Source organism: Zalophus californianus, chromosome 5, assembly GCF_009762305.2.
Source record: "Zalophus californianus isolate mZalCal1 chromosome 5, mZalCal1.pri.v2, whole genome shotgun sequence".
NCBI lineage: Eukaryota > Metazoa > Chordata > Mammalia > Carnivora > Otariidae > Zalophus > Zalophus californianus.
The window spans coordinates 48609748-49077694 of NC_045599.1; the positions used below are offsets into that span (position 1 = coordinate 48609748).

The 467947-nt window shown below is 38.3% G+C and overlaps 4 protein-coding genes across 5 annotated transcripts; 3 read left to right on the forward strand and 1 right to left on the reverse strand.

The window, feature by feature from the left end:
• Positions 1-29868: 29868 nt before the first annotated feature.
• LOC113928965 (regulator of G protein signaling 7 binding protein) lies at positions 29869-131064 on the forward strand. Of its 2 annotated transcripts, XM_027605373.2 has the most exons (6): positions 29879-30732; positions 31628-31794; positions 89143-89273; positions 106290-106437; positions 116366-116436; positions 127061-131064. In XM_027605373.2, the coding sequence occupies exons 1-6, from the start codon at positions 30568-30570 to the stop codon at positions 127150-127152; spliced, it is 774 nt and encodes a 257-aa protein (XP_027461174.1). In that variant the 5' UTR covers positions 29879-30567; the 3' UTR covers positions 127153-131064. The 2 variants fall into 2 exon arrangements, with proteins under 2 accessions (XP_035583543.1, XP_027461174.1); XM_035727650.1 differs by lacking the exon at positions 127061-131064 and having other exon boundaries at positions 29869-30732; positions 116368-116440.
• Positions 131065-189462: 58398 nt separating this feature from the next.
• SHISAL2B (shisa like 2B) lies at positions 189463-213214 on the forward strand. The gene is made up of 3 exons (XM_027605259.1): positions 189463-189888; positions 193778-193935; positions 212131-213214. The coding sequence occupies exons 1-3, from the start codon at positions 189698-189700 to the stop codon at positions 212265-212267; spliced, it is 486 nt and encodes a 161-aa protein (XP_027461060.1). The 5' UTR covers positions 189463-189697; the 3' UTR covers positions 212268-213214.
• SREK1IP1 (SREK1 interacting protein 1) lies at positions 213192-258340 on the reverse strand. The gene is made up of 5 exons (XM_027605260.2): positions 258175-258340; positions 249811-249858; positions 237265-237408; positions 220519-220591; positions 213192-218241 (listed from the first exon to the last, which is right to left on the reverse strand). The coding sequence occupies exons 1-5, from the start codon at positions 258185-258187 to the stop codon at positions 218052-218054; spliced, it is 468 nt and encodes a 155-aa protein (XP_027461061.1). The 5' UTR covers positions 258188-258340; the 3' UTR covers positions 213192-218051.
• A 238-nt stretch (positions 258341-258578) lies between these two features.
• CWC27 (CWC27 spliceosome associated cyclophilin) lies at positions 258579-454229 on the forward strand. Its single transcript, XM_027605258.1, has 14 exons — positions 258579-258850; positions 267832-267928; positions 273680-273792; positions 276569-276712; positions 278124-278222; positions 278860-278963; positions 280663-280732; positions 289076-289155; positions 290587-290620; positions 291202-291356; positions 361712-361815; positions 422003-422112; positions 426508-426611; positions 453802-454229. The coding sequence occupies exons 1-14, from the start codon at positions 258809-258811 to the stop codon at positions 453962-453964; spliced, it is 1419 nt and encodes a 472-aa protein (XP_027461059.1). The 5' UTR covers positions 258579-258808; the 3' UTR covers positions 453965-454229.
• Positions 454230-467947: the final 13718 nt, after the last annotated feature.

Consider the following 467947-nt stretch of genomic DNA (forward strand, 5'->3'; position numbering starts at 1 on the left):
CCTCAATCCAACATTTTCCACAAAAAACTACCCTTCATATTGTTAAAACAACTGGGGGGGTCATATCACACTTTTCTGATCATTCTCAAAAACCTGGACATGTTTTCCTACTGCCAGCCAGCATTCAAAGTTTTCTACCACTGCAAGTTTTATATCCCACTACTCCGCGACATGAACACCCACTGTATCTCCCCATTTCCTAGTATTTTCCATCTCTGAATCAGTGAGAGCAATGTCAGATGGTGTTCAACCTCCTAACTTTACAAAAAGGTAAATAAAGCTCAGAAGTTCAAACACCTTGCCCTGCTCCAACACCGGTGGCAAAAACAAATAAAGAGAAATCCAAACCTAGGTCCCATAAACACTAATCCTGAAATGTTTCCCATCCCTACTTCCACATCCTATTTTTAAGTTCCAGTCAAATGCCTTCCTTGATAATTTCAGGCGTACTAGTTTGTAACAGTCTTGGCAAAGGAGGAAGAAGAGATATGCTAAGAAAATTTAGTTGCTCACTATTAGTAGTTATAGATGTCTCACTCACTCCTGGCAATTTTATAATACGAAAAAAAATTAACTGACAGTAGGTACTCACACAAACTAGACACAGGGATCAATGCTTTATATAAATTTCCTCACTTAATCTTGCTGAGGAAAAAAGCAATTCTTTTCACAAATGATGGAAAAGGTCCAAGAGGTATAAGTCCTTGTCTAAGATCACACAAACCGTTGGTGGAAAAGCTGAATTTGAACCCAGGTTTGGATTAAACACATTAATGGCATTTCCCTTTGCTCACATTTCAACGAAAGGTTCTTATTCCCTTATTAACATATGCAGATGCCACTCCCTGTTTTTTTTCCCCTTGTTATGCTTGCCTCTACCAACCAGCCTGGAAAACCATGGTGATTTACTCGCCAGGACCATCACTACCAGGACTATGGGAGCTGACAGGGCGTCCCAAGGTCTGTGTGGGAGAATCCCTCACAGCTTCCAAGTCTTCTTCACCAGGTTTCCAGACTCACCATCCCCATTTCCCCTCTAGGACTGGGCAGGGCGGATGGCAGCCCACAATAGTGGTGCCTCCTACAGGCTCCTCCAGCTTTCAGGCCACATTGTGAAGGTCATTGAAAAGAAAGATGCTGGAGTTGTGAGACCTATATCTCCTGCACCATCCACCCAGATCATTGGAGAGGGCTCAGCCTCCAGCTCTGAGGACAAAGGCAGTGCCACTGTGCAACCTCCCCAGTGGCCTCCATTTCTCAGGAAAGGACCTCGCAGGGACCTTCAGGTCATGCTCAGCCTTGACAGCCCAGCTCACCGAGCAGGCCTCAGCCTCCAACCACCACTGGACCGACGCCGGTTTAGAGAGGCCTGGCCAAGGGGCTGTGGGGCCCTTGAGGGCTTAAGGGTAACATGGATGCCCCTAAGTCTTCTCTTCCTGTGACGTGTGAAACAGTGTTCAAACTAGCGAGCTCTGGGTTCACAGAGTGCTGTCAAAGCTCATTGCATTAAAATACTACTGGCACATCAAAAACTAATGATGTAATGTATGGTGATTAACATAACATAATAACAAAAAATAAATAAATAAAATATTATTAGCAAACATTTTTGTCTAAGAACCTCACACCTCTTCTCTGTATGGATTTTGCCCTCTTTACAGGAAAACAGCCCGTTAGTCAAGAACTTTCAGTAAAACATTTTTGGCATCCATTTCCCGGGTTATGCCTCTCTCTAAAGGGTCCTTCAATCTGTCAGTTAATTCAGCATAATTAAATACCATTATTTCATGCAAGTGTGGGGCTGAGGATAAAACTAGCATAATAAATACAGCTTCTGGGGCACCTGGGTGGTTCCGTCAATTGACTGTCTGCCTTTGGCTCAGGTCATGATCCTGGGGTCCTGGGATGGAGCCCTGAGTCTGGCTCCCTGCTCAACATAGAGCCTGCTTCTCCCTCCCCCTCTGCCTGCTGCTCTGGCTATTTGTGCTCTCTCTCTAGCTTTCTGTCAAATAATAAATAAAATCTTTAAAAAATAATAAAATAAAATAAAATAATAAAATAAAAACAATATAATATATACAGTTTCTGTCCTCAAGGAGACTACATTGGATGCCTTCACCTCCCCCAGGTCCCATTCTTTCCAGGCTTTACCACAATACTGGTGGCCCCTTTCTACTGTAATTCTAATGGGCCTTTCCTTTTTCTACTTTTACTTAAAATCTAGGCACTCCACAATTTGTTTTCTGATTTACCACATGATACTTCAGGAGTAGTTTTCAATCACATCTAATATTATAACTCAGAAATACTGTCTTCTCTTGTGGTGTGGCTCTGACATTCTCTGTGAGAACAGGCTAAAGGGAAAACTAATGCTTGTACTGAATTCTACTTTACAGATGGAATCCCAGTTAATCAGTAAGTACTCCCAGAGTACCACAAGGCCTTGGAATATTGCCAGTTGGTCATTTGTTCAATTGAATCTGGATTAAATGGATACATCTAGAAGAATACAAAGTGCCAAATTTGATAAAATAAGAAAAATAAAGCTTGAATAAATAAGTAAACAGTAAAGAAATTGAAGTGATGGCCAAAGATCTCTCCTTCCAAAAAGCCAAGAATGTTTAACAGATGAGTTGTACAAAGCTGCTCAGCTTCTTGCATGAGGCCAGTGTAATTATGATTCCAAATGAGATAACAACAGTAAAAGAAGAAAAATATATAAGTGCATTTTATTTATGAATGTGGTTATACAATTATTTCAAAAATAGCTAAATACCATAGTACTTTTCAAAAGTACATTTTTTAGAGTTCCTACATTCCCAAGAATGTAGGTATGATTTAGCATCAGAAAAATCTATCAATGTAACTCACCATATTAATATGTTGAAATATAAAACAAATCATTATGGCAAACAATGGGGGGAATTCTATTAAATAAAGTGGTATCCATCATGAAAAATTCATAAATATCTAAGCAATAAAGGGACATTTTTCAGCTTGGTGAACCAACAACAAAACGTTACATAGTAAACTAACTCTAAATATGTTCTTGATAAGATCAGAAATAAGACAAAGGTGATCCCATGACCAACACTGATTAACAGATTATTGAAGATCCTGTAAAACACTATAAATAAATAAATAAAAATATATATGTATATATATATAAAAAGGACAGGGACAGCAAAAGAAAAAAGAATGCAAGGGAGAAAATAATTAATGCAATATAGCAGATTATGAGAATGAGTGACACAACCTACATGATCCCCTCACTAGACACAAAGAAATCATGGGGCCAAATCCAGTGCCCATTTCTCAAAAACGAGAAACAGAAATGAACTTCCTTAACTTGATAAAGAGCCTCTCTGTAAAATCTAAAGATAGTATTGTACTTTATGTTAAGAGTCTGAATTTTCATCCCCTGAGATTAGGATATCCACTCCTAACACTTTGATTCAGCATTCAAATGGATGTTCTAGACAATATAATCAGGCAAGAAAAAGAAATAAAAGACAGTCAGATTGTAAAGAAAGAAGTAAAACTCTTTAATTGCATACAATGTGATCTTGTTTATAAAAAAAATCCTAATAAAGCCACATAAAAAATGGCTATATGAACTCATAAAGGTCAGCAAAAGCAAAGGACACAAGATCAGTTTACAAAAATCAATCTTATTTCTGTGTACTACAAATAATCAAACTATTAAGAAAGGAATTCCATTCATAATAGCATCAAAAATAACAAAATTCTGACAGTCATATGGCAGTTGGTAGAGTAGGAAGATCCTGAGCTCACCTCCTCCCAAGGATGGCCAGAGGCAACAACTACATGTAAGGCAACTCACTATGAAAACAACCTGCGACTGGCACCACAGATCTTTCACAGCTAAAGGCATAAAGAGAAAGCCCCATTGAGAAAGGCAGGAAGGAAAGAGGCAAGGTAGGGAAACAAACCCCCAGGAGAGTGGCAACCCACAAGCAGGAGGTATAACACAGGTACTGTACCTGTGTTATACCTGAGGTCCTGTACCTCAGGAGGCACAACCTGAGAAGCAAGGGGATCAACCCCAAGTAGGGTTGGCTCTGAGCACCTACAGTGAGAAGAGGAGCTCCCATGACATATGGCTTTGAAAATCAATATGGCTTAATCTAGGAGGACCAGAGGGCTATTGGAAACTGAGTCTCTGCTCTTAAAGGGCCAGCATGCTATATCACTTAGCCAGAGGCCCAGCACAGAAGCAGCAGTTTGAAAAGCACCTAGGGTATACATGAAGGAAATGTATTGACTAATTTTAGGACATATGCTGGAAGGGCAGGGATCTATAGGAGGATTCCCTGGGAAGAGAAGTGCTAGTGGGTGCCATTTTCTTGGTCTCCTTCAGCCTAACTAGCTGGACGCTTCTGGAACCAGCTCTGACACTCTCCATCTACCCTGCTGGCACTGCTTGCCCCACCATGCATTCCCCTTTGGGCCTACCCTACCCAAATGGCCTTTCTATCAGACACCCCTCCAAAGAAGCTCCAACCCCACCACATTCAGCTGGCAGCCCCAGCCACAGCAAGCACCTTCAAGAGCAATTCCTTTCTGGAGTTTGGGGAAACTAGTCCCATCTACCAGTGCCTCCATAGTAGATACAGCGAGGCTTCTCACTCATCTGTGCCAGGAGCTAACCCTGCCCACCAGTGAGCACATAGCAGTTGCACTGGTCTTTACAGACAACCAGGCTGAGGGCCAGCCTTGCCAAGTGGGCATCCTTAACAGTTGTGGTTGACTCACAATAGGAGGGTGCATGTAGCTCACAAAGGGTACACCACTAGAGCACCTGGTTCTGGTGACCAGGGGGAAGGGTGACAATGTTACTGGGCACCAGAGGTCATAAGGCCACTCACTACTTTCAAGACCAAGAGACACAGCTATCTACCTAATAGATACTAACAAACACAAATGGTCAAACAAAACGATGAGACAGAGGAATATAATTTGAATAAGAGAACAAGACAAAACCACAGAAAAAGATAAGCAAAGCACAGATAAGCAATCAATCTAACAAAGACTTCAAAGTAATGGTCATAAAGGTAGTCACCAGACTTGAAAGAACGATTAACTCAGTGAAAACTTCTACAGAGAGATAGAAAATGTAAAAAAGAGCTAGGCAGAACTGAAGGATACAATAACTTATATAAAAAATACACTAAAGGGAATCAACAGCAGATTAGAGAATGAAAAAAGAACACATCTGAGAGCTGGATGACACAGTAGTGAAAACCAAGCTGAAGAGAAAAAAAAAAAAAGAATTTTTTTTTAGGCACCTCTGCAACACCATCAAGTGTACTAACATTCACTTTATAGGGATCCCACAAGGAGAGAGAGAAATAGGGTAAAAAACTTACTTGAAGAATAATAGCTGAAAATTTCCCTAACCTGGAGAAGGAAAAAGACATCTATGGTGAGGAAGCACAGAAAGCCCCAAACAAGATGAACCCAAAGAAGTCCACAATACACATAATAAAAATGTGAAAGATTAAAGGTAAGGAGAGAATGTGGAAAACGGCAACTAGTTACATACGATGGAAATCCCCTACGTGTCTTAGCTGATTTTTCAGCAGAACTTGGCAGACCAGAAGAAAGTGGCATAATATATTCAAAGTGCTCAGGGGGAAAATTTACAACCAAGAATACTTAACTTGGTAGGATTATCATTCAGAATTGAAGAAAACATAAAGAATTTCCTGTACAAACAAAAATCAAAGGTGTTCATCACCACAACACTGGCCCTAAAAGAAATGTTTAAGGGACTTCCGTAAGCAGAAAAGAAAAGATCCTAACTATAACTCAGACAAGTATAAAAGGAAAAAACTTCACTGGTAAAATCAAACACACAGTAAAGGTAGTAGTAGATCAATCACTTATAAAGCTAGTATGAGGGTTAAAAGACAAAAGTGATAAAGTAAATTTTCTCTACAAAAATTAGTCAAGGGATATACCAAATAAAAAGATGTAGAATATGACATATATATAAAACATGGAGGAGAGAGTAAAAGTGTAGTGCTTTTAGAATATATTAAGTTGATGTTCATTTAGTACAAATATAGACTGCTATGTACACAGAATGTTATATATTAATTTTGTGGTAACCACAAACCAAAAATCTATGATAGTTACACAAAAAATAAAAAGAAAGGAATCCAAACATAACACTAAACAAAGTCATGAGATCACAAGGGAAGTGAACAAGAGAAGAACACAGAACCACAAAAACAACCAGAATACAATCACTAAAATGGCCGTAAGTACATACCTATCAATTATTTCAAATGTAAATGGATTAAATGCTCCAGTCAAAACACAGAGGGTGAATGAATGCACAGAAAAACAAAACCCACCTAAAGACACATACAGACTCAAAGTGAAAAAAATGGGAAAAAACAGTCTACAAAAATTAATGAAAAAATAACAAAACTGGGTCAGCAGTACTCCTATCAGACAAAGTAGACTTTTAAAAACAGCCCTAACAAGAGACAAGGGTGTGACATAATAGTAAAAACAAGCCAATCCAATAAGAAACTATAACAATTGTAAATATCTATGCATCCAACATAGGAATGCTTAAATATATAAGGTAAATATTAACAGACATAAAGAGAGAAAATGACAGCAATACAATAACAGTGGGGACTTTAACACATCACTTACATCAATGGATAGATAATCCAGACAAAAAATCAACAAGGAAACAGTAGCTTTGGAGGGCATATTAGACCATATGGCCCTAACAGATATATATAGAACATTCCATTCAAAAATAGCAGAAAACAGGGACACCTGGCTGGCTCAGAAGCATCTACTCTTGATCTCAGCATTGTGAGTTCAAGCCCCATCTTAGGGTGTAGAGATTACTTAAATGAATAAAACCTTAAAAGAAAGCAGAAACAATATTCTTTTTAAGTGCACATAGAACATTCTGCGGGATAGATCACAGGTTAAGCCACAAAACAAGTCTGAATAAATTTGAGAAGATTTAAATCTTATCAAGCATATTCTCTGACTGTAGTGTTATGAAATTAGAAATCAATTACAAGAAAAAAAAACTGGGAAAAAAATAAACATGAGAAGCCTAAACAACATGCTACTAAACAACCAATGGGTCAAAGAAGAAATTAAAGAGAAAATTTAAAAATTCCTGATGACAAATGAAAATGGAAACACAAGCGTTCAAAAAGTTTGGGACATAGGAAAATCAGTTTTAAGAAGGAACTGTTTAGCTATACAGGCTAACCTCAAGCAACAACAAAAATCCCAAATAAACAATCTAACTTTACACCTAAGGAAATAAAAAAAGAAGAACAAATAAAGGCCAAAGTTAGTAAAAAGAAGCAAACAACAAAGATCAAAGCAAGAATAAATGACAAAGAGACTAAAAAACAATAGAAAAGATCCATGAAACTAAGAGGTGGTTCTTTGAAAAAATAAACAAAACTGATAAATCTTCAGCCGCATTCATCAAACAAAAAAGAGATGACTCAAATAAAATCACAAATCAAAGAGAAGTTTCAAATGACACCACAGGAAAACAAAGAATTATGAGAGACTAGTATGAAAGATTATATGCCAACATATTGGGCAACCTAGAAGAAATGGATAAATTCCTAGAAACATACAATCTTCCAAACCCAAATCAGGAAGAAACAGAAAATCTAAACAGACTGATTCCTACTACTGAAATTCAGTGAATAACGAAAATTTTCCAACAAATAAAAGTCCAGGACTAAAAAGCTTCACAGGTGAATTTTATCAGACATTTAAGGAAGAGTTAATACCTATCCTCTCAAACTATTCCAAAAAATAGAAGAGGAAGGGATGCTTCCAGATTCATTCTTTAAGGCCATTTTCACCCTGATACTAAACCCACACAAAGATACTACCAAAAAAATTACACACCAATATACCTGATGAACATAGATGCAAAAATCCTCAACAAAGTATTAGCAAACCACATGCAATAATACATTAACAGGACCATTCAACAAGACCAAGTAGTATTCATTTGGTGATGCAAGGATAGTTCAGTATCTGTAAATCAATCAACATGATATACCACATTAACAAAATGGATAAAAACCATAGGATCATCTCAATAGATGCAAAGAAAAAAAAAACATTTGACAAAAATTCAACCTCTGTTTATGATAAAGCTCTCAACAAAGTCCATATATAGGGAACATACCTCAACATAATAAATGTCATATGTGAAAAATTCACAGCTAAAACCCTACTCAATGGTGAAACGCTGGCAGCTTTTGTTCTAAGATCCGCAACAAGACAAGGATGTCCCCCTCACCACTTTTATTCAACATATTACTGTAGGTCCTAACCACAACAATCAGAAAAGAAAAAAAAATCATCCAAATTTGTAAGAAAGAAGTAAAATTGTCACTACTTGCAGATGACATGACACTATATATAGAAAACTCTAAAGACTACACCAAAAACTATTAAAACTAATAAATGAATTCAGTCAAGATGCTGGCTACAATAACAATATACAGAAATCCTTCAGATTTTTATACACTAATAATTAACTAGGAGAAAGAGAAATTAAGAAAACAATCCCATTTAAATAACATCAAAAAGAATAAAATACCTAGAAATAAATTTAACCAAGGTAGTGAAAAACCTGTACTCAGAAAATTTTGAGACACCGATGAAAGAAATTCACGACACAATTGGAAAGATACACTATGCTCACTGATTGGAAGAATTAAAATGTCCATACTACCCAAAGCAATCTACAGATTCAATGCAATCCCTATCAAAATACCAATAGTATTTTTCATAAAACTAGAACAAATAATCCTAAAATTTGTATGGAACCACAAAAAATGCTGAAGAGCCAAAGCAATCTTGAAAAAAAAGAACAAAACAGGAGGTATCAAATCTCATATTTTAAATTAAGCTATAGTAATCAAAAAAGTATGGTACTGGCACAAAAACATATACATAGATCAACAGAACAGAATAGAGATTCCAGAAATCAATCCACACTTATATGATCAATTAATTTATGACAAAGGAGGCAAGAATATACAATAGGGGTAAAGATAGTCTCTTCATAAATGGTGCGTGGAAAACTCAACAACTACATGCAAAACTGTGAAACTGGACCACTTCCTTACACAAAAATAAACTCAAAATGGACTAAAGACCCAAATGTAAGATGTGAAACCATAAAACTTCTAAAAGAAAACATAAACAGTAATCTCCTGGGCATTAGCCATAGCAATATTTTTCTGGATCTGTCTCCTCAGGAAAGAGAAACAAAAGCAAAAATAAACAATTGGGACTATATCAAACTAAAAAGCTCTTGCACAGTAAAGGAAATTATCAACAAAATGAAAAAGCAATCTACTGAATGGGAGAAAATATTTGCAAATCATCTGTCTCATAAGGGATTAATATCCAAAATATTTCAAGAACTCACACATCTCAAAACCATAAAAACAAACAAAAAACCCCCAAATAATCTAATTAAAAATGAGATGATCTGAATAGACAGTTTTCCAAAGACAACATAGAGATGCCCAAAAGACACATGAACAGGTGCTCAACATCACTAATCATCAAGGAAATGCCAATCAAAACCACAATGAGATATGGCTTCATACCTGTTAGAATGGCTAGAATCAACAAGAGAAGAAAGAGTAAGTGTTGGCAAAAATGTAGAGAAAAATGAACCCACATGCGCTATTGGTGGGAATGTAAATTGGTGCAGCCAGTGTGGAAAATAGTGTAGAGTTTCCTCAAAAAATTAAAAATACAAATATCATAGAACCCAATAATTCACTTTGGGATATTTGCCCAAAGTAAATGAAAACTCTAGTTCAAAAATGTACATGCACCTCTGTGCTTATTGCAGCACTATTTATAAGAGCCAAGATATGGAAGCAACCTAAATGTCCATCAACAGATGATGGATAAAGAAGATGTGGTATATATACACAATGGAATGCTACTCAGCCATCAAAAAGAATGAAATCTTGCCATTTGTGACAGTCTTGGTAGACCTAGAGGTTATTAGGCTAGTGAAATAAGTCACACAGAGAAAGACAAATACCACATGATTTTACTTACATGTGGAATCTTAAAAAAAAAAAAAGGGAATAAACATCAACAACAACAAAGCCAGACTCATTCATACACAGAGAACAAATTTGTAGGTGCCAGAGAGAATGAGGTGGGGAGACAGGTGAAACAGTTTAAGGAGATTATGAGGTAAACTCGCAGTTATAAAACAATTAAATCACAGGAATAAAACATCAGCACAGGAAATATAATCAATAATATTGTAATAACTTTGTACAGTGATGGATAGTAACTTGACTTATTGTGGTAAGATTTCATAACATATATAATTGTTTAATCACTATGTTGCAAACCTGAAACCAATGTATGTCAACTATATTTCAACTAGACATACAAAAAATTGGGCACCTGGCTGGTTCAGTTGATAGAGCATCTGACTTGATCTCGGAGTTGTGAGTTCGAGCTCCTTGTTGGGTGTAGAAATTATTAAAATTAAATCAAATCCTCAAAATAAACATGCATTTTGGGGCACCTGGCTAGACCAGTCCACAGAGCATGTGACTCTTGATCTCAGGGTTCTGAGTTCAAGTCCCACATTGGGCATGGAGCTTACTTAAAAATAAATAAATACAAATTTTAAAAATAACTTTAAAAAAAGATACAATCTTTTTAAAGAATTGGAAATTCAAGAAAGAATAAAATACTTAGAAATAAATTTAACAAAAAAAATGGAAGCCTTGTGCATCAAAATTTACAAAACATTGAGGAAAATTGGAGATCAAAGTGGAGAAGGACATTTCAGGTTCATAGATTTGAAGACTCAATATTATTAAAATGTCATTTCTCTCCAAACAGATCTATAGATTCAGTATAAACTGTATCAAAATCCCTGCAGGCTCTTTTGCAGAAACTGACAAGCTGATTCTGAAATTTCTATGGAACAGGAAAGGATCTAAACTGCCAAAAAAAATTTTTGACAAACAAGAACATTTATTTTTAGTTCACTGAACACATTTTCCTTTAATTCTAAGAATATATTTATAATAGTTGCTTTGAAGTCTTGGTCTGCTAAGTCAACATCTGGACCCATTTGAAGTCATTTTCTACTGAATCCCATTTTTCTGAGTATGAGTCACACCTTCCTGTTTCTTTGCATGTCTAGTAATATTTGGTTGGAAACTAGACATTATATAATGATGTTGTAGTGATTTCGAATTGTGTTGTGTTCATCTGTAGATTGTTGCCTTTTTGTTCTACTGGGTAGTTCACTTGCCTGGATTGAAACTGGAAATTTAGTCTTTCCTGGGTTATGCTGCTGCTGATATATCTGTTCTAATCTTACAGTTTGTAGTAATTGCTCTGTTAGCCTGTGGTACACCCTGTGCCTCAATATTTTTGGAAGTTCTGGAAGTAATTTCACAGTCATCCAAAGATTTGGACAGACATTACACTCATATCTGAGAGATCACCCTAAAGTCTCCTTGCTTCTAGGCAACCCACCCTCCAACCAACTTCAAAATAATCTGCCATCCTCTGGCTCTGTCCTCCAGTTGGTTTTATCCTTAAATTTTCAAATTCATATTGCCCAAACTGCACACAATTGGAAAATGTACTTGCTTAAAAAAAAAAAAAAAAAGTGGCAGTAAATTCATGGCTGCCTTTTTAAGTTCTTTCAAGTCTCCTTTTTGCTGTCATGCCTGGAATCCCCACACATGGGTAATTTGGCTGTCAGCCAGGAATTTAGGCAGCATTGATACTCAGATTTTGATCTTACTCTTTATTACTGTCCCACACAGAATTTCTCCTTGTACTTCCACCTAGTTTTTCAGTGATGGAGTGTGATTTGGCACCTTGAGCCAGTTTACATCTGTGGTTTTCTAACTCTGTTAGCTGTGGGGTTTAGGAATAAGGCCAAACCCTTCTCAAGCCAAATCACAACCTTGAAATTCTTAACTCTTCCATTTATGGTTTTTTTAAGAGAAAACTGTCCTCTGGCTTCTATTTCAGATGCTCACAGTACTTTCCATCCATTGCATTTTAAAATATTTTATCCAGCTATTATTATAATCATTACCTGTACTTTGATTCCCATTATTACATGACTCAAAAGCCATTTACTAGAAGGTTCCCCTCCTCTCTTTTATTTTTAATTTCTCAATTTTTTTGGAAGTTCTTTTAAATGCTATCAGGCCTCATCTTTAAAGGCATTATTAAACTTAACACTGATTTCTGTTAAAGGCAATGCTACACAATATATTTACTTCTCCCTGTTTGAGACCATTGCATAGGAGAGGATGGTCGGTGGGGACAGGCTGAATGGACTCAGGAAATTTAAATGGTTAAGAGATTTGGAAACAAGAATAAAACCAAGTTAAAGTTGGTCTGCTTTTTATTATTGCCATGCACTAGTAATTCTAAACAATATAACTGATTAAATACAGCTCCCCTCTCTTTTGGTATGAAGTATGCCATTGTTGTGATAAGCACATTTTAACTCCCATCTTCCTCCCCTCTAATTCTCAGTTTTTCCTAACAAGGTCTGAGATTTGAGGTCTAGATTATTATTGTGTTACTCTATTTATACCATATAAGTTCTTCAAAATAAATTAATATCAAGATGTATCACAAATGCTTACAAACTGCTTTGTTTGAGCTAGTTTCACTGCTCACACCCCTTTTTTTTTTTTTGCTTGGGTATTTCTCAGCTTTGGTTAACAAAGTGTGTGAGGCTTGAGGTCTGTATTATTACCATTGTGTTATATTGACACCACACACTGCCTCTTTCAAGATTAGTTTTATAACTAGATCAATGGCAACTCATCATATTTAGCTTTGTTTTTTATACTTTCCCACTCTTGAGCTCTTCTGCTTTATCTATCAATAATTTTACCAAGAAAAATAGGTTATTACATACAATAAAATATCCTTATTTCACTCTCAAACGTAAAAACTAGTTGGGTATAAAATTTGGAAAATAGAATCTTTCCTCATTATTACTACAGACCTTATTCATTGTCTTCTGGTACATAATATTGCAAAAGAATTCTGAGGTCAGCCTGATTTTTGTTACTTTGAATTAAAGTTTTTTGTTTTTTTTTTTTTTTTACCTTTTACCTATGTGATTTTTTTAGTCTAATATTACAAATATTTTACAAGCATATGTTTTGGGGTAGAAAACATTTTTACTAGTACGCAATGAATTTTTTTCAATCTGTACACTTAGATGAGAGATTTAAGACTAGCTTAGGGAGCACTAAAGAAGCTACTAAAATTTCAGTGGCAGAGTAAAAACTAGAAGAGGGAATTTACTTAGAAGGGGAGTTTAAGTTTACCCAAGTGAATCTGATAATATAATAGGAGAAGAATTCATATTTCTAAATTTTAAACTTCAGGAAATTTATACTGCTAATTTTTTATTATTTGTACTATATTATTATCTGGTGACATCTGATGTGGGAATGTTGGGGTTCAGAGTGAACAGTCGAGAAAGAATTCTTGAGATGTCTTTGGTGCAAAAAGTTGGTTTTACTAAAGCACGGGGACAAGATCCACGGGCAGAAAAGGCTGCACTGGGGTCATGAGGAGTGGCTGATTATATACTTTCAAGTTGGGAGGGGGTCAGAGATAGGGTAAGTCTCTAAGGAAGCAAGGTTTCCAGGACCTTGAGGGGGCTAGCTGTTGTTAGGAAAAGGTCATTTATTGTCTAATAAAACCTTAATCATGACACCCTTCAGATGTATGTTGGTGGGCCATATGCTTGGAGGATGATTGCCAAAATACATCTTAGGGGGTAGTGGTAAAGGAAGTTTCTGAAGGAATTTTTATATGTTAAAGGAGACTTACAGGATCCTGGAAGTCAGGATAATGTTAAGATTGCCTTTTACCCTTAGCAAAGTATCAGCATCGAGGCAGTTGATTTCCTAGAGGAAGGTCACTTTGCCTGTCTCAAGGATTTGTCAATGGGCTGTAAGCTGTAAGGAAATTTAATTTTTTTCTTTGGCCTTTGTTTCCTACATCAATATCCTTGTTTTGTAAGCACAGTTAGACAATGTTACTGACCATAAGTTCAGATAGGAAATAGAACTAGAGGTGAATTCTTGGCCTAGAGTTTAAGGAAGCCACAAATTACTTATTAGTTTTGATCATTTTAGAAATTTCAGAGGACAACCTTAATAGGAAGGAATAGTGGCAAAAACTGAGGCAGAAACCATACAAAGTTATGGAAAAGAATTCTAATATATTCCTTTGATCTCTTTCTCTCAAAGGAAATAAACCATACCTTTGATAAACCAATGGTCAGATTTCAAGCCTATTGGTTAAGACTCTCAAAAAAAGGGTCTTACCATTGGCCAGATATAGGGACATTGCATTGGTCACTTCTACTTGCTGGTGATAAACAGAGATGTGGACACTTTTACCATCTTTCATACTACCACGTGCATTGAATATTTAAAAGGCCTGCGCTGGCTCAGCCAACCTTCACCTTTTCTCTTGCTCTGCCTTTTTTAGACTCTCTGCCTCCCAAGACTGTGAAGAGTTCACAACTGGCTGGTACTTAATCCTTTGCCAGCTCTCTTTTACTGCCATGGTCTTGTAAAGGTTAGATGATAGCATCTAGAAGTTTTCCTCTCCATATAATCACTGTTCTTCAGAGTGCCTACAATATGCACAAAGCTAGACATATGGTGAGCACTTTCTGATACGCTTTAAATAATATATGAATGAATAAGCCCATCATCACCTAGATTTTTATTTCAGACTCCTGAACCACTTGTGGCTTTTCCTTATCCTAAAACTACTTCCTTTTCTTTCTTCCAAGTCCTGTATTTTTTTATATGTCTATGTATGTTATTCTAATGTTTCCCAACTCCTCTGAAAGGAAATAATAATCCTGGGCATATATCAGTTTATTGTGCTATACAGATCTACGCTCTTACTGATTTTTTTAATGGATTGATCTATTAGTTACTGAGAAAGGTATGGTTACAATCACCCGTTATGATTGTGGGCTTGTCTCTTTCTCCTTTTAATTAAGTCAATCTTTGCTTTATATGTTTTGAGGTTGTTATCAGATAGATTCCTAGTAAAGTTTTTACTACCACAGAGTGATTATCGCACACTAATGCCTCTTTTTTTTTTTTAAATTTATTTATTGATTGCAGGGGAGGGGCAGAGAAAGTGGGAGAGAGAGAATCTCAAGCAGACTCCCTGTTGAGCAGGGAGCCTGACTCGGGGGGGCTTGATCTCAGGACTCTAAGATCATGCCTGAGCCCAAATCAAAAGTCAGACACCTAACCGACTGAACCACCCAAGCACCCCAGTGCCTCTTATTTTAAAGTATATTTTTTCTGATATTAATACATCTATTAACTTAAATTTGGTTATTACTTGCATGGAATGTATTTTCTCTTTAACTTTCTATCTTTCCCCATCTTTATATTTAAATGTGTCTCTTACAAACAGCAATTTTTAATGATATTTTAGAATAATTACAGATTTATAGGAAGTTGAAAAGATATTGTAGGAAGAATTACAGATTTGTAGGCAATTTAAAAGATAGTATCTTCATTCAGTTTCCCCCCATGATTACATCTTACATAACCATAGTACAGTATCAAAACCAGGAAGTCAACATTGGTACATGTATGTAGAGATCTAGGTCATTTTATCTAGTTTTGCACAACTACCACTGTAATCAAGATACAGAACTGTTCTGTCATCACAAAGACCTGAACAAGATAACTTAGCCAACTAATGTTAGGTAGCCTTTGTCAGGGTCCCTCCCACTTGCCATGTGGTATGGTGGCCTCTAAATGAAGTGGCGTATTGCAGACATGAGGTAAAACTATATTCAGCAATGTCTGGTTCTAAGGATTCCCAAATGATGTCATTAAGGCTCTGTCTCTGCCTCCCTCTGGGAGGACTGCCTTATCAGGTAGGTTCTCTTTATGTGATAGTAAAGAGGACTATAGGAAGCTTCTGTCTTCCATTATCTACACAGTGAGTGATTACAGAGAAAAGAGTTGGCCCTCTTTACCTTAGTCTCTAGGCTAAATCCTAAAAGGATAGAGAGTTTTGTCCCTACCTTTGGCCTAGTCATTACATCTAGGATACAGATGTTTGGATGGTCCAGATTCAGTTGTGACCCTCCCTTATGGTGGAGAAGTGGAACCCCATAACTGCATCCCCCCATCACCAAATCATACAAAGAGGGAGGCAGCTCCTAAAATGCAAAGAGGTCTTCTGTTAGCAGAAGAGAGGGGCTGACAGAAATGACAGCTGCCACTGTACCAGTGACTTTGAGAGATGGCCTGGGTGGACAGTTGCTCTTCTACGCTTTCTCTCAGATAATTATTTATTCTCAGGCCCTAAACTTTCACTTCTACCAGGGGAATTCTCAGACACCCATCCCAGGCCCTCATCTCTTTACTGAATTTCAGACGTGGCATTTATAATGATCGGCAAGGCTTCTTCCTGAAGAAGTCTTATTATCACCACAACATAACACATTTAGATGCAGTCTAATTATTTTCCCACCAAACTAGCTTCTCCTCTGCGTTTTCCTATTTTGGGCAATGGTTGCATCATCATTCGGCCTCCTAAACGTAAAACGCTGGAGACACTCCCCGCACTACCCTTCCCCATCTCTGTAGGTCCTCACGAGAGTTCCTAGGTAACATCCCTCACAAATTCCCTTTCCTTCCCCACCACTGCTTGTGAATTCCAGCTTTCATTATCTTCTGGCATTAGTCTTTCTCATTCTAACCTCTACCTTCTCTATTCTATATACTGAAAGCAGATTAAAAGTCACAAAGTATTGCTGGCCTTCAACTCCCAAAGTAAAAAAAAATAATAATAAAATCAATTTTCTCTAGTGTTTATAGGCTACAGTCCAAAACACTTGGCCTGATATTTCAATATCTGCTATAAACTGGCTCCAACCCACTTTTCCAATCTACTTGATTATCATTTGCTTATGCAGACTCTCTGATCCAGCCAAACAGATGTACTTATCATTCCCCACACCTACTACATACATCAGAACCTTCTTATTATGCTTTTGTTCATACTGAGTCCCCTGTCTTGAAAGCTTTCATCATCATTTTCTCCTCATCCCAGTCCTCTGTTAAGACCCACCTCCAATTTCATTTCTTCCTGAAACCTTTCTTTACAACTTAAGCAAAGTGCTGCCTCCCTCTTCCATGGCTAATCTGGCCCACTACTCATTCAGTAACAATATGTGAGGTCACATTCCTGAAGTCAGGTAAGTCACTCTGTGTGTCCCAAGCCGACTCAGCCTTTCACCCAGCTCCCCAGACACTCCAAAGACAGGTCATGCACCACAATCTTCAGATCTAAAGTCAGTCTTGTTGGCAAAGGCCAGGTGCCTGGTGTGGGTGAGTTTATCTACCAATGTGGTCACTGAATTGCAAAGTTTCTCTGTCCCCAAGAGTGTTGGCATGGCCTGTGGCACCAAACTTCTGTTTTAAATTTTTCTTCACCTCTCCAATTCCTTCTGGAAAACAGGACTCAGTTCTGTATTGCAGCCCATTCTCTGTGACCCTAAAATCTTTTTGAGCTCTTGTCAGCCTGCTTTCCTATTACCCTGTCTTCTGGAGATGCACTCCCACAGACTACTCTCACAGATGATACCCACCCTATAGACTGATCACCATTTCTACTCCTGTTACTCTAAGTTCCTCTTCAACAGGGATTTACCTTATGCCTTTGGATCACCAGCAACTAGCACCCAGTAGGTACATGAGTCATGCTTTTGAACCAAAAAAAAAATCCCCACTAACTGAGACCTCCATGAATTTTTGCGCTGATATGAATCACGCCAATCTTGTCCTTTCCCTTTGCACACGACATAACGGACCGTTAGTTCCCCACCAAGGATCAGTCGTCTTTGTTTCAGACCTGTCCAGACTCTCTTCTTCCCCTTCCTTATATGCCTATACTCCTAACTTCCCAGAATGCCTCAGTCAGGCATGACTTTTGGCAGTTAGCACTTGCCATCTTAGACTGGCATCTGTTTGGATGGCTCTGAGGATGGACACAGTGTCATCTAATTTCTTGGACTCCCGATCGCATAGCCCAGTGCCCTGAAAACACCAGACACTCCATAAAGTTTTGTTGATGATGACCTGAGTTTAGTATAGAAAACTGAAATGATCTGTTGTCTTTAATGTTGTAATGAAGAATTATCTATCCATGACTCAATACTGGTTTCTTATTCCTCAGTATATCCCTGGACTGTGCCAGATTCAGATACTTCCTCCTGATGTACAGTACTTCCCAGTCTCCTCGCCTAAGAATTTTAATAATCTGCATTGCAATTATGACTACAAAGTAACAAGAACATTTTTATTTATAAAAAGGAGGGAGCTGGTAGCTCAATTTAATGCACACAAAAACACTGACAAACAATAAAATTAAGCCCTTTCCTTCTGAAAGTTCTGAATAAATCTACTTTTATTTGTCTTATTTCTTTTTTCTCTTTTTAGGCCTGAGGTAAAAGCCTATTGGTATACCTTTGTTCTTAACTAATATTGTCATGTAAGGTGAGAATTACCTTGTATCTGTCATTTGGTTCATAAAGTCAACATAGATTACTAAAGGAGTCATTTAATTTTAAAAAGTAGTAGAGACTCAGTGTATTTGTGGGATATACCACAAAGGTCTAGTAAAGCTGCTTTTACTTTAATCAGGTTATCAGAGACCTTATTGCAGAGTTAGTTCCAATTATTTGGAAATAACAAAAATGAATGTGTGCTTCTTTTTTTAATATTATTTTTTTAAGATTTTATTTATTTATTTTACAGAGAGAGAGATAGTGAGAGCAGGAACACAAGCAGGGGGAGTGGGAGAGGGCGAAGCAGGCTTCCCGCCGAGCAGGGAGCCCGATGCAGGGCTCGATGCAGGGCTCGATGCGGGGCTCGATCCCAGGACCCTGGGATCATGACCTGAGCCGAAGGCAGACACCTAACAACTGAGCCGCCCAGGCGCCCCTGAATGTGTGCCTCTTTGAGGGAAAGGTGAAGCAACAGAATTATTTTTGTCTGAAAGGAAAAAACCTGAAAGGTGACTTGCTATCCTTCTTTAAGGATGTAAGAGTTCCTGTAAAGGGACCAGTGGCCTCATTTTACCTGTGTGACAACTCGGAGAGCTGGTGATGGACTGGACACCGGCAGTTTTGAAAAAGCCAGAGGTACTGCAGCTGCATTTACTGCCAAACTGGAAGTCAGACACACTGTCCTTCTGCCAGGCTGCCAGAACAGAGACATCAGATAAGTCCTTCCAACTTCCAGAGAAGTGGAGAGAGGACAGAATGAGCCAGACGGGAGGGGCTGGAATCCATCCTAGGCTGATGCGGAAACTTCCATCTCCCACTGCCCCAAAAGGGCCGTCTTACTCCCGGATTCCTTCGTGGAGAAAAAACCCCAAATCCTCCATGCCTACAAGTTAAGAGACACTCTCCCAGCCTCACTCCTGTCCCTATTTCTGTCAGGGTTTAAAAGACTTCACTACACTATCATTTTCAAAAGTCAGTTTTGATTTTAACTCATCCAGCTCACTTCCAGTCTGGCTCTTTATTTCCTGTATTCACTAAGAAAGTGGAATTAAATTGCGTCAGGGAGAAATTTAGAACGTACATAAAGAACGATGTCCCGACTGCAAAGTTTCCTTGGTCGAGAACAAGTTATTGAGAGATACCGTAGAATCTTCTCCCAGAACCAACCTTGGAGTGGAAACCCAAGCCCGGCTCTCAGCTGGCCTCTCTCTCTCTCTCTGGTGGGAGAGGAATGTCCCTCACCACCCTCTGATGCTTCCGAATTTCAGTCATCAGGTTGCAAATTCAAGAGTTTGAATGCCTGAATCCCTGAAGCCAGCCAATGGTGTTATTTTGTGGCCCTTTATTGATATAGTCGATCGTTTTATTAGCATTACCTAAGACCTAGATACTTTAAATCTGGATTTTATTTTCATTATTGAATGGAGATCAACGACACTGAATTCCGATTAAGAACTCTTGGAAATATTGTCCACACTCTTCTCATTTCCAAAAGCGTCAGTAGATTTCCATTCATTTGCATATTGGACCACATTCTTTCTTCTCTTCTCTAATGCCTTTTTTCTGTAATTATGTGTTTTTGTCAAAAACAACATGTAACTTTTGCTTATCTGCCGGTTCTTCCCTTCTTTTTCAAAAATGGGCTTTAAAGGCAAACATCAGAACCTACGATTCTGTATCAACTGTCCTGTCTCTGTCCTTACCCTCCTACTTACTGTCCCTGCCTCCTTCCCCTCTTTGCCCTAATTGCTCGCTTACCATTTGGATTTTGTTCCTTCCATTTATTAGATATACACAACTTTCCACAATGACCTCTCCTTGCCAAAAGGTATTTTTCTATGTCCCTTTCCTCCTTAATATCTCTAGGACAACTTACAGCTCACTCCTTGAAAGGGACTCTGCCTTGTGCTTTGTGAGACTGCACTGAGTGATTCTTCGGTTTTCCTGGCAGCCCCTTCTCCATCCCTCTGCTGGCTCCGTGCCTTGTCCCACCTCTTGTGTGCTGACATGCCTCGGGATGTCATCCCTCTGCCTGCTTTCCTTTCTACACTTACTCCTTCCTGGAAACAGAGCCGTTCTCAAGGCTTCGGTGACCACTTTTTGCTTCTGATTTCTAAACTTACATCTCCAGCCCTAACCTGCTACCGAGTCTAACATTTTCAGTTGCCCAATTCTATCAGGAAAAGCTCCATTTTCTAATCTCCAAGACTAGGTAATCTGAATTCATCTTTTACTCTTTTCTCTTATCCCCACCCTGCCTATTTTCCCTAATAGAGAGCCATCTGGAAGCCCAGTCTTTCAGAGATGGGCCGCACCCACTCAGGGCTACTCATGTGAGCAGGAGTCCTGGAGCCGGGATGAGTGGGAAAGCAGTGTGTGTTATGTGCACGCGCCTGTGTGTAGGGGATCATTACCAATCCAGACAGTCTACAAAGATTCTTTGCTAAGACGGCCTAAGTAAGTAGAACCCTAAGAAGAGAAACTAGAAGGCTGAGAGGTAAGAATATATGATCAATACAGAAAGTCAAATTGGCACAAATTTAAAAGTTTAATGATAGCAAACTGGTATGTGGGGAAACAGGCACTTTCGTAAGAAGCTTGTTATCTGATACAGCTGCTCGGGATACAAATTTCAGAGTGCCTCTTATAAAGGTAAATGCATGTACTCTATGGCCCAGCAATTCGACTTCTTTATATATTCTTATAAAATGTCTGCCTTCATATGAAGAAAAGGGCATGCTTCAGAATTTCCTTGCAACATTGTTAATATTAAAATATTGGAAATAATCTAAATGTCCCAACTAGGGGATGGTTTAGTACACTGTGATGTATCTCTTACTCTGGAATAGGATGTGTCAGTACAAGACTGAGGTAGATATGTACTGATACAGAACCTTCTCCAAAGATATGCTGTTGAGCAGAAGAAAGGTCCCAGAGTAACAGATACAAGGTATCATTTCTATGAAAATATACACATACATAAACAACACTAAAAGACCACCTTCTTTTCAGGAAGATGTGAAGTAAACAACTGTGTAACAGGAGACCTACACAGCAAACGGCTAGGAAGGATTATTTCTAGGGAAACAAGATAGGACCGAGGCTGGGATGGTACGTACTCAAAGGGGACTGTAGCCTTATCCGCACCATCAATTTCTTATGATAAGGAAAAGTTATGTTTCTATTAATTACTTAATTATTGGAGAGACAAGGACAGAGGGAAATGAAAAGGGAGAGGGAGAGGGAGGGAGAGCTAGAGGGAAAGAGAGAATGAGAGACAGCAAACAGGAACCAGGGAATGAAGCAAAGACAGGAAACGGAATAGCCAGAAATGAGCCAGGGCACAGGTGGATCAAAGGACAGTTAAGGAACTGGCTCTGCAGACACAGCCTGTCCACTGCAGTGTTCCTCTGACATGTGCTTCAGCACACTTGGCAGGCCCAGAAGAGTCCTCAAAGGAACCACGTTGTGCTGGAAGGAGGGGTCACCGCAGACAGGGTTGGTGGGGCCCGCAGAGTGGTGGCTGATGCACATCTTGATACGAGCTGGTGCAGATCAGGTTTAGACCAGAGCCATGGTTGGCTAAAAAGAGGTCTTGTCGATGGGCAGGAGGTTCCAGAAGAATCCATAGACAAGGCAGGCTGAACTTTGGCCAAAGGGTACATGTCCTCTGTGCACAGAAGGCAGAAAGAGCTCTACAGACTGAAAGTTAGATGTACATTTCAGGGATAACTGTCAATGCGTTTTGTTTTTTCTGTGGAAGACTGAAATACCTGTTGCTTTTTATCTTAGATAGTTCATACTATTTTCTCGTCAGTTCTGTTCTGAGGTAATGCTCTCACCCTTAAAAGGTCTTAAATTTCTCCCCAGGTCTTAGTGACACAGTCAGATTCCTGATCCACTTGGATTATTCTAATAGCCTAACAAGTGGCTTCACTCTCTCTTCATTACAATGCATCCTACCTACCACTACCAAATTAATGTTCTTAAAGCATCATTTGCCTCGTATCAATGCACATCATCAAGAAACAGCAGTCATTCTCTTTTGCCCATAGTCTATCCCAACACAGTGTCAGGATCAAACTCCTCTGTTTTGCTCTACAAGTTCTTAGGAATGTGAAACCTGCTACACTTAGCTACCATGAACTCCCTCTCTGCCCATAACCTGAATCTTCCTTAGATCACCGGAAGAGAGCCCCCAAGTCCACTCCTTCAAAAGTCTACAAAGTCACCGGGAGACCTCAGAGTAGTCCCTTAGTGTTTCTTCTTCCCAATGTGGCCTAAAATCATGCACATTATTGTCATTCAAAGAAAATCATTTCCTCTGCTTCTTACCTACTATTCTCCTTCCTTTCCTGAGCCAAAGGACCTGAGCCATTTATCCTGCCTCAGTGACCGGAACCCTATCACTCTCACACTAGGTAACATGGTGCCTTGTTCATGGTGAGTAACTACTATGATAGCATTAATTTGATGCATCATATACTTGAGCACACTTGTCCTTTATATATTATACTAATCAGAACTCTTTTGGCTGCATATTGTGGTAACTCCGATCAAAACAACTTAGTTTAAAAGGAATTTGGTTCACCTAACTGAAATTATAGGTGTAAATTAATTTAAGGCCAACTTAGATCAACCTGCTCATGTAATCTTAAAAATCAATCTTTCTATAATGACATCAAAAAGAATAAAATACCTAGGAATAAATTCAACCAAGGAGGCTAAAGACGTGTACACTGAAAACTTTAAGAAATTAAAGAAATTGAAGACACAACCAAATGGAAAGATACTGTGCTCAAAGATTAGAAGAATTAATACTGTTACAATGTCCATACTCTCCAAAGCAATCTACAGATTCAATGCAATCTCTATCAAAATTCCAAAAGCATTTTTCACAGAAAAAAAAAACAAAAAACAAAGATACTCCCAATAACCCAGGCAATCTGGGGAAAGAAGAACAAAGCTGGAAACATCACACACCCTGATTTCAAACCATATTATACAGATATCCTAATCAAAACAGGATGGTATTGGCATAGAAAAGGGGTTCATAGATCAATGGAACACAGCAGAGAACCCATAAATTAGCATACACATATCTGAACAATTTATTTGCAACAAAGGAGCCAAGAATATACAACGGGGAAGGGACAGTCTCTTCAATAAATAGTGTGAGGAAAAATGGACAGCCTCATGCAAAAGAATGAAACCAGACCCCTAACTTACACCATACTTAAAAATTAACTCAAAATGGATTAAAAATTTTAATGTAAGACCTAAAACCATAAAACTCCTTATAGAAAACATAGGCGACAAGCTCCTTGACATTGGTCTTAGCAATGATATTTTGGATTTGACACCAAAAGTAAAGGCAACAAAAGCGAAAACAAGTAGGACTACATCAAACTAAAAGGCTTCTGCATAGCAAAGGAAACCATCAACAAAATGAAAAGGCAACATAGTGAATGGGAGAAAATATTTGCTAATCATCTATGTGATAAGAGGTTATTATCCTATATATATATATATATATATATATATATATAAAGAACTCCTACAACTCAATAGCCAAAGACAAAAAAATTGTATTAAAAAATGGGTAGAGGATCTAAATAGACATTTTTTCCAAAGAAGAGAGACAGATGGCCAAAAGGTACATGAAAAGGTGCTCAATGTCACCAATCATCAGAGTAAATGCAAATCAAAACCACAAACAGATACAACCCTCACACCTGCTGGAATGGGTAGTTTTCAAAAGACAAGAAATAACAAGTGTTGGTGAGGAAGTGGAGAAAGGGAACCCTCATGCGCTATTGGTAGGAACGTAAATTGGTGCAGCCACTGTGGAAAACAGTGGGGAGACTCCTCAAAAAATTAAAAACAGAACTCCTATATAATCCAGCAATTCCCTTCCAAGGAATTTCATTTTCTGAAGAAAATGCAAACACTAACTCAAAAAGATATATGCACTGGGGCGCCTGGCTGGCTCAGTCGTAACGCATGTGACTCTTGACCTCAGGGTTTTGAGTTCAAGCTCCACACTGGGTGTAAAGCCTACTTTAAAAAAAATTTTTTTAATTAAATTTTTAAAAATAAATTAAAAAGATACAAAAACCCACATATTCACTACAGCATTCTTTACAATATCAAGATATACAAAGAACCTAAGTATCCATTGGTAGATGAATGAATAAAGAAAATGTGGTGTACATACACACACACACACACACACACACACACACAGTGGAATATTATTTAGCCATAAAAAAAGAAATCTTGCCTTTTGCCACAACATGGAACATGGATGGGCCAAAAGGGCATTATGCTAAGTGAAGTGAGACAGAGAGACAAATGTGTGATCTCACTTACGTGTGGAATCCAAAAAGAGGTAAAGAAAAAAAACCGAGCTCAAAGATACAGAGAACAGATTGGTGGTTGCCAGAGGCATGGGATGGGAGTGGACAAAATGGGTGATGGGAGTCAAAAGGTGCAAAATCCCAGTTATAAAATAGATAAGTCATGCTGACACCAGGTCCAGCCTGGCAAATACAGTTAAAACTGCATGTGTGAAAGTTGATGAAAGGAAATCTCAGAAGTTCTCATCACGAGAAAAAGAGCCACGTATGCTGACAATATCAACTCTTACTATGGTGATCATTTTGCAATACAGTTGACCCTTGAACAACTCGGGGATTAGCAGGGCCTACCCCCATGCAGTCAAACAACCATGTATAACTCTGACCCCCCCAAAACAACTACTAATAGCTACTATCGACCAGAAACCTTACTAATAACATGGTAGTCATTTATTTAATACATAGTGTGTAAGTTGTATTGTTTACCATATTCTTACAAAGCTAGAGAAAAGAAAATATTAAGAAAATCGTAAGAGAAAATACATTTGCAGTATTATAGTGCATTTACCCAAAAAATCCATGTGTAAGTGGACCCATGCAGTTCAAACTCGTCTTTTTCGATAGTCAATTGTTTATACAAATGGGGAATCAGTAAGCTGTATACCTGAACCTGATACAATGTTATATGTCAATTATCCCTCAAACAACCAAACAAACAAACAAACAAAAAAAACACTCTTTCTCCATCTCTCCATTTTGTTTTTTTCTGAGTTGGCTCTCAGGCAGTCGGTTGACCCTGAGTGACAAAGGCTGCCACCAGAAACTCCAGGCTTTCATCTTATCACCCTAGAAACCCAAAAGAAAGAAAAAATATTAGGTTGAAATACATGAAATTACCACTGATGTAGATCAAAAACGGCTGAGTAATGGCAATTTCATATGTTTCAACCTAAGAGTTCGGAGTCCCCAAGGCCTAAAGTTCATTGGCTCAGCTTCGATGTCATGCCCACTATTATCCAATCACTGTGGCCACTAGAATAGACCACTCTTTTTGACCGTGTCTAAGACATATGCCCATTCATGAGCCATGTCAGAAGAAATGAGGTAAGACTGATTCGTCAACAAAAACTTAAGGAGCTATTATCAGAAAAGGGGGAATAAAAACAGAGGAGGCCCATCAGATGCCCAGTGCATAAAATAGACATGAAATGTGTCCATTTACCATGAAGGTAATGAAGACTCGCTTTGGCAAACCTCACCTGCGCAGGCTTTTCCGATCTGCACGATGGTACAGCAACCGGTGCAAAATGTGTTTTATTTCATGTACAAAACAACGTGGCAGGACTCTTTTTCTTTAAAAGGGGGCCTCCAAATTATATAAGCTTTAGAACCAACAGAACATGGAAGTGCAACTAGTGAAAATACTCAAACATATTTTTGAAACTAGTATGTATTCCCAGTATATTGTACTTCCTTCTGCTTTTAGTGTAAATAAAGCATTTAGTAGGTAGTTTACTCACTAAATTCTTCTCAATAACTCAATCTCTTTTCACACTAACAGGAAATAACCTGATCATTCCCTTCAAATCTCCCCAACTTCTCAGAGCTCAGCATCTTCATGAATATTTCTTCACCTATGTCATAGACTTAACACAAATAAGGTCCTTTTTCATTTTTGCCCCACCTTGAACTTCACTCCCAGATGAAACTTGCCTCCCATTCATGAGAAGTCAGCCCCATTTGAAAGGTGCATCTCTGGGTCTCGCTGTGGTTCCTTATAGCACCAACTTGAAGAAACTTAACAGACACTCATATTCACTCCAAACTAACATTTATTTTTAAAAATTGCAAATCAAAATGAGTTCTCTGAAATAACAAAATAGAGAATGTGAAGTGTAAGGTGGATCTTATATTGGAGTGAATCTAGGATAGGAGATGGTGTCAAAGCAAATACACCTACAGAGGACCCATTATTAGGGCTGTGCCAAAATGGGTCTGGACAACCAGAAAATGTGCCTTTGTTATTGGGATTTCCAACTGTACTTTACCCTTCTATTGGACAGTCAGACAGCCCCAGGAATGTAAATTCATGCTGTTCTGGCTGTGGGGGAAGGTGAGGAAACTAAGCCTGCTTGCTGCTATTCTGATGGCAGCATTTGTCCCTGGGAGAGACAGCTCTGGCACTGATGTAACTCTTCTCCCCTCTCAGGAAAATGGCTTGGGCTGTGTATCGGGGAAGCCAACGGGCACCTACAGTTTCCGCTTAATCTCCCAGCAGATTTCCAAACCTGTAGTCCTTCAGATGTGGCATTGAGTTTGAACCCATTTTTCCCCTCCCCCCCACCTCCTCCAAGAAATATGGCTAGAAACCGGGCAGCACGATTATGTTGCCTTTTTTCTTTGAATTTGTTGAAATTGTCTCTAGGCAGAAGAAGGGGGGAGTCGAAACCAGATGGTTGTAGTTGGAGTAGAAGCCTACTACTGAGGAGCTTTGAGACGCTCAAATCTGGTGGCGGCCACTACTGCCCTGCAGGGAAAGGGATGAGATAACAGACTGGCGGCAAAAGATTTCCAGAAGACTGACCGTCAGTGTCCTGTTTTCTTTATCCTCTGACCACACACATGTAAAACGAGGTCTCCTTTCCTTTAATTCTCCAAAGGACTACCAACCTTGGGTTAAAGCAGACTTTAACTCTTACGGAGGTGGGGAGGGTTAGTTACTTGTTAAGAAAGGAGTTTATATCACCGGGACTTAAACAGTTTATAAATGAGTACTATCCATTCTTCTTAAGGCCCCTTAGCCTGCCTGTATCTTCTTCATCAGCATCCCTCTACCACTCATCAAATGCTAGCAAATCTCACTGAATCATCAGATGTGTTCCTCAACTTCTCCCTACACACAGGAAGCACAGGGAAAATTGAGACTGAGGAAAGAATAGTCAGAGAGTTGGGTAAGAGTGAACTTCTTTTATCTCCCAATATTTGGGGAGACTCTGCTAACAGAATAGCTCCCCACCCTGCTCTCCAAGTCATCCGAGAATCTGGAGGGAGGGGGAACACACCACGGTCAACCTGGGGGCTAATGCCTCCTCCTTCCCACTCTTGGGGAAAACTGATTCTCAATCTTTTGTCAAATACTAGGCAAATACAACTGAATATCCATTCAGATGTCCACCTGTTAGGGTTTGTTGTTCCCCCAACAGATGGTGTCTCCTTCACCACTACTTCAACTCTCCAGCACCAACTGGGTGTTCTACAATTCCTCTCCATCCTGCCACTAACTGCCCGGAGTTAGCATCAGACTCCATGGTTTAAGGGCTCTGTTCCACAAGAATGCCCACACTTCAGAGACCAGTCACAAGTATCAAGTCTCTGGATTGCATCTGACACCCGTTCAGGGGTTCCCACAAACCCCCCTCAGATTGTATCATTTGTCAGGGTGACTCAAAGAACTTGGGAAAGGGCTTTAGGTACCAGTTTACTATAAAGAATGTGATGAAGGAAGAGGGCAAGGTATGAGAGGGGGGATGTGGAGCTTGCCACCTTCCCAGCCCGTCCACACCTTCAACAACCCGGAAGCTCCCCGAATCCCACTATGTAGTGGTTTTTATGGAGGTTTCATGATGTAGATACGATTGATAAAGTTACTGGCTATTCATGATTCATCGATCTCTAGCCCTTCTCCTCTTCAGGGAAGTTGGAGGTGGGACTAAGAGTTCCAAACTTCTAACCAATTCTTACTCTTCCTGGTGACAAAAGACTTTTATCACCCTTATCACTCAGGAAATTCCAAGGGTTTTTAGGAGCTCTGTGACAGGAACTGGGCACAAAGACCAACCATCATTCTTATCCAGCTCCATTACGTTTACCTGTCTTGTTAAAAAAAAGAAAAAAAAATCCTAGAGACACCCTCCTTAAGGTGTTAGTCTTCCTATTTCTGACTATCCCTCTGTGTGTACTCTCCATATCCCCTTAAGAGAGTGACCAGAAATGTCTAATTTGCTCTTCATGAGGCTTCTGGACAGATAATTAGTTCCCCTGTGGTAGACCTCTTTATCGGTCCCCTCCAAATAAATCATTCATGAGAACAAACATTAGACCAGAATGCCAACTCCACCTCTTTTCTTCCCACAAGAATCTTAGGATGTCAGGGCTAAAAGTGGACTTAAAATGGCCCAGCAACTCACTCCCACCCCCAACCCCCCTTTATGCAGTCATCCCCTCCACTTCCCTGGGCCAGCTCCACCAGCTTCTGGCTCACTGGTGTTCCATAAAGGAGAACTGGTCATTCTGAACGTCCAAGGAAGGGAGGCCTGGTGGCTCTTACTTGTTACGTCTCTAACAGGAAAAAGTCACACTCTGGAACAGGAGACCGGGAACTTTACTGGTGAAAACGAAAGGAGGACCAATTTGACTGAAGCCTGCTGTGCGTTCTGCCCTACCGGCTGCTAGTCCCCCTCCCTGCATGCCCAACAAAGACAAAAACAAAACAAAACAAAACAAAAACACAAGTACAGCAACAACACACTCAGGGAAACAAAGCTTTCCTTTTAGGTCATCAAAACATTTTCCTTTTGAATCAAAAACCTCGCTTGCTCCTAGGTTTGGGCTTTGATCATCTGTGGCCCCCAGATGGTCTCAGATGGTGAGGGCCTTCAACGCACACAGGTTGATTTGAAATCCATGTTTAGGTCCCAGCATGTGGCAATGTGCTCCACTCTGATGACACTTTTCGTTTCTAAGAATAGCGCAGATGAAGTAATATTGCAACTGACGTTCCCGGAGATTTGATTGGGTAAGTGCATAAACTGTGGAGGGAGAAGGGCGGCGGGGGGGGGGGGGGCAGGGGTTCTCTGGACGGATCACATTAGTATTCCCGTCCTATCAATGTGCGGGGCAGCGCACCACGTCAGGCGGACCGATTGCCTGCGTCTGCCAGTCCCGCCACGGATTCATTTGGGATCCTCAAACAGATGAGCCCGTAGAGACGGGGGATCAAGGCAGCCTATTAGAGCCATTGCCTGCTTCGGGGACTGCCAGCCTTCCAGGCCCGGCGACGGGGGAGGGAGGGGAAAGACGAAGGAGCGCCGCTGCGGGAAGACACTGAGGCGAGAGCTACACTCATACCCGCCCCCCCCCCAACTCCCACCTTACAGCGCAGGCTTTGAAAGCTGCTCCCCCATCTGAATGGAAACTCAGAACCGCCTGGCGGCGCGTTCCTTCTCGCCCAGCGCTGCAATCCATGCCGAGGGGAAGGTAGTGCGAGCCCGCGCCAGCGCCCAGCTCCCGGGACAGGGCCGGCAATGCTGCTGAGCAGAACTTGACCGAGCCCCTTCCTCACTGCTCAGTGGAAGCGATGCTGCAGCGCACAGCCAGCGCTTCCCCGGCTCTCCTTCAAGCTGAAGGTTACCCACCCGCGCAGCCAGCCCCAACCCTGTGAGCGCCGCGCCTCGATTCCCGGCTCCGGCTGCTTGGCGGCGCGCAGGGCAACGACCGGGCCGCCCGCGCCGGGGCGCACTGCACCAGCGGCTTCGGCTTGGTGGATGTGTATGCATGAGTTCTGCACCGAATGGGCGCAAAAAGCGCCCCAGCCGGTCCACCCGCTCCTCGATCTTCCAGATCAGCAAGCCCCCGCTGCAGAGTGGGGATTGGGAGCGCAGGGGCAGCAACTCCGAGAGCGCCCACAAAACCCAACGAGCCCTGGACGACTGCAAGATGGTAGGTGAAAACTGCGCCTTTTTTTTTTTTTTTTCCTTTTTGGAGAAGAGGTGGGGGCATCTTGTATGTTAGTCGTTTGCTTGACTGCCAGCCACTCCCCCACCCTCAGCTCCTCCATGCCGATCACGTGCACATGCACTATTTTTAAATCTGCAGTCCCCAGATTCGGGGTGACACCCGGGTCGTAATGTCCCCGCAAAGAAGTGCCACGGCAAGGGTTTTAGGGTCAGCGGCTGTAAGTCATGCCTCTACCCCCTCAGAGAACGGTGGATGCAAAAGACACGGTGAAGTGGCTTGCTCACCAGGGAGGGAGGGGATGGGAAGGTGGGGGTGCTGCTTTGTGGGGAGACAGCAGCAAATAAACCCAAACAGAGCACACGGGGCGCTGCAGAGGGGACGAAGGTTCCAGCGCAGAGGCCGTGGCCGGTCTTCCCATCAGGCTCCTGAGCCAGTCTCTGGTTCAGTGGCCTGGCAGGAGGTGAACGGTTTCCCTCTCGCAACCTATCTTTGGCCTTTATCCCCACGCAACTTAAAATCCTTATCTTAGCTGTAGTACAGGAGAGCATTATATGTGAGAGTTCCCAACAGCAAGCTCTAGTGACCTGGGAGTGGCATATGCTCTTGCTCTTCAGAAACTGAGTCTAAGGGAAGAGGGGGGATGGTAGAGGGGGAGGGAGTAGGTCTGGAAATAGAGCTTCCACCACCGGACTTCCCGATGAAAATAAACACTTGCCTTGGACAAAGAGAAACTTACCATCTTTGTGCCCTGATCTTTAAGCAGTCTGTAGGCTCCTTAGCTGGAGACTTGTGGAGTTGGCTGAGGGGTCACTGAAAACCCATGTTTGTATACAACCAAATAGGAAACGTTGGTGAAGGAAATTCAATTCTTTTTCAGCTTGTCCAAGAGTTCAACACGCAAGTGGCCCTGTACCGAGAGTTGGTCATTTCTATCGGGGACGTCTCCGTCAGCTGCCCCTCACTCCGGGCGGAAATGCACAAGACAAGAACCAAAGGCTGTGAAATGGCTCGTCAGGCACACCAAAAACTTGCTGCCATCTCGGGGTAGGAGATTCTTGGCATTATTTGGTCATTCATATACATGATGCATGGATGCTGACAGTTATTTATGGTGTTCAAGACCTCAGAAGCGATCTCTGCAAATCTGGGATTTTAACCAATCACCCTGAGATCAGGATTCTTTTGAGAGCTATAGACAAACTAGGTGCTAAATTACAATCTGAAGGTTGTGAGATTCTTGAATATACATATATTCAAGACTTGGGTCATTAAGTGATTTAAAAAAAAAATTAACTTGCACTATGCTGTCCACATATCGGGACTCGGGGCTTGAGAATTTTTTTGCAGAATGTTTGGCTGTCAAAATGAAGTTAAGTCATCACACCTCGAGATTATTTGTCATCTGCTGCTAAACAGCTACTGCACGAAAGTCCAGTTCAGTAGAGAGAAAAATCTTTGCTAAATCCTAGATTTACTAAACTATTTATACCATGAGATAAATTCCTGTGATACCATTTAAAATAAAATCCCTAAAATAAAGTCTTGGATATAAATTACTCTCCTCAGTGTAGTGTATGAAAGGAAAGTTTTAACAGAAGAAAATTTTGGTGAAGACTGTGGAAATTCACAAATCCATCTAAATCTAGGCTCTTCATGTGCCCCTCCCCATTATTTTTATTTCCTTTTATCACCCTTATGGATTCCCAGTCCTACTTTAGGTGCTAATACAGTGAGCGAAAACTTCACTTTTGAGACCTCATCTACTTCCTGATCTCTCCATATCAGGAAAGAAGTTAGTCATGGATTTTGTCAAGTTACTATACTCAAATAAGAACATAGAGCAAGGAAACACAGGAATCCTTATAGAAATACATTAAGTGTTTGATTCCGTCTGGATAAAGCCTTTATCTGTTTATCTGTGTATGTCTGTATCATAATCGAAGTTCAAGTCTATTAGACTAACCTGATAATATTGCAGATTGATCATGTGTAGGAATTATATCTAATTTATTACTTGAAAGAATCACTCTTTGCCATCTTTAAGGCCAATAATATGTATAATGCCGGTAATACGTACAGTGACTATTGGTATACATAGATTAGAAAGCTCTATGTTGCCTTTCTCAGTAACTGCATTTAACAAGTGGCATTTTATACCATGAGAAAAGATGCACTATCTAATGTCCTTGAAATGAGACATAAAGTATATTACAAACCCATTTGGTAGAAATATTTAGAAACCTCATCCTTTTCTGTTTTCACTGTTACACTGTGCCTAACAGGATGTGAATCTGGAATTTCATCCAGAAGGTGGAAAGGGATTCAGTGTTTAAGGACTTTGGGGAAGAAATGCAGCTGTGATAAACCCCAGACAAGAAGGGAGGTAAAACAGCTAGAAACACAAAGGAGAATAGTGGTGGAATAAAAACTGGAGCGAAACCATGATTCAGAAGGGGAAACAGATCTATAACAGGAAATGTTATGCCCAGAGCAAAAGAGTAGCATCTTTGTCAACTTTGTGTCCAAGACTGTACGATGGGGTTATTATATTCAGGACTCCTCAAAGGTGAAACTCAAATTGATGACATGTTCTAATCACAGAAGATAGACTGGAGAAAGAAACAAGGAGTTCAATTTAGTCTGGGCTGCTACACACATGAAATTCAAGTCCTTCCAAAGTTTCAGGAAAGAAGGAGTCTGAAACTACTGGCTCAAAGTTGAGTTTTGAGGATCTGAGATGGATTTTATATACTCGGGGGTTGGTAAGCCCCCTGCTACTTACTTTTATATTACCTGAGAGTTGATTTTATTGGGAGCAATTTTGTAAGACTTAGTGGGAAAATATGTTGTTCTTAGAGCCTTGCAAAGGTAAGGCCAACTCTATACAATGTTCTAGGATAGGACCTGAAACATTTCCTCCTTAAAATAATGAATACAATTTAACCTTCTTTCTAAAGAAATGACAGCATTATAACTGAAGGAAATCCCTTTAGCTTCTTACCATCCAGGTTTCATTAATGAAGGATGTGATGATTTTCCTTGGTGGAATTCCGTTCCTGACATTGCTAGTTATGTTGGCTCTCATGTCAAGTTTGATGTGAAAGCTGGTAGGGAGACTGTAGCATTCGCCTTAAAATCTGAAGCCGGGTTAAGAAAAGCAAAGCCTCCTAGGAAATGTAGAGACAAAGACTGGATTTCTTGAGCACCCATCACTTGCCAGCACAATCCAGTTAATTCATAGAATAGTCCTCTGAGGGAAAGATGATTATTATCCTTATTTTTACAAATGAGTCTCAAAAAGGTTAAGGAACTTGCCCAAAGTTACACAACTAAGAAGTGGTATGACTGTGATTTGGCCCCATGTTGCATACTTCTGAAATCCATGATCTTTTCCCTACACAATTCTGCCATTTAAAGAAGTATTATGTAAAAAGGAATGAAATACGAAAACATGCTAACATATGGATGAATCACAAGAAGAGTAAGCTAAATCAAAGACACCAGTCACCAAATGCCACATATTGTACGATTCCTTTTACATGAAATGCTCAGAAAAAGCACATCTATTCACATCAGAAAGTAGATTAGTGGTTGCCTAGATCTGGGAGTGGGAACAGGGAGTCCCTGCAAATGAGCTTGAGGTAACTTTTTGGGGTGATGGAAGTGTTCCAAAATTGAACTGTGGTGATGATTGTACAACTCTATAGCTACTAAAAATCACTGAATTGCACATTCAAAATGAGTGAAGTTTATGATGTGTGAAATATAACTCAGTAAGTGTCTTGTAAAAAGGTATGATCACTATCACCATGAATAATAACACCTGGCCTTATTCTTTCCTACATACACAGCTTTTAGTGAAAGGGGTAGGAACTATAGGGATGGGGAAACAGAAAACTTGGCTCTCCATGCATTCATCAAGATGCCGGCCCAACAGCTATCACCTAAACTCCAAAGCTTTGCTCTGAGTAGAAACGTAGGTGAGGCAAAAACAAGACTTGAAGGAGTAAATGAAATGACTTATTTCTTAACCAGCACAGAGCACTCCTTTTCTGTTTATCACCTGGCTTTGGGGCCAGAGGAGGGAGACTGGGTTGAAGGTAGACACGGTAAAAAGAGGATGAAGCAAGATAAACAAAAAAGAGGAGAAAAGCCAATGAGCCAGGATTAAGCCACGGATGCTTAGACCCCCTTCATCCCCAAATGACTCCCTCAAGGAACGGTGACCATAGACTGTGGTTCTCACTAGCTGGCCCTGGGTAAGAAGGCCATCATCACAGACGTCATCATGACACCTTCTCAAACCGTGTCTAGACCAGCGAACGTTGCAGTACATCCTTTTCTTTCAAAGGCAACGGATGTCTTCTGGACAGAGCCAGCCAGGTGAATCCCCAGTCTCTTCTGCCTGGTTTGAGTGACCACAGTTGCTGTCCCTTTACAGTGCTGATCCTCGTTGGTATTAAAGCTAAGAGAGGCCTCAGGGATCACTTGCTAGAATGGTCCCCAACTTGTTTTAGCAGCAGAATCTTCCTTCCATCTTAATGTAGAAAGTCAGACTTAGAAGGCAGGTTGAAAGTGGCATTGCTGTGCCCTGCTTGGTGTGTGTGTGTGTGTGTGTGTGTGTGTGTGTGTGTGTGTGTGTGTGTGTGTGTGTGTGTGTGTGTGTGTACGCGCACATGCGGACGCACACACACACACACACATCAGGGGCAGGTGGCTACCAGGGCCGGTGACTTTGGACTTCCTTCCCAAAATGACTTCTGAGACACCTTTGAAGAATCCCTAGGGCTTCAGGGCAGAGTATACTGATATAGCACAATTTCCTTGTTTTGTATTTGAGGAGATTTAGAGGGTTTCAAGCGACTTTAGAGGCAACTTGGGCAAGTATACGTGAAGACTTAGCATTTAGGCAGACCTGGGTGGAGAACCATCTTCTGTGACCTTGACGGAACTACTTCACTGTCTGAATCTCAATTCCCTCCTCTGTCAACTCATTGTCATGGTCCCCATGGGGTAGTTGAGAGGATCTGTGGGGCCAAGTGCATGACTCCCAGCCTCTAGAGGATACTCTGCCAGTCCAAGGCTGCTCTAAGACCGGAACCCATGCCGATCATTCAGTGGTCTGGCACCAGTTCCATCGAACACACCATGCCCTGAGAACCAAGAGAAAAGAGCACAGCGCGCTGGCTAGGAACGACCCAGAGGAGACAGTACCCTCCAGCAGACACCGGAGATGATGCTGTGGCTGGTGGGCTGGGCGTTGGGATCCCTTTTCCTCCAGGGCTGCTGGGGTGCTTGTGCTGCCCTACATCTCCTTCACACCTCTGCCTCCTGGCGGTGGCTGCTGACAAAGTGAACGTGAGGTTTAAGTACGAAAATGTGAGAGGCAGTATCGAGTGATGGGAAAGAGCTCTGACTCTAAATCAGATTAGACTGGGATAAAAGCCTGGCTTTACCACTTGCTGGGAATCCATGTGTATTGAGATGCATACTGCTTCGCAGGGTGCTAAAGGTCAGACTTTGCCTGTGTTCAAATCTCAGCCCTGCCCTTTTTACAAATGGTGTAACCTCGGATGAAGGTAGATACTGTCCCTCCCTGCCACGGTTTTCTCATCAGAAAGTGGGGTTAATAGCTAATGACACTGAACCACACGGCATTATAAGGACTAAGTGAACATATATCAAGCACGCAGAAGACGGACTAGCACACGGTTACACTATTATGAAATTCAGATTAGTGTTCGTATAATTATTCATAAGACATGCAAAATTCAGGATATCATGATACACCTATATGAAAAATAAATTTATCCATCCAATATTTTTCAAATAAATACCTTGGCTGAAATAAATGTTTATCTTAGTTCCTTATATTATGTTTGGAAGAATTTTCTAGGTTGAGGCTTCCCAGATGGTTATCAAAGACTTTTTTTTTTGAGAGAGAGCCTGAGTAGGGGGAAGGGGCAGATGGAAAGAGAATCTCAAGCAGGCTTCATGCCCAGTGCAGAGTCCAACATGGGGCTCGATCTCATGACCCTGAGATCATGACCTGAGCCAAAACCAAGAGTAGGATGCCCAACTGACTGCACCCAGGTGCCCTAAGGCTTCTTCATCAATACCTTAAAAGCAATATGGATATGTGAGGGTTCAAAAGTAGTTTAGGAAGATTTTCTTTGTATAAATCAAACTCTATTCCTAATAAATTACATCATATTTATAAAATCTTTTGGCCTAGCTCTGGTACAGGCTGTGTGACATTGGACAAAAAGTCTGTTAAATTCTCTGTACACCTCAACGAAAGGGCTGAACTGAATGACCCGAGTCTTCTGGCTTCATCACTCCAGGGTTCCAGGTTAATTCAGGAGGAATCATACAGACTTTGGCTACAGAACTAAACTATAAAAAATAAAATAAGCATCATGCATGAAGTTTGATGATTGAATTCCAGAGATAATTTGTTGAGATGTGAACACACTATGATCACAAGAAGAACCTTAATTTCCTAATGGATTCTGGGAATAATATAATGAATATCGTAGAGATTCATACCCCGAGATTTCAGATTTTTTCCCCCCAGCAAGTGGTTTCCTGACCAATCATGCCTAGTTTTCTCTTCTTTTCTGCTTCTCTCTCTCTCCTCCTGGTTTTTCCTTTTTGTGTGTGTGGTCTGTTTTAGTTTTGTTTGACTCCTATTTCACTCTTCTGCCCAATTTTTCCCAGCCCCACTTTTAGCTGGTTCTTATTTGTTCCTTATTCTGTTTGCTAGGAAGTCAGGAGAGCAGGGAGAGGGAGAACTCAGATTCGCAGCTCACTCGGTAATGCTTTTAGTACAAGAGGCCTGGTTGGCAAGCCTGCCAAGCCACCCACTCTGTCCTGTATGTTCCCTTTCTATTACAGGTGTTTTTGCTTTAAAAATGTTAACTCTCACTGGTCAAATAATGAAAGGGGAGAGATATATGCTATCCATCAAAGGGAAGGACGGGAGAACAATTCTATGTTAGTGTGCTAAGGGCTGCAGTAACAAAGTACCACACAGTGGGTGGCTTAAACATCACAAAGTTCTTGTTTCACTGAAGGAGGCTACACATCCAAGATCAAGGTGTAGGGAGGGTTGGTTCCTTCTGAGGGTTGGGAGGAAGAATCTGCTCCTCTCTTCTAGCTTCTGGTGGGTTTGCTGACAATCCTGGTTGTTCCTTGACTTGTTGAAGCGTCTCTGTCTTCATCTTCATACATCCTTCTCCCTGTTCATGTGTGTGGGTCCAAATTTTGTCTTTTTATAAGGAAACCAGTCATATTGGATTAGGGGGCCTAACCTATTCCAGTATGGCCTCATACTAATGTAACTAATTACATCTACAACAATGTATTTCCAAATAAGATCTCATTCTGAGGTAATAAGAGTTAGGACTTCAACGTAAGAATTCGGGGCTGAGGAGACATAATTCAACCCAGAGCAAATTCCTCTGGCCCATCTGTAGGAGAATGAAACTTTGGGTTGTTGGGCCCAGTGGGAATGGAGGTAGAGCTCAGCCTAGCACTTTGTACATTCTCTCAACCCTTCCACACAAAGACTTCCCAGTGCCCAGTGCTTTATCATTTGCAAGACTTAATTTAACTCGGGGCGTCTGGGTGGCTCAGTTGGTTAAGTGACTGCCTTCGGCTCAGGTCATGATCCTGGAGTCCTGGGATCGAGTCCCACATCGGGCTCCCTGCTCAGCGGGGAGTCCGCTTCTCCCTCTGACCCTCCCCCCTCTCATGCTCTCTCTCTCTCAAATAAATAAATAAAATCTTTAAAAAAAAAAAAGACTTTATTTAACTCATATTAAGGGTGGAGTTTGTGACCAAGGACTAGATTGTTTTCTATATGAAATGAATGTGATCACAAAGGTACTGAATCCCCAATGTGGTCAGCCGCTGGCTCTAATCAATTTAACTACTAGTGTGTAAACATGGAACATAAAGGTGGAACAAAAATCCAGCTGTAGGAGAGAATATTTGGCTGGGGGGGTGCGGTTGGGGGGCACGTGACAGTCCACATACACGGTGCTCACTTTCTCTCGTCCGCACGGCTAGAACTGGGGTAGGTGCTAGTGGTCCTTCAGCAGTACTAATACTGCTGCTTAAGAACCATAAGCAACTGACACAGTACTGACTCAGACCAAATTAAAGAACAGTGCTATTATTAGCCACAAAATGACAGGTGGTATGGAATCTAGACAAGGGCTCTCCAGTTGCCTATTGAAGTTCGCCTTTTTATGCTTTGAACAGATCTAATGACCTTCACCCTGCTAGAGCCTTCTTAACAAATGCTCCAGTCAGAGAGAAAATTAAACTAAAATGAACTTTAGGAAAATTTATTGTCACTTTATTATTTAGATGGTGAAGTACAAGAGAGCAAGGCTGTGTTTCATTTATGCCTGCACCCTGAGTGGCAAGTCAGTGAGGATATGTCCATTTTGTTCGTTCATTAACCTTCTTGGGATTGTAAAACCTATTCTGACAAAGACTTCAGTAAGAACTGATTGGTTAGATGAGCTCAATTTTATGACTTATCTATTACTTTCGACCATTATTTCTTTCTGATTTGTAACTATAAAACCAGTATGTCGTTTTTAAACAATAGAAGACTTAAAAAGCACACCTAAGGAGTGCCTGGGTGGCTCAGTCAGTTAAGCATCTGCCTTGGGCTCAGGCCCTGATCTCAGGGTCCTGAGATGGAGCCTCACATCGGGCTCTCTGCTCAGCGGGGAGTCTGCTTCTCCCTCTGCCCCTCCCCGCCCCATACTCTCTCGTGTGCTCTCTCCTTCTCTCTCAAATAAATAAATAAAATCTTAAAAAAAAAAAAAAAAGGCACACCTAAGAGCGATTTCTGAGGCATAGGTGTTCATTATTACAGGGGATCAGTGGGCAGGGTGTATTTTAAGATTACTTAAATTATGTTTCAAGTTATTTGATAAAATATCACCCTAATATCTATCTGCTCAGTGGATATTGAATAAATAATGATTTTCCATTAGGATCACTTTTAAAAGGAATTTTTAAAGTTTTTAGCCCTTGAAAGTTTAATTGTGTCTCTTCTAAAAGGATATCTACATAAAGCACAGCTCGAGAGAAGTAACCATATTCATTTATTTCCTCTGCTCTACAAGACATGACTTTAAGAAAAGCAGTCCTGTCAGCAGTCCAAATTCCACATTCCAGGCTAGAGGAAAGGATGCGGGGGGAAAGGGCCACACTTCCGAGCTTGGTCAGCTCTTTTTAAGTAAGCCCAAACAAAACTTCTTCCAGAACTCCATCATGTGGTCACACCTAACTACAGCGGAGACTGGGAAGCGTATTCTTCTCTGATTGGCACCTTAAATAGAAAGGAAAGGGAGAGGATGGGTACTGGCCAACAACGAACTCTCTCAGCCACAGCACCCAACCTGTATTCCCGGGCTCTCCTCCTACCGTCTGACTTGTAACTCAAACTGACCAGCTGCTGCTTCTCTAAAAGTATATAAAGGATGGTCCCATCCCTATTAGTCTACATCTACACCTAGTTCTCTCTATAAAAGCCTGCCCTTTGGTCATGATTTTTTTAAAGACTTTACTTATTTATTTGACACAGAGAGTGATAGAGAGAGACAGCAAGCACAAGCAGGGGGAGTGCGAGAGGGAGAGGCAGGCTTCCCGCGGAGCGGGGAGCCCGATGCGGGGCTCGATCCCAGGACCCCGGGATCATGACCTGAGCCGAAGGCAGACGCTCAACCGACTGAGCCACCCAGGCGCCCCAACCCTTTAGCCATTAAAAGAGATCACTTACTCTTCTGAATGTCAAGGGCTTATGTGTAGTCTCCTCATAGCCCACCATACTCCTCACACGGAAATCCAAAAGAGAAGAGTCCCAAGGAGATTAACAAGCCTCTGCCACTTTTAAATGGACCTATGGAAAAGATAAGAGGTGCAGGAACCACTTGGGAGGGCAGGAAGTTAGGCAAGGTACCTTTGAAAGGGGTTGAGTATAATCTCCAGGCAGGAGGTGAAAGGGGATAGGGCCTGCAGGGAATATAAGCAGTGGCACTCGAGAAATCAGTTTGAAAATACCTACTTGAGATTCAGCGAGACTCTTCTGGGAATAATTTTAAAACTTCCTTTAATAAATCAAAGAATTTCATCAAGGAGTTAAAATCGGATGAGCTATTAAGAATAAAAGGTAGAGAGGCAGTGCTTTCTAGATATAAGGATAAGCTGCAAGACGACCTAAGATCAAGATTACAGTAAGGTCATTAAGAAAAATTGAACTGGAAACTCATCTAAATTATGTTAGATACAGCAGTTAGGTCCTAAAATGCACTTAACCCATTGTTTCCGAAGGTATAAACCTATGCAACATAGGACAGTGTATTCTATGGGGACAGATATGCTTTTTGCAACTCTGGAAGTTTCCTCCCTGTCTGGGAAACTATTTATAGAGCACCCACCATATGCCACGTGCTTTTCTAGGTGCTGGAGATATAGCAGCTCTGAACAGAATAGAGAAGGTTCCTGCATTCTTAGTGAGGATGATCAAGAAGCGCTATGGGTCTGAATGTTTACGTTCCTGCACAATTCCTATGTTGAAAACCTAACACCCAAAGTTACAGTATTGGTAGGTAGGGCCTTCAGGTAAAGCTCAAGCCATGAGGGGGAAGCCTTCATAAATAGGATTAGGGCACTTATAAAAGGGGCTCCAAAAAGATCCCTCATTCCTTCCACCATGTGAGGGCATAGCAAGAAAGCACCAGCTATGGACCACGAAGAAAGTCCTCACCAAACATGACCATGTGGTGCCTCGGTCTCGGACTGCGCAGCTTCCAGACCGATGAGCAATACATTTCTGTTTTTGCAAGCCATCCAGTCAGTCCATGGTGTTTTGTTATAGCAGCCTGAATGCACTGAGAGAAAACTAACAGGCAAAAGAGAGTGCAATTCAGAGAGTGATAAATGCAGTGAAGAAAACAGAGTGATATGATTTAAAGAATGATGGATGACTGTGGGTAGTTATTTTCAGATGGGGTCTTCAGAGAGCCCCCCCCCAGAAGGTGACATTCTAACCTAGTATCTGTCCTTAAGAAGGGGTCAGTCAGGTGATGATCTGTGAGAAAAGCACTTCGGCCAGAGGGAAAAGCAAACGTAAAAAGTCCAAACATAAAATGACATAGTCATGTCTAAGGAAAAAAAAAAAAAACTAGATTATCAGTTTGGAATTGTCTTCGGCTGCAAGTAACATAGATAGGATTTCAGTGACCCAAACACAGAAGAGTTTATTTTCTCACGTCATTAAAAACTCAAGGGTAGGGGATAGTAAGCACTGGTTCATGATTCAGAGATATCAGGTACGAGATGTGAGAGGTCCCAAGGTCCCAAGACTGCTGCTCCAGCTCTAGAAATTGTGTCTATGTTCCCAGCAGGGAGCAAGAGGCAAGGACATAAGATAAATTCATCCCTTTCTGAAGGACTTCCCAGAAGCCTCACACCGAACTTCTACGAACAGGTCACCGGCCAGGACCAAGTCATGTGGATCTCCTGATCACAAGTTTCATGATCTGACTCACATATATCTCTCACCATACTAACTGTCCAGTGAGGACCAAATCTCCCAAACTGTAAGCCAAAGCAATGCTTCCTAAGGCCCAGGATGGGATCTTTAGCAAGACTGGGGATGGGTAGGGAACTTGGACGTGAGACCTGGGGAAAGGGCTGCTATGGCGGGGAAAAAGAAGTGGGAGGCGATCCCTCAACATCTACCTGCTCCTTTCTGCCCATTTTCCTCTTGGTTTGTTTGTTCATTCATTTATCCACGAAATATTGAACACCTACTCTGGACCAGGCACAGTGCTAGATTCTGGAAATGTAAAGATAAAGGCAACACCACTCTGCTTTTGTGGAACTTGGGGGCTAGCATCTGTGTAGAGACACATTCACTGCAGAACGGGGTCACGGGGGATGCTATAGAAAGAAGCAAATGATACAGGACAGACATAAAGGAGGCAGCAATCAGCTCTGCTCGAGTGACTGTAGCCAGGAAACAAGACTTCAAAAAGGGGATGGTGGCACTTGGACCCAACTTTGAAGAACAAGTGGCAATGTCCTTTCTCTTTGTGTGGCCGCAGGCTTCCTGCGACGAGTGAACATTTCTGTCTTGAACCACGGGAAAGGAGAAATAGCAATCAGTGTGCTGAGAACCAGCTATGTGCTGGACCCTTTCATGAATACATGAGTTCATCTGAAATAGTATATGTACTTAGTCCAGTGAGAGGTTTTCAAGTCTGGTATTTTGGCTAAGAAATGCATGTACCACAAAGTAGCACAGATCAGACTACAGGGGTCCAATCACAGAGCCAACTATGTAGGTAGGTGGGAGCTGGGTTACCTCAGTAGTTGGATCACAGGAGGACTATGGTCTTTGGGATTCTTTGTTTTCATTTTTCAGATTTTTTAAAAGATTTATTTGAGAGAGAGAGAGTGTGTGTCAGCACGCATACAGGGGGGAGGGGCAGAGGGAGAGAGAGAGTCTCAAGCAGATTCCATGCTGAATGCAGAGCCCGATGTGGGGCTGGATCGCACGATCCTGAACGGAAACCAAGAGTCAGATGCTTAACCGACTGTGCCACCCAGGCAACCCCGGTCTTTGGGATTCTTTGCACTTTTCCCTCATGCCTCCACTATAGTGGTCCCATCCAGAGCCAGTGACGCTTCAGGACTCCCTCTTGAATCCAGATGAGGCATACCTGCAGGCTTTCCAGAGCACCCAGAATGATAGATATTTTTCTAATTTTCATTTTGTAGTAGTTTAGGTTGAGAAAGTTGAGATATTTGGTTAATTGGTGGGGCTGGGGTTTGAACACTGGTCTCTGTAGCAGCAGAGTCTTTATTCTTGACACTATGCCAGGATATTCCTCAGACAGCTCCTTTCTTTCTTGGAATGGCCCCAAAATTGGCCTACCTGCTTTCCTTCCCTTTCTTTGCCACTAAATACTATTTCCGCTCAAAGCCTCTCCCCACCCCTGGACACACTTCAGGACAAGGACCTCTTCAGCTGGTACAAAGCTGATTTGAAGGCATTTAAGGTGTACTCAGCTAGTAAGAAGAGAAAACAAGCAGGAAGGGAAAAAAAAAAAAACACAATTATGGTCTTTCTGAAGCTACCAGTAGAGAGTGAAGGGACCTCGGCTCAGCATTCTGGAAGCCTCAGCACTTCTCTCTGAGCCCCAACTATTTCAGACTTTCTTCCTCCACGTTAGGTCTACTCATTTCCTTCCATCCTTTGGCACCTTCTTTCCTGCTTGCCCATGCAAGTCCTAAAAATGAGCATGTGCCATCAGACTTTAGGCTGAATTAGGGGTTTCAGGAAGCAATGTGCTTCTTCCCAGCAAAGGACATGTGAGCAGGACTGGGACACCCTGTGACCACAGTGACACTGGCCATCTAAGGCGTCAGTGAGTACAGGGGTGAAGAGAGAAACGGAAGTGAATGCTACCAAGTGTGCAGGGTCTCAAAGGACAGAAAACTTCCCACTGAGGTGATGGGTACACCCACGAAAGTAACATTCAAGATGGAGAAAAATATGGGAAGAACTCATAGGAATACAAATGGGAAGAGATCGTCAGACCACTCTCACAACTCCACTTCTTAAGATAACCCAATCCTTGGTCAATGAACCCACAAGAGCCCCTGTTTGCCAAGAAAATGGAGTTTAAAATCACCATAGTTATGATCTACCTTGCCCCCCTCAACAGAGTTCCAGTTTTTAACTAGAATGACAGCTTGTTAGAGCTTCAGGCTCTGAATCTTGGACTCTTTTCTTCCCTTAGTGGGTCTAATTTGGAAGCATTTCAATTTGACTTGGAATTCCTATTTCCATTCTTGCCATCTACATACCGGGCTAAGGAATTAGGGGAAGCTGATTTTTTTTTCCTTTTTCAGATATTCATGATGCATCAACAGACCATTTCTGATTTTTCATTTTTCATCCTACCAATTTCATCACTGTGGAAATTCCTATTTATCTTAGATGAATAAACCACTCCCTCCTCACCCACATGGGCATATTTCTGATGCAGGTTTCTGATGGGTCGACTTATTAGGTAGAAGTAGAGTTCCTAAAATTGTTGCTGGTATATAGTAAGCACTTCATGCTTCTTGAATTCTGTACCTCAAACATTTTGGGTTTTATGTCATTATTTTTGTTCAAATATGTTTTTTTTTTCCCTACAGTATCCCATGTCTGTCTGTACTTATTCGACTATAACAAGCAGCAGGTGGAATAAGAAATGAATAATGGGAAAGCTAGTCAAGGATAAATCTTAAGATTATTGTTCTTACTAGCACTTCATTAACTTTCATAAAAATCTATTCATTTTGATTGCATAATAATCCTTATCTGGGTCCTACTTAAAAACAGTGGCTGGTATACAAAGACCTTCCCTATGAGGACCACTAAAGAATTTTTCACCCCCAAATGAACTAGATAAGCAAATATAAAGCATCAGAATCCTATGGTTGTGCTTTGAGCATGTGTGGTTTAAGTATAATTGTCCCCTCCACGGAACAGAGAAATAATCCTACTTGGAGGTGAGTGGAAGATACCTTCTAAAGTGGGTGTGTTAGCATTCTTCAGAGAAGGAGAACCAACAGGATATATGGGGTGTGTGTGTGTGTGTGTGTGTGTGTGTGTGTGTGTGTGTGTGTGTGCAAAATGGAGAAATGGCTCACCTAGTTTTGGATGCTGAGCAATCCCAGTTTGCTCTCTGCAAGCTGGAGACTCAAGAAAGGAGGTGGTATAGTTCAGTCAGAGTCTAGAGGCCTGAGAACCAGGGGAGTCAGTGGTTTAAGTCACAGTCCAAGGGCAGGAGAAGACTGATGTCCCAGCTCCATAGCCAGGCAGCGAGAACTCAATCTCCCTTAACTTTTTGTTCTATTCAGGCCTTCAGTGGATTGGACAAGGCCCACACATATTAGGGAGAGCCATGTGCTTTACTCAGTTTACCAATTCAAACACTAATCTCTTCCAGAAACACCCTCACAGACATACACAGAAATAATATTTAACCAAGTATCTGGGCATCCTGTGGCTCCATCAAATTGACACATAAAATGAACCATCACACTGGGTCCATTCCCTGATCCCCGCAGATGGCTAAAAGCCCCATAACCCAAAATTCTTAGAGCAGAGCTGTGGGGAGATCACCTGTGGACACTGGAGAGGCCTTCTCTATGTGCACAGTGGAGGAGAGACCGGAGAAAGCCCCTACCAGTCAGCATCCAGTCAGGAATGAGGACATCATTCATCCCTCACCAGGGAGTAACTACATGGCAAACAGTAGGTTCTGAAGGAGATGGCTGGATCTTCCCAACTGGGGGACTCCCATGAACATCTTTCACCAAGAAGTCATGTCTTCTTACTATTTGAGCTCAAATGGCTGCATCTGTTTTAGTACTGTACCATCACTGAATAATGAGGAAACTGCTCAGATTATTTTAGGCCACAGCATGCACCATAATGCAAAATCACTCGGCAAATGTTCTCTCCATAAAACAAGCCTTATCAACCGTTTTTATATTCATAGATTCAATCTTTTGTTTTCTGAGGATGAAATATGTTTTAAGTTACCAAGTCTGTTCAGACTCAGAGTGCCTTTAAATTATGCTCTGAATTTCAGTATTGGGTTATGGTACAGACTGTACCATAGGTCACTGTAGACCTGACGTGAAAAAGTGAAATGATTTCAGGTATCTATTTAGGTGTCATCTTTGCAAAAGAAAGGTCATCACGGTCATTCTGGGACTGTCTTTTCTTCCCACTTCAGCATTATAAAGGCATTCCCCATGTTCAGACAAGGAAATTCTGTGGATCAGGAAGGGGAAAGATACAGGAAAGGGGAACGATTTATCTGGAAAAGAGGAAAGAAAGAAAGTGGGGAAGGAAGAATGAATTTGTTCTTTGGGAAATGGGCTGGTTAAGGAGCTGGTGTGGCCAAGAGATAAAGGAATGAAGTGAAGAGAAAATCAAGGGAAATAGACAGTCATGGGTCAGAGGAAGTTCAAGCTTTCCAAACCCAGGCCCACCACAGGCCCAAAAGACAACGTGAAGAAGTGAAGTGGGCCAGGCACGGTGGTGTGGGAGAGAGCATGCGCCTGCGTGTCTGAAGGAGGCAGTTGCTACCCAGGTTTCATTGATTGCTGGTTCCCGTGTGGAGAGGTGGGCCAAATGTGCCATATTTGTGGCTTTTTTGTTTAAGAGAATCCGTGAATCCATGCTTGTGTGTCAAATAACCCGATTTTAAAATGTTGGCCAAGAGAAAAACGCTACAGACTACAAGTGGCCCTCAGCCATTAGTGTCTACCTCTGTTAATTATCACCAGCTTCTTGCTCGGAGTATTTGCAGACTGTCGGATGTGAACAATAAGAAACACCAGGAGGTCTTCTCATTTTGGTTGGCATTAGTAACTCTGACCTGTATTACCTTCTCATTTTTTTTTGCTGCTTTCAGAATGGCACCTTGGGGACTTAAAACTTGCAGTATCTGTCACCTCGTTAAAAAAATAACCAAATACAGAAATACATGTGCATATTTTTAGCCTTGAATTGTTAGGTAAGTAAGGCCAAATACTTAATTAGCCTTAGGAACATGTTAAACATTTCTGGAACTGAATCTAAGGAGAGAAAATAGAATATTTGTATATTTGCCCTGAAGTCAAATTCCTTGAAAGACCCTTTCTCCTTTGATAAGAGGACAATTATTTAAATTATCATACAGCTGACACATTACTTTCTCATATCAAACAGGAGCCATTGATCTTATTATGATCAAGATCAAGACAAATAGCCTGTCAGATATGTAACAGAGTCTGAGGTCCACGTGAATGCTGAATAGGGAGCAATTTTTCTAAATAAATGAAATGCTAAGGGGAGGGGCAAGAGTCAACCTGATTTCTTGTTATTTTTATCATTTGGCAGCTGATAGGATTTTACCAAAAGAAGGTACTCTATACAAAGTACTGACAAATGCCCATTCGCCCAAGAGTCATGACCATTTCTAAATAGCTATTTCTGAATTCCCAGCAAAAGGTATTCATTCCATGACCTGTTTTTTCTGCTTACAAGTGTGGAACCTACATCAAAGCTTTCCTTTCAGTCCTCAATGTGTCCCTATCTGAGATTCAAGACTTAGTGTAGCCCAGTGGATTATCCATTCATCTCTTGCCCTTCCCCCTGCTTATCACACCCCACTCCCTCAATAACCCACAGATCTTCCTCAGCCTACAATAGGGTTACGTCCTGATAAAGCCACTGTAAATTGAAAATATTCTAGGAAGAAAAGGCTTTTAATACACCTAAGCTACTGAACATCATAGCTTAGCCTGGCCTCCCTTCAAGGTGCTTGAAACACTCACATTGGGCCATAGGTGGGTAAGATCATCGAACACCAAGCCTGTTTTATAATCAAGTGGTGAATAGCTCATGTCATGTACTGACTACTAACCTGACAGTGAGACCCAGAGTGGTTACCAGTGTATGTCGTGTGTGCCCTCACGCACGCGTGGCCAACTGCGAGCCAAGGCTCCCTGTCAGTGCCCAGCATCCCGAGAACGCATCGTACTGTACTTTGCTAGTCTGGGAAAAGGGCAAAATTTAGAAGCGAAAATAGTTTCTACTCAATGTGTCTTGCTTTCTCACCATCGTCAAGTTTAAAAATCCTAAATCAAACCATCCTGAAACCAGGACCATCGGCACACAGGTAAAGGAAGGTGAAGGTACAGGGGATCGGGGCTTGAAAGGCACAGATGGCCCCAGCAGAGGGACGGAGGTTTGGAGGAGAAACTTAAGTATTTTGCAGAGAAGCTGGATCAAAGGGCTGACCTGTAAGTTCAAGAAAACGCTAAAAGGCTGGGATTCTATGGCAATTTAACTTTTTCTTAATAGTTTGTTCTAATTATAGATTCAGGGTCTGTATCTATGATTCAACATCAACATTTGAAACATCAATGTTTTATTACTGATACCATTATACCTTCGGGGATTTTGAGGTCAGTAAGGTCCCCAGTTTCTGAACTTTCAAAGTGCTTTAGAATTTTTTATTATTATTATACTAAGCCCCAGAGAGACAGCCCACAGGAGCCCACTAATGTGTCTGTCATCGCAGGCCCCATGCTCTTTCAGCCCTGCTCCCTCTGTCCTACTTCAGCCTCTGCCCTCTGCCCCCAAAGCCCCTTAACATCCTGAGGAATCGTGCCCCTCAACTCTCCCTAGCCCAGGCCCTGAGATGTAATCTGTGGTTTTGAACTGAAAGCTGAATCACTAAATGCTAGAGCTCTGCAGTCCAATTAACTTTACTTCCCGAAGCTTCTTCAGGTAAACGGACGACATGGCAGTCTTTCTAACTTGCAGCCTCTGCCCTCAAGGAGTGGTGGGTAAGCTCCACTTCACTCAGCCTTGGGGTACAATTTCCAGCTCCACTGTAGCCAGGAAGGGACAATGGCAGTGATGGACAGTTCTAGCGCAATTGGCACCTCTCTGGGAACAGTTGGGGCCTGAGGCTGCAGAGGAGCAGGCTAGCTAACTGTGGCAGTGAGCAACAAAAGACATTGTTTAGACGCCTACCAATATTTTACAGAAATCACCCCAGGGTTCTTGGAGATGCCTGGGGGAGGCTGGCTGCCGCCAAGCAGGTGGAGGCCTGTGGAGGCCTGAGGGCTAATGCGAAGGGGTCTTGTAGCTGTGGGGGCAGGTGGTGGCCGCCCTCAAGCTGCAGCTCCTCATTGCCCTGCTGCCCTTCCACTGTACCAGCTCTAAAGCAAACATTCAAAGCCCTCGAAAAACTTAGTTACAAGAATACGCATTCCTCTTCCCACTTTCAGGAGCAAAGACCCATGAAAATTAACTCTGAAGTCACCCAAGTAATATACTCAGGTGCTGGTAGCTCCAGAAAGAATAATTGTAAGATGTTTTTAGCTCCACTGTTAATTTGCACAAGTGAGTGCCAGGAGGACCACCTCTCTGTGAGCTCGTGGTTCCAGAAGCTGCGTGGCATAAGCAGTAGTCCTAACCCTGCTGCACATTCTAGTTCTTGGACGAGTTTTTTTAAGACATTCTTATCAGGGCTCCATCCCTAGATCCATTAAATCAGAATGCCCAGGCTGAGGCCCGGACACAGTATTTATTTAAAAAACAAAAAACAAACTTCTACAAGTATTTTGCAAACCTACAGCAGGGTCTGAAAACCACTGAGAAGTTGAAAGGAAAGAGGACAAGACTGATAACCAAAGGACCCTATTTCGAGTTACGGCCATACTTGCAACTGGGTTATTTCATTCAATCCCCTTGATTACACTGGGCTGTAGATACACATTTCCTTGAGCTGCACAAATGTGTGTGCACATTATAACATGCCTTTTAACAGAAAAAAAAAAGGGAAATGATTTAAATATCCAATGGAGGATTAATTAATATAGCCAGGTGCTAAGATACTGTGCAACTGTGCAAACATTTAAAATGACATTAAGTGGGGGCGCCTGGGTGGCTCAGTCGTTGAGCGTCTGCCTTCGGCTCAGGTCATGGTCCCAGGGTCCTGGGATCGAGCCCCGCGTCGGGCTCCCTGCTCCGCGGGAAGCCTGCTTCTCCCTCTCCCACTCCCCCTGCTTGTGTTCCCTCTCTCGCTGTCTCTCTCTCTCTGTCAAATAAATAAATAAAATCTTTAAAAAAATAAATAAAATAAAATGACATTAAGTGAAAAAAAGCATATTATAAAACAGTTTTACATAACGACATTTTTGAACCAAAATGAAAATTATATAACTAGATATAATTGCAAGGATATACACCCAGATTTTTACTTTCTAGATAAATGACTTCCATCTTCTTTTTACACATCTGTGTTTTCTAAATATTCTGTATTAAATGTTAAGGAGCAAAATCTACTCACACATGTCAAGCCTTGAATATCAGTTTTGAATATAAGTGGAGAAAATATGAAAAGTAATTATTTATTTATATAGGTAAAGTTCTAGTTCTTGTATTTATAACACAGGTAGATGCAAAAACCTGATGCTCTGCTTCTCCTCTAAGTTACTTATAAAAAAGGTACGAGCCTTAAACTTCTTCATCTTCCTTATTAGGAACTAAAGTTCCAGAGGCAAAAAAAAAAAAAGAGACAAATGAACTCTCCTACAGTATTTGTTCTGGGTACCGGTGGGTCTGCCCCCATTTGCTTAGAGAAAATAATTAGACAGGAAGCTAGAGTGAGAAAGTCAGGAGGCCAGAGAGCCAGGGGAGAAGGCTTTTGATCTCTTTTCTAGAACATTCTGTCACATTTTTTGCCTGGTATGTTGATGGTTATGACGATAAAATGAGAACATCAGTGAAAGGACTGAGCACACCTTTAGCACACCAATGCTCAACAAATTCCCATTCATTCATGCATGTTTCTGGGAAGGGAATAACTTAGCTACTTACCCAAGGTGTGATCTCAAAGTGTTCTCATCTCCTTCATGTCTGTTTCCATCCCTAAAAAAGAAAGGAAAATAATATCACCCATCCTCCCTGGTTGCTCTGAGACTCAAATGAGGTGATGTAGGTAAAGCACTAAGCAAAACATTGAACACATAATAAGCATTCAATACATACCAGTTACTATTAATATTACAACTTAGTCCAGTATTCCTTAACCAAAAACACCTTGCAGTATTGATAAGATTTTCACTGTAATCCAGAGAAAGAATTGTACAAGTGCATAGCTCTAACAGTTTGGGATGAGAGTGATAAAAATAGTTTGGAAGATTATATTTTGATTAGAAACACGTACTTTTTTTCACCATTTCAGTACTAAAAAAAGATTATTATTTCAAGTGCTCAAGAATAATCCCTCTGTGGTTTAGCACCAAGAATAGAATATTTCATTTCAGAAAGAATGCCTAAGAGAAATGATGAGCCACCGATAAAGGTTATTACACTACAAAATGACTTTGGGTTTAAGGCAAATATTTTTGTGTTATAAAAGTGATTAGGCCTTTAGAAATGTTTTCAAAACAACACAGTGTGTGCATATAATATAATGAATGTATAATGACTTTCATTGTTGGGCCTGAGGTTTCAAGAGGACCAGAACTTGGTAGAGGAACGGGGGGAAAAGAAACGTGGACATTGATGGTTTCAATTCACAAGCTTTATTGAAATATGTAGGGTGTGAGAACAGAGCAGCGGTGTGATGCCATGGAAGTCACCTGGGGAGCTTCAAAAAACTCTAGAGCCAGGGTCTCACCCTCAGAGATTCTGATTTACATGGTGTGGGGCATGACCTGGGCTCCAGAATTTATTAATTGTCTCCAGTGACTGTGATGCATGAACAAGTCTGAGAGCCAGAGACAAAGGATCTGTCCGAGCAAACGGCCCCGAGGTGCCTCCCTTCCTCTTTTCCTCAAGGGGGTGTTCCCAGGGCATGGCATGGAGGGCAGCACACACTGGGAACCCTCTTTGCTTTCCCCGTTTTGCCCTGCCCTGTGCTGGAAGAGTTACATCAACTGCCCAGAAACAATTTGGGTTGCATCATCCAAGTCCAATGATCAGATTTCAGACTGTAATTCATGCTGGGTCAGCATCACGTCACCTCCCTTTCTCTGCATCTCCATCTCAGCTCTGACACCCTTCCTTTAGCTGTGTCACAAAACCAGAACACTTCCATTTCTAGCCACCAAAGAGCCTCCATGGGCAGGACTTTAATTCTGTACTCAATGATATGAATAAAATGAGAAACCATGTTTCAACCATTCATTTTAGATGGAAGCCAAAGTTCAGATGGTAGCTTTGAAGGATCTGGGGAGCCACAGGCAAAAGCCCCGTGGTTTGGGCTCTGCGCTGTGTGCGTGTGTCTGTCTGTCTGGGATTGAGCTAAGTTGGGTCAAACATAAACTTAGCTTTTGAACTGAGAAAGAACCAAGTCATCTACTCACCTTTTTAACAGAGTTTAAGCTATACTGCCTACATGTGAAGTAATGATATAAGGTACTTTTAGAACTAAAATTTGAAGGCCCAAGTATTTTACCTCCCTGGCAATATCCAAAAAGGAAACTAGGAAATATGTAACAGATGTGGATTATGTACAAAATGAAATTATAGAGAAGAAATTTTGTTGGCCTGGAATGATTAAAATAGCTTGAAATTTTAAAAGTGCTTTCATGATAAAAATAATCTCATCTTGTCCTGAGAATATACCTGTGTTATATTTTTATTCTTGTGCTCCAGTTGAGGAAATGGAGGCTGACAAAGTGTCTTGCCCAAGGTCACATGGTCAATAAATAGGGTCAGTACTCAAACTCATGACCTCTTCATTCCAAGGCCACTAGACTTTCCACTGTGCCACAACAAGAATGCAAGTATGGCTGACTACGACTCAAATTTATTAGATAATTTCTAACTTTTTGCTTTTCCCTTCATGTTCTTTACAAATGCCAGGAATAGGCTTAGCTCTGTTACTGATCAGTAATTGAGGTGATATATTAGGATTTTTTTTGCAAGGAAGAGCAGGTTCCTCTGAATACCTTAAGTAGGAGGATTTATTGGGAGGTTATGTAGTTCTGCGGGGATCACACAATCAAAAGGGCAGCATGAGGGAGGGTTTGGAAAATGGACACGAACCAAAGAGATTGCACAGACTACGTAATGGAGACAGGCTGGCTAAAATGTTGTCCTAGCCAATGCCAATGCGCGACGCTGCTGCCTCAGATAAGTCGGAACCATCCCTTCCTCTTAGGTCACAAATTATAGATTGAAAGCCCTAGTTGGGATGCCTCGTTGGTCAGGCACCAGGAGAAAGGCCCTCTTGCTTTCAGCTTCCACAGTGGGGAGGAGGACACTGGACCCCTCCACACCACGGATAATAGGGAATCTCCCAACAGAATGAAGAGTTAGGTGTTGGGACAGCCAAAGAAATGACAATTATCTCCTGCAGAACGACACTGATTTAAAAGGACATATCTCTATTTTTCTATTTTCCTGCAGTATTAGACCCTTTTTTTTTTTAAAGATTTTATTTGAGAGAGAGCGAGAGAGCATGAGCATGAGCAGGGGCGAGGGGCAGAGGCAGAGGGAGAAGCAGACTCCCTGCTGAGCAAGGAGCCCGATGCGGGACTCGATCCCAGGACCCTGGGATCATGACCCGAGCCGAAGGCAGACACTTAACCACCTGAGCCACCCAGGCGCCCCAATATTAGAAGACCTTTAAGAAATGTTTCTAAGGAAAATTATAAGCTACTATAAAAAGTATCTTTATTCTTTTCATTATAAAAAAAAATCTGTGGTTAATAACTCAAAGTCACTGGCGCCATTAGCTTGCACACTGAGAAAACAAAACTCTGTCCCTGGGGAGTGTGCTAGGAGGCCTGTGGAGTTACCCTCTCATTAGCTTTCTTTTTTTTTTTTAAGATTTTATTTATTTATTTGAGAGAGAGAATGAGAGAGAGAGAGAGAGAGCACATGAGAGGTGGGAGGGTCAGAGGGAGAAGCAGACTCCCTGCTGAGCAGGGAGCCCGATGCGGGACTCGATCCTGGAACTCCAGGATCATGACCTGAGCCGAAGGCAGTCGCTTAACCAACTGAGCCACCCAGGCGCCTTCTCATTAGCTTTCTAACAACCCAGTTGCGGTCCATGAAAAAAATTGCCCCATACAACAGGGTCACATCTGCTATAAGCCAGTCTGCAAATACACTGCTTGCCCATTCATTCACTCAGCCTACATTTATTATGCACTCTTCTATGTGCTAGGCATTGAGGTTTTCAGTACCTGGTACCAGGAATACAAAGATAAAAATTCAGAGATCCTGGAAAAACATCTGTCTGTGCCTGTATGTGCTGAGCCTGTCTCTGCAGGTATGAATCTGAGTTTGTGTATGTTGCAATGCAAGAATTAGAGATAATCTAATTTTTCAAACCACATAGGGGATTTAGGTAATCTGCTACTAGAGTAACAGAGAGACTAAAATGTTTAGACCTTATCAAAATTTATCATCTTGGAAATTCACCTCCTGCTGGATCCTCTAGTCTCCTACCTGCCAGATTTCCCTTTTTTGGCTATGTGCATACATACTCAACTAAAAAATAAAAATTCCTTATTGCTAAGAGCTATTTTTAGAGAGAATCTGAGGTCTTGCAAGATTTTGCTCCATAAATCTGTTCAGCAGGCTGTCTTTCAGAAAAATAAAAAGGAGGGAGCTCACCAAAGACAGGTTTATACTTACAGTCAGGCTAATTTAAGGGATAAAAACGGAGCTGGAGCCCATATATGGGAAGAGCTCAACAAGCACTTCATGTTATCAGACTTTAAATCTCTTTCGAAACAGTGCAAGCTCCACCACAGTTTGGGTGATATCCTTTCTTTCCTGAAGCTGTACCTGGGCTGTATCAGCTCAGTGTCTGTTTTCATAAACCAAAACAGAAAGAGCTCCCTAGAACAATGAGGCTTAATCTGCAAAACACAGAGAGGCAGAATGGGCTTTCTAAAGAGCATTTACTCTTAGGAGAAATTGTGTAAATACCTTTTCAAGTGTCAAAATAATCACCTTTTATTTCTGGAAGTTGAATGTTAGAGCATCTGTGTTTGCTTTTCTAGGTATTTAGAAGGCCATTTCCATTTAAAAACATGAGGTAAAAAAAACTGAGGATGATCTCCTCTCCCGCTTCACAGAGAAAGTAAAAGCATCAGCTACTGGAATACCTCTATAAATAATAAAACAAAGCTTCTCCCCTTTGGACTACTCTTATCTTTAGTGGCCCTCCCACATCCTTCAGGGAGTCCAGTGCTCCCCACACTCCCAGGCAAGGCCATTCTGCTCCCATGCATTTGGGTAGCAGGGGGCCTGTCCTACACTCGCGGCGGAGTCAGCCCCCGCTGCAGCCTGAATCGCCCATATTACCAGACTAACCCCTTGGTATTGCTCTTGCCTCTTGAGTCTCTGGCTCTTTCCTCACAGCTTTAACCCATACACACACTGATGGGACTTTGGCTCACCACTCTTGTGCCATCATTTCCCAAGGAAACGCTAACATAAAGCTGCTGTTACCAATTAACCTCTCCCCCTGCACTAGCATCCCCTGGATGCCATCCCTGAGAATTCTTCCATGTCTTGATATGATCCAGGTGAGACCACTGAATCACACAGGCAGCCCCTTCACTTCTTTCCTCTTGAGTGAAACATCATTCCCGACCTGCATTCAATTCTCTTATCTTGGCTTCTGGAAAGTCTTAGCCTTTGTGTTGCCTTCCTGGCTTTCTTTAGAGGGACCGATGTGGTTGGTGATACCCAAACTCAGCCAGGAGAAGGAAGGCTTTTTCAGGCCAACCCTGGTCATAGTAAAAACCTCTAATACTAGGTTCTAAGACAAATGGCTCTACTCTCCATTTTATGGGCTTTGGAAAGTATATTTCATGAGATCCAAAAATATCCTCTAGGACAAGTGTTCTCAACTTTGGATGCATATAGAATCACCCAGAAAGATCTTACAACCCCTCATGGCCAGGCCACAACCCATATCAAATTACATCAGCATCTCTGGTGGTGAGACCCAAGCTACTTAGCTGATTCCAAAGGTCAACCAAAGTTGAGAACCATTGCCCTCAAAAGTGCCAGGTGGAGGAATTCAACATAAATATCATCACCCGATATTTTTTCTTCACAGACTAACTTGAATATCTACAAGACACCTGGATTTTAAGACCAATTTCACACCCTTCCAAAGCTTTATGTCTCTTTGTAATTATTTATACACACTGAAGTAAAAATGTGTTACAAGTAAAGTTTGAGGTTACTCCAACTTTTTTTTCCTCACGTCTGTTTCTGAGCTACATTACTCTTTCAGCAAAGATTGACTGAACACCTACTATTTACCAGGCACTGAGGGTGACCCAGGAAATAAAGCAGACATGATACACCCTCCTGGAATTTATATCTGATAGAGGACACACACAATAAATAAGAAAACAAATGAGATTATTACAAGTGTGGTACATGGATGAAGAGTCTAATATGAAAGCGTAATGTGGCAGCAAGTGTGTCACTTCCAGGGACAGGGAAAGGGCAGCTGGTTTAAGGGCCAGGTAGGTCCTCTCTGAGAGAGTGACATTTGAGATGAGACCTGAATGGTAAAGAACCAGCCAGGTGAAGATCGGGGGCACAGCATTCCAGGCAGAAGGAGAGGTGAGTGCCAAGACCCTGAGGCAGGAACAAACTTGGCCAGTTCCAGATTCTGACAAACTGGAATGTGGTGACAGGGTGGGAGAGAAGGACAAGACAAGGTCAAGGAAGGAGTCAGAAGCTACGCACACTTGTTAAGTCACAGGGAAGAGGGGATGGGGTTCAAAATGTGTGAAGCCACTGGAGGAGGAGATTCATGTTTTTTAAATGTGTGGGGAATGATGATTGAGGGCAAGAGAGAAATCAGTTGCTCTGGTGATAGTGGCTCATTGTATTGTTTTAGAGATAAGGCCAGAAGGACTTCCAGATGGATTGAGGGTTGGAGGGGGTGCCGTGGGGAGGGATGAGGGAAAGGGAAGACTCAAAAATGAGTCCTCTGCTTTTGGCCTGAGCAACTGGCTACACGGTACTGCCGTGTCATGAAACAGGGAGGTCTCGGTGAGGAGCATTTTGAGAGATGAGAGAGCAAAAATCAATGGCTTTCTTTGGACATAATAACTTGGAGATTCCTTTAGGCATTCATTAAGATCCATTAGAAGCCAGTGTCCATTAGGATAAGTCTGGAGCTCAGAGGAAAGGTCAGGGCTGTACATTTAAATTTGAAGGTCATTGACATGGAAGTGGTATTTAAAACCCTGGGACTGGAAGAGTTTGCTTAGAGAGAAAATGTAGACAGAAACCAGAAGAGAGCAAAGACCTGAGCACTGAGTTACTCTTAATGTTTATGAAGAAAAGTGAGATCCAGTTAAGGAGACTGAGGAGGGGCCAGGCCAGGGATTTCGAGTTATAGGGCCCTGGACGTCCAGAGAAAAAGTGTCTCAAGATGGAAGGTATAATGGTTGTGCCAAAGACTATGGAAATGTCAGAAATGTCTAATAAGAAGAGGACAGAGGGACTATGGATTCTGTGAGATGTTCTTGGCGACCTTGACATGAGCAGTGAGGCAATGGGGACAGAAGTCCAGACAGGAGGGGTGAAAAAACAGTGGCAGGTGAGGAAGGCCATGGGTGGTGGCCGCTGACACACGTACCAACAAATTTTGCTGTGCTGGAAGAATATGCTTCTCTGCATCCTGACTTACACTGTGAGCAGAAAGACACAGGACAAACGTGCACACTGCTCTTGTCAGGACCCAGGGGGATGCATTAGATGCCTGCCCCCAGTTTGCACGTCATATATTCAGTGTATCACCTGGTTGGAATAATGGCCACAAGAAACAAAAATGAATGTTTGGGGTAGGATTGATTCTGCCCTTACCCTGTGCATTTTCCCTCTGAAAATTTGCTCCCTGCAAGGCCCACCTCTCCAGCTAACCACCATGATCAAAGAGCAAAATATACGGTCAGCCTAAAAAGCTATAAATGGATTTGTTGATTGTCAAATGACACGAAAAGTTAATATAGCTTCAACCTTAAGTCGCATAAAATAACACTTCTTCACATTCCTGTATCTTTTCACATAAAACTTGAATAAATTCCTATGGCTTTTAGGTGCGCTGGATTTTCACTTTCTTCCACACTAGACGGGAAGCTGTATATCCTCCTTTACAGAGATTAAATGGTCCTGCCGACACCGTTTAGGTCTTGGCCTCAAGAAGTAGTTTCGTGTGTTTGGACAGTAACTGTCAGTGAAACAGCTTAATGTCAGTTTTTTGTCTTTTTGTTTTTTAAGGCAAAAATCTAGTTTTTTGGAAGAGAGACCTGAAAATCAAAATGGATATAACACAAAAAAGATTCAAAGAGACTTAGTTGTCTGGGTGTCCACACAGACGAACCCTTGGGGTATGGTCATGACTGACATAAATTACTATTAGAGGTGCCAATTTAAGTCTCTATTTTGCAGAGAAGGATAGTTTGCAACTTCACAAGTCAACATAGTCTTGCTCTGCATAACGGGCTTTCCGAGCTGGAGTCCGCAAGTCTCTTTGGATAGGTGATGTCTTCGGTAGACATCAAGGAACAGCTAAAAAAGTGGCCCATAATCTTGGAGCAGGGCCAAGTTCAAAGACAGAAGCCTGTAGCCATAGCAGTAAAAGGAAGTTCATTCTGATTTTCGTGGGCAAACCTCAAAAGGGAGCAAGAGGTGGGGATCATGGTGAAGAAATTAGAGAAATACAGAAAATTCTGAGAGAAACCATGTGAGGAATTCAGTGGGCATCAGGGAGAGCAAGGAGAAAAAGGAAATGTTTTATAACCAGGTGATTATGTTCCTTCTGGTGTTGATTGCTATGTACATTCACGTTAAAGAAATCCAGATGTGTTTATAAGTAGTAGTAGTAGTTGGAGGATGAAAATCTTGACCCTATTTGCACTTACTCCTGCAACTCATCTTTGTGCAGAGGGGGGTTGATTTCTAATCAAGGCAAGGAAGACATACCACACACTTTACTTTTCAAAACAAAATGTACATAAAGCATGCATGTAGCATGTCAGTCGACAACACAGAATGTCTACATTTCAAGTACGATAAGTACTATTTTACCTGACCTTCACTTACTTGAATCACTGGATTAAGGGAAGTTCCCCATTCCCTCTGTAAAACCAACTGATTGATACTCATGTTAGCAAGCATCTTCTAAACCTGCCTTAGACTTCTGCCCCACCAGCCAAGTCGTAAGCTTATCAAGAGTCAAGTTATATTGGTTTCCAAACCTGTTTATATTTATGCTCTAATTTTGATTTGGTAACATGACATAGGAGGGACAAAAAGAGAGCTGCTATGGGGCACCTGGTGGTGATCTCAGGGTCATGAAATTGAGCCCTGCATCAGGCTCCACCCTCAGCATGGAATCTGCTTGAGATTCTCTCCCTCTCCCTCTGCCCCTCCCGCTTATGTGCTCTCTCTCTCAAAGAAATAAATAAATCTTGAAAAAGAGAGAGAGAGATGCTAGTATAAAAACTAAGTAGTTGAGTAACTTTAGAAAGTAACCATAAAAGTGAGCTGATAAGAAAAAATATCAAATAATGATATCTAAACTTAATATCAAGATAATGATAAAAGGCTATGAACAATAATCATAAAATTCTAGGAAGATTCTACACTCAGTGTGCATCATGAGTGTCTTTAAGTTCTGGTACACTTAAAAAAAAAAAAAAACCGTAAAGGGAAATTGGAGATGACGTATTGTGAGTGTGGTTTTTGCCAGATGGAGAGCTCCACACTCAAAGAGAAGTCCTTAGCTTTTCACCAGAAGACTGCTGGAGGAGTATGTAATTGCATCTCAGCTTAAAATAGCAGTTTAAGATATAGAGTTATAGCCAACCTATTAACCACCAAAATGCCAGTCTAAGTGACACTGGGTGAGTTTCGACTGTACCTGTAGGGATATACACTTTGGAGCCTCTGAGCTTTCCTTCTCACTAGAAGCTTGGCTAAAATCATTTATACTCAAGAGAAATATCCTAGAAATATATCAGCCATGAGTTTCTCTAAGCTGTATCTCCGGATCAGGTCAGATCCCCCAAAAGTTATATTGCAAACCATCATGCTCTAGACAATGATGGAAATTCCTTCACAGAAATATGATTTTAGTGTTAGACTCTTGACTTTTATGAAGGACCCATAAAAGAAATGATCATGGGAAGAACATCTCTGCCTAGTTTGTCAAACTGATATTTAAGCTAATATACCATTGAAAGCCTGGTACGTACATGAAGAATTGCATTATAAACTTTACTCTGTTAAATGCCTGAATGCATCCATGTGGGAAGAGTGGGAAAGAAGAAAGAAATCGGAGAGAAATCATAGTCTTATGCATAACTGACCCAACCAATTAATTACAAAGCTCCTTTTTCCTTCTGCTTTAACATGTTTTCTTGTGGATTTATGAATTTTAAAAGTTGATAAACCTAATAACTATGCATTATTTTACCTACTTAACCTAAACCGTATGTATAGTTAATTCTTTTTCTCTGCTTTTTTTAAATTGAAGTATAGTTGACACACAATATTATATTAGTTTCAGGTGTACAACATAATGATTTGACAAATCTGTTATGCTATGCTCACCAGAAATATAGCTACCATCTGCCACCATATAACACCATGACAATACCACTGACTATATTCCATAGGCTGTACCTTTCATCCCCATGATTTATTGTTTCCATAAATGGAAGCCTAGATCTCTCACTGAACTTCACCCATTCTGCCCATCCCCCCATCCCCTCTCCTCTGGCAACCACCAGTTTGTTCTCTGTGTTTATGAGTCTGTTTCTGCTTTGTCTGTTCGTTTGTCTTGTCTTATAAATTCCACATAGTAAGTGAAATCATGTGGTATTTGTCTTTCTCTGTCTGACTTATTTCACTAGCATAATACCCTCTAGCCCCATCCATGTTGTCACAAATGGCAAGATCTTTCTTTTTTATGGGTGAATAATATCCTATTGTATATATCTTCTTTTTTTTTTTTAAAGATTTATTTATTTATTTGAGAGAGAGAGAATGAGAGCGATAGAGAGCACGAGAGGGAAGAGGGTCAGAGGGAGAGGCAGACTCCCTGCCGAGCAGGGAGCCTGATGTGGGACTCGATCCTGGGACTCCAGGATCATGACCTGAGCCGAAGGCAGTCGCTTAACCAACTGAGCCACCCAGGCGCCCTGTATATATCTTCTTTATCCATTCATTTATTGATGGACACATAGGTTGCTTCCATATCTTGATATTGTAACTAATGCTATAGTCAATATAGGGGTGCATATATATTTTCAAATTAGTGTTTTGGGGTTTTGGGGGGTAAATACCCAATAGTGGAATTACTGGATTGTATGCTATGTCTATTTTTCATTTTTTGAGGAACCTCCTTGCTGCTTTCCACAGTGGCTGCACCAATTCACATCCCCACCAAACAGTGCACAAGGGTTCCTTTTTTTCCACATCCTTTGCCAAAACTTATTATTTCTTTATCTTTTTGATACTGGCCATTCTGGCGGGTGTAAGTGATACGCCATTGTGGCCTTGGTTTGCATTTCCCTGATGATTAGTGGTGTTGCACATCCTTTCATGTGTCTGTTGGCCCTCTGGATGTCTTCTCTGGAAAAATGTATATTCAGTTTCTCTGCACATTTTTAATTGGATTGTTTTTTTAGTGTTGAGTTGTATAAGTTCTTTATATATTTTGGATATTAACCCCATATCAGATATATCATTTGCAAATATCTTCTCCTATTCAGTAGGTTCCCTTTTCATCTTGTTGATGGTTTCCTTGTCTGTGCGAAAGCTTTTTTATTTTGCTGTGTCCCAGTAGTTTAGTTTTGCTTTTGTTTCCCTTGCCTCAAGAGCTCTATCTAGAAAAATGTTGCTAAGGCCAATGCCAGAGATTGCTGCCTATGTTTTCTTCTAGAAGTGGTATGACTTCTAGAAGAAAGGTCTCACATTTAGGTCTTTACTCCATTTTGAGTTTATTTTCATGTATGGTATGAGAAAGTGGTCCAGTTCCACTCTTTTGCATGTATCTGTACATCCCTACACCATTTATTGAAAAGACTGTCTTTTCCCCATTGTATATTCTAGCCACCTTTGTCATAGATTAATTGACCATATAAGCATGGGTTCATTTCTGGGCTCTCTATTCTGTTCTTTTGATCTATGTGTCCATTTCTGTGCCAATACCATACTGTTTTGATTCCTGTAGCTTTGTAGTGTATTTTAAAATCTGGGGTTCTTATACCTCCAGCTTTATACTCCTTTCTCAAGATTGCTCTGATAATTTGGCATCTTTTGTGGTTCTACACAAATTTTAGCATTATTTGTTCTAATTCTGTGAACAATCCTATTGGTATTTTGACAGGGATTGCACTGAATCTGTAGATTGCTTTGGGTAGTATGGACATTTTAACAGTATTAATTCTTCCAATCCACGAGCATGAGCTATCTTTCCATTTCTTTGTGTCATCTTAAATTTCTTTCATCAATGTTTTATACTTTTTAGAGTACAGATCTTTCACCTGCTTCATTAAGTTTATTCCTGGGTATTTATTCATTTTGGCACAATTATAAATGGAATTGTTTTCTTAATTTCTCTTTCTACTACTCTGTTATTAGTGTACAGAAATTGCAATTTTTTATATTAACTTTGTATCCTTCAACTTCACTGAATTCATTTATTACTTCCAGTAGTTTTTTGGTGGAGTCTTAAAATTTTCTCTCTACAATATCATGCCATCTGCATATAGTGACAGTTTAACTTCTTCCTTACCTATTTGGATTCCTTTTATTTCTTTTTCTTGTCTGGCTGCTGTACCTAGGGGTTCCACTACTATGTTGAATAAAAGTGGGGAGAGGACACATCCTTGTCTTGTTCCTGGCCTTAGTGGAAGACCTCTCAGTTTGTCATCACTAAGTAAGATGTTAGCTGCAGGTTTGTTACATATGGCCTTTATTATGGTGAGATATGTTCCCTCTAAACCCACTTTGTTGGGAGATTTTATCATGAATGGATGTGGAACCATGTCAAATGCCTTTTCTGCATCTACTGAGATGATCATATGATTTTTATCCTTTGTTTTGTTCATGTGGTGTATCACATTGACTGATTTGCAGATACTGAAACATTCTTGCATCTCCAGAATAAAAATGATGTTTTTAATGTACTGTTGAATGCAGTTTGCTTATACTTGGCTGAGAATTTCTGCCTCTTTGTTCATCAGGGATTTGGCCTGTAGTTTTCTTTTCTTGTGTTATCTTTGTCTGATTTTGGCACCAGGGTAATGCTGGCCTCGTGGAGGCTTTCCATCTCTTCTGTTTTCTTTTAATAGATTGAGGAGAGTAAGTAATAACTCTTCTTTTAATGTTTGGTAGAATTTACCTGTGTATCCATCTGGTCCTGGATTTTGTTTTGTTGGGAGTTTTTTGATTACCAAATGAATTTTGTTACTAGTAATTGGTCTGTTCATATTTTCTATTTCTTCATGATTCAGATTTAGCAGACTGTATTTTTCTAGCAATTTTATCAATATCTTCTAGGTTGTCCGATTCGTTGGCATACAATTTTTGTAGTAGTCTCTTATAATCCTTTGTATTGCTAAGGTATCAATTATTTCCCTTTTTTTGTTTCTATTTATTTAAGTCCTCTTTATTTTTTTCTTGATGAACCTAGCTAGAGGTTTCTCAATTTTGTCTATCTTTTCAAAGAACCAGCTCTTGGTTTTATTGATCTCTACTGTATGTTGCCTAAAAGAGACCCATGTCAGACCTAAAAACACACACAGACTGAAGGTGAAGGGATGGAAAAAGATATTCCCTGCAAATAGAAGTTTAAAAAAAAAAAACTGCATGGCAATACTTATCAGACAAAATAGACTTTAAAACAAAGACTGTAACAGGAGACAAAGGACATTGCATAATGATAAAGAGATCAATCCAACAAGAGGATATAACAACTGTAAATACCTAGGCACCCAACATTGGAGCATCTAAGTACATAAGGCAAATATTAACAGATAGAAAGGTGAATATAGGTTTTTAGTTCTCTTGGGCAAATGCCTAGGAGTAAAATGCTGGATCATAGGATAGATATGTATTTAGCCTGAGTAAATATAGCCACAGTTTTTTTTAAAGGGGCAGTACCTATTACCCTCCGCAACTCAATCTATAGAAATTCTTCTCACCAAAGCTTGGTATTATTTTTCTTTTTCATTTTTGCTTTCCGGTAAGCAGACATTTTGAAAGTCAGGTTTTCTGAGATCATAAACCACAGCCTCTCAGTTGGCCCAAATACAAATTTCAAAGCTTTCTACCCTAAGCACTTCCCACCATTGGCAATTGCCCTTCAGTAATCTAAATCTAATATTAAAAGCATGTAAACAAATTCAAGATGTTCCATCATAGAGAGATAATTTAATTCTCCTTTAAAGTTAGCTAAATTTAACATAATGATCAGGAAAATCCTGTCAGAAAGAGTCTCACCATGAAATATGAAGATGTAGGAAGCATTCTCATCCAATGTACTAGTAAGAATCGAGTAACTTACATGGTGATGGGAATTCTTCATTGATATATCTATTCCAATTTGCATTCCATATAAGCAGTGAGTTTGGAGATAATGGTTCGGTTTCCTCTTCTCATTTTCGTTTTAATGAACTATATTTGAAATCATCATTCACTACGGTAAGAATTATAAACTACTATTTTGAAAAAAGCTAACGAGTCTTTTGGGGGAAAATAATGAAATAGAATAAACTACTCACTTACAATTAAGTACTGATTATTTTGTATTTGACTCACAGTTTCCCTCTCTTTGATGCAGTTTCTGTTTGATGCGATATCCGAAACTGGACAAAGAAAGCAAATATAGGACACTCAAATAATGTTATCTCTATAATTGACTGTTGCATTAAATATTTATTCATGTTAATATTACAAACAAAATTGGTTGTCAACACCATCAACTAATAATTTATTTAATTCTTACATCTATCATGGTAAACCTGTTACGAAATCAGTTTGCACATTCACCATAATAGGATGGGTAAGAGATTTAGTTTTAAAATCCAAAACAATAAAAGTACTGCAAATAATAGAGATATACACACATTTACATAATTAAGTTTGGGAAGGGCCTTTCTCAAAATGAACCCAAGGCGCCTGGGTGGCTCAGTCGTTAAGCCTCTGCCTTCCACTAAGGTCATGATCCCAGGGTCCTGGGATGGAGCCCCGCATCGGGCTCCCTGCTCTGCGGGAAACTGTTCTCCCTCTCCCACTCCCCCTGCTTGTGTTCCTGTTCTATCTCTTTCTCTCTGTCAAATAAATAAATAAAATCTTTAAAACAATAAAAATAAAAATGAACCCAAGCCAGTGATCATAAATAAAATGTTAGATATGTTTGAGTATGTAAAAATTTTAAATTTGCATATGCAAATAAAATAACACCACATAGAAACAGATAAATTCAGAATGCAAACCATTTTACTGGACAACTGACCCAGGCTCTTCAAAAAAAAAAAAAAAAAGCCAATGTCATGGGGGAAAAAAGGTAAGGTACTCTCATAGATTAAGAAGAGATGAAAGAGACTTCACACCTTGTGTGAGCCTTCATTGATTTGGGGTTTGAAAAATTTAAAAAGATATTTAGCAACTATTGAGAAAATTTGAAAACAGTATTAAACATGTTTTCTGTATTAAATGACTTCATATCTAATGTATTTATCAATTAATTTCTGTAGCTATTTATTTAGCAATTGAAGGGAAAACATACAAAGAAAGATATTTCAACAAGTGTTTCAGAAAGAAGTTAATAACTTACCTTTAAAACTTTTACACATTAGTAGAAGACAAACACTTCATGAGTAAAATAAGCCAAGGACATGAAATCCAAAATCATGAAAAAAGAAATACAAGGAGCAGAAAGCTTATGGAAATTTTTCCTAGTTTGCTGGTAAGCAAAGAAATGCAAATTAGATTGCTAAGGATTGAAAAAAGTTAGGAAATCTATATATTCTCAGAAATGGCTGGTACAGGACATAAATTATTCTACACTTGATGGGTGACTCCTCAGCAACATTTATCAAAAGCCTGAAACTGATTCCTCCCTTTCATGTACCTATTGGCTATTTGTACATCTCCTTTTGAGAAATGTCTCAACATCATTAGTCATCAGGGACATGCAAATCCAAATCACAATCAGATATTACCTCATACCTGCTAGGATGCCTATTAACAAAAAGACAAAAAGTAACAAGTGTTGATGAGGATATGGAGAAGAAAACCCTCTGCACTGTTGGTGTGAATGTAAATAGGTGCTTCGTTATGGAAAACAGTATGGAGGTTCCGCAAAAAACTAAAAATACAGCTACCGTATGATCCAGCAGCCCCACTTCTGGGTACATATCCAAAAGAAATGAAATCAGGATCTCAAAGAGATATCTGCAGTCCGTTCACTGCAGCATTACTCATAATAGCTGAGATAGGGAAACAAGTAAAGTATCTTTCGATGGGTGAATAGATAAAGAAAAGATGGTATACATATAAAATAGAATATTATTCAGCTTTAAAAAGAAGAAAATCATGTCATTTGCAACAACATGGATGAACCTAGAGGACATTATGCTAAGTAAAGTAAACCTCACACAGAAAGACCATACTCACATGATCTCATTTACATGTGGGATCTAAAAAAGTCAAATTCATGAAAGGAGAGAATAGAATGGTGGTTGCCAGGGGTTGAGGTTGGGGAAATGGGGAGATGTTGGTCAAAGGGTGTGAAGCTGCATGCAGGATGAATAAGTTCAGAAGAGCTCATGCACAGCGTGGTGACTACAGTTAATAATACTGTATTATATACTTGAAATTTGCCAAGAAAGTAGATCTTCCCATCACACACACACACACACACACACACACACACACACAAATGGTAACTATATGAGGTAATGGATATGTTAGTTAGCTTCATTTCACAAATATATACATATATCAAAACATCACATTGGACACCTTAAATATATACAATTTTTGTCAATTATACCTCAATAAAGCTTATTAAAAAGACTCCAACCTTGAATGAGAAATCCCAATTGTAGTAATTTATCCTAAGGAAACAATCCTGCATTTTGCAAGTATGCATGAATAAGTTTTCCATAAAATGGAGTTCTGTAGGTGTACTAACATGGAAAAATTCACAATGTAGCATTATTCTAAAAGCAGGTTACAAAATACTGTTTATGACATGATCCCACTCATTCTAAACTTGTGGGGTTTATATATTATACATTTACCTAAGAAAACACCTGAAAAACACATGAAAGTCAATTATTACTAGGGAATTATGGGTAACTTTTTTGCCTTCTTTATTCTAAAGTGACTTGCCAAAGATTTTATGATGAGCATGTATTCGTTCCTTATTAAGGGGGAGAAAATGTTACCTTTAAAACAAAGCAATCTCTTTGGAGATTTGCTGGTCTTTGGAGAAGATTTTTTTTCCACTTCCTTTTGCCACAAAGAAAAGTGTTCAGAACCAACTTGATTGGAGCCCCAGCTTTATTTTTGTCTGATTTAAATTGGTATCTGGAAATATGAAGTGCTTTCCCACATTTTACCCACACAAAACCCCAAGATGGCATTTGAACTAAGTCTGATCTCTTGCTTTTATAATTAAGCAAAGAGAAGGTCACAGTGATGAGGTGGATCTTTTCCCTCAGTCAGTGGGGAAAGGTAGTGAGTGGGGAGCCAGGTCTCCTAACTTTTTCCATAGACCCTCAGGAGTCATTTTTTAAACACCTGTCCCTGAAGACATCATGCTAACAAAGCCAACTGTACCTGATTTATTTTCTCGGGGATTGACACCATTTACTGAAAACCTCCCTGAATCAAACCTAAATATTGCTTTTTAAGTGAATCTCAAAATAAAATATTTTTTGTTAATTTTTTTCTTTAGAAATAATTTCAGACTTACAAAAAAGTTGCAGAAATAAAGATTGTGCCAGTATCTGCATACCTGTCATAAATATTTTAATCACTTATTATAAATATTTCACTCCATTTGCTTTATCATTTGCTATATATATGTATCACTAAATATATGACTATTTTCTGAATCATTAAAGGGTAAGCTGACTATTATCATGGCTCTTGACACCTAAATATTTCAGTGGATATTTCCTAAGAATAGGGATATTGTCTTCTATAACCCTAGTACAGTTAGCAACATCATAAATGTACATTGAAATAATAATGATGTAATCTACTGTCTACCTTCCATATTTGTCAGTTGACCTTAATAACTGTTGTTTTTTTCCCAAATTTCCAGTACAGGCTTTACTTTAGGCCAGGTATTGCATTTAGGTGTTATGACTCTTTAGCTTCTGTTAGTCTGGGGTATTTCTAAAGATTTATTTATTTTTTTAATCTTATCACATTTTTGAAAAAAAGAGCCCTCCCTTTTTAATAGAACTCTCAGTTCACATTGAGGTTTTGGTTTGGATTTCCCTGATGCCAAGTGATGTTGAGCACTTTTTCATGTGTCTGTTGACCATTTGGATGTCTTCTTTGGAAAAATGTCTGTTCATGTCTTCTGCCCATTTCTTCATTGGATTATTTGTTCTTTGGGTGTTGAGTTTGGTAAATTCTTTATAGATTTTGGATACTAGCCCTTTATCTGATATGTCCTCAAAAAGTTGAAAATAGAGCTACCCTATGTCCCAGCAATTGCAGTACTGGGTATTTACCCCAAAGATACAAATGTAGTGATCTGAAGGGATACATGCACCCCAATGTTTATAGCAGCAATGTCCACAATAGCCAAACTATGGAAAGAACCAAGATGTCCATCAACAGATGAATGGATAAAGAAGATGTGGTATACATATACATACAATGGAATATTATGCAGCCATCAAAAAAAAAAAAAAAAACCACCAAATCTTGCCATTTGCAACATAGTTCACTCTGGCTGCAGTAACAAGGTATCATAGACAGGGTGCGGAAACAAAAAATTGATCTTCTCACAGTTCTGGATTCTGGAAGTCCAAGATCAAAGTACCAGGATGGTCGGGTACTGGTGAGGGCTCCCTCCCTGGCCAGCGTATAGCTCCCTTCTCACTATGTCATTACATGGCAGAGAGAAAGAAAACAAGCTCTTTGCTGGCTTTTCATTTAAGGGCATTAATATCAGACCAAAGCACTGCCCTCGTGGCCTCATCTAATTTGACTCACTCCCCAAAGGCCACATCTTCAAACACCATCACACTGGGGCTTAAGGCTTCAACATACCAATTTTGAGGGGGATACATTCAGTCCACAATATAGAACATTTCTCATTTTGTAAAACAAATGCATCTTTAGATAGATTAGAAATGAAATGGTCTAAACCCATAAGATAGTATTTTCTAAAGCCACTAAGCCAGAATAAAATCATAGCAATTTCCCAAACTGAGTGCTCACGGAGCTGATATTTTATTGTGTTGAAACCCCAGTCATTACCAGCTAGTCTCTGTATTGGGCTTTCTATTTATGTGTCACCCTCGTTCAAGAATGTGCCCCCTTCTGCCAACACAGTATTAAAATAGAAAAAGATTACTCTCTACAGAAACACACTGTGTCTCAAGGATTTTTATGGAAGCCAGCCTATATCAGAACCATAGAATGTACTTCAATTCATTTTTAGACATGAAGTATTCAGAAAAAGTATATCAAATCAGCACTTGGTTAGTAAGAACAAAGGGAGTTTTTTCATGCAACTCCCGATCTTCTTTTTATTTATTTATTTGAAAGAGAGAGAGAGCATGTGCACGCAAGGCAGGGGAGGGGGTGGTAGCAGGGGAAGGACAGAGGGAGAGGGAGAGAGAAACCCAAGCAGACTCTACACTGAGCATGGAGCTGTCATGGGGCTCAGTCTCACAACCCTGAAATCAGACCTGCACCGAAACCAAGAGTCCGTTGCTTAACCGACCGAGCCACCCAGGAACCCCCCCTGATCTTTTTTTAGTCATTACAATACAGTACATTTTTCTGTACTTTGTTGAAATATTGCATCTTTATTTCCTTTCACTATGTGTTAAGCAGTTATTAATATTGAATCAATTGTCCATTACATGTTAGTATACTGTTTACTGTTCTTTACTGTTAATCTAAAATCCTTTACTTTTCAAATTTGAAGACAATTTTTCAATTGTTCCAATTAGGTATCACCTGGTTCAAATAGTTTCTTTTTATTTTTTTGTTTTGTTTTTAGAGAGACAGAGAGAGAGTGCACAAGTGGGGTGTGAGGGTGGAAGGGTAGGAGCTGGGGCAGAGGGAGAGGGAGAGAATCTTAATCAGCCTCCACATTCAGTGGGGAGACCCACTCAGGGCTTGATCTCACCATGCTGAGATTATGACCTGAGCTGAAATAAAGTCAGAAGCGTAACCAACTGAGCAACCCAAGCACCCCAAATGTAGTTTCTTTTTAAAATATATTTGTTAACCTGACATCCTTATATTAAGTTGACTAGTGGACAGTACCCAACTCCATGTTTGATACCTTACAAACTTGACCCGTCCTCATTAATTGGAATCTGGGTATGTGCCTTTTTCAAATATTTTTGAAAAATTAAAGCATCTCTTTATCTTTTATCTACAGAATTCAGTTTTCTTATTTTCAATATATGTTCTAAAACAAATTTCCCCAACATTCAATAAAATATGCCTCTTGGTGACCACAAAATGTTGATAATGTGGTCTAATTAAAGTCTAGAGAAGTTTACCCACTAAATAACAGTTTCTAAAATGATATTTTAAAATGTACACATTGGGCGCCTGGGTGGCTCAGTTGGTTAAGCAACTGCCTTCGGCTCAGGTCTTGATCCTGGAGTCCCGGGATCGAGTCCCACATCGGGCTCCCTGCTCAGCAGTGAGTCTGCTTCTCCCTCGGACCCTCCCCCTTCTCATGCTCTCTCTCTCTATCTCATTCTCTCTCTCGAATAAATAAATAAAAAATATTTTAAAAAATTAATAAAATAAAATATAATGTACATATTAAGAAAAATTCTTATTTTTTTCTTTTTAGGCTTTTTACTTTCTATTAATTCTGATTATTTCTTCTAAAGTCAGTAAGATTTTTTATGTACCTTTCCAAAATTGTCTAGTTTTTAGACTATATTTGCTACATCTCACATTTTCTTGATTATTTAGCCTTTCCAGGAGGATATGTTACTGCGTATCTTCCCCCCCCCCTTTTTTTTGGCACTGATTTCTCTACAAAGCAGAATTTTTTCTTTGTTTTTATAAAACAAAAGTTTTGGGAGAAAAATGATCCTATATACAACATAAATTCATTTTTAATTTCTTCTACATGTGAAGCAATTATTTGACCTGATTCAACATAATCTGGAAATAGAATTTCTTCTTTTTGCTCCCAACACCTGGTTCTGAATTTAAATCAGGGTTTTCTGGACTTTTCAATGTTCCTTTCTTCTTTCCGTGGAGTGTGTTGACCATTTCATCTATTTGGAGGCCTTTGATTCTGTTTTGAAACAACATGGTCATGGTACAGCTGTAAATGCTCAGATAATCTGAAATCAGGATTATTTACTTCATGGTCTTGTATGATCCAAAGGAAAATAAATGATCAAGATTTGCCTTTTTTCCTACGTTAATGATGGCTTCTGTGGAAGAAGCAATGCCAGATTCACACCTGCAAGCTGTAATACTTTAATGCTAGTCCTTTTATTAAACATCTCTGGTGTTCTTGTGTTTCAGCCTATTTATCTTGTCTTTTCTTTTTGGAGCTTCACAGTTAATTTCACAGCTGACCTCATATTGCTTGAATTTGCGAGGTTTCCTCCCTCCCTTCCTCTCTCGCTTCCTTTCTTCTTCTTTCTTTCTTTTTTTTTTCCCAAAATGGCAGGCACACAGCATGGCTGCATACCGTGTATAATGTATCATAAAGAGCCTGGACTCTGGAGGCGGTATTCGAGTCCCAGCTTACTCATTCTGTGCCCCAGGAGAAAGTAACCAATCATTAACATGTGTAAGGATATCTACATCAGAGAGTCTGTGTAAGACTGGGCAGGGTAATTTGTCTCTTTTCTTTCTGGTAGTACAGTTAGGTGACTCTGGGGCATACAACGAACACAACTACCTTGTATAAAATATGACAAGCAACACCCTTTTAAATGTATAACTGAGCTTGTAGGAAAGAGAAATCCCTAAGGTCAAAAATGAAGAGAGAATAAAAAGTGGGGTGGCAGACAGCATGGACTGGTCTGATGGCTTCCCTGAGGGCATCTCCTGGCTCCCTTACAGAGGAGTTGGCTGTAGGAAGGTCATGTGGGGACAGGAATCAGAAGTGAGATACCCACATAAAGTCAGGCACTGGCTGTCTGTTCTCTGCCCCTCCAGATCCACTTTTCGCCCATCTCCACCCTGTATCATGGGGCTCCCTTCTCCTCTGGCTTCCAGCTGGCCTTAGCCAATGAGGAAGAAGTTGGGAAAGAAGGAGAAGAGTAAGGTCAGGGTATTTATTCTCCTGTTCCCCTCCCTGTGCAGTCCCTTTGAAGTGGCTTTGTCCCCTAACCCCAGGCCCCATGGAGGCCTGCTTTATACAGCTCTCTCCCCTGCGGTCCCAGGAACCTCATTCGCCTCTAATTCCTCAGTGCCTCCCCAGTGGTGACAGCACCACATGGTCAGCTTCAAGTCGCTGGGACTCCCAGTTGCCCCCCGTACCCTTGTGATGGATCCATATGTGAAGAAATGCTCCTCAACCCTTTTCTGGTTGAGATTCTGATACAAACCAAGACTCTCAAAGGGCTACATGTTTACTGAAAAGGGAGTCCAGGGAAAATGCACAACCTGCACCAAGAGAGCACTTGCTTGACTCAGCCTCCTAAGAAATTATAACCCTGCTTTACACTGCCCTAGAGTCCAAAAGCAACCCATCTCAGGTATCTACAGAGGAAGTCCTGCTGAGTAGGGGATCACAAGCTTAAATGGTAAAACACACAAGGAAAGAATTCTTGCAACAGTTAGACCTGCCAAATAGACAAGAGGATTTAACTCTCCAATAACAGCATTACCTGATAAGGACTTAGAGGAAGTGTGTCTTCAATCATTAAAGACACAGAAGAAGACTTGAAAACATGAGACCAAAGAGCGTATGGAAAAATACCAAGCACACCTGGAGAAGAACTCAAAAAAATTCCAGAAAGGAAAAACATATAAATCATTAAAAATAAAACCAAACAGCTAGATTATACGCAGGCCAAAAGAGTAAACTGGAAGGTGGATATGAGGAAAATGCCAAGAATTCAACAGTGAAAGGTAAAGATGCAGGAAATAGAAGAAGGCGGTGAAGACATGAAAACTCGAAATGCAAAGGTCCAACATGTTTCTAATCAGAGTTTCTGAAAGAGAAAATAGAGAAAGGATACCACAGGACACTGGGAAGGAGGGAGGCTGAAGATCTTAAAAGCAACCAGAAAGGAAAGACATTACCTACAGAAGAACTGCAATTCAAGTGGAAGAAGTTTTCTCCACAACAGAATTTGAAGCCAGGTGGCCAATAGAATAAAATAGTAGGCGATAACAAGCCACGGAGTAAATGCGCAAGAACACTTGATACAACTCTCAGTCGACTGCTTCCTTTTGAACTGGATGAGCTCTCCGTACGTTACACAAACATATTTGTCTGTGCTCCTCAATGCAATCCAGTATGGCATATTCCTTTTTTTTTTTTTTAAGATTTTACTTATTTATTTGAGAGAGAGAATGAGAGACAGAGAGCACGAGAGGGAAGAGGGTCAGAGGGAGAAGCAGACCCCCCGCTGAGCAGGGAGAGCCCGATGTGGGACTCGATCCCGGGACTCCAGGACCATGACCTGAGCCAAAGGCAGTCGCTCAACCAACTGAGCCACCCAGGCGCCCCGGCTTATTTCTTTTAATAGTAGTTTAGGTTTAAAATCTTAGTTTAAAATCTTTTTTTTAAAGATTTTATTTATTTACTTGAGAGAGAGGGAAGGAGGGAGAGAGCACAAGCAGCGGGAGCAGCAGAGGGAGAGGGAGAAGCAGACTCCCCACTGAGCTGGGGGCTCGATCCCAGGACCCCAGGATCATGACCTGAGCCGAAAGAAGATGCTTAACCGATTGAACCATCCAGACACCCCAATAGTAGTTTAGTTTTTATCTAGTTAAACCGGCTAGTCTTAACTAAAGCTGTTTTGGGTGCCTGGGTGGCTCAGTTGGTTAAGCGACTGCCTTCGGCTCAGGTCATGATCCTGGAGTCCTGGGATCGAGTCCCGCATCGGGCTTCCTGCTCAGCAGGGAGTCCACTTCTCCCTCTGACCCTCTTCCCTCTCATGCTTTCTATCTCTCATTCTCTCTCTCTAATAAATAAATAAAATCTTTAAAAAAAATAAAAAATAAAAAAAAATAAAGCTGTTTTAACCTTCATACAAGAAGCTGGAAGTAAAAATGCAGAAATATTTTAATGCTTACTGAAAAATGCAATGAGAAAAATTGCGCTCAAGTTTTAGAGGATACAAACTGAAAAGAAATTAAAGAGTGTATAAAAGTGGTAGGAACCAGTGAAAGAAAAAAAAAAAGAAAAAGAAAATACTACCTAGGACTTCTTTGTTAGAAAATAAGTAAAGGGTATGGACAGAGAGCTGGAATAAGCAAACATGAGAGAAAATACTTAACTCTGTTAATAGTTGAAAAAAACATGTTAAAACAAAATATAGAGTTGCACATACTATAAATTAGCAAAATGTCAAAAAATTATTACGGCCAGCTCTGGTAATTCTGTGGTAATCCTGGTATACTTAGGTATTGCTAGAGGAGTAGAAATTTATACTTACATAATTAAAGTAAAAAATTCAGTTCTTTCGTCCCACTAGCTTATTTTGAATCCACATGAAATGAGTTCCTCTCAGACTGTTCAGCACAGAATATCTCTATTCTATTGAACTGGACAGAGGATAGGGGACAGACACTCCTCTTAAACACTTGGTACTTTCAGACTTATTTTTCTAATAGTTTTGAAATGATATTTCTCACTGATTTAAATTTGCATTTTCCTGATTACTAATTAGGTCAAGTATTTTTTCATTTATTTATTAGTCTTTCATATTTCCTCTTCAGGAAGTTTCTTGTTTGTTTTTTTTTTTCTCCACATTACCCTGTTGCAATTATTTAAAATGGGGAAACATTTATGATGTAGTAACAAATTTAAAAAAAGAAAGGACAAGTTCTTATTCTTTGTTTTTTAAGTCTTCCTCTTGGCTCCATGTAGACGGAGTGATTATTTTTCTTTATCCCTGCTATTATTTTTATTTCACATTATTCCTTTCTGGTAGAACACTGTGTGCTTGACCTAAAAAAAAAAAAAAAAAATCTGTGTCTCTGTGTGTGTGTGTGTGTGTGTGTGTGTGTGTCTATGTGTCTGTGTGTAATAGTGAGGATTGAGCAGTGAGAAAAAAACATTTCAAGATTTGTATCTTTAATTAGAGTACATGTTTAAATTGCAAAGGAAACTGCCTTTCATAATTCAAGTAGAAGGAAATGAATTCGTGTATATTGCTTGGAAATTTCACATATTCATGATGTGGAAATTAACTTAAGCACACACTTGTCTAAGTAGTCAACTTAGAAAAGAAATGACATTCTTTAAAGAAGTGGAACAGCACAGTTTAAAAACAAAAACAAGACGAAGAGAAATGGTAGTGTAAAAATTGAACAGAAATTAATTCCTGCCCAACCTAAATCCTTGGGAAAATGGGCCGTGTTCCCTAGCATGTTTCATGGTAACATTGGCTTCCAGCACGTGGGACCTTCCACGCTAGTGAAGTTCCCACACATACCCAAGCAGATCTGTCCCCTATTGGTCCTTTCCCTCTGTTTTATTGTCAACCAGGTCCTTTTCTATTATTCTTTCATTTCCTATCTAAGATCAACTTTTCCAGTTTCCCTGTTAACACTCTGCTGAATGGTGTTTCCCACCCCTGGTACAAGAGCTCCGTACAGCAGGTCGGGAGAAAACAAGCAGGATTTTTACCCCTAACAAAGACAAACAGGGGCTGTCTTACTACCTGCTCACAGAGACTGCAGGCCCTTAGGTGATGCTGCAGCCTCGCATTCTCCAAGCAGTTTTTGTCTGTTTATGTTAGGGAGCTCCGGCATTTTAGTAGTGTGAGCTGGAATGCGCCTTTGTACATTCTCTGCCTTTCCCACTTGCTTCCAAATGAGCACGCCTGTAAGTGGCTTGTTCAGAGCAGGGGGCAGAGAGCCTCTGAGCTTATTGTTTCTGCCCTTGCCTGGATCAGTGCCACCTTCCAGTGGCCTCACCACGTCGGGCTCTTTGTGAACTCATATACTAATTTGTAAAGTGGGTGTTGCCGCATTTCCCTTTGCTTTGCAGTCAGATGTCAGTTCATTCTAAGGGTGTTATGACATGAGTTATGGGACAGGAAATGAAAGAAGGCCACACTGAAGTAAAATTTATAAAACAAGATGTTTTTAAAATGAGGATAAAACCTGGCCCAGTAAAACCTGGAGCGTGAACGAAATAGGATTTGCAACTTGAATGCACACCCTTCAGGAGGCCTCTCAGAAGAACGTGCCAAGCAAGGCTTGACTTCCCAGGGGTGCTTGTGATGCAGGAGGCCATATCACTGTGGTTCTAGAACCTCCTATGGTCTTCCATCTGCTTAAGTTTGAGCTAAGGTGTGGGTTTGGATCTACTTACTAACATTTCCCTAATGTGGATCCTGAATGTTATCTGAAAACATTTTTCTCTCGTGGGCCTCAAATGTACCAGGATGTTTCCTGAAGCTACTCTTTTGTGTAACAGAGTTGGATTTGCAGCTGTGTGTCATGATTTGGGTCGTCTGCTTTAAATATCAGCCTTATCACTGGCATACTAACATTATTACTTCTTTCCTTTGGATGCTGGATGCCTTCCCTAAAGGGGATGGCTGTAATAAGCTACCCCATTTCTTCACAAAGTGTGGTTCCTAAATCACCTGGGAACTTATTAGAAATCAAATAATCAGGCCCCAGACCAGACCCACTGAACTGGAAACTCTAGGGACAGCACCCAGCGTTCTGTGGCTTAACAAGCCTTCCGGGAGGTTCTAATGCTCACTAAAGTTTGGGAGCCTCCTACTGAAGCCTGTGAGCTTCAAAGTGACACGTGCAAGACGATCTGAAAGAAGATACTGCAACTTCGAATTTCATAGTCTCCATTTCTAATTTCTATTTTTGTGCATTTTTAGATACAAAATATGTATTACTACATATGTATAATTTATCAACAAATACATATTGTATACTAGGAGTTCATGTTTAATTGTTATTGACAGGGATGCATGATATACAAAGTCCCAAGACTACTTGTATAACATTTAAAAACACTGATGCTTTAAATCCAACTGAGCTATCAGCCACCAATAATGTCTTACATTTGTGTTAATATTTTTCTCCTTAGTTCTAAAATGGTTTGCATGTAATTTATAGCGCTTATTTCTCCTGTTGTGCAGAGAACTCTCACATTCCCAGTAAAGTGAGAAAAAGAGGCCTCTGTGTTGTATCCTGGACTCTCTTTGCCTGTTCTTGAACTAAGGAGAGACCAGTGATGGCCCATGAACACCATCAGTGGCCCCTTCCCACGTCCCACTGGGTGCATTCGCCATATGTGCATGCAGGAAAGGGTACAAAGAGCTGCAAAGAGGGTTCTGTGCCCAGTCCTTGCCATGTCCTTTTCCCACTCCCATTGCTCTTCTTAGATGGAGGAACCCCTGGAGTCTGGGATTAAGCACTCTGTTCTCATTCCTTACTCCCCCACAAATACCGGCTTGCACTGGCCCAGCGGGCCTCACGTGTTACACACTTATGCTCCCTTTGTCTTATGTATTCCTGAGCTACCCAGAAAATACCACTGTGCACTTATAAATGGAAAAGTGGAGGAACTAGGAGTAGGGCTGACTTTTAAGCCACAATAATTTACGAGCTCAACAAAGAAAAAGAAAAAAGATGATGATTTCCTTCTTAGCATAATATGTGCATAAAGTATGGGCGCCTGGGTGGCTCAGTTGGTTAAGCGACTGCCTTCGGCTCAGGTCATGATCCTGGAGTCCCAGGATCGAGTCCCACATCGGGCTCCCTGCTCAGAGGGGAGTCTGCTTCTCCCTCTGACCCTCTTCCCTCTCGTGCTCTCTCTCTCTCATTCCCTCTCTCTCTCAAATAAATAAATAAAATCTTTAAAATAAAATAAAAATATGTGCATAAAGTATGCTCTCCAAAACAGTGTATGGCATGAACGAACAAACACATAAATAAGTTCGGTTTCTGAGCCCTGAGTTCTTGTACATACCAGAAAAGCATAAATCCAGGTTTGAGCCTTATCACTGTACTTACTATTTGTGTGACCTTGAGGAAGTCCCATAACCTCTCTTAAGCCTCATTTCCTTCACTCTGTAAATTAAGGATAAGGGTACTAAACACTCCATAGACTCACTGTGAGAATTAAATGAGATGTAAAAGCTTAGCATGGTATCCGGCTCATTATCAACCCCCAGGAAAGGTGAGCAATGTTTTATGTTGCGAACGCTGAATCAAACGCCAAAAAGAAGTAAATCGTATTCCTACCCTCTGGTCCCTTGTCAGTGAAGCTCACAAGCCCCCCCCCCCCTTTTTTTTTCCTAGCGCAGGCCAATGATCTTACATAATCTATGCTATTTTGAAAATCAAAAGTAATGCCTTTATTGGAGACATTGACCTAAACATTCGTTAATCGCTATCTCCTCCTGCCTGTATGTCTGTTTGCCCAGAAGAGCTATTTTTGCTCTTGAGCTGTAACTACTGGCTGAGGTGCAGAGTCCTTTCATTCCGTTTCACCTAATGGTACATTATACTTCATCATTAAGAGAGAAGGGGAAAATTATATGTAGATCTCCACGCGGGAGCCATTTAGTTGAAAATTTGATGGCAGTAAAATGATACCACCATCAAGGAAGGAATAAAAGACTGCAAGTTTTCTATCACTGTTTAGAAAAATTAATTTGTCTCAGAGGAGACTTTATAACTTGTTATCAAATAAAAACACCATAGGATAATAATGGAAGTTTCCACGAACTGTGAAAAAAAAGGACTCCAGGAAAAGTAACACCTTCCTCTTTTTCCCCCAGATTTGCCCTTTGTGAATAATGGGAAATCAATAAATATGATTTGAATTAATAAGGAAGAAGGCCTGCGACAAAGGTGTAAGGATGTCAAGGCATAAAGTGCAGAACTGCTTCCCTGAAACACTTCTGTTCATTTGTGCTTCTTATAATCACATAATTCCCATATATGGCTTGACTTAAATATTTTCAGTACTGTATGAAGTAGGTATTACCATCCTAACTCAGTATTTCAGGCAGCAAGAATTTGAGAAATTTGCCCAAGGTCACAGTTATAAGTCATGGAATTGAGATATAAACCCCAAACCACTTATGGCTTCATGTGGAGGATGGAAAGGGGCCTTTATGTTCATCTCTTTTCCTTCTTTGAGAACATGTGAATTACTGCAGTAAAGTGGACCCCTTGCTCCTGCACTCACGTTACCCCTGCTTTTCCTTCACTGACTGGAACACTCTGAAGTTACTAGCCTTGCCCCTCTGAGACCGCTAGATCGGTCACATGGACTCAGATTCAGGGTTAGCCGTGAACGTTCAGTTTGATCCATTTCACAAAAACAGGGATTGAGAGCCTTCAATGAACCAGGCACTATGCTAGGGGTTTGGGAACCAGAAATAATGGATAAAACTTCTTGCTCCTCAGGACATCAGTCTGGAAGGAAATAGACCAAAATGATAATAATGGATACCTCTGGCATTGGTTTAGGTCATCTTTTCCTCTTTTTTCTTACCTGCATAAAATGTCTACTAATACGTGTTACTTTTACAGAATAGCTTAAAGAAAAAAGGGGGGGAGCTGCAAGACAAGAAACTGTTAAGGAACTGATCTCTAAACCAGCAGTGTAACCCCAGGCTTCTGACTCCTTACACCCTAGAGGCACTATTGTTTAAAGCCACTTTGGGGAACTCTTTAATTGAGAACCTGCTATGTATCAGACAATCTGTCAAATGTTGGAAGTTCTAGAGATAAATAAGATAAACTTTCCAGTGGAAAAATGGTGGAAGATGATATTTTCCATGTATATAGATACTGGTTTGCCTGAAGCTTTTGCCTTTTTTTGCAGCAAGTAGCTGTTACATCCATCTAGAAATGCACACAGCCATACTGGCATGAAGTGTCATCTTTTGAGAGCTATGTAAAAAACACAAATTATTGTTACATGCCAACAGAAAGAATAACCCCACAGAATCTTATTAGATTTAATATTTAAAGAACCTCCAATGTTGGGTAGGAGTCTGAGGCTGAAAAAGTAAACTGCAAAATGCTAAAGAAGTTTTAACGCTTCTCAAAATCCTTCGCGTAAACGAAAGAATGAACCAGAGGGCTAAACTGAAGTTCTAGCACATAGCAGAAGCTCTGTGTATCTGCCGTTGTTATAATATGAAAAACAGGTGCCACAGATGCCAACTTTCTACCCTAGTCCTGAATCCTCCCCAAAGAGCCTAGTTTAATCCTTTTATGAAGCTAAAAAAAAATAATTTCAGGCCTGTGTGAGTCATATTTTAGACTCTTGTCGTCTTTTGTCACCCTTCAGACCATCAGCCTAAATAGCTTCTCCCATGTAGGAGGAGGCCTTTGGCACAATGGATGTGACCATTATTCTCTAACTATACAACTGACACATCATCATTACTTATTCAAGTATTGATCAAATATTGATCACTTTGTGTTGTTACAGTTAAATGAGATGAGTTATCAAAAACTCGCTTTTGGATAAACTGAATGAGTTAAATTTGGTCAGCCGAGTTACCTGAGGTTGTTTTAAAACTGTATTATCATTTTGGCTAGATCAATGAAGCCCTTAGTTTTAGCTAAAGGGAAATATGACATCCCCTAAATTAATGACATGATTAAGAATGAAGGGTTGAATGCCATTTAGATAAACCAACAGCTTAATATACTGAGCCCTAAAATTCCAGGGGATAAAAGCAGGAATTAACTGTAAGCTGCAATTAATGACCCAAACTTTGAATATAATGAAAAGTAATGAGCTGAATTCTTTCCAGTGCAACACATGATAATTGAATGATAATTGACCTTTGAAGATCATTGGTATCAGGTGAAAACAGTAAGCATTAGAGGATGAAAATCTTGATTTTCGATGCAAAAAATATTTTCCAATTATAATGTGGAAACATACATATGCTTATTTAATTTAAATATAAATATATATACATGTATGTACATATGTATATTTAAAATTAAACTGATCCTGGCTAAAGTCAGGGGGCTAGGGCTTTGTTGGAAGCACATAACCCCCTGCTGATTGCCACCCCAGCAGAGATTCAAGAATCCAGGACTCAGACTCTATCAGCCACACGCCTCTCTCTGCAAGCCCGTAAGAATCACAAGACCTGGGAGACCAGGACCTAAAGAGCTGTTTGCAGGCCCCATATGACTCTTAACCAGAGACCATCAAGAGAAAAACATTGAGAGACTCAGAGAGGAAAAATGGAAGTTCCAAGAAAGGATAAAGGGCAGGGAAGCAGGCCAAGACAGGATAAGAAAGGTATTTCATTTTGGAGACTGAAGAAACATTGCTTTGTAAATGTTAGCTTTCCCCTGATCGATAAACATGAGTCTCGAGTATCAAGCAAAGGAAGTCATAATGTGCAGCCCGTTAACTCCTTCAACATCTAATGCCCCAAGAAATACCCAGAAAGTCCCTTCACAGTCACCACAAAAGTCACCACCTCTTCCCAACCCTCCCCAGGAATGCCTTAAATGGTGACATTTAAAATAAATAAAAGATGATTTATAATTCAATAGTCATATTTTTAGTCTTCATTATAAGTATCATAATGTCAGGAAACTGATGGCTATTGATTTCTTTAAGTGTTTAAATACAGTTTTTACTCTTCAAATGGAAAAAAAAATGAATAAGGTGCTCAGTAATGCTACTCATTATTTATCCACTCTCCCTTCTGGCTCATGGGGAAATGTCAAAGTCCTGCCAGAGGGCAAACCAAAAGCCACAGGCAGATGAAGACCAGAACATGGCCCTAAATCAGAAAAGGTTCTCTCTGGCTCCTGAGGCTTTGCATAAAGGTACCTGAAGAAACCACCCACAGAAAATTTAGGTGCATTTCAGATTTCACTTGGCTGTTAAAAGTCAAGTTTCATTTCTGACTGAACCCAAACAGCTTCAGGGCAGAATTTGATCCCGGCTCTGGTTGAGTGGGGAGGAAATCCTGGAGCCCTGTGTTCCTATGGGATGACACATTGGCAAGGGAGGGGAGTTTCTGCAATGACTTCTTCAAAGGTTCCCAGAGGAACCAAACTTGCTAGGACTCTCTATGAAGATCATGGAAGAGACTGCCACCGAAAACACAAGTTTCATGAAAACTCACTGAAGAAAGTTTCTGAGAAAAATGGAGACAAGAGGAAAAGTCAACTGTAATATACATAGATACCCTGAAAAATGCCTTGTTTCTGTTCTTCTGATTAACTAGGCCCCTCTTTTTTTTTGAGGGAGAGAGAGAGAGATTTTATTTATCAGAGAGAGAAAGCATGAGTGGGGGCGGGTGGGAGGTGATGGGGGTGCGGGAGGAGGAGACAAGTAGATGCCCCGCTGAGCACAGAGCCTGACCCGGTGCTCAATCCCAGGACCCTGAGATCATGACCTAAGTCAAAGTCAGAGGCGGAACCGACTGAGCCACCCAGGCGCCCCTAACTGGGCTCCTTTTTTTATTGCAGTGCTTATTTTGGTGTAAAAGAGTGTAGTCATTTAGTAGGTTCTCAGCCCCTAATCTGTGTTTATGAACTTGGCTAGCTTTGTAATTATACTTAAGAATTTGAAACCTAAAGGGGCACCTGGGTGGCTCAGTCGTTAAGCGTCTGCCTTCGGCTCAGGTCATGATCCCAGGGTCCTGGGATCGAGCCCCACATCAGGCTCCCTGCTCCACGGGAAGCCTGCTTCTCCCTCTCCCACTCCCCCTGCTTGTGTTCCCTCTCTCGCTGTGTCTCTCTCTGTCAAATAAATAAAATCTTTAAAAGAAAAAAAAAAAAAGAATTTGAAACCTAAAATAATAACTGGGGCGTGCGTGCACGTGCACACACACACACACATTTGTGCCTTCTCTGTCCTCTAAGTATCCACTGATCACTTATGCTATGAAAGCCACTCTGAGAAGTCTCTTCCACAGAAAATATAGGAAGGCAGGCCTCTGCATCTGTCACTGCATGTGAACCCAGACCCAGGCTATACTGTTGTTAAGTGGAATCCATCTGAGAGGAAACTACTGGAGGTACTCAGAGACATCCTAGAGCTCACTATCCTAGGCTAAATCAGTTAATCCCCATCCTCCCTAGCGGTTTGCTCTGAAAAATAAAGCAAAGGGTATCATCCCCTTCCCTCATGCCGTTTGGCTCCCTGAGTCTTTCCTTGCCATTTCGCCTCATCGCTGGCAACAGAAGTGATTCTGAAAAGAGAAACTGGGATCTATCTGCTGCAAGCACGAGTTCTGGTTTCCGTCTCCAGGAGCTGACAAACCCCAAGTGTTCATCTGTCATCACCCAAGTCTGTGAAATGCTGAGGGGTTGTCAATGGGGTCACACCTTTTTTTCTCAGCCTAATGGCATGTTTATTTAAGCAAAGTCCATATTTGGGAACTGTGAGCAAATAAAGAATGTTATAGAATAACAGATAATTTTTAAAACCAAAGACTTCACTCCAGCATAAAGCTAAGTAAACACAACTTTGATGTGTTGAGATGGATGGCAGCCAACTTCGAACAATCCTTCACAGTTCTTACTTGTTTTCCCACACATGGTCTCATTTGATCCTTGCAAGCCCCTTGAGGTACATCAATCGTGAATAGCCGTTACCCCCATTTCACAGCTGAGGAAACTGAGTCTCAGGGAAGTTAACATGGTTTTCCTAGGATCACAGTTCTAAGTAGCAGTCTATATTTAGAGCTGAGTTTTCTGACTCCAGACCCACTCTCCTGTTTTTATGTCTTGCTGCCTTCAACTGAATATACAAACCATGACACTGGGCACAGACTTTCAAAACAACAAGCATTTTGCTGTTTTTTAAAATGCTGGTAGCAGCTGCACAGAACACCAAAATCTGGCAACCTCGACCAAAGACTGGACAGATGCAGGGCCAGAGCATTTCCTAACCAACATCCCTAGTGTGTCCTCTCCAGAACTTGACGTTACTAGTCGTAAAGCTTCTTGGTTGATTTGTTCAATTTATGACATGTAATTATTTGGGGAACTATAAATCCTTGGACATCAAGTAAATACCCATCACCTAGATTCTACAATTAACATTCTATTATACTTGCTTTACCGCATATCACCCTGTCTGTCCGTTCCTTTATCCAACCAGCAACCCATATTATTTTTCTGAAGTTGCAGATATCAGTAAAGTTTACCCCTAAGTACTTTGGCTTGCATATCATTAATTAGAATTCAGTATTTGCTGATGGTTCTTATTTTTTTAAGTAAAATTTGCATATAATCAAATATACAAATCTTAAGTGTACCATCCAATAAGTTTTGCCAAATGTATACACCCATGTAACTCAAACTTCTATCTATAGAATATTACCCCCACCCCAGAAATTTTCTTCTCCTCATGCCCCTTCCCAGATTCCCTCCTCACCACTATTTTAATCTTTATCACTGACAATCAGTTTCATCTCTTCTAGAACTATATAAATAGGGTCCTACAATATTTACTCTTTGGTATAAGAATTCTCTCACTCAAGGTCATGTGTTTGAGATTCGTTCATGTTGTTTTGTGTATCAAGAGTTTACTCCTTTTAAATGTTGAGCATTACTCTACTGTAAGAATATACTAGTTTCTTTATCCACTTTAATCGGACACCTGGGCTATTTGCAGTTTTTAGGTATTCCAAATAAAACTAAGAACAGTCTTACAGAGACCTTTCTGTGAGTATGTTTTCATTGCTCTTGTTAAATACCTAGAAATGGAATTGCCAGGTCATAAGTAGGTATATGTTTAGTGTCATAAGAAACTTCCCGAACCCTCTTCAAGGTAGTTGTACTGTTTTAACTCCCATCAACAATGTATGAGAGTCTCTGTTGCTCCATATCATCAGCAACATTTGGCGTTTTCAGGCTTTTTAATTTTAGCCATTCTGGTGGGCGTTTAGCATATTACTTTTTGAATTACCAAACAAGAATATCCACCAAGTATATCCAGACTTGCATTATCAAGGGACATCTTGGGCAATATTGTGATTTATATTGTGATTAAGACATTAAACCTTGATTCTCCTCCTTCAGAAGTTGATTGAAAGATTCATTATTTGACAGTTAATTTAAATGATTTTGGCTTCAACCTGAGCTCCAAGTCACTGAATATCATTGAAGTTAATCTTTAGGATGTTTTTCATTAATACTAAGACTTTCAAACGCATCAAAATGATCAGGTGAGCTCCTGACTTATGCTCAATAGAAAAATAAGTAACTAAGCACAACCCAGTCACTAACTTGTAAAATGCCTCTGACTGAATTAAATGGGCACCACCACAGCGATGACTCTCTTAGACCTAAACTTGTTATTAATAAGAGTGAATCCATTTAGACGAAGCTTAAGTAATACGTGGTAAAGTCATCTCCCTGTTCAATTGCTTCCAGGTGCTGGAGGAAGTCATAGGCCTAATTCTTTCTTAATGCAAATTCTTCCTCAGGCCTTCTAATTGATCCTTAGAAAGTTTTCAAGCTTTTACACTGCTGTTTTCTTGGCTTTTGCTGCATTCTCCCTGCTCTAACTTTATTGCTTATTCGTTATGAAAATAACCTACATGATCTTAATGCTTATCAAAAATGTATCTCAGTCCACTGCTTATAGCATTAGACATATTATAAGTCATCGGACATTCTGTCTTTTAAGGAACGTCTAGTGATCAGCAGCAGTAATGCAGCTTAGAGCTGGGAGAAACAAACTGTACAAGTCTTAAAGCTAATGGAACTTGGTCAAGGCAGCTCCTGAAACACTAACATGAATGATATGTTAACTTTTCCACTGCTCTTTAACTAACTTCTTTCTTCGTACTTCAATTTTCCAAGATATTAAAGGATACTCTGCAAGGATATGTAAGAATTTGTGAATCGGCAACTTTATAATGCAACCTTAGTATCGATTAATTTTTGTCGGGCAGATTATATTTCTGGTGGCACCTATTCAGTTCCTTCCCGTAACATCTAGGAAGGGCAAAATGCTTCCACAGTTTCGAGAATCCCCCTGGTTACAGAGGCGTTAGGGAGATGGCACCTGAGGGAATGTTATGAATTACACATTTTAATCTCTGTCCTGACTTGCCTTTTTCAGGAGCACTAAATACACAGCTTTATCGCTCACTGTCTAGCTGTAAGATAAAAAAAATACACTGGTTCTTATGATATGTTAATATGGTAATCATTTGTTGAAATTACATAAAATGTCACCTATATATGAGTTTGCATATTTTGGGAACTAACCACTAGGCACATATTTTGTACTTCTGAAAATAAGAACATTCCATGGCTTGAAATGATATTACAGTGACTAATTGTCCCACACATCAAATGTGCAGTATATACCACAGATTTATCATAGGTGTCTTTTTTTTTTAATGTGTCTATGTGCCACCAGGGCCAATGTTATACACAGGTGAGAAAAGGCAACTATTTTGGGATGATGTAGCAGCACAGGAAAAACCTGCCTGCCTTAAAATATTTTTCCTCTAGCCTGCCTTAGGGATGAGACACTTACCTTCAGATGTTCCTATCAAAATCAACATATTAGCAGGAAATATACGAACATCACTTTTTATTATATGAACCATTAATGTCCACTATCCCTCCAGAGCCTAGCAGAACCAGGAAGGGATGGAACACAGTCAGAGACATTAGAAAGGCTGAAGATGAGATGAAGTAATGAGACATTGAGTCTGTGCAGTGCAGGGGGGTGGGGAAGAACCCCAGGGAGCAGGAGGGCAGCTGGAGGGTGAAAGGCACCTATGGGAGGAAGCTCTGAAAGAAAATCTGGGACTTCTGTAAAAGAGACACTTGTTTCCAACATTCGCCTAGGGCTGGACCCATGAGACACAAATGAGAAACTAACGGAGAAAGCCAAATTTTGCATGTAAGCTTTTTTGAGGCACTTTGTTCTGACATAGGAAAGACAGTAACTTTGCAGGCATCGATAGTACTGAGGCAAAAAATGGTGCATTTTCCTGTTACATAAGCCAGATAGTTAGATAAATTCTGGTTCATCTACTAAATAAATATGGAAAATGAAGATTGATTATCATTGTAAAGTGCTGTGTAAATGTAAATTCTTTATACTGTGAGTCCAGAGCTTAAATAAAAATCAAGTCATCATTCTTTTCTGATAATTGCCCCTCACATTTTGCCAGCGACCACTTTATAAAGGAATCAAATCCAAATGCTGCATTATTTAATCAGATTTCATTGCATTCTAAATGAACGGGGATAGAAGTAAAGATAACACATTAGGACATGTGACAGAGCTCACTTATAGGCCACTTCCATTTCTAATGTATCTCCAAATTTTCTCCCTTTTATGTAGTTTGCTTTATTTAAGACGTGCTATTTTAATGGCATATGAAGAGTTTTAATGACAACTAACTATTCCCTTAATAAAAATAAAAATGATCACTCCATGTTTTATCATATTCCCATTTATACATTTTTTTAAAGATTTTATTTATTTATTTGAGAGAGACAGAAAGAGCATGAAGGTGGGGCAGGGGGAGGAGGAGGAGGTTGAAGACAGGGAGAAGCAGATTCCCCACTAAGAAGGGAGCCCAATGCAAGGCTCAATCCCAGGACCCCCAGATCATGACCTGAGCTGAAGGTGGATGCTTAACTGACTGAGCCACCCAGGCGCCCCCCATTTACACATTTTATCATAGTCAATACAGAAAGGCTCAAGGACTTCCGAATAAATTTTAGAGCATAAGTTCAGTAATTAATTAGCTTTAGATTGTTAAGCATACTTATTAGAATTATATTACTTTTCTTTTTCATAAAATTTTTATGTTTTCATTAAAATCTGTTGGCCTTTTATAAATTAACCATAGCAAACAATAAAGGAATATCCTTCAGACTGAGACAAAAGACCTTGATCAAAACAACTGATATCTTGGCTCTCTAATCATATTATTCCAGGGCCTTAATATTAAAAAGCTCTCATAATTGGTAATTGAATAGCTCTTCCTTAGATTCTCTAAAAATAAGTGTTTTTAATCTCTTCTTGTATGCTAGGAGAGTCTTATGACTTACATGTATTTTGGAAATTTGTTTCAACACTTAAAAGGAAAATGTCTGATACTTTCAATTACTTAAAACATTTATGATTTTAAGCTCCCAGCAGAAATCTGCTGCTGAAGGGAGAAAAAAAAATTAAGAGCTGTTAGTCAGAAAGACGCTTATGTAAGAACTGTGACATTGGTCATTGCTATGAAAGCAGGAAGTCCTATATTTTAGAGTCAAGGCTTAAAGGGATCTTTATCGAGCATTCCGCGCCCCCCACCCCCCCGCTCCCCCCGGAGCTGAGACAAATGGCTGAGGAGTGAAATCTTGAGAAATGCTCACGGCTTTTCGCCTTCATTCTGTTGCAGCCCGGAAGATGGTGAGATCCATCCAGAAATCTGTCGGCTTTATATCCAGCTGCAGTGCTGCTTGGAAATGTACACAACAGAGATGCTCAAATCCATATGTCTGCTGGGGTCTCTTCAGTTTCACCGAAAAGGTATCTGCCTTTAGCGTACCGCCATAAACACTGATGTTAAACAAAAGTTTACCTTTTCCAAAGGCCTCTAAGCACCCTACCTACACACAATTGGAATGGATGTAAATGTTCAGGAAATATTTGATACAAATTAATAAAAGAAGTCTATACCAGTAGTAAGTGCTGAAGAACACCGATCATCTTGAACAGAAACTGTGGGAGAAACTGTTCTCAAATGTATTATTTTACCACTTGTGAACATGGCTTTGGTTACAATCAGCACAGAGAGAAAAAAAAATATATATATATATATATATATATACATAAAACAATCTTACTAGGGGTAAATGCCATCCAAGACCGCTGCTCTTTCCCTAACTGAATTTGGCTGCAAGAAGACAAATTACATATTACATCTCAAAGATTTAAAAATAGGGGGAACTCAACCAACAATAGGGAGGCATAGGAGTAACATAAAAATCTCATTCCTTGACTCAAACTATAAAGGAACATATTGGCTCAAATGGCTGAACCGTCCAGAGATGGCAGGGAATTTAGCGTGGTTTTGTCAGTCTTTTAACTCACCCACTGAATGATACTCTGCCTTCTCCTGGGTGTTGGCTTTCCCCCACATTAGCAAACTGATTCTCACAGTTCCAGTCATCATATCTACATACTAAAAGGTCCATAAAGAGAAGTTCTCCCCACCGGAGATGAGAAAATGTCCTGACCTTCATTCTGATTGGACCACGTTGGATCTTGGGTCTATACTTGAACCAATCACTCTAGCCAGAGGGATGGAATTATACCGATTGATTTAGGCAATCAAAGTCCATTCCTGGAGCTGAGAGAGGAGTCCTCCCTACCCAACCAGTGCCCATTACATGATGGGAGCAGGTGGACTAGAACAGATGCTGGGGAGGAAACCAAAAGTTTCTGTTAGTGGAGGATTCAAGCTATATTTTCTTTACTCATTTATTGCAGAGTAATTTATTGGAAAGCTCCTGAATGCAAATACTTGTTGCTTGAGCTCAGAAGAATAAGATGATGTGGAGAAGGTAATCCTTGTCTGTGATTTAAATCCCGAGAGAGTAAGCCCTATAATATTCAGGGAAAATCTTATAGAAAGGGTGGAGCTAGGTTATGAAGATAAAGTTCAAATAGGGAAGGAAAAAGAAGGACCTTGCAAGGGAAGAAGCAGTAAAAGTAGAGATTTGAAATCATATGAGCATGGAATTTGGGGGGGAACTAAATGGCATGACAAAGTTCTTGTAAAAAATCAAATCTTGTGTATTCATGGATATATGCACAAGGCAGAACTAAAAATAGGATTATGCTACACTGCTCCAGAGTGAGGAGAATATTTTCTGGAAACATAAGTATTTCTTTTTCCTTTTTCCTTCTAATGGCAGAACTTTCAACAGTTTCCTTCTTTACTTCTGTTATTACTGCAAGTGAACATGTTTGGAGAGATGAGCTCCTAGACACTCCTGATGCCTGATCAGAAAATTGAATATTCACATACACTGATGCCATTCCAACAAGTTGTCCCTGGCCCAATGTCTTCACTTATCCTGTCTGCTCTCAATGTCTGTCTCGCGCGCACGCGCGCGCGCGCACACACACACACACACACACACACACACACACACACACACATTCTCACATAAACTCACATACAGAGTAGTATTTTCACTCTTTTTAATCATGGTTGAACAGAACAAAATAGTTTTTTTCTGAGGGCTGCACTGGCTACTCTTACAGTATTTTATTTCATGGCTGTGTTGCCACTGGAATCGCCCTCATTGATGACATGTCCGTAACACCCACTGTCTCCACCTCCACTCTCACTCTAACTCCTCGGGGTACCACCTGCTCTCCTGCCATCCACTCCTACTCTGTCTTTCCATGATTGGCTTTTGAAAGATGGCCTCTTTTCTGCTAGCTCTCTATTTAGAGTAAAATGTAGGGGCGCCGGAATGGCTCATATGGTTGAGCTTCTGACTTTATTTCAGCTCAGGTCATGATCTCAGGGTCATAAGCTCAGGATGCTGGGATCAAGCCCCTCAAGGAACCCCACTCAGCACAGAGTCTGCTTGTCCCCTCTCCGCCCCCCCTCTGTTCCTCCTCTCCCCCTACCCCCACACTCCCCCTGCCCAGGTTTATTCCTTATTGTATTTGGTCTTGAGCACACAAGTAAAAAAACAGCACCTCTTAACTGATCAGCTCATTTGGTCTTCACAGCCTCCTGTCCTCACTGTCAGTCTCTGATCTGCTTCCCTGCCTCTTCTTCCCTGCCTCTTCTTTTAAAAATAATTCCCCCCTTCTCTCTACTCTAGCACCCAGCCTTCTATGTACAACTCTAAAAAGAATCTGCCTGATAACGTCTTTGATTGCTCCCACATGTATGATTAAGCTCCGCTTGGACATCTATTTTATTCTTCTAAAATCAGTATTACTTAAAGTGCAAATCCTTAGAAAATCTGCTTCAAAATTACCCAGGATGCTGAATAAACATGCAGGCTCATGGATCCTGCCCAGGACCTACTGAATCAGAATCTCTGGGGGCACTCCAGGTGACTCTGAAATGCAGTGAAGATTGAAAGCTGTTGGTCTACCTTCGAAATGAAAGGAAATCTCCCCACCATATGAATACAAATTAAAAAGTCCAATTCCTCACCTTGCCATTCTCTAGTCACCTAAGTATATGCTTTCAACTTCGTTCTCAGGTTTTTCTTCTTTATCACCCAAGGTGATGAAAAGCAAACACCAAAGTAGTAGAGCTGTGTGTGATGGCTCACGCTTTCTCCGCCAGCCCTTCACATGACCTTGAAATCTAGCCGTGCTTCCCGAAAGCCGGTCTCTGGCCTCTAACAAGGGATGCTTGTTAGAAATGCAAATTACTGGCCCCACCCTAGACCTACTGAATCAGAAACTCCCCTCAATTTACTTTTTTGCTGCTTGACAAAACTTAAAAGAACAATTCATGGAGACATTTCTTCACCTGAATACATAACCTTCTCTAATCACCATCTATAATCAGCAAACCATACTCTTCTACTCTTTTCAAGTATGTATACACCATCTACCCCTGGCAAGCCTCCTGTGTTTCCAGAAAACCCCTCCAAGAGCTGACTGTCTTACGGATTGTTACCTCTGAGAACCCGTAGAGGCAAGGCAGTGAGGAGAAGGACATTTTCTTATTAGTGAGACATCTTCAAGCTAGATGTAAAGAAAATAGTCTTATTTAAAGTTTAAAAACAACATTGAAAATGGAAATAAGTCACTAAAAGTAGGCCCCAAGGAAAATGTCATTAAACCAGAGAAAATAAGGTACTAGAAAACATGTATGAAAATACACACTGGACAAATACCCTGAAAATTTCTGGAATGTCAAATAAAATACGAGCTCTTGGGAGAGGGGTGGTTCCATTAAAGAAATCATTTTTAATTTTTCTGGTCCCATTTTTGTATTACACTTCTCTATTTCTTTATTCTCTCCATTAATTTCCTCATTACACCTAAGAGATTAATGCTATAATTATTGATTCCAACTCCTGGCTTTGTTCTCTAGTTTATATTCCCACCATTAGGACAGCATAGAAAATGTCAGCTGATATCACTAGTTTCTGTTTTTTCTTTCTTTGGTATCATCGGAAACTGGAGAGTAACCTGTGTCCAGAAGGCTCTAGCTGATACACAATAAGTATATTACATCTGCTGCTAGCAATCTGGAAGGCCCTGACTAAAAAGAATGGAAACACTTGACTCCAATGACCATGGACTGCCAGAAATGACTGGAAAAAATATGTCCAGGGGAGCCTGGCTGGCTCGGTCGGTAGAGCATGTGAGTCTAGATCTCAGGGTTGTAAGTCCAAGCCCTACTTTAGATATAGAGATTACTTAAAAATAAAATCTTTATAAAAAAAAAAAAGGAGGAAATATATCCATAGACCACAGCACAAGAGTGTTTAAGAGTTGGGCAAATTAAGAGATATAACATGCATCTTGTCCTAGAAACGTACAGTCGCTATGCAGATTAGTAGACACAGGGGAATCAGCAAGCCTAAGCAGTCTTACTGCATGAGAACAAGAAATGGGGAAGGGGTGGAAAGAAGGCTCTGCCAGTGGGACTTACTAAGAAATGGAGTCAGGATGTGTGATTAAGGAAAAATATATAAAGCCTTTATTTTTTTTATTTAAGATTTTATTTAGAGAGAGAGGGCATGAGTGGGGAAGAGGGACAAAGGGAGAGGGAGAAGCAGACTCCCCACTGAACAAGGAGCCCGATGCAGGGCTTGATCCCAGGACCCCAAGATCATGACCTGAGCCGAAGGCAGACGCTTCACCAACTCAGCCCCCCGGGTGCCCCATAAAGCTTTTAAATGAGCAATGGAGTGGAACCTGAAGTTTAGGTGATTCCCAACTTCAGGCGAGGTGGTAGAGGTGGCAGCAGGAAGCAGTCCCCTTCTACCAGATATACACAAATCTGTTTACCAAGTTTTAAGATGCGGGATAACGTATTCTTTATCCAAACACAGTGGTATCTCTGGTGTGGCCTCCAGCTAGGGGAGTGGCCTGTCTAGAAGATCTCACTAAGTCCCTTTATTGAGGAAATCAATAGTCCTCAGAGTCTCAGGAATAGTGACTCCCTTTCTAGTCTGTGACACTCTCAGTATCTTTCTGCTTAGAATTTCTTTCTGGTATGGTTCTTCTAATGTACGATAAAAAATGGTGTTTGGATAACTTTTAGGTTAGCTAATTTCTTCTCACTCTGTGTGCGTGTTACAGGCTAGCCATTCCTCTCTACTTCACTATTGGTTTTCCATCAGGGAAAAAGGAAGGAATTGTAACACAGTCATCCAGTCTGGCCAATTTTGTTTTTGGTTGAGATTAGATACTGAAGCCAAAGTGTTTCACATTTATGTGGACTTCTAATTTATTTTCAGTTCTAGTTACCTCATGGCTAACACCAAAGTCCAGCAAGTACTATATATCACATTTAGTTTTACCATTGAGTAGGCATGAGCTTACCCTTTGGAGAAAAAGGGCACACACAGTCGCTGCAAGAGCAAGGAGTATGGTTTCTTTCTGGGAAAAATAAGGCTCAAATCATTTTAAAGCTCCTTCAGTGAGCTTGAATTTAGTACTGATGATTGCTTTCCCCTCCCAATTAAGCCAATTATAGGTATCCTTAGTCCTTAACAGTATCTTCAGTGGAGCTTCATGCTCTTTCTATGCACCATGCTTCAGCATTTTTGCTGTCTCATTAAGTCTCATTGGTACAGTCTACTTGGAAATCTTTTATAATTTACAAGATCATGCTACTGCCAAAAAGAAGGAAGAGGAGGAGGGAGTGGTGAAGGAGAAGAAGAGGAAAAACAGCAATAAAATGCTTTTCTTCTTTCATGGCCAACAAAATTAAAGTCAATTACAGTAATGTGAGGTAAAATCCAGATTTAATAAAGGCATTGGGTTGTACCACGTAGCATGTGGTTCTGAAGAATTGTTTGTTTCAAGAAGATGACAGATGGGAATAATTTTAGTCATTTTGCAGCTTCATATTCTAACACTTAAAGTTATAGATGGGACCACTGCTAGACAGAGTGTAATTTCTATGTTTATAGTGCAAAATAGTTGCTCTTCTTCACACTTAGGTAGGCAATCTTTTTCCATAAGTGAGTTCATGTATCGCATTGACCATCAGTGCCTGTTGCCTGCCTCCCGAGGAAATGAGATTGCAGGTCTCATTCCCTCTGTTGGCGGAAAGTGGAGCCAGATTTCTAAAGGAATCAAATGACCCTGCTATTTTGACCATGGCTTTCCTCTCTCTCATTCTCTCCCTACTCAATCCATTTTGGCAACATAGCCATTCTCAAAGGAGCAGAGACCATAGAACACTCCAACGCAGCTCCCCTTCACATGTGAACTTGAGCTTTCCATCTGGTTTTTGTCTCACCTTGCCCCGTCAGTGGCCCTCTCTGACTCTGCTCCACCTCTTGGCCCCAGCTTACAGCAAAACTGTCCCCAAGTCCTCGGAGGGTATTGTAATCACAAAGGGAAAGGGCAGAGGAATGTTAAAAGTTGAAAAATCTTAATTCAAACTCTAGTGGAAGCTGAGAGCTCAAGATGCTATAATGAGAAATTAATGAACTACTATCCAGCAAAATACAGGATGCACTCAAAGACAAAAAATAGAATATGAGCAATAAAGACTCCAAAGTATTCAAGCCTCCTATTAAGAAATATAAAGGAAATAACCCACACCAATAAAAGAAACAAGCAACATAAAAACAGAATACAGCCACAAATAAAGGCTTTATTTTCCAAAGTAATGAGGCAATTGATACTAAAATAGAACAGCAGGTTAGAAGAAATGAAGCAGAATGAATCTTAAAACAGACTATGATTCAAATTCTGAGTGGAAACATGTATTCATTCTCTGAACAAAAATTTAATGAGCAGCTATCATATCTAAGCTGCTGTTCTAGGTACTAGGGGACTTTAATGATCAAGGCTGAAGAGATATCCCTGTTATTTTGGAGTATATAATCTAATGCAGAGAAATAGAAAAGAAAGAAAGAAAAGAAAGAAAAGGAAGAAAAGGAAGAAAAGGAAGAAAGAAAGAAAGAAAGAAAAAGAAAGAAAGAAAGAAAGAAAGAAAGAAAGAAAGAAAGAAAGAAAGAAAGAAAGAAAAGAAAGAAAAGAAAGAAAAGAAAGAAAGAAAAGAAAGAAAGAAAAGAAAGAAAAGAAAGAAAAGAAAGAAAGAAAAGAAAGAAAGAAAGAAAGAAAGAAAAGGAAGAAAGAAAGAAAAGAAAGGAAAAAAAATCCAAATGCTCTAAAAATCCCAAATACTAGTAAGTGCAATGTCAGTAATGTCGCAATTAAAACAGAATGGGTGAAATCCTAGAAAGTGACTGGGTGGCTAACCCAAAAGGGATGGTCAAAGCTCTGTGAAGAGATACCATTTAATCTAAGATTTGAATGACAAGAAGGGAACCTCATAAACTCTGGTGTCTGATGCAAAGAATGCAAGACTAGAACAAACTTGGACTGTTTGAAGAATATAAACATAACCACCTTCTGGAATCTACAACTAGGGTCATCTAGTACCATCTATTACTCTCTCTGCGTGTCTTCATATGCCAAACAGTTGAGTAGGGCACCATATTGACCACATTTTGTCAAAGTAGATGTCAGCTGAGGACTTAGGATGACAGCAGTAACAATAGCTTCCACTCACTGTGTACTTTCTACAGCCAGGTGATTCATACCCGCTACCTCATTTTATCCTCAACTGTTATTTCCCCCAAAACTGAAAGAGAGAACTTGCCCAAGGTCACATAGCACATGAATCCCACAGCAGAGTTCTGACTCTCCCCCCACACCAGACCATTTCCCATTAAGCTACATTGGAAAAGGGCAAGAGAACATACAAAATGGAGAAAGAAAAAATAGTTGTGTGATTAGTTGAATTTTTTCCACAGATTTGACTTATTTAATCATTAGTGTACAATATTTCAAAATACCATGTTTAATGGCTAAAATCCATTATGTATTTAATTTCTTACCAAAATAACACTAAGTCAGAGAGTTAGTTCTAAGACGGGAGGGAAAGTTAACTCCATAGATCATTTAATGATTTATAAAATATTTTACTTGGGGTGAAGAATTCTGACAAAGAAATGATTATATTTAGTAAAATAAAATAAAATAAAATAAAACATAGCATTTGTGTGATCCAAAGGCAGCATGATTCAGCCATGATACCCATTATGGGAAAGTTGGAATTAATTAATTATACAGTAAATATATCTTGTACATTGTTTTGCTCTACTTTAGCGGGGGGCCGGATATTGAGCAGGAAAAGCCTCATAGAGACCTCCTCCAAATGCATCTCCTTATCTGCTCTTGTCCTGTGCTACAGGGTAGGAGGAGGGGGTGCCTTGTGCTTCTGCTTTCTCACATGGCTACGTGGAGCCACCAAGATGGCTGACACTCTGGGGGGCAGTGCTAGGACTACAGTACTGTAAGGAGCACAGAGAAGGACTGTGGGGGAAGGAGGAGAGTTCTGTATCTCTTCTGAATTGGAAAATGTTTATTTTCCAGTACATGGGTAAGAAAGGGGCTCTGCTGATGATAACATTTTTATTTTCCACTATGTGTTTTATGGCACTCTGAGTATCTTCCTACCATGGTGTAGAAAAGCCTTTGAAACTACTTTTTAATACAGGTAAGCAACTAGCTAAATTAATATAACTTATTTCTATGTAAATTGCACGCTTTTTAGAAGCACAGGAGTAAAGGTGGATTACCTCACAAACAGCCTCCATTTCCTCCATTTTTTTCACAGTGCATCTCCCAGTTATGGAAATGCTTGAAAGTGAGAAGAACTATCTAGATAAGGTTCCATACATGCATCTCATTTACACTGTGTTCATCTTGCTCACCATCGGGATGAAACTGTTGTGAAAGCCTTCCCTGAGCATAGCAGATACTCCATGTCAGGAGTACAAAGAACATGGGAAATTTGTCCCTATCATCAAGGAAATGATAGTGCAGTGGTATAATATTAGCTCAGAGAAGATTGGTTTGGTTTGTTTTGATTCCTGGGGAAATTTATGCAAATATTGACATTGCTAGACACCAGAGGTCAAACTCAGGGCCTCCAAAGAGACACTGTCTAGAACAGTGCTTCCCAGTGTCACTGGTGGACTGAAGATGGGCAGGAAAGCAAGAAGGAATGGAAGGGAGAAATGGAAAAGGAATTGAGGAAAATATGGACAGAGAAGAAAAAGGGTGGGAGAAATAAGAAATCAGGAGAATGAAAGTCAAAGTCGAGTGTGATCAAGAAATTCCCACTGTAAATAAAGGACCCCAGCCCCATCTGCCAGGGCCAGTGCCTAGGATTTTTGAGGTGGAGGGTGCTCTATGGAACTCTTGAGGCTGCCCCACAATCAGATGTGTTTTTATTTCTCCCAAACAACTGACCATTTCTCACGAATATAAGAATAACCAGCTTTCCAAACTGGTATGTGCTTCATGGGTGGTTTCCCTTAACTTTTCCTCAAACATGCCTATTATATTATCCATAAACAAGCTAAAAATACATGGAAATCCCAACGGAGCTGAAGGCAAAAAGCTTTGCAAGGCCCTGAGGAAAGTGGCCAACTTTTTGATGTCCTAGTTCTTAACAGTGATGAAGCCAGCTTAGTATGATTTCAAGGTACCCTACGGACTCTCTCCCCTACCTCCGTCCCCTCCTTGAGCAAATATTTGTTCACTGAGGCCTGAAATTGATCTTTCAGGGGCCAGCATTTTTCATTTCATAATCAGAAATTATTTTAAATGCATATTCACTCTCTTGGGTAAAGTAAAACATTGACTTGAAGTTACCATTTGCAAGCTGGTTGGTCCCTTTCCTGAGAGCAGGGCAGAGAGCCCACCTGATGTTAGAGAACTGGTACTCCACTCTGAGGACACCTGGTCAAAGCAGGGAAGCTACGGATAAAGAACTCCAGTTGGCCACTGTCCAGGGTTGTGGAGCACTCCTCTGCTGACTCGTTAATGTAGCGCAGAAGAATATGTATGAACTGACCCTAATTTTTCGAGCCTCCTCTTTCACTAGCAACCCCCACCTCACCAGCCCCCCCATACCTTACTGTGCCACTCTCCAGGCATTCTGAACTAGTTGTAGGTACCGGAACTTGCATCTTCTTTTCAGTTGCTCCTTTTACCTGGAACATATTACCCATTTCACATCCATCCCTTTCATCTGGCCTAGTTTCTGGGTCAGAACTGAGATGGGACATCCTACAGGTAGCTTTTTGTGGCCCTCCAATGCTGGGCTGATACACACTCAGTATGTCCCCCACACATCTCCATGGCACAGATTTTAACACCTTTTACATGGAGGGGTAGTTACCTGGTTTCTTGTCTGTTGTCCTCTCTAGATTTGATCTCCTTGAGTGTGTTTCACCTCTGTATCCTCAGAATTTAGCATAGTGCCTAGAGCAGAGTTTCAATTAATAACTACTGAACGAATGAATGAACAGCTTTCATTCTGCATCTGTCATCAAAAGAGGAGTGTAATTGGTGGAAAAGCTTGTCCAGAGATGTGAGACTGAACTCATTCCTATATTTCCCCTTGTACTGAAAATCCATTGAAATAACAGAAGAAGATATAATGAAAAAAAATCCATATTATTTCTTAGATTTGTCAGGGTAGAATAATTACTGCATGAAACAACACCAAATCTTGACAGATTAGAACAATAAGAGTTCATTATTTATCCACATCATAGTCCAATGCCAGAGCTGGGATGGCTGGGCAGTGTTGCTCTTTCCATTATCCACATCCATTCAAAGGTCAGAAGGAGAAAAGAAAGCAAGTGGAACCACATGGGAAGATTTTTAGGCGCCAATTTGGAAGAGGCATACATCACTCCTACTTACAATCCATTGGCCATAGCTCTGTCACGTGGTCCCTCCTAATTGTAGGAGGAAAAGAAAACAGAGATCGGCTGAAGAGTATAGTCTTCTATACCCCTGAAAAACAAGGAAGGATGCCCTCCACAAACCAGAAATTTTGGAGAATTTCGCAAAGCTCCAAAGCTATTGGGAATGGATTGGTGGATATAAATGAACAGGAGAAACCATAGCTGATAAAACACTCAAAAAGAAACAAAAGAAATTCAAGCAGGAGAAAATCACTGCAAAAATAAAATCAATTCCAGAAATACTTTGAAGTTGGAATCAACAAATGCAAATCACAGGAAGGATTTCTGGAACTGTTGTCAGGGAAATTAGGTTTGAAATTGCATTCAGAAAAAGCTGGGCCGCCCCACACTGAGCAATAGAGACCATCACTGCTCCTCGCCCCAGGAGGACATCTGGTGTGACTGTCAGGACGGGGCAGCAGAGCAGAGTGTGAAATAACTCTGCACCTCCATAAAGACAGCAGTAGAAGAAAAAGAAAGTGAGCACATTACTCCAGTGTTTTGCCCAGGCTAAATTGCTCAGTATATCTCACTGTGGTAAGAGTTTTAAACAGGAAACTCTGAGTAGACAGGGGGCCCCCAAACAGGCCAAGTGCCCAGGTAACTTATCACTGGAGATGAGAAACACCCAGAAGACAAGCTTGAAACACACATTTTGCAGCCACACATCCTGTCCCTTCTCCTCAATAACCAGAAGGAAGACACTATAATCAGAATGATAGGCAAACAGAGATCCTCATAAATAAATCTGGATGGACATCCAGGGATGTCAAATTTTAAAAAAATAATGAAAAAGCCAACACACCAGAAGGGGGATGCCAAATGCAACAAACAACTAATTCTTGAAGAACAAATTGTAAAGTGGGAACAGATGAAGAATTTAAAATATATGTAGTTGATATTCTCAGAGAGATTTATGAGTTTACCATACCCATAAAACAATAATAGTCTGTAACAAAAAGGAAGCAGCCAGATTTGTTGGGGATAAAAATGTTATCAATCAAATAAAAACTAAATAGATGGGTTAATTGGTATTGGGAGCCAACCCTCCAGTCTCTTGCATTTCTGTACATCTTGCACAGTGAGGCATTAACTGCCCTTTGTTTTATACTATCTTTTCAAGGATGTTTACTTAGTAAATGCCTTGGAAAATAGAGATAGTGTCTCTCTCCAGAGCAGGGCATACTGACTATTCAGTACAATGAAAATGTTTCCCTCTGGGGCAAAGGGCAGACAGGCTTATAGAAGACAGGATCCCTAAGCTCAGGGTTCCTCTCCTGTCACACGGCCCCTGTTCCACAGGTAGTGATCTGGCCCTTTCTGTGTCTCCCTGTGAGAATTAGGACTCAAGAAACCAACACAAATGCCTATAGTCTGGCCACTGCTAGTCTGTGAGTAATGAACTGTTTTTGTCTCTGACTTAGAAGTCTCAAGTCTTCTTCCATGACCCATGAGACTGTGGCAGGCTAACTCACAGGTAGAGTAAAATCTCAGACCCTTCACAGTTCTTAACAATTATTATAATGAATATGCTGAGACCCTAAAATAGTGAACTATAAAATCAAGTCAAGGTATTCTCCCAGAATTCAAACCCCAAAATAAATGTGGAGTGTGGGGAATAGTTAAGAAACATATACGATGGGGGACGCCTGGGTGGCTCAGTCATTGGGCGTCTGTCTTCGGCTAGGTCATGATCCTGGGGTCCTGGGATCGAGTCCCGCATCTGGCTCCTTGCTCAGCAGGGAGCTTACTTCTCCCTCTGCCTGCCACTCCCCCTGCTTGTGCTCTCTCTCTCTCTGGCAAATAAATAAATAATAAAATCTAAAAAAAAAAAGAAAGAAAGAAAAAGAAAAGAAACATATAGGATGGTTCCGAGACTCCAATAAGAAAGAGGAATTCTGAAAAGAATGGAGAGAACAGAGAGGTAGATAACCAAGAAAAATAGAAAAACTTTTCCCAAACCTAAAAGAAAGAAATACTTAAATTGAAAATGCCGTAACATCTCAATGAATCACTCCATAGAGTAGTTAGTAACCACTAAGGGAAAAGGGTACATCTATAATGGTGGATCCCTTTTTCCCATTGGAATGAAAGCTTTTGGCAGAAACCAAGCAATCAATAATATTTAACTAACAATAATGGGACAAAGTGACTTATGAGCTTTCTGATGCACTGCACTAAGAAAGATACAATATCACTTCTATAATATGCTTGCCGAAAAATGTTTACGCCGAACCTACGCACGCAGAAACAAGAAGACGGATCCAAACTGAAAGACTCTCTATAAAACAACTGGCCTGAACTCTTCATTCAAAAATATTAATGACGTGAAAGACAAAAAGACAAGGGTGCTGTTCTACATAAAAGGAGAATAAAGAAAAAGGACAACCAAATGCAGTGCAGTCCTTAACCGGAGCCTTCAATTAAAAAAAGGCTGGAAAAAACATTATTGAAACAATTGGGGAAATGTGAATATAATCTATATATTAAATAATAGTATTGTATCAAACTGTATTGAATCATATTTAATCCAAGTTAAATATTTTTTTTGGTGTGATCATTATTTTGAGCTTACAGAGGAAAACATACTTGTTCTTTAGGAGATACATGCTGGAGTATTTAGAATAAAGTGCCATTAATGACTGCAAATTACTCTTAAATGGGTCATTAAAATTATATTTAAATATATAGTTTTATATATAAAAATTATATAATACATATAATCTATATATATAAAACCTATATACATATACATACATATAGAGAGATACAGAGAGAGAAATAAAAGAAAATATAGCTAAATGTTAACAGTTGGTAAAACAAGAATATCTGGGTGTCCACTGTATTATTGCAAGTTTACAGTAGGTTTGCAAATTCTCAAAATAAAAAAAAGGGAGATGAGAGATTGCAAATGCCAACAAAGATTAACATAAAGAGAAGCTACACTTACACTATTTAGGAGCCATCTCAATAATTAAGAATTTAAAGGTAATACCCTAAAAATTTTTCAGACAGCCGTAAACAGGCTACATACAAATCACTCTGGATATGGGCATTAAGATAAGGACATAGTATCTTCCAAGTCTGAGAGAAACTTACTTTGAAGTTAGATTTCTACATCCAGCCAATTAAAATTTAAGCGTGAGCACAAAGAGAGAGAAAGAGAGAAGAAAAAAGTATTTTCGGTTACTTCAAGAGTAAAAAATTTTGCATTCCACAGATATGCTCTGAAATAATTAGTCGAGGATATGCTGCAACAAAATGAAAACTGAATCCAAGAAAGCTAAAGATGTGGAACTCAAGAGATGGTATACAAAGAAATCAGGAGCCATGAATACACAGCATTAGAGATATGAAAGAGTTACAAGAAAAAAGCATATTCAAATTTATATACTATTAAAAATATATTTAATTTGTTAACAAATACATAAGCAAGATAATTTCTAAGAGATGAGTACCATGAAGGCAAATAAACAGACTCTGTACTGGGAAGGGATGAGCCACATAAAGTCATTGCTCTGAGTTCATGAAAGCAATTATTATCTACGTGCAGAGAGAACTTGACCCCACAAATACTCTGGAATTGAAAACCCCTTAAATTCATACTGATCCCTTCTGTCTTTTTAAGATGTTTCAGCCAGAGAAGATACAATATGATCAAAATTCTGCAGAGATTGTGAGAGCTGATAGCACTACACTGCAAGCCCAGCATCCAAGGTTTTTATTTTTGTTCATCTATATTAGCAGAGTTAGAACTAGTCACTGAGAAATGAGGAGAAGGAGGAGATGACTTGGCATTACAAGCTCACAGGTGTGTTTCGGGAATATATGAACAGTTATTTTACTTTGAAAAGGTTATAGGATGATCTTTGTCTTATATAAGTATTATGGAAGTATTACGGGCAGTAAGTGTAAACACACTGACTGTGGATTGGATTTTATTTATGCCTTTTCGTGTAAAAAGCATATATATATATACACACACACACACACACACACACACACAAATATGAGGGAGGTAGAGAGAGGACTCCGAGAAACAGTGTGTCCTCCCCTGTCCTCATCTGAATGAAAGCTCTGACCACAGGACAGGGGCTACAATGGCCCCAAGCCAAGCAAAGCCCATAAGTGTATCTTCTTCCTTTCCCCTTTGCTGCCCAAACCATACTGTGTTCCCCAAGGCATTTCTACTCCACAGGAGGACCACGGGAACCATGTGTGCTTTCAGATGGCCCAATCCTTCAGAGTTCTGAGCAGCAGAGGACCGGGTTTAAGGAGCCCCCCACCCCCACCACCCCTGCCTTTTGCTTCTCTCTCAGATCTTAGCCACCCCTGTGGAACTGCATCCTAAGGCGACCCTGCTCAGTAGGGGTGGCAGATGGACTGTATTTGTTGCACTCTCCCAGGAAGCGTGATGCAATTGCTTTTAAGAGGTCAGTGCCCTCCAACTGTGAAATGGTAATATTATAAATTATGTACTTAATTAAATTTCACCCCAACAGTATACCATAAAATTGGAAAAGCAATTCCATCACTCAGGATCAATGAGCATAAAGTACACACAAAAGGATCAAAAGTTCTCATCAGTAAACTTATGTTTGTGCTTTGGGTGAAAATTCAGAGGTCCATTTCTACTATAGGTTGATGAATGGCGTACAGTTAATAACCACTTAATTGCTTGTCTCTTTTTCCTCGTGTTGCTGCCATATAGGTTAGAAATGACAGGGTGGAGATTTTTGCTAGTCTCCTTCAGTCAGGAATCCAAGGAAAAATCTTCCTATTAGACTTTACCATCCTGTTCACAAGTGTCTTTGTTTAATTTTTCTGTTTATATTGAGTTTTTTTCAAGATTTTATTAATTTATTTGAGAGAAGAGCGAGAGCACGAGTGGCTGGGAAGAGTAGAGGGAGAGGGAGAGGGAGCAGCCCATCTGCCACCGAGCGGGGAGCCCAATGCGGGGCTCGATCCCAGGACTCTGAGATCATGACCTGTGCCAAAGGCAGATGCTTGACCGGCTGAGACATGCAGCACCCCTATATTGTTTTTTTTTTTTAACCATGCAAAACACACATCAGGATTAGGGAAACTGAGCTAAGAGGTAACCTGGTGTAGCTGCTATCTCATGAATATTCAATGATAAGGGCTATCACAAATTCTTAACAACTCCTCTATAGCTGCAGCTACGTACTACAAATAACACTGAATAAAAGAGTAAAAGAAACAATCTAGCATCAAACCCAGTACCTGATAGTTGGCTAACACCCAGGAAATGTTTGTAAGTGAATAAATGAATCAAAGAGTGAATGAACAACTGATAAAACTCAGTTCTCCGGCTTCAGAAGCCATTCCCATGATACCAGGACACACCCTTGCAAATGACAATGTTCAAGGCCAAATAAAAGATTAAAAAAAAAAAAAGATTTTATTTATTTATTTGACAGAGAGAGACCCAGCAAGAGAGGGAACACAAGCAGGGGGAGTGGGAGAGGGAGAAGCAGGCTTCCTGCAGAGCAGGGAGCCTGATGTGGGGCTCAATCCCAGGACCCTGGGACCATGACCTGAGCCGAAGGCAGACGCTTAACGACTGAGCCACCCAGGTGCCCCCAAATCAAAGATGTTAACAGACGATACCTGGGCCATAGTCTATAACTCCCATTTAATTTCATATGAATTTATTACGGAACCAATTTGGAGATTTGTTTCTGGAAAGTACTGATTTATTCACTTGAGATTAGGCATGGTAAATGCAAGTTTTGGACTGGTAGTGCACTGCTGTGGATGGCTACCCAGTAAGTACATGGCACTTTAGTCGATGGCACTTTATGGTCCCAGCAGAGCCAGTCTGGATCTTGAGGCTGAACTATTTCCTCATAGAAGGATAAACGGAAGGAGGTTGGAAAACCAAGGAAATGGAAGGCAAGTCCACAATTTCTCCTATTTCCTACATTCTAAGATAATACTTCTTTCCACATACTGGGTCCCAAAACTTCTATTTGTTTAAGGGATATGAATCCAAGACAGTCAATGTCAGAGTCAGAGAGAAGGGCAGGAGCTCCCATTCTTCCTGCTGGGTGTCCCACCTGCTCCTGGCCGTCTTGGTTGTCTTTGAATCAAAGAGCCAAAAAGAAGCTCGATTTCACAGGCTGAAACTCCCCTCTCAAGCTGACCTGATCTACCTCACTAAGAATGGATTATAGAGACCTCGTACTCCATCAAAGACTGAGCCCTTACTTTTACCTTGATCTTGGATATCTACAAACTGGGATCTACAAACTATCTTTCCCAGAATGTTGTGAAACATGCTACACACACAAGTACATATATTTATATAGCTAGAGATAGAGATATCTATATTCATGTTATTCAGAAACAACTGAATTGGTATTGTATTTAGTATTCAGAAAGTAATTGGGGTTAATGGAGCCTCTAACTCAAAGCACAGACAATCCTTGCAATGATATCTTGGCTATAGAACTTGAATTTATGATTTCTTGTCTTTTTCTCTTTACCAACACCCCCACCACCACCCCCAACTTAGGAAAGGAGCCTGGTGGGGGAACCAAGAGTTTGGATTGCAAAATTGAGGAGAGTACTGAAACACCTGCTCTAGAGGACTCCTCATCATCCCCTGTAGATATTCAGCAACATTCCTGGCAGGTTTCCATAGACATCGAGAACACTGAAAGGTAAGTGGGAAATTACCCTAAATAGACTTCCAGTATTCCTCCAGCTAATACTCTTAAGGGCTATAAAAGTTGAGATTTTTCTCTTTCAGATTCAGCTTTTGTCTTTCAGATTCAGATTTTAGAAATCTCAGAAAATTGAGGCAACAGAAGGTAAGGAGTCCAAACCCTGCAGTAGAATGTTAGCAGAATTTCCAGTAGTCACAGGCTCCCAAGCCTCTTTTTATCCCACTCTACCACACTGTGTCTCCATGGAAATGAAAACTGTGTGCTTCCTTGGGAAGGGAGAAAGTTGAATCTATATACCATCACAGCTCACCCACTGGGCTAGGGACCAATATTTCCATTTGTTTAAAGGAGAAGAATCCAAAATCATGCAAAGATGTCAACAGTAGATTCTTGCATTTCAGGTGTATGGAATGGCCTGCTGAGCTGTCAGTCAGAGGCTAAGCATTCTGTCCAGTTGACAGCTTTTCATAGAGCTCCCTTCTCTTGCTTTCCCAGAATGTAGCTGATGGGCCCTTAGTGATCAAAGCAAGTTAATGCATTTATCTTAACAAGCAGTAAGCTCACTGATAGAGAGGGAGTTTCCTTCTTGAGAAGAAGTGATTCTACAGTGATTCAATTTCATTTGGGGAAAGGAAGCAATAATAATATAGTAATACATGCCATGGCTCATCTAGATGCTAAAAATGCCATTCTGTGAGGCAGGAAGATGAGGCCCTTGTTTATTGGCCTTCACAGTGATCTCATGTCCTTTGCTACTAATGTCCCTAGAGCTGACACAAAGCAGTTGAATGAATACTGGGCAATTCCACTGAGTGCTTTGTGTGGAGTTGAATCATTGACAAGATAATGAACATTTTATTTTTTTATTTTTAGAAATGTAACACACAATGGCATTTACAGCCATTGTGGTTCTACTTTCATATTGTAATATAATTCTAAAGCTAATTACTGAATTTCTGTGTTTATAGAAAATTGAAGCATGTGGTAATTATGTGCTATTAATAAAACTTGGATTTTGTATAAGCTTGGAAATCTAACAATTCAAACAATAAAGCTGTTTGGCACGGTCTGATACAGCTATAGACAAATGGTGAGGGAATGATTTATCTTAATTTATGAAATAGAAAATGCTTTGCTCTCTTCCCAGGAAGAAATATCTGCCAGAGTGCCATGATCAGGGCATAATCCATCAGCAAGGCCATTTTCCGTTTCAGGCACCTTGCACAGCAACTATATCTAAGCCTTTTGAGCTTGTAAGAAAGCAAGCTATGGCTGGCAATAAAAATAAGAGAGGGTGCAGTTAGGTTCAAGATAATGTCATAAGATGTGAACTCGCTCCCTCCCATGGGTCCAACAAATATACAGTAATAATTTCCTCTGAAAAAGACCAGCAGATTGGATGGCCAGGGCCTCCACAACAAAAGACAAAAAGGATGGCACTGAGATAGGTAGGAGAAGTAAGCACCCTGCCTTGCCAGAAAAGACTCCACCATAAGTGCCGGGATCCACAATTAGGAAGGGTCTCAAAAGTACAGAATTTTTTCCTAAGAAGTGAGGGGTCTGTGCTCCACATCAGGCTTCCAACCCTTAGACCCTGCATGAGAGATAGGAGACCCCCTACATGCCAGACTTTGAAAGCCAGTGAGGACTATATCCAGGATAACTAGGAAACTGAACGGAATGGAGAACCCACTCTTAAGGACTCATGCACGGATTTGCTTGCGCTGGAACCGAGCACAAAAACATGAATTTGAAAAGTTCCTAGATCGTATGTGAAGGAAACCAACTTACTAATCTTAAAGCACTTGCCAGAGAGGCAGGAAAATGTTGGGACCTTATATAGACACAGACAATGGCAGCCACTATATATGTGACCTCTTCCTACCTTGCTAAGTTTGGTGCTGGTGGACACCATTTGGGAACTATCCCTCTAACCTATTAGAGCTGGTGGGCATGCTCAGGTGAGAATCCCACACACCATCAGAGCAAAACTACATGTCACAGCCAGACCAAGGGCCAATCCCACCCACCCCCCATTCCACAGATACAATCCTGCCACAGCAGATGGGTGTGTGCAGCCCATATTGAGGATAATCCTTGAGCGCCTAGTTCTGGTGGTCAGGGGGCATTGCATATCTGGGTTCCACATGACCTCTCCTGCCCAAAGACATTCTTCCAATGTTGGAAGGGGTAGTGAATTTGACTAATACATACAAACAAACACAGAGAATAAGACAAAGTGTTTCAACAAAACATTATGTTTCAAACAAAAAAACAAGATAAAGTATCAGAGAAAAATATTAATGAAACAGACATAAGCAACCTATCTGATAAGGAGTTTAAAGTAATGATCATAAAGATGCTCAGTGAACTCAGGAGAAGAATGGATGAATATGGAAATCCTGAACAAAGAGACAGTAAATATAAGAAAGTTCTGAAGAGTAGTTACAGAGCCAAAGAATACAATAACTAAACTGAAAAGTATACTAACGGGGTCCAAGAGCAGACTGGATAAAGCCAAAAATCTGATCAGCAAGCTAGAAGAGAAAGCAACAGAAGTCACCTGAGCAGAAGAGCAAAAAGAAAAAAGAATTGTGGAGAATGAAGATAATTTAAGGGACCTCTGAGACATCAAGTGGAATAATGTTTGCCTTATAGAGATTCCAGAAAGGGAAGATTGAGAAAAAAGGCCAGACGACTTATTTGAAGAAATAATAGTTGAAAACTTTTCTAATCTGGGGAAGAAATCCAGGTTTAAGAAGCACAGAAAGTCCTGAACAAAACGAACCAAAGAGATCCACAAAAAGAGATGCTAGAATTAAAATGGTAATTTTAATAATAATTAAAATGATAAAAGTTAAAGAAAGAATCTTAAAAGCAGCAAGAGAAACCCCATAAGTATGCCAGCAGATTTTTCAACAGAAATCTTGCAATCCAAAAGAAGGTGGCATAATATATTCAAAGTGCTAAAAGGAAAAAAATTCACCAAGAATTCTCAGCAAGTTATCATTCAAAATTGAGGGAGTGGGGATCCTGGGTGGTTCAGCTGGTTGAGTGTCCGACTCTTGATCTAGGCTCAGGTCTTGACCTTGGGTTCATGGGTTCAGGCCCCACATTGGGCTCTGCACTCAGTGTGGAGCCTACTTAAAAAAAAAAAAAAAAATGAGGGCGAGATCAAGAGTTTTCCAGATAAGCCAAAGCTATATAGGAGCTTATCACCACTAACCCAGCATCACAATAAATGTTAAAGGGACTTCTCTAAACTGAAAGAAATGGCACTAATTAATAACAAGGAAATATATATGAAATCCTCCTGGAAAAGGTAAACATATAGTAAAAGTAGTGAATCAATCACTTATAAAGCAACTATGAAGGTTTAAAGACAAAAATAATACAGTTAACTCTGAAAAAGAAACTGAGGGTTCTAGAGGGGAGGAGGGTAGGGGGATGGGTTAGCCTGGTGATGGGTATTAAAGAGGGCACATTCTGCATGGAGCACTGGGTGTTATGCACAAACAATGAATCATGGAACACTACATCAAAAACTAATGATGTAATATATGGTGATTAACATAACAATAAAAAATTAAATAATAATAACACAGTTAACTGAAACTACAAGAATTAAAGAATGCATAAAATTAAGACACAAAATGTGACATCAAAAACCTAAAATAGCAGGGGTAGAAGAAATGTAAAGTTTTGGAATGTTACTATTAACTCAAAACAGACCATTATATACATAGGAACTTACATGTGAACTTTATGGCAAGCCACAAAGCAAAAACTTACCATAAAAACACAAAGAAGGGGTGCCTAGGTGGCTCAGTCAGTTAAGCATCTGCCTTAGGCTCAGGTCATAATCCCAGGGTCCTGGGATCGAGCCCCACATAGGGCTACCTGCTCAGTGGGGAGCCTGCTTCTCCCTCTCCCTCTCTCCCTGCTTGTGCTCTCTCTGTCTCCCTCTCTCTCAAATGAATAAATAAAATCTTTGGGAAAACACACACACACACACACACACACACACACACAAAAGAAAATGAGAAGAGAATCTAAACAAAACACTAAAGAGAGCCATCAAACCACAAGGTAAGACAGAAAAAAAGAGAGGAACAGAGAGGAATTACAAAAACAGCCAGAAAACAATCAACAAAATGGCAATAATTACTTACCTATAGTTACTTCAAATGTAAATGGACTAAATGTTCCAATCAAAAGACATAGAGTGGCTGAAGGGATACATAAAAATAAGACCCATCTGTATGCTACCTACAACAGACTCATTTCAGGACACACACAGACTGAACTCGAAGGGATTAACAAAGATATTTCATGCAAATGGAAATGAATAGAAAGCTGGTGTAGGAATATTCATAACAAAGTAGACTTTAAAACAAAGACTGTAATAATAGACAAAGAAGGGCATTACATAATGTAAAAGGGTCAATCCAACAAAAAGACATACCACTTTTAAATATCAAGTATCTTTTCCGACTACAGTGGTATGAAACCAGAAATCAATTACAAAAAGAAAGCTGGAAAAAAACACAAAAATGTGGAGATAAAACAACATGCTTCTAAACAACCAACGGGTCATCAAAGATGTCAATGAAGAAATTTAAAAAAAAAAAAAACCTAGAGACTAATGAAAACAGAATTATGACATACCAAAATCTGTGGGATGTAGCAAAAGTGATCTAAGAGGGAAAGTCATAGCAGACTTACCTCCATAAGCAAGAAAAATCTCAAATAATCACTCTAACTTTACACCTACAGGATCTAGGGGAAAAAAAAAAAAAAACAAAGCCCAAATTCAGTAGAAAGAAGGAAATAATAAATACAGAGTGGAAAGAAATGAAAAAGAGACCTAAAAATCAATAGAAAAGATCAATAAAACTAAGAGCTGGTTCTTTGAAAAGATAAAAGAAACTCAAAAACCTTTATCTAGACTAGAGAAGTCTAGACTAGACCAAGAAAAAAGAGAGAAGGTTCTAATAAATAAAATCAGAAATGAAAGAGCAGAATTTACAACTGACATCACAGAAATACAAAGGACCATAAAAACTATTACAAACAATTATATGCTAACAAAGTGGACAATCTGGAAGAAATGGATAAATTCGTAGAAACATACACTCTTCCAAGACTGATATCACGAAGAAATAGAGAATCTGAACACACTGATTACTGGTAAGGAGATTGAATCAGTAATCAAAAACTTCCCAACAAACACAAGTCCAGGAACAGACAGATTCACAAGTGAATTCTAGTAAACATTCAAAGACTTAAAACCTATCCTTCCCAAATCTTCCAAAAAATTAAAGAGAAGGAAACACTTCCAAAGTCATCTTATGAGGCTAGTATGACCCTGATACCAAAATCAGAGAAGAACATCACAAAAAAAGAAAATTGTAGGTCAATATCATTAATGAACATTAATGTAGAAATTCTCAACAAAATATTAGCAAACTGGATACAATAAAATAAAAGGACCATATACCATGATCAAGTGTGACTGATTCCAAGGATACAAAGATGGTTCAACATCTGCAAATCAATCAATGTGACACACCACATTAACAAAATGAATCATCTCAATAGCTGCAGAAAAAGCATTTGAGGGCGCCTGGGTGGCTCAGTTGGTTAAACGACTGCCTTCAGCTCAGGTCATGATCCTGGAGTCCCAGGATCGAGTCCCACATCGGGCTCCCTGCTCGGCAGGGAGTCTGCTTCTCCCTCTGACCCTCCCCCATCTCGTGTGCTCTCTCTCTCTCTCTCATTCTCTCTCTCTTTCAAATAAATAAATAAATAAATCTTAAAAAAAAAAAAGAAAAAGCATTTGACACAATCCAACACCATTTTTAATAAAAACTCAACCAAGTGGGCATAGAGGGAACATATCTCAACATAATAAAGGCCATACATGACAAACCCACAGCTAACATCACAGTCAATGGTGAGTAGCTGAAAGTTTTTCCTCTAAAATCAGGAATAAGACAAAAATGGCCACTTACCACTTTTATTCAATATAGTATTGAACATCCCAACCAAGATAATTAGGCAAGAAAAATAAATAAAAGACATCTAAATGATTAAGGAAGAAGCAAAACTGTCTCTACCTGCAGATGACATGATACTATACTTAGAAAACCTAAGACTCTCCAACAAAAAAAAATGGTTAGAACTAATAAATGAATTCAGTAAAGTACCAGGATACAAAAATCAACACACAGAAATCTGTGGCATTTGTATATACTAATGACAAATTATCAGAAAGAGAAATTAAGAAAATAATTCCATTTAAATTGCATCAAAAACCCAGGAATAAATTTAACCAAGGTGAAAGACCTACACACTGAAAACTCTAAGACACTGATGAAAGAAAATGAAGACATAAATAAATGGAAAAAAATATTTCATGATCATGGATTGGAAGAACAGGGTTAAAATGTCCATACTACCCAAAGCAATCTACAGATTCAGTGCGATCCTTATCAAAATTCCAGTTAATCTTCAAAAATTAACTCAAAATGGATTAAAAACCTGAATGTAAGATCTGAAACCATAAAATTCCTAAAAGAAAACATACGCAGTAAGCCCCTCAACATGAGTTTTAGTGGTATTTTTTTTTGTGCATCTGATTCCAAAGGCAAGGGAAACAGAAGCAAAAATAAACAAATGGGATTACATCAAACTGAAAATCTTTTGCATAACGAAAGAAAAGGTCATCAAAACAAAAATGTGATCTACTGAATGGGAGATTTTTGCAAATCATATATCCAACAAAGGATTAAGATTCAAAATATATAAAGAACTCATACAACAACAACAAAAAGAAACAGTCCAATTAAAAAATGGTCAGAGGATCTGAATAGACATTTTTTCACAAAAGACATATAGATGGCCCACAGGCGCATAGAAAGATGTTCAACATCACTAGTCATCAGGAAAATGCAAATCAAAACCACAATGAAGTTATCACCTCCCACCTGTTAGATGAGCTAGTACCAAAAAGACAAGAAATAACAAACACTGAGGAGGATGTGGGAAAAAATGGATCTCTCATATCCAATTGACGAGAATGTAAACTGGCACAACCACTATGGAAAACAGTATGGATATTTCTCAAAAAAATAAGAATAGGACTCCCATATGATCCAGCTATTCCACTTCTAGGTATTTATCCAAAGAAAACAAAAATGCTGATTCAAAACGATATATGCACCCCTCTGTTCATTGCTGTATTATTTACAATAACCAAGAAATTGAAACAACCTAAATGTTCATAAATGGACGAATGGAAAAAGAAGATGCAGTGTGTGTGTGTGTGTGTGTGTGTGTGTGCGCGCGCGCGCGCACGCGCGCGTCCGCAAACACGCTATAATGGCATCTACTCAGCTTGCTATTTGCAACGACATGGATAGACCGTGAAGTTATTATGCTAAGTGAAATAAGTCACACAGAGAAAAACAAATACCATATGATCCCACTCATATCTGGAATCTATAAAGGAAAACAAAACAAAAACAAACTTATAGATGCAAGAGAACAGATAGATGATTACAGAGGGGAAGGGTGGGGGGGATGGAGGTGGGTCAAATGGTTGAAGGGGGTCAGTTATAGCGTGATGCATCAGTAGTGGTGATCACTTTGTAGTACATACAGATGGAAACTTATAATGTTGCACACTTGAAGCTTAAATAATGTTATATACCAATTTTACCTCAATTAAAAAAAAAAGGGAGAGTATAGCCCACAGTTTTGAAGTTCAGCCTTAAAGTCCAGATTCAGGTCAAAGGAGGTGGGAATGACTGAGACAAGTCGGCACAAGAGACCTGGTCTGGTAAGGCAGCTTCCTAAGTTCTCCCTCTCTCTGCCCTAAAAGATCAGTGCGTCTCACACTGGACTGCACATTAAAATCACCAGAAGGGCTTTTTAAAAACACTGATTCCTGAGCCCCATCCCCAGAAACCAGCTGTATCAGGCTCTCATGGGGTGGGGTCTTGGAACATGGTGATTCTCCTGTGCAGCACCACACCTGGGAATTGGTGCTTTCTAGAGAGACCTTGCCTCAGTCTCACATGCTGCATTCCTGACCCGTTCCCACCGTGTGCCCGTCCACCTCCCATCCCATCCGCCCTTGAGAATTTTACAGGAAATCAGAATGTGTGTGCCCCTTGCACTTCTGGATGTAAGGGCACTGCCCTTCTTTTTCCCAATCCCCCACTTTTGCCTTTTCTCTCTAGAAATACCCTTTGGGGCTTGTCAGCATCGGTGCCCCACAGACATATCCTCATACTTATGGAAAAGAATTTCGATTGTTTTTATGGATTTATTTCTACACCTGATCCACAAGGCTGCTTTCTTCTCCTTTTCCAGTCAGCTATTCCTGGGAAAGAGTTCCTTTTTACATGTTAGCCAATACTTAAGGAGAGACCCTATGGGGTCTCTGGCCTCCCCCAGGACAAGTAGTCCTCAAACCATACTCAAGAGAACAGTTGTGTATCAAGAAATACACAGGGGCACCTGGTTGGCTCAGTTGGTACAGCATGCAACTCTTAATCTCAGGGTTGTGAGTTCAAGCCCCACATTGGGTGTGGAGCCTACTTAAAATAAAAAAAGAAAGGAACTGAGGGATTTCATACCTAAAATTAAATGGTGATTCTTCTTCATATAGCAAAAGAAAAATAAGTTAGTAGATAGAATTTCCTCAACTTTCAGATTATCCTCCCCCCAAAACTTTATTAAATCCTTAGTACCTGCTGCTATTGCTTGCCTATTCTAGAGCTAACTAAAAGATGTATCTGATTTTTGCTCTTATAAATGAAATCGACCACTACGTCCTGTGATTTCAAGAGTACTAAGTCCAGGGGATGACCACCAGAACATGTGGAGAACTACTGCCCCAAGGATTTGAAAAGTCCAACGGATCCCTATCCCAAACTAGAAGCCCCCTGTTATGGCTTCCTGCTCCACAGTTGGGTGGTTTTAGGATCACATATATTCCAAGATGAGAGAGCAGAGATGTTGGAGGGATGCAGTGGCTTACCTGCATGGGAGGGGCTAGAGGAAGGTCCATTTGTCCATCTGTCCCAGGTGCTTTACTCTCCCTCCTTCTCCCTCTCCACGCCCCCCTCCCCACCGTGAAGAGCTCTTCTCTGAAGATTTTAGAATTCGTCAGTTTCCCATTATTCTAAGTCACTTCAATCAATGCTGAATCTTGTGAATCCTTAACAGCTATGTTACACTGAATTTCAATCACAGTAATGAGACAATAGCCAGTGGACCACTACAACCACAACAGCCATCTGACCTTAAAGCCTGAGAGCAACATCACCCAGCCTCAGCTTTGCCCAAAGTACCCCTGTTACACTACTTGCATGTCCTTGACCTCCCTCTTAGAAATCTGCGATACTGGCCTTGTTATCAGAGACTCTTCTCTGATCTCAGCCAGGTCCAACCGAAGGCAGAGAAGAAGTCTCCTACAGCAGAATGCCCTGTGGAAATATTTGCCAGAGTAGTTCTCATTCCTTCCAAAACCATCAGTCTCAGATTTTTTTTCTTATAAAAGCAAAATAAATTCAACATTTGCCGGGGTACCTGGGTGGCTCAGTCGTTAAGCATCTGCCTTCGGCTCAGGTCATAATCCCAGGGTCCTGGGATCGAGCCCCGCATCAGGCTCCTGCTCGGCAGGAAACCTGCTTCTCCCTCTCCCACTCCCCCTGCTTGTGTCTCACTGTGTCTCTCTCTGTCAAATAAATAAATAAAATCTTAAAAAAAAAATTCAACATTTGCCTACTGGAAACTAAAACTAGTACAATTAAGCACAGACTCTCGTTTCTCAATTGTCTCATAGAAGAGACTGGGATTGCATTTCAAAAATTTACAGCTGATTTTTTTTTTCTTTTTATCACTTTTACAGAGACATGCGAGAAATGAAAAACCTTTTAAGCAAACTCAGGGAAACTATGCCTTTACCATTGAAAAATCAAGGTAAGTCTTGTCATTTTGAGGAAGAGGATGTTTTTAACATGATAACCTTGGGACTTGTTTCTTAAGAAATTACAAATTTGTTTTACACAAACAATAGAAGGCACTGAATATACATTCCTCTCTCTTCAAGAAGATACAATAATGAAAATGGAGCCCCGCAGGCAAACACAGTTGTGCTCTGAGGCGAGCTGAGGTACACTCTGACCCTCAGAGGCCTCTTCCACTGGCCCTGTCAGTCAAGAGCACATATTCATTAACAAGCAGTGGAAAGCACTAAACGAGGTGTGGCAAACACAAAACAACTGAAGACTTGGCCCTTGCCTTTAAGAAGTTGGACATTAAGGAGGGCACTTGATGTAATAAGCACTGGGTATTATTTAAGACTGAGGAATCACTAACCTCTACCTCTGAAACCAATAATACATTATATGTTAATTAGTTGAATTTAAATTAAAAAAAAAAACACGTTTACAGCCTAGAGGAGGACACTTAAGAAATTTCCAAAGGGAGGGCACCTAGGTGGCTCAGTCCATTACGGGATCGACTCTTGATTTCGGCTCAGGTCATGATTTCACAGTCCGTCAGACGGAGCCCTGCTCAGGCTCCGTGCTCAGGGTGGAGTCAGCTTGAAATTCTCTCTCCCTCTGCCCCTCACCCTCCCTGCAGGGCACTCTTTCTCTCAATAAATAAATAAAATCTTTAAAAAAAAAAAAATTTCCAAAGAAAGACTTCTGCCACCTTGATGTTTAGTTATCTAAAAGAAGTAATAATAATTAACACATATTGAGACCTTACAGTGGGCCGCTGTGATTCTGCACCCAATTCCAATGTGTGGGAGCGCTTTTCCACACCACCAAGCAATTCGTGGACACCAGCACGGTGTCCTGCAATTCATCTGCATTCTGAGATGACCTGGAGGGCAGCACCAGATCCCCTAACTTAAAGGCTACAAGACTGCCTTCCCCCACCGCTTGAGATGTACAGGTTGGAAGTTCCAAGGAGCCCCTCCATGGCTTCGGTTAATTTGCTAGAGCGGATCATAGAACTCAGAGAAATATTCTACTTACTAGATCACCAGTTATCACAAAAGGATATAACTTAGGAACAGCCAGATGTCAGATGCAAGCATAGCGTACGGGGAAGGGCAAGCCGACTCCATCCCTCCCCCAGCGCAGCCCGCTTCGCAGGTCTCTACTTGTTCACCAACCCGGAAGCTCTCCGAACCTGTCCTTTGTTGGTTTTTATGGAGGCTTCATTACACAGGTGCGACTGATTAAATCACAGGCCGTTGGTGATGAACTCAATCTTCAGTTCATCTCTCTTCCCCGGAGGTTGGGTTTGGGACTTAAAAGTTCCAACCCTCTAATCACACTTTTGGTTCTCCTAGCAACCAGCCCCCATCCTTAGGCGGTTTTTGAAACTAACCTCAGTAACATAACAAAAGACACCTTTCTTGCTATCATCCCTTAGGAAATTCCAAGGGTTTTAGGAGCTTTGAGCCAGGAATGAAGTGGAAAACCAAAGACATGCCTTATTATAAGTCACAATATCACAAACCACTCTCCTAAATACTTCTCATGTATTAACTCTGTTAACTTATTTAATTCTCGTAAGGTCTTTGAGGGAAATGCTATTAATGTTTCCCAATTGACAGGAAACTGAGGCAAAGAGAGTTAACTAACTCAGCCAAGGTCACACAGAACTGTTAAGTAGAAAGGTTGGGATGTGATCCCAGACAGTCTGTCTCCAGAGCTATCCCATGGGAATATACACCGTAACACAGAAATGGAGACGGTATTTTCACTAGATTGTAACTTCCACGAGGGAAGGGCCTCTACATGTTTCTGTTAACTATTATTGTATCTTCTGTACCTAGAGCAATGCCTAGAACATAGCAGAACGACACCGGGCATACACAATAAATGTTTGTTAGATCTGCGCCCAGCTTTGCAGCCCCGGGGGCTGATGATCTGTACGAAGGACCATCGTCGGCACTGTCACTGAGCATGCGTGGCCCGAGCGCCTGCCGGGAAGCGTCCGCTTCAGACAGTGCTACGTAGAGGGTGGGGAAAGGGTTTTTAGAGTAAGAAAGAAACTCCTCTGCTTTCCACTGAGCAAAGCAGAGGGAGGACAGGGTGCTGCCTGGCTCTGACAGGATTTGGCAGCAGAGCTGGAGAGCCTGTTGGCTCGGGGAGCGGCGTGGCAGAAGGTGGAGAGGTGGAAGTGAGAACGCCAGATGAAGAGGCCCAGTAGTGTGGCCTGAGCGGCATGGGATGGAGGCAGGGTGTCAGAAGATAAGACGCAGGGGTGTGGAGCATCAGTCAGCTACCTGGACGCACCCCTGCAGGGCCTGGGATCAGACTAATGGGCTTGCGCCCTGGGCGTAGTGCTGTGGAGACCTTGCAGTGGTTTCCGGAAGCAGATAGGGTGTAGTGAGGAGTGAGCCCTCCCGCCACAGCCTGGAAGATTGTTCCTAGAAATGCGCATGGTGGTGGGGACCCGGGCCTTTAGATGAAGGCCGATCCTTGAGTTCAAATGCTGGCTCTGCCGCTTAGCAACGTTGTGCCCTGGAATAATCTGTTTAACATCCAACGCTGTCAATTTCCCCATCCCTGAAAAGGAGATAAGAGCATTACTTACTCCAGGGGGCTGTTGGGGCTTAAATGAAGCACCGCAGGTCTTGTGTCTGCTCCCGACCTGGACAGATGCTTTGTTGTGATGACTGTTGCTGGTACTGGTATTCTTTACCAGCCAGCCCAGCCAGCCCAGCCTAGGAGAATGCCCCATCATCATCCAACAGAACAGCCCCAGCTTCCTCTCGTTGATCTGGAGCCCGCAGTACAGAACATTGGTCCCTGGGACTTTGGAGTTGGAATTCATGTCTGAAGCTGTTCTCAGTTTCTTTATATGTTTGGCAAGTCCCCCAGGGGCAGCATGGAGCCCCTCCCTGTACCTCACCATCAGCTGCCCAGGAGAACGCCTGCCAGGGCGCGCAGAGTGAATGGCATGTGTGCCCTGTGCTTTCTAGTGTAAAGCAAACCATCCAAAACGTCCCCTCCACATTTCATGAAAATACATCCAACGGCTCCTGAAGTATGCATTAATGGAAAAACAGAAATTTCTGCTTATTTACTTGGGACATTTTTATAATCATAAAGAGTAGAAATATTTTGTGTGACTTTGTATTCTTTTATAAACAGGAAAAAGTAGAATTTTAAATACATTTTCAAAATGTAATAATAATAATAAATGATTGATACTGTGAGTAAAAACATGAGTGAAAAGGGTGCTAAATCTGTGTAGAGCATGGAAAGGAAAAAGCTAGGAGATTCAAGGACCTGTTAGGAGGGAATGATGCAGTAGGATTTTGAATAAAAATAATAAAAAATTGAGGTGAAGACTTCGATTCAGGTAAATTCAGGTTTCTTCACTTAGGGGAAAAACGGGACCCTCAGCATGAGATGCCAGATCTCCGTTCTTTACGGGTTTCATGGGGATCATAGCATGATGTCACTAGAAGGTGACCAGTGGAGACAGGGGGTTGTGAGTCTGAACCAGAGGGTCTGATAAAGCCTGAGGGAAGGAGAGCAAGTCTCTTGGGTCCCTCTGGGAACATTTTTTAGCAGATGCATATAGCACCATTTTAATGAACAAATCAGCCAGATTCTTCTGTCTGACTCTGTATACCAAGCTAGACCATAGGAGCTTTCCCATGACCTTCCTGGAATTCTTTTGCAGCTGATCTGTTTATTCTATGGGTGTAGGTGAACATATCCAAGAAACAGTGTGGGGTGAAATGTGGAAAAATATATTTCAGTTCTTTTCTCTAGGACCTTATTGTCAAAACATCTTTGTAACTGGATGAAAACCATTATAGAAAGCCATCTGGTTTTTTTCTGGCTTATTTCTTTTCTCTTTTTATTCCATTTACATGTGTGTTTGAAGCAGAGAGAAAAAAAGGGGGAACAATACCACGCCTGATTTCCTTTGTTCCTACCTCAACCTGACCATATGAAGATCCTGCCAGGCAGACACTGGGGAACCTCCCCCGGAAGGGCTCAGATGCCTGTGTTCTCCTGGCTCCTCCCTAGTCCTCACCTCAGAAATTGCATGTTTATTTTCACATTTAAAGATTCAGTCGTATCTTCCCCCCTCTTCCATACCACAATCAAACCTTGACAACAGTTTGTTGTAAAGTGATTTTCAGTGACAAATAAAGGAAGGTAGCCAAGAGCAGGAATTTTAATGGTTAGTGATTATGGCCTCCTTTTAGACAGTGCCTTTTCTTTCCCACCCTTCCAGTTTAAGGCTGGAGACACAGAGAGGCACAGAAGAAAAGAGTTGTCCTCCTTCTATGGCAGCCCCACAGCAGGCTCCTGACCACGTCCAGGTCTCCTGGCTCTCAGCCCACTGTTCTTTCCACTGCTTCAGTGCCTCTCCTGTCCTACATTCTGGGTCACTGGCAGTGCTGTAGGGAACTTCATTAATTATGATAGTCTTGCTGTGTCAAATGGATTACAAATGGAACCACCTGTGGAGAGCCTGCAAGGTTACTGACAAAGGCTAAAAGGAGACTGGAAAGTGAAGGGCAAGCATCTTCTAAACGTATGTTGTAATCAAACAAAACAAGTTGCAGAAATAAATTAAGCCTGAAAGACAGTTTCACCTTTTCCAGAATTCTGACTTAATGAATGCCATGGGGTGTGTTTGTACGTTCACTCTTGCCTAGAATTTGAGACCAGGCATTAAAATCGGTCTGAGGTGGATCCGTTGGGAATCGAATCTGTTCTAGAATGGGTTCCCTCCTGGAGACAGTGTGACTCCAGATTAAATTAGATCTAGAAACAGCTCCCCCAGATTCATACTCTCCACCCACTCCAGTCTGGAGCCCCCATATCCACTGTAGCCATGTCATGGAGCAGGGTTTGATATCTGGCTGAAGAACACAAGGCAGTTATGTCACTCGATAGCCTAGAGATGATCTTTTAGGTCCTTTTGCCAGGGCCTCCTAGAAGGACTTTGTGTGCTTCAGTCTGGTGTTCTCTGAATGTTACTCTGGGTAGTTTTTACTCCTGCAGCTCTATATCTTTTGTAATCTCCGCAACTTTCCATCCAGGATTCAGTATGCCATATGTACTTCCTCTCTGTCCTCCAATTAATTCACACATCACTGATCACACATCACTTTCTTAATGCATTACTCTATGTTCAGCCCCTACTCACAAATGTTACATTCCTACTCATCCTCTTCTAGAGGAAGAACAGGCGTTTTACCCTAGCACCTGGTGTGCCTGCCATCATCTAACATGGGCTGTGAATATCTCTCTCTCTAGAGGTTATCTATCTCAACAGAACAGATTGGATGAGAATCACCTGGAAAGACTTCCCAAATGACAGGCGTCCCCTCATAGAGACTGGAATAATGTTTCTGGGGTAGGGCATGTGAATTCTGGAAACAACTCACATACACACACACACACACACACACACTATTGGACAGACAAAGAAACAGTACTTAGAATATAACAGTGCCATAATAGCTAGACAGAGGTCACTACAAGGGTATATGGGATTCTCACCTAGCCCGATGTGAGTTGTAAGGGGTTGGGGTGTGAGATGGGGGAGAGGGTTGCTGGTATTGAGAATTGCTTTTTGGAAAGTGAGCTATTTCTGAGGATGAATCAGAGTTAGCCAAAGAAAGAGATGAAAAAAAGAAAAAGAAAAAAGAGGTGGGGGAAAAAAGAGAGTCTAGGCAGAAGATTCTGGATATTGAAGGTATATGAGGAGATGAAAGAGCAAGACACTTTGATGAACTACAAGCACTTCATTTGTTGGGAAAGTGGTTAGAAAAGAGGCATGAAAGACTAGAGAAGTAGGTGGGCCTATATCATTAAGACCCCTATAATTCATGTTAAAAGGTTTGGACTTTATCCTGAAGCCATTGGAGGGATTCAATTAAGAGGCAGTTGCAATAATCCAGATGAGAAACGCTTAAGGTCTGACGGAAAGCCAGGGGGTCGGGGAAGAGAATATGAACAATTGGATAGGCTGCATAAGAGAAAAGGCAGAATCAAGGATGAAACCCAGGTTCCGACTTGGAAAGCAGGGTGAATGCTGCTGTCTATTCACTAAGTCAGAGAGAACAGAGGAGGAGCAGTAGAGATAGAAGATAGTTGAAGTTTTGGAGATGGAGGGACTCCAAGAGCGATGTTCAGTGGTGAATAGCAGGCGTACAAGTCTTATGCTGAGGTGAGATGTGTGAACTGGGAGGCTGGAAATACATATTTAAACATCATCGGCATAATGGTAATGGAAGCCTTAAGGATGGTTGACACCACTCAAGGAGTATGTGCATAGAGAAGAGCCCTGGAATACCACAGTTTAAGTTTTGAGGGGAAAGAACTACACTTTACAAAGGGGACTGAGAAGAAAATCAGAAGAACATTATGAAATAAGTCAAAGAGAGTTACAAGTTAATCTTGGAGGGATTGGCATTTGTTTAAGAAGGGAGGACTTTTCTGGAAAAAGGAATGGCATGTGTAAAGCTGGAGAGGCAAGAGAAGTCATATTTAGAGAATTCTATTTCTATTTTGTACTATTCCCTCCCTCATACACCTTTCAGTCCACCCTTCATTCCGGACTGGACTGTTTACTTGGATCCAAATTCAAGTTGCCTCTGAGCTCCTTGACTGTTCACACTCTTCTCTCCATCTAGAAAGCCCACCTCCCCCTTCATCAAATGTACAAGTTCTCCTCATCCCTTGTGGCCCAGCACAAATACCAAGACCTCCATGATTTTCCGTGGTTACCTTCTTCTTTCTCCACTTGGGAGTAATTCCCCTCTTTGGAATTCTCATAGCATTGTATCTGTATCTCTCTTATGGCATTTTAATGAAGCTTCATAGTTACTCAAGGAAACATCCTTGGGACCGAGAACTACCTTTGTATTAGGACCCATCAGGTATAATCCCCAGCATCCAACATGGAACCTGCCCTTAGAAGGCCTTTGATTAATGCAGGGCTTTCTCAGAGTGTGGCCTCAGGACCAGCAACATAAGCATTTCTGGGAACTTGTGAGAAATCTAAATTCTCCAGCCTCACCCCAGACCTATTGATTCAGAAACTCTGGAGGGAGGGCCAGCGATCTGTAGTTTAACACACCTTCAGATGATGCCTAATACAGCTAATGTTTGAGACCACTGGGTTAGCTGAAGGTCTCCTTTTTTTTCTGGAATAGAAATTTGCAACTACAGTTACATTATGAGCACTTCTCTTGATTCTATCTGAGAACATAGCTTGAAACTCAAATCTCAGTTGATTATTTGAAAACTTCTTATTTTTATGTCCTTCTGTTTCTTAACACATCATCCATATAAGAAATCTTGTATCAGCAAAAGAAATTTGAGCAACAGAGAAATGGTATCATTGTGCCTTAGGGGATTCTGGTGTCCCTGGCTTTAGTAGTATCCAGGAATTAAGCTTCAAATGACCAAGATTTGAACTTGCTGATGGCCAAATTGCATATTCTCCTTTTCTTTCACTTTCTACTCTGCTTTCTCCCCTCCCTTTCCCTTTCTCCACTTTTCATTTTCACATCTAAAACTGTCCTTGGTTACAGCTGTCTCAGAACATGCGCTTTGGGGAAAAGATGCTATAAAAGTCTCAAACATTCACAATAAAAATCGAAGGTTTCCCAGCAAGGTCAGGTGAATTAGCCCAGAAAGCTGAGAACGAGTGGGGGAAACATTCCATTTTGTTCATAGTCTTTTGGCAACCCGTAACTTCAGAGACAGGATTTCAATCAATGTGGAAAGACATCTTTCCCTGGAGTTGAATTCACTCCAAACCATTCCAGGCGTACTTACTGCTGGTGAATTTCAGCATTTACTGCTGGTGTCAGCTTCCTACGGTGTAGAAAGCTGCTCTGAATTTCTGCCAAGAATTTTTGAGCTTTTGTGTCACCTCAACCCTAGGTGATGAACAGATAAGCTAGGCAAATGTGTCACAAATGCTCAACAGAGATGCCCCAAACCAGCAGTCATCCTTAATAGGCAGCCCATCCTTTGCTTAACATCTGAGCACCTTCTCATCAATTCTAACACTTCCTATTCATGTGAATGCTGTGTGTGTGTGTGTGTGTGTGTGTGTGTGTGTGTAGCACTCACAAGTGAATGTATATGTGTATATCTATCTAGCTATATAGGGATAGGTAGAGATATGAAAAGAAGGCTGAGTGAGAATTTCAATAGCACAAAAGGTTTTTTGATTCACGGTAATGAATACACAGATACAAAAGTCAGTCGATATGAATCCCATAATACCTGTGTGCTCTTCATACATAAAAAAGAGAACATGGGAGCAAACATCCCATCACAGCATACGCATATACAGCTTCTTTGTAAATACAACATGTAATAGACATTTCCTCATGTAGTGGGAACAATACACATCAGCATTGCATTTTACAAGATATAAATACCCATTCGGTCACTCCCCAAATCTCTTAAATGTTTGGAGAAAGGGAAGGATATATGGGCATTCAGGAAATAGATCTTCCAAGTCTTAAATGGAAACAAGGAGATTTTTCTTCCCTATAAATATCTTCATAGTTTTGGTGATTCTCTTCAAGGAACCATTGAATTCCTGGGGAACTTGTGTTTCAGGAAGTATAGTCAGCATCCAAAGAGATACCAAAAGCTGAAATTCTTTACTCTTCAGGGTCTGCTGTACCTTTGCCATCTCCAGTTAGGTTAAGTTTGTTGGTCACTTGGTGATTAAAAAAGTAAGGGTCCTAAAACTGAGGAGACAGTGAGTTATCATTTCTTTCCATTCTAAATAGACCATGATTCATCTCTAAGAGATTCTCCTGAGAAATGAGGCTCACAGATAGTGTTTGACACTGCTTTCCAAGTCTTAACTATTTGGGGCAGGTTTAAGTATAAAAGAGAGATGTCCTATTTTTAGTCTCAGAATGTTGACATCCAGAGTATAGTGAAATGCTTTTCATCACAGAAAGGACAAAGAGCATCCTGTTTTTCTCCACATTTGTGGAATATGAATCTTAAGAGAGAATATTAATCTGTGGAGACCCGGAGAGTGCCCTGTGTTTGATTAATTTGATGTGCTCAGCTGGGGCACCTGCTTTCTTCCCTGACTCTGACTTGCTACTCTGATTCTATCTAAATGTATAGCAATGGGGACCATTCCAAGCAACACTGTCCACTTGGTGAGGGAGGCTAATTTACAAGTTAAGTATGACACATGGCAGCCTTTGGGGAAGGGGAGGAAAAGCCCAGACCACTCAGAGGACACAATTGATGTAAGAGGACTGGGAAGCCAGAACTTGTTTTTGTTCTTGAGAGTTTACTGAGTGTCCAGACTCAGTAATCAAGAAAACCCACCCCCATCTACAAACGAGTTTTCTTGAAGTGGGGCACATCTTTCACTTTATCCAGCCCTTCATCCAATTCCTGATTCTGGGCTCTTTCCCAAGGTCCTATATCCTCCAGGTTAGGATGGGGAAAGGAGGGAGCCCCTTAGCTCTGCTCTGGGCTGGCAAAAGCTTAGATGCACAACAGTTACCAGAGCCAACCAACCATTTTGTGGCGCCTCGCTCCATTCTGATCATATCCAAGTGTTGCCCTCACTGGCAATTTCCAGGGCATGTCCTTGTGGTCCTTCTCCAGCCTCTAGGACCAGACTGCCAGTTCTGCTGCAACAGGCTATTTCTACCCAACCTCTCTTTTGGGCTGCACTATTTCTTTAAAACCCAGCTCCCTAAACTGAATTTGGCTTACTGGTTTATTTCTTCCTCTCCTTGTCATCGTGCTAAAAATTTCAACTCAAAACTTATAAATTCAACAGCTGGAAATCTTCTCAGAATGCCCTGTGTACAGAAATCTGTAGAAATTGGTAGGCAAAGACTCAACAAAGAGTAGTTGAGAAACTTCTTCCCGTGGCATAAAGTAGGTGAGTGGAAGCAAGACAAGAGTCCTCTGTAAAGGAAAATAGTTAATAATAGCTATATTTACTGAGTGCTTCCTCTGTGCTAGGCACGTAGGATACCAGCCAAGCTTCATGTTTTTCATAGATTATTTCATATAATCTTCATCTAAGGTAAGTATTATTAACCCTGTTTTACAGACGGGAAAACAAGCTTAGCAAGCTTCCAGTTATATTTTCAAAGTCACAGAGCTAGGAAACAGCAGAGGTCGGTTTAGAAAAGAGGCCAACCTTACTCCAAAGCAGGGGCTCTTTCTAAAAAGCTACCCTTCCCCCAACTGAAAGAGCGCCTCCAAGCAGCTTACATTTAATTCTAAGCCGTGGTTCTCAACTGCAGGCTACGTGCCCTTCCCCCCAACAAAAAAAAAGAACATTTTGTCACTATCTGGGGACATTTTTGGTTGTCACAACTGGTAGAGCACTGTAGGACCAGGGATGCTGCTCAATATGCTACAGTGCTCAGGACAGCCCCAACAGCAAAGAATTATCTGGTCCGAAATGGCCAGTAGTGCTGAAGTCAAGAAACCTTGATTCAAAAGATGGTGGATTTTTAAAGCCAACTCATAAAACCCAGGTTATTTTGTCTGTAATTCATTCATATGTACATTCTGTCCCATCACAGATGACAGCAGCCTTCTAAATCTAACTCCCTACCCCTTGGTTAGAAGACGGAAGAGAAGGTTCTTTGGGCTGTGTTGTCTGGTCTCAAGCTAGGCAACTCCTCCTGGAAACCCACCATTGAGAAGACCTGAAAATATCACAGAACCTGAGGACCTCCAGACAGCTGAACTACAATTATTGGTTTTTGACTATGTTTTCTATGCTTCCTTATTACTTTTATTCGCCTCCCCCTACCCTTTTAAATGATTTTACATTTGAAAGCAGCTGCCATCAAGGGAAAAAAAAAAAAAAAAGATTCACAAAGCAGGCTGTTTTTAAAAGGATTTTTAAAGCTGACATTGTGCATGTCTGCTCCAAACCATACCATGACAGATGCAAGAATTATGGTTTTTAAATTATTTAAAAGTTTTTTTAAATGTATTATACAGAGAAAAATTATTTCATGTATAATAGTGTATCTTTAGCTCTTGCTGATCTCATGTGAACAATTTATCATATATAAGAGTCTTTAAACATAGAAATCTATCTAAAACTGCAAAACTGTGTTCAAAACTCCAATCTATCAATATTATTAGAAATAATATTATAATCAAACATATACCACCTCACCTATTGCTTTGTCTGCACTCATTTACATTTAGTCTTCCATTCTGTCAGAATCCAAGAGCTTCTACATAAAGATATCTTAATTTATAATGCAACAAAAACCATATATGAAACGTATTTAAATTTTGTAAATACACAATAATCCTAATACCTTCGTACAATGCATATGGGCAACTAATTGCCTTTTGATCCAATGGTGTCTTTTTCAGCTTCTTGGAGAATGAAGTAATCCAGTTAGAAAATGGTGTAGTAACATATACAATTACCCTCAAATGTAAAATTGAATATTATCATATTTTGTTCTAATTGAAATCTGAAGCATGATGTCTGCGCATCAGCATAGTGTTAAATCTTATAGGGCATGCTGGAATTAGCTCAGATCGTAAAAATATTTAACATTTTATGTTAATAAAATCTTTTTAGTTAAGCTAAGCTTGTCTCATTTTAGATGACTATGCAGATAAGACTTTTCCAATGTGTACTTGGTGTCTTGTCTTACGCTTAGAATCTTGAAAGCAGGACACATTAAGCAATACTATATTTTAGAAAGGAGGAAGCCACACGCTTTGTTTTTCTGCTCACAGCTCTGTTAGGAACTTCCTCACTAAACTTGTAACATGGTACAAATTTTGTTGTATTTTACCCTGTTCTTCCTCGGCCCATTACCCAAACAAAATTTCCCATGGGTTGAGAGATCAGGCCTTTGGACTTCCTTTCTTGCTTTCCAAAATCTGAGGAATCCTCAAGTCAGACAAGAGGCACCAGTGTCTAGTCCAATAAAAGGATGAGCTAGATGCCAAACAGTGGTTTAGCCAAGATGCATCTTTAATCCCAACCCTATACTTTCTCGGTACCTATGTGCATAGGCATTTATATGTCCAATATTTTGACCCAACAACTAAATATATTAAAGCTGTTAGCTTTAGTGAAGATGAAGATAGGTTATATGAACTACTGGAATAATTCTTGTATTAGATTGACCTATATGAGATTGCTGGTATTTGACGGTTTTGACCTACAAAAATGTCAATTTCATATGGTTCAACCTAATATCTGATGTTGTGAAAATTATACTTGGAATTATCTTCTAGCTTTTGTGATTGAAAGCAAAAGGATTAGAGGGTTGGAAGAGATCTCAAAAGGCTATGCAGGTCTCTAGATCATACCAGCTGGGTTTTGGCCTTATTCTTGGGAGTCCAGAGTTGTGTTCCAATGAACTGGTAATTAACACATGATTATAGGTATGCCCGACTTCATATAAAGAGGTATCCTTGAAAGTTATATGAGAAAATCACAACTTTCTAAATCAAATATTTGGAAAACGGTTGTTGGAATATGCTATTTAGAGACTCTTAGAATGAATACCCCCTTGCAAAGCAGGTAACCACTCCCAGATTTATCTGGTCTGCAAACCCTGATTTCACAAATCAGGTTTGACAAAACTTTAATATCTTCTTTGAATATGGTTCATTTCACCCCGTGTGGTTAATTCACTTAAGGTCCCTTGTTTTAGAGATTATAAAATAGCCCAGTTGGGCCTGCTCTCAGCTCCTGCCTTTGCCCTCACCCACCTTTCCACTATACTGAACCCTTAGCTTCAATCTAGTTCCTATTAATTCATGTGAAGTTATTAACCGATAAACCCAACCTTGGTGTTCAGCACGTTCCTCTAAATGCTTGATCTAAATCACTTCTGCTTGGTTTATTTGTGCTCACTCTCGCCTTAGTCCGGTATGAAAGGAACACTTACCTCCTGTGCCATTGTCCTTTGTACAAACTGAAGACTGTTAATAAATTCAGGTCTCACCTCCAGGTCTGGGAGGGACATAGTAGCTATTCGTGGGGATGGGAATTTGTCTAATTCCCCAGCTAGGCTTTTCCATTTCTAAGGTAAATAAATTCAGCCACCTTATCTTTTATTCACAGTGCCTGTTTCCCAGACTTTGATTGGTTTTGTAGTTCCTGTGGACACACTCCAAGATTTGTAGATCTTCTTTCACTAGTAGGTCCTAAAGTGAAATTTAGTGCTCCAAGTCGTGATGACCTACACTGGCTCATATTGGCAATAGATAACTCACCATCTCCCATTAGATATGCCAATGCATCTCTTTAGGAGCTGACCCCACTCTCCTCTCACCTACCAAAGGACTTTCTCAGGTGTAGTCCATGAGATAGAAGTCTACTGTCTCGGCCTCCTGCTGGTAATTCGCTTTCAGATTAGCAATAACACTGAGCTGATCCCCAGGGGTAAGGTGAGAACACTGAACCCATTCCGTTGCATGTACTCACATGCGGAAACTGGCAAAGGATGTCAACTTTTTCTGGCACACCTTCACCCATTTTACCACCATAAATTTGATATCCCATGTTCATTCATCCTTGTCTTTTTTTCAGATCACAGAGGCAATATATGTTCTTTGTGGGAAATCGGAAACATACCACCAAGTATAAAGAAAATAAAAATCAGCTGAATCTCACCACAATCATATTGTTTAAAACCACATTTCCAGGCTTTAAGTCAGTCAGTGGCTGGGCCCAAAGGCACTGTGGATAAGGTATGTGAGTGAATGCCCACAGGGCCGAGGTATCACTTTTAAAATATCTGTCTGCTGATGTTTTTGCACGCCTCTAGGAGCAGATCAGCTCAAACTTCTGGTTGAGCCATTGTTCAAGGGTACAAAGAAGACTTTAGAAGTAGCACAGCCCTGATGCCTCCTCTCATGAAAGCTCTTGGGAAATTCTAAAATCCTACCAGATGATTTTGTCCCTCGGTGAGCCTCTAACTGTTGGATATTTACTATATGGCAATACTGCCACCTACCGAATGCCGAGCTTCAGAACAAGAAGGGAAAATAAATGCACAGGCTATAAAAGCTTCTCATTTATTTTAGACAGCAAACAGTGGGCCAGATTAACAATATCCCATAGGGAATTCAGATTCTGGAAGTCTCAAAGTGGAGAGGATTAAGAGTATCATCCAGACTCACTTCCCATGCCACACGCATAAACCTAAGCGCTGTCTATCATTTCTTTGTGTTCTAGAACGTCACCAGATGCAAAATGCTCAGCTTTCAGATAACTATAGATAGGATGAGAAAAACTAGTGATGCTATAGACCCATAATAAATCATTATAATTAAATATAAAGATCAGAAATAAACCCAAGAACATAGAAGCATTGAGTGCAATATAAAGATGGTATTTCAAATCTGTGAAAAAAGGTTGGATTACTAAATAACTTGGGATGACTGGTTGGCCATTTATTGGGGGAAATACTAGATCTATACCTCATAACTTCCATCAAAAGAAATTCTAGGTGAAGTTAAGATTTAGATGTTAAAGCACATAAGCATATAAAAGGACTAGCAGACAATATTGACAAAATTCATGTGATTTTACCATTAAAAAAAAAAAGCCTTTCTAAGCAGGACAACAAAGGAAGAAACCAAAAAGAAAAAGATGGATATATTTGACCAATTAAAAACATGGAACTCTTATATGGTAAGAAATAACTAACCAAATTAAGAGAAAACAAAATTTGAAATATATGCAACAAAGAGTATGGATCTCTAATATATATCAAGAGCTTAAACTCCATTACCCTTGGGAAGTTTCTATGATCTACAACCTTCCCAACCAAGTGTTCCCATTTCATTGTTTCCTCATTGCACTTTTAAAATTATTGCTTGTTTTTCTGTTCATCTTCACTAAACTGGAAGTTCAAGAAAGCAGCAACCATGTCTATTTCGCTTACTGTTATATCCTCAATACTCAACACAGTGCTAGACACAAAGCAAATACTGAAAACATATTTATTGTGTGAGTGAATAATGAATGCATGAATAAATAACATTTTATGATCAAAAAGAATCAAACTTCCCAGTAGAAAATTGAGCCAAGGATACAAACTGGCAGTGTACCATAAATTAAAGTAATGAACTAATAATAAATATGAAAATACTTAACTAGTAATCAAAAATGCAAATTATTATAATATACTCCTTTTTATGTATCAGAAGGACAAAGGGTATAAAGAATTATAGTTCCCAGGGACAACAAGGAAGTATGGAAATCAACATTCTCTTACAGAGTCAACAAGGGTGTAAATTGATCCGATCTTTCTGGAAAATATTCTGGCAATATATTTTTTGTGTATGCCAAATACTTCCACTTTAGGGAAATTCTTCTCAAAAAAAGTCAAGAAATATGAACTAAGATACATTCATTCATTATTCAAAAAACATACGAAAAAAAGGATGTTTATAGGAGCATTATTTGGAGGAAGGGAAAAAATATAAGTAAGCCTACAATATAGGGTTGGTTGAACATGGTAGATCCTTTCAATGGAATACTGTGCACCAATTAAGAGTAAGCACTAGATGTATATTTATTGAAATAAACAGCTATATTGTTAAATGAAAAAGGAAGTTACAGAAGAATATGGTACGTTTTCATTTTAAAAGTATACATATATATATGTGCTTTACAGCGTCTGAAAGGATATTTGCTAAAATGTTACCAGCATCTATCTCTGGGAGGTGAGATTTGGAGCAACTATATTTTCTTTTTGCATATCTGTAATTTCTGGTTTTTCCACAATAAGCATGTAGTACCTGTATAATTTTTTCAGGGAATAAACAACAATGTTCACGATGTATCTTAAATGAAAAAAAAAAAACATTATAAAACAGTATGTATAGTATGACACAATATTTGTAAAAAAGAAAATTATATATAAATATATCTATGTATGTATATATATGCATAAGAAGCTAGAAGGACATACACTAAAATGTTAATAGTAGTTATTTATGGGTAGTGGGGTTATGGGTGATTATTTTTTCTTTTTGCTTTTCTGTGTTTTCTAATTTTTCTACAATGAATATGTATTCCTTGTGTAATAAAAACTAATAATAAACGTTTTAAAAAAAACGAAAAAGTGAGACATTGTGACCCCACCTGCTCTCATCCTCCCCACCAACCCCCTGGACTTGCTCCTCCTCGTCACCGTGTGGGGAATGGGGATATGGAGAGGAAACACCAGGGCACTGTAGCTTTGGGAAGACAGAATAGCGAGCCAGGCAAAGGGGGATGGGGAGGGGGGAGAGAATGAATTAAGTGAAAGTGAAGTCAATAGTGGAAGAGTTTTTTTTTTTAAGATTTTTTTAATTTTTTATTTGACAGAGAGAGAGAGCACAAGCAGGGGGAACGGCAGGCAGAGGGAGAGGGAGAAGCAGGCTCCCCGTTGAGCAGGGAGCCGATGCCGGGCTCGGATCCCAGGACCCTGGGATCGTGACCCGAGCCGAAGGCAGACGCTTAACCAACTGAGCCACCCAGGCGCCCAATAGTGGAAGGATTAAAGCAGGCTTTGGAAACATTTTCCTTGACAATAGCCGGGAGTCTCTAAATGTAACTCAGTTTTCCTGATAGCCATGACAAATGAAACAAAAATAAAAACAAAAACACTGAGTTAAACAAATTTGTTTTCTAATAAAAGGAATTCTATACATGTCTGGAGAGACATCCAGGAATTCAGTTCTGACAGGAAAGTATCCTGAAGTTTTTCAAGGAGGCAAACATTCACGGTCTGGCTGGTTGTCGAGGGCTGTACAGTGGAGCCTGGAGGTACACAGGCTTTTGTCTGAATCTCAGATGTGCCACAACCAAATATACAACCATGGCTAGCAGCTCCCATATCCATTCTCTCCTTCTTCCCTGTAGAAACAGAGACCCCAAATTCTGGCAAGAGGCTAAATTAAAGACTCCATTCTCCCAGGCTCTCTTGGTTTGGGATGTGGCTATGTAAGTGAACTTTGGCCACTAGGATATGAGTAGAATTGTGTAATTTCCAAGTAACATCCCTAAAATAAGGAGCATGCATCTCTATGCTCACCCTCTCCTCCCACTAAGCTGCAATGAGAACATGTGAATGAGAGCTGAAACAAGGTCTTGGACCCAGAAATGGACACCTAATGAAGACCTGAATCACCTAGCTCCATACTGCTATCTGGTTAATTAATTAGTTAATAACTTCTATTTCATTTAAGGCATGAATAATGAGAATTTTAGTTCAGGAGAACCTGCCCACTAAAGTAATGAACTTCTGTAAGCCTCAGTTTCCTTAGTAAAGTGGAGATGACAATGGTACTATCACAAAAGGGTCAACCAAATAACTGTTCACTGTTCAATTACTTGCCTAGAACCAAGGGTCAACCAGATAACTGTTCACTGTTCAATTACTTGCCTAGAACCAAAGCTCTTTCATGAGAAAAATCCAACAAATGAAACATTACATGATACTGAGTTGCAGAGCAGTAGACCAAGAGGAATCTTTTAAATAAATAGTCTTTTTAAATCAAATGGTCAACTGATATCCATACGGAAGACAATTACGCTTCACCTTTACCTCATTCCAAGTTGATTATTGATCTAAAGGTAAAAGGAAAGCAATAAAGCTTCCAGAAGATAATATAGAAAAATATCTTCATGCCCACAGAGTTGTGAAATAATTCCTAACAGGACACAAACCACTTCAGAAAACAGTTTGACATTATCTACTATTGTAGATCTTATGTGTCCCTTGTGACCCCATACTTTCATTCCTAGGTAGAAACACAACAGATATGTATGTGTACATTCAAAGACAGATAAAAGAATACCCATTATTCTGGCATTATTTGTAATAACCCAAAACCCACTAACCATTCAAAGATCCATCTACAGAAGAATAGAAAAGTCAATGGTGTTATATTGAGAACACCAAATACTACAGAACAGCAAAAAAGAAATGAACTCCATTACAGCTATATATAACCAGATGAAAGAACAAAACCATTGTAATGTTGAATGAATAAAAACTAGGTGTTAAAAAAAAAGTGCATACTGCCATTAGCAACCAACATTCACAGCAAGTGAGAGAGGGATGCCGTGGCTCAGTTAAACCCACCTGGGCAGGTACCACAGCACCTCCTACAGTTCACCCCTGGCACTGCTCAGATCCACTTGCTTCTCACACTGATTCACTCCGCCCAGGTATGGATTCTTCTGGATTCTGTTATCACAATTCACTCTACAAAAAGAGGGACAGTGGGACGAACCACAGTTTCTTCTTAACCCATGATAGATTCCCTTAATCCTAGTCAGGCACTTCTGAGCTGCCTGGTAAAATGATCCAGATCCTTACCCCCAAGCAGTCTGAGACCCTGGTTACCATGCCCTTTCGTACACTGCAGTTGCTATATTTGCCCATTTACAGTTAAACCTGGGTATACCAAGAGGTGACCCGGTGGGTCGTATGAGTGCCAAACTTACTCCTCTGTGCCCTCATCATGTTTCAGTAACTCTGACCGGCTGATGATGATCAGAGCCGATAACCTCTGTCAGTATGCTAACTCTTTTATTTGCCTCCTAGTTTTCTGGCCTTAGGAACCTAAAGTCACCACATAGCAGTGGTAGCTTAAAGCTTAGTACGACTCTTATTTTCTCCCTCTAGAACTCAGGACCTCTAGACACACAGATTCTAGACCCCCAGATAGCACAAATTCCTCAGTGGATCCTAGAGCCACTCTTACTCTCACCCCTTGATTTTTGGACCCATGACTTTAGAATTCTATAATGACCATTGATTGCCGTAAAGAGTGGAGTACATCCTGTAGGTTACACCATCCCAAGGTTATAAGTATCCTCTCCTTTAAGAGGCCAGATCACCTCTCCATCGGGATGACAGTTTCTGTTTGGGTGGAGTATGTGTAGGAACAGCAGATCCCACAGACATGTCTTCACTGATGCACTTGCTTGGCTAAAAAGTGGGGCCCTTGGTCTTAAGCAATGTTATATAGCATCCCATGTTGGTAAATCAGACAGTTTTTTTTTTTAAGATTTTATTTATTTGAGAGAGAGAACGAGCAGGGTGAAGGTCAGAGGGAAAAGCAGACTCCCCGCTGAGCAGGGAGCCCAATGCAGGACCCAATCCTGGGACTGCAGGATCATGACCTGAGCCGAAGGCAGATGCTTAACTGACTGAGCCACCCAGGTGCCTGATCAGACATTTTTTGAGTCAATGAATACCGGTGCTGACTGAAGCACTGCAGACAATAATGGCAAACTCCTATCTAGAAAGTAGGTAAATCCTAGTCAGGATGGATGTAGTCTCAACTTGTCACCAGCGGGCCGTTTGTTCTCCGAAGGAATGGTGTTATCTGGAGAGCACAGAGTCGGTCTCTATTGCCAAGAGGCTGGATATTCAACAGCAGCTATAAATAAATTTTGCTGAAAAAAGCTTGTATTAGTTTTTTACTGCTGCTGCTATAACAAATTAGCACAAACTTAGTGGCTTAAAATAACACAAATCTATCGCTTCCACTTCTGGAGGTCAAAACTCAGTTTCACTGGTTTAAAGTCAAGAGGTCAGCAAATCTGTGTTCTTTCTGGAGGCTGCCGGGGAGAATCTATTTCTTTTTCTTTTCCAGCTTCTAGAGGTTTCCTGTACTCCTGGGCTCATGGCCCCTTTCTCCATCTCCAAATCAACAATGAAGTAGCATAGCTTCAATTCCCTCTCTCTGTGACTCCTTCTTCAATCTTCACATGTCCTTCCTACTCTGACTCTTCTACCTTCCTCTGAGAGGGAACTTGTTGTTTTGTTGGGCTCACCCAGATAATCCAGGATAATTTTCCCATTTGAAGAGTCTTAACACAATCATATTTGCAAACTCCTTCTTGCTAATTAACATATTTACAGGTTTCGGGATTAGGCTGTGGACATCTCTGGGGGCCCATTATTCTGTCTACCACAAAGCCAGTGCTGTAGGACCCATTTACAGCTTCCATCTCTGCCAGGAGCTGCTTTTTGAATGGTCTATCTTTCTCTGCTGCAGATAACATGGCCTTGCTCTAGAATTCCAAGGGTCTGTGCTTTGTTAGGGCTCTTTTATTGGAGTTTGCCAGAGTGTCCATATCATCCTTTTATGCCCAGATACCCCTAGTATTATGGCCTCAGCCAAATCATATGGCCCAAATGACTACTTATGCTAAAGCCTAAACCTGCTGCAGAAGCTCTTCTTCTCTGGGACCAACTTGAAACTAGTACTCCTATTATTGCCCAAAGGTAAGTCAGAGCTCTAACCCACGTGTGAAATATGCTGCATCCCAAACCTAAAGAGGCTGTCCAAGCTTCATGTTGCTATCTTAGTGGTAGGAGATGCAAGGGACAAAAACTTGTCTTTGCTTTGGAGGACAAGCCGCAGCATTTTCCAGATCATTCAACTCCTAAAAACTGCACTGACATAGCAGGCCCCCTCATCTCTGCAAGGCTTATCTCCTGTCCTCTAGAATTTGTGTTTCTTACCAAGGCGTTCAGAGTACTCATCAGTTCACGCTTGCTATGTCAGGGTAGCACGACGTCATCAACTTGATGGGCAAATGTGATGTTCTCTAGAAAGAACTCTCAGATCAATAGGATTGGATCAATATGCTGCTGTGAGCCTTGGTGAGGTCATCTAGGGATACACAAGCCTGCTTCCAAAAGGTCATCTGAGAACATAGAGTCATGCTAAACCCTCTGTACAAAAATGCTGAATGATGAAAACAAATATTATACAATGAGGACATAACGTGCTACAGACATGTGAGATCTACTAGTGGTGGAGAAGTCTGGTTCCAAAAGGTCATCTGAGAGCATGGAATGGGGCTATACCCATGTACACAGCTGCTAAGTAATAATATTATACAATAAGTACACAGAGTTCCATTTTCTGTGTTCTCATTGTTAGATCAAAGCCCATAACAATTTGGCATAATTTCTAATAGTGTGTATGCATTTGCTGTTTGATAAAACTCAGCCAGGGCTTTTAGGGATCTCATCTCCACCTGCTCCCATAAAACCTCTGCTGGGAACACTTAAGGATAGTTAATGTGTTGCAGGGAAGATAAAAGTAGCAACTCCTCTGGGGGACCCACAGTGTCTCTAGAATCTTGATGCTCTTCAAAATTCTTATCTTGATTCTCTTTGAAATTCTTACAAGTTTTTCTGTCCATAAAGCACAGTCACTGGAGATCTTTGGAGCTGTGTTAAAGTCTCATGACATATTCTTGAGGCTGTATTATTCTGTTCTAGTAAAGATACCACAATAAGCACAGCAGCTATACGGGGGCTTCTTGGATAAGCCCGCAGCTGTGTTCTTCATCTGCCATGATCCATCCAGTGTTTGAAGAGGCCAAACTGTTGATTAAAATTGGGGATATGATAAGAACCACCACCTCTGAATCTCTTCCATCATCTTTGATTTGTGATAATGTTTTTGATTAAATACTTACAATAGCTCTTCTTCTGTATTTCAAGAAATCAATGTGATGGTATTGATAACCACTGAGTATGTCCATAAAATTGTATGTTTAGAAACTAGAGAAAAGATTGCTGGATGGGTCCATGGATACGGCTGACCCATGGTAAGGCAGATATGGACCACAACTCCACTTATGACCTTACCTCCAACCATTTTTCCCTGACAAGTGCTGGATCCCTGGGTAGCAGTGTCAGCTCAGACCCTTGAAAGATCTAGGTATTTATTTCCTCTTCCCATTGTTTGGTTATCTGGGTGAATGGATATAGGACCCTTTGCAGAATGACTAGAAGCATCACTACTGTATAAACTTGGCAAGTTTTGTAGGATTTGTCTTATATATATATAATATATATACATATATATGAGTTATACATATAACTTATATAATGTAGTTATATATAGTGTGTATATATATATATATATACACATAGTAATACCCTGTATTTTTTATATACACACACACATACATAAAGTAATACCCTGCCCACTTGTCTTACCCCCAGGAATACCATGATCACCATTACTGACTATCTCCAAAGATCCCTGCAGGGCAACCTCTCCTATGCTGTTCTGATCTTGTTGCCCATGACAGCAATTATGCTCACCTTGCTTATGACGGTCATGTGCTCTCACCTAGCCTTTTCCAATCCAGGATCCTATCCATTGCTACTAGCAGCCCTGTTCAAGAATAGCAGCTTACTATCAGCCTGGCCTATAAAGGAAAGACACTACTGAGCTCCAACAGATACCACTCGTAGTTTAACTGGTCATTCTTAACCACAAACAAGGTTCATCAGACAAGGTTCATAACTTGAAAGAGAAAGACAATCATCAAACAAACAAATCAAAAACATTGACACTGGGGGGTGCCTGGGTGGCTCAGTCCATCGAGCATCTGACTCTTGATTTCAGCTCAGGTCATAATCTCAGAGTCATGAGATTGAACCCTGCATTGGGCTCGCGCCAGGTGTGGAGCCTGCTTAAGACTCTCTCTCTCTAATTATACCCAAATGAATTTGAAAAGATATTCCAGCCCCATCAAACAAGCACAGGATATTCAGAAAAAGGAACAATAAAATAAGAGCTAGTAAAAATTCCAATCAACTGCTGACATAAAAATTCACAAGAATTATTGAACAAAACACTAGCAAAACACAATATATAAAAGAGATAATTTGGCTAGACCAAGTGGGAATTGTCCCAGGAATAGATGACTGGTTCGTTGTTTAAGAATCAGTCAATGTACTGGAGGGTATTATGCTGAGCGAAATAAGTCAATCAGAGAAAGACAAGTATCACATGATCTCACTGATATGAGGAATTCTTAATCTCAGGAAAGAAACTGAGGGTTGCTGGAGTGGTGGGGGGTGGGAGGGATGGGCTGGCTGGGTGATAGACATTGGGGAGGGTATGTGCTATGGTGAGCGCTGTGAATTGTGTAAGACTGTTGAATCACAGACCTGTACCTCTCAAACAAATAATACATTATATGTTAATAAAAAAAAAAAGAAGAAGAAGATAGCAGGAAGGGAAAAATGAAGGGGTGGAAATCGGAGGGGGGGACGAACCATGAGAGACTATGGATTCCGAGAAACAAGCTGAGGGTTCTAGAGGGGAGGGGGTGGGGGGATGGGTTAGCCTGGTGATGGGTATTAAAGAGGGCACGTATTGAATGGAGCACTGGGTGTTATACGCAAACAGTGAATCATGGAACACTACATCAAAAACTAATGATGTAATGTATGGTGATTAACATAACATAATAAAACAAAAAAATAAAAAAAAGAATCAATCAATGTTATTTCCCATATCAAGAAACCAAAGAAGGAAAACCATGTGAAAATCTCAGTAAATGGGGGGTGGGGGGAAGCATGTGATAAAATTCAACATCGACTCATGATTTTTTAAAAAAACTCTCAGCAAACTAGGCATTAAGCAACACTTCCACAAAAGAGACATAATGGACATCTACAAAAAGCCACAGCTAACATTATACTTAATGGTGAAAGTCTAAATGCTTTCCCCTGAAAAAGAGAAACAGGTAAGGACATCTACTCTTACCATTCCTATTCATATTGTACTGAAGTTACAATACAAAACAGAAGATAACAAATGTTGGCTGGCACGTGAAGAATCTGGAACACTAAGACATTGCTGGTGGGAATGTGAAATGGTGGGAACTGCTTTAGAAAACAGTCTGGCAGTTCTTCAGAAAGTTAAACAGAGTTACCATATGACCCAACAATTTCACTCCCAGGTCTATACCCGACAGAAATGGAAACATACATCCACACAAAAATCTGTATACCAACAGTCATAGCAGCAATATTCATAATAATTGCCAAAAAGTAGGGAAAAAACAGCATCAATCATCTGATAAATGGATAAACAAAATGTAGTATAGCCATTCAATGAAATAAGAGGTAGCAATGAAAAGGAATGAAGGACTGATGCATGCCACAACATAGATGAACCTCGAAAATACGCTAAGTGAAAGAACCCAGTCACAAAAGACCGTATTTTGTATGGTTTCGTTGATGTGAAACGTCCCGAACAGGCAAATCTATGAGAGACAGAGAATAGATTTCTGGCTGCCTAGAGTAAGGGGATTGGGAGGGAAACGGGGAGTGACTGCAAATGGGTATGGGGTTTCTTTTTGGTGGGGGGTGGAGGCATCCTTTCCCCAGGCATGGCTGGGCTCTGCTGACACTTGGCTTCTGTGACTCTAGTTCTCCTAAGCTTAGAAGGATGATTAAGCTCACTTATGACTGATACATCCTCCCTCATAAATGGTCATACCTTCAAGTGAGTCGTAATTGAGTCTGGCTGACCTGGGAACAATTGTGCTCTTTAAGGTGACACTGCATTTCTCTGCTATAATTTATTTGTGAGCTAATACCGTAGTTTAATTCTTAGAGGGCAAGTTTACTTCCAAGTCCTTAGGGGGCTTTTCCTTTTCACTTCCTTGTACCATTTACAAAGTGGCAATGGGGTAACATGCAATCATTAACTGAATTTTTTTTTTAAATAGAATACGGAAGATGAATTGTCATAAGCCACAGAAATGACCCCTAAGAGAGGCAGCATGTTATAGCAGAGAACCCTGGGCTCTAAGTCAAAAGTTCTGGGTTTCAACCTCAGCTCCACCTGCTGCACAGTTTGACACGTCACTGGCCTCTGTCCATCGCCCATCAGCCCTATAGAGATGATAATATCTGTCCTGGTGGTCTCCAGAACTATTATAAAAGGCCTGTAAGTTGTAAAATTCTACACAAATTTAGCAGACCACTGATAGGAGAATTTCCTCAAGCAGCTGGGAAAGTACTACCATTCTACAGGATATTTTGATAAGTTCACCACATACTCTGTGCATACCACCCCTGAGCACTGCCTGCTTTCAAGCAGCTCACCATGCAAGAGGCAGACAAGCCCTGAGAAGAATTACGTGTTGTTAGAACTAAGCAAGCAGTTATATAATTAGAGTCAACCTGCCTACTGGGGGGAAAGGAGCTACTTTGCAAATCTAAGCAGGAGTGTTGGATATTCTCCTTTTACCCCTCCAGATCTATCTCCAGTCTTCTCCAACCTGCTCTGTACCCCAGGAGGATGACCCACGTGCGTTCCATCAATGGCCTCCCTCGGCCTTTGGCTTCCAAATGTGTTTTGTCAAGGGGAAGCCCTGGCAGGAGTGGGGAGAGAAGAAAAAAGACAATAAAGTCAGACTTATGCATTGCCCTGAATCTGTCCCTTCAGAATCCCAGTGGGTTGGCTGAATGTCTCAACTCCTGACAGAGGGCTCCTCCCATACAGCTTCTCTCTCTGCAGGTTCTGCTCCATAGGGGTGGTAATCATATCCCTACCCGTTACTAGCCCTGGAGTCCCACACTATCTCTTCTGGTTTTCCTGCACCCTGTCCACACTTTATAAGCCCTTTTATTAAACTCTCCTCAAACCAACCATCTGTTTCCCACAGCTATACAGTCACCTTGTGTCTTATATCCTACAGTTGATACAGACACGCTGAGGCTCTCATACTCAAGGCAGCACAAAACGTTCACCCCTTCCAACAAATACTGAAAGACAGCTCTGCCAGGCCCTAGGAAATACAGCAGTGAACAACATGAACAAATCCTCTCCCTCTATCCTCAGATGGTTGATTAGGGAAGCCTTCCTTGAAGAGACGACATTGAGGCAGAATTCAGGACAACATGAAAAAACAGACAGGCAAAGATCTTTAGGAAGAAATTTCCAGGCAGAGAGACAAACAGGAATAATGATTCTTGGGCAGAAACGAGATTGACCTTTTGAGGGATGGCTAGAAATCCATGTGGATATAAATTCATGGATATAAATCCATAAAGATTCACTGGCTGCTATGCCAGAGCAGACGATACAGCAAAAGTGGTGGAGAGACAAATTACAAGAGTATAAAAATAGCTGAGGCAAGGGACAATGATGGCCTGGATCAGGCTGGTGACAATGAGAGCTGGGGAGAAGTAGTAATACTCCGACAGTATCTCAGTTTGCTTGTGACTTGGATACAGAGTGAGGGGAAAAGGAACAGAGGATGCTGTGAAAAATTTTGGTTTCCATAACTCGGGTGCCATTTACTGAGTTGTAAGAAGACTGGGTTTTTGTAGGTAAGAACAGCTGTGGAGAAATAAGAATCTGTGGGTCTACTCAATGGCCAAACTGAGATGTTTAGGAGGCAGCTGAGCATGAGCCCAGCTCTTACGAAGGTGATGAGAGTTCAAGACCTATATGTGTGAGCCATGCCCACAGGGGACTGGGTAGGATTACCCCGGAGAACAGGGAAACTGGAGAAGGTTAGGGACAGAGCCTGAGCCAAGAGCATCAGCTGGAGTGTAAACGAGGAAGAGCTAGCAAAGAAGAAAACGCACCAGCAAAAAAGAAGGAAGATTATGACGGGTGATGGGTGTTCAAGGACTCATGTAAGACTGAGGGCTAGGTCACCTAGTAAAAGCTTGTTCAAGAAAAATCAATTGTACTAGATGTTGCTGAAAGGGGAATAGGGCAAAGCCGAAAATTAAATCACTGAGTTTGCCAACATGGAGGATGTTGATGATTTCAACAGCGAATGATAGGAAAAAAGAAGGTTAATGAAAAAAATTGAAGGTTATGGAATGGAGGCAGCCAGCACAGATAACTATTTGAAGGAATTTTGCTGAGGGGGAGCAGCTGGAGGGGACGGCAGAGTCAAAGAGGGGCTAAGATAGAAGATATTAGAGCATGTTTGCATGCTGACAGGACTTATCTAGCACAGAGAGAAAAAATTGATCACGTAGGAAAAAGGGGAGGTGCATGAAGGAACAAGGCTTTGAGGAGAAGAGAGAAAGATCCATTCTGTAAGCAGAGGATTTGCACACTCATAGGACCTCAGACATTCTAAATTCTTTCTTCTGAATTCCGGTGTATATTAGAATCCCTTGACAATTAAGAAAAATGTCCTACATCAGATGAAATCATTCAGAATGTCTAGGAGTGGGATTTGGGCATCAGGATTTAAAAATTCTACGCAGAGGGGCGCCTGGGTGGCTCAGTCAGTTGAGCATCTGACTCTCAGTTTCAGGTGAAGGTCATGATCTCAGGGTCAGGAGATAGAGCTCCATGTCAGGCTCCTCACTCAGCACAGAGTCTGCTGGGGATTCTTTTCCTCTTCCTCTCCCTCTGCTCCTCCCTCCATCCACAGGTGCACGCCCCTCAAATAAACAAATAAAATCTTTAAAAAAATTCCACGTATAGCTCCTGTTGATAACCACTGAAGCACCAAAACAGCATAGATAGACCGAGTACAAATGCAGGTAGTTAAATCAACTTGGTGGTTGAAAGATGAGCCAATGCTCTGAGTTTCTGTTTTCTCAATGAAATATAAAACAAGGTCTGAGCAGAGAGGGTGTAGTTGGATTGAAGAGAGGGTTAAGGTATGAAATAATTTTAGGAAATAGGAAAGCAAATCCACTAAAAAATCTCTAATAGGATTGCGAGGATTTGCAGAAAGCCCACTTGAGATTTGTGGTGATAAATACAACGTGAGACTAAGTTAGCACAGCTGTGTTTCTTCTCTAGCCACAGCCATCCGGGTACAGGCAGGGTGTAGGTGGACATATTCTTCGGTGACATCAGAAGCAGCTGCCATCAGTTGACTCCTGATTAAAGTTACAAAGTGGAAGCGAGCTGTCTTTGGAAATGCCCTACCTCCATCCTGCCTCCCAAAATTAAGGTACCCCAGGCTGACCTAACCCCTACCATCCCCCCCCGAATGTTGTAAAAGAGGAACTAGTAAACCCAAATGGAATTCTGATTGGTGGAAAGGTGGAGGGAGAAGAAAAGAGACTTTAACAGTACCTTACTGAGGCACAATTTACATGAAGTAGAAATGTGTAAACCTTATGCATCCTGCTTGATAACTGTGCATATTTCATACACCACTCTGTGATCACCACTAGATCCCGACATAACAACCTTCCCGTCACCCCACAAAATTCCCCTCCTGCCAACACTCATATTCCCAGGATGAGAGGTTCTAAGGCTGATTCTCTGATTTCTAGCCTCAACCCAAACCGAGCCCAGAGTCACAAACGAAGAGGGCCTGACACATTCATTCATCTGTTCATTCCTTCTTCCGCTCGCATAGAGATAAAACAGGTGATACATACTCATGTGGCACCTGGTTGTCTGTTGTCTCTTCTTTATGCCAGAGATTGCCTATCTCCTCTTCCTGGGCACTTTCCAGAGCTGAAACCTACTCCTCTTCCTGTTGCTAAATCCCAAGTTGATCTCGGGGCAGCAAACAGGAAGCCATCTGCAAGGACTGGCTTCTAATGACCCTTCCAGGTTTAACAGCTACTCATTGCGGGGACCAGCCTCATCCATAGTGTAGCTGTGTGACAGGTGTTTGTCATTGTTGACTCAATTCCTTATGATTGATCTAATAACTAAAAGACCCTCAAGCTCTACACCAGTGATCATAATCACTGTTGTAGATACATTTAAAACCTAACTACATTTCTTTTGAAAAACATTTACAACTATGCAAGTGCAGTTCAAAATATGTCCCAAAGATGGCAGTACAATTATACTTTGTGATCCACTGTATCTTCAAATATTTTTAATTCTGCAAAATTAGAAAACATGCTGAGGGGAAAACATCATCAGAGACCGGAAAAACATGGAATTTTTGTTTTCTGTGATTCTATTACTGCTACAGGGACATGTCTGCAAATAAATAACATCACACTCTGCAAAGTACTTTGAAATATGCAAAACACCATCACATACCTGATTTCACTTACTTTTCACAACAAACCTGTATGATTATTATTTTAACTTTATATCATGAGAGTCAAAGATTAATTATGCCTAATTCAAGGTCACTCAGCTAGTAAAAGCAGCAGAACCAGTTTTCCAACGACCAGGACACTTACCCCGCACACCTCTGCTTAGCAAAAAGCAAATATCGACAGGTCCATAATTTTCTTTAAATATCAGGGGTTATCATGACCCAGCAGACACTTGGGGTTAAAGTCACAGAATTTGGAGATGAGGCTGTTTGATCAGTAGGGTGACCAACTCATCCTGGTTTGCTTGGGGCTTTACCAGTGTCAGCACTGAAAGTCCCATGTCTTGGGAATACCCTCACTCCCCAAGCAAAGCAGGGTAGTCAGTCATGAGCACCCGCATCATCTTGTGTGCCGGTTAACTGATGGGTGTCCAACAGGTCTCTGAAAGTTCTGCCAAGTGGTACTTAACTTGTACTTAACACTAGTCAATAAGTATTTATGAAGTTTTAATTCAAGTGTTGTGTTTGGGAAAAAATAGTTTCTGCTGTTTCCTAGATGGGACAAAATTTTGGAGTTACTCTTGTTGACTCCAGACTCATCAGCTCAGCGCATTTGGGTATCACTTTGGACCCTGGTTCCATCTAATCTCAGCTTAGTCCAGACTTCATTGAAGTTTTAATATTCTGTACTGAGGCAGGTGTTTGAGGGGGCAGCAAAGTACAGGTGCTGAAAGATGGCGTGAGTGGAAGAGAGGGACTTTCCTCTATTGGACTCCACACTAATACAACGTAAAGCAAAACCAAGTTGTTTTACATTTCAGATACTAAAGCACTTCCTCAACGTGGAATGCAGGATACACAAATGGCCAGTCTTTCGTTACTCTCAAAACTATGGATATGTGAAGCTGAACATGTCACTGAGAACATAAAAACAAAGTCAGTCTCTCGGGACTTGAAGTGTTCTTTCTTCTCCCTAGTAAATAAAGTTCTCAGGCAGGAAGTCATTCTGTCATTATAGCCCCAAAGAAGGGAGGAGGGGAGTGAGAACGCCCCCTCAGGAAGAAGGATGTGAGGAAGTGGTCATCTGGCCCCTGTCAGCATCCAAGAAATTACGGAGAGGAGGAAAGAAGTAGAGAAAGCAAGACTTGAGATGCTTCCTGTCTGACTTCAGATTTCTGGGCGGATGTTAGAGAGAAGACAGGATGAGAAGAAAACTGCAGACCTCCCAGAAATACCTCAGGAGCCCTGTGTCATACAATACCGGAGGCCACAATCACACGAGCAGCCCTTTAGCAACTCAAGGCAGATACTTCACAGTAAAATTGGAAGGGTTATGGGATTACATAGCCCTGGGGTGCTGCCCAGTCTTCCTCAGCTCCTGGGGGTAGAGAAATTTGCTAGTAGCTCCCATGTGGCCTGTGGTGGAGAACACAGGAGTTGGTGTTGCTGCCTGGTAAGCTTGCTGGGGTCATTCTATGCTGACAGCCATGTCTCCAGGCCCACAGCCCAGTGAGAGAACCCAACAGGATTCACAGCCAGCTCTTTGAGAGAATATGCAGAATCACCAGCAGCTGGGGTGGGTCTGAGTCAACATGCTAGACTCTTCTGAGCGAAATTAGACAAGTTCTCCAGCAACTTCAGTGGACCTCAGCAAGAGGAGCCAGCAGAGACATGAGGAACAAGGACAGGGAACATTCCCTCCACAGAAGCACAAGGGTCCACTTCGCAGAGCCCCCTCCACCCCCCCCCCCCCCCGGCCGTTGCCACAAGAACACAGTAAGGCCATAGCCCCAGGAGCCGTTTTTGTCAGGGATGGGCTGGAGGGTGAGGAACTGTGAAAGAATAAACATTTACTGAAAAGGAAGCAGTTGAAATCAGAACATAATGATAAATGCTTCATTTAAGATCCCCGGGCCCACACTACCCAGTAGGGTAGGAGAGAGGAGGGGAAGTGCTCATAAGGAAGATTGGATTAATTGTTGATGAATAACATTTTCTTTGCACTTTTGTGGCTAGGATGAGTAAATATGCCATTCTGTTGTAGTAGTTACTACAGTGAAGTCTTTAGCGTATTGATAATTTAACAAACAGCTCTTTTGTTGGATTAGTCAATCAGCTAATTGCTAGTCCAGAAATCACAATGTGTCAAACTGGTACATAGCAAATTGTGGTTTTTTTAGCAAAATTATCTTTTGATAAATTGCTGTTCAGTGAATTGATCTGTTTCAGCCTACTGGTAAGGAAATAAAGAGAAACCCCAGTCTTGTGATGTTTATTTTGACTCTGTATTGTCTTAGCAACCCAAAGTGTGCACTGGTTGGAAACACATTAAGACACTTAAACCGCTTGCATACCAGCCCCTGCACCCTCACCATTTTGGCATAAACGTGAAATCTAATGAACCACGCATGACCAGTCACAAATCTGGTGTGAGAGGCTCTCCAAATACAGCTCAAGCCTTTCCAGAATCGTTCCAGGCATAATCAGAATGCAAAAGAGGAAAGGAGGGAAATGGAATGGGGGAGAAGGAAGGGAAGGGGGCTTGATCCAGCTAACCCTGACGCCAACCACACTGGTGCTGTGAACATCCACAGGAAGAGTGCAACAGCTTCTCAGCCGGAGCTTGTGTGTCTTGTGCTCACTTTGAGATAATCTTCCCCTCCTCAAACCACTTTGTAACTCCACAGCACACAGAATTCTTTCCCATGGCTAAATGTTGTTGGTGCATGCTATGCCACAATTTTCCTAAGGTCCACTTTGCATAAGTTGAGACTTAGGTGTCCCCGGAAGCATCTGTAGTAAGACATCCTTACGATCAAAAGCTTCCCAACGTCGTATTCCACAGTGTGGATGGAGAGCTCTGCCTGCTTGATGGGCTCAATTCTAGCTCTCTCTGCTTGACTCAAGCCAGGCATCGGTGAACCTGGTGTTTTCAAGGTCTCCCAGACACCACATACCCCTCCCTTTGGCACTGTGTCCTGTTCTCCACTCTCCCACATTGCCCACTTCTGGCTCAACAGCTTTTTTTTTTTTTTCGAGGCTCTCTGATCGCATCAACTGCGTGACACCTTCCATCAGCTACCTCTGTCCGCGCTGATCTCTGCATTTTTTGGAGACCTACAAGCACTGCTTGCCTGTATCACTCATTTTGGTTCTCAAGTTCCATACAACTCGTATCTTCCTTACTTCATGCACCTGTCATTCCAAACGCCGTAAGCCTCTTGAACGGAGGTGTTGTGTCTCATATTGTCAGAACCTCACTGTGTGATGAGGACATCCGCATCCACTCTAATAAGGGTTTATGGAAGTGAAGGGAACTTTCAACTGCAACTTAAACTCTTTGCTCTGATTCAGAAACAATTTTGCTTGCTCGTATGCTCAAAATAGACACCATACCAAGTCATGTAGTAGAAAGAATGCTTTCAGAAAGATTGTTGTAATGATAGGGAAAGACGGCATTCAGAAATGGAACTGAATCCGTGCTTTGAAAAACAACTTTGGAACATATTATTCTTCTTACAAATTTGTTGAACAAAGCATACAGATCTAGTATATATAGATATTTCTGGGGGGAGGGAAACAAATGTGGGATCCAAATGAGATGATAGAGACAGGGACGGAGTAATTCACTCTTATTGATAGGGAAAGCCTTACAAAAATGCAAGACAAGAAAATAAATTATCTTCATATCTCAGTAGGTCATAATGGGAATATGAGGTATTTTTAGAGTGACTATAATACTGGGGTAGAATGAATGAGGCATATGTACTAATAAACCGGGGTCTGAAAACAAAATAATTTTTAACAAAGGGCTCATACACAGGTCTACTGTGTATGTATTTAAGTATTAAGTCTACTAAGCATTAAGTCTGCTAAAGTCTCCCTAAATAAACTTAAAATTAATTTGTTACTGTAGTTTATGTACATCTCAAGAATATATCTATTACTATAAATACAGAAGACAAACTGATGGTTTCTGGGGGGGTGGGGGGATGGGTAAAATGGCAGAGGGAAAGAGGGAGATACAGACCTCCAGGTATGGAATGAGTAAGCCATGGGAATAAAAGGCACAGCATAAGGAATACAGTCATTGACACCATAATAATGATGTAATGGGACAGACAGTTCTACACCGGTGGTGAGCACAGCATCACGTACAAACTTGTCAAATCACTAAGTTGTACCCCTGAAACTGATGTAACATGTTGTGTCAACTCTACGTAAATATATATACATACATATTTGCCGCCGGGCATTAAGGTACATTCTTTATGTCCTACTGCAATTGGTAGATCTTGGAGGTATTGAATTTTCATTTGGGAACATCATCCAAAAGTGAGGAGAAATTGCAGTTAAAAAGCAAATAAAGGGGCACCTGGGTAGCTCAGTCGTTAAGCATCTGCCTTCAGCTCAGGTCATGGTCCCAGGGTCCTGGGATGGAGCCCCGCATCAGGTTCCCTGCTCAGTAGGGAGACCTGCTTCTCCCTCTCCCGCTCCCCCTGCTTGTGTTCCCTCTCTCGCTGTGTCTCTCTCTATCAAATAAATAAATAAAATCTTTTTTAAAAATACAAGCAAATAAAATAAAGACTTAAAAAAACAAAGAAAGGTTAAAGATTTTGTAAGCATGCTTTGATCTGTAGAACTACTCTGAATATTTCTGGTGCATATGTAAGTCAAAATGTCACCATTTACATTTAGAAATACAGAGATAAATACCAGAAGAAAGAGCCAAAGAAGGTAGAAATAGTACCTCCGCCCAGAGGACAACGGAGAGGAACAGTATGGGACCAAGACTATTTGTTTCACTATAAGCTTTGTAATACAAATTGATTTTTAAAACTCTTTATGCATCACTTTGAAAAAATTAAAATTAAATTGCAACTCAAGTGCGAGATGCTGAGGAGCTGACTGGAGGTGCTTGCTGCAGACCTGGGTGGGACTTCCCAGCGGGGGGCCTTCACTCTGGGCCCTGGGGTGGGGGTGGGAGGGCAAAGTGGCTAGGGTGGTAGGGGGTCTGCGGCTGTTGTTAAGTAGAGCCTCTGGGGCTATTTTCCTGAAGTAAGATCACAGCGTCTACAGTGGACCAATCAAAATTTCAGTATAAGTGTATTTTTAAAGATACAGAGATTATCACCAGAATTAAACCGACTTTTCCTCTAAGAGGAACGACGGACGGTGAGGAAGACAGAAGCAAACCGTCACTTTCCACTACACACCTGTTTTCATCATGCACATATAATATTGGGAACATTAAAAAAAGAGCAAAAGCTTTTTTGCTATAATCCATTATGAATCATTTTCAAAATGTAAATGACCGTTTCCCATAGGGAATTGTGCCATTTTCCTATTTGTTTCCCTCACTTTACTGAATGCAGGGCTTTTCACGTACCAAGGTAATCAATAGCTGTTGAGTGAACGGACGTCTCTTGCTATGTGCGTCTGCTGCATATTCTCCATGTGCCCTTCCAGATTACTCTCCAACTTTAACTACTCTGTGGACTTCCAGTTAGCTCAGACAATGGGAGGCTCTTCCAGGAGGTCTGGTGATGGGAAGAGAAAGGGGGCCAGACATTTGCTCCATCGGCTCTTTCATTCCTCCTTTTTCTGTCTGCAAGGTCCCAGTTTGACAGTGGCCATGTTCCCCCCACCCAAGTCCACGGCTCTTGCTGGGCAGCGTTTTTCCACAGCCTCAGCTCTTGCCAGATTCTAGTAGCTACTCCCTCTCCTTGTCCCTTCACACTCAGGGGAGGTGACAGCTTCCTGCTCTTTTTAGCCCCTGTGTCTTCACCACCTGCCCTTAACCCACACCTTTGTAAATAGTCCTTTATCTCAGCTTTTCCATTTCTCTTTTGATTCTTCTACTTGATTCCTCTCCTGTTTCCAGCTCAAACTTGACAGATGCAACGTGTACCCAAAGTACTTAGTCAATCCAATTCAATGAATTTTTTTTCAAGATTTTATTTATTTATTTCACAGAGAGAGATAGAACAGGAACACAAGCAGGGGGAGCGGGAGAGGGAGAAGCAGGCTTCCTGCGGAGCAGGGAGCCCGATGCGGGGCTCGGTCCCAGGACCCTGGGATCGTGACCTGAGCCGAAGGCAGACGCTTAACGACTGAGCCACCCAGGCGCCCCTAATTCAATTAATCTTTATGGTACAAGGCATTGTACAAGGTAATGAGGGAGATACAAAGATTCAGTCTTGACCTTGAGGAGGGGGCATACAAGAAGACGTACAAATAATCATATATTCAACATATGGATCAACTTGATTCCTCATGGATGTAAAATATTAAAATAGAATAATTGGTAAACTCAGAGAGGGCAGACAACTTTCAAGTTTTCTCTTTTCCCACATTGTTGCTAAAGGAGCTCTTCAGGTGAGAGTGGGTATATATCTATATACTGGGTGGGTATATACAACTGCCCTATCCCTTGTCATAATTAAGTTAGAATAATTACCTTAATAAACATGTTTCTGGACCTAGGACTCATTCCAACACCTATCTGATATGCACTTAAGACCCTGGGAGTTTGATATGGGGCAACAGGATATATAGCAAAGACCCAACTCCTTTACTATTTATGAATGCATAATTTTTCTGCTAAAGGGCAGAGAATATCCAAGAATTTATAAAGTCAGAGAATTCCCAGGACAGAGGGAAAGAAAATACACTTTCTTGATCCTGTTGCCTTTTGTCTACCCTCCTCAGCTTTGTCTAATGAAGCCATAATATTGTTTTGTTGTGAGAAAAACTGAACTTGTAGACCAGGATTTCTAAAATTTACAACAGGCAGTAGAGCTTACTAGTTAAGGGCTGCTGGGGCATCTGGGTGGCTCACTTGGTCAAGCGTCCAACTCTTGGTTTTGGGCCCAGTCATGATCTCATGGGTCATGATCTCATGGGTCATAAGACCAAGCCCCACACTGGGCTCCATGCTCAGCAGGGAGTTTGCTTGAGATTCTCTCCTTCTGCCCCTCACCCAACTTGTGTTGCACTCTCTCTCTCAAATAAATAAATAAATCTTTAAAAAAAATAAGGGCAGATTATTGGGTTCCATCTTGGTGCTGTTACTCCCTTAGACAAGCTATTTAGCGTCTCTGTGCTTTAGTTAACTTATCTGGAAAATGAGTATACAAATAGTACCTACTTTATAGGATCATAATGAAAATGAAATGAGTTGACATGAGCAAAGAACTTGCACAAGGTGCATTCTATATAAGTATTAACTCTTCTTCTTGTATTTTTTGGAGTTTATAAAGTCATTATGAAATCCCTTGTCTGAATTAGACATGGCCTGGCACATGGATTGATTTTCTTGATGTGAAGAATTCCATATGCCCAGTAAAACTCTTGAAATTTTGCCAGTTAAATGTCTCTGTCTTAATTTATATTTCCCAAGATGAGTCTTGATTGGATATAACAGTATAAAAGAGAGCAAAATTTAACATTAACTTAAGAACTCTTCAAACTCTAAGATACAGAAGGTTCAAAAGGAAGAAGAAATCATTGCTGATTGGGAATAGGTCAGAAGACACTTTATGAAGGTGGGTATTTGAGATGGAACATGAAAAAATCAGTAGGACTTGGAGGTCGGGAAAAGAAAGGTACACGGCTTTCCTCTTAGGAAACCATTTTTAGTTACCAAATTGTGCCTGTCCTTTGTTAATTCCAGGGTACTCTCTCTAAAAGCACTTAATCTTCCTAAGGACAGCACTAATAGGCTCTGATATTGTCTATTCTGGAAAAAAAAAAAAGAGGGAGAGAGAGAGAAAAAAAGAAAGACAGCCAAATAAAGGTTATGTAACCATGTTTTGTGTTCCACTTTGCCAGAATTTCATTAAAGACTGAGTTCACAATGCTTAGGTACTGATTGGGGTGTGTGAGTGAGTGAGTGGGTGGGTGAGTGTGTGTGTGTGTGTGTGTGTGTGATCCAGATGCTAGCCCTTCTCTCCCTGCTTCTAAGTCATTTTCTTCTAGTTTATTTGGGGGAAAGGAGGATCTGTCTCATACCTGCCCTGAGTCAGGGCCAGGCCACAGCTGCTTCCCTCTGCCTGGGTGTCCCCATAGGCCAGCATTCACTCTTCTGCTAGTTGCCCTCAAGACACCTGGCCTATTGCCCCCTTGAAAAGGTGTTCCTCCCCACCGTAGGCATCAGCAAAGGGGACTGGATTTTCACTGCCCTGACTTTTTATTTGCCCCATTGCCAGTCTACAAGTTTGTTGTGGCAAATTAAATGTATACTGAAGATTGAGAGTTCTAGGAAGTTTACTTCACAACAACACACCTTCTAACTGAATATTAGATGTCCTGGGTCTTGAATGTCTTGCTTGGCTGCTCCAAATTTCCTTCCTTCCCCCGTTTTACTGCCGAGTCCCTCTCTCCTTCTCCTCCCTGGATCTCTCCCCTTCCAGAAGCACCCCAGTATAAAATCTTTGCTTATTCTTATGCAGATCAATGTATCTTTTTGTTTCATCACCCTCTTTGAATGCATGCCTTCAGGTTCTCTCCTTTCACCCTCAAACAGTTCATGGAGGCATTTTCCTAAACAAAGGCATTAAGAGGACTGGCATCATGTGCTAAATGGTCAACATTAGCTTGTAGAGAGATCTTAGTGATGGAGAGGAATTCTTACGGAGGAAAACTGTACTGGATCGGCCAGGATCGTTACTCCTCCACTGCTGTGCCAGCAAATCAACAGACAGTAGTAGCAAAATGGAAGGACCACTCAGATTAAATGTTAGATGAGTGTCTAAAGGTGGACTGCCTAGAAATAGAAGTGACATGGAGATAACCGTGCAAGGGTTTTATGGAGGGGTGCCCTCAGAGAACCCTGTAGGAGAATGAGGACGGCAGGATGGGGCGAGGGAAAAAGCCAAGGCACTATGGGAGTTCAGTCCAAATCTAGCCCTGGCCTGAGCCCTCAAGGGAACTCTGGAGCAAGAATAACACCACAGAGTTATCCTAATTTGAGACGGGAGGTCCAGGCTGTTGTACCCACATGTCGGTCAGACATTAACTGTGCGCCACCCTTGAGGGAAACGTGTAACCTCCCAAGCATCTCCCGATGCGGTGGCCCTTCTTGGCAGAAGCAGGTCTCAGAAGGGTGTACCTGTGAGCTGTTACCAGCTAACACGTAAAGCAGCTGGGGGATGGGTGCACCAGCCTGATTGGGGGAGGAGAGGAGAAACATCTACTACATGCATTACACAGTAATAGCATCTCCTGCAACATCCAACACCTCACCGCCCCATAGTGCCCAGGTCTGGAGCTGACTGAAGCAGCCGCTGGAGAGGGTCAGACTCTGGAGAAGATCAAACACATGAAACCGCATTCTGCCCGTCACTTTCTTTTGCATTTTTTCCCTTCCCTAACTCAGTTCAGAATGTCTACCCCCTCCATGTCCTCAGCATATTTCATATCTTAATTTTCTTATGACTCATCAAACATAAACATCCTTAACTTAGGAGTGTTGCCTGTTCCATAGTAGATGCTATAACAGTTGAGCTACCAAATTCTGATAGATAACATAACTAGAGGCATATGTGAGGCTTACACAGGATCAAGGCATTGCTGCGTTCTCATTGGTTGGATTGCTTGTAGATTGATCTATATCTTAACTAGAGAGGCACAGATTCACAAAAATTTTATCGTTCTTGGAAAAGTAGATGCTGTATTCATTTAATATTTTATATAGCAGCTTTTCTAAGCAAATATTTGGCAAAGTCCCATTCATTTGATAACCGTAGAAAAAGTAACCCAAAACACAATTCCCTGTTTTAAAAAAAGGGGAAAAAAAACATGTGCACAATTATATGGTGTAGCATTAGAGCCAAGATTTGTCAGTTACCAAGAACAATCAAACTAATTCTGCCAAAGAAAGAAGTTAATTTCAAGGACTCGGAAACTTCACAGACTCTAAGGACAGGCAGTGACAGGAAGCGCAGCAACGTCAGAAGCTCTCTATTTCTTGGCGATGGTGTGGTCTCCTTCATCCCTGTCTCTTTCTACAGTCTGGTCCACTTGCAGAGTCTCTCAGTCAATTTCTGTTGCCCCCTCACCTTATACAGGGCCGTTAGCTCAACTCACATTAGACCGCTAATAACTTGAAATGTCCCTCTAGGTCTCTGGGTTCAAATCCTTGAGAACAGGAATCCAGTTGGGTGAGGTCACTCTCTCTACACCAGCTGAACTCTGTACAGGATCAGATGAGCCCTGTCACCGACTGTCTATTCAGCATGGCTGCAGCAAGAAACTTTAAATTAAAAAATTTAATCGGGCTTAATAGATACATTGATATTTATGGCACACATAGAGTTTGCAGAAGCCACACACATTCACATCCAGTAATGCTATTCCATGCTCTCCAGTTAGTTGCTTTTCTTGCTTCTTGTGTATATGTATTTCCATTTTTTTATAACCTGCTTTGTTTTCAAATAAAAGTATTAAAAGCTATAAATTTCTTCTTAAGTATTTCTTTAGCCGTATCCTACAAGTATTGACATGTATAGTTTTCATTATTATTTAGTTCCAAACTAAATAATAATTTATTATTCATAATTATATCATTTATATTAATAAACAATAATTTATTAATAAAAATTTATTAATTTTTTCAAAGACTGTTTTTCAAGATGCTACAGTTTCCTAACTTATTTTTGAAACTATCTTTTTGTTTTATTTTTTTAAGATTTTATTTATTTGAGAGAGAGAGCATGCATGAGAGAGAGAGAGAGTGTGCACACAGGGGCAGGGAGAGAGGGAGAAGCAGATTCCCTGCTGAGCAGGAAGCCCCAGTGCGGGGCTCGAACCCAGAACTCTGGGATCATGACCTGAGCCAAAGACAGACACTTAACCAACTGAGCCACCCAGGCACCCCTATCCTTTTGTTTTAATTAGTATGTATAATATTAACCCCTAGGAATGAATTGAATTTTCTGACGTGGCCTATGTCATAAGAAAAAAGACAAGAGACTCAAACTTTGGAAATATTGCTCTTGTTATTTACTGAAGAACTGCATACGGAAAAAAATTTGAGAGTCACCATCAGCCATGAGCCAGAGACCATTACCCTTCAGTATTCACCATAGGAATTTTGAAGAGTTTCCTCTCTACAAGGGTAAAATGCAAAGGTCTCCCACATAAACCTTCCAGGAATTGCTTTGAGACCTCCCAAGAAAAGAAGACATTGTATCCGCAAGTAAAGCAAGATTTGAAAATGTAATTTTAAAATAATAGGAGGCACAGTAAACTGGGTTAAATAAACATTTGCAAAAGACAAAGTATTTACACAGTGGAAAAAGGGGGAATGTCACTGAAATCTTTTGAGGGCTATTGGTGATTGTTCAATAAGTAAAACTTTAAGAGTATCTTCATGAGTTACTTTTTTAAAGTTTTTATTTAAATTCTAGTTAGTTGACATACAGTGTAATATTAGTTTCAAGCATACAATATAGTGATTCAATAGTTCCATACGTCACGGGATGCTCATGCAAATGCACTCCTTAATGAGTTACATTTTAACTTTTAGAATACATGCTATTCATGTCTCTGCACTTAATATACAATCTATTTTTGTAAATATTCTGTGAGTTCTTAAAAAGGATGTGTATTCCCCGTAAGTACCAAGTTTTCTATCCATCTAATAGTTCTTGTGGCACTTAGTTTATCTGCTTGATCTTTCAGTTTCTAAGGGTGTATTAAAGTCTACATTCAGTTGTTGATTTACCTATTTTTTTTTCCCCCTACAGTTCTGGCAGTTGTTGCTGTATTTCAAGGCTAGATGCATATATTTTTAATGGTCATATTTTATGATCCTGTATTTTATTTTACCAGGATATAATAACTTTTTTGTCATTTATAATTGTTGCCCAAAATTCTGCTAAGTTATTGCCGTTGCTACTTAAGCTTCCTGTTGTTTAATACTTTCCTGGTATATGCCTTTTTTTCTTTAATATTTTGTTGACTTTCTGTCTTAAATATGGCTCTTACAGAGAAGATATTGTTGAATTTTTTTTAAAGTCCAATCCAAATCTGAACTTCAATTGATTTGTTTAAGCATTTGCATTATTTTAATTTGATATATTAGGGCTTGTTTCTGTCTGCTTATTTTATTCTACCATTAACTATCTTTTCTTTTTATTTCTTTTTTCTCCTTTGTTGCTTCCATTAGGGAGTTCGCATGATTTTTTCTTCTTTCTAATAGTTATATATTATTACATTTTTTTCTTTTGGTAGTTGTCCTTTAATACCCACACTCGAGTTTATTTATACTGTTGATTTTTAAATTTTATTAATATCTATAACTTAATCCTAACAAGAAAAAATTTTAAGGGGTGCCTGGGTGGCTCAGTCGTTAAGCGTCTGCCTTCAGCTCAGGTCATGATCTCAGGGTCCTGGGATCTAGCCCCACATGGGCTCCCTGCTCAGCGGGAAGCCTGCTTCTCCCTCTCCCTCTGCTGCTCCCTCTGCTTGTGCTCTCTCTCTCTCTCTCTCTCTGTCAAATAAATAAATAAAATCTTAAAAAATAAGTTTTAAAAAAAGAAAAGTTATTTAACACACTCTCGTGTCCCTGTAGGACTCCCTATCTAACCCCCCACTTACCATGTTGATAAAATCTAGAATTTTAATTTTTGTTTATTATGGATATAAGAGTTTTCATTTTCTTCAGTCCTGGCTTTTAAAAATAAAAACCACAGACCTTAATAAGTTACTCTACCACCCATACTTCTCTTATCTCTTACTGTAGCCTAGACTTTTCTTTTTCCACAGTGTTTTCAGTCAGAGTCTATGTGGTATGCCTTCCGAGGTATGTATGCATGAGAATATTTCTATTAAACTTTCAAATTTGATTGAAAATTTGGCTGGGTATAAATTTCTAGTTTTGAAATTTTTTTTCTTTCAGTTCTTCAAATGTATTACTTTATTGCCTTTTTGCATCTCATGTTGCTGATAAGAAATCTGATGTGAGTGTGACTTTTATTCCTTTTTGATGATCTCTTCTTTCTCTTAGAAAGCTTTTATAGACATTTTTTGTCTTTGATATTCTTTAAATCTCCTTATCATGTCTAGATATTTCCTTATTTCTCTTTTTTCATCTGAAATGTTTTATCATTTTTTTAATTTTTGGAAATTTATCCCAAATTATTTCTTTAAATATTTCCTCCTTTTTACTTTTACTTTTCTTTCCTTTGGGGTCTCCCATGTCCTAAATGTTGGCCCTGCCCTTCTAAATTTCTTAGTGTTTCCTTTTCTGCTTTATTTCTTTGTCACTTTTTGTTGCTATCTGGGAGAGTTCTGATTTTCCACTTCACTATCTCATTCCTTAGCTATGTATCTCTGCATCTAACCAACACTTATTTTAAATTCTCAGGGTTTCTATTCCAACATTTCTAACTCAGATGGTAAATATTGTCCAATTTTTGGTCATTCTCTTAGCAAGTTGAATTTTTCATCCATTAGTTATTTTTGCCTTTGAATTCATGTTCTCCTGGGCTGTCAGCTAATCTCTCTAATAATGTGCACCAGGGCACACCCAAAGTCAGGCTCTTGTTTGTGTCAGTCCAGGTGTAATGAGGGAACAGAAGAAAAGATGACTCAGGGATGGAGAGTCGCAGGCACAACAGAACCACTGATGGCCCAACACCAAGCCTTTATTGCAAAATTTCGGGAAGGGTAACATTGGGAATAGGCTAGGGTGAAGTCATAGCCCTACGGCTTTCGAAGAGCCATGCCAAAAGAAAGACACTGTGCTGCTTTCACTAACACCGTACCCCAGCAGGACTTAAAACATTGCCCTGATTTTGTTCCTAGCACACCAGTGTCTGAGGTGATTGTTCCAAGGTAACCCAAAAGAGAAGAAAGAGTAGAACTTAGAAGCTTTATTCAAACCCATCCTCCCTTTGTCACATGCAGCAGCCCTTCATGCCAGACTGAGCCACCCAATTCCTCCTACTCTTTTAGGACAGGCTGTAGTCTTCCCAGGGATTTTTCACTGTCATTGTGGGAGGTGATGTTCCTGGAATCCATACCCTCTTCTTCTACAGTTACTGCAGAATTGCTTTTGAGGGTAGCAGCCTGCAACAGACGCTAGTCTGCCATCTTGGCAGAAGGCAGAAATGGAGACATTTTACTAGCTCTTGATCTAGAGTGGATCCAGCATTTTGGACCGAACATAGGGTTGGGAAAATTCTGAAGCAGTTTGTACAACCACTAGAATGTACCATAGTGTCCACTATTTTTCATCCTCACCAGCAAAGTGTTTAATCATTATATACTTTTCTAATTCAGTAGAAAAAAGTACGTCTCACTGGTTGATGTGCATTTCTTTGTTCACTAATAAGGCTGAAAATTTTTCCAATAGGTTTCTTGAGTCCCTGGATTTCTTCTCATGAGAGTGACTATTTATGGCATTTGCTATTCTACCTTTTTAAAGCTTAGTGGTTTCATTTTATTTATTCAGTCTTCTATGATTTATTTTGATTTATGATTTATCATTATTTACTGATTTATTTTGACAGTCAGGATTTTTTAAAGTATATTATGAAAAGACTTTACAGCATGATAAGAGTGATAACAGATCTGCTAATACCACAGAAATGGCATTCTCAAAGAGCTGTCTATGAAACAAAGATTGTAACATTTTTGGTTTTCTATGTCCAAAGTTATTATTTGTATGCACTCAAGTCTGTCAATATTTTCCTTTATTATTTTATCTATTGTTTCTAAGCCTATGATTATAACTCTTCACAATCTTCATAGCTGTTAAATTATATTTTGTTCTGATTTCTAAGCTTTAGTATTTTATCAGTCAATCCTTTAACCCATCTGAAATGGATTTGGGGCATGAGGAAAAATAGTTTCAAATGCAAAAATTACAAATTGACTTTCTAAATGTACTCTCCTCTTCCTTTCATCCAGCTAAATTATTACTACAGTAGATGGCAGAAGACCATGAATACAGGCATTGCAAAGAAGATAAATACTCCGTTGTCAAAAAAAGATTGCTCAGCCAAAAGAGAATAATGACAGAGAGGAAACTCATAAAATGTTCTTATCGAGAGACTGTTTTGGCTTTATTTTGCTGTTCTGATAGATTGATTGTTGGGGGAAGGGCTGCAAAAGGAAATGGAAAGAGCCGGCTGACTTTAATTCTTTATCTTAGGCGAAATTGCCTGACTAACACAAGAGCAAGCTTGAACTGCACAGAGTTTCAGGGAAAAGCTAAACCATGCCTACACACTGCTAAGTTGATATCCTTTTATTTCCTGAATAAACTCAGTACCTATAAGATTCCGGTCTTTTTTTCTCTGTTTACCTTTGATTCCAATATTAATGAATGTTTAATACATACACTTATATTCTTTGACGACCGTGTCATTTACAGATTACACTCAGCTCTTTTCACCTTACGGAGAGGAGACCTGTCAGTCATACTGATCCTTGGTTTCCAGTCAGTCTCTAAAGGAAACCAAGGAAAAGTCCCTTTGTCACTTTCTACTAATTGTCCGGAAAAATAAGATATGCATGACAGAAATGCTCTCAGTACCCTTCCTGTGTGCTTTCTCCCTGAGGAAATAATTTGCTTTATTGAATTTATACAGTTCTTACCTTCAACCTAGTGGAAGGTATTTATCAAGCTGCTTGCAGAATTCACGCCTGGATAATTCTGTTGCTTGAGCACAATGATTGTCAAATTACTTGAACTAAATCAGTTTCCTTCTTTGTGCCTTAATGTTTTCATTTGCAATGGCATGTAGCTCCTATCTGTTTGAGGATTCAGTTATTCAAAATATATTTGTATGAATGTTTGAAGATCGTAGTTGAATGGGATTTCATAATTGCAAAGGAGAGTTTAGGAAAGGAACAATAGAAAAAGAAAACGTAGTTATTTTTAACCTATCCACTATAATGGCAGCAGTGGCTGCTAATTCTTAAAGTGATATTATCTGGGTTGCTTGACACGGAGTTTTTTTGCTGTTGGTTTTTGTTGTTGTTAATACCACAATGTCTAACATATGTAAGTATCCCTTAAATAAATGAATTAGTGAAATCCAGCAATTCAAATTCTATACTCCAAAACTAAAGACTACATGGCAGCCTAAAATCAACCGTCTTCAGTGACTAATTTGAAGAAAGGACATTAAATCGTTAGACAGGGCCATGCCTCATTGGAAAAAATTTAATACTATTTTATGACTTTAAAAGCTAATCCTATGAGGAAGTAATTAAGAACAGCTCTGTGGTGCTTTATTTTGGCCTGTTTTCTTATTCTATTAGAAACAGCTGATTAATATTCCTATTAGATGTGTATAATTCAGATTAAATGAAAAAAACCCCACACTTTCCTATTTCAAGTTCTTTCTATCATTTTATGAGATCTAGTTCCTACTGGCTTTTATTACTCAGTATCAGAATACTTCTCTTGAGTGGGTTTTACCCATTAGAAGCCCCCATATTAGGGGGTTAGGTTCCCAAATTGGAGTTCTCTTATTAGATTAGCTGTGCTGTTCCTACCCCACAGCCACCCTGGGGTAATAGCTTCCTTTTGGGCAAACTGTCAAGCAGGTGAGGGGCGGAGGGAGGATGGGAAGATCAAGGGCAGCCAGAGGGGAGCCGGACAACGGGCACCTGGCTGGGTGTTGTGGGGAGGGACGGAAGAATTAAAAAGGAAACAGGGGAAGCCCAAAAGGATAAGGACAAACTTAATTGCACCCTTAATGTTCAATCAACCAATCGGGCAGTCAACCAACATTTATTGAGTGCCTACTGTATGCGGGCATTCTGCCAGGTTCCACGCAGCTATGTCAGCGTCAAAGACCCAGTTTCTTCCTGTCTTTCAGGAGTTTATAATCCTGAAGAGGAGACAACAGGAAGATCTAACGGTGACAACAGAAGGTAGAAGGAGATAAAGGTCATGGGTTCGTTCATTCTTGAATTCCTCTGCTCCTGATTTCTCTTAAATCTCCTCTAAAAGGGCTCTCACCACTCCTTCAAAACTACTTTCATAAAGGTCACCAGTGACCAAATGCCAAATCTAATAGCCAGTTCTCAGCTTTATCTGACTTAACAGCACTATTTTTCAGAATTCATCATTCTCCCTGAAATATTCTCATCTCTTGGTTCCCAGGACAACACCCTTTCTCTGATCTCTGTTGATACCCTTTGTTGGTTCATCTTCTTCCCTTAGACTTCTTTATATTGGAGTCTCGCAGATTTGGCTGCCGATCCTCTTCTCCTCACTGTCTACACTCACCCCCTCAAGGATCTCATCTGGGCTTATGATTCTGCATGCAGCTTTCTTGCTGACAACTCCTAAGTATATATCTCCAACCTAGACCCCTTTTCTAAACTTGAGATTCATGTACCAAATGGGTCCTTGACCCTCCACTTGGATGTCTAATAAGCACCTAATATTCAACTTGTCCAAACTTGAACTCCTGATCTCCCCATGACCCCCAAAACCTACTTAACCCAAACTTTCCCCTTCTCGGGTGATGGCAACTCTAGCCTCCTGTTGGTTCAGGCTAAAACCTTGGAGTCATCTATGGCTCCCTTTGTTCTGTCATATCTGAAATCCTGTCGGCTACAGATTAAAAAAAAAAAATTCTTATGTCAGATCATGTTCAAAATCCTGCGATGACTTTCCTTTTCACTTGACATGAAAGCCAACATCCTTACAAATGGCCAGAAGAACTCCCAGTGATGTTAGTTAGCTCCTTTACTAGTCCTTGCTCACTCTGGTCTAGACACACTGCCTCCTGATCTTTCCCCAACACACCAGGAATTCTCAGGGTCTTTACACTGGCCATGCCTCGACCTGGAACACTTCTTGCCCTAGATGTCTGTATGACTAAAGCTCCATGCCACCATTGCAGTGGGACGTAACCTGACAACCTTATTTAATACCACAAATTGTGCATTCCCACTTTTTCGTACTTTTTCATTATTATATAATTTTTAAAATTTTCATTTTCATTTTTCCATAGCACTTATTACTTTCTAACATATTATATAATTTACATATTCATTATGTTTATTGTCTCTCTCTCCCTGCTAGAATCTGAGCTTATGAGGGAAGGGATCTTCATCTTCTTTATTCACTGATATACCTCAATCACCTAAAATGTTATCTAGCGTCTTGTATGTGCCAATAAAATTTGTTGAATTGAAATTGAAATCATTCAACATCCATTCGGCAAATATATACTATCGACTATGTGCCAAGCACTGTGCTAGAGGCTTGATACTCAGCCATGAATAAGGTAGATTTGTCCTTGTGTTCGTGGAACTCACAGAGCAGCAGGGATCATAGACTCTGAGCAAGTAATTGCAATGTGATGATTGATGCGACAGAGAAGAAGAGAGCATTACAGGAACACATACTGGAAATCTCACTGAGGCTTAGGAAGCAGAAAAGGCCTCCCTGAGGAAAAGACTCAAGTTCAAACCTGAATAAAATATGAGTGTGAACTAGTTAGCTAGTGGGAACCTGAGAAAACAGGTTGTGATGGTATCGATAAAGTCACATCCAGAAGGAACAGTTCGCTTGTGGGTGGGGTGGTGGGGGAAGGCAGCAGGATGGAGATCACATTTAAAAGTAAATTGAACGAACCAGACAAGATGGTAAGGATTAATAAGAGAATAGAAGTAAGTGTGTGCCAGATGGAAGGGCCAGTTGAAGCTTAAAATGAAGAGGCAGGAAAATGGAGCGTTTGTATGATTCAGTTTGCCTGGAGCATAGCGTTGGGTTCTTTTTTTTTTAAGATTTTATTTATTTATTTGGGAGAGAGAGAGAGAGCATGAGAAGGGGGGAGTAGCAGAGGGAGAGAGAGAAGCAGACTCCCCTGCTGAGCAGGGAGACTGATGTGGGACTTAATCCCAGGACTCGGATCATGACCTGAGCCAAAGGCAGGTGCTTAAGCAACTGAGCCACCCAGGCGCCCTAGAGTTGGGTTTTTAAGGAAAGCACTGAGAGAAGATAGAGTGGGACCAGAAGGCAATGGAGAGGTCCTGGAAGGCTTTATAGCAGAATTATAACATGACCAAAACTGCACTTTAGAGAGATTGAATTTAGTTGCAGCATGGAGACACTAGGAGAGGGTGAAAGTAGCAGGGTCTGTAGGGTCCATAGAACCTCACCTCTACTTAAAGGACCTCGTTTGCACTAAGGAATGAAAGACAAAATTATGATAATGAAAACTCACAGGGACCTAGGATGAAAATGGGGATCCCAAGTTATTTATTTACTGTGAGAAGTCCGACTGTTAGAACGATTGGAAATTCTCGTGTTAGTAAACTTGAGGCATTCTTTCCATGAATGGAATGGAAAATGGTGACAAGAAGTTCTTTTAGGACGTGCAAGAGAAACATCACAAGGACTCAAAGTCCAGTTTGCCTGATGAGTGGTGAGATCTTTCATCATCGAACCCTAGGCCATCACAGCGTTGCCCAGCCACCATGGAATCAGGATGAACTATTAGCTGGCCTGGGGTGAATGGCGGACATGAATCTAGAGCAGTCTGTTGAGCCTGTCTCACAACTGGAACTCAAGAGTTTACCAGAGGTTCTCAATCCTGGATCAGAATCTCCTAAAGAGAATTTAAAAGATACCAAGGCTGCCACACACACACACACACACACACACACACACACACACGCACACACACACACAGGTAATCATGTAGAGGTGGTGGATTTATTAATTAGCTCAACTGTGGTAATCTTATATATATATATCAAAACAGGAAGTTGTACATCTTAAATATACACAAATTTTATATGTCAAAGACATTTCATTAAAGCTTTAAAAAAAATACCAAGGCCAGGCACCACCCCGGGTGAATTGAAAAGAATTCCTGTGGGTGAAGCCAGGCATTGGTATGACAGAGGTAGTTTCTAAGAGCTCCCCAGAATTCTCATTTTGGATCTGTCCAGCCACAGGCCCTGGAAGGCCTTCTTCATTACAACTTCTTTAATGGCCTTTGGAACCTCCTTTTTGATGCCTCCAGAGATAATCAGCCACAGTCAGTTTGACTCAGTCTGGTTCCATAAACTCATTCTTTTTTTTTTTTTAACTTTTTTAAAAGTTTTATTTATTTTAGAGAGACAGAGTAATCGAGAGAGCATGGGCAGGGGGAGGGGCAGGAGAGGGAGAAGCAGACTCCTCACTGAGCAGGGACCCCAACATGGGACTTGATCCCAGGACCCTGGGATCATGACCTAAGCCGAAGGCAGACGCTTAACCGACGGAGCCACCCAGGTGCCCTTCCATATACTCATTCTAAGACGTTCCAGATGAGAGGTTTCCTGCGGGCCTTGGAGCATCCTGCTTTGAACTCATGTCTGTCTCTGCTCTTACTCGTGCATTGTTCACATGACTTTTCCTAATGGACAAAGTTTTCCTCATCCTCACGTTTTGGAGTGAGGGGTACCTCACCAGAGCATTTGATGAATTGAAGGGAAACCAGCCTGGAATAGGAAGGCTGGCTAGGGATCCATGCAGCGGTCCAGGCCCTAGGTTATACTAGGATGGTGCATTGGTCCAGGCCCTAGGTTATATACTAGGATGGTGCATTGGTCCAGGCCCTAGGTTATATACTAGGATGGTGCATTGGTCCAGGCCCTAGGTTATATACTAGGATGGTGCATTGGTCCAGGCCCTAGGTTATATACTAGGATGGTGCATTGGTCCAGGCCCTAGGTTATATACTAGGATGCTGACAGTGGGACAGACAGGGAATGGGAAGGACAGGGGTAGGTGTGGGGGGCAAAGAAAGGAATGGGAAATTAAATCAATTATATTTGATTCAAATCGTCCTCTTTGTACCAAAAATTTTTAACAGTTACAGAGGAATAATTGAAGTCAGTGGAGGAGGAGTGATTTGCAAAGCATCACAACATAGAAAATTATGTGGAAATTGCTCTGTTACATTGATTCATTGACAAGCTAACCACAAGTATACCATTTATATGTTTTTCTAATGTAACTTTGAATATTTTACTTTTTTTCTGTCCCTAAATCACATATTATATAACAATTAGACTATTAGGTCACAAAGCAGAAGGCTGAGCTATCAGTAAGTGCATTTTGGAAATGCTAGCAATCACTCCAGACATGTAGGTTCAGACCAGCGGCGCGCGTGTGCGCGCGCGCACACACACACACACACACACACACACACACACACACACACACACACACCATATACCCGAATAACCCAAATGCTGTATTCAAAATGAATTCTGATCCTGGTAGTATTAAATGATTTTACCATCCTGGGCTTTTCTTTGAATATGCAGGCAAGGGGTTAAAAAACAAATGAGACAAAATTTAAAAAACCAAAACACCTCTATAATGAGTGTCTCCTATGCAGTTCAACCTCTCCGTTTCAGACAAGGACTATGATTGCTTGACTTTCACCAGTGTTCCCAGAGATATTTGGAGGCAATGTGTCATGTACCAAATTCCCTTCCTGTTCCCCTCTGCATTCAGGGATATAGCACAACCAGGTAACTATCTAAACAGCAATCCTACCGAGTTAATAATAGTACACTTGCTTTTTCATTCTGGAAGTTTCCTCTTTCCCTATTTGGATTCAGTGGCACCTATCTCAATTACAAAGTAAACCAAATTGGGACGTTTTTGACAGAGAAATAGGATATCCAAAATTTTAGGAAACAGAACATTTGCCAAGTTTTAAACACAATGGCTTGAAGTCACTGGTTTAAAAGACATAGATACAGATCCTTTTGTGCTCAAAACTTTACTGAGGGCCCTGAAAACGTTTCCACAGTTATACAGCAGGCCCTGGGGACTGAACGCTCTTGAAACAGAGCATCCTCCAATACCTATGGGGACTGGGTTTCGCTCAGTCTCAGTGGGATTTGGAAACAGAATACTGACAGAAGCAGATGCTCTTTGGGATGTTCGCTCTATCCCTGCTGTCTCCATCAGTCAACTTGTGCTGTAGCAATAATACTCCCCCAAACTCTTGAGGTACAACAACAAACATCTCTTTCTCCCTCTCAGGTCTCATTCTGACTGACTGGGGCTCCACTGGCTAGGCCTGGTTCTGGTTGCGGTCTGTGTCATGTGTCTCTCATTCTCTGGGTTTCCTTCTGCCAGGAGGACAGGAGGTAAGTGGGAACACACATGCCTCTGGAAGCTTCTGCTCAGAACTGGCTCAGTGTTTCTTCCCCCCCACCCCAAGTTCCACTGGTCAGAGCCCAAAGTCAGGGACATGTCTTCCTCCCGCAGTGAAGCATGACAAGGCAAGGAAGGGAGGGCAAATTGTGGAGCACAGTACGATCCACCCTTCCATTTCTCTACAAGTCAACGTCCCATCTCCCCAGGGCTAGGGCTCTGGCAGAAATGTTTATCAGTGTGGTCGGAACATAAAACCCAATTTAAAAAATTGTTATCTGGAGGCGCCTGGGTGGCTCAGTCATCAAGCGTCTGCCTTTGGCTCAGGTCATGATCCCAGGGTCCTGGGATCGAGCCCTGCGTCGGGCTCCCTGCTCAGCAGGAAGCCTGCTTCTCCTTCTCCCACTCCCCCTGCTTGAGTTCCCTCTCTCGCTGTGTCTCTCTCTGTCAAATAAATAAATAAAATCTTAAAAAAAAGTAGCAATTGTTTAAAAAATTTTTTTTTATCACAACCATGATAATGGTGCCGTCTCACTCATGATTTGGAAACTTAAATAGGAAAGCCAGTCTACTTTGCCATGTGTGGTAGGCCGCCTGGAAAATGGCCCCAGGGGATCCCACCCTCCAGGCATTTTCCCCTGTATGATTCTCTCTCCTTGAGTGCGGCCTGGACCGCAGGGCTCCGTCCAGGAAAACTACCCCTGCGTTTTCCTTGACTCACACACCCACAGTACTTCTGACAGCCTGTGTGGATGTGTGGGGTTTCCACAAGTCAAACAATTCTCTGCAACACCAGCTGGGTGTCCTAGAGCTCAGTAAATCCCGACACTATCTACTCATAAGTTTCAAGCTCAATCCCTTAGGGCCCCGCTTCAGATGCCACCCTCAAGTCCCACTTGTCACCTATACTTCCGACCAATCAGCTCTAAAGTGGGGTTCCTACAACCCCTCCTTGGGTTCAATACTACAATGGCTTACAGAACTCAGGGAAACAATTCCTTATACTGGTTTATGATAAAGGATATAATGAAAGACACAGGTGGAGAATCAGATGAAGAGATACAGAGGGTGGAGTGTGTGGGAAGAAGTTCGGAGCTTCCATGCACCTCTCAGCACCCACCGCCCAGCACCTACATGGGTTTACCAACCTGGAAGCTCTTTGACTCCATACTTGAGGGATTTCAATGGAAGCTTCATCATCTAGACATAACTGATCATTAACTCAGGGCCAGTTTCTCTCCTCTTCCCAGAGGATGGAGGGTGGGGTGGAAAGTTCCAAGCTTCTAATCACGGCTTGGTCTTTCTGAGGACCAGTCACCATCCTGACTATCCATTAGTCCACCAAGAGTCAGCTCTTTAGAACAAAAGATACTCCCGTCCCTTGGGAAATTCCGTGGGATTTAGGAGCTCTGTGCCGGCAACTGGAGGCAGACACTTAATATACATATTTTCTATTATTTCACAGACTCTCTTGTAATAAATGAAAAAAGGCAAAAGGGATGGGTTGTCACTTCTGAGATTAGGTTATAAAAAGACTGTTACTTTTCTCTCTCTCTCTGTCTTTCTCAGAGTTCTCATTCTGGGAAAGCCAGTTGCCCTGTTGTAAGAAGCTGATGGGACAAAAAACTAAGATGTTCATCTAACAGCCTTGGTGAAGCCTGCCAACAAGAACATGGGTGAGCTTGGAAGCCCAGGAGAGCCTTGGGATGACTGTAGCCCTGACCAAGACCTTGAGGGTGAAGGTTCGTGAGTCCCGAGGCTGAGACGCCCAGCTAAGCCGCACCCAGAGTCTGACTGCAGAAACTGAGCTAATAAACATTTGTTGCCTTAAGGTGCCAAACTTTGAGATAATTTGTTATGCAGTAATAGATACCTAATACCACCATATGAAAATAGGAATAATTAAATTGGCTGGACTTCCTGCTAATGTTTTGCCTTACTGAGATAAATGCTATTATTAAGAAATGATACTTGAATCTAAAAAAAAAAAAGAACACTAAGTAAGTCATTACACCTAAATTAAATTACTACGAATGACAATATTCTACTGCTCAGTTGGACATACCTGTAATAAGTTTTGTTTTGTAATAACATAATGAGGTAACAGTAGCCATTTCGTAAGGGTAAGAGAGCGATGATTACATTTTTAAAGATTTTTTTTGAGAGAAAGTGAGAGAGAGTGAGTCCACACATAGCTTCAGATAAAAGTGTTTTCAAGGGTAAACAGTTCCAAATATATGGGAACAGGCATGAGAGGTTGCTTTAGTCAGGATGATCTCATACCAGAAACTTCTACAGCTTTAACCACACAGTTCAAGCATTGGCTCTAAAAAAATATCAGGGGGTATCTGGGTGGCTCAGTCGGTTAAGCATCCGACTCTTGATTTCGGCTCAGGTGGTGATCTCAGGGTCCTGGGATTGAGCCCGGCATTGGGCTCTGCACTCAGCATGGAGTCTACTTGTCCCTCTCCGTCTGCTCCTTCCCGCCCTGCACTCACACTCTCCCTCTCTCTCAAATTAATAAATAAATTAAATATTTAAAAATAATTAAATAAAAATTAAAATTAAAAAAGATGAGGCTCAGTGTAAAGAAGAGAACAGCGCAATCTGGCCAAAGACCAGATTTTCTATGGATCTCTATATTACTTCAAGTTCAGTCATTTGCATAACTAAAAGGTAAATCCTTTTCCACTTTTCTTTTTTATTCTCTTATTTTCCCCCTTCCTATCTTGGGCTGCAGGCTGTGCTGATACATTGTTAATGTTTGACAAATACTGGTTGAATGAATAAATGGAAGGAAGGAAGGAAGGAAGGAAGGAAGGAAGGAAGGAAGGAAGGAAGGAAGGAAGGAAGGAAGGAAGGAAGGAAGGACCTGAAATTCGGACACTGAGCACATAAACTGATGTGGCATCCTACACAGTATCGTTTTTGCTCTTTAGAAACAAAACCCTGAGGTTCCCTGAATCACGTAGACTGGAAAAATTGAACTATGAATATGAGACTTTTTTCTAAATAACATGCAACATTCCACCATGTACCTGAGAGGTCTTAGTGTGTTCACTTCGTGGGTGCACTATCAAGTTCATTTAACTGACCTCGGATCATTCCCTCCCTGGTTCATGCTACACTCATTCTTTTACTTATTGGCAATTTCTTGTAAAAGTCATTCCTGTAAGACACTTAGTTTTCTTTAAAAAAAAAAAAAGAAATAAATAATGTTCTCGGCAATGAGAAGACCGAGTAAAAGCAATGAAGGATGTAATTCCTATACCAGGTTTATAAGTTAAATATGCAACAATAGAGTCTTAAATCATATCTAGCATTGCTATCATCAACCAGCTTTTGCAAGAGCCAAAAAGAGTGGTAGGAGGGGGGCTGTCATGTTAGGTGATTTGTGAGGTCCTTATGACCTGCTCCCTTTTACAAAGTCACTTTCCATTTCCTGCCCGTACCAGTATCAGGGGGATTCCATGCCAGGGAAACAGTTCCCTTTCTCTTATCCACATTCACTTTGCAGACTCCTGCACCTTTTTCTAAGTCTAACCGATGGACTCAGCCTCTTTCAGCCACCTTCCACCTCCAGGGAGAGCTAGAAAACTCAACGCCCAACCCCCAGGGTGTATACATGTCTATCGGAGCGCTGCAGGTGTTTGCCGACGTGGCTTTCCCCTCACAAGATCAGGAACTTCTGAAGGATAAAAGCTCCATCTTACTCAACTTCGTGTTAGGTGTGATGCTCAACATGAGGATGTTAAATTAATGATCCAGAAACATTCTCGATAGTGTTATCGGTTCAAAATCTTCCACCAAATATCCTCACTGAGGGAGGATCCTTTTTAGATCAGTAGCCAAATAAGGGGAAAATGTCATCATCAAAGCATTTTTTTTTTAATGTTTAATGGCTGTATGGTGACAGAGAGTAACTATACTTATTGTAATGAGCACAAGGTAAGGTATGGAATTGTCAAATCACCGTGTTGTGCACCTGAAATTAATATAGCATCATATGTCGACCACACTTCAATAATAAAAAAAAATTGTTAATGTTTAATGGCTGGAAAGCCCCTTTTAACTTGCCACATTATTCTGGTAGAAGCAAAAGCAAAGTATGTGGCTTGGTAAAGGAGGCCTAAGGGAGGCCTGTCTTCCCCAATTCTGTCATCTTTGCTGTTTTATCCTCTCTCCTCACAAAGCCAGAGTTGGAATATCACCACAACTGTGAGAAGGAAAGTCATTTCGAGACACTCCCCAACATGCGCCCCTTCCCAGGCTCCCTGGTCTGTGAGTGGGGCCTCAGCTAGAGTAAGGATGCCGGGAGGAGGAGAGAACACAGAAAGAACAGCCAGGCTCCATCCCCACTTCTCACAGGGGACAAAGACCTTGACCCACTTATCTGCCAGGAGCATGGATCCAGAAAACAGAACACAAAGATTATGTGTCACTCCTACGCACCAATCTTTGATAGAAGGTGAACTTACCCACCAATAAAAAATGGCCCCAGTAAATGTCAAAATTGATCAATCAGGTTATGAAGTTTCTCCCACAGGCAAGCGTCAACAAGGAAAATAAGGGTTTAAAAAAAAAAAAAACGGCTGCCAGTGTTTATTCCCAAATCCCCCCTGATTGTATGTCAATGTCATCCTTCAGGAAGCACCGTGGGACAGAGTGAGGAATATAGCAAGCAAGCGGGTGGTGGAGGAACAGGGCAACACCCTGGAGAGATGAAGAAGAAGGAAGCAGGAATGGGCAGCAAAAGTTTTGGGACCACGATTCGGATCTGACACCTGTGAAAAGCAAAAGGAGAAGGAGTCAGGATCCTTAGGAATGCTCTCAGACTGCAGGGGGCATAGATCCAACAGTCTCAAGCAACCTAGCAAAGAGCTTTGAAGCAAAGATCAGTGTGATGATTAAGTGTCAATTTAGTAGAGCACAGCACCCAGATATTTGGCCAATCATTATTCTAAATATTCTGTGAAGTTGTTTCTTAGATGAGATTAACATTCAAATCAGCAGACTCTGAGTAAAACAAATTATCCTCTCTAATGTGGGTGGGCCTCATCCAATCAGCTGAAGGCCTTAATAAGAAAAAACTGATCTCCCCAAAAGAAGAAGGCAATCTTCAGCAAGATGCCTTTAGACTTGAAATTTATTTTGGTATACATATGTGAAATAATAGAAAATGTGTATATATTGGTTTCTGCCTGCAATTCCTGGCACAGAGCTCCTCGAATCCTTGTAATTTCCCAAGTGATAAGAACACTAGGTGCATCTTTTGTTCTAATATTTGGTCTGCAAGCACCTTGAACTGGGACTTCTAACTTATTCTAAAGAGAATACATTTCTGTGTGTTAAGATGCCCATTTCATGGTAATTTGTTACAGCAGCTACAAGAAACTGATACAGCTCTCCATTATTTCCTCCAAACTAAGAGAGCAGTGAGTACTTTGGTTGGGGAACCTGATCTGCCTTGCATCAAGATAATATGCTTAAGGCATTGTAAAAGGAGAAAGAGCCATTATTTCTTAAAGAGCAAAGAAAATGAGAGGTTTCTATCTGCCTATTCTTAAAATTGTAAGAGTAATCATTTCTATCCTCAGTACCTATAATTAGTCTTTAGCAGTAAGCAAGTCCTTTATGTAGAATATATGCATTGAGGTTATCATTTCACATGAAATCCTGTGGTTTTGTCCTTTAAAAATGTATGAGTTCCTCTTCTTTTAGTATCCTTTTGTCATTTATCTATTGTGATCCTTCTACTCTCCTAATTAATGTTTCAAGGGATTAAAAAAAAGTCCTTGTTGTTGATTTTCTGGTTTTATTTGTAGGATGAGATAGAAGGCTTTTCTAAACTCGATTTAATCATATATTTATAAGAGGTGAATTTTTTTCAAACCATGTTTTGCAGCTTGCATCCAAGATTTCATTTCTTATTACATTTTTATATGCATGGCTTCTTCTTACAATGCATTTTCTGTAGTTATTTAAAGCCACAGTTTATTAAATCAAGAATTTAAAAGTAGCAGACCCTTTTTCTGCAGTGTGTGTGTGCAACCAATAGCATTCATTATAGAAGTTACTTTTCATGTTTTTCTGTTTGTCGAGTCTTTTCTGTTTGCGTTGATCCTTAATTTCTTTGGAGATTATTTCTATGAGAGTAACTTCTATAAAAAATGGACCTTTTACAGAGAATGATTCTCATTGCTGTGTATGTTCATCTTATTTCTCAGATTTTTATACATTTTACATATTAATTATGAAGTTCAAATTAGTTTCTATTATCTACATTATTTTTTTAAAGATTTTATTTATTTATTTGACAGAGAGAGAGAGAGACAGTGAGAGAGGGAACACAAGCAGGGGGAGTGGGAGAGGTAGAAGTAAGCTTCCCGCTGAGCAGGGAGCCCGATGCAGGGCTCGATCCCAGGACCCTGGGATCATGACCTGAGCTGAAGGCAGACGCTTAACGACTGAGCCACCCAGGCGCCCCTATTATCTACATTATTTATTGCTACCAAGTTGACTGTTCTCTGTAGCCTCTTTACTGTTTTACTTTTCATCTCCAACATAAAAAGTGTATTAAAATTGTTTTAGACACATATATAGATCTTCCCAATTTATTTCATTAGGAAAACAGTGTTCCTACTGGGTGTTATATGCAACTAATGAATCGTTGAACACTACATCAAAAACTAATGATGTACTATATGCTGGCTAACTGAACATAATAACAGAGAAAGAAAAAAAACTAACAATTAAAAAAAGAAAAGAAAAACAATCTTCTCTGTTCTTCCACAGTTTCTTTTTTGATGTAAGGATCATTTTCTTTTTGCAGCTTTATTGAGATATACTCCATATACCATACAATTCACCCACGTAAAGTGTATATGTCAATGGCTTTTGATGGTGTTTTTCAATCATGATTAACTCCTCATATAGGACTCCCCATGACACAGAGTAATTTCTGTTGAAAGAGCATGGAGGGATGGAGAAGAAGCTGAAGAAGTTATATGCTAGGGACTGCACCCCGGTGACCAGCTAGAAGAGAGGGGGAAACTCTCCCTCAGGTCACACAACACTCACTGCAGCACAGTGACCTGGAAGCCTGGCACAGGCTGACGCGGGACCCCCGCCCCCCTCAGGGCCTGGAAGATAGGTAGGGTCTAAAACAGGATCACTAAGCGACAATTTGTGCACTGAATGGTGGTATATGTAGCCTCCCTCACCAACCCACTCCCTCAAATGCTAGCAGCCAGGATAACACACACACACACACACACACACACACACACACACACACACACACACAGGGAGGATAGCAGATTCTTTTCTGGAAAAAAAAAAAAAAAAGAACGCCCTGGAGAGCGGGGCGGGGGGGGGGGGGGGGGGGGGCGCGGCTTTCACAAATGACATTTAGTGGTTTCCAAATACAAATCTGGCATGCCCACACTTTGACTCCTATTGTTAGTTCTTAACATTTCAGTATGAATAGAGGCAAAGATCACCAGACATTTAAGGAATGTTCTTTATGAAAGAGAGAGATCACCACACACACGCGCACACAGACACACGCTCTTGGCACTTGGAGAAAAAGGGACACACCTACAAGGAGAGACAAAGGAATTTGAAGGAGAACAAAACATATACAAGAAAGGAAGCACAATCATACTAGATGATTTGCCTCAGTAGTGAATAATTATAACGATTATTTTAAATTGTAATGTAATTATATATAATATTATCATAACAATGTAAAGACAGACAAAATAAGGTGATATAACTATACTGGGAGGGGCAGGAGGAACAGAAGAATATATTTTTAAAAAGCTAAATCTGGGTCATCTGGGTGGTTCATTAGGTTAAACGTTTGCCTATGGCTTGGGTCTGGGTCGTGATCCCGGGGTCCAGGGATTGAGCCCCGCGTGGGGCTCCCCGCTGCTTCTCCCTCTGACCCTCCCCCCCGTGCTCTCTTTCTCACTCTCTCTCTCTCAAATAAATAAATCAATCTTTAAAAAAATAAAAAATAAAATTAAAATCTAAATCATCTACATTGTAAATCACAGAGGATATCTAAAATGGATAAATCAATAAGTTGCAAATGAATTATTTTAAAATATGGAGAAAAGCATCAAAAAGTATCAAACTTAACGGCTAAGCCATATGTATTATTTTAATAAAGAATACAAATTAATTAAAAGAAAAAATCCAGATGTAGTTCCTTCATGGGCAATTCTTGGTTTGTGGAGGGAGAAAAGCAGGGACTTTTGTGCTCTGCCTGCTGCATAAACTGACCAAGCCTTCTAATATTTTTAAGTCAGCTGGGTATACATCCTTACATGATCCCTCAGGGGGGGAAATTTTTAGTAATTTCCTGAGAAAATAAACCTTGAAATTTAAAAAAGAAAGCAGGCAATCATTTCCACTGCAAAGAAGAAATAAAAACTTCAAGATGCGGTAATGATATTTAATTTTCTCAGACCAATGTCTATGGCCTTGACCACCTAGAGGACGTGAGAGCTGACCCTGCCCCTCCTAGTCCTTCACCCCCTCCCACCTTTTTGGCCGTCCTTCCCTTCCCTCCCTTTCTCCCCTCCTGTTCCCTTTTCCCCTGCCGCAACTTTTACCAGAATTGACCAGAACATGAAAGATTTTTCTTTTTAGGTATACCTCATTGAATAATTAAGTGACAGGTGAAACGGAAAAAATCTCTCTGTTCAACCAAAAATGACTTTTAATTTTTCTTAATTTTTTTTAAAGATTTTACTTATTCATTTGAAAGAGAGAGAGAGAGAGAGAGAGAGGAGCGAGAGCAGGAGCGAGGGGGAGGGGGAGGGGCAGAGGGAGAGGAAGAAGTTCCATCCCAGGGCCCTGGGATCATGACCTGAGCCGAAGGTAGAGGCTTAACCGACTGCTCCACCCAGGTGCCCCCAAAATGATTTTTTTTAAAACTCACAACGACCAAAAGAACTGTATATATGCTTTTTTACTTGGGTGAGAATGTTGAGTTGGGTGGGAATGTCAGCGATACCTAATAATAAAAGAAGACTTGACATCCCTGATTTAAAAGAAGAAAAATGCACAGGCATATTTTCCAACAGGCTACAGCTGATGCATACATAGTTTAAGGGCTTCAGTGGACAGACAGGCACATGGACTCTGAATTCACTGTTCTCCTAAGCGCTGTGAATTCAGATTCGAATTTGATCACTGCAGATAGGATGTCTGCCCTCCAGTTATCATTCTGAAGGGAATAGAACCTTCAGATCTCTGCCCTTGGCTTTCCAAAACTGTCTGTGGCCTTATGTCATCAGATTGATGACTTGGTCTTTGTTCCACCTTGCTGAGAAAATGATTTTCCAACAACTTTAAATGTATTTCATTACAGCAATTCTTGAGAAATATCTATGACCATTTAATCTGGGATGGTTTAGGCTTTTTGAATGGCAAGCTACATGCTTTTCTTCATGTTTGACAGAATTAAATAATTTCCATACTAGAAAGAGAATGACTAACGGAGAAATGTTATATTAATATACATTTAAAACATACCTTCTTACATTTAAGATATCTCCAGCTGACATTTTCTTTTTGTTTTTTTTTCTCTCTCTCAATCTCTCTCTTTGATAATTCTGAGATCTACGGAATCCTTAGAATTTCCTTCTTCCCTTGCCCCTCTCTCTCCTGCTCCATATTTGGAGTCAGCATGAAATCAGTCTTGCTTCTGCCCTTATTCTGAGCCTGTGGTGACAAGGCACTCGCTTATACTTGCAAGTGAGCTTGTATGTCATGGAGCGACCAGGATCTGGCCTTCTTCCTTGTAGGGCCCATGCACCCAGTTTCAGAGCAGATAGCTACAGAAGAACTATTTCAACTCTGGTAATCAAGGAGGTGGCTGTTGCTAGGCAACAGGAGGCAAGCAGGATGCCTTGTGCTTGGGTCTTGGCAGCGTACTGAGGGAGACTTGCCAATCATTGCTTGTCCTCAGGAGACCACTTTAAGGTGCAGGTGGAGGGTGGGCCCAGACTGTGGAGATTCGGTGCTAGCATCTGGGCTTCTCTCAGAGGCCCTTTGTTTGCAGCACATCACCATTCCCTTCCCCACTGCCCCATTCTCACTCAAGGGAGTTCTTGTACTCAGTAAGCATCTCCTCCCTCCAGTACATTCTCCCTTCCCCTCCTGATACATTGTATTTCTAAGAACCAGGCTTCTCATGTTCTCAGTTGAAGATCTTGTATCATTCTCAAGATCTTGCTTAGAGTCCCCAGTCTTAACCCCACCCTGTGACAGATACCTCCATAATGACAACAGTACCTTCCATCTATAGTGCCTGCCCTAGCTTCACCACCCCCCGAGTCCCCCACCTGCTAGGGCTTCCTACATCCTCCCTGGCCTGTGACTGATGGTGATAATTTCCCAGCTCCTTCCTGGGCCCCACCCAGTTTCTGCCCTGCCTGACTAGAAGGTCCAATACTAGGCCCCAGCCCTCATTGCTCCTCCCCAGTGCAATCCTTTGCCCACAGAGACCCCAAGTTCCAATGTCCATGCCTCTTTGATAAATCCTAAGGCATGATGTTACTACCTATTTATGCCTGTTTTGATGCTCTTATTTTGAACCTTTATTCTGAACATGGAGGCCCACGCTGGCCCTTTGGGCATCGGCTAGACACATGATTCAGACTATGTATGAAGTACCAGAGGGTTTCTAACTTACAAATGGGTTTTGTTCCTCAGAAGAGTCTATTCCTAAGACAATTAGCTGAGTCCACAGGAACAAACACTTCAGAGTCAATGCTATAATTGTAGTTGGGCTCTTGTGTTAGCATACAAAAAGGCCATTTGATAGAGAATGCACCAAAGTTTCCATACTTGAGCATTATTTCAACTCTGGCAAAAACTGTTTCTGTGAAGAAACCGAATTTGGGCTCTAACTAGCAGTTCCCAGAATCAAGCCTGTGAGCCCCAGCAGTTGAAAAGGGAACTTCACTCCTTTCTCACAAGGACAGGTGGAATCAGAAAGGCATTGCAGGACTACAAAGAGTTAACTACACCTGGATTAGGAATGGAAAGGTGAAAAGCAAATTGAACTCAGTTATTGCTACAGAAGCTGAGGTACAGGGATCCTTCCCAGCAGAGAAGGGGAGGTAAAGAAGACGCCATCTGTTGAGAACCCTCATGCCTGAGCCATCAACACCATTGGTAGAGACACAGCAAACTAACATGACCCAGGATGACCAAACAGGGACTTGCTGTCTCAAATCTGGGACAAGACAAACTTGGGACAGGACCAAGATCATGAAGAAGAGAGATTTAAAAAAAACCCCAAAATCTATGGGACTTTCTGCCCAAACTCTCCTTTGCAAAAACTGTTCCCTACGCCTCACCAGTATCCACAGTCATGTCATTGCAGCCTGGGGCCACAGGGTAATTCAATGATTCTACCTGAACCGAAAAGATGAGACAACTGAAAGACTTTTCACCTTCCCAGGAATTTGATATTAAGATTGGCAGAATTGAGGTACTTTCAGTACACCTGGATATAACATATAAAAATTTGGGGACTATGTGTTGTCATCTTCTGCCACGTGGCCACGGAACAGAGAGAATTGATTGCAGCAGAGAAGAAATAATTCCTTTGTTCATTCATTCATTCAGCAAGAGGGATAAGGAAAGGCAGAAGAAGGGAACCAATGCTTCACAAGAGCTTCATATGTACTAAACAGATTACAGAGAGGCTGCCAAGAAAACCAGACAACATTTCAGGAATGGGTGGTGTAGTCAATAGGGACCGTTTGCTTGTGATGACTTATTAGGCACAACCTGGAGTCAGAGACCAAAGCCATACTTCTGCTGTTTGAAGTATCTACCCAGGGCTCCCAGTCCTACCATTAAAGGGATTTTTTTTTTTTCTTTTCTTGCTGAGTGCAGCAAACCTAAGAGAATCTCTATCGATAACTTCTCGGGATGAGTAACTTGTTTTCTCTATGCAATTAAGAAAAATTAACCACCTGGCTTGAATAACCATGATGTTCTAAAGGAAAACAGGCACTGTTGAGGAGAGAGCACCCTAAGACAGAATCACCAACAATGTGTAGAGTGAGTTAAGCACCTTGCATAAGAGTATGCACAATTGGGTACTTCATGGTTTAATTGATGAATATTGTCTTACAAAAGTGTGATCTTTTTGTCATCTTGAAAGAAGCACCATCACCCACATAATAGAAAATAACACTTTATCCTGACAAGGCTACAGAACAATAATATAATCAGTGATGAACACTGCCATATTCCACAAAAAATGAAGCCAAATTGTAATTAACAAACTCAGTGACACAAGTGGAATATAATACTTCTAAGCTTATGTGAGTTGAGTACTATAAATGCAATCGTTTTTACTTCTCTAAATTGATAGCACTCATAAGAATCCCTGCTTAAATACGATTCCGTGGTACTCTTGACTAATGTGGCAAGATAACCGAACAGAAAAATTAACTGTGTTTCATGTCTCCACAGTCTCAAGACAAATTGCAGGGCAGAACACGCATGCCCAGGAGCCACAGAAACTGTCCCAGGGACAGTGTGAGGCAGGCCTGTCACCTTCAAACAGACCCTAGAGCCAAGAACAGTGGCACCTATAATGGAATGAACACAGAACATGGGCATAGCGAACACATTGGACACCAGGAGCTCATCTTTTTTTTTTTTTTTTTTGACATCCTTACCTCCATAAGCCAAATTGTTTCAAGAATTAATCACATAATAATAACTATTTTCCTGATGATTCATTCCTTAGCTTCAAAACAAACCGTTAATTTAAAATACAAAATTTCAATTTGAAAGTTATTATGCAAATTCCATAGATAAAGAGGCTCTAACCAAAGGAAAATATTATGCATTGCAGCTTGCTCTCTCACTCCCTGTTTTAAATTGTAAACACAAATAAAAATTCCAAGTTGTCACATAGAATGGGAGAACTGGAGTAGCTGAAGCTCTATTTCTTCATCCGTCTAATCAGTGCGTTGTCTTTGCTTCTTCTGAATTGAATCTGTGGTTTAGGCACAGGAATGCGTAGCCTCATGGGGATTCACTCAAATGACTCTGAATCTTTAGCAATGGAGAACTAAACAAGTGTGTACGACGGATGTCCCACGGCAGGCGTGGGGGTGGGGAGCACGGATGGACTGAACACCTGAAGATTCTTTTAACTCAAATCCATGTAGAATGCAATATTTATGAAATGATAAGTAATAAAAAGTGTTAATAAATACTCAACAGTATTTTTATTTAAAAAAATTTTTTTTAAGATTTTATTTATTTGAGAGAGGAAGAGAGACAGTGCATGTGTGCATGAGCGGGGGAGAGGAAGGCAGAAGGAGAGGGAGAAGCGGACTCCCCCCTGAGCAGGGAGCCAGATGACGAGGCCAGGCTCGATCCCAAGACCCTGGGATCATGACCTGAGCCGAAGGCAGATGCTTAACCACTTAGCTGCTTAACTGACTGAGTCACCCAGGTGTCCCACTCAACAATATTTAAAGTGATGGTTTGGACTTTATACCCACAGAGATGTGTTTCATGAAGGAGTTCTATCACTGACTGTTTAAAATTGCCAGTGCGTGGTGATAATAAAAAGCAGAGCAACTTAATAATCAGCGTTATTATTATTCTTAATTACCTACAAAAAAGCACCCCTGATTGCCAGCAGCTGGGGCAGACTGTTCCCGCCAGCCCACTTGTCATACTCACAAACTGTCTGGAATCAATCGCCTCATCTCGCCAGGACATTCGCAATACTAGGGAAGAGGACAAGGCCTCCCCAAATATAACTGAGATTAAGTTTCCCACCACTTAGACTGGTGTTTGCATCAGATTTCATTTGGTTTTAAGAAATGATTCTTCACCTGACTGTTGTAAAGTAAATTTGTATCAGTTATGATAATATCATATCATATCATAAAACAATATTGCCACGATATAACTAACATAAGTGATATATTACAAAGGCTTAAGCCTTTGTTTTTTCTAAATAAAAAAAATCCAAACATTTCTATTTTTTTCTTCTGGTAAAATATAGGAGGAGGTGGTTAAATATTCAAAAATTTATAAAATATATCTATCCTAGAACTTAGTAATAGTTTTTTTTTTTTCTAGATAATTCTCCTCCCGGAAAGCCTTGTATAGATATGGCAAAAAAAAAAAAAAAAAAAAAATGTTCTCTTTTTCCCTCGCCAACTTGGCAGTCACCGAAAGTGTTTGAGGCTTGAAAATTACTCAGCCTGTGTTTGCCCAGGTCATACCATTACACGATGCCGCATAAATAGTAATTAAAAGCATTTCTTTACTTCAGCTCCGCTCACTATTTCAGCACTTCCAGTCATTTCCCATCTCCTCAATTACCTGCATTTATTTGTGGATGAATTCAGAGGGACAGCTAATTTCTGCAGACAAACAAGCCCTCGTAGCTTTCGTCAATTCAGAGATCTCTCCTGCCCCCAAGAGCCTTGAGGCCACCTAAGACCACCTCTGTTGCCACAATAGCCCTCTGCTTCCACTGCCACCCCACGTCACGTCCACAGAACTGCTGTTGTCATAGCTGTTGCCACAATACTGTGCAGTGGCTCAGCTGACCTACGAGACACCACAGACGTTTGCATCTTGGTAGCAGTACTTGAAATTACAACCAAAAGTTAAGAACATGGATACTTTATTCCAGGAGAAGAAAAGGAAAGAATGTTCCCCAGGAAGCATGAAGAATTTGAGAAGGCCAAGAGGCAGTCTCAGGGCCCACTATATAGAAAACACGGTTATTTCTCCCGGTAGGAACATCCCTCCCTGAGGCACCCCAACTTTCCAGCCAGCAGAGCCCATCCCCTGTCCTTGACTCCCGGACCTGCAAAATCTAGCAGGCAAAGGGGCAGAGTCTTTGAGTAAATACTGATTTAGACAAGTTTCTTCAACCATACATATCAGACAGAACCTCTGTAGATTGGCCATCAATTTTGTCCTTGGGAACCGCTGCTTCCCTGCATTAAATCTGAAGATTGTGATGGATTAGGCTACCCCACTTCTGCCACTCGCTAGGACCCACCTGCTCCGGACCACTCATTCACTCATGCTTAACAGCCTCCGTCTGAACAGTGCCTCTGCCGTCAGATGCCAAGAGCACAAACGGCCAGTTCCACTTTCCTCTGGGAGAAGGGGGAAGGACGAGTTCCTCTTTAGCACAACAACTGATTCATAGTAATTGTGACATGGGAGGAGGAGGCAAGATGGCGGACAAGTAGGGGACCCCGTTTCAACTGGTCCCCTGAATTTAGCTGGGTATCTACCAAACCATTTTGAACACCCACAAAATCAGCCTGAGATGTAAGAATATATATCTGGATCTCTACAAGCATAGTAAATGCAAAATGAGTGAGAGTCTTTTCCTTTTTCTTGGTAGCGGGAGAACAGCTTAAAAAGTGACTATTGAAAGTAGGTTAATAATTGTTAAACGTAGGGTACTGTAAGAGAAAACCCCTTAAAATTACAAAATACCATACTGACAAAGAAAACTAATCAAACTTCCTCCTTACATGAGGAAGAGTCTCTTTTTCCTCGCCCTACATCTGGAGAGTTTCAGGGAAAGGAGAGGCTCAGAAATTAGTCACTGAGCTCTTTGCTACAATAACCTTGCCTCATTTCTGCCCCACCCTGGGGACCAACAGAAGACCCAGGCCTTTTAGAAGCTGGGAAGGAGACTTCTCTCAGCTCAAGCCATGAGTGTTACATGGGGTGAATATTGGAGGATTTGTATCATCTGTTGGTGACAGCCACCGCTTCCTGACGAAGTGCCAGAGCTCCAGGCTGGGTTCCCTAACTCTGCGCTGTTTTAGTCGTATTCTTCACCTGAGGGCACAAAATCTTCAAATATCTTTACATGGTGATGCTCGTCCCAAAGGAGAAGAATGTAAATCAGCCATGTCCACTGGGCCATGAGCCACGAGCTTGTTTAGCTCATTCACGGGCCAGAATGTTCTACCATCAGGTTCAGGTCCTAGATGAAATCCGACAGTTCTTTCTAAATCAGATTGTGATTCTAAATTTGGCTTCTGCTTCTACCCTACGGCTTCTCCAGGAGGGGGGCCTACTCTTGGGCCAGGAAGCCCTCCTGCAGCAGTGTGGATCCCAGCAAGACTGTTCTCTTAGGTGAGGGCACACTCTGGGGACATTTTTTTTTTTACTTTATGAACAATAATATAAATATAAAAAGTAAATAACATGTAATTTTATGCATTTACAATACACAATGGCAGTATATGCACACATATAAAAAAATATACCTCAAAGTATAAAGAGGAATGTCCCTTCACAAATCACTGGAGGCATCTAGGAGCAGAAAAGGAGGTACGGCTCAGGAGTTAAGGCTCTTGTAGTGTAAGGGTTAAGAAACCACAACCACATAGCAGGGGTTAAATTCCTACTCTGCCTCTTGCTGGCCATTGGACCTTAACTCCTGTATGGTTCAGCGTCCTCATCTCCGAAGAGAAGCAAACCAGGAAGCTTAAGTGACACAATACACAAGAAGGGTTCATGACAGCTCCTGGCACGAGCAGAGTGGTCACCAAGTGGTAATGGTTAGGTTAGCATTCGCTTCGTCTGTCTGTCTGTGGTTGGGATCCTCCAGTGGGAGGCGGTGAGGGAGTATTGTGAGGCTGCACACGGGAGTAAGGACAGGAGGTGTTAGACAACTTCCTCACCTATGGTGCTCACCTCCCCCAGCACATCTGGGGTTCACAGGCATGCCCCATGGGCCCCGAGCACTGAGCTTTCGATCTAATGTGTGGTTTATTGAAGACACTGTTATTTGCTTTCATTCTGTGCACTGGAAGCATCACTGAAACTTACACTGTGAGACTTCCAGTTAAGGCTCCCAAACAGCTTCTGTCCTAGCGTTGCAAGCAAGAGCTTGAAACGCACTCTAATTCAGCATGCCGAGGTCAGACGCTGAACGCCTGAACCAGTGCTTACCGCTAAAGAGTCAGGGGCTAGCCCTGGTGAGTAAAAAGTCAGGGGCTATCCCTGGTGAGGGGGCCCAAGCTCAGGGCTGTGCCCAGAGACTAATGCATAGACAACCTGAGGAAGGAGGAGGGGAGGAACAAATACCCGCTCGAGTCAAGACATAATTTGAAAGCTCTAGAGGGATGTGCATCTTAAGGTTCTCTAACCTTTGCTATGTGTTCCCCCCAAATCAATAACAGCTGTAATGTGAAATCAGATAAAGAGGATTTCCATCCCAACCAGGGGGCACTCGCAGGAATCCAGACATCTCCAGCTCCCATGGAGACTGGTACCCAAGGGATGGAAGGACACACACTGCCCCAGCGACAGGGCTTGCTATGACCCCTATGGCAGCAAGAGCACATAGAAACCAGGCCGCCGTCGGCATCACACTCACTAACTCCCCTTCCTCTTCTAACCTCCTTTTATCGCCAACAAATAATTTTACTCCTTTTGGTTTTCCATATGCGTTTGCATACGTTCTGCTGCCCGGGAGCTTGTAAAACCATAAGTCCGCTTTGTCACGAACCCTGCTTCCTCGTGGCCTCAGCACATGTGTCTTCTCAAATTCTGTTCTATCTAGGAATTGCCCAATTCTAGCATTTTCAGGGAGCTGGGTGGTGAGAGGCTCCTGTAGCTGGACTTTGGACCAAGATTTCAAGAAAAAGAAGAAAGTCAAGGTATCTCTTAGATGGAAAAATACATGAAGACGTTTCTGAGGCAGGAAGGAGACTGATTTGCCAGAGCACGAGAGCACGTTCGAGATGGTCTGGAGAATAGTGAAGTGGGGAGAGAGGAGTGACCCTGGTTTACAGTGGGTTTGGAAATAAGGGCCTATTGAAGGCTTTTGAGCAAAGCACTCATCTGGCCTCTTCATTTTTCCTACAGCCAAGTCAGCTTCATTTGAACCCTTGATTTGCTTTTACCCAATAGCCAGCTAGCTGCTGTTCTCAATCTCTCTCTCCATTTGTTCCATCATGCCTATTCTGGGTGACTCGTGCTGGGCTGGAGATCAGAGGTCACCTCTGAGACATACCAGAAGCTGTTGTCCTACTGAGAGAGTTTACCAGTCGTGCTCAACCCTATCAGACTCAGTGTCCCCCGTGTTTTAAGATGGGTCTCTGTAATTCTCCCTTGGCTATTTTGAAACGAAATGTGTATATAGTATGATGGATCTACATAACCAATTGTATGGGATGAATCTTAGTATCCCGCCTAACTCATATGACCAAGTCCTAACCCCCAGTACCTCAGAATGTGACCCGATTTGGAGATAAGGTCTTTAAAGAGGTAATTAAGTTAAAATGAGGTCATTATAAGAGGAGGAAATTTGGACACAGACACATACAGAGAGAAGATAATGCAAAGACCCAAGAAGAAGATGGCCAGCAATAAGCCAAGGACAGAGGCCTGGGACAGATGGACAGATCCTTCCCTCACAGCCCTGGGAAGAAACAACCTTGCCAACACCTTGATCTCAGACTTCTAGCCTCCAGAACTGTGACAAAATAAAGCTCTATTGTTAAAGCCACCCAGTCTGTGATACTTGGTTATGGTGGCCCTAGTAAACAAATCCAGTATATGCAATGTCTTCATTGAGATATAAAGAAATAAATGGAATTTAAAATGGACTATGTATTTCCATATGGAAGTGCTCAAGCACAATGAAACCAAGAGACATAACATTGACACCAGCAGTGTGTACCCAACAGCTCTAAGTCACCGCAGAGCACAAATGCAGGCTGGCATAGGCGGTGTGCAGTGGTGGCAACTCAAATACGACATCGCAAGCAACATTACCATTGGCACCTGGTTTTCTCCAAGAGTGGAAAACTCTCGGTAAAATTCCAAACAAAACAAAGAACAATCTTCTCTCAAATTACATGGTAGTTACGTTCTTGGAAAATTCAACAAATACGTTGTATTTTATTTGTAACCCAGGAACAGATTCTAGATAAATACAGTTTGCATCTGAGTGAATGTCCTGTGGAACAGTTGAAAATCACAGGCAGTTCCTCATTTTTCTGTTGACATTGCAGGATGTCAGGATGTCTAGCACCCCTGGCCTACATCCCTCGTTGCCAAGAGGACATTTGGTCATCATGACAACCAAAACTGTCCCCTTATTTCCAAAATACTCCCCAAATATTCACAAAGTGGGGGTACCACTTTTGTTGAGAACCAGGGAGATACATGAAAATAAAAGGTGTAATTTATGGCAATCTCTTGGTGTTGGGCCAGCCCCACCCCCACTGGCAGCCAGAACCCCTCCTGCCTGGAGGCCGGGAGCTGGGGACCGGGTCGTATGGGACCGCGCAGCAAGCAAGTCAAGCAAGCAGTACACACCTTCTCAACTGGTATTGTTGAAAGCCTCAGTCTTGGCACTGCCCTTAAGCCTCCTGGGTTAAAAGGCTCTTTTGTTTATTTGAAATTCAGAGGCTTCGAGGTACTCCAAGCTGGAGGCCAGCAGCTGTGGGCATGCCTTTCTGTGTGTGTGTGTGTGTCTTCATGTGTGTGTGGTGTGTATCTAGGGCTAGGGAAGTGCCAAGGCGCTGTGGTGACTACAGAGGCATCAGGGTGCCAGAGAACAGCCCCAGAGATTCATCCTGGCAAGTGCTACTTCTCATTCCCCTGTTCCTGTTTCTCCATCATGGAACATTCATTGTTGGAGAAAATCACATGAGCCAGCAGTTTGGTTCCACCAGAAAGCTAGGGCTTCTAACCGCACCCGGGCCCTCAGCAAAGTGCCGGTCCTTGCTCCGCCTGTCACCCGTGGACATTTTCTAATGTTTGGTCTCAGTTTCCTCCATTCTCCCCACCACTCACGTTCCACCCTGGTGTCTCAGGCTCCAGAAAGACTTTGGTATGTTTTATTGACACAATCAATATCATCGTCCAAAAGAACTTTCATTCTTTTCAGACTCAAATTTCTTTTCCTCTCACACAACAGGAAGAAAAGTCCACTAGTGCTGCCTAACACACACACCTTGCAAGGGAACAAGCTTCACTGGTCAAAGAACCCGGGTTTCTGCCTTTCAATTGCCTTCTCTATCGCCTCTGCTGGAAGCTATGCTATAGGAGTTAGAACCCTTTGGGGGCAACTAGTAGAATCCAAGTTGAATGCACTTCAGCTGAAAGGGATTTTACTCTAAGGAGTCAGGGATGTCCCAAAAATCGCAGTGCTGGGAATACAGTCGTCTCAGGACAGGACCTGCACAGAACTGCAAAAACCATTAGCACTCCTTCCACCCTTCTTTGCAGCTCCTCCCTGCTTCTTTCTGTCCTTCCTATATACTTAGCTCCCTGTGAATTTCTGTCCCCAGGGCAAAATCCCAATCCCAGGACAGAGAGCCTAACTGGCCTCGTTTGGATCAGTTCCAATAGCCTGGCCAACTTCAGCTAAAATGGCTTAACAGAGACAAGATTAACCCTCCTGCCTGAAAAAAACTGAACACAGGAAATAGAGAAACAATGGGTTTTGAACATGGATATCAGGGAGCTCAGGACGATAATCCCTAAGAAGGGGGAAACAGAGAGGGGAGGGCTTATGATTGCCCTGGCTTGCTGCCTGGAGAGATTCAAGATGGCGACAGCACCAGGAGAGGACCCAGGGAGGGCCCAGTGGTTTCCCTCGGGTGAGAAGACCTAGTTGGGAGGACAAGAAGTCACGGTGGCTAGAAGGGGAGCAGAACAGGATACCAGAGAGTAGAGAGCTGGAGAGAGAGGAGAGAGAGAGAGAACTGGATCCCTGGAGGATCTCCTTGAGTCTTCAGCTGAGTACTGATCAGCACAGGCCTGGCAAGAAACTACCAGAAGCCAGGAAAAGAGCTACCTAAAAGGAGCAGAGGGAATGCTCCTGTGAGCTGTCAGGAGGCCTGGAATAGTTTGTTTCCACCAGTCAGAATGGTAAGTCTCAGAACCCACAAGGTGTCAAGTAAAGGACTCAGAAGAGCATCACCTCAGTGATAGGGAAAAGTTTAGTCCTCAAGCCCACTTTGGTTCTGCCAAGGAAGGTTAAAAGCAAACTCGAAAGACTCCAGCCGTGTCCAAGTGACTTAACCACATTCCAGAACAAGGCTCAAGAATACTTCTGGGAATACAGAAACACCCATTCGCAGTACCCAACAAGGTAAAATTCAGAACCACAACATCTAATCAACCCTCTGGCCAGAAGGAAAGATGCAGGAAAAAACAAAGAGGAAGGAACACCGTTCTATCTTACCAATTCTATGAAGGTCACAGTCACCTCCTGTGCCACCTTAAGGCTATTATTATCTTCTTCTTTACACACCCAAGATGTTGTTTGGTTTATTACAACGGCATCCATTACTACTGTTATTTTAAAAGACTTTGTGAACAAATGCGTCACTAAATGAGAGTACCAAACAAGAGAAATTTCCGCAGCGCTTCACAAGGGATGCAGGTCTCTTCCTCCGTATCTCCTTTGCGCTCTTCTCTTTCTACCCGTCCCTGCAGAAAGTCCTCACCTTCTTTCCCCAAATCCCTGGCCCGTCCTTCCCTTTGCAGGCCATTTCACGGAGTACGGAATGCATGGCTAGCTTTTTGGTGAAAAACCTTGTTCCTCTCTGATTTTTCTTTAACTGGCAGATTTTAATGTTTCACGTGTACTTCTCAAAGACGGAGTACGCCTCCCCGCCCACCCTCTCCCTGGTAGCTCAGGGTCTTTGGTTCTGCTCCCTATGCAGCTCCGTGCGTCGGTGGCCCACGGTGGGTAAAGGTTCCCCCGGCCCCGCTCTGTTTTGCCCCGACCCCACCTGCCCTGTCCTCGGGCAGGCAGACGGCAACTTTGGCAAACATACATGACACCTCCACTTTGCATTCGGATGAAATCGCTCTCTGGCGTGCAGTGTGTGCCTGCTGAGCTCCCCAGGCTGTCGATGAAGTGAGGGGAAGTGGAGGGGAGTCGAGGGAGCGTGAAGAAAGCCCACGAAGGGCGGGAGAGAAGAGATACAGGGTCGAAGACCGGCAGAAAAAAAGGGCCACTCACTAACGAGAGGGTGATGCGCGAGTAAAGCGACCAGACCCCATGTGGACAGGGGGAGGAGAGAGCGCAGAGGACGCGCGCGAAGGCTGAACGCCCAGGCTGTCCGACCGAAAGCCCGGGCCGTGGGGGTGCGCGGGCGCGGGCGGCGCCAGACACTTGCGGTCCGAGGGCAGGTCCGGGGGCAAGCGTGCCCCTGTCCGCAGCCACCCGCGATGAGCGAGGCGAGCCGGGTGTGCTCGGGCTACTACAGCCTCAACCACAGCTTCGTGGAGCCCTTCGAGTGCCCCCGGAGCGGGGAGGGGGCCACCCTGCTCTACTGCTGCGGCTTCGCCGACCTCAAGTACTGCTGCAGCGAGCCGGGCAGCTACTTCCCCTACAAGCACAGCTATATGTGGAGCCTCAGGTGGGCAGGGCGGCGGGCTCTAGGGAGGCGACGAGCGGTGCCAAGCCGGGAGTGGGAGGGTCGCCCGCTCGGGTCGGGTCCCTCAGGAAGGACATGGAGCCTCCGAGGGCGGGTGAGGGACCTGCAGACAAAGCGCGCGGGGCTCGGAGCTCCCCCACCCCCGACCCCGGGACCCGCTCGGTGCTGCCCCCGTCCGGCGAGGGTCAGGCGGTGGCGGCCAGAAGTGTGAGTGGGCCCTGGACCCCCGGCGAGGCTGGAGCGGGAGGAGCGCGGGAGGAGCGCGGGAGCAGCGCGGGCCGTGCGCCCAGGGCGCACGCAGTGCTGGCTCCGCTGGCTCCGCTGGCTCCGCTGGCCCCGCTCAGCCCCGCGCCGGGTCTCCACGCCCTCCAGGGACGAGTTCCAGGCAGGAGGCTCCGCCGGCGGAGAGGAGACACGCAGATAACTTGAGGAGGTTTTCATTCTCTTTTTTTTGTTTGTTTGGGCATTTGGTGCTTTGAATAGAAAGCGGGCGACTTCGGGACTCATTTTAAGGTATTAACCAAGCATCAGAGTATTTAAAGTCTCTCTGAGGGTGAGAAGAAATCAAAGAGGTGTGTGTGTGTGTGTACGCATACAGCGACAGGACTTTGTAATTTGCTCTTTTCAGATGATCCGAAACTGACACAGACCCGAACTGGAGACATACAGTAGGCAGGGAAAGTTTTATTTGCTATAATACACACTCCATAGAACCTTTTTCAGGACACCCCTTTCTTAACACCTGAGCCACTCGGCCATTACTGGAAAGACAAAAGACTTTCTAAGGTGGAGTCTTTCTTGCCTGTTTTTCCTATGATGGGAATTTTACTTATTCCACCTAGTATTTATGCAGATATTTTCACTGTGAAATGCTTTCTACACCACCCCGCCCAAGACTGTAACCTTTGAACTCCATTCTTTGATTTTGCCTGGAGAATGAATGTGAAAGAATTCCAAACCCACCTTCAGTTGTTTCTCACAAACCAATTAGCTTATGCCTGACAAGAGACAGACTCTGCTAGTAAGCCGAAGAGTGTTGTTTCTCTAATCCTCTAGCATGATCCAGAATTTGTCACACATGTCCAGTCCACAGCAAATGACTTTAAATGTTATTTCTTGAGGCAGTAAAATAATTTTTCCAAAATGTATTGCAAGCGTCAAAAAAATCTCAAAAGGAGTGCCACTTACCAATAAGTTCAGCTAACAACATTGTGTTGTGCCAGAGTGGGGCATAATCTCGCAAAATAATGGCAGCTTATCCCTCTCATTCAGAGAAGTAATCAGTATTGCACTGGCATATTATCCGGCCTTTTGGAAAATAGCATAGTAACCCAGCTCTGAGTCTTTGGAGGTGTTAATGATGGTGGCAGCACTTCTGACAGACTGGCAACTCTTAAGTCAAACTCAACTGAAAAAGTGCCTGGGATTCTCAGATCCTTGAATAATTCCACAGGCAGCAGAGGATAGGTTTATGAGGGCACAAAGAATGAATAGCTTGCCAGGGTCTTCATTCAGCACGTACACAGCGGACAGTATAGCTCAGTTCCTAGGACACACAAAAATCATTTCAACTGAGAGCATCTGTTGGCAATGTTAAACCTGGGGATCTTGTTAGTTATTGGGCACTGAGAACACATGGGGAGGCAAAAATTCAGCACTTCATCTCCCTCATATTCTTTGCTCTTCGCCCAAATTGAAAATAGTCCAGCTGTGAAAAATATTCCCGAAGTCGCTAGCAGTTGTTCTGAGATTCTGCAGCGGCTGGGAAAGGCACAGCACAGCTACTATGAGGCAAGCAAAGGTGCTCAGTAGAACTGCGGCATGAACGGCATGAACGAGGCAGCAACTTCAGAGCCCCCCTCGGGGACTGGAAAGCGGACTGCCATCACGGCGCTGGGAGGAAAGGATAATTCTCCCTTTCCTGTGTCTGGCCCACCACAATCTTTTCTCCTTCTCCAAATCCCTAACCTCTCAGGGCTTCCTTTGGTAACCTGCTTCAGGACCTAGGAAAATGATGCCTGTTGCACAGGGCAACAGGAGTTCAGTAAGCAGTTGTCAAAATGACTCTTTTAGGAGATTCCTAGAGTTTCATCTTTAGAGTTTTGTACGCATGAAGCAATGCTTCTATAAAATGAAACTGTGACACAAGCTATCTGTCAAGATTATCAAGGTGGTGCTAATAATGGTGGTAGCACCTCGGACTCCCCATTGCGTTCTCAGTGCTCAATAACTAACAAGATAAGGGATAAGCTGCCATTTATTTTCTTTAATTATAGTAGAAAGCAGAAAGAGCATGCTTTGTTTTTTCTACAAATCATGTGATGGGCTTTTAAATTGTGTACTTTAAAAGCTCACAATATGCATGTTGAATTTAATTAGGTTGACAATTTTACTTTTAAATTGACTAAATTACTTTTTACTTTGAGCATTTTTTTAATAACGGGTTCTCATTTCAAGAATCTTTCTAGATGTGTGGCAGCCTAGCTGTCTTGTGCAGCAGATAATGTTAATTAAGTGGATTATATTCCCCTGTGTCTGTGCATAGTCCTGACCCTCCCTGACATACATAATCTACAAAAGTCAGCTTTGGTGCCAACAAACATGAAAGAGGACTTGCCAGAGCCAGGGAGTCTCACCCTTGGAAGAGAGTGCACAAGTGAGGGCAAACTCCAATTTAAATATAAAACGTATATTGACTCTAGCCACAGAATATCCAGTCTTCACTGTGTGCAAGGCTAGGGGGATTGGGCTGACATTAATAAACCAAGCACGACTATCTTTGGAGGTCTCACTCCACTCCCTTGTGGCCAAGGAGGCAATCCCTAAATGGCAGGGGTGCTTTATCTCCTAAAATCAAGGATAAATGGGATGAGCTTAAGCAACTCCCTTTTAATTCTGTTCTCCTTTTTCCAGAGCCCTAACACGTCTAGCCTCCCTGGTCAAATTCCCCCCCGCCTTCTCTTTGGCACTTGTCAAACTTGTTGGGGCCCTGATCTCTATGAAATAGCAGAAGCCTGCAGGCAGGCCAGGACGAGGATGAAGAAAAAGGTCATTACTCATCAATGACCATTTCAATGATGATTACTCTTCAGTGATGATTATACCATGATTTACTTCCTTTCTTTTTTTTTTTAGAGTCGGGGGAGGGGGGAAGGGACGAAGGGAGAGAATCTCAAACAGGCTCCTCACCCAGCCTGAGCCTGTCTAGGGGCTTGATCTCACCACCCTGAGATCATAATCTGAGCTGAAATCAAGAGTCAGAGGCTTGGGGCGCCTGGGTGGCTCAGTAGTGCTTCACTACTTTTGCACTGGTCAGTATTTTTCTATTCATCTTTTGTGGGTGGACACGATTTTTCCTTCTAAAATATACTTTTTTTAAAGATTTTTTTTTTAAATTTATTTATTTGACAGAGAGCAAGCAGGGGGAACAGTAGAGGGAGAGGGAGAAGCAGGCTCCCCGCCGAGCAGGGAGCCCCATGTGGGACTCGATCCCAGGACCCTGGGATCATGACCTGAGCCGAAGCAGATGCTTAACCATCTGAGCCACCCAGGCGCCCCTAAAATATACTAATAGAGGTTTCTTCGATTGAAATATTTTTAAACTCGCCCAGGAGAATCACGTGAGCTTTCACCTGCCATATGAGTTCACATAGTTTTCTATACTAATGTTAACATATAAATGTGTAGAGAAAATAGAAGAATTTGATGAAAGCAAAAGGTGAGCTATAGATTTCAATCATATACTGTTTATACTAAAATATAGTTTGGCTAGGAATGACTGAAGCAAGGATGAACAATCTTCAGACCTTCTTTCTAGTATATGCGTAAACCATTTTGTGTGACAGTGAGAATGTTCTTCCTGTTTCTTCAGCATCGGTGCCCTGGTTGGACTGGGAACTGCTGCCCTTGTTCTGCTTGCCTTTGTCGTCAGCGTCTGTGTCCTCTGCTACTTATTTCTGTCTACAAAGCCTCGAAAGTTAGACACTGGCCTTAAACTTCAGCACCTCGAGGCTTCTTCCACTCATGAAGGTAATCTGCATCCATTATTTGCAGCCAACTTCCTGCACTCTATTCAAGAGAATCACCTCTCCCTGGGTGACACACCATCCTGTGAATCATGAATGCTTTTTAAAAATTCAACTCATTATGTGCCTTTATAGAAATTCATAGGAAATTAGGCATTAATGGTGAAATACCTTCAAGAATTTGGGCCAACAGGAAATTAGGCATTAATGGTGAAATACCTTCGAGAAATTGGGCCAAAGGACAGAAGAGGGGCAGGATGTAAATGTTCTCACGAAAAACAACCCATGGATCCACTAAATCGCTCTACTGTATTTAAGGCTCTCAGTTATAAAGGTTTTAGCTTTGTGGAGTTGTTAAATTTTGTTTGTGATAGAGCCAAAGATGTAGAATAAATGGAGGAGCAAAATATCTGGTAATTAATTCTCAGGGTTGCATTGCTCAAGATGGGTCAGTCAGTGGTCAGCTGAGCATTCACCTGGGTGCCTGAGAGCTGCAGAATTCAGAGGAGGCACTTAAAATACCTCAGAGGCATACAAAAGGAATAGAAAAACAGGAAAGGTAAATAGAAGACCGTCTTTGTTCTTGAATAGATTACAAACTTGTTAAGGTATACATGTGTGCAGGCGCGCATGGAAGAGTGACTATAAAGTAGAAAGAAATGTTTATGTATAGTTTGTGGAACTGGGGTTCATTATCTCAGTTACAAAGTGCCACACAAATGCTAATTGTTAGCATTATGAAATTCAATCAGAAAGAATTGTTATAATTTTTGTGAATATAAATTTCTGTTAGTGTATTTAAAAAGTAGTAGTCATAAATTTTGAGATATATAGAGTGTATTTTAATAAAAATTTAGAATATATAGGGTGCCTGGGTGGCTCAGTTGGTTGGGCGACTGCCTTTGGCTCAGGTCATGATCCTGGAGTCCCGGGATCGAGTCCCGCATCGGGCTCCCTGCTCAGCAGGGAGTCTGCTTCTTCCTCTGACCCTCTTCCCTCTTGTGCTCTCTATCTCTCATTCTCTCTCTCTCAAATAAATAAATAAAACCTTTAAAATAAAAGAAAGAGACATACTATTTTTAAAAAAATTTAGAATATATAAATAGAATCTATTTAGAATAAGATACAAGTGGTCAGTAACTTCTATTTAAAAAGAGAATGAAAAAGCTTACTTTAAAAAATTTTGGAAAGTCACCTGCTCAGATGCTCTCTTTCGGCTGAACCCTGAAACTTATATTTCTGGAGTACATGCTCTGTGACCTTATCAAATACACTGTCGCTGAATGATCGCATTAGCTCTACTTTCCTTTTCTGTAGAGGAGGTCTCTCCCAGAGGGCATCCTGTGTCACAGAGCAAGAGGCCAAGGTCCCTTAGCAGTTCCTTTTCTGAAGCACCGTTTGTAACTGTGTGGCCGAATTGACAGGTTGTTAGTTGAATTTAGTCCAATGGCTTAGATTCTGTTTCTTCACAGGCAAAATGAAGCAGTGGATTAGTGACTACCAAATCATTAGATCTTAAACTCAACTTTTTATATTATTTTTATTTTTTATTATATATGTATATGTGTATATATATATGTATATACATATAATGTATTATTTGTTTCAGGGGTACAGGTCTGTGATTCATCGGTCCTACACAATTCACAGTGCTCACCATAGCACATACCCTCCCCAATGCATAAAATGAATTTTTGTCTCAAGTGCTTAGATGATTTAACGTGGACGTTTTTGAATTTTACTATACCTAAGAATCATCTAGGCAGCTCATTAAGACCGCAAACTCCAGACTCTGCATTTTATAAACAAATAGCTTCCCTTCCCAGCTAAGTAAGTCCTCGCTCCCCTGCTGTCTACTCTCCACAAAGCAGCCAAAGTGAGCCTGTTACAAGATAAGTCAAGTCTTGTCATTCCTCTGCTAAAAAATCCTAATCGCTTCCCATCTCTCTTGTTAGATACAGAAGTCTTAACTGGGACCTACCAGGGCTTCTGTGGTCTGCCCTTCCCGCCCCCATTTCTCTCATCTCCTGTGCACAGACACATTGGCCTCTTTGTTGTTCCTTGAAACTCCTTTGCCTCAGGACCTTGCATGTGCTGTCACCGTTGTCCAGAAGGCTTTTCCCTCAGATACCCATATGACTTTCACTTTCTTTAAATCTTTACTAAAAGGCACCTTCCTAGGGAGTTCTTCCCTTGTCACCATATCTGGTGACTTAACTCCCCTTCAACATTTCATACCCCCTTCCTGTTTTATTTTTCTCCTAAGCATTTGGCACTAATATACTATATAATTTAGTTATCTATCGTCTAACCTTTCTCCACTCCAACTGGAAAGTTTGTTCCAGGAAAGTAATAATTTTCACTTGTTTCCTCACTACTGTATCCCTACTGCCTAGAACACGTAGCAATGTTTGTTGAATGAATTGAATGAGTAGTGCTACACCTTTATAGTAGGTGATCACAGGAGCACCTTTGTTGTCGCCTCTAGAGGTATCAGACAATCATCGAATGTCTCCTCTACGCCATGCATTGTGCTAAATAGAAGTTGGTTGTTTTTCCTGGTTGATCTCAGGGACTGCCCCCAAGTGTTATTTCATGTTGGCTCTGAGAACCTAGCAACAGAATTAGCTGGCTTGTTGATTCAAGTCTGGTAGTCTTAATGCTATTTAGCTAAGGAGATCCATTGATGCACTTCTGAGGTAGTTGGAAGAAGCTGCTTTCTTGCATCGAAATGTCTCCTCTCAAAAACATTGTTTATCAGGCCAGCAAATTAACTCCAGACACCTTTTCCTGAGTGCTTGCTATTGACAAGGCAGGATTTTATATGATCACTGCCTTCCTGCTGCTTTCCAATGAGGTGTTTTGGTCCTTTGGTTTGATTTTAACCAAATCAGACATGGTGCAGAGCCCAAAACAAAATAGGTGATCGAAATGTCACTGAAATAGGAAGAGAAAGACAGTTTATATTTGAAAGTGACCCTTTAGAGTGAAAACATCGTGGTGCTATTGTGAGGTGTGCACGCTCTGTTCCAGTGATTCTCCCACCTAGGAACAGGTTCCAGTGTTCTAGCTATTAAAAACAAAACGTCTTTATTCCACTTAAGGGATGCCTTCAAGGTCAAGGATACTAAAATGTTTGCAGAAGAACCAAGTAGGTAAACATTACATCAGATGAAACCGGTTTCATCTTCTTTCAAAATGATCTGTTCTTAAGAGTCGACCTCCCATTATTTTACATTAATTTTTATAATTGAGACTGTTTTCATTATAGGCAATTCAAATGGTCTAAAGGGAAAAATGTCTTTATGCACGTTCTAAAACTGACCTAGGGCACTGAACTTTTCTGTTTCTATAAATGACAACCATCTAAGTCTAAAATAGTCTAATCTTAGGCAGTTGTGCCAAGGTTTTTCCCTTGTGTATCTTTATTGTTTTTTTTTTAAAGATTTATTTGTTCATTTGAGAGAAAGAGCGAGAGCATGAGTGGGGGGAGGGGTAGAGGGAGAGGCCTGAGGGAGAAGCAGACATCCCGCTGAGCAGGGAGCCCGATGCGGGGCTCTATCCCAGGACCTCGGGATCATGACCTGAGCCGAAGGCAGACGCTCAACCGACTGAGCCACCCAGGCGTCCCCTCCTTTTTAATGTATACAGTTTAAGGCTTTATACATTTTGAATTGATCCTGAAAACAGCAGGCCGCTGGGAAGGACTGCAGAGGTTCACTGGGCTACCTCCTGGGCTCACTTTGTGCACAGGAGCTGTGGCTGGAAATTGATTGCCTTTAAATTGTACCCCATCATGGTTTTGTTCCCTTTTTTGTGTGTTTTGAGCTATGCGTGTTTCAAATGCCAGCGTTTAAAAGAACCCCATTGCTTGTCGGTTGTAGAGTTCTGAGAAGATGACTATGTGAAGGGCATCTTTCTGAGCAGACACTCCTGAGGGGGAGGACTCATTTCATACGTTGTGGAAGAATTAATGGCAAATAGAGAAGCAGTTAGCGGGCTGAATGTCCCAGATCCCTGCTTCTCAAACTTTTCTGCTGGAAAATCCTTAAAGGGGGATGAGAAAGGAACCTGTACCTCCAGAATTCCAGGGGCTATCCTGGAAAGGCTTGCGTGAGGCCTATGAACTTTAAATTATTTGAAGTTTCATTTTATTTTTATTTTTGTCCCATCTTATTTTTAAAATTTATGTCATTTTTCAATTTGGCTGAATGTAATGGCTTGTTTTACTCTAATAATAACATCTTCTCCTTCTCATATCTGAAGAAAACTGGTGCTCTGGGAAGATCAAGCACATCCACCCTGTGGTTTTGAGCATCCACTGACACTCGGGGTTGCGGAGGGTGGGTGGAGGCCTGAGGAGAGGGGCTGTTGGAAACAGAGTTCTGGATGGAAATTAAAAGGGCAGATATTAGTAGAACTGCTTGGCACAAATAAAATAATACAGTTGGATAGAGATAATAGAGAACTCCAAGCCCCTGTATCTGGTGGTCTCTTTTGTAAAGGCAAGTGATATAAATGAAAAAGGGTAAGCAAATCCTCAGCAAGGTGCAGCTGTCTAGGAGAAAAGCGTAAATTACATATGGAATACTGAGAAAGCACATTTGAAGATCACGTAATTGTTTCTTCTGCCCATGAGCAGAACATGACTCGGACTGGCTCAGAATGGTCTGCTCTATTTCTTCTTCTTAGAAGAGTCGCCTAGAAAGAAAAAACGTTTCTTTCAATTCGCTTTTATTTATGGAAAATTAGAAAATACAGAGAAACAAACAAACAGTGTCTTCCGTGATTCCACCATACAGAGATGAGGGTTATTAACACTATGTTCAATTCTTCCATGGATTTTTGGTATGCAACTCTTACATACATGACTGTAACAAAGTGCGGGGGATGAGTCTTGTGCTATTTTTTTTCACTGAACAATATTGACATCTTTGTTTGCCAATGAATGAATGCCTTTGCCAAAGAATATTTCCACTTTCATATCCTGACATAGTGCTATGATTTTTTATTGTTTTATTTCGATATAACTTCACACTTCCAGAAAAATTGCAAGAATACTACAAAGAAGGTTGTATACCCCTCCTCAGATTTACTTCATTGTTAATATTTTGCCTTATTTTCTTTATCATCGACTTTCTTTCAATGTATATTTTCTGAACCATTTGAAAATAATTTGCAGATATCATGCCTTTTTTTTTTTAAGATTTATTTATTTATTTGACAGAGAGACACAGCGAGAGAGGGAACACAAGCAGGGGGAGTGGGAGAGGGAGAAGCAGGCCTCCCGCAGAGGAGGGAGCCCAATGTGGGGCTCGATCCCAGAACCCTGGGATCATGACCTGAGCCGAAGGCACACATTTAATGACTGAGCCACCCAGGCGTCCCGGATATCATACCTTTTAACCATAAATATTTCAGTAAGTGTTTCCTAAGAACAGGATTTTTTTCTTACATAGTTATAGTATGTTTATCAAAGTCAGGACATGTCACACTGATAAAGTAATATTATCTAATCTGCAGTTCATATTTAAATTTTGCCAATATCCTTAATAGCGATGTTTTTCTCATCTAGGATCTAGTCTTATAATTCGTTGTCATATTTCTTTAGCCTCCTTTAATCCTCAGCCTTTCTTTGTCTTTCATGATCTTGACATTCTTGTAAAGCAGAAGCCAGTTATCCTGTAAAGGGTCTTTCAATTTGTCTGATATTTTCTCATGACTGGAGAGAGATAATACCTTTCGACAGGAATACCATAGAAATCATATTCTCAGGGCGTCCTATCAGGAAGCACATAATATTGGTTTGTCCCATTAGGGGTGATGTGAACTTTGATTCGTTGGTTAAGGTTGTATTTGCTGGATTAAGACATTGTAAAGTCACTATTTTCCCTATTAATTCCTAAGTAATTTGTAGGGAGGTACTTTGAGATTGAAAATACTCTGTCCCTCCTCAGACTTTCATCCACTCATTGATGGCTCTTGACTGAATTTTTTCATTCAAAATTTCAAAATAATTTTAAAACTATTATTACAATAGTTATAAAATGATGACTTTCCAAGCCTCACATTGTTTGTTATTCTAAGGAATAACAAACATAAGGAAGAGCTTTTCCTTCTCCCCTCTTTATTGACCTATTCATTTATTTTTTCAGATCAGTTTGGACTCAGATGCTTTGTTTTAAAATATTCTATGACTGTCATTATTTATTCTGATGCTTACATTGTCTCAGCTTTGTCCTGTGGGAGCCCCTTTCAACTGGGTCCTTTGTCCTTCTGAACTGTGTCCATAATTTTTTGAGCACTTTTTTGCTTTCTGTCACAAAATGTTCCAGGCAGCCTGTACTTCTCCTGTTCCAGCCCTGGAATCTGACATTTCTCTAAAAAACCTGGTTCATTTTAGTTGGGAATAGTATTTAGAAACCAAAATCTGAGTATACCATATTTTATCATTGACTTTGAGTTAGCTTCCATTTTCTTTTTCATTACAACATACATTGCACAAACTATCTAAGTATTTTCTTAGCATAAATCCCTGGGAGTGGACTTGTTGACCAAAGGATGGGCACATATTAAAGGCTGTGGATACAAGTTGCTAACTGCCCTCCAGGAAAGGACTAGTATTATTATTTCAAAAGATACACATTTTACTAATTTCTTGAAAAAAAATAATAGTGTTTTTATCTTAAATGAAGAGTGGGAGTGGGCATTTTAATGTCTGTCATTATTTCTTCTTTTTAAAAATATTTAAGTCATCTCTCCACCTAACGTGGGGCTTGAACTCACGACCCTGAGATCAAGAGTTGCACACTTTTCCAGTGGGGCCAGCCAGGTGCCCCTGTCATTATTTCTTTTGTGGCATACTGTTGTTCATATCTTATACACGTTTTTCTGTGGGGATGTACATTTTTCGCTGCTTTAAAAGAACTTTACACACAGCAACTAAACTCTTTTCCACATACATTGCAAATGCTTTCACAGTTGTTTCCCTTGTAATGTAGTATGTGACAATTTTTCATTTAGAGAAGTTTCTCCTTTTGCATTTTCTCCCTTTAGTTTCATACTTAGAAAGTTCTCACCTCTGGGGGTGCCTGACTGGCTCAGTTGGTATAGCACATGACTCTTAATCTTGGGGTTATGATTTCAAGCCCCACGGTGGGTGCAGAGATTACTTAAAAAATAATAAAAATTTTAAAAAATCTTAAAAAAAAGTTCTCAGCTCACTATAAGTTATAAAGATATTCACCTATATTCTTTTCTAATACATTTATTCATTGTTTTTATGTTTAAATTTTTAATAATGCTGGAATTTTAGTTTTGGTGTAAAGTATGAGGTAGGGATCTGCCTTTTTATTTTGCAAATGAGCTCACTGTCCAAATATCTATTGGATAATCCATCTTTCTCTTGCCAATTTAAAATGTCATAAACTGAATTCTTATATACACTGTGATCTGTTTTTAGACCTTCTGCTCTGTTAAATTTATCACTCTGTTTATTCTTAAGTTAATAATATACTTTAAAAATACTTTAAAAATTATTGTAGTGATATAATTTTAATATCTGACCAGGCAAGACTTTCTCCTCCCTCCCATTATGCTTCTTTATCAAAATTTCTTGGCTACTCTTATAATGTTCAGATTTCCAAATAAACTTCTGAGGCATGTTGTCAAACTTTTAAAAATTAAGTGGTATTGGGGCGCCTGGGTGGCTCAGTTGTTAAGCGTCTGCCTTCAGCTCAGGTCATGATCCCAGAGTCCTGGGATCGAGCCCCGCATTGGGCTCCCTGCTCCGCCGGAAGCCTGCTTCTCCCGCTCCCACTCCCCCTGCTTGTGTTCCCTCTCTTGCTGTGTCTCTCTCTGTCAAATAAATAAATAAAATCTTTAAAAAAATAAATAAATAAAAATTAAGTGGTATTTTGATGGGTTTTGCACTAAATTTATAGATAACTTTGGGATCTATTTTTCTTAGTAGCCTTAACACCCCTCCAACAAAACTCTGCTCAAAACTGTTATTAATTAGGCTGCCAAATTATTTTGTAATACCATTCTTTGTTTCAGAAAGGCTTTTTTTTTAAAGATTTTATTTATTTATTTGAAAGAGTGAGTAAGCAAGAGAGCAGGAGCAGGGGTATGAGCAGAGGGAGAGGGAGAAGCAGACTCCCGGCTGAGTAGGGAGCCCGATGCGGGGGCTCGATCCCAGGACGCTGGGATCATGACCTGAGCCGAAGGCAGGCGCTTAACCAAATGAGCCACTCAGGAGCCCTTTAAAAAATTTTTTTTGTTATCATTATTTTAATATTTTATTCATTTAAGAGAGAGAGAGAGCACAAGCAGGGGGAGGCGTAGAGGGACAGAGAGACTCCCAGCTGAGTGGGGAGCCAAACTCGGGGCTGGATCCCAGGACCTGGAGATCACAACCCAAGCCAAAGGCGGATGCTTAACCATCTGAACCACCCAGGCGACTCCAGAAAGGCCTTAAGAACACATTGAGATCTTAGTAGAAGATGGGGTTATTTGAACTCAATGACAGAAAAGGTTACTGTGCCTCTTTTTTTTTATTTTTTTTATTGTTATGTTAGTCACCATACATTACACACTAGTTTTTGATGTAGGGTTCCACGATTCATTCTTTGTGCATAACACCCAGTGCTCCACACAGAATGTGCCCTCTTTAATACCCATCACCAGGCTAACCCATCCCCCATCCCCCTCCCCTCTAGAACCCTCAGTTTGTTTTTCAGAGTCCATCGTCTCTCATGGTTGGTCTCCCCCTCTGACTTACTCCCCTTCATTCTTCCCCTCCTGCTACCTTGTTCATTTTCTTTTTTCTTAACATATATTGCATTATTGGTTTCGAAGTACAGATCTGTGATTCAACAGTCTTGCACAATTCACAGCGCTAACCATAGCACATACCCTCCCCAATGTCTATCACCCAGCCACCCCATCCCCACCCCCCCACCACTCCAGCAACACTCAGTTTGTTTCCTGAGATTAAGAATTCCTCATATCAGTGAGGTCATATGATACATGTCTTTCTCTGATTGGCTTATTTCACTCAGCATAACACCCTCCGGTTCTATCCACGTCGTTGCAAATGGCAAGATCTCATTCCTTTTGATGGCTGCATAATATTCCATTGTGTATATATACCACTTCTCCTTTATCCATTCATCTGTCGATGGACATCTTGGCTCCTTCCACAGTTTGGCTATTGTGGACATTGCTGCTATAAACATTGGGGTGCACGTACCCCTTCAGATCCCTACATTTGTATCTTTGTGGTAAATACCCAATAGTGCAATGGCTGGATCATATGGTAGCTCTATTTTCAACTGTTTGAGGAACCTCCATACTGTTTTCCAGACTGGTTGCACCAGCTTGCATTCCCACCAACAGTGTAAGAGGGTTCTCCACATCCTCGCCAACATCTGTCGTTTCCTGACTTGTTAATTTTAGCCATTCTGACTGGTGTGAGGTGGTATCTCATGGAGGTTTTGATTTGGATTTCCCTGATGCCGAGCGATGTTGAGCACTTTTTCATGTGTCTGTTGGCCATTTGGATGTCTTCTTTGGAAAAATGTCTGTTCATGTCTTCTGCCCATCTCTTGATTGGATTATTTGTTCTTTGGGTGTTGAGTTTGATAAGTTCTTTATAGATTTTGGGTACTAGCCCTTGATCTGATATGTCATTTGCAAATATCTTCTCCCATTCTGTCGGTTGTCTTTTGGTTTTGTGGACTGTTTCTTTTGCTGTGCAAAAGCTTTTTATCTTGGTGAAATCCCAATAGTTCATTTTTGCCCTTGCTTCCCTTGCCTTCGGCGATGTTTCTAGGAAGAAATTGCTGCGGCTGGGGTCGAAGAGGTTGCTACCTGTGTTCTCCTTTAGGATTTTGATGGACTCCTGTCTCACGTTTAGGTCTTTCAACCATTTGGAGTCTATTTTTATGTGTGGTGTAAGGAAATGGTCCAGTTTCATTCTTCTGCATGTGGCTGTCCAATTTTCCCAACACCATTTGTTGAAGAGACTGTCTTTTTTCCATTGGACATTCTTTCCTGCTTTGTCAAAGATGAGTTGACCATAGAGCTGAGGGTCCATTTCTGGGCTCTCGATTCTGTTCCGTTTATCTATGTGTCTGTTTTTTTGCCAGTACCATACTGTCTTGATGATGACAGCTTTGTAATAGAGCTGGAAGTCCGGAATTGTGATGCCGCCAGCTTTGCTTTTCTTTTTCAACATTCCTCTGGCTATTCAGGGTCTCTTCTGGTTCCATACAAATTTTAGGATTATTTGTTCCATTTCTTTGAAAGAAGTGGATGGTATTTTGATGGGGATTGCACTGAATGTGTAGATTGCTCTAGGTAGCATTGACATCTTCACAATGTTTGTTCTTCCAATCCATGAGCATGGAATGTTTTTCCATTTCTTTGTGTCTTCTTCAATTTCTTTCATGAGTATTTTATAGTTTTCTGAGTACAGATCCTTTGCCTCTTTGGTTAAATTTATTCCTAGGTATCTTATGGTTTTGGGTGCAATTGTAAATGGGATCGACTCCTTGATTTGTCTCTCTTCTGTCTTGTTGTTGGTGTATAGGAATGCCACTGATTTCTGTGCATTGATTTTATATCCTGCTACTTGACTGAATTCCTGTATGAGTTCTAGCAGTTTTGGGGTGGAGTCTTTTGGGTTTTCCACATACAGTATCATATCATCTGCAAAGAGTGAGAGTTTGACTTCCTCTTTGCCTATTTGGATGCCTTTGATTTCTTTTTGTTGTCTGATTGCTGTGGCTAGGACTTCTAATACTATGTTGAATAGCAGTGGTGAGAGTGGACATCCCTGCCGCGTTCCTGACCTTAGGGGAAAAGCTCTCAGCTTTTCCCCATTGAGAATGATATTTGCTGTACGTTTTTCATAGATGGCTTTTATGATATTGAGGTATGTACCCTCTATCCCTATACTCTGAAGAGTTTTGATCAAGAAAGGATGCTGTACTTTGTCAAATGCTTTTTCTGCATCTATTGAGAGGACCATATGATTCTTGTTCTTTCTTTTGTTAATGTATTGTATCACGTTGATTGATTTGCGGATGTTGAACCAACCTTGCAGCCCAGGGATAAATCCCACTTGGTCATGGTGAATAATCCTTTTAATGTACTGTTGGATCTTATTGGCTAGTATTTTGGTGAGAATTTTTGCATCCATGTTCATCAAGGATATTGGTCTGTAATTCTCCTTTTTGATGGGGTCTTTGTCTGGTTTTGGGATCAAGGTAATGGTGGCCTCATAAAATGAGTTTGCAAGTTTTCCTTCCATTTCTATTTTTTGGAACAGTTTCAGGAGAATAGGTATTAATTCTTCTTTAAATGTCTGATAGAATTCCCCTGGGAAGCCATCTGGCCCTGGGCTTTTGTTTCTTGGGAGATTTTTGATGACTGCTTCAATTTCCTTAGTGGTTGTAGGTCTGTTCAGGATTTCTGTTTCTTCCTGGTTCAATTTTGGTAGTTGATACATCTCTAGGAATGCACCCATTTCTTCCAGGTTATCTAATTTGCTGGCATAGAGTTGCTCATAATATGTTCTTATAATTGTTTGTATTTCTTTGGTGTTGGTTGTGATCTCTCCTCTTTCATTCATGATTTTGTTGATTTGGGTCATTTCTCTTTTCTTTTTGATAAGTCTGGCCAGGAGTTTATCAATCTTGTTAATTCTTTCAAAGAACCAGCTCCTAGTTTCGTTGATCTGTTCTACTGTTCTTTTGGTTTCTAGTTCATTGATTTCTGCTCTGATCTTTATTATTTCTCTTCTCCTGCTGGAGTTAGGCTTTCTTTGCTGTTCTTTCTCCAGCTCCTTTAGGTGTAGGGTTAGGCTGTGTATTTGAGACCTTTCTTGTTTCTTGAGAAAGGCTTGTATTGCTATAGACTTTCCTCTCAGGCCTGCCTTTGCTGTATCCCAAAGATTTTGAACCGTTGTGTTTTCATTTTCATTGGTTTCCATGAATTTTTTTAATTCTTCTTTAATTTCCTGGTTGACCCATTTATTCTTTAGTAGGATGCTCTTTAGCCTCCATGTATTTGAGTTATTTCCGACTTTCCTCTTGTGATTGAGTTCTAGTCTCAAAGCATTGTGGTCTGAAAATATGCAGGGAATGATCCCAATCTTTTGGTACAGGTTGAGACCTGATTTGTGACCTAGGATGTTATCAATTCTGAAGAATGTTCCATGGGCACTAGAGAAGAATGTGTATTCTGTTGCTTTGGGATGGAATGTTCTGAATATGTCTGTGAAGTCCATTTGGTCCAGTGTGTCATTTAAAGTCTTTATTTCCTTGTTGATCTTTTGCTTAGATGATCTGTCCATTTCAGTCAGGGGGGTGTAAAAGTCCCCCACTATTATTGTATTGCTGTCAATGTGTTTCTTTGCTTTTGTTATTAATTGCCTTATATAATTGGCTGCTCCCATGTTCGGGGCATAGATATTTACAATTGTTAGATCTTCTTGTTGGATAGACCCTTTAACTAGGATATAGTGTCCTTCTTCATCTCTTATTACAGTCTTTGGTTTAAAATCTAATTTGTCTGATATAAGGATTGCCACCCCAGCTTCCTTTTGGTGTCCATTAGTATGTTAAATGATTTTCTACCCCCTCACTTTCAATCTGGAGGTGTCTTTGGGTCTAAAATGAGTCTGTTGCAGACAGCATATTGATGGGTCTTGTTTTTTAATCCAATCTGATAGCCTGTGTCTTTTGATTGGGGCATTGAGCCCATTTACATTCAGGGTAACTATTGAAAGGTATGAATTTAGTGCCATTGTATTGCCTGTAAGGTGACTGTGACTGTATATTGTCTGTGTTCCTTTCTGATCTATGCTGCTTTTAGGCTCTCTCTTTTGCTTAGAGGACCCCTTTCAATATTTCTTGGAGGGCTGGTTTCGTGTTTGCAAATTCCTTTAGTTTTTGTTTGTCCTGGAAGCTTTTTATCTCTCCTTCTATTTTCAATGACAGCCTAGCTGGATATAGTATTCTTGGCTGCATATTTTTCTCGTTTAGTGCTCTGAAGATATCATGCCAGTCCTTTCTGGCCTGCCAGGTCTCTGTGGATAGGTCTGTTGCCAATCTAATATTTCTACCATTGTAGGTTACATATCTCTTCTCCCGAGCTGCTTTCAGGATTTTCTCTTTGTCTCTGAGACTCGTAAGTTTTACTATTAGATGTCGGGGTGTTGACCTATTTTTATTGATTTTGAGAGGGGTTCTCTGTGCCTCCTGGATTTTGATGCCTGTTTCCTTCCTCACATTAGGGAAGTTCTCTGCTATTATTTGCTCCAATATACCTTCTGCCCCTCTCTCGCTTTCTTCTTCTTCTGGGATCCCAATTATTCTAATGTTGTTTTGTCTTATTGTATCGCTTATCTCTCGAATTCTGCCCTCGTGATCCTGTAGTTGTTTCTCTCTCTTTTTCTCAGCCTCTTTATTTTCCATCATTTGGTCTTCTATATTGCTGATTCTCTCCTCTGCTTCATTTATCCTAGCAGTTAGTGCCCCCATTTTTGATTGCACCTCATCAATAGCCTTTTTGATTTCGACTTGGTTATATTTTAGTTCTTTTATTTCTCCAGAAAGGGTTTCTCTAATAACTTCCACGCTTTTTTCAAGCCCAGCTAGTATCTTTAAAGTCATGCTTCTGAACTCTAGGTCTGACATCGTACTAATGTCCTTATTGAGTAGGTCCCTGGCTGACGGTACTACCTCTTGTTCTTTTTGCTGAGGTGATTTTTTTTCATCTTGTCATTTTGTCCAGAGGAGAACAGATGAATGAGAGAACAAAATGCTAACAGATTAACAACGTCCCCAGCAAATATACTCTATACAAATCAGAAAAGACCTGAAACCAGGGGAAAAGAAAGGGAAAGAAAGAAAAAAGAAAGAGGAAAAAAAAGTAAAAGAAAAAGATAAAGATAAAAACAAAAACAGAACAATACAAAAAAAAACAGAATATGATCAAATGATCAGGCTAGTGCATCGATCAGTGCCACACACTAGGGTTACTGTGCCTCTTTAAGGGCCCTTTCTAACAAGCCTGTAATTTCCTACAACTGTTTTTGTCCCTAGATGTAGAAAACTAAATTACTCAGCAGAGCTACCAACACATTTAGTATTTGTGGGTCCTCCTCAGAGCTAAGGGTTAGGCAATCTTGGCTGGTGTTCGAACCAATAAACAAAATAGAAGCTCGTCTCTTGTGAAAATTCATTTAAAGGATTTTAAATATGAGCTAAGTTATTTGTGAGTTATATTAGTCATCAGTGGCTGGAAAATTTTAATAATGCAGAAAAGAAAAAGGAAAAAAAGGCCCATGATAGAAAAAAATAGGATAGGAAAAACATTCCTGGATCGAACTGCCTTCACTCACTGATGGACTGATAAAGCCAAAGGGCAAGTCTAAGACTGTAGCTTTACGGTGAATTTTTAACTGTATTTACTGGAGATACCTATATATTCTTAAGAAGGCAGGGCCCTGCACAGGGTAAAGCACAATAGATCAGCACGTCACTGGGTAAGTTTTGCCCACTTCGTCATTAACTTCAGATCCAGCCCTATGCTTCATATTAAATTCGAAGGGAAAACGTCCTCTGCAAATCAGAAACACAGGGTACAGATCTAACGTGGCTTGTTTTCACTAGGAGGAAGTGTGGGATGAGTGGGATGTGTGGATTTTCCACTCAGGAGTAAAGTGAGCTAGTTAATTAGCAATTAGAAGCTGCTGTAGGACTGAGAAGGTGACACAGAAGCTAGGGGGATGTAGGCAGATGATGGCAGAAAAGCTTAATTACAGTCCTGGCCAGATAGTCAAAGAGATGAAGACCTGCAGGGGTCTCCAGCATTCTTTTGATATTTTGAAATGGCAGGCAAGGGCAGAGTTCATAGAAAAGTTGTAAGATAAATGGATTCCTGAGGACTGGTTCTGAAAATGAATGCAAAATTTAACCATTATAGGAAAAAATATATTGGTGTAGTTCGTGATGAGGATATGTGCAAAGATTGTTTGATGAATTGGATCTGAATTTTGACAAAGGCCAAACCTTTAATTTAAATACCAGTCTGAGAGGTATAGGATTAAAGGAAGGTTGAGATTTCTCTTTGATGACCAGACACCCCAAAAAAAAAAAAAAAAGAAAGAAAATGAAAATGAAAATGGGACATGAGCAGCAGAAAGAACAACTAATATCAAACCCAGAAAAGAACAATAATGTTGGAGCTTCACAGTCTGCATTCAGTAAGGAAAAGGAGGAATTAAATAGGGAAAACCTTTTATGTGTAACAAATCCCTTGGGAGCTCAATGGAATTACAGATTTCTTCTTTAAAATCTAATCCATGTTGTAGTCCTGGGACAGAAAAAGAGGCTGCTGATTTTATTCCTACTTTGTTGGTTAAGAAATAACTTCTATTTATCAAAGCAAAACTAGTTAAAGGTGAGGTTGCTCAGACTTTTCTTGCTCTTTTAAAAAATGATTCCACAGAGATGCAGTTAGCTGGACTCTCTTATCATTATAGCTACTCACTACAGTTGTTTTTCCCCATGTCCCATTATTCTAACTTACCAGAAGGATATACATTGAAAGCACCTTTGGATTTTTTGTAAACTGTGAGAAGAGAGTCAACACTAGGGGTGTTAACTTGCTAATCAAAATTCCTGCTTCAAATGATATTGGTATGTTTATAACAAATCTTTTCTTGTTTGTGAAGTATATTGATTTCTGTTAGGGGAACTGCCTTGCTTTAAGAAGTCAATCTAAGAAACAAATTTGTACCTACACTGATTAGAAGGATCCAGTAGCCAAGGAAATGAGTCAGGGCTGGAGAATGGGCACCTTTGTTAAGTCCTTGAAGAAAGACCTGTGACACTGGGATATGTTTTTTGCAAGCCTTTAAATCTCAGAGGGCAGTAGACAGGTTAGATAAACTCTTTCAGTTGCTGCCAGAAAATACATAATGGAAACTAAAGCTGTCAGAAGGGAGATGACTTAGAGAGAACCCCTGAGTTGGGAAATAACCTCCTGAATTTATTTCCCATTAAAAAAAGACAAAAACAAAAACTGTATGTGGCAAGGTAGATAAAAACACATTGAAAGTCTTATTGAAATGTCTTATGATTCTAAGGATGTAAAAAGCTTAGGAAACATGAAGGACTGTAATTAACCAACATTCAGTTCAGTCTTCCAGGAGCTCCAACAAAATTTTAAGTTTTAGATGTTTAAAGAAATGCTTATGTAAGATGCAAAAGCCACCCAGGTAATATGCAACTAATTTACATCTTATATCCTTGATCTTTATCTTTACTTGCTAGAATACTGAAGAGGACAAACAATGCTACGCAAATGAAAAATAAACCTATAAAAATGTTTTTTCTAATGTTACATGAGGAAAACAGTTTCAGTGGCCCCCACAGAGAATAAGTTCCATTACTTAAGTGCTTAGTAGCTAAATTTTTATCTACTATTTTTTAAAACTCCACTTTGCAAGTAACAGTCAAGTCAAATGTTTTGGTTTATTAGATTTTCATGCCAGCCTTCCCTACTCCATTTAACAGAGAATGATTGCTGACTGGGCATAGCGCTACTTGCCAGGCTAGAAAATGTTGTGCCTACAACAAATTAACTTTTAAAAATCAGATTATATTGTTGAAAGATTATGATTGAATGTTGAGAAGGAGAACATTTATTTTACCACCACAAAGGTTCAGGGGTAATGAAAGCCATCTATTGAATGATTCTAGGCCCTATGCTTTAAACTTAGGATATTTTAAGATGAGCTCAGAGAACAATACCACCCACATTTCAGTTCTGTGGGCATGCTCTGGGAGCTGGAGTGAGACACCGTTCTTCACAACTTGTAAATAATATTGCCCTGTGAGTGTTGAATTCTGCAATCAACCCGCAGTGGGGGTATGCTGATGGGGCCTGGAAAGTAGTCTGAACAGTTACTCATAAATGGGCAAATGCAGGCAAGATGAACACACTGAAAGATGAGAATCGACTTATGCAAGTGGCCAAGGGTAGAGGAAAGATCTGTTTCTAATAGTGGAACCTCTTGGCCAGTGGTTTCCACTCTGTCAGAGGCAGGTTCAGAGCAGGTTTTTCTAAATGACTAATTAGGGAGGGAGATGGTGATAGGAACCAACAGGCCAAGCCCTGAGGCACTCCTAAATCTAAGAGGCCTAGAAAAAGAAGGGACCAACAAGAGACGGAGAAGGAGCAATGGAGACAGGAGGTGAGTCAAGAAAGGGTGATACCCTGGAGGCCAAGGAGAGAAAATGCTGCCAGTAGGTCAGACAGCATGCAGACCATGAACTGGGCTAGGGATTTATCTACTGCTTCTACATATTTATACAGTATTTAAATTTGTATATTTGTAAATTTGTATATATTGGCGAGCTATATGATACAATTACTTTTCTTTTTTTAAAGATTTATTTATTTAGTTAGTTAGTTAGAGCATCTCAAGCAGACTCCACGCTGAGTGCGGAGCCCGACGTGAGGGCTCGATGTCACGATCATGACTTGAGCTGAAATCAAGAGTCGGATGCTTAGCTGACTGAGCCACCCAGGCGCCCCCTTAACTTTTCTAACAATCATTCTTGAAGAATAATCCATTTCTTTGCTATAAGCTTTAGTTTTTGTGATGAGCAAAGGTTCATATTCCTCTATGCTTGTGCATTTTGGACTCATATTTCCGTGGAATGAGTGAATGAGATTGTGGCACAAATGTGTTCTTAAACATTACATCTAAACGGATTATGATCGCGAAGCCTTAAGAGTGTTGCAAATTATTAAGATAAGCTTTAGTGTAGTTTTGTTCATTTTTATGCACAGGGATAGTCACACTTTTAAGTAACCCAGAAATTGTTGCCTTCTTCTCAAATGTGTAATTTCCTCCATGGAAACATGGAAGAAAGAAGGGTAAGCATGGAAATGAAAATGAAATTCTTACTTCTCTGAGTATTTCCCTAATTTGACTTTCAGAAGGAAATGCTCAAAAACAACTTTGAAATGATTCAATTCTCACTCATCCACACAGCGTTTTCAAGACATATTTTCAATATTGCTCCAAAATGTATTTTTTAGGCACACATCTTAAAAAGCCAAATTTTATGTCATAATTACAAATAATTATTTCATTTTGTTTTGTGTTTTGCAGGCAACCCAAACAGGAAAACCAAAGCCCCCAATTCAAACGCAGCATCAAATTCAACAATTGAAACATCTGATGAAGCTGATGATATAATTCAAGATCCAAAAATGGATACAACACAAATCAAAACTGTATATTATTAAAAAACCTGTGTTGCAAAAGCTCACTGGAGAGATGGAGCAATACAAATAAAGAATGCATTTCAAATAGAGTTTGTAATTGTACTTTTCAAAAATTCACCATTCACAAAGCAAGACACAGCTGCATTTTTGATCATTCAATTAGTTTATTAAAAACCCACTAAGGTTTCTGATCATGCTGCAGAAGTTTACTTTTATTTGCTAATTAAGATGTTTCTGTATTACATGAAATTATGCTAATACGTCAGGAGAAATTAAAGAACTTATCAATAACACAGACAAGCGAACCTACACCAGTGCGGAACAATTAGAGATTTGTCACATTACCAACATTACACAATTCTTTTGATACTTAGAGGCAGTTCTTTTTACGAGATGGCACTGGATAGGTAAATCTCAGGGGGGATGGTCTTATAAAACAGAGGTGGCAAGTTAAGTCTCTTAGAGATCAACCCCTACCTTTTTTTCAGGGCTTGCTGGGTACAAAATGAATGTACTGTCTTTATAAAACCTAACATTCAATAACAAAATAGGTCACAATGCATAATCTGCATAATAAATATTTTCTGCATACCAAGGGATAACCATAACAAAAATCCTTCACTGATAAAGTTCCTACAGAACTTCTAAAATTAAAGTTATAAAAAAATAAGTTCTCTAGTCCCACCTAAGGCTATTATTGCATTAATACCACTTAAGACACCTAGAAATAAAACTACGGTTTCTGCACATTATAATTGTCTTAAAAGATTTTTATTCCTAAGTACGACTTCTATTACAAGAACACAGACCTTGTTTTCTAATGGAATTCACTAGGAAAAAAGGATTAATTTTAAAAGCTGGCTCTTCCCAAAACATCCACTGTGTTGTATAAAATTACTGTAGTTGAAAGACTAGCCTTTCAAAATGTGTCAAATACGGCTTCTCTGGTCTGAGAGAAAAAAAAAAAAGGAACGCCTTACTGCTCTCGGCATGCAAATCTCAGGTTTAGAAACTTTTGGCCATTAGGCTGTCAAAATTTTTACCAAGAACTGGGGATGTCTTCTGGACCAGCACTGCGCAGAAGTTTCTGTGACGGTGGAAATGTTCTTTCCCTATCTGCACTGTCCATGGTAGCCACTAGCCCCATGTGGCAACTGGGCACTTAAAATGTGGCTCGTGTAAGTGAAGAATACATTTATATTTTATTCATTTAATTAATCTAAATTTAAATAGCGACATGTGGCTATATTGAGAGCATAGCTCCAAGATCATTACTGCAACATCTACTGGCCATGATGGATTTCACACTGGCTGTCTTGATACACAGATATTCAAAATTACACTATTAATCAGATGTTGCCTCAGGTAAAAACCTAGGATGAGCAAGTTAAGGCACTGGTACAGTTCTACCTTTGCTGTTCAAGGGCAAGTGCTGATGCCATAAATGACACAGGAAGCAGGCAAACTGGTCAAGGCCAGCGAAATGCTCACGGTTCCCCAAACTCCTCCTAACCTGTGAGAGATACGGAGGCTGGGCATGGCTGGATGTGTCACAGAGTGCAGCTCCTGGGCTTCGCAAGTGGGATTACCATCAAGCTAGCTTAAGACATATACTCTCCTTGGAGGCCAACTGCCCAGGAAGGTGGAGTCCCAGCACTGGTACTAGCTATAGTCCCTGCCAAACCAGGTTACCTGAGGGAGAGCCACTGAGCTCAACCAGTGGACCAACTGGTATGTGTCTCTGTAACTTCTGTAACTGTGAAGCAGTTGTGCTTCACAGACTGAGACAAAATATTAAGAAAGCGAGAGGCCTCATCAAATTACAACCAAGTCTATACAATGAAAACTATTTTAAATGATTTTTTTGGGTGTAACAAATACTAACCTAGTGACAGAATTTAAGCCAGTCAAAAATAATCTAAAAAAATTTTTTTTAAATAATCCTAAAAATTTAAAACAAAGTACATTTCCAAGTATGCACATAGGCAGGTCATTCTGGGGATTGGTCTGATAAGGAATATAGTAGCTTTATGTGTTTTTAGAAGACAAATCAATGGAATTTTTGGTAATCATCAAATCTTAGAAAGAAGAGTGGGTCTAGAAGAAGAGGCCGTAACAGGAACATACACATAACAGGACATAAAAGATCCAAGTTATTTTCTATGTGGCCTTCTCATGAGAGCAATTTCATCCTTTAAAAACTGTTTAATTGGATTTTGAAATGGATGAAACCAAACCTCACTAAAAGTCATTTCTTTCCTTAAAACTCTCTCATGGTGTCTCATGAGATTCAAGTCCAAGCTTCCAAACATGGGACTTAAGACTGCTTTCTCGTGTTCCTGTGAACCTTCAGTAGTAGTCTCAATTCTTCCCACTTCCTGCCTCACCTATTGCTTGCAATCCTTGACACGCACACAACTCAGTTTTTTCTGTTGTGGTCTCTGTTTATAGTACGCACTCGTAACTGCCAGGACTTCCACCTTCATCCTCCATCAAAATCCAAATCAAACAATACTTTCTTTAGGTTGCCTCTTCTAACTTCTCCAGGCAAGCTAAGTAGCCTTCTGTGTTTCTATAAACACATGCTCAGGTCAATTACTGCACTTATCACGCAGTGATGTGTTCTGCTGTTTCTCCTAACAACTAAACTAAGAACCTCTTTAGGGAAGCAAAGGAGTCTTATGATTCTCTGTATCCCCAGTACTTAGCAGTGTTTGCCATGCCAGGTGCTCAGTCAATGTTTGTTGAAGAAAGGAATTGATGGCATTTTTATCAACATTATAATAACTCCACAACCTAGTTTAATTGCAGGTGACCTAGAGTTATATAATTTTAGACAGAGTGAATTGTAAATACAGACACATAAATTGTTTTACTCCTTATTTATTGATGTTTTGGCCTCCGAGAACCAAAGATGTAAACAGATACGTATGAAGGGTGAACAATTGGGGATACCTCGGAGAGATTTTAGCCAACAGATGATAATTGAGAAAAGAAAGAGGGAATTGTGTGGGGAGTAGATCCATTAGCTAAAAGCAACAGCCTCAGAGTATTCAGATAATCAGGTTACAGATACAAAGCTAAACATAAATTCCATATGCATCTAGTGAAAATGACACACATTGGTTGGTAAGAATGTAAACCAAATATCAATTAACTGCTTAAAGAAGTTGAATGTGTTTAATTAACAGTTATTTTAGTAAATTCAACCTTTACCATTACAGAATGCTACCTTCTTACCTATAATAATTTCTAAAATGAATATTACTTGAATTGTACTAAAATATTGATAAGCATATACATTAAGGAGGGGAAAAGGTCTCAGAGATAAATGGGTATAATATGTTATAGATGAAAGACACCAAGGCCCAGAGAAGCTAAATGATTTAGTTGAAAGTCAGACAGGTGGTTAGAAAGGCCAGGACTTTTTGGATTTTTCTGTTAGATTCAGTTTTCCTTCTGCTACACTCTGCCTCAGGGAAAATTTCACTAATCTTCTAAAATTTATGAGTGAGATCTGTATCCAACCCCAACAACAAAATTACTTTAGAAGAAAATTAGTGAAAAGAAATGAATTTTATTCAGATGAGAGATTTCATAAACTATTCTCATACTATGGGGAATTTACTTAAGAATAATTCCAAGAATATTATCTAGTGGAAAAAATTACTGAGCATTAAATTTTTTTAATTTGCACCCTGTATTAGTTAATGAGTGCTGAATTTTATATAATCCTTCTGGACCATTATTAATTGTGTCCCCATTCAGAAAACAAATCTAATGAGCCTATTTATAATCTCTACAATAAACAGAAATAAAAGTCACCAATACCTGAATTAACTTTGTTTCACTACAATTATTAGCATATTAAACCATGTTATACACTTAATAGGATGAGGTCATCCTTGTGCATGTAACATTTTTCAATCATTTTTAAAATTTTTCTTTATTTTTTCATCATAATAACCAAAGAACTGTATTTTCATAAAATGCAGTTTAAAAAATATGTAAAATACAGCAAAGGACAAACAATCCCTTAAAAACCTAATAACTCTGTTTCTCTTCCACAACTGATAGAACTACTTAAAAAAAAAAAAGGGTTTCTTTTTGAGGAGGCCATCGGACTAAATTAGATTATGGAAAAGCTAGAAGTGTGAAAACTTCCTCAGCTATAACGCTAGAGTAGGGATGTGGGCATAGCTTCCCTAGAATGGGAATAAGGTAAGCACAGGTATGAGGAGTTAGGAAGCTGCCCTCCACGCCCCCTTCTGACTGAGGTCATGCCAGCGAGGGGAGCTGGATGAACAAAGAATCAGTACAACTTTCCAGCTTGTGAGGTTACGTGTACTTACCTGATTTCACCAAAATGATTTCACCTGTAGCCAAGTCTGTAGGTCAGCAACTTGAAAATTTCTAACTGCACCACAGTGAGGTACATGCAGTCTTTGGTGCCAAGCCATGATAACTGAGTGATGTCTGATGCTGCTATAATAGTAAGTGTTTAACTCAGTGGGTGTCAGGGCTATCTAAAAACTAAGCAAAGTAAGTTTCACTGATTCACTGATCATTGTGAAATTAAAAATGTAAGAAACACTTCTATCTACTAATATATGTTTGAAAATGCTTACCAATATAAAATTTCCATTGTTATATAAAGGCTTTCATGATGCAACTCCCTGGCTCTTATATTTTAAAAAGTACAGAATAAAATTCTTAATCCTAAATTTTTGTGACTGCTCTTAAGGTCTATGACTGAAGTAAAAGAGAGAAACACCCCAAACTGGTCATTTTTGAAACCATAAATTCAGTGTGAAACCTGCTTCAAAACTACAAATTATTTTAGACAAATAAATATATATGTTCACATTTATAAAAATTTTCCACATTACTCATAGAAACAAGCTTCATAAAATTTACATACAGAATACAATAAAAATCAGCTCTAACGATGATTTAGCTGTCATTCTCCTAATTAAAAAGTTCTGTGTTTGAGGTATCACTTGAAGAGATGCCAATATGGCACATTTGTAAAACAACCCAGGAGTCTATCCTAAAAATTCTACCCAACACAGCATCATCTCTATGAGGTTGAGCTACTCTTGTCTTTTTAAACAAGGAAGAAAACTGTAATTGTTACAATAACAGGGGAGGCAGGTACTAGACACTCTGTGTTTCATGTAACAGTAAAAATTCCTTATAAGTATTTTCATTATCATCTTCCTGCCAACACCATTCATTTCATATGTCCTAGTTAAAACCAATAAAGCAGCTTCATCTCCTATGACTTCCAAAAAAGGTTTGAGATTTAAAAACAACAGTGAAAAATTTCACTACCTTTATATATTATCATAGGATATAAAGCTATTAATTTTTCAGAGTCAAGAGCAAAGCATTATCCCCTACCTCACTTTATCACTGGAAGGTGGACCCTTGATTCAGCAAACACTCATTAAGTGCTAGGTAGAATACCTGTGTTGACTGTAGTAAAGCCATTTACAATCAACTTATGAAGTAATAACACTAGTCAGACAAAGAGTCATGAATACCAAAAATAATGTGTTTTGTATGTACAAATAACTATACTTGGGGCATGGCTACCAAGTAATAAGACTGATTCAATACTTTATAGAGTCAGCACATTAAAAATGTATTGCCAGATGACAATGGTCCCATATATGAAAAAAAAGTCTATATGGAAAAGGCCGTGATTTATTGCAAAGCATAATTATATAGCAAATTCCAAGGAAGGTCAGATAACTTTCAAAACCAAATTTTAAAATTTAATGGCTTAGGCTGAAGATTCAGTTACTTTTTGGAGATCTCAGAAGAATTAGGGGTGGAAGAATGCTTTTCCTTTTTTCTCTTCTTTTTTTCCTTTTTGTGATGTTTCCCCCTTTTTGACTTATTCTTTTTTTCTTTTTTCTTTTCTTTCTTCTGATATTTTTGTTTCTTTTGTTTTGAAGTGTCCTCTTCAGTGGAACTGGATGAGTAAGACCTATGGGCAATACATACATACTGACTGATAACTGCATTTATGGCTGATAGGTAAATTTTAAATGAGATTTTAATTGCCTTAAATCATTTTTGGAGCAAGGTGGGACATAAACAAAGAAACTCAAAATGTGCTTTACATATTTGTATTCTCTTAAAATACTGACTTGGGAATTTTTGCTCCTTGGCCACAGAAATTGACAATAACTCTATTCTGCTCAACTCTAGTAATAAGTTTTAAACTCAGTAAGGATATAATGATTTTTCTGTGATTTTCAGTTTTTCATCCTGTCATACCCTTCAAAATATTCTAAGGTGAGCAAAGTGTCATTTACCAAGCCTTTATTATATATACAATTCATTCGCATATGCAATAAGTTGTTAGCAAAGTCTCTTAAAAGAGTTACAAAAAGATGCAATTGTACCTCGGTATCAATGGGTGAAAGCTGAAAATTAGCAAAATGAAAGCACTTTTGTTAATTCTTTTGATTTTTCAAGTCAGAATACTTCAATCTTCTAGATGCAGAGTGATACAGATGAGCACTTGCATTCCAAAGTAATTTTCACTAGTTACAAAAAAGATGCATTTGAATGAATATAAATAAATGAAGATGTTATAGCATTATTCTTTATTTTTCTAATATTACTCTAATAAAAAATTAGGGGGGAACTATATAATTCCTTCCTCTACTATGAAAAAAAAAAAGTAACAAAAAACAGAGAAGCCATCTCTTAAGATCTTATATAAACAGGTATACAATAATCTGCCCACACCCAAACTCTAAATGTGCAACAAGACAGAAACTGAGTCAAGGTAAAATCCTCAAGAGATAGTTGAGTGATCTAACCATTAGAAGTTAAAGCCCAAACTAAGAAAACCTGAAAGAGACATACAGGAGGGAAAACATAAATGCATGAGACTCTAAGGCCGGGTCTGTAGAGTGACTCAGGAGTCCTGTGTGGGAGCCCCGAGCTTTCCCCTGTTTCTGTGATGCTCTATTCCCTCCTCCATCTTGTCTACCTCACTTGGACTCTTGGCTGTTTCCTGGGCTTATTTTCTCATGGATTCTCTAGTTCCCTCTTCAACTCCATTATTGTCAACTCTTGTCTGTTTTCCTGTTTTAAAGACCCTGCTTGACCTGTGGATTCTGACTAGAGCTTCTTTGCCTGTACATTTTTCTTTGGCTTTTTGGTCCTGGATTCTCATTTTTAAGATACAGTGTTAGACTTGCACACAACAATTCTATTAGGTGGCAAAATCTCTGCTAAGTATGCCTAGAAAAGTTCATTTAATTTCGGGCCCTGCCTGAGATCTGTGAGACCCCAGTCTTGAATAAATAATCTGTTATGATAAAATAAGTATATTAGAATTTGGAAAATAGATAATTTCATTTTTCCTATAAGCAATCCATCTTGCTGTGCTATGCAAATGATTGAACAATACACGAGTCAGACTACAAAATACACTGAACTCTACCTTCCTATTAGTTTTTATGTTAAAGATTATTTAACTCCCAAGATTTGAGAGAAAACAAACTTTTCCAATTTATAAAGTAGCTGAGGTGTTAAAATGTACATATTAAATGCTCTATGAAGTAATGCATGACATGCAGAACCTACTCTGTTAGAGAACTAGGGTCCAAGCCAGACATTACTACTGTCAAGGGCCTTAAAAAATGTCTGTCTGTATGTTTATTCTAGTGTAAGTAAAACTGTACTGATTTACCATAAAAGAAACTGCTTCTTAATTCTTTTGATCAATTTCTTTAACCAGTCAGTTGTTAAAAGAGTTGATACTAAAAACTCATAGGTGGCTGATGAGGGTTGTGAAAGACCTGAAGGAATTTTCAGCATCATAAGTGAGTATATAAATCATATTAGTAACTTTATTTTGTAGCCATGGCAATGATATTTTGAGAATACAAATATTTAAGCTCCAAATTCATATATACGAAGACAAAATATATATGTAAAGAATTTAGAAATCATCCAATTAAAAGCCTGGCTGACGTTTTAAACTCAAAATTCTAGATAGAACACATAAAAGGGAGGGTGGCTATTATTTATTTATACCTTAATTTGCTCCAAAAAAAAAAAGATGGCTGAGTATCAACTTTATTTTTGATTCATGACTTCATTTTACTGAAACAACTGAGTATCTAATTCCCATTAAGAAAAAAATTAGTGTCATATTAATTGGACAACACACAAAAAATAAAATTTTATAATCCATCCTGGATTCATAGTCCCACTTTTAAAAAACAGTGATGTTAAAAAATACCTTTTCCTTTTTTTTTTCAACTTGATTTTCTCTTTGCTTTTTGCTTTTTTCTTCTCCTCTTCTTCATTTACTCCTGTGTGTAGAGGGAAAAGAATCAGGATACCATGAATCTACATACTAATATGGTATATATACATTTTTTTTATTTCAGTTGTTGGCGATGAATTTCATTGGTTAGGATATTGCGCTTTTCTTGTAACAATTTCTCCTTTCTTGATGGTTTTTTTAAATTGAGGTATCATTGACATATAACATTATATTACTTTCAGGCGTACAACATAATGGTTTGATATTTGTATACATTGCAAAATAATCACTTTAAGTATAGTTAACATCTATCACCATGTTACATAGTTACCCAAAATTTTTTTTCTTGTGATGAGAACTCTTAAGATCTACTCTCCTAGCAATTTTCAAATATACAATACGGTACAATTAATTATAGTCAACATACTGTACATTACATCCCCATGACTTAATTTATTTTATAACTGGAAGTTTATACCTTTTGACCACCCTTATCACCTGCCTCTAACAACCACAAATCTCTGTATCTATGAGCTTGGCTTTTTTGTTTATTTTTTAGGTCTCACATATAAGTCAAATCAGACAGTGTTTGTCTTTCTCTGACTTATTTCACTTAGCTTAATACCGTTACGGTCCATTGATTATTTTTATTTATTAAGAAGCTTATAAAAATATTATATGCTCTTTATAAAAATTTCAATCACTGCTAGGTACATTACGTAAAAAATTCATGTACTCCATGATTAATTCCTATAGTGAATCAATATCAACAATTTGGTGGGTAGCATTTCAGGTCTTAAAAAACAAAACAATACAATCAGATACAGTTTTTCTTTCCTTCTTTCTCTCCCTCTCTCTCTTTCTTTCTAAGTAGATGCCATGCCCAACATGGGCATGAACTCACAACCCTGAGATCAAGAGGGTTGATCTCGTGTGCTCTACTGACTCAGCCAGCCAGGTGCCCTTTGAATACAGCTTTTTAAAATTTTCTTTCTCAGACAAACTTAGTTAGCATCATGGGATTCTAGGTTCATGATGTCAGGATCCCAGGACAATAACAACAGATCTGATATTTATGTCATTGGTGTCCCTGAAGGAAAGAATATATACTATTCTCTAACTTGTTTCTAAAATATGCAATTTGGTGTGTTTTCTTCTAAGCTTGCTCTCTAATAACCAAATATACACATACAAGTACTTACGTAAAATGGTTATGTATAAGTCCCAAGTTTTTCCTCTCTTTTGAAAGATGGATATATGATATTTTATATGGTATACAAATACAGTGGCATATATAATATTTTGCAACTTATTTCACCTTTGTCAAAAATCAGTTGGACAGGAAAAAAAATCAATTAGACTTCTGCTTCTGGGATGATGAAGTAAGTGTACTTTTCCTATTCCTCCCGGTAAGTTCAACTAAAAATACCAGACATTATAAAAACAAACATAAAAAACTGAAAAGTAGAAATAAGACAAGCTAAAGATCTTGAAACCCAGAGAATGACACAGTAGTGAGTTCCTTGGAATTCTTGCTTCCTATAGCCCAGACCTGGAGCTGAAGAAGCAGGCAACCTGGCAATGTCAACAGGTACAGACAAAAATCCCCCAACAAAAGCCTGCTTTCTTTAGCCAAAGGACCAAAACAGGGACAGCCTAGGGACAGGTAGCTGGCAGATAATAACTGCCCTTACTGAAGTCAACCACCACAGAAAAACTGGCACCACCCCCGCCCATGTCAGCAGAGGGTAGGTGGGGAACCTAGACATTCCACCCTTGTAAAGCTGTGATAAGGCACCTCAATTCCCCAGCCTGAGAAGTCTAAGTAGGCGTCCAGGACTTTCATCTCTATTGGCCAGTAAAGAGATCTCCACTAATAGTGTCAATGGAGACCATTTAGGAAGCCTTGACTTCTGCTGCCACCCAGTATTAACGAGGAACCCCTCCCATCTAAAGTGAAGTGTTGTCAGAGGAGATCTAATGAAAGTCAGGGCCTTCATTATCACTCAGTAGTAACAAGACCACTCCCACCATGGGTTACCAGAATAGGGAGCTGGAACTCCCTACCATCATCCAGCAGTAACAAGAAGTCACCACCACTTTGAGTGTTTGTGGAACCTGAGTGGGGAAACAGAACTTCTGTCTCCACCTGGCAGTCACAAGGTAGCATCCCCACTTTTCCTTCTGCGGTGGGTACTAGAGAAAATGAAGTAAAGGAGAAGGTTTAAGAAAAGTCAGAGATTCATAATATAACATAACAAGTTTCAGTTGAAAAGAACTCAGCAAGTCAAGAACCAGGAAGATCTCAAACTGAATGAAAAATTGAAACAATGAATATGACAACACCATAATGAGAGATTATTAAAATAATCTGAAAAAGATTTTAAAGCAGCTGTTATAAAAATGTTTCTATGAAGAATAACGAGATGCTGAAAACAAATGAAAAAATATGAAAGCCCCAAAGAAACTGAAAATCCAAAGAAGAACAAAATAGAAATTTTAGAACTAAAAATACAATAAATGGAATTAAAATACTCAGTGGATGGGCTCAATAGCAGAATGTCAAGCACTGAAGAAAAATATCACTGAATGGGAGAACAGAACAACAGAAATCACCCAATCTGAGCAATGCAAAGGAAACAGATTTAAAGAGAAGAGACTCGGGAATCTGGGGGACAGTAACAAAAGATACAATATTTATGTCACTTCGAGTCCTGGAAGGAGAGTATAAAGAAGGAGGGGCTTTAAAAGTACTTAAAAAAATAATAGCTGAAAACTTCCCAAATTTGGCAAGGGACATAAACTTAAAGACTCAAGATGCTGAGTGGAATCCCAAACAGGATAAACCCAAAGAAATCCATATCAAGACATATGACAATTTAACCTGTGAAAACTAATGAAAAAAGATCTTGAAAGTAGCCAGAGAAAAATAATACATTACTTATGTGAGTGAAACAATTAGAATGGAAGCAGATTTCTTATTAGAAAGCATGGAAGCCAGAAGTAAGGGGCGCAGCATTTTTTAAGTGCTGAAAGAAATGTCAACCTGGAATCCTCTACCCAGTAAAAATATCCTTCAGGAATGAAGGAGAAATCAAGACATACTCAGACAAAGAAAAAGTAAAAGAATGTGTTACCAGCAGATAGACCCTAAAAGAATGGCTAAAGGAAGTTCTCTAAATGGAAAGGAAATGATAAAAGAAGGAACGCTGGAACATTGAGAAGAAAGAACATAGTAAGCAAAAACATGAGTACAATAAGCTTCCCTTTTCTTGAGTTCCTAAATTACGTTTGATGGTGGAAGCAAAAACTGTACCACTGTCTCATATGGTTCTAAATGTATGTAGAGAACATATTTAAGACAATGGTATTATAAAGGGGAGAAGTTAAAGGGAAATAAAGGGAGGCATGGTTTCTACTCTTCACTTGAATTGGTAAGATGACAACACCAGTAGACTGTGACTAATTATGTATATATAAAACCTAGAGCACCCACCAAAAATTGCTATACAAACACCATAGAAAAATTTAAAAACACTATGGACATAGTCAAAGACACTTACAGATAAATCAAAATGCACTTCTAAAGTGTTCACGGGACACTACGGCTAAGTCCAAGCACTGGAGGTAATCCTAAAAGATATCCAAGCAACCACAGAAAGGCAGGAAAAAAGAAACAAGAATGAAAAACAGAGAGAGTCAACAGAAAACAAATAATAAAATGGCAGGATTAGCCCTAACATTTAAATAATTAATGTAAAAAAAGATACCAATTAAAAGAAATTGGCAGAATGGATTGAAAAATATGATCCATCCATCCACAGTCTACAAGACTCCCACATCAGACTCCCTGCTCAGCGGGGAGTCTGCTTCTCCCTCTGACCCTCCCCCCTCTCATGCTCTCTCTCTCTCTCTCATTCTCTCTCTCAAATAAATAAAATCTTTATAAAAAAAAAGACTCCCACCTCAATTAAAATGACATAGACACACTGAAAATAAAAGGATAGAAATGATACATCAAACAAACATTATCAAAGAAAAGCCAGAGTAGCTGTATTAATAGCAGGTAAAACAGACATCAGAACAAAGAAAATTACCAGTGTGAGAAAGAGGCATAATATAATTTGCAACGACGTGGATGGAACTGGAGGGTGTTATGCTGAGTGAAATAAGTCAATCAGAGAAAGACATGTATCACATGACCTCACTGATATGAGGAATTCTTAATCTCAGGAAACAAACTGAGTGTTACTGGAGTGGTTGGGGGTGGGAGGGATGGGGTGGCTGGGTGATAGACAATGGGGAGGGTATGCGCTACGGTGAGCACTGTGAATTGTGCAAGACTCTTGAATCACAGATCTGTACTTCTGAAACAAATAACGCAACATATTTTAAGAAAAAAAAAAGAAGATAGCAGGAGAGGAAGAAAAGGGGAGTAAGTCAGAGGGGGAGATGAACCATGAGAGATGACGGACTCTGAAAAACAAACTGAGGGTTCTAGAGGGGAGGGGGTAGGGGATGGGTTAGCCTGGTGATGGGTATTGAGGAGGGCACGTTCTGCATGGAGCACTGGGTGTTATGAACAAACAATGAATCATGGAACACTGCACCAAAAAACTAATGATGTAATATATGGTGATTAACATAACAATAAAAAATTAAAAAAAAAAAAGAAAGAGGCATAATATAATAAAAGTTTCAACTCACCAACAAGACATATCCTAAATGTGTATGCACCAAATAACAACTAAAAATATATGAACCAAAAACTGATAGACCTGAAAGGAGAAGCAGACAAATCTACAATGGTAGAGACTTTAACCTCTCACTCTCAACAATTAATAGACACCATACACAAAGTCAGCAAGAATAGAGAAGAGCTCAACAATACCATCAATCAACAGAATCTAAACAATATTTAAAAAACACTCAGCCCAAGATAGAATATACCTTGGGTCATAAAGCGATTCTTAACAAACTTAAAAGAACTGAACATATACGAAGTTATGTCTCTGTTCATAATGGATTCAAATAAGAGATCAGTAAAAGAAAGAAAACAACACTTAAAAGTAATCCATGAGGCAAAGAAGTCTCAAGGAAAACAAAACACACTGAACTGAATGAAAGTGAAATACATAAAAATTTGTGGAACACAGTAAAGCAGTCCTGACAGGAAAATTTATAGCACTAAATGCTTACAAGAGAAATGAAGAGAAGTCTCAAATTAATAATACCTAAGCTTGAATCTTAAGGGGAGAAAGCTAAATAAACGCAAAGCAAGTAGAAGGAAGAAAACAATAAAAGAAAATAATAAAGCACAAGAATTAATGAAATTGAAAACAAAAAAAATTAGAGAAAAAGAATAAAACAAGGAGCTAGATCAATAAACCTGACAAATCTCTAGCAAAATGTGAAAGAAAAAAAGACACAAATTAATAGTGTCAGGAATGAAAAAAAGGTATATCAGCGTGGACCTTGTATACATCAAAAGGATAAGTGAAATAAATCTGACAACTTAGACAACATGGACCCCTTTCTCAAAAAACAAACTGCCACAACTCATCTCACATGAAATAGATTATTTCAATAACCCTTTAACTATTGAGGAAATCGAATTTGTAATTTTAAAACTCCCAAAAAGAAATCTTCAGGCCCAGATAACTTCACTGAAGAAGTCTACCAAACATTTAAAGAAAAATTAACACCACTCTAATACAAATCTTATGCAATCTTTCCAAAAAATAGAAGAGAATGAAATCTCAATATTCTATGTCACTGTTACTCTGATACCAAAATCAGACTAAAATAGTACAAAACAAGAAAACTACAGACCAACATGATTCATGAATATAGATGGAAAAATCCTTAACAAAATATTAGCAAATAGAACTCAGGGATGCAAGGCTGGTTCAGTTTTCAAAAATCAATAATATAATCTACCATATTAACAAGCTAAGGAAAAATCATAATATCATACTGATCAATGCAGAAAATACTTTTAGCAAAATCTGACAATGATTTCATAATAAATACTCTAAGCAAAAACAGGAATAGGGACACCTAGGTGGCTCAGTCGTTAAGCGTCTGCCTTCAGTTCAGGTCATGATCCCAGGACATCGGGCTCCCTGCTCGGCGGGAAGCCTGCTTCTCCCTCTCCCACTCCCCCTGCTTGTGTTCCTTTTCTCGCTGTGTCTCTCTCTGTCAAATAAATAAATAAATAAAAATCTTAAAAAAAAAAATCAGTCTACTCAATTTTAAGACTTATATAGCTATGTTAATCAAGACCGTGTGGCAGTGATGGAAGAAAAGACACATAGATCAATGAAACAGAAGACAATTTAGAAACAGACACAAATATGACCAACTGATATTTGGCAAAAACGCAAGAGCAATTCAATGGAGGAAAGATAGCTTTCCAACAAAGAGTGCTGGAACAATTGGTTATCTTTAAGCAAAAGACTAAAACTTGGCTTAAGTCTCTCATACAAAAATCAACTCAAAAAGGATCATAGACTTAAATACTATTTTACAATAAAAAGAAACAAACTATTGAAATATGCAGCAACCTGAGTGCATCTCCAGAGAATTACAGCTAGTGGAAAAAGCCATCTAAAAAGATTATATGCTATATGAATCCATTTATGAAACATTTTTGAAATTTTATTATAGAAATGGCAAATTTTTGGTTGCCAGAAATTAAGAACATAGTAAGGACAAGAGAGAAGTGGGTGTGGCTTTTAAAAAGGCGATATGAGTGACCCTTGTGGTGCCAGAAATATTCTTTATCTTGACTCTATCAATGTCAGAATCCTGGTTGTGATATTGTACAACAATTTTGGAAGATGTTACCATTGAGGGAAACTGCATAAAGGGTACAAAGTACTCTCTGTATTATCACTTACAGCTGCATGTAAATCTATAATTCTTTGAAAATAAAAGTTTAAAAAAATCAATTGGCCATAAATGTATGGGTCTGTTCTATTCCATGGATCTATCCTTACATCAATACAACACTGCCTTAATTACTTGTAGCTTTACACTAAGCCCTGAAATTAGGTTGTGCTAGTGCTCCAACTTTATTACTCTTTTTCAAAGTATTTTAGCTATTCTATGTTCTTTACATTTCCACAAGACCTTTAAAAGTGGCTCTAAAACAGTCTGCTAGAATTTTGATTGTGATCAGTTTGAATCTATAAATCAGGTTGGGGAGAACTCACATCTTTTTTTTTTTAATTCAATTAGCCAACATACAGTAGTACATCATTAGTTTTCAATGTACCGTTCAATGAGTGAACAGACATCTTAAAAAGACTGAATCTTTTATTCCAAGCATATGGTCTTTTGATTCATTCATTTCTTTAATTTCCCTCAGCAATGTTCTGTATGTTCCAGACTTGCACATTTTCTGTCAATTTATCCCTAAGTATTTCACATTTTTAATGCTGTTATAAAAGGTATTTTTAAAATTTCAGTTTTTGATTTATTGTCACAATACAGAAATACAGTTGATTTTTTGCCCATTGGTCAATCTTGTATTCTACAACTTTGATGAACTTAGTTCTTAGGTTATTAGTTTCTACAAGTTTTTTTGGTAGATTCTATGGGATTTCTATATAGAGGACAAAGTCATCAGTAAATAGTTTTTACTCCTTCCTTTCCAATCTGGATGCCTTTGATTTTTCTTGTCTTATTGTGTGGCTGGACTTTCCACTACAATGTTGAATAGAAGTGGTAGGAGTGGACATCTTTGCTTTGTTTCTTATGTTATAGAAACATTCAGTCTTTCATCATTAGGTATTATGTAATCTTCCAGCTTTTTATAGATGTCCTTTATCAAGTTGATAAAGTTCCCTTCTTTTCTTAGTTTGCTGAGTATTTTTATCAAAAATGGACAGTGAACTTCCTCATAAAATTTCTTAAAATACTGTAATTATCATATAGGTATTCTTTTTTAAAGAGCTATTAAAAATGGTGAATTACCTTGGCTGGGTTTGAACTGAAACAAATCTTATACTACTGGGATAAACACCAGTTGGTCATAACATCCTTTTCACATATTGTTGGATTTGGTTTGCTAAAATTCTTTTAATTGCTTAAACTTCTGTTTGTGCCTGTATCTGTAGGAGTCTCTACTTGTAGTGTTATTAGGGAAATGCTGGTCTTATAAACTGAATTGGAAAGTACTCCCTCCTCTTCAATTTTTAAGATTTTATGTAGAAATGGTTTTATTTCTCCTTCAACATCTGGTAGAAGTAAGATAGAAGCCATTCAGCTTTGGAGTTTTCTTTGTTGGAAGTTTTTAAACTAAACATTTAACTTCTTTAATAGATGTAAGCCATTCAGTTTATTTCTTCTTCAAAGAGTTTTTGGTAAATTGTATGTTTCAAGTAATTGTCCATTCCACCTAAGTTGTCCAATTTATTGGCATAGGTTTTTCACGATATTCCCCTTATTGTAATACCTGTATAATTTGTACTATCGTCACTTCTTTCACTTCTGATACTGGGGTTTTTTTGTTTGTTTGTTTTCATTTTTACCTGATCAGTTTGGAGAGCAACTTTTCAATTTTATAGATCTTCTCAAAGGACCAGCTTTTGGTTTTACTAATTTCCTCTTTTGTTTTCCTATTTTCCATTTCAGTGATTTCATCTCTGATCTTTTTTATTTTCTTTCTTCTTACTTTGGGTTTCATTACTCTTCTTTTTCTAGTGTTTAAGGCAGAGGTTAAGTTGTAAATATGAGACATTTCTTCTTTTCTAATACAGGAATTTAGTGCTGTAAATTTGCCTTTAAGTACTGCTTTAAGAGCATCCCATAAATATTACATTATGTTTTTGTTCATTCAGTTCACGACACTTTCTAATTTCCTTTTGCCTTTTTTCTTTGACCCAATGGGTTATTTAGAAGTATGTTAGATTACATATATTGGGGAATTTTTTAGGAAGGTGTTACTAAAGTCCTAATTTAATTCCCTTGTGGCTAGAGAACATATTTTGCATAATGTGAATCCTTGAAAATGTATTAAGATTTGTTTTATAGCATATAATAAGGTTATCTAGGTAAATGTTCTTTGCGCTCTTGAAAACAAATGTGTATTCTGCTCTTGTTGAGAGATGTGTTCTATAAATATTGAATGGGTCAAGTTGGTTGGCAGTGTTACTCAAGTCTTATATATCCTTTCTGATTTACTGTCTACTGGTTCCATCAATTACTGAGAGAGGAATGCTGAAATCTCCAACTATAATTGTGGATTTATTTATCCATAAGGATTTTCCCTGGTAATTCTAGCAGTTTGTCTCATACAGTTTGAATTTGTTATTAGGTGCATCACCACTTAGTATTCATAAACACTTACTTTTCATATGTCCTCTGCACTAACACTTTTATCATTATAAAGAAACCCTCTTTATCCCTAGTAATATTCTTTGTTTTGAAACAGACTTGATCTGACATTAAAATAGTCATTTTAGCTTTTTCTTGAGCAGATTTTTTTTGTATCTGTAAGTTCAGAATGACTACCGTAAACATGCCCTTCCCCCAAAGTTATAAGAAACTAAGCAAATAAGTAGCGATGGGAAAAATAACCACTTCCATTTAGGAATGATGGGTAAGGAGTCCAGTGACTCAGTTATATGGAGAAATTAGTTCTAATAAAACAAAATAATTCTAGAATTCAAGACATCTTTTTTCCTGGCTACTACCCTTAGGAACTAGCAGTATTGACAATAATAGTATATGAGAATACAAGCACTGAAGATAAAGTTTGATTTAGACGGTTGACTGTTTCTATACTACCACTCTTAAAATGATTCCACCTCTATTTACTGAAGTGTCTTCTGAGACAGGATGTTGAAATGTGATAGGCATAAGGAAAAGGATCTGAGTTTTTTCAAAACAGTATTTTTCTTGGAAAATAATACAATCAACCTTTGGAGTACAAAACTGAAGGCAAAAAAACCCTATGTACTTTACCACTTAAATTTTCTATGTTCAGCAAGAGTGGTAGTCTCTTGTGTAGCATACAGCAGTCAGAGGATATGATCCAGTGCTTAGAGATAACTTTGGGATATAACAAGAACCATCCTAGTAGTACCAGCAGAGTCAGCCAATAGATCTTTGCATATGTCACCAGGTTTGTAGCTACTCCAGTTGCTTTTAAATACCTGATTAAGTTGTTTCAAACCTAGATCCATTCATCGAAATTTCCATTCACTTGTGGGCCTTCTAATCAACTACTTAGCAAATATCTTTTGTAACTTTCTTATGAAAAGTACATTTTGAGCCAAATACAGGTTTTATTCCAATTATGCCATGGATTCATTTAAGCCACATCTTTATGAAGCTTGAAACCACCACTTGGAGTCATTCACTTGAATCTGATTCTAGCAGTTACTAAAGGGAACAAAAGACACAATTATGGTAACACGCAAATACCTGATTTTGGCATTTTCTCCTGGGCAGCATTCAGAATCAACCATCTTTAAATAATATCAAGTATGAATTTAACATAAAACTTTCTTAAACGAACAAAACCAAACCAAAACATCAAACTAAGCCCAAACCCCCAAATTTGTCAAAATACATTTCTTTTCTGGACTAAACTAAAAGAATATCATAAAATATTAAGGGATGAGATATGAGAAGAGGACTACCTCCTGGTTACAGGTAAATAGCTGATTAGTGTTTAATAACACTAGGTAAAATAGAATGAGAAAAAAAATCCATACTCTTGAATTTCTTGGGTACTTTGTAAAGAGTAAAATCCTTTTACGTTGGCTTTCTGCACACTATAATATAAATAGGACTTCAGATATTTGCTACTATCATGTACAATTCCAAAGGCAAGTTTCTTCAGCAAGTTCAAAACACACTATAAAACCTTAATAAGCTTCCTAAAGCATGGTAGTGCCACTAAACAGCAAGCATGTTCACACACGAACACACATAGTGAGTCAATAAGATCATATAATCCTCGTTATGTATGGACTAGTCAATCTTTCCCTGTTCACAACACTTGTAATACAATTTTATAAGGCTGCATGGGTCCCAGGTTGTTGTACTATAAGACAACAATGCTTGTTCCCAACCATGTCAAGTCCTGCTCTCACATTTTCTAATTCGTGTCAAAAATTCCTTAAATACACAGAAAAACATACCATATAATAGAAACAAATGTAGACAGAAGCAAAAAAGACCATAACTTGTACAAAAATAAGTTTTGAGTTTTATTTGGTGACATTTAGCTCTCTTCCCCTTCATGTCTCTATTTCATAAAAGCAGAACAACTAATTAACATAAATACACCAAAAATTCTTTGCTTTCTCCTGGTTCACTATTTTTATTGTCATTAAAAAAATCCCCCCAGTTGGTGGGAATGCAAGTTGGTGCAACCACTCTGGAAAACAGTATGGAGGGTCCTCAAACAGTTGAAAATAGAGCTACCATACAATCCAGCAATTGCACTACTGGGTATTTACCACAAAGATACAAATGTAGGGATCCGAAGGGGTACGTGCACCCCCAACGTTTATAGCAGCAATGTCCACAATAGCCAAACTGTGGAAAGAGCCAAGATGTCCATCAACAGATGAATGGATAAAGAAGATGTGGTATATATACACAATGGAATATTATGCAGCCATCAAAAGGAATGAGATCTTGCCATTTGCAACGACGTGGATGGAACTGGAGGGTGTTATGCTGAGTGAAATAAGTCAATCAGAGAAAGACATGTATCATATGACCTCACTGATATGAGGAATTCTTAATCTCAGGAAACAAACGGAGGGTTGCTGGAGTGGTGGGGGGGTGGGAGGGATGGGGTGGCTGGGTGATAAGACATTGGGGAGGGTATGTGCTATGGCGAGTGCTGTGAATTGTGCAAGACTGCTGAATCACAGATCTGTACCTCTGAAACAAATAATGCAATATATGTTAAGAAAAAAAAAAGAAGAAGAAGATAGCAGGAGGGGAAGAATGAAGGGGGGAAATCGGAGGGGGAGACCAACCATGAGAGACGATGGACTCTGTAAAACAAACTGAGGGTTCTGGAGGGGAGGGGGTGGGGGGATGGGTTAGCCTGGTAATGGGTATTAAAGAGGGCACGTTCTACGTGGAGCACTGGGTGTTATGCACAAACAATGAATCATGGAACACTACATCCAAAACTAATGATGTAATGTATGGTGATTAACATAACAATAAAACTTAAAAAAAAAAGATTTGTAGTACCATTCCAGCCTAAACAGGAAAAAAAAAAAAAGAAAAATCCCCCCAAACCATAACTTATTCAAGAGAGTTGATACAAGAGCTCCCCACCTCTAAGAATCAAGGAAGGATTCAGGAGCCCTCAGTACCACTAATGGCTATGGCATGAGAACTCACACTCAAGTCAGTGTTCTACCCTCACGCCATCAGAGATCCTAAGCAGTATCACAAAGTTATCAATGGAACTAAGAACTACAACGTCTATACTCCTTTCCTCCCTGTATTTAGGAACCAGTTTATTGTCTGAGTAGGCAGTCACTGGGCTTCCACTAGATGACCATGAAATAAATATGGATCCCTTTTATAACACTTTTTGTAATCTGCATGATATCCTGAAATAAGCACTCTCCTGAGTGGGAGACTTGGAAACAAGTTCTGAGCCTTTAAGTGACCGCAGGCAAGTGTATCTTTTTAAGGGGGGAAAAAAAAGTCTATATTGAGTCAGTCATTCTCAAGGTGTGGTTAAGGGAAAGCTGATTCTAACAAGGAAGTTTTACCAACTACTCCCTATCCTGGTGTATGGTATGTTAACTCCCTCCCTTTCCTGCCAGGGAAAGATCTGTCCCAGGTTTTCTTACTGAAAAATCACCTCTAGACTAAACCACTATTCATGATGAGAGTGTACTTTATCCTTCGAGATCGATGTGGTGAGGGGAAAAAAGATGAAGAACCAATAGACTGGGTGATCTCTAAGGTAGGAGAGCACCACACCGTAAACAGTATAAGACTAGTAGTTAAGAAACACGGACCACAGTGCTGGTTTCATGGTGGCAAGTTAGTGACCTGGGGAGTCATCTGTCTTCAGTTCCTTTTCTGTAAAACTAGGTTTAAATTATGCGTTCTTTAACAGCCTCACTAATACTAGAGTTTTTGTTTTGGTTTGGTTTGGGTTTTCTCGGTTTTCTTGTTTTTTTGTTTTTAGATAGGGCAGTGGAGATGGATGGGCTGGAAACTGTCCCTGTGGAATTGACAATCTTAGGCTTTCTCTCCTAGAATCTTCACTTTGCTCTTTCAGCCTAGTCTCTGTTACTGGTGTGGCTGTCTTCCTGAGATCTCCTCTACAAATGCCCTAGAGACTCCTTTCATATCTTCTCTACTTCCTAAAAGTCTTCCTTCTAAGGGTCTACTCCCTTACTTTGGTAGAAACCTCTGGAATCAGTGCTCTAAGAAAGAGTATGTGAGAGGTGATTTTTTTTTTTATTTTGAATGTCTGCCAAGATCTTTATCTCACACTTGGTTGATAATTTGGTTGGGTATATCATTCTAATTTGGATATAATTTTCCTTCAAAAATTTGAAAGCATTATCCACATCTACTAGATTCCAGTATTTTTTTACAGAACAAAGTTATTCTGACTCTTGATCTTTTGCCTATGATCTGTTTTATCCCTGACTCTGGAAGTTTGAATTATATTCTCCTTGTTTCCTATGATACAAAGTTTTATAACAATGTGCCTTTGTGTGGGTCTATTTCTAACACTGTGCTTAGTACTTATTGAACACTTTCATCTGGAAACTAATGTCCTTCAGTTCTTGGAAATTCCTTGTTTTCTCCTTCTAGGGCTCATCTGAATGAAGTGTTTCCTATACTGATTCTTTGTCTTACCTTTTTTTTCCTTCTCTTGTTTTGCTTGTTAGATTTCTTTAACTTTAGCTTCCAGCTCTATCAAGTTTTGAATGTCTACTTCTTTTTTAATTCCAAAAGTTCTTTTGTTTTGTTCTTTTTTATAGTATCTTATTCTTGTTTCATGGGTGCTGTAGCATATCTTTCTATAAAACTGGGCATTAATGATTTCTGTTTTCTTCTCCCTGCACAGAACTCTGTATCCTTCAAGTTGTTCCATCGGTTGGTTGGTTTTGGTATCTATATTTCACATGAGAGTCTTTCTTCAGAAATTTAGTGCTCCCTGATTGTCTAAAAAAGCTCACATGACGTTTTGAGCAAGTGAAAACTTCTAAATCTTAACTTTGCTGGTAATGTGGCTATGTTGTGTCCTTGAAGAATCCTTGAGGTTGGTATCTTTACTTCTGTCTTTCTTCTTAGACCAGTCAGATCTCCCAGAGATAAATCTTCAAATCTTCTGCCTGAGTGATATAAGTCTGGGAACCAAACAGATGAAGATGTCTGGAAGGTTCTCGCCATTCTCTGTACTTTAACTTACTGTTTTCATTTGTGTTTGGTATGTCCCAATTCAAAGACTCTTTGTTTTACCCTGTCTAGAAAACAGACGTAGTAGCCTGCTGAGGTGATGGATGGAAGCCACCTGGCTTCACAGAGTAGGCAAAGGGAATTGAAGGGGATTTACGTCAGATATTTAACCTCTGTTTTTAGCTTTACAGATGTCCTCACAGAGGTACCTAAGGATACTCATTACCAAGTCTTTGGTGAGTTTTAAAGTGTATACTCTCAGGTTACTCCTCAGACTTCCTACTATTAAAGGATTGAGCTTTCTCAAGTGTGCAATCCATTATCCCTAAACCCATCTGCTTTTTAAATTTTTGTTACTATTGCTTCCTATCTTGTTTTTCTTGTCTTTGTGGGTTTATGTTTTTTTTAAAAAATTCTTCCACTTGGGCGCCTGGGTGGCTCAGTTGGTTAAGCGACTGCCTTCGGCTCAGGTCATGATCCTGGAGTCCTGGGATCGAGTCCCACGTCGGGCTCCCTGCTCAGCGGGGAGTCTGCTTCTCTCTCTGACCCTCTTCCCTCTCGTGTTCTCTGTCTCTCATTCTCTCTCTCTCAAATAAATAAATAAAATATTTTTAAAAAAATTCTTCCACTATCATTTCAGTGGTGTTTCAGTAGCTAATAAAATCAAGTACGTACACCCAAGCAGCTATCTTTACTTGAAGCTGTATATACTCATATGTAATGTAAGTCTTGTTTGCCCTTTTTACGACTCTCTTCCGCTTGCCTTCTCAGCCTGTCCTACTACACTGGCATTTGACTTCATTTACCTTCACTAGATGGAATATGGAAAGCTTAAAAAGTTTTAAAGTGTATACGGTTTATTCTCTGATGAGCTAAAATAAGATTTAAACTTTTTTGTATCTCTCTCATTCCATGCCTAAACCCATACTCAAACAAGTTACATTTTTATTGTGTGTGACATCGACCATATGGCATTTTGAAGTTTACCAAGTATTTTCACATACAGCATTACATTTTATCCCTAAAAGCCCCATTGCAAGGATAGGCTATTTTATACACACGATGGGAAAAAAATAGTTAAACAATAGGTATGCAATCTTCTCTTTCTTTGAGGAGAGAGGAGGATGCCCCCAAGAGAGAAAAAAGGTAACTTAGTTAAATCTCTCTGTAAACATGCTAATGACAGACCTCCTGGAAACAAATGAGTGGTATTTGCTAACTAGAGAATTGGGGGGGGGGTGGTGGGGGGGAAGGTGTACTTAAGTAACAGAAATTTATTTTCTCACAGTTCTGAAAGCTAAAGATCCATGATCAAGTTGTTGGCAAGAGAATCCTTATTTGTAGACTGCTTACAGGATGTAGCTGGTTTGTCTAAGATTGTTTATGGTACATAATCCTGGGATCTATGGATGCATGAGGCATGGCTCCCTGGAAAATGTAACTATATGGATTTAAAATTGAGATATTTCATGATTAAATGACTTCTTTTGGGTAAGTAATGAAGAAACCTCATGTTAATCTTGGCCAGAGTGGGTTGTGAAGTAGAAAGAAAATATGTGGAGAGCCATACTGGTGGTCCTAGAACTCTTACAGCTTCCCCTATGCCTCACGATCATGTATATACTTGAAATTACTAGTAAACCTGGCTACTGGTTAGCATCTCTGATTTGAATGAGTGTAACTTGACAAACCTATTCTTTGTGATATCCCACAAAGAAATTAAGGCTCACAGTGGTTAAATGACTTGCTGAAAGTCACATGCTACAAAATGGCCAAACAGGTCTACAAACCAAGTCTTAAAATCAGACTCTTTGTACCATGTGACACATCTTAGTATGATGGAAAAACAACAACAACAAAACCTGCATTGTGCAATCAGAAATAGACCTGCCTCCTGGTTCTAACACTGATTAGCTGTTTGATCTGGGGCAAAGTACCTAGAAATTCAAAGCCTATTTCCTTACCTGTGCAGTACCTCTTACATAAAATACACAAGCTATCTAAACGATAAGTACAATAGAACAATAAACATGACATAAGCATAAGCAGAATGTTTAGAAACATTTTTTTTAAAGATTTTATTTATTTATTTGAGAGAGAGAGAATGAGAGATAGAGAGCACGAGAGAGAAGAGGGTCAGAGGGAGAAGCAGACTCCCTGCTGAGCAGGGAGCCCAATGCGGGACTCGATCCCGGGACTCCAGGATCATGACCTGAGCCGAAGTCAGTCGCTTAACCAACTGAGCCACCCAGGCGCCCTAGAAACATTTTTAAAGGATGGAGGGAAAGAAAAAGCATTACTTACTTTTTTCTTGTAATGCCTGCAATTTATTCAGTTCTTCATTCTCTTCATCACTCTCTTCACTGCTTGTGCTGCTCACATCCAAAACTATATCCCTTTTGGGGTCCACTCGGAGAAAATTACGGCATTCAAATGTCAGGTGACCAGCTAAGTAAAACAAACAAACAAAAATGTGAATGACAAAATAATATATACATTATATATTTTTAGTTTTTTGCCTCATGGTTAAGAAACAAATTATAATTTTAATAATATAATGTTTAAACTTTGATTATTTGATGGGTCATAGTTTGCTTTCCCTGAATGCACCACTCAAGAGAGAGAACTTTTTCCTTTATTCATCAGGGCTTCTAATTTAACAAGCATTTTTGGCTACATCATACTTCATGTATTTTCCCTTTCTATGTACTTAATTACATAGCAACTACATAGCTTTCATCTAATTAAAGGTGTCACTTGAGAGAGAGAGAGAGAGAGCAGAGGGAGGGGCAGAGGGAGAGGGAGAGAGAGAAACTCCAGCAGACTCCTTGCTGAGCCTGACGCAAGGCTCAATCTCATGATCCTGAGATCATAACCTAAACCTAAACCAAGAGTTGGAAGCTCAACCGACTGCGCCACCCAGGGGTGCTCTTCTAAAGAACACTTAAATAAAAATTTCATTCTGAAAAAATAAATTTCATTTTGACATCATTCACCCCTAAAGACTCTCCCCATAATAAAACTATAATAGTTACCTACTTAGTGCATGATACAGCTTTTTAAAAAATCATATAGTACAAATAACACAAAAGTACAGGAAATTATATAGCCAATATATATCCAAGTGCCTATCACCTACATGTTAACATTCTGTCATAGTCACTTAGTTTTTTTTTTTTTAAGGTAAATGTTTGCAGGCGTGTTGCATGCATGTGCGCACACATGCACACAAAGGGGGGGATCTTGCATAATTCCTTGGAACATTGTCATAATCCCATTCTATTCTGTCTTCAGAAGCTGGTATACTACAGTTGGTATTTATCTTTCCAAAACAGCATATTGGATTATTTTATAACATAAACTCAATTATACTTACCTATCAGTCTGCAACTAGTTTTCGCCACTCAGTATTATGTTTTGTACTCATATACACATTCAAATACAAATACACACTAACTCATCAACAATGAAACAAAAAGTTACCTGAAGCATTACATTTGATATTCAAAAACAAACAAAAATAAAAAACAACAATAAACAGTGCTGATTGTAACCACATAATTGATTCCATGACCCACTAATGATTCATCCTAACTCTGTGCTAGGGCTTATTTCTAGTTCTCTCTTACTTTGAGTGTGAAATCCTTTGTATGTTCTACATTTATACAAGAACACCTCTTATTAGAGTCCCAATCTTAGGCAGGACCCTGGGCCTTGATTTTATCTCCTGTACTCTGCCAACCCACGAAAACACAAGTTCATGAACACTGGGTTCAGGAAATATCTTCAAGTCTTACCTCTTTTTTTTTTTAAGATTTTTATTTATTTGACAGACCGAGAGAGAGAGAGAGAGAGAGAGAGACCACACAAGCAGGGGGAGCAGCAGAGGGAGAGGGAGAACCAGGCTCTCTTCTGAGCAGGGAGCCTGACGTGGGGCTTGATCCCAGGACCCTGGGACCATGACCCGAGCCAAAGGCAGACGCTTAACCAAGTGAGCCACCCAGGCGCCCCAAGTCTTACCTCTTTGAATTTCTGCTTTCCTTTGTTTGTTGTCCTCTAATTCCTTATTTCTTCCTAGAACATTACTATAACTAAAATATGTACTGTACATTTTATACAAGTTCCTTAATTGTTTGCAAGAGGATCCAGTCTGCCATACTGCTGGAAACAAGTTTCCTCTGTTGTGATTTCTTTCCAAATGAATCATTCAGAAGTATTCTTTTCAGTTTCCAAACATATGGAGTTTTCAAATTATGCTTTTGTTGATTTATAAATTTATTACACTGCTACCAGAAAGTAGCTCTGTATGAGATACCTCTGTATGAGATCAGTTATTTGCTATTTGCTGAGATTTCTTTTGTGGACTATCATTAGTAAATTTATGAAATGATTGGGTATGTAATAGAATACATATCACACTGTTGGATAGAGTGCTATGTCTATTTTGTTGTTAAAATCTTCTCCACCGTATTTTTGTCTAATAACTTCTGATAGTGTAATTTCTAAGTACATCTATCATCAAAGTTTTGCCAATTTCTCCTTGTAATACAGTTTTTACTATAAATAATTGGAGTTTATATTAGTAAGCACAATCAAGATCATTATCATTTTACCTTTTTCATTGTTCTTGAATCTCTATTCTTAATACTGCTCTTGCTTCAAAAGTCTGATATTGAAATTCCTCTACTATGCTCTTTTGGTTGTTATTAGTTTAATCATATGAAGTTGCCATTTTTGTAAGAAAAACCACTGAATATCAACAATATTTAACCTATCTCCTCTTTGCTCCTCAGTCCCTTTATTTTGAAAATTTTTATGCAATCTTTCGTTTTCTCTGTTGTTTTATTAATAATGACAAATAGCTGCACTTAAGTTTCTTTATCTAATTTGATACCAGACCAATTTTTTCCACATTTTTATTTAAATTCCAGTTAGTTAACATACATTGTAATATTAGTTTCAGGTTTAGAAGTTAGTGATTCATCACTTACATATAACACCAGGTACTCATCACAAGTGCCCGTCTTAATCCCTATCACCTATTAAACCCATCCCCCACCCACTTCCCTCATCAACCTTCAGTTTGTTCTCTATCGTTAAGAGTCTGTTTCTTGGTTTGTTGCTCTCTTTTTGTTTCCCATGTTCATTTGTTTTGCTTCTTAAATTCCACATGAGTGAAATCACATGCAGACCAATCTTTTTTTTTTTTTTTTAAAGTAAGCTCTTATACCCAACGTGGGGCTTGAACTCATGACCCTGAGATCAAGAGTTGCACACTTTACCCCTGAGCAGGCCAGGTGCCCCAATACCAGATCCATTTTCAATGTTAATTTCTTAACCTGGAAAAATAGTTCCTGCCTCACTGGAGGCAGTGTAAATTCACTCCTCATACTTACACATGGCATAAGCTTGGGTAAACAATTCTTGATTATTCCTTTTCTTCTAATTATTATCTTGTAGGAACTCATACAGTACAGTTTCTTGCCACTTTCTCTAGATAGTGAATGGGATTTTTCTAATCCCTGTTTCACAGCCTTTTGAACAGTAGGGCTTTATGTAAGAGTCCCCACTCCAGCCAAGCTGCCATCCCACACTGGTCTAAGGCTTCACTCCCTAGTCCATAAAAGTCTACCCAGTAGGCTTGTGGACCTCACTGTTTTCAGCTATCATTCCCTGTTCTGGCTTTGAGCACTTTTTCATTTCCAGCACTGGGGATTTCCCTTTCACTCATTTGAGCTGGGTTATTTTTCTTGTTGTTACTCTGTTTTTCTCAGCATTTCTGTATTCAAAGTACAAGGGAGGACTTTCTATCTTGGTTCAGTTTGCCATTTTGATCAGAACTCCTGATGATACACTTTTCCCTTTACTTAACCTAGCTTTGCACCCAAACACTTCATATTACAATGAATATTTAAAATAAATAAAATACTGAAATAACAACCACACTGGCAGCAAGCTCCATCTCACATGCATTTTAGCTTTACTTCAATGAAACTGACCCTAAACTAATCCTAAGATAAGTTACTCATGAAGCTACAAATAGAGTTTCCTATTTTTTTCTACTGGAGGAATAAGTGAAGAAACTTAGGAAATAATTGTATTCCAAATTACAGTTCTTATGACTTCTTTTCTATATAGACTCTGAGCAGACAATGAGCAGAAAATTCTTAGGTGACCAGAAACAAATTCTGGCCACAGATACACAGAGACATTTCAAATTACAACCTTTTAGTAGCTGATTATTAAAAAATGACAGGGCTTTTTCAGAAATGGTAAAGCCAATTCCCAAATCCAAGGTGCCCTGACTAGCCAAAATAATCTTGAGAGAGAATAAAAGTGGAAGACTCACACTTTCTGATTTCAAAAATTTCCACAAAGTTATAGTAATCCAAACAGGATGGTACTGTCACAAAAATAGACATATAGGCCAATAGAACAGAATTAAGAACCCAGAAATAAACCCATTATATACGGCCAACTGATTTTTGACAAGAGCATCAAGTCTACTCACTGGGGAAAGAACAGTCTCTTCAACAGATGGTGCAGAAACAACTTGATTTCCACATGCAAAATAATGAGGTTGAAAATCTTATTCATATCATGCAAACATTGACTCAAACTGGATCAAAGACTTTACAATATAAGAGTTAAGACCATAAAACTCTTAGGAGACAGCAAAGGGTAAGTCTTCATGACCCTGAATTTGGCAAAGGATTCTTAGATATAAAAAACCAATAGCACCAGGGGTGCCTACGTGGTGCAGTCGGTTAAGCATCTGATTCTTGGTTTCAGCTCAAGTGGTGATCTCAGGGTTGTGGGATCAAGCCCCATGTTGGGCTCTGCACCTAGCTCAGAGTCTGCTTGAGATTCTCTCTCCCTCTCCCCTGCCCCTCCTGTTCATTCTCTCTCTCTCTCAAATAATAAATAAATAAATCTAAAAAAAAAATACCAACAGCACCAGCAAAAGAAAAAATTGACGAACTGGACTTCATCAAAATTTAAAACCTTTTTGCAAAGAAATTATTATGAAAGTGAAAAGCTAACCTACAGAATGGGAGAAAATATTTGCAAATCATATATCTGATAGGGTTTAACATCCAGTATATATATAAGTGGTATAACTCAAGAACAAAAAAACCAACTCAATTAAAAAATGGGCAGAAGACTTGAATAGACATTAATCCAAAGAAGATATACAAATGGCCAATAAGACTATAAAAAGATGCTGAACATCATTAGTCATTAGGGAAATTCAAATCAAAACCACATGAGATATCACTTCCTATCTATGAGGATGGCTACACTTGTAAAAAGAAAAAAAAAGGAAAAGAAGAATAAATGTTGGCAAGAATGTAGAGAAATTGGAATTCTTGTACATTTCTAGTGGGAATGTAAAATTTCTAGTGGAAAACAGTTTAGCATCTCCTCAAAAAGCTGAACGCAGATGACCCAGCATTCCACTCCCAGGCATACACACAAAAGAACTGAAAAGAGGGATTCAAGCAGATACTTGTGCATCGATTTTCACTGCTCCATTAGTCACAATAACCAAAAAGTGGAAACAACCCAAGTGCCTACCAACAAATGAATGAATAATACAGTGTGGTATATCAGCCACACACACACACACACACACACACACACACACACAAAGAAAAGCTACAACATGATGAACTCTGAAATGTTATACTAAGGGAAATAAGCCAGACACAAAGTACAAATACTGTATGATTACACTTACATGATATATCCAGAACAGCCAAATTTATAGAACAAAAAGTGTATTAGAGGCTGGAGCCTGGGGGAAGGGAGGGCTGGAGAGATAGAGGTTATAGCATTTCTGTTTAGGGTGATGAAAAGTGTCAGAATAGATAGTGGAGACAGTTGTACAACACTGTGGATGTAATTAATGCCCTTGAATTGTATACTTAAAAATGCTTAAAATGGCAAATTTTATGTTATTCTTATAAATGGTGGGGGAAAGACCATGGCATAGTGTCAAGTCTTACAGATTACCAGATTACAAATTCCAGTTTTCCCACTTAATAATAAAGTAGTCCTCCTGAGCCTATTTTCTGATTTGTAACAGTAACAATAGTCAATAATAATTATTGAGGAATTCCTATGACAAACCACTGATCTCAACACTTGCATTAACTAATTTAATCTTTACAACTCTGTGGAATTAGGGGCTCTAATTACCTCATTTTATAGACAGGAAACTGAAGCAGAGTGGTTAAGCAACTTCCCTGATGTCACACAGCTAGGAAGTGCCAGCTGAGGTTTGCACCTAGGCAATCACTCTGGGGCCATTTTCTTTTTTTTTTTTTTTTTTGAATGTTCGTAAAAATGGAGACCATGAAACCTACTTCATAGGGTTGTTTTAAGAATGAAACGCAATTAATTGTATCTTTAAAGTACTTAGTACAGACTCTAGCACCAAGTAGGTATTTAATACATGGTGTCAGGTTATGACCATTTATTGTACCAATAAAAGGAAAGGTATATTCTCCCTTGTCTGCATTCAAGGAGTGGCTAGATAGGCAACTCGAAGTGCCAAGTAACAGCTTCATTTATACTGTGCTGATAAAAATCTGTCAATGAATGAAAAGAACTCCTGTTTTATAATTAGGGTGCTCATGTATTTACTTCTTGGCTATGGAGTATACAGACCATGTGAACAAGGGCTAAGTAAACCAGGTTTTGGCTTTACCTAAGGTCCTCAGTTCTGAGAGCATAAAGGCTACATTACAAACTTTTCAATTATTAAACACAGTTAATTCCACCAAGCTTCACATCCCTATCATTGTGATTCCTACCCAAAAATGTAGCCTTCTGTATCCATTTATCTTCCCTGAAATTTTATCTTCATATTGTTTCTGGTCCCCTGGCCTAACAGATAATTACCCTTTTCTCTCCCAATCTTTTTATGACAGCTTCTGAAACATGCAATCTTTAATGGACAAATTATGCTGTTTGCAGTTTGCTCCCTCTACCACTTCTTTTAAAGGACATTTGGCTCTTCCCTGGGAACTTTTCTATAGCTTACCTCTGTATTATTAGTATCCTCCAGGCTTTTCTTTTTTTTTTAAAGATTTTATTTATTTACTTGAGAGAGAGAAAGAGAGAGAGAGAGCAAGCACAAGTGGGGTGAGGGGCAGGGAGAGAAGCAGGCTCTCTGCTGAGCAGGAAGCCCTATGCAGGGCTCGATCCCAGGACTCTAGGATCATGACCTGAGCTGAAGGCAGATGCTTAACCAACTGAGCCACCCAGGAGCCCCTCCTCCAGGCTTCTTAATACTGTTTCCCAATATAGCAGTCCTCTACTCTCCCATGCAGTCCTGCTACTGTATAATAGCCTAGCCATTGAAGTCTTTGGAATGAGGCTCACACTCGAGTTCTTCACCTTAAGCCCTTTCACAAACCTCGATGGGACAGTCTAGGGTGTTGCATGGCTTTTCTCAGTTCCTTGATATTCTAGATGCCATGGCAACACCATGCTCCTTGTCATCACCTGAAGTGTTCCATCTCAGAAATTTTAAACTCTAATATCATACTCTGACTCTAAGCTTTTATCCTTCTACCTTTCTCACTCCCTTACACCCATCAATCTGTTTTGGAATCTTATTAAGACCTTAACTCATTCAATCCCTTCATTTTCTCCTAGTCTATCAAATTTCTCATTCCTGACTCTCTGAATACTCTTTTATAAGCCTCTCTGACTCATTCATATTCTTATTCTTTTATCATACCTCACTGTAAAACAAATACACTGGCTCAAAGCTAACCTTTGGATTGTGCCTATCCCTGAGCAGCCAAGCAATGCTTGAGCACAATCACATTCATGAATGCTAGCACAAACACAAAACATTTCATTTTTTTTTGTCTGTCCTATTTTCCTTGGTGACTTTTCCAAACTTATGCCTGATTTAAATTATTGTTCAACCAATTTCCCGTCTCACTCAATGCCCCCTTCCCAAACAGCCAGCTCTGCCTCCTGAGTTTACCAGACAGCATCTCCTTCTACCTTCTGTCTCCACACCTGAAAATATCTGTACTTATTCTCATCTAGCTTCCTCCAAAGTTAAGAGATACCCTTGTTATAACTTTTAGATGAAACTGCTTAATCTTCTCCTGTCTCCAGTACCTGAAACATCTCCTATAACCCCTCAGTCTATATAAGCACATTATATGTTAAATATAAAACCCTCTGTTTATCCCAAAGTCCCTTCCAGGAATTACAGCTGACCCTTGAACACAGGGGTTAGGAACACTAAACTCCAGGCAGTCAAAAATCCACATATAACTTCTGGCTCCCTTAAAACTGAACTACTGTGTTTTATGTGATAGAAAAGTAAGATAAAAGTCACCACATGATGCAAAACAAAGCAAAAGTGGAGCAAAGTTCCAGAGAAGGCTGTAACACCAGGGCTCTTGCCTGCTTCTGGCACTCTCCATCCTACTACCTATGGGAAACTCAGTTCACTGAGGTCTTGAACTGGGAGGTGCAAGAAACAGGCTCTTGGGGAAGGATTCTTGCTGAAGTAACCAAGGACCACATAATAACCCACCTCCCCCCAAACCCCCAACCAAGGAGTGCAGGAGGACACCAAGGGCAGGACAGCACCAGACAGAAGCCTGGGCCTCAGGAGGGCGGGGCGCTGTCCAAGGTGCTGAACATTTTCTGAAGGGGGTAGCTAATATTGCAGGGGAACTGGCAGCTTATCCCTTGACAGCATTTTCCATGAACAGAAACTGCATTAGAACCACATAAAGGGGATCAGGTGGAACAAGTGACCTAGAGAGAAGGGTAAAGGTACTTTGACTTCCCTGGTTATCTACCTTCCCTGGACTCCACGTGGAAGAAGGTTTTCCACATTCCCAGAAGAGGAGCAAGAAATGGGTATTACTCTAGGATTTACCTTGGCTGAGTGCAGGTGAGGAGGGGGAGACATGTGGTGGTTCCTGTTCTACTGCTGTACTGTATTAAAAAAAGAAAAGACTTAAAACTAAACCTGTGCAGTTCAAACCTATGTTGTTCAAGGGTTAATTGTATTCAATATGTTCCTGTTATGACCTGAATCTTTGTGTCCCCCCAAAATTCATATGCTGAAATTCTAACCCCCAAAGAAGATGGTATTAGTTGATGGGACCTTTGGGAGGTGATTAGGTTCTGAGGGTGGTACCTTCATGAATGGAATTAATGCCTTATAAAAAAGACTCCAGAGAGATCTCTAGTCCTTTCCACCATGTGAGTATAAAATAAAAAATCTATGACCTGGAAAACTTGCTGGCACCCTAAGCTTGGACTTACAGCCTCTGATGAGCAATAATTTCTATTTATAAGCTACTGGGCTTATGATATTTTATTATAGTAGTCCATAAGGACTACTAAAGACAGTTCCTTCCTTTTCTCACGCAAATTTCTTGAAATGGGAGACTATATAGGCTCTCCACTCTTATCTCTCCCCATACAGGCCTGAATCTGCATAGTTTGCTTCATGACCTATTTGTTATTGTTATATGTAAGTTTGCTTATATAAAATCATGTAAGTCCAAAAATATGAACGTGGGGCAAAAAAGAGTGGTTGTTTCTATAAAACAAAGTTGTACTTTTAGAAACACCTGATTTAAACGAATTATTTTTAAAAGCAGTTTTCAAATTAGGTACTGGAACACGACTGTACAAGATAGAGAAAAAAAATCTAAAACAATGAGAAAAAGTACCTATTTCTCAAAGGGGGTGCCACTGTCATTTTGAGGCAGGCAATTCTTCACTGTCCAATATTGCCCTATACATCACAGGACGTTTATAATCACTACAGCCTACATACTAAATGTCCTACTGTTGCACTCAACCCCATATGGACAACTTTAAAAAAAAAAAAAGTCCACAGATTTCCAGTGGGGCAGTATTACCACTAGTGAGAACAAATGATAAAACAATTTTGCACTCAGATTTATTATTCTCACTGCTTGCTTATCTTTGAAAAAACAAACTATAAAAAGTAGGAAATGCATTTCAGATATTTGCACTTAAAAGTCTATGAGAAACAATAATGAGCAGACCCACAGGCAAAGAAAAGGTCATGAATGTCTATCAATAGATTAGCATTTTAAGTTAAATAAAACATTAAAGGTACTTAGGTATGTTTTTATTTCCTGCTGCTATGATCAAATGCTCAACTACTGAGTATACTATACTGAACTTTTTAAAGGTATATTTTCTGAGAACTATCATAATTATTTGAGACATTTATTCCATGGAAAAAGGCTTAGTGTCCTTGTAGCTTTTAAATATTCAGAAGTTGCCAACTCCAAAAAAATTCAAAACTTATCATAGAAATAACAGTTCTTATTTTGTTGAGGAAACTGCCATGAAAAAGTGACATCCATGTTATTTAGTAACACATTCATCCTTAACTTGAAACTTTTAAAAAATAATATAAACACTATTGAAACATACTGACAATAAAATCTTTTTCAATCAAGTATTAAAAATTTTAAAATAGTACAACCTAAACCATTAGCTTCACAACACTAGAGAGACAATATTCTTTTGTAACTGAATGATGAATATGCACATTTTTAGGCATTAAAAACATTTCAAAGAGTTTTGTGGACTTTTCTCTTACATCTACTACTATCAATACAAAGATTCTGCCCTACAAATAACAGGTAATTTTTAAAATGTAGTCTCTATCAGAAAGACATGTAAATTCAAAAGACCTTCATCTTTAAAAGGTATAAGATGTAAGTTTAACCCAGAAGGGAAGTATTACTGAATGAGAAGTTATTTAATAACTTAACCACTAAAATAATAGATTAAAATAATAAAGCAGAAGGAACTAAACTTAGAAAGACTGCCAAACCTATCTGCTTACTTGGCTTCTCTAAAAAAAATTCTTATTACTACAGATACTTCCATCATTGTTTAAAATAAAATAGCAGTAAGGAGACTAGATCAACAAATACTCTATTTCCAAAAACTTATTTTTATTATTTTCCTACAAGTTTTTTTTTTTTTTAAGATTTTTATTTATTTATTTGACAGAGATAGAGAGGGAGAGAGAATAAGCAGAGGGAGCGGCAGGCAGAGGGAGAGGGGAAGCAGACTCCTCTGCTGAGCAACAAGCCTGATGCTGGGCTTGATCCCAGGACCCTGAGATCATGACCCAAGTGGAAGGCAGATGCTTAACTGACTGAGCTACCCAGGCACCCCTATTTTCTTACAAGTCTTAAGTTAAAAATTAAAAAGAAGTCCAAGTAGATAAACTGGTATTTATAGACAGATTGGAAAATCCGTTCTAGATTTTGAAGTAAATAAAACAGCATATATAGAGAGAGAGCATGAGTGAGTAGGTTCTTAAGTCCTAAATCAAGAAACAAAACATGGAAATTAGCAAAGATTCAAAGAAAGGAAACAAAGCAGAAATAAATACAAACAAGTTTAAAACAGAAAAGATTTCACTGCAGCCATTTCTTGCATGAAAGTATATTCTTCAGGAGTTTTAATTTAAGTGAAGGCTATGTATGCTTATTGCTCACTTCTGCTAACTGAGCAAGATTCCCCTGTGCCACATTTCAGCCTTTGCTTGGAGGAATGTGACTTGGTACTCTCAGCATGCTTTCATTATGAGCCCTTTTAATGAAGCCTTATGATAAGAGTGCTCTCTTATCACATGTTCTTGCGTGGCTATCTTTTTTTTTTTACATCACATTTATCTTTTTAAAAATAACTTTTCTGGAGGTGCCTGGGTGGCTCAGCCAGTTAAGTGTCTGCCTTCGGCTCAGGTCGTGATCCCAGGGTCCTGGGATTGAGCCCCACATTGGGCTCCCTGCTTGGCGGGAAGCCTGCTTCTCCCTCTCCCATTCCCCCTCCTTGTGTTCCTGCTCTTGCTGTGTCTCTCTCTGTCAAATAAATAAATAAAATCTTTAAAAAAATAAAAAATAAAAAAATAAAAATAACTTTTCTGTACAGCACTGGGAATACAGTCAATGGTATTGTAATAGCACTAATATGGTGACTGATGGTAACATTTGTGGTGAGCACAGCCTGAAGTATAAACTTAACAAATCATTAGGTTGTACATCTAAAGCTCATGTAACATTGTGCATCAAATGTAACTATACTTCTATGTAAATTAATTAATTAATTAATTTTATATGGAGTATTAACCATAATCCAGGCTCATGTGCATGGTCTCCAATTTATAAAACAACAAATGATACTGTTCTCGCTGTTATCAAAGCTTAAGGAATTGTTACATTTAACTAAAGAAATGATATTTGTTTGTGGTACATAATTACAAATTTAAGCTACATAATTGCACATGGTAAAGTTTATTTTTTATTCCATTTCATTGATCATAATAGAGATTAATGACTGTTTCATCAACTTTTGCCTGTGAGCAGAAATTCTAGGACCAATTTCATCCTTAAAAAGACTAAACTCATTCAACAGGAAAACCCTTCATAAATACTTTTCATTGCTTTCCCCTCTTCATCCAGTATCTAGAAAGACAAGGAGTAAAAGATTAAGTATATGTGTCCTTTTTTTTTTTTTTTTTTTTTGGAATATACTTTCTCCAGTCTCCTAAATCTACTCCACTTGTACTTGACATCTTTGCTAGTCACTAGATATATAGCCACCTGTCACTAAGTCTACAGCAGGGAAGAAAGGAACCATTTAGAGCTGACAGGGAAATTTCTGAATCATCTGCAAACCCGGGCTAAATAATGGGGTTACAGAACTATGCTGAAATCAGAGCACTAAAATCAGGATGCCAAATCACACTGCCCAAAGAGGCAATGATTCACTCTTTGAAATATTATTTTTTAATGTACTTACGATAGCCACATTTTTTACAGCCGGCTCGGACACTATCCTTGTTGCAACCTGAAATAAAATTGGATGACATTTTAGGAGACATATAAAAAGAAGAAACATAAGAATTTCATCACATGAAAAAGCTAAGAAACCTCTTATTGTAGAATTTCTTTCTTTAAAGAAAAATCATTCCTGACCCAAATTAGTAACACTATTCATTGAATTGTTATGAATGCTAGAAATCACTGGAAAAAAACAATTTATTCAAATTATTTTCTTTGACAATATTTCAAGAATTTCAGAATATATTTTTCTTTAACAGAAATGCAGTGTTATAGTCAAGAGCTTAAACATTCCAGGAATTCTAGAACACTGAGGAAGAAATTGCAGAGTATTTTAGCTTGTCCCTCAAATGTAAATAATTAGCTATATATGTATATGCATACACATATTCACTATATATGCTAGTTATTATATATACATATATATGAACATTAGAGATAACAAATGTTTTTCTGCTCTCCCTTAGAAGAAAAACAAACTGACTTTTTAAAAGTAATTGGTAAAAATCCAGAAAAACACTTTAATTGCCAGCTATTCTAAGAAACATCTGAATTCAGCAATCAGATTCTGACAAGAGAAAACAAACTGCTAGTCATATATTCAGTCTGATCAATGTTTAGAAATATTTATAGTATCTCTGTATCATTAATGCTACATGCAAGCAATGCTGGAATAGAATAACAGATGAAATAAATTAAAATTGATTTTGTAATTAAAATATACATAAAATTTATCACCTTAACAATTTTTAAGTGTGGAATTCAGTGGCATGAAGTACATTCACAAGGTTGTACAACCATCACCACTATTTCCAAAATCTTTCATCATCCCAAACACTAACTATACCCATTAAATGATAACTGCCCAGTCCCCCTTCCCTCGAGCCCATGGTACTCTCCATCCTACTTTCTGCCTCTATAAATGTACCTGTTCTAGGAATCTCATATAAGTGGAATCATACAATATTTATCCTTTCATGTCTGAATTATTTTACTTGGCATAATGTTTTCAAGATCACCCAAACTGTAGCACATTAATGCAAGGCATCTAACTCCTAAATTCTTCATATGGAGATATAACCCAAACTCACTAATAGAGTACATAGAACACAAATATAAAATAGTGTTAATTTTAAAACAAAAAGATCACTTTTAAACTATCTCTTCACTGTTATGAAGTCAAAACACTAGTCATTTTTCCATAATCCCAAATTTACTTTAAAATACACATTACTGTTATTCTAGTAAAAAATACAGTCAGGTGTGCTATAATGCTTGTTTTAAAAACATAAATTTGTTCCAATACAGTTGACATAAGAGAGAATGATTTGAACATAATGTGACTTTTGTCCATGAAAAACACTAGGTGAATGCAGAAAGTGCTATCCAGTTGCTCTGAGGCTCATAGGAATATACAGAACACATGCAAGAACACACCCCAAAATGTTTCTAGGGACCTCAGTTCAGCGTGTGTGCTGTGAACAGTGCCCATCCACATAAGGTGTTATAACTGATCTGATTTCACATCGTCCTCTTCCGCCACCATTACTTTGGAACAATTCACAAACTGCAATTCTTACGAAGTCTGCTTCCACAGCAAACTTCAGGTCTTTTACAAGGTATAGTACCCTATTTATTATATTATTTATGTACCTTTTAACCAATTAACATGTGCAAAACTGTGCTACTGCTACTAGGTTTCTATCATTTTTTATGTATCACTGATGAAGTTTTTGACTATTGTGCCCCAATCTCACTTTTTCTCATAAACCCTGTGGTTTGTATTGCATAGAGTAGGAATGCATATGCTGCACTGTAGCAGAATTGTGGTATAACACTGGATTCATAATAACATCTGAGGCTCTTTCATTATGAAATAATTGCCTGTTGGGAAAAAAGCTCAGAGCATCCAGGTCAGTGTTAAGTCTGTTTCCATAGAAACCATAGAGGCTGAATGAGACAGAACAAAACTGTTCTGAATGCAACATTACCATTCCTACAATAAACTAAAAATGTTGTAATGGACAAATCTGAAATGATCTCATCTCAGCACTTATGAGAAATTAACTTACTTATGACGAACTCTATCTCATATTTTTAGAATGAATGAAATATCAAACTTTTTCCAAGTAGGTCATCTTCTTTAACAAAGTTGTAACTTTTACATGATAGGACAATAAGATGAGAACTAAATAAATAACTCCGTATTTAACTATGTCCTCACTAGTTTTTGGTTGACTTAAAATTTCAAGCTTCATTTGTCCTAATTTTCATGACTGCTGGGCCAAATGAATGCTTCTACCTAGGACGTTGAATCTGATGCCTCTGATACAATAAATCTGAGACAAGTGACACAATGAAGTGGGGACATTTCATTCATTCTCCTGTCAAGATGCAGTGATGCCACTGCCACAGAGAGCAGACTCCTAACCAGGTCTGGGGCTGTGTACCATCTTGGCTATGGATGCCCTTGGTCTCATCTGTTTTCCAAGGCTGTTATCTAGCCTTTGCTTACATTCTGTGAGCATCCTGAGATCTTTCATTTTCTTCTTCAATTAACTAGGCAGTTTCTGTTGTTTGGAACAAGAACTCTGGTACCCAAGATCCATGTCAAACTGAATAGCAAGGCCATATTGAGAGGCCCCTATTACTTCAATTAGAAGTTATCCATTTCCCCATCTGAGGTTCTCACGCTGTTCTTCGTTCCATTCCTCTTTAAAGTTTGCTAACACTGTTCACAGTAATAGAGCCTGCCTCCCTCCAAATGTTCCTTTGTAATCATGACCTACAATCCTAAAACCATTGAATAAAAACTTATAAAATTGCCTACATTAAAAAAAATGGCAAAGACCAGATAAAACAAACTCAAAAGACACATGAAAATGTAGGAACCAATATTTGCAACTCATAGCACCAATAAAGGGCAATTATGCCTACCATATAAAACACAGAAAATCATTACGAAAAAAACCAACAACCAACAGGAAAAAAAAAATCAGCAAAGGAGCTAAACAGAAAGCTCACAGGAACAGAAACAAGTTTGAAACACGGAGATGCTCATCCTTACTCATAATAAGTGAAATGTACATTAAAATCTACACTGAGATTACATTTTCCCTTATCAGAATAGCAAAGAAAGGGTTGAAAAGAGTATGGGGCAGACACACTCCCATACAGTGAATAGTAGTGCAGATCAATATCACCCCTATGGAAAGCAAACTGACAAAACCTATCAGAACTATAAATGTACATACTACTTTGACCTAGCACTTCCCCATTTGGGAATGAATCTTCTCAATTTGCTTGCACAAATGCATAGTGACTTACATTGACTTATATACAAAGTTATTCACTACAGCATCATTTGTAATAGTAAAAGAGTGGAAATAATTTAGACATAAAGTATGGTTAGTCTTTACTTAATGATATCTGATGATCTCTAAGATATAAAGAAAAAAAGCAAGGTATAGAACAGTGCTTGTGGTATGTTGCCATTTGTATGAAAGAAGATTTGATATAGATAAAATACAAATTATATGTAGATTTTATTTATAGATAGATGGAGAGATACAAAAAAGATCTCTAAGAATATAAATTAGCTGAAAAAAGAAGTGCCTCCAGGGATAGAAAGGGTGAGAGATATGTCACTACACACCTTTTGGTAGCTTTTAAAATCTGAAGCATGTGAATGAATTCCCTTCTCAAAAACCAAACTAAAAACCTCCCTCAAACAACCCAACATAAAGAAGAGTTGCTGCTGTGCAAGATTCCTTAACAAAGGCAGTAACTGCATTTGTAAATTCTTCAGAGAAGCTACATTACAGATTTATAATAAAATTTTATTAGCTGATGGCTTTAGGAATAAATTGCAGAGGTCTTTATCTCTTTACTTGTTAAATATTAGCAAGGGCTTACTCTGGATCTAGAGCTCTGTTAAATAACTTGAGTGTCAGGTAAGGGCTCAGGTAAATGGCTGCCTTTTACCTCCCAGGAACTTAAAGGAGTAGAAAAAGCTAGTTTCTCTAGCTTCCAGAACATGCCATTCAATTCTGTATACAACTCACTGCTTAGCATGGTATAGCCCTGCTATATGTTTTCAACAAATGCTTGTTGCTCTGAGGTTAGAGACTTAAGAAAATACTTCCTCACTTGGGAATCAGTAACGTATGTAGCTCCCAGTTACTAGTTGTGAAACTAGAGTCTGCAGTGTCACTGGCCCATCTGAGAAATGACAGGCACTGGAATAACAGTTATAAAAGAAGGATAATTTTTTAAAAAAGGACAATTGAAATAAAAATAATGGTTATTTAGGCAAGGAAAGGGGGAAATGACAAAGGCGTAAGGGACCTTCCTACGGTGATGGAAATATTTAAAACCCTGATCTGGGTGATAGAGAAATATGAAATTCACAAATAGGGGCCAAGAACTAACTCCTTACCACCCACTCCCCCCTTCCCCAGGAATGACAGGATCAGATATATAGTTAAGGAAGATTATTTCAGCAGCAATGTGCAGCATAGACTAGAGAGAAAAGAAAATATGTACTGTTTAGGAGTGAAAAGCAATTGGATGCATTGTGATTTAGAATTCTTTTATTACTAAGATGTTAAAGTAATGTGTTTTAAAAATTTGACTCACTTTTATATGCCAGATGTAATGTTAATTTGGGTACAGAAAATTCCCTATCTTGGCTATATAGATTTTACTGAATGAGAGAAAAAGTTTTTGTGCCAGCAACATCAGTAACATACACTGCCACTGGGTGTCAGGTGGATTCTTCATGGGGAACGGTGAATCATCAACATGACTGTCAGAACTAATGTCAACAACTGTGAATGGGCAAAGTAGTTTCTAAAACAAAGTCAACTTCACTGAAACCTGTATTTAAATCTCATTTTTATTTTTTATTTTTTTAAAGATTTTATTTATTTTGAGAGAGAGAGAGGAAGAGAGCGAGCACAAACAGGGGGGAGCAACAGAGGGAGAGGGAAAAGCAGACTCCCCGCTGAGCAGGGAACCTAATGTGGGGCTCCATCCCAGGACCCTGGGGTCATGACCTGTGCCAAAGGTAGATGCTTAACTGTCTGAGCCACCCAGGCGCCCCTTAAATGTCATTTTTAAAATAACAACTAAGAGTCTACGATTTCCCTAAGAAAGTACACATTTCGTTGTGTTGCCTACGTAATGGTGTATGCTTACACATAATGCTGTGGAAAAACAGCTGAAGTAGGCGACCATAAAACAGAAGAGGCTGATTTTCACTTGTGGAAAGCATCCTCGTCACTTTATAGTCTTATCTCATAATAATCACTAGCAAGACCACCCGATAAATGCCACACTGAATCCATATGAGCATTATACCTAAAAATAAAAGAGCATAACTTAATACTTGGCCTTCTCAATAATTATCTCAAATGGTTTCTGATGGAGCCTTATTTTTCTTTAATCCACTACCTGGATCGATCACGCAAGAAATTATCTCAACATTTTCTGTATCTCTATTTCCTAATGGTACTTGCATTGTACTCTTACAGTGCTGTCATGTCTATTATCTCAATTTTTGCTGGGTTTAAACAGTCTTTCCATGTCTTGCCATCTAGCTTAATGGCACAATTTAAGATTATTACACTTTGGAGTATTATTTTGAATCAGAAGAAGGCTAACATATCTATAACACTTGTCTAAGTTTAAGGCAATTCCAATAAGGACTTTTTAAAAATCACTTTTTTTCTTCTTTCTTAAGCACCCCATTTTTATTATTAGACTTGAGTTTCATGAGAACACAAGATGTGATGTTGTGTCCCCTAGAGTGTCTATACCATGTAGGTGCTCAAAACGCTTGCTCAAGTAATAAAACCAACAGTGACAGCAACTCAACTCTAGATGTAGTGGTGCAATACAAGGATCACCAGGGCTGATGTGAAGGCTCAGGACGCCTAGGCAATCTACTGTGCAGACCGGCCTTCCTCTGCTAGCTCCTTACAGGTTGATAAGCTCCAGGCTGCAGCCACAGACCCTTCCTTCACACCCTACTCACTCCACCTGAGCACAGGCAGCCACTACAATGGTCTTAACTCCTATTACATCTGTGGATGACTCAAATTGTGGTCTTCGACTCTGGCTTCTTTCCTAAGCTACAAATTTTCTCTTACTACCTACTAGATATTTCCATTCATATGTCTGACTATACCTTAACACAAACCCCAAACTGAAATTCTCATCATCCCCCTAAAACCTGCTCCTTCTCAGGTATTGCCTATATTAGTAAATGGCCCCACCCAATCCAGTAACAGTGAAACCCCACTTCCTGTCTTACCCACCTACACTGGATCAATCACTGATTCCTAGTGAGTCTACCATCAAAAATCTATCTCCAATCCATGTACTTCTCTCCTTTCCTGATACCATACCTGAAGCATCACCATAACTTACCAGAATTTACTAATTGGTGACCTTGTCTCCAAACTAGCTTCCTTCCAATCTACTGTACAGCCAGAATGATCTTTCCAAAATATGAATGTCTTAAAACTCTTAAATGGCTTCCTATAGTCCTTGGGAAAATATCCAAACTGTCATGGCTTACAAGGTCCTTTAAGAGATGGAAACTATCTTGTAAAATATACTATAACATGGCAAGATGAGTAAGTGCATGGGGCCTAGAAGAGCCCCACTGACCTGTCACTTACTATCCCTTAATCAGCAAGTGATTTGATTTGTTTATCCCTCAGTATCCTCATATAAAATTGAAGTATTAATACTTATCTTACAGTGCGGACTGAGATTAAATGAGATAAAATACAATGCTTGACACACTGACACATCTGATACACAGTAAATGCTACTTACACATCTGATACATTAGTAAATATTAGCTACTGTTATTAACTCCCTAGTTAATTTCTCACTTCTCTCCCATTTGTATTCTGAGTTCCATTTATAGGGAGTATCTTTTACTTCTTTTATTTCCTCTTCTCATACATTTCCTCTTCCTTTACATATCCAGTCCCTCAGGGGGCAACTTCCTCTGTCACCACTCCAACCCTCCTGGAATTCTTCAAGATTCATCCTAAATGCCACATCCTCTAGGAAGTCCATCTTCCTAGCCCCTCCAGTCTTCTGTGAGGTGCCCTTACTATGTGCTCCTGAAGGCTTCAAATTTCCCCTGCCATACATGTCTGACTTTCTGGTCCTTCCTCTCTATTGCTAAATTCTAAGTTCTGTGTGAAGAGCAACTGTCTTGTTCACCTTTGTATTCCCACTGCCTAGCACATTGCCTAACACGTGGTAGGCACTTTCAGTAAAGATTGTTCTGTGTATGAATGAGTGTATCTTTCCTCTCTCTTAATTCCGCCTCCTCCCAAAACTGCAGTGGTTAGAAAAGCACAATATCCTTGTAACAGTGAACCGTAAAATATAGTTCAGAAAAGGTTGCCACGGTACAAACATGGTTAAACAATACTGGGAAGGGTAGGTTAAAACAAAGTTAGGGCTTCTGAACCACAGCACTTCTTAGTCTTTCATATACTAAAGAGCATAGTGAATCTCCAAGCTGTAGGTTTGGGGGTGGGGGGTAGGGATATAATTCTCAAAATAACTCCTGCAACCAGGGTTCTTCAGAAGACATCACAGCAAACCTGGTTTAAGCAGATGCCCTCCCCGACTAGAACTTCCAAGCAAGCTGGTAGTTGTGGACCAGAAATCTCTGAAGCACTTATTTCGTAGGGTTCACTGTTTTTAGGTCGGTACCCACTGGACACAGAACCTGAGAGCTGGAAGAAACCACAGACATAAAGGAGCAAATCTTCCTTTATAGATGCACAAAGAGAGGCCCAGAGGGGGAAAGCAACCGGTCCACTGCCACACAGGAACTCCGTACAATAGGAAGAGAGAGTAGAAGCCCAGACGTCAATTTCGTCCCTGCGACTTCCACCACAAACAATGCCTCCGGCTACTTGGGTCTGTCAAGTGTTGCCACCTGAATTTTATTTTCAAGCCATACCGAAGTTAAGTCCGTTTTTCTCGGCTCCTCGCCCCCTAGGCCTCCAGTTCCCGGCCCTCCTCCCCCCACGACACACTTTCCCGGTAATCCATCCAGCGCCGCGGGAGCTCGACTGGGGTGGGGGAGACCGTTTCTGTCGTTCGTTCTTCCCTTCAGAGATTATTTTTGGAGTGTAAACTTTTTCATGTAGACCAAACGAACCTGTTAATTTTAACGCCCCCGCCTCAATCCCCATGGGCGCTACTCCCGAGCCCAGCGCACCCCAACCTACCCTACCCGCTCCCTTCCTCGTCTAGACCTACGGGCCCTGGCGTCGGTCTTCACCTGGGACTGCCATGGCGCTGGTAAGAGGGGTCACAGGAGCCGTAGGCTTTCGAGAGGACGCCCGCCTCCCACCTGCAGCGAGGACAACAAACGGCGAGGGCGGCCTCTTTCTCCCACCGGCGCCGCGGGACCTCGGTGACAGTACAGGAAGGCACAGGAAGGCCTCCGGCGATAGCGGAACCAAGTCGCGTTGATTCAGTTTCCCGGAGAGTCGTAATACAGAACACACATGGTCCGAACCATTGCTGCATGCTTGGGGGGGGGTGAATGAGACCTGCACATACGTGTACTGAGGTAAACAACACCAGGATTTATAGACTGCATTTAAAAATTGTAACACAAATTAAGTTAATCTGTGGGTTCTTAATAATATTTTCTCCTTCCCTGAAGGTCATCGGAATCCCCCTTCTCAGGATTAGCGGTGCTCTGGTCCAGGAGCGACATGGAGGCGTCCGTGAGGAACTAGTTTGGTGGAGGGAGAGTGCTTGTTGTTGCAGTCTTGGCGACACTGACAAACTGGAGCTTTCTGCGACCACCCGATTGAAGGAAGGGTGCACTGATCGGTGGACAGCTTTAGTGATTGGCCCTCCGTTCTCATTCCCAATTAGAAGCAGAGTCCTGAGCACTGCCCAGCATGAGCAACATCTACATCCAGGAGCCTCCCACCAACGGGAAGGTGAGAGCCTCATCTAGGGTACCGGGGCTCCTCACCGACTAAGGGAGTTCTGGGGTCTTAGCGTTGGAAAAGATCACAAGAAGTCATGTCCCTTACTCTTGCTCTTAACAGGATTGCGTCGAAGACCATCTATTGACACCTCTCAGCAAATACTTTGAAAAAGTCCTCAAATGCTGATTTCTCCGTCTACCAGCCGTCTGGTCCTATTTCTTGCTTCAGCCTAACTCATGCAGGCGTTTTTTAGGGTCTTAGGTACAAACCTAAGTACATTTTAAATTTCGCCTTTTTTTTTTTCCTTTTTGCTCAACTTGGAAATTACTCTTTCTCCATTCGTTCAACAATCATTTATCGAACGCCTGGTAAGCACCAGGCACTGTACTAGGTGCTGGGGCTACAAAGACGGATGGATAAGGTCTAGTTGTTGCTCTGGAAGAACTTACGATTTTTGGGGGGAGGCAGGCAGGTAGAGAAAAGCCTTGTGATATGTCTGGTAGGCATGCTTAAGGAGAGCAGGAGGCTAGTGCTATGGTACCACTAAAAAGTGAGCAACTGGGAAAGGAGAGAAAAGCTTCATGGATGAGGTCTCTTTTGAGCTGGTCTTAAAACATGAGATGATTGTCAGAGAAAGTAGAGAATGGGAAATGTTCCCACATTAGAATGGGAGAATGATTCCCTGATTGATTTAATGGTCAAGGTATGTCAATTCCCATCTAAGATTTTTCTAGGCAGTATGAGGCAGAGGAGTCAGTAAGTATATAGTATCACCTGAATTCTTAAACTGAGAGCTAGTCTATATCACATATGAAAGATGATGAACCAGCATAATGGAGAAAATAGTGGGGCTGAAACTACATAGTTGAATTAGGATAAATTAAATTTATATCAGATACAATTCTGTTGCATGCTTGTATCATAATTTATGCAATTTTTTGTTGGTCGACATTTTATAATATAATGAAGGCAATTTGAAAAGAAAACCAATAATGCTGTAATTGATATCCCCAGCAAAAATTTCACTGGGTATTTTGAGCTGAGCAATTCTTTTAATTCGTTGTTTGAACTTCTCCTTACTCCTCACCCCTACCTCACATCATTGTGAAAACTCAGAATACCCCTCTTCATATTTCCAAATGTTTATTAAGGGTAATGTCACCCCCAGTTAATAAACACTGGTAGAGAATGGATACATTGCTCATCCTTCTAGGCTGGGCCTTCACTTACCGTTCCTTTCTCTAGTATACTCTTTGGCCTGTTCAAATGTCTCCTTATCAGAGAGGACTTTTCTTTTTAAATTTTTTTATTAATATATAATGTATTATTTATTTCAGGGGTACAGGTCTATGATTCATCAGTCTTACACAATTCACAGCGCTCACCTTAGTACCTACACTCCCCAGTGTCCATCACCCAGTCACCTCAACCCTCCCACCCCCCACCACTCCAGCAACCCTCAGTTTGTTTCCTGAGATTGAGTCTCTTATGGTTTGTCTTCCTCTCCAGTTTCATCTTGTTTCATTTTCCCCTCCCTTCCCCTATGATCCTCTGTCTTGTTTCTCAAATTCCTCATATAAGTGAGATTATATGATACTTGTCTTTCTCTGATTAACTTATTTCACTTAGCATAATACCCTCTAGTTCCATCCACATCGTTGCAAATGGCAAGATTTTATTTTTTTGATGGCTGAATAATATTCCAGTGTGTGTGTGTGTGTGTGTGTGTGTGTGTGTGTGTGTGTGTGTGTGTACACACACCACATCTTCTTTATCCACTCATCTGTTGATGGACATCTAGGCTCTTTCCATAGTTTGGCTATTGTGGACATTGCTTCTATAAACATCGGGGTACACGTACCCCTTCGGATCCCTACATTTGTATCGTTGAGGTAAATAGTAGTGCAGTTGCTGGATCGTAGGGTAGCTCTATTTTCAACTTTTTGAGGAACCTCCACACTGTTTTCCAGAGTGGCTGCACCAGCTTGCATTCCCACCAACAGTGTAGGAGGGTTCCCCTTTCAGAAAGGACTTTTCTGTTTACTCTGTAAAATAGCAAACCCCATTCATGTCCTGCCTCCCAACATTCTCTGCCCCTCTCCCTTTACCTCTTCAGTTTTTTCTAACTACTTACTAGTTACTGTTTATTGTGTCCTCTCCCTTCCCTTCTCCCCATAGAATGCAAGCACTATGATGGCAGGGACTGGCATCTAGAATGATGCTTGACCCGTGGTAGGAAGAGTTCAGATATGTACTGATTTAATGAATAAATGGATAAATTAATATTCTATTTCTCTTAAAGTATTAAGCATCAGTGAGTTTGAGGTTATACTGCTTCTAGTCAAGGGAAGATTTAGTTGCTTTACTCTGGAGGAAGATTTGACATGGTCATAAACAGGAAAAGCTTTAACATAGATACATGCCTGAACAGGAGATCTTTTATTCAACAAATGTTTATTGAGCAACTAGCACATGCCAACTTCTATGCTAGGTTTTAAGGATACAAGGGAAAGAAAAGCCAGCATTGTCCCTATTATCATGGAGTCAGTGGAATGAAATACACATTCACCAAATAGTCATGCAAATAAGTACAAGCTAACTGTGATAAACACCGTCCTTATGAAACAGAATTGGGCTTACAGAGAATATCAGGCCTAGTCAAAGTTTTCCTTCAAAAACAACTGGGGATTTTTTTCCAGCATAAGGCCAATTGCAGACATCGAAGCTTCAAAGCTGTATACCATAGAGAGCACATGGCAAAAATGTTGGCCTGGAAAGAATTTAAAGAGATATAATAACAAGTTTTCTCAGTCAATGTTTAGTCCCTATGCTGTCTAATGATACATTAGGTACTAAAAGGATAAAGAGATATTCGGAATAAACGGGACAAAGTTCCTCCCTTCAAAGAGCATAGAATCAACTGAGAAATCATTGACACGTTTTATCAGTGGTAGACCCCTGGCAATTGTCTATAAATGTGCTGTGTTTTGCTGTTACTCTGCCTCTGAAGATGAGGCACAGAAAGTACCATTGATAGAAATGTCCTTACACACTCGAGATGAAATTTCCACATATTATGATCTCTTAATTTAAATTGCATATTCATATATATTTATTCTTAAGAAACATTTTATTATCAAAGTATTATTTAGGAGCCTTAGGAAAAGGAGCCACTGAAACCTCACAAAGTAGAGTTGGCCAAGAGAAATGTATGGATTAAGAAGCCACGTGCCTTTTTTTTTTTAATTCTTTATTTAAATTCAATTTAGTTAACATATACTGTATTACTAGTTTCAGGGGTAGAATTAAGTGATTAATCAGTTGCATAGAACGCCCAGTGCTCATTACATCAAGTGCCCTCCCTAGTACCCATCACCCAATTATCCCTTCCCCCCACCCACCTCCCCTCCAGCAACCCTCAGAGTTGTTTCCTAGAGGTCAGTGTCTCTTATGGTTTTCCTCCCTCTCTATTTTCATCTTATTTTATTTTTCCTTCCCTTCCCCTATGTTCATCTGTTTTGTTTCTTAAATTCCACATATAAGTGAAATTAAATGGTGTTTATCTTTCTCTGACTGACTTATTTGACTTGGCATAATACCCTCTAGTTCCATCCACATCATTGCACATGGCAAGATCTCATTCTTTTTGATGGCTGAGTAATATTCCATTATACAAATACGCCACATCTTTTTTATCCATTTATCTGTCAAGGGACATCTAGGCTCTTTCCATAGTTTGGCTATTGTGGACATTGCTGCTAAACATTGGGATGCATGTGCCCCTTTGAATCGCTATGTGTGTATCCTTTGAATAAATACCTAGTAGTGCAATTGCTGGGTCATAGGATAACTCAATTTTTAACTTTTGAGGAACCTCCATACTGTTTTCCAGAGTAGCTGTATCAGTTTACATTCCCACCAACAGTGTAAGAGTGCTCCCCTTTCTTCACATCCTGGCCAACATCTGTTGTTTCCTGACTTATTTTAGCTATTCTGAACAGTGTGAGGTGGTATCTCATTGTGGTTTTGATTTGTATTTCTCTGATGCCGAGTGATGTTGAACCTTTTTTCCTGTGTCTGTTGGCCATTTCTATGTCTTCTTTGGAGAAGTGGCTGTTCATGTCTTCTGCCCATTTCAAGACTGAATTTTTTGTTTTTTGGGTGTTGAGTTTGATAAGTTCTTTATAGATTTTGGATACCAGCCCTTTATCTGTTAAGACATTTGCAAATATCTTCCCTCATTCCATAGGTTGCCTTTTAGTCTTGTTGACTGTTTCCATTGCTGTGTGAAAGCTTTTTATCTTGATGAGGTCCCAATAGTTCATTTTTGCCTTTGTCTCCCTTGCCTTTGGAGATGTGTCTTGAAAGAAGTTGCTGTGGCCGATGTCGAAGAGGTTACTGCGTATGTTCTCCTCTAGGATTTCCATGGATTCCTGTCTCACATTTAGATCTTTCATCCATTTTGAGTTGATTTTTGTGTGTGGTGTAAGAAAGTAGTCCAGTTTCATTCTTCTGCATGTTGCTGTCCAATTTTCCCACACCATTTGTTAAAGAGACTATCTTTTTTCCATTGGATATTCTTTCCTGCTTTATTGAAGATTAGTTGACCACACGTGCCTTCTTTTTTAATTCAGTATTTTATCAGTGGAAAGATTAAGAAAGTCTGGTAGGCAAGGGGGCCCAACCATGTATGCATTCTTTTTTTTTTTTTTTTAAGAGAGAGAGAGAGCAGGAGCAGTGGGGAGAGGGAGAAGCAGACTCCCCACTGAACAGGGAGCCTGATATGGGGCTCAATCCCAGGACCCTGAGATCATGACCTGAGTCAAAGGCAGATGCTGCTTAACTGAGCCACCCAGGTGCCTCCGTGTATGCATTCTTTTTACTAGGTATAAGTTGACTGTAGCCAAAAAAAAATTACGTAAGAATAATAATTACAACAATAATAGCTACCATTTTTTGAGCATTTACTATTTGTCAGGTACTGTTCAAAGCAGTCTGTGTAGAATAAATCATTTTGTCCTCACAACAAACATAAGAATATTATTGTCCCTATTTTTAGATAAGGAAGTTGAGTAACACATATATTAGATATCATGTCCAAAGTAACAAAGCTACCTTAAGTGGAAAGGTCAGTATTGGCATTTGAGCAACCTGACTCCACAGACTATGAAGGGAGGGATGATGTACATTGGCTTGTTCTTTAGAGCAGTGGTTTCTAAACCAGTGAGTGTACACTTTAGGGGCTATGTAAAACCATGCATGAGATGCAGGGAGAAAAATCTATGTTCTTCTGTTTGTATTTATTTTCTTCTTTCTTGTTTAAATGTAATATTTTATATATAAAAAGGAACATATAAATTCAGTTAGTCATTCAGTCGCTTTTTATATATCATGATGTAATTTTTCCTAATGCATTGCTAAATGGATTTACAGTTCATGGTATCTGGATTAACTAAACCAGTCCTTACAAATTTCATATTAAAAATAATATTAATAATGTAAACATAGGCAAACCATAAGAAAATGGTAGAGCTGATACCTCAGCATGGGAAGTATGTCAAAAATCAGAAATTATTATGAAAATTATTTGAAATGTAGATTTCTAATTATTGTTAATGGCGAACTTTGTCTTAAATGTATATTGTGCCTTGACATATTTATAAGTAAGAATATAAAGCCATTGTTATTTTCAGGACATTTAAAAGCTGAGTGTATAGAACAGGAAGATGGACCTATACAATTTGAAAACATTATACTAAATGAAAGAAGCCAGATAAAAAAAGCCACATACTGTATGATTCCACTTATATGAAAAGTTCAATAGGCAAACCCATAGATAGAAAAAGTAGATTAGTGGTTGCCAAGGGATAGGAGTAGGAGGAAATAGGGAGTGACTGCTAATGGAGACGCGGTTTCTTTTGGGGGTGATGAAATGTTCTGGAATTAGATAGTGGTCATGGTACTAAAAATCACTTTAAAAAGGTGAATTTTTTGGTATGTGAATTATATCTCAGTAATGCTGTTATTTAAAAAAAAGTTTCAATTTACCACTAGTAAAGAAGATTAAGAATTATTTAAAAATACTATTTTTATGTAATCCTTTGAAATGTTTATCTTCTGTGACCCTTAAAATACTAGAGAAAAAAAAAGTACATATTTGAGGACTCTGTGTGCCCAATTCCTTACCTCCCTTCCCACTTCCCTTTTCTTCTTTGCTAATGGGGATGCATACTTTGAAAAATTTGGAATCATTGTATTAGAGTTGCAAGGGAGAGAAGACGTGTAGGTTCCCTTTAACAGTAATATTTTATTTCAAGTATACAAGGGGATAATAGGTAAGACAGTACATTGTCTTTTTAGATATACTGTACTTTTAGGATTGGGATATACACCAGTTATCATGCAACATCTGAAGGTGTCACCCAGTGTTCTAGATACAATCTAGGGAGTTACTCAGCCACTCAGTTTACATCCCAGAAATATACCTCCCAAGAAAATGAGAATCCAGTTGGGTTGGTTTGTCATGGTAGAGTCTTTCTTTCTTCTTTCTTTTCTTTCTTTCTTTCTTTTTTTTTCTTTCTTTTGTTCTTTCTTTTTTTTTAAGATTTTATTTATTTATTTGAGAGAGCAAGAGCATGTGCATGTGCACCAGCTTGCGGGGAGAGAGAGGGAGAAGCAGACTCCCTGCTGACCGGGGAGCCTGATGCAGGGCTCGATCCCAGAACCCCAAGATCATGACCTGAGCTGAAGGCAGACGCCTAACCTACTGAGCCACCCAGGTGCTGCCCATGATAGAGTATTTCTTTTGGGTACTGTTTCATGCCAAGCCAAGTTAGAAGTCCTTACCTTCATGAGCTGGTAGAAAAGAGGCTATCAAAGGATTCCATTGACTATAGATGGTGATTTTGAGAATACATTTTAGTAATATACTAACCTAAAATTAGATTAAGAATGTTTCATTGTAAATTAGGAATGGCATGATTTTTTTTTTTTAAGAGAGAGAGTGGGGGCTGGGGGCAGAGGGAGAGAGAGAGAGAGAAAATCTCAAGTAGACTCCCCACTGAGCATGGAGCCTGGTGTGGGGCTCACTCTCATGACCTGATATCATGACCTGAGCCAAAATCAAGAGTCAGACACTTAACTGACTGAGCCATCCAGGTGCTCCAGGAATGGCATGATTTTGAATGAGAAAGTAGAGTGTTTATATGTAAAAAGATAATTGTAAAATTGTCTTATGGTGTCACAATTTCATGGGTTCATTGTTCTTTAATTTCTTAATTTGCTATGCCAATATTATTGGAAGAAAAGCTGCAAGAATCTTAATTAAAGCGAGTTTAAATGATTGATTTTTAAATGAGTAAGTTTTTCTGATTAAAAAAGGTAATGCTATTTTTTCTTAAGTCCTAAATGATTTCTAAAAATGGTATTTGAAAGATATAAATGTATAATGACTTATATTCAATGAATTTTTTTATCGAAGTATAATTAACATACAGTGTTATATTAGTTTGAGGTGAATGGTAGAATGAGTCAACAATTCTATACAGTATTCACTGCTCAAAATAAATGTATTCTTTAATCCTCTTTATCTATCTCACCACCCCCACTTCCCCTCTGACAGCCACCGTTTTGTTCTCAGTATTTAAGGGTCTGAGGTTTTTTTTTTCTTTTTTTCTGTTTGTTTTGTTTCTTAAATTCTACATATGTGTGAGAACATATGTATTTTTCTTATTGTGTTGGACTTACTTCATTTAGCATTGTTATACCATCTTTCTCCATCCATATTGCTTTAAATGGCAATATTTCATTCTTTTATATGACTAATATTCTACTACCACATATATATGTGTGTGTATCTTTGTATATATACATGTACATTTACATATATACATGTACACACACATACACACACACACATCTATACCGCTTCTTTTATCCATTCATCTATGGATGGACACTTGGGTTGCTTCCATATCTTAGCTATTATAATTACTGCTGCTATAAACATAGGGGTGCATATATCTTTTCAAATTAGTGTTTTTATTTTCTTAGGGTAAATACTCAGTAATGGAATCACTGGATCATATGGTAATTCTATTTTCAATTTTTTAAGTAACCTCTATACTGCTTTTCACAGTGGCTACAGCAGTTTGCATTCCTACCAACAGTGCATGAGTGTTCCTTTTTCTCTAAATCTTTGCCAACATTTGTTATTTCTTGTCTTTTTGATCCTAGCCATTCTCACAGGTGTGAGGTAACATCTCATTGTGGTTTTGGTTTACATTTCCTTGAGTATTTGCATTGCTCAACTGATTTGAGCACCATTTCATGTGTCTGTTGGCCATCTGTATGTCTTCTTTGGAACAATGTCTGTTTAGGTCCTCTACCCATTTTTAATCAGATTATTTGGTGTTTGTTTTGGTGTTGGGTTGTATAAATTCTTTATGTATTTTGGTTATTAACTCCTTATCAGATATATCATTTGCAAATATCTTCTCCCATTCATTAGGTTACCTTTTCGTATTGCTGATAGTTACCTTTGCTGTGCAGAAGCTTTTTATTTTGATGTAATCCCAATAGTTTATTTTTGCTTTTGTTGCCCTTGCCTGAAGAGACATTATCTACAAAAATGTTGCTAAATCCAGTGACAAATTACTGTCTTTTCCCTTAGGAGGTTTATGGTTTCAGGCCTCACATTTAAGTTTTTAATCCATCTTGAGCTTATTTTTATGTATGGTAAAAGAAAAATGGTCCAGTTTCATTCTTTTGCATCTAGCTGTCCAGTTTTTCCAATACCATTTGTTGAAGAGATTGTATTTTCCCTGTTGTACTTTTTGAGTATACCAAGAAAAGCCCAGCAAAGTTTTTAATTTTAATTTTAACTTTAAAATTGAAAACTCATTAATGAATGCTTCAAATTGAGCAGCCTTTCAACTAATTATCAAGCCAAAATGATAATTTAATATAATGATATTATATTCTTTCTACAGGTTTTATTGAAAACTACAGCTGGAGATATTGACATAGAGTTGTGGTCAAAAGAAGCTCCTAAAGCTTGCAGAAATTTCATTCAGCTTTGTTTGGAAGGTAATCATAACTCTTGAGTTTTATTCTGTAGGAGAAATTTTATTAATTTACAAATAAACTGAAGTGTGTCTTTCCACAACACTGAAGCCTGCTGTTAAATGGTGGTGATGAATGATAGGAGTTGATATGAGTGATACGGTGTTGAGCTACTCTGTCAGGAAATAGAGAGAGGAAATAAAGACTGTCTTTCAAATCTATGTATCTTTAGCAGAGAAATTTATCTCACCAGTAAAACTTTGATCCTTTTTTATCTTTTTGTCTATTCCCCACTTCTTTCTTTCATCCTCTAAAGGTACTCCCTAAGATTGCCTTGAGTTCTCCATTTTCTTTACCCTTCAGTTGTTACTTCTATCCAAGTAACTATCAAATTTAGAATTCCAGCCATTTCCTCTCTTCTTCACTTTAATTTACATATCCAAGTGCCTAGTGGACTTTACTCCTGTCTTCCTCTGCCAGCTATAACTAAACCAGATTGCCTTGACTTTCACCTGCATAATTGTGATTGCCTTTTACCTGGTCTTTCTCTCTGTCATCTTTAATGTTTACCCTCTTATTTATTCATCTGGCAGCTGAATCCTCAGACGGCTTGGCTTCCTAGCTTTCCAACCTTGTTTTTCATTGCACTAAATAACCATATGGTTTCTTTCACTTGACTATTATTTTTATTTCCTGAGCAGTCCCTTCCCATTTTCACTTTCACACATCCTCATATCTTCATTCATAACCTCAGTCTCCTTTTCGGAATACTTTTTCTTTCCTTCTTTACTGTTTAAGTCTACCCACTTTTAAATCTCTGTCGAGAATTCCATCTTCTCCATGAAGCCTTCCATCCAGCATTCAGTGATGTCATTATCAATGTTTCCAGTATGATTTTAGATTGAGACACAAAGTGACTATTTTTCATTCACTAAACTTTACAGAATTATACATCCACTTGAGTGTTTTCTTCTTCAGAATATTCCCTTATAGAACTAAACATTCTAAATATTTTTGTAACTTGTTGACTTTTAGAATACATTGAGTATGGTTTCGAATATCTCCAGTGATGGCAATCATTGTCTTTTTAAGTTATATCTGATTTGTAGGGACAGACAAGGTTAATCAGGTATCAGAAAACAGCATTTTGAGTCAAAAGCAAGGTGTGAAAGAGAACCTAATATAACCAGTAAGAGGGTACAGCAAGAGCTCTCCAAATAATAATTACACAAATAGATAATTACCAGGGGGAGATTTAAGATATAAAAATACACAGACCCCCCCCAAAAAAAAACTGCCAAAAAAAATAGAACTACATCTGCAAAGACCATTATTAATAATTGCTATGGCAGGCAGGAAGGAAATTGAGTCAGACAGATAGTACAGAGAAGCCTCAAATAACTATCAACAGAACCAAGAAACACAGTAGACACAGAGAAGTCAGACTTGTTTCTGGAAAGAAGTTTTGAAGACTCAAAAGCTCAGATTTTACAGGGGAAGAGTGAAAGTACAAAAACATTAGAAAGAGTGAATGGTAATTAATAATCCATGACCAGGTGAATGGAAGAAACAGAAAACATCTGGATATAATATGATAGCGAAGAAGAAATAAAGTTCTTAAGTTAGGTCATGGTGGAACTTAATTGGAACAACAAAAAATTATTCCCCTACTTATAAGAATACAAGGAGACAGAAAAAAGAATAGGAAAATCATAAGAAAAATAACTAGAGCAATTCTCTTAAATTGAACAGGTGAAAGACAGAATTATTACTGCAAAAGCTAACAAGAAGCCTGAGAAGACTAATTTAAATGAAGATACTCCCAAATTAAAGTCAGGGTTTTAAAAATACAATTTAGAGAACCCCATTTTAATTCACTAATTCTATGATTTAAACAAGTCATGATATTTCTAAATCTTAAAACATTCATATCAGTATTTACTTCAAAAAGGGTTGATTTCCAGAATTAAAAAGGAAATGAGTAAAAACCAGGAAGGTGGAACATGACATATATATGGCAGTTAAAGGGAAGTTTTTAGTTGTTTTTTTAGCTTTGCTGAGGTATTATAGACAAATAAAAATTGTATATATTTAGGATGTACATGATTTTTTTAAGTGTACAATGTGATGATTTAAGACACATATACACTGTGAAATGATTATCACAATCAAGTTAAGTAACATATCCATCACCTTACATAGTTACCTTGTGAGTGTATGTGTGGTGAGAACACTTGAGATCTACTCTCTTAGTGAATTTCAAGTATACAACACAGTACTGTTAATTATAACTTCCATGCTGTACATTGGATCCCCAGAAGTTATTCATTTTATAATTAAAAATTTATGGGGTGGCTGGATGGCTCAGTCAGTTAAGCATCTGCCTTCAGCTCAGGTCATGATCCCAGGGTCCTGGGTTGGAGCCCCGGGTCAGGTTGGGCTCTCTACTCCACAGGGGGTCAGTTTCTCCTTCTCCCTCACCCCCTCCCCCTTCTCATTCTCTCTCTCTCTCTCGCTCGCTCACTCTCAAATAAAGAAATAACATCTTTAAAAAATTAAAAAGAAATTTATACCTTTTGACCAACATCTCCCCATTTTTCTCACCCACCAGCACCTGGCAACTACTATTTTACTCTCCAGTTCTATGAGTTTGACATTTTTTTTTTAAAAGATGTTATTTATTTATTTGACAGAGAGAGACACAGCAAGAGAGAGAACACAAGCAAGGGGAGTGGGAGAGGGAGAAGCAGGCTTCCCGCAGAGCAGGGAGCCAGATGTGGGGCTCAATCCCAGGACCCTGGGATCATGACCTAAGCTGAAGGCAGACGCTTAACGACTGAGCCACCCAGGTGCCCCAAGTTTGACATTTTTAGATTCCACATACAAGTGATATCATACAGAATTCATCATTCTGTGTCTGGGGGAAGTTTTTAGTTTTTATGAAAATGAAAGATCTATAGTTACATAGACTTAATCTTGGATTTCAGGTTTTGGGGAATAGGTAAACATTTAAAAGTGAGTGAAAATTTAAAAAAATTTAAGTTTAAGAAAAGGTTTAAGAAGCTAGAAGGAAAGGGAAGCTTGTTGCTTTTGATAATTTTCTTGGTTCCTCTGAAGTTTGAGGAAGGAATAAAATTTTAGGTTAGCAAAACAAAGTGGGAAGCAGAAATATTTGTTTAAAAAAACAAAGAGGCTAAAATAAATAGGGCAGACAGATAACAAATGAGTTTTAAATAAAAAGTTATTCCTTAAAGTATTTATAAAATTAAACAGAAACACCAGATTCTGGAAGAAATACACATAAATCACTTAAAAATGCAGATGTAAATTCCTATATTATACTTGGCAGAAATACAATTAGACAAAGTATATTATGATATCCATATACTGTATAGCCAGAAATACAAATATAATGGAAAATACCAGAACCACAGCAGCCAAATAGGAAATTTAATATTTAAGATACATGAAAATTTCTTTCTTCAATAGTGGAGAAAAATCAGGAGACTATTATGAATACACATAATGAAGTTATAAAACCTCTTTCTTCAAAATACTTATGGGAATGATACATAAACATTTAAGAAGTCAAACATTGCGGGCAATATAATCTATTATGGTACATAGTAAGCTAGAAGGACAACCATAAATGCATAGTTCAGCAGTATTATTAATATGTTATATGGAAATAGAAATAGTGGAGATGAATTTTGTGGACATTTAAAATTTTAGCTGTAGTAGATTAAATACAAAATTATGGTGTAGAGAAATTATAGAAAGTCCCTACTCAATATATATAGTATTATAATAACTTCATTCATCTAACAAGAGTATAATTAGGAAAATTAAAAAAGTTTAAAGTAAAAAGCCAATTGAAGGGCTTAACAGGAAATAGGAAAAAGGAGTAAGATGGGTAATTTTAAAATCTGAAAGCACAAGTAATGAAGATCTCTTTCATGTCCCCCTTCCCTCACATCTAATAGATTACTGAGTCTTATAGACCCTGCTTCCTAGAGAATTCTTAAATATGTGCACCTCCGTATAAGTCACAGTCAGGTTTTACTCTTGGGACAATAGTTGCTTCTCACTCTAGCCTTTGTCGTTTCCATTCCATTCTTCTTACTGAGTTTGAGTGATCTTTTGAAAAAGCAGATCTGATCAAAATGTTGATTGACTGCATATTAGGGACCAAAGCTTTCTGATATAGACTGGGGTATGTTATATATTTAAATTTGTAGAATTTAAGTGAAAATATTAAAGTTTGACCTGGCATTTTTGTTGGACTTGAAAATTTATAGATTACCTCCATATTATCTTATTTAATCTTCAAAACAATACTGTGAGTTAATTTATAATATTTTATAATGAGAAAATTATATGTACATCATCGTGGGCAATAGTTAAAAATACTGTATTGCATATTTGGAAGTTGGTAAGAAAGTAGATCTTAAAAGTTCTCATGGCAAGAAAAAGGAATTTGTAACTGTGAGGTGCTGGATGTTAGACTTAACTGTGGTGAACACTGCACAGTATAAACATATATTGAATCATGTTGTACACGTGAAACCACTGTAATGTTAAATGTCAATTATATCTCCATTTTTAAGAAAAGGGTGGGAGAAGTATGTTTAAGGCTAGCCAGCCAACAAGATGCATGACTCAGAACTCCTGAATGCTGCATAGTTTTAACCTACTCTGAGTAAATGGTTACTTATAGGAGAGATACTTCTAGACTGTTTTTACAGTTTCTGTATGTAACCAAGGAGCACTTCTTTGCACTGGGGATCTCCTGCCAATATAGCTTTAAAGTATGGATTTTAGGTCCAGATAGATCTTGCAAATGTAAATAATTATATTTATTTACATTTATTTACATTATAATACAGTGGCTGTATTATAGTACTTTATGAATTATGATAAACCATAGTCTTGTTTTGACTCATAAAGTAGGCACTTGATTTGTCTTTGTCATTGAGTGAGTTAGGTTGTGTTTAGGTGCAAGAGAAGACTCAGCTCAATATTATTTACATAATAAAGACATTTATAATCCTGTATGACAAGAAATCTGGTGTCAGGCAGTTCTGCAGCTCAGTGAAGCTTTCAGGGAACTACGCTTTTTCTCCATCTTTCTGCTTTGCAATCCTTAAGCATGTGACTGAGCTAGGACTACACTCAGTAATCAACACCATCTCCCATCTACTCTGCTGCTACATGTTTTTTGTTTGTTTGTTTTTACAACAATAAGAATAGGTTTTGCTTATTCAGCACTTCCTTCAGGGCTACACATATATTCTACATATATTTTCCTTTTAATATAAGCTCTCTGATTCTGTCAAACCGTAAATATTGCCCTTCTGCCCCCACCAACTTCTTGGCTCAGGATTTACCTCACTGAGATGCCATACTTCTGCCACATACAACTTCTTCTTGGTGAAGTATCCTTAATGATTTCAGGTTCCAGATAATAAGTACTATTGGGAGATTGTATATGATCCCTCTTGTATATTTATAGCTTCCAAATAACATATTTATACATAAACTGTAATCTGGAGTTGGAGAGAATCCTGGAAATAATTACAACACAACAACAACCATGCTTTTTGTAGAAATTGTGCTGTTTGGGGTAGACATTTTATAGTAAGTAGGGAAGAAAGGGTTTGAATTACGAGCCTATTTAATAGTCTGAGAAAAAAATCCTGTGACTCTAATTATATTAACTCTGAAAGCTATACACTTTGTTTTAGACTTTGCTAAATTATTTTAAATTTCTTTCAGCATATTATGACAACACCATTTTTCATAGAGTTGTACCTGGTTTTATAGTCCAAGGGGGAGATCCTACTGGCACAGGGACTGGTGGAGAGTCTATCTATGGAGCCCCATTCAAGGTGAAACTGAATTTTTATTGTTATTTATTTGCAAATCAGTTTGGATTGCTTAATCGAAAATGACTGTGCCCCACGTGAAAAAAATGCATTTCACATTAGTGCACAAAATCTGGTACCTATCACATGTTTAGGATTATACAGGTATAAGAGCAGCACTTCCCCTATCAAGCATTCTAAGTTGTCTTATTGCTAACTTTTATGCTAGATTGAATTGAGGTGGAGCTGCAGGTGGTCATGAGGAAAATGTGAGTCAGAAAAAAACTATATAACATAATTCTTGATATCTGACAATATCTGATCTCTGGAACTCTGTAAATATAAAAGATTTTTAGAACATTTCATATGCCATCCTATTTTAAAATATTTTATTTCACACTATATGGAATTTATATTAATCTGTTTGGACCGTTATAATAAAATACCACTGATGGGTTGGCTTAAACAACAGAAATTTATTTCTCACAGTTCTGGAGGCTAAGACATACAGTACTGGCATTCAGTTTCCGGTGAATGGTCTCTTCCTGGCTTGCAGATGGCCACCTCCTTGCTGTGTCTTCACATGGTAGAGAGAGCGAGCTCTGGTGTCTCTTCCTCTTTTTATAAGGGCACTAGCACTCCTGGATTAGGGTTTCACACTTACGACATCATTTAACTCTTATCTCCTTACAGGCCCTATCTGCAATACAGTCACACTGGGGGTTAGAGCTTCATTGTATGAATTTTGGGGAGACGCAATTCAGTCCAAAGCAGAATTCATTCTTAATTATGCATGACAGACCTTTGTAGCCTAAAATGCATGCCATAACAGGAAATCACAATGGGACAGAAGAATTAGTATAAAAAAAGTTAGAAAAAAGTATATTAATCAAGAATAGGTCAGTGATTTGTTAACTGCCTACATAGATCTAAAAAGAAAAAAAGATTATCATAGTTAATAATAGTGGGTTCAAATAAAAACTACAAGGTAGGTTATTTATTAATCTGATGGTACCAATATCGTTCTTTGAATGAATAAACATCAGTAGCTCTTAAAATATGAGAATTTTTGAATACATCATGTTTATACTAATGAGCTAGAGGGTCTGGACTTTCTTTTAATTTTTTACTGGGTCACTGTGTGATTCTTGAGAAAAATACTTGAACTGTTTGCTTTAATTTTCAGATGATAATGGCCTTAGAAAATGAGGAATGGTTATAATAAAAAAGTCTCAAATATCACTAAAAAACTATTTTGTATTTTACCAAATTGAGATGTCTCATGATTTTAGATCTTCCACCTAGTAGGAAGCATTTGTTTATTCTATTGTTTGGTGTAACAGAATTGCGCTTTCTCATAATTCCTTTCTAAATTGAGATTTTTGCTTATTATGTAATATCGTTATCTTGTTAAGTTTTTCAATTAGGCAATTTTTGATACAGTATAAAGAGTTATGACTCTTTTTTGTTTGTTTTTTGTTTTTTTTAAGATTCTATTTATTTGTCACAGAGAGAGAAAGAGGGAGAGAGAGAGCACAATCAGGGGGAGCGGCAGGTAGAGGTAGAGGGAGAATCAGGCTCCCTGCTGAGCAAGGCACCTGATGTGGGTCTCAATCCCAAGACCCTGGGACCATGACCTAAGTAAGCCTAAGGCAGATGCTTAACCAACTGAGCCACCCAGGCATCCCAAGTTTATGACTCTCTGAGCTCAAAGCTTTGACAGTTATTTATTAAGGAAAAAATAACTTTTTTTCTGAAAAGCACTGATTACATCATATGGCTATATTATAAACGAGTCTAGTATCAGGTCTGGATAGAAATTCAGATGCTTACAGGCTAGTGAAGTCAAGTTTAACAGTACTGAAGGAAAGTAAGTATTGGATTTGATTATACTTGAAAATCAGTTAAATAAAACTTTAGCATTTTTTATTAGAAGTTGTATAGAACCTTGTTAACTAAGAGACTAATGTATGTTATGTAGCTCTACCATAGCAGGAAATCCACCTTAGAGAGGCTTGCTCTGGTTCTTTGGAAAACTGGCAAATGGGACCAGTGCCAGTTCAGAAAATATTCAACAAAGACCTTTAAAAAAACAGAGTAAAGCACATAGCACGATTATAGTAGATTCCTTGAATTAAAAAACAAGAAGAAAGGGGGGCCTGGTGGCTCAGTCGTTAAGCATCTGCCTTCGGCTCAGGTCATGATCTCAGGGTCCTGGGATCGAGCCCCACATTGGGCTCCCTGCTCCATGGGAAGCCCTGCTTCTCCCTCTCCCACTCCCCTTGTTTATGTTCCCTCTCTCGCTGTGTCTCTGTCTGTCAAATAAATAAATAAGATCTTCAAAGAAAAAAAAAGACAAGAAGAAAGCCATTTTTTCATGACCTTTAAAATGGAGTGTGGAGGGGCAGTCGTTGAAGACCCTGCAATGACTCAAAGGTAGTTTTTTTGGAGAAAAAAATAGAACATTCTAAAAAGTTAGATAACTTTGAGGGATGGGAATAGGGGAATGACTTAGAAATCTCTTCCCCTTTGAGTGCCCTTTTTCCATGTAAATAGGCAGCTTTCCCATAAAATAGGATAAATTTGTGGTTGAGGATGTTTAGAAGATGCTTACAGGCTAGTGAAGTCAAGTTTAACAGTACTGAAGGGAAGTAAGTATTGGATTTGATTATACTTGAAAATCAGTTAAATAAAACTTTAGCATTTTTTATTAGAAGTTGTATAGAACCTTGTTAACTGAATATGAAGACCCTTATAACTGAGATCATATACTAAACTTTTTTTTTTTTTAATGCTTCAGGATGAATTCCACTCACGGTTACGTTTTAATCGGAGAGGACTGGTTGCCATGGCAAATGCTGGTCCTCATGATAATGGCAGCCAGTTTTTCTTTACACTGGGTCGAGCAGATGAACTCAACAATAAGCATACCATTTTTGGAAAGGTTTGTGTCCAGTTATCTTCAGCTTCTGTGATACATATGACCAATTTATCTAGAAGCTGCCCTCATAAAAATATTTCCTGGGATTTTGTTTATTATTTCTAAAACTGATGGAATATATTCCTTTTACAATGAACTATGAGGGACCACCTTAATTTTTTATTTGTAAGTTTCAAATAAGTCATTGATTATGACTTTAAAAATTTTTTTCCAACATCATACTAATGATTTTAGCTACTGTGTCGCTCATCTGATATTGTTTTTATGTTTTCAGAAACCTAGGTATTATCTAGGTCACAACATTTAGTAGTTTAAAGTTTATTTTTGTCGATGATGAATTCCCTTAAAGTGGAAGTCATGTTAATATTAAAACTTTTTACCTGAAATATTACTTTGGGTTGTACCTATTTAATCGTGCTCACATTTAACATCTTTCTTTAAAAGGGGATTCTGGGGTTTTGTTTTTTCACTCTCCCTTCTAAAAAATATATTCCCACCTGTTTAAGTCTTGGGCATGTTAGACATCACTATGTATAGCTCCCTCTACTGGTTCAATAGGAATGGTTTCCCCACAGTCTAGGCAAAACTGGACTTTGTGAGGATGAAAGGGAAAAAAACAGCACAACTGGAAAACTGATATTATTTTAAAACTGCTGAGAAATGTTGAATGAAAGGACCCATGCTGAAAACATGCAATACAATATGGTTGCCTAAAACTTAAAAACATAGGTTAAGAAATAGGTACATTTGAACCACTACAACACAGGTTGTCTGATGTTCATAGATTTTCCTTCCTATTTTTAAAAAAAAATGAAAGCATATAATAAAGTGATATTTATATTGTCATTCTGCACCGCTTTTTACAATTGCTAATATATACCTTTCACATTAGAGACACAGTATAGCATAGTGATAAGAATTCAGAAAGCCTGTCACTGTTGGTTCCGTAACGTCTTTGAATTTCAGTTTTCTTATCTAGAGAAGGAGGATAATGACAGTACCTGCTTTTAGGATGTTTGTGAGACTATAAGAAGTTAATGTCTGCAAAGCACTTACGTATGATATTGTTATTTGCTTGTTCCACCCAATTCTAAAATCTGAATTTGTTTATTTTGTTTGAATGAAAAGTTGTCATTCAGTACGAGGTTACTTGGCATTATATTTTCACTTTTAATAAAACCTGATGTTAAATATATGTTGGAAGTTTTCTAAAAATGTTATTGAGGGATTGAACTCCCTTTCTGCTTTTTCCCCTGAAGATGAAGTTGCTTTATTTGCATTATTTAATGCATAGGCTCCTATATAAAAATAAGAGATTTCCTTTTAATTATCGGAAAATATTTTCAGAAGCCCTCCCTTATTTCCAAGAATGAATATAAGAGTTTACAGTTAAGTTTTCTTTTTTCTTTGATAGGTCACAGGGGATACAGTATATAACATGCTGCGGTTGACAGAAGTTGACGTAGATGAGGAAGAAAGACCACGTAATCCACACAGAATAAGAAGCTGTGAGGTAGGAACATGATGTCTAAGATATAGCAGTTAAACTATCATGTAAGAGAAGCAGGCTGTTAGTATTTTTAAACTACTGGATAAAGGCTTTATACTAAATTAACATCACAATTCAGATTTTATCTCTGTAATTTAGGCACAATTTCTGATTAAGAATTTTTTTTTTAATTGAAGGTTTTGATTTCAAAGATGAGACTTTAGCTGATAATCCAATGTATGAAAACCTTGACTTATAAGGGAAAGTTAGAAGAATTAGGCTTATTTAGTTCAATGAAGTGCCTTCCTAGGTAATTTCAGAGTGACCCTTCATTGAGGAAATAAGGTCCTTGGAAGCATTTGATTTGGGGTCAAAACTCTGAGTTTGTCTTGCTTACTAGGTATTATATTTTCTTGAATATTTTTCCCTTTTGTAAAATAAGGATAAAATACCTTTTACTTAATTGCACATAGGATTATCAGGAGAATCCAGTGAGGCCATGTAAGTGGAAGTACTTTATGTAGTAAATATATCACTAGACTTATAATAGTTATGTGAACAAATAATACAGATGTTAACATTAACGCAATTAAATACTGGTTTTAATTTCTTGTGAAATTTTTAAAAATGGAATAATGTTTTCAAAATATTTTTTCCATAGGTTTTGTTTAATCCTTTTGATGACATCATTCCAAGAGAAATAAAAAAGTCAAAAAAAGAGAAACCAGAGGAAGAAGTAAAGAAATTGAAGCCTAAAGGCACAAAGTAATCAGAAATAATAGAATAATAGAAATTCATTCATTTTGTTTCCTTTTGTAACAACTGTTTACTAGTGAGGGGGAGGCCAGTGTGGACCAGGAAGATATCTGAATTATGAGGGTTTTTTTTTTCTAAATATGCATTTCTTTTATTAAAATACTGTATGTAACTTAAGCTAAAGAAGTATTGTGTCACATGTTTATATGAAATCTGTATTAATAAATATTTATGATCACTGTAGCAATTATGTATGTGAATGTGCTGTTAAGAATTTTTGTTTGTTTTTTTTTTACTTGTTTTTCAATTAATATATGCTCCGTGTAAAAAACTTGGAAAGTCAAGTATGAAGGATATAATGACTGCATGGTTACATAATTTAACTTTTCACTCCTGTTTTGGAGTAAATAAGTTTCAGTATTTTGTGAACAATATTTTTCACATTATTAGTTTTGTCTATTTTATTAAAATAGATATTAGAGAGTTAGATTTCAACTTCTTTTAGTGAATTGTAGCATCCTTATTAGTAATTTTAGTGTATTCATAGTTAGATTCAGACAGTTCCAAATACAGTCCTGCCTGACTCCATTTATAAGAAGCAAAGTGTGTTCATATTTCTGAGCTTCAGTTTCCCCATCTTGTAAAATGGAGATTATAATTACAACATCTGGTTGTTAAGAAGAGAAAATGAGCAGGGGAATTTGAAAACACCCAGTGGCATAGGTATTCAATTACATTTGTTTCTTTCCGTGACATCCTACAGTATAAGGAAGTTAAGCTGCTTTTATAAACTGTCAAATGGGAACCATTTCAATAAGCAGTTGATGTCTTGTGGCAAAATAAATTCTTATATAGCGGAGTATTTGATATTCAAGTTTTTGATTCTTTTCTTTTGACTAATTTATCTCTGGGTTAAAGGTCGCAGTCACCATATTCAGATACAATATTTCATCACTATTATTTATCTTGACAACAGCCCAAAAGCTGGGTGTTTTTGTTTTTGTTTTTAATTCATAGCAAATATATTAGGGATGATGTAGTCATTGATTGCATCTAGGTTTTGAAATAAAAAATTCCTCTTGTTGCCAAATCTTTTATTTTTTCAGTATTTGAGAGAGTTTTAATAACTTATTATTTATCTTCCTTGGGATGTCTTTAGTTTGAAGGCTCATAGAAGACAAACAGTTTATTCTTCCCTATGGGCATTTTTTTTGTTAAGTTTATTGTTTATATTTTTTTTGACAATGTGTAACATCAATTTTAAAGTATTATGACATTTTTAAAGATTAGTTACTTCCTATTTGGAGTGCTCTCAGGGCTATATATTTACTAGGTTTTCAGAAAACTCCATTTTGCTAACCAGTTTTTATAAATATAAAAGGCTTAATTATTTCTGTCATGCTTGACTTAATATATTTAATGGTAGTGCTCAGGATGGATCTTTGGTCATTTGTTTCATCTAATATACTAAATATCTGTGGTCTGAGGCCAATGCCTTAACATTATACTGAAAATACAATCCTTAGTATATTTCTGCTGAATACTAAGTCATATTGTATATTCCTGAACATTTAAAATGTGTTCTTCTTGTAAATTCTATTTTACAGGAACAGCATTGTTCTTGACAATATAGCATTTATAAGTTTTGTTTAATTTTCTCAATTTTCTTTCATTCTTATTTCCTTTTTTCTTTCCTTTTTTTAATAAGAAATTTTAGTTTACTTTCATTTGGAGAGGAAGCTGAAGAAGAAGAGGAGGAAGTAAATCGAGTCAGTCAGGTAAAATTCTAATCCCTTTGTTCTGAATTCTAAAAGATATTAGGGTCTATATCTCACTCATTTTTGTATCTCCTGCTATATATACGGCACAGCATGTTTTTCATGGTACACAGTCAGGAAGTGTTCATTGAACTGATTTGTAAAATGATTTGTTGTCAGTAATAATTGCAACTCCTAAGATGATATGCTCTCTTCTCACTCATTTTTGTATCTCCTGCTATATATACGGCACAGCATGTTTTTCATGGTACACAGTCAGGAAGTGTTCATTGAACTGATTTGTAAAATGATTTGTTGTCAGTAATAATTGCAACTCCTAAGATGATATGCTCTCTTGAAATTAGAGTTTTGTGGGGTTTCTTAACCTGGCTTTTTTTTTTTATCAGTTAGAACTAGAGTTAAAAAATGACTTAACCTTGTAATTCAGATTTTAATTGCTATTTGTTTTAAGTGGTTTGCTAGATGATAATGATTATGATCATTATTATAATAAATAGTGACAGACCAAAGCTTTTATATTCATTTTAATATTATCTATCTATATTTATTAATGTCATTAATTCTCATCACAGCCCTTTAAGATAGGTATTATCATTATCCCAGTTTTACCCCAAAATAAATTAAGGTATAGATAAGTTGTAGTTTGCTCAGTCACACAACCAGTAAATAGCTAGAGCTAGGATTTGAACCACATAACATACATGTATTTGGATTATATCTTGCTTCCTGGTCTTCTACCCCACCAATGCTTCCCCTAGGCCTTTAAGTGTGGTTTTCCTGAATATCACTTTTGACACAATACTCATTGCTGAAACACCTATGCCTTGACAATATTAGAGCAGTGAATCTGTTAAATATACTCCAAGAAAATCTTCCTCAAGGGTTTTTACTCCCAAAGATTCTGGTGTCTTCCCTCAGATGATGAAGAAATGGAAATTTGTTTGGAGAGTGAAATGGGGGAAGGGGTGGAGGTTGGGGGTAGCCATTGATACAGGCTGTTTTAGTGGATTATAATAATAGTGGAGGGTCGAGGGACACCTGGATGGCTCAGTTGGTTAAGTGTCTGATTCTTGATTTTGGTTCAAGTCATGATCTCAGCATTGTGAGATCGAGTCCTACGTCGGAAGATTCTCTCTACCTCTCCCTCTGCCCCACACCTCCTCCCTCTCTAAAAAATAAAAGTGGACGGTTGAAATGTAGAATTTTTTAAAAAGTGGACAATTCCTGTTCTTACATCTGTTTATAAAGAAAATCATAATGCCTTTAAATCACTCTTCTGTAAATAGATTACCTTTTTGCAGTGTTTAAAAAAAAACAAAGAAAGAAAATTAGTGAACACAGAGACCTAAAGGGTTAGAAGTTTTGTTGTAGTAATTAAAACTCTATAACTTAGCCCTGTCTTATTTGCTTAATATAGTTACCTGTTTCTAACCAACACTAACAATAGCACTGACTTAAAAGCACATTATTTTTACCCTTGTTTTTAATTCTTTATCCATGTGCTTCCCTCATCATAGAGGATGATTTTGGTAGGCTAATGTTGGACATATAGTAAGCACACTACTTCTACCCATTGCATTAAGACTGAATTGAAATGGACATGTGTAAGAAACGTTCTGGTCATAATTTTTTCTTGCTGTCTTCAGTATTCCAGATATTTGATACCATGGATTCTCAACTTCCACCTGTATACTAATATTCTGAACTCTAGGACACAAAGATGAATATTATTTCTGGGCTTTTATCCCACATTCTTGATTTCCTTTAGGAAACATCTCTACTTTAGATGTCAAAATTAAATTCATCTTTATATGAAAACCGCCGTTCCCTAGGCCTCGTCAACATTATCAATCACTCTGGCACCTCGATATCTCAGAAGTTATCTTCTTTAGATGTCAGTGCACTAGTCTTGCCTTATTCATGATCCAAATTTGTGCCTTATTAAAATGAAAGATATACCATATGTCATGATCCTGTGGGTATATTTGTAAATGGACAAAACCACAAATGTTAGATCTGGAAATTGCCTGGAGTCCCTTTCATGATGTTTTCTAAAGACGTCCAGTTCCCTTACATACACGTGCCTTCCCCACAATCCCCCCACTCTTGTTTTTCCTTTTGCTTGGGGTAGGTTCTCCTTTATTTGGTTAATTTTTTTCCTTTAAGATTTAGCTCCACTATCAAGTCTGGACTCCCTCCACCTCCCTCCCCTACCCATCTCCCACGCAGGCTGAGTTTAACTTCTCTCCATGCTAATCTGTCTGTGGCTATCAAAGCATATGTTGTACTGTACTGTACTGTAATTATTTTCCTCTCTGCTACCTGTGCTAAATACTTATTTTATGTAACCTCTATAACAATCACGTGCTATAGATGTTATTATTCCTATTTAAGGGAAGAAATCAATACTCAGAAATGTTAAATCACTGGTGTAAGACCGTGTAATTAGGAGATGGTACAATCAGAATTTTGAACTTAGATTTCTATAGCCATTTAAGTCTCTAATATGATTTTGAATGCTGCAGAAGCTGCTTCCTTCAAGCCCAAGCCATTGAGAAGGCTGGCAGGAAATTACACTGGTAGCACAGCATTCTGGGGTATAAGGCAGCTCAGTGCACTTGGCCCCTTGCCCTTTCCTAACTCACACAGGGGCCTGGATATTAGGCTGAGCCACCCTGAGGAGAGAACAAGGGTAGGAGAAAGCAGTTTTTCTATTAGTCTTTTCGTTGGATTAAATTTCTGGTCTAAAAAAAAGAAAAATTTCTGGTCTAAAGTAAGTTTTATTCACCATTACTTTGAGATCGACTTTACTAGGAAATTAGTTTGAATTTTTTCTCTTTGTAACAACAACAGTATATATTAAATGTTTAAAGCATATCTTCCTCTGCTGCTTACTATTATACAAAGTAAGACAAACAAAATGTTTAACTTACACTGACTCTGGTGAACTTGATAATCCTAAAGCAATCAGTGTTTGCTACGAGGTTGAAATGTGCAAGGATACCACTGCAGATAGTGTTGGCTTGCCCTTTATGTTGCTCTCAAACCTGAAAAACACTTCAAACTGTGGAAAGACTAAGTAAATTCCTTCCTTTTTGCCAAGAAAATTGCAACCTACAGTCCATTATCATGTGAATAATATAAGCCTAGTATTGTGTCATCATATTTCTCTCATCTGACTCTTTGCTTTGTGATAAAATTATCAAATGTTTGTTTCTGACTCTCAAATCTGTATCTCTAGGCTGGCTTACTTTTCTTTTCTCCAGCTGCCTACTGGCCATCTCTCTATGTTTGAATATCTCACTAGTAACCCAAGTCCTGGCCAAGGCTTGATTCATTATCTTTGTTTCCCAGACTTTTCCCTGTTTTGTGACTTCTTTTTCTACTCCCTGGTATCAGTATCCTCTAGAGAAGAATTTTAGATTCTGACTTTTTTCTTCTTTCTCTGCAAAACCAATTTGTTGCACTGTTCTACCAATTTTCCATCCATGACATATCTCAAATGTTTTCCTTTTAATTTATTTTGCTACTGCTCTCTTTCAGGCCTTCATTTCTAGCCTGGGCTGCTGCCCTAGTCTACGGCTGGTCTCCCGTCTCCTTGCTCTTCCTTCCCTTCCACTCATTACCATCAGAACAGTCTTCCTGAAACCTCATTAAGATGTCACGGTTGCTCTCTGTTGACTATAGAAATAAGGCCGTGACCCCCTTTACCAACTCTGCCCTCTAGTTTACTTCTTAAACCACTTAAAAACCACTGAAAAATCAGGTCCAACATTGTTTTAAAAATTAAAAATTAAATCCCTACACCCTTCTCAGACCTACGGAATTAGAATCTCCAAGGGAGGGGCCTGGGAAGCTGTACTTTTAGTGAATTCTGTGGAATTCTTATCAGGGAAATGTAGGCAACACTGTATTAGCAGAGCTGAACTATTTGCTGTTCTACATACATGTTTTGTGTTTTCCTTTCTGTCTGTCTTTGTTCATGTTCTTTTCCCTGCCTGAAGTGTCCTGTCCCACTCTGGATGTCAAAGTCGTACTTATTTTCAACACCTACAATACCATCTTTTCTAAATGTCTTTTCTTAGTCGTTCCTTTTTCTTATCTAACCTTTGCCTGTCTTGTGATACTTACATTTTCCTTTTAAAAACATCCATTTTGTTTTATTACACAAGAAACATACAGCTGTGTTCTCAATGTATACTAAAACATTATACCCTTTTCCTTCTGCTTTATTAAGCCTGTAGAGTCCTAGGCTGTGAGCTCTCTGATGATAAACTGTGTCATCTTTGGGTGGCAGTGGGTTGGAACAGAAAGAGCATGAGTTTGGGATCAGACATACTCATATTGGCACTTCGCTTCCCACTGATACTCAGTGACTTTGGATAACAGTCTCTCTGAGCCTCAAGTTTCCTCTTTGTAACATGAAATAAGGATGTGGATAGTCATTACTTCGATACAATATGCAATCTCGGAAAATGTTTTTGAAAGTCAAATGTCTTAAGCAATATACTCTGTGTAATAATTTATATTTGATTCTCGGAAAGCTAAAGAATATCAAACAATCTCTGGTATGATTGTGATTATGATGCAGAAGCTGCTGCCCTCATGCTGAGGCAATCCAGAGGGTTGGCAAAAAACTTCACCAGCAGTTCAGCTTTCTGGGGTTAGAAGCCTTAACTCGGCCCAGTTGCCCGAGTGCTCTACCTGAGCACTCCCACTGGGTCCTGGATAGTAGCTTGAGCAGCCTTGGAGAGCATGGGGGTACACCTGTATATCATGACCCCCCAACAACCCATTCTCCACATGTGAATGTGTCTTGGCACATTGTGCAGAATCTTCAGCTTATAGAATTCAGCTCCTTTGTCTGTTTATATAATGAAGTCATGAATAAGTTTAGCTTGAGAAAATAGAACAATGATAAAGAAAATCATTGAAGTTTATTGGCTTAGAAGAAAGGAAATTTCTCTAGAGGGCATGAGACAAATTCTAGAGTGAATCAAAATGGAAGTTTATTTTATTTATTTTCCTTTTGTAATGTATTTCAGACTTTGAGAATCCCTCCAATACATTTTACCTTTGGGGTAAAATGAAACCTTGGTAAGAAAAAGGAACACTAGCCTGAACATTGGGAAAATATGACCAACAGATATATTTCTGAAAAGTTAGCCTCACTGTTTTTAAATGTGTGTAATAATTAGAACCAAAGTGAAGTAAGGGTCTTTTACAATGACTAAGAACAATTTTCAGTTTCAGTGCTTGCGTGAAATTAAATATTTCTAGAGGTCTTGAAAATAATTGTTTCATTATTCATTTGCTTATCAAGTTTCTTTTTTCAGTGACTCTATAGTGTGTTAAGCTTTATTCCAGAACCTGTCTAACATCACAAGTTAATAATTGGTAAAGTCTGAATTGGGGCTTTGCTTTATGTGAAAGGAGAAATAAGATAGAGTCCCCTCTGGTTTGTGGATTATCAGTGTGGGATTACAGACACTACTTCACCCCACTCATTTATTCATGACAAGCTACCTCTCCCACATGGGTTATCTTTCCTTCATTATTTATTTCAGTATCTTTCTACTACCTGATAAAATCTCTTTTAGAATAATAGAATTTTATAGCTCAAAGGGATATAGTCCAACTTCCTTTCTTTATAGATGAGGAAACTGAGACTCTGGTTAAGTGACTTGCCAGACTGACTTCATTTCCTTTTTGATAGGATTGCATGATAGGAGAATGCCATAATAACATATTTTGAGTTTCGGAAAGCACATTGTCAGAGTCTCTCATGATATTCTTGTGGACAACATGAGGAAATGGGATCTGGGAGATAGTATAGTCAGATGGATTTATATCTGATTGAATACTTCTGCCCAAAGAGTGCTTTGTTGTCAACCTGTGCATGATTATTTGAGCTAGTAAGTTAAAATGTAATGGGAGTACATGTAAATTCTATACTTGAATTTAATGCAATCAGCTGAATAGGTATAAGACTTAATAGGCTGTAAGCCCTAGTTGAATTATTAAGAGTAAAGTCTCTGGAATAAGAAACTTAAAATTCTTTGCATTTTGAGTGGTCACATTTTCAGCATTTTGTTCGGTTCAGAACACATTTAAGAAGGATACTGACAAAGAGAAAGAAAGAGAAAGAAAGAAAGGAAGGAAGGAAGGAAGGAAGGAAGGAAGGAAGGAAAGAAAAGAAAGAAAGAAAGAAAGAAAGAAGGAAAGAAAGAAAGAAAGAAAGAAAGAAAGAAAGAAAGAAAGAAAGAAAGAAAGAAGAAAGAAAAACTGACAAACTAGATGCATTCAGAGGAAGGGAGGATCATGAGGAGGGTGGTGATAAAGCCAAGAACCACTGCACATGGAGAATGCTTGAGGAACTGGATGTACTTTGGAGAAGTAAAAACTAAGTAAAAATATGATCCTAGGCTTCAGACATTTGAAAAATTTTTTATGGAAGATCCCTCCTTTCATTTTGCTTTCTTAAATGATAGTTGTATTCAAATGTCTGTACTGGTTTAAAGTTTACTCCTGAATCTTTGTGTATAATTTAAAAACAGATGTCAGAAAATATTTTTCAAGTGAAAGCTTACAATCAGACAAGTAGTTTCCATGAGGCAGGTTAAATGGTAGGTCCATTATAAAAGTATCACAATAGCTAGATTTAAAAATAGTGATTAAACTGTGCCACATTCACAGTGATACACACAGTATTTCACTGCAAGATATACCAACATTTTTACCTCAAATCCCAAGTTATAAAAAGGCTTTTTTCTCACGCAGAAAAAGTTATATTGATAGACAAATACACCACTTTTGAGAATAGAATAAGAATGTTTTGTCCTATCCTTGTTTAGTCCAAGGAATTAAACTTTCCCAAAAGGTTGGGATCTGTGGGGTGGACATGGCATGACGAGTGCCGCTAGGCCTTTTGCACAGAGGCTGTAAGAAGTGTTGAACAGTCTCATTTATAAACTGTTTTTGCCTCATGAAATGGTATTAAACTTGATCTTTCTAATTGTTTATATTTAAGTAATTTTAAAAAGATGTTAATATATTTATATTCATCTCATATTTCTGCTGTAACCAATTACCATAAATTTAGTGGCTTGAAGCAAAACAAATTTAATATGTTACAGTTCTGGAGGTCAGAAGTCCAAACCAGATTTCACTGGGCTACATAGTGGGGTATTGGCAGGGCTGCCTTCCTTCTGGAGGCTCTGGGGAGAATCTCTTCCCTTAACTCTTCCAACTTCTAGAGCCCATTTGCATTCCTTGGCTTGTGGACCCTTCCTCCATCTTCAAAGCTAACAGTAGCCCATGGTGTCTTCTGCTTTATCATTATGAAACGGACTCTCCTGCCTCCCTCTTTCACTTGTAAGGACTTCTGTGATTACATCGGATGTACCCTGACAGTCCAGGATAGTCTCCTCATCTCAGAATCCTTAATTGATCTGCAAAGTCCCTTTTGCCATGTAAGGTAACATGTTCACAGGTTCTGAGGACTAGCACGTGGACATCTGTAGGGGCCAGTGTGATACCTACCAGTCTCTTTGTATTTAAACTAAGCTCTGTGTAGTATACATCATAACAGAAATTGTTTGTAGTTCATTTTGAGTTCTAGAAGGTAGAGCTAGGATTGGTTGGATGGTTGGAAATTACACACAGACTTTTTTTCCCCAATTATAGAGAGAACTGTCCAACAATAGAAAACATTTGAAAAGGAGTGGTTTGTGTGTGTATCTAAGGAAAAGCTCCTTTCAGGTGTTGAAACACCGGCTGACTAGTCAGCAGTGATGTCAAGGAGATTCCTGCATTGGGTGGGAGACTGTATTAAGTGGCCTCTCAGATTTTTTTTAACTATTAAGTTTTTCTCTCTGTGCTAAAGGTCAAAGAATGTAATAGGGCTCTTCAGAGAAACAGAATACATGTATACATGTAATTCTGTGCAATATAGCCAGTATGTTTGAAAAACAATTGTGTGCATTTATTTCAAATTAGTCTGTGAACTATCTTCTAAGTTTTACTATCTGCATCAAAGAATTAATTTAGCTGTATGTAAATCATACTGAAGATTTAGTGTTTGGAAATAGTAATCAGTAAGCTTATTTTGAAGAATATATCACTTTTTGGAAGAAAAGGTATTTTTAAAAAGAGTATTTTCAATCAGTTGTGAGAGTTAGCTTCTTATTTATAAAGCTTTAATTTATATTGAAAATTTCAGGAACATGTATCTTTTGCTAGCCATATTTTACCAGTACTAGATTTTATGTAAATGTGTTAACTTGTCCTTTTAGAAAAATTATTTCTTCCTCACTTATGATTATATCCCATATTTTTTCCTAGAGCATGAAGGGAAAAAGCAAAAGTAGTCATGACTTGCTTAAGGATGATCCCCATCTCAGTTCTGTTCCAGCTGTTGGAAGGTTAGTATGCTACAAGTGTGATCCTAAATTATTTTCTGGCTCAGATATTTTCTTGCTGCCTTTGTGAGAAAATGGTCAGTTCTCTCTCTCTCTCTCTCTCTCTTTTTTTGTAAAGATTTATTTATTTGAGTGAGAGCACACAGTGAGGGGGTTGGGAGTGTTAGAGAGAGAGGGCAAGAGAACCTCAAGCAGACTCCCCACTGAGTGCAGAGCCCAGTGCGGGGCTCAGTCTCACATCCCTGAGATCACGATCTGAGCAGAAATCCAGAGTCAGACACTTAACTGCTTAAGCCACCCAGGCGCCCTGGTCAGTTCTCTTAAGTCCAATTTTTTTAACTCAGACAAATAACGAAAGCATTTTGGTGATGGACGTAGCAGAGCTTCTAGCGTAATGGAGGGAAGCACTCTGGCCCCTTTAATTTCATCTTGCTATCTATTTCTGTTGAACTAATTAAATTTAAATTTAATTGCTAAACTTAAATCTTGGGATAGTTTGAATAGGAAATGGTTTGCTTTAAAAGTTTAATGTTTAATTCAAAGTTACTTTGTTAGCTTTTTCCTTAAAGCCCATTTTTGTGCCAGTTGGTATGATGGGTAAACAAGGCAGAGTCGAAAGGTTTTGTGAAGTCACCACATTTTAGACCAATCCATTGAGTAGTTATTTCTTATATATTTTAGTAGTTAACAGAAAATGTCTATCTCTCTTGCTTCTCTTGGAGAAGGGAAGATGTCTTACTGTTAAATACAATTGCACATGATATATTGGGCCAGTGTCTCAAAGGGGAATTAAAATGCTATTGCACTGAGTTTAGCTTGTTTTCAAAAATTCTATTTAAAAAAAAAGTCTTTTCTTAATATCCTTGTATTTGAAGGATTTGTTTTTTTCAGCCAGAGTACATCAAGCCAATGGTAGAAATTGTTTACTGTAGTCCTTTGTTCATAAACAGCAACGTTGGTTGTTGTTTGCTTTTTTCTGTTAATTCTAGTGAATTCATATGTATGCTCATGGAGCATACTTCTTATTCTATTCGTAAAAATGACTCTTTTGTAGAATGTTTCTATTCTACAATTCCATTCTGAAATTCCTATGTTGAAATAGGTTTTTGAGGGCGCCTGGGTGGCTCAGTCATTAAGCGTCTGCCTTTGGCTCAGCTCATGGTCCCAGGGTCCTGGGATCGAGCCCCACATTGGGCTCCCTGCTCAGCGGGAAGCCTGCTCTCCCTCTCCCACTCCCCCTGCTTGTGTTCCTGCTCTCGCTGTCTCTCTCTCTCTCTCTCAAATAAATAAATAAAATCTTAAAAAAAAAAAAGAAATGTTTTTGAACTGTTAATCCTAGCAAAATATTCTAAATTTTGAATAATCCTAAAGTTTGCATAAGTTTCGTAGTTTCACTTTGAAGCTAAAATTTTCTTGTTTTCATTCTTTTTGTAGTGAAAAAGGTGATGCAGTAGGAGATTCAGCTAATGTAAGTATTAATTTTAATATATAGTTTGAACAACTAATAGAAAATGTTTATAAAAACTTAATTTTTTTCCTTAAAGGTAGTGTATGTTACTTTTATAATTATATATTTAAAATTTTGAAAAAAGGAGGATTCTGGGAAGTAATTGGTATGACTGAGATTATAGGAAGAAATCTCAGCTTCTCTACCTCCTCCTCATTCTACTTGAATTAATCTCTGGTTGAGGTCAGTATGCTCGCCAACTGCCTGCAGAAGCCACATTTCCCACTGGGAAAGAATAGGAATGTAGATAGACACAATATCCTGGGTGATACAGGAGTACAGCCCATGTTGCACAGAAGGGCTGTGGGTTAAGTGAGCAAACACCCCTTATTTGGGTATCCCATACTTACATAGTTGGCCTAGAGCAGACCCTCAGGAGTATTCCCACCTGGAACAGATTCTTCAAGCCCTTACTAATTCAAGACAAAACAAAACAAAAAACAAAACTGGCCTAGAATGCAATGAGGAGAGTCTGGAATGGATCTCTGGGAGTTTAAGGGGAAATGGGATGCCTGGCAAACACTCCACTTCAATTTCTACAGGATGGAGAATATGAAGGTGTAGAGCATGATGAATATATTGATGGTGATGAGAAGAATCTAATGAGAGAAAGAATTGCAAAAAAGTTAAAAAAGGACACAAGTGGAAATGTTAAGTCAGCTGGAGAGGGAGAAGTGAAGAAATCAGTTAGCCGCAGGTGAGTCAATTACTGTGCTTCTGGGTGTCAGTCTGTCTTTTTATACTTCACTTTAAATTAGTATTAAGTCCTCTATTCAACTTATTTTTTTTAAACACAATTTTCATGATATTTGATATGTATACCATTTGTTTGGAGGCCTAAAATAGACCAGTTTCAAAGTACTTACAGCAATGGTCCCGTGAGTCAAATTCTTCTTCATTTCTTTCTAATCTCTCCTTTAAAAGCCTCTAAATTTTTATATGTGGGGTAAACAACATATTAGTTAGATATGGAAGGCTGTGTTTGTTTAATATGAATACGAACAGTAGAGTATTGTATAGAATGAAAAGAGAAGTCCTCAGATTTAGATGAGTAAAATTTGTCAGAATTGGTTATGAAAGTATGTGGGCCTGAAGACGTTCTTTAATATCTTTTCAAGTCTGATTTATACTATATACCTCTCCTAATCTCAGTGGTATCAAAAAGAAATTTCAGGAAATGTCTGATGGTAAAGAGTTGTTGAGTTTTGTGACTCCTGAAATGCAATTTAATTGAAAAACTCTCCTTTGTGACTCTGATATCACAACTGTATGGTATATATTTTAAATAATATTGCTTTAAAGATTTTATTTTTATTATTTATTTGAGAGAGAGAGAGGGAGAGAGTGCGCCCACAGAGAGACAGTGAGAGCGAGGAGAAGGAGCTGGATGCAGGGCTTGGTCCCAGGACCGTGGGATCATGACTCTAGCCAAAGTGAGACGCTTAACTGACTGAGCCACCCAGGCACCCCTAAATAATATTGCTTTATAAATGTTTTCAGGGTGCCTGGATGGCTCAGTCAGTTAAGTGTCTCATTTTGGCTAGAGTCATGATCTCAGGGTCCTGGGATCGAGCCCTGAGTCAGGCTCCCCGCTCAGCAGGGAATCTGCTTCTCCTTATCCCTCTCCCTCTGCCCTTCCCACGACTCGTTCTTTATCTCAAATAAATAAATAAAATCTTTAAAAATGTTTCTTTGGATCACCTACATTTGGGAATAAGATAGATGTAACTACATATAAACTACATATAAACAATATTCTTTTTTTCTGCTATCTCTCAACTTTTCATATAGAAAAACTTTAAAAGAATGAAAAACATTTCCATGTTTCCATTGCTTCATTCCCTCAGTTTTTTCCTTTATGTAACCAGAAAAGTTCCCAGAAATTCCCACTGATGGTATGACTTTAATATTCGGAAATAGTATTTAACTGTAGTAGAATACCTTTGTGCCACTACTGACAATATTTTAGGGCTTATACATCACATCAGCTCAGTAAATTTAAGTCAGATTACATATACAATCAATATATTTTTTCTCCCTCTCTCATTCAAGACATGCATTTTCTGATTGTTAAGAGCTATGAATTTTTTAAAAATTAGGTTTATAATGTGACAAAAAATACATTTTCAGTTTTTTTAAAGATTTATTTATATTTAGAGAGAGAGAGAGAGAGCACATGCGTGAGCGGGGAGGGGTGGGGAGGAGCAGAGGGAGAGGGAGTGAGAGAATCTCAAACAGACTCTGCACTGAGCACAGAGCCTGACACAGGGCTCCATCTCAAAACCCTGAGATCGTGACCTGAGCCAAAACCAAGAGTCGGATGCTGAACCAACTGAGCCACACAGTGCCCCCATTTTTAGTTTTTAATAGATGAAACAAATAGTTGTTATGTTTAAGTGCATAATTCCTCAATTCTACTGTCTTACTGGCTTAAATACAATTTCCAATACTTATATACCCTGTAATTAGAATAATTTATAATTTAGCAGAGCTGAATTTTCTTTAAGAACTAAATAAAGCTTATTTGGCAAAATTTGCCTTAATAAATAGTGAAAACACCAAAACATCTAATTTTTTAAAAAAATTTTTATTTATTTTTTTTTAAAGATTTATTTATTTATTTGACAGAGAGAGACACACAGCGAGAGAGGGAACACAAGCGGGGGGAGTGGGGGAGGGAGAAGCAGGCTTCCCACAGAGCAGGGAGCCCGATGCGGGGCTCAATCCCAGGACCCTGGGATCATGACCTGAGTCTAAGGCCCACGCTTAACAACTGAGCCAGCCAGGCGCCCCTAATTTTTTTTTTAAAGATTTATTTATTTATTTGACAGAGAGAGACACAGCGAGAGGGGGAACACAAGCAGGGGGAGTGGGGGAGGGAGAAGCAGGCCTCCCACGGAGCAGGGAGCCCGATGCGGGGCTCGATCCCAGGACCCTGGGATCATGACCTGAGCCGAAGGCAGACGCTTAATGACTGAGCCACCCAGGCGCCCCTAAAACATCTAATTTTTTTAAAGATTTATTTATTTATTTGAGAGAGAGAGAGACCATGCAGACGAGTTGGGAGAGGGGCAGAGGGAGAAAGAGAGAATCCCAAGTAGACTCCCTGCCCAGCGCAAAGCCCAACCCAGAGCTCCATCACAGGACCCTGAGAGCATGACCTGAGCCAAAATCAAGAGTGGGATGCTTAACTGACTGAGACATTCAGGCACCCCCAAAACATCTATTTTTAACTGTTTCCCTCTTCCCCCAGATTTTTCAATATTCACATCCTTCTTCCTCCTTCTGTCCTACCTCTCCTGCCTACAAAGAGAAGTAAAAGAAAAATAAGGAGATCAGGATAGTGGTGAAAGTATAGAATTTCAAAGGGAAAATACAGTTTTTCACTTTTACCTAGAAATATCCATGTTTGTCTCATGACCCCTTGAGTGTAAAAACATTCCACAATTATTAGTGCTTTTGGTTAGTTATACCAGGTTCGTTATAGTTTGTCTCAAGTTAATTTTATGTTAAAAAAAAACCAGAAAAATCTCTAAGAGTCTTAAAAAATTGTAATGTGGTAAAAAAAAAAAGATAGTTAAATTTAAAGGAATATCACTACTCAGTCTAAGTTGAATTATAATGGGTATAGCTGCTAGCCAGATAGGATGTCCATGTGAAATCATTATCTATTCAAATATTCAGCCTTTTCATCTGCGTGTGCTAGAAGTAGTCCATTATCCTTCAGTCATTTTCTGATTCAAGCAATAAGATCAGGGAATAGACTAGCCTACCAGTGCTTTAGGCAAGGAGTATAATTTTACTGAAAATTTGTGGTATTGCTTTTGTTGGTTAAGAAACATCTGGACCCTGTTAAAGCTGTTTATCACTTCGGATGTTAAATCTACAAGCAGGTTTGTTGAGTACTTAATGTGTAAGCCGGGGGATGGTATTTAACAATATAGTTTTCAACAAATTTACACAGAGTAGAATCTTCTTAATAATGTATTCTCAGCAGTGTCTCCAGTTGTTAACACTGTTGAAAACTGGTTAGGAGTTGAAGAGAAAAAAAGTCCAAAGCACTTCCTACCTTCTCTCCTTTCTTTTCTCTCATTATATCTATTTTGACTTCATAGGATTTATGTCCCTTTCCTCCTCCTTTTCTAAATATGTCAGTCTCACTCTCTCACCCAGCCCATCTTCTTTGAGCCTATACCTTCACGCCTGGCTGCTGCTGAGCAGAATCACACCACCACGGACAAGTCCAGCCTTAGCTGTGCCCCCATTGCTCCTTCATTTCCCACCCCCCACCGTGCTTAGTTCAAACCTGGAGCTCACTGTCTCTAACAGATCACCTGGCTTCCTGCTCTGTGAAATAAGAGTAACTCCTTCCACTCATTCTTTTCTTTTCCCCTCCCTACCCTTTGAGACTAATTCTTAGTTCCTTCTCCTCTGCTGCAAAGGGAGAGGAATCTCTCTACCCAAAGTGATTCCATCTTCTTTTCCATCCTTAGTTTTCTCTCTTCACTGGTTTCTTTCCTTCAGTTCACGAATAGACCTAAATATCTCCCAGCATTCGAGAGTAAAAACAAACAAGACCACTCCATTTTATTTCCTGTCCCCACCTTATTACTTCCCATTTATTTCTAAATACCCATCAGTTAGCTTCTCCCTCATCATTCCACTGAAACTACTCTCACTAAGGCCTTCTAATTGGCAAATCTAATGGCTACTTTGCAATTTTTGTTTTTCTTGGTGTCTCTGCTGTGGAATTTTGGGCTTTTCTTTTTATCTCTTGTCTCTTGAAACCCATTTTGTTCGGGAACTTTGCTACTTAAATTGTGATCTGTAGACGAGTAGCATTAGTATCACTTGGGAAATAGTTAGAAATGCTGAGTTTCAGGCCCTGTTCCACACTTGAGGAATCAATCTGCATTCTACCAAGAACCCCAGCTGATCTGTATGCACGCAAACTTTTGAAAAGCACTGCTCTAGAATACTAATTTTTATTCCCCCTGTTACTGGACTAGTTCAAGTTTATATATCATCTTACCTCCAAGGTCAGCAACTTGGTAGTACCATCTCTGACTCCTCGGGGCATACATATTACACCTTTCTTACAAGTCTGTGATAGTATGACATTAGCTTACGCCTTTATTTCCTGCCTTGTGTACTCTTATACTGTAACCTTCTTGAAGTTAACTTTCTTGAAGGTAGAGATTATATCTATTTATGTTTGTATTGCTATGGTCAAACATCAGAGGTACGCAAATATTTGTATAAAAGAATGAACAACAACATCAAAATTATTGAATCTTTCTTTGACAAATCACTTTCACCTCTAGATCTTGTAAGTAACTTGCTTGTATTTATCACATGGGATTTATTGGTTTACCTATCTGTCCCTTGCCTAGACTAAATTCCTTCAGAGATTGTGTCCTCTTTATCTTTTCTTTTAAAAAAGATTTTATTTATTTGAGACAGAGAACAAGCAGGGGAGGGGCAGAGGGAGAGGGAGAAGCAAACTCCCCACTGAGCAGGGAACCAGATGCAGGGCTTGATCCCGATCATGACCTGAGCCAAAGGCAGATGCTTAACCAGCCAATTGAGCCACCCAGGTGCCCTGTGTCCTTTTTATGTTTACATCCTCCAGGTCTAGTATAATAAGTAGATGGTCCTTAAAGTTTGTATGAGTGGATTAATAAATGAATAAACATATTTGTGATGCATTAGAGAAATGGTTTTTCATTCCCAACTGCCTGTTAGATTCACTGGCGGAACATTCAAAGAAATACTGATCGCTAGGCCCTACTTCCACAGATTCTGAATCATTTGGTCAGAAGTGAAACCTGGACACATCCTCCTTTTTAACTTTCTAGTTTTTAATTGAAGTATGATATACATACAGAATATATTTGTCTTAGCTCTATTTCACAGTGCACATATCACAATTATACAGCTTGCTAAATTTTTACAAACCAAATATACCCGTATACCCATCATCCAGATCAAGAAACAGAAAATTCCATCACCCAGAAATCTCCCTCTTCCCACATTTTGGTTACTTCTCCCCTCACCCCCTCAGAGTAACTGCTTTTCTCACTTCTAAGAACAGATATTAGTTTAGGGCAACAATACTTTGTAAAATCTCCCCAGATATACTAATGTGCCTCCAGGGTTAAGAACTCTACTCCCCACCACACACATACTCCCTTGATTACTTCTGAGGTACAGAATAATGTAAAAGTAGATTTAAAAAATCGTACTGTCACCTCAGATAATTTTTGCAGTCTAACAGTGATAAGACATTTATATCAACTGAATTTAGTTTTAATCTTTGAAAAACATTGAACGGTCAGTATAGTGGGACTCAAATAATTTTATAAGAAATAAAATATGACCTTTGAGTGTTTCTGATGTTTTTAAAAGATAGGTGCTGCTAAAAACTTCAATCAGTGTCTTTCTACCTTTTCTGTACATTTAGATCACCTGAGAACAGGCTCCACCCCTGATTGAATAAGTCAATCAGAATTTGTGGTACAGGGAGCATAAGCTTAAGAAAGCACCCCAGGTTATTCTAATATGCATTCAAGGTTAATTGTAAATTTGGGATTATTTGGAGCTTGTCTTTTGGAAAATCCTATTTTAAAAGTTGATTGTAAAGAATTATTTTTTTGCCTGTAGATGGAGCCCAACTTCTGCAAGTTAATCCTGTAAACCAAATTGAGTTGTCTGCCCTACTATTTTTTAACATCTGTGTATTGATTTATAATAAAAGACTGAAGAGTAAAATCGGATGTAACAAGCAGACCAAATAGTTAGAAATCAATGGTTTGTTGTGGTAGTTATAATCATTATGGAAATTTGGTCTTTGTGTAACTTCTATCAAATGTAATTGTATTGTGATTACTCTTCTAAATTATTCTCATCAAATTGAAATATAAATAAAAAAATACACATACCCTCAAATTATAGTCATCAAACATTTGATAGAAATGTTTCAAGGTTAACTAGAATGGTATTAGTTTTGATGTTTGATCAGCTGTGTTCTGTTTATCCATCATATTTAGCTGACCTTCTTCATAAAACCACTGTCTTATTTGGTAAAATTCAGTGGAAATTTATTTTAGTTATGACCTGTGTTAGTTGACTGAATATGAAATATCATTATTATGATAGCACCAGGAATTTGGATATGGATATTGAAGTTGAAATTGAGATTAAAGATCTGATGAGTTGGATTGAACTTTAAATTATGAAGCAAGAGAAAATGTAGTCATAAATACCTCCTGAGTATACTCCCTGAGGCCTGGGTGAACACCCGAATTAGATATGCCGATTGCCATCTCTCAAGTGTCTCTTTGTTGGGTCTGACATGTTACTAGGATTTCTTACTTCCCAGGATTTCTAGCCTTCTCAAAAAAATTTGTAACTTTTCTCTCAGCCTTGGGGAATGTCTTAGTCTTAATATGATCCTCATAGGAAGTACAATTCAAAAAGATAATACAGTATTTAAATTTCAAAAATTTAGAAGATAGTGGGACACCTGGGTGTCTCAGTCGGTTAAGCGTCTGCCTTCAGCTCAGGTCATCATCCCAGGGTCCTGGGATCGAGTCCCGCATCGGGCTCCCTGCTCAGCGAGGAGCCTGCTTCTCCCTCTGCCTGCGGTCCCCCTTCTTATGCTCTCTCTCTGACAAATAAATAAAAAAATCTTTTAAAAAAATTTAAAAGATAGTATGCATTTTTAAATTATAGTACAAATTTTAAAAGATAACAAAGATTGAAATCCACAGGTATTCTAACGACTCTGTATGAACCATTAGAATCATCATCTATAAGATCCTCCTCTTCCTCTCATGCAAACATTTACAAGCAAGGAGTACCTTAACCATTTAGAGCATTTCTGCTTCCTTTTACCTTCCTTTGCTCCGAGATGTACTGAAGCAGATGGTAAAAAAGAGGAAGAGAAAGAAATGTGAGATCTATATAGTGGGTAACTGGTCTCTGAATAAAGAAAATTTGCAGTTACTATTTCTTTGGTATGGAGTAGTACTGGTCCAATTATTGTATTTTCAGGAGATACTCGGGTTTATCAGCAGATACTAAGCTTTGGAGCAGTCCTAATTTTAGTGCGGTTTGCATGGTAACTTGTCCTAGACCTTGATTTTTATTTTTTGTATGTTCTTTCCTGAGCAGTAATCCTATTCTCAAACACATGCTACTCCTCTTGCCAGACACTACAGGAACTGCTATGTGCCAGACAGTGCCAGACTCCCGGAACATGAAAATAAAGGATAAATGATTTCTGTCTGCAAACGTTCATCATATAGTGTAAAAGTGACATTATAAACAATTAATTACAATTCAGAGCACTTGACAAGTACTCTAAGAGACATGCATGCAAATTATTAAGGATGTTAAGTAGGAAGTATATATTTCTGGAAAAGATCAAAATACCAGGTCAAAAAAGAGTTGAATGTAAAATTGCCATTTTTGTAGATCAAGAACAGTTAAATATTAGCAATTTCATAAGTTATACCCTAATGCTAATAAGATAGACCATTATTTGGAGGCACTATTGGAAAGAAATAACATTTTAGCATGAAGTCCAGTCCTTTAAATTAGTGTTGTATAATCCCCCAATGTAGACTAGACGGTTTATTTTACTGCCTTTACCTATTACATTTAAAATATTGGAATAGTAAAAATTATAATATAAACCATAGTATCATTTGGCATTTTTGGCAAGCTTCCATTTTTCTTCTGTTTGGGTCTTTATAGCAAGGATTTTTGGATATTCTGAACAAAACTGTTTCTTGGGCTATTTGAAATAAAAAAACACTTTTAAAATGCCCAGGTAGTTCACTGAGATCCTTAATCCACATCCAAGGGATCACCTTCAAAATAAAAGAAAAAAAAAAACCCTTGAACTTCAGTTATATACTTCAGAAATACAACAACCCTACTGTTTTTACAGTTAGATTTCAAATGGCAGACAGGAAGCAGTGAAATGCACACGTGGGGGAGATTCTCCTGTCAAAATGGAGGAGAGGTATTTGCATCTCTTTAGAATTACCCTTGAGCGTTATATTCCATTGATCTGGTAGTAGAAGTTGTTTTTGGAGAATGCAATTGTACATTTGAAATGCAGTGTTGAGATTATATGCAAAAAACATTCTTTAAGTTATTCAAGGATTCGAGGAAATGTTCCCTACCCTGGAAATCTAGTCACATTGAAGAGTTTTGAAATTCATTGCTTTCCTACTTTCCTTATCTGCAGTTTGTGAATTTACCTATAAATTAAATTGGCAAGTATACGGGTACCTGGGTGGCTTGGTCGGTTAAGCGTCTGACTCTTGGTTTTGGCTCAGGTCATGATCTCAGGGTCCTGAGATCGAGCCCTGTGTCACTATTCCAAAATTCTTTCCCTCTTCCTCTCCTTACCCCTCTACCCCTCGCCCTACTCACATGTGCTCCCTCTCTCTCTCTCAAATAAATAAATAAAATCTTTAAAAAAAATAAATTGGCAGGTATAATTTGGATAAAATACACAACAAAGAGGCCGCTCAAGATGCAAAGATCTTCGTTTAACACAAAGTTAAAAGCACTTGAAGTTACATACGGGCCTGAGGGAGATTTATAATTAGTGATTCTATTTTTTCTTCCTCTAGTTTTCTCTCTGGATCCTTTCCCCCCTAACCATTCAGGGATTTTACCACCTTTCAGGTATGGCTTTGCTTATGCACAATGAGTTCCTCCTTTGTACCAGGCACTGTGCTAGGTCCTAGGATGCTGAGATTAGTAAGTCTGAGTTTCTTTACAAGTTGCTTAGTGTCTAGTAAAGGGACACAGTTGTATGAACAGATGAGGGCTGTGAGGTATTCCTAGATGCTTTAGGCAGACAGTTGTTGTTATTCCACAAGTATTTCTTGCTCTACAGTGTTACTGCTTTGCCAAGTCAATTTATTTTTTCTAATTTGACCTCCATAACAAAGCTACAAGGTATAGTCTATATTATGATTCTCATTTTAAAAGTAAAGAAAACTATACTTAAAGAGGTTAAGTGTTTTGTGTGTAGAAAGTGGCAAATCCGGTCCTTGAACCTGCTGTGGCCTGACCCCTCTCCAGAGCCCAGAGAAGGGTTGGCCAGGGCCAGCTCTCATGTGTCCAGCTGACATGTAACTCTCACAGGGGATGTTTCTAGCAAAGGTATGACATCATGTTAGAAATATTATTCTATATGAGTGTAGGGGATGGATTGGAGGAAGGAGACTGAAACAGAAAGACATTATTACATTCGTCCAAAGGAGAGGTAATAAGGGTCTAATTCACTAAAGTAGTATCTATGGGGATGGATTTAGAGATAATAAGGAGGTAACAGATTTGGATATAGGAGACCCAAAGGAAAAAGATATACTCCAGATGACTCCTATGTTTCTGGCTTAGATAACTTGGCTGAGTGGTGGCCATAAGTATTGGGATAGGAGCTCTAGATGTTCCTAACGCTCCCCTCAGACATTTTCGTCCTTTTAGTCCTTCCTGATATTCTTCAATGCCCTACATATAAACATACTGAATTGTTTCCTTTATTAGTCAGTTTAAGTTAGGTTATGCTATGGTAACAAACAATCCCCACATCCTATGGGTTAAACCTAATGTTTGTTCTCTTGTTCTGGCTACATCCTGGCAAGATTTGTAGATAGACTCCCCATCACTTACTTTCATGGGCCCAGAATGAAGGAGAAGCCTCTTGCTGAGAGGCACAGCAGAAGGAAAAGAGTGACAATGGAATCATATACTAGCTATTAAAGCTTCTGCTTAGACATGGCATTCATCACTTCACCATTTCATTGGTGAGAGCACGTGATGCGGCCAAACCTGGTATGGTGAAGTATAAACCTTTTCCAAGAAGGAGCACTGTATGCTTAGAAACAGTAATGTAATCTCCAGGCTTTGTGCTTTAACCAGGAATTACTGTAAATACCTGTGACTGTGTAATAAATTTAGTCATCATCTTCCTGGTGGACAGGACAAAAAAAGACATAATAAACATTACTTAACTGCCATTATCTGAATTTTAAAAAGAAGGATATCACTTCCTAATAATTATCACATACTTTTTAAAAGTTATAAAATTCTAAAAGAAATTCTGTCTAAAAGAAACTATCTTTCCACAAGGGGTGGAGAAGAGTACAATGACTGTCTTCCACAAGTTTCACAGAAGATGCAGAAACACTTCATATATACATAACGTTAAATCATAACTTTCTAATATATCTTAAGGATCCTTTCATTGTAGGGAATAGAAACCTGCTTAAAAAACTATTTTTCTATAAAGGGATTTTACATATAAACTGAAGGAATTTCTGCATAAAGGAATAGAGGGAGTTGCACAGAATCCAGATAAAAGAATTGCATACAAGCCTAACAGGAACAGAAGATGTCAGAAACTTACATTTTCTCTCCTTCTGCAGCCTCAGCTCTCCTTTTCTTTGTTCATTTGTTCTGTTACTTCATTTGTTCTGTTACAATCTTGTGTTTTCTTTGTAGGGCTCTAGCCTACAAAGTCTCTTGCAGTTCAGCCCTTCAGAAGTAAATTGACTTTATTTCTGTGTCCCAAAGCCTGACTCTCCAGAGAGAAAATCTTACTGGCTTGGCTTGGGTTAGCAATCCATTTATGTCATCGAAGAGGGCAGCGATGGTGGAGGGGCTCTTAGAAAGCCATGAGATATGTAGGTGTGACAGAGATGGCTTGTCCCTCCATCATCCACTTCCCTTCGTATTTAGTAATGAGAACCCAGGTACTTAGCTGGACTCATGACTGCCTCATTAAAACACATTCACCACACTCCTTTGTAGCAAGGCAAGGCCTTGTGACCAAATTCTGGCTAATGAGATGAAACAGATAGTATCAGACTTTCAGGCAATCTTTTCTAAAGGGAAGAGGGGAGGGGCTAGCCTTGGTGGAATAGAGAGGTTGAAAGAGCCTGGGTCCTTGAAGACCTCATGGAGCCACGATTCTAGCTTGGACTGCCTATCTGGAGTTGTTGGATGTGGGATAAAATAACATTCAAGTTATTTAAAGCCACATTATTTGGAGTTTCTATTAAGTGTAACAGAGCCTAAACCTAACTGATACAGTAAGGCTGTTTCTTCCAGGGTTATGAGTAGGGTAGGTTCTCTAAGATGGGAATGTGGGCAGAGAGGAAATGAGTAGCTGTTTCATTATTTTTAATAGCCTTCTTAGTTGGTTTTTGTCTTGTTCCTGGAAGAGAATCTTATTAATTAATAACACCCAACGTCTTCACTGCTCTTCTCACTTTTGGCTGATCACCTTGCTCCTTATTTTATTATGAAAACAGAAGTAGTGAGAGAAATTCCTCATTTTCCCACCAACAATGTACCCATCTGCATCTGAAATTGTCGTAATGCTTCTGGCAAAGGCAACCGCTTTACTCTGTGCTCTGGTCCTCACACCCTTCAGTTCTTTTACACACTTTGGCCAAGCTGTTATCCACCTTACTCTTGTGGCTCACTTCAAATGCGGCATATTGTCCTTCTTGCTGTTTCATGGACACACAAAGCTCATTCTTTTTTCAGGCCTTTTTCAGTTACCTTCAGGTAACTTTGGGTTACCTCAGCTTGAAAGTTTCTTCTCTAAGATAATCTTAGTAACCATTCCTTCTCTTCATGCAGTTCCTTGCACAAACATCGTTTTTTCAGACCACACTATTTAAAATAACTCCCTCCATGCCTATCAGGGGTACATATCCAAATAACCAAGACAAACTTTTAAAATTTGTTTGGCTTTTAAAAAATGCATCTGCTAGGATCCACACCCTTCAAAAAACAAAAACACCAAACAAACAAAAAATTCATCAGTAGTGCTAGGGTGTGATTGGCTCATAGTTTTTGCAGCCAAATAATTAGTGATGGAAATACACACGTTACTTAGCCTTTTCCTATATGCTGGGAGCATAGGTGAATACAGGTAAATGAGGTTTAGAATAAAGTTTGAATGCAGATATCCGTCTTTTTCAAAACTAGGCTCAGATGTTTGCAGAAGGCAAGGTCATTCTATTCTAGGGAGACAACGTAAGAGGGTCTCTTCTCCCAACCATCATCAGTTTTCTACAAGTTCTATAACTTTTTTAAGAACAATTACCATAATATTTCATCAACATTAATCTAAAAGAGTGGATTTTGTTCAATTTTGTTCACCTTATCGAATCTTTGCCTTTATTTGAGCTTGTCTTTTTAAAAGTAGACACAATATGAACTATTTAGTAATGACCTACTTTGAAGAGGGATCTCACAGATTTCATTACAGTTCTTTCCTACCTTTTTGCCAACTTTGATACATTAATAATATTTGATCTCTCTTCTCTCCTTGGTCTTTCTTGTTTAGATATTGCTACACCATGTGTATTCGTTCATTCAGTGTATTTGTGTATTCATGTTGATTTCAATGTGTTTACTATTTAAATGCACCTATGTGAGTGTTAAACCTTAAATAGGATTTCCATTATTATTTTGAAGTATATCAGAGGCTTACTGCATTTTTCATGTAATTTTGTATTTATTATTCTTCTACTCACTTAAGTTTCTCTTTCATTTTATAAGATCCTTAATACATTTTCCTGGTATTGCTCATTGCTAATTTTGTCATGTCAAGTAGTCTGCTTTCTGTTTTAAAATTTATAGTGTTGATTTAGTGACTTCTTTAAAGAATTATTTTGTTTAAACAGTCTTAAATTTGTAATATGAGAATGGGTAGGTTTCTGTTCCTACTGAAAAGTACTTTTCTTATGGTCAAAGGCAGATATTAACTGGCATATGAGCTTATGTACAAAATCCTTTCTCTATAATTTGTATTTTCAATTTACACACACGCACATGTATACACAAACACACAGTCAACAGACAGGAAGCTAGAGTTGTCCTTTGCTGTATATCTGATTTTCTGGATTCTGTGAAAAAGAATGTTTTCTTAATTATGAAAATTGTATAATGACTTCCTGCCAGTTTTTCTTCCTTTTAGATAAGCATTTACTTTTTTGGACTTCCTAATCATTACAAATCAATAGAAAATGTCTGGATATGCTTATTTGTTCACAATATTGACTGTAACTTGAAATAATCTTAAAGACAGTCTTTGTTAAAGGGAATTAAAAAGAAAACCCCTTCGTTTGGCTTCAGAGAGTTTAGAAAGATACCATGTAGGCCTTATACAAAAACTAGAGTGTTAGAGTCCTTGCATCTTATATCCTGCTGCTATACGATAAGACTCAGTTTTAGTTGTAGGGTATATAGGGTATATGTACTTGCCCAGTCACCTAGATATATAGCTGATCTGTGGAAGTACATTTAGTGTGATGGAAGGTGAGAATGTCTAATCCTGATGCTGCTGGAGAGTGGCCCAGAAATTGAAAGCCAAGATAACATTGCAAAGTTGTTCACCAGCCTTAACTGTTTGGCTTTATGCTCATCATTCTATTCTTAGGTAGGATTTATCAGTAGTCCAGTGAAGTTTTAAAAATTATCTTTTCTTCGTTTTATTGTTTTAGCCTATGCTGTGTAGTATGGAAAGAATTTTGGAACAAAATGTGTTTACATTTTAGTAGATATTTAAAGGTTTTTCTCATAGTTTTTGTAGTAAATGAATTAGTGAGGAAAATACATATATTACTTAACCTTCTCCTGTATGTTCGGAACATAGGTAAATAAAGGTAAACAGGTTAAAAAGCAAGTCTGGATCTAGATTATCTGTCTTTTCCAATGCTAAGCTCAGATGTTTACAGAAGACAAGGTTACTCTATTCTAGATAGACAAAGTGAGAGAGAGTCCTTTCTCCTAACTAAACTACCTTTGCTTCTAAGCTGTGCCAGTGAATAGCAACAATTTTAAGGAGCAATAAAGGAACATAACACCTGTTATAGTATGTAAACACGGCCTACAACAATAATTAAACACCTAAGAGCCTGGCCTCCAGAGGACGGTTACAACCTAAAGATGGTGGGCCTATAGCATCACCACTTTAGGTCTTTGATGCTATGGCCATAAGATGGAAGGATATCTGCATTGGCTTAATTCATGGACTCTAAAGATAATAGAGTGCCTTTTACAATTATAAACTCTTTTATTAACTCAAAATAATTTTCATAAAACACTGATGAAATGCTGTTTATTCCAACAAAAAAAGCATAAAAGGAATGTATGAGAAGATTAATATCAGTTTGTTCTTGCTAAAAGTTATTCAAGTACCATTTGAAGAATGTTTATAAATTCATACTGTATATATCTTTGTTTTTTTTATTTTTTATTGTTATGTTAATCACCATACATCATTAGTTCTTGATGTAGTGTTCCATGATTCATTGTTTGTGCATAACACCCAGTGCTCCACGCAGAACGTGCCCTCCTTAATACCCATTACCAGGCTGACCCATCCCCCCACCCCCTCCCCTCTAGAACCCTCAGTTTGTTTTTCAGAGTCCATCGTCTCTCATGGTTCGTCTACCCCTCTGACTTACTCCCCTTTATTCTTCCCCTCCTGCTATCTTCTTCTTTTTCTTTTTTCCTAACATATCGTGCATTATTTGTTTCAGAAGTACAGATGCATGATTCAGCAGTCTTGCACGATTCACAGCGCTCACCATATCACATACCCTCCCCAATGTCTATCACCCAGCCACCCCATCCCTCCCACCCCCCCCGACTCAGCAACACTCAGTTTGTTTCCTGAGATTAAGAATTCCTCATATCAGTGAGGTCATATGATACATGTCTTTCTCTGATTGACTTATTTCACTCAGCATAACACCCTCCAGTTCCATCCACGTCGTTGCAAATGGCAAGATCTCATTCCTTTTGATGGCTGCATAATATTCCATTGTGTATATACACCACATCTTCTTCATCCATTCATCTGTTAATGGACATCTTGGCTCTCCACAGTTTGGCTATTATGGACATTGCTGCTATAAACATTGGGGTGCACGTACCCCTTCGGATCCCTACATTTGTATCTTTGTGGTAAATACCCAGTAGTGCAATTGCTGGATCATATGGTAGCTCTAATTTCAACTGTTTGAGGAACCTCCATACTGTTTTCCAGAGTGGCTGCACCAGCTTGCATTCCCACCAACAGTGTAGGAGGGTTCCCCTTTCTCCACATCCCCGCCAACATCTGTCGTTTCCTGACTTGTTAATTTTAGCCATTCTGACGGGTGTGAGGTGGTATCTCATGGAGGTTTTGATTTGGATTTCCCTGATGCCGAGCGATGTTGAGCACTTTTTCATGTGTCTGTTGGCCATTTGGATGTCTTCTTTGGAAAAATGTCTGTTCATGTCTTCTGCCCATGTCTTGATTGGATTATTTGTTCTTTGGGTGCTGAGTTTGATAAGTTCTTTATAGATTTTGGATACTAGCCCTTTATCTGATATGTCATTTGCAAATATTTTCTCCCATTCTGTCGGTTGTCTTTTGGTTTTGTGGACTGTTTCTTTTGCTGTGCAAAAGCTTTTTATCTTGATGAAATCCCAATAGTTCATTTTTGCCCTCGCTTCCCTTGCTTTTGGCGATGTCTCTAGGAAGAAGTTGCTGCGGCTGAGGTCGAAGAGGTTGCTGCCTGTGTTCTCCTTTAGGATTTTGATGGACCCCTGTCTCACGTTTAGGTCTTTCAACCATTTGGAGTCTATTTTTGTGTGTGGTGTAAGGAAATGGTCCAGTTTCATTTTTCTGCATGTGGCTGTCCAATTTTCCCAACACCATTTGTTGAAGAGACTGTCTTTTTGCCATTGGACATTCTTTCCTGCTTTGTCAAAGATGAGTTGACCATAGAGCTGAGGGTCCGTTTCTGGGCTCTCGATTCTATTCCGTTTATCTATGTGTCTGTTTTTGTGCCAGTACCATACTGTCTTGATGATGACAGCTTTGTAATAGAGCTGGAAGTCTGGAATTGTGATGCCGCCAGCTTTGCTTTTCTTTTTCAATATTCCTCTGGTTATTCGGTGTCTCTTCTGGTTCCATACAAATTTTAGGATTATTTGTTCCATTTCTTTGAAAAAAGTGGATGGTATTTTGATGGGGATTGCATTGAATGTGTAGATTGCTCTAGGTAGCATGGACATCTTCACAATGTTTGTTCTTGCAATCCATGAGCATGGAACGTTTTTCCATTTCTTTGTGTCTTCTTCAATTTCTTTCATGAGTATTTTATAGTTTTCTGAGTACAGATCCTTTGCCTCTTTGGTTAAATTTATTCCTAGGTATCTTATGGTTTTGGGTGCAATTGTAAATGGGATCAACTCCTTGATTTGTCTCTCTTCTGTCTTGTTGGTGTATAGGAATGCCACTGATTTCTGTGCATTGATTTTATATCCTGCTACTTTACTGAATTCCTGTATGAGTTCTAGCAGTTTTGGGGTAGAGTCTTTTGGGTTTTCCACATACAGTATCATATCATCTGCAAAGAGTGAGAGTTTGACTTCCTCTTTGCCGATTTGGATGCCTTTGATTTCTTTTTGTTGTCTGATTGCTGTGGCTAGGACTTCTAATACTATGTTGAATAGCAGTGGTGAGAGTGGACATCCCTGCCGCGTTCCTGACCTTAGGGGAAAAGCTCTCAGCTTTTCCCCATTGAGAATGATATTCGCTGTACGTTTTTCATAGATGGCTTTTATGATATTGAGGTATGTACCCTCTATCCCTATACTCTGAAGAGTTTTGATCAAGAAAGGATGCTGTACTTTGTCAAATGCTTTTTCTGCATCTATTGAGAGGACCATATGATTCTTGTTCTTTCTTTTGTTAATGTATTGTATCACGTTGATTGATTTGCAGATGTTGAACCAACCTTGCAGCCCAGGGATAAATCCCACTTGGTCATGGTGAATAATCCTTTTAATGTACTGTTGGATCCTATTGGCTAGTATTTTGGTGAGAATTTTTGCATCCATGTTCATCAAGGATATTCGTCTGTAGTTCTCCTTTTTGATGGGGTCTTTGTCTGGTTTTGGGATCAAGGTAATGGTGGCCTCATAAAATAAGTTTGGAAGTTTTCCTTCCATTTCTATTTTTTGGAACAGTTTCAGGAGAATAGGTATTAATTCTTCTTGAAATGTCTGATAGAATTCCCCTGGGAAGCCATCTGGCCCTGGGCTTTTGTTTCTTGGGACATTTTTGATGACTGCTTCAATTTCCTTAGTGGTTATAGGTCTGTTCAGGTTTTCTATTTCTTCCTGATTCAATTTTGGTAGTTGATACATGTCTAGGAATGCACCCATTTCTTCCAGGTTATCTAATTTGCTGGCATAGAGTTGCTCATAATATGTTCTTATAATTGTTTGTATTTCTTTGGTGTTGGTTGTGATCTCTCCTCTTTCATTCATGATTTTGTTGATTTGGGTCATTTCTCTTTTCTTTTTGATAAGTCTGGCCAGGAGTTTATCAATCTTGTTAATTCTTTCAAAGAACCAGCTCCTAGTTTCGTTGATCTGTTCTACTGTTCTTTTGGTTTCTATTTCATTGATTTCTTCTCTGATCTTTATTATTTCTCTTCTCCTGCTGAGTTTAGGCTTTCTTTGCTGTTCTTTCTCCAGCTCCTTTAGGTGTAGGGTTAGCTTGTGTATTTGAGACCTTTCTTGTTTCTTGAGAAAGGCTTGTATTGCTATATACTTTCCTCTCAGGACTGCCTTTGCTGCATCCCAAAGATTTTGAACCGTTTTGTTTTCATTTTCATTGGTTTCCATGATTTTTTTAATTCTTCTTTAATTTCCTGGTTGACCCATTCATTCCTTAGTAGGATGCTCTTTAGCCTCCATGCATTTGAGTTCTTTCCAACTTTCCTCTTGTGATTGAGTTCTAGTCTCAAAGCATTGTGGTCTGAAAATATGCAGGGAATGATCCCAATCTTTTGGTACCGGTTGAGACCTGATTTGTGACCTAGGATGTGATCAATTCTGAAGAATGTTCCATGGGCACTAGAGAAGAATGTGTATTCTGTTGCTTTGGGATGGAATGTTCTGAATATGTCTGTGAAGTCCATTTGGTCCAGTGTGTCATTTAAAGTCTTTATTTCCTTGTTGATCTTTTGCTTAAATGATCTGTCCATTTCAGTCAGGGGGGTGTTAAAGTCCCCCACTATTATTGTATTGTTGTCAATGTGTTTCTTCGCTTTTGTTATTAATTGCCTTATATAATTGGCTGCTCCCATGTTCGGGGCATAGATATTTACAATTGTTAGATCTTCTTGTTGGATAGAACCTTTAAGTAGGATATAGTGTCCTTCTTCATCTCTTATTACAGTCTTTGGTTTAAAATCTAATTTGTCTGATATAAGGATTGCCACCACAGCTTTCTTTTGGTGTCCATTAGCATGGTAAATGGTTTTCCACCCCCTCACTTTCAATCTGGGGGTGTCTTTGGGTCTGAAATGAGTCTCTTGCAGACAGCATATCGATGGGTCTTGTTTTTTAATCCAATCTGATAGGGATGAATTTAGTGCCATTGTATTGCCTGTAAGGTGACTGTGACTGTATATTGTCTCTGTTCCTTTCTGATCTGTGCTGCTTTTAGTCTCTCTTTGCTTAGAGGACCCCTTTCAATATTTCTTGGAGGGCTGGTTTCGTGTTTGCAAATTCCTTTAGTTTTTGTTTGTCCTGGAAGCTTTTTATCTCTCCTTCAATTTTCAATGAGAGCCCAGCTGGATATAGTATTCTTGGCTGCATATTTTTCTCGTTTAGTGCTCTGAAGATATCATGCCAGTCCTTTCTGGCCTGCCAGGTCTCTGTGGATAGGTCTGTTGCCAATCTAATGTTTCTGCCATCGTAGGTTACATATCTCTTCTCCCGAGCTGCTTTCAGGATTTTCTCTTTGTCTCTGAGACTCGTAAGTTTTAGTATTAGATGTCGGGGTGTTGACCTATTTTTATTGATTTTGAGAGGGGTTCTCTGTGCCTCCTGGATTTTGATGCCTGTTTCCTTCCTCACATTAGGGAAGTTCTCTGCTGTTATTTGCTCCAATATACCTTCTGCCCCTCTCTCTCTTCTTCTTCTGGGATCCCAATTATTCTAATGTTGTTTTGTCTTATGGTATCACTTATCTCTCGAATTCTGCCCTCGTGATCCTGTAGTTGTTTCTCTCTCTTTTTCTCAGCCTCTTTATTTTCCATCATTTGGTCTTCTATATCGCTGATTCTCTCTTCTGCCTCATTTATCCTAGCAGTTAGTGCCCCCATTTTTGATTGCACCTGATTAGTAGCCTTTTTGATTTCAACTTGGTTAGATTTTAGTTCTTTTATTTCTCCAGAAAGGGTTTCTGTAATAACTTCCATGCTTTTTTCAAGCCCAGCTAGTATCTTTAAAGTCATGATTCTGAACTCTAGGTCCGACATCGTACTAATTTCCTTATTGAGTAGGTCCCTGGCTGACGGTACTACCTCTTGTTCTTTTTGCTGAGGTGATTTTTTTCGTCTTGTCATTTTGTCCAGAGGAGAACAGATGAATGAGAGAACAAAATGCCAACAGGTTAAGAACATCCCCAGCAAATATACTCTATACAAATCAGAAAAGACCTGAAACCAGGGGAAAAGAAAGGGAAAGAAAGAAAAAAGAAGGAGAAAAGAAAGAAAAAAAAAAACCCAAAAAGAAGAAGATTAAAAACAAAAACAGAACAATACAAAAAAAACCGAATATGATCAAATATGATCAGGGTAGTGCATAGATCAGTGCCACAGACTAGATAATGGGCGTATTTTGGTCTGTTAGAAAAAAGTGCCTCCTAAAATTTTAAAGGAAGAAAGACTTATATATGTATAAAATAAGGGTTGATACAATGAAGGGATGGAAGATGACTGTAAAGATGAAAATTATAAAAGATTTTATAAAAGGAATTGATACGATAAGACGTTTGAAAAAAGAAAGAAGAAGATTTAAAAAGGGAGAGAATGTGATCAGGCAGGAGACTAGAACAAAGCCATACACTTGTGATTTAGGGTCTATTTTGATCTATTAGAAGAAACTGTATCTCAAAATTTTAAAGAGAGAACAACTTATATATATATGCCAAAAATAAGGGTAACTACTATGAAGGGATAAAATATGACTCTAAAAATGAAAAATAATGTTTTTTTAAAAAAAGGGATTGATAAGATGTTGGTTGAAAAAGGGAAAAAGAGAAATTAAAAAAAACAGTTAAAAAAATTAACTTTGAAAAACTAATGAATCATGGTAAAAAAAAGCCATGAATTCTATGTGCAGTATTCCCCTAGCGCTGGAGTTCTTCCGTTCTCCTTGATCGGTAAACTTGGTCTTGGCTTGCTGGCTGTTCATGCTGATCTTCTGGGGGAGGGGCCTGTTGCCATGGTTCCCAAATGTCTTTGCCGGAGGCGGAATTGCCCCGCCCTTGTCGGTCCCAGCTAAGCAAGCTGCTTGGGTTTGCTCTCAGGAGCTTTTGTTCCCTGCAAGCTTTCCGTACTGCTTTGGAGGAGGACAGTGAAAATGGCGGCCTCCCAATCTCCGCCCCAGAGGAGGCGAGAACTCGAGGCTCCGCTCCTCAGTGCGCCCCCAGAGAAAAGCAGTCAGTCACTCCCGTGTCCCCAGTCTCTGGCCGCACTCCGTGCTCACGTGGCCTGTGACCGAGCGTTGCTATCTCTGGCACCCGACCCCGTGTGGAGTCTCCAAACCCAGCAGATCCCTGCGGTGTGTTCCCGCGCCGCTCCTCCCTGGGGAGGAAGGGGAGTCTCCCCGGCTCTGCCGCTTGTTGGGTCCCTGCTGGAGGAGCAGTGGCCCGACTGGGCCGCGGATCACAGTTTATGGCAATCCCGAGCTGAGAGCCCGCGCCTTGGCTCGGTCTCTGCAGCCGGCTTCCCCTGCTCCGATACCTGGGAGCTCTGCCGCACTCAGGCACCCCCGGTCTTTCTGTGACCCCGAGGGTCCTGAGACCACACTGTCCCGCGAGGGTTCCACCTCCCGCTTAGCCACTGGAGCGACGTCCCTCCGCGGAGCCGACTTCTAAAAGTTCCGATTTTGTGCTCTGCGGCTCTATCACTTGCCAGAAGCGGCCGACGGAGGCCCCCTCCCCCGCCGTCTGTCCTCTCGAATATCGCCTCAGATTCACTTCTCCACACATCCTACTTTCCAGAAATTGGTCGCTTTTCTGTTCAGAGAGTTGTTGCTACTCTCCTCCGATCTCCTGTTGAGTTCGTAGGTGTTCAGAATGGTTTGATCCCTATTCAGCTGAATTCCTGAGACCAGATGAAATCCAGGTCTCCTACTCCTCCGCCATCTTGCTCCACCCCCACTGTATATATCTTTGAACTGTTCTTTTTTAAAACACTGTAGCTGCTGAATTTTAGATGAAGACCTGGCACCTAAGCCTAAATAAAATGCAAACAATTAACCCCCCTACAAAGCTATAAATCTGCCACGGAAATAGACTATGCCAAAGGGATTCACTTCATCTGGGCTCTTTGAGGTTGAAAGCTCAGTTTCGAAGCAGAGCAGTTGCCTAGCCTTAGAATATTATTGCATTCTTTTTCTGCTTCACATTAGTCAGGTTCTGTTTAAGTTTACTTTTTGTTGTTACATTTCTGTTTCTGATTCTTAGAACAGAAAGCAATCCGTATTTGGAGCTATGATACCTTGAACTAGCTATATTAAGTATATGCTGTTTACAAGAATCCATAGCATTACATACCTATTAAATCTTACAGAGGGAAAAAATAGATGGCTACTGGATAGAGAGAGAGATCAGTAGAAAGAATACAGAGCCCAGAAATAGACCCACATATACACACATATAATCAACTGATTTTTGACAAAAGTACAGAGACAGTTTGAGAAATGATAATCTTTTAACAACTGATGTTAGAGTAATTGAGAGTCTGTGTGCAAAAAACTGAACATTGACACCTACCTCACACTTTATGCAAAAATTAACTTCTTATAGATCATAAACTTAAAAGTAAAACTATTAAGCTTTAACAGAAAACATAGGAGAAAATCTTTATGAACTTGGGTATGCTAATGAGTCTAACAAGACATAAAAAGACATGATGTCCACTGATAAATTTGACTTCATCAAAATTTCAAAAACTTTGGCTCTGCAAAGGATGCTTTTATTTTTTTTTTAAAGATTTTATTTATTTATTTGACAGAAAGAGACACAGCAAGAGAGGGAACACAAGCAGGGGGAGTGGGAGAGGGAGAAGCAGGCTTCCCGTGGAGCAGGGAGCCCGATGCCGGGCTCAATCCCACCTGAGCCAAAGACAGACGCTTAAGGACTGAGCCACCCAGGTGCCCCCAGAGGATGCTTTTAAGTGATGAAAAGACAAACCACAGACTGGGAAGCAGTATTTGCAAATTATGTATCTAATAAGAGACTTGTATCCAGAATATAGAAAGAATTCTGAAAACACAACACTAAGAAAACAAACCAACTTAAGGAATGGACAAAAGATCTGAACAGATATTTCACCAAAGATATAGGGGGCAAGCGGTATATGGAAATGTTAAATGTACATCCTTGCTAAAATGGACCACTATTGTAAGCAAGGATTTAAAATTTGTATGTATTACTACTTCACATTTTAGTATAGAGTGAATAAGGAGCTAGAAGAAAACAAAGGTTAAAGCTTATCTGTTTTTCAATCTGGAATTTGACTAATCACATCTACCTACAAGGAACCTAGAGGTTAGATTCTAATACTGGCTCTTAGTTTTATATTTTACAGAAAATGTCAGAGTTGCCCACCAAAGCATAGGGACAGAATGGTTTTGCAAAGAGTAGGGGAAGAATGGTGAGGCTAGGTGGCTTTCTAATCTTCCTTCAGTTGTATTTGCAAAGTTTAACTTACCCAGGATTACTCTCCAAGCAATGGACAATCCGGGATTTAAACACAGATATATTTGACTTAACTGCCATGTCATACCTCCCCTGATGTGAGGCATAAAGAGTGGGATATAAGAATGGGGGGCCAGGATGCAGACAGTACATGCAAAGGCATTGGTGAGGATTTGGTATCCCGTTAAATGTGGGAACGTACGTACACATGGACACACATCTGCAGGAATTATGGTAGGAGATATTAGAGGAGTAAACTGGGGCCGATCAAGATGGGCCTTGTATGGCATATTTAGAAATTGGACTTTGTTCTTTAGATGGTGGGAAACAATATAAAAGGTTTAAAATTGGAAAGTGACATGATTAGCTTTTTGTCTTAGAGGAATCATTGTGGTAGTAACATGGAAAATAAGCTGGAAGGAGCCAAGACTAGAGGTTGAGGAGACCAACCAGGAGACTGCTTTAATAGTCCAAGTGCAGGTAAGATGTAATGAAAACCCTGACCAAGCCAGTATTCTGTTTGCAAGGAAATTTGTATTCAGCATTTTCCCAAACATCTAGTGTACATGTGGTAGATGGAAAGACAAAGATCCTCCCCTTGCCTACAAAAAAGCTCTCCGCAGAGCCAGACAGTACAGCTCCCTGGTACACGGTGAACTCCATAAAGCAGCGGCTCAGAGAAAGTACAGTAGCTTCACGGAGGAGGGAGAGATTGATTTTGACTTCAGGGATCAGGAAGTCTGCATGTATGCAAAGTAGATAGCATTAATACTAGGCCTTGAAGAAGGGGTAGAGTTTGAATAAGAGGAAATGGGTGGGAAAGGGAATTTCCAGTAGAGGAAATGGAGAAAAGTACAGAGTGTATTTGAGGAACAGTCTGTTGTGACTAGAGAGGATATAGTTGGAAATAAAGGTGGAAAGATAGGTTGGGACCAGATCAGGAGGTACCTTCCAGGACAGTAAAGTGCAAACATAACTCATTTTGCTTGATTTATGTGTTAATTCAAGTGTACAGAAAAACATAGATCAGCTTCTTTTTTCACCGAGAGTACACCAATTTGAAAGACTCAAGGTTGGGTGAATACTGGATTTCTACATTTTTGGACAGGAGATATATGAGTAGGAGGGTTTGGTGAGATTACTGTGTTAGAGAATTATGTTTCTTGTAGTTTTTATAATTTGAAAGTGAACACTAAATCCCTATAGTAAATGAGGTGGTAGTTTTGGGAGAGGAATAAATCTACCTAGTGACAACATGAAAACAAATTTTATTTCTAGCACTTTGACAAAAATCTTATTTGTATAATTAACATTACTTAACAGCTATGATTTATGAAAGCTTAGATTCTGATTCTACAATCATTTACTGTAAATGAGAGCTGAACAAATCAGCATTTCTGAATATTTCCTCACCTATAAAATGTGATTAATACCTGCCCTTCCTATCTTAATAGGGTTGTGGTCATATCAGTTGAAATACACATATGAAACTACTTTTAAAACATGATGCCATTGATGGCTGGTGATTATAGAGTTTAAAGTGCCTTTGGTGACACACAATCCAACCTTCTCATTTAACAGCCTTAGAACAGCTCACTTTCTTGTAGCCTCTTCCAACCATGCCATATTTCAAAATAAAATGAAAACTTAATGCCAGGTAATTGTCAGTGGTTATTAAGCATGTATGACAACCAAATTAGTATTTAAGGGGATGTATGTATTTAAGGGGCATGATACCAATGAAGTAGAATAAACAAACCCAGTCCATAGGGACAATTTGAGGAGACAAGCCAAGCATACCTGGAAGGAAATGAGACACTGCTGTCCTTCATAAGCATCCTGGCCCTCCCACCTCCCTCCCACATCCCTCTCTAGACTACAGAGAATGTATTCTGCATCAGAAGTGATGATTGCTGGGGTGCCTGGGTGGCTCAGTTGGTTGGGCGACTGCCTTTGGCTCAGGTCATGGTTCCAGGGTCCTGGGATCCAGCCCCACGTTGGGCTCCCTGCAAGGCAGAGAGCCTGCTTCTCCCTCTCCCTCTGCCTGCCTCTCTGCATACTTGTGCTCTCTATCTGTCAAATCAATAAAAACCTTTGGGGAAAAAAAAAAAAAGAAGTGATTATTGCCTAAATCATGCTGTGTAAAACAAGAGCACATGAAGTTACTTAAGAAAATAATACATTAAAAAGTACAAAATGGCATAGACAGACTGAGTACTCTAAATGCATAGGAAATCCCAAGTGAAATGGTGTGGAGTCAGATGAGGTTAATTAGTTTTCTTGAAGGTTTGTTTTCAGGCTGGTATATACTGCCAACTGCCAGACCATACACTGGAGTAAGTAGATGATAGGAGTAATTTTGCTGGTGAAAAAAATACTCCCTTCTAAGATAATGAGTTTGCTAATTTGTTGCATTTTACTTAAGTTGCTAATGACTATTTTTATTTTCATTTGTTTCATTTTGAATATTTATTTTAAAAATGGAAGTATTATTTTTGAGAGCATCCTGTTTGTAATAAAAACTTAATGACAACTTCATAAAACAAAAATAGCATGTCTACAGTTGTGATTATGGACATGTTCATTTAAGGAAACAAATTTAACAGATAAAATTCTAACTTTAGCTAGTGTATGCAACTGTTTTATTTTAGAAAGATAAATATCCTTGCTGAAAATTCAGTGATGACATTTATTGCTTAGGAAAACATGTTGCTATATTTTTCCTTCTATGTGATTTTTAATACGGCACTTATAGAAACCCTTCAAATCTTACTAAACAAAACAAACATAAAATGTCACTTTCTAAAATGAAGTTCTGGTAATAAAGTTTTCCTGTCTACTGCTACTATTTCCTGTAGTTCTGCTTGAATATTTCCAGTTCTAGAACCTTGATCTGCCAAGAGTTAAGATACAGCTTCAAGATTTTAAGATAGACTTTTTAAAAAGTTTTTACATTTGACTCGTTTATGAATGGAGCATTTTTATGGAATGATATTACTTGATTTTATGCATTTGACAAGATGGTGAATGACTGATAAGCAGGGCTACTGAAGATAGTTGTGCAGAGGACTTACCCATTGACTGTGAATATGAGCTGGAATCTAGGTGGAGTTCTACTCCAAGCCTTGTGCACTGGGGAAGGCCACATCAGCCCCAGGAATGGGTGCCTTTTTCTAATCTTTCAGCCAAGAAAAGGTGTTTATTTCCTAGGAGGTTCCCCCAGAGGGTGTGCCCTTTTGTAATTAACATAACGGTGCTTTATATGCTAGCATGTGGATAAACTTAAGAAGTAAAAGAGAATGAGCAGATAGGTAGGTGGTAGCTTTTCCCAAGTTACTATAGCACAGATGTGTGGCAGATTTTTAGTGACATGAAAGGAAACTTGGAGACAGTATATTGCAATAGGAAGAGCTCTAGGAAGGGGTTTTGGAAACCAGGGTTCTAGTCCTTGAGCACAGGTGTTTGACCTTAGGTGTTCTTTTCTTGAAAATGAAAGGATGGGGACTACCTTCTACCTTCAAGGGTGCATCCAGTTTTTGACCTCTATGAATGTTATATCTGGAGCATGATAAGTAGGGAGAAGTTTGAGCTGGGAATTTTCCAAATTGGTACATCTGCAATGTCATTAAAAGTCCTGGAGATATGTATTTACAGGATCTATAATAATACATCTTGAAATCAACTAGTTCTCCAACTTCCTTCTTTCTACTTAGTTTGTTTAATTTGTTTAATTTGCTTCTTCTCCCCTTCTCCTTTTTCTTCTTCTTGTCTATTTTTTGTTGTGGTGGTGGTGGTGGCTGTTGTTTTGGTTTTTCTAGCTTCTTATGCTGGAACTTTACATAATTGATTTTGGACTTTCTTCTTTTCGAATGTAAGCATTTAAAGCTCTAAGCACTGCTTTCTGGGCATCTTAACAATTTTGTTGTTGTTATGATAATCAATTTTATGCATCAACTTGGCTAGACTATAGACCCTGGTTGTTTAATCAAACACCATATAGGTGTTGCTTTGAAGGTATTCTGTAGATGTGATTAAAGTCCATAATTAGTGACTTTTAAGTAAAGCAGACTATCGAACTTAATCTGAGGGCCTGATTCAATCATTTGAAAGACTGAGGAACAGAGCTGAGGCTTCTCTGAAGAAGAAATTCCACCTGTGGAGAGCAGCTTTAGCTTGTACTGTGGAGAGTTCCAGCTTGCTCTTCTTGATGGCCTATTTGCTCAAATGTGTGATCCACATTTAAGGATTTCAGTCTAGCTAGACCCCATAACTGCACAAGTCAATTCTTTACTGGATATATATATATATATATATATATATATATATATATATATATATATCCAGTATATATATTCTACTGCTTCTGTTTCTCTGGTTGAACCTGTACCGATATAAATTTGCTTTGAATTTCATTCAGTTCAAAATTTTTCCTATTTTCCTTGTGGCTTCTTCTTTGACCTATGGGTCATTTAGAAGTGTGCTGTTTATTTTCCAAATATTCGGGAATTTTCCAGATGCTTTTTCTGTTACTGATGTCTAAATTAATTTCATTGTGGTCAGAGGACATATTCTGTGCAATTTCAGTTATTTTACATTTATTGAGACTTGTTTTTTGGCGCAGAATCTGGCTTATCTTGGTGCATGTTCCGTGTGCACTTGAAAAGAATGTGTATTGTGGTTGCTTGGAATGTTCTGTAAATGACCCCAATATTTGTTATGGCAGTTTAGACTTGTTTTTTAATGTTTAAATTATACCTGTTAAGTTACAAATTTCCTTGATTGATGAGATTTTTTTTAAATGATCCTATTTCTGAAAAACTAAAAGACCAAGTAGTAATGTCTGACTTTATACTTCATTAATTATTTCAGTTAATAAGCTAATAGTTATTTTTAACTTTGTTTCTTGCTACTTGATTATTTGCAATAGGCTATAATATAACTGTTAGTTTCACGTCTTTTGCTTTCAGTTTTTATCTTGTATAATATTTAGAAATCTTTCTGAGTTTCCCCTTGACTATCCAAGAATAAATTTTTAGTTGGTAAATTTTCTTGGACTTGTCCTACTTAATTTTCTTCAGGTCATTTTGTGTGTGTGTGTGGCAGTTTTGTTGTCTCAACCTAAGAACAGAAAAAGTACATGGAAATGAAAAATCAAATCAGTGTATTCTTTTCTGGAGCAAATTTTTCTCATTTTTAAGAAAACATTAGTAGCCAGGGTTAAAATGGCCTTTTGAATTTTCAGTGCATTTTTCTTTTAAGCAAATTCAATGAGAGAAAATAGAAAGTTAAAAAAAAAAGTCTTTGGATCCTTTCTTTAGAAGAGTCCCTGTATTATTCCTTTAAATTATATACTTCCTATTTGTGATCAATCTGTAATTAATGTAATATAAATTATAAGTTTCTGTAATGAGTGGAAAAATGGATTAGATAAATCCTTAAGTTTCAGTGAATTGAGAATATTACTTAAATTTGAGACATTGAATGTGCCTGAGAAGCCATCTGATCAAGAATCTCACCCAGTACAGAACCTATTTTACTGGAATTTATCCACGTCATAAGCTGTTATGTTTATTTGGGATTTCTTTTTCCTTGTTGTTCCTATTCTTGTTACCATTAGTAACTGAAAGTTGACTATAAAAAAGAGATTCATTTGTAGGAGTTAAAATGCATTACATTGTTGTAGTGGGAAGAGTATTGGTTTGGGGTCAAAAATCCAGGTTGTGCCATTTTTTTTTTTTTTTTTTTTTTTTTAAAGATTTTATTTATTTATTTGAGAGAGCGAGAATGTGAGAGAGAGAGCACATGAGAGGGGGGAGGGTCAGAGGGAGAAGCAGACTCCCCGCTGAGCAGGGAGCCCGATGCGGGACTCGATCCGGGGACTCCAGGATCATGACCTGAGCTGAAGGCAGTCGCTTAACCAACTGAGCCACCCAGGCGCCCAAGGTTGTGCCATTTTTTAACTAAGTGCCCTTGGGTGAATGAATTATTTATCTAACCCTCAGTTTCTTCCTGTAAAATGGGAATAAAAAGATACCTATTTTACCAGATTGTTGCATGATGAGATGAGTTGGTAGGCATTCAATAAATAATAGTTATTAAAATTACATGTTATAATATTTTTGTTTCCAAGGTACTACATACTTATAATAATATTCTCTTATAATATTTTCAGAATCTTTCAAGTGATTCTTTCTGAATACTGTTCATTTTACTGTTGGAGTTTACTTAAGAAAAAACGATTAATGTATATATAATACATTCTGAAAATAGCTAGGATGAGTCACTACTTTTTTTTTTTCCCCATTAAGTAGCATTTAATCTCCTGCCCCCCTTAATCTTCATATGCCAAATGTTCACAGTACCTAAATAGAATTATGGAAGTTTAAAGTTGGAAGATCCATATCAACTGTCTTTCAATTTCCTCATTTTGTAGATAAGACTTGTAGAGAATAAGTGACAGATCATTTTGTTTTTGTCAACCTAGGTAGTCTCAGTGAGTTTGAATGTGAACCTAGCATCTTTTTCCTTTACTTCCTTCTGAAAGCTTCTAAACCACTCACTAATCCACAACAACATTTTAAATAGTGGAAGCAGCTATTAAAGTCACATTATTTTTCCTCCACTCACTAAACAGTTAATAAAAAGGGGACAAGGCAAAGAAAAAGACCAGGAAACCATCTAGAGAATTGGTCACAATTCTGCCAGTGGTCATCTAGTATATGGTAAATATTCAACCATTGTTAAAGGAATAAGTGAATGTCAAATCTATGATCATGCAAATGATAGCAGTGATTATACAAAATGCAAGTGTGGTTTTTTTTTTTTATTTTTATAAAGAAAGATTTGATTACAAAAGTCTAATTAAGCTTTTAATGTCATTTCTTATAAAATGATTTTTCTTGATTTGCATTTTCTAAAAACAGTCCTCATCTATACCTTTTATGATTCATGTTTTATTCTTTTTTGTTGTTAGATTATTTGTTAGGTTCAGGAAATTCAGTCATTTTCCAATTTTAGAATTACTGGCTGAATGTCAGAGTACTTACTGACTCATAAATGGATCATGTTTGCAATTTTATTTGTGTGTTATTTAGAATTTAAGAAAATTTTCCTATAGAAACAGGCTGTAATTGATAATTGGTTTTCCCCAATTTGGGAAATTATATTTGGGATCTAGGGCAAAAACATTACCAAGATATCAGCATGTAACCTGGGGTGCCTGGGTGGCTCAGATGGTTAAGCATCTGCCTTCGGCTTGGGTCATGATCCCAGGGTCCTGGGATCGAGCCCCATATTGGGCTCCTGGCTCAGTGGGGAGCCTGCTTCTCCCTCTCCCTCTGCCTCTCCCCCTGCTCAAGCTCTCTCTTCTCTGTATCTCTGTGTCTCAAGTGAATGAATAAAATCTTTAAAAAAATAAAAAAAATAAACATGTAACCTATGTTTGTATGCATATACAAAATTGTGTATGTGAAAAATCTGTGAAATGCCATTAGAACTGCACATAAAGCCACACATATGTAATTGCTAAAGGTATCCTGACAGTAATTTCAATGACTGGTCTGGGAAGGAGAATCACTTTATTCAGTGTACTCACTAATTTTTTCAGTTAACAGATAACATTTATTGAACATCTGTTTTATTAGCACATATTTTAAGAAGCTTTATCTCAGCTAGATCTTCAAGGATGGATGGGATTTGAATAGGTGATATATTATATTATGTGTGTTTATATCAGTATTTGCCTTACATTACAAATATGGTCTGTTTGTGAATCACACAATGTTCTTCAAGCATTCAAATAGGTTTGCTGGTCATTTGACCCTCAGAACTTCCTAATTTATTATAACTATTTTCTTCTTAGTCAAAGTACTACTATTTTTTTTTAATGCTGAATAATGCTTTCTTGTAGTATAGAATTAAAATTCCAAGGTAATTTTTATGTTTGTGGTCAGTACATTCTCTTCCCAGTAGGGATGTAGGGAATCCTACTTCAGAAGCAAAACAAAGCTCCAGAAGATGAATGAATACAGAAGCAGCCAAGGACTATTGTTACCCCTCCATCTGCCCTGCCCCTACCATACACACACACACACACACACACACACGCATGCACGCACACAAATGTGTAGAAGAGAGAAAGTATAGCTTTATGCAGTAGTTCTCAGACTTTTTGATCTTAGGACCCTTTACACTCTTAAAAGTTACTGAGGACCTGGGGCACCTGGGTGGCTCAGACGGTTAAGTGTCTGCCTTCAGCTCAGGTCATGATCCCAGGGTCCTGGGATTGAGTCCCACATGGGGCTCCTTGCTCATTGGGGAGCCTGCTTCTCCCTCTGCCTGCCACTCCCCCTGCTTGTGCTCTCTCTCTCTCTCAAATAAATAAATAAAATCTTTAAAAAACATTACTGAAGACCCCAAAGAGCTTTTGTTTTTTGGAGGGTTATATATATTAATATTTACTTTACTAGAAATTAATACTGAGAAAAATTTTTAAATATTAATATACTTTAAAATAACAATAATAGATTCCATTATATTTTAACGTAACACAAGTTTTAGAAAAAATAATTATTCGTCCCCCAGTAAAATAAAAAACAGTGACAAAAACAAGAGTATTTTTTTACCTTTTTACAAATCTCTTTAATCACTGGCCTAATAGAAAGCAGCTGGATTCCCATATCCACTTCTTCATTCATTCTGCTGTATAAACTATGTTGTTAAATTATAGGAGGAAAATATGACCTCACACAAATATGTATATTGAGGAGAGAGGAGTATTTAATAGCCTTTTCAGACAGTTATGGTTATTCTTCTTTAATACCATATCAAAACTCAACAAATGCTAGTGTCTTATTGGTTAAATGCAATGTGAAATCAAGAAACCCTTCATAATCTGTTGTACATCAAAAATCCATTGGTTCGTTTTGCACTTTGAATGGGTCTTTTACCCATGCATGATTTTGTAACATTATGCATTGGTCATTTGAAAAGGATTGGTCCATCCACTTATGCAGATCTTCCAAATATTGATACACTTTGCCATACAATATGAAAGAAAAATCTCATTCATTAATATCATCACTGATCTTCAGAGGCTTCTAGTCTTTGGTCAGTCTCATGGTAGTGGTTTTGAATTTTCCAAAATCTATTTTTTTTCTGTGAAAGCTCAAATTGTATCATTGTCAACACATATTTTCAGTCTTTTTCTTTGGTGAGAGGATCACTTTGTTCCCAGATCACAATAACCAAAGCTTGTCAGTTCTTTCAGATAAAAGTGGTAGACTATAAAAAAAAAAACAAAAAGAAAACCTGACTGTTTTAGCTCACAGTTCAAATAATTGCATTTTCCTCAAAATAACTATATTTGTGTATGCAATAAAAGTGCTTTATGCATACCTCAGTTTCAACACAGAATATTGTGCATAAGTTTGAAATTTCATAAAATTAACAATTTTTATTGCTCCATCAAGGATATTCTTAGGTGAAACTGGCTTAAATTTGTTTGTTCTTTCCTGTCAGTACCTGGCAGTGATGAATGCAATGACTTCTAGCTCAGCGTGCTGCCTGCCTTGATTCATGCTATAGGTCCCAACAGTTTTACCCACTGTTTTTGTACCATCAGTGCAAATGTCAAAACTGTGGAAAGGGTAAATCACACCTTAATATTACTAATAAAATAGTTTGACCTTGTGGACTCTCTTGAAGTGGTTTCAGGGTTTTCCAGGGTCCACAAACCACACTTTGAGAATGCTTGTGTAGTGATTTAAGAGCACAGAGTAGATGCTCTAGAACAAAACGAATCTGGCTCTGCCTAGCTGTGAGCTCTAGAGAGCTAGGATAAGTAATTACCCCAGCTTTATTTGTAAAGTAAGCTTATAATAATGCTATATAATAGTGTTTGTGTGAGGATGTGAGTTAATATATATAAAACTCTTAGAACAGCACCTGACATAGAGTAAACCTGTGTGTTTGCAAATTATTATTTTGTATTATACAGATTTATGTATAGATTCCATTAATTCTGGATATTTGAAAATTCCATTCAAGATCATCTTACTGCTTTTAAATCAGCTTATACTTAAACCAGACCAAACAGATGACACATACTGTACTTTAGAGACCCTCAGAGACAGTTCTTTGGATATCTTGCTTATACTACTTGAGTTTGCAAAGTATACTTTGAATTGCTTTGATAGCAGTGTTGGAGGAGAGCTTCTATCTATATATTTTATAACTGGATTCTCTTATTGATCACTCTGTGCTTTTGAGATGATTCCTTCTGTAGTTTAAAATGGCCTTGAGAGGTATTTTTAGTGTGATTTAAAGGGGTTGTCAGATTGTTTTGGTCTTCAGTGTTAAATGATAGCACAACATGACTAGTCTTAAAGTGAAGCAACCATTTGTACTACTTTCTGTAAGCTTTTTCCTTCAGTTCATATATTCTTTGCAATTTGGATCTATCTGAAGGATGTTAACTCTGTGACAGAATCATAATTTTGATTCTTTTTTTCTTACGGTCTTCACCCAGAGCTCTGTGCTAAGAGACTAGTTACTGTCTTTGCCCACAGTGTAGGAGTCTCTGAATATAGTCAAAATTAGTCTTTGCTAAAGTTAAATCTATCATTTATCCAGAACACACAAGCTGTTGAACGCTTCTAGCTTTTTTGAACTTATATGCCAGAACTTCTGATTGAATATAAAAGTAGCTTTAACCACACTTTTTGGGCCAACGGGAGCCTTTATGCTATTAATCAGTCACACTGAATGTAATTATTCTGTTAGAACACTAATGACATTACCTGGATTTGTATAGTATCACTAAAAAGGAGATTGGGGGAGAATCAGCTGTGAGTTTTTTTGGCAGCAACCTTAAAATTGCCCCCCCTTTTAAAAGAAATAATGTTGTTATCATTAATATTCAAATTGTACATTCTAAACAAAAAAAGTAAAACCAAATTAATTCTTTGAAAAATTTCAACATTTATCGAATTATATCTGTCTGCATAAAAGGGCAATAAGTACTGTTTCTTTGGTTATCTTTGTAACCAGCAACATAACTCTATTCTTTTCTGATTTGAACTTTAAATGAACCCTTCTATAAGGCTCTGACATTACATCTCCTCATACTATCTCAGTATTCTTCTACATGTCATAAACACAAAAGGAAATTTTCTTTTTTTTAACTAAGAGAACTTTGATGTAATTTGTTAGGACCCTCCAAAAGATCTGGAATAATTTCATATTTTGTTTTAACCTCATGCTTATAATTTGGTTTTTGGAGTTCTATGAAACGCCTTTCACTCTAAGTTAGACTAGATGATAATCACTCTTCTCAGCTTGGCCAAAAGGTAATGCTCAGTGTAGTTACACATTCAAAGGGAAAGTGGAGAGATTCCCAAGCATTTATCTTAACTTTATTTTTACTGATGTATGTCCTTTCTTGTATTTTCTGTCATTTATTTTGATTGAAACTAAAGTGTTTCTTTGTAAACTCCAAGGACACATATGTATTTTATACTGAGGGTCCAAAATTTCCCATTCATTTGCTTATACTATGCTGTTTCTTCAGACTTGTGTACACCTAAGCTCTTAATCCTTTCCCCTGAGCTATCTCCAAAAGTGAGCTTTATATTTGGTGAAGCAAGAATTGTTTCTAAACACTGTCCTTGGATTCACTTATAGAACAGGAAAAGAGTTTGCAATTCTGGGAGTTCCTCTGGCTCCCACCACCCAAACAACTGAAGGTTTCTGGAGCCTGCATAGGTCTCCTTCTCAACAATACAGAGACATAGCTTTTGAAATCTGAATTAACAAAACAAATGGAGAGCATTATAATAAATATATATTCTTATGTTTTTTAGATTTATAAGTATAATTTTCTTTGTTTTGATAAACAGAAAGCTACCCTTTCAGGCAGATAATAATAGACTGGAGGAACTTATTCTAACAATAGTATATTTCCACTCAACCTCTTCAGTATGTATTAACATAATGGCTTTAAATAGTAAACATCTTCCAATCTTATAATTGGAAATTTTACTTTTCAAAAAGTTACTAAATAAATGAATGAGTATTTCCTAGTAAAAGTCTAAATCACATTTTCAGAGGATTATAGGCTAGATCTGTGTTCCTCCTTCCCATTACAGGCATGTCCATAAAACAGATCTAATCCTGGCTATGGATATCTTATACATTCAAACTCTGTAGATTGCTGAATGTTTGGCAAACATAATTATATAGTTGGCTTGGGACGTGGAAACAGCAAACTTTTCCACTTTCCATTATGTAAATTAGCAGTGGAAATAGCTGTATATTTCTCTATGATGTTATTTTGCTAAATAAAGGTAATGTGGATTCATTTCTATTAGAAGGAATCATTTGCCACTAACTGATGGTCAAGTTTTTGGTATAACTTAAATTTTATATTACTATTCTTTCATTGAATGGAAGATCCAGTCTCTTTCAGTAATTTGTATTTCCCTCTAAACTTCCACAGAATTATAGCCTCTAACAAAATTAATCAGACTTCTCAGGTGACTTGTTTTATAGGATCTCTTTATATTTTATGTGGGTTTTTTTTTTCTTTTTAGTTTTTCGTTTGTTTGTTTTTTATGAGAGAAACCACAATATTCTTGCCTAAGGAAAAAAGACTTGAGTCTTGGAACTGTTGAAATGTGGGCAATCAAACCCAAACAAAGATTTAAAATTTGCTAGTTTAATTTGATGATAAAATAGATATTAAATGTCTTAACTCAAGAACAAAGTATTTAATGAAGAAGTAAACTAGTTTACAAACTATATCCTACATCCAGTTTAACAAATATTTGAATACTATATAATACTGTATTCAAGTATTTAATTGTCACACATAAGACACTCGGCTGAGATTATATTATTCTTATCACTTTTATAAATAATAATGGTATCTAGTGAACCCTCAGCAAATGGCTTACACTTCCGTTTGGATATTGCTCAGGCCCAACTTTTTCCTAGTGTTTACAAGTCCTGTACCTTTGAGGTGACCTAACTTTCACTGGTGACTCTAGAACACAATGGACAGGAAAGAGGAAAGAGGTGAATCTCCAGCAGCCAGGCACAAATACCACTGATTGTTTGCTGTGGTTTTGCAGAGCATTATAGGACATATTCTGTTTTTAGATTTCACTTTAACTGTTTCATTTTTTACTTTCATTCAGTTGCTAATCAAGAGTTTCCTCTGTGAGGATGTTTTTGCCATTCTTGGAACCACATGGAGTTTTCCCTTTAATAATACTACTGTTTGCTGAGGTCCCAAGCATGTGACCTTTAAAAAAAAAAAAGGCAAATTATTTTCCTACTTTTAGTATTGTGCTTAGGAATGAGCTGGCCCATTCACATCAAGCTTAATTTGATCTAAGTTAGAACTAACCTTTGACAAAATCCACGTTTAAAATTTAGGCTAGAAGGAGATAATAAATCTTACTGTTTAAATCACCCAACAGGGCAACAGTACTGTTTGTAACATTTCTCCAGTGTTCATTCCTAAATCTGTTATTCTGTGATGTAAAGCCTTGGTTGCTTTTCAGTACTTTTAAATTTGTTTGCAGAAGGTGGAGCCCAGAAAATGTGCCCATCACTGAATGCTCTACGTTTAGCTGAGGAAAAGCAAGGCTGCTGTAATGTTTCTATTCTAAAAAAGTTGTATTTATCTGAGTTACAGGACTAGTTTACATAAATGAGAAAAACTAAGATTTTCCATACACCAGGAAAAGTTTCAGAAGGATGGCTTTTGTGCTTGCCACTTCATACCCACCAAATGTTACAAACAAATACTCATGTCTGCAGCAGGGTATTTGTGGGGTGTGTGTAATTGCGGTTCACAAGCCGTTTGAGCTCAAGACTCTTCCAGGTACAAATGAGAAACCCTCAGAAAATCATCTCTCCTCCATTTCTGGAACGAGGTTTAATTTTTCTGGTTTATAAAATTTATTTTTTGCATAAAAGTAGATATATCAGAGGCTCACTTTATTTCCAGAAAGGAATTCTAACACCTTTGGTGTGAATGACTCTATTATAATCTTCATGATATGTAACTACATTTTTTGGTTTTGAAGACTGGGATTTAAAGATGTTAAAATCTTCAGTAGCTTACGTTATGTTTGTTAACTTTTAAAAAGAACTTTTGCACCCTGGTAAGTTTTTAATGTGACTCCATTGCTAATGTTGGCTACTGAAGTGCCAAATTTGGTTTCAGAATTCATAAAAATATTCTAATTAGTTGCTTTTTCATAAGGAAACAAGAAAAGGCTTCAGCAAAGTTGTGTTTAATATCTAACATTAGTTTTATGTTTTACTATATAGCAAAATGGCTTGTCCTTAAGCCAACAAGAAAGAAATCCAGGCTTAATGAAATCCATTTTACAACTCTTTTTTCCATTTTGGACATTAAGAACAAACAAAACAAAAACTACTTATAGGAATCTCTCTTATTTGAATTTTACAAATTTACAACTTAGTAATTTATTTAGTGTGTAATTTTGCTGAACATGTTCGAAAATATGAAATCTGAAGTAGTTATTCCTGGTTGTAGAAACCCATTTCCTTTTGAAGTATTTTTGAAGTTGAAAACTTTGAATAGTATTTCCTTTGGAAGGCATTTTCGACCTTTTCTCTCTTTTGAGGCATCATTTTTAAGACACTGAAGTATCTCTTAAATAAAAGTACCTTCCTAGGGGCACCTTGGTGGCTCAGTCAGTTAAGCATCTGCCTTCCAGCTCAGGTCATGATCTCAGGTCCCCAGGATCAAGCCCCTAGTCGGGCTCCCTGCTCAGTCGGGAGTCTGTTTTCTCCCTCTCCCTCTGCCCCTCCCCCTCCCCCAGCTCATGCTCTCTCTTGCTCACTCTCTCAAATAAATAAATAAATAAATAAATAAATAAATAAATAAATAAATAAATACAGTCTTTAAAAAAAGAACACTTTAACAGTACATCTTTCCTAGAGATTCTTGAATTACCTACATTTTGTGTCCTGTTGAAGAGTTCTCCTTACTTAAGATTCTCTTCAATTAATCAAGTGAGCATTCTCACAACCAGTACTGATCACATAACTGATTTATTCCTGAGTAACTAGTGTTACTGAAAGTGATTAGATTGCCTTTGCCATGATAGTTTTTCTTTAAGTCAAGTACAGTGTTTTGGATGGGTTATAGATTAACAGGAGGGAAACATACACACATTCATGATACACATATGTGCTTTTTAACTTTAGTTCCCACTTTAATTAACCACAGATCCAGTTTTGTATCAGAAGTAAAGTCAGAGCAGAAGCAGATAAAGCACATCTTAGCATAGCTTCTCTTCACCATCATGACCCCTATTAGGGATCAGCAGTTGCTACAAAAATGTAAGTGCAAGATAGGGTCCCTGAATCAGGAAAGTTCATTTCTTGTTGTGTCACTACCCTTCTATATTTACTATTCTAAGAGAACTAGCAATCTGTGGGCTATTCCATTTTCATCACTATTCCGGAAGAACTTGAACTAACAATCTCTGGGCTTCCTTTTAAGGGAATGTTTATAATTACCAGACTTTCCTGGTTCTTGAACCAAACTCAGTGTCAGCAAGGACACTTTCTCATCCAGAGGGAGAAAGCAGAGTTAATACCCAGGTGTCTTCTGCCTTTTAACTTACAAGTGTTCTGGAAAGCCCATAAGTATTAAAGCTGAAATTTATAACTTTGAATCTTAGAATAACCTAGTAAGTTCTTGATTTTTCGCATCAAAGAAAAGGAGCAGAAGTATGGTAATCTAAATTGACCAAATTTGTAAAATCACTTGTGTTTGGATTTAGAATGATTTTTATACTCAGGCTTGATTGTGGCCCTATATGCTTAGGGTATTTATGAAAAATAATGAATCATACTATGAAAACCTGACTCAAGAGGGACTGAGAAGCCATCTGGTCTATCTCTTCTTTGATAGGAAAACGATCTTTCAAAACAATGCAAGGTTGGACCATAAAGGAAAAAAACTATTTCTCTATTCACAAAACTTTTGATACCAAATGTGAGGGTTTTCTACAAGTCATTCTCTGTGGATACCAACTAGGTGTTCTACATTTTAACTTGATTCTGATACTTAGTACCCAAAATTAGCACATACCCCACAGGTTTCATATTTACTTCCTAATTTCTGTCCCCTGCTCCATTCCATACTTTCTTATAGTGTAGGCTTTTTTTTTTACCCTCAAGTCCCACAAGACTACCCTCTACTTCATATGCCAATCAAAAATGCTAGGTTCCCAGGTTACTTCTCAGAACTTCTGTCTGAGTTGGCTACAACTCTGGGATTCCCACACCCCCTTCTCAGGTTCAATAATAGCCATAATAGCTCACAGAACTCAAGAAAACACTTTTGTTTACTGGTTTATTATAAAGGATTTTATAAAGGATGCAGATGAACAGCCAGATGAAGAGATACATAGCCTAAGATCTGGAAGGGTCCCAAACACAGGAGCTTCTTTCTCCATGAAGTTTAGGGTATACTGCCCTTCCAGTGTATGGATACTTTGGACAGCTCAGTTCTCCACAGTCCTTAGTTGAGGGATCTTCATGGAAGCCCCCCTAATCATGGAGGCATGATTAATTATTAACTCATTCTCCAGCCCCTCTCTACTCCCTGGAGGATATAAGAGTGGAGCTGAAAGTTCCAAGCTTCTAATCAGGGCTTGATCTTTCTAATGACCAGCCCCTATCCAGAAGCTTTCTAGTTAGCCCACCAAGAGTTGCCTTATTAGAACAAAAGATGCTCCTATCATCCAGGAAATTCCAAGGAATTTAGGAGCTCTTTGTAAAACACTTCTATCACTCCCATCACTTAGGAAATTACAAGGGTTTTAAGGCTTCTCTGTCAGGAACCAGGGACAAAAACCGAATATGTGTGTGTGTGTGTGTGTGTGTGTGTGTGTGTGTGTGTGTGTGTGTGTGTGTGTGTGTGTGTGTATTGTTGTTGTTGTTATGTCACAGACTGTTTTTTGTAAGTTTAATTCAGTCCTCTTTGAATTCCTAACCTCTGTGCCTACATGTACTAAGTGCTCAAGAAATACTTGTATCCATTCAGTTCTTTCATTAGGCTCTTAAATATATTAGGTGCACAGCAGTTAGAGATGTGAGGATGATCAGTCCTGAAAACATTTGTTGAGAAGAAACATTCATTCGGTATTCATCCCCTGTACAGGGAATTATGGTGGCCTCTGTGAAGATTCTAAAATGAAGAAGATGAGTGTAAAAAAGCTGTAGTATAAGGAAGTTTGGAATGGGGTAGGGACAGAAGTTGGGGAGTAAGTATGTATGATATAGGCCGTGTTAAAGGAATTCAAGTTGACTTTTGTGAACAAGGAAAGCTTAATAGAGTAGGTAGTATTTAAGCCTTAAAACTTAGTAGGATAAAGACAGGTAGAAGGATGCTCTTCCTTTTTGGAGGGGATTTGAGAAAGTACCTGGAAGCAGGAAAGAATGGGGTCTGGTGAGGAATCTGGGAGAGGCCCAACTATCTCTACAGGCAAATACTGGGAAAAGAAGTGTGGAGATCTTGAGGTTTGCTATTTCAGCTTTCATTCAGAGATCTATTCAAGTTTCTGAGTACTACATTAATAAGATGGATTACAGTGGTGGAAGACTAGAGGCAAAAAGATCAGTTAGGAATCTGGGCAGTTGTACAAGGGAGAGATTAAAGCGCTTGACAAGAACATAGAAAAGAGAAGATGGGGGCGGGGGGGGAGTTGGTTGTAAAAGAAGAAAGGACAACTAGACATGGAACCTGACTGAGTGCCCAAAGAAGATGGAATCAAAGAGAATTCCTGACACTTCTTATAAGGGGCATGGTAGCTGCCCGTGCAAGGTCACCTGTGGCCAGAACTGCAAATTATAAACTCTCTTAACCCTAATCTCTAAGGGCAGATGAGCTTCCTGCCAGTGACACAGCTCCCCCAGCTTGCCCTCTGCAGAGCCGAATCTCCTGCTAGCCTGTTTGAGAGTCATTGTGGTGGAAGCAAGTGTGCAGAGCTGAGAACTGAGCTCTGCAGGATGCAGAGGACAAACCGCAGAAGCCAGGCAGGAGAGGGATGACCACTGCACTTGCGTGAGCTGTGACCTCAAGGGGTAATAAATGTGAGGACGAAGTCTTCCCAAGGACTGGTGAGGAGTTAACAGGAAAGGGAGTTTGTTCTTGTTCCTGTGTGTGTTTTGAACTTTCCCTTTTCATTGAAAAAAAAAAAGTAGTATGAGTCATTCAGCACGTTTTAGAAAACAGCAGGTAAAAAAAAGAAAAAAATCATTTACACCATCTATATAGAGCTGTTAATATTTGAGCATAATTTCTACAAGTCTTTCTATGAAGCAAGTTTTTTCAGCTAAAGGTAACAGTATGCACCAAACAAAAGCAAAAGAGAGCTACTATGATTGCTTGTCACTGTCTGTAAACAGCAGGTAGATAGAAGTCAGATCACTAAAGGGCTTATGCATTGTTGGGAAGCTGTTGTAAGTTTTAAGCATGAGCAGGGCCATGATCAGATTTACATCTTAGAATAGTTCCTTTGGCCATAGTGTAGACAATATATTAGAGGGCCCAAGGCTTGGTGCCTAGAAACCAATTCCGAAACTATTCCAATAGCCCAGGTCATAAAGGGCTAACCAAGGCATTGGGATTGGAGAGTAAAAAGGGAATTTGAAAGTTTTATAGGGAAGAATTGAGAGGATGTGGTGATTGATACACTGTGGAGGTGGAAAAGCACGCAATACTTTACTGTCTCTATTACATCCCCTCACTTTAAAACTGTCTAAATTAGATGTCCCACAAGGAACTTCAAATTCAACATGTCCAAAACAGAAATTATCACCATTCGTAGCAAAATTACTCCCCATCTTAGATTCCTTCAGTGACCCCACCCATTTCTACTTGCCCAAGCTAGAAATTTGGAAGTCATCCTAGATGTGTTTCTGTAATGTCTACCTCTATACCTAGTCAGTCACCAAAACCTACCCGATCTTCTGCTTTAATCTTTAAAATCTATTTCTTTATATCTTCATTGCCACTGTATTTGCCAAGTTCTACTTTTTATTTTTGACTTATAGTAGGGGTTGGCAGACTACAGCCTACAAACCAAATCCATTCTACCACGTGTTTTTTGAATCTCTTGTTTTTGAAAGTCTTAGTAGAACATAGACACACTCATTTGTTACATTTTGTCTATTGCTGCTTTTATACCACAGTGGCAGAGTTAAGTAGTTGTGATCGTGACTATGTGGTCTACAAAACCTAAAATATTTACTATCTGGTCCTTTACAGAAATATTGCTGACCCCTGGCTTATGATATTGAAATATAACTGGTTTCCCTTCTTTCAGTCCACAGTCTAGCCTTTACTGTGTTGTTTACAAGTTTTGCTACGTATATGACAAAGTGTTTATTTTAGCATCTCATTTCTAATTAACTCGGAGGTTTTTGGTTTTGTTCTGTTTTTTGAAGTGTTAAGGCATTTCATTTGCAATTTTAGTCTCACACAGACTCCATTAATGAAATTCCCAGGAGAGACTGACAATATGCAGAAATAAGTCCTCTTTTCATCCTCCATCCCAATAAAACTTAAATCTATATAAATGTTTTGGTAAATCTGCATATAGTAGAAAGAATTCCAAGAGAAGAAAAGAACCTTGTTTTCTAGGTTGAAAATGAAAGGAACTGAGATGTTATGATTTGAGGGAGGTCACAGATGCTTCAAAAAAGAAATTACTTGCCTCTCTCTTTCTGAACATTAACAGAATTTTTTATAGTACTGGAAAATCAAAATGGAAATGTAGTTGTACCCAGTCAGATAATTATATGGATTTTTCTTTTTAAAATAAAAATATATTGGAAAATTTTTGAGAAATATCAAGCTTACTTATATGATTTCATTTAAACACCAAAAAAAAAAGATACAGAGTAAAAGCCTGCTCATTTCAACTCAAAATTTATTGAACACTTACTAAATGCAAGACACTGCATGCTCATTTATTCTATACTTTGTTGAAAATTTAATCACATCTATCTTACTTATTTTCTTTTCCCTTTTCAGATGATTACAGCCCTTTTAAAGCTAATAAAAAATTGCACTTAAGTACTTGAAACCAAACTTTTCAAAAAAGTTTATCAACAATTATTTCAAGTGCATGACACAGCCTATCACTATAACTTAGAGAGCATGGCCTATTGGTATAATTTTAGAAACATGATATTTTGCCTAAATTACTTTTATTATTTCCTGAAATAAATTTTCACTAGTACCAAAACACAAGAGATTTCCGTAGAGATTAAAACATAAATAATCTCCAACACAAGTGAAAATTAAATGGCTACTAACAAGGTATTATGCTTCTGTCATAACCTTCAGCCCAAAGCACTTTGCTAACAGCATTTATTAGATGTCTGAGAGCTACTTGAGAGGACAGAAGAGCCAAATGGAGTTTCAGGGTCTGGCTGTAGGTGATTCAAGAAGCAGATCCCTTTTAGTTATGAAATTAAAGGCTGGCATTTTTAAATAGAAAACTTAAAATTATAAATGATTTCAAATGAATTCACATTTCTTTGAAAAAAGCAGATCTTTTTGAACTCTATTTTAAGAGAAAATGATGTAGAATTATTTGGATTCTATTGCCCATCCTTCAGGACAATGGGCTGATGGACTTACTGCAAAGAAAGTAGTGACTGTGGTACTACGGCATTTCCCCTAACCCCTTTATATTGAAAGGTGTTCATATGAAAGAAGAACTAGATTTTTTTCTGTCCTCTCTAGGGCTCCTAAGGACAGAACCAGGATAAATGAATGAAAGTTACTAGGAGGCAGATTTGGGTTCAACAATAAGGAAAAACTTTCTACCAGATAGACCAGGCCCAAAGTGGAATGGGGCTGCCATATCACAAAGAAGTACAGATGCTCAAATGGGAGTTAGTGGCCCTTTGCCAGAGGTGCTATGGGAGAGGGTGTGGATATAACTTTTATTTGCGCATATAACAAATGAACTTCGGTCTCCTTTTGACTCGAATGATGAACACCTGCTCTCCTCTGAGGGAGCAGTGCAAAACTTCTGAGACTTATTTCAGCATATCATCAAGGATATCATCATCAGCATGTTCTCCTGAGGCAAGGGAAACAAAAACAAAGATAAACTATTGGGACCACACCAAAATAAAAAGCTTTTGCACAGTGAAGGTAACCATCAATAAAACAAAAAGGCAACCTAGTTATGAATGGGAGAAGATACTTACCCACTAAGGGGTTAATATCCAAAATATATAAAGAACTCCTACAACTCAACACCAAAACAAACAAACAAACAAACAATGCCATTAAAAAAAAAAATGGGCCTGATACAGACATTTCTCCAAAGAAGACATGCAGATGGCCAACAGACAGATGAAAGATGCTCAACATCCCTAATCATCAGGAAAATGCAAATCAAAACTACTGTGAGATAGTACCTCACATCTGTCAGAATGACTAGAATCAAAAAGAGAAGAATTAACAAGTATTGGTGAAGAGTGGGAAAAAAGGAACTTCCTGCATGATTGGCGGGAATATAAATTGGAGCAGCCAGTGTGGAACACAGTATGGAGGTTTCTCAAAACACTAAAAATAGAATTACCATATGATCCGGTAATTCCGGTACTGGGTATTTACCTAAAGAAAACAAAAATACTAATTTAAAAAGACATACACACCCCTATGTTTACTGCAGCATTATTTACAATAGCTGAGATAAGGGAGCTGCCCAAGTGTCCATCGGTGGGTGAATGGGTAAATAAGAGAGTGTGTGTGTGTGTGTGTGTGTGTGTGTGTTTGTGTGTGTGTGTTACAGAATATTCCTCAGCCATAAAATAGAATGGGATCTTGCAATTTGCTGCAACATGGATGGACCTAGAGGGTATTATGCTAAGTGAAATAAGACAGAGAAAAACAAATAACATCATTTCACTTACATGTGGAATCTAAAAAGCAAACGAATAAACAAACAAAAAGCAGAAATAGACCCATAAATACAGAGAACAAACTGATGGTTTCTTGAGGGAGGGCGGGGGATAGGAGATGGGCAAATAAGTGAAGGTGAGTGGGAGAGACAAGCTTCCAGTTATGGAATGAGTAAGTCATAGGGATGAAAGGTGCAACACAGGGAATACAGTCAGTGGTATTAGCATTATATGGTGACAGATGGTAGCTACACTTGTGGCAAGCATAGCATAACATACAGGCTTGTAGAATTATTATGTTGTACACCTGAAACTAACATTGTGTGTCAATTACAATTCAATTTTTAAAAAATTTAATTACTATGTACTGAGCACTATCATATGCAAAGTAATGACATAATTTCTGTTTTCTTCCACCCTGGAAATCACTTAAAAAAATTTTTTTAAGGGGCATCTGGGTGGCTCAGTCAGTTAAGTGTCTGCCTTCACTCAGGTCATGATCCCAGGGTCCTGGGATTGAGCCCCACATCCGGATCCCTGCTCAGCAGGGAGTCTCCTCCCTGTCCTTCTCCCTCTGCCCCGCTTGTGTGTGCGCTCTTTCTCTCTCTCGTTCACTCTCTCTCTCAAATAAAATCTTAAAAAAAAATTTTTTTTAGTTGTGGTAAACTATAGATAACATAAAATTTACCATCCTAACCATTTTAAGTGTATGGTTCAGTAGCGTTAAGTATATTCGTGTTGTATAGCCAATCTCCAGAACTTTTCATCTTGCAAAACTAAAACTCTTTACCCATTAAATAGCTCTCCATTTTCCCTTCTGTCCAAGTTGCAGACAACCATGATTCTACTTTCTGTTTCTATGAATTTGACTGTTCTAGATACCCCATATAAGTAAGGTCATAACAGTATTTGTCTTTTTGTGATGGGCTTATTTCACTTAGCATCAATGTCCTCAAGGTTCATCCATGGTATAGGATGTGCCAGGTTCCTTTTTTGAGACCAAATAATATTTCACTATATTTACATACCACATTTTATTCATCCATTCATCTACTAATGGACACTTGAGTTCCTGCCACATTTTAGCTAGTGTGAATAATGCTGTTATGAGCACAAGTGTGCAAATATCTCTTTGAGATCATACTTTCAGTTCTTTCGGACATTTACCCACAAGGGGGATTGCTGGTTCATAAGGTGATTCTACTTTTAATTTTTTGAGGAATCACCATACTGTTTGTTTGTTTGTTTGTTTGTTTGTTTTGACCGTAGCTGTCTGAATGGGTGTGAGGAGTACTGACATAACTTTGACTTTGGTGCCTTCTGCAATACCCTACATATAGCAGCTGTTTTATAAAAGCTCATGGTCGAGATGTATTAAAACTTTTATGTTTTCATAAGGTGTTTGCTTTATAATGTTGATCTTGGATAGAGATTATTAATAGACTCAATGTTCTGTGCTTTAGGATAATATAAAGAAGACACATCTTAGAAATAGCTCTTCTTATGGCTGTTGCACTATTAATATTCCACTTCTCAGCACTGATGTCGACTTTTATATGTTATTCTTATAAACACCCATCACTGTTCTAGCTTAGGGTCATAAACTATCCATGGCTTTAGTTGTCTGCTTCTTACTTTCAGTCCAGTGATTTTTTATAATACCTGTGAAAGACAAACATGCTGATTCTTCTATAAGAAAACCATTCAGTGTACCTAGGAATTGAGGTTTTGGAGTTTTGTTTGTTTGTTTGTTTTTTAAGAGGCTTGTCAAGAAAAAAAAAAAGATCTAGTTTACTACATTTAGAATTGTGGTGTTTAGTTTTTCTCTTCTTGCCTCCCCTGCAGTGCCTACAGGCTGATATGAGATCACTGGTACTCTGAGCCAAGTTTATAGTTAGCATGGTCATGTTTAAACTTTTGCTATCTTGAATAAATGCTTGGTGACTTCAATATTAATGGTATAATAATTGGCAATTCTTGGCCTTTTGAAAAAGATTTATTGTTGTTGTCATGCTTGAAAAAAATGATTTGAGAGTAAGAGAGCAGAACATTTTAACTCCTTAGTAATTATTGCAGAAGAATGCTTTAAGTAGTATTTTTGATAGCACTGGGTGAAACAACGTTCTCAGAGACTTTTGTGTTTGCAACTAGAAGATATCTATCTTTCTCTGAACATGTTGGCATAAGAGTCAGGTGGTTTGTAAGTGTTTCACCTTATATAGACAGTGTTGATATAGAACAGGGCTCCATTAGTTCTCTGTTTAAAATGAGGAGGTTTCAATTAATTTACTGCTTCTTTGAAAGTAATATAAGAAATGTGCAAGTATAGTTTTGCTGTGTTTATGAATCAAAACCAAGTGCTATTAGGCTTAATTGAGTAGAACATCTTCTTTTGACCTTACAGAGATAAATGTTTATTGAATAATGACCAAAGCAAGCCTACACAGTGAGCAGTTAGGGATACTTTGGTAATACTGTACCTACTTAAGTAATGGCCCCTATCATGACCATTTCATAAATGATATTTGGTTGAATACAGAAGGATTCTTCAGAAAGCTTTTTCACGTTCTCCTATTTACTTAATAGGACAAGAAAGATAAGGGTATGGAAGTATGAATAACTTTCAGACTGAACACATGGGAGTAACCTTTCTTATTCAGACATGTTCTTCTTACCTTGCTTTTATAGGAGAAAAGTCTTTCCCGATTTTATGCAGTACTGTTTTAGGCTTCCAACGGATAAGCAAAGGGAAAAAATGGCTGTTTGTTAAGAAATCCATAAAATGAATATGTCAAATGTAGATTCAACTAGCTGGAGGAAGCTTGGCTTAGGGGGAATTATTAACATTAACTTTTTAGTCGAAATGCTTACAGATTATTCTTTTGGATGCATATTTTACGTTTTTTTTAGATGATTTCAGTCTCCAATATAAGGGTTTTTTTTAAGCAGATATCTCACGATCTCTTAAAAAAAGCAAAAAAGGGTCCTTCGATGGGCCAGTTACATCACTAGCGCTCACCATCTAATATGTGTATTTATGGGAACACAAATTACTTATTCTAATTGTTTTAGTTTTTTAAAATGTTAATATATTTTTTTTTAAGATTTTATTTATTTGACACATAGAAAGAGAGAGTGAGAGAGAGAGAGCGCAAGCAGGGGGAGCTGCAGGCAGAGGAACAGGGAGAAACAGGCTCTCCTCTGAGCAAGGAGCCCGATATGGGGCTCGATCCCAGGATTCTGGGATCATGACCTGAGCCAAACGCAGACACTTAACCAACCTAGCCATCCAGGTGCCCCAATATATTTATGTTTTAATTAAAACCTTTGTAGAGTATCTTTTGAAAAGTATATGCAAATAGTTTTTCTTATTAGAAGAAATATTGTAAAGTATATACTATAAAACTGATAGAGTTAGCTTTTAAAATTGTCTCAAAACTATTTCGTGTATTTATATTTTGAGAGTCGTTATACTACTTTCATATTTGTCTTACAGAAATTTACTCTATATATGAAATATATATGTATATTTCAATCTAAACTTGTAATAGTTTAGTTTTTCAGCAAGGTTTCATCTTTATTTTTAGTGGTGACATTTGGGGTAAGAAATTTGTGAGGTCCTTTTATTGCTCTAGTTGCAGAATTAATTCCTTGGAGAACTAAGGGACTTGGATCATTCAGGGATATGATGTCCATCAGAAGAAAAGAAGATCCTTTTAAGTCATTGGTAGTCTTGAGGAGTAGAAATTGTTTGAGTTAAAGATAAGCATTTGAAGGAATCTTTGGAAGCAGTAGAAACTTACTCTTAGTTGTCTTTTCACAGCCTTTCTGTATAATAAGTACTATTTTTTTTATAATTCTGAAAAATCAGATCTGAACTAAATTGTATTTCTGTAAATGGTCTCTATACAATAACACTTTGTGATGAACCAGATGTTGCTAGCTAATGTAACTAACTTAGGTTGAAAATAGAAGTATGTTGATAAAAATCTATAAATGTGTAAAAGCCTGTAAAGAGTAGTAATATTTTCATAGCAAAAAGTGTCAGTTGACAATGCATTTTCCATTCCATTCTCTCTGAGAAGGTACCAGATTAAAGATGTTTTAAGTTCTTGCTTGATTTAAGATTTGAGTAAGTTAACATCTGGCAATATATTGTTCTAAAGAATAAAGTCTAGGCAGCACCATTTATTACCAGTTTAAATTTCAGTATTCAGTTCATTCATCACTGCCTAATAAAGACTGGACTTCCTTTTTCACCACATTTACTCACTGACTAGTGTTCTACCACTGTTCAAAAAAAAAAAAGACAGACAAAGACAAATGCTTATGTGTGGGCAGGATATGCTCAGTCAGGAATTCACCTGATGGCTATCAGGTTTAAGAAATCTAGCAATACAAAGCCTATAAAAGTGGAGCCACTGACAGGGTCCCACTGTTGGGTAATTTAAGAATCACACCCACAGAAGACCTGTTAGCAGCTTTAGGCAACCTGGGTATATTGAGTGCCTGTTCCGTGTCGGTACCCAATTCGTTGACTTTGAAAAAAGGATTCAAGATAATAACACATTTGCATAAATAAGGTAGCATTGTTAAAATACCAGAAGTCAGGGAATCATTCAAAATGGCCTTAATAAGTCATTAAAAAAAAAAAAAAACCCTTAAAAATGGAAGGCCGTTTAGTTAGGTCAGATATATCAGAATAATGGAAGAAGCCCTGGATCAGAAGTCAGGGACAGAACTAGGTTTTCTACTGAAAACTCATGCTCGGCCGCATTATGGCTTTCTTTTCGGGATTTAATATATTATTATTAGAATTGTGATTGTACTTTACATCATTTTTATATCAGTTGCACCCTAAAGGGAGATCAAGGACTTCCACAAAATTAAAAAATTCTGCATATCAAAAGATATCGCAAAAAAAAAATGAATAGGTGGCCAAAGATTGGGAAAAAAACATTTGCATCATGTAAATTTGGTAAAAACTTGTATCTAGAATCTTACATTCAAAAATAAGAAGACAGTTTTTAAGATTGGGTAAGGACTCAGACATTTCATAGGAAGACAAATGGGTGGCCAATAAACACATGAAAAAATGTTCAACATCATATTCAGGAAAACACAAATTAAACTACTATGAGATAACACCCACTAGACTGGCTAAAATTAAAAAAAAAAAAAAAGACTGAGAAAATCTAATTTTAGCAAGGACACAGCACACCAGAACTGTTAAGCACTAATGTCTGGTGGGAGTATAAAATATGACAAGCAATTCAGCAGTTTTTTATAGAGTTAAGCATACATGTACCCTGTGTCCCATCATGCATGGATATTTATCATGCCCAGGTGTTTATCAAAGATAAATGAAAGCATTTATTCACAAAAAGACTTGTATATGTGTGTTCATAACAGTTATATTCATAATGGTCAAAAACTAGAAGCAACCCAGATTTATATCAACAGGATAACGATAAACCATGTATAGTAGTATGATAGAATATTAGTCAGCAGTAAAGAGAAACTACTGATATGTACTGTAGTCATTTCTACAAACCTCAGAAAATGCTGTGCTGAGTGAAAGAAGTCTGGCAGCAAAGAGAACATACTGTATGATTCCATTTACATGAATTGTTAAACATACAAAACTAGTAGATGGTGGTAGAAAAGAGAACAGTGGTTGTGGGCAAGGGGTGGGGAGGTGGCAGGCATGGCAGAGATTATTTCCGAAAGGGTGCAGGGCAACTCTCTGGGATGAAGAAAACATTGTAGGGATTCTGGTTAAACAGGTGTATACATCTGTCAAAACTCACTGAACTATATACACTTAAGATACAATGTCTTACATTACATCTAAATGATATGTCAAAGAAAAGACAATTGTTAAATAGATAGCAAGACCTGATTAGACATCCAAGTGGAATTGCACACATCACTAGTGTGATAGAAAATAGACCTATTAGGAATGGTAAAGTTACTAAGAGTGTTTTGAGCATATTTTTTGAAAGAAAATAGACTAATCATATAAAAGTTTGAGGAAGGTACTGTGTGTACAAGCATTAAGAAGGCAACATTCTTTAAAAAAGAAGAAGAAGAAGAGGGCAACATCTAAAAGCAGAACCAGATGATTTCTTAAGATTCTTTCCTATTAGGATTCTATTATTGTTGCAAGTGCTTAGAATGTCTCAGGGACTATACTGAGTCCTTTATGGGTTTTTGTTTGTTTGTTTTTTAAAGATTTTATTTTTTGACAGAGAGAGAGACAACAAGAGAGGGAACACAAGCAGGGGGCGTGGGAGAGGGAGAAGCAGTCTTCCCGCTGAGCAGGAAGCCTGAAGTGGGGCTCGATCCCAGGGTCCTGGGATCATGACCTGAGCCAAAGGCAGACACTTAAGGACTGAGCCACCCAGGCGTCCCCTAAGTTCTTTATGTTGATTTTTCTCATTCTTATCGAGACCTTTTACAGAGAGTGTACAAGTTTAAAATGTGATTATTTACTTAATTTTGACTACAGTATCAACATTTATTGTTGGTAAAGTTAAAATATAGCAATAATAACAAGTATTTATTTGACATATCTTATGTACATACTCTTCTGTGTTTATTCATTGAACATTCTCATCTGTAGGGATGCCTACAAGGTAGTTAGTATTATTAGGCACATTTTTGAGGAGCCATGGTGGAAAGCCAAAAAAACAAACAAACAAAAAAATGAGAGCAAACTTTCAACTCAGGTAGTCTCATTTCAGATAACAATGCATTTAAACTGCTATGCTATACTTAAGCTACCGTTACATTCCTACCCTCAACAGATGATCACAGTTTGACAGTTTTATTCATGTGTTGATACTTAAATGAATTCAGATATTATTAAAATATCTGATACTAGATTTTAAGATAATTTAAACCTTCAACATGAATAAAATGCAAAAGTCGTTAACATTTATAGAAAATAAAGCATCACAAATCTACATGTCTAAACAGAGCTTTTGTTTGCCCAGGATGTTGGGATGAGTGCCTACACCACCCCATGAACTGCCCTGCATGTGATTTAAAAGCACACCACCATTGTGTGAGAGATGTCTGAGGTGCTAGCCCAGCCTCCAGATTTTCAGGCTAGATTTTCAGTTTTTATCTTTGGTTGTTCTGTTTTATGATGGGTACCTGTCCCTGGATCTCATGGGGATGCTTTGGTTTTTAATGTTATTAATGTAACAGCATCAGTCTTTCTGGCTTAAAATTTCCCATAGATTTTTTGAATGTGTACTTTACATATATAACAGTATACTTTCAAACTGTTGTAATGTAAACACTTGTATTGCCCCTTAACTCAAAATACTTTGACCCAACTCTGGGCACCATTTGAAATGACTGATAGTAGTGAATTTCTTCAAAAGATAGCATTAGTTTCTTACTTATGAGTCCTCTTGGTAGATTATTAATATATAAATGACTACATATCATAGTGTAGTACTGTTTCAATTATCTGTTGCTGTATATAAAACCATGCCAAAACTAAAGTGACCAATGGAATATTACTCAGCCATCAGAAAGGATGAATTTACATCAACATGGATGGAACTGGAGGGTATTATGCTAAGTGAAATAAGTCAGAGAAAGACAATTATCATATGGTTTCACTCATATGTGGAATATAAGGAATAGTGCAGAGGATCATAGGGAAAAGGAGAGAAAACTGAATGGGAAGAAATCAGAGAGGGAGACAAACCATGAGAGACTCTTGACTCTGGGAAACAAAGAGAGGTAGGTGGGAGGGATGGGGTAACTGGGTGATGGGCATTAAGGAGGGCATGTGATGTGATGAGCACTGGGTGTTATACACAGCCAATGAATAATTGAACATTACATCAAAAACTAATGATGTATTGTATGTTGATTAATTGAATTTAAATTAAAAAAAAAACACCTTAGTGACAAGAAACAAGAAACTTGTAACTGTGTGGATCAGGAATTCAGACAGGGTACAAAGAGGGTGGTTCATTTTGCTCTACTCTATCTGGGGCCTTAGTTGGAGTCTTTCAATTGGCTGGGAACTAAATGAGATAGTAGGCATGGATGTGCATATTTTATTGGCACAGTACTTGGAACATTTTGGGACTAGAGAAAAAAGATAAAAGTGACCATGTGAAATTCTAATCATATTACTTTGTTGATTATAATTTTTAAATAAAAAATAAAGGAAAATTTTAGCTTATTGATAAAATTAAGGACAAATATTGAATCTTGCCACATATCTCATATTGGCTTAGTGAAAAGCAAAGGGATGCACAGCCAAATGTGCCTCTTATTCTATAAAATGGTAGCTTTTATTCATGAAGCATGAATCAAGCCTAAATTAAGAACTCACATAAATATAAATAAAGCATCTTTTCCATTTGGATTGAATTAGTTTAAATTTCACATTAGCTAGATTAAAAATATGTTTTTATTAGGTGCAAGTAGTTTCCAAAGTGCTTTTCCTGGCTCATATCTTGTCCTTATTTTCTTGAAGGGCTGGTCTAGCACAGTTCAGGCAAAATTTTTGGTCCTGTTTGTCTGCCAGGTGGTAACAGAGTAGGAAACCCACAGAAAGGTTAAGTCCTACACAGACTCACAGAAAAGAAAAACTGGCCTTTTCTGCAGCAGTGCCCTAGGGATGAGTCCGTTTTTGTATCCCATCACTAAAGCCTCTGAGGATACAACTTGTTTTCAGCTAAATGCCAGACAGAGTTCTAGAAGTAGAAAATGAGTAGCTTAATTTAGAGCACATCTTTAGCCACAATGCTGGTGAAAGTTTTTAGAAAAGTCAGGAAGCACAAACTGATGTCCCCTGCTGTGGGTTAGTGCCTGTTGTATCCACAATATTCTTATACTGCACTGTGTGGTTTATGCAGCTAGAAAGGAAAGAAAATTAGTTATTTTTTCTCTCCCCCTCAATTGGAAGCATTATTGTTTACTGCTGAAAAACTGTAAAACCTTTCCTCTTCTACCTTGTCTTGTTTCCGTACTTCTTCCCCCAATCTCTTGCCCCGTGGCCCTTAGGATAGAAAAGAAGCTTTAAAAAAAAATGTGCAAGTTTATATTCCTTCTCCAAAACACCCTTAGTGGCTTAGAGCCATGGAACAGAAGCATATATCAGGTGGGTTCCAAATGTTTAGTTGTGAGAGGTGCGATCAAATTTAAACAAAATGTTTTTGTAGTGACCTGGGCTTGTAGTTTCATCAAATTCATAAAGCGAGTTTATTTATCCATAGTAATGGATAATTAAATCGTGAAGGGGATCTTAAAAAACGTTTGTTTAAAGACTCAGTACTGTCATTGTAGTAATAGACTTATTAGCACAAATTGGAGTATTCCTTATGTTAAATTTCGTTTGTCTTGCAAATAGATAAATCTAAACATTGTATAAGCATTCAGATATGCCACACCCTATCTCCTGTGCTTGACTTACTATACACTACTAAAATACTCTAAAATATTTAAGATTAGGCAGTGAGACCATTGTAGAAATCAAAAGTCAGTAAAAATCATGCATTAGGTTTCCTGGATGTCCGAGTATTTTTTAATTGATTAAGTTTAACTTCTTAGTTTTAATTTTTTTTTAAAGAAGAGTACAAAAGGAACAATGGATCATAGTACCTCCCACTAATATTCAGAGGAAATCATTTGAAATATTCCCCTAAAAAAAGAAACTTCTTTTTCTAAACAGAAATAGCTTAATCTTTATAATCAAAATTTAGAATTTATAAAATCATTGTCACATGGCATTGCACTCTACAGAACTAATCATTGTGTTCATTTTAGTAAACCTTTCAAATCTTTTTTTTGTTGTTTATTTATTTAAGTTATCTCTACACCCAGTGTGGGGCTCGAATTCATGACCCCGAGATCAAGAGTCACATGGCTCTTCTGAATGGGTCAGGCAGGCACCCCTATTTTTGTTTTTATGTGTAGGCATGCACACATTCATAAACGTACAATTCTATATAAATTAAATAATACTTTGTCTTTATTATGTAGTCTAATTATTTTAAATAGACATTTCACATTATAAACAGTGTTGTAGTGAACAGCCAGCACATTTTGCATCTGTTCAGATGCTTGAACACTTTTGGTGCCTTACAATGCATGCCTAGAATTGCTGAGTTAAAGTGTTCACACACTTAGCATTGATGTATTTTGCCAGTGCTTAAGAGAAACGATTTATTTTTTTAGTGTTAGTGTACTATTTGACATATTTACTGAGTGCTGAATACTGCTTATGTGTCAGATTCTGTGCTGGTTATTTGGGTTATAAAAGTAAAATGACTTGGTTTTATTGGACTAGTGGATATTACAAAGAAGTAACAGGCAGTTAAAATATGGTATTGTCAGTGTGACAGTAAGGATAAACATAGGGAGCTTGTGTACCAATATTGGAGTTCTGAAGTCTCTGCAGAGAAAGTGACATGGAAGCTGAGATCTGAAGGATAAATGTGAGGTCTAAGTAGAAGGGAAGTGAAAGAGAGGAGTGTTGTAGGCCACGAGGAGTAGGTGTCAAGGATTATGATACATTCGAAGAACTAATGGGGTTTTAGAATGTGTGGAATGCATGCAAGGGGTGAGGCACCAGAGACAGAGCTAGAGAATAAAGCATAGCCGAGACCATGAAGAACCTTGTAGTAAAGTTAATAAGTATGTACTTTAAGCATCAAGGGGTGCTGTAGCAAGGAATCAGTGAGGTCAAATTGAGCTTGAAAAAGTTACCCTGACTCTAGTTGGAGATTGACTTAATGGCAAGCCAAATCAGAGTCCCACGGTCAAAAGGATGCAGTGAACTTGATTTGGGAAGGCATCTGTACTCAGAGTCTAAGCTTGCTCATTAAACTAGGCAGTTAGGGAGGGTAATCTTCAAAGTCAAGTAAGTAAGAGCACCATTTATCTAATGGCTCATCTGTCTTGAAAAAGCAAGCAAAGTACTTCTTGGGGAACTTGGGAACTCCCACCCACCCAGTGAGAAGAGAGTCTGAAATTAAAATTAGAAAAATAAGATATAATATCATCATCATCATCATCATCACCACCACCATCTTTTAGTTACTATCAGAAAGGCTACACTTGGATTAGACTTGATTTTATAGACCTACAATAAATAGTGTGACTCATTCTTGAGCAGAATGGAAGCTTATGATGTACTTTTTGTCCTCATTACAACTGGTCCAGGAGACACATAAAAGGGTCTTGCAGGTGGAGGGACCTCAGTGTCTCTACATGCATTAGATAACAAAGGCAGGACCAACAGTCCTTAAACTTAAAATGGGAAAAGTTTCAGTGATTAAAAAGGACCACCTACTTGCAACTCCATTTGTGAAAGAAACACTGTATAAAACCTTATGATCCTCTAGAAGGCAGTTTATATCATTCTAATCCATGCTGATGAAAGTCTAGCTGAATGCCAGAAAAAATTTCTGCCTCACTTTCTTTCCTTATTTAATCCATACCATGTATTCTACTTAAAATCATTTGTTCACATTTTCATACTTTTACATAATATTGAAGTCATTTTGATGTAAGTAAAACAAACTTAGCAAAGCAAGAGTACTGTGGGAAATGGGAAATCTTTAATAAATAATTTACATAATGCTTATTTTCCACTAAGTATGACCTCCACAAAAATTACCTCATAATTTTTTGGTATATATTATTTTATCTGTTGCAATGTTCTTAGTGGTTTTTATTCTCTGGGTTATGTTTGAAATGTCTTCTCATAAAAGTTCTCTTCCCTAGCCTCCACACCTCTGTGATGGTTCCCAGGATTAGTATTCTGATACCATTTCTCCTTCAGTTTATGCCTATATTTATTTAGCCTATACTACATATTGAATCACAGTGTTAGATACTGTGATAAATGTAGCTCATTAAATTTTTTTCTAAATGACTTTAGTTTTTTTGTAAAAATAATGCCTACTCATAAAAAATTAAGGGAGTATATCAGAGCAAGAGGAAAATAGGAAACCTGAAACAACAATACACCTACATCCAGAAATAACTTTTATTAACAGAAAGTGAGTATTATTCCAGACATCTCTTAAACTCAGGACTAGGAGAAAAAGAGATGGTGGTGAATAATAAATCATTTACATATAAAACTAAGACTATACAACTGTGAAAATTCTACATATAAATGCTATGAACATTGACAATGTAAAAACAATAATATAACTAACCCAAATTGGAAAATGGAGGAAGGGAAAATGGAAAAAATATGAAGTATACTAATGTCCTCAACCTTTAGGTCAGGAAGTGAATCAGTACAGCCTAAAATGTCATTAAAAAATAAAAAAACTCCATTCTCCTAATATTTTTATAACCTTTTTTCATAAAATGGAAGAATTTCTTAAGAAATCTCTTGACACAAAGAAACATTTATATAAAATTTAGAAAATTTTTTAGTCTTCCATTTAGTATTTTTATGTTAAATGCAAGTAAAATAAAAATATTTTTTTAATAAAATTATTTAACCTTGCCTTTTTCCTCTTCTTGGATCACTACCAGACATGAGGAAAGAGGGCACATTTCTTCCTCCAATATTGGAAAGACAGACAGGTGACCACAGGGAATTGCAGCTTACCTGAGCACAAGGAGAAACTGCCATAAGAACAGTGCTGGATGAGAAACCTGAACTACAGTTGATGAATTGCCAGAGGCTCTGTGTGGACAAATCTGAGAGTTAAAAACTCCAGGGTGACACAGTCATAGGGAGGCCTCCCCATAACATTGTGAGGTTTACCTCTGAGAGTTCAACTAGGTTCTTATAGTAAATGTAACAGAAAAATCCCCTAGTGCCTCCTCCAGAGGAAGGGTAAGAGGAATCATTTTGAAATATAACAAAATATGGTCTTCTTCTTGCTTGTCTTTAGGGAGAACTAGTTAACTAGAGCCTAACCTGTTGGGGAATTATCAGAGCCTAACTTACCTGGGGGAAGGGAAATAGCCAACTTCCTCTAGCTCTAGCCCTCCTTATGGCAGAAGTGAAACACCCAACTCCAGTTTCCTCTAGCCTTTCATGTGGGAGAAGGAAAATATAAACTCCAGTCCACTGTAGCCATCCTGCCCCACCTAATGGGAGACAAAAAAACAAAAACAAAAACAAACCTGAGAAACATTTGTGAAGTCTAGTCCAGAGGCATAGGATCACTAAAAAACTAATACCTAATCATAGGGCTATAGGGCATCCCCTCCCACACCTCGCCACCACATTACTAAAGGCCTATTTATAGCAGTTCCTTTTACCTAGTACATCATGAATGGCTACCAGGAAAAATTACAAGCCACACCAAAAGGCAAAAGATACAATTTGAAGAGATAGAGCAAGCATCAGCGCCAGATATGGCAAGGATGTTGGAACTCTCAGACCGGGAACTTGAAACAAACATCATTACTATGCTGAGAACCCTACTGGATAAAGTAGACCACATGAAAGGACAGACAGGCAATGTAAGCAGAGGGATGAAGACCAAAATGATGAGGAAAGATGAGAAGGAACCAAAAAGAAATCCTACAGATCAAAAACACTGTAAGAGAAGTGAAGACTACCTTTGAATGGGCTTATTAGTAGACTGGACACAGAGGAAAGAATCTCTGAGCTAGAGGATATATATCAATAGAATCTTTGAAAACCAAAAAGCTAGGGGAACAAAGAACAAAATAGAGCAGAATATTCAAGGACTGTGGAACAGTCACAAAAGATGTAACATACATATTGGGCAACCTGTACTTCTTTTAATGAGACCTATGATCATACACACTCTTTCAGGCAGTCACATCATGGTGTTGACTCAGATTTGCTATCAGCTAAATCCCCTTCGGTCTTTTATATTCTTGCTGCTGCTAGTACTCCTACCACCTGGACCCACCCATTTATCCTACACCTGTAATTGGTTTGTCTTCTGCTTTATACTCAAGGCAGCATTAGAGGCCAGAAAATGGGTAAGAACCTACTCTATAGTACTTTAGTAGAAATATATCCCAAGCTTAACTTTGACCAATTATTTTGCATTCTTGAAACAGTTAAGCTAGTTAGGACCATAATCATTTTTGTTTAAGCATCCAGCCATTATTTGTTCTTTGCTTTCATGACAATAATGAAAGACATCATTTTATGTTGCATAAGTCCATGACTACTTTATTCTCACAATATGTCCGGCTACTTGCTCTGTCCAAGAAAAAGGTGAATTTAATTTTAAGTGATTTATCCTTGTTTTTTTTTTTTTTAAGATTTATCCATTTACTTTATTTGAGGGAGAGAGAGAGAGAGAGAGTGAGCATATGCAGGGCGGGGGTGGGGGGGAGAGGGGAGACAGAGGGAGAGAATCTTCCAGCAGACTCCCTGCCAAGTATGTAGCCTGACACAGGGCTGATTTCCAGGACCCATGAGATCATGACCTGAGCCAAAACCAAGAGTGGGACGCTTAACTGACTGAGCCAGTCAGGTGCCCATATGCTGGTTGTTTTAAGATCAGTTTGTGGTGTTCTGCATTTTGACTATTACATGTCTACATTTGGATTTTCTTTTTATTTATCTTGCTTGAGTTCATTGAGCTTCCTGAATCTAAAGACTAATATTTTTGAGCAATTTTGGAAAATTCCCAGACATTATTGTCTCAATTCCCATTTCTGTTTTCTCTTTCTGCAATTCCACTTGTAATGGACTTTCTCATTCTGTCTTCCATTTCTTTTAACTCTCTACAGTTGTTGATTTTTTTTCTGTTTTGCATCCTGTGTTATGTTTGTCTTCAGATATATCTAATTCACTCAATCCCTTTTTTCCAGCTATTCGGTAGTTCATTGAGTTTAGCTATTCTATTTGTCCCTTTTGAAAGTTGTTTTGATTCTTCCAGTTATTGATGTAGATTTTGTATTCAATTTTTTATTATCTCCATATAATAAATATACTTGTTTTATTCTTGCAGTCTAAAGTTTTGAGGGTCAGGTTCTATTATTACTTGTTAGTCCTCTGATTCTCACAATGCCTTGTTTCCTTGTATATTATGAAATCTTTTTATTGGAGCTTTTTTTTTTTTTAAGAACTCTTCAGAGTCCTTTGAAATCTGACTGAAGATTTCTTCCTTCAGAGATAATTTGCCTTTTGTTCCAACAGGCACAATAGAGTATAATAGGTCACTGGTGGTTTTAATTAAAAATACTCCTTAGATATCCTGAAAATATTCATTAGCTTGAGAGCCTGCATGGACCTGAGACAATCTTCTTTGTAGTCTTCCTGGTTTTTTTTTAGTAGATGTGTTTATTCTCACCTTTCCTATGAGTAGAGAATCTTTAGATTTTATGTGTAGGAGTACTACTTCGATCCTCATGACTAAAACCCCATGTTAAAGCCCACAGTCCTAGGTTACTGAGACACTTAACTCAGAGTATCCCAGTAACAGTTGCAATGCTTCTTGCTCTGGTTCTCAGTCCTCTTCTTGTTTTTCAACCTTTTGGTTTTTAGCAAGCTAAGCTATGTATTTAAAGAGCTAAGTTATACATTCATTATATTTTTTAAAAATGTACTTTATTCAGCTCTCCTAGGTGTTCGATTGCAAGAGAATTTTCAGGTTTCCTCATATGTTGCCTTACTGGAAATGGAAATCTCATGTTTTTCATATTGAGTTAATATCATTTGTAAAGTTGGATTGTGGAATAGACATATGGCTAAAGACCAAATTTCTGCCACAACAAATTTACTCCACTTGTGTGAAATATTAGCTAAGCCAAGGTCTTGCTGTAAAATAACATGTTTGATTCTGCACTTCTTACTATGTGTTTAGACAGAATAGCAATATCACCTACTGTTATGGACATTTTATGATTTTGTGCAGTATTCACTGTTTAGTCTGTTTGGGAAAAGAATAAAACTTTCTAAGATTTGAAAGAAATCTTACAAAATTAATGGCAATCTACATCAGATGTCTAAACTTTTTATTTAGAAATAAATGTGATCTTTCATATGAAATGAGTAAGATTTCTCTAAAGGCTGTATGTAGGTGCATTTAGACTCCTCCTTCTTTCCAAATTACAGTCTTTCTATTCTTACGTATTGGTGTAATAGATTGTAAAGGACATGTAGAGCATTATCTCTCAGATTAAACCTTATCTTTTGATAGATGCTTTCTAAGATCACGTAGACTAAAAATAATGTAGGTTCTCCTTTAGCCTTCCTCATAGAATTTGTAAGTATATGTACTTCTCTTTGTTGACTTGTTTGTTCTTTACCTTCTCAACTAGATTATAATGGAAGAATATAAGCAGTTCAGTTCCAAGTGCTTAGTGACCAGAATTAGTATATGGGAATTTTGTAATTTTTAGTTGTTTTAAACTGTTGTATTTTTCATTTTCATTGCATGTGGTATTTAATCCAAGCAGTGCATCAAATACAAAAATTTATCAGTAAGCTTTTGAAATCTATGTATTCATGAGAAAAATGAAGGAATTTGCCATTTTAATCTTTAGTTAGCTTGAGATCTCAGTTGGTCAGTAACTAATTCTGTAAATAGTAAAAACAGAAATAGTGTTTGTGGTGGGGGTGAGAAAAACTAATGATAATAGAAGCAAACTAATGTTGAGTACATATTCTGAGCATCATGTTAAGTATGCTAAGCAATTTCAATGGAATTGTGTTGTATTCATTTCTAACAACCTTAGTATTTTTCAAATCTCAAGATGCAGAAACCGAGACTTAGATTTAACCTAGTTATCTAGGGCCAGACTGCCGATAATAGGTAAAGCAGAGCTTTAAACATACAGTGGGTTTCCCTGATTTAATTTGGTTAGATATTTCCTGGATATATGTATATATTTTCACAATTATGTATAAACTACAACATATTATGATACCTTCTGATGCCCATGCTAAACCTCCATTCCCCACTTCAGCTGATGATACCATAAGCCTAAAAATCGTACCATACATCTATAGTTTTAATGCTTCTGATAGGCTATTTTATGATTTCATCAACAGCCAAGCTGTTGTTTCATGACAAACAGATTCAGTATCTTTGTGATTAAAGCAGCAGACTGAAAACCATGAAGGGTGTACTGTTTGCTTTGCAATCATTTCCATGTGTTATGAATTCTTATCAGATGTTGGGAAATAGCAGGCTTAAGCTAACTGCAAGTATTATATCTATGGTCCCAGAAACAATGATCTGTAATGGACATATGTTTAGCTGTCAGCATGCTTAATAAGGTCTCTAAACAAATTCATTTATTGTCCACTTCATTTTCATAGATTAGAGTTCTTTTCAAAAGTCAAACATGGGGTGCCTGAGTGGCTCAGTTGATTAAGCTTCTCCTTTCGGCCCAGGTCATGATCTCAGGGTCTTGGGATCGAGTACCACATCAGGCACTCTGCTCATCAGGAGTCTCCTTCTCCCTCTGTGCTTTCTCTCTCTCAAATAAATAAATAAAATCTCAAAAAAAAAAAAAAAAAAGGCATGTCAACCAGTCAGGTCTTTTTTTTTTTTGAAGGTGAATGTTAGAAAAGGTCTGTGTTTGAGTTAATCACCCTAACATTAAGATGGTATTTCTCATGCCATAAGAAAAAAGAACAGATATAACTCAAAATTTTCCTAAGGCACATTCCTGGAAACAAGAAAAAGAGAAAAGCATCTGGGGGGGCGCCTGGGTGGCTCAGTTGACTGAGCATCCTACTCTTGGTTTCAGCTCAGGTCATAATCTCAGGATTGTGAGACCAAGCCCCACCATCAGGCTCCGCACTCAGCAGGGAGTCTACCTGAGATTCTCTCGCCCTCTCCCTTTGCCCGTCCCCTCGCTTGTGTGCACTCTCTCTCTCTCAAATAAAATCTTTTTTTAAAACATCTGGGAAAAAATAAAAACTGACTGAAAATTATGCAAGATAATTGTTGCCATTTTAAATCCTCAGTCTCAAGTTGAAAAGCTGCACTATTTAAAACATTGCAAGATTTTCTACTACTACTATAAAGTAATACAGTCTGATAAAAATGCACACACACTATAGTTATAAAAACTTTCCCGTGTAGTTACTTATTCATAATGTCTTCTGTTGTATAAAAAAAAGTTCAGCTTAAAAATAAGGTATTCAGGGGCGCCTGGGTGGCTCAATTATTAAGCGTCTGCCTTTGGCTCAGGTCATGATCCCAGGGTCCTGGGATCAAGCCCCGCATCGGGCTCCCTGCTCAGCAGGAAGCCTGCTTCTCCCTCTCCCACTCCCCTTGCTTGTGTTCTCTTGCTATAGCTCTCTGTCAAATAAATAAATAAAATCTTTAAAAAAATAATAAGGTATTCAACTCTCAATGTACTGTTCACTCAGTGAGTAGTTAGCAAACTAAGTGAGAAGCCACATAAAGAATCAGGAGCCTCTATCATGTTTACAATTCCATTACTGACCTGGGCAATATTGAAAAAAATCTCTTACTATCTTCACACTTCACCTTTGTGTATCTAAGATGAAATGACTATATGTGGCATCTCACCATTTCCTTCAGTACTGGGTTTTAAGATCCTTAATACAAAGAAGTTGAAATAGAATGATTCTGACCTTGCTCAGAATGTACTTGAGTGATGGTAAAACTGAGGCAAAGAAGATGGATTAATTGCTTGTGGCCATATCATGATGTTGGGTCTAGGTCTTTTGACAAACATGTCTCTGTTTTTACCAAAATGTTTTGTTTAATCTTTGAAATGGGCATTAGATTTAAAAAGAAAAAACAACCCATCAATGACATTAGAGTAGATGCTTTTAATAGTGTAGCACTTAGTATCATCTTACCATCAATTTTTACTAAAATGATTAATTTTTATTTAAAGTTTTAATTATTTAAATTGCTTATGTAATTTAATAGTCATGAATTTATTGTAGTATATTTGTCATTAAGAAACCCTGCCTTCTAAGCACCTGATAGTGCTCTTACTCTGACTCATTCTTAATCTTTGCATCAGCCTTGTTAAAATACATATGCTGAATACAGCCACAATTTATAGATGAGAAACCTAAGGCTCAATGAGGCTGGCAACCTTGCCCCAATGCTGTGCTCAGGTGCCACTTTCTCCATAATGTACTGAAAGCTGAGGGAAATTTTAGTAGATGGAAATAGGGAGGAAAGACCATTTTAGGTAAAATGGAAATAGTGTGAACAAGGGGATATGTGTACTGAAGCTGAAAGTTCACCAACATAATTATGACTGGTGACTGGTATGTTTTGGCTAAAATTTAGAGTAACTGTGGAGGATATGTGAGAGATGAGGTTGAAAAAGTAGTTTGAAGGTAGCTAACGCGAGGGACTCAGATGCTTGGGAAACAAAGTAGTGCACACTTGAGTAGGATTTGGGGAGTTATGAACTTTAGGGGAGTAGAATTACAGGGTATGGTGTAAGTATGCTAAATGAATGGAAGAAAGGCCAAACCAAAGGCACACAGGCCAGGTGGGCGGGCTGGTGTGATAGTGCAGTTGTGAAAATCTGAACAACTGTCACTGACTACAGAAAGGAAGAGACTTCGCAAAGGAAGGATGTGACCACTAGTCAGCTATAATAAGGGAGTAATAGTAGAAGGTGGGCCTGACAGCCAGCATTCTGGTGGTCAAAGGTAGGAAAGACAGAAACAAGGGGATGTTTTTTGAGAAGCCAAAATGATCACTCTGACTTTTAAAATGGTAAATTTGATGCACTTGTGGACTATCTAATGGAAGTAACCATGTGGCAGTTAGAAATGTTATTTAAGCTTGAAAGTGGAAATATATAAAGAGCATCAGTCTAACAGTCTTGATTTTATACACTGAGTGCATCAAGATAGATGGAATTGAAGTCCTGAATGTGGTTGAAATCTAAAGAGAAAAAGAGAGGGTTGACTCGGCTACTGAGAAGCCCCTAAACTTGAGGAGCAGAGGTCAAAGAGTAGAACCCAATGGAAACAGAGACAGAATATTAGAAATGTAGAAGATCTGGCATGACACTATGTCTGAGGTTGCAAAAGGTCACAGGTAAGGTGGTCAAGAAAGATTCTAATGAAGGTCTAAGTTACCATCGAAAAGGAAGCCATTGAAACTTGTTATTAGGAAGTCATAAGTTACTTTTTCTAAGACAGCAATTTAAAGAGTGTATGGGTTACTAGTAAGGTATTAAAGTAGGTGGATAGTAGGTAAAATGAAGCAATAAGAGCAGGTGAGAAATTGGATGTTAAAAAAAAATTGAAAGCTCAAAGCTGTAGAGAAATTGGAGGAAAATATTCCCACCTGGTCACTCATAAACGCTTGGCATTTACACTCTGTCCCAGATTCTCTTCCTAGCTCTGTCTTTTCTTCCTAGCCCCAATCCCTATAAATATTTATGCTATAGCATAATGTTTTAACACCCACCCTGTGTTTCCCCGCCCTCCTGTCTTGACTTAAACACACTGCTTAGGTGCCTCTTCACTTTATCTCCACATGGGTAGTTAACTTCTATTCATCTTTCAGGGCTCAGGTCAAATGCCTCCTCTGTGAAGCCATCCTTTATTTAGCCTACTGTAATCTTTTCGTCTATGAATTGCAAAATGCTTCAGTCATTTCTTTGTCATGGCAGGTCTCCACTTTTTATTATGTACTGTTATTATTTATTTATGTACAAGATTTATGTCCCTCCTTGGAATTTAGGCTCCTTGGAGATTTTCTCAAGGTATTAGTGTACTATAATGTAAAGAATACAGACAATCCCATTTTTAGTTTGGACCTCTATCAGCTACTGATAGATTGTGTGACATCAGGCTAAGTATTTAATCTCCACAAGCCTCAGACTTCTTATCTGTTAAATGCCCATACCACAGGTTATTGAGAAGATTAAGTGGTAACAGAGGTGACTGATTTAAAGAATCTAGCTAGGTTAGGTTCCTTTCCCTCCTTATTCACCCTGATTTCTGTGCCATCACTCAGAATGGTACTGTACAGATATTAGATGCTCCAGAAGTTATTGAATAAATTAGTAATTTCTTTCCTGTTACTAAATATATAAAGGCTACTGTAATTTCTAGGCTGTTGATATTTTATTGGGCTGATTTCTTTAAAGAAATTCTTTCTTCCATTGGACCAGATAAAAAAATATTACAATGCAGAATTATCTGGTGGATAATGGTGATATCATACAAACCATATTAAAACCCAAATGAATTTAAATTAGAAACATACTTATTAGGGAAAAAATGAATTAGCTCAGAGTTAATAGCACTTTACAGAAGGCTTTTTTTTTTTTTTTGAGAGTGGGAGAGAATGGGGGTGGGAGGGAGAGCAGAGGAAGAGGGAGAGAGAATCCTCAAGCAGACTCCCCACTGAGTACAGAGCCTGATGTGGGGCTTGAACCCAGGACGCTGAGATCATGACCTGAGCCAAAATCAAGAGTCGGATGCTTAACCGACTGAGCCACTCAGGCACCCCAGAAGCCATTTCCTTTATCCTACAAACAGAAGCTAGGCTCTGGGGACAAAAAGATGCTGCCTGGACTAAAGCAAGCCCCTAATTTGGCAGTATAAGGTGACATGTATTCCAGGCTTACAATTTTTATTCTCATTTTAACACATTTAAATATATTCTAGTGCCAGTAGATAAGATTATATTCCAGAGAATATGAGATTGGGAACCCTAAAATTAGACTGTGACCTAAGAACTAGTTTAAAAACTTTCACTTCATTCCAGGAGTTATGGATTCCACAAGTACCAACAAACAGTGTTGTTTCAGTAGTCTGGAAGATTTTGACAATGTTGTAAATTCTGAATCACTTGAAAAATCCAGTATAATGAAGCAATTTTTAATAATCTTATAGACCTTCCCTTCTCTGTCTCACTTTGTCTTTTTTGAGTTTGTATTCATCCTTATTTAATTTGTATGTTATTATGGCTACTTCAATAGTGCATCCAAGTCTTTGACTATTTAAGGATAGATCTTTAGAAGCTGGCATTATGCATTCATTGCCCTTTATAAAAATTATGAACAGAGTTAATCTCCATATGTAATAGACGTAACATTTATTTATAGTAAATAACATAATAAATATTCCTACATCACAAACAATCCTTAACTGTAGTGCTATTTTAAACATGATCTAAATAATAATAGCTACCATCTGTTGAACATGTATTCGGTGCCCAATATTTTAAATATCTTACCCCCATTTTGTAGTTGAAGAAGAAACTGAGTCTCAGAGAAGTTAAGGAATTGTTCTTAGATCACTCAGATAATAAGAGATAGTTAGCCTTTAAATCAGGGCTTTCTGAATTCAAAGTTAATCCTTTTGATTATTGTGCTTTACTGCCTCTTCAACAGTATATACTGTCATTGCCTCTCATATTTTGCATACTTCAAATTACTCTCATAATTAGTTTGTTCAGCCATCATGCAGTATTTCCTATTCAACTTTCAAAATAGTCTTTTCCTCAAAGACCTTAGTATTCAGAAAACATCTAAATTTCTGAATTACTTACCAAATTAAAATTTTTAAAAAATAGTATAATAAAAAGATAATGGTATTTAGCGGATAGAGCAAAGATGTGGTTGCTATTCCCTGTGCTCAAATAACTTCAAGAAATAGGAAGTAATTACATTTATCTGAGGAATACATGATGAGAGCCTAAACTAGGCATTGATGTTGAGAGTCAAGAGGAGTAGCTATATATGAGAGAGATTGTAAAATGACATACTTCGACAGTGATTCAGTGAAAGGGCGGGGGAACAGTCCCAGAGGAAGTTTAAAGTCTGGTCATTAGGAGGAAAATGGTTCCACAATCAAACAGAGACTTCCAGAAAAGGAACAGACTTGGGCAAGGAAGAGATGACTTCAAGTTTGAACATAGTTTGTAATTATGCAGCATCTAGCCTCCACTATCCATCTAGATCTGGGCCCTCGAAATGTGGCTAAACTGAGATGTCCTGTGCCAGATTTAGAACATTTAATACAAAAAAGAATGTAAAATATTGTATTAATATTTTTATATTGGTTGCATGTTGAAATAATGATATTTTGGACATACTAAATTACTGAGTTAAAATAAGTTCTTAAGATTAATTTAACCTGTTTCCTTTTATCTTTTTTTATGTGGTTCCCAAGAAACTTAAAATTGCATATGTCTTACCTTATGATTCTATTGTACAGCACTAATGTACATGGAGATTTGTAATGGATAGTTAGAAATGCAGGACCAAAAAATCAGGACAAAACACCCATATTTGGAAATAACATATATAAAAGTGATATTTGATGTTATGAGATTAGATAAGAATGCCAGTGTACGGGATATGGAAATGAGAAAAACGTTACAGGCTGAGAACAGAACAAGTAATTAGGACAATAAGAATTGGAGAATCAAGACTCTAAAGTGATACATAGTCTGATTAGAATAGAATTTCAAGAAGGAAGGAGTGAGTAATGTCATTGAATGATAGAGAAGCCAAAGAGGAAAAGGCAGCCTGAGAAAAGACCATTGAATTTGGTTGATAGAGAAGCAGTTTCAGTAGAGTATAAGAAGGATAGATTGCAAGAGATTAAGAAGTCCGAGGTTGAGAAAGTAGACTCTATACATAAACTGTTCTTTCAGGGAAGGAGTCCACTGGTGAAGATAATCATCACTTGATTGGAGCAGAGTCCAGGGAAATTTGAGTATGTTTGTTGGCTGAATGAAAGGATCAGTGAAGTAGGAGTGCTTGGAGTTGTAAGGAAGAGAAGATAAGTGCTATAGGGCGGTCCTAATGTACTGGATCCCAAACCTGAATGCATATTGGAATCACCTGGGGAACTTGTTACAAGGGCAAATTCCCAGGCAACATCTCAACATCTAACAAAATAATATTCTCTAGAGGTTTGTCTCCTGGAGCATGTTGTGAACAAATTCTTCTAGGTGATTATGATATATTCATAAGGACAAACAAGTCAAGAAAATTAAAGGTGCTGGTGAGGATATCAGTGAAATAACTGACCGTATCATCTAGAAGGGTTAGAGTGCCAGGTGGGTAAGAATAGGGCTGATGGATCATGAACTAGGAAGGTGTTGGCTTTCATTATTACGTAAGTGAGCACAGGTTCAATAGGAATGAAAGACTGAGAAAGTTAAAAAGGTAGTAGATTTTGATCAGAAAGGGAAGTTTCAGAATTCAGGATCTTGGAGGCAAAGCAGATAGAAAATATAGCTATATGTGTTTGATAAAGGTAAAAAGAACTGAGTTGTGCACATTGTAAGACCTATCAGTTTGGTAACTGATACGGGACAGTGTTTTAAAAGGGGAAAAAAAAGTATAAGATTTGGGGATCAAGAAGAAGCACAAAGGTTGAATCATAGTATGGAACTATTTAGACTTAAGATTTCACAAAAGCTTGGCTTGGATTTCTTTTAGACCTTTTCCAGACTTGTTACCTACTCAGATTTACAATGTTCTTTGAGTATCTGTTATCCATTTTAACTTTCTATTGAAATAGAGTGGATGCCTGATATTCACAGTTGTGAAATGCAAAGTTTTGACTGGTCACAAGTGACCCTAATGGTTCACGTCATGGGTACCAAGCACATGAATGTGAATCTGCCCTAAAACTGGCTTGTAGAAACTAGTCACGTAGCAACTTGTAGTGAAGTCAGTATTTACATCGCAGTTTACCTTTAATATATGATTGTATTTAATCATCAGAATACCGCAGCCTGCTAGGTTTCACAGAAGAGGAAATTATTTGCCAAATTGTGGTATTATATGAGTTAAAAATTGAATTTTAAAAATTCAGTTTAAAGCATTTTAGCACTGCACCTAGCATGTAATTGCTTAATAAATGGTAGCTACTGGTGCCAGTTCAGGAATTCATCAAGTTTTAAAGCTACATCTTTTTGTGTATATACAGGTTTAGAGAATAGAATTTCTCTTAAAATTTTGTTTTGATTCAGAATCTCCATGATTTATTAAACTGGAACTAGAATGTTAAATTCACAGCTGAATTAGAAGGAGAACAGTGGGTCACTTATCACTTATTTATTCCGTTTGATATATTTGAAAGGGAGTATATTTTATAGGTAATTCATATTATATTGCTATTATGAAAAGTTGCAGCTTTTAAAATATCCCTCAGCTATGTTTCCATACCACAATAGACATGTAAGAAACAAAATGTATTACATTATTTATTTTGTTTTTCTTAGAGATTTAGTGTACCTGAAAACCAATAATCCTGTTTTTGCTAAGCAGTTTTCTCTTTCAGTGTGTTATATATTTACGTAACTGTTTTTGTTTTACAGTGACGAGCTCAGAAAAGAAGCAAGACAGTTAAAGCGGGAACTCTTAGCAGCAAAACAAAAGAAAGTAGAAAATGCAGCAAAACAAGCAGAAAAGAAAAGTGAAGGTAAGGGTATTTATCAGGTTTTTCTTTTCCCTTGGTACATCTCCTTCTTCCATCCATCTCCTCTTCCTTCCTTTTCTCCACTCTCCCTCCTCCTTCCTTCCTGAGTTTTGCTTTTTTATTTTTTAATACTTTCTTTGGATAGTTAACCAATAAAAAAAATTTCTAGTTAGGATTTTGTCTAAGAAGTAAATTCAGGCAAACATGATCATAACCATTATTCTAAAAAGCTTGATGAAAACTAACAGACTTGACATCAGACAAAACTTAAATACCGTAACACCTATCTCGGAGTACGCAAGAATGGAATGTTCATTTTTTATATTGTATACCCTTTAAAACATTAAGAAAAGCATTTAGGCCCTATGTTTGGCACTTGTAAACGTTTGTGCATTGGTTTGAATAGTATGAAATATAAAGTCTTGTTTTTGTTTTTTTGTTTATGTTAAGACACTGAAAATCTAAAATACTAATAAAGCTGATCAAAGTCCAACCAAAATAATACCCTGCTATTTATACAGGTTAAATGTGTTCTTCATTTTACTATGATTTTTATGAAGCTAAAAGGGCTTTTAAAAAGCTATTTCACTGATGATCTTTAGTTTAAAACTTTCAGCTATAAAACATGTAATGTCCAATTTCCAAATTAACAGATTGGAGCCCTCTGTTTTCTTTTCACAATAATAAATTACACTGTAGATCCAGTGAACATGATCAGAAATTTTATTGTTGGCTTTAATAATAAGTACTTAATTTGGCTTAACAAATCTGCTTTATGCATATGTCTTCTATATTCTCCTGCTTTTTGGACACCAAGAAGTACTTTTACCTACCAGATTCTGTAACAGTTCACTGGAGATATATCAAAGAATAAGATGCCACATCTAGCCTTAAAGAGTACATATTCTAATACAGAACACTGGTACAGCTTTTGGCCATAGGCATTAGTATTGACTTTAAGTAGCAAAAGTAATACCACGTAACTATCTAAAGGACATAGTTCTTAGATTATTTGCATCATATCCCCCACTGACTATTATAGTAAATAAAGGCAGGTACTTCAGGAAGAATTCAAAGTCACTGAAATATATTTGAATGAAACTATTAAAAAATTAACTCACTGTAATGACACAAATTACAAGCTGAATTTGAAAGAAAGGATAAACTTACATATGACTAGGTCATGTAAGTAAAGTATAACCCAGAAGAGAAACAAGCTATATTGGCAATACTGAGATTTGAAAGAAGTATAGTGAGGGTTATTTTATTTTTAAGTTTAGACATAATTTTCCCAGAGTATTGTTCCTTATAATTAAAAGCATTTTAAATACATGAAAGTAATTCCTTTCAACTAAGAAAAGCTTTTACTTGAACTTTCAATTCATTTTTGAGCTAATAATTATTAGTATGCCCATGTCTCAAGAACCATGCAGGGCCAGAGGTATGAAGTTGGCAAGAGATGGATGGTTCTTGCCTTTGTAGTTTATGATCTAGGAGTGAGAGGATTGGAAATAACATAATTACTGTACTAGTGCTCTACAGTTAAGGCTTATATTAGATATAAGCAGTGCTGTTTTAATTTATTAATCTGCCTTTGAAATATTAAATGCAATTAAAGAAAGGTTTGAATCTTAGAATGATTTCTTAACACGAAAGAGAAGATTCTTCTAGAGCTTATTTCAGTCTATTTATGAGAAAATTAGCCACATTAAAACCTTTTTTATACCATAATTAGAGAATTATATTAGTAATTACTTTTCTGAATTTAATGTTGCTTATATCTTCTAGAAATACCTGGATTTTCCTTAAATCTGAATGCCAGTTAAACTTAGCTTCCACAAAAAGTGGGGCATTTTATTAATTTATTTTTGATTGTTTTATTTTTAAATAATTTTCGACCTACAAAAAAGTTACAGAGTTCCCATATACTTTTAATGTTAAGGTCTTATATAACCGTAGTACAGTGATTAAAACCAAGCAATTAATGTTGATACATTACTATTGACTACAGACCTTATTAGAATTTATTTATTTACATCAATTTGGGCTTGTTGAATATTTATTTTGTTCTATGTGTTATAATCCCAAACTATCATTATTTATTTTGTTGCTCATATAGTACCGGAATTGGTCATTAGTAGTTCCTTCAGGTTGGCTCCTGTGTCTTTGCAACTTGCTCCCAACTTTGAGCACATTTTTACTTTCAAGCACAAGGTGCTCCAGGTTGATCTTGCGTTTTCCCCTCTCCAGGCCTGAAATTAACCACTTCTCCAAGAAGTGCTCGTTTTCCATTGTATTTGGCAATAAGAAACCAAGATCTAGACACTAAGTCAGTCTTTTTATTTTGATTCTCATAATTTTACAGTGCTATTAGAAGCAATATTGTTTTATCACCATCTTATTAGAATACTGAAAAAATTTGCTTTTAGCCCCTATCTATGATGCATTATGAATTACCTTTTTCTTGGAATTGTATTTCCTCTAAACTTACTTTACCTTTATAAATTGACTAGTATGGCTGATGCTAAAAAATTGTATATTATGAAAGATTTGTGAATTTCAGTAAACACTGCATTATGTTTGAAATTCACATGTTTCTATGGAGTTTTTAAGTCTAGTTTTCCTTCTTGCCCCATGATTAAAAATGACACCATGAGACATCTCACTGCACAGCATTTTGGAAACAAAGTAGAATTTTAAGCATCCCTGAATGTCAGAACTTAGCCTATCTTCCCAGCTGAAAGATATTCCATGGTTAGAACTATATAAACTCTGGGAACAGATCCAAAGGTTCTCATAAGCATTTTCATAGTAAGATCATCACAGGGAAAGAAGCTGAAAGTATTATTTGACTTTGGCTCTATAACTTCATACATCAGCTGAACCTATTCAGGAAAGATTTCTTGATTGGGCTATATGGCTGCATATCTGGCTTTTATTAAACATTTTATTTTAATCCAAGACTAAATTATCTGAGTAGTGTCACAACTCTGGATGATTTGGTCTTTTGAATATTATATAGTGTATCTAGAAACTAAATTTCTAGATATAGTATATTGCCAATAAACTTAGAAGGAGATAATCGATATAAAAAAGAAGTCTTTTAGATATTTTGGTGTGTAAACTGTTGTGTGATATAGACCTATCTTCCAAATGAATTTCCATCTGGATGCATATACCACATCTGCTAATATAGAGAGACTAAAAATATATTAATTTTGGTATTTTTAATAGTAATTTTGATAGTAATAGTAAGTGCTTGTTGTATATAACACTACAAGTTATAAGAATACTTTAGACTATTATATCTTCTCAAAAAATAAACAGGAATGTATTAAGATTTTTAAGTCCAGTTACTAGCAGTGAAGTTATTTAAGCCTGTGTGACTCCATTTTCTTACTATAAATCCAGGTAGAAAATGCTTTGTGTACCCCTCAAGGTTCTTGTAAGAAGTAAATTACATAATGAGAAGACCTTTAATAAATTTACAGTGCTATATAAAAATAATTTTAAATTTGTAAGGAGAAAAATACAGCTATTTCTGGTTCCATTTTGTCCTATCCAAATCCTACAAATGGAAATTTTGAATTTTAATACTGTGTTAGTTGCAGTTAAAGCCTGTCATCAATATAGCTATATATAAATACAACATAAATCAAAATTTCAAAATAAATATTCCTTTCATGTGCTTTCACAATTACATTTACATAATCATATTCTTTGTTAAAAGGGTTGTAAGCTTGTCTACATGCTTAAGTAAAGCATCCAGTAGTATTATTTCCTGATTTTTTGAAGTTATCTGGCTAACACTTGCTGACTTAGAATTTAATGTAACATCCTCAGATTAAAAGTACTTGGGAAGAAACCCATCAGAACAAAAAAGCTTTGTATTCTAATGCCTGTGCTTTAGTCAACCCAGTTTTGGCCTTCTGGTGTGAATGGAGGCCTCCCACTTAGCATTTAGCCAAGTGTTCTAATAGATGTGACACTTTATTTGGGCTTCTGTCATTTTATGAGATCTCCTTTGATCAGAGAGTAATATTCCTTTGGTTTGATCATCTTTACCCAGTTTCTTGGGCCAGACCCTCAGCCAGGTTTGTATAGACAGCAGGAGCTTACGTTCTAACCCTAGCTGTGCTTCTAAATCTCTCTCATCACCTTGGGCAAGTTACTCTAGAATCAGGACCCATCTGTTTCTCTCTATATAAATAGAAGATAAATAAAATGTGCTATTCCTATTTTTATGTTTTACTGTTAAGTATTTCCTTTTTATTAACTCCTTAAATTCCATTATGACAAAAAATAAAATACTTTCATTGCTTTTACATCAATAAATACTTTAGGTCTCATACAGTTGAACAATCCTAATTATATTGCTATTTGATATTACCTTATTGTGATGATAGTGCCATGGGTATAGGCACATATCCAAACGCATCAAACTATACATGTCCAAACAAGTGCAGCTCTTTTACATACCAGCCATGCCTCAACAAAGCTGCCCCCCCTCAAGAATTAATTCATAACCCAAAAACCTCCTGACATCTCTGCCCTAGTAAAAAAACATATACTTACAACTAAGCCAACCTTTTAATCTTTTGAAAACCAATGTAAAACAGAGCTTCTCTATGTAGTAAAAATGTATATAGGACCATCCATTTTCTCTTCAGTCTTCCCAGGAAAGCTCAAAGTCTGCTATTCCTCATGTCACAAGGATATTTTCAGGTAACAAATATGATTATACCTCTATATAAGAAAAGCATTCCATAAATATGCCCTCATAATTTTTGCCATTGGTTTGCCATCTAAATACGTTTAAAGGCTTCATATACATATTTAAAAAGGCTTCACTAAATGAAAAAAAAAACAGAACATTGAGGAATAAAGCCATTATTTTAGTCTACAATTAGAATTTTTTATGATAGCGTGAAATTTGACTTTAAAATTCAAAACAGTTAGGATGTATTCTCAGTTGAATACAGAGTCTGCAGTAGGTTCTAACACCCCAGTTTTAGGTAAAGAAGGAATGTGGTATTATACTTTAGATACCAGCAATGTCAGAAGAAATGTACTGCAGAACAATCCTATTTACAGCCGGGGAGTCTCTTTAGTCCCAGGGTAAATCATCCAGGCCTGTGCATCGGGTTTTCATACCAATTTTGAATAAGGTTGATAGTTAATCGGAGATAGAGTTGGCTTCCTATATTGGTTCTGTCAGATTCTTTAATAAACTATATAATCTTTTTCATTGAATTATATTTCTAAGTCCTTTCCAGGTTTCTTTGAGTTTCATCATACCAAAACTAGTACCAAACTGAACATAGTCACACATAGAGATACAGGTTTGGACATACTCTCTAATCAGTTTTAGAGAGATAAGGTATCAGATCCTCTTCACACAATACGTATTCTCCAACTAGTGCCAGAAGTTAGAGGAGGAAGGGCAATCTGAGCTTGTAAATCAAGTAAGAATTTTAAAACCTCTTCATGAACACATCCCTGGGGTGTTGTGTACCTCTCAAATTGCACCAGGCCATTTCAAGTTTTGTCAGACTCTCTTTTTAACACTGGATTAAGTCAGACTAGGGCCCCTCAGGCTTGATAGGTTGTAAAAGTATATAGTTTTTGACTGCTTTTCATCTATCTAACATATGATGTTAAACTAGCTTAATCTTGGTTTTTATAAGACACTGAAGCTCTTTTGGAATGTTAGCTCTGTGTTGTGCCTAATACCATGTAGAATTCATTCTTCTCACTAAGCAAACTGGTACTTTTTTCCAAAGCACTTAACTTCGTCAGGTACTTCAGTCATCATTTTTTTCTTGGAGACTGTAAGTATCAAGCCTATTTTTCCCACAGTCTACTCTTAATCTTTATGCCAACTTTTAATGTTATTTACATAGAAAAGTAAAAGTATATTTGCAATTGACTCATAGAAAGCCTCTCAGGCCAGCCATCAGTAATACTCTATTTATTCTTATTTTGTGCATGGTACTAATAAATTGATTATCCAGTTCTAAGTTCAGAACAGATGAAAGAATAATAAAAGTGAGGGACAGTACCCTTTAAAAGGGGAAATGTTATGGTATATGAAGTATACTTCAAGAGTTAGAAAATAAATAAGCAAAAGAAAAGCCAGGATAGGGGCTGGCCTATGGATCTTGCTCACCCACTATTTTACCAGACTTAAACAAAATTAAAAATAAAAAAAGTGAGAAAGGCGCAGCTAGGGACATTCATTCTGGCAGCAGCAAGAGGTGATAGCCGACCACTTGACAGTAAGTAACAAAACACAGTTACTAATAGGAGCGGAATATTATGGATTTGTTGTACTTCATTATATTTGGAGAGCATGTTAGTATTAAAGTTATTGATGCTCATTCAATTAAGAAAAGTTTAGACAGTACTTATTATTGTTTAGTAAGGCAGAGATTGGGCAATGATTGTAATCTAACTGGTAAAAAGAAAAAATATTTTTAAATTATTTTACTCAATTAAAGATTCTCTTTTCTGAAATATTCAGTTATATGGAATACTTCATTTCTTAGAAGTCCTAAAAAAATAAAGACTCCCTCTGTAGCCAGGATAATCAGTCTCTTAAAGTAAAATTTTATTAAATACATGTCACTACCTTCATGTTCCAGAAAGCATGCTATATTTTTAACAATGTCTTTCAATAATAAAATTTTTAAAATAGTAAAGACTTTTAAAGGCAGACAGCAAATGTAAAGATGTGCATACCCTCACATTTAGACCAAGAATTCCATCTTTTGGTAAAGTGACTAAGAGATGATCATCTGTAATTTGAGAGTCCATGAAATACTTTGTTCTTTTTTGGACAGTCTGTCTCAGACTTTCTCACTAGCCATCATGAGCAAATCCTGTTGAGCTTTACTTTGAGAATCATACATTATGGGCATATTTAATTTTATGTGCAATGAAAAATAAACTTTAACCAGTCCTCCTCATCTATTGTTTGTTTGTTTGTTTTTTATGTGCCATTGTGTTAGGGGTATCTCTTTGCAGCCCTTCACTGTTTTAAAATAGTTTTAAAATAAGCATTATTTCTGCCTGGTGATGGATATAATTCCAATATGGGAAATTTGACAAGAGCCTTTAGCTATATTTTTAGTAACTGCACTTTGTCTTCCTCTTACTAATATCGCTGCTATTCCTAACCCAGTAAAAATAGGTTTGTTAATTGATACCGGTAAGTAATAATCTTTGGCCTTAACTGTGTCTTAAAAAAAAAAAAAAGCTGTATTATTTCTTCCAATTATAAGAGTAATGTACATCTTTTGCAAAAATATGAGAACTGTAGAAAAGCAGAAAGGATAAAGAGAAAGATCACCCCATAATACTTCTGCCAAAAACAACCATGGTTAACTATAATATTTGTTCTTCTCGACTTTTTTTATCTTCATGCCAGAAACACACGTGTATTGTTTTCCATAATGCTATTTTATCATAATCTTGTTTATAATATGCTTTTTAAAAAACTTTGCAAGTGAAATTGAGATAACTCTTAAATGGACAACCTGATTTTAGGGGTATTTTTCCTCTTAATTTTCTCATATCAGAGGGATATAGAGGAGGATGGATGTAAAGATTGTATAAATGTAGTTGAAATTCCACCATTATCATCTCTAGGGTTTAGAAGATGTGAGGGCATGACACCCAAGGACTCCATTTCCATTGCTGATGGGCATTATTTATACCTCTCATGAGTTAATACTAAACAACAAAAAAATACTGATTGACATTGGCTGGGGTAACCTGCCACTTCTTCATTTCTCAAGTGGCCAGTGATAAATCTGCAGGGAAACATTTTAATCAACATTGAGAGCATGAACTGAAATAATTAAAAATTTGTCCTCTTTAGAAAGTAAAAGATGAGATGTGTGTGGGTGTATGCACATGTTGTTTTTTATTTTGTTTTGTTTTGATATTTAGATTGTCTCAAGGGGAGAACTAATATCATCGTTAAAATTTTGATTATAACCAGTATTCTTATTTGGGAGTGGAGTTGTTAACTATTCCAGACTGCTGTCAAGACCTTACTTTAAGTGAGATGTTTTTCTTTTATGTGACATTTTATGAGGTTTTGCCAAAGATGACATCAAACATATAATTCATTTGAGTGCTGAGTTTCTTCCACATCTTGCAGCACTTAATCAAATTTGAAAAAGATAATCTTTTCACAACTTCAGAGTGTAAGCCTGTGAATATGTTGCATTAAAACTTACTTTGGACAGTTTAATCTGTGTGGTATTAGGTTGATTTTTTTTTTAACAATTAATGCAATAGGCTGACAGTTTTTAGTGGTTATGTTTTCAAAATTCTGCATATAAACTCCCGGCAGACGGTATAGATGCAGCTTTTGAGTATTCATAATTTTTCATGCAAAAAACACATAATCCCGGGTACCTGGGTGGCTCAGTAGGTTAAGCTACTGCCTTTGGCTCAGGTCATGATCCCGGGGTCCCAGGATCAAGTCCCGCATCAGGCTCCCCGCTCAGCGAGGAGTCTGCCTCTCCCTCTGACTCTCCTCCTTTTTGTGCTCTCTGTCTCTCTCTCTCACTCTCTCTCTCAAATAAATAAAAATCTTAAAAAAAACCACATAATCCCTAAATTATATTAATAGCTACAATAAAGAATTTGAAATGCCAGAAAGGACAAAGAGAATAAAGAAGTTCTCAGAATGTCAAAAGATATCAAAATATTAAGAATCCAGGGGCGCCTGGGTGGCTCAGTTAGTTAAGCGACTGCCTTCGGCTCAGGTCATGATCCCGGAGTCCTGGGATAAAGTCCCGCATCGGGCTCCCCGCTTGGCACGGAGTCCACTTCTCCCTCTGACCCTCCCCATCTCATGATCTTTCTCTCTCTCATTCTCTGTCTCTCAAATAAATAAATAAAATCTTTTAAAAATATATTAAGAATCTTGAAGACTCTATTTTGAAGTATAAAAGTAGTTTATATTGATTTAATGGCCATATAAGTATGTTTATTTAAAGCATTATGCTGCAGTATGTATAAAATGTGAAAGTAGACTAGCCTTAAAGAATGTCTTGAGCATCAGAAACTCTGATCTTGACTGTGCTCTATTCACACTGAATGCTTCTCAGAGTTTTGGTCCTGAAAGGAGCATCCAGCCGTACCCCTTCATCATATACATAGGAAGCCAAAGTCAAACTAATTAAGGGGCTCACCCAAAATCACACAGCAAACTCAAGGCCTCTGGCTTCCACAGCTCTGTTCTTCAATTTGATCCAACCTTGAGGAGATACAGTCTGTAAAGTTTCAGTTGGTATTTATTAAAATCTCCTTTGGTTTTGGTGAGAATAATTTAGTTTCTAAAACCCTTTCTACAAACCTAGAGTCTTTTAAGGAGCATGTTATTGTCATACTTGTTGTGTCTTTTCAAAGACTAAACATGTAATTTTGCAATGACTTGGCAAAAAATTTAAATGTTATAGAAAATGTTAATTTCTGGCAATATGGCAGACTAAGAGTCCACACTGATCCCAAACTAAAAATGTTGAATGTAATATAAAAACATTTTCTCATATTATCCTAGGAACTTGCAAAACAAACAAACAAACAAACAAACAAAAACCAGCCAAACAAACAAAATAAGAAATAACCAAACCAGGGAATAAGTAAGGATGTGAATTAAGAGAATAAGTGGAACACTAGGTCTGGCTTTAACTTGAACCCTAATGACATTTGCTAAACTGACTGAACTAGAGAATTGTTTTTTGAAGTCTTACAAAGACATAGTATAAAACCTAAGGTTTTCTCAAGGTAGGGGTGTCTTAATAGAAGACTATCCCATATAGTTAGTTGGGAGCCCAAACATCCTTATCCTTAGTGGCAGGGAGAATTAGAAACAAGCAGAATAACCTAACCCCCATCAAAGAACTACAAGGGAAATGGCCTGTCTTGAATCATGGTACTATTTTGGGGCAAGAGAATTTCCTAGGGACTCTAGCCACAAGAAAGTCTTCTCATCACTGTAGAGCCCCAATTCATCCTGCCTGGATGGCCTCAAAATCCCCCAGCCAAGAATTTAGTTGGAAACAGTCCTGGATCATTAGTGCCCCCAAGAAGCCTGATACAAGCAAACACACACACACACACACACACACACACACACACACACACACACAATACAGGTACCTGACAAAAAGCTAATAGAACAGATAACAGACTCAGACTCACAAATTCTTAAGTTTTTATTTAGACGCTGTATGTTAAATAAGTATATGTAATACATTTCAAGAAATGTTTAAAAATATGTGGAACAAGAAGATTTTAAAACTAACTTAGGAAATCTCCTAGAAGTGAAAAGTATATAATAGTTGACATTAAAAATTCAATAGGTTTTATAGCAAATTAGACATACCTAAAAAGAGCATTGGTAAACAGAAAGACAGAATTGAAAAAATTATATGGATTTCAGCCCAAAAAGAGATAGGAGACCTGCAAGAATAGAAAAAAAAAGATCTAATCTAATCAAATTCTAGGAGGAGATCAAAGGACAAACAAAGGCAATATCTGAAGAGCTGATAGCTGAAAATTTTCTGTAACTAATGAAAGAGATCAATTCACAGAGTAAAGAAGAACGAAAAAACCTAAAAGGATAAATAAGAATAAATCCAGATGTACACACACCATGATAATATTCAGAGATTCAGAGTGTTAAACACAAAGATACCTTTAAAGCAGCCAGAGAGGGGCACGTGGGTGGCTCAGTCCTTAAGCAGCTGCCTTCAGCTCAGGTTATGATCCCAGGGTCCTGGGATCGAGCCCCGCATCGGGCTCCCTGTTCAGCGGGAAGCCTGCTTCTCCCTCTCCCACTCCCCCTGCTTGTGTTCCCTCTCTCGCTGTGTCTCTCTCTGTCATATAAATAAATAAAATCTTTAAAAAAAAAAAAAGCAGCCAAAGAAAAAAGACATTGCCTTAAAAAAGCAAAAGCTGGGGCCGTTGGGTGGCAAGTGTCTGACTCTTGATTTCGGCTCAGGTCATGATCTCAGGGTTGTGAGACTAAGCCCTGCATTGGGCTCTGTGCTCAGCAGGGAGTCTGCTTGAGATTCTCTCTCTCTGCCCCTCCCCCATTCATGTGGGGGGCCTCCCCCTAAAAAAATATAAAGAATAATAAAAAAGCAAGTGCTGATTTCTCAACAGCAACAAGCATGGACATAGGACAGAATATTATCTTGAGTGTAGTGAAGGAAGGTTTTCTTCAGGCAAAGAAAAACAGAGACTCTGCTACCTGCATACCTTCACTAAAGGAAATTCTAAAGGACATACTTCAGGCAAAAGATAGGTGAGCTCAGATGGAAGATCTGTACTGCAAAGAGAAAGGAACGTGGAAAATAGTAAATATATGAGTATATCTAAAGAAATACTAAATGAGTAAAATAATAATGTCTTGTGCTTAAGGATAAAATTAACAAAAATTGCATATAAGTTTGAGAAGCAGGTAAAAGGAGTTTGGAAAAGTGTTCTTGTATGAATCCTTGTTCTGGAAGAAGCTAGAGATACAAATTAACTTGAGACTGCAACATATTAAATATCCACATTAATATTTTTAGGAAGACTACTAAGAGGGCAGGAAAAGGTCATAACTTTCAATCTCGTAGAGAAAAAAATGGAATTAGAGGGGAAAATTCAATCTGAAAGGAGACAGAAAGAAAAGAAAAAGACGTGTAAACTGAACAGAATATTAAAAACAACAGTGCAGAATAAGATAGTAATAAAATACAGATCTATCAGTAATTATATTGAAATAATTCAAAAAGTCAAACTCTTCACCTAGAAGACCAAGACTATCAAACTGGGCTGAAAAACAAATTCAATCATATGCTACTTACAGGAAAAACATCTTAAATATATCAGACAATTGCATCTTTAAGGCAAAATGTATTATTATGGATAAGAGGGCCTCTATGTAATAACAACATCTTCACTTTGCCGGGAAGATTTAATAGTCCTAAGCATGAATGGACCTAGTAACAGACTCAGAATGTATGAAGCAAAATTGATAGATTTATAAGGAGAAGTAAACAAGTCCTTCTTATTAGGAGATTTTAATACACTTTTCTTAGTAATTGAGTAAATAAGCTTATAAAAAATTAAGAAGAACATAGACAATTTGAACTGCACAGTTAACATGCTTGATATCATGCACATAAACAGAGCATGGCCTTCAACAGCTTCAAGCACTCTTGAAACTTTTATGGAAAGTGGCCATATAGTGGGCCATAAAGAAAGCTAGAAAAATTTCAGAGGATTGTTTTCAGACCATCTACCTGCTCTGACAAAATGCAGTTGTTAACAATTAACAATTGATTTTTAAGTTACTGATTTCCAAATATGTTGATGTGGCTATAGCAACACTTAGAAGGAAAATTATAGCTTTAAAACTTATATTTCAGGAAATTACTGGAAGCTTTTCCCATGTAAAGAAGCTTAAAAAAAATGCAGGCAAAATTAACCCAACAAAGTAGAAAGAAGGAAATAATAAAGAGCAGAAATCAGTAAAACAGAAAACACTTGTTAGATCGGGGTTACAATAATTATAATTATAATTTTTTAATAATATATAAGTAATATAACTTTTTAGTCCTTACACATAGTAGATAACCAGAAAATTGATTTGATTTTGTTGTATTAGACATTTGTCACTTGTTCTTTCCCAGATCCTTCCAATCCAGAGGAGGTAACTACTTGTTATGTACAAGAAGTGCCATATATGGAAGTTTCTATTAATACAGCTAGTTTTATTAGTCACAAAAGAAGTTGCTATTAAAAAGAGAGTAGTAGAGAGAAGCAGACAGACACTCAAAAAATACAGTGTTTAAATAATATCGGGGATTATTTCTCTTCTGTAAAATGGCCCAGGTATGAGCCCTTCATGGCTAGCAGCTCATTCAAAGACCCAAGTTTCTTTCTTTCTTTCTTTCTTTTTTAAGATTTTATTTATTTATTTGAGAGAGAGAGTGAGCAAGTGAGACAGTACATGAGCAGGGGCAGAGGGAGAGGGAGAAGCAGCCTCCCCTGCTGATCAGGGAGCCCAGCTCCAGGCTCAATCCCAGGACCCTGAGATCAGGGCCTGAGCCAAAGGCAGACGCTTAGCCATCCAGGCACCCCACCAAGTTTCTTTCATTTTGTTTTTCTGCCATCTCCTAGGATGTTTTCATAGTCCACATAATTGAACCTGGCCCTTTGCTGAACCTTTATATCTGTGTTCCAACAGGAAGGAAGGGGAAAGAATAAGTACCAGACAGGTGGCTTCATCTTGAAGATGAAGATTACCCAAAAGTTGCACGCAGCAGTTTCAGTCATATCATAGTATCTTGAATCATATGCCCATACCAAGCTGTAAGAAAGGCTAAACTACATTTGGGTGGCCAAGTGCCTAGCTAAAACTTAGTGTTGGGGGTTGGAAGGGTGGGGTGTGGCTCTATCACTAAAATGTAAAAGGGGAGAATGAATTCAGGGAAAAATTAGCAGATGCTATTACATAATATAAACAAAGAAAGAACCTAGGCCTAGGAAGAGCCAAAAAAGCAGTAGTCCATTTGGTCAGGAAAACTTGACCAAGTATCTGAGCCAGGTTTTAAGAGATGAGTAAGATTTCACTGCAAAATAAAGGGCAGTAAGTAGAGCAATAGTTGAAGAGCGCCCTGCAGGGCAGAAGTCATAACTGATTCATCTCCGTGTGCCTGGTATTTGACATGATGACTGGCAAAATACAGGCATTCAACAAATAATTGCTGAAGGAATGAATGAAATTAACTTTTGTTTAAAGGGACAAATATATAATTTATAAGCTAAGGGAAAACAATAAGAATGAAGACAACTCAAGATTATCTCCTTTTTTAGCATGAATCCATGGTAAAATGAAGAGCACATATGAACAAATAATGAACAAAGTAATTTTAGATAATAAGGGCTATGAAAATAATATATAACAGGACAATGTGATATAGGGACTGGATTAAATTGGTAGGTATCAGAAAGGACCCAGTCAAGAGACAGGCTCCACAAACAGTAATTTCAAAATAGAAAAAATATTTTTAACAGCTTTATTGAAGAATAAAGTGAACAATTTGATGTGTTTTGACATATGTATATGACTGTGAAACCTTCACCACAGTCAACACAGTGAACATATTCTTGAAGGCCCAACATACTCTCATGTCCCTGAGTAATCCCCTTTTCAATCCCCGGGCAACCACTGAAGTTCTTTCTATCACTGTAAAAGTTTGTATTTTCTAGAATTTTATTTAAATAGAATGGTATACTGTATGTACCTTTTTTTGTGTGGCTTCTTTCACTCAGCATAAGTATTCTGAGATTTATCCATGTGGCTGTGTATATCAGTAACATTCCTTTTATTACTGAGGATTATTCCATGATATAGATACTCCACAAGTTTTTACGTGGCCATATACTTTTCTCTTGGTTAAAGACGTAGACCTGGAATGGCTAGGTTATGTGATAGGTGTTATGTTTAACTTTTTAAAAATTGCCAAACTGTTTTCCAAACAGGTCGTCCCATTTTATATTCCCACGAGTAGTGTATGAGATATATCCCAGTCCCCATTAACACTGGTGTAGTCACTCTTTTTTTTTTTTTAAGATTTTATTTATTCATTTGAGAAAGAGAAGGAGAGGGAGGGAGAAAGCACGAGTTGGGGAGGGGGAGGTTCAGAGGGAGAGGGAGAAGCAGACTCCCTGCTGAACAGGGAGCTGGATGCGGGGCTCAATCCCAGGACCCTGGGATCATGACTTGAGCCGAAGGCAGACACTTAACTGAAGTGCCACCCAGGCACCCCTAGTCAGTCTTTAAGTTTAGCCATTCTCATAGTTTGTAGTGTTATCCTGTGGTTTAATTTGCATTTCTCTAATAGTAATGTTGAGCATTTTTTCAGGTGCTTATTTGCCATCTGTATATATTTTTTGGCAAAGTATTTTCTCAAATCTTTTGCCGATTTTTATTATGTTGTTATTTGCTATTGGATTTTGAGTTCTTTATATACACTGGATACAAGTCCTTTATCAGATATATGATTTTGCAAATATTTTGTCCCAAATAGTGGCTTCTTTTCATGTTCATACCGGTGTCTTTCGAAAAACAAAACTTTTCCATTTTGATGAGGTCTAATTAGTTTGCTTTTTTCATTTTTGGATTGAATTTTTGATGTTGGATCTAAAAAATCTTTGCCTAGCCCTAGGTCACAAAGATCTTCCCCTATGTGTTCTTCTAAAGATTTTATAGTTTAAGATTTTATGTTGATGTATATGATCCACCTTGAGTTACTTTTTGTATATAGTGCAAAGTATGGGTCAAGGTATGGTTTAGTCATGAGTGGCCGGAGACAGTGAAGCAGGGTTAGGAGTCTTCTGCTTTGGCCAGGTAATTTGAACTAGAACAACTAGAAAAGCTGGACAAATATTTAAAATCTTTTTTAAAAAAAATCTTTAACACATTGGAGAACTAACAAGAGAGTGAAGAATTTCAGGGCCAAGAGCTAGTAAAGAATGGAGGTCCAGGTTTTGGGGCAGCTCTTCCCTTAGGAAAGTTTGCTAAATTCAGAGGCCATAGTGGTGAGGCTAAAAGGTAATGCATTGCTTTTGATAGCCCCTTAAGGCGATGGGACAGGGAATGGACCCCAGGGCCTAGAAAGGCAATGTTCGTGAATGTTTTGGCTCTGGGTCTTTTCTCTACTGGTAAAGGTTAACTGGAAGTGGACAGGCCTCTATAGGTATACAGGTTCAAGTCTTTTCAGTTGGATTAAGGTGATCTTGGATTGCTAGTACCTTCATGTACTGGCAGAACCCAATATAAATCATCACTGAAGGAAAATAACATCATTCCAGGCACTGTATTTTTCTATATACAAGTCAGCAAATGCAACAGCTGACCTACAATAAAAAAATAGGCAAGCATACAGAGAGACAAAATCAGTTGACCAAAACCAGCAGAAACAACCAATAGAAACAATTGTGAAGGGACTCCAGAAATTGAAATTATCAGAAACGGTCTTTAAAATACTTACTTTGTTCTAGAAGTTCAAAGATAAAACAGAGCGAGTACCCCTCTTAAGAAGTTAGAAAAGAGAAAAGCAAATTAAACCCAAAGAAAGAAGAAAGAAATAATAAAAAATAAAAGCAGAAATCAGTGCAGTAGAAAACATGCATATAGCATAGGGATGACAAAGACAAACACATTCTTTTAAAAAACTAACCACATTGCTAAGCTCTTAATTAACTTGGATAAGAAAAAAAAGGTGTAAATAACCAATAACAATTTTTTAAAAACATAATTACAAATCCCACAAAGACTAAAAAGCTTTCAAGATGATCCAAACAACTTTACGCTACTAAGAAATATTGTACCTTATGAAGACTAACCTAAGAACGAGTATGATTCTAAATGTTACTTCTAACTTAAAGAAATCAAATCCATAATTTAAGACTCATTCATTACACCAATCTCACAGAAAGTTGACCAGATAATTAATAAGGAGAGAACACATTACTGTTCAGTTTATGAAGGCCGTACAACCTTGATAAGAAAACTTGGTAGAAACATTTCAAGAGAAGATTATTATAGGCCAACCTTCATAAATTCTAAGCAACATACTAGTATATCAAATGAGGCAAGATTTTCAATGCATAATGCATTCTTACAAATTTGGATATATTCCAGGAATGCAGTTTTGACTTAAGATTCAAAATCAACCAGTATAACTTACCACATTAATAGAATCAAGGAAAGAATCATTTTATCATCTTGAGAGAAGGAGAAAGGGCATTTAATAAAATTCAACAGATGTTCATGATTTTAGCTAAAAATTCTAGCACATTAGAAATAGGACTGTACTATTAAAAAGGGTATCTAAAAAAAACCAGTAGCAAACATGCAGAATGATATGATGATATCTGGCATGAGATAAAGATGCACATTATAATCTCTTTATTTATAAAGATTTATGGGAGAACCTAGCTGGTATAATAAGGCAAGAATTAGAAGTGAAAAGGTTTAGAAAAGAAGAAACAGTAAAGACGTGATTTTCCCCCAAACTTCTACAGTTTCAGTGCTGTTTCAATCAAAATTCAGCAGGTTCTGTAGAACCTGATAAACTGATTCTAAAATGTATGGAGAAAGCCAAGTAGCTAAGAGAGTCAAGAGGGAGATGAAGGTGGTGACAACTGTGTGTCATCTGATATCTTGTAAGGTTAGTAGTTAAGACAGTGTGGGGTTGGTACGGTGACTGACAGAGATGGGAAATAGAACAGGAAACCTGGCAAGTTGGACCTTCAGAGTAATGAGGAAAGGAGAGTCTTTTTAGTGATGGTGCTGGAACTATTGGATTATTAATTTGAGGACAGAAAAATGCTTGACACCTTACACCATACAGAAAAATCCATCCCAGATAGACCTGTAGATCTAAATGTGAAAAGCACAGAAGTAAAACTTCTAGAAAATAATTTAGGAGAATGTCATTATGACATTGGTGTAGAGCTATAAGGATTAGGACACAAAAGAACTAATCATAAAGAAAATGTTTGCTGTGTATAATTATGATAAAATTAAAACCTTTGTTCATTAAAGACAGCCTGAAGTGAGTGAAAAGGTAAGCCATGGAATGGGAGAAGATGGCCAGGAGATCTCAAGAACTAGTATTAATCCATGAGAAAGATAAATAACTCAAAGAAAAACAGACAAAAGACTTCAGTAGCCACTTAACAAAATATCCAATGCCCAGTAAATCCTAAGAAAATTTGCTCAACCTCGTGTGTGTTCAGGAAAATGCACATTGAAGCCAGTACTACACACAGTCTCCAGAAGAATGACAATATCCATTGTTACTGAGAATGAGGCACACTGGGACTCTTACCCTCTGGTGTTAAGAGTGTAAATTGATATAAGCACTTAAGAAAACAATAGGTGTTTTTTGCCAAAATTAAAAATACATGAACTCTGTGACCCACTGATTCTACTCCTTCTTTGGTAAATAGCCATCAGAAATGTATGCAATGTACGAGAATGTTCATGGTAGTATTATCTCTAGCAGCCAAAAACAAACAGACAAAACACAGCACAAATAACCACCAACAGTAGAATGGTAAAAAAAAAGGTAGTATATTCATCGAATAGAATACTATATACCAAGGAAAATTAGTGACCTATAGCTACACACAAAAGAAATATATGAATTCATTTATATAAAATGAAAAAAATAGGCAAAATTAAGTAGTAAAATTTAGTAACACATGCCGAAGTGTTACTATAAAGTGAAACCATAAAGAAAAGAAAGAACGTGATTGTCGCAAAGGGTAGTAGTATAACGGTTGCTTTTGTCCCAGAGGAAAGGTTAGACAGTAGCTGGAATGGGCAGCAGGGGTACTTCTACAGGACCAGAGGGTATGATTTCCCGACTTGGCTGTTTACTTTATGATACAACCCTGAGCTCTGCATTTTAAATCTGTGCACTTTGCAGTATTGGCATTACTTTCACAATAAATGCAGTATGAAACACACACACACATACAAAGGCAAGAGATCCTAACAAAGAATTAAAAACTCCTGTCCCTGAAATACTTTTATCCTTTTGGTTTTCCAGCTGTGTGTTATTTCCACACTCTTCTCAACAGCCTTCTTCTATCAGCCCCTAAACATCATCACCTGACTCAGTTTAATGACAGCTACAACAGTAACAGCAACTGCCATTTCGTAAATACTTACCATGTGCCAGGCTCTATATTAGAAGATTTTATTTATGTTATTTAACTTCGGGGGCACCTGGCTGGCTCAGTTGGTAGAGCATGCAACTCTTGATCTTAGGGTTGTGATTTCAAGCCCCTCACTGGGCATAAACTTTACTAGAGAGAGAAAGAATTTAACTTCGCACAGTGACCTATACAGATAGACATTACTATCCCCATTTTACAGATAAAGAAACTGAGGCTCAGAGAGATTAATTTTGCCCATTTCACACAATTATGGAGCTAGAAGACTCTGAACATTTGGGTCTTTCCATTTTATGAACCTGCAAAAGAAAGTCTGTGCACCCTCTACTTTTTGCCTGCTTATCTGGAGGTTCTTAAAAGTTTTATTCTCATTTCTTCTCACTGATTGAGAAAGCACAGCTCAAGTACCATTTCTTTATACCTCTGCCTGTCCCTTTTATTCAGTATCCAAATAACCCAACTCAGATATGCCTGCTAAAGATTTTCCCTTTCAACAATGAAATTATATTTTATAGAGTAATTTTACAAGATTTTCCATGTTAGCTTAACTCTTTTCAAAAAAATTTACTTAAAGAAGCCAAGATATAAAATCAGGAGAATGCTATAGTTCCTTTTGGTGGCAGATACCATTACAGGATTCCAATTTTCAAAAAGCAGTGAGGTATCATGGTTAAAAGTATAGCCTTTGAAGTCAGAAAAATCTAGGTTTGAGTCTTAGCTCTTCCACTGATACCTAGGCTGCTCTTGGATAAATTATATAACATAGATGTGTATTTCTTAAGGTTCTTGATCACAACCAGCTAAAATTTAAGCCAAAGGATGGGATATTGAGATAGCACACACAATGGAACACAGCTGAATGGCCAAACCTCAGTATGAGCAGGAAGACCAGAGACCTTGGATGCAAGAGCTCTTGGACTGTTTCCAGGATCTATCATCAGACAACTCACCCTATCTTCTTTCTAGAGCACCCAGCTCCTAGGAGACAGACAAGGACTGATTGATCATGTGTCACTGTGTCATCAGGGGCAGGATCTGTTAGAAGAAGGGGTCAAAAACACACTAGGCAAACCAAAGCATATCTATAGCATTTGGCCTCTTCTAGCCTCAGTTTCCTCATTTGTGAAAGGGGTATATCATTTGTTTACTGTAAGCTTTAAAGTGTATAGTGTCTAAAATATATGGTAATTTTGGTAGCAACAGTGGTAGTGGCAGCGGTGAGAGTGAGAGTAGCAAATTTGTACTGACGCAAAGCGCTATGTTGAAAGGTGATCTTCAGATCCAGGGCCTCAAGTGGTATTCTTAGAGAGTTAGTAAGGATGTTCTCTCCTTATTACCATGAGGTGACTAAAGAGATAGTCAAAGCCCCAGTGTGGCTCTGAGCTTATGTTCTCATTCCTCTGGAAAACTGGCTCTTTTCCTGCGTAACCACATGACTTGGTGCTGAGAGATTGGTCTTGTAGTATTTTGTGATATCCAGCTCTCCCGCTGAATTCCCTCTATTTCCACCCATGTGCTCAAAGTGCTACTCATCTTCTCTAGTCCCCTTCATGTATAATGTAACTAAAGGAGACAACACTGGGGTACTGCAGTAGCCTTTTGGCATTAACTGGCATATTTCCTTGTCCAAGTAGGGTATCTGGCAGTATCTTCTTTAAATACATTATGACATTGACCTTAAATGTTTCAGAAAACTGAATTCTGTTAGTTTTGTCATGGAAGGACAGAGGCTCTTTATCTGAAATGATGGTTAATTTTATGTATCAGTTTTACTGGGCCACAGGGTACCCAGATACATGGTCAAACATTATTTTGGGTGTGTCAGTGAAGGTGATTTTGGATGGTATTAACAGCTGAATCAGTAGATTGAGTAGATTGCCCTCCCTAGTATAGGTGGCCCTCATCCAAACAGTTCAAGGCTTGAATAGAATAAAAAGGCTGACCTTGAACTCCTCCTGCTGATTGCCTTGAGCGAGGACACCAATCTTTGCCTACCTTCAGAATCAAGCTGAAACGTCCGCCCTTTTTGGGTTTCCAAACCTGTGGCTTTCAGACTGGAATTTAAACCCTCAGTTCTGCTGATGCTCAGACCTTCAGACTCAAACTGGATATCTAGCTTACCAACTGTCAATTCGGGACTTCTCAGACTTGATAATCTTGTGAGCCAATTCCTTACAACAAATCTCTTTCTACGTATATATGCATCCTATTGGTTCTCTCCCTCTGGAGAGCCCTAATACATCTGATAAATTCAAAACAAAACAAAGCAAAAAACCCTTTTTTATTTTTCCATTTTCTATCCAACAAACTAGGATGTTTGTTTTTCAGCATCCTAGTCTCAGTTCAAAAAGGAAAGGAAGGAGGGAAGGAGAAGCCTCAAAATATCAGTAACAACTTAGTATCCTCAATGTGGTTGACAGTTGGAAAACAGACCATTACCCACACAAAAAAATCACTATAGAAAATGGGAGTTCTTGGGGCGCCTGCCTGGCTTAATCAGTGGAGCATGCGACTCGATCTCAGGGTTATAAATTCAAGCCCCACGTTAGGTATAGAGATTACTTAAAAATAAATAAATAAATAAATAAATAAATAAATAAATAAATAAAATCTCTTAAGAAAAAAAGGAAATGGAGTTCTTAACTTAGCAGATGATACTCAGTTGTTTTTTTTTATCTTGAAGATATCTTTATATTATTCTAGTAAGATACAAAAATGAAAAAAAGACCACTTGGTATTATTTTTCTCAAATTTAACACATGTAATATAATCTTACCTTGGATCTTTTCTGCTTGTCTCTTTATGGTTTTCTGTTTAATAATGTCTTTCACTTCCTTTCTTAAATGGTTTTATAATGTTACTGCTATGTTCCACAGAGTATCTACCACAGTCCTGTGCACTTCCCTGCCCGCCCATCCCACCTCCATCCCTCAGTGGTTGCATACTGAACATGAGCAAAGTCATTCTTGCAGGGTTTGTAAAGCCCTTTGGGATTATTGAGTATGAATGGTGTTATATAAATGTCAGATCGTTTCGTAACAGTTCTTAAAACAATGAGATAATGTCTGTTAAAGGATTTTAAGTTCCATGGAGAAATGCAAGGCATAAAACAAGTCATTGTTTTTATGTTATATCCATGTATTTTTGCTATACAATTTAAAACATTATTACATCCTTTAAAGATATAAATGCTTAGTTATGTCTGTGTGTATGTCTATGTGTTTGTGTATGTGTGTACATGCACACTGCTGACTATATAGAACTAAATAACCAGATTCTGCTGCTTTGTTCTGTCATTTGGGTCCAATAAATTTCTCACCATAAATACTGCCAGAGTAAAATTAGAAATCTAAAACAATCTCTTTTTAGGATTAAATATAGTCTTTATCTCTGAATTTAAAGGTTTGTACTTGTACAATACTGCATTTTTTCCCCTGAATATATAATGATTTACTTAGTTTTATAAAGATTTCATTGAAGTCACTTATTTAAAATAATTCCCGAGTCCCTTTTTCTGAGCTTTAGTTCCACATGTTCAACTCCCTTTTTAAATAACGTTGACTTAAAACTAATAGTGACCAAAATTCAGTGTATTTTATTCCCCACAAAAACAAGTCCCAGACCTAATTTCCCTACTAGTACTATTAATGGCACCTCTGTTCTTTCGATCAGCCAAGGTAAAAAAGAAAATTCATATCACCTTTGGCTTCTTCTACTTCTTCACTTACCCCTTAGCCCTACGCCCATAGACATCCCATACATTTGTACCTATCTTTTCATTTCCATTACTTCATCCATTGCTCTAGGTGTGTCTCTCACTACCTCTCCTAAAATATTGAAGTTAGTTCTTCTTGTTTTCCTTGTCTCTGATGTTTCCTTTTTCCAGTTAGTCTTATACTTGTGAAGTTAAGGCACATAGACCTGGATTTTAATCCTAGCCTCATCTCATACTAGTTGTTTCCCTCAGGAAATTTACTTAAATTCTCTGAATCTCAGCTTCTTTATCTTGAAAATAATTACCTACTGGGTTAATTCACTACGATGATGTCTTGTTCTAGTCTGTACTTTATTGGTTTCATTGTCCGAGAATTATTCAAGCTACTTTAGAGCGGTTCTTGTAAACACAATGGAGTCCCATGAATACTCAAAGACCACAGCCAAAGAGTAGACAGAGTATGATCAGAAACTGAGGCTGTTCTCCTTTCAGAGCTATGTAATCTGCTTCTCCCTTTGTATCTCTGCTTTCCTTTCTCTCTGCCCTGTACTCTTCTTTCTCTGCACAGTCTTCTGTTTTTATTCTCCTTTAGAATTCTGTGTTGTACATGGTCTCAAATGACCACCCCAGCTCTCGATGTGTTCATCCTTTTGTGTATCACCAACTGGCTCAGTCTCACCATTATTTGCAAGAAAGGAATCTGATTGGCCCATCTCATATTTTGATTAGCTACACAAGTCATAGTCCTTTGTGAGCATATCTGGCTCATATGCCATCCCTGACCCCAGCATCTGAGGCTAAGAGAGGGAACAGCAGTTGTGAATAAGAAAGATTCTATTAGAAGTGGATATGGACAAGCTGGTAATGACTGGCATCTATAGAAATTTTACATAAAGTTCTTAGCATAATGTTCAATGAGTAGTAATTATTATTTTTATATGCCAAAATAAACTAATCAAAGTCAAGCTCTGATTTTTTTTCCTCTCCCTCTTTCTTAGACACACATATACACATATGTATGAAAATATAAAAAATTAAAAATCTGTAGTTAGCAGCATGAGCCTGGAGCCATCAGATACAAGTTAGAGCTATAAGTCTGTTATATGTGGTCTGGGATAAATTACTTTCTCTGTCCTGCAGGTTCTTCATTTGTAAATGGGATTGACATTTTTATTTAGGAATCTTATGGTTTCAAATAGTTAAAAAGGCCTATAATGAAAAATTTCTGGGGCACCTGGGTGGCTCGTCGGTTAAGCATCTGCCTTTGGCTCAGGTCATGATCCCGGGATCCTGAGATGGAGCCCCACATCGGGCTCCCTGCTCAGTGGGGAGCCTGCTTCTCCCTCTCCCTCTGCCGCTCCCTCCTCTGGTGCTCACTGTCTCTCTCTCTTACGTGCTCTCTCCCTCTCTCCCTCAAATAAATAAATAAAATCTTTTTTAAAAAGTTTCTTTTGGGACTATAGGTAGAACTGACTCCAGGCACAGCTTTATCAGAGGCTAAAACAATGTCAAGTGTGCCTAGATTTTCTCTTTATATCTCCATCTCTTGTTTCTGCTTTCACCCCATCCCTCACATACATACCCTTATTTGTGCCACTCAGGCTTTCTCCGTGGGTTTGAGTAGTCATAACAGCAACTCCTCACATCTTCCCAGATTCTAATCCAGTGGCCAAGGATGCTTCCATTTGTCCCAGAAGTCTCAACAAAAATCTCTTACCATCTCATTGTCACTGATCCTGTCATGTGCCCATCCCTGAGACAATTAGTGTAGCTGTGGAATTAAAGGCTCTAACTGGCCAGTCCTGAGGCACATACCATTTCTCAAGCCAGAGATAGAGTCGGAACCACTAGAGTCACATGGACTCAGGAGTGCGGGGAGAAGTGTGTCCACCACAACGGTAATACCAGCCTCACATGATTGTCCAGAGGATTAAGTTAGACAAAGTAAGCAAAAACCCTTGATCTATACCCATCCTTTTCTCTAGCAAACTATATGCAGAATCCTCGAGATCTGCAATACTACAGATTTTAAGTCCTTTCTTCCATTACTTCCTCAGATATATTCCTTTTTCTCCCCAAAATGCCTTCATGCATCCTTGAACTACACCCTACTCTTTCTGGTGTGTGTCCCATTGCTTGTGCAATCCCATTGACTTGAACACCTTCCACCATTTTAGTATGGAATTTTTGTCCTTCATGTCCTATCTCAAACACTCCATATCCTATAAACCTTTTCCAGACTCCCTTAGACTCTGTTCAAAATCCCACAAAAGATAGGTTGTTGATTTCCTTTAACAGATGACTCCCCAGTCTACATTTCTAGCTCCAAGCTTCAGATACATTTCAAAACACATTTACTTGGATATCTCAGTGAATTTCTTATGCTACTTACCATATTCTTCCTTATATTAATCCTATCTGTCATTCTATATCATAAATTCTGAAAGTTCACAATAAGTATTTATCTTGTTAAAGTAAATACAATTTTAACTAAATATACATACTTTATAAAACTTTAAACCATTTATTTTACTTAAGACAAGCTTCTAACCTTACCTTAACAAGGAATTTTATACTCTCGACTCTAGCATATCTTAGATATTTAGCAAAGATCTAGTAAACCAAATGTATAGTCAGTTCCTAGTAATCCACAATGCTGATATCACTTATGTCATAAAAACCTGTTTTTCCTGGGCTTGCTTTTTTCTTATATGCATTAGGATTCTATATTTGATTTTCTGTTCATTAATCCATATTTATTGAGTGTCACTATATTTAAGCCTTATTCAAGACACTGAAGATAAAACAGAACAAATTGATGAAGTGTCTGTTCTCATGGGCCTTATATTCCAGTTGGGAGTTGGGAATGGGGTGGGTAGGGACTGGCAATAAAGAAAATAAATACAAATATTATGTTAGGTGATGCCAGTTCTGCCAGTTTTAAGTTGACAAAAAGATTGTTTGTTTTAATATCTCTGTGTTTTAAGATTAGCGTTGGAAAGGAAATTACTACAGGGCAGACTTCAAATAAAGGGAGGGAAAGAATATATTATACTACTTCCTGCCCAAAGCTATTCCAGAGAATGCAAACTTTTCAGCTTCTTTGACTTTGTTACTTTTTAATCTCTCTCTGAGCTGGGATTAGTTGCTATTTTATATTTTGAGCAGTTAGCTAACTTTGATTTGGTCTAAAATGAAGAGGCATTCCCAAAAACTATTCTCAAAAAATGGTGAGTTTTACTATGTAATAGCAATGTTTGTTCAACATTAAACTTCAGATTAGTTCATTTGGTTAAGTATTGATAATGGCGAATAGAATTCTTTAGATATTTGATATTATTACTAGTTTAAAATAATATGTAAATAAAATATGTATATATAATCACAAATATGCATATTTCTAACTCAGATTTAGCAAATGCAGTGTTTTTTAAAATTCAACTCTTACTTGAACTGATATATTGTTTGTAATTTTATGGGATAGCTTAAAATTTTTAGTTCAATAATAGAGGGATGGCAAGAGTTTCAGAACGTTACATCATTTCACAAAGCTGGAAGAAATTCCAATACAGAGATTGTTGTGTTTATATTGTTCATTCTGTACTGTGTTCTCCACATGGCTTCTCTGTGCCAAGCATTTTCCACAGTCTTCACATCTCCAGTGCCAACCCTGCCTCTCTGCCCCAACCTTGTACAGATTACCTCATCTTTCCTCTTTTGAAAAGACCATCTATATGAGCCTCTCTCCACCACAGAATTTGTTTTCCCATCTACTTCTCCAGCTGTCTTTTCTCTAAGGACAAAGTGACCCTAGTTCTTTTCAAGGCTACCCAGTCCCCCACCCCTTCCCACAGTCTTCAGAAACTTTTCCTCCTCCTTGTCCTTTTGCAGAAGTCTCTCCATATCCACTGACTTTTTCCCTTCTGTCTCAATGTAGTCGTTTAGTCCCCAACCTTAAAGATACGGTTTTAACCTTGTTTCTTCTGTGTGCTCCCTTCCAAACTCTGCTTCCACTGTTAACCGGTTTCTGAAACCCCTGCCTCTCCTCATTCACAACTATTAATTGTTCTTGGGATCTAGCTTCCCAGCTTCACAAGTGTACCAGAATTGTTCTTTCAGAAGTCAGCAGTCACCCATCGCCACTCCCTCTTCAGGCTGACAACATCGGGGTCCCAGCTGTGTTTCTGAAATACAGTTTTTACTCTTGTACAGCAAAAATAAACATTTAAAAGAACAGATATTCAATATGATATTAGGTAATGATTATATTGCTTTTTTTCCATAGTTAGAATGGTTTGGTTTGTTTTTTGTTTTTTTTTTTTTCCTTTTAGCAATCTCCAGTAAGGCTAGCATTGGAAAGGAGATTATTAGCAGATTATTTCAAATAAAGGCAGAAAAAAGTCATAATTTACCACTTCCTTCCTAGGGGTATACTGAAAAATGCCTTTTTAGGATCTTATTTTTTTTTTTTATTCTTTGAAAGTAAGGGGATAAACTAAGTGTAAAGCAATATACGCTATATAAATGCTGTGTAATATATTGCCTTTTATGTGAAAAAATAAAATACAAGAATACACACACATGCACACACACATATTCTTACTTTTACATAAAGAATCATAGGAAGGATAAACAAACAAACAAAAAACCCCCAATGAGATGTAAGAAATGGAAGAATGAGAATGGGTAGAAGAGATGGGGAGGCAGGGACACCTCTGAGTTTATCTTTTGATGCACTTTGGACTTTAGGAAATGTATTCATGTTCTATGTATTTTATTTTTTTTTAAAGATTTTATTTATTTATTCCTAAGAGACAGAGAGAGAGACAGGCAGAGGGAGAAGCAGGCTCCCCGCTGAGCAGGGAGCCGGATGCGGGACTCGATCCCACTCTGGGATCATGACCTGAGCCGAAGGCAGATACTTAACGACTGAGCCACCCAGGCGCCCATGTTCTATGTATTTTAAAAATTAAATTAAATCAATAGCATGGAAAGGAAAAAGAAACTAAAACAGTGTAAACAGAAACAAATAAATAACTATATTTCTAATCAGTAACATTACATTGACAGTACACATAATTACACATTATGAAGACAGAAAATTAATTCAAACTTTGAACATAATATTTTGACTATATTCTCTTTGGTTTTGAGTAGGGGAGAAGAATAGTAAACAAAACTTGAACTCTTTCTAGTAGGTTTTGTTTTTGTAGGGCTATAGGCATACTAATTATGATACCGTTTGATGTATATGATAAGATTTAGTAAATGAATACGTACGTTGATGTTGTAGGAGCAGTACATATGTTGTTATTCTTATAGAAGAAAGGACATAAAAATATGGAATGAGGGAAGACAAGGAAAAATTTTAGGGCGTGGATATGATTTGTATGAACTCATGATATCTTATACTTACGTGTGTGTGTGTGTAAATATATATATATATATACTTCCTACCTCTGGCTGCTAAAAAGGCCTAAAGAAATAATAATCAGTAACAAAGAGCATACCTGGCATATTGGTTTCTGATACCATTTCCCACTGAAAGAAACCAGGGCTCTTTGGAGAAATGGCTATTCCCAAGACTAGAATACCTGTTATACAAGAAAGTAGAAAGTGCTCAGAAAAATGATGGTAGCATTTCAAGAGGTCATAGTAGGTAGCTTGAAAGGTCTTCCCCGACTCCCAGGCCAAATCTGGGATAATTTGCACTTCAAATAACTGAGGCCATATATCTCAAAAATACAAAGAAAAGCAACCCAATTTAAAAATGGGCAAAGCATTTGAATAGACAGGCAAAGAAAAATATACAAACAACCAATAAGCACATGAAAAATGCTCAACATCATTAACTACCAGGAAAATGCAAATCAAAACGACAATGAGATACTACTTCACACCCAGTAAAATAGCTATAATATAAAAGAAACAAACTAACAAATGTTAGCAAAGTTGTGGAGAAATTGGAACCCTCATACATTGCTGGTGGGATTATAAAAGGGCGTAGCCACTTTGGAAAAAGTTTAACAGTTCTCAAAAAGTTAAACAATGAATTACCATATGATGTAGAAATTCCATTCCTAGGTGTATACCTAACAGAATTAAAAACAAGTGCTCAGGGCGCCTGGGTGGCTCAGTCGTTAAGCGTCTGCCTTCCGCTCAGGTCATGATCCCGGGGTCCTGGGATCCAGCCCTGCATCGGGCTCTCTGCTCCGCGGGAAGCCTGCTTCTCCCTCTCCCACTCCCCCTGCTCGTTTTCCCTCTGTCGCTGTGTCTCTCTCTGTCAAATAAATAAATAAAATCTTAAAAAAAAAAAAAAACAAGTGCTCAAACAAAAACTTGTACACAGATGCTCACAGCAGCATTATTCATAATGGCCAACAAGTGGAAATAAGACAACCTAACAAAATGTGATATATCCATATAATGAAATATAATTCAGCCAATAAAAGGGATAAGGTATTGATTCATGCCGCAACATGGATGAACCTTGAAAATATTATGCTAAGTGAAAGAAGCCAGTCACAAAAAGCCACATGTTGTATGATTCCATTTATATGGAATGTCCCAAATAGGCAAATCTGTAGAAACAGAGATTAGTGGTTGACAGGGGCTGCAGGAAGGTGAGAATTCTGACTGCTAAGAGTGTTTCTGCTAGGGCGTCTGGGTGGCTCAGTTGGTTGGGCAACTGCCTTCGGCTCAGGTCATGATCCTGGAGTCCCTGGATCGAATCCCGCATCGGGCTCCCTGCTCAGCAGGGAGTCTGCTTCTCCCTCTGACCCTCCCCCCCCATGTGCTTTCTCTCTCTCTCATTCTCTCTCTCTCAAATAGATAAATAAAATCTTTTTAAAAAAAAGTGTTTCTGCTAGTAAGATATGGGGTTTCCTTTTGGAGCAATGGAAATGTTCTGAATTAATATCATACTGATTGTTGTACAACACTGTGATTATACTCTAAAAACCACTCAAAATACAACTTAAAATGATGAATTATCTTATATGAATTTTATCGCAATAAAATCCAAAAAATAATAACTGAGGACAATAATGAAATTTAAGCCATTGGGGAAAAACAGGAAGCCATGATGACTTCATAATACTATAAATGAATGAATGAATACTTAGAAGAGAAGGGAAGTCTCCTCCTTACAGTAAGATGACAACCAGTAAATGTGAAGGGTGTGGTAGAGTTGGAAAATTACTATTTTCATAGTAAAGACTGGTTTGGCAAAAATCATCAATGGATACTAAATCTAGAGGGAATGTTCGATGAAGAGCGGTATATTTGCATGATCTTAAATCTCCCTGATGGCTTATTAGGTGCAACGTAAAACACATAAGAGAAACCAGGTAACAAGTTGACTGCCTGATCAGAATTAACATCCGCGGGACACCTGGGTGGCTCAGTCTGTTAAACTGCTGCATTTGGCTCAGGTTATGATCTCAGGGTCCTAGGATCGAGTCCTGCATCGGGTTCCCTGCTCAGCGGGGAGTCTGCTTCTCCCTCTCCCTCTGCCTCTCTACCTGCTTGTGCTCCGTCTCTCTGTCTCTCAAAATAAATAAATATAATCTTAAAAAAAATTAACATCAGCAACGTGGGACAACATATATCTCCTAATGATACCCTGAGAAGAACACAAAATCAGGCAGTGTTCTATGGTCTTCTGGCTAGGAATGCATAACCTGAACCTAATTGTAAGGGAGCATCAGACAAACCCAAAGTGTTTTTTAGAAAAACAACTGCCCTGTGTTCTTGAAAGATGTCCATGTTACGAAATTCAAAGAAAGGCTAAGGAGACTAAAAGAGACAGCAAAACTAAACACAGTACATAATCCTGTACTGGATCCTGGAACAAAGGGAAAAATAATGCTAAAAAATACATTATTGGGCACTTGACCAAATTGGAATATGGGTGGTATATTAAAGTATTGCATCGGTATTATATTTTTGGATTTGATAACCAAGCTATAGTTACATTAAAAGATTATCTTCTTACGAATTACAAATGAAGTATTAAGGAGTAAAGGACGATGACGTATGGCAAACTATTTTCAAGTTGAAAAAAATATATATGCAAAGGGAGAAAAAATAAAACCTGCAGTAAAATGTTAAAAATTGGTGATCTTGCAGAGAAAATATGAGTTTTCATATTACTCCATATTACATTTAACTTTTCTGTAAGTTTAAAATTATTTCAAAATAAAAACATTAAAATGTTGTGATTTTTAAAAACATATTGGTGGATTCTCATTTTTTCTTTTGCTTTTGCCTTTACCTTATGACGTATTTTAAACACACAGAAAAGTACAGGGATTTAACCTGGTTTTTTACCCAAATCATATTTTTTTGTATTTGTTTTAGATTTTTTTTTTAAATATAAACTTTACGGACTGTTTAAGTCCACTGTATACTCTTCAGTTTCATTTCTCTCTCCCACAAAAGTACCACTACCCAGAAGTGAATGTGTTTTCCTTCCTGTGCATGTTTTTAACCTTTTACTACATGGGTTTGTATGTAGCTGTTTAAGGTAATAATATTGTTGAGTATGCCACTTTATATAAGTGGTATCAAATGGTATGTGTCCGACCACACCTTGTTTTTTTTACTTAACATTATGCTTTCCACACTCATCCATGTTTTTAAATGTAGTACATGTTTATTCATTTTAAATGATACAGTCACTGAATGCTTATGCCAGTTTATTTTTCTCCTCTTCATGGACTTTGAGGTTGTTCCCATGTATTTTCTACTTTAAACATTTTGCAGAAAGCACCCTTATACATTTCTCCTGTGCATATAAACAAGAGTTTTTTTAGAGTATGTCTTGAAATGGAGTTGCTGGGTCTGGGTTGTCATTATCATCGTAATTGTAATAGCAGATGTTTACCAGTGCTGTGTGCCAAGAGCTGTTCTAAGTGTCTCATATGTATTTATTTAATTCTCAAAACAATAGATAGACACTATTATTATCCACATTTTACAGATAAAGAATCTGAGTTATAGTGGTTAAATAAATTGTCCAAAATCCTGTAGGTAGGACACGTCAGAGCCCCGATTGAACTGATGTATGTCTTAGCAAATACACTGTACACAAACCATATTCTCTGGAGTACGCACACCTCTGGCTCCTCTAGCTATTGCCATTTCTTCCAGAGTGCTTTTACCAAGTTATACTCGCAACAGCTAATAGAAGTGTTTTTTTAAAGTTCTTAATTTGTAAAATTAAAAAGCAACTCACCATTAAAGTTTGTTTGGAATGTTTACAAATCTTTAAAATCTGCAAGTCTGAAAAACACTTCCTTACATGACACTGTTTACAGGAACATGCTTTATAGAATCATAAGGCTGGACTCACCGGCTTCCTTACTTGACACTGTTTAGAAGAACATGCTTTTATAAGATTATTGGGCTGGGATCCTTGGCCTTTAAAAGGCCCAGCTATAGGAAGTTTCCTTAAATTCATCTGGATCCAGACTGTTCTATCAGCCATCCAGGCTTGAAATCTCATTAACCTTTAATTGCTCTCATCTTTTCCTCACCCCTTACCTTGCCCTTATCCTTGGCTCCTTACCCGGAGCCTGTGTCGCATCCAGTGATAACTCTGGGGCACTCACCCATTGTGGAATCTCTCATCTATCATCTCTAGTCCCATAGGCTAGTTCAGGTTCTTAATACATCTTTCTTGGCACTATTATAAGAAACTTAAACTGGTCTTTTCCTCTAGAATCTCCCTAGAAGTGACCCATTCTATACACTGGTACTAGAGTGATCTTAATATAATTATTACATTATTCCTTTGCTCACAAACTTTTAGTAGTGTCTTATTGCATACTAAATTAAATTTAAAAAAATCATCTACCTCTGTTCTCCATAATCTTGATTTCAAGTGGTATGTCATTTTATCCCCTATTACAGCCCTATATCTATCAGTAGAACATAAATAGGTCTGGAGTGGAGCTGAATAATTTGCATTTTAAGATTTTATTTATTTATTTGACAGAGAGAGCACATGTAGGCAGAGTGGCAGGCAGAGGGAGAAGCAGACTCCCCACTGAGCAGAGAGCCGGAAGTGGGGCTCAATCCCAGGACCCTCCCAAGCCAAAGGCAGATGCTTAACTGACTGAGCCACCCAGGCGCCCCTGAATAATTTGCATTTCTATCAAGTTTTCAAGTAAAGCTGATGGTGCAGGTCCGGTGTGGGTACCACACTCAGAACTACTGCTCTAGCTAATCTGTAGGACCCAGCATCAGGTCTTATAAATGAGCTGTACATTGGATATATGTTGACACTTGAACAACAGGAGTTTGAACTGACCAGGTCCACTTATACATGGATTTTTTTACAGTACAGTAGTGTAAAGGTATTCGTTCTTTATGATTTTCTTAGCATTTTCTTTTCTTTAGCTTACTTTATTGTAAGAATATAGTATATAATAGGTATAACATATAAATTATGTATTAATCAACTGTTTATATTATCTGTCCACAGTATGCTTTTAGTAGTTAAGTTTTGGAGGAGTCAAAAATTACATGCAAATTTCTGACTGCCCTGGGGCTCTGCCCCTCTAATGTCCAAATTGTTCAAGGGTCACCTGTGTATTGAATAGTATTAAATCTCTTTTTTTAAAGCCTAGAAAAATTTATTTTCCCTTAGTCTCCCTTAGTCTCAGAAGAGATGATTACTTTTTTTTTTAAAGTTTCAAAGTTAAAGTTACAAGAACAATACAATGAACCCTTATATATCTTTACTTCATTTTACCAGGGGTTTATATTTTGTTACATTTGCTGTGCTCTATGTATGTATATATGTTTGTATATATACATAATTTTTCTTCTTGAACAGTTTGACTGCACCTCAGTGATAGATCTTTCCTCTAAATGCCTAATCATATAATTCTTAAAAAGAAGGACTTTCTCTTACATAACCAGTGTAATTATCAAGATCAAGAAATTTAACATTGATATAATACTACTCTCTAGTTCACAGTCAAAATTCATATTTTGTTGTTTTTTAAATGTCCTTAGACCTATTTAGTTTTTTTTCCTAGTCCAGAAACCAAGCTCAGATAATGTATCAAATTTAGTTATAAGCAAATATTTTAAGATTGTGTAAATATGTCAGATCTCATCAAACTTTTACCCATTAGTTTTAGCATTCACTGATGATTGTCTAACTCCATCATTCCTTTTATATTTATAGTTTGCATTCCATTATAAAAAAGATCTTCCCGGGGCGCCTGGGTGAGTCAGTCGTTAAGCGGTTAAGCGCCTGCCTTCAGCTCAGGTCCGCATCGGGCTCCCTGCTCGGTGGGAAGCCTGCTTCTCCCTCTCCCACTCCCCCTGCTTGTGTTCTCTTTCTCTCTGTCAAATAAATAAATAAATTCTTTTTAAAAAAAATCTTCCCTTCTCCATTTACTTAAGTATATCATGGAATCTTATTTCATGGGTTACAGTCTGTTTTTATCATTATTTATTTTGGTGCTCAAAATAAATATTTTTATTTTATTTGACCAGTGGGAGCCCCTTCAGCCTGGTTCCTGTGTTCTTTTGATATTTTTCCATTATTATTTGAGTGCTTCCTTATTTTCTGATTTAACTAGATGTTCTATACTTACACTTTCCTTGCCCCTGCCTTGGAATCACCCTTTTTTCTAAGGAGCTCTGTTTTCTTTTAGTGGAGAATAGTATTTAGAAACCAGGACGTGGGTGCTAGGTGTGCTCATTCCTATTGCTTCTAGGCTTTCTCAGCCAACAGAGCAGGGAGAAATACTGATAGACTAATTATAGTCCCCACACCACGGTACATTCTATTCTTTCTCTCCTTCCATAATTGTAACCAATACCAAGAATCCTTGCTCCGTTGCTATTTTTTTACTCAGGCAAATACATCATTTAAAAATTTAACACATATGTAGGGGCACCTGGATGACTCAGTTAAGTGTCCAACTCTTGATTTCGGTTCAGGTCACAATCTCAGGGTCGTGAGATCGAGCCCCGAGTTGAGGCTTAAGAGTCTCTCTCTCTTTCTCCCTCTGCCCCTTACCCCACCCCTGCACACACTCTCTCTCCCTAAAAAAAAAAAAAAAAAAAAAAAAGAACTTAACACATTTATTGCAGAAAATTTTTCTCAGTTAAATTGCTAAATGCAAAAATCTTACATTTGTGAGACATTTTAGCCCCTCTGCTGCACTATCAGGAGTATGATTTTACGGAATCCCACCTCAGACAGATGAGGGCTTCATGCTTTGGGGGATAGGCGATCTTGGGCAAGTCACTTCTGAGCTCAGTTTCCTTACCTGTAAGATGGGAATAATAATAAATAAATAAATAAATTTGTTTTAAGATATTAAATAATATATGTCACCAACCACAGACCTCTTAGCATAGCAAGCATTCAGCAAATTATAACTGTTTTACAGATTATCAAGGCAGTTATTTATATGTGTAGACAAATAGTTTATTGATAGCATGGTGAGTATATTATACTAGATTAAAGCACTTGTTGTTATTCTTGTTGTTTTAATTCCAGTAGTTAATATACAGTGTTATATTTCAGGTGTACAACGTAGTGATTCAACAATTCTATACGTTACTCAGTGCTCATTCAGGATAAGTGTACTCTTAATGCCCTTCACCTGTTGCACCTAACCTGCCCCACCCACCTCCTGTCTAGTAACCACCAGTTTGTTCTCTAAAGTTAAGAGTGCTTTTTGGTTTGTCTCTTTTTATCTTCATTTGTTTTGTTTCTTAAATTCCACATAAAAGTGAAATCATATGAAATCAGTCTTTCTCTATTTCACTTAGTATTATATACCCTCTAGATCGATCCATGTTTTTGCAAATGGCAAGATTTCATTCTTTTTTGTGGCTGAGTAATATTCCATTGTGTATGTATACCACATGTTCTTTTCATCCATCCATCTATCGATGGATCCTTGGGTTGCTTCCATAATTTGGCTATTGTAAATAATGCTGCCTAAACATAGGGGTGCATGTATCTTTTCGAAATAGTATTTTCGGGAGTGCCTGGGTGGCTTAGTTGGTTAAGCATCTGCTTCGGCTCTGGTCATGATCTCAGGGTCCTGGGATTAAGCCCCACATCAGACTCCCTGCTCAGTGGGGAGTCTTGCTTCTCCCTCTCACTCTCCCTCTCTCTTTCTTTCTCTCTCTCTAATAAATAAAAAAAAATCTTTAAAAAATAGTATTTTCATATTATTTGGATAAATACCCAGTAGTGGAATTACTGGATCATAGGGTAGTTCTATTGTTAATTTTTTGAGGAACCTCCATACTGTTTTCCATAATGGCTGTACCAGTTTGCATTCCCACAAACAGTGCACTAGGGTTCCTTTTTCTCCACATCATCACCAACACTTGTATCTTGTGTTTCTGATTTTAGCCATTCTGACAGGTGTGAGGTGATATCCCATTGTGGTTTTGATGTCCATTTCCCTGATGATGAGCAATGTTAAGCATCTTTTCATGTGTCTGTTGGCCATCTGGATGTCTTTTCACATCTCCTTTCCTTTTTTTAATTGGATTATTTATTTTTTTGGTGTTGAGTTATACAAGTTCTTTATATATTTTGGATTCTAACCCTTTATTGGATATGTCATTTGCAAATATCTTCTCCCATTCAGTGGGTTGATTTTTAGTTTTATTGACTGTTTCCTTTGCTTTGTAGAAGCTTTTTATCTTGATGTAGTCCCAATCATTTACTTTTGCTTTTGTTTCCCTTGCATCAAGAGACATATCTAGAAAAATGTTGCAATGATCCATGTCAAAGAAATTACTGCCTATGCTCTCTTCTAGGATTTTTATGGTTTCAGGTCTCACATTTAGGTCTTTAATCCATTTGGAGTTGATTTTTGTGTGTGTGTAAGAAAGTGGTCCAGTTTCATTCTTTTGCATGTAGCTTTCTAGTTTTCCCAACACCAGTTGGTGAAAACAGTCTTTTTTCCATTGCATATTCTTGCTTCCTTTGTCAAAGATTAATTGGCCATATAATCATGGGCTTTTTGGGGGCTTTCTATCCTGTTCAATTGACCTATGTGTCTCAATCATACTGTTTTGATACTACAGCTTTATAGTATATCTTGAAATCTGGGATTGTGATACCTCCAGTTTTGTTCTTCTTTTTCAAGATCACTTTAGCTATTCAGGGTCTTTTGGGGTTCCATACAAATTTTATAATTATTCTAGTTCTGTTAGATTAAAGCATTTTTAAGGGCAGGAGGTGTTATATATTATACTAGTAAAGAAAAAATTTGCAGCAGATCTTTTTAAAATAAATAAACGATATAGTTATATATTATAAAAGCATATTATATATTGTACGTAAATTATATATAAATTAATATATGTATATATATTATATTTAAGGCAAAGTTAAAACTCTTAAGTTATTTAAGAGTCACAGTTTTATATACACCACAAGATTGATGAATACATGTGTTATTTGCTGTCAGAATGTGCTTGGTCAGACTGTTTTTAGCTTTTATGCTTATAACAAGTAATGAAAACATTGGCTTTCCAGTCAACCAAATATTTGTTTTGCTGCTACTTACTTGTTACTGTAGACTAAATAATTTTTCTTGCCTTCAGCAGCATAAATATGGTTTTAGTCCATCTTGTGGACACTTCAGCTTTCATTTTATTCCTTTGCATATAATGCCACATGTGTGCTCCTATAATAAAATCATAAGTACTTTATTTTCTGTCATATGGTGAAGGAGCTCATTGTACTCAGGTATACAAAAATGATTCCAGAAGAAAAAGATAATGGTATCTGCTAAAATGAAAGAGGGAAAGAGAATGCTGGCATGGAACATAGAAATATAACTCTTCTAAAGAAAAAAGCAGACATCGAAACTCTTAAATGTCTAAAACAGGGCATCCTGTATGCTTTTCAATAAAAACTGGTGATAGCTGTGGTAAAATATTTCATCAGTATGATTGTACTCCTAGGTCAAAAAAAGATGGAGACAAGTGGGGAAAAATGAAGTTAATGAATAAAACAAATGTTACCCTAGATCCTGGCCCTATTCGTGTCTCACTAAGGAGAGGTATAAGGATTATATGAAATATATTTATTTTTATAAAGGAATTCAAGAAATTATCAGAAAATACTGATACAGGACAAAACATTTTATAATGAGCATTCAAACAGTAGCAAGCTGATTTTCACAATCTGGAAAGTTCACTGCGTTTCGAATCAAAGTCAGCTAAACCTGCTTCTCCTTCTTAGCACCCTGTACTTACTCCGTCTGACCACTTAGAGCATAGGAGTATCATTATCTCTTTATTTGCTGGTGTACATCAGAATTTTGAACAACATCCATCTTGATCATAGTTCATTTATTTAACAAATACTTATTGAGTGTATACCATGTGCCAGGTACATTTTTGATACTTTGGAATCACCAGTTAACAAAATAAAGACCTCTGGAATCCTTTGCAATGTATATGCATATCAAATCATTGCAGTGTAAACTTTAAATGTCTTAGAATTTTGTTTGTTAATTATACCTCAGGTTGAAAAAAAAGGCCTCTGCCTTACTGGACCTTATATTCTACCCATATTTGCGAAGTTATTGACACATACATTATAGATTTCCCCTCACTGTCACAAGATGTCTGTAGCAGCACGTAGCATAGTATCTTCATAGAACAGCGTCCATAGCAGGAAAGGTAGATGCAAGAACCTTTCTCTTTTTGGACCCTTCTCTTAATGGGAAAGAAAATCTTTCCCAGAACCCCCACCAGACTTCCCTTTGCATATCACTGGCCAAAAGTGGATCTACTGAGAGTGAACATGTGACCTGGACCAATCAATGGCAAAGCGGAGTGGGATTTCTCAACTATAAGTAAGCAGAGGAAAACTTTCACCACAACTACCAACTCACCTGCACTGTTGATCACTCCCTCCTCTCTGAATCACCTTTACTTGACCTTTCATTTCTTCTTATACTATACTTACTTCTTTACTGGTGTCTTTTAACCTTATGGATTTAAATATCATCTATATGCTTATAAATTCCAAAGTGTTTAATAGACATCTTAAACCTAACATGTCCCAAATTGAACTACTGATCTTATCTTCCAAACCTGCTCCTCCTGAAATCTTCCCTATCTCAGTTAATCTTTGAGTCACCCTTGACTCCTCTCTTTCTTTTATACCACTCATCCAACTGATCAACAAATCTAGGATATATAACCTAGCCACTTCTGTTACCACGCTGGTGGGAGCCACAACCATTGCTTACCTAGATTAGTGCAGTTGTCTAGTAACTGGTTTCTGTTTCTACCAGGGCCCTCTGAAAGTCTATTCTCAGTATAGTAGCCAGGATAGTCATTCAAAAATCTAAGTCAGATCTTGTCACACTTCTTTCTTTAACTCACCAGTGGGTTTCTTAAAAGCTAAAGTCCCTATGTTTGTCTGCAAGGGTTTGCATAATCTATGCCCCACCTCCTTTTTTACCTCTGGTTTCATCTCCTTTTACTTCTCTCTCCTTCACTGTGTTCTAGGCAGAGCAGCCTCTTTGCTCTGAGTACCTTTGGCATGCTCCCTGCCTCAGGGCCATTGCACATGCTGTTACCCTGTCCAGACTGCATTTCCTCCTGGTAATCCACATGACTCATTCCCTTACCTCTCAGGTCTTTTTCTCAGTGAAGCCTTCTCTGACCACTTCTGCTGGGCACTCCCTAAACTGCCCTTCCTTACTTCATTGTTCTCTGTATTATATTATCACCTTCTGATATATTGTGTGTTTTACTTATTTACTGTTTTCTGTCTTCCCCACTAGAATTTTTGTCTGTTTTCTCTAAGAAATATTTGGCATGTAGTGGGCATTCAAAAAAATATTGGAAAAGGAATGAGTGAAATCAAAGATGAAAGATGAACTAAATGGCTTCAGTCATGATTTGTCCCCTGATACTGAACATTCTGTTGCCTAAACCAAATCTGGACTTTGTTAGCAAAAAAAAGAAGGTAGAAGAATTATTACTTGGGCAGTCAACTGTGTCTTTAACACAAGTCCATACTTGTGAGTAACTTTATACCTTTTATTTTTCTCCCCTTGCCCTCATTTGTCTCTTACAAGAACCCATGAGGAAAGTAGGACAGGTAGTATTTTGCACAAAAAAATTGTGGCTCAGATAATTAATTTTTCCCCAAGAACACCAACACAGCTGTTAGGACCTAAATTGCCTGATAGCAACTGCAGTCCTCTTCCCAGTCAATAGCTAGTACGACATTTTGTGGAATACTGTATAATCTTTCATGTGAGTCAAGAGAGCCTTTACCTCCATAAAAGTGATAATGAATCTGCCTTTTTCTTTTTGCCTGTCATCTTAAAATGGAAAAAAAAAACACAAACACTGCATATTTAATATAAGATTTTATTCTTTCCTGTATCTTGGGTTAAAGTACTTTTGTAATAGATAAATCAGCTACTGATATATTATTTACTACCATTATGTACTTTTTAACAAAATGGATTATCAGAATATGTTGCTTTTCTATCAGATTCCTCCAGATTTTTCCCACATCATTCCCCTCTCTTTACTGAAAATGCTCTCTCCTAGCAGCCATTCAAGCCAGAACTACAACCAAAATATTCCAAATGCTAAATAAAATTGTTATTTTTAATCAGTCAAGTATCATGAGCAGGCATGATCGTCATCTATTTTGTTATGTGGTAGAGAAAAAGATACTTGTAAACTCGTTTATCTAAAAGGAATTATTTAAGGTATTTAAATATGCTGAGATACTAATATACTAGCTGTGTCTATATACATAGACTATAAATGTGTACACATTATATAATGTATATAGTAAATGCATATAATGAAATATCTAACACCTAAAACTATCCTGAATGTGATTTATTCCCTCTTTGACATTTCAAAATACACTTCCGGATTTTGTGGTTCCTTTTGGTGAATGTCAAGGTTATTATTTATCATTACATTGTGGATAAACAGATGATCAGGTTCACAAAACTTGTGAAGAATGGAGTGAAGGACATTCAAGTTCCCTGTTCAGTGAAGAAGACACAGTGGCTCCCCTTAGGTTCTGACATGAGGTTAGAGGATGGAGCAGAAGCAAGCACTCGGGCTATATCAGTCTGGCACTTGACAATATGTCTATGCAAAGTTTACGAAAGGTGTTTATTAATGAAACTAGTATTTCCATTTGCCCTTACTAGCTTTTACAGTTATAAAAGTTACCTGTCTTGCATTTTACTTCTTCCCCTCAATCAGATAAGCAGTTTCTTTTCTATCTGATTTTTATGTGGACATCGTAGGTTGTCTGTGGTTTTTGGTTAGCGTGGTGAGAGGTCAGGCCTCTCAGCTGACTAGGACTACTGTTCTTGTCTTTACTATTACTCTCATGCTTAATCTGCTGATGTAAAAGGACCAGGCATGAGCTTGCCTCAAGTAGAACTCGGTTTGGTTGCTAGTATGCGTAGCTGTGTGGCCACTTGGTATTTCCTTTAGATTTATATTTTTCATCTCATTGTTTGAGTACCTTCTTTTCTACATCAGCCACTTGTTTTACTTTCTTTGATCCTTTGTTTTCTAAAAAGTAAAAACATTTCTTTTATCGGCAACTTGTGATAGTTCCATTCCAACCATGTTTCTATATATCATCTTACTGCTACTTCCTAAAAAGGAAACATTCCCTCCAGCCAGCAACTGTTCCACCTTGTTCCTCATCAGTAGGGCTGGCACCAGTTCAAGTTCTGTCAACACTGTTCCATCAGATAAAGCTGTTGGTAACAGAAAGGACGAGAGGGGGTAGTGTGCATGCACACAATTCAAGCACCAATAAGCAAGCTAACAGCATTCTTACTGCTTCCATGTTAGCCTGCACACCTGTGCGTTGCTTGAAGTCTACTGTAATTTAGCTGTACCTTAGTGTTGATAGTGACACCTGTTCAGGTATGTATCAGCATCTGCCTGATAGTATTTTACTCATTTGGATAAGAGCTCGTGTTTTCTGGTGTTCATTGACAAAATGGCTAATAATTAAGCATATGTACAAGATCTTTATGTAAACATCATTTTTAATAAGCTAAACGCCTCATCAGAATATAAGCAGTATGCCCATAATCTGTTATCATCTGTATTGTGTCACTAGCTATTAACAGCACTGGATAAGCTTCACTTTTAGAAAATGTTAACAGCATGGAACGTTTCAGTTCATCTAGCATAATGATGATCTTCTAGAAAGGAAGAAAACAAATGTCAGACAGAAATATTCCCTATGGACTTCCTCTCTCTGTGTAAAGAAAACTGGCATTACATGTAAAGTTTTTTGGGATAGAACATTATAAAACACATCACTGTGATTGCTGAGCCTCACCCCCAGAGTTTCAGATTCAGTAGGTATGGGATGGGGTCCAATAATTTGCATTTCAAATAAGCTCCCAGGTGATGCTGATGCTTTAGGTTCAGGGTCACACCTTGAGAACCACTCCTCTACCCAACATTAGAGGAGTGGTTTTCAAACATCAGAATCACCTATAAAAACAAAACAAAACAACAACAAAAATATCACTGTGTCCCAAGGAACAACCCTCATTCTGAACACTATCAGTCAACTATGTTGAGTCACATTTTGTGCGATGTGATCAGTTTAGTTGTGTCAAATCAGAAAAGATTTAGTCACAATCTTCAATCTCTGAATTCTTTCCAGTTAGTATGATCCTTGCCAGTTCTGCTAAGGGCACAGAGTTTCCAAGCATTTGCACCATCTTTATTACTTGCTTCATCTTTACCTTCTGCTCTTTTGTGAGTCCCTTTATCTGATAGTTTAGACTACAGATTAGAGGTTAGAGCAGGATTTTTCAAACTGTAGCTAGTGTGTCACTGGTGGATCATAAAAATCAGTAGCTTATCTTAATCAACATTTTTTTATTTAATTAGATGGCATAGGCCAGAAAACATAGAATGTATCACATGTGGCTAGGGTAAATATTCTTTTTTGAAATTTTGAAATTTTTTTCTTTATATTTTGTTGAACAATATAAAACTGCCATTTTTGTAGGTAAACAAAACAGAATGTCAGTAGTTTCATAGGGTTTAACCTTACATTCAGTTTTATATGTTAGCTATATATCAAACATATATGTGTATAGAGTTAATATGAAAAAATATTTCCTGTGATACATCACAGTACAGAGTTAAAAAAAACCACTAGGTTTGAATAAATGTGTAATAGCACTGTGCTAAATAACCCTCCCAAAACCCACAGAATGTTTTTCTCTATTTCTAAATTAGCTGGTCTCTGCTATGTAGAACAAGACTAATTCATGGGAAGCAGTTTATCTTTAATACTGAAACTGTATTAATAACTAATAGTCATAATTAAACAATATTCATAATTAATAGTATTTCAGGTGCTTACTTGAATTTTGGTGTGCAGATGAGCTATAACATATAGAGACACTCAGAGCAGTGAGAACTGCTATAGTCCAGCAAAGCTTCACAGAGGGAGATGGAATGAAAAAATGAGCCTGCCTAGAGGAAAGGACACACTCCTTGTAACATCTTCATTTCTGTACCAAGAGTTCAATAGTTTGTAGAACCTTGATCCCATAGAAAAAATAATCTACAAGTTAGAAAGCATGAGCAATACCCAGTTTTGATGAGGACCAGGTAGCAGTTTGATCTTGACAACCACTAGCTTTAACATGGTGAAGGATTTCCTGACTGGGAAGATTTACCCAAGCTTTAGAGCTTATAGTACCTTACAAAAGAGCTTTAATTTTATTTACTTGGTGTTTTTTAGTTTTTCTTTTATATGTAATTTTTCTTTTAATAACCTTGGGAAATAGAGAAACTATAACCTCAGGGAAATGTATTATCTTACTTAGAAAATAAAAAATTTCTTAAAGATTTCCTAAACTGGGGGCACCTGGGTAGGTCAGTTGGTTGAACATCTGACTCTTGATTTCAGCTCAGGTCATGATCTCGGGGCTGTGAGATTGAGCCCGTCAGGCTCCGGGCTGAGTGGGGAGTCTGCTTGAGCAATCTCTCTCTCCTCCCTCTGTCCCTCCCCCTCCCTCTCCCTCTCTCTCAAAAATCTAAATAAATCTTTAAAAAAAAAAAAAGATTTCCTAAAATGAGTGTGAAATCCAAGACCTCAGGGAGAATTATTTTGGATACTGTTTTATTGTCTAGATACCTAGATGTATTTTTAGAGAAAAACATCATTCATCACATGTCAATGAGGGGTTAGTGTTTGCATATTTTCTTGAGTGAATAGAATTAGATTTAGATCTGAAAAAACTACAATATCCTCAAAACAAATCTGTTCTCTGTACATTTTTCTTAACAAACTCTACCCCTTTCCTATAGGTTTCTAGTGCCTTATGTCCTACCGTGACCCTTTTAGCCACAATTTTTCTGTTGGACTATTTTAACAACCTGCTAACAGGCTGCCAACAGATCTCTGTTGCTAATCTCAGATCCTGCCAATGCATTCTGTGTGTGGCTTTTCTTAAACACAAACTTGATCATGTGTCAATCCCCTTCATAAAATTCTTTAATGGCATCTCATTTCCTACAGGATAAAATCCTTTGCATGCCATACAAGGCCCTACATAGCTCAACTTTGCCTGCCACACCAGTCTCATCTCTCATGGATCCTATGCTCCGTACAGGCTAAACTTTTCTACACACAAGCCTATTTCCCACTTCAGCCTTCGCTGTCACAACTTCCTCTTCCTGGAATGCCTTCTGTATGCAATATTGCCTCAGTATTCAGTTGCTGTTTAAGGCCATTTCTCTAAGATGCCTTTTCTTATTTCTCCTTCATCACTACACCAATGGTTCCCAAGCTTTTCTGTACATTCGAATCACCTGGAAATCCCAAAGCTCAGCAAGTGAAACCCAGGATGTCAGTACTTTTTGAAGTTCCCCAGGTATCTGAAAAAAAAAAAAAATAAGATGGTTTAAATATTCATCTGTATCTTCCTGGAGTTCTTTCATTGTTTTTTACTTTTACTTTTATTGCTTAAGCCATCTGAAAATTATTTTAGTCCATGACATGGGGTGAGGATATATGGTTTGTAATTTAGCAGGTTAAAGAGACAAACTACAATGTTACTACATGTTATTAATACAACATGGTATATATTCTCATGAAGGTTTGAGGGAGCAAAAAGTAAGTCAATTAAATCTAGATGGCAACATATCTTTCTAGATACACAAACCCAAGTAGGATCATCGGGTATTGAGACCATTGGTCTCCAAAAATGTTTTATTACACCTGCAGAATAAAGTTTTTTATTTTATTTTAAACAGTGTTATTGAGGTAATTTCACATACTGGACAATTCACCCATTTAAAGTGTGCAATTCACTGATTTTTGGTATATTCATACATATCTTCAACTATCACCACAGTCAATTTAGAACATTTTCATTATCTCTAAAGGAAACCCTGTACCCTTTACCATCTCCTCCTACAGACTCAGCCTCCCCCTCCCCTTCCCCCAGCCCTCGGTAACCACTAATCTACTTTATGTCTCTATAGATTTCTCTGTTCTAGACATTTCACATGTGATTGGCTTCTTTCACTTAGCATATTTTCAAGGTTCATCTATGTTGTATTATTTATCAAATACTTCATTCCCCATTATAGTTAAGTGATATTCCCTTTTATGTGGCTATACCACATTTTGCTTATCTATTTGTCAACTCATGGACATTTGGGTTGTAAAATAAATTGTGAACATTTCCAAAATATGTATTTTCAAATGTATTTATGACTCATATGTAGTCGTTATGAAACACATATATTGCATACTATATATAATACAACAAAAAAATAATAATTTAAATATAAATAACATTCTTGGGGTACCTGGCTGGCTCAATTGGTAAAGCATGTGACTCTTGATCTCAGGGTCATGAGTTCAAGCCCCACGTTGGGCACAGAGCTCCTTTAAAAATAAATATATAAACAGATAAATAAATAAATGTATTACCAATAAATAAATAAAGCATTCTAATATTTTCTTTTTACCTCTCAAATGGGTCATTTTGTACACTAGAAACCTCTCAACTTTTATAAATTTTTGAAGCTACTGGTTCAGGTGAGTAAGTTCGTTGAATGAAAGTGTTCCTGACAGAGGATACAGTGCCTGCAAACACATGGAGATAAAAGAAAGCCTGGCACCTTTTCTTATCTTGCAAGTTGTGTGTGTGTGAAACACAGAGTGGAAAGGATATGGAATTTTTCATGCAGTCATTTTTACCCTCTCCCTTACTATTAATTTAGGCTTAATGACAACACCTATTTACTCTTCAAACACCTAAGAAAGAATAACAAATAAAAGTTTTATTATACTATGTAAGTCCCTATTTTTATTGTTATTATTTGGCAGTATAGAGGACACACTGTGTTCCTATACTTTCTCTGGAGAAGTAACCTTACAGTTTGGTCTCCTTTCAAATAATCCCAACCAAGAGTGAGCAGCATCAGTTTCCTTTTTACCACTTTTGTCTGGTTTATTTCTGAACATCTTATTTGCAGTGTTAATCTGTGACATAAGGAGACTTGCTGAGTCTGTGATAGAAAAACAACTAAAGAAGTCCTTTGTACTTCGCCTCCCACAAAACCCATAGAGAAGTCCTTTACGCTTTATCCCACACTGTGATAAGTTGCCATATGAGGCATATATAGAAGAATAATTATGTTTATTCTTACCAATTTGATTGTAGTTAAAGAGAAAATGGTTGCAGTATTTACTACAGCCAAAGACTTGCTGGTCTGCGGTAGCTTGTGAAGATGTTAGGCAGACTACTGGGGTAGAATCCAGTCAACTCAGTTTCTCAGAAATATTTCTTAAGGTTGGCTTGCTTATTTTTCTATTATCCATACTTTTACTACCTTGGAGATTTTAACAGGGTAGCATGCTAATCAATTTACTACATTAAATGCCTTAAAGGAAATAGTAATTAATAATGATTTTACCATCTAGGACAATAGAGACAAAGCTTTTGTGAGGCAACTCAAGCCTTCACTTCGGTGAGTGACAAAGCTGAGAATAGAATGTGAAGTTGCTAACTCAAAATATTGAAGCCAGTGCATTCAATGTGTTGGCTTTGTTTTGTGACTAAGCCAAAGGTTTTTTTTTTTTTTTTAATTAATCAGTGAGAATGTGTCTGTAATCGTGTCCTAATCCAAATTAAGAGGGTGAGAAATTTTTCACTTCACCAAGAAAAAATATAAGATTGCTTTAGCTAATGATTTCAGCTTATGAAATTAATCAGACAAACAAACCCAAATAATCCTTCTTTATGAAAAGATTAATTAATGCCATTTCAAAGCTCAGGCACTTTAAAAAATATCTTTTTTTCTTTCCCCAGCACATATGTTTTTGTAATATAGAGTTCAGAGACTTTAGCTTTAGTTGATATATCATCCTAATGAGTATTATATTTCCATTGTTTCCTGATCATTTTTTGGCTGCAGGTACCACAAAAGAAATGCTCAGAGGCGTTAAGCTTAAGGTGGCACCTGGTGACTGCAGCTCTTCAAGGTCTGAGACAAGGAAGTCCAGTTATTCAGATTCCCCTGCTTTGTCCCTTCCTTCTCCCCATTCTCTCTTTCTATTACTTTCTCTGGGAATCCATTTTCCTCTGAAAAATCACCTTTCTTTTAAAAAGACATCTTAATTAATTCATTTAAATAATATTTGTCAAGTATCTGAAAACTTATAAGCACTGTTTCAATCTCTAAACATAAAATGGTGAATAAAACAGAAAAGTTCCTGCCGTCTAGGAACTCACATTCCTGGGTCCATCTTTGGTACCTGTCTCAGTCAGAGCTCACTGGCATTCTCTCATCCCATGCTTTTCCAAATTTCAGCTTTTTTCAAAGGGATAGGTCTTTCCAGTGGCAACTCCTTCCCTGTTATGTTTAAGTAAGTTATCATACATCAAGCACTTAGAATACTGAGTGGCACATGGAAAGCACTATTTGTACAAGTATCCTACAGGTAGAGGATCAGTAGAGCAGAGCATTTTCCATCCTACCGTATGCCAGCAGATAGTGCTGCTGCTTCTTTTTTTTTTTTTAAGATTTTATTTTTTTTAAGTAATCTCTACACCCAATGTGGGGCTCAAACTCACAACCCCAAGATCAAGAGTCACATGCTCCACCAACTGAGCCAGCCAGGCACCCCAGATTATTTATTTATTTGACAGAGACACAGCGAGAGCAGGAACACTAGCAGGGGGAGTGGGAGAGGGAGAAGCAGACTCCCCGCCGAGCAGGGAGCCCGATGCGGGGCTCGAGCCCAGGACCCTCGGATCATGACCTGAGCCGACGCTTAACAACTGAGCCACCCAGGTGCCCCACCCCAGATTATTCTTAAGCAAATTCAGTTTCATAGGTAAGCATCATGATAAGAATGCTACATTTAAACATCCAAATTTATGGAAATATAAACTAAGTTTTAATAATTCACTTCACTAAAGGATTTTCCACATTTCTTCCAATTATAAATTTTATTGAGGCTTTGAAAATATGATTTAATATACAGAAATATTTTATTCAAATATGTTAATAAGGTGAAAAATATTATATCTACTCCCTGCTTCTTGAAATGAGATTTAATCTTTTGAAGGGAGCCATAACTATAAAGTAGCTTATGGACACAAAATATGGTGCCCCATAGTCAATGTCAAATAATAATACCTCATATTTATATAATATGAAGTTTACAAAGTTCTTGTCACATGCCTCTTTACATTTAGTTCTCTAACAGTCCCGAGAAGTAGATTAAACAAGTCCTATAGTTTCCATTTTGCAAATGAAGAAACCAAAGGATTAAAGACATTTAGTACTCAGCCTAACTGAAACAGATTTGAGGAGTCAGAACTTCTGTCCAATATTCTTTCCACTATAAAACTGCAAAGCACGTATGGTGATTAACATAACATAATAAAAAAAACCTGCAAAGCATTGTTTCCTTAAGAAAAGTAAAAAACAAATGAAAAATGAAATAAAATAAAATAAGCCACAAGCAAAATGACCTGTTAGCTGGAAGCCAGAAGCAGCAGATTGAGGGCTAGCCTACAACTCATAGCATTACCAGTTAAGACTAAGCAAGGTGACCCCCATCCAGCTAAGACTCCAACCCCAGGTTCCAGGAAGCATATCTGAACACAGGTCAACTTCGGATGAAGCATAACTTGATAACCTTTGTCCTACCCTCACCTCATCTCAAAATTTAGTGTGTTAGAGATATCATTTAAGATGGGGATTGAGGAAGAGGGGTAAAATCTGAATCAGAATAAGTGTACCTATAGTAGAGAATATGGTCTAGGCAGGCTCAAAAATTCTGACAGTGAACACAGCCAGAAACAACTGGGCATGGTACTTTGAAGTAATTGCACATACTTTCACATTTAAGTTAGACTATTCTGATAGAGATGGAAAAATAATTTTACCAGGATACTTTTCAAAGTTCCTTCCTAAACGAATTAGGGAAAAATCCCAACAAGATTTTGGGAGTCATTCTCTCTCTCTCTCTTACTTACTTGCCTTTGTCCTCTTGTTCACTGAACTACTGAGGAAGGCATTGTTTTCATTAAGAGAGGGTGGGCATCAGGAAAGTTGTAACTTGAGCCTCCATTTTACCAACTAACTCAAACCAGTATCATAATAAGAAAATACCCTTTGATTTTTTTTTTTAGAAATGAGTTCAAACAACATACCAATCTAGGGTGGTTCAACACACTTCATTTAGTTTTACAAAAAGCTCGCAAATACTTGTAAATGATTTCCTTGCATTATAGACCTGCAAGATATGTCTTGTGGCTACTTGTTACTTACCAAAATAAAGTTCCAATTCATTAATCTAGCACTAAGGTAATTGCATGATCAGATTTTTCTGATTTTCCGTACTCCCCATCTTATTCACCCATTCTTCACTTACACAGAACATTTTTCCTCTTTCTCATGTGCATCCTGTACTCTGTGTTGTCTTCCTGCTTGGTTAGGATGTCTCTTCTACCTGCTGTGGCTTAATCTTCTCTCTCCTACAACCCAGTTATGCTGCCACTTCCTCCTCCCAACTCTCCCTCTGTCTCCTCTGCATGAATTTCCTAAGTACTTTATCAGGACCTCTCTTATGTCATTTGTAACACCACACAGTTAAAGAGTATAACTATCTTATCCCTTTTCCAGCCTATAAGCTCCTTAACATTGGGAACCATCTATGTTTCACTCACTCCCATATACACTGGTGCCCCCCATCATCCCCATAACTGCTTGCAGTGTAATAGAATAGAAACAGCATGGGCTTTGAAGTCTGACAGCCCCGATTTCAAATCCTTGCTCTATCATTTATTAGCCATATAACCTTGGGCAAGATACTTAACCTCTCTAAACCTGTTAACTCTTGCATAAAATAGAGACGATGATACCCATTCTGTTGTTACAAGAAACAAGAATTAAGTGAGAAAGCAGGCACAGAGTTCTTAGTACTATATCTCAGACATGCTAGGTCCTAAAAGGTGGTGATAGTACTAGTAGTAGTGGTCTTAACTTATATTTTAGAAGCTACTTTATTGCTTCAGTGCCTCAGTCACACAGGGGATAAAAAGAAGCCCAAGTGTATCACACATGCAAGTATTTAAGGACTATTTTGAACTGGTCTGTAAACTCTTATAACTACTTGGAGAAAAGTACCTCATAAATTTGCTACAAAACAGTAGAACTCTCCTTTAAGTGCTATTAGAAATGCAGATATTCTGCAGTATTTAATTTACTAGGATAACCATAGCCTTAGGCAATTTTAGGTAGCAATTCTTTCTTTAGTATCCTCCCTGATTGGCTTCATGAAATCTTTTTATCTTGAAGAATTTTGTATTTTTTTTTCTTATTGCTACAACACAGAGTATAAAATTTGTAGTTTCCATATCCAGAATGACAGGTCAACATAAGGATGCTGTCAAAATGGCCATCAAACTGCAAGATCTGTGGGTGACACCATCTGGAGAAGTACAAAGTGTGCTCTGTTGAGAAACCTGGGGGCAACATCAGTCAATCTTTGTGCTAGTCCTAGGGTCCAAGGGAGGAAGAATGAAGTAAATTTGAACAGAAACAACAGACTAGAGCTGACAGGTGGAAAGTTGTAGCCCCCAGAAGTAAAGCTATTCATGTCCCTCAGTAATTCTCAGTAATCATTTTTATATTGTAATTGTTTCTTGTGATCATTATTAAGAAAAATGGAGAAACATCTGATAAAAATCTCAGATAGTCTATATAATAAAAAATTGTATTAGTAACTTAAAGCAATTTCATGTTTAGGGTTCAGGATCTGTCTTGACTGATACAAGTTCTTGTCATCTCTTAATTTATTAGATGAGCTCATTTAATTCATTTGAATTGATTTTTAGTATAATACTTTGAGGTAACTAATTTATGTGTTGTTATATAAGTTACTACCAATATGACTGCTATTTGAATTATAAACTCAACAAAGCAATATACTTGGGAAAGTAAAAGATAAAATTTGTATTTGGATAGGACTGGGGCATTAAAACAAGTTTTAAAAAATTTCTAATAACTTAAGATATAAAATAACAAAAATTAAAATTAAGAAAACTCCTAATTAGAGAATTAAATCTATATTGGAGAGTCATGCCATTTTATAAATGGTCACACTGTAGTATAAATGTATATAATTTCAAAGTGATTATTAGACTGTAATGAAATACATCTGTGGTGATTACACATTCCAAAGAGAAAGTACACATAATGGTGTATGTAGAGAGGAAACAACATTGAGTTGTCAGAAGTTGTAAGATATTCCCAAGCTTAGCACAATCATTTGACCTCTCTGAACCTCAGTTTTTTCATCTGTAAGGAGCAGATTATTGCTGCCTAAGAACTTCTTAGTACTAATATTTTGTGTTGTGATTGTGGGCATACTCCTTTTATAGTGAATTTAAAAAATTGAGATTAAGTAGCCAGTAGATTATAAATATACAGAACCCCTAGATATGAACTCTCACTTATTCATAGGCTACTCTTGTTATTAGAAATGTTTAATGGAAAATATAGCTGAAAATCAGTATTTTTATGCAGAGATAAAAGAACTAAAATCTAGTCAGGCTGAAATTTAAAATGCTATAACTGAGATGCAAACCCAAATGGAGGCCATAAAAATAAGGACGGACAAATCAGAGGAGTGAATCAGTGATGTATAAGATAAAACTATGGAAAATAATGAAGCTGAAAAGAAGACAGAAAGAAAAGTAATGAATCACAAAGGTAGACTTAGGAAACTCAATGTCGTATTAAAACGTAGTAACATTCATATCACAGGAGTCCCAGAACATGAGGAGAGAGAAAAATGGGAGAAGGTTTATTCAAACAAATTATAGCTGAAAACTTCCCTAATGTGGGGAAGGACACAGACATCAAAATCCAAGAAGCATAAAGAACCCCATTAAATTCAACAAAAGCTGACCATCGCCAAGGCATATCATAGTCAAATTCACAAAATACAGACAATGAAAATAAGTATTTTTGTATTTTTATTCCAAAATGAAATACAGTCTAAAAGTCTGGATTAATTTAACTGTACTGTAACTTGTTACCTTCACATTTCTCAAATCAGCTAATAGAAAAACACAGGAAAATATTCTGTATTATTTTATTTTGATGATTATTTTAAGCCTAAAGCAACATAAGCAATGAAGCTAAGATAAACAGGGAAAGAAAAAGAAAAAGTCCATGTAAATGTAGACTGAATCCCATTTAATCACTGTTTAATGTTGAAGCATATGCCAGTGTTCAGTGTTCAAGCATACTTCAGGTAGTCCCTGAATTATTTAACCACTTTTGACTTATTTTTATGGAACTATAGGCTTATTTTGACCACCAGATGGAGCCAGTATTGTTTAATTTGTAACATAAAAGATATGCTGAAAATAAAAAGTGGTTAAATAAAATGACTAAATCGTAGATTTCTTATTTTAGTTCTTAGTACAGAAAGAAATTAAACTTTCAGCCTAGTCTTCCCCTAAACTTCTGCCTAATCTTTGTAATGTGCATATAGACACCTCTAGTAAATAATTTCTTTATTGTGAATAATTTTCATCTTGGCAGTTTCATCGGATAAAGAGACCAGTTTTCTTCTGATTCACTTTTTAAAGACGTCATCTAAGCAACTTTCAATTATCTTTAAAACAAAATTAGTACAGGGTCGCCTGGGTGGCTCGGTCGGTTAAGCATCTGCCTTCAGCTCAGGTCATGATCTCTGGGTCTTGGGAACGAGCCCTGCATCAGGTTTCCTGCTCAGTAGGGAGTCTGCTTCTCTCTCACTCGCTCTCCCTCTGCTTCTCGCCATTGTTCGTTCTCTCTCACTCTCAAATAAATAAATAAAATCTTAAAAAAAAGAATAAAAAAATCCAAATTAGTACAAATTTAACCTCTTGTCATTTAATTATGAAAAATGATAATAAAAAGTATATGTAGGTTCTCATCTTAATGTCAAAGAATATCCCCATTATTGTCATTTCCATAATGGATTTTCCTAATAAAACAAACCAAAAAATACGCATTCTGACTGGGGGGAGTATATATAGTTTATCCACAGTAGCTCCTGAAGGAGATGGTAAACCCTTACAGAGATTCTACCCAGAAAGCTTAGTGTTCAAGTAAATCAGAGGTAACTGCCTTAAAGTTGACTTCTACTCCTCTTAACTATTTAATATATGTTAGAAATTATTTATCTGTAACTCAATTTAGCAACTATCTGTTGAAAAAATATTTGTATGCTAAGGGCCCTAAGGGCCTACAAGTTCCTCAAAGAGTCTTTTATCCAGCCAGAACAATAAAGCAACTATGGACACTGCTGTAATTTAAGATCTAAACATGATCAAATTGTTCATTTGTCCATTCAGCTACTATTTATTGAGTACACACTATATGCAAGGCATATGCTAGGCCTCAGACGGCATAATCCCTGCCGTGTGTGTGTAGCCTAGGTGGCGGTACAGACAAAGAAGCAGTCATGGTATAGTGTTTAAACTGTTTAACAGTTCAAATGAGGGGGAAAATATTACTAATTAAGGATTACCAAGAAAAAGTCATAAAGGATTCTTCCTAGATATACACCCACTGTTTGGCAAACTCTGTTTCCCATTTATTGTGGTCTGGGAGGAACTTAGAACCTTTATTTGGTAGGATTTTATTTCATCAGACACATCCAACTGGTGATCTGATGCCTTTTTATGTCAAATTGGAGTATTTTCTAAGTTTTCTTGTGTGTCAAACATGAAGAAGAGATAACCAAGCTGGTTAAGAACTTGTCATTTAGAGCCAGGCTATATGGGTTTATATTCTCATGTTTATAGCCCCTTGGATAGGTTACTTTACTTAACCTTTTACTACCTTAATTTCCTTATCAGCAAAATAGGGCTAATACTATGCCTTCCTTATAGGGTTGGTTATCAGGATTAACCAAGTAATTCAGGTACTTGTGTCTGGCACATAATGAGTACTTAAAACGCTAGCTATCTTGGATATCTCTTTTCAAGTCTGGTACTTTTCCTAGAATTAAGAACTGATGTATATAAAATTTGATTTAAAAAAAAAACACATACTTTTTAGCTTCCAGAAAGTATGATAAGATACAACTGTGTATCACCAGCATTTATATTTTCTATATCCATTAAAGTCTATGCCTTTTGTTTTCTTTTTTTTTTATTATGTTATGTTAGTCAACATACATTACATCATTAGTTTTTGATGTAGTGTTCCATGGTTCATTGTTTGCATATAACACCCAGTGCTCCATGCAGTACGTGCCCTCCTTACTACCCATCACCGGGCTAGCCCATCCCCCCACCCCCTCCCCTCTAAAACCCTCAGTTTGTTTCTCAGAGTCCATAGTCTCTCATGGTTCGTCTCACCCTTCGATTTCCCCCCTTCATTTTTCCCTTCCTACTAGCTTTTTTTTTTTTTAACATATAATGTATTATTTGTTTCAGAGGTACAGGTCTGTGATTCATCAGTCTTAACACAATTCATAGCACTCACCATATCACGTACCCTCCCCAGTGTCCATTACCCAGCCACCCCCTCCCTCCCACCCCCACCACTCCAGCAATCCTCAGTTTGTTTCCTGAGATTAAGAATTCCTCATATCAGTGAGATCATATGATACTTGTCTTTCTCTGAATGACTTATTTCGCTTAGCATAATACCCTCTAGTTCCACCAATGTCATTGCAAATGGCAAGATTTGGGGGGTTTTTTGATGGCTGCATAATATTCCATGGTATATATATACCACATCTTTCTTTATCCATTCATCTGTTGATGGACATCTTGGCTCTTTCCATAGTTTGGCTATTGTGGACATTGCTGCTATTATAAACATTGGGGTGCTTGTACCCCTTCGGATCACTACATTTGTATCTTTGGGGTAAATACCCAGCAGTGCAATTGCTGTGTCACAGGGTAGCTCTATTTTCAACTTTTTGAGGAACCTCCATACTGTTTTTCAAAGTGGCTGTACCAGCTTGCATTCCCACCAACAGTGTAGGAGGGTTCCGCTTTCTCCGCAAACCCGCCAACATCTGTTGTTTCCTGACTTGTTAATTTTAGCCATTCTGACTGGTGTGAGGTGGTATCTCATGGAGGTTTTGATTTGGATTTCCCTGATGCCGCGTGATGTTGAGCACTTTTTCGTGTCTGTTGGCCATTTGGATGTCTTCTTTGGAAAATTGTCTGTTCATGTCTTCTGCCCATTTCTTGATTGTATTATTTGTTCTTTGTATCCCTTTTGTTTTCAAATGTTGTTTACTATTAGCAGTAACATTACTTCTATTTGTACAAAAGTTTTTGTTTATTATGGGAATTTTTCAAAAATTTCCTTGAAGTACTGGATCCCAATATATTTAAAATAATTTATAAGCAGCTTTACTAACAGTTTCTGATACATACTGATTATTCAATAAGCTTTTTTAAAAAAAAAATGAATGAATGTAACAGCTCCTTGGAGCTGTTAAGCTCCTTGAGCTCTGTCCTGAGACAGTGGAGGAATAAGCCCTTTATCTATAAAATGAGATTTGTAGATGGATACCATTGATTCATCAGCTAAGTAACCACAGTTGAGTAGTCATCATCCCTTTATGTTCAGAACAAAAAGGTTTCACAGTGAAGAGATTCAAGTGGAGCAAGGATTAAGTTTCTGACTAGCTCTTAGAGGAGGGGTTAAAGGCATTCTTTATAACATGCAGGGACAGAAGTGCAGTACTTAACTTTGTCACCTAAACTAAGAGTCAGAACACACGTTTTAGCCTGGGCTTTGCTGCTGATCCCCCTGGGAGACTGGCTGAGTAACTTCACTTACCTAAACATTGGTTACCTCACCTATAAACTGAGAAGGTAGATTAGAAGATCCTCAAGGTAACTTCTAGCTCTGGTGCTCTAGTGAACTGATACTCCAGTGATAAAACTGACGATTATAGTGATGTTGGACATTCTCTTCACCAGACCCTTTCACATATATTACCTAGTTTTATCTCAGAAATAAGCTAAGATACTTTATTCTAACACTATAACATATGTAAGCTTTAAGCCCTCTAAGGAATCAGGAATTTGAAACTTAAAGTCAATGGCTTGATTTCTTAACTGTTTTCACATATCTTAGGTTCGTTTCACCCTTTAGACTACATTATAGAATGAAAAGTTTGTATCATTTATGTTTTAGATGTCTTTTACAGCATTTCTCGGAATGCCCACATATGAGAGACACTAGGTAAAATTTTATTTTCTGGATTGAAGTTTTAACTAAAGTCAGTAGGGCACAGTGTGGGCTTTTTGTATCATACAGATCTGGGCTCAAATCCCAGCTTTACCATATTCTAATTTCTGTTTCCTCATTTGGTTTATGGATCCTTCATAGATAATCAAAGCACTTTAACATGGTGCCTGACATGTACTCTTTGGTAAATGCTCTTTTTTCCCACCACTCTTCATTCCTATTTATTTAGCATGTTTTGTAGAAATTTCAGTTAATGACAAATAGTCATCATATTACATCATTATTATTTATGAATTATCATCCACTGTATATTGAGATTTATAAGAAAAGTAAAAGAACAGTCTGTACTTAGAGAAACTAAATTTTTCAAACTCCTTGTGTATTTTATTAGCCAGTTTTATGTCTCTAAAATCATCCAGTCACTTATTCAATTTTTGTTTATTCAGGGGGATTCAAGCACATGAGAAATGAATGTGCTACTTCCTGTTCTGGCAATATGGACTGAGTTAGCACAAACCTTCCTTCTCCTACAAATATATAGAAATGCTGGATAAAATATGATCCAGCCCAATTTAAATACTTAGATAAGCTTAAGAGAGGGAGAGAAACAGAGAGACAGAGAGAGAAGGTAAGAAAAAAAAGTGCTAGGTACCAGAAACAAAGGGGAAGCAAAACCAGAGCATTAAGTGGGCAAGCTGGTATTATAGTTGCCCAGGGGAGTATTGGAACCAGATGTAGGCTCTACTAGCTAGAAGCTGGGCATTTTAATCTGACTTGGACAGAAATGTGGCCATGGCTCAAGAGAAATGGGAACTAGAAAAACTGTCCACCTGGTCAGGAAGGCCACAGTGAAGCTTATCATGTTTCAGACCCATATGTGGGGGAGATTATTAAAAAAAAAGTCTCTCAAAAAATCAAAGCTCTAAACTTTTACCAGGCATGGCTACAACATCTGAATATACCCTCCCTATATGGTATAGGAATCCTAAGCCAAGAAATTAACTTGAAAAAAAAAATGGCTCTAGACTACTGGAATCCCCCAATTGCCTGATAGAAACAAATGCAAAAGTTCTTTGTAGAAACTCTTAAACAATCCTGGGTGCCTAGGATTCCTATGGAGCATGATGGAGAGGCAGCTCTAGCTAAAGATAAACTCATAATCAAAAATTAGAAAACACATAGAGAAATGATGAGCCTAGGAAGAGAGTCAGAAGACATAACAGAAAGATCCCCAAGAAGAATCTGAAAGATACACATAACAGGTGTTTTAAATAATTAAAGGAGATTTTTTTCAAGGACTAAGTATCATAATAAAGACTGAGACTATTAAAAGAACAGGTGAATTTGAAGAATAACCAAAAAGAATATCTAGAAATAAAAAATATAATTATTAAAATCAATGGCTCAGTTTGTCTTAAAAACTGATTAGATACAACTAAACAAAGAATTAATGAACTGAAATATAAAACTAAGGAAATTATTCAGAGTATACTGCTGAGAAATAAAAATAAAAATTAATGTGCTGTGATTATTCATAGTTGATCATATTGTAAAGAGAAGTACTTATATTAATGTGATATACTTAGTTATGAAATAGAATAGTTGCCAGATTTTTCACACAGTTGGGTTTATGCAGCAAATGTCACTGCATTAGAAAATCTTGAACAAAATGGCTGACTGTTAATACACTGCACATTAGTAACATTCTTCAAACTGTGTAACAAAGAGGTAAGCAACAAACCAAGGCTTGAAAAGAAAGATAACTTGCATTCTTTTTTTTTTTTTTAAGATTTTATTTATTTTTTGACAGAGACAGCGAGAGAGGGAACACAAGCAGTGGGAGTGGGAGAGGGAGAAGCAGGCTCCCCCTGGAGCAGGGAGCCCGATGCGGGGCTCAATCTCAAGACCCTGGGATCGTGACGTGAGCCGAAGGCGTACACTTAACGACTGAGCCACCCAGGCGCCCCGATTACTGGCATTCTTGATTACATCTGGCTCATCTTGGTTTGCCAGCCAAAGATAAGAAGAGATAGGTTGTTGGTTTTGGGGTTTTTTTTTAATCATATATTTTCATTATTATGTGTGCATGTAAGTTAATATAAAATGTTAGTGCTTTTTTCTTGAGACAAAACTGCTCCATAAACTCAGATGTTAAGTAATCCTCACAGGGAAGTATTACAGGATCAAGTCTATAAATTGGTATTCTAATTTCTAACTTAGTAAAAATTACTTTGATCTGCTTCTGATAGCTGTCCTGACTTATTTGTTGGGTATATTTTTTATGATGACATCAAATTGAACTTGTTTATTAGTTGTTGTTGTTGTTGCTTTAACTGAGGAACAAAAGTGGCAGGTAATTGGAAAATCAACCAGTATCAAACAATTGTATCTTATAAAGCAGGAGAAGAATGTAAAATAGCAGTGCTAAATTTTAGGCAAATCTTTTTTTTTTTTTTTTAAATGAACATTGGGGGGCACCTGGGTGGCTCAGTCGTTAAGTGTCTGACTTCGGTTCAGGTCATGATCCCAGGGTCCTGGGATCGAGCCCCACATCAGGCTCCCTGCTCGGCGGGAAGCCTGCTACTCCCTCTCCCACTCTCCCTGCTTGTGTTCCCTCTCTCGCTGTGTCTCTCTCTGTCAAAAAACAAATAAAATCTTTAAAAAAAAAGAACATTGGTCTTTATTTTTGATGAATTATTCTTTAAAACATTTTTTATTAAACTCATCATAAATTTAAATAGTTGCAAAATTCCACTTTTATCAATACTGACATTTAACAATTAAAATTTAACTACTCTTTTAAAACATCAGATGATATTTGAATGGCCATATGATTTGATACTCATCATATATTTTTATTTTTTTAAATTTTATTTTATTATGTTATATTACCATACATTACATCATTAGTTTTTGATGTAGTGTTCCACGATTCATTGTTTGTGTATAACAGCCAGGGCTCCATTCAGTATGTGCCCTCTTTAATATCCATCACCAGGCTAACCCTTCCCCCCACCCCCTCCCCTCTAGAACCCTCAGTTTGTTTCTCAGAGTCCATAGTCTCTCATGGTTCATCTCCCCCTCCGATTTCCCCCCCTTCATTTTTCCCTTCCTTCTCCTAATGTCCTTCATGCTATTCCTTATGTTACACAAATAAGTGAAACCATATGATAATTGACTTTCTCTGCTTGACTTATTTCACTTAGCATAATCTCCTCCAGTCCCATCCATGTTGATGTAAAAATTGGGGATTCATCCTTTCTGATGGCTGAGTAATACTCCATTGTATATATGGACCACATCTTCTTTATCCATTTGTCTGTTGAAGGGCATCTCGGCTCTTTCCACAGTTTGGCTATTGTGGACATTGCTGCTATGAACACTGGAGTGCATATGGCCCTTCTTTTCACTACATCTGTGTCTTTTGGGTAAATACCCAGGAGTACGATTGCCGGGTCATAGGGTAGCTCTATTTTTAATTTTTTGAGGAACCCCCCACACTGTTTTCCAAAGTGGCTGCACCAGCTTGCATTCCCACCAACAGTGTAAGACGGTTCCCCTTTCTCCACCTCTCCAACATTTGTTGTTTCTTGCCTTGTCAATTTAGGAAAATCTTAATTATTTTAAAAGTGAGATAGGTAATTTTATACTCAAGTGAGAACAACTACAATAATGAATTATATAATAAAGATATTTATAAAATTGGTTGATAAATTAACATTGATCACAGTCTAGCATAGGAAATAGTTGTGGAGCTGGAGCCGTTTATTGGTTTGATTTTTAAATGGGTAATAACCAATCCCAGGTTCTGACCTCCTCTTCTATAATAAGCATAGATGTTAATATGAAACCACACAGCCTTTTTACTATTTATTCTAAGAATATTCTATTATTCTTCAGAGGAAGAAACTGCTCCTGATGGTGCTGTTGCAGAATACAGAAGAGAAAAGCAAAAATATGAAGCTCTGAGGAAGCAACAGGCAAAGAAGGGAACTTCTAGGGAAGACCAGGTAACTTTATAAGCCTAAATCCATAGGTAATGCATTGCCTTTTAATTGTCTTCAGGTGTTCCTAATGAAGCCTAATTTGATTATACGTCAGAAAAACACTACCTCTTAAAAATGAAAAAAGATATATTCGTACAGAGAGGGGTGATAAGAACCTTGGCCACTCGTGTTCTTTCCAGACATTGTAGGCAAAAAGCCTAAAACTTGCAGGTTTCAACCCTGTACTCTCATATCAAGCACAGGAACCTTATAAAGCCACATTTTCTCAGATAGCCAGGTAGAACCTCTAAGTAAATATTATGAAATGGAGAAGTGGTGATTATAAATGATGAAGAGATCTCTTCTAGCACAGCATCTCGCATGCTGACTAGCCAGCGCCGCTCGAAATTGTACACTGCCTGTAAATAAGGCATTTGGTCCACTAGTTGACTTCTGTTGTCAATAATATTACAGGACTCTGCTTGTTTCAAATAATTTCTGAACTTTTAAGAATTAATAAAAGAAGACTGTTAGAAATAAGAATAAAAAGAGATAGCTCAGCAATCTGAAAGTCAATTTTACACACCATGCAACACTCGGCATTTAATAAAGTAAGTATCTTCAGCAGCCATTCATGTTGAAAGCTAGGGGGAAGACCAAAATCATTTATTTTTGGTGCTGCCATATATCTCTATTTGAAAACATGGCATTTTAGGTGTATAAATAAAATAGGCAAAATAAAAGTATATTAAAAAGCCCAAGTCTATTTGAATAAATTAATATAATCAGGAACTACATTATAAATAACACCTAATTACTGGTAAAGAAGGATCATGCATCAGTACTTAGCATGAAAATAATCATAAGGAAAGTTCTACAAGAAGTCAGGTACAGGGAATTGTAATTATAGAGAACGAATTTGAGCAATTTTCAAAAGAAATGGCACATCAAATGAAATTAAGTACATTATTAACTTGTTTTCATGGAGTCACAATGAATAGCAACTGCAGTCAATATACTACCAAAGATACCCTAAGGCTCACTCTTATTCATGCACTCTTCTTTCTTGCCTCCTAGCAAATAATTATTAAGAACCATGTACTAATGAGTGTATTTGGTGGTAAACAAATACACACATCTGTCCTCTCTGAGCTATTAGGGAAAAGAGCCAGGTAAGTAATACCAATAAAAGAGGGTAGGCATTATGACAGGTTAAGTACAGGGAACCATGGAAATGTCTAAGAGTAGGACCTAACACGGCCTGAGAATCTGGGAAGGCCTCCCTGAGAAAGTGATTGGTCAGTTGAACTGTGAAGGCTGAAAAGGAGATGGGTAGCCAGACAAAAGGAAGAGTATATGAAAAATATTTGATGTCTTTGAAAACAACTATATGTTAAGTATGACTGTAACATAAACCCAAGAGAAAGATGAAGCTAGAGAGGAAAGCAGAAGCCAACTCATGCAAGGCATTTTTGAGCCATATTAAGAAATTTATATTGACCCTAAGGGCAGTGGGAGCCATTGAAAGAAGTGACATGATCTCCTTTGCAGTTTAGGAAGATCCCTCCCACCTGGCTGCAGTACAGACAGTATACTGAACCGGGACAGGACTAGAGGTGCAGAGGCCAGCTGAAGAGACTCTTCTGTGTGGGTACACGTGCACAAAGTCTGCGAAGGCAGGGCCTCTTTAAAACAGCTTCCTCCTGCTAGGAAGGCTCTCACCATGCTGAAGAGCTATAAGTAGTTGGCCATTCATTCCTTCAGCAAAAAACCAGAGGACTGACTCCCCTGTAGATGCCACACAGAAATGTCCCTATGCAAATCCTATCTTCTTTTTTTTTTTTTTAATTTTGTTTATTTACTTGAGAGAGAGAGCATGAGCAGGGGGTAAGGGCAGAGGGAGAGGGGGAAGCAGACTCCCTGCTAAGCAGGGAGCCTGACACAGGGCTCTATCCCAGGACCCTGGGGGATCATGACCTGAACTGAAGGCAGACGCTTAACCAACTGAGCCACCCAGAGGCCCCCAAATCCTATCTTCTTTACTCTATGTTGTGCCCCGTTATTTTTGTGATGTTTGCTTTTCTGCCTAGTGTCTTACCTTGCCTTTAGAATGCAACTACAGAAAGTCCAATCTTGAATACAGGAGAAGCTAAGAAAGGCCAAGAGGATGTTTTTTGTTTGTTACAGTCCCCCTTCTCTGAGCAAATGCCAGTAGCAGGTTAATTGGATCTAAAAACAGACTGCCTTGCCACTTTGAATTCAAGGAAAAAGATCCAGGTCTAGGGTAATTTTCTAGGAAGCTTTTAAATTTGATTCCACTAAGAAGTCTCCTTTGTTTTCATTTTTCTTTATGCCTTCAGAAAAGACATTTCCAAGTGTACAAAGGTCCACCATTAAAAATTGATGGGGTTGGGGTGCCTGGGTGGCTCAGTCTGTTAAGTACATGATCCCCGGGTCCTGGGATTGAGCTCCTGGTCGGGCTCACTGCTCAGCAGGGAGTCTGCTTCTCCCTCTACCCCTCCCCCTCCCCCTGCTCATGCTCTCGCACTCTCCCTCTCTCTCAAATAAATAAATAAAATCTTTTAAAAAATTGATGGGGTTTACTTTAAGCTATAGGTATAGAAATATGCATATGCAGATATATTTTACATATAGATATATAAGCTCATACACATATACACAACACCACCTAAAAAACCTTGAAGGATATTTACCAAAATGTTATTCCTAGTGGTGGGACAATAGATATTTTTGTTTTGCTTCTCTTAGTTTTCTAGTATCTCTAAATTAACCTTTTTCTTATTATAAAGCAAATACAATAAACATTTCTAAGCACAATGGTTTTTTTAATGAATGAGGTTTAAAAACAAAGGATGCCTTTTTTATCTGTTAACACTGTTGAAGAGCTTAGTCTTTTAATTACTACTCTGGAGACAGATAAAATATCTAAACCCTAATGGACTAGGCAGCCCTCAGAATGCCTATGAGGAAATTCTGTAGGAATTTATAGTGTTTCCCCAAAACTCATCTCATTCAGCAGCTATGGCAATGCGTATATTTTCATCTGTTGTCCATGTGCGCATTAAATTTTGCAGAACTTATAAAGCATATAAGGTACTTTCACTGTCATTTTTTGGCAATAACTGCCTTTGATTCTTGCACCACCTGTCTTTATTGAGCTTAAGTGCTAGACCTACCAAAATCTACTTAATTTTTTCACGAACTATGGTCTTAAGAGTATTTCCTAGATAAATTACAGAGCCTAGCAATTTATTATGATTCCTTATTATACTTGTTATTCACATACTGAATTATTATACCTCTTTTTCCTTATGAAATATGACTATTTTAGTACTAAATTCAATATGTCAGTATCTTAGACATTTGATTTTTTAGACAGGTAGTACTTCACCCCATTTCACAATTATGTACTTTTTTAAACTGTAGGATAAAAAAATTTTTTCCAACTTTTGTTCTCTGCTCAAATTCGGAGTCAACTGTTAAGTTATAGCCAGGGGGACAATGTGATTACGAAATTGTAGGCACTTGTTGTCTGTTACCCACAAAGGACACAGGAGACAAAAATCAGAGAAATGGCCCCCCTTTTTTTAAACCTACCGAACCATGGTATTTATGCCCCACTTCTTATACTTAACAATAGAATGTAATACTTCATGAATATAATTTTTGTAATAGTGTAATGGCATAGTCACTGCTTTTTAGCAAATTTATCTAGTTCATTATTGATAGACATTTTAACATGTTTCCATTCTTCACTTGTATGAGTACCACTGCAGTGTACATCTTTTGCATAAACCATTTTCTGTGTTTCACATAATTTTTCCTCATGTATTCCCAGGATTGAAGTTACTGAATCAAAGGGAATGATCATCTTAAAGTTTCTGATAAATATAAAGAGGTTTCTAAAAATATCACTCCCATTTACCCATCTTCCAACAGTTAATGTGTTCATTCATTTTACCTTCCTTAACAATGAACTTTTTAAGTTTTTGGAAATTTGTTCAGTGACAAATAGTATTTGTTATTGGTGTTTTATTTTTAATTTCACATATTTTAGTAAAGTATATCCTTTTCTTATGGGCATTAAAAATTAGCCATTAACAAGCATGCATTTTATTGTTTAAGCATCTTTTATATAAGCAAATTTGTGTTCCCCAAAGCAGAAAACAGTCACCTATGTCCGAGGGAAAAGGTCAGTGCAAATGCAAACAAGGCAATGTCAGGGTTTGTGAATATCAGTCACTGTTGCAGTTTTGTTATTTTCCTTCAAAATTAAAAATTTATTTAAGTGCTTTATGTGTTAGTGTTTCACATTTTATTTTCTACCAAACTTCAGTGTCTCTTGTAAAATTATGTTTATCCTTATCAGAAAACTTAGCAATGTAATTGTAATTCCAGACCCTGGCGCTGCTGAACCAGTTTAAATCTAAACTCACTCAAGCAATTGCTGAAACTCCTGAGAATGACATTTCTGAAGCAGAAGTAGAAGATGACGAAGGATGGTAAGGGCCTTGACTCCTCTGTATTAACTAATGTGAACAAACAGGCTCAGAGCAGAGACGCTATTAGGACATTCCCACTATATTGTCCTCTTTTCTTTCTTCTTTCAGACTTCACCTTTCATCATACCCTTGTCATTATAGGGCCTCAGCACCTTTTGTCTTCATGTCACTTGAGTAAGCATTTATTGAGTGCTTGGTGTGTTCCCAGTATTATACTAGCTAGCGGAAAATATACAAGAAATACGTGACGTTCTCCCTGTCCTAAATAACTTTCTAATATCGTGGAAAAGATAAGATTCACATTAAACAGCTAGAAAGCACCTCAAAAGATTCTAAATCATTAATTTTTTACACTTTCCCACAAACATTTTAGGACTCAGTAAGACATTTCATAATCCTACTAAGTTCCTCTTAAAATTTATGACCTACAGGATCCTAGCAATTCATACACAGTCAACTTATTTTTTCTTTGGCTATTTTTCAGCTTTTTAAGACACTGATAAGAAATAAAGGAATTAATGACTCGTACATGTCCTATCCTTAGCGCCTTATCCTATAATGGCAAAAGGAAAAAAAAAAGGAGTAAGAATTGTGCTTTTCCTTATCACACTCCTCTGTCCTCCAGTTGACTTCACATGTAGTATATTAGGACTCCCCACACCTAACTGCCCTCACCTCCCACTCCAGCCTGGCTCAAGCACATTGCTGCAAGCCAGCCAGTGGGTCACCCCCCACGTATGACTCACCCTCTGGAGCCTCTGAACTGTCACATGTGCCATTACCCCAACCCAGAATCATAGCCTCACTCCTCTCTGCCAGACAGCATCTCTCTCCTATTTCAAAACTGCTCAACACTCCCATCCTCCAGGAAACCAGTCAGCAAGATTTGTTGAGCGCTCACAAATCTAGAGGGTGGAGGAAAGAGGGCTGGGACACATATTAAAAAAGACATAAAAACACTTATTAAGAAAACATTTAAGCAAGTAAGATTCTACAACTATATATAACTCTAATCAAAAGGGCTGAGGGGATGATTATTTGAATAGAATGAATCCTACCTCCCCTAGGACCCTTAAGTACTTACGTATTTCTCAATATATAGTTTCTGTAGGATCTAAGTTATTTTTTTTTAACCCTGAGACTTTTTAAATTGGTTTCTATTACTTATGTGTATTTGTTTATACTTAAATTCAAAGTTGCTTAAAGGCAGAAACTGGCTTCTCCCACTGTCCTGTGCCAAAGGGGAAGGCTCAGTGAGTGTTGACTGACCCATAGAGATAAATGCACATTACAAAGAAGAACTTTCTGTTTTTTTATATGACTGGACAGGTTTAGTTTTATTTTGGATTCCTTGAATGTCTCAAAATATCTTTCAAATGTTTTGGGTTCAACCACCACACAAAAAAAATGTTTTGCCAAGTCCTCTTCCCCTTATTTTTGAATCCATATGCATTTTTTAAGGAAACATGATCCATGTGTTTCTGATTCATTTACACTTAACTCATCAAGATGGTGTTTTGTAAGAGCAGTTTGATGCCCAATAAGTTTTTTTAACCTTTTTATAAGCCATTTAAGTCCTTTTTTATTGAACAGGAAAGTCACCAACAAATTTAAACCCAGAAGTTTCATTTGAATCTCATAACCCACAGGATTCAAATTTACTTTTAACTTGGCAAGACCATTTAACTTCCCAGGGTTCTTCCTAGCCACTTGGTTCAGTATTCTCTCATTGTGAATTCCTCATTAGCTTCAGATGTCAATTAGTGTTTTTAAAATTGTCATTCTTGCTTTTGTTGTGATTTCATAGTGCAATCTATGTTCTAACATCCTCATTAGAAAGTAAACAAATGGAAAAACTTTACCAGATGGTAAAATCACTGGTCAATGATGTTGACCACTTCTCCATCTGGGGAACAAAAATAAGTGGTAAAGGAAGGGTAAGTAAGTTAAGTTAAAGACCTAGTCTTCACCAGGTCTTCAGGGGGTTCATTTCTCCCTTCAATTGCAGTCTCCTTAACAGAAAGTCAGAACTGTAAACTATGTACCTACACATTTTTCGTATTTGTTTTATTTGACATCTAATAAAATACCTTTCATGTTCAAGGCACTAAAGGGAATCCTACAGAATACATGGGACCCTTTTTATCCCACTATAGACTATTGAAATTTTGTAACCTGATAAGCAGCAACATCCTTTCTGTTCATAAATACACCCGTTCAACTTTATCCGGTCTCTAGTGATTTAGATCATCTCCCATAAAGTATATTCCACTCAGAAAAGAAGTCTTGTATTCAAAATGATTTATGGCAAATATTATGAGTGCATGGCATGTGCATGTGTGTTATGCATAAATTACATGGTTACCAGACTATTTTGTAGGTCACGGTTACCGCTTTTCTAAGAAGTGAAAGTAAGCCAGTGCCGTACTACACTGTCAGGGTCTGTTATCTGAGGTAAAATGATTGCTTCTCAGACATTTTTATGTGTCCGCATGAGTGACCACACATTGAGGGATCATTTTCATTTTCTGTCAAGATAGAAACCATTACCAATTTGTTATGTTTTCTTTTACTTGGCAAACTGTTCTATTCGCATTTTTGGCTGAGCTGCTGTATTGGCATGGTATACAACAGACATTTGGGTACCATTCAGCAGCATTCTACTTTTCATGCAAAAAAAAAAGGGGGGGGAGAAAGAAAAGAAATATGATCCTATTGTAAACACTGTATATGGTGTTTGATAATTATTCCCAGATTTCACTGTCTAACAAGGCATTTAAATAAGTGTTATTAGTAGATCTAAGCTGAAACGCATGATAGAAATTTTTCACTCAAAATTATTAGGATTCCTCCTTTGTTGGGATATATGCTGCCAATACTTGGTGGCAGTGATGGCTCCCAGATTCCAGTGTAGCCGCTCAAGTAGCCTCGTTGCCACTACATTCCTTCATCCCACAGCATCGCGCTCTTAGAGCTATAGGATCCTTCTTCAAGCATGGATTTTCTAAAACCAATTAGATACATGGCAGGAGTCATCAGCCAACAGATTCATATGACCATGTGGATGAAGTACATATGCCATTTTGGGCTTGGTTAGCTCCCAAAAAAGTTTTGAGAGAGCTGTGTCTGACAAGATAATAGAGAGACATAAAAAAGAAAGCCACCTGCTCCTACAGAACAAAATCAGCACTCCAAGGAGAGGAGAAAAATTAAATCTATGAGAGTAAAGTGCGGTTTTGTGAACATTTAACTATTTACTACTAAGCTCCATTGCAATTTTTTTCAGATTGTTAAATCTAACATTAACCTAATCCTTTACAACAAATATACACGATAAAATAATAAACAGTATAAAGTGTGTCTGCTTTGCTCCCTCCTTCTCATCTCTCTCCCCTCTACCACTTTCCATAGTACATAACAGTATTCAGTATCATAAGAATTAGAGAAACACTAACAATTGCAATGGTGGCCTCAAGTATTTTAATAATTATTTTTATTATATAAAGAAAAGATGTTCACTGTAGCAAAACCAGAATACAGACCCCTCAAAGAAAATAAATAAAAATCACCAGTGATCCCAAACTCAACAGTAAATAGTATTAATTTATACCCTTCCAGATATTTTTATGCATATATATTTTTCACAGAAATGAGATCATATAATGCTATAATCTTATAACTTGCTTTTTTCCCTCAGCAATATACAGTAAGTACTTTTCCCTGACATATATAATTTTATGATGAATTTTTATATTTTTGTGTTATGGCCACATAGTCATTTATATGATAAACCACAGTTTACTTGATCAGCCCTATGTTGCTGGATATTTAGGCTCTTTCCAGTTTTTATTATTATATACAACACTGTAATGAACATCCATGTGTCCTCATCATTGCCAGTTTTCTCCGGATTAATTCCAGAACTGGAATTTCTTAGTCAGTGGGTATGCATATTAGGTTTCTGCTAAATATTTTCAAGTGGCCCTCCCAAAATGTCATTCCAGTTTATACTCCCATGTAAATATCATTTTTATGACTTGCTTTTAGGGCTGTTAGAATCTCAAGGATTAATTAAGGTACTCTGCAATACTTAGTGAAAGAGAATAACATTTTAGAAAAAAATGCTTTGTCCTTGTAAAGTTTTAAAAAATACAAACAGTCTGGTTTGCTTCTGTTTTTAATAAAACTGGTACAAATTTCATCATGACTCCTCAGCATCCTCAGGTCTAAGTGGTTTTGTTCTTGGTCCTGAAAAATTCTCCTTCCAAGATAATCTTACAGGTTAAGAACTTTTGGATCTAGATTCTTTTTTTGTTTGTTTTTGTTTTATTACTGCACCTTGACTTGCATTAAAAATCAGTTTGTCCATTGGTCACAATTTGTTTGTGCTCGAGATTGGAGTTCAAGAACCAAGGTTTAGCATGAAGTAGTTTTCAAGTGTTCCTCTGGAGTTAGCCATAGCATAGAAGTAACAAGTACCGGTTGCCTGAGTAGCCAAAACTGAAAATTTAATAATGCAGATGTAAAAGTAATTATTGACAGGCCCATTCAGAGCTCCTTGTAAGATACCATTGAAGGACATAGCTTCATCTCACTGGCAAAGCTTTAAACACCTTTTATATATAATACATACTGTAATTTGTATATGATTTAGTCGTGTATTGAGTAAAGGATGCAGTAACTACAAGTGAATATTTTAATTATAGTTGCCACTTCATTCAGTCAGGACTTTGCCAGGCATAGGTAATAAGTAAGTGTAGACAAACCCAAATACAGGTGTAAGGACAGACACTGTGAGAACAGTGAAAGCCCACAGCAAAGTGAGAGATCGTCTTTACCCCTTAGCATTAGCTAGGGCAGCAGGTCTCAAAAATTTTGTCTCTGGACCCCTTTATACTCTTAAAAATTAGTGAGGACTGCAAAGAGCTTTTATTTGTATGGAATATATCTATTGATATTTACCTTCTAGAAATTAAAACTAAAAAACTTAATATCACTAAAAATATTTCAGGTTAACATAAAAGTTTTATGAAGAACCGTTGTATTTTCATAGGAAGAAATCTAGTAAGAAGCGTGGCACTGATTTACCCTTTTTTTTTTTGCTTACCTTTTTTCTCATATCTGCTTCCGCACTCTGTTTTGACCCCACACATCATGTAGTCTCTGGAGAATTCCACTGTACATTCCTAGGATAAGAATGAAAAATGCAGGGGCGCCTGGGCGGCTGGGCAGCTCAGTCGTTAAGCATCTGCCTTCGGCTCAGGTCATGGTCCCAGGGTCCTGGGATCGAGCCGCACATTGGGCTCCCTGCTCCGCGGGAAGCCTGCTTCTCCCCCTCCCACTCCCCCTGCTTGTATTCCCTCTCTCGCTGTCTCTGTCAAATAAATAAATAAAATCTTAAAAAAAAAAAAAGAATGAAAAAGGCAAATGTTTTAGTATTTATACTAAAATAATTGCCATTGGAGACACAGAGAACCCCAAGTCACACTTTGAGAACTGATGGACTAAAGCATCTTTAGTCATTGTGTCATTGTTTCATGGTGATTCTTTTTTGTTAGATATAATAACCCAATCTATAAGTCCTGGGAAGCTTTATTCAACTTCCCAGTTTGTGATCCTTGTTTTCAAGCAGTACCAAAGTAATGCTTTCTGAATTAAATGTGTCCACCCTATTGGTCTAGACCTGCTTACAGCATAATTCTTACTATGCCCATAGCAATTCCAAACTGACCCTTAACTGTTTTTTTTTTCTTTTTCAGAAATGTTTTGTAATAGACCTTATTTTTTTAGATCAGTTTTAGATTCACAGCAAAAGTGACCAGGAAGTGTAAAGAGTTCCCATATTCCCCTGCCTCCCCCACCCCAGCACACAACCATCTCAACTATCAATATCCCACACCATAGAGGTACATCTGTTACAAATGGTGAACCTACATTCACACATCATTCTTTCTCAAAGGCCACAGTTTACGTTAGGGCTCACTCTCGGTGATATACATTCTAGGGGTTTGGACAAATGTGTAACGACATGTTTCCACCACTATAATACCATGCAGAATAGTTCCACTGCCCTAAAAATTCTCTCTGTTCTGCCTCTTCATCTCTCACTTTCTGGCTAATGCTGGCAATCACAGATGATTTTCCTGTGTGCATAGTTTTGCCTTTTCCAGAATGTCATATAGTTGGAATCACAGAGTATGTAGCTTTTTCAGGTTGGCTGCTTTCACTTAGTAATATGCATTTAAGATTCCTCTACATCCTTTCATGGCTTCATAGCTCTGTTTTTAGTGCTGAATAATATTCCATTGTCTGTATGTAGCACATTTTACTTATACACTCACCTACTAAAGGGCATCTCAGTTGCTTCCAAGTTTTGGCAGTTATGAATAAAGCTGCTGTAAATATCTATGTGTAGATTTTTGTGTGGACATAAGTTCTGGGGTAAATACCAAGGAGTATGACTTCTATATCATATGGTAAGAGCATGTTTAATTTTGTTAGAAACTGCCAAACTACCATCCAAAGTGGCTTGACCATTTTGCATTCCCACTGCAATGAATGAGCGTTCCTGTTGTTTGACTTCCTTACTTGCATTTGATGTTCTCAGTGTTTTGGATTTTGACCATTCTGATAGATGTGGAATGGTATTTCATTGTTATTTTAATTTGCAATTCCTCAATGACCTATGATGTCGATCATCTTTTCACATGCTGTTTGCCATCTCTATATCTACTTTGGTGAGGTGTCTGCTAAAGTTTTTTGCTCGCTTTTTAATCAGGTTGTTCACTTTCTTATTATTGAATTTTAAAAGTTCTTTGTATGTTCAGGGACAAAAAATGACAAAAAATATTTTGTAAATATTTTCTCCCAGTCTGTGGCTTGTCTTCTTATTTCTGGACATTGTTTTTCACAGAGCAGAAGTCTTTTAATTTCAGTGAAGTTCGTCTTATGCATTGTTTGTTTCATGGATCATGCCTTTGGTGTTGCATCTAATAGCCAAGGTTATCTAGGTTTCCTCCTGTTATCTTCCAGGAGTTTTACACTTTTGCATGTTGCATTTAAGTCTATGATCCATTTTTTAATTGAAGTGTAATTAACATACAGTGTTATATTAGTTTCAGGTGTATGACATTGATTCAACGGTTCTCTACATTACTCAACCACGATAAGTGTAGTCATCATCTGTCACCATACAATGTTATAACAATTATTGACTGTATTCCCTATGCCATACTTTTCATCTCTGTGACTCACTTACTTTGGTCTATGATCCATTTTGAATTATTTTTTGTGAAGTCTGTAAGGTTTGTGCCTAGATTAATTTTTTTTTTCTTTGCTTTTGGAGTGTTTACATTTTCTCAGACTTTTTGGTTTTAACAAGTCTGCAGAGTTACTTTAATGTGCAATCTCATCATTTCTTTTAAAACAGCCTGTTAAGTATATTTTTACCCAATTATCAATTACTCAGATTAATAAGGTTATACAAAATAACTGACAGAGTAGAAGTCACTTATACTTGACTTTAAATATACATACTTTTTATGCTTTTTGATCATAGTCTTCTACTGGTAGTAGGAGATAAAGGTGGCTTTGAATCCTACCAATTCATTCTTGAAGCAGATATTTGCATATGCTATATTTCAGGTACCCTGCTAGGACCTTAATGCTATCTTCCCTTATTTAACCCTCAGAGGGCTCATAGGTTAGAGACCAGCCATGGTGGACTTGTTTCTTACAACTCCACCAGATAATTAGGATTAGTCCCATTCTATAAATGAGGAAACTTTGGCCCAGAAAAGTAGGTTATTTGCCCAAGATCACACAGTAAGAAATGGTGAGGGGTCACACTTAGGACCCCATCCTGCTTCCAGAACAGTGATTTCAACATGAAGTAATAATAGAGTGAAGGGGGGAAAATCAACTTGACTTTCATAGACCTTTGATTCGACAGAGCTGGTTACAGCATATATCATCCATTCTCATGTTTGGAATACTTTCTACATTCCTTTAAAGAAATGTGCCACCATGGGCGCCTGGGTGGCTCAGTTGGTTAAGTGTCTGCCTTTGGCTTGGGGCATGATCCCGGAATTCCGGGATCAAAATCGCGTCCCACATCAGGCTCCCTGATCGGCGGGGAGTCTGCTTCTCCCTCTGTCCTTGTGCTCCCTCTCACTCTTTCTCTCAAATAAATAAATAAAATCTTTAAAAAAGAGAGAAAAGAAAAAAATGCACCACCATGGAGGCTCTCTGTAATCCTACATGTCGAATTATCTTTTAATTATATTGCGAGCTGTTAAATCAGACTGCCTGAGCAAGCAACCTCTATTGCAAGCCTCAATTTCTTCACCTGTAAAGTGGAGATAACAACATCTACCTCAGAATTTCTTATCAGAATTTAATGAGATAATTCATGTAAGGCAGTTATAAGTTATTTTTTTTAAGATTTTATTTATTTATTTGAGAGAGCGAGAATGAGAGAGAGAGAAAGCACATGAGAAGGGGAAGGGTCAGAGGGAGAAGCAAACTCCCCGCTGAGCAGGAAGCCCGATGTGGGACTCGATCCCAGGACTCCAGGATCATGACCTGAGCCGAAGGCAGTCGCTTAACCAACTGAGCCACGCAGGCGCCCAGGCAGTTATAAGTTACAAAGTACCCGACTCTAAGGAAATGCTCGGGAAATATTAGGTGTGAGAGAGGGAGGGGGCGTGCATAGTACTGGGGTAATATTCGTAAGGCCTGACAAATTACTAAAGCAGCACAAAATAAACATTCTAAATTAAATTGACAAATTGTTATATAGTTGGCTTGATGTAATAATATCAAAGAAAAATAATATATAAAGAAAAGGCAAATGTTAATTTACCTCAGTTACGTTGTCTGTGACCAAGAAGGAATGTAGATAAATTCATTAAATATGCTAGTTGCACTCAATGGTTCTATTTTAAAATCTCTTGAGAAAATGAGAAAAGTATTGTAAAGTAGGTTCCTTAGCTGAATCCAGATTATAAAATCCCCAGGCTTCCAGGGTATACCTAATGTAAATTTAGCATTCAGAGAAAGAAGAGGAGAGTGGACAAGATAACATTTTCTATGCTGGGAATACACAATCATCAATTATGGACTTGGACTCTCTCCAGATTTTATCTTTTTTTTTCCTTTCTTTCTTTCCTTTTTTTTTTTTTTTTAAGCTGACAGCATTTTGAAACAGAGGAAAGGCCCTGTAGGCATAAGTAGTTCATTTTTATTGGAAAGAAAATTTAAGGAGCCAAGGTCCTTGGGATTAAGCACAATGTAGTAAAAAAGTTATTTCACAATGGGAGTTACAGATAGCAACCAAGCCGGTACAACATGAAAGTTGCCATTGTACACAGGCAATCAAGAAAATATGAACAAAAGTTCTGTTACTTTGGGGCATCTGGGTGGCTCAGTTGGTTGAGCGACTGCCTTCGGCTCAGGTCATGATCCTGGAGTCCTGGGATCGAGTCCCGCATCGGGCTCCCTGCTCGGCAGGGAGTCTGCTTCTCCCTCTGACCCTCTTCCCTCTCGTGCTCTCTATCTCTCCTTCTCTCTCTCTCAAATAAATAAATAAAATCTTTAAAAAAAAAAAAGTTCTGTTACTTTAACCATATCTGGAAGTTAAATGATGCTTAAAGTGAGATAGAAAAACACAAATACTAAGATTCCAGGTGAAATTTAGTGAAAGATGCAGAATTTGTATATAGTTGCTTGTATTTCTATAAAACAATTTTAATTTGTGTCATTCCTTTCGTAGAATGTTTAGATGAAATTAATACAAATTGTCATATTGATTTTTCAGATAACCTAATTTGTGTTTATAATAGTCAATATAAAAAACATTGAAAAAGGACAGGAAAGAAAAAAAATCAATAGTAATTTCATACCTCACAGAGAATCATCATTAATGCTTCTGTCTATCCTCATACACACACACACACACACACACACACACACACACACACACACACATTTTCTCAAGAATGGAAAAATTTATCCAAATTTTCGTTGTAAGTTTTTCATGAGTGAATAATCCAACAGTTATAAATTTTGTAAGTCCACTGTTACTTCCTTAGGTTAAAGGAAGTGAAACTAATGAGTCAAATATTTTTTTTATTTTAACAAGGAATAATTTACATATAAGAAGTTGCATAGTTCTTATTTGTTCATTTTGGTTAGTTTTAAAAATTGTATACACCCACGTAAACACCAACACAAGATCTAGAACATATACATCACTCCTGAAAGTTCCCTCATGCCCCTTTCAACCAGTTCTTTCCCCCAAATCATTCTGATTTTTGTCAGCTCAGGTGTGTCTTGATAACATCTTTGCTAGATTGCATTCCAGAAAGTTAAATTATTTATACCTGTACCAGCAGCGTATGAAGTTGCTGGTTTTTCCTTATGCTAAGTAATATGTATGTGTATGTTGTAATATATCACAGATAACAGGTAAAGATACATTAATCTTTGCCAGTTTCTACTTTGTATTATTTTGTATTTCTTTGTTTACTGGTAAGGTTGAACTTTTTAGGGGTTCCTGGGTGGCTCAGTAGGTTAAGCGTCTGCCTTCAGCTCAGGGTCCTGAGATTGAGCCCCACACTGGGCTCCTTGCTCAGCGGGGAACCTGCTTCTCCCTCTCCCTCTCCCTGCACTCCCCCTGCTTGTGTCCTCCCTTTCTCTCTCTGTCAAATAAGTAAATAAAATCTTAAAAAAAAAAAAAAAGTTGAACTTTTTAAAGATGTTAACTGGCCATTTATATTTCATCACTCTTGTGGTGGTGGTGGTGAATTGTATTAATATGATTATATACTTCTTGCTGATTTATAAAATTTCTTAAATATGAAGAATATTTTTGGTTTTAAATATTTTTACTAGTTTGCCATTACGATTTGTGTGGGGGTTGTTTTGTTTTGTTTTGTTTTTAACATGGAGTTTTAAATGTGCATTGCTAAATCTGCCAGTCTTTTTCATGTTTGTGGCCCAATGTCATTCTTTAGGTTTCCATAATCCTATGTAAATACCTACTTATATCTTTCCCTAGTGTTTTTATAATTTTATTTTTATTTTTAATTGACATCTTTACCTGGAATTGATTATTTGGTGTATTATGTTAAATTATTCTTGCAACGTTTTTTTCTGTATTGCTAACTTCCACTATTGAATAATCCTGTGTTCCCCCCCCCCCCCACTGATATTAAACACATCCTTTGTCATAGAGTAAGGCCTTAGGAATATTTTTGAGTCAATTTCATTATTTTACATGGATTTTTCTGTCTGTTCCTGTGTCAGTACTTCACTACTAAATTATTGTAGCCATATAATAGTATTTAATATCTGGTAAGCAAGTTGGACCTTTATTGTTCAACACATATTTTTACACTAAAAGCTTAAGAATCTGGATAATGTGCTCCATTCGTATTTTCTCTGAGGTAACCACACCTGGAAAAATCTTAGACAATTGACCATGGAATCAATAAAAAGGCCGCATTATTTAACAGGTGGCCACTACCTGAATTTCAAGCCTAGTGCCAAGAAGGAAATAATCAGTCTTTAGACAAACTCCCTACCTTCAAAGTAATGGAAAAGATTGCATGTGGAAAATAAGTAGCATAAGGAATAAAAAAGAACAAAATCTAGGATATTTGATTGCCATTTTATGGTATAGGTTTATAAATGTTTTTATGAGAAGTTTGATCAGAATTTTTTCCATCTCCCTGGTACGGAACAAAAAAGCACAAAGGATTAACAAAGTCATACAGTAGATAACATCTCACTTTTATTTTACATGATGTCAATCCCCAGGACATCTAGGATGGCCATATATAAATGCAAGCCACAAAATCTTCTTCCAAAGACATTCATTAATAATCTTCCTACTACCTACCATTTTGAATTATTAACATCCCTTATCCTTTCTGGTATTAATGCAGATAACCAAGTTAAATGTAATAATAATGTTCTGTTCTTTGTGTGCAGCTAATGAAATTTAAAATGTTGGGCTTGGGCTGTTTTTTAGTAGAAATAAAAGTTATAAGAAGAAGCTAACCTTTACTGAACATGTACAAAGCACCAATCCTTTTTAAACCTATAAGCTAGAACTTATTCTTACACCCAAATCATATGGGAAGAATCTAAAGCACAGAAGGTTAAGTAATTTTGGTCAAGACGTCATAGCTAGGAAGTGGTAGTTCTCAAAAATAACTAATCATGCTTGGTTCAATTGTGTGTGTGTGTGTGTGTGTGTGTAATTTTATATTATAACAATTTCTCTAACTGAGCTAGCCTATATATTTTTTGCAGTTGCTTATAAAGAAGCGTTGTTATTTTTTAGACTGTAGTAAGAAGGCCAAACAAGTGACTTCAGGACTTTATTATAAATTTTTGGTCAAAAATTGTCGATCCCTCTTAAAATCATGGCAGATATTAAGTCCATGTCCCTAATATTATAAACCCTATATTATTTGAAGAATTAAAATTCAGAACGTTATTTAAAAGTTTAACTTAAACAAGAAGCTCCTCATTTAGCCACATTTACTCATAATTTTCCATGGGAATATAAAGAATAGAGTGGTTATGAGTACGGGATTTGGAATCAGACTTGATTTGAATCTCCATGCGGAAATTTACTAGCCATGTGATTTCAGGTAAACTGTATAACCTTTCTAATCCTGGTTCCTTAAACTGTAATCTGAGGATAATAATAGTACCTTTCTGATAGGTTAGTTTGTGGATTAAATGAAATACTTTTTTTAGAGGATTTAGCAGGGTGTCAGTACTCAACAAATGTTTTGTTATTCTTATTTTTGATGTTATCATTGTTATTTTTGAAAATTAATTTCTCTGTATTTGTCAGTAGATCAAAATGATGATTAGAATTTATACCATTTCTATAATGTTTGACAGTTTTTATGACCTTTTCTTAATTAACCCATAATAAATTGCAGTAGTTAACTTTAGTTTCTATCATAATTCTTTCTGAGATAAAGTAAATTTGAGATTTGATATTTTTATGGTAAACAGTAATGCCTCATTAATGAAATATTGTTTTTTTTTTTCCTTGAGGCTGGTACTAAAAAAGTGTGGGGTGGAGGGGATATCAATTAAAAATAAAATTTAAATATAATGCAAAAGAACATCATCACTTTAGAGGGCAGAGAATTATAAGCTCAGTGTAATGTAAATGTTTTTCTTCCATTCCTCTCTCTTAGCCAAGTTCTAAAGTAGTAATATGATTATATGGAAGGAAGGAATATGATTATAAACCTTGTTCCCTAATTAGTGTTCATTTTATAAAGGACTGTAATGCTGCAGAAGACCAATGAGATTGTTCATAAATAGGAACTTGTCAGAGTCACTGACCGTGGAAAGGTGGTTATTTTATTTCTAAGCCCTCTGACCAATCCCTGAAGTCACCTCTTTTTCTGCCTTTTTCTTCTGTAAAAAGAAAACTCTTCTGTATTGACTCTGCTTTCATACAGTTTGAACTGAAATAAATTTCTATCACATTAGGTGTTCATGGATTTGTTCTGAGAGAGATGGGCAGATAGCCATGTACCCCAGCTGCTTACCAGGCCTTTTTGACTGAGAACTCCATCTTCCCAAGTTGTTTTGTTAGTTCACTAGCCACAGAGTAAATGTTATTGGCTGAGCAGTTGGTTAAACCCCAGGGCAGGTGTAAGAATGTGTATTATAGGCTTATTCTGGAAAGCTTCTTAAATCCTTCCACCTGTATCCTACTGAGTGTGAAGCATGTTAGATAGGCAAGAAAGTTGAGAAATTATTCCCATGCTGATGAAGATATTTTAAAAAATTACATCTTTCACTTTTCCTCCAACAATACTATTTATTAAAAACACTCTATAAGGATTATTTTTTTTCTTTTTAAATGAGGGAAACAAAAGGTTTTATAAGAGTTGGCTTTTCAAAACCCCAAACCAAGGGAGAAATATTAACATTCATTCAAAATTCAGAAGAAAGGAAGTTTTCCCATGTTAATGGTGAAGAGTAAAAGAAATTCCACTAGTGTTTATCTTTGTTTTCTTTTTCCTTAGGCCAGCGTCTTTCTTGGTTTACCTAATGTTGTTTTCCTATACTTTCTTCATTTGTATTTCAAATATTTAAAAATACATTTTATTTTTTGTTACTATTGTCCTCCTACTATCAATTTTTAAATCTCTCTTCTAAGTTTTGGCCATTTCTGTCTGCATTTTTCTCTGCTTCCTTTAAGTCACGTTTCTGTTTCCCATTTTGAGGCTTCTTTCATCCTTTTCCTCCTCGATTTCCTTCTCTCATTTAGCCTCTTCTGCTTCTCAGTCACCTCTGTCTTGTGCTTCCCTGCTCTGCTGGACATGAAGACCCCAGCGACTTCACTTTCCTGGACTTTTTTTTACATACTTTGATCTCTGGCCTCATTCATGTTTTGTCTGTCTCTTCATATGAATTACTGTCATTTCTACTATCTAATTCCTGTTGAAAAAGACACACTATTTTCATATGTAGTGATACTTTAACTCTTTAACTTCTTAATTCATAAAGAAGCTTTAACATTTGTAAAAAGAACCCTAAGTCACTTGTAATCAGTGATGGAGAAAAGTTCTAAAATTAAAAGTTCATAAGGTTTTTACCTAAATATTACATTTTGATAGTTAAGATACTATCAAAATGAAATAAAAAAAATCATCCAATTGATGTTTTAAAATATATTCTAGAAATAATAAGAAAATGTCAAAAGTTCAAACAAAATTGCCATTTACATTTTAAATAGTATCAAAAGTGAACACAGAATCACAGAAAAAAAAGAGTTGTAATATTTGGGGTTGATAATGTCATTATTCTCTATATGGCGAGTTTTGATTAATTCATTTGAAGTAAAGCTAAAAGCTTATGATTTTCATATTAGATATACTTTCTTAAAATTGTAATAAATACCAAATGTTTAACAAAGTTACCCAGATTCTGCAGAAATTATTTTGATCTTTATTTTTCATTAGCAGCAAAAGTACCTGTTACAGTATCTGTCATCTTTAGGCTTCCCAAGTTTCTAGACTATGAACTGGGAAGCAGGCTTCAGTTTGATAAGTAAGTTCAATACATTCTCTTTAGTTACTTATATGTAAAATAGAATGGAAGAAACCAGGTTATTTGCAGATCTAGAAAATCCAAAGTTATCCACCAAAAGTTCTAAACTGTCAAAGTGATCAAAACAAGGAAATTCTGAGAAATCACCATAGCCAAGATTAGCCTAAGAAAACATGGCAAATAATGTGATATCCTGATTGGGATCCTGGAACAGAGAAAGGGACATTAGGTAAAAGCTAAGTGTATTAGTCTCCTAGGGCTACCATAACAAAATACCACAGACTAGGTGGCTTAAATAATAGAAATTTATTTTCTTACAGTTTTGGAGGCTAGAAGTCTAAGATGAAAGTGTCGGCAGGGTTGATTTCTGGTGAGACCTCTTTCCTTGGCTTGCAGATAACTACCTTCTTGTTCTGTTATCACATGGCCTTCTCTCTGTGTGCATGTGCTCTTCATGGTTCTTCTTCTTTTAAGGACATTAGTTCTCTTTGGATTAAGGCACACCTTTATGACCTCATGTAATCTTTCTTTTAATTGAGGTATAATTAACATATAATATTAGTTTCAGATGTGCGATGTAATTATACAATATTTGTATATATTGCAAAATGACATTTTATCTTAATTACCTCTGTTAAGGCCATATCTCCAAAGACAGTCATATTGGGAGTTAGGTCTTCAACTTATGAATTTGGGGAAACACAATTTAGTCCATAACACTACGGAAATTAAGCTATGGATTTAATAATAAGATATCAATATTGGTTCATTAAATGTAACAAATGTACCATACTAACATGAGATGATAATAATAGGGAAAATTGGTTTGGGGGTATTAGGGAACTGTCTGTACTAACTGCCCAATTTTTCTGTAAATCTAAAACTTGAAAAAATAGAATCTATCTTAAAAAATAAGCAAATTTTTAGAAATGTTTTTTAAGAGTAAGAAAGTAATGATATTTGCCAGTCAGATGCCAAAATTATGAAAAGAGAACTGTAAGAGTGCTGTTGAAAATATAGGTGGATATTTACATGGTATTAATGTGAAGAAAGACTTAAGTATGACTTTAAAGACAGAGACCACAAAGGAAGAGGCTGCTCACAATGACTATATAAAAAATTGTAAAGTTCTATATGGAAGGGAGGAAAAAAGGAAAGAGGGATGGAAAGGAGATAGGTAAGTAAAACTCAACAAAAAAAAAACAAAATTAAAGGACAAATGATAAATTAGAAAAGGTATTTTCAATGTATGTGATGAATATAGATTTATATTCTTAATATAGTAAAATTTCTCACAAATCCATAAGGAAAAGCTGAATATCACATTTTTTAATGGGCAAAGGATATATACACACATATCACAAAAGAAGAAATACAGATAGCCAAATACATGGGAGAAGAGGGAAAACAAAAGCTATTAAAGCAAAATAAGACACTCTGCCAATGAGGGTGTAAATTGATAAATCCTCTCTGTGGAGTGAAGTTAGACCATTCGTATGAAATACCTTAAAAATACACAAATCTTTGTCCTAAGAATTCTACTTCTGGGAATATATCCTAAGCATGAGTAAAGATTCTCTATTATAAATGACAGAAATATCTTAAACAAAAATGGGGAATCTATCAGCATGGGAAGCTTAAGAAGTAGAGCTAGGGCATGAGTAGATCAGAGAATTCAACCAGTGTCAGGAATCTCTCTCTTTTTTCTGTCTCCGGGCTCCATTTTCCTCTCAGTTGGCCTCATCCATCGACCATGCTTCCCCTAGGGGGTGGGAAAGATGGCCGTCAGAAGCTCTAGGATCATGTTATGGTCAACCCAGTAGTTCTAAGATAAGTTCTTGAACCAATTCTGTTTGGCCTTTTCAAATTCAAATGCCCATGCCCTGATGTAATCACTGATTATTCTGGGCAGACCTATTACATGTGTCCCCTTACTGGGACAAGGATAGGGGATGTCATCCCACTCCAACAACATGGACGTAGAGTGGAGAAGGGTCATTTCTGAAAGAGAAAGAATTATGCTACCAAAAGAAAGAATATTGAACCAGCCTCTCCTCCCCAAAATTTCTACAAATAAGAAAATCCTAATTTTTCTTATTCACATAGATATTATTAGCAGCATTTTGTTTATAAAAGTGAAAATTTGAACAAGCCTAAGAATCCTACAACACAGGGTTGATTGTAAATTGTCTATAGGATGAAATATTAGACATTTTTTTTTTAGATTTTATTTATTTGAAAGAGAGACATTACAATCAGTGGGGAGGAGCAGAGGGAGAGGGAGAAGCAGACTCCCCGCTGAGCAGGGAGCCCCCGATGTGGGGCTCAATCCCAGGACCCTGAGATTATGACCTGAGCTGAAGGCAGACGCTTAACTAACTGAGCCACTCAGGCGCCCCCAAATACTAGAAAATTAATTAAATGATGTAGAAGTATACTTATCTGGGGCACCTGGGTGGCTCAGTAGGGTAAGCATCTGCCTTTGGCTCAGGTCGTGATCCCAGAGTCCAGTTATTGAGTCCCATGTCAAACTCCTTCTTCAGCGGGGAGTCTGCTTCTCCCTCTGCCCCTCCCCACACTCATGCACTCTCTGTCTCTCAAATAAATAAAATCTTAAAAACAAAAAGGTAGAGTTATCTATGTAAAAAAAGATGATTGTAGTATAGTTGGGTATGAAATACAAATTATAAAATTTATGCATGATGATCCCTTTATATATATATGTATATATATACACGTGTATATATACACACACATATTACATATAATACATACATGCATATATATGTGTGTGTGTATGTACATAGAGATGCACAGGAAAAGTACAGGAAGTGATGTACCTATATATTTACAGTAATTATTAATGAGCTATGAGATGATTGTTTTTTTCTTTTTACTCCTAAGGATTGTGTTAGTTTGCACAAAAAAAACCACAAAAACAGTGAATATATGTTTATCATGCTATGAAAGTTATAAAAATAAAATATCTATAATTCTTTGATTCTCTAAACAGTTTCTACCCTTCAAAATGGCTTGTAGTCTAGTATAGACCAGATATATTTTAAAATATACATATAAGCCTCCAAAGTTAGGTAAGATCAAAGAAGTTATGTGTGTATGATGTGTACACAAAAATATTTGAAAAAGTCTGTGCAGTGTAATAGAATATTATGAAATGATAACTTTATACAAGCACAGTTTATATGTAGCACATATACACAAAATATAAAATTAACTGAAATAGTAAGTGTTGGACTTGGTGGAGGCATGATGTTTGAATCTCACTCTAATTATGTGAGGTAACTAGGGTGCATATCACAATCTCCTCTTCACAGATGAAGAAACAGGCCTGAAAAGCAATGTGACTTTCCTACAGTAACAGTTAGTGACTGAACTATAACTCAAACCAGGTCTTCCACCGGCAATCTACAAAAGTTTCCATAGAAAGTATCAGAGAAACTCAAAAGTAAGAGCAGATCCTAAAACCCAGGGCAGTCAGATTTTTAGAAGGAAATGGGAATTACACTTGGGCTTTGAAAGGACAGGGGACACCAACCAGTGGGCAGGGGATGGCAGGACATTCCAGAGAAGTGACATGGACAGAGTATGCTGCAGGCCATCCATAATACAGAGCTGGGTGTGGTCCTTTCAAAGAATCAAATGTGAGCAAAACTTGAAAATTGTTTTGTCTTGCTGAAATTTTTCTTTAAAAACAAAAAGGGCTATTTTTGCTTTTCAAATGCAAATCTCCTTTCCAGTCCTCCCCCTCAAAAGAAATCTTCAACCAGATCATTTAAGTTTCTTATCTGTAGTCCTATAGAATAATGAACTTAAACAATAACTAGGAGTTATTTAGTTGGGTTTCTTAGGAATTCTAATTTAACAGAAAATGAGAAGCTGTCAATACAATATACTAAAAACAAATTATGAGGATGACAGTTTCACAAAGAATGGCAAGGCCTTTCAACCCAAGTCAAGGGAGGCTGTCCGAGGGCAATATATGCATTTTTCCCCCACCAACTAATATCTCAAAGACCAAGAGTACAAAAGACGAATGTCAATCAGTAGGCATTTTAAGTGGCCATTTGAGGAAGAAAAGTGTTGGATTTTCACAGCATAAAGTTAGTAGTGGTGGAATTCTTTGTTTTAGCTTTTTGAAATATTAGCCTTTTCTCTGGTATTGTGGAGTTTGAGAGTTACTGTAGAAAACTCAAGGGTTTATAAACATAATAGCTAAATAATTTGGAATTATATATTAATACTATCAAGGAAAATGGTGAAAAACACCAGAATTCTAGCCAAAGGTTTCAGAAGTGACTGGTTACCCAGAAACATTTATTTATTCATCAAAAATTTATTGAGGGTGTTTTTCCTGCCAAGCATTGGTGACTGGTGCTGGTACAAAGGCAAGTAAAACAGAGCCAACTGCAGTCTGGAGAGGGAGCCTAAACTAGAGAGAGAGACAGAAGAGGGCCTAACCCCACTGGAAAAAGAGGACCGGCCAGGAGAGGAGTCGGGACTCTTTCCCACAAGGGATGACACCTCAGCCAGTACAAGGGAGAGGAGAAGTGTATTACGATAGAGAAGCAGGAGGCAGGCGGGAGAGAACAGGTTTTGTTCGGGAAACTGCAAGTAATTCGGAATGTCTGGATTATAAATGTGATCAGAGAAGGTGATACAGGAACTTGGAATCAAAAGCCAAATTATAGAGGCCACATAAGAAATTTGGGTTTCATTGTGTACACAATGGAGAGCACCAAAGGATTTAAAACAGAAGACTTTTCATGGCTAGATTTGCACCTTTGAAAAATATATATATAACAGAAAAGACCCAGATATCATCATCAACTACAAGGCACTCCTTAGTAATTAGATGCCTGATAGGAGACTGCCAAACCACCACCCTCACAGGGGCAGGCAGTGGACCCTTGACTCTCCCGCTCTGGGACCTCCAGCTGAACAGGGTGTCCCAACCTAGCATCCTCATTTCAGGAAGTATAAGGAAAAATTGAGACTGAGATTCTAGAGAGCAGTGACTAAAGACAATCATGGGAGAAAAATTTACAGTGAAAATTAATTACCTTTTTTTTTTTTTTGTAAGCTTTCATCTAAAAGAGAGGTGTCTTTTCCCAAAGAGCCTCCTACATTGCTCAAGACATTTTTGGAACTTCTCTTTTTGAATTGCTTTAAAGGCCAGCCTGGGAGCCATACAAATAATCATTCTTGTCTCTTTATAGTTGGATTTTTAAAATTTTTTTTATTCCAAAATAAGCAATACCCCATCTGATTTTTTTATCCTACTCACTCAACTTAGCACTGAATTAACTTTCTATTTATTCCTAAAGTTAAATCCATCTTCATGTCATGAAAATTTCTTACCTCTGAAGACATTCAGTAGAGTACCTCATCAACTCCTTACCAGCTACAAGTTTCTTGACCATGAAAAAAAAAGTTTGTGCAGTGGGGGTGATGACAACATCTTTCCTGCCTCCCCCACACCGTTACTACTCTGAAGATAATAGCAGACAACCCATGAAAGCTTTTTGTAAAGAGCTGTGTCAATGGATGCTCTTCTTGTCGCCTCACGCTTTGCAGGAGATTCCAGAGTGTGCATTTGTTCTAGTGTCTGTGTGTGCATCTCCCTAACAGACTGTTCCCTTTAGGATGGCAGGGCCTGGATCATATCTGGCTTTGTGTCCCCGGTGTCTGACACAGGGTCTCACACATAAAAAGTCCTCAGATGTTTGTTGAGTGAATAACTGAATCTAGTTTCTTGTCTTATCTTCAAACCATATCTAAGAAAAGGATAACACACTTGGGATTATTCAGTTAATGAGCTCAAGGGCCACTTATGCTTCTTCAAATGAGTAGTTTGTCATTAGGAACTAGCTGTTCATCTCTGAAGGGGCCAGAACAAATGGCTGATGAAATAAATCAATGTAAAAACGTAAAGATTCTTAAACCTCAGTGTTGTGGTCTTAACTTTGGCTGTATTTTAAAATCACCAGGAAAAAATTTTAATGAGCAATTTAATTACCAGTGCTGGGGCCCCATCCCAGCACAATTAAATCAATACCTCTGGAGGTAGAAGCCGGGCATATTTTGTAAAGCTACCCAAATGATTCTTACGTGCAGCCTATGTTTGCTGCAGGGCTCTAGGATTAGTCTGTGAGAAACTGCTTAAAAAAAAAATCTGTCAAGGGGCACCTGCCTGGCTCAGTCGGTGGGGCATGTGACTCTTGATCTCAGGGTCGTGAGTTTGAGCCCCACGTTGCAGATAGAGTTTACTTAACAAAAAAATTAAAAATAAAAAAAACCTATCTAGTTTTACATGAGGGATCATAGTCAGTAGGCAAGAACATAAGGTATGCTCACCCTGCAGTCTATGAGTAACAGCTAGCCATTAGGTGAGAGGAGCTCAGTGGAAAAGCAGCAATCAGTATGTGCCGAGGTCTGAGAGGTCATGAAAAGGTGGGCTTGTGCTGAGCATGAGACTTTCTGCAGAGCTATGAGACATTTTAAAAGTTTATCACAGAAATAAAAGATATTCCCTGCCCATAAAAGGAGGTCAAGTGTTAGTTCAGCAGACCAGCTAGTACCAGCCAGCAGGTCTGGCCAGTACAGAGGATCTGGGGGTTTTGCTTTACAATACAAATCACCATTCTCAGCACTGGGAATACAGTTGTGGACAAGACTCAAACCGTCTCGAATAACTGAAGTCTGTTCACAATTAAGTAGACAGCCAGTTACAAAAGGGTAAATGATGAAAGAAACGAAATAAGGTTGGTGAGATAAGAAGATGTAGTTGTTAGAGAGTTTTAAGGGTCCGGCTGAGGTAGTTCAGTCTAATACAATAGTCAATAATTCCTGGTCAAAGAAATGTATAAGAAAGATTATTTTAGGGGCACCTGGCTGGCTCAGTCAATAGAGCATGGGACTCTCAGTCTCAGGGTTGTGAGTTCAAGCCCCATGTTGGGGGTGGAACCTACTTAATTAAAAAAATTTTTTAAAGATTATTTTAGAAACCTTGGAGGATTAGAAGAAGGAGAAATAATACAGATATAGAACAGTTAGAACACCTACAAAAATCTAAAGGTGGGTGGTAAGTTCCTAAATTGGCGAGACTTGGGAAGGAGTGGTTTATAGAATTTCCAAAGAAAAAGATGGCTGTTTACATGATAGAAGCATAAGTAGTCTTAATGCATTTTAGTCAGAAACAAATTATTAATACTGGAATTCTATATTACACTACTTACTCTATGTTTGAGAATAAGTACCTCTCTTGTGTTCTCCATTAATATTCATTACTGTCATTTCTTAATCTATTTGATGATTGTGGGAGGACTTTAAAAACTGAATGTCAAATTAGTGAATTTAGTCAAGGTCCAGGTCCTTTTCGAAGAATCAGCTGTTTACTTTTGTTTATAATTTCATACAACCCCATATGAAAAAAAAAAGACCTTATTCTACCAAATAACCTCTATGAAAATGTAAGCCTCCATATTTCTGTAAAACACTAAAGTCAATGTTCTTATTTGAGAATCTGAGCTTATGTAAATTTTTATTAATCAGAATTAAATTTTTTATCTTTGCCTTCAAGTGAACAAGTTCTGGGGTGCCTGGGTGGCTCAGTCATTAAGCATCTGCCTTCGGCTCAGGTCGTGATCCCGGGGTCCTGGGATGGAGCCCCACTTCGGGCTCTCTGCTCAGTGGGGAGCCTGCTTCTCCCTCTCCCTCTCCCCCTGCTTGTGTTCCCTCTCTCGCTGTGTCTTTCTCTGTCAAATAAATAAATAAAATCTTTAAAAGTTCTAAAATGTTCATATGTAAATGATCAGTGTGCAATTAATTCCAAAAAATTAACTGCTCTTGTTGGGCCAGTTCCAATCACCAGACACAGAGTGAATAGTATTGAGTTATTGGGACATACAAACTTGTAAATGACCAGACCCTTATGTCCTTGAGTTAAGTCTGTAGTGTAAGTCTGCATGTATATTCTCATAGGAGGCTGTAAAATGTGGGCATGCTTTCAATTCATGCAGTCTGTGATTTATGGAGGCACATAGGTCCGGAGTTTATTATGCTGAAAATCATAATAACTGTTTTGTTTTGCTTTTTAAAATGAAGTGACCAAAGCATGTTGAAAGATAAATGGGTGAACCATTTTGATTATGCTTTTATTTCTATTAAAGATTAAATATTATTGCTGAGTAACCAGCCATGCTAAGTATTATGATATTAAAGCTGAAGTAGTTTGTAAGCTGATAGCCCCTTCTTTCCTCTGGGTTTAGGTTTGTTATTAATCAAAATGTTGGACTTGTTTAGTGCAGTGGTGTATGAAACAAACAGTTGAAAAAGACAGCTACTTTAATTTACGGCTTTCTGTTTTTTTGCAAATTTGTAGGAAAATCTGTTTCTCTTTGTGGACTTTGTGCTGTTGTTCACATGTCTAGAGTTCATTTCTCATACCAGAGCCAACTAAATCCAATAGTTGCAAGCTACTCTCATGGGATAGAAAGGAGGAAGGTGCCTATAAGGTTTTAATTGACAAGTTCTGGTAAAGTCATTTTTGAAATGTGGGCAGTCCCTAATAGAAATGGATATTACAAAACATCCATCTGTATTTTTGGACAGAGAGAGCAATAATTTCTGAAATAGAAAAATGTGTATATAGAAAGATATTAATAAGTTAACTAAAGACAGTGGTTTTGTTTTTCACTATCAATATAGGAGTATTGAATAAAATTGTTTTAAAGGGCATGTTTCGAGCTACTTCCTGGTTTCAACTTAGGTATCTGCACAAGAATCATTTGCTCAACACTTACTGAAATGCAGTGCAGGGTCTGTATTCTCCACGATGTGTAGTAAAGGACCTTCAAAAGGACATCCCGCCACCCTTCTAAACTTGTTCCTCAGAAGTGGAAATACAGGGCACCTGGGTGGCTCAGTCGTTAAGCGTCTGCCTTTGGCTCAGGTCATGATCCCGGGGTCCTGGGATCGAGCCCCACATCGGGCTCCCTGCTCTGCGGGAAGCCTGCTTCTCCCTCTCCCTCTCCCCCCTGCTTGTGTTCCTGCCATCGCTATGTCTCTCTCTGTCAAATAAATAAACAAAATCTTAAAAAAAAAAAGAAGTGGAAATACAATTCCTAAAAAGTATACTTTGTGGGGAATGCAGCACAGATTGTAAGATGTGTCATAGAAAAAGACCACCTCTCATTACCTGAAACAAAAGGTTTAATTTATTACTTAAGTAAGGAAGAGCTATGCCTTTAGGCCCAGTCTCTGAGCAAAGTGGGTTGCGAATCTTATACAGAGTTTTGGGGTCAGGGATTATTTAGGGATTGACATCAGTCTCAGAAGCCCCATTACTCACGAGAGACTGTCGGTGATTGGCTGGCTTTCAGAAATATGTTTGCTAGAGAACCCACCACTGATTGGCCAACTGTCAAAAGCATAAGGCTGTCACTGATTAGTTGGCTTTCAAAGGTGTATTTACTGAACTTAGTTGTCAGTGATCCTTTAGGCCTAAGCAAAGTATCATTAATTGATTAAATCCAGTTTGATTGTGTTTCAAACTGGTTCTAGTTGTTCTTTGTTACCATGAATGTAGAACAATCAGACTTTTTCTAGGAGTTGGAATTTTTTTTATTCTCAGAAGGTAATACTTAAACACTGTAGGAAATTGAAAGCATAAGAAAATCAGATTTGAGGAATCCATTTAAATAAGCAACGATCTTATGATGCATTTCCTTTTTTTTCATATTTGTAGCTTCTAGGATTTTATTAGTATCTCCAACTGAAAAGTTGTAATCAAAACCTATGAATACCCTATCTTCCTCTTCCCACAAAGAATCTACAGATTTATCCTACTAAATTGTATGATTATCCATGATAAAATTGATGCTATTTATTCTGTCACCATAAGCTTAATTCAGAACTTTTCTTTCTATTTCTTCCATTAAATATATCTGCTCATTTTAAAAGAAGATAGAAACAATTTAAAGTGGAAACTTAGGAAGCATGGGCCTTAATATCACCATTCTTGAAATTATCTATCAGCATGGTTTTTCCCCTGTAATTGCTATGGTAAAGAGGTCACTATACTCTCTGATTTTCTTTTTTGTTGTTGTTTTGTTTCTTTCTTTTTCTTTTTTATATAGTTGCCATACAATGTTGCATTAGATTTTGGTGTACAGCATAGTGATTCAACTATCTATACCTTATACTACGCTCACCGCAAGTGCAGCTCCCATCTGTCACCACGCAACACTATGGCAGTACCATTGACTATATTTCTTATGCTGTGCCTTTTATTTCCATGACTTATTCATTCCACAAGTGGAAGCCTGTACATCCCATGCCTCTTTACCCATTTGGCCCATCTTCCCATCCCCAACCCCTCTGGCAACCATAAGTACTCTGTATTTATAGGTGTGATTCTGTTTGTTTATTGATTTGTTTTGTTTTGTAGATTCTACATCTAAGTGAAATAACATGGTATTTGTCGTTGACGTATTTCAGTAAACATAATACCCTCTAGGTCCACCCATGTTGTAAATGGCAAGATCTCATATGATACTTTTTGTAAAAAAGGGTGTTTACTAAAGCAAGAGAAGTGTAAGAAGTCAGCAGTTCTGACGGGTGATAGGGAATGTTCATGTATTGAAATTAGTTATGAAACTTGATGCAAATAACAAATTATTAATAATGAAGTATAGAAATGTGTATCTGATTTACCTCATTTAGTAAGTTAAAATAGATTCTAGGTCATCTCTATAATAATATCACTTGTACTAATTGCATTCCAGTAAGCTTTTCTGGAATGGAAGGGGTGGGAATAGAGTTAAGACTCAACTTGTCAGCCCTCAAGAACAGTAGCTACTGAATCCTTAGTACCACTAATATTGTAACATTTTATTTCCCACCAAAATATTTTCTTCAAAATCCGAATATGTTCATGAGAGTATATCACATAAGTAAACTTCTCTCAGCATTTGTGCTACTGCAGGGAAAAGGTGTGGGGGATTTGTGCTAGTACCTATTGCCCAAATCTCTGCTTATTCAGGGGAAAAGAAATTCATGTAATATTTGGGTTTCATATGAAAGTTACAACGGGTGTATGGGGAGTGTTAATCCCATAGGCAATTTAGCCCTATCAGCTGTGATAAAAGTGTTGGGTATGCCCACTTTAAAACTGCTTAACTAACAAGTGGGAAAAGCCTTAGTAGTTTTGTTTATATATCAAAATTGAATTTTTCTCTTTCCAAATTCATTCAACTGCCCTGAAATCTGGTCTTTCACTTCCCCATTTATTTCTGACACCTCCTAATGGGGGCAGAGCTAATCACTTACATATTTCCCTGCTGCTAAGGATAGCCAGCTTATGACCACTTATGATTCAAGCACATGTTGATACCTTAAGACCAGTAAGCATTTGATAAAGTGGGAAAGCAGGATGGTTAAATTTGTTGTAATCAACAGTAAGAGGAGGAAATTAGTCCATGGAGTTATGCCAAAGCTTAGTTTCCTTTTGCATGAAAAAAAAAATCCTTTTTTTTTAACCCTGCAACTCCCCATAAAAGGCAGTCATAACACCATTTGAACAAGAATTTTCTTAACACATTCCTGACTCTTGACCCCTTTAACTACTGAAAACAAAAAGATCAGATAGGGCTGGTTTATTGTCTGGAGTTCTGCCCTGCAACCCTGCCCACTCTCACTAAGTGAGTGTGCTCTTTATAGAAGCTGGCAAAATGTTCTCTGAGTTTAGTTGAAGGAACACTTCTGGGTAGAATCCCTTTAACCTCCCATCAGGAAAGGACATTCAAGTGAAGACTGAGGCAAAAAGACTCATTACTAAAAATACAAAGCAACAGAACAAATTCCAGACATGTTTCTCAAATTTAAGTTGAGAAATCAGATACACATTTCTATACTATACTCTGAGAAGTTGGTTTCCATATGGTATAAGCACCAATAAATAAACCCATGTTGGTGTTCTGTACCCTTATGGTTCATTATGCCAAGGACAGTATAGTATACAATTTCTACTTTCTGTTCTGCCAAAAATCACTGAACCATCTCTCTCCCTCTTCAGGATGTCGCATGTACTTCAGTTTGAGGATAAAACCAGAAAAGTGAAAGATGCAAGCATGCAAGATTCAGACACATTTGAAATCTATGATCCTCGAAATCCAGTGAATAAGAGAAGACGAGAAGAAAGCAAAAAGCTGATGAGAGAGAAAAAGGAAAGAAGATAAAATGACAGTAATGTTAACTAGAACTAGCTAGAAATGTGCCTGCAATAAGTGGCCTTATAACAGCCCTTGTTCCCAACAGCATCACTTATAAGGGTGTGAAAAGAAGTATTTTCAAACCTATTGTCTGGTTTTGAAGAACAATTATCTTGTTATGTAAATTGTGGAATGATTTAAGCAAATGTTTTTGGTTACTGGTACATGCTTTTTTTCCCCTCCATTTGACCTTTTATAGTGCAAAATCTGAAATAAAATAACTTTCCTGCCAGTTTACATGTTAACTATTTGCAGACTGCCAGCCGGTGTGTCTTTTTATCCTAAAATATGTGAAGGCTTTGTTTTTAAGATTTTTTTTATAAGAAGTTCTTGCAAAAAAGAATATTTAAGGGAAAGCTCCCTGGCATCTGTTACCACATTACTAAATTTAGAATATAATAAAAAAATACATAATATAAAGATTGATTTTTGTTGTTGTTTTGGATATAAATATCTAAAAATAATAGCCAGATCAGTAAGACTCAGTAGCCCCATGCCTTAATGCTTGAGGAATCCCCAAGGAATATTCTCACCTGGGTTTTACAGATGTAATCAAGACACTAATACACTAAGTAATATCAGCCAAGCTTACTGCACACACTGGCCTAATACGGAGCTCCTGTCTATTCCTCTGTCCTTCTCAGCTTAGCAACAGCAGGAGCACATGCAGAGGTCCCATTCTAGCAACAGAACTCATCAAGAATTTAGCCTTTGATGACAACCACGCATACTGGTTATTTACTATATATTATCTATATTTTACTCAGTTTTTCTAGAATCTGACTCCTCAAATTATACCACAGGCTGACTTTCAGTTACCTAGTTAAACCTCACCACCCACATCTTTTCAGATAGTGTCTCATTGACTCTCTTTTTCCAAATATAATCCAACAGATTTTCTCTAGAGCACTTGTTCTCAAAATGTAGTCCCAGATATTACACTGCGGTGTATTACACTACAACAGTATCACTTGGAGACACGTGAGAAATGCAGATTCTTGCCATACTCCGCACCACTACCACACCTCCAGATTATTGAATCTGAAACTTTGAACCCAGAGGGTTTGTTACACAGATTGCTGGCTTCACTGCTGATGATTCTATCTTTGGAGCATGGCAATATCTAGTGAAGTTAAAGATATGCATGTCCCATTTATCCAAAAATTCTTTTTTTTTAAGATTTTATTTATTTATTTATTTGTCAGAGAGAGAGGGAGAGAGACAGAGAGTAAGCACAAGCAGGGCGAGTGGCAGGCAGAGGGAGAAGCAGGCTTCCCGCTGAGCAGGGAGCCCAATTCGGGGCTCGATCCCAGGACCCTGGGATCACAACCCGAGCTGAAGGCAGATAACCGACTGAGACACCCAGGCATCCCCTTTATCCAACAATTCTAATTCTACGTCTGTCCCCTAAAGAAATTCTCACACATTGCTCAAGGAGACCTGTACTAAATATACATTGAAGCATCAACAAAAGAATGGATAACTAAGGGGCACCTGGGTGGCTCAGTTGGTTAAGCATCTGCCTTCAGCTCAGGTCATGATCTCAGGGTCTTGGGATCAAGCCCCACATCGGGCTCCCTGCTCAGCCAGGAGTCTGCTTCTCCCTCCTCCCTCTAACCCTCCTCCCTGCTTGGCTCTCTCTCTGTCTCAAATAAACAAATAGAATCTTTAAAAAAAAAAGAATGGATAACTAAGTTGTTTTGTATATCCATACTATGGAATACTGTGTAGTGACAATCAAACAAGTTATATGTGTTAGCTTATCTTAAAAATAATATGAGAAAAGGGAACCATCTCTAAAAATTTAAAACATGCAACACAGCATTCTATTTTGTTTAATGATGTACACATGTAGCAAAAGTATAAAAACATGAATGAAAATAGTGGTTACCTTTGAGGAGGTAGAAGTAACATATAGGGGGCTTCATTTGTGTTTGTAATGTTTCATTTCTTAAGGGAGATGTTAGGTACTTAAGCCTCATTATATTCTCTCTATATTCTAGAATGCCTGAAATATTTCATATTTTCCCTTTATGATCATATCAAGAACCTGAGGGGAGAAGACAGAAGGACTCCCAATAGTAACAAGAACACTTTCTTTTTTGCTTCAGAAGTAGGGCAAAATCTCAAAGAGGAGGAGAGGGGTGCTCCGGGGAAATATCAACACACTCAAAAGCAGGGTAATTAGTAGACACCAACCCACCAAAATATAAGCTAGTGTTTAGAAGTGTGCCCTATCTTGCCCTCACTACAAAGTTATAATATCAGTTGTTTCACAGATACTCACAAAGCAAAATTATGTTTTCCAAACTCACAAAGTTTCTGTTGGTTATTAGGAAATACATTAGCACTGGATTTGTTTATATTGAAGAATCCTATAGGTTTCTCTCCTGTTTCTACCTGAATGTGTCCATCTTTAAGAATAGAGGGGACCACAGGCCTCCAGAGAACAAGCCAGAAGAATATTTGTAAGCATAAAAATATAACTGAGTGACAAATTAAACCCTCAGGTTGGTTGAATGCTCCTTATCCGGCTTTAACCACAAGGAACAGAAAAACCTGAAATTTTACAGAGATTAGAATCCCATCTGAAAATTTCACCATGATAGTAAAATTCACTTAAAACTTAACTGCATCAGGGCGCCTGGGTGGCTCAGATGGTGAGGCATCTGCCTTCGGCTCAGGTCATGATCTCAGGGTCCTGGGAATTGAGTCCTGCGTCAGGCTCCCTGCTCAGAAGGGGGCCTGTTTCTTCCTCTCCCTCTGCTGCTCCCCCTGCTTGTGCTCTTTCGCTCTGTCAAATAAATAAATAAAATCTTAAAAAAAAAAAAAGAACTTGGGCGCCTGGGTGGCTCAGTTGGTTAAGCGACTGCCTTCGGCTCGGGTCATGATCCTGGAGTCCCGGGATCGAGTCCCGCATCGGGCTCCCTGCTCAGCGGGGAGTCTGCTTCTCCCTCTGACCCTCCCCCGTCTCATGTGCTCTCTCTCTCTCATTCTCTCTCTCTTTCAAATAAATAAATAAATAAATCTTAAAAAAAAAAGAACTTAACTGCATCATAGCAATAACAATTTTTAAAGCTTAAGAACATAGTTAAATAATCTATTAAATATGGTATTAAATGTGCTTATAGTAAAGTCTTTGGCATATCACAGGAATGTTTGGGCCAAAAAAAAAAAAAAATCAGTTCAAAGACAAAAAAATAAAAAACACATAAGAAAATTAAGCTTTATAGTTCTTCTAATTTTATATTTATTTGGGTTTACTTTTATGTGTCTTGCTGTAGGGATGTCACCCTGAAACAGTGAAGTCTATCAGCATTCTTGTTGGTTGTCTATCACAATCCTGGACCTTCTGGAGATCAAAGAGAAAAGCAACTCCTGGCAATTTTTGTCTCATTTTCTGACTAGCCATTTTTTCATTTTGGTTAAAGCTGTTGGCAAAGTGGAAGTTAAAACTAATCCTAGACCTCTCCTTTCTCAAGAGGTAATTGAAGTAAATACAGATCTCCAGAATTTTTAATGGTGTCATATCAAAATGCATATTGTCACATGCTCAGCTTTCCTTATGCTCCAAAGCCACAGAGTCAGTAATACATCTGCTGTGTTCTTGACCATAGAACAAGGTCACTAAAACGTGTGAGATGAGTGGTTTGCTGCTGTTGTTTTTAGAACAAGTTCAATAAGCTATGGTGTCCTTATCAAACTGTCACTACCAAGTTTCTTGATAGGATCTGACGTGTGAGGTACATAAACCTGTTCTGTTGTATCAGTGTGGCCTGCATGGAAAAGGTTAGATGAATGCAGAATATTGCCCAAACATGCTGTTTAATCTTGGTGATAACAAGAAAAAAAAAAAAGTAGAGGTGTGAAGTGAGTTACCATTGAGGGTTGTATCAGTAGAAGTAATTTGTATGTATGGGGTGTAGAGAAGTTAAGAGGGGTTACATTCTTTAACACTGTCATTCACAAAAAAATAAAAAAAGAAAGAAATCAGGTCTGGCTCCTCTATGGCTTTGACTCCATTCCAGTGACTTTATACAGTTTATCAGGTGCTACCACTTCTGCTTACTAGAAAGCAGGAAGTTTTCCTGCCACACATATATTTTATCTTCTTGTTTTACCTTTTAATGAAAGGAAGTGAAACAGAAGCCATATTTTTTTATCCTTTCTAAGAAGAATTTGATGAAATTTTAATTCCAAGAGAAAAAAAAAGACACAAATCTTATGAAGACAAGTATTAGGAGTCCCCTGCTTATAGAAAGAATACTCATTTATTCCCCAAAATCCCCCTCATCAAACCATACAGGAATATCTTTGTCACAGGTGCTAAGAGTTTCATTAATCCCTGTGCAGTTATTTTCAGTGGTGTACTGGTAAAATGGAAAGAAACAAAAAGCCCAGATTTGTAGCATTTTCAGACTTCCATGGTGTAAATACCATGGCGGACTTCAAGCCACCAAAGGAAGCCCCAATATACAATTGGTTATTTTTCCCATTCTGTTTCACCGCGAGCTAAAAGCTTATATAGTAACTCTTGCACTGGCACTAAAGAACTCACAAAAGCTTTTAAACTTTTTCCAAGATCACAATCTTCATGTGTATTTCTATTTTATGTGATTACTTCACATAATTTGGTCAAGTTCTAAGTTCTAGTAACATCTGCATCCTATGTTTTTATGACTAGTTTGTATCTTTAGATTCTTTCAACAAAGTTTTCCAGAGCCACTTGGCTCACATTTATTTTCCCCTCTGCCTGTCATTTTTGCCCCAGTCGTATGTCCAACTCAAGAAGCAACCACATCTCACAGAAAAAAAGTAGAGAGGAGGAAGAAAAGAAATGTAATTATAGTTCTTTGAATTATTTCCTATAAGTGATAACATACCAATTCATCATTTAATTTTTTTAAAGGTATTTTGGGTTAGGAATAAAGAATCCTACCTGGAGAGAAAAGAAGACTGGCTTCTAATTAAAATGCAGACAGGAGTCTGGTCTCTCTCCACATCTGCTGGAAATTATTCCTTTAAGGTTAGATCATGGTATTAATTCATGTTACTTGTTCAGCAAAAACAACTTCTAGAGACTTTCTTCTCAGCACCAGTCACAAAGAAGGTATTCTTTTAGAAAATTAAGTCTCTCATCTTCATGATGCCAAAAATGGATAATTGTTGCTAAAGTTCTGATACTTTTTACTAATTAAAATAGTTTTGAGAGCAGGAAACTCTTAAGTGACTTTCCCATTTATTTTCTGAATTTAATCTAGCTGGAGCTTTAATATTCAAATTTTAATTGAAGGGTATCATGTATAGAAAATAAATTACTAGAGTAGAATATATTTTATGGTTAGTTCTCAATAGTTATGAGTACACTTAGAATTTGTGCATTTCCTCTTTTTCTGATGTGTACAAATTGTTCTTCAATTTACAATTTTTGAGGAAATATTCTATTTAGGGTAAGAGGAATGTAATCATTTTATCTCTGTTCTAAAGTTATACTATATTATTAGTGTAAATGAATAGACTGATTAAGAATGGATACTGTCTCCCAAACAACTAAAGAATTCAACAAGTGATTTTTAAATCAATTTAGACAAGTTATACAGGATAGTATGTGAAGCACAGGTCCATTTCAGAGTGAAATTTCGTAATTTCATTATATGGTCTTCATGTCCTATCAATGATATGTCCAAAACTAACCTCTCATCTGCACTTGCTTGCCCTGCCTCCACCAGTCCTGCTTTCTCTGCACTGTCACCCATCTCTGCATTGGCAATACCATCTTTCCAGTTGCTCAGGCTAAATATTTGCACTCCTGTCTTTACATCACACTCCATATCCATTCTCTTACAATATTCTGTTGGCTGACACCTTCAAACCATATCCAGAATTTCACCATTATTTACCACTTCCTACTGTTACCACCCTGGTCAAGGGACCATCAACTTGCACGTGGACTACAATACTAGCACCATAACTAGTCTCCCTGCTTCACACTGGTTTTGCTGTAATTTATCATTAACATAGCAGCCAAGTGAAACTTTTTAAAACAGAAGTCACATAGTTATACTTCTGTGTTCAAAACCCCTCAATTGTTCCCCCATTTAATTCAGAGTAAGAGCCCACATACTCACAATAGCTACAAGACTCTAGATAATTGCCACCCTTCCCCCTTAACCTCTGATCTCCTCTCTCATTATCCTCCCTATTGCTCACTTTGTGCCAGCCACACTATCCTTCCTGTACTTCATTAAATGAGGTAGGTGTGATCCACCTCAGGTGCTTTGTACTGAATGAGCCCTCCATCTGAAACACTCTCCTCAAGATGTCCAAATGGCTAACTCCTTCAGCTCCATCAAGTCTGCTCAAATGGCACTTTTTCAATGGGGCGTACAGCAGTTGCTCTACTTTAAAATTGCAACTCATCTCCTCCCCATGTGCTCAATCTTTCTAAATTTCCATCTCCCATTATATTCAATAATACAATAAACACCTAAGCACTTTGCCTTATTAATGTATTTAACTCTAACAAACAACCCTATGTAGCAGGGGCCCTTGTTGTTATTTCACAAATGAAGAAACTGAGCCTTAGAGAGGTTTCTTACTTACTTATTATTTATCATCCAATCTCCTACCCTAGAGTGCTCTACATGAGGACAAGAATTATTTTCAGTTTAGTTTACTATTATTCCAGTGCCCAAAACCATGTCTAACAAATAGTAGACACTTAATACTTGCTGAATGAATAAATCAAGCAGTACATTTTAAAAAGTACCCAATTATCATGTTATTCCATATTTTATCATTTACTATCACCATCATTTCACAGTTAGAACATTTTTACACTAAAAATGAAGGAAGGATTCAACCTCAGTTCAGGGACAGCTCTAACATTTGAATAAATTTAGCTTTATTACTACATTGTCTTTTTCTCATTTTAACATAAGACACTTTGTCTCAGATGGGCATTGATTCACAGACCAGTTTTGGGGAACCACATTTCTGTAGGGAAACACATTTCTACCCATATTCCCTGAGTACCTGCTCTTTTTTTAAATTAATTTTTTAATTTCATTTAATTAATATAGTGTGTATTATTAGTTTCAGAGGTAGAGTTCCGTGATTCATCAGTCTTATATAACACCCAGGGCTCATTACATCACATGCCCTCCTTAATGTCCATCACCCAGTTACCCCATCCCCCCTCCCCCCTCCCTCCCCTCTAGCAACCCTCAGTTTGTTTCCTATGATTAACCATAGAAGACTCTTAATCACAGGAGTACCTGCTCTTTATAGAAAGCAATATTCTAACTCCTGAGATTAGAAAGAACTGAGGGCCAACATGTAATGTGTAGAAAGTAAGGCTATAAGGTTTCAGAACTGCAACTGATTTAATGGGCAAATGATATAACCTCCTAGTATCTGTCTTCTTTTCTCTCACATGGGAACAGTAACAGCTGCCTTTCCTACCTGTCACAGTTAAAAGAAAGAATAGACAAGAAAACTGGGCTCTTACAAAGCTTATAATGATAAGAGCAAAAATTTGATGGATAGTTTATCCCAAACATTCTTCAAGGCACTTTATCTGTAGTAACTCTTTCAATCCTTATAAACAGCTCTATAGAGTAGGCTCTATTATTATTTCCATTTTACAAATGAGGAGGAGATCTGAAGCTTAGAACAGTTAAATAATTTGTCCAGGTCACATAGTAAGTAGAGGAGCTAGAATTTAAAACAAGCGTGACTCCCAGAGTTTCTGTCCTTGATCACTAGGATACCATGCCTCTCATTACAATAAGCCAGATTGTTTTATGGTATACCTAATACTGACCTACAATGTTTATAATTTAGTGAGGCAAAGGGGGAAGACAACACCCAAAAATAAAATACAGATAACAGTGATTTCATTTGAAACAAATTATATATGTAAAAATGCTGGTATGAACCAAAATTTCAGTTTGGTGGCATTAATCTAGAACTGCTTCATGGCAGAGGCAATTTTAACCATAATTTGGAAGGAAGGGAGAACATGGCATCGAGAAGACAGGTCATGCTTCAGGTGGAGAGGACATTGTGCAGACAAGCAATTAAGATAAATGCCGGAGACAGCAATGTGTCTACATAATGCCAAAACATCTGGTCAATTCAGTTAAAAAAAAAAAATCTCTATCAATGTAGTGAATTTCTTCAGTCAATCCAGATGTTTGGCATCTTGTAGACAAAACATCCAGATGATTAACTGAAGATTTGACAGAGTTGACTGGATTAACCAGATGTTATAGCATTGTATAGACATGGTGTCAGGACGTTTGCTTGGCTGGAGTGGAGTCCAGCTGTAAAGGAGATAATGGCACCGGCAATGAGAGGAGGCTTTGGAGCAGACAACCTGGAGGTTCGATTTGATGCAACTGGGAGCTGCTGGAGGAGGAGTGTGATGGAAATGATGCTTCAGGAAGAGGATTCTAACAACTCTGAGAAATTTAAAAAAAAAAAATGGTGAGAGGAAAAGCTGTAGACAGGAAAGAGGATGTTAGGAGAGTGCAGGTGTGTGTGAGGTAATTAGAGCCTGCACCAGAATCAGGCTTGGGAAAGCAACAGGAAGGAGCGGATCTGAAAAACATTACAGAAAAAGAACAGGAAGTCATGATGGCTAGACAAGGGAGTGAAACTGCACATCACCCTAAGGTTGGAAGCGCTGAGGCCTGGGAAAGCAGCTGCCTTCAGCCTCACCACAGTAGTAAAACAAGAGGGGATCCCCAAGAGACTCCTCCCCTCAACCTCTGTTTCAGAGGCCATAGCCAGGCCCATAGGCAGAGGGAACTTGAGCCACAAACACAACTCTCTTACTAAGTAAGGGTCCTCGATCCTTTATGAGCCACCTACACTGATTTCCCTTCAAGTCCAATTTCATAAAAGGATTGAGAATGCTGGATTCACGTTGTCAGGTAGACATGATTTCAGTGAAAAGCCTAAAAAGATGGTATTTTAATGGCATTACTTTTATACAGCATATAATATAAACTTAAGATGTATAGGGGTTTGAGTAAATTAGATGAAGTGAGATTATGAAAATTTACACAATACATATATAACGTGACAGATTGACATTCTTTTTTTCTTTTAAGATTTTATTTATTTGACAGAGAGAGAGGGAGCACAAGTAGGGAGAGGGAGAGGGAGAAGCAGGCTCTCTGCTGAGCAGGGAGACCAATGCAGGGCTGGATCCCAGGACTCTGGGATCCTGACCTGAGCCGGAGGCAGACGCTTAACCAACTGAGCCACCCAGGTGCCCCCACTGACAGACTGACATTCTAAAAGCCTGTTAACAGAAACAAATCAATGGCTGAATCTAAGAAGTTACAATATATATTTTTTTAAATCCTTAATTTATGAAAGCTTGGAATGTTCAACCCTTGGTTTAGGTATTTTGCAGATTTTTTTAAAATTCCAAGTATTTTATTTGATAAGAATCAAGTTTATAAGGAGACACAAATTCCAATCTGTTAGATTTAAACTATGCTAGTTGTATAATAGCGTGCTCATGTGTATTAAAAAAGTATTCTAAATATCCATGCAATTCATGGTTTTACAAATTTGCTGTTTCACCCAAATGTTTACAGCCCCAGGCTTATCAGCCTACATAGCTGTTGTGTGCCCCTTACAAACACAGCCAGGTTTTCTTCAACTACTTCCTTGTTCATTTCAACAGAGAAATAACCTTCAATAGAAGTTAATCTCTCTTTGTTCATGGTTTGGTACAAAACTGAAAATCAATCTCTATTTCTCTCTTTCCTCCCCTCTCCTCCAACCAGAGGAATAAAACAAAATGTAAGATCATAAATATCTGAACATGTTTCAGAGTCACCCTGGAGGAGGCAGAGGGGTCAGGAAACTTGTTAAAATCAATTTCCCAGGCCTCAGAAATGACAAGTCCATTGATCTGAGGTAGGAACCCAAGAAGCTATTGTTTTTTGTTTGATTTTTAACAAGCTCTTCCAACTAATTCTGATGCCTGGTTTCTGAAAATTGTACTTAGACGTGCTGCCCTAAAGCAGAAAGCTTGAGAATGGAAAACAACTATTGGACATGTGAACCTAAAATGGTTAAAACAGATATATGTTTTCTTTTCTTAACCCAAGAAATCACATCCCTTCATTATTCCTTTATGTAATAAGCTCCTAGGTAAATTCGTTGTGTTCTTTGATGTGCAGAATTTTCCAGAGAAACAACATAAACTTAAGTATACCTATGCAATCAACCTGAGCAGCCTAGAAGACAAGGAGGACAGCTTGTCTGTTCTCAGTTCACAGCACTTCCCACTAGAGCCCTTCCCCAACACAATGTTTACATGATGGGGAAATGTAACAGATGATCTTGGTAAATCTCTCTAGTGCTCCAAGGCTAAGTGAGTCACTTATTTATCAAATAGAAAAAAAAAAAAAAAAAAACAGTTGTGTTCACTGAAACAATGGGTAATTTATCCAGGTATTTAAATATAACCTTCCCACAGCCATCGTTTTATAAGAAATACCTTGAAATTAGTAGATAGCTAACTAGTTATTCAAAAGGTAAATCAGTGAAATATTCCCCAGCCTAACATCAAGATTAGAGTGTTTGTTCTTTACATATCATCTCTTAGGTGCCACTTCTTTGGCAGCACCAACTACCCTACAGTACAAGAAAGATTAGTGGATTTTTTTTCCAGTGCTATCGCTCCATTGCCTTAAAATCAACTCATTCTCTTAAATCTTCTTCCAAGGATATGGGAAAGAAAATAAATTGGGAGAATTTTGTTAGAGGACCTCATTACCCAAGGTGTCACAATTGGAAGTCAAATTTACTCTTTATGTGCTTCAAATGATGCTTTTGAAACACATCGAAGATATTACAAGTAAGCCAAGTGGTTGGGACTTGAGCAGTGATTCTTTCCCACTTACCCATTCCCCTGCCACTTTCAGATCTCGTCTAGCAACCACAGGAAATGATCTCATGCCAAGTGGGAGAAAGTCGAGACAGAACAGGATTGCAAAAGAAAGCCTTCACGGACTTTCAAGGCACGGAAAGTACCTGCATTCTGATACAGGTTAAAACAGAGAGAAAGATTCATTTCCAGGATCTCCTTATCACCCACACAAAGTATTGATCTTCAAGGCCTCCATCTTAACGACAGTATTGATAAGGGTAAAATAATAAACGTATTCTCTTTAGAGTATTGCACTGATTCCATAGCTTTGACATTATTTATACCATTGAAATGCCTTTTGAGTACTGTACTTTTTTTCCTTCAGGGTCATTACGAGCCCATAGGGTGCCTTTGTGTGAATTAGAAAAAGGCACTCATTCCCCAAGACACTTGACTTCCATGTGTCAGAAAACTGGGCTAATATACTGACTTTGTTTGAACAGGACACTTCACCACATCTGCAAGAAAAACTGAGATGATAAATATCAAATCTATGTTGTTGGTGATATGAATCATGTCCCCTTACTCAGGATACCCTTGTACAATGATCAACAGCTCTTCCTTCTCTCCCCCTTCACTGTCAGGCTTCTCCATGTGCTAGCCAGCCCAAATGGTCCCGAGAATCTTACTGAAACTCTAGTAAACTGCTCTCTCAAACATCACTCAGGATATTCTTACTACCAAGTTCAAATCTACCTTCTTGGAATTCTCTCCTTCTACTTTTAATCCTGATTTCCCTTTCCCCCTTTCCTACTAGCAATTCTTGTTCTGTTTGTGTTTTCTGTGGGCTCTGTTCTTCGGCTCTAGTTCAGAGGAATCTGGTCAGTATTCCCTGAGATAAAATGGCCTTTGGAGCTAAGGCATTTTGCAGGTGGAAGCTAAAAGGGCTGCCTATTCCACACAACTTAGCCTGTACCACTTCACTGTTTCCCATAGCAAATATTCCAGTAAATATTCGCTTCCTGTAAAACTTGGGGCCTAGGCCTCTAGATTCAGTGACCAAACAATAACCTGTGACGTGTGCCAGGAGATGTTCCATCTCATGTGCAGAGGCCCATTACTTGTTCAGGAAACGAATCTGGAAGTTCAGACTCCACAGTAACTGAAAAGACTTCTGTCAGCCACTCTCCAAGATCACAGCCCTCTGCCTCTGGCCTCCAACATTCTGCAGCACTCTGAGAAAGATGGTTCTTCACCAAGCCTACAATTCAATAGGCACCCAGTAAGATGAGGAACAAAGACATTCTTTGCAGCCCAGTAAGCTGTATGAGTAGCTGAAGTGTCTCTCTACAGGCTAGGGACAGTCCCAAGTTTAAGAATGAGATCTTCATGCCCTACCACGTTGGGGGAAGATCGTGTTCCTGAATGACATTCTACTGTGTCCATGACCTGCCTCCAGCTCCTGGGTGAACCCTCTCTGTATGCATAATGTGGGAAAGTATTTAGTGCCTCTCTTCAAAGAAAACCTTCTCTCTGCTAATAAGGGTTAGTAATATGCTAGAATGGAAAACGTACCCCTCTTCTCTCTCCTTCTCCCTCCTTTAAATATGTAAGACAATGTCTCCTGAACTTACTAGAAAGAACTACCTAAAGAGGCAGCCATTTCAAAATCCGTGGTGACCAAAGAAGTCCTCCAGCACCTGAATGCCCATTCCTTTTGCCTTGTATCCCACATTATCCTCACTGTTGGTAAGTAAAACATGTCCCACCAATAAGGGAAAAAATGTTTTGTTTTTATTTTTCTACAAGTGCACTTTTCCTCCAACGATCTTAGGTGCAAAAAAATGAAGTAAACATTGACCTAAAAATGTTAAAGCACCTTCAAGAACCAAGCAGTTTTTTTTCCCCTTCTCGGCCAATATGATGCAGGCAAGGTTTGACATTTCCAATGAAGTCTAAAATTACAATAGGGCTAAAAAAATAATCTTAGTGGCCACTGGCCTGACATGAGTCTGGTTAAACCTTAAGGAAACTCTTCCAAGATAGGAATTAGATGCTTCAGAATTTGTTGGAATGTGGTCAACAGAAAAATAAAATTTTAAAACCTGGTTTGCTTGCCTGAAGGACCTTCATGAGGTAGACTCTATACAGGAAACAATTCCTTCTTCCAGAGTGAATATTCACTCATTTTCTTTTCCAGCCAGGAGTTCGTAAGAAGCCAGCAGGCAATGCAGTCATGTGGTAATGTCCTTCCCACTGCCAAGATGGATTAATGCTGGGAGAGCTTACAACTGGTGAGTAATCAGTAGTGCTTGCAGACCCTCCAAGATCCCCAAGGTGTGATTATTTTCATACGTAGATTTCTGTCATCATCCTCCAAAGGGTGCTTTGTCATTTCCTTTACTCTTCCCTCACTGGACTCCCAAGCCCATGTTACAAGGACGACATAGTTTCCAAGTCATTGCCAATCTCCTTCTCAAACCAAGTTGGTGAGCACTTTAGAGACACTGCTAAAATGTGAAGGCTATATTAACAAAATTATACTAGTTTTTTTATGATTCTGGAAAGGTATGAATAGTTGTTTATTAAAATAAGATTTAGAACCTAACTCTCCTCTAGACCCACTGATGTGGTTTATCATGTGCCTACCTAATCCTCAGGTTGATATCAAGGTGTCAAGGAACTATTAAGATCTCAGACTGTGAATAACCAAATTGAAACAACAACCCCGGGGACGCCCGGGGTGGCTCAGTTGGTTGAGCATCCAACCCCTGATTTCGGCTCAGGTCATGAGATGAGCCCTGCATTAGGCTCCCCGGTCAGCAGGGAGTCTGCTTGGGATTCTCTTTCCCTCTGTCCCTCCCTCCGCTTGTGTGTGCACCTGTCTCTCTCTGTAAAATAAATGAATAAATCTTAAAAAAAAAAGACCCCAATTATATAAGATGTGAGTTTTCAAATTAATTGCTCTTTGCATATTTTAGCATTTACCGTCATTGATTCCTAAGTTTCTTTTAACCACCACCCCACTCTTTGACTTGCATTCAACTCTACCC

Excerpts from the sequence above, each read along its gene's own strand:
- LOC113928965 (XM_027605373.2), top strand. The coding sequence starts at position 30,568 with ATGAGTTCTGCACCGAATGGGCGCAAAAAGCGCCCCAGCCGGTCCACC. Across the intron at positions 30,733-31,627 it reads CCCTGGACGACTGCAAGATG|CTTGTCCAAGAGTTCAACAC; the intron begins GTAGGTGAAAAC and ends ATTCTTTTTCAG. Across the intron at positions 116,437-127,060 it reads TTTACCATTGAAAAATCAAG|ATGACAGCAGCCTTCTAAAT; the intron begins GTAAGTCTTGTC and ends GTCCCATCACAG.
- SHISAL2B (XM_027605259.1), top strand. The coding sequence starts at position 189,698 with ATGAGCGAGGCGAGCCGGGTGTGCTCGGGCTACTACAGCCTCAACCAC. Across the intron at positions 189,889-193,777 it reads AGCTATATGTGGAGCCTCAG|CATCGGTGCCCTGGTTGGAC; the intron begins GTGGGCAGGGCG and ends CTGTTTCTTCAG. Across the intron at positions 193,936-212,130 it reads GGCTTCTTCCACTCATGAAG|GCAACCCAAACAGGAAAACC; the intron begins GTAATCTGCATC and ends TGTGTTTTGCAG.
- SREK1IP1 (XM_027605260.2), bottom strand. Across the intron at positions 237,409-249,810 it reads CTGTAAAAAATGTGGCTATC|CTGGTCACCTGACATTTGAA; the intron begins GTAAGTACATTA and ends TGTTTTACTTAG. Across the intron at positions 220,592-237,264 it reads GCAGGCATTACAAGAAAAAA|GAGTAAATGAAGAAGAGGAG; the intron begins GTAAGTAATGCT and ends CTCTACACACAG.
- CWC27 (XM_027605258.1), top strand. The coding sequence starts at position 258,809 with ATGAGCAACATCTACATCCAGGAGCCTCCCACCAACGGGAAG. Across the intron at positions 276,713-278,123 it reads AGCATACCATTTTTGGAAAG|GTCACAGGGGATACAGTATA; the intron begins GTTTGTGTCCAG and ends TTTCTTTGATAG. Across the intron at positions 289,156-290,586 it reads TCTGTTCCAGCTGTTGGAAG|TGAAAAAGGTGATGCAGTAG; the intron begins GTTAGTATGCTA and ends TTCTTTTTGTAG.